The sequence below is a fragment of the Gouania willdenowi genome, chromosome 13 (genome assembly GCF_900634775.1).
Source record: "Gouania willdenowi chromosome 13, fGouWil2.1, whole genome shotgun sequence".
Lineage (NCBI taxonomy): Eukaryota > Metazoa > Chordata > Actinopteri > Blenniiformes > Gobiesocidae > Gouania > Gouania willdenowi.
The window spans coordinates 8,983,292-9,471,100 of record NC_041056.1 but is presented as its reverse complement, the minus strand read 5'-3'; the positions used below and the strand labels follow the sequence as shown (position 1 = coordinate 9,471,100).

Genomic DNA, 487,809 nt, shown 5'->3' with positions numbered 1-487,809 from the left:
CTACACAATTAATTTAGAATGTTTGAACATAATGATCTAAGCTATCTTATTAAATCATTTATCCATGTTTGCTGTATTTTATGTATTTTGACTGTACTGTGAGTAAGTTTGACTTCACAGCAGTTACAGTTACATTTCAATACAAAGTTTAACCCCCCGAGGAAAGCCCCCCTACACCCCCAGATGGCACAAGGACAGCAGCCCAGGCCCCGCCGCCCACCAGACAGCGCAAGCCACGGGGCGAAGCCGCCCACTGCGAGAAGGAGGCACACCAACGGCCCACAACTAGTGTGGTATAGCAGCCCACAGCCAAAGGCGCCTGGACCCACCCATCGGCCCACAGATAGCAGGACAGACCTACCAGGCGATTGCAGTGACCCCGGTGAAGGTGCGCTTCAGGGGACAAAGCCAAGGCACCCAAACAAGCCACCAGCGACCCAGGACGCAAGTGCCGCCCCTGAGCAGAAGCTACCCCCAGAGCCACCCCCATCCTGAACCTCCTGGCTCTGAGCCACGAACCCCCAAGGAATTCTGGACCCAGAATTGAATATTTATTAAAGGTGATTCCAGGAAAACCAACATACTAATTACAAAACAAAAATCAAGACTAAAAAAAAAACTCAACAAAAAAGCAAGAGAAACACGACAAAATATCAGAACAAATGCTTAAACTCACATGGAAATAAACAACTTCATTTGTCATGGCATGGCTAGCAGGATTGACAGTCTCCAAGATACACAGAGTGATGTGCCACTTATTAAATAGTGAAATAAGAAGCAAGGAAACAGTGACACCTGGTAACAGGAGGGGATTACCTAATTTCTTAAACACTTACATCAGCAAAAACAATGCAGACATGACAGCGAGTGACTGGAAAACCCGAAGGAAGCTCAGAACAGACGACGACAAGATCTGAACAATAAAACACACTAAAGTGTTGCTGAATTCACTTAAAGCAATGCAATGAAATGAGCCAACTTAAATTGTAAACCTTTCCAACAATAAATAAGAAGAAAAACAAGTGGTACAATATGCACCGTATCAGGTGAGGGCTGCTGGGAAATCTGGGATCTGTTCTTGCCGTTAGGATTAATATTATGCACTGACTAACAAAGTAAAGCTAATGAAAATAAAATGTAAATAACATATTGATTCTGATGAAATGCAAAGTGTGCAAAGTCACAACCCCAATATTTTCTAAGATGTGAAACAATTCTTGGCAAATAAATTAATTGATATAACTCAGACATTTATTACAGCTGTCAATGAAAGCTTGCACAATATGATACAATGTCTCTGCATGTGGTGCATTTTAATTGGATATAATAAGACTAAAAATACATAGCTTACTATATCAACACAGTCAGGAAGGGAACTATCAATAACCACAGCTTGTCAAAGTACTTGCTAATGCCAATTCCATTAGAGTTTTCCATTACTCACAATATCAACTCCTTCTGCCATTTAGGGAAGGCATTTACAAATAACGCTAAAACAAATGAGTGGATTATATGCAGATTGACAGGTCTAGATTTAAGCCAATTAGGTTAAAGTAGCTTCGATGAGGTTATCCAATGACATTCAATACAATATTCATCTTTTTACCAGCAAACTCGTACATGTACGACAGCTGCTGACAGGTTAAAACTCAATATCTATAAAATCAGAAGACCGTACCGTCATCGCACAGCGACTTGTCCAAATTAGACACCAAAATACATTTGTTCCACTTTATTACATCCAATCTGTCGTCGGCTTTTTTCACAGAGATTATAACCTGGCCTGTGGGAGTCTTCCGAGTCAAAAACTGTCTGTCCTGCTTATTCAAACATCTGGGATGAAGAAAGAGAGATGCTTCCATACGTGGAGTTTGCAGGGGGTGCATTGCCCCTCCCCTAGAGGTAAAAAGTTTTTTATCAGAGTTTTCCCAAATTCATTTGAAAAAATTATAAAATACTTTTCTGCTGCTTTGATTTTAGCATATTGCTGTTAGTTTCATGTCACAGATGTTAGTTCTACCTCAGGTGTGTAGTATAAGTTTTCACCAAAATGGTCTCAAACTTTTGAGACTTTAGGTTGGTTTTTCTTTTGTTACACACTTCTTCTTCACAATGTAAATGGTGAAGCCACACTGCGCCCAGCAGTTTACGTATGGCACTGCAGCATAAATGAAGTAGAAAGCGACCGCCGGCCTGATTTTATTATGAATTTACAACATTAAACGATGCGTTGACTCAAATTTTTGTTGTCAACATTATCAATGATGTTACTAATTATTTTTGCATTATTGTATATGTTGCATTGTGAATCTTGAGATGGTCTATATATTTAATTCTATTTTTTCATTCGCCTCCCCCCCGGCAAGAATCTCAAACTCCGCCTATGGGTTACCCCCACCCCCAAATGTACAGCATCCTAGGTTTAAAATACATTTCCACAACCGCATGATTTATCATGTACAGACTCATTTTTTATTCATTTATTTTTGAATTACACACACTTTAATGCTAGCTGACATGTCATGTAAAACAGTGAACTACAAAATGATAACACAACGACAGAACCAAGTTGTGTTTTCCTAACAGCAGCTGGAGTCGGCAAATATTCACCAGCCCCCTCTTCCTTTTTCCTTTGGAGCCCCCATCCCCCCTTCAATCCCCCAGGTGTTCCCTAATAAGCACCTTTCTAAACAAGAACAAATTTGGAGCATGGGAGAGCATCCCCATTCCGCCTCCATCCATCATTTTAATGAGTGGAGGTGTGTCCTCGCCCCACAATGAGATGCAGGTGATTAAAGATATTAAGCTGATGCTGTGGCAGCCAGCATTATTTATCCTGTAATGGTATGAATATGCACAGTGAGACTAGGATGCTTTGGTTTAATCTTCATAGATTGAATCTGTTGGATAAAGGTTATAAAGGTTTAAACCTATATCAAATTGAAAGGTTAGGTCAATTTTCATATTTAATATGCACATGGATGAATCTGTGTCTTTCTATTCATTTTGTTTGTATTTTTGCCAATAGTCAGAGATCTTATGTATAGAAACAATGCTAATGATCATGAAAACCAGGTTTAAGTTGGGGGGCAGTGTGCTGAAAAGGCATTTTTTTCAGACTTCATTTGAGAAATGAAAAAGACAAACTGATCATTCTGAGGTGAGTGAGTGTGTGAAACCATGATTGCTTTATATCACGTATGTGTTACGACTGAGGTCGTACATGTGTGGGCTTTTGTCATCTGTCAATGCGGGGTATTGTCCAGGCAGGTGTGTGTGTGTGTGTGTGTGTGTGTGTTGTTGTGGGTGTGTCTTCAGAGACAGCTTGCCCATCCAATCATCCTCAAATGCAGGCTGGGGTGTAATATATGTCAAACTCAAGGCCCGCGGGCCAAGTTTGGCACGCCAGAGCATCTACTGCGGCCCACAGCAAGATTTTGTTTACAGTAAAAATTTACAGCAAAAACAGGACTTTTTGAAAACTGTCATAAGTTGTAGATAAATTACAGTGGAGGTTGCAGTACCACATTATTTACTTTTTAAAATTTTTATTGTTATTTATTTATTTTCACTTTGTCTGCACATGCTGTCAAAGGTCAACATTGCATGAAGTGCAATCTTTTTAAGACAGCAATGCATTACTACATTATTTACAGTAATATTACGTCGCAAATATTTTCAAAAACCTGGAAAATTCTCACAAATGTTCCAACAGAATTCTTGAAAATTACTTTGCAAAATTCCAGAAAAATGAGTTGCAAAGTCAGGGAATTTTGACCAATTAGTTAAACTTCAGGATTTTGTTTGAATTTGTGCTTTTTCCTTCACAAAAACATTGTTTATTTATTTTGTCCGGCCCACTTGATTTCAAACGGGGTCGTATGTGGCCCTTGAACAAAAGAGGAGATTTGGCCCTTGACTGAGGTTTGCGCTCTCTCAGGGCTCTTGTTTTGGATATTGTTGCACAATTGTCCTTTTTTTCAACTTCTTTTGTCCCATTTTTGCCCCTTTTCAAAAAGTTATGGCACTTTTTTCAGACTTTCGCTATACCTTTTGTCAATAACTATCTCTTTTTTTTTTTTTTCATTTTTTGTCCATTTGTGCAAGTTCTTTTTGACACTTTTATCCAAATTTTGCCCTTTCTTTAATTTTTTTGCACATTTTTCATCCAGATAAGCTACCTTTTGTCCAATAATTACCACTTGTTTCCTTTTTCTCGCCTTTTTTTGTTCCAATTTTTTTGACATTTTGCCCATTTAAATTACCCTTTGCCATTACATACCACCTGGTTCCTCTTTATTTGCCCATTTTTGGCCACTCTTGACTGCGTTTGGCCTGTTTCAGTCACTTTTCAATCTTTTCTTTCCACGTTTTTACCACTTGTGGACCATTTTTGGCCACCTGTTACCATGTCTGCCTCCTCTTGCTCATAAAAAAAAAGAAAAAGCGCAATACTGGCCCTCTTCGGGCCAACGGTCCGTCATGACGATGCCCGGTATGCCAAATGGCCAGTCCACCCCTGCATCCAAATAATACACACATTAAGTTTTAAGTAAAAGAATGACTTATTTCTGATATGAATGAAAATACAACCACTTTGTACTGAAATTAACAATAATCAACCACGTTGCCAAATAAAGATGAGGCCTAATTACACTGAAATAATGAGTACAAATATGCAAAATCAAATCAGCGATGACAAACGGCTCTTTCTTTGTCGACTTCCTGCTTCTTCATTTTGTCAGTGTCTTGGATTTTCAGATTTAATAAGTAAACTGCTGTTGCTTTCAGCTCAGTCCCAGCAGCCAAAAAACTCATTTCTTTTTGTGAGCGTTCAGGCTGTCCCTCATTTGTGATCGCCAAACTGCTTCATTAACCTCTTTCCCATAGTAGGAGGTAATTAGGTGAACAGCTGTGCCCTGTCTGAGAACTCGTCTCTGTGTCGCTACTTGGCAAGAATACCCAAGAAGAAAGTGATCGTCACAGGTGCGCGGCGCTTAGGCGTTTAGGCGGCTTAGCGCCACCTCTCCACAGTCATTTCCAATCCAGCTGCAGGTCAAACGTCGCCTCTTCAGACGATCAATCAAAACTCATTTAGGTTTAAACAATCTCGCCAATTAGCTTCGCAAAATTCTAAATCATCTCAAAAAGTTGTTTTTAATCAGTGCTAAACACTTCAGCTTGGTTTGAGTTGTGAACACAGCACCACGGCTGTAAGAGAGTCATCAGCCGACAAACTGCCAGAGAGCGAGTACGTGGCCACCAGCCAAATCCTCGGTTTTTTTCTTCTAATAACCGAGAAGTAATCTGAATGATTTGTACATCCATTTGTCACTTTGCCAGTCATTCTAACTAACCTTATTTAGTGCGGATGGGGTCTGCACAATTAACCCAGTGAAATAAAGCCTCCTTCAACTGTTCCTGCAGGAATATTTCCTCTCTTTTGCCATTTTTTTTTTCTTCTTCTACTGTCTCTGTTTTGCTCCTGAAAACCAATTTCATTATGCAACATTTATGATTACCAATGAATCATGTCCCTTATCAAAGTGCCTGTGATAATTAGTTGTGCTGTTACAAGCCTGGTGATTAGATAAATATTTTTTTAGATTCAGTACATTAATTACACCCTGCAAGAGAATAATCACTTTGAGGCATGGGGGGGATGGCTGGGGGGAGGGGTGCATAGAGTAACCTCGTCAGAACAATAATCACAGAAAAATAGGACTTAAGTAACTTGAGTGAATGTACATAAGTATTTGCAGTACAGTATTGAAGGTAATTAAAAATCCCCAACATATTTTTTAGCATCGTAATTGGAAACAAGAAAACACACTGATGAACAATGTGTTATTTAGGTTTGCGTTTATTAAAATTACATCAAACCATCGTCAATACAACAAATCTATCCAACACCTGTAATATTAACAAAGAAAAAACTACTTTCTAGTTCCTATAGTAACATTTCAGCATCTTCAGATATATATGTTGTGTTGACTGTTCTCATTAGTTTTGTTTGTTTGTGTCTTTTTTTGTCAATATACTTCCTTATGTGACTTGCACACCTTTGAAGGAAAGCAAATCAAAGCAAAAACATTGAACAAATAAACTAATAAAATGGAATGTTTTGTTGCTAGCATTACATTCCCCTTTTCTCACTTTGCAGGATAATATTTCTGCATTTACACTGAGAGAATAAAGAGAATCATTTCAGGAGGTGATTTAATGTGCACCAGTGGTGACATTTAATTGCAAACTTTATCAAGTGCTTGTGTTTATAAGGTTAATTGAGATAATGTTTGTCATGAGTCCTTGTCAAGCATCTATTGGTACCAAGTAACTGTTTCTCAATAAGACACGGTCAGTGCCATATGCCTCCGTCAGAGACTGGCAGTGACGCATGTGATTAACAGTATTACATCTAGAATAATTCAGCGTGTTCTGGAATAAATTAAGTCTTGACTGAGGATGAGACCTACCGGTAACTAGTCAGGTGCTGGTGCAGGTTCAATGTAGATGTTTTATCTTTCAAGTGTTTCTCTATGAGTTCATCTATGGCAGCATTTTCCTTCTCGGAATCACTAGAATGTAATGATCTCTGGAACAAATAAACATTCACTCAGTTTCATCAAAGTTACCAGTATTAGACGTATTTCTTTTGCTTACCAAGGCCGTCGACCTACAGAACACTGTTTGCCTGCAGTAGAGAACCTGAAATCTACGAGTTTACGACAAACCCGACCAAAAATGGCTCCCTCAAGTTGTGCCCTAAAGAATAAATCTGTTAGTAAAGTACTTTTAAGGTGTTATTATTTATCATTAACACACATTAAGTCTTTTATTAAAGGTAACAGTGCATAAAAACAAACAATAATTTAACAGCACTTACAGTAAAAACATATTGCAGTTGATCCACTAACTATAGGCTTTGAGTTTTCAAATGGACAAAATAACACGAGAAATCTATTCATTGCTTTTGTCTCTATTTAACATGTAATCTGGGCATCTTTGCCGGAACGTGCACATTTTAGGAAGAAGAGATGCAAATAGATCAATTTAGCCAATACATTTTTTTTTTTTTTTTTACCAAACCAGGAACTAATTACAGTGGCAGTTGATTTATTTATTTATTTATTGCTTGTTTGACAGGCAGGCGTGAACTGTCAATGCAAGGCAAAAATTCCTCTAAGTGCTCATTTCACCGTAATGTACTAAAGCTCATTGATTTGCAATAGCTTAGTGCAGCTCGGGGTCTTTAAGCCGATCCATTCTTGATAGAGACAGTGCAGCTACATCAAATACCCATCATTTAAAACAGGGCTGAGCTGAAGGGGTGCCAGCAGACCATGTATATATATATACTGTATATATATATATATACACATATAGCCTTTTATTTAAAAGAATAATGTTGGGGAAACTCTGCTATAGAGACTATGTAAAATCGTTTAAAGGTAAAATAGGCTTTTAAGCTAACTTTTTTGCAGAAATGACGGATAAGAAACCATTTGGTCATTCCTTAGGTCAGACATAGGCACACATGTGACCCTCGGTCTAATTTAGTGCGGCCGTCAAAACAAATCCCCAAAAATTGTTTTTCAAAAACTTGGAAGGAATATAAAGCCCAACAACAAATACACAAAATAACAAATAACAAATCGACAGCAAAATGCACAAAGTACACAAAATGACAACAAAGACAGTCACAACAACCACTTAAACAAACAAAATGACAACAAAAACACAAATTACACATTACAGAATTGCTCCAAAGACACAAACTGTCAACGAAATTACACAAAACGACCGGAAAATACAGAAAACAACACAAATACAGAAAGTGACCCCAAAAACGCACAAATCAACAACATAAATGCAGAAAACGACAGAAAAATACATAAAATTACAACATGAACAAAAAATAATAAACATTATGACTCCAAAAACCACACAAAAATGATTAAAAACTAACAAAACTACAAAGAAACCCCTCCCCCCCCCACCGTATTAATGCTCAGATCAATCATCATTCTAATGCTGACATAAATTTTGATCATGTGGCCCTTGGACCAGCTACAATCACACTATTATTGCCATAGACTTGAAACAGTTGTATATTTGACTGAATAATTTCTGCAGCACTACGCAAAAGCACACGTTTTAATAATAGTACCTTTAAAACAAACATGCCCTGCAGAGAACCTGCCTCCTACTCATTTTTCCTGTGAACTCCCATTAAAAGTCTTTTGTTGCAGTCAAGGTGTTTGTTAGGCCTCTAATGACAGTAGTGAAATAACCCTTGAACTCACATGACGACACCTCCCTGTGTCAGGAATGTTCAACGCAAACATACAATCACTCTAGTCTAAGGCAACATGTTTGCATAACATCATTTGGTGAGTGTGAGCACTCAGCACATCGCTGACACCACCAATCACGACGACTAAATGTAAATGATGATGACAAAAACGACCAGGCGGCGTTTGATGTTCAGCGATGGCTCATAATGGGAATAAATTAGGGTGATTTTCAGAATTAAATGACCTGCAAAGGGCTTCGTGTTTTGAATGGCGGGTGTTTTGGTGGCATTGATCGATAGAAGGTGAAAACAAGGGTGCGTGGGCTAAGGAAGGGTTAGAGGGAGAGGCGGAGTAAGGGAGGAGTTAAAGGGTTTGGGCACATTTGGGTTCAGCCTTCATTTTGCTCTCTGGCTCTTCTTCGTCTCTCTACGACTGACAGGCTGCTGACTGAGAGGTGGAGATGAGACATGGGTTCATCATGCTTTGTGTGGCCTTGGGGCTTTTTTATTTTTTATCCTGCATAATATTGCAATGTGCTTGTTTTGTCATCTTGAGCTGTTGTTTTACAGTCGGGCCATTTTTCTTATTTACAGCAGTGACCGACTTTAAGAGAATAGCTTTTCACATTTACTGCATCTCTTCATTTGATAGATAATTATATATAACAACCACTTTCTATCTATTTTTTCAAATCTTTTTTAATGTTTGTGGTTTTATTCTATTTAAATATTATTTAGTTTTTTTAATTTCTCACAGCAAATTATTACAAAGCTGCTAGATTGTTTATTGTTGTTGTTTTTGAGTAATTCATATAATAACCACTTTCTATCTATTCTTTTTTTATTTTGTGTTTTTATTCTATTTTATTATTATTTTAATTTGTATTTCTCACTTCAAATTATTAGGAAGGCCACTAGACTGTTTTTGAAACATCTGTTTTATAATGTGTAATTTATATAATAACCACTTTCTATCTATTTTTCTATTTTTTTCCAATGTTTGTGTTTTTAATTTATTTTATTATTATTCTAATTTGTATTTTTCACAACAAATTATTAATAAGATCTGCTAGACTGTTTTTCATTGTTGTTTCTGTGTAATTTATATAATAACCACCTTCTATCTATTTTTTCTGTTTTTTTTTCTGTTTGCGTTTTTATTCCATTTTATTATTTGAATTTGAATTTCTCACTGCTAATCATTAAGAAGAGCTGCTAAACTGTTTTTGTTGTTGTTTTTTAAAGATCCATAATGTGTAATTTATATATAACCACTTTATTTCTATTTGTGTTTTATTATTATTTTGTTCTTTTAATTTGTATTTCTCACTGCAAATTATTAAGAAGATCCTATAATGTTTAATTTATATACAGTAATAACCACTTTAGAAATTGTATTATTTATTGTTATTTTATTATTTTAATTTATTTCTTATTATTTCTTATTAAGAACCTCCTAGACTGTTTTTCTTTGTTTTTTAAAGATCTATTCTATAGTGTGTAATTGTTACAATTCTTGAAAAGCAGCTGAATGCAGTGATTGCTGAAGAAGGGGCAGCTTCATGTGACTGGCTTAAGGTTAGATGTTATTTGACTGCAGTGCTTTCCACAATGTGTCTGGTAGCTTGTTTTATCGATTATTATTTTTCCCCCTTCTTAAAAAAGACTAATGAGCCCACAGGATTCCACTAGAAAGGTTAATACAATATTGAAATGTCAGGAGATTAATGATATTGTTCTTTCTTCTCAGTTCTGTAGCGGAGGGTGACAAATGTCTTGCCCTTTTCATGGATTCCTCCCTATTTGTGAACTCTCTGGCTTTCCTTCTCACTATTTTTTGTTATATATCTCTTTCTCTTTTATTCTCCAATCTTCAATTTTATGTCCTTTTTTTTAACTCATCCTCCTCCACTGACTATATACAGTATATTTTTCAGACAATAAGGACTTTACTGTACATCTGCTATAGTGTAAGCGCCCCATCTATATGTGACAGCATCATGCAGGAGATGGGCTGAGCCGTGCACGTGTGCGGCCGTCAGTGAATGAATAGCATTGATCCATCTTCATTAGAGGGCGGAAAGACACCAACATGAGCCTGCCAACCATTGCCTTTGGTCAGATCCTCAAACAATTGTGCTTCTGCAGCAGACCATCACGCTCCATATTCTTACTTTGAAGAACCAAGTATGTAAACGACCAGAAACATGTATCCGCGGGGCTAATGTGTATCTGTGGCTCACGTCTCGACTCGACCCATGCTACTACAGCATGCTGGCAAGGGTTCCAAATTTTAATCAACTCTGCATAATTGGAGAGAGTCCCTGTCTTGCTAATTTCAATCCATCTGTATAATAATGGTCAATTAAAGTCTTTGTTGCGAAGGAATGGCGAAGGAGAAGTCTCACACAGACCCATCTCTACCAGTCCAACACCCCACAGCTCTCCATCCTGGCCTTCTGTACACAATTACAACCCGTTTGAGCAAAATATGAAATTACCTCCTTTGTCATCTCCTTTTCCGCTGATAAAGGTGCTAAAATAATTAAAGCTGCTACCTGCAATCATTTTTGATTAGATACAATCAGAGTATATCAATGAATCAAACACCATTTGCTCCAAAACAAAAGGGAATAAGTTCAAAAATTCGGGTCAAAAGTTTGCTTTAATCTCCACTGTGAACATTCCATTTGTTGACATTTTTGCGCAATGCATTGTGCGATGTTGAGTCACAGAGAATAAACCACAACAAAAAAGGTTTTCAAGCAAATCTTTTAGATCAGCTCACCAAATTTCATTTAAAGGTCACATCACGCTTTTTTTATTTTAAGTTTTAGCCTCTGAAAAGTCACATTCTGAGCAGCTCTCCACAAACAGGCTGATTTGTGTCCTACTTATGCATATTCATGGGTGGGCGTGTCTATAGACGGGACACTGACTTCCTCCTCCCCGTACGGTGAAGTAGGGCCTGAGGACGGCCCGCCCTCCTCCCACCCACTCCGTATCCGAGCTCACACTGCTTTATAACCACGAGACAGAGCGTGGGGGCGGGGCGTTCACCGGTACATACATAGACTGTAGAAAATACATACATAGCACTGTGCGAAGGACGCTGAAATGCTCACATTCGTGGGCGTGTCTGTTTACATGTCAATCACAGCAGAGAGCTTCCTGGAGGCGCGGCTTCTCCAAAGAGTAACTTAACCCACGGATTTCTCCTGAACTGCCACTAGGGGGGAAATTAAAATTAAAATTAAATTAAATTTAAAAAATGCCTTGATTATAAGCGGTGCTCCTGGAGCAGTTAAGACTCGGCCAGTCTATACTATAAAATCTCAAAACAAAAATCTATGCTATGCTAACTAGCTACTTAATACTTGCTTATCCTCTCTATTCACAATTCACAGGTGATAGTTTTTATAGGAGGGGCGGGTCCAAGAGCGACACTCGATGGTCCAATGACGTCATTACTTAACAATACAAATACATTTATTTTCAGCAGAAAAAAGGGTTTGGGGTTTTAGTTACTTTTCAAGTCCTTTTGTGAGTTTTTGAAATATTGTTAATCAAAAATTCTTCTGGATTTCTGTATCTACAGTATTTTCCGGATCTCCAAAATCAAACTAGTTCTTACTTTTGACATTGTCTATCAGCTCCCCAAAATTAATTTCTGATATTTTTGAGATATCCTGATAATAATCATCAACATTAAAAGACGTACAGATGGGCAAACGTCGGTGAAAACATTACTTCCTTGGTGGAAGTCATCATGATAAGAATGAAGGAAAAACACTTCTACACATCCGTTTATGGGGCTCCACATCCCACAATGCATTGAGCTAAAATATCAACAAATGGTTTGTTTACGGTGGAAATGAAAGAAAATATTCGAGGGACAATTTCAAGTAAATACATTTTGATTCATTGATCTTTGAGGCACACGCTAATTTTATGAAAAACTATTTTGCTTAGCAGCTTTATTGCATAACTACAACTTGCATGCAAATCATCCACTATATCTATTTCATTGTTACGGATTAACCAGTAAGCCTTAGAGATTTCCTGCATCATCATTGTGTGTTTTTTTTTTTTTTTTTGCCAGTGGTAAGAAGGGAAAGCTGGGAATTGCGGTCTTCCACTTTGCACCAGGGGCTGAAGGCCAACCATGGCTGCCATGCTTCAGTGAAGTAATTGCGTCGATGTGGAAGAAAAGCAGTGGCTCGCAGGCAGGTACGGGGTCATCATTACTCTGTGTGAAGCTGCTTGCCCTACGATAGGCCATTACTGTGCTGATGCTGTTCTATGATTGAGGCCAAATATTAGACCAACAGGGGTCATGTGATCACTTCCTGCTTTCAGGATGAAGGTTTGGGCAATTACAGAGATCACATTTGATCTTTTTCTCTACTGGGAATCCTCAAAAATGGTTGAAATGGTTATCGCTCCTTCAGCATTTGGCTTAATGCGACCGCTGCCACTATTCTTAGCTTTGTTTCACTGATACTGACACTAGTGGTGAAGAAGATGTAGGCGTGGTATTGGTCTATATCTATCTCATTTCCTTGTCTCATCTGTCCTGTAGCAGACAGCCACTATCTCGTTCTGTGTGCAGTAGACGTCTGCAGAGTGGGGGCCAAATCACTTTACTATCCCGCAGGGAAACAGTCCTCTAATAACTTCTAGCCTAATTCGGGAAGTCCTGCATTAACAATGAAGCCTGTTTGCCAACTCATAGTGTTTGATTCATTTTATCCAAGCTGCCAGAATGCTTGAGTAATTGCTATTCTACGGCGTGGCTTTTTCCTTTATTAATCTGACATCCAGTCAGTCAGGGTTCAGTGTTACAGTTCCTGCAGTGTTTATGATGTAATCACAGGTAGAAATGCTACACAAGGAAAACGTACTGGAATACTATCAAAGTCATTATGAATGTGTTATTGGTTTATTTATTTGTTAGCGCCACCTGACAAACATTCAAGATGCTTCTCTTGCTAATTCGTAATTAGTAAATGCTAATGCTAGGTTAGTGCTTATGCTCGACGATTGCTAATACCAGGTTAGTTCTGTTGTTAGATTAATGTTAATGTTAGAATAATGCTTGTTTAATTCTATTGCTTGGTTACTGTTAATGCTAGGATAATGCTAGGTTAATGCTAATATTAAGTTAATGGTAATGCTAGATTCATGGTAATGCTAGGTTAATGCTATTGTTAGGTTAATGCTAAGGCTTGGTTAGTGCTAATGCTAAGTTAATGCTAATACTTGTTTAGTGCTAATGCTAGGATAATGTTAGGTAATGTTAATATTAGGCTAATTATGGTTAGTACTAATGCTAGGCTAATGCTAAGTTAACGCTAATGCTATGTTAATGCTATTTATAGGCTAATGCTAAGGCTTGGTTGGTGCTAATGCTAAGTTAATGCTAATACTTGGTTAGTGCTAATGCTAGGATAATGTTAAGTTAATGTTAATATTAGGCTAATGTTAATGCTAGGTTAGTGATAATGCTAATGCCAGGTTAATGCTAATGTTAGGCAAATGCTAATGCTAGATTAATGCTAATGCTAGGTTAATGTTAAAGCTAGCTAATACTAGGCTAATGCTAAGCTAATGCTAGCTTGTATTAATGCTAGCTGATGCTAAAGCTAGTTATTGCTAAGCTAATGTAATGCAACGCAGGCCAGCTCCTGACATGCAATTTCTTTAACAAATCAAATATTTTAGTTGAATTTGTGCTATCTCTGTTTTCTTTTATTGTCTCATCTCTGTAGGTCTTTTTTAATATGATACTTCTGTCGAAACCCTCCAAACTTTATGAGATGTTTAATGCTGACCTTGGCCTCCACACAGTTCTCAGCCATCTTGCTCGTCTTTTTGACCCTCGCCTGATCTTTTTCTCTTCTTTCCTCTCTCTGTCATTGTCACCCACACGTCCAAGTTCCCAGCGATTGCCGTTACCACTGAAAAAATGTTTCCGACAGCCAATTTATACAGTGGCAGGGAGCATCTATCTTGAAGGATATAGTACTGCTCATGCTTTCTGACTGAATCACAGTTGTAGCCGCTGCTCTGGGTGTTGAGTTTCTTCTTTTCAACAGTTTTGACTCATAAGAACTTTGCTATGAAATTGGCAGATGGGAAATCATTGGCGTAAAATTAGATTTATATCATATATATATAAACATGTACAGGGATTCCTTACTCCAGATTTTAACTTAATGCACTGTCTACTTTAATGAAATCTAAAGTATATAAACTAGTAATCAGTGGAAAGTGAGAAAGGAATCTCTTGGGCATATACGCAGTACAATACAGAACTTTTTTATTCAATGAAATTTCCCAAATAATGTGACAGAATTACCCAGAAATTGGTCCCAAAATCAAGGAATTTAGAAGTGAATATCATGGATATTTTATAGATATTGCATTTATATATGAAAGTGAAAATTAGGGCACAGAAATATTGAATTTGCTTGTTTTCTTTCCTAAAACCTCAAGCCCACTTGAGATCAAACTGCTATGTATTTGGCCCCTGAGTGAAAATGAGTTTGACACCCCTGGTCTATCTTATATTAGACCTGTTCCATAGCCAGACATGGTGAGACGCACAAGTACACAGTGGAAGGGAATTTGAGTTCACACAAATGAATGATGCATTCAGTGTTGCCTGTTCACTCTTCAGTGAAAGCACAATTTGCCTTGACATCCTCGCAACCTCTGAGTACAGACATGAGAGGTTTGGGTAGCAGCAAACCAAACAAGCTGTAAGGTTTACTATTTCATTCCAGCAGGTTCATCATGTTTATTTTGCTTTTCTTGAAGCATGTCTTCCTCTTATGCTTTCAGCTCTTAGAAGTTCTAAGGCAAGGGTGTCAAACTAATTTTAGTCTATGGGCCACATTAGGCCAAGTTCAGTTTAAAGTGGGATGAACCTGAAGAATACTTCCCCGTGCAAATGACTGTAAATACATTTCTTAAGGTGTACTGAATGTAGTTTTAGAAATTTGGAAAAGAGCTGTATTATTCACCAAATCCCGACTACACAACACGTGTGCCTAAATTAAAGGGATTCTCAACTGTTTTTACAAATGTGGCCTAAAATCTATGAAATGTCCTTATTAGAAGATCTTTAGCTAACAAAACACATTATTTTGCACCATATTCATTTTTATTAACTTTTAAAAATAGGTTAAATGGGTTTTAAAACCTGTATTATGCCATCTTGAAATCACGTATTTGATGACTTCACACACGGCCCCATTTACTTGTAAACATCCAGCCTGCTTTTTAGATCATTTATCAGCTTTTTCGGGCAAAATATTAATTTGTGCTGCTTTTAGTTGCTCTAAAGCAGCGATTCTCAACTGGAGGGTCGGGACCCAAAAGTGGTTTGCGGAGCTGTACTGGGTGGATCGCAAACAGCTGGTCAAAAATAAATAAATACTTAATGTCTCTCATGTTGGACTTGTCTTTTATTTTGAAAGAAGCTTTTCTTTTGACAGGCATGCTGTGAAATGCATGTAGCATAAGAAAATATATAGATTTATCAAAATAAAAAAAAAAATATTATGTATGTGTGTGTTTTCAACAGCCTTTTTTGAAAAACTAAATTTTGTTGGATAAATTCTAAAAAAAAAAGCTTTAATGACCGTGGCAAAAAGTGGGTCCCAGGGTGAGATCAGTTGAGAACCCCTGCTCTAAATAATTAGGAAAAGTTAAAGATGTTGATGTAAACCTCTTTGGTTTACCGAAAGAAGATAAAACCTAAAAAATAATCTATGACCGCAGGGGGTGACTGTTCCAACTCTGCAGTTTGGTAGTAGACAATGAAGCAGAGAAGAAGAGCTCAGTGTGCGGAAAAGACTGCGTAATACAGGTTTTTAAAACAGTAAAGTAGTCCCATTTTTAAAAGTTAATGAAACTATGGTGCGAAATAATGCGTTTTGTTAGGCATAGATTTTCTAATAGGTACATTTCAAAGATTTTAGGCCACATTTGTAAAAACAGTGGAAGATCCCTTTAAAGAGTAACTAACCTACAAAACCATTTTTTTTCCTGCTGAATACATATGTATTTGGGTATTAAGTAGTGCTGTTGATTGATCCTTGTCCAACTCTTGACATTTTAGTCAAAGTATTTTAATTTGGCATGTTTTATTGTAAAATGTAAGAGTGACCATCTATAGGTTGAAACTCGACTATTATAATTAAAGTTTGCTATTTGTTGTGACGTCATAGGACCATCGTGCATCGTTGCACTTTAAGGCCTGAGGTCCATTTTTGAACCGTCGCATCTAAATTTGCTAATTTGAAAGAGAAAATTATTGGGAAAACATAAATTATAAAGTAAAACCTTATAGCAGAGATGGTGCAACTGTTATCGCAGCGGGGCCACAAAAATGTGATTGTCTAATTTGAGGGCCACATTATCATCATTCATGTCAGCATTTAGAATAATTACTGAGCATTAATATGGCATATTTTGGTGGGCATTTTGTATTTTTTTTCCTGTCATCTTTCTAAATTTGTTGTTGTTTTTGTATGTTTTTCTCTCAATTTTGGTATTTTTGTTCTTGTGTGTTTTTGGAGTCTTCATGTGCTTTTTTGTTGTCATTTTGTATATTGTTCAATCATTTTGTGTGTCAAACATTTTTGTAATTTTGCTGTTTTGTGCATTTCTCTACATGCAGGAAGTGCATTTCACTACCAGTTGCCCATGTCTGACCTATATTAATGTTTCAGATGTTTGAGCATGTTTAGCTTTTAGATTCCTTTAAGTATCCATTTACATCGATTAAAGTTGACTTAGGCACACTTATGGCAAAACATTTCTCGTATAAAAATGCTGTGGTTGCTCAGAGTTGGAACATTTAATATGAAACCGGGTTGAATGTTGTGCCTGACACTTCAGGAATAATGTTTTTACTGTAATTTTGTCTTCGGGATAATGTGTTTGATAACCTCATGTTTTGACTGAATTAATGGCATGTCCTAGTAAGTAGTCATGTAAAGAATTGCATTAATATTACACATCACATGGAGTGATTACAGATCAAAGTAATTAGACACAGTACGTCTGATCACAAGAGAAAAAAGACACACATTTTACTGTAGAACGCCTCAACCTCCTTCCTTTTCTGAATGAGTAAATTAGAGAAAATGTTTTTCTTGGACAGAGATCAAATCATGTGTTGGTTTTTTTTTTTGTCACAAGTTGGCTCTTTCCAATTTGAGTTTGTAATTAGGGTACGCAGCACTCAGACATCCAGTGGATAATCTGGCCTTTCTGTATTAGTCAGCAAGTGAACCGTGAAAGTAATCGGTGAGTGTAGCACAAATTGGATCTAAGCGTAGAGCAATTTTGATTCCTCAGAGATGATATTTGCAAAGCGATTAAAACTCTACAACGTCGAAGATTAATGCAAGAGAATCATTACATAAGTAAGTACATACATTGATAATCAAGTGGTAGCAGGTTATTTAAATTATCCTGAAAGAAGGGAATAAATCAACTTAGATTCAGCATAGGGAAAGTTAAAAATCTTGTGTTAAATAAATAACATTCATTTGATACTCAGCTGCTACCAAAATGTCATATAAAAAGCCACTAATTTAATGTGACAAATCAACCACCAAAAACTGGATCATGGGGGAAAAAAAACAACAGGAAAATTAATAAAATCCTACAGAGACACAAATTACTTTCACCCAAGTTCCAGGAGAATTCGAACATTGTTTCAGCCAAACTTTTACGAGACAACAAAAACACAATTAGAGACAAATTCATTAAAACATGGCACCGAATGGTAATGAGAAGTCGAGCTTCAGGAGTTAACCACAGGGGGCTCAATATAAACCAGTCAGAATCAAAGTGGTGGGACCCACTAGTGCAGAGATTGGATACGTGTGCCGTCTGTGGGCTCATCCTGGTGATAAATGAAGTTTTAGCACTTCCACAGATTCCTGGACACTTTCCCTGGCTGAAGATTTAACACAACTATTGTGTAGCTGTGAAGGGTGTGTGCGTGTGTGTGTGCGTATGTGTGTGTGTGTGTGTGTGTGTGTGTGTGTAAGGGGGGGAGCTTTACTCTGAGGACTAGTGGGTGTGTGGGAACTGGTGGTAAAAGAAGCACAAAGGTGTTGTGCCAACAAAAAAAAAATATTAATACAAAAAAGGCTTCATAGATTTGTCTACCAAATTTACTGTTGGAATTTAATCTGCATGAATAAAGTACATCATAAAATCCCCATTAGATAGTTTTTTATTTTAAATGTGTAACATAAATGTGTGTCTGTTTAAAGAACATAAATTAATGAACCTGAACCAGACCTTCTCCAGCTTACCTGGAAACAAAAATGTGAAACAAAGAGAGCAAGAAAGGTAGTACGTTTGACATGATGCAAACTCATTTTAGTTCAGGGGCCAAATATGGGCCAAATATGGACCATTTTGATCTCAAGAGGGCCGTAGATTTTAGGTGGGAGAAAAAGAAAGTTTTTAATATCCGGATCTTCACTCACTCATTGACGTCCATATCCATCAATGGCAGTGAACGTTCGGATTTGAAATGACGTATATATACGTCAATGGCGGTGAGTGAGTTAATGATGGATAATTTTGAATATTTTGCTCAGAAACAATTATACATTAAATTTTGATTTTTGAATTTTACCATCTTCACTGCAAGCCAGATAAAAAACAACAAAGTTTCTTCCTGCAGTAACCTCGATTTATTATTTAATTCATCTTTCCTTTACATTATACCTGGTTTTTGTGCTTTCACAGGACATTCTGAAGCTTATTTTAAGATTATCAGACACAAAGCAGGGTCCAACCTGAACAGTACTAGTCTATGTTATTCCCATCTTAGAGATTGACCTAAAGCATCTCTATTTCTACATAATTGTTGTGGTGGTTGTGTAATAATCTCACTGAGAAAGAGAGACAGTTGTTTCAAGCCCCCTAAAGGCCTATTCATGCTCCAATTTGAAAACATGGATGCAGATGGAGCCACCTGGCTGTAAGAAAAGTTTTTAGAAAACCGAAACAGCACTGTATATGTATTTGTTCTTTCTCACAAGGAGCACCCAAGCATCCATATCAATGAAAGGGGGACGAATCTGAGCAAATTAATAGTTTTATTGTTGAATAAAGATGGAGCATTAAAAAGCATGGATATTTTTTGGGGTGATCCAATTGCAAAGAGAGAAGGAGGCAGGAGTAGTGTTTATCTTTTAAGTCCATGTAATGGCAAAACAAAAACAGTTGCTAATCATCAAATTCACAATAACTGAAAACAGAAACTACTAACCAGGTATGCAGAGATAATGATTCTACAAACACACAGTGTCCAAAAACTACTTTACACAGTAAGGGAAGGTAATGAGGAAATGAGGAACAAAACAAGAGCTGTGTTCAAAATGACACTCTCCTTACTATACTCAATGAGTATGTACTATCTACTTTATAAAATATGTATGATTAGGATGATTACCATTCCTGCTGAAGTATACTTCCATGTTTTCCAAGATGCATTTTGAACCTACAACGACAAAAATAGCCACACTGAGGCTAAATCCATTCATTTGGCACCTTTGAAAGTTTTGAAAGCATTTTAAGCGAGAAAGTGAAGTAGAATATCAACATGTGGTCATTTAATCCATAAAAACTTACGTATACACATTTCATCCTGACATTTCAGAAATTTCCAGAGACCTGCCACCGTGCTACTGATAAAACTGGTTAACTTCAAAACTAGAGCCCTATTTAGTTGCAAAGCGTTAAAAAAAGACAAGAACAGATGCTTTTGTTTTTAAGCCAGTCCTAGGATGATTTTACATTACGCTTGTATTGTATCACAGGGCGGTTCAGTATGCCCACTGTGCACACTTAAAAAAATTCCTGATATAGCATACATCCGGGTATTTCTCACGTACTCAATCTTTTCATACTATCTAATGTGAACGCACTACATACATTTTGATGTCAGGCTTAGTATGAAGTATGTTAGTATGCCATTTCAAACTTAGCCAAGGTGTGAGCCATAACAGACGGATAAATCACCTGAAAATCTAGCCATTGACAAAACATGATCGACTAAAACCAAGACCAACTAAAACATATACAAGTCCAAAAGGAAATAAAAGAACTCTACCAGTATTGGCACTATACGTAAAGCTACTTATTGCAGTGCACCAAAGAACCAACAGATCAAAACACACCCTTCCCCCTAGATCATGACAGCCTTTACTCTGCAGGAATAGGCTTTAGTACCATGTTAATTACTTATATTTGAGACTTAGTAGTGTTTATTTAGCAAAATGACCTGTTTAAATGGGTGACAGATACTATTGTGCACATCCAGCTCACTTCTCCTGTTTGTCTTTTGATAATCTTTCTTGATGAGGTTTCAAAGTGTTGGTTCTCCTCTGTTTGTGGAGCCTGTGGCTGTAAACAACCTGTCAATTACTTGAAAGAATCTGTTTCATGCGGAACACGAAGGAATGTGTCAACACCCCAAGACACTGCTGTGCACACACATGAAAGCCTGGCCATCCAAACAGAGTAAAAACCCCTGACAGCATAAATTACTGGGCAGGAAAAGGTGATGGCGCTGTACATGTATCAAGCCTTGTCTGCTGTCAGAGGAGGCAGAGATGGAAACAAAGGAACCAGCAAGAAGACGGGAATGCATAGGCGTAGTTTTCGGGGGGTGGGTGGGACCATTTCCCCTTTTAGTTGTTCCAAATTTATTTGAAAAAATACAATTCTTAATATAATGTACATAATATGCAAATATTTAAGTGTCATAAAACACAGTGACTGTACAAAATATATATGAATTCATGTGATTAAAATTACTTATTAGTTATTTTTTGGTGCTCGAGTCAGTTACTCTTTAAGTACCATAAAACATTATGCATTACTGTTAGTTTCCTGTCAGATGTTAGTTCTAACAGGTGCTTCCAGCTAAATTGTTCCACAAACTTTTAAAACTTTATGTTGGTTCTTCGTCTGTTGCGCAATTCTACTTCAAAATGTAAATGGTGAAGCGACGCTGCACCCAGTAGTTCATGTATGGTACTGTAGCAAAAATGAAAAAGAAAGCAGCCGCTGGCCAGATTACATCATGAATTTACAACATTAATTTAAAAATGAGGATTTTTATTGACACGGTCAGCCTCACAGAGCTAAGAAATTAAGAAAAAGGACAGATGTTAAATAAACATTTTTTTTACAGTAGTTTTACTGTGTTTTGGACTAAATGCTGAGATTCATTGGATTTTTGAATGAGATTTGGATTTTGAGACCACTTTTGATGGAATATATGGATTCAGTTAAACATGGCATTGCTTTAAAGGTGAGCAGTGCTGGTTTGTTTATGTCGCCATTTTTTCTTCCAAGTTTGACAAAATAATTAACAGTTTGTTGTGATGATTGTGACTTTGAATGATTCATATGGTTAAAAACAGATTTCTAAGCTTTCAAATGGTATATTATACCTGTGATATGGTATTTCAGAGGTGTTTAATCCCTTAAGCATTTTGACCCTGTATTCGGGACGGTGGACGTTAAGGGGCTTAAACAACGCGTCAACACACATTTTTGTAGTCAACATTATCAAATATGTTCATTGTTATGTTCCTTAAGATGGTGTCTTGAAGTATGGGAAAAGAACAATAACAAAAACCAGGATAAAAGACAAGAAAACTAATATAAAGCAGAAATAGGGTTATTAATGACAACAAAATCAAGACTTAATCAAACCAAACACAAATTGTTCAACCAAGGGAGAAAGGCTCACAACAAACCTTCAAAGATTCAGTTAAATCAATAAGTTACACATCCTAACATAAATCAGCAAATAATGATTAAAGTTCCACAAACTAACACCCTCCTCTCACAGGAGTATCACAAGCACACTGAGTGAGAAGCACCTGTATGATTTGGTCATTGAATTTTCCGTTCAGAAAAAGAATTCAAAAAACATAAAAAACCATTGGTTATTTGGTTTTCATTTCCAAATTGAAAAACTAAAATTTAAATTAAAGGCATATTTCTTTATCAGGGTCAAGAAGGGAAAAACAAACATTAAAAAAATTGGCAGATTTTCAATTTTTGTTTCTGAAACTAAAAAAAAACAAAAAACCAGAGGACAGAAACGAAAAAAATGCCAGTTTTTCATTATTGTGAGCCCAGAAGTTGTTCTTTTCAAAATAAGAGCACATTTATGAGAATGCTGCTGTTTTTCTGGCGCCAACATACATTAATTATCTCTATATTTTCCCTGCTGTTTAAAACGTCTTTGGAACCGTACTCCAAAATTATTTTTGAAACGGCAGAAATCGCTTCAAAATATATCGCACCAAAGTGGGAGTGGAAGAGGTTTTTCAGCAAGACATGACGAGATTTTCCACAGAAAATATGTTTAATTTTCTGTACAGAATCTGCTTTGTATTTCAATTTACTTAACTGGATGGATAATTCAATGACCAAAACATACACTGATCGTATCTATATATTCATTTATATATATTTTTTTTTTGCCACCCCCCGCCAAGAATCTCAAACTCCACCGATAAATGGAGTTTGTAGAGGGTGCAGAGTAAAGCAAGGCAACACATTTGGATATAAAGAATTGTGCTGGACAGGAAAGTGACCAGCAAAGGATGAAAAATGGGAGTCGAAAAACGTCTACTCCCATAATGGTAAATTGATAAACAGGGACCAACAATAGCCTTCAGTCTTGTGCTGTGAAAACAGCCTCCAGCAACTTCCGCGTGTAGGTACACATTGTGTGGAGGAGCTGTGGAAGTATTTGATGAGGGATATGTCTGGCTGCCTCCGCCATTGTTCACCACAGTTGAGAATCATTCATCACAATGGGAGCACCTGGTGCTGAGGAAATGCTCGAGCAGTGCAGAAGCTGGAACATCACTAGCAGACAAAGAGAGTGAAAATAGCAACATCTTTTCTACCCCTGTTCCTCTTCAACATCGCTCTCTTTTCTAGAAGATTTCCCCTCTCTTTCTTTCTCTTCTGCTTTTAACATGCCTCCATCTTCACGTGTTAATTTGCTGCTTCAGTGACACGCATCATTGGGGGGAGTCGTTTCCTAATAACCCTGCCAGCCCCATGTACAAGTGCCTTGGAGTCACGGCACGCACTGAGATGTCATTCAAATTATTAGGCATAATAGTGACAATGATGCATTTCTAAAGCCTCTCGCATCCTTCCTGACACGACAGTGCAGTAAAGCTAGACAACATGTTCCCTCCCCCTTGCTCTTCACAGATGAACCTCTCATTCCTTTCTCATCCTTTAAAAGAAGAGCATGCAGTGATTTGAGCTGCTATGGCTGAATCAATTCATTTCCCTTAACATTTTGCTAGCAGGAAATAATTTTATCACTGAAGCATTTGTGCGCGTCAAAACCTATTCAGGGTCCTATCACACACCCAGATGTTTGGCATGGGGGGGGGGGACTCGTTTAAAAGCATTGCCAGGTAAGAGGGTGGAAGCTGTACCTATAATCTCGCACAAAGTAATTATTCATTCACGCTGGGATGTCATGGATGATGGTGTTAATATAACAGACTCCTTTTAACTTAACCTTTTTTCACTATTTGTAATTTAACTGGCAGTTTGAGCCATTTTTCATATATATATTCACCACAGTTGAGAATCATTCAAGAAATATTATCTTGCTCACCTAATCTCCTAAAAAATGTAGCATTGTATTTCTGTGGTACGGCTATAGTAAGACATAAAATTTACCATTTGGGAATTTTTTATTTCTGCTGTAAGGCTATAGTAAGGCATAAAGTTTGAAAAAATACGATTTTTTTTTTTATAAAGTAAGACATGAAAATGGAAAAATTTGGAATTTTTTGAGGTAAGGATATAGTAATGCAAAAAAAATGAAACATTTTGTGAGCAGGAAATGATTTTATTACTGAAGCATTGCTGCACATCAAAACCTATTCAGAGTTTTATCACACACCCAGATGTGTGTGGGGTGGGGTGGGGTGGGGTGGGGGGCTCTCGTTTAAAAGCATTGCCAGGTAAGAAGGTGGAAGTTGTACACAGTAATTATTCATTCACGCAGGGCTGTCGGGGATGATGCACAGATGACATTTTCCCTGAGCTGTTTTGTTATGGCACATCCAAGGCAGAAGGATTGTCAGAGCTTAACATCTGCTGCTGCCTCGTAGAGCTTTGGCTCAAAACACAACATCTCAGCAGCTAAGAAAATAAATGAGCTAAGCCGAGGGGATTCTCCTTCTCTCATTTACAAACTTTCAGGCATGATCAACACAACAGACAGATGGTGGTACCAATGCACGCTTTCCCAAACCACAATGTTGAACCCCGTTTTAGATTGAATTCTACATTTTAACAACACAAGCTGAGATACAAGTAACTGTAAGTGTGTTAAGAAAGAGCAGGGGTGTCCAAACTATAGCTTGTGGGCCAAATACGGCCCAATGTACATATTCAGTAATTCCAGCGAGTTTATTTAGTCTTCTTTTTTTAAATAATTTGTTATTGTTTCAGTTATTCAGACATTTTTCAGGAAATTTACTTTGATCTCCTGACATGTTTCGACTGCCAACTGTCAGCCTTCCTCAGAGGCATCCATGCGGTCCATACGCAGAGTTTCCGGTTTGGTTGCATTGAAAAGTTTTCATTACAGTTAATAATAATAATAATGGCTTGGATTATATAGTGCTTTCCTTCGAGGAGACTTATAGCGCGTACAGAGAAACCGTTATTCATTCACACGTCATACCAATGGTGGTAAGCCACATTGTAGCCACAGCTGCCCTGAGGCATACTGACAAAAGCGTGGCTGCCATTTTGAAAAAATACAACTCTTAATATAGTGTACATAATATAGAAATATTTCAAGTGCCATAAAACACAATGACTGTACAAAACATATATTAATTCATTCATTTGTTGTTCTTTTAAAAAAACAAGTTATTTTCTGGCGCTCTTCTTCTGTTGCGCAATTTTTCTTCACAATGTAAATAGTGAAGGTACTGCTGCAAATGAAGCAGAAAGCAGCATCCGGCCTGATTTTATCATAAATTTAAAACATTAAACGATGCATCGACGCAATTTTTTGGACTCAATATTATCAATTATGTTACTAATCATTTTTGCATTATTGCACGTTACACACATTGTGGTTGAAGCGAGGGGATCTATATATTTAATTTTATTTTTTATTTTGCCCCCTCTGCCAAGAATCTCTCACTCCGCCTATGATAAGGAAACATTGAAGGGGACATATCATGCTAAATCCACTTTTTTAGCCCTTAAATGCATTTTGTTGTATATTTAGAGTGTTTAGAAGTACAGAAAAGTTCAAATTAATCTCTTCAAGTGCTCCGTCGATATCTTTATATTCTGTTTTGGTCATATTTTTCAATCTGTTTCCATTTTTCTATTCTGTATTACGTTTTTTGAACAACAACGTCACAGTATTTGCAGCGGAACTGCCAAATTAGTACATCAACTCCAGGTCCAACACTTCGAGCAATCGGCCATTTTTATTTCTCGCTTTTATTTTGTAGTCCAAGCTCAAGGATGCCGAAGTTACGAGAGGATAAGTCAAAATGTTCGGTTGTTGGATGTAGTAACCCACACGCTTCATTACAACGTCTCCCAGCATCAGAACCTTTTCGAAGTGCCTGGTTGAGTTTTATTTTTCACGGAAATGTACCCACATCTGTGGGTAAGGTCATTTTTGTGTGCGCGAAGCACTACAAGGATGACCGCTTTGCCAGTATGAAGAAGGATTTGCTGAAAGACTTTGTCTGATTGAGGGTTCAATTCCTTCTATCTTTGGAGACGACGAACAGAGCACTTCGGTAAGCTGTAAATAACGCTAAAAAGTGTGATGATAAGACGTCCCTGTCATTGTTTTGTTAGCATTAGCAGTTACACCGTCTTCATATGTTAGCGCTGTGTGCTCGTTTTAGATCCTTGATGATATGGCCTACGTGATTTAATTTAAGTCTAAAGTTTTCATTAGTCATTTCATTTTGCCGTTTTTGTCTCCGAAAAGACTGTATTAAAATGCATTTCGTGACGTTAGCTAGGCGCTAGCGTTAGCTCGGTGCTTGTTTTAGCTCACTTGTTAGGGTTCTGCAGGTTCATCTTCTTCATTTTCATCTCGCTCCGCCGGGTCCGACTCTGGCTCGAACATATAAGGCTGGATGGACAAGTCTTCCGTTGTTGACATTTTGTAAATAACGTGTGAATAAACATTTTCTGTGCCACTAGACAATCGTATCTCTTCTATCAAACTACAAAAATGGCCGAACAGGGTGGAATTGAACCGAGTGTCACCTCTGCAACCTGGAGAGGGGGCGGGGTATGAAGTGTCTCATTTGCATTTAAAGAGGCCGCACCAAAACGAGTTGCTCTTAGAAGCACATCAGAAAAGGGGCAGAAAAGGGGCCTGTGGAGCTATAATAATGAGGAATTGAGACCCAAGAATTGCAGTTCCGCTTTATATAGACCACAACTGTATGATTTATATGTAAAAAAGAAGGATTTAAAAGCATGATATGTCTCTTTTAAAGCAACAACGTGTAACTTGTCGCAAAGATCAACAAACAGTCAGTCGGGCCAGCCTCCCTTGTCTTTTTGATTGTGTATGCAGACAGTAGTTGACTTGTTGGTTGAAGAGAGATCATCGACTCACTATTAAAGAAAAGTAAAGTGAAAAAAATTGACAACCACCCAAAATCTGAGGTAAGGCTATAGAAGGGCAAAATGTTTTTTTTTTCTGAGATAAGACTATCACATGACCCTAAAAAGTAGTGCGAGTATGATGAGCACACTTAAACTGGGATTAAAATGCAGTAAGGCATGAAAAATAAGAAAAAAGTGACAACCACCCAAAATCCGAGGTAAGGCTATAGTAGGGCAAAATGTTTTTTTTTTTTTTTTTTTTTTTTTAAATAAGACTATCTCAAGACCCTAAAAAGTAGTGCAAATATGATGAGAACACTTAAACTGGGATTAAAATGCACTAAGGCATGAAAAATAAGAAAAAAGTGACAACCACCCAAAATCCGAGGTAAGGCTACAGTAGGGCAAAAATTAAATATATATTTTTTTTTTTTTTCTGAGATAAGACTATCTCAAGACCCTAAAAACTAGTGCAAATATGATGAGCACACTTAAACTGGGATTAAAATGCACTAAGGCATGAAAAATTAGAAAAAAGTGACAACCACCAAAAATCCGAGGTAAGGCTATAGTAGGGCAAAAATTATAATTTTTTTTTTTTTTTTTTCTGAGATAAGACTATCACAAGACCCTAAAAACGAGTGCAAATATGATGAGCACACATAAACTGGGATGAAAATGCAGTAAGGCATGAAGAATGAGAAAAAAGTGACAACCACCCAAAATCCGAGGTAAGGCTATAGTAGGGCAAAATGTTTTTTTCTTTTTTTTTTTTTTTTGAGATAAGACTATCTCAAGACCCTAAAAACTAGTGCAAATATGATGAGCACACTTAAATTGGGATTAAAATGCACTAAGGCATGAAAAATTAGAAAAAAGTGACAACCACCAAAAATCCGAGGTAAGGCTATAGTACGGCAAAAATGTTTTTTTCTTTTTTTTTTTTTTGAGATAAGACTATCACATGACCCTAAAGAGTAGTGCGAATATGATGAGCACACTTAAACTGGGATTAAAATGCACTAAGGCATGAAAAAATAGAAAAAAGTGACAACCACCCAAAATCCGAGGTAAGGCTATAATAGGGCAAAAATTATAATTCTTTTTTTTTTTTTTTTTCTGAGATAAGACTATCACAAGACCCTAAAAACTACTGCAAATATGATGAGCACACTTAAACTGGGATGAAAATGCACTAAGGCATGAAGAATGAGAAAAAAGTGACAACCACCCAAAATCAGAGCAAAGGCTATAGTAGGGCAAAAATTATAATTTTTTTTTTTTTTTTTTTTTTTTTGAGATAAGACTATCACAAGACCCTAAAAACTACTGCAAATATGATGAGCACACTTAAACTGGGATGAAAATGCAGTAAGGCATGGAAAATGAGAAAAAAGTGACAACCACCCAAAATCCGAGGTAAGGCTATATAGTAGGGCAAAAATTATAATTTTTTTTTTTTTTTTTTTTTTCTGAGATAAGACTATCACAAGACCCTAAAAACTACTGCAAATATGATGAGCACACTTAAACTGGGATTAAAATGCACTAAGGCATGAAGAATGAGAAAAAAGTGACAACCACCCAAAATCCGAGGTAAGGCTATAGTAGGGCAAAAATTATAATTTTTTTTCTTTTTTTTTTTTTTCTGAGACAAGACTATCACAAGACCCTAAAAAGTAGCGCAAATATGATGAGCACACTTAAACTGGGATGAAAATGCACTGAGGCATGAAGAATGAGAAAAAAGTGACAACCACCCAAAATTCGAGGTAAGGCTATAGTAGGGTAAAAATTATAATTTTTTTTTTTTTTTTTTTTTTCTGAGATAAGACTATCACAAGACCCTAAAAACTACTGCAAATATGATGAGCACACTTAAACTGGGATGAAAATGCAGTAAGGCATGGAAAATGAGAAAAAAGTGACAACCACCCAAAATCCGAGGTAAGGCTATAGTAGGGCAAAAATTATAATTTTTTTTTTTTTTTTTTTCTGAGATAAGACTATCTCAAGACCCTAAAAACTAGTGCAAATATGATGAGCACACTTAAATTGGGATTAAAATGCACTAAGGCATGAAGAATGAGAAAAAAGTGACAACCACCCAAAATCCGAGGTAAGGCTATAGTAGGGAAAAAATTATAATTTTTTTTCTTTTTTTTTTTTTTCTGAGACAAGACTATCACAAGACCCTAAAAACTACAGCAAATATGATGAGCACACTTAAACTGGGATGAAAATGCAGTAAGGCATGGAAAATGAGAAAAAAGTGACAACCACCCAAAATCCGAGGTAAGGCTATATAGTAGGGCAAAAATTATAATTTTTTTTTTTTTTTTTTTTTTTTTTAGATAAGACTATCACAAGACCCTAAAAACTACTGCAAATATGATGAGCACACTTAAACTGGGATTAAAATGCACTAAGGCATGAAGAATGAGAAAAAAGTGACAACCACCCAAAATCCAAGGTAAGGCTATAGTAGGGCAAAAATTATAATTTTTTTTCTTTTTTTTTTTTTTCTGAGACAAGACTATCACAAGACCCTAAAAAGTAGCGCAAATATGATGAGCACACTTAAACTGGGATGAAAATGCACTGAGGCATGAAGAATGAGAAAAAAGTGACAACCACCCAAAATTCGAGGTAAGGCTATAGTAGGGTAAAAATTATAATTTTTTTTTTTTTTTTTTTTTCTGAGATAAGACTATCACAAGACCCTAAAAACTACTGCAAATATGATGAGCACACTTAAACTGGGATGAAAATGCAGTAAGGCATGGAAAATGAGAAAAAAGTGACAACCACCCAAAATCCGAGGTAAGGCTATAGTAGGGCAAAAATTATAATTTTTTTTTTTTTTTTTTTTCTGAGATAAGACTATCTCAAGACCCTAAAAACTAGTGCAAATATGATGAGCACACTTAAATTGGGATTAAAATGCACTAAGGCATGAAGAATGAGAAAAAAGTGACAACCACCCAAAATCCGAGGTAAGGCTATAGTAGGGAAAAAATTATAATTTTTTTTCTTTTTTTTTTTTTTCTGAGACAAGACTATCACAAGACCCTAAAAACTACAGCAAATATGATGAGCACACTTAAACTGGGATGAAAATGCAGTAAGGCATGGAAAATGAGAAAAAAGTGACAACCACCCAAAATCCGAGGTAAGGCTATATAGTAGGGCAAAAATTATAATTTTTTTTTTTTTTTTTTTTTCTGAGATAAGACTATCACAAGACCCTAAAAACTACTGCAAATATGATGAGCACACTTAAACTGGGATTAAAATGCACTAAGGCATGAAGAATGAGAAAAAAGTGACAACCACCCAAAATCCGAGGTAAGGCTATAGTAGGGCAAAAATTATAATTTTTTTTCTTTTTTTTTTTTTTCTGAGACAAGACTATCACACGACCCTAAAAAGTAGCGCAAATATGATGAGCACACTTAAACTGGGATGAAAATGCAGTAAGGCATGGAAAATGAGAAAAAAGTGACAACCACCCAAAATCCGAGGTAAGGCTATAATAGGGCAAAAATTATAATTTTTTTTTTTTTTTTTCTTTCTGAGATAAGACTATCTCAAGACCCTAAAAACTAGTGCAAATATGATGAGCACACTTAAATTGGGATTAAAATGCACTAAGGCATGAAAAATTAGAAAAAAGTGACAACCACCAAAAATCCGAGGTAAGGCTATAGTAGGGCAAAAATTATAATTTTTTTTTTTTTTTTTTCTAAGATAAGACTATCACATGACCCTAAAGATTAGTGTGAATATGATGAGCACACTTAAACTGGGATTAAAATGCACTAAGGCATGGAAAATGAGAAAAAAGTGACAACCACCCAAAATCCGAGGTAAGGCTATAGTAGGGCAAAAATTATAATTTTTTTTCTTTTTTTTTTTTTTCTGAGACAAGACTATCACAAGACCCTAAAAAGTAGCGCAAATATGATGAGCAAACTTAAACTGGGATGAAAATGCAGTAAGGCATGAAGAATGAGAAAAAAGTGACAACCACCCAAAATCAGAGCAAAGGCTATAGTAGGGCAAAAATTATAATTTTTTATTTTTTTTTTTTTTTTTTTCTGAGATAAGACTATCACAAGACCCTAAAAACTACTGCAAATATGATGAGCACACTTAAACTGGGATTAAAATGCACTAAGGCATGAAGAATGAGAAAAAAGTGACAACCACCCAAAATCCGAGGTAAGGCTATAGTAAGGCAAAAATTATAATTTTTTTTCTTTTTTTTTTTTTCTGAGACAAGACTATCACAAGACCCTAAAAAGTAGCGCAAATATGATGAGCAAACTTAAACTGGGATGAAAATGCACTAAGGCATGAAGAATGAGAAAAAAGTGACAACCACCCAAAATCCGAGGTAAGGCTATAGTAGGGCAAAAATTATAATTTTTTTTTTTTTTTTTTTTCTAAGATAAGACTATCACATGACCCTAAAGATTAGTGTGAATATGATGAGCACACTTAAACTGGGATTAAAATGCACTAAGGCATGGAAAATGAGAAAAAAGTGACAACCACCCAAAATCCGAGGTAAGGCTATAGTAGGGCAAAAATTATAATTTTTTTTCTTTTTTTTTTTTTTCTGAGACAAGACTATCACAAGACCCTAAAAAGTAGCGCAAATATGATGAGCAAACTTAAACTGGGATGAAAATGCAGTAAGGCATGAAGAATGAGAAAAAAGTGACAACCACCCAAAATCAGAGCAAAGGCTATAGTAGGGCAAAAATTATAATTTTTTATTTATTTTTTTTTTTTTTCTGAGATAAGACTATCACAAGACCCTAAAAACTACTGCAAATATGATGAGCACACTTAAACTGGGATTAAAATGCACTAAGGCATGAAGAATGAGAAAAAAGTGACAACCACCCAAAATCCGAGGTAAGGCTATAGTAAGGCAAAAATTATAATTTTTTTTCTTTTTTTTTTTTTTCTGAGACAAGACTATCACAAGACCCTAAAAAGTAGCGCAAATATGATGAGCAAACTTAAACTGGGATGAAAATGCACTAAGGCATGAAGAATGAGAAAAAAGTGACAACCACCCAAAATCCGAGGTAAGGCTATAGTAGGGCAAAAATTATAATTTTTTTTTTTTTTTTTTTTTCTGAGATAAGACTATCTCAAGACCCTAAAAACTAGTGCAAATATGATGAGCACACTTAAATTGGGATTAAAATGCACTAAGGCATGAAGAATGAGAAAAAAGTGACAACCACCCAAAATTCGAGGTAAGGCTATAGTAGGGTAAAAATTATAATTTTTTTTTTTTTTTTTTTTTTTTTTTTTCTGAGATAAGACTATCACAAGACCCTAAAAACTACTGCAAATATGATGAGCACACTTAAACTGGGATGAAAATGCAGTAAGGCATGGAAAATGAGAAAAAAGTGACAACCACCCAAAATCCGAGGTAAGGCTATAGTAGGGCAAAAATTATAATTTTTTTTTTTTTTTTTTTTTCTGAGATAAGACTATCTCAAGACCCTAAAAACTAGTGCAAATATGATGAGCACACTTAAATTGGGATTAAAATGCACTAAGGCATGAAAAATTAGAAAAAAGTGACAACCACCAAAAATCCGAGGTAAGGGCAAAAATTATAATTTTTTTTTTTTTTTCTTTTTTTTCTGAGACAAGAGTATCACAAGACCCTAAAAAGTAGCGCAAATATGATGAGCACACTTAAACTGGGATGAAAATGCACTGAGGCATGAAGAATGAGAAAAAAGTGACAACCACCCAAAATTCGAGGTAAGGCTATAGTAGGGTAAAAATTATAATTTTTTTTTTTTTTTTTTTTCTGAGATAAGACTATCACAAGACCCTAAAAACTACTGCAAATATGATGAGCACACTTAAACTGGGATTAAAATGCACTAAGGCATGAAGAATGAGAAAAAAGTGACAACCACCCAAAATCCGAGGTAAGGCTATAGTAAGGCAAAAATTATAATTTTTTTTCTTTTTTTTTTTTTTCTGAGACAAGACTATCACAAGACCCTAAAAAGTAGCGCAAATATGATGAGCAAACTTAAACTGGGATGAAAATGCACTAAGGCATGAAGAATGAGAAAAAAGTGACAACCACCCAAAATCCGAGGTAAGGCTATAGTAGGGCAAAAATTATAATTTTTTTTTTTTTTTTTTTTTTCTGAGATAAGACTATCTCAAGACCCTAAAAACTAGTGCAAATATGATGAGCACACTTAAATTGGGATTAAAATGCACTAAGGCATGAAGAATGAGAAAAAAGTGACAACCACCCAAAATTCGAGGTAAGGCTATAGTAGGGTAAAAATTATAATTTTTTTTTTTTTTTTTTTTTTTTGAGATAAGACTATCACAAGACCCTAAAAACTACTGCAAATATGATGAGCACACTTAAACTGTGATGAAAATGCAGTAAGGCATGGAAAATGAGAAAAAAGTGACAACCACCCAAAATCCGAGGTAAGGCTATAGTAGGGCAAAAATTATAATTTTTTTTTTTTTTTTTTTTTCTGAGATAAGACTATCTCAAGACCCTAAAAACTAGTGCAAATATGATGAGCACACTTAAATTGGGATTAAAATGCACTGAGGCATGAAAAATTAGAAAAAAGTGACAACCACCAAAAATCCGAGGTAAGGCTATAGTAGGGCAAAAATTATAATTTTTTTTCTTTTTTTTTTTTCTGAGATAAGACTTTCACATGACCCTAAAGATTAGTGCGAATATGATGAGCACACTTAAACTGGGATTAAAATGCACTAAGGCATGGAAAATGAGAAAAAAGTGACAACCACCCAAAATCCGAGGTAAGGCTATAGTAGGGCAAAAATTATAATTTTTTTTCTTTTTTTTTTTTTTCTGAGACAAGAATATCACAAGACCCTAAAAAGTAGCGCAAATATGATGAGCACACTTAAACTGGGATGAAAATGCACTGAGGCATGAAGAATGAGAAAAAAGTGACAACCACCCAAAATTCGAGGTAAGGCTATAGTAGGGTAAAAATTATAATTTTTTTTTTTTTTTTTTTTTTCTGAGATAAGACTATCACAAGACCCTAAAAACTACTGCAAATATGATGAGCACACTTAAACTGGGATGAAAATGCAGTAAGGCATGAAGAATGAGAAAAAAGTGACAACCACCCAAAATCCGAGGTAAGGCTATAGTAAGGCAAAAATTATAATTTTTTTTCTTTTTTTTTTTTTTCTGAGACAAGACTATCACAAGACCCTAAAAAGTAGCGCAAATATGATGAGCAAACTTAAACTGGGATGAAAATGCACTAAGGCATGAAGAATGAGAAAAAAGTGACAACCACCCAAAATCCGAGGTAAGGCTATAGTAGGGCAAAAATTATAATTTTTTTTTTTTTTTTTTTTTCTGAGATAAGACTATCTCAAGACCCTAAAAACTAGTGCAAATATGATGAGCACACTTAAATTGGGATTAAAATGCACTAAGGCATGAAGAATGAGAAAAAAGTGACAACCACCCAAAATTCGAGGTAAGGCTATAGTAGGGTAAAAATTATAATTTTTTTTTTTTTTTTTTTTTTCTGAGATAAGACTATCACAAGACCCTAAAAACTACTGCAAATATGATGAGCACACTTAAACTGTGATGAAAATGCAGTAAGGCATGGAAAATGAGAAAAAAGTGACAACCACCCAAAATCCGAGGTAAGGCTATAGTAGGGCAAAAATTATAATTTTTTTTTTTTTTTGTTTTCTGAGATAAGACTATCTCAAGACCCTAAAAACTAGTGCAAATATGATGAGCACACTTAAATTGGGATTAAAATGCACTGAGGCATGAAAAATTAGAAAAAAGTGACAACCACCAAAAATCCGAGGTAAGGCTATAGTAGGGCAAAAATTATAATTTTTTTTCTTTTTTTTTTTTCTGAGATAAGACTTTCACATGACCCTAAAAATTAGTGCGAATATGATGAGCACACTTAAACTGGGATTAAAATGCACTAAGGCATGGAAAATGAGAAAAAAGTGACAACCACCCAAAATCCGAGGTAAGGCTATAGTAGGGCAAAAATTATAATTTTTTTTCTTTTTTTTTTTTTTCTGAGACAAGAATATCACAAGACCCTAAAAAGTAGCGCAAATATGATGAGCACACTTAAACTGGGATGAAAATGCACTGAGGCATGAAGAATGAGAAAAAAGTGACAACCACCCAAAATTCGAGGTAAGGCTATAGTAGGGTAAAAATTATAATTTTTTTTTTTTTTTTTTTTTTCTGAGATAAGACTATCACAAGACCCTAAAAACTACTGCAAATATGATGAGCACACTTAAACTGGGATGAAAATGCAGTAAGGCATGAAGAATGAGAAAAAAGTGACAACCACCCAAAATCCGAGGTAAGGCTATAGTAAGGCAAAAATTATAATTTTTTTTCTTTTTTTTTTTTTTCTGAGACAAGACTATCACAAGACCCTAAAAAGTAGCGCAAATATGATGAGCAAACTTAAACTGGGATTAAAATGCACTAAGGCATGAAGAATGAGAAAAAAGTGACAACCACCCAAAATCCGAGGTAAGGCTATAGTAGGGCAAAAATTATAATTTTTTTTTTTTTTTTTTTTTTTTGGATAAGACTATCTCAAGACCCTAAAAACTAGTGCAAATATGATGAGCACACTTAAATTGGGATTAAAATGCACTAAGGCATGAAGAATGAGAAAAAAGTGACAACCACCCAAAATTCGAGGTAAGGCTATAGTAGGGTAAAAATTATAATTTTTTTTTTTTTTTTTTTTTTTTTGAGATAAGACTATCACAAGACCCTAAAAACTACTGCAAATATGATGAGCACACTTAAACTGTGATGAAAATGCAGTAAGGCATGGAAAATGAGAAAAAAGTGACAACCACCCAAAATCCGAGGTAAGGCTATAGTAGGGCAAAAATTATAATTTTTTTTTTTTTTTGTTTTCTGAGATAAGACTATCTCAAGACCCTAAAAACTAGTGCAAATATGATGAGCACACTTAAATTGGGATTAAAATGCACTAAGGCATGAAAAATTAGAAAAAAGTGACAACCACCAAAAATCCGAGGTAAGGCTATAGTAGGGCAAAAATTATAATTTTTCTTTTTTTTTTTTTTCTGAGATAAGACTTTCACATGACCCTAAAGATTAGTGCGAATATGATGAGCACACTTAAACTGGGATTAAAATGCACTAAGGCATGGAAAATGAGAAAAAAGTGACAACCACCCAAAATCCGAGGTAAGGCTATAGTAGGGCAAAAATTATAATTTTTTTTCTTTTTTTTTTTTTTCTGAGACAAGAATATCACAAGACCCTAAAAAGTAGCGCAAATATGATGAGCACACTTAAACTGGGATGAAAATGCACTGAGGCATGAAGAATGAGAAAAAAGTGACAACCACCCAAAATTCGAGGTAAGGCTATAGTAGGGTAAAAATTATAATTTTTTTTTTTTTTTTTTTTTTTCTGAGATAAGACTATCACAAGACCCTAAAAACTACTGCAAATATGATGAGCACACTTAAACTGGGATGAAAATGCAGTAAGGCATGAAGAATGAGAAAAAAGTGACAACCACCCAAAATCCGAGGTAAGGCTATAGTAAGGCAAAAATTATAATTTTTTTTCTTTTTTTTTTTTTTCTGAGACAAGACTATCACAAGACCCTAAAAAGTAGCGCAAATATGATGAGCAAACTTAAACTGGGATGAAAATGCACTAAGGCATGAAGAATGAGAAAAAAGTGACAACCACCCAAAATCCGAGGTAAGGCTATAGTAGGGCAAAAATTATAATTTTTTTTTTTTTTTTTTTTTCTGAGATAAGACTATCTCAAGACCCTAAAAACTAGTGCAAATATGATGAGCACACTTAAATTGGGATTAAAATGCACTAAGGCATGAAGAATGAGAAAAAAGTGACAACCACCCAAAATTCGAGGTAAGGCTATAGTAGGGCAAAAATTATAATTTTTTTTCTTTTTTTTTTTTTTCTGAGACAAGACTATCACAAGACCCTAAAAAGTAGCGCAAATACTTAAACTGGGATGAAAATGCCAGTTTTCTCATTCTTCAGGCATGAAGAATGAGAAAAAAGTGACAACCACCCAAAATCAGAGCAAAGGCTATAGTAGGGCAAAAATTATAATTTTTTTTTTTTTTTTTTTTCTGAGATAAGACTATCACAAGACCCTAAAAACTACTGCAAATATGATGAGCACACTTAAACTGGGATGAAAATGCACTGAGGCATGAAGAATGAGAAAAAAGTGACAACCACCCAAAATCCGAGGTAAGGCTATAGTAGGGCAAAAATTATAATTTTTTTTCTTTTTTTTTTTTTTCTGAGACAAGACTATCACAAGACCCTAAAAAGTAGCGCAAATATGATGAGCACACTTAAACTGGGATTAAAATGCACTAAGGCATGAAAAATTAGAAAAAAGTGACAACCACCAAAAATCCGAGGTAAGGCTATAGTAGGGCAAAAATTATAATTTTTTTTTTTTTTTTTTTCTGAGATAAGACTATCACAAGACCCTAAAAACGAGTGCAAATATGATGAGCACACTTAAACTGGGATGAAAATGCAGTAAGGCATGAAGAATGAGAAAAAAGTGACAACCACCCAAAATCCGAGGTAAGGCTATAGTAGAGCAAAATGTTTTTTTTTTTTTTTTTTTTTTTTTTGAGATAAGACTATCACATGACCCTAAAGAGTAGTGCGAATATGATGAGCACACTTAAACTGGGATGAAAATGCACTGAGGCATGAAGAATGAGAAAAAAGTGACAACCACCCAAAATCCGAGGTAAGGCTATAGTAGGGCAAAAATTATAATTTTTTTTTTTTTCTGAGATAAGACTATCACAAGACCCTAAAAACGAGTGCAAATATGATGAGCACACTTAAACTGGGATGAAAATGCAGTAAGGCATGAAGAATGAGAAAAAAGTGACAACCACCCAAAATCCGAGGTAAGGCTATAGTAGGGCAAAATGTTTTTTTTTTTTTTTTTTTTTTTTGAGATAAGACTATCACATGACCCTAAAGAGTAGTGCGAATATGATGAGCACACTTAAACTGGGATGAAAATGCACTGAGGCATGAAGAATGAGAAAAAAGTGACAACCACCCAAAATCCGAGGTAAGGCTATAGTAGGGCAAAAATTGTAATTTTTTTTTTTTTTTTTTTTTCTGAGATAAGACTATCTCAAGACCCTAAAAACTAGTGCAAATATGATGAGCACACTTAAATTGGGATTAAAATGCACTAAGGCATGAAAAATTAGAAAAAAGTGACAACCACCAAAAATCCGAGGTAAGGCTATAGTAGGGCAAAAATTGTAATTTTTTTTTTTTTTTTTTTTTTCTGAGATAAGACTATCTCAAGACCCTAAAAACTAGTGCAAATATGATGAGCACATTTAAATTGGGATTAAAATGCACTAAGGCATGAAAAATTAGAAAAAAGTGACAACCACCAAAAATCCGAGGTAAGGCTATAGTAGGGCAAAAATTATAATTTTTTTTTTTTTTTTTTTCTGAGATAACACTTTCACATGACCCTAAAGATTAGTGTGAATATGATGAGCACACTTAAACTGGGATTAAAATGCACTAAGGCATGGAAAATGAGAAAAAAGTGACAACCACCCAAAATCCGAGGTAAGGCTATAGTAGGGCAAAAATTATAATTTTTTTTCTTTTTTTTTTTTTTCTGAGACAAGAATATCACAAGACCCTAAAAAGTAGCGCAAATATGATGAGCACACTTAAACTGGGATGAAAATGCACTGAGGCATGAAGAATGAGAAAAAAGTGACAACCACCCAAAATTCGAGGTAAGGCTATAGTAGGGCAAAAATTGTAATTTTTTTTTTTTTTTTTTTTTCTGAGATAAGACTATCTCAAGACCCTAAAAACTAGTGCAAATATGATGAGCACACTTAAATTGGGATTAAAATGCACTAAGGCATGAAAAATTAGAAAAAAGTGACAACCACCAAAAATCCGAGGTAAGGCTATAGTAGGGAAAAAATTGTAATTTTTTTTTTTTTTTTTTTTTTCTGAGATAAGACTATCTCAAGACCCTAAAAACTAGTGCAAATATGATAAGCACATTTAAATTGGGATTAAAATGCACTAAGGCATGAAAAATTAGAAAAAAGTGACAACCACCAAAAATCCGAGGTAAGGCTATAGTAGGGCAAAAATTATAATTTTTTTTTTTTTTTTTTTCTGAGATAACACTTTCACATGACCCTAAAGATTAGTGCGAATATGATGAGCACACTTAAACTGGGATTAAAATGCACTAAGGCATGGAAAATGAGAAAAAAGTGACAACCACCCAAAATCCGAGGTAAGGCTATAGTAGGGCAAAAATTATAATTTTTTTTCTTTTTTTTTTTTTTTCTGAGACAAGAATATCACAAGACCCTAAAAAGTAGCGCAAATATGATGAGCACACTTAAACTGGGATGAAAATGCACTGAGGCATGAAGAATGAGAAAAAAGTGACAACCACCCAAAATTCGAGGTAAGGCTATAGTAGGGTAAAAATTATAATTTTTTTTTTTTTTTTTTTTTCTGAGATAAGACTATCACAAGACCCTAAAAACTACTGCAAATATGATGAGCACACTTAAACTGGGATGAAAATGCAGTAAGGCATGAAGAATGAGAAAAAAGTGACAACCACCCAAAATCCGAGGTAAGGCTATAGTAGAGCAAAATGTTTTTTTCTTTTTTTTTTTTTTTTTGGGATAAGACTATCACATGACCCTAAAGAGTAGTGCGAATATGATGAGCACACTTAAACTGGGATTAAAATGCACTAAGGCATGAAAAATTAGAAAAAAGTGACAACCACCCAAAATCAGAGCAAAGGCTATAGTAGGGCAAAAATTATAATTTTTTTTTTTTTCTGAGATAAGACTATCACAAGACCCTAAAAACTACTGCAAATATGATGAGCACACTTAAACTGGGATGAAAATGCACTGAGGCATGAAGAATGAGAAAAAAGTGACAACCACCCAAAATCCGAGGTAAGGCTATAGTAGGGCAAAAATTATAATTTTTTTTCTTTTTTTTTTTTTCTGAGACAAGACTATCACAAGACCCTAAAAAGTAGCGCAAATATGATGAGCACACTTAAACTGGGATTAAAATGCACTAAGGCATGAAAAATTAGAAAAAAGTGACAACCACCAAAAATCCGAGGTAAGGCTATAGTAGGGCAAAAATTATAATTTTTTTTTTTTTTTTTTTTCTGAGATAAGACTATCACAAGACCCTAAAAACGAGTGCAAATATGATGAGCACACTTAAACTGGGATGAAAATGCAGTAAGGCATGAAGAATGAGAAAAAAGTGACAACCACCCAAAATCCGAGGTAAGGCTATAGTAGGGCAAAAATTATAATTTTTATTTATTTTTTTTTTCTGAGATAAGACTATCACAAGACCTTAAAAACGAGTGCAAATATGATGAGCACACTTAAACTGGGATGAAAATGCAGTAAGGCATGAAGAATGAGAAAAAAGTGACAACCACCCAAAATCCGAGGTAAGGCTATAGTAGGGCAAAAATTATAATTTTTTTTTTTTTTTTTTTTCTGAGATAAGACTATCACAAGACCCTAAAAACTAGTGTAAATATGATGAGCACACTTAAACTGGGATTAAAATGCACTAAGGCATGAAAAATTAGAAAAAAGTGACAACCACCAAAAATCCGAGGTAAGGCTATAGTAGGGCAAAAATTATAATTTTTATTTATTTTTTTTTTCTGAGATAAGACTATCACAAGACCTTAAAAACGAGTGCAAATATGATGAGCACACTTAAACTGGGATGAAAATGCAGTAAGGCATGAAGAATGAGAAAAAAGTGACAACCACCCAAAATCCGAGGTAAGGCTATAGTAGGGCAAAAATTATAATTTTTTTTTTTTTTTTTTTTTCTGAGATAAGACTATCACAAGACCCTAAAAACTAGTGTAAATATGATGAGCACACTTAAACTGGGATTAAAATGCACTAAGGCATGAAAAATTAGAAAAAAGTGACAACCACCAAAAATCCGAGGTAAGGCTATAGTAGGGCAAAAATTATAATTTTTATTTATTTTTTTTTTCTGAGATAAGACTATCACAAGACCTTAAAAACGAGTGCAAATATGATGAGCACACTTAAACTGGGATGAAAATGCAGTAAGGCATGAAGAATGAGAAAAAAGTGACAACCACCCAAAATCCGAGGTAAGGCTTTAGTAGAGCAAAATGTTTTTTTCTTTTTTTTTTTTTTTTTGGATAAGACTATCACATGACCCTAAAGAGTAGTGCGAATATGATGAGCACACTTAAACTGGGATTAAAATGCACTAAGGCATGAAAAATTAGAAAAAAGTGACAACCACCCAAAATCAGAGCAAAGGCTATAGTAGGGCAAAAATTATAATTTTTTTTTTTTTTTTTTTTTTTTCTGATATAAGACTATCACAAGACCCTAAAAACTACTGCAAATATGATTAGCACACTTAAACTGGGATTAAAATGCACTAAGGCATGAAGAATGAGAAAAAAGTGACAACCACCCAAAATCCGAGGTAAGGCTATAGTAGGGCAAAATGTTTTTTTTTTTTTTCCTGAGATAAGACTATCACAAGACCCTAAAACTAGTGCAAATATGATGAGCACACTTAAACTGGGATGAAAATGCACTAAGGCATGAAAAATGAGAAAAAAGTGACAACCACCCAAAAGCCGAGGTAAGGCTATAGTAGGGCAAAATCTTTTTTTTTTTTTTTTTTGAGATAAGACTATCACATGACCCTAAAGAGTAGTGCGAATATGATGAGCACACTTAAACTGGGATGAAAATGCACTATGGCATGAAGAATGAGAAATAAGTGACAACCACCCAAAATCCGAGGTAAGGCTATAGTAGGGCAAAATGTTTTTTTTTTTTTTTCCTGAGATAAGACTATCTTAAGACCCTAAAACGTAGCGCAAATATGATGAGCACACTTAAACTGGGATTAAAATGCACTGACGCATGAAGAATGAGAAAAAAGTGACAACCACCCAAAATCCGAGGTAGGGCTATAGTAGAGCAAAAATTATAATTTTTTTTTTTTTTTTTTTCTGAGATAAGACTATCACAAGACTCTAAAAACTAGTGCAAATATGATGAGCACACTTAAACTGGGATTAAAATGCACTGAGGCATGAAGAATGAGAAAAAAGTGACAACCACCCAAAATCCGAGGTTTTTTTTTTTTTTTTCTGAGATAAGATTATCACAAGACCCTAAAAACTAGTGCAAATATGATGAGCACACTTCAACTGGGATTAAAATGCACTATGGCATGAAGAATGAGAAAAAAGTGACAACCACCCAAAATCCGAGGTAAGGCTATAGTAGGGCTAAATGTTTTTTTGTTTTTTTTTTTTTTTTTTGAGATAAGACTATCACAAGACCCTAAAAACTACTGCAAATATGATGAGCACACTTAAACTGGGATGAAAATGCACTAAGGCATGAAGAATGAGAAAAAAGTGACAACCGCTATAGTAGGGCAAAATGTTTTTTTTTTTTTGTTTTTTTTTTCTGAGATAAGACTATCACATGACCCTAAAAAGTAGTGCAAATATGATGAGCACACTTAAATTGGGATTAAAATGCACTATGGCATGAAGAATCAGAAAAAAGTGACAACCACCCAAAATCCGAGGTAAGGCTATAGTAGGGAAAAAATTCTAATTTTTTTTTTTTTTTTTTTCTGAGATAAGACTATCACAAGACCCTAAAAACTAGTGCAAATATGATGAGCACACTTAAATTGGGATTAAAATGCACTATGGCATGAAGAATCAGAAAAAAGTGACAACCACCCAAAATCCGAGGTAAGGCTATAGTAGGGCAGAATGTTTTTTTTTTTTTTTTTTGAGATAAGACTATCACATGACCCTAAAGAGTAGTGCGAATATGATGAGCACACTTAAACTGGGATTAAAATGCACTAAGGCATGAAAAATTAGAAAAAAGTGACAACCACCCAAAATCAGAGCAAAGGCTATAGTAGGGCAAAAATTATAATTTTTTTTTTTTTTTTTTTTTTTTTTTTCTGAGATAAGACTATCACAAGACCCTAAAAACTACTGCAAATATGATGAGCACACTTTAACTGGGATGAAAATGCACTAAGGCATGAAAAATGAGAAAAAAGTGACAACCACCCAAAATCCGAGGTAAGGCTATAGTAGGGCAAAAATTATAATTTTTTTTTTTTTCTTTTTTTCTGAGATAAGACTATCACAAGACCCTAAAAACTAGTGTAAATATGATGAGCACACTTAAACTGGGATTAAAATGCACTAAGGCATGAAAAATTAGAAAAAAGTGACAACCACCAAAAATCCGAGGTAAGGCTATAGTAGGGCAAAATGTTTTTTTGTTTTTTTTTTTTTTTTTTTGAGATAAGACTATCACAAGACCCTAAAAAGTAGTGCGAATATGATGAGCACACTTAAACTGGGATTAAAATACACTAAGGCATGAAAAATTAGAAAAAAGTGACAACCACCCAAAATCCGAGGTAAGGCTATAGTAGGGCAAAAATTCTAATTTTTTTTTTTTTTTTTTTCTGAGATAAGACTATCACAAGACCCTAAAAACTAGTGAAAATATGATGAGCACACTTAAACTGGGATTAAAATGCAGTAAGGCATGAAGAATGAGAAAAAAGTGACAACCACCCAAAATCCGAGGTAAGGCTATAGTAGGGCAAAATGTTTTTTTTTTCTTTTCTTTTTTTTTCTGAGATAAGACTATCACATGACCCTAAAAAGTAGTGTGAATATGATGAGCACACTTAAACTGGGAATAAAATACACTAAGGCATGAAAAATTAGAAAAAAGTGACAACCACCCAAAATCCGAGGTAAGGCTTTAGTAGGGCAAAAATTCTAATTTTTTTTTTTTTTTTTTTCTGAGATAAGACTATCACAAGACCCTAAAAACTAGTGCAAATATGATGAGCACACTTAAATTGGGATTAAAATGCACTATGGCATGAAGAATCAGAAAAAAGTGACAACCACCCAAAATCCGAGGTAAGGCTATAGTAGGGCAGAATGTTTTTTTTTTTTTTTTTTTGAGATAAGACTATCACATGACCCTAAAGAGTAGTGCGAATATGATGAGCACACTTAAACTGGGATTAAAATGCACTAAGGCATGAAAAATTAGAAAAAAGTGACAACCACCCAAAATCAGAGCAAAGGCTATAGTAGGGCAAAAATTATAATTTTTTTTTTTTTTTTTTTTTTTTTTTTTCTGAGATAAGACTATCACAAGACCCTAAAAACTACTGCAAATATGATGAGCACACTTTAACTGGGATGAAAATGCACTAAGGCATGAAAAATGAGAAAAAAGTGACAACCACCCAAAATCCGAGGTAAGGCTATAGTAGGGCAAAAATTATAATTTTTTTTTTTTTCTTTTTTTCTGAGATAAGACTATCACAAGACCCTAAAAACTAGTGTAAATATGATGAGCACACTTAAACTGGGATTAAAATGCACTAAGGCATGAAAAATTAGAAAAAAGTGACAACCACCAAAAATCCGAGGTAAGGCTATAGTAGGGCAAAATGTTTTTTTTTTTTTCTGAGATAAGACTATCACAAGACCCTAAAAAGTAGTGCGAATATGATGAGCACACTTAAACAGGGATGAAAATGCAGTCAGGCATGAAAACTGAGAAAAAAAGTGACAACCACCCAAAATCAGAGGTAAGGCTATAGTATGGCAAAAAATTTCATTTTTTTACTTTTTTACTGAGATAAGACTATCACAAGACCCTAAAATCTAGTGCAAATATGATGAGCACACTTAAACTGGGATGAAAATGCTGTAAGGCATGAAAAATGAGAAAAAAGTGACAAACACCCAAAATCAGAGGTAAGGTAATGCATACAACTTACTATAGCCTTTTTCTCTACCATTCATGTAAATAAAGACAGTACATTGCAGTGTTGAATGTAGACAGTGCAGAGTTTCTTCACAGGCCTTTGGCACAGTTTGACCCATTACACTGCTGTAGAAGAACATAAAAACCTCCATCAAAAAATAAAATTTTTAAAAAGAAAAAATTAGTCAGTGCATGACGCCTTTCAGCCCACCTCATATGTGGGCTGAAAGGGAGAGTTTTGCATATTTCTAACCAACTTCATACAATGGGATAAAGAGATAGCCTTGAACAGCAGCTTTTTTCTTGAATGCTATTTCTTTTATTGGAAGGTGGAAAATCTGTAGTTATTGAAAAAGATAAGTGCATGTTTCATTTCAAAGTTGAAAGGAAAACACTTTTCACTGTGATGAAAAAGTGCACATGTTAAACTCAAGGCCCGGGGGCCAAATCCGGCCGATTAGAGCATTCAATTTTGAGAATGTAAACACCCTTGTTCTAGTGCAAGTAATTTTTCTTAATAATTGAAGCTGCAGTATGTAACTTTTTGCATTATTTTGTCAAAAATCCATAATAATCCATACCATAACTTTTGAGCATATTCATAATTCAAAGTGTTTTGAGAGAACATCGGACCTCTGCACCTCTGTATTCAAGCTTCAGAAATAAAGGAGTGGGATGGTGTTTTTCAGCCAATCAGAGATTTGGTCCATATGAGCTGTTTTATGCATAACTTTTGGCTGCCAGTCAAAGTTCACATCCGATTGGTAGTGAAGGAACGGAAACACAGACGTGAACACAGACATAAACACAGATGGAAACACAGACGCAAACACAGACGCAAACAGACGCAAACACAGACAGAAACACAGACGCAAACACAGACGGACACACAGAAATTAACAGACGGAAACACAGACGCAAACACAGATGGAAACACAGACGAAAACACAGACGGAAACACAGATGGAAACACAGACATAAACACTGACGCAAACACAGACGCAAACACTGACGCAAACACAGACGTGCACCTGAACAACATAAGGAAACGTGAAGTAAGTCATGTTGAAAACAAGGAGGCAAAAGGGGAGCGTGAGCATGGTTGTCTCCATATCAGTCTCACAAATGCCCCATACTGCAGCTTTAAAAAGAACAAGAAAAAAAAATCAAGGTTTGTAGAGCTCCATATATTTATCAAACAAAAACTGCATATTTTGTTTTGTTTATTTTTTTCTATTTTACGTAACTCTTATGAATTAATCAAAGGTGGGACGACTTGTCGTGCAACAAAATATTGTGATATTAAAACGTCACAAGCTGTATCATCAAAGGTACGAATGGAATTGTGGGGGGAATCCATATGATCTGCTACACACCAGATTATTATGGTTTGTTTTTGTTTTTACATTCTTATTAAGTTGAAATGTAATACTAGAGTAAGTAAGTCCAGAGTTAATGTCAATTATAAGCATGGTTATTTTCCCAAGTGGATTTTTTTTAACCTTTACTCCATCGTGTCATATCTTTATTATTAGCTCATTATTGTCTATGGCAGGGGTTCTCAACCTTGGGATCACAAGACACTGGGATGATTATTTTTTTCAATTTTTCTGCAACTACACCAAATTTGCCATATTTTAACATATTTTCATCACTTTTTATTGCCATATTTTTGCTCCTTTTAATGGATTTTTGCTACATTACTCCCATTTTTGCCAATCCTCCATCAAATTTCAGTGCCTTTTCTGCACGTTTTCCACTTTCAAAAATGTTTTGGCACTTAAACCCTTTCCACCCCTTTTCCCACCAAATGTTGCATATGTTGGCCCATTATTGTCACTTTCACCATATAGATTTAACCACATTCACCATTTGTCATGCCCATTATTTGCTAGTTTAAACTAATTTTTCACACTTTTTACCACTTTTTCTGTCCGTTTTGGCCACTTTAATCTGCAACTTTTAATCAATTTATGTGGTTTTTAAAATCCCATTTTCACCACCTTTTCTACCATTTTTTTTTGTCACATAACCTATTTTATTTCTGATTAAAACCAAGACACAAATGGCACAAATAATAATAAACTTCCTGGATAACAGTGGATATTATTCAGAAGTAAATAAATGTGGTTATCACAGATTCATAGAACAATTGACCATCATTTTGCTGACTTTAAAGTTAAGGAACCACTGGTCTATGGTATTGTATCGTGAACTGTATCGTCACAGCTCTACTTTTAATTACTCGAGTTAAAAAAAAAAGGTGTTGTGGTGTCTCCCTCTGTGTTTGCAAAGTGCTAACACACTTCATTAATCAAAAATGAGGATCCCATTAATGGGGGTCACTCAGGATCACTCCAAACAATTAGGTCTTGATTAAGATATTGTTCATCAAGACCACCCCCCTTACATCACACATGTGGTTGGACATCTTGCAATAGCGATACACAAACTATTCACTGTGGCAAAATAAAGTACACATATACAATTACTGCTTTCTTTTTTCCGCAGGAGCATTTTTATTTCTTTTAGATACAAAAAAAAAAGAAAAAAAAAATCCCATCTGTCATGAACCTCCTTGCACTCGGCCTGTATGAATAGTTGCTTTTGAAAAGGCTGCAAAGTGAAATGCAATGCCCCCCCCCCACAACCACTCCTCACCAAGGAGAGCAGACAAGTAATGAGAAAAGAAAGTGTAGGCAGTGAAGGATAATGGCATGTGTGAAAGGAAGAGAGAGGGATGAGGAGAAAAGAGAACGGAACGTAACTTCAGGGTCGGCATCACATCGACACAATGGTCCAGTCACTCGTTTTGTCCCAAAGGTCATTACAACAATTTAAAATCGACAACAGCTTGCACACACGCAAACAAACAAACAGACTTCAAAAAAAAAAAAAACCTTCAGCATAATTACGTACAACCATTATTACAACGTGTATGGTTGGCTTCATCCTGATTGCTAATTAGCAGCACTTACAACTAAAAGAGGTTTTTGTCATTAGAAGTGTGACAATGAAGTTTTTATTATCGTTGTACACGTAAAAGACTCCCAATGAAAACATGTCCTCTGGGTTTGATAAAAAACAACGGCAGGAACTCAGGATTTTTCTGCTCATAAAAGATGCAGTAAAGAGATCAGCTCAGTGCTCCACAAAGAGAGGGTGGTGTCACTAAATGGTCTCATCACACTGACATCCTCATCTTCAGTCATCTGCCTTTCATGTTTCAAATTAAATTATCACTTATACAACTTCTTGAAGCAGATCTAAAGCATACAGCACTGATCACGCTAACTACAGTATAACATTCATAATCAATAGACAAATACAATTGTATAGATAGATAGATAGATAGATAGATAGATAGATAGATAGATAGATAGATAGATAGATAGATAGATAGATAGATAGATAGATAGATAGATAGATAGATAGATAACAGCAGCAACAGAGTCAGTCAGCTGTTTCAAGTCGCGGACAGCTGGTCAAAATAAATACTATTTTGTGTACCCTTTGTTCTTTGGTTATTTCGTTTCTAACTCTTGCTCTAAATATCCAAATATCTCACAAACAAAACAGGTTAAAAAAACAAACCAAAAAAAAAAACAAAAAACAGGAAAAACACTGCTTTTCTGGTTTTGCTGTATTTCTGTTTTGGTTTTAAAATAACCTCACTGTTTATTTGTTATTTTGATTTGGTTTTAAAACGGAATAACCAAAGAACGAAGGGTACACGGATTAATACTAATTGTCTCTCATGTTGGACTTGTCTTTTATTTTGAAAGAAACATTTCTTTGCATGCTGTTTGCACAGGAAAGCATATAGAATTATGTTTAAAAAAAGATTATATATGTGTGTTTTCAACAGCTATTTTTGAAAAACTAGATGTGGTTGGTTGAATTCTAAAAAAAGGAACAAAAAAATGGGTCGCAATTTAATGACTGTGGCCAAATGTGGGGAGACTGTAGAAATATTTTAATTACATGGGGAAAGTCTCGTACTAATGAGTTCTTTGTATTGGTAATTCTTCAAACAGTAACAGACTTATCAGAGATGCTGCCTTCCCTGTGACACAAAGCTCAGTTTATAGCACGAGCTGATCAATAACACCATGTTTTTGTCCAAACAGCAGGAAAATAATGTTGCTTCTGCAGTCATTTGTCACGTGCAGCTACGATGGGGGGAAACATAAAGACAACTGGATTGAAAGAGAGAGATGGAGAGACGAGGAGGAGGAAGAGGAGGAGGAAGAGCAGAAGATGAAATGCAAATTTTTTGCTGCTTGCCCTGCACTGCTGGTCTAAGTGTTTGACAAGTGTGATGAATGGTGTTGCACTGGTACTGTTGCCCCCTCACCTCCACTCATTGTCACCAGTGCAGAGACAAAGGGGAGAAAAAAGCAGGAACATACCAGTGTGCAGGCAGTGGATGCTTCCTTTCATCAGAACACACACACACACACACGCTCACACACACATTGAAATTCAGACTCAGTTGTTCTCTCATTGCTTGATAACTTGTATCCTGCTGCAGCGAGTATTTGCTGAGCAAAGCTGATTTCCTTCTGCCTGCCTAACCGTTTTTTGACACTTCACGCCATCTTCACTGTCATCTGATGCAACAATTACAGAGTGATGTAGAAGCAAAACGTGCATCGAATGTAAAAAAAAGAAATGCTAAGGGAGCTCTCACTCTATTAGGTGCACATCTGTGCAGCAGTTGGAAATATGGAGGCGTTGCAGTGCACATATTATGGTGAAACAGTAGGAAATAAAAAATGAGAAGGCAGAAGGTGCTTTGCTGGCAACAAGCAGAGCAGTCATTACTCAAAAAATGTATTTATAACCCTATTTCTGGAGGCAGCACCATATATACCAGGGGCTTTTGTTTGTGGAAGACTGGAAACAGAAGTTTGCTGCAAGCATTTGTTTACTTAGAGAAAAGTATTCTATTTGTGTGTAAATATATATATACATCTATCAATAAAGCAAGGAGTATGTCTGTCTGTGTGTCTGTGGCTCAAATATCTCTGCGGTTCAGGGACAGACAGAGCTGAGACTTTCAACATGGCTGCTTCTTGGTTCAATGGTGTGCAACATCTGATTTGTTTGGACGCCCCACCCCCACACACAAGTGATGTTTTATAGGTAGTCATGGTAACTCAGGATAAGTTAGAACAGCTCAATGTTGACAGGTAGTCATAATAATAATAATAATAATAATAATAATAATAATAATAATAATAATAATAATAATAATAATAATAATAATAATTAATAATAATAATAATGATGGCTCGGATTTATATAGCGCTTTTTTCGAGGCGACTCAAAGTGCGCTACAGAAACCATTATTCATTCACACCAGTCACTCACAACAGTCATATCAGTGGTGGTAAGCTACAATGTAGCTGCCCTGGGGCAGACTGACAGAAATTTGGCTGCCATTTCACGCCCGAGGCCCCTCTGACCACCACCAACATTTTAAGGTTTATGGTCATGGGAGAAAAAAAGACCACTCAGTCACAAACAGTGTTGAGTATGTGATTTTTTTTGCCTTTATTAGTGTGGGCTTCCCTGCTGAGGATTCTGCCACCGTGACCCAGATAAAAAGGATTAACAGAATATAGTAGAGATGATACGAGGCTTTTGAATGTATAAAGAAATATGATTGATAGTAATGATAAAAAGAGGGTCTGCTTTGGACAATAAAAGGTTTTCACTGAGCATGTTTTGATTTTCTTCTACAGTGAAAAAGTACATATGAAAGGTTTCATGGAGGCTGTAGGAAGTAAACCGTCTCTCCCTCACCTGAGGGCAGTTTTTCTCAATCTTGGGGTTGTGACCCCATTCGGGGTTGCTTGGAATTAAAATGAGGATCGCCTGAAATATCTAGTCATTGACATCAACAAAAATACTGATTAAATAATACAAATTTACGTATATTTAACTATTATTATTATTCCCCACATACAATCTCAAACAGAAATATTCTACACTTGTACTTCCTCAAAAAAAAAAAAAAAAAATACAGTCACATCCTGGTTACTCTGTATTTATAACACAGTATAATTAACAAACATGATTAAAAAAAGTAATTCTTGAGAAATCTGATATAAAAATGGGGTCTTGACCCAAAAAAGTTTTTGAACAACTGCCTTAAGCACTGCCCAAGATCACATTGCAATTTTTATTGTTTATTTAACATTATTTTAACCAGACACAGTTCTTAGCACAATTGAAGATGATTTCATCTTAGGAATGACTGAAAAAAAATAAAACAAATATATTTCTATTAGCCGCTTTTTACATTTTTCATATTAATCTCCTAACTTTTTGGATTTTTGGGTCACATTGTATAGTTTGCAAGAATTATTTTGTGGGTAACTTGTAGAATTTCATTACTTTATTTATTTATTTTTTTTGTATTATAACATATATAATATTAGTCAGTTTTTCTATTAACAACCAGATAAATTTAAACTTTTGTAATTGAAAAACATTTCTTCGGATTAAAATAGAATTAGTGAGATCAAAGTCAACTTGAAAGTACGATGCCTGAAAAAAGTTGTCTGAATAAATGAAACCTTAACATATTATTTCAAAAAAGAAGACAACTTGCTGGAATTGTTACATGGAAGTCAAGGAAACTTCAAAAGAAACTTCAAAGGAAACATCAAAGCGATCAGCAGACGCCTCTGACAATGACTGGCAGTTGTCAGTCGAAACACATTCTAATTTGTAAGATTTTTTGTGGGCAGCTGTTGTAGGATATTACTTTACTATTACAGCTCAGTCAGTTTCTCGAATAACATCAGATTAATTTAGATTTTTGTAATTGAAAAACATTTAGCGGTAGTGTAGAGTTAGCACAGGAGGTGGTGGGAGACCTGAAATCTTGTTTTTACTAAATCCCTCTTGTACAACAAGGACATGCATATCAATATGATTTACAGGTACCAAAAAATGTCATTGTGCTGTAGTGAAAGAATTCAAACACTTTCAGTTTTGGTCAAATTGAATCTTTTATAGCAAAAAGGCAACACACAGATAGGCTACAAAGAATCAACAATATTGAGAAAATGAACCCCGAAAAAAAGAGGAAAAAGCAATTCCATCCTTCCAAATAGACATTTTCTCTTTTGTCTTGGCAAGCAAAAATGTGAGCAAAGTTCTTCCCAAGTTGTGTCAAAGGAGTTTCTTTAAGTTTTTGACATGAGAGAAGACAGAGCTGTGCAATGAACATGCAAAGACGAAGAGTGACTCATAGACGACTGAACCCGGGCTGTGACCACAGCGTCACCTCCTCGCGGCCTCGCTGCTCGGCTCCGACAACAAACTTTTCACGAGAAACAAAATGACACGTCTTATATCTCACAAATCTTTATGCATATTTCACAATATATTTTTATTATCATTTTAATAAATACAAAAAAACAACACTGTGATCTCAAAAGAAAACAATGATTATTAAAGAGACACGAAGATGCATTAGACGTTAGAAATATCAATCTTAATTTGGTTTGTTCTTTTACTGACATCTTGTCTTAAGGTGGATGATTCATCAGCACGTTATACACTCAAAGAGTTAAAATCCACAGCAGAAAAAATCCAAGAGGGCTCGACAGAATTGAACGTGAGAGGGACAATTTCATTGATGTCAATGGAATGGCGTAAATTGAGTGGAGATGCGTATGGATATATACACATATATACACATACATAAACACCACCAGAATGTAAAATAACCTGAGATACTCTCTGCACCTCATTCCCAGAACATTGGCCACTGGGTGGATGATTTATTAAAAAACAAAAGGGACAACAACAGTACGACAGCTTCTGATGGCCTTTAGATTCCCAAGTCCCGCCCCTTCATCAAACATTTGCTGTACAAAAACAAACAGTCATCATCAAACCACGAAAAATCCTGAACTGTAACGTTGAAAAAACTTTGTTGTAAGCAGCGTTTTGAAGTCCATAAAAGGCATACAAAGTAACAACCAATAAAAAAATGTCTCTAAAAAGCGGCAAACGACAGCAGTAGGAGTGTGTGTGTGTGTGTGTGTGTGTGTGGCAGTCAGATAGAAAGTGTTCTGCTCCACACTGTGGCTGTAGACATGGAAGGCAGTGAGACCCTTCAGAAAATGAAACCGACAATGTACTCGCTTCTCATTGTACGCACACATTATAACGTTTTCCTTAAAGGGTACATGTAGTGAAAATATATGTAACAAAAAACTTGTTTAATGTATTACTAATAAAAAAAAATATGGTAATGTTTTGTATAATAAAAAAAAAACTAATTAAAAGGACTTTTTAGAAGGATTTTATACTTTATGGCATAAACTATGGAGAGCCGCCATATAGGACAGGATATGACGGACTTTTTTTGATCGGCCCGGGCGCAACAGGTCTGTTTACACAGTGGGAAGTTTTGTTTTTCTGTTCGCACTTGGCGCTAAGCAGCCTTCGGTGATAAAGTGCACCATCCAGGTTGTACGTTACAAGAGGATTAAATGTCACCTTTCTCACCAACTATCTGCTTCTTATATGCGGCCCTGCGCCGACTCAGCATGCAGAAACAAGGTTGTGTAGTTCGGTGCTGGATCTGCACAAATATGGCTAGCAATGGTGATGAAAGCTGCGTGAAAGGATATCTGTTGGGAGATGGGAGAAGGCGATGAGAATCAGCGCTGTAAAGACAACGTAACAGCTCAACATTTAGCCACAAGAAGTGCGGTTTGTGCCATGACACCTGCCCATAGTATCCCCTGTATGCAGAAACGTTGTAGTGATCAGAACAATATGTTTACAAGCTGCATTGAGATTTACTGTGAAGGAATTCTGTCGGACCGTGTCTGGTTTCTGGCCAATAGCTTAGCCCATTAGCTTAGCCTATTAGCTTAGCCAGTAGATCCCTCTCATAGCAGCTTGGCTTGAAGCGATCCCCGCATATCACAGAATTTTGTCAGAACGGAAACATTTTAAGAGTGTATCCCATACCGTTATTATGGAGCCAACGTCTGTATAGCTCTGACTTAGTGTTGTTATTTGGCATAGAGATGCAAAATAAATGTTTTTGTGGGGCTTTTTTCTAGTTGTTATAGCAACCATTGGCTTTACACTCCATCATTGTTCAGAAACTGGAGAACACTGTTGCCTAGCAACAGCTAACAGAATCAACAAAAATGCATCATATCCTGTCCAAAATGGCGACTCTCCATAGTCAAAGGTATAAAATCGTCCTAAAAAGTCTTTTTATTGTGTTTTTTTTTAATAAAAAGGTGCACATATTTCATTTATTGAATACATTGAACACATTTTTTGTTTATATACATTTTCACTACAGGTACTATTTAATGTCACTGTCGCAGAGCTGTGCCGATCATTTTTTCTCTTTTACCAACTATCTAATTTACCATCGCTGACCCCCAGAGCTCTGTGTGTTGTTTTCTCAGGTGATACCTGCACCCTAACACACACCTGACAACACGCATTAAAACAATAAGTGCTCTAAACGCAAACTTAAAACATGGTCAGACATAAAACAGACAATGTAAACACTTGTTGCTCCAGTTAAAGTTTATTTAGGAGTTTCCTCCCCTGCTTGTGTTTTCTACCTCTTAAGGCCTTAAGAAAATCTGTCTCTTTAAGTGCTTTGATTGGACTGCAGCATGACAGATTTCACTGTTTGGACTGATTTATTCTAAATGTGCTGTTTTTTTACTAAAGCAGGAGCGTAAAAAGAGCCGGACTACAGTATGTCTTTATGTGGTAAATCTGCGAAACAAAAAATTTGAAATGCTCTGTGGCCTATATAAAGTATAAAATAACTCATCCTGAAAATAAAAAAAACGTGCCTGGAGGACTAAATGTTTCCAATATCAAATAATTAATGCGGGGCGGTGATCAGGATTTCAATAATAATAAACCGAGTCAGCTACAGTAATCCTAATTTATCCTTTGTGATTAATTCCAGTCTTAAAACTGCTTCTTAGACCCTCACTTGATGTTTACCAGCCTCTGTGGAGATTGTTGTTGCTGTTTGTGAGCAAAGCTTTACTCTTTAATATCTCTCTGTACATTTACTATATAATTTTCTTCTCTTTACAGTACAGAAACTCCTCTTCACATATTCTTCCGGTTCTTCATGTCAGCAGGAGCTATGTTTTTGTGCTTATCACCAAAATTGCAGTGCAAAAAACAATAATTAATAATAATAATAATAATAATAATAGGATCATTAACGGTAACTTTCAACAAACAACGGATAATTAAACAAATATTCCATGGCACAATAGCCATTCAATTCACATATTATACAATTAACCAGATGAAACCCAAATGTCTCTGTAATGGGAAAAAAGAAGCTTAAACTGAATTAGGCTTTGCATAGCAATGCAACAACAAGTTAAAGAATATATTTACAACAAAGCAAAATACTTTTTTTTTTTAAATCAGGAATAGTACCAGAAAATTTGTTCTCAGAGCTGTTTTCAAGATTGTTTTTTTTTTTTTTAAACTTGCTTTTTTCTAACAAACCAAAACCAAAACCAAAAAAAAAAACAGTAAGGTAGGAGGTGGAAAATATTTTCTAGAGGACCAAACATAGTGAGATGTACAGTATGTCTGTGTCTATACAACACATTTACAGTTCTGTGACGCTGCGTCCGTCTTCTCTGAGAACCCACAAATAAAGAGAAAAGTTCAATGACCCAACATGGAGGGCGTCATTCTTCAGGAGAGATCAGCTTTTCTCCAGGCACACCACTCTGTGGAGAGACAAGTGGAGAAAAGGAGACGTCAGCTTAGTTTATACTGTATATATATATTAAAGGAATCGTGTTTAACTAAAGTTTGATGCTATCGTATGATTATTTATTCCTTTTATGAAAATGCAAACCAACACAGATTCCCCATGTACATAAAACAATATCACAATCCAAATGAAACAGATACATGATTGGAAAGGAGCAGTAAGAAAATGTAATTGTCATATTTCTGCCCCTAACGTAATCAATACATAATTGATGACCCCACCAACTTCAGTTCACATTACGTTATGGTAGATGACAATTGGCTCATGAAAATGACACGATATTTTTAAAAAGGAAGAAACAATAGTATTTTTTACTTGAACCCCCCCCCCTTCCTGTAATATCAGAAAGAACGCTTCCATGTACCTGTCTCTGCGACTTTATATCCCACAATGCAATGCTCGAATATGTGAAAAGAGTATTTATGTTAAAATCAACTTTCAAGCGGCAATTTCAAACTTTTACATCTTTTTTTTTTTTTAAGCAAAATATCTCCAATTTATTGATCAATGAGGCACACAATACAATTTGTATCTCTTAAAAATGTCTCATGAGTGGAAGCTTTGAATTATTCTACAAAAATAAAAATAAAAAATCTGCAGGAAAAACAAAACATGCTTGAATAATCAATTTGATGTCGTCATCATTCCTCCTCAAATCAAAGCCACTTCCCAAAGTACAGTATCTACCAAGAACAATAATAAATCAGACAACTGCTATTTAGGAAATCCACTTTGATCTCCTGACATGTTTCAACTGTCAGTCTTCGTCAGAGGTGTCTGCTTTGATGTTTCCTTGACTTCCTTAACATACTATTCAAAAAGAAAAGAAAAAGAATCTTGCTGGAATTACAACGCGGAAGTCAATGAAATTTCAAAGGAAACATTAAAGGCAGTGGCTATCCGTAGGGTTGCTGTAACAATATACTGACATTCTATCCGTATCCAGTTTAGATCGCGTGACTAAGACTAAACCTTACCATAACTCTAACCCTAACCCTAAAAATTGTTGCGATATTGGATTATAATCTAACCCTAAAACGCTATGTACATGTACTTCAGAAACCGTTTCAATAGCACCGGGGGTTGTCCGTACGGCAACCGTATGAATAGACACTTTCAACATTAAAGCGATCTGCAGATGCCTTTGACAAAGACAGCCAGTTGACAGTGGAAACATGTCAGGAGATCAAAGGTAATTTTCTAACTAACAGTTGTCTGAATGAATGAAACCTTATGTAATTAAAAAATATGACACAAAGAATCTTGCTGGAATAGATAAATCATTGGCCACAGGTTTCATGTATGCACCTTGACTCCTAAAATGCTGCAGTATTTTATTTCATTCTTATTATAAACATTTAATAACTTACATAACTCTCCAGAGTACTGTCCTTGTCCGTTGGTCCCGAGGAATTCAGCGTGCTCTGAGGCCGTCCACTGCTGGGGTTGTCGTGGACCCTCCATTTTCCGTGGCCCCGTCGAGCTTTTGGAAGAGGCTGTGCCAGAGGAACTCTGGCCCCCGGGGGAGGGAAATGATGGTTTGCTGTATGGCAAGCACCCATCCTCTAAAAACACACACATGCACACATACAGAGTTCATGAGGAAAGATTCAAGTGTGACATGTATTGTTGTATCGCTGCACATCAAACATCTGATGGAAGGAGACAAAAGCGTCTCAGCAACTCCTGACATCTGCAGAATAGTGATGCCAAAAAACCATTGGCAGAGCGTGCCACGAAGAGCAGCCTCACACATGGCTTTGTTGCAACCAGCTTTATGAGGAAGGGGGTGAGGGGGTGGGGGGGAAATACAATAAAACAGGGTCCTTAGGCTGCTGTTGTACCTCCTGCTGCTGGGCAACATAACACTGACCCTCAGCAGTCTCTGTGAAATCTCATCAAAGTCATCCCCACTGCTGTGCTAATGACTGCTACTGTGTGTTCTGACCTCAGTACATTAATTCTAGAAACTTCATTTAGTCTTCTTTTTAAATAATATATTAACAACTTTTTTCAGGAAAATTACTTTGATCTCCTGACATGTTTCGATTGTCAACTGCCAGTCTTCTTCAGAGGCATCTGCTGATCGCTTTGATGTGTCTTTGACTTCCACATAATAATTCCAGCATTTAATTTTGTCTTCTGTTTTAACAATATGTTAAGGTTTCTTTTATTCTGACAACTTTTTATCAGAAAAATTACTTTGATCTCCTGACATGTTTCAACATTTCAACTGCCAGTCTTCTTTAAAGGCATCTGCTGATTGCTTTGACTTCCAGGTAATAATTCCAGCAAGTTCTTTTTGTCTTTTCTTTAATAATATGTTAAGATTTCGTTTATTCAGACAACTTTTTTCAGGAAATGTACTTTGATCTCCTGACATAGGAGATCAAAGTTAATGCTGAAACTCATTATGTAATTGATCAAAGTGCATTTTCTGAAAAAAAACTTGTCTGAATAAACGAAACCTAAACACATTAATCAGTAGCTCAGACATAGACAACTGGCGGGCCGGTGGCCTTGGTCTTGGCCCTTGGTCTAATTTTGTGTGGCCACCAAAACGAAGGGAGGGAATATACAGCCCGACATAATGCATAAAATTACTCCCAAAACACACAAATCAACAGCTTAAATGCAAAAAGTACACTAAAACACGCAAAAAATACACAAAATGACAACAAAGACAGACACAACAACCATTTAAATAAACAAAATAACTACAAAGACACACGCAAAAAAATCCAACACATTACAGAATAGATTCAAAGACACACAAACTGTCAACAAAATCGTAAAATATGACAGGAAAATACAGAAAACAACAAAAATGCAAAAAAAATATATGTATATAATAGTATTAAATATAGTGATACTTAATAAACATAAAAATGTGTATATTGTGATAGAAAATATTGTTAATGTAAATGATGCCACACTATTTTATATTTAATATTTAATTGATGAAATTTGTGTTCTAAATATTAACTAGTATATAATTAATATTACGTACATGCATGTGTATGTATATATGTATGTATGTATGTGTGTAAATGTGTGAACGTATTTGTATATATGTTTGATGTGCATGTATAAACTGTATATATAGAACTTTGTGCAGAATATGTATTGAATGTGTATTGTAAAACTAGTAACATTAGTTTCCTGATTAGTACTGTATTTTTTTTTCATATTATCTAGACTAGAGCCTTGTTTTGTTTTTTTGAATGAGTAGGTGTATGTATAAGCTGTTCAAATGACAGAAAAGTATACATAATTACAAAAACACAGAAAATAACAAAAACACACATAATGACTCCAAAATCACAGAAAATTACTAAAAACTGAGAAAAAAACAAAACCAGACAAAGGCATTAAAAAGATGACAAACCCCACCCCTCTTGTGTTAATGCTCAGATTGGTTGTTTCTCTAATTGCTGACGTGAACGTTGATAATGTGGCCCTCGGATCAAATAAAATCACATTTTCATGGCCCCTGCTGTGATAGCGTAAACTCTCTGACACATGAGTGACTTCACCTGCAGAGTTAAATGTGTATAAAAGCCGACTGTGGACACAACCTTTGCAACAATAAAAACAGGGAAAGTAGGAGGAAAAAAACAAAACAGCACAAATGGTGGGAAACGTTCATGCACTCGCACATACAAACACACAGATGGAGCAATGAGAGGCGGCTGTTTGTGTGAGAAATGAAAGCTAAAGCGATTAGAGTGCATTTCAGTTGCTAGGGCCTTCTGCCTTAGTTGGAGAACAGCAGACTCATACTGGCAACAGTTACACTGGGGATGATGAGGGGGGGTGGGGGGATTTCTGGAAACCAGAGCAAGTGGCAGACTGTGCAATCTGTTCATGGTAGCCTCGCCTCAGAGCTGCATGAAAAGCTAACTTCCACATCACAACTCGGCAAAGAATCCCTTGTCGCCCCAGAAAAGTAATATAGCTAAATCTATTTTTAACGTATCTCTTCATTAAAATCTGTATTACATTATAGAACATTGCACTTTTCTCTCGAGTCTCACATCAATATTCTATTACAACATTAATTTCTGGGTTATAAATCAAAATCCTGATATAGATTTTTCTTTAGATGAGTTAATAACTGGAGCAAATTCTGATTTATTCAACCTTTAAATTATTACCATTATAGTTTAGGGCACTTAAGGACACAATAGGGTATACTTTACACAACAATACAGTATAAAAGAGTGCAGCTGCAATTCATTTATCTTATTTTGTGAGTCCCAGCATCTTTATTTAACTGAGACTGTATATTAAAAAAACATCTCAATGGAGAGATAAGCAGCAAACTGCAGTGTTAGCTTTATTATTAGCCTAAAGCAGCATTTCCCAACCTTTTTCCGTTGTGTGTACCCCCTGAGCCGTACCCTCTCATCACTCCATTAGTACCCCTTGTTTCATTTACATGTGGTTTAGATGTCGGCCTCTGAACTCTCAGACATGCACAACTGGCCGGCTCGGTCTCATTTTGTGCAACCTCCAAAGTAAACGCAAAATAAATTACTCCAAGACACACACAACGACAGAAAAACACAAAACAACAGCAAAGAATAAACAAAATGACAACAAAATGACTCCAAAAACACACATTATTACAACAAAAACACACAAAAATATTAAAAAAAGACAACAAAAAATACAAAAGGAGTCCAGAAATACACAAAAGGACAAAAAAACAAAAACAATCTATAGAAATATGCAAAATGAATCCGAAAACACAAAACATCAACAAGTGCAAACAAAATGAGAGAAAAACACACAAAATGGGAGAAAGAATAAACAGAATTACAACAAAAACAGACAAAACCTTTTGTTCTTTCCTGTATTATTACCCCCACTGTGATAAAAGTTCCCCCCCTCTGAGCGAGAACAAAAGGAGCAATTATTATGCACGTCAATCCGCACCACTTCGATTTAGTAAAGATATTTGCCATTTACAGTAACTTAGGGCATTCTTTTTTCCCTGACATTCTATGACTAAATATTATTAATCTAAAGATTAAGTAAAACAAAGTATGAACTTTTTTCGAGTGTGCATTCATCATACATATTGTACATCAGGAAATAATCTTGTAATCCTCATGTTCACAATTGTTCAGTTTCATAATCTAAACATTTTGATTTTGATTGAAATTATTAAATTTTTCCATTGATAACGTTGATCATCAACAGGCAGAAAACATGTATGAAATAGGATATTCAATTACTTATTTTGGAAATAAATCTTCATAAATGTTTCCAAGTACCCCCAGCAATGTGTTTAAGTACCCCGAGTGAGACACGTCCCCCGGGTTGGGAACCACTGGCCAAAACTAACAACTGTGTCAAACAGACCGATTATTAAATTATTAAATATCTAGCACAGAAATGACAGAAAATACATAGAAAGTGAAATGTATATGCTATTCAGACACACAAAAATTTGACATTGCATTGATAAAAAAATATAGACAACAACCTGTATTATTAATATGAATATATGTTTAATGTAAATAGGTTTATGCTCATAGCATATAAAGAAATCAAAATATGCAAATGTTGATTAGACAATAATATACAGTTCATGGGTTTACAATCAAGTTCAAGTCAAAATGCCTGAATAAAATTCTTAGGCTACACATTAGAGGTTTTATCTCACCTGTTTTGTGGCCCCTGCGCCCGTCCTCTGCTCGTTCCATGGAGCCCATTCTGTCTTGAGCCTGTCGATGATGATCCAGAGAAGTGCGCGTCTGTCTGTCGATGGAGCTCTTCATGTTGTCCGGTCCACAATGGGGTGCTGCTAACAATGGTGGGCGCTCCAGAGAGGAAGCCTTCCTATCTAAGGGTGGCGCCATGCTGCTAACACTGCGGGCCCCCTGGATGCGGCCCTGGCCCTGGGAAGGAGGGGGCTCGGGGGGCGGAGGTAGGTCTGTGTCAACGGGAAACCAACAGTAGATCACATTGAAATAAGTTGTTAATTTATAAAATGAATGATGGTTCAAACAAGGGTTGCGGTCAATGATAATTTTAATTGTATAATTAATAACTAATTACAATTATGATGTAATTATATATATATATAATTACACTTATGATGTAATTATATATATATATATATTTTTTTTTAAATTGGGAAACATTTGTACTGTTGTACCCATTATTGAATTGTAATTGAATTCAGGTACAGTAATCGACTGTGTAATTGTATTTGGCATGGAAATTCTATAAAAACTGTGATTGATTAGGAAAATGCTGCATTAAATAATTCAGTTTAATTTAAATCAACTGTATTGTAGAAATATGAGAAATAATACAAACAATTACAAAAATAACACAGATTTTGCCGATTTAAAGTGTAAACAGTGCCACTTTAACGCAGCAACATAGATTCACAATTAATACCAGTCTGAAATTTACAATTTAATTAATTAAAGGCAAATCTCGGGAACATTGTTACAGTTCTGTGACTTACAAAAATAAATTGGATGGTAGATAATATTTTTTCTGTATTTTACAGCTGATTTAACCTAGCCGTTATCGGACCGCACCGCCGCACAGGAAAGATTTCGCCTCTGGGACGCGTTTATTCACTGACTTTGTGTGTAATCTGGATGAACATTTTGTGACGCATCCGGTGTGAACGCAGCTTTAGTCATTGTGATTAATTGTAATTAAACTTTAGTAATTGAGAACATTGTAACTTACTTAAGGGGGAAAAACAATAATTGTAATTTTAATTTTAATTGGGAAAAATGCCGGCCACCGTAATCATAATTGAGTTGCAATTTAACATGGATAATTAAAGATGTAATTCTAATTGAAAAATGTAATTGACCCGTTAACGTCTATTTTCAGTGTGGATCCTTGGCCGCCTTACCGTCTGCACCAGCGTCTCTCCGGTGAGGGGTTGTGCCCTGACTTCGGGGTTTCCGTGTGGGCCTGGTGGCCCTCTGGTGGCCCAGGCTGTGTGAACCAACCGTGCTGCCATCTGTTGAGAAGGGACTGCTGGGCCGTGGCCTGTGGGACAAGCCTTTACCTGCAGGAAGGATACAAGAGCATAAACCCCATGGTTAAAAATAGATGTTAAACAACCAAAGACGGAGCAGTGAGACAGTCCTCCAGCCAAAAGCTACAGCAGGCAGATTATTAGTGACCATCCAAAGCCCTGATTGGAAGCAAAGGTAAAGATTGTTTATTAGGGGAAGAGGAAAGTGTCCTGGATGTGGACAAATAGAACATTTATTTACACCAACACATTTACACCAGCCATCAGGACAGTAAACTAAAACACAGAGATACACTGGTAAGATAAGGGCAGAAGGTTTACCTAAAGGAACCCAATGAAAACAGTCGTAACACTTTAAAGTTTTATACATAAGGCTGACATTAAACTGTCAGTATCTGTCATTAGTATGAATAATAAGGTGTCGTGAAGGCTGTCATTAAGTGTTGTTTGCTAAATTATGACACCTTTGGAGCTATGTTGGCATTTTTTGGGATAAGTGGAGGGTGGGGTTAAGTAAGGTTAAGGGTTAGGATTAGAGCCAGGGTTGGGGTCAATTGTAATCACGTAATTGATGATAAATTACAATTATGGCGTGATTATAATTATAATTTAAAAAATCTATTGTTGTCATAAATGTAATTCAATTATAAATTAGTTCAGATAATTGACTTTGTGATTGTAATTGCCATGGAAATTCTATAAAAATTGCCAATTATAATTCAACACAAAACTGGAGAATCATGTTGCATTTCTATGTACGGTTCTACGTATTTGTAGTTAAAAAATATTAAAATATGTTTCAAGTATCAAGCTTTCACACATTTTACCATTAAAAAAAAAAAAATACATCTATATTGACACAAAGAAGGCTCAAGGCTCAATTTTCATTCATTAGGAAGCTTAACAAGAAAACCAATCGATATGAGAGAAATTAGATGATAGATATTTGCTTTTAGTGTATTTTAAAGTTGATTTATGACCCGTTATCATAAGAGATGTTAACAGAAAGCTAACACAGGAGGAAGGTTAACTTTTATTAGATTATTTATTTCAGGCTCAGTAATTGAGAACGTAATTGTAATTGAACTTTACTAATTGAGAACGTAATTGTAATTGACTTTCTAAGAATAAAAACTAATTGTAATTTAATTGTAATTGGAGACGGATAATTGAAGTCGTAATTGTAACTGAACCTAAAGAAGGGTAACAAATGACACTTTTTATGTCATAATAATGAGAGGTGTCATGTCATAGTAATGATGGCGTAATGTCAGCCTTATTTATAAAACCACAAGTAAAGTGTTACCAAAACAGGTACCATGCACAGAATCCACAAGCAAGGAAAAAGGTGGGGAAACTCCAGCCAATGTGCACTAGCTAGAAGGTAAGAAATCAGATGTGCAGCCCCGGCTGTGGATGTGTGACCAGTGTTTGACCACCACACCAACCTCTCTTGCTGAGGCTGGTGCCCTCCAGGCGGTACCCGGCCCTGTCTGCTGCAGCCACCAGAGCCTGGGCAAAGCTGCAGTGGGTAAAAATGGAGCCGTCAGACGAGCTGCCCAGGCTGGACCTATGGCTGGAGAAATTACGGTCGTCTTCTGAGGCCGAGCCCCACCCGTTCACCATGGACCCTGTGGAACACCGCAGGTTTCAGCAAAACTGGGATGGAATCTGTACGAATGAGTATTAATCTTCATTTACTGAAAACTTTTCAGGGTTTTCTCAGCGTTATTTGCTATGATTCAACATTGGGATGCATGAGGGGATAGAATGGATGGAAGAAGTGGTTTCTGCCACCTTTATTGATTTGGAATATGCTGTAGGGAGTCTGTGTTGCTGCAATTGACCGCTACAGTGTAGCCATTCAGTTTTAGCCTCCACTCTTTTATCGATTTCAGACAGACATATACAAACACACACACAATGTAGAAGCAAAACTGTCATAAACTTGTTTTCTTCTTTTTTTGAAAAAGTGCAGCGCACCTGTAAAGCAAAGTTGGAGAGAATACCTGAGGTGATCACTCTATAACACTGGTATGTGTAGTAGAGGTGTGCATTGCCATGAATCTGATGATACGATACAATTCACAATTTGCACGTCGCGACACGATATATCCCTAAACAATACGATATATATGCGATATATCGCAATATCAATAGTTAAAAATTTCAGCTTTACAAGTACAGAATGGTATGAAATACAATTTTCTTTTAATTGCTTCTTTTGATTGCTTCTACAATCTATTCAGTTCTAAATATTTACTGACACCTAGTGGACAGGGCGTTTATGTGCTATGCGCAATTACATTTTTTCTTTCCGTTAAAAAACATGATTAAAAAAATCGATTTTGAAATTTTTTGGATCAATACGATAATCGTGCAGCGAAATATTGTGATTTATCGCCAAATCAATTTTTTTCTTACACCCTTAAAGTGTAGCACTGAATGTATATTTAATGTCCCAAAGCCTATTTCTCAATTAGTAAATTATTAATCACACAGGAAGTTTAATCATATGTATTCATAATCAGGAAGTAGCGACCCTTTGAATACGGAGGCCAGGATGTGGATATTTGCAACATTGATTTATAAAAATCGTTCAAGGCATAATGTCAGACTTCGGGTTTAGGAGCTACTGTATTCTTTATACTCTATCTTTAAATTTGCCTAGGCAATGCTTAAAATATAAACCATTAATCTGGCAAAATAAGATATGCACAACCTCAGTGACAGCTTTCAGTTGAATTGTTTTGGCAAACTTTATGACTGTGGCATTAAACCAAGAGCTCGGCTCACTTACACAATTACCCCCCCCACACACACACACACGCACACACACTGAGGGATGTGATTGAACACACTGGCTTTACAGAGAAGCAGCAAAGTGCGGGGGTAAAGGTTGATGTGAGTACAATGGAGACTAAAAGTTAAGCAGGAGGATTTATTAGAAAGGTCAAATGGTGGTACAGTAGGAGCTAGCATTAGTGCAGATCACAGTTGGAAAAAATAATGCTCAAGAACCTCTGACTTTTCCTTTTGAAAGTTTGGAACTCGTAAGAAAAATACAGCAAAATCCTCATAGTGGGGGTTTGGTTTGTGTCCCAAACTTCAGAAAGGTTTTTTAAGTTTCATGTCGAGGCCGTCCCTTGATGCAACTAGAGGGAATTGCACCTTCAGCGGGAAAAGTTGCAACAGCTTTTCACTTTGGCTGCAGAAAAATTCTCCCAGATGACTGGAAACTTCAATAAAATATAGCCTTGCATAGGGTAGAGGGCCCACTTACATGACCCATTTTTTCACTGCTCACTGTAATCCAAAGCAGTAACTACTTTTACCCTTCCATTTTTTTTTCTTTGAAATTCTCTTCCAAGAGTTATTCTCTAAGAAAAGAAAGAAAGAAAAAAAGAAAGAAAGACAGCAATTCCACTGAGTCCAATCCTCCACAAAGAATAGAGCAGATAATCAAGTATAGGCAGTGCCAGGCAAAGCGTTGGAGCTTCAAAGTCCTCCGGCCGAGCGAGGGAACACTGCCTCAGCAAATCACATCACAGAATGACTTTCTTTAACTGCCACTCTCTACCACTAGACCTCTGGAGCACTTTCTATTCTGAGAAACAGCGCTCCAATCAAACTGTAATCATCGTAACATCATTTGATCAAAAAAAATCTATCAGATTTTTTTTGCCGGTTGTGGAAATATAATTTATATCTGTTGCTCCTGACCACTGTTTGCACTGCAAGTCTGTCATTTTATTGAGTCTTGAACTAGAGCAATGAGCCAAACCCTGTTTTTTTTAAAAAACAGTCAATGATACTCTTCATGCTACAGGATATGGTCTTATAATCCAAGGCCAATGAATGCTAGGATGGTTTGGGCCAGTAAAGTACAGACTGGATCTATCCTGCCACCTAAAGTGATTTACAGTTACACACAAACTAATCTGAAAACTGATCAGCAAGGCTTTAAATGAAAGTAATCAACCAGAACACCTATGTGCATTGCTCAATGTAGGTGAAGCTACTTGACATGACATCCTAAAACAAAGATATTGGTATAGGGTTGTTCAATATTAGCCTTTTGCCAAAATGTTCAATATTAGCCTTTTGCCAAAATGTCCAATATTAACCCCCTACCACCTGTAATATTAACATCTCTGCCTGGGTTGTTTGTCTATAAAATGGTTAGTAAATGTCCTCTGAGGAAGTATTTTTACCCTTTTTTCCATAACACTTTAGACTTTCAATAACTGGCATTTTTATAATTATTTGTATTTTTTTTCCATTTGTTACATGTTCTATTAGTGTACAAACAAAATATATTTTTGAGATTTAGTAGAAAGAAAACGATGAAAGATCAAATGAAAAAAAAAAATTCAAAAAATATATAAAATTTAAAATGTATAAATCTATTTACAAACAATGTCCTCTAGGTGTTGAACAAAAGCAACCTTACAACCGATATGGATATATACATAGACTCCCTCCCCCAACTTAATTTAAAGATAAAAAAACAAGTTAAGCCTATACTTTTAATGTGATGCGCACATGGATCTCCTCCACAAATAAAAATAATCTGTGCAAAATTAGAATACTTGTTAAACTTTAGTTATGAAAAAAGTGCCATATTTGTTTTTAACATGTCAGTTTTTTAGTATCGGTGGAAAACCCGATACCAATGTCAACCAATGTTACATTTTATGGCAAATATCGGTCGATAATTACGTTCCTAAAGAAATACAATACAAATGTATTCACTTTTTCGTGGAGGCTCAAGCTATAAATGTCTGCAAAACTCACCACAACACCAATACTTAAATTTGTCAGTGAAATATATTTCGTATTAGCTCAAACTGCAGAACACTCTAAGCGTCCAAACTGCTGATGAAAAACATCCCCTCAGGAGGAAAATGTTTTTTCTTCTTCTAGGGCATCGATGAAAATGCTTGATTTACTAGCCTTTGGTGTAACATTATAAAGACAGACCTATTTCCATAATAATAAAACAATGACAAATTTATCAAGTGATGTTTGACAGAAATCGCATTTCTACACTCCCCTGTTTGCACAGCCTCAAAACGGTGGCCGCCATAAATCTCAGCAGCTTTCCCATATCTTCTCTTTTCTTTTGTGAACCCTGCAGCTGGGACTGTGTCTGTGTTGTCATCTGAGAGGGCGAGAGATAAAAAAAGGAATAGCGCTGTCTTCGGAGTAATACTGCGGAGACGAGATGTAGAAGATTAGGGGCCAGTTACTGTCTTTTTATTCCTTTAAATACATCAGAAGTAGCATGTGTCAGCACAACACAAGTCACTGTTCAATCACTGAGAGAAAAACATCTCTTTAAGGTTGTTGGACAGGGTAGACTTCAACAATGTATGTGTTGGTATTAACCCTCCAATTATCCTTGGGGTCAATGTGACCCCATTCTATGTTCATCATTCAAAAATTAATAGTTGACTTTTTGTATTTGCTTAATATTTTATGACTTTTCCTAATTTGATGGGTACAATTGATTAAGCATAAACTTATCATGATGCTATGTTTTTCAATGTGCTGAACGCATATTGCATCCATTAATGTCCCTCTGGGGTCAATTTGACCCCAATCTGTTTTTGTGTAAAACTTGTCTGCCTGTGTGTGACCTTACATCCCCACACACACAGGATACTTTTGAGTTGATATATGACATGGGGGCAAGAAAATATCTTCATTTTGGAACAGCTCTTTCACAGTGAAAGTGACGTAGAGGTAGAGACAGAGGTCTTGATAGTAAATAACCCCAAATATGTTATGTAAAAATATGTAAATAAATATGTTTAGGAGAGGAAAGGGGCGTTCCCAACATCAATCAATTATGGTTTATTCTGTGAGAGTCATGAATGTGCACCCCAAATTAGAAAATATTTGGATGGAAGACTTTCAAAATACACTACTTCTAGAACTGAACGTTTGACCTGATGGTTGCGCTACAGGAAAGGTCATATCATCACTTCAACCAATAGGGTTCATAATGTTGTTAGTAAAGTTGAGAAGATTTGGATGAAAACTATTCACGATAAATTAATTCAAATTTAAAAGTTTGGTCTGATGGTGGCGCTAGAGAACAGCTCAAGGTTTGATTTCCATGGGGTTATTTATGTATTCAACAAAGTGCCTGACACAAAAACTTGAAAAATAATTTTCTAGAGGCAAATATCCCTGGGGTCAGATTGACCCTAAGAGTAAAATGTTAGTTATATTTGAGAATAATAGGAGGGTTAACCAGTTTCTACATACTGTTTAAAAAAATAAATAAAAAAATAGAAGGCTGGATGTTGTATTGCATTAAATAAGTACTTTCATGTTATTTCTTTGAGTCTGTAGCCCATTATTTAATGGGAGAAAAAAAAAGTGTTTTCACTATTCAGATTACAGATGGACAGTGGAGTCTGGTCAATGTGGAAGGGACAGCCGAGTGCCAAGCCCTGCTGCTGCACTGCCATGCCCTTCATATGTCCCATTCGCCCCCCAACAGACGGCTGTAAAAGTTTCAGGCAGCAGTAAAAATGGAAATGATGCCTATGGTCCGGAATAGAATATGCTGCACATGAAATATATTTCAAATCTCTTCGGGAAGATATGGAAGGCACCAGCTCCTGAGCGGTGTGAGGGTTAAATCAGTCGCCGTCGTCTGCCTACTTTTAATTTCCTTCTCACCAGTCTGTTTAAAATTCATGGATTTCCTTATCGCTTTTTGGAAAATGATAATTAGAATTCCCCAGAGTCCGCCAAATATGCTCCTAAAAAATTTGATTGAGAGACTTTTAGCAAGCATGCTCACATAAAAGAAACATACAGCAGCAAGTCATAAAGAAGATGAACAGGAGAACTTTAGAGGAATGTAACGTCCTTCATACGTACGTAGATTAGAACAAAAGTTGAACCTCTTATAATTGATCAATAAAAATAAACTACCAAAAGGGTTACATGAAAAAGTACCAAGCACAAGCACCACAACCAACTGTAGGAAGTGAAAGTTTGTGGAGGACCACCATATGATTCATAGATCAAAGACATGTTGCCAAATTGCCAAAAAGTTCCTTTTCTGGTCTTATCAGAGCTATTTTAGACAGACGGGCTTAAAGTGGAACGTTAAAAAAAACAGATTCCAGTAATTTAAATATAACTGACTGGCACCCTGTCCAGGTTGTACATACGCCTATAGCACCTGTTGACAAACGCATCAGACAATAAACTAATGAATGATTGAATGATTGTGCATTACAGATTAAGTGCTAATTCCTTGATCCACTTTAATGAAGTGAATGGATGAAAACTACGTATCTTTATCTGATTTTGTGTGCAGTGGTAGCCTCGGGGATTAAGCAAGTCCCTTAACACTAACTGCCTACAGGATTCTCTTGAAAAAGAGATTCTTAATCTCAGTGACTCTGCTGGTTAATAACAGGTTAGTAAATAAGAGCATTCAGAGAGCGCGAACCTTCACCAAACACCACATCTCCTCTTTACCAGATATTGGCAGTTATCTGGATCAGTGATGCTGATCATGGTACCATGATCAATCATTCCCTTTCTTTAAAGGCTTGGAAGAATATTTGATCCCCTTTAATAACAATACAGTAGGTCCAAATGTAGGGGCATCCCCACTTTTTTTTTTTTTTTTTTTTTTAAATCAAAATGAAATGCGAAATCCTGATCCGATCTGGATAAATCTTGGTGGAATAATTGAGGAACCAACCCAACTTAGCAGAGTCAAATTTCATTAAGATCGGTCAATTATGAACCGAGATATGAATATTTGAAATTTCACCAATGATGAAAGATGAAAGATTTTTTCGATTTTTCTATATTGATTCGGATCCCCTTGACAACAATAAATAAATGCGGGGGAATCATTACATTATCATCTCCTTGGCAGAGGTTAAAAGTAATCTGTTGTGCTTCATTATTTTGTAGAAAAAGAAGAATTCCCAAATGCTGGTGAGTGTTAAATTAAATGTTGTGACAGCCTTGATTGTGTTTGGCTCACAATCTTTTTACTTGTTATAGTGGACACTTAGATAGTTGTCATAGTGCTACATTAACTGTATGTTATGATGAGCATTTTCATGCATCACACCTTTTGATCAATAACAACCCATTAGCATAAGGTAATCACAATACACTACATCATATTTAGTGTTGGCTAATACTGTGAGTTTAGTAAAAGTGCCACCGTGCATGACACACTGCCTTGTATTTACCTGTTATGGAGCTGTCCAGGTTGTCCATGCTGGACCCTGGTGTGTGCTCAATACCACGAGGGTGCCTGGCTCCGTAGCCTTCATCCTCCTCCTCTTCCTCCTCCTCCTCCTCGTCATCAGGCAGGTCAGTTTCCAGGTCAGAAACCATTGTGCTCGACACATATCCTACAGGAGGAGCTGGAGCCTGGGGAGGAAGGGAACCTCCTTGGATGTGCCTGGAAAGAAAATATATCACGATACTCATTATTAGGGAAGGAGGAGGGATGATCATACTAGTTGTTTTTATACCACATTAAAAAAAGAAATTATTAGCAAACGTATTTCATAGACCGATGCATTGATTTGGAAAACTGCACTTATTCCACGCAGCTAAACGTGCCATAACACACTGACCTGCTAATTGCTGCTGTAGAAGGTTTAAAAAAAGGCATGTTGTTGACACATTGCTGTCACCTCTGTTAATAGTTATGTTTGTTAGAATATTGCTAAGACTTTAACACCGTTTGAGAAAATTGATTATAATTACTGTCCCTCTGGTGTTGTCAGCAATGCTCTACAATTACAGACATTAGTGAGTAACACAACATCGCCTTCCTGACGTGAGATCGTTCCCCCACCACCCCCAGCCACCACTACCACAAAGCTATGCACTTCACTGCGATGAATAAACGCCTGTCTCTCATCCTCTCTGCGTTGCTGACAGAATGAGGCATGGCCTTCATCTGACTTGCATGAGCAAAACAACAATGGATCGTGTCGTGTGGGTGTAGGGGAGAAAACAAGCACGGGTAGGACATTTTGTCGTTGACAGGGGGAAACATGCATGCAGTAGCCAGCTAAGTGCTAGCATGAGACTGTAAAAAAAATGAAATGATGAATAGGTTTATCTGCTGCACACATTTGATACAAGGAATAACAAAATCAACATGGTGTATAAACAGTGCCAACAGACAGTTAAAGCTGCAGTATGTAGAATAAGATAAGTCTTTATTGTGAATGCATTATCATACAAAGTACAACGTACAACGAAATTGGTGAAGACGCTCCACGCTCCCCCCTCGCCTCCTGAATGAACCTCACCGGTCTTCTTGTGAACGCTTGTGTGGATGTGCACACTGTGGAACTTTTTGCAACTATTTTCTCAATAGAGACTAGTGACAAATGTATGGACTTTATCTTGTGTTATTGGAGAGTTTTCTGATGTTTTAAAGACTCTGACCTGACAGCACGTATCCCTCTCTGCTGTGAAGACAGTAAGAGGCTCACAGCCACAGCTGCTCCTCACACACAAGCCGCCAAGACCAGCTGATCAGAGCAGACAGACACTCCACATCCACACTGCAAACGTCTGTTCTCTCCACCTTAGATGATATTTCTCTTAGGTTTACAAGTTATTTATCCCTTCTGTTATCACTCTCTCTCTCTGACTCGGTATGTGGGGCAGACTGCGCACGAACTGAAAGCGGATTGCGCGCAGTTTACCGCACATACCGAGTTAGAGGAACCTCTGCTGAGTCTGTTCCTCTCAAGCATGTGTGTGCCTTTAAACTGTTGCTTCTCCACCTCGATCTTCCTGTTTCCGCTTGATTTGCCGTGTAACCGCTGTGTCTAAAGCCACGTTAGAGACTTCTGCTGGAAGATCTGCCATTGGACTTTCCCTACTCCCAGATCGTGAACGCGCATAGACTTTTGACAAGCAGCTCTAGCAGCAAATAGTAACACCCAAAACAGCTTATGGAGCACTCAGTTGATAGAAAGATCTTCGATTCGCTGAAGTCCAGTGTCACGCTCCTGGATTTCTAAAGCTCATTTACAGAGCTAGGAGAAGGAGAGGAGATTCACTGTCCACTCAGAACACTTTGGATTACAACATGCTCAACAATCATAATCAATTTTACACCAAATGACGCAAAAAAAAACGTGCATACTGCAGCTTTAAAGAACACAAAAGCAGATACCGTATTCTATTCTCTAAACCAAATTAATTATTATTTTCTTTCCTCTATGAAGATGATGGCCATAGTTTACTAACCGCTCCTCTACTGACTGAATGCTCCCCAGTCAAACATTTTAAATCACATTAACTCTGATGAACCACTTTAACCTTGAGGGTAAAATAAAATGTATGTAAAGCCACTGTATTGGAAGATAAATAAATAAAACAAAAGGCTTAAGCTTGATTTTAAATGTATTCATAAATGATCAATTTCAAGTAAAGTTAAACATAAATACAAATAGAAATAGAAAAAATAAAAACACTCATTGCAACAAAATAAATATGAATAGTATTTACAAAGAGGTAAATGTAATAGTTGCTTCAAAAGAAATGTTGAAAAACATCCAAATGTAAAATCTAATTAAAAAAATAGTTTAGAACTTAAAAGAAAAACATTCAACCTTTTTTATTTTTCTTTTGTCTTGCTAATGACTATATTTTTGTTTTTCTTGTGTTTTGAAAAGACTGGTTGTTTTTCAGCAGCAGGGACTTAGAGACTGATCAGAATAAAGAAACGCATGAATGATGATAAATACAGGTTATAATAGAAATAAACCTAAAAGTAAAGCACGGTGCACCTCTGTGAAGAGGACGTTAGTCTATCACATGGCTCACCAAAATATTCTTTTCGATCTAAACTCATTGTTTCTTCACTGAATCATCGGCCCACCAAATAATAACTACTTTAATTAAAATTTCAAGTGATGTGTTTTCCATTAAAACCAAGTTATTTGAATGATATCTATTCCACACATTGTTGGATAGGGGAAAAAAAGCTAATTATGATACTTTTTCAACACATCAATAAAAAGCAAATTGCCACAATTTCCTCATTTGGACACTGTGTCAATGCACTTTATTTGTTTGTACCATGTTTGCTTTGCCATGTCCAGTTGGTATGCTCTGGTCAACTCGTCCAAATGGGCCTGGAGCATTGGCTGCATCTCATCCCGGGGAGATGGGGTAAGAGTGGCAGTGGACTGCTGTCCAAAGGACACAGCAGCTGGGGACGAGGCCACCCCTCGAATAGGTGGAGTAGGAACCCTCTCTTCTTCTTCCTCCAGCTCATCCTCCATACCCTGATGGAGGTACGTCTGCACGGGCATAGGAGCACCCCAACTATCGCTCTCATACCTGAAGAAGAAATGTGTGATTGACAATATTTGGTCAAATGTTGCATGAAAAAAAAAAACATTTCTCAGAAGGGTCAAAACAGCCAAGTTTTGTATAAGAAATTGAAGTAAATATGGATAAAAATGGAAGCAGTGATAACGTGGTGCAATCAATCATCATGAACTGCTAAATATAATTTACAATTTTTTTGAAGGTGTGGGAAAAGCAGAAACCGAAACTCAACCTCCATTACAGGTATATATTGTGAATGCTTTAAGCAACTGTTTTCTCAGTAGAAACATAGTGACAAGTGTATGGACTTCATCTTGTGTTAGTGGAGATTTTTCTGGTGTTTTATAGACTCTGACACGAATGCATATCACTGTAGTTCATGCCTGCCCAATGCAAGCATTGTGCCCACCGACTTGTGACATAGCTTCTTTTTCTTTTTTTTATTAATAGAATAATAGCTATTTTTGTTATTGTAAGTTTGCATTTATTATTATTATTATTATTATTATTATCATTAAACATATAAAGAAACAATAGTGTTTATGTATGATTTTTATTTTATTGACGTAAATCTACACAGCATCAGCCGAGTTGAAAAGGAAGTACATTTATTTAGTGCATATGTTTGAAACTATCTACCTACCGGCGTATATTTCACCTAACAGACTAAAACAAGCCGAAAATATGAACATGTACACAGTGGCGATGCTAGTAAACATTACATCAAACTGTATAAAGAAAAAGGCTTTGACGCTCTGTAGAAACACGTCGCCTGCTTTAGTGTGGGTTGGGGGTGGGGGTGGATGGGATCTGCGCGTACCAAGAAATTGAATCCTGGCGACGCCACCGTCCACTATAATTAAGTTTTGTGACTTTGTCAAACTTTTACATGAAGTTATGATGTAAGCGTCAGAATTAATGCGCGTCAAGCTTCGTTTGCTCATCGCTGTGCTTTTACATGCTGAAATAATACTGGCCATAAAGTAAATGTTCATTACGGAAATTTGTCAGTGTGCACTGTGCGAGACATAACTGTTTTAATTTGCTGCCATTAAGAGCAGCCTCAGATTTACAGTGCACACACTCTTCATTTGCAAGAAAGCCCATTAAAGCGAAAGGCCTCTCACGTACAGAAAAAGGACATGGCACCAAATGGACCGCAGATAGAGAGACAGTGTGAATGACTGCAACAAAATGAAAAGGGATTCTGCAAAATGCACACAATTTGTGTACAAAAATAAATGTTGACATTACATTGAACTTTTAGGAGAACTCATGTTTGAGCATTTATCAAGGTTAAAGTTAGGGATGCACCAAATGTGCACCAAAATGAGGCTGAAAACTGAAACACCGAAATAAATTATCATGCCAATTATTATTACAAATTGCATTTATGGCTATAAATATGTACTAACCCCACTAAAGTAAAGAATTGCAATTTCTTGCAAGTACTCAAGTTACTGTAATTGAGTTGCTTTATTAGACTATATTTCTAAATCAGTAATTTTACTTATACTTCAGTACGTTTTAAAAGAAGTAAAGCCATTTCTAACATTTCTACTCTCAATCGTTACTGATTAAATTAATATTTTTTGTTTAAAAATGATCAACGGACATTGTGAAACTACAAAAAATGAAATGACCAGACAACAATCAAATCACATCAATCAGATTAAACGTAATGCACAGCACCAAAACAGCAATTTAATGACGGTTATTTTCTCAATTTTAGAGTTCATAAATGTAGCTATACATAGAGCCTGAGAATTTTTATTTTTAATTGAATATATTGGTGTTATTTCATTTCAAAAAGACATTGTACATTTTGAAAAACCTTTTATTTTATACAGATGATGAAAATAAATGAAGTTCCAACTGTGCAAGATTTGGTCTCTTCCTTTTTAAGTTTATACATTTACTGTTTACAAGGGAACCGTGGCAAGATTTATTACCAAAAATAAACGTGGAGGATGAAAGTAACTATTAACTTTTACTTTGAGTACTAGTTAATTGAGCTACTTTTTACTTGTACTTGAATATTTTCTGTATGGCTCACTTGTACTTGAGTACAATTTCAATCAAGTAACAGTACTTCTACTTGAGTAGGATATAGCAGTACTCTTTACACCTCTGCATACATTATTATTATGGATGTAAAGTAATTTCAAAACAGATTCAAAAACTGTGTATCTGTACAAGAACTAGACACGACTTTCACTTATAGTTTCTCTGCAGATGCTCAGTAAAGCAATGATTAGCAGGGGTGAAACAAAGGTGAACCTGTTTGAAACCAAAGTATCTGATGCAAAGCACTGGCTTGTTTACTCTAGTAAACTAAGGAATGCTCTGGGTAGATATTTGGCGACTTATTAGGTAGAATTAGGGAGACTAAGGACTTGAGTGCAAAGCTACAATCAGGTTAGTGGACCTACCCTCCTCCTTCATGGTGCTCATTGGGATAATGGTCCATCTCAGTACCAGGAAGAGGGTGAATAGGGGGAGGGGGTAAGGGGACATTGGCCCAGTTGGACCCATTTGCTTTAGTTGGTTTGGAGCCAGCCTTGGTTTTCTTCTTCTTTCCTCCCTTTCCACCTACAAAACAAGACGATGCATTTAGAAGACACGACACAGCAGTTACACATGTTGAATGTAAAAATAAAAAATAAAAAACTGTTAAAAGAGAATATTTGAGAGGGCAATTTTCTGTTGCTGCTTTTCCACGGGTTCTGAAGAAACCCACTTTAGTCAAAACATGGTACTTGGATTATAAATTAAATTCAACATGCCATTGGAAAGCAACTCACATTTCCAAACACAAGATTTCAATGGGCTGTATTTTCATGCTTGCAGAGGAAAAATTCAAGGTTGCCTGACGAAAAGCATGCCTCTATTGATTGATTGGCTGAAAAGCCACATATCTCCATAGAAACAGAGAGAAACGGCAGTAAACGATGCTCAGGCAGACCTTCGAGCACCACCCATCCCTCAGTGTAGCCTTTCACACCAGGCTATGGGTTCCACAATGAAATATCTCACTTCACAGCATCACCATAATGAATGGCTTGTGTAGTGTCAGTGTGTCCCTAATGGAATTCAGCGAGTCTATTACTACTTTCATTTCTTTTATTACATTGGCGAGCCGCTAACCCCATCCATTTCCACTCATAGCCCTCCAACATCAGATTCTCGCCTGTTCTATCCATCTTTATAAATCTGTCAGCCAGGTCAATACTGAGTTTTATACGATTTGGTCAATCTGAAAGTAGACTTATTTCGGGTATTTGATTCAAGGCCAGGACTTGTTTTTAAATCAAAGTGTGTATGTAAACTAATATTGCTAAAGATCACAACCTGCTGATGTTTTACAAATGTAACAAAATGCTCACATAACAAAAAGAGTAAAGGTTGCTTTGTATTGTATATATTTGTGTAAATATGTACTGTTTGTAACTACCTAAAATAAATAATACATGTATTAAGGTTACGTTTTGCCACATCTGGTCAAATCTAGACATTTTGCACCCATGAAAGGTTTATTTACCTTTAAGTCAAATTTTTTATTGATATGTCCCTTTCCTTTTATGCTCACAGCATGCTCCATTAGAGCCTAAGTCTAAAATGCAGAGCACTAAATGCATTAATAAATCATACTCCAGTGCGTGTAAGAGCCTCTCTGTGAGTAAATAGTTTCTACAAAATAAAGAATGAAAGACCGTCATCGTGACTGATGAAACCCACCTTTGCTATATGCTGTATTCTGCTCTTATCTGCTTGCAAAGAATAAAACAAGTGATTGCAAAATCACTTAAACCAAAAGCTCATAAAGCTGCCATTTTAGCATCCTGAATGAAATATGGATGTATTTATATTGGAAAGGCCTGAGTGACTTGGTTTGATTGGATGGGAAAAGTTTCTGATTTTTAGTTTGGTTCAATTCTACATTGCAGCCTGGAAAGCATGTGAAGTTTGGGGTAGTACTACCAAAAAGGATTACCAAGCAGTGAATAGTAATATAATTATTGGTTGTTATAGTTTTTTTTAACTAGAAATTTGGTATTTACAAGATAAATGTGGCAGTTCCACATGCAATTGTTCCAAATGCAAAGCATTTTAAGTTAATTGTCAAATTTAAGGTGAACCACGGCAATGAACACATTAATGTTTATTTTATTTTATTTTAGTATCATTAAAATAATTTTTAAGGCCCGAGCACCAAAGGCGGTAGGAAGGCCCTGTTGTTTCTGTACAGATTCTTCTTCTTCCTCTTCCTCTTCCTCTTCCTCCTCTTCTTCTTCTTCTTCTTCTTCTTCTTCTTCTTCTTCTTCTTCTTCTTCCTCTTCCTCTTCTTCTTCTTCTTCTTCTTCTTCTTCTTCTTCTTCTTCTTCTTCTTCTTCTTCTTCTTCTTCTTCTTCTTCTTCTTCTTCTTCTTCTTCTTCTTATTTTACTGCAACTTTACTTTCCGAGAGTACAATTTCATGCAATTTGGTAGGAGGGTATAGTTTGGTGAAAAATGTAACGTGTACCCTTTTTAATACAATTTTGGGTCTTGTTTTTAATTGTCTTGCCAGAATAAAGTGGTACGCATCAAAAGGACCAGAGTTAAAAGTAAAGTAATATAACGTTTGTACAATGCAGAGGAAAAATCATGTATAACCATGAACGAAAACAACAAAATAAACATTTACGAAAGACCAGCTCTGTAAAAGTTAAATATGAGAGGGGATTTAGCAGAGGAAGACAAGAGAAGTGTCATGACAAGATTAATAAAGAATGAAAGTAATAAAAGAAACAACTGTAAGCCCTGGGCAGGAAGCATCACAGTAGGTATAGTCTAAAAGTAATTGGGTTTCCTAATCGCACCTCTGGGCCATGCTTGACTTTTACCAATAAATGGAGAGCAGACGTGATTGTTCTATCATCCTTTAGTCCCTCTACACAACACCAGCCATCAATATTGTAAATGAGCCTCTTCGATGGAATGAATGGTCTAGCACTGGAGTCCCCACAGCTCAACTCGAATATGAAAAATATAGAATGGGTTATGGCTTGGAGCCATACAGGAATTACACAGCAGACTGACAAAATAATAGTCTCTGTTGAAAAGGGAACAAAACCTATTTATAGTCAGCTTTGAATATTCATCCCAGGTTCGGGCACTCCCCGTCTATAACTGCACAGGCTTTGTTTTCATTTGATTCATCAGAGCATTGATGGAACGGCCACAGAGCACAAACGCGCCAAAAGCTACTCAGCCATTTACGGTAACTTATTTAGGTTGGAAAGTATGAATCCAAGTCAACCTGACTTTAGTAGAGTAAATGGAAATTGTTATGTAATGACTTTAGAAAGCAGCATTTGCATCTTTGGACCTCAGATGATCCGGGAGCTTTCTAATTTCCCACAGTGGTTGGAGAACACAAGAGGACATAGAGGGTCTGTGAGGTCTCTGGGTGCTTCGCTCTAACGCTACAGTAAGAGCGGCTTTAATGAGCAGCTTCTCGTCCCCAGTGGAGATCCATGCTGTCATGAAAGCTGCTTCTATTTCTGTTCTGTTTCATCCTGCTCTCCTCCTTCACATTCATTATTCTTTCCATCTCATGAGAGGGGGAGCAAAGCCCTGCAACTTGCTCTCCTTCCACCCACGCTCTTAAATCCTGACTTTACTTCGGTTGAGGTCTGAATCAAAGCTAATGCTATTTCACCACACTCGCGTAGCCTGCTCTATGCTAGATCAAGGTGTTGACTGACACCTTACAGAAGCTCTCATACTTAAAAACACCATAATAATATTAATAATAATGCTGATCTATTTTTGTATTATAAGCGTATTCCAGCCTGTTGCTGCACAACCTTTTCATTCCTCTATCTGTTTATCTAAGTGCTTTGTTAGATGGAAATCTGCTTTAATTAGGGATGCTTTAGTTACACCTGTAACTTGTTATAGTGAGGTGAACCACTTTTGCTGCTTTGTGTTTGTAAGTTAAAAAGCATCTTCAGTACTACGGGCCAGTTGGTGTTTCTGGCCAAACACACAAAGTATCTATTTATCCTTATCAGCAGTTATCAAAGACAGGAACATGCACATAAATTGATGTCGGATGCTAATTGAAACTGAAATATGAAACTGCGACTTTAAATAGTACCTAAAGTGTTTGGCCGATGTCAGTCTAGGTTGGAAATTTTAAAAATGCCTTGATTATGGGCGGGGCTCCTGAAGCAGTTAAGACACGCCCACTCTATACTATAAAATCACCAAAGAGCAATCCATGCTATTCTAACAACCTGCTTAATACTCTCTATACCATCCAACCTACTCGCCACAGATTACAGAGTCAACAGGTGCTAGTTTTTCTTGGAGGGGCGGGGCTAACAATGGTGGTTTGTGAAATTTCTGTGGCTTCTTACGTCACAAACCACCGTCAATGACAAAATTGTATTGTAATAGCTGGGTTTCAACCCATAGTGGGGTTCCATTTTTACAGCAAAATACACCAAATTGAAATAGTTTGACTCAAATGTCAACAGTTGGACAAAAATCCATCAACAACCCTACTTCATGCGTAAATACATCAGTTTTCAGAAGAAAAAAACGAGTTTTGGGGTTTAGTAAGATGCATGGTAAACATCATCCAATATCATGAACCTGTAATAACAACAATATGAAAGACTCCGATGGACATTAAAAAAAATCCTAATTTGTCTTCTTTTTCGAAAATATGTTAAGGTTTCATTTATTCAGAAAACATTTTACAGGAAATTTACTTTGATCTCCTGAGATGTTTTGACTGCCAACTGTTAGTCTTTATTTTTACTCTCCCACACCGGGATCTCACTTCTCCACAGACCATACAGACCATCAGGCGACGGGGGGCGTGGCCAACCTGAGAGAACTCTGAGATTGGCCACGCCCAGAAATAACTCATAAGGACACAAGAAAACAATCAGTAGATGCATTGATGCTTTCCTAAGAAAATAACTGGTAAGGATATATCAGAGCAATCAGTAGATGCCTCTGAGGAAGACTGACAGGTGGCAGTTGAAACATGTCAGGAGATCAAAGTAAATTTCAAAGTACATTTTCTAAAAAAAAATGTCTGAATAAATGAAACCTAAACATATATATATTTTTAATTCTTTTATCTTATATACGCTTCATTGCTTAAAAACCATCATACAATACATCAACAATGCTGACAAGTATCTCAAATAAACAGAATTGTATTTCCATATAGGAAATTATCAACAAGCCCACCAAGAACCATTAATAATCTGTAATATAGGCTGAATGTGCCTGCGAGGAATGGTCACTTTACATCCGGCTCAGCAGCCCACTCTGCGGCCCAGCATTGAATTAGAGACTACTAAAGGCAGCGGCTTGTAACAAGATAAAGGAGGAGATCAGGGGAGGATGCAGACACAGAGTTGCCTTAGTGTCCTATAAATGACATTGTAATTCTCTGAACATGGGTTTTAGTGTGGTCGCCCACCATTAGGGGAAGGAGGGAAAAAGGGAGGCATTTTTGCCACTTTACCCATCCAAGCATCTCTAATGGTGTCTGTGTGTGTATATAGCCCAGTCTGCCTGAAAGACTCCCTCTGCACCCACTCCCGTCTGCTCACGCTCACAGCGAGAAACAAAGGAAAAGCCGACTTTAGCACTTGCAGTGATATTCTGTCAAGAAATTATAGGCTTATTCTGTTATGCTGACCTAAATGTCCCCGTTTCTTTCTGCTCCAGTAGGCTGCGTCCTATTATATATCATAACGGGGTAAGATGGTCTAGAAGTAGCTATGCAGAAACCCATGCAAAGAAAAAACAAAACAAACCATTAGCGTGTAATCAGATGGATGCAGGCGCGTCTCACCCATGGGGGATGCGACACTCGCACTTTGATAGAAACTCATATTCATCCCTCTCACTTTTTACAAAGGGATTCATTGTTGAAAACGCATTGGTCCTGTTAGATTGATTGAATGGTGATTAAGCCAATCACAGCCAGCCATTTGACGAAGACGTTGTTCCGAGAAGGTAAACAGAGTGTTAACAGCAATGAGTAAAGTGTAAGTGAAGAGACAAAAAATGAGTAACAGGTGGCAAGAAAAGAGAGAAAAGTGACTAAAATGGGCCAAAAAAAGTCAAGTGGCAAAAAAATTTGACAAAAAGGAAATAGGTTGTATGTAAATGAGCAAATTGTGGCAAACTAGTGAAAAAGGGCAAAAATGCGGAACAAAAACAGGCAAAGTGTAGGGAAAAAGGAAACAAGTGTTATTTTTGGATGAAAAGCGGCAAACTGGTTAAAGAATCGACAAAAATTGGATAAAAGTGTCAAAAAGAACTTGCAAAAATGGACAAAAATAAGGAAAAATTTATATTTATTTGCAAAAGAAAGCTAAAATCTGATAAGGAGCATAAATAGAACAAAGAAAAAGGTAAAAAGGGGTTAAAAGTTTCTCCTTTTTACAGTTTTCTGGGGAAATAATAATTAAAATAAGACAAAGAGCCCCATGTTGAGTATCACTGACTTAATAACAGCTTTATCATGGTTTTAGTGAGTTAATTTAATAAACTAAACTAAGTCAACGGTTGCCCTACCCTTAGAACACCCTCAATGTTTAAATTGCAGCTCCACCCCTGGGTGGAAGCATGAGGAGCTAAGTGAGCAAAGCGTTCTACTGTGGTGTCTGGTTCTTACGTGCAAACAGGAGATCAATAATACAATTAATACAAGAGTCAATCATAAAGCCAGGTCATCCCAGTCTGCTTGATTCTCTGCTGCTGTGTAAAACCAACCTGAGAGACTGCCGCTTCGCTCTGAGCTGTTGTGAGAGCTGGTGGTGCTGAAATCTTGTGATTGGTTGTGTGGGATTCTATTAGACAATCCTTCGCCCAATCGGTAGTCAGGAATGAAAAGAATGGCTACAAGGCAGGGGAGGAGGGGAAGGGGGCGGGGGGGTTAAAGGGGAAAAATCACAGTGGCATCAGGTGATTGGCAGTTAGCACAAGCGCATGCAAACATGCAATTAGGGCAACAAGTAAGCAGGATAAAGTTGGAATCAACACGTTGAACAAGCTTCGATCATAAAGCCATGCAAACATTAGCTGGTTTCTGCTCTGCAGGAATTCACTGACATGGCAGATTTCAGCTATTTTCGAAACTTTTCTAGTATCCTAATGTTTTTCATAATGACCTATAAGACTGTAAGTAGTTATATTTCAATATTTATCTCCATCGAAAAGGCTTTTTCACCAAATAATTAGATAGGCAATAATATTGGCAGATATTAGCCATAATATGTGATATTGGTTGACATCAGTTTCTGTTTATCCACCGATATATATATATATATATATAAAAAATTGATATGTGCTATTTGAAAGAACATATTAAAAAAAATACGGAATTCTTTCGATTGCTAAAACTGAATAAGTATAAATATTTAACACAGATGGTGTTTATTTGTAGAATACATCCAGTGGAGCATCACCTTAAAAGTATACGCTGAACCTATTAAGCCTATACCATGAAGATACTGTATATATTTTGTGACATAAAATTAAATTGGTGGGGAGGGGATCTGTGTATATATCGGTATTGGTTAATATTGGAAATCATAAATTTAGTGTTAGACAATATTGGCATATATGATATTGGCAAAAAGCTAATATCAAACAATCCTAAAAATAGTGATATTTGAACACATTTACCAATGTAATGTTAGAAACTTTCTAAATCAAATTAAATTACTTTTTGCACACCATAATGATTTAAAAACTTTAAAAAATGTTACAGCGGAAGTATCAAGGAAAGAGTAAAAGTGATGTTTCCACAAAGTTTATCAATCATATCTCTTATGAAAATGCAAATATTGGCCATCACCCATGTAACAACATGCAGTGGATTAAAAAGCGTAGAACAAGGTTGACTGAGCGACAATTAAAAAAAAAACAAAAAACTTGGGAAAAGTGATTCTTAAAGAATCACTTTTTCATATATTGTGATTCTATTAATTTAAATATCACTCTAAAATGGATGTGAACAGTTGTCCTCTGTATACTGATATATAAACTGTACATTTTAAAGTATTTTCAGGTCAGTTTGCTCTGGTATGTGAGGTGTAAATATCGACAAACTGCCTAAACATTTTGACTTATCTTCAACCAGCATAAAAAATATTATTGTAGCTATAAATTCATACAATATATCCCATTATTGGCCTTGGGTGACATGATATTCGATTCTGTTCCCGCGGAGCCACCCACACACAAGCACAACCATATTCCCACAAACAGCCAGTGGCACACTTCGCTTGCTCTGACTTACTGTTGTTGCAGGAGTTTTTGTCAGGCAGGGAGTAGCCCAGGTTGGCCATTTCCTGTTTGGCCTGGAGCGAGGCCTTCCACTGGGCGTCGGGCAGATCCACAGCCAGCTCGTGGATGCTGCTGGAGTGGAGGATCTGCGTGGTGGCGTAAGGGGTGGCCTGAGACGTTTGGCCCGGGCTGTTGTAGCTGGCTTTGGTGGTGAAGTCGATGCTGCTGTAGATGGCTCCGTCAGACAGCATGGTGCCCGTTTTATCCCCCTGCCCGTTGGGAATGTCTGCATGGTAAAGTGTGAAAGAAAGGTCAATATAGAAGGAATTAAACACCAAAAAAGTATTTTCAATGTTTAATATATTCATAGGTGTTTTCACAAGTCATTAATTTATACTATTGAAATAAACGTGCAAATGCCGACAATAGATCAGTCAAAAAAGTAACTATACCACCACATGCATAGGATAATAATTAGCTAGTATGCATACATAACACAAAACTGACACATTGTCACACTATCATGGTAATTTAAATTTGGGTCAATCACGTAACACCTAAATATTCTGTCCGACAGCAATTCTTTTGGAAAAAAAAAAAGTTTAAATGCATAAAAATATATATCAAATATGTAGTAACGTCGTATATACAGTATGCGTTCAATTTGATTTATATAAAAAACATGTTACTTATTAAAATACTTCTGTTGTTAGTTATCCTAATTCATTATTATAGTGTTATATTCCGTCGCCGATTTCTGCGTGTTTCAACTCCTTCGGCTTTTGACCAATTTTGACAATTAAGACATCAAAAAAACTTCAAAAATTCAGCATGGGGGTGTTTGTACTTTTGTCATATGTAACTTTTGTCCATTTTCTTTAATACATTTTTTTGATAACCGTTACCCGGCAACCGTTACCATGGCATAGCATTTCTTTTGTATGTATTACTTGAGAAAGGTAACTTGAATGTAATGATTTATGCTGGGCATATAAGCATTTCTGCTTCTGCCTGTTTCAGTCTTGTTAAATACTGCATTTTTAAATTGTGATTTATGTTTGAAGATTTTTGTTAGACTAAAACTGAAAGTAAATAAATCATGATAGATGGTATATAATATATACATGTAATTCTGTGGAAAAATTTTGATTTTCAATCAAAAAATTGTGATTGATATTTTTTTCCACCCTATAGAACATTTTTTGGTATCACTTTACTTGAAGTTTTATACATAAGGCTGACATTACGCTGTCATTAGCATGAATAAAGTGGCTGTCATTAAGTGTCGTTTGCTAAGTTATGACACTTTTGGAGCTATGTTGGCATTTTTTGGGTTAGGTGGGGAGATCTAGTGGGGTTAGGTAGGTTAGGGGTTAGGGGTTTGGGCAGACATAGGCAACTGGGTTGTGGACAAATCCCCCAAAATTTTATTTCAAGAAGTTGGAAGTAATATATAGCCCGACATAATACACAAAATAACTCCCAAAGCATACAAATCAAAAGCAAAATGCCAAAAGTACACAAAAAAATACACACAATGACAACAAAGACAGACACAACAACCACTTAAACAAACAAAACGACAAAAAACTGACAAGACAAAAAAAAAAAAACAAAGACAAAAAAATAAATAAAGGACAAAATCCTTTTTCACCACTGTATTAATGCTCAGATCAATCATTATTTTAACGCTGACCTGAATGTTGATCATGTGGCCCTCAGATCAGACACAATCAGTTTTTTCTGGCCCCTAATGTGATAGAGTTGCCCATCCCTGGGATAGGGTAATGAACGACTCTTAATGACACCCTTCATGAGACCTTATTCATGCTGTCAGCCTTATGTATAAAACATCAAGTAAAGTGTTTTTACCCTTCAATTTCCACTATTTCTTACTGTTGTAAATGTTGCTCTACATATAAAACACAGCTATTAGAGGGACTCTGCACATGACATGCTAACACAAAGGACAGAGATCAGAACAGAGCCGTAGTGAGAGCCACAGACTCCCTCCACCAGTGCATGGTTTCCCTGCCCAGTGAAGGGGGGATGATGTAAAGCCGCGGCGGAAGTGTCCGCAACCGCATCAGTCAGGCTGCGCATGTCCTTCACGAGTGGTTGCTCAGCTCCATCCCTTCAAACACCCATCAGCCCCCTTCTCCTCTGCCTCTCACGCTCTGAGCTATGGGCTGTGACACCTGGCTCAACTACGTGCCATCACTCAGCCTGGTGACAGTGGAACCCCCTGATGTTAAAGCCATACCGGCTGTGCTCTGATGTGATGAATAAATATAAATCAAAAAAACCACCAGCAATATGCATATATGCATACATCTTGCATACATATGCGTACATGACAAACAACACCAGCTTAGCGAACCACAGAGGAACGCAGAGCGGCCATTTTTCATCTTTTAAGGCCTCTTTATCAATGTGCATGGGAAAGCGCGGGGGCCACTCACCTCCTCGACCAAAGTTACCGAGGTCGTTGGGTCCCCCAGAGCCACTGTTGACAGGAAGGCTGGTTGCAGGCCAGGAGTCGGCTAACCAGGGGTAGCCAGGGTCGCTGGCGTTCAGAAGGCCTGGACGGCTGTCGGAAAAAACACAGTAAGAAACTTTAGATCAAACATTGGGTGTGAAATGACTGCATATCAGTGCAAGAACATAAATAATTGCAATTAACGCATGGTTTAAATCAGTCGCTGTGTTGAGTGAATATGAAAAGAAGTAATTAGTGGCGTGTCAGCAAGCAGACAAAAAATAAACATGTTAAAATTCAGCTTTGTGTACAACAATGTGTGCCGTGTGAGATAAGCTTTGCATAAACCTTTGAAGCCTTTACAGACATTTAAAGAATAAACTATACACAAACATTTCATCTCCTGCAAAGTTGGAATTTCTCCAGGCGAACACAATCTTACTTTCTCTGCGTAATTAACCCTCCTATTATCCTTGGGGTCAATTTGACCCCATTCAATATTTACCATTCAAAAACTAAACAATATTTCATGACTTTTCCTAATTTGTTTCCCTAACAAGTTTGGGGTTTGAATCCCGCTCCATACAAGTCATTTTCATTGTGTCCTTGGGCAAGGCATTTTACCCATATTGCCTCCAATGAACAAGTATGAAGGCACAAAATGGCAGCCATGCTTCTGTCAGTATGTACCAGGGCAGCTGTGGCTACATTGTAGCTTACCACTGACTAGCATGGATTAATAATTCAATTCAATTCAACTTTATTTATATAGCGCAAATTACAACAAAGTCATTTCAAAGCGCTTCACAAAATATAGTCCATAGTAAGAAAGAAAGAAAGAATCCAACAAGATCCACACGGGTCAGATTTACCTCAAGGGTAAAATGTGTTATATAGTAACATTTGAGGATAATAGGAGGATTAAGTAAGAATCTGCAACTTTTGAATTTCCACATTCCAGGAGAACGAATGCAGTCTGGTATATGAACATAAGCTCTACTTCATTAGTCACTCCACTGCCTTCAAACTCCAGATGTTACACCTTTCCCATTGACCTAACTGTGAAATATATAACGGTGTGTATATCTCAGTAATATTTGAGCATATTAGGAGGGTTAAGGCAGAAGCAAACTGCAGATGCAAAAACAAACCGACACCCTCATACATACACCTTTCCCTTTTTCCCACAACATCTCACGTGTTCTGCTGTGTTTTCCCATAAACCCCGTGTGGTGATGTCCAGACAGTCTAAATCATATTTGAAGGGAAACTTAGACCACGAGCCCTGTGGGATTTCTGCATACGAGAGGACGGCAGTGCCATTTAACAGGTGTTGGGCCCTCCTGAGGGGTCGAGAACCATAAAAGCAGCCATCAAGACTTTAACCTGTCATGGGTGACTGCTGGGAGCCCATTAGGGCCACTTTACTGTACAATCACGTCTGTAGCTCGTTACCATGGGTAACACAGATGGAGGTAAATGAGAATGAAGGATGCTGTTATTTATGTGTCAGATCAGTTACACTCCACTCGCCAGTTAAATGGATAATAAAGCAAAAACCAAATTTGAAACGTGTAAAATACCACATAAAAAGAGTATTTAGGAAGGTTACATTGGGAAGCTGAGGAAGACAGTAGGTAATATCCTTGTTATTTGATGGGTCTTTTTGTTTTTGCTCCTGTGGAATGATGTGTAGGCTCTGAGGGACTGGGAGTAAGTCAAGCCCCAAGGACAAGGCTAGGTAATGAGAGTGCTGCAGTCAATGTGTATAGCACACAGCTACAGGTCCTAATGAGAAGAGCTGAACTAACGGAGGGGGGTCCAAATGAACTGAGAGCCTGAGCTGTGGTGGTTCCTGAATGCCAAAACAGGCCCTGGGGGAGACAAGTCATTCAAATTGATGGTTGTGCATCAGACACGTGCACTTTTATGGGGTAATACATCTCTCCCAGGCCAGCAACCACTGTTTCTGGCTGCCATTTTATACTGCTGCAATACTTCTCTCTTCCCACACCATCATTCCTTAACCTTATTTTCCTTTTATGTTTACCCCATAGAAACTCTTCATTTTTACCCTTGCTTTTGTTTTCCTTGATCCCTTTGGTACACTTAGCATCTGTCAGGCGAAAACCCCCAAACCACTAACAGAGAATATGACACTGCTCTTTTGTTGACTTCAGCATGTCTGAAATTGTCATTTTAAAAACTAGAAGCCTGTGTCTTCTGTCTACTTTCTGCACCTCATCATCCAGTTCACTTGAAAACCATCATTAAAGTGAATATAGCTGTAACGTCCTTGTATTCATCACACTGCAGCCATTCTGCAAAGGATAATTGGAATGTGACTGATTTCTGCTGTGGATATTTGTCATATATGTATATATACACATATATATACATATATATATACCAGTGTGAGGGTCTAGCCTAATGGAGAGCAGTTAGCAGACATATCTGATCTCACGTCTGATGAAAAAGTCTGTGTCTAACTTTTAATCCCTTGCACGTCCATGGGAGAAATGGAAGCCTTGACAGTTAAAATTTGATTTGTTGCTATTTCCTCTCACTGTTAGACATTTCAGTCGCTGCTGATGAGCAGGAGAGAAAACCATAAATATTGCCTACGATCCCTGACACTGAGAAGCCCATAAATAAGTGGAGTGAGACAGATTAATTCCTGAGCAACACCATGTATCACAATGCTTCTGGTTTAACAGACTAGAAAATGAAATTTGGATTAAAAGTCTGGATATTAGTTAGCACTTATAGCCATGAGAGACATAGATTCAGGGTTGGGGTCAATTATAATTGTAACCACGTAATTGATAATTAATTACAATTATGACGTATTTATAATAATTGTGATTGGGAAAAAAATGTGTTGCTGTGTAATTGTAATTGGCATGAAAAATTCTATACAAATTTAATTAAAGGCAACTTTTCCCACTACCTGTCAGTTCTCTTGAGGATAATTTCACCATTTGAAAATAATTTAAATTTAGGGGTACAGACAAAATAAAAGGCTCAGGCGTCCACACTAAAAATATTAATACCAATGTTTTCATGAATAAGGAAGGATAAGGAGGCCTAACAAGGTAACCAAGAGATGAGAAACAAATTGGATGATAGATGATATTTTTTTAAAGTATTTTAAAGCGGATTTCAGACATGGGTCAAAACTGACTCATTATCATAAGGGATGCTAACAGAAAGCTAACACGCAAGGAATGTTATTATGGGGTTATTTATTAAAGACTACGTAATTGTGATTAATTGTAATTGAACTTTAGTAATTGAGAATATCATTTAATTGACTTTCAGGTGGAAAATAATAATTATACAGGTAGTTGTTAGCATGCTAATGCTACTAGCCAGTTGTTTTTTTAAGCCCAGTCATCCTAGGCTTTTAGTTTAGTGAGCTTGAAAACTCAAGTAAAATCTTGTTTTTTCAAGTAAAGACAAAATGCGATAATATAATACTGTATGTATGTTAATTTAGGACATGGGTCAAAACTGACCTGTTATCATAAGAGATGCTAACAGAAAGCTAAGACAAGAGGAAGATTACATTTTATGGGGTTATTTATTAAAGACTAAGTAATTGTGATTAATTGTAATTGAATTTTAGTCACTGAGAATGTAATTTTGATTGACTTTCAGAGGGAAAATAATAATTATACAGGTAGTTGTTAGCATGCTAATGCTATCAGTCAATTATTATTTTTTTTAAGCTGAGTCATTCTTGGCTTTTAGTTTAGATAGTTTTAACTGGAAAACATGTCTGTCATTGTAATTATAATTGAGCTGTTAGATCCTGAAATATAAAGCAATTGCAATTGCAACATCACACACAGGAGAATATCTACATTGCTTGAATATTGATCCGTGCACAGATAGGAAGTTACTACTACCTCCTAATTACCATCTCCCCATTGACAGGAGGATAAGGAACGAGCCCTAATCAGCTTTTATCAATTTCAATTGAGCAGCCAATGTCAAATTGTCCAGCTCTACCAATCTGTAGCCAATTCATCTTCCATGAATCATTTATTTTGTGATCGATTAAGCCTAATTGTTCAGTCAAGGCAATTTGGTAGCAGCCAATGAGAAACAGGTAAGCAACGAGGGCTTCATTTCTTATTGTCTAAATAATGCAAGTAAATATCTCAGGCAACAAATGAGCACATTTTCCTGAGGTATACACACCGCTACATACTGTATTTTCACAGTAGGGCAGATGGGAAAGATGCAACATCTGGGGTTTGAAGGCAGTTGAGTGACTAATGAAGTAGAGCTTTATGTTCATATACCAGACACCATTCTTTTTCCTGGAATGTGGAAATTCAAAAGTCACAGATTCTTACTTAACTCTCCTATTATCCTCAAATATCACTATATAACACATTTAACCTTAGGGGGCAATCTGACCCCAGGGATATTTGCCTCCACAAATGATTTTCAGAAAAATGTTGACCAAGTTTTTGTGTCAGGCACTTTGTTTATTTGTTGAATACATAAATAACCTCTCGATAATGAAACCTTGACCTGTTCTATAGCGCCATCATCAGGTCAAACCTTCAGTTTTAGAGTTAGTGTATCTTGAAAGTCATTCACCCAAATCTTTTCTAATTTGGTGTGCGTATTCATGCCTCACAGAATGATCCATATTGATTGATTGATCTTTCCATTTTTGGAAGGTATTGTGTCTGCTGGAAGGTCAACACTCTCATTCCCATCAGATGAAAAAGTTTCAAAATCATGGTCCTCTTCAAGCTAATTCCCCATCTAAGACACATCCTCCTCAACGTCACTTTCACTGTGAAAGAGCTGTTCCAAAACCTCATTGACAGTAAACCCTTTCCTAGAAGACATTTTTTAAGAGAGAGAGAGGAGCTAAACGAGCTTGGGGTCAAATATCATCATGACAATTTTATGCTTTATCAATTGAAATATGAAGGGAAAAAAAAGAAAAAGTTAAGTATTATTTTTTGAATGACAAACATTGAATGGAGTCAAATTGACCCCAAAGATAATAGGAGGGTTAAGATATGACAAACAAAAAAAAAAAGGGGAAATAAGAAATAAAATGTAAAAAAAAAAAGGTTAGAATCCAAAACAGCACAAAGTAGATGAGAAAGAGCAAGTAATCGGTGCGACACATTCATTAAAAACAGAAATAGCCGGCAGCTTGCAAAACAAAGTTTTATAACACCAGCTGATATTGCACAGAAGAACGGGTAAACATTTTGGAAAGAAAGTATAAATATGTAAAAGCATTAGCCAGATTGTACAACGAGTCCTGTTCAACAAAAGTCTAGGAAAACATTGGGTCGGATGCAGGTGCTACACTAGCTGCCATCTGAAGGTTTCACCAAGTCAGGTGTGATAAGCAGCAGAACACTAAACGTCTCAAGGGAGATTCCACCCCAATACTCACAAAGGCTCAGTAACTGGTGTCATTGAGATGTGCTGTATTCACTGTAGCATTTCTGTTTCCCCACTAACACGCAGTGAAACAGAGCAGGCTGTGTGGGGGTGCAAGTGGGGGTACCTCCACACACCTCTCCCCAGGGTAATTATTTTTACATTATTACATGTGCTCAGATCCGAGCCGCCCACGGAAGGTGACAGGCAAATTTATCACTCGAGAGCGCTCTGGGGTTGTCCGTAGCCACCAGCGGAAGATAAATGACAAAATAAAAGAAGTCTCCGCTTAAATTGTCACTGTTAATTCTGTTGAGGAGATTTACGAGTTCATCCATTGATGCGATGCATGAATGGAGATGTGGTAGAAATGTACCTTTGCATGGCAGACATACAACAGGTATTGGTTAGAGATTTTAAGGTTTTTGATTGAAAAGTATCGAGGTGTAGATACATGTGTAAATAAGGAGAATTTAAAAATCTCTCACCTTCCGTTGCTCATCAAGCCACCATCAACTCTTTGGAATGTCACTAAAGTAACAAAAAAGAAAAAGAAGAAAAGACAACAAGGCTATTCATTAGATTAAAAAATGTATTAAAAAAAATAAAACAACGAGGCTGGTTTGGTAGATTGGATACAACACTTTTTCTAATCTTCACAATGTCAACTATGGTCGAGCACATTCATCTTTTTCATTTGCTATACCAGTGCTTTAACATCTTAAAGCAGTGGTTCCCAACCTTCCTTGGATCGTGACTCCATTTTGATATCAAGAATTTCCTGGCGACACTAAAGACATAATTACCTTTTTATCATGTTTGTTAGACTGTTTTAGACATGTTTTAACTGCATTTTATTATTATTATTATTATTATTATTATTATTATTATCATTAACTATATTTACATTTGACAAAGTCAAAGTATAGAATACAGTTGTTTAAGATTGTGTTGTTTTATTTTGAAAAAGTATGATATCTTGAAAAAATGTATTTCTAATCAGCATTTTTTTAAATGAATTACTAGACATTTCAAGCAACCCCATTAAAATTCCAGGGGACCCTACATGGGTTCCCGACCCCAAGGTTGAAAAACACTCAAAGGGAATGTGGCCTAAAACTTAGAAGATCGATGCCTAACAAAACACATTCATTTGCACCATTTTTGTTTTATTATTTTTTAAAAAGGGGACTAGTTTTCCGTTACAGAGCCTGTTTTCCGCCATCTGCCACGTGATTGAGTTGGAACTATGGCCCCCTGCAGTCACAGATTATTATTTTTTTTAATCCGTTTTAATTTTCTTTTGATAAACAAAAGAGGTTTACATCAAAATGTTTAACTTTTCCTGATTATATTTAGGGCAAACCAAAAGCAGCAAAAGTTGTCATTTTGATAACATTTTGAAAATGCAGCTAAATGATCTAAAAAGCAGGCTGGATGTTTCACTCCAATAGGAAACAATGGGATGTTTACAGGCTGTGGGGCCGTGTGATGTCATCAATCACGTGATTTCAAGATGGCGGAAAACAGGCTCTGAAATGGTAAAGTAGTCCAATTTTTAAAAGTTAATAAAATGAATATGGTGTGAAATTATGTGTTTCGTTAGGCATAGAAATTCTAGTAAGTACATTTCAAAGGTTTAAGGCCACATTTGTAAAAACAGTGGAGGATCCCTTTAATATGAGAAAAATACAGCAAAAGAATGTCAAAGTGACCAATTGCAGCCTTTATTGTGTCACCTACTGACCTGGAAGACTGTTATGATTTTAAATCTCACTAACACTCATCTACCAGTGAATATCTGCACACATATTTACAACAATCTGTTTCTGTCTTCATCTTCAAAACTACAATGATTAAAAACTGAGCATGTGCTCCTTCCTAAAATATGTCAATATATCTGACAAAAGGAAATCGTATATGTACTTTTCCTCTTCTATTTAAAGAAACCGTTTGAGATTAGATGGTGCAAAAATACAAGAAAAGGGCTCATTATTGGAATCATATTTTCTGTCTGTGCACAGAAGCTGAACAACTGATCTTGTGCCTTGCAGGGATTCCCAGTAGCCGTGCATGTAGCCTGTTCAATTACAGGGATTCATAGATACCAAGAGTTGCTCTTTTTTTTTAGATGCAAGTAAAACCCCCACGCCCCCAAAAAAGAAAGACAGAAATGGCTGCGAGGGCTTTATTTAATCTCCGCTGTGATGAAAAAGCAACAGGAAGAGTAGTGAGCCTGTCACTACTTCAATGGCACCCTGGAAACAAAGTTTTGGAAATCACCACATACCAATGAGAGGAAAAGAAACAAAAAGACCACAGGAGAAAAAAAAGAGGAAAAAACCCGAGAGCTGGTTTACCAAAGAGGGGAAAAAGAAAAGCTGTTAGTAATTTGGCTCATTTGTTCCACAGATGGAGAGTAAAGACGGGAGAAGTTTTCCTTCTCTTCTCTTTTCTTTCTGTTTCATTGAAGTTCATTCCCTTACGTGCCCAGACACGAGCGACACGGGGTTTTCAATAAATGACGTGGATAAAAGACGACAGGAAGCTCCAGCTTTAGATTAGAGAGCCTGTTAAAATAACCTTTATCTGTATTTTATATTATTTTATTTTTCCACCAAAAAAATAAAATAACAATATCAAGACGTAAAACTAAATATCTATTCTGTATACCCGGGCAAATATGTAGCAATATTGAGCTAAGACATTGACTTCTGGAAAAAAGCATGAACATTTGTACATGGGGGGGTTTTGAGTACGCTAAAATCCATCCATCCATCCATCCATTTTCTTACCCGCTTATTCCCGTTTAACAGGGTCGCGGGGGTCTGCCGGTGCCAATCTCCGGCTCTCATAGGGCGCTTGGCGGGGGTACACCCTGGACAGGGCGCCAGTCCATCACAGGGCAACACAGACACAGACAAGCATTCACTCTCTCATTCACTCCTATGGGCAATTTACAGACTCCAATCAACCTTACAGTCATGTTTTTTGGATTGTGGGAGGAAGCCGGAGTACCCGGAGGAAACCCACGCAGCACGGGGAGAACATGCAAACTCCACACAGAAAGGACCCAAGTGTCCACCCCAGGGCTTGAACCCAGGACCTTCTTGCTGTGAGGCGGACGTGCTAACCACTAAGCCACCGTGCGCCCAGTACGCTAAAATATTTTTTTTAAAACAAAGTCAAGAAATCCAAGATGGCCACCATCACAACCCTTGTCCCCAAAAACCAACGCTTTGCCACAACGATCATGTTTCTACGTCAAACAGAACAGAAGCTATGGTAAGATTGAAATTTGCAATATGGAGGGCAGCCATCTTGGATCTTGCTCTGAGCACAATTGACAGTATTTTAAGATATAGTATTGAATTCTGAATTTGTCACTGAATCCTGCTTTTATGTCAAATAGAACCAAAGTCATGGAGAAATATCCAAATTGGCCATGCGGATGGAGGCCATCTTGGATTTCTTGATTTTGAGTGGGAACCGTTGATTTGCCAGCAAGGATCCGTTAAAAATGGATAAAATATATTAATAACATATATAATATCAAATATTGATATTAAAAATCATCTTTAACTATACCTGCTGATCTTCTGACCATATTTATGCATATTTATTTGAATTCTTGCTCTATTCTATATAATTCTGTGTTTTTTTGCACATTGTGTTCTTTGGTTTTAAGATTTTTGTTACTCACTGGTAAAACCAAACAGGAATGTAGAAATTTTCTCACACTGAAACTTTTATATTTTATTTTAACTTTTGATTGCACTGTTTTGCATTGCTTTCGGATTTTTTGCACCATTGTTGTTATTCCCACTTTTGCACTATATTTATTTTTTTCATTTGTTGTGTAGCAGAATTGCATTGTTTCGTCTTGATATTTAAAATAAATAATAATGTGTAAACATCGTGTAACTTCATTTATTTTTATTCGTTTATTTTATTTCTTCTTTTTCTTAAAACAGTTGAAATTTTAATAACCAAATTCAAACCAGCCCAGGCAACAAAAAAAAAATTAACTTGCAAAACCAGCGAATAAAATTCATCCGTAAAAGCACCGTATATACCATTTGAAGCCACTGCTCTTTGTTCCACCACCAATAACGTACATTTACAGCTTGCTTGTTTAGGTGAGGACTGACAGGGAGTCAGAAAGCGAAGGCAAAGCCAGGCTGAGCAGCAGGAAGGCTTCTGAAGTCCCTATCTGCGCTCAGGCACATTTCTGGGCTGTTGTGAAACACTTTTATGTTCGCTAAATTGACAACGCGGCAGGGCTGTGGTTCTTGCCTTCGTCTCAAAGATAAGCATTTCCACCCCGTATGAATACAGATTAATAAGCTCCTTTAATAAGCATTGGCGAGGTTGGAGGGGGGTGGGATGGAATTAATCAAACATAGTAATCAATGTTTAAAAATTCCATCAAATCTAATTTTGACTGGTTGTGAGCTTTTACAGTGCTGTGAATCCCACAATGACAGCTTTAGGAGAGTGAAACCGGACACTGGCAATACATCAACACATCATAAACTAAATGTCATTACGGAGGAAAATGGAGGGATGTGAGTTTAACTGCAAAACTGCTGCCTTTTAAAAACGTAATTTAAATCTAACTGTCATATGCTCTATTTCAAATGTGCTTAGAATTGAAATCCATAACAAGCTATTGGGTTGTTTTTAGTAGATTAATATAGATTATTATAGATTATTGTTACTGGTCATTGAAGGACAAACGGATGAGAGAGACCCCCCCCCCCCACAGCAATCCTCCTGTTGATTACCATCAACACCGCTGCTTTAACAAGGCATAGCTTCATGTAGTCGGTCACTGACACTGTACTTTGTTTCTAATTTGGTCTTATATATATATATATATATATATATATATATAGAGAGAGAGAGATAAACTTATAATTGCATTAACTTTAGATCTGATTTCAGCAGCTTGAAAACAGAAATAATCAGTATAAAAAAAGTCTCATGCAACGGAGATTTTTTGTCACATTAAATCATTTTTAAAGTCCTAATTTGGCTTAAACATTGTATAGTATTACACTTTTTAACCAAATAAGATGCCTACACAATTCAGAAACCAGATTAAAAAAAGGATTTCTAAGGGGAAAAAAACTATGGGCTGGAAAACTTGTGATCAATAATTATTATTTTCTATTAAATAAAAATTCAAGGGAGATAGATGTAAAATCCTGTTGCTCTGCATAAAAACAACAACAAAATAACTGCTTTTACTTTACTGCTGTAAAGAGTTAAATATTATTGCAAACGTCTTCTATGGTTTTAAGAGATTTTCGACAATACTGTTTATAATGGCTATACAACCATACATTAGCTGATATCCTTCAAAATAAAGGGATACTCCTCTTTTAGTGCCTTATAATCAATAACCTTACTAAGTATAAGTCAGAACAAATGTACCATATGCTACAATATACCCATCGGAAAGGTTAAAGAGAAATACATTTTAGGTAAGAAATCCAGTGTAAAGTATTAAATCTGTTCACAGTGGAAAAAGGAGATATGAGTTCAAACACCCGACTCTGTAACTGACAATGATGAAGTTGAAACGGCAACACAACATCTTGGAAAAAACGGGAGAAAGATGAGATGTCAACTTGCACAAAGAAGCACAAAAGACAAAAAAAAAAACAACAACACATAACACAATGAAGAACCTTGGGCAGAAAAAAGTTAAAAGTTCAGGTTAGGTTAGCAGAGTGGAGGTCATGGCCAATCACAGACTGAGCCTTTAAAAAAATAAAATAAATCTGCAATTTACAGGTAGGATAAAGCATTTAAAAAAAAATTCAGTCTGCATTAGCCATGACCAAAAAGGTGATGATCAGCAACGGTGAAGTGGGTTGAGGAGACGGGACAAATGAACAGTACCTGCAGGGGTGAAGGTGAAGGACTGAACTGCAAAACAAGAAGACAGAGAGGTAGCGTGTTAAAAGCTTGCAGATGAAAGCTGTGCGTTTTAGGGTGTCTGCACACATGGGACTGTTGATGTGATGAGTGCCCGAAAATGGAGGACGACTTGGTGGTCGCCCAGTGTGCAGAGTGACAGCGACAGCCAAAGAAAGCAGCCATTTCAGAAAGCACTGCAGTGTAGAAGCAGCGACACAAGTAAAACACAAAAACACCAAAAATGAAAAACAACTAGTTTGCACAAATGCGTTTTGCCATTTCTGACCTTTGACCCAAGATGGCTGACTTCCAGTTTGGTTTTGGGCATGGTCATAATGCCATTTTTTGCTCAACCTGGGGTCAATGATAACTTTGGTGAATTTCATATCAGTCAAACCTATTGGTCGTGCAGTTTTATCACATTTTCTGCGTCAATTTTGAACGATTTTTTTAATTGCACCAATATATCACATTTTTTTTTTAAAGGATTTTTTGGGCTCTAGTGGCCTTTATATGACAGTTGCTTGACAGGAAAGGGATCAGAGAGAGCAGGGAATGACATCCCGTTTTGTTTGTTAACTTCTATTCCAACTCACAACCAAAGTAAAACGCCAACGTCCATGACCGGTTTGTGCTCTCTAATTGAATTATGTAGCCTTGGCAGCGTCTATGTACTCTGTGACTGCTTGTATTGACTGAGGGTCACACAGTGAGATGTCAGGGTCAGCGTGTGGGAGGAGAAATGGACAGACTCCAGCCTCAGAAACCAGCAGAGAGTCCAGTCTTCCCACTCATATCCATCACCATGGGGCTGATGACCAAACACTGTGGGTGGATTGATCAAGAAACTAAAGCCTCGAATAGAATGATTCATGATGACATCCGTCCACTTGCTGCTCAGTGTCCACATTTTTACCAATCTCTATCTTCTACAACATCTTACAAAGATTCAGCTATTCTAAAAGGGCTGTTAAGAATCCTTTTAATATCTTTTACTGTGTTTTAAATCACTAGAGGCGAGTTTCCATGGTGTTGCTAACCTGCATAGTTGCTGAGGCCCTTTCTCTTCTTTCTCCTCCAGTAGAGCCAAATGCTGAAGCCCATGAGGATGACCCAGCACGCCCCGCCGATGCCTGCGATAAAAGCCGGCTGTTTCACCACATCAGTGATCTGCTCTGTGATGCTGTTGTTACGGTTTCCGTGTATGATCACGTCACGAAACTCTTTACCTGTGGACATAAAAACAAATCTTATTGTTTTCCTCGCAGATACATAGAGCAATTCTATTCTTTGAGATAAAACACAGTCATATGGAATAGAAAATACCCACAGAAGTTTTTTTTTAACAGGTAATGCTCGATATAAAAGAGTGATGTGAGTAGAAAGGTATTAACATTTACATTACTACACATTTATATAAAGGATGCACTGAAACAAAAATCAGAAATGAGAAAACCAAGGCCAAAAACCGATACACTGAAATAAAATAATTATGCAAATTATTATTCCCATTGCATTTATGGCTCTGAATGTTACTAACATCACTAAAATTAAAACATTGCAATTGTATTAAATAATAGTTATATTAATGCTTCAAAGAATAAATCAATTAAAAATATGAACATATTTTTTTAGCACTGACGTTCCAAAAATGCACAATATAAAATGAAAAATATATAATGTTTAACTTGATAACATGCATATATTAAATTATAATGTATAGATCTATAACTGACTGGTCCGCAACTAACTACAGTGTCGGCATGACACAGAAACATAGGCAAGGCAAGGAAAGGCAAATTTATTTGTACAGTGGCGCGTTTCATACACAAGGCAACTCAATGTGCTTTATATGATCAAAAAGTGCAACAGAAAACATTCAACAGCTTAAAATCTATAAGAACATTAAAGTCGGCAAAAAAACAAAATTAAAACACACTTTCGTGCTCTGTCAAAAAAAATTTCTGTTCTCAGAAAAACCTTTAGTGCTCAGATGTTTTCAAAATACAGCCGTGCCGAAGCGCATGTGTGATGACCGCGTCATCACAACATCCTGTTTCAGTCAGATTTTTTAGGTGAGAAAAGTGTTCCGTCTGAAAACTAAAATTGGCCCAAAAATTTTCGGTGGTCGGAATTTTTATGCATCACTATTTCATTCAGTACATCACATTATTTGAACCAACTTTTACTATATATTTCAGCTTTAGTTTATAGGTCTAGATCCCAGATGATAGTGAGGTCAGATATTGACGAACAGGAGACAGATACAAAGGCTGTGCTGTGAAATATACTGTACGGACAAAGCCTAAAAGCTTATTACACACCCGTCATGTGTGCAGAGTGTTTGCTAAGCTCAGCTCGTAATTTACTCCACTGTCTGTAAAATACACCGATGGAAATGAGAAGACAAGACCCTGGTCTGTATTGATCTCCAATTGCTAGATTTTTTTTGACATTGTTCGTTGAGGAAATCTTAGAGATGAAAATAACAGTCAGCAGCTAATCACCAATAACTACTGCACTCTTTGAATTAAAGAAAACATATATTGTGTGTATGCATCTTATGGCATGCAAAAAAAAAAAAAGAGCACACATGCTCCTTTTATTACTAGTTATTATTGTGTAACCATAAATGGAGCCATTTGCACGTCAACAAACACGTAAACACATATTATAGTGGCAGGCTCAGAGATCTGCTCCCAGAGATGGATTATGTGAGTGACACTGGGGAAATAAGAACATGCTTCAGGCCAAGCCATCAGTTATGGGTCAAATCAGGCACGCTGCCAGTCAGGCCACAGCATAACATTTTTTCTTTATATCATTTATTTTTTATTATTATTTGATGCCTTTAGGTTGGTAAAAATCCTAATATTGCATTTTTTTTTTAAATCCATGAAAAATGAAAGTGAAGTGAAATGAAAGGCAAAAAAGCGAGAGAATCAAATAAGCCTCAAGGAGAGAAGATGCTAGAGAATTTTAAATTGTTTTAAAAAAATAAATAAAAGCATAAAAAGCTAACTTGTATTAGTTTTAAGTTTACATTTTCTTTGTGGACTCTTGAAGTACAGTCATAGCGATGACAAATCAAATACTTTTCATGTAGGATTTACCTGTTTACCTGCTTTATTTGGTTATTTTATTGTCTACTACTGTGAAAACATCTAGAAGCACCCTATTTAATTTAGTTTCCAAACCAAACACTGTGCTTTGTAAAATGTCTTGAGGTATTATTAGAATAAAAATGTTCATGCATAGCATATTAACCATCCAATTATAACACATTTTACCCTTGGGGTGAATCTGATCCCAGGGATATTTGCCTCTAGAAAATGATTTTCAGAAAATTGTTGACCACGTCTTTGTGTCAGACACTTTGTTTATTTGTTGAATACAAAAACAACCTCTTGATATTGAAACGTTAGCGCCACCATCAGGCCAAACTTTAATTAATTGATCTTGAATAGTGTTCATCGACAACATCAATGACTAGAGTATGAACCCTTTTGGTTGTGTTGATGATATGACCTTTCCTACAGCGCCACCATCAGGTCAAACTTTCAGTTTTAGAGTTAGTGTATCTTGAATATCTTCCATCCAGATTTTTTCTAATTTTAGGTGCACATTCACATTCACATATAATGAAACATATTGATTGATGTTGGCCTTTCCATTTTTGAAAGGGATTGTGTCTGCTGGAGGTTGAACTTTCATTCTCAAAATCAACACAATCCTCTGTCTCAGACACATCCTCCTCTAAGTCACTTTCACTGTGAAAGAGCTGTTCCAAAACCTCAGTGACAGTAAACATTTTCCTAGAGGACATTTTTTTAAGAGAGAGAGAGAGAAAGACTAAACTAAATTGACCCCAGAGGAACACCAATGTGTGCAATATGTGTTCAGCACATTAAAATAAAACGATCATGATACTTTTATGCTTAATCAATTGTATCCATCAAAGTAGGAAAAGTCAACTATTATTTTTTGAATGATAAACATTAAATTCGGTCAAATTGACCCCATGGATAATAGTAGGGTTAATTACCTGTATTTAATCTTCTTAAAGAAACACAATTATCACCCTCAACAGTAGTTATTTGACACCCAGCATTAATTGATCCATCAGTCCTACCGATGATGATGGGCTGAGGTTCACTCTTGACTCCGACCCCTGCGCTGGTGCTGGCTGCCACCTCCACATGGTACATCACTCCCACCTGCAGTCCACCCACCACCACAGAGCGGATCGCTGCATCCACCGTCTTGTTTACATGGAAACGTGTCTCATTCCCCAGACACCAGATCTAAAAATGGGAAGAGAAAAGAAATAAGTAAAGTTGGATTGCCTTTGGTTACATAAGAGTTTACAGTGAATCCATGAGGACTTCATGTTGGGAACAAACCTTGTATTCTTGGATGAGGCCGTTTTGGTGGTCCAGTGGAGGTGGGTCCCAGGAGATGCTAATGGAAGTGCTGTTCTGGTTTCCCACAGTGAGAACCGTTACCTCCTGTGGGGGGGCACTGGGAGCTAGAAAAGGACACATAAAATAATCTGGTCAATGAATACAATAACTATATATTTCAAGGCAAGGCAATATTTAAAAATCAACAAGAACATTAAAATCAGCAGTAAAAACATTAAATCAAACAATAATATGATTAAATATCTCCCTCTCAGTCATAGGCAGTAGAGAAAAATAGTATCTTTAACTTTGATTTAAAAATGTTCACATTGGATGCCGAGTTCAGCTCTGCTGCAGTTTGTTCCACTTCTTTGCAGCATAACAACTAAAACCAGCATCACCATGTTTATTGTGAACTAGTGTTGTGGTAGTCGAGACCGGTCTTGGTCTCGAGGCCAAATTTTAAAGGTCTCGGTCTCGTCTCGGACTCTGAAGCATTTTGACTCGGTCTTATCTCGGACTCGGGATTTCCTCTCAAGACCGTTCGAGACCAGCACTAATTCCTGCTATTTTTAAACTTTTTTATAATGTGATAATAACACGGAGAAGAACGGGATAAAACAATCTTCATTCATTCTTTAATCCACCCTGTATAATGACCGCAACCTTCCTTAATGTGACTGAGTGACGTGTGTGACACACTTGTGTGTGTGTGTGTGTGTGTGCGTCTGGCTACGGTGTCAGTTTGGAATGCGGAGCGCAAGGGAGATATGAACTAATCACTGGTAAAAATCTCAGTAAAACTCCAGAAAACAATCACCATGAATAAATATTATCTCCCTGGTAAAGATAGCAGCTCTAATAACTGGTAAAATGATAAACTGGTGATATTACAGCCTGTGGATGCAGTATGAAGACGCAATTACTCCGCCTCTGGGTCTTAGTGCCTGCCGGCTGGTGAAGCCTGTTCCGTTTACCGAGGTCCGTGTGTGTTTAATAAGTTTTTCTGTGTCCGTGTGAAAGTCTGTATGTTTATGCCTCTGTCCACTCTTTTCATTATATCCATGTCTTTTAAGGCTTTTATTACATAGCGTCGGCTGTCGTCCGGGCCGCCGCCATCTTGGATTATGTTGTCACCAGCGCGTCATCGCCGCAAGTTGCACTAGCGCAGAATGAGTCAAATAACTGTAAAGAGGTCTTATATTAGTCCATTTTAGTTTTAAAGTGGTGTTTTTTTGTGGCTTTAGACTCCAGTTACATTTATGTATATAATAGGCTCCCCATAATATAAACATAAAAAAAATAGGTAAAAATTTATATTTTATGGCTTGAGGTAGCTAAAGTCCAAAAAAAATGTGAGAGCTTTTTGAAAAGGGACAACAATGGGACAAAGGAAGTTGCAAAATGGAACTAGGTAAAAATGTTTCCCCTTTTTAGGTTTTCTGGGGGAATAATAATTAAAATGAAGACATAAAGAGCCACATGTTGAGCATCACTGACCTAAAAATGCCAGGGCTGAATTTTGGTCCCAGTCTGACCATTTTTTTCTGGTTCAGACTCAAGCTGCAGCGTTCTGAACCAGCTGTAGCTGTTTCAGACAAAGATTATAATAAATAGTTACTTATTCCTGGAGAATAAAAAAAATAGGGGAGCAACGACTGCCAGGATGCATCATTATAGGAGGATTTATAAGAAGATTGGAGCACATGTGACATGACTCTAGCCTGGCCTGTACCATTTCCTTATGATTAATCTATCAGCCCCTGGTCGCCTGGTGGATTTGCACGCAGAATACTAGTATTGATCTGCGGAATGATGGCCTGGCACCAAGCGCTCTGTCATACTAAGACTTTGACAATGACAGAAGCTGGGTGGCATGTGGGTCAATGAGCTTATTGGATGAAGCAAAGAAGGAAATATGAAAAAAGACACATTTTAAAAGAAGGAAACAAGGTCTCGGCAAACATATCGACTGATTCAATCGATGCACCAGATGAAACCAGAGGCGGTGGGTAAGAATCAGACGGTTTAGTCTTAGAGAGCAGGGTTGGGGTCAATTATATGTAATCGCATGATTGGTACTTAATTACAATTATGATGTAATTGTAATTTTAAAAATCTGTTGCTGTCGTAATTGTAATTGAGTCTAGATAATTGACTGTAAATGTAATTTCTATGAAAATTCTCTAAAAAATTGTCAATTACACGCATTATCATGCTTTCCCACATTTTGCCATTTAAAAATTTTAATCGAGGGATATACTGACACAAAAAAGGCTCAGATGCCCACACCACAAATATTAAAACCTATATTTCCATTGATTAGGAAGACAAGGAAAAAATTTAGATGATAAATATTTGTTTTAAATGTGTTTTACAGTTGATTTAGGACCAGTTGTCATAAGAGATGCTAACAGAAAGCTAACACAATGGGAAGGTTAACTTTCATTAGGTTATTTATTTCAGGCTCAGTAATTGTGATTAATTTTAATTGAACTTTAGTAAGTGAGAACATAATTATAGTTAGCATATTATAGTTTCTCAAGATAAAAAATGATAGTAATTGTGGGTTGGAAAAAAAGCTGGTCACTGTAATCACAATTGAATTGTAATTGAACATAGTTAATTAAAAAAGGAATTGTAACTGAAAAATGTAATTGACCCCAACCCTGTGAAAGAGCCAGATATAAGTGAATCAGCTACAGATAGAGAAACAGAAACAAGACCAAGTCTGAGCTTTAATAAACCTTTTGTTGTTATTCTGACGGTGGCAATCTACTGAACCCCAGGAGTACAAGAAAAAATAAATAACAGTTGGTACAACAGGAAATAACGTTTTAAAAATAATGTCTTCTCATTTCCGCAGCGGGCTGGCAGGGGAGCAACGCCACGGCAGAATACTGACAGGTCAATTACTCCCAGGCCGCATCTCCCTCACCTCACCTCCATCCAAAATGGCACGTGTCACCCTGTAAATCTCTGCTCATCCCTCAGCGCAATTGGCTACACCGGCCCCCAGAGAGCCACGAGACCCTGGCATGGTAGAAGATGAATGGTTCCAATGATGAACCCAACACCTTGGCGAGATTAGAAACAATCTACCGAGGGAGCATCTGATCCGAAAGCGATATCCAAACGCTTGCGTTACAGTGAGTGGACGCCATAAGACGCAATGTCATTCAAAGTTAATGTTATGAATGATTTAGCAGCTTATTATCATGCGTATTTGTGCTAAACACAACACATTTTTTAATTAGAGACCTCAGAGCCTGTGCTAATGGAGCCATTAGTAAAGTGATGTATGGCAGGCGGGAAAGTGACCCCCTGTCTTGAATGCACTCCTCTACTGAATGAGCCAGGAATACAAACATGAGTGCAAACAAGAAAAAGCTGCTGTTTTATGTAAACAAGTGAAAGGAAAGGCACTTAACTGAATATAAAATAAAGTGTAAATTTGCTTCTTTCTTCTAAAAGGTGCAGCTTTTAATGAAAATTTGATTCTTTTTAGAAAGGGTGTCAAACTAATTTTCTCTCAAGGGCCAAACAGAGTAGTTTGATACAGTATCTAGAGGGCTGCAGATTTTAGGAAAAAATTATTCTGCTTTAGTTTGCATTTTCACGTGTAAATGATTTCTATAAATGACCAATTTGAGTCCCTGCAAGGAACTTTACTTCTAAATTCCTTAATTTTGAGACAAATGTTTGTTAATGTTTTTAAATGTATTTATCCATTAAAGAAGAAATTAAATTAAAATAAATGTATTTATCTATTTATCTTGCCATGTCTACATATGTCATCAAAGGTTAACGCTAAATGTAATGCAATCTTTATTTATTTTTTTTTTAAAGCAATGCATGGTTTATTCTTGCAAAAAGTAAAACATCAATTTTTCATATCACGTAGTTTTGTGGAATTATTTGTGAGGACATTCCATGATTTTTAAATTATTATTATTTTTTTTATTATTCTACAGTTTGAGATTAAAAAAAATAAATTATAGAAGTCTATGTGATATAAGCATGGTAAAACTGTGGGAACAACAACTGAATTTTGTGGTGATTAACACGGTTAAATGTTTTCTCTGGCATTTTTACTTTCTCCAGTGGGCCGAATTGGATGCTTTAAAGGGCCGGTTTTGGCCCCCGGGCCTTGAGTTTGACACGTGCTTTATAGGAACACCCTGGCTAGTATCTGATAGTTGGAGTCAAAAGGCAGCCAGAGACACTTTGCCATCCAAATGGAGGGTGAAAAAATGGGTGAAAAAAATCAATGACACAATAAAACAATGAACCATTGTGCATCCAGTGACCGTGGACCAGTTTGGACCTGCCCTAGGGTTTCTCTAACGGTAATAGCTAATGGCCAGCCAACATTTTAATCAGTCCCCGTGCTGGATTTCACACATTCGGAGCAGTCCCAGTGTCTCTGAAGAGCCCAGAGCCATGTGTTTGATGGTGTATCAGCTATGACCAGCCACAGCAAGGGGAGCAATGACAGAAATAGAAACTGGGAAAGATTCTGGGGTTGTATTGGTTGTTCAGGCCTCATGGAGAAGTATCGTAGTTTGGGTCAAAGCGTTGCAGTGTGATGGCACTTCAAACACTGCAGTGGCTTGTGGTCACCATAGATACGATCCCTCAGAGGACGTGAGAATAAATAAATGGGCCTGTCACCCTGATAGGATGCGAACCGTCATTTATACACACAGGTTTTAAAATGCTATGCTATACTGGTTGATGTCATCTTCAAAAGTTATATTTATCTTTTTAAAATAATGACCATTGCAGCAAAAAAGAGCATAACAAAAAAGTGGTTGAAAGTTGACACACCAACAGTGACTCAATGAATGATGAATATATTGAAGGAAATATATTAAATGGAAAAATGGACCTTGAGAACCCAGTTGAGACATTTTGGGAAACGCTGGACCAAATGGATGGAATATTGTTGTTTATGTAACATAAAAAATGTAAATCAAGAGTAAAAAAAAAAGAAATACTTGACAATTTAAACAAAAGAATAAAAATCTGTATTTTGACTAATCATTTTTTTCTCCCTCCAACATATGATCTCTATGTAATCAAATGGAAAGGAGTTAAGTGCATCACTGCATCCCAGTATTTGATTTGAGTTTCTTTTTTGTGTATCCTTACACTTCTACTTTGTCTGTTATACATTTGTTGTTATGTCTTGGACAAAAAAATACGTATTTGCACTACAACATAAAAAGGTTGTTAGGGCTGGCAGAGTCATTTGGTCTCTAATGTCAATACTAAAATCATTAAACAGACTCGCGTGTGTGTGTGTGTGTGTGTGTGTGTGTGTGTGTGTGTGTGTGTGTGTGCCGCATTGCACCGTGGGCTTGTCATAGTGTGTATGAATCAAGCTCTAGGTGACAGATCATCTTGGTGGGAGGGAATCGTGAGCTGCATCCTATCCCTGCTTGGCTCTTTGGCAGTTAGGTGATTGATTAGAGGGAGGCTGGCACTCACACCACCAATCATAGAACAGCTAGCAGGAAGGTCAGCCAGTCAGTCAAAAACAAACATGCATGTTACATTCTAAGGGGAGAGAAGCTGAGCTTGTGATGTTACAGTAAAAATAACACCGGAGGAGGAGCCCGTGGGGGCCACGTGGGAACCCCACATGCTGCCTTGTTTATCCGTTTGGCACTGACGCATTCATCATGTTTTTATCACTTTTTTTTTTTTTTTTACCTTCCTCGGTGGTCCGTGCCGTCCTCGATTCGCTGTCCATGCCTTGGAACTCGTTGAAATATGGCCGCACCTTAATCTCATAAACGATGCCCTTTTTCAATGACGAGAGAATGACGCTGCGCTCAGAAGGAACCTTCACGTCCTGGGTCAACCACGGTCCTGGTGATGGAAGTCCAGAAGTCTGCCTATAGAGGACTCTGTAGCCCTGAATGAACTGGGACTGCCGGTCCACCTGAGAGGAACAGTAAAGTACTTTTACTTGAGGAGGATATATGAGTACTCTTTACACCTCTGAACTATGCTTAATTAACACCCCAACAGCTCCAAACTAATAGAACTCCTACGTCTTTTTTAACATGTCTTTTGTAGCAGCTATAAGGATACCTGTGTTCCCTCTGCATTTTCAAATTTAAACAACACACACTTAAGCAGCTCCCTACACACCTTGAGTAGGTTGTTTATGCACAAAAACCACGCAGTAAGGAACCCATACACCCAAGAGGCATGAATGGCATACACAACTAAGAAGATAACGGTCCCATAGAAAAGAGATACATGAAATGAGACGTTCCTCTGATACCCACAACAGGCTGTTAAGTTAAAAGTTGAGCCCATCTCGCTGAGCGGAAAAAGGCTGACTTTCAGCAGAGGAGGAGGAGGAGGAGGAGGAAGCGCATAAGTCATTGTAATGGCTTGTTAACAGTAGAAGAAGTGCGCAGAGGTTTCAAGTGGGATATTAAGCAGCTGTTTCTTGCCGGTGTAGTCTGAGTAAATCAGCAAAATAGATTCCCTCCTTCCGTGATGCACGGCTTTTATTAATGGAGCGATTTGGGAATGTAAAAGCTTTTTCCGAGTAGTACAGAAAGGGTCGCTGATTGATTGGGGCAGCCATTTTTTGTTGCGTTGATTGTACCTTACAATCATAAAGCAATGCTTTTACATTAAATTAGCCACCAGTCTTTGGGGCGTGACTACTATAAGGTCAATAAACATGTCAGCAGGAAAAGTGCTAATGTGGTTTATTTGAAAATGCAAAGCAGGCCGCAACAACACCCTGTGCCACGAGTAATGGGAGTAAGTATACGGATGCGGGCGCTTGATAGATGGGATATCAAAACGTCTAAAAACAATATTACAAGATAAAAAGCTGATGTTTAAATGCCCGACATCTGCAAAATATGAAGCATTACTCGGTCTAATGTGGAAAAACAGCTGATTCTCGCAAGTGAACATAAAATGATGAAAGTGCAGCACCAAAGAAAAAGGTTAATGCATCATTTTACGACAGAATGCAACCACACACATTAATTTCAATGAAAGTCTTTGTATTGAGCAGGAAGCCATTAGGAGAGTCTGAAGATTGATGAAGCACCAGATGTGTCTGACATCTCTTTTGATGCTTGCTGTGGTTACAGGAAATACTTTAGCAGCTTTTTGATGTTCAGTTACTTCTTTTAAGTCACAATATTTCAATGTGTCAAATCAAAAGTTAGGGACGGACACCAAAGGGGAAAAAGAATGTTGACATAGAACAAAGTGTAGCCTAAAGGAGCACCTGTTTCAGGATCAAAGAGAAATATTTTAAAAACACTTTCTCCACTTTACAAGTCAAAATTTCAAAGTGAAGGTGCGAGAAGATACTACAAAATCAAAAGCTTTACTGAAAACCATAAATTAAGCTGTTACATGAACTAGGGCTGAAATATTATGACTTTCATCCCATAGTGCTCAGATTTCATTTTATTTTAATGTGGCCCTAATAAGCCGTCGTACAAAACAAATTCAATGAAAGTAACACATTTTTATGAATATAGTACTTACCGTCCATGTGACCTGAATTGCGGTTGGACTGAGAACAACAGGGTTATGGAGTCGAACGATAACCTCACCGAGCTCCTTCTGCACATGCCGGTGGTCGACACCCTGAGCTGGAGGACTTATATCTATTCAGAGAGCAAGAAAGATGTGAGCTTATTTAAAAACGCAACACATTCATGTTTTATGTGAATTCTAACTATTGTTGATGGGCCAAATAAACTAAGTGCTACCATCAATTATTGCAATTGTCAATCCACACATCTATACATCATCTCAGACATTTTACCTCAGCAAAAAAAAAAAAGATTAAATTCTAATTCACATAGCTCATTTTGGGTTTTTTTTTTAACCCTATTTGTACATATTGTTGTCGGCTGCTACTTGACAAAACACAACCCAAGATTGGGTTTCATTGAGTTATATCCAAGCATATAGATTCCTTCCAAGGAATTATCACATCAATGTATTCTGAATTCAGTGGATTGTCTGTTCCTCAAATCAAATCTCTCTTCTGGGTTTGAAGACAGTTCATTTCCAATTATATAAGAGGGACAGCACTAACTCTGTTAGAGCCTCAAAACAAAGAGATTACTTTTGATCACATAATTTTGTAAATCTAGTGCTGTTGGAGACATTTTTTTTTTTAAATCAGATAAATCTATACTGTAGGCCCCATAGATCAATACATTGAAGATCATTTGCTAAGGAAGAAAAGATGTAAAAGGTTGAAAATTTCTATTTGTTTTCATCTCGACTAAAAAAGTTTTGCGCATTGCATTGTGGGATGTGGAGTCCTGTATTTAATCACAGAGAAATGTTTTTCCTTCTTTCTTTCTGTGATTTCTTGTGTTTTTTCACCAGAAAAAAAAAAGAGAACAGTGATTTGCTTTGCACCCTGTTTGTTCTACTTTATTCCCGGACAAACACATTCAATTTTGGCCAGATTTCGATCTTTCTGTGTCAACCCCAATATAAACATTTTTCATTTTGGGGGGAGGGGTTTGCTACAACTTTTGTCAGTTTGTGAAAACACCAGAAATATGTTGGGAAGTCACTTTGGCAGAGTTTTTTGGGGCAAACAAAATAAATCACTGTAAGAATTAAGTAAAAACACAAAAGGACTCCACATCATACAATGCACCAAATGTTTCCAACAATGTTGTAATGAGTGTTTACAGTGAAGATAAAAACTAACTTTTGAGGGGAAATTTCAACCTTTTACTATTTTTTTCAGCAAATGTTCTCTGATTTATTGATCTCGGAGACCTACACTACGTCTTTATCTGATATAAAACTGGAAGTAGTTCCTGCAATTAACTTAGTGATGTAACATTTCAATGGAAAACAGTAGATCTCACGTTAATGACAAAAATATTACCAAAATACTGGTAATTTCTTTGAAATAAGTCATTGGGTTAATAAGGTATGTACCTTGTGTCCTGACAGGCTCAGACATCGGGCTTGGATCACTCAGGCCTTGACTGTTGACGGCTCGAACCATGAACAGGTAGATGGTGTTGGGACGGAGACCTTTGATGGTAAACTGGGTCGTTTTAACGTGGTCGGCTACCGTTTGCCAGCTGTTGCTCACAGATTGACTAAAACACACACACACACGCGGACAATGAAAATCAATTATTTTATTAGACGTAAAATAGATTGTTTAATAGGAAAGGGAAACAAACCTAAAAGCCTCGATGACAAAAGAAGAGACGGGAGATGCTCCGAGCATTCCCGGTTGCCAGGACAATGACACGCTGTTTTTAGTGACATCTGTGACCTGAGGTTTGGATGGAGGGCCTGGGAGTTCCTTCTCATCGTGATTCTTTGTAAGCACTGCTACCCCTGATTCTATTGTCGTTGTAAAAAAAAAAAAAGGCAAGTGAGGAAAGAATACAATAATATAATCTGTACACATTCAGTAATGGGTTTTTTCTTTCATGTACCTTTAACTTCTAGGAAAGCGCTCCATGATGTTTCACCAGTGGAGCTGGTTGCCACACAAGTGTAAATCCCAGAGTCTGAAAGCTGGTGCACAACATAGAAAATGACATGTTACAAACAAAACAAAGCAAAAAAAAAGTCAATATACCCACAGAACAGCAGCTCATGAGGTTGAGCTCATATTATTCAAAGGGTTCCTCCATTGTCTTTACAAATGTGGCCTAAAATCTTTGATATGCTACTATTAGAAGATCTATGTTTAACAAAACACATTTTTTTGCACCATATTTGTTTTATTAACTTTTAAATGATACTACTTTGTTGCTTTAAAAACTGTATTCCGCCATCTTGAAATCACATAATTGAAGACGTCACACAGGCCCATTTGTCTGTAAACATCCCATTGTTTTCTATTGGAGTGAAGCATTCAGTCTGCTCTTTAGATCTTTTTAGATAAAAACAGTTGTGACTCAAAAAATGATGTATGACCGCAGGAGGCGACTGTTCCAACTCTGCGCTTTGGTAGTAGAAAATGAAGCAGAGAAGAAAAGCTCTCCAAAGGGACATTTGAAACAGTGCGCAGTTGACGCTCTGGTGGTTTATGTTAGTGAGGAATCACGGACTGTGGGAGAAAACAAATATGGTGCAAAATAATGTGTTAATAAGGATATTTCAAATATTTTAGGCCACATTTGTAAAAACAGTGGAGGGTCCCTTTAAACACTGACAAACGGAGCTGGACTTTACATTCTAGCCGTGTGCTGGACCAGTTTCATTTGTGAGTGCCTCAAAGTGCTGACGCTAATTTCCTGATGAATTCCATTTTCTACTCACCACCCTTCCATCATTTTTCCACTCCCCTCTGTATCTCCCCACTGTCCTGCCGACCACAACAAAGCCGGGCTAATTAATTTAGTGTGGTCTGATCGAACCCCCTGGACCGATGACAGCTGGCGTGTCCCCCCCCCTCATCCCTCTTAGGGAACTTTGGTTGTTTGTTGGTTTTTCTCCCCCATGCCTTTCCTCTATTTATTAAATAACATGTCAGTGTTCGCCAGCTTTGTCATGCATAATAGGTATTCCATCGAGGCCCCAGAGTGGGGAAAGGAAGATGCTAGCTTTTTAAATTTAATTTACTCTATACAAGTGTGTGTGAGTGAGTGTGTGTGTGTGTGTGTGTGTGTGTGTGTGTGTCTGTGTGTGAGCATACATGCTCTCTTCATCTGGAGTACAACCAGGACTGCACAGCTGAGCCCAGTCGGAGGTGCTGCATCACTATGGGATACTATCAAACAATTTAAAAAGAAATGAAGACTGTATTTCCACAATAACCTTTGGGGTAACACTTTACTTAAAGTTTTATACATAAATGCTGACATTACGCTGTCATTATTATGACATGACACCTGTCATTAGCACGAATAAGGTGTCATGAAGGCTGTCATTAAGTGTTCGTTACCCTAATCCGAACCCTACTAGATCCCTCCACCTAACCCAGAAAATGCCAACATAGCTCCAAAGGTGTCAAAATTTAGTGAACGACACTTAATGACAGCCTTCATGACACCTTATTCATGCTAATGACAGATAATGACAGCGCAACTTCAGCCTTATGGATAAAACTTGAAGTAAAGTGTTACCAAGGTTTCTATGCTATACTAACTAGCTACCCAAAACATCTCTAAAGAACAATCTATGCTTTGCTAACTAGCTACCCAAAACATCTCTAAAGAACAATATGCTTTGCTAACTAGCCACTTAATACATCTCAAAAGAACAATCTATGCTTTTCTAACTAGCTACTTAAAACATCTCCAAAGAACAATATGCTTTGCTAACTAGCTACTTAAAACATCTCTAAAGAACAATATGCTTTGCTAACCAGCCACTTAATACATCTCAAAAGAACAATCTATGCTTTGCTAACTAGCTATTTAAAAAATCTCCAAAGAACAATATGCTTTGGTAACTAGCTACTTAAAACATCTCCAAAGGACAATCTATGCTTTGCTAACGAGCTACTCAAAATACCTCTAAAGAACAATCTATGCTTTGCTAACTAGCTACTTAAAACATCTCTAAAGAACAAGCTATGCCATGCTATGCTATGCTATGCTATGCTATGCTATGCTATGCTATGCTATGCTATGCTAACTAGAAACTTCTTTTGACAGGCATGCTGTGAAATGCATGTTGCACAGGAAAATATATATATATATATATATATATATATATATATATATATATATATATATATATATTTACGTTTTAAAAAAGATGATATACTGTATGTGTGTTTTCAACAGCTGTTTTTGAAAAACTGAATTTGGTTGGTTGAATTTTAAAAAAAAAAGTCTCGATTTAATGACCATGGTTAAATGTGGGTCCCACAGGGTGAGACCAGTTGAGAACCCCTGTACTGAACAAAGATGGACATGTACTTTCGGACTCATCTCCACACCTTGATGTTCTTGATCTGCAGACTTCCCAGCTCCTGCAGGGACATGCGGGGGTCCTTTCCCAGCAAGCTGACCCCATCCTTCAGCCAGCTGACGGAGGGGATTGGGTCACCAGACGCTTGACACTTTAGGAGTGCCACATTGTCCACTGGCAGCGTTTGGTTGGATGGACCTTGGCGAATGATGGGCGGTGGCCTGTCTGTGAGCACTGTAACACAAAGGTAGATAAAAGACGGTATTCAGTCAAAAGCAGGAAAGGAAGTTATATGGGAAGTTACTGTTCCTCCGTGTCCGTGAGTGTTGTTCTCCTGTAGCAGAGGCATGCGCATGCAGGCACATGCTCACATGCAGCTTTGGAGCTTTTAATTGTGTCTTTCTTATCCATTTACACGTATGATTTACACCGCAACTAACACCAGAGCGCAACTGTTTACCTTCCTATTTAGAAGTGCAACGTTGAAAAGGGTCCGGTCCGAAAAACGATGCAGCGTAGCGTTCCGAAAGTTATGTAATCAACTACACCAGTACGGCGGTCTATTAAAAATTCATATCAAAACGAAAATATATACCGGTATTTGGTATGAACCGGGTATACCACCCAGCCCTATTTTAAACTGACACTGTTTGATGCATTCACCTATTTTTGTTATTTTGTTCTCTGTAAAAGATGTGGTAAATGTATGTGCATTTGGCTTTATACTTTTGTATTTTACCTTTTCTCTAGATGGGTTTTAAGATGTTCCAATGTGGAGTGAGTCTATGTTTCAGTGTTTTTTTTTTTCCTTCAGAAAATTCAATAAATGTAGCAAACATTAAAACAAAACTCTTTCTTGTAGTTGCCGCTCCACATTGTTTAGTCACATAAGTCTGCTTTGTTGTCCCATAAAAGTGACAAACCTGTACCAGTGTGGCATCTGTTTTAGTATTACTGAGTTTGGAGCTAAAAACATGTTTCTCTATAAAAGTACACCTCAGTTAATGGTATTAGACTGATATTTCATCAAAAATGTAGTAAGTAATCGTCGCTTAACCTGAGAATTCCAAACAAAGACAGCGCTCAGATAAAAGACGGTATTCACTCACATACGTACATAAAAACGATGATGGCAATCGTCATTAAGAGCATTGAGAGTCAGTGGATGTGGGCATATATTTAGTAAAGTATATGCTTTTTTTTACTGTAGGTTTTTTAATTGTGCTATGGAACAATGAGCATATCCACATTTCCTGGAAGCACAGAAAAAAATAGCTGAGTAGTGTTTTCTTTTTTTCCTTGATGTGGCCCAGGGACACTAAGTGGTTTCCAGTCGCTGCCTGGGTAGTCTTATTTTTACACACTACTTTAAAATCTGTGGTCCAGTTTGGCGGTGAGACTCTGGCCTGTTGACTCATTGTGGTTCAGTGATATACTTCATTATGTGCAGTAAAAGGTGCATTTTCAATCGTTAGAGCAACTAAAACCACTCGTGTGTCGCGTGTGGTGGAAAAAGACCCAAAAAAAGTTCTGTGCTCACCCGCTTCATGATTAATTTTACTGTTTCACTTTGGATAATAAATGATAACTCTGTGATGAATTGAATTTACACAAGAAAGTTCATTTATCATAATGTGCCAGGAAAGCCTGTGGGTTGCTGTGAGTGTGTCAAAGGTGATCTTGCTACAAAGCACGTAGGCAGTTTATATATTTAGAGCTGAATAATGTGGAGTCCTCTTGGCATCGCAGACCTTACATTAATTAGAAAGCATAGATTAATGATCTTAGACCTGCAGGGGCTAATTAGAGTCTACCATCATAACCTTTCAACACATTATCACACCTTCGTTTTCACCCCATTCTTCCTCATTCTCCAACAGCCACACAGTCACATCTAAAATGAATTGATTCAAACTGCTGTGCTGTTTTCACCTCTCCTAAGGTCACCTTCTATGATGAAAAATAAGATTTTAGATTTGTTATGCAAGCAAAAATTAGCTAATTAATCTATTGCATAATAAATCCAAGGCACACGTTTCAAACTCATGGCCCGGGGGCAAAATCCGGCCCTTTGGAGCATCAAATTCATCAAAGTTTTTACTGTTAAACTTTTGAAAAAACTCAAAATTCTTACAAAACCTTCAATTTTCTTCATATTATTACATAATATTTCCCTTAACTCATTTGACTGCCAAAAGACGCCTTTTGGTTTAGTAACGTTGACTGCCAAAGATGTCTATAGACATCAATTGTGTTTTTCGGCTGGGGTTGCTAGGAGACAATGTGACGAAGGTCTTCTGTGAATATCAAGCTTGTACCATGATGTAGTGACCAACTGGTGACATGTAGGTGGCAGCAGCGCACCTTTTGATGAGAGATCACCTGTGATGGACAGAGCTCAGAGGGAGAGGAAAGGAGTTAGAGAGGAAATGGCGTTACGAGAGTTGATGCTGAAGTTCCCAGCAGCGCACACTGGACCAGAGCATGTGTAGGACTAAGTGGACTATTGAGAGTGTCACGATGGTGAGAGAAAATGACCAAAAAATGGGGCAAGCGGTGAGACTCGGCATGTCCGGGATGAAGAGAAAGTTGCGTTTGGGGAGACTGACGGGGGAGAGACTTGGAGGAAGGGCAAAATACAGTAAGCAAACCATTCAATTCTGACCCAGAGAGCAAAATAATAATAATTTTGCCATCAAAAGCCTGGTCTCAGTGTTGTTTTTTGTAGTTTTATAGAAGGAAACAAAAAATAAAATAAATTGCTTCCAAGTCAAAAATAGTTTTTTTTTCAGAAAAATACATTTTTGTCACAAACTGGCAATTTGTGTGAAACTTGCCTCTATTCAACTGCTGATTACAGAAGAACAAAACAAGCTAGAAACAAAATTATTTTTTCTGATGAAAGTAGAGCCTAATCTTTCTAATCTGGTTTTAGATGTCAGATTGTCATAGTACAAAATATTCTTGGGGTCTTGAAAATCTGTGAAAATCATCTAAAACCACTGGCAATATGGGGTTGGCTGCTCTGAAAATGGCTGGCAGTGAATGAGTTAATTAAATAGGAATTAGTCAAAAAATTTAGAACACTTATTGCTTGGGTATTGTCAGTTTCTTATATATTTAGTATTTTATGTATACGTAGAAGTGCAAAGTAAGGCACTGATGTTGAAATTACTCATTTTCCAGCATAAAATCTCCATATTTGGCCCCTGAACCAAAATGGGTTTGACACCCTTGCTTTGGAGAATCTAATCCCTCACACAGAAGAAAAAAAGAATAAATTATTGGGTAGAATGTCAATTAATTGACTTGTTGAAATCTCTGTGCCTCCAAACACCAATTCAATGCAAATTCACAATATTTGTAAGGCTCACAGTTTTTCCATGTTTACGTCACATGATGGCAGCCATTTTTAATTTCAAATTGTTGAAATAACTCAACTTTTATCTAAAATCTTGCAATTTTCCTTAATTTATTCAACAAAATGTATCACAACTAAATAAAAATTGGCTTTCCCGCCTATAATCTGTGGCCCACTTGAGATCAAACTGGACGGTATTCGGCCCCTGAACTAAAATGACTTTGACACCCCTGAGGTAAACCTATAACTTAACCTGTCTTGCAATCCTGTAATTTCATATGCTCGCCGTCAATGCATGTCAACGTACCCTAGAGAAGATCAGTCTGCACATTGGCGAAGAGACGTGGTGCATCAGATGTACTGTATGTGATGAAATATAGCGGAGGAGTGACAAAGGCTCCAAAGAAGGCCTTGGGTCTCTGATCAGGAATTTCTCATTACAGATCTCCTTGAACTCCACACACTGTTGGCAGGACCCGGGGCTGTAAATCACACGGAGACTCGGCAAGTGTGGTCGTGACCTTAGCCTGGCTGTCTCTCACTGTTTTCCTCCTTTTGGCTTTTATTTAGTACAGTATTAGCCTCACCATGGTCCCTTACTAATTTTTACATCACGTATCATTTATTACGTATCATTAAACCTATTTATTGAGTCTGGCTTTTATGTAGTGTTTTATAATGTTTATGGTTCTTAACTTTTAATGTTTTAATGCAAATTTTAATGTTTTAATGCTAATTTTAATGTTTTATGTTTAAAAAAATCTTCCCTTCTCTGCTTTGTTTTCATCTCTGACTTTTTCTTATTTGTCATCTTTATAATTAGTCTCTAAACCTTTTTTTTTTTTAAAACGTTAAAAATAAAATAAAATTAACATTATTAATAACAATAATAATAATAATAATAATAATAATAATAATAATAATAATAATAATAATAATAATAATAATAATAATAATTTTTAACTGTAAAATTGTGTGAATGACTTTGGTCTACAACTGAATTTGTAAGAAAGGTGCTATATAAATAAAGGTTGATTGATTGGTTATAAACTTGCAGTCTCCAAAGTGTTAGTAAATTGAGATTTTGTTAAAGTTTAAGTTAGGAAATTTGGAAAAAAATTAAAGGTGTACGACTCGATAAGTTTAACCTGAGATCCTTAAGAATTTGAAGATGCAAGATACTGTTTTGTTATTTCTTGATGTTTATTTATTTGTCATTTACATGATCGAAATAAATAAAGAAATCAAATCAAATCAAATCAAATTTTATTTTTGTTAGATAAGCTATCTAATAATTATTAAAATTCTGGATATTTTTCAGACTTGAGGCAAGGATCTGCCTTGGACTCAATTTAAAGAAAAACATATACAAAATACCGTAAACTGTAACTAATTTTGGAACATTTTTAACAATGTGCATTTTTTCATTGTCCCAAGGTTTGTATCTCTTCCTGGATAAACTGGTGATTAAATAACAAACTGTAGTTTTGATCAAAATTTAAGAGGAAAACTAAGCATAAAACTCAGAAGTTCTCAGTCGCTACAAAAGTACAAGGATGTTAAAGTAATTTCAATGTTCTTTTCAGCAATACCGACATGTCCGTGACCTTAAGGTGCGGCTTTTCTGCTCTACACAGTTTCTTTTTTTTCTCTTTCTTTTTCCCACACACTTTAATTATAAAACCATCTTTTGGTATTGAAATAAAATGTTACCCTTGAGTTGGTTTAGGTTTATTGGTCACTATTTGAATGAGTAGAAGAGGCAAAAAAAATAAATTTTTTAAAATGTAGAAGCAAAGAGGAAAAATACAGGGAAGGAATGAGGGAGTGAAAAATGCTTCGGTTTGAATGAATTATGTGATGCTGCTCGATGTGGAGACATCTAATCTGCTCTGCCGTGACCGTGGTAAGACAGATGACTGTCCATATCCGCCAAAGTACTCGTCAGCAGAGAGATTAAAACCACTGCAGCAATACTTTCTTTTTTTTTTGTTGCATATACGCAGGAATCTGGCTCGCCCTTCAAAATCCTTGGGTTATATAACATTAAAAAAAAACAACAAAAAAAAAAACAAACTACCGTATACATTCACAAGCTAAGCTCTGATGCATTCTTGTTGCAGATATTTCACTGGTACATATCACCTCGTTTACAGTAGTAATAATGTTTGTGCTTGTGTCAGATTTGCTCTCACCATCTGTGACCTCCAGTTGAGCCTTGGCCAGGATACTGCCAGCAACAGTCAGGGCCTGGCAAATGTAGTAACCAGCATCTGCTCGCTGCACAGATGAGATGGTCAAGTCTCCGCTGGGCGACACTGAAAAGCGACTGTTGGGCTGCTGGGGTTGGTTGGGGAAAAGCAAATTCTACAGGAAGTAGAACAAACAGCAAATTAGTGGAAACGGGGAAAGCAGTACGACTTGGAATCATTACAAACAGGGGTCACGCATACTGGGAGCAGGCGTTTACAAGCAGATGAGATCATTATTACAGCAACAACTGCCTGGTTAGCCAAGCTCAAAAACTGAAGCTTAAAGCAGACATGACACAAAAAACTCCATAAACAGAAAACAACAGCAAAATGCACAAAATGTCAACAAAAGTACACAAAATGATAACAAAAACACATCACACAACCACTTAGTGTATAAACAAAATGAGTACAAAAACGACATATACAAAATGACTTCAAAGACACACAAAATGCCAACGAAAGTGCAGAAAAATGACACAAAAAATATAATAACGCAATGACTTGAATGACTTGAAAAACACACAAAAGGGCAACAAACATTTGCCATATTGACAAGAAAATAGACAAAATGAATTCAAAAACACAAAATGTCTAAAAACGCAAAAAAAAAAAAAACACTAAGAAAATCCATACAAAATGACTACAAAGACAAAACCCTTTGTTCTTTCCTGTGTTAATGCTCAAATTGGTCATTATTCTAAATGCTAGAATTTAGAATAAATGTTGATAATGTGGCCCTCGGATCAGACAATCACATTTTTGTGGGTCCCGCTCTGATAGAAGTTGGCTTAATTAAAGGGTACCTGTAGTGGAAATGTACATAACAAAAAATAAAATAAAATAAAAAATAATGTATTACTAATAAGCAGTTTACCAGCTGCATTGAAGCAATTTTTGTGAAGGAATTCTGTGAGGAGCCACATCTGATTTCAGACGTAAATTTGGCTTTATGCACATTAGCTTAGCCCACATATCCTTCTCATAGCCGCTCGGCTTTAGGTGTCCTTGCACGGAACCGACTAAAGCGTGTATCCCGTACCGATATTATGGAGCCAACGTCTGCTAACTTAGTGTCGTTATTTGGCTTAGAGACGCAAAATAAATGTTTCTGTGGGTTTTTTTCTGTTGTTGTTATAGCAACCATTGGCTTTATACTCTGCCATTGTTCGGAAACTGTAGACCAACAGAATACTGTTGCCTAGCAACAGCTAACAGGACTCAACAAATGTGCGTCACATGGCTCCCATAGTTTATGATAAACCAGTACCAGTGTGGCACTGCTGAGTATGAAACTGAAAACACGTTTCTCAATAAAAGTACACCTCTGTTAATGGTATATGACAGTTTTAACAGCTTATATTTCTTCAAAAATGTAGTAAGCAATCATTGATTAACCTGAAAAATCCAACTTTGAAGCACTGGCTTCTATGTGCTGTTTAACCAATTAAATTTCCATTCAGTTTTGATAAGCGTTCTTCACCCATTGCATGCATTTGTTTCTCCTCCTGCAACATTTGAAGTAAACACTTTGATGGAAATAATTATAGCTAATCAACCTTATACAGGGGTGTCAAACTCATTTTAGTTCAAGGGTCAAATACGGACTAGTATGAGCTTAAATGGGCCACAGATTAGAGGTGCAAATTCAACATTAATGTGTCCTAGCCTGCACCTCCATGTATAAATGATATAGTATGTGAGTATATCAGTCCCTGCAGGATCTCCACTTAAATTTGTCTGATTTTCGGAATTTGATGAAATTTTAAAAAATTTTCCCAATTTTGGAAAAATCGAGAGTTCTTTCAACAATCTGAGATTAAAAATGACTGCCGTCATGTGATATAAGAGGTGGGAAACTGAGCTCTGCAAATATTGTGTATTTTAATTTATTTTTTGTATTTGGAGGGGCTGATATATCTGAATTAGTTGGTAATTTACAAAATATTTATTGTTTTTCCTATCATTTTTTACTTTCTCGAACATACCAAATTGAATGCTCTAAAGGGCCGAATTTGGCCCCCGGGCCTTGAGTTTGTGATCTAATACATGAAATTATCTACATAATTCTTATAAGGGTTTTTACAAATCGCTAGCATAAAAGGTACAAATTCTCAACTATCCTTTATTTATCCAACTAATTTAAATAATACGCTAATAAAAAACTGTATTTTGCACACAAATACATTGGATGGATGAATTATCACAAGGATGTGCAGGCAGATGTGTTTTTCACGAGTGCTCAATTACCTGTGTGACGCATTGGTAAAGTTTGTCCCATTACTCAGTAGTGCTGACTTGTACTGACATACCTAAAAGGTCAAGTGTTTACCCCGAACATTCAAGCATGTGTCTCACCTCCGCTTAAAGCTTTTAAAAGAACTTTGTCGTAGTAGTAGTTTGGCCTGGAGGCAAATGTTAGCACCTGGATCTATTTCAACCTAAGCCAGGGCCTGAATCATATCTCTGGCTCATCTACAAGCCCCAACAGGCCCCTAATTGTAACTGATGTTAAAAGCTGTTGGGACACCCAGGTATTTCAATGGGTTATCTGCTTTAGTGAGGGATAGGATCATTCTTATCAGTTCAAGGTCAAAGAGAAAACCGATTAGAAATTTGCCAGACACAGGAGAACAAAGGTTTTTCTGTGTGTCTGTAGTAAAGATCCTGACGACAGATAGGAGGACGTGGTTGTGTGGAAGTGTTCGCTCTTACCTGACTTCCCTCTCTCTGCCAGAAGACAGCGGGCTGAGGGTTGCCTTTGGTTTCACACGGGAAGGTCGCAGTGCGCCCTTGCGACACAATTTGGTCTCTTGGACGGATGACAAACTGGGGTGCAGCTGAAGTCAAAGGACAATACAAGAGTGTTAAAAGACCAAAAATGAGCATTTAAACAAATCACTATAGCTGCAAGGCATTGTTGTACTGGGACTTCAGGCAAAGACAAGCAATACACCAACACAATCCAATCAAAACAGAATCCACGCAGACTAGAGGTTGGTCTTGATTTTGCTTTCAATAGAAACACACCAGCCCGCTTTAATGACAATCACTGCCATGGTAACCAGGTTTGGCCATTCATCCAGGAATAGGGCTGAAGCTGAATGAATGACAGTCACATTGGCATTCACACAAGGAAGTACCTTGGTCACAATGGCAATAAATCTGAGACAACACAGTGGTGGTACACCCATGCCCAGAAAGCACCCGAAGGAATGAAAGAGAGCGACACAGAAAAAGGTCACCCACACTTCAAAACTAAAACGTCTCTATCAAAGAGAGAAGGCATTTCAAAAGCCATCAAACTGTAAAATCGGAGTGTGAGGCTTTCTCGGTCATTATTTACAACTCTATCATCAGCCAGACCAGTTGTCCCACTCTCAGAGTTGTAACCGAGTGAGACATTTCTGACGGACAACTTGAATGATGCAGTTTGGTAATAAGAAGATTTAAGTTTTTTTGGTATGCAATGGGGCGTGTTTTTGCATGTAATTTTGAGGTATTACTGGACATACAGCCAAAGTATGTGCAGATAAATATGCAGCAGCTGGAAAAAAGCTGTATTCTAAGTCAGGGGTCACCAACACGATAAACCAGGTAGGCTGCATGGACCATCTGAGGTGCCTCTAGTCACCAATGAGCTCTATCTAAATTCTGATTTACTTTCCAGGATTCAAACTCACAAAGATGAATACCTATGAGAGTAGTAATTAGTACTTAGTAAAGTTAAATACTGCTGGTAAAGTTTTAGGATTAAATTAAACATCGTCAGTGGTATGCCTAATTAAAGTGAAACCATGAAAATGTAGTTTTTAAGAATTGCTTTTCTATACAGTATATATGAAGTAACTCACCGTTTCAGAATAGGTTGGTGACCCCTGTTCTAAGTTGTTTTAATGCAATCACACTCATCCTAATTAAATACCATGAGTCAGCTCAACACCACCACAGTATAGTGTAGCTTTGATATCTTCTAAAAAATGTCTACGTTTTCATGGGGTAATAATATACTGTAGGATTGAGGAGAGGCATGTTTATTCAGTGACTGTGACTGCCATGTAGACAAGTGCCCTATTTGCCGAGATAAGACATCAATGGCACATTGGTGCCACTATCGCGGTTCCTGCAGAGATAATAAAGGTCAGCACATTACAGAGACCATGTCAACAGAGCACCACCAGGCAAGTCCACACTATAAGCCATGGTTTCCTCAGTAGAAAAATATGATGGAAAAATATTGTTGTATAATATTTAAGCAGGAAATCACACTCATTGCAACAACTAACTTGCAACAACTTACACCCTTTCTATTTCTTGTGATTTATTATTTTTCTTCCTTTTTTTAAGGCTTTTCACAGATAAGCTTGTGGCTTCCAGTGAGACCACACTCTTCTCATTTGGCAGTTTTTTTCCTCTCGCCATGTAATCTCTTTCTGGGGGTGTGTATTTGTCAAAGATACACACAGTTGGGATTGGTACAGATGGTAACAGATTTACTGCCTTCCCATTTGGCCCTCTGCAGCTTGGATATCGTGTGGCTATAACAATGATGGACCTGTTACTGAGCTTCAGAATCATCCTCGAGCAAGATGTAATCCTTCCATAGCTTGTTCATCTTCTCTTCTTACTCAACACAAAATACTAAAACAAACATGTATCCACCAAAGATAGAGTTTCAGACCTTATAAAATGGATCATTACACTATCTGGCAATGTCTTTAATAGTGGCCCATAGCAATTCCAGAATTTTCCAGACTCCAAAAGATTTTAGTCTCTTCATTATGTAAAAAAATAAAAAATAAAAGTATGGTGAAACAAGTGTTAAATCCAGACAATTTTAAAGACTTTCTTCAAATAAAAAACTTAAATTCTAATCTATCTATCTATTGTATCTATCTATCTATTGTATCTACAGTATCTATCTATTGTATCTATCTATCTATTGTATCTATCTATCTATCTATCTATCTATCTATCTATCTATCTATCTATCTATCTCAATCTCTTGTATCTACGTATCTATCTACAGTATCTATCTATCTATCTATTGTATCTATCTATCTATTGTATCTACAGTATCTATCTATTGTATCTATCTATCTATCTATCTATCTATCTATCTATCTATCTATCTATCTATCTATCTATCTATCTATCTATGTATCTCTCAATCTCTTGTATCTACGTATCTATCTACAGTATCTATCTATCTATCTATCTATCTATCTATCTATCTATCTATCTGTCTGTCTAATCCATTGTATCTATCTATCTATCTGTCTGTCTAATCCATTGTATCTATCTATCTATCTATCTATCTATCTATCTATCTATCTATCTATCTATCAATCTCTTGTATCTATCTATCTATCTCTTGTATCTATCAATCTATCTATCTCTTGTATCTATCTATCTATCTATCTATCTATCTCTTGTATCTATCTATCTATCTCTTGTATCTATCTATCTATCTATCTCTTGTATCTATCTATCTATCTATCTATCTATATATCTATCTATCTATCTATCTCTTGTATCTATCTATCTCTTGTATCTATCTATCTATCTATCTATCTATCTATCTATCTATCTATCTATCTATCTCTTGTATCTATCTATCTATCTATCTATCTCTTGTATCTATCTATCTATCTATCTATCTCTTGTATCTATCTATCTATCTCTTGTATCTATCTGTCTATCTAGCTATCTATCTCTTGTATCTATCTATCTATCTATCTCTTGTATCTATCTATCTATCTATCTATCTCTTGTATCTATCTATTTATCTATCAATCTCTTGTATCTATCTGTCAATCAATCTCTTGTATCTATCAATCTCATATATATCTATCAATATCTTGTGTCCATCTGTCTATCAATCCCTTGTATCTATCAATCTCTTGTATCTATCTATCTATCTATCAATTCCTTCTATCTATCTATCTATCTATTTATCTATCAATTCAATCTATCTATCTATCTATCTATCTATCTATCTATCTATCTATCTATCTCTAGTAGAGAGAAGCTCCTTCTCGCTCTCCATTTTCAGTAAGTCATGTATGTCGTGTATTAAGAAGGCTGAGCAGTTAGTGTGAAGAATAAACGGACAAAGGGAAAGACTCATTGAAATCGCTTCAGCAAAAAACATCTCTATTTCCCTTTAAAACCTTTCTCTCAAAAAATTGTATTCAAAAGTTCACAACAATTACTGTCTTTTTCCATATACATGATTGAATGTGTAATTACCCCTGCCTAGCTGAAAGCTGACAGCTTGACAGTCATAGAAGAGCTACTGCTGTTTTGGCAACCACAGTCCCACTATTGGGGTAGACTCTTTTTTTCAGTGAAGCCCGTCTTGACACAGACGTACGATTCTTTTCTTCTCTGGTCTTTGTCTTGTTACACAGTAGTGTTACTTCATTCTGTCTGTTTCTGTGCCCAAAAGTCCATCTTTCTTACTGAATGACCATTTCCAATTCCTTCTTTGTGAATAAAACATCTTAACTGTTACATATTTGGATTATTTCCTGACCTATTGTTATATAGAAGGAAATAGAAATGAGATTCTTAACTTGATGCTCTGGGGCTCAGACAGAATGAAACGCTTCCAAGACAAACAGATCTCAGCTTGTTGTTCCAAAAATTCGCAGATGGCCTCAATACTTGCAAGTCAAACACGTCTTGGACCATATGAGAAGACAACATCTACATTTGTTTGACTGCCAAGACGTGTAGAGTCTAGAAACAATTCACTTTTGAGAAATAAAGATTTAAACTAGGAACTCCAGCTATTCTGACAAAAAATATAAATAATACCTCACACAACATTCATATTTTGATCCATAAATTAGTTGTTTTTAGACTGTGTACAAAATGACTCCCAAAACTCTTTGAACAAAAACCTTTGCAGTAACAACAAAAAAGGCATCTGGTATACCAATTTTAAGTCATTCATTAGGTTTTTTTTTTTTTTTAATACAAGTTTATCAATCAAATTTTGGGATTATTTTGGCTTGATTGGAGTGCTTGAAATTTGAATTGAATATATTGAGCCTCATAAACATAAAAATTAAATGTCTCACATCCACAATAAATGTACAAATCTAACATTTGCCATTTAGTCACAATTCACAACTATTTGCTTGCAAACAATAATTGCATTAAAAGACAATTTGATGCCACATCAACGTGTTAGTCGAATGCATTCATGTTAAAAAAGCCATGGTATTCGAATGTTGAGCAGTCAGTTGCACCAATGAATAAGGAGAAAGCATGCGGGATGGGATCAAATCAGAAGGATGGGTACTTACCAACAGGGCGAGCTGAAGACAACAATGGTGGAGTGGAAACACAAAAGAAACAAAAGACAAACACATACAACAGGAGAACCAGAATTAAATAAGACAAAAAAAACAAAAAAACAAAATTAGAATGAATGACATGTTGTGTTGGGGCGAACACAATTCTGACACGGTGTAATCAAGACAGAGAGGATTCAGTAGATGTTGTCCTAAGAAATGTTTTTTTTTTTTGGTTTAAAGTCTCTGTTGCTTAAAATAATGTGAGATTAATCAAGTTTGATGTTGAAACTGGGGACAATTGTCTTACTGGACCATCTCTGTCAAGAAAAATGATTCTGGGGGTGGTAAATGTTTCTACCATAAAGGGAAATATATATTGTTTTAATACTCATAACAGACCAAAATGGAGAAAATAGGAAAAGATAGAGAGAAAGCAGATTACACCCATAGCCACCATCTAAAGCATTGATTCTCAAATGGGGATACGTGTACCCCTAAGGGTACACGATGGCGCTACAGAGGGGTACTTGAGAAAGAGAGGGAGCGAGAGAGAGAGAGTGGAAAATTAACAAATAAAGTAGAAATAAATCTATTCAGGAGCCACTAAATCAGTGTCTTTCAACCTTGGGGTCGCCTGGAATTTGTAATTATTATTATTATTATTATTATTATTATTATTAAAACAATGCACAATCCTAAATAACTGTATTTCTATACTTTCACTTTGTGAAATAAAAATCTAGTTCAACTAAAATACAGTGAAAAAAATAAAATAAAATCTGAACTCAACCATGATTAAAAACAAATTCTAGGGAAAAAAATGTCTTTGGGTCAGAGGAAATTCTTGAAATCAAAATGGGGTCACGATCCAAAAAAGGTTGGGAAGCAGTTTACTAGATACTGTTTCTTTAACCTTATTTACAAAATGAGATTCTTTAAAATGTGTGTCATCACTCATTCATTCCATCATTATGCTCTTGTTTTTAAATAGTTTTCTGAGCAAAATGTAGTAGATAGACAAAGGGGAGTACTTGGATTCAGAAATAAGAGAAAAGGGGGTACTTGAGGCAAAAAAGTTTGAGAACCACTGCTCTAAAGTTCTCAGGTTCAGAGGATGACTTTCAAAGAGGCTAGTTTTCCCAGCATTGAGCCTTTTATGTTGCTCTTGTGTCTCTTTCTGCTCACTAATATCCTACCTTCACAAATCTGGCTTCCAAAAAGCAACAACAACCTCCCTCTGGCTCTTTGTGTGCTCTAAAGCAGTCTGGTGAGACTTTAAACGCTTGAACATTTAATGGGGGAAAAAAGCATTGTGAGAAGAGGAAAAAAATGTGGTAAGAATGTTTTTATTAACCCTACAAACCCCAGGTGTGACACTGACGGTGTGCACCAGTAATCTGTGAAATGGTTTTGCTGACTGAATGGTTTCAGCGTAACTGGCCAACAGCATAAAGGGATGTGGTTTGCAAAAACTGTAAATAAATGAACAGATTTATAGACTCTATACATCTCTCTTGGCTTTGGGAGTATGAACCATTCTGCATTTCCATATGGACTGAACTGTAGAATCAGAAGCTCATATTTCCATACCACAACAGTGTTCTGAGGGATCTGTGGGTTTGATAGTTATGTGCCAGTTATAGAAAATGAACCAAAAGGGTTTGCTTTGTACCTCTGACGGTGAGCGTAGCTGAGGCTTCCAACTTTCCCACGCGATTCTCAGCCACACAGGTAAACACTCCCTCGTCGTTCACTGAAGCCTTTTTCACTCTCAGCACGTAGTCTTCCTTATCATACTTGATCTCATACCTGCAAACAAAGCAGTACAAACAATGGGAAGTTTTAGAGAGCATTTGTTACATTACATTTGAACATTATATTTGATTTAAAAACACATGAATGCAACTTCTTAGAACCAATCAATAAACCCTGTTGAGTTTTTGTCTCATTGGGCAACAGTTGGACAGCAGCGCATCTGCTTTTTTTTCTTCTTCTACATCTAATACAGGGGTGTCAAACTCATTTTAGTTCAAGGGCCGAATACGGACTGGTTTGATCTCATCTCAAGCGGGCCAAAAACCTTTGTCAAAGAAAACAAGTCATTTTCAACCGAAATGTGCCTTAGTTTGCACTTCCACATATAAATTATGTGTAAAATATGTAAAGCACAGACAATATCAAAGTGATAAGTGATATCAGTCCCTGCATAATATTCACTTTGCATTTCCTGGATAATTTGACCATTTTTTATTTGATTTTGTGAAATAATTTGAGGAAAATGGCAAGATTTTGGAAACATTGAGAGTGAAATGAGTATTTGGAGGGACTGAGATATCTACAACTGAATTAGTTCAAAACTAACACAATGATTAATGATTTCTCACTCATTTTTCAATTTCTCCTGCGGGCCAAATTGGATGCTCTAAAGGGCCGGATTTGGCACCTGGGCCTTGAGTTTGACACATGTGATCTAACAGAAACTGCAAGGATTAGGATCAATTATATTCAGCAAATATACACAATACATTTAGGTGTGTTTGTGCGTGTGTGCATGTAATACGGTATACTTATAACATCAGATTATCAGATAAAGACATAGTGACAGACTCATAGATCAATAAATCCATGATAGTTTGCTTGAAAAACAGATTTAAAAGGTTGACATTGCTACTGAAAATTATGTTTTGTTTTGTTTTCCATTGTAAACACTTCGTTTGTTGACATTTTGGCAAATTGCATTGTGGGATGTGGAGTCGCAGAGATCGGAATAATGGGAACAAACTAGAACCAAAATCTTGTCAAGCGGATCAATTTACCTCCTCGTCTGGCGAAGAAACACAAGAAATCACAGAAAGAATGAAGGAAAAACTCTTCTATGCGTCTGTTTACAGGACTCCACATCCCACAATGCAATGTGCAAAAATTTCAACAAATGGAGTGTTTACACTGAAAATCAAAACAAACCTTTAAGCAAAGATTTGTATGCTATTTCTTTAGTTTTTGGAGTAAATGATGCTAAGTTCATTGATTTATGAGGTATACACTATGATTTTATTTTGGAAAAAATTTGCAGGGGTAACAGCTTTAATGCAGTGGTACCCAAGCTGGGGGGCGTGATTACTTTGTGACGGGGAAGGGGGCGAGGACGGCTTTGCTGAACAATTCTTTGCACTCAAAGATAACTTTATTAGTACTGTTCTAAAAAATGCACATTTTATGTTATGTTATTTTCATGAGTTTAGGGTTAAACCTTTTATCCATTTTGTAAATGTATTTGCTATGGGGTGATGGGGACCACTGCCTTAGTTTTTTACTGATAAAATGAAATGAAATGAAATTAAAAGCACCTGTGCCCTGACTAAAAAATCCACAGTTTATTTTTTCTTCCTTTTTTTTTCCTTAAGTCGTACATTTGTGGTCGTGTGTGTGTGCACCAGTAGAAAGTGCGCGACAGCTGACAGGGTGATGACGCTGGCCTGGTTTGTTGTTTCTGTCTGTAATTGAGGAGGAAGCTGCTGGAGCTGTAAAAGTAAGGTGCTAGTGGGGGCTGTGGTTGAGAGTAATGGTAGTCTGTCAAACTGACAACCTGCCGCAGCGCTAAGTCTGTCACTCACAGACACTGAGAACAGAGCTGAGACCAAGAGTTGAAGGAGGCAGTGTGTTCAAGCTTGAAATTGGTGCACCCCCCCCCCCCAACCCCCCCACACCCACCCACCCCGTTAGAACCAGTGCAGACTTTGTATATGGATACACAAAATTCAGAATATTGAATTTGTTAATTAAGTTGAGGACAATTTAGCACTTGTTATAGTATTTCTGAGCTGTTTCAAATTGATTAGCAAACAAGCGTACAGAATGTAGTAGTGAAGCCAGCTGCGCTGTTTGCTATTGAACGATACAAACTACATTTAGTGAGTGCATATCGATCACATCTCTGTAGGTCCTTGTGTATCAAGTCAACCCATGCAAAAGCCCACGTGTAACCAAAGGGTGGATGTCCATGAATGATTAGTGATCCTGATCCTGGTACCATGAGTGATCAGTATAATGATCCAGATCACCTTTAAAATCTAATGGAATCTTCAATGATCAAAGGCAGTGGTTCCCAATCTGTTTCTTGTCGTGGCCTCATTTTTATATCACACCTTTTTGGCACCTTCCTTCTCTAAAAAGATCATTTTTTTGTTCATGTGTGTTATGTACCGTGCTACAAAAACAAAGTGACAATTTGCGCCACCTCAGATATTTTCATACCGCTTTTTTTTTTGTGTATTTATGTATGTGGTGTTTTCTTTTGAAAAGAAACAATAATTAAACAGTGTATTGTATATCTATTTCTGTGATATTATTGTCACTATTGTTTGTATATAATTGGATATTTGTATTATTTTGTATATATTCTATTTATATTACTGGCATTTTTCTAATCTTATTGTTTTTTCTATTTTTATTCTTTTACACTATTATTATTTGACTTTATTAATGGTGGAAATTGGGGACATTATTTCATTATGTACATGTGCCTTGAATTATGTATTTTATTTTATTTTTATCCGTGCAAAAAAAAAAAATGAATTTATTTATTCATTTATTTTTTAAATATATAAACAATTAATTTTAATCAATTATTTTTAATATTTTATTATCACTAGGCATTTCAGGCGACCCCATTTTATTTCCAGGCGACTCTACATGGGGTCATGACCCCAAGGTTGAAAATCTCTGGCCTAAGGTCTTTCTTTGGAAAACATTTTGTCAAAATCCTTGAGTGCTTTTAATGTTATCTTCCTAATGGACAGACAAACAAATAAACAAACACCGGTAAACATTAGATGCTTTGTAAAATGAAGAAAATTGCCTGAAACATTATTAATCAATACTCCCCAAAACAGAACATCATCTTCCACCAGGGAATAGATAGAACTGATGACATTGTGAGTAACTCAGGGTTTAGTGTTATGCCCAAGGATCTTCTGACAAACGCCTTGGAATCAAACCAAAAACCTCTTGGTTTTGAAGATGACCCTTCTGTCCAATGAGTCATGGTCACACTGTTATTACTTGCAATATGAGCGTTCTTTTGTTATGTACCATATATACCCTAACAGACCCATAGATTTGTCTCATAAAGCCAGAGGTTTAGAGGTGACCATATAAAAGCCAAATATTTAATGACCTGTAGCTTTTTCATTTCAGGAATCCTCGTACAATAAATGGTATTGCCAATCTAGTTTAGTTCCATTTTAACACAACCAAAAAAGTAGCAAGTGAAAATGCTAATATCTCTGTTTAGGTGAGTGCATTATTCACCCCAATGTGCACTGATGGCTGTTTGCCACAGGCAGACGCTGTAAATCTAATTCATCCCGTCGTCCCATGTCTTGTTTTTTTTCACCTGCTGTTATGACACTTCCTCAGCAAGCATTCAAAGGCAGCTTTACTCAAGCACATTCCTCAAATATGACTGCCAGTTCCACCTCTCACACAGGTACTTAAAGAGCCATAATCATTATTTGACTGAGTCATGACTGAGAGCTTTGTTCCAGAGAAGGAGGGCGTACAGTTCAAATAATGGTCAGAATACGAGCAAAGCATTTGTTGTGAAAAACAAGGTCATAATACAAGTATTATAAAGGGTGAGACAGCATCATTTTTAACTACCAATCATATATAAATATATATAAAAAGAGAGGTTTTTATTATTTTCCCTGAAGTTACAAAATGGATTTGCCACTTTTATCACAGCAGGGGCTACAAAAATGTGATTTATGCGACGCCAACATTATCAGCATAAATTTAGCATAAAATGACCGATCTGAGGATTAATAACAGAGTAAAGTGTTCAGTGTTTGTGTTGCTGTTTTGTATTTTTTTCTTTCCACTTTATTATAATCTTGTTCTTGTTTTGTGAGTTTTTGGAGTCTTTTTGTGTAATTTTCTGTCATCTATGTTTTTTTGGAGACAGTTTTTGTATTTCATACTGGCTTTGTGTGGTATCGGAATCATTTTGTGTGTAACTGTTATAGCATTTTGTGTGTATTTGAAGTAATTTTAGTGTTTTTGTCATTTTGTGTGTTGTTGGGGTCTTTGCGGGCACTTATATTGTCATTTTGTGTTTTTTCTGTCATTTTGTGCATTATTGGAGTCTATTTGTATATTTTTGTAGCCAATTTGTGTGATTTTGGAGTCATCTTTGTGTTTTTTTTATGTTTTGAGCTTTTTAATTTCTTTTGTGTGTTTTTGTTGTCATTTTCTGCATTATTGTAGTCATTTTGTGTATTTATCTGTCATTCTCTGTGTTATTGCAGTCATTTCAGTGTTTTGTTGTTGTTTTGTGTGTTTTTGGTGTTCATTTTGTGTATTTTATCTGTCATTTTGTGTGTTTTTAGCTATTTTTTTTTTAAAATTATGCACTTACTTTGAGAGCTGCACGAAATTACACTGAGGGCTGCATGTTGTCCCAAGGCTGCCACTTGCCCATGTCTGATTTACAATATCCAATACTTTATCCAGTTATTACTGCAGTCCCTTATTACTGAATGCATTAAATCAGCCTTACAGTATAATGCAAAACTCATCTTGCCATTGTACCGCCCAAGTTAACACAACCCTGGTTCAAATGTAATGTCGGTTTTCTTGCATACATGTAGAACTTTCCAAGCCTCTGATTAAAGCATGCTCTATGATTCCCATAGTCCGTACTGAGCCATCACGAATAGAAGAGCCCTCACACAGACATGAAACATTCTTGGACAACATTCCTATTGTCCTTGGTTTGCTCTCCATCAACCTCTAAAACGCAACCTCGTGGTGGTCCGTCGTTTTTCTGACGGACACGATCTCAATCAATCTGTAATCAGCTCCCCATACGGTATCAGAGTAGATGACAAGATGAGTGGAACTAACCAAGGATAAGAGGCTGTTGTTGCAGCACACACACACACGTAAGTAGCGCACACACAGGGAACAGTAGCTCTTTATTGTGGCTGGATTGGGAGCAAACTCTGTTGGTTATTAGAGGAGGAATGTAATAGCACATGTAGTAGGGATGTGAAAAGGATAGAAGAGCCAAGCTCAACAGAAGTAGGTAGACCAACTTACACTAGTACGCACACACAGGAGATATTCAACTCTGATTTTCATACATTCACAGTTATATACTTATGTAGAGCGATGTGGAGTGAGGGGACATTATGCAAATGAGAGAACAGAACAGTTTTTGATTATGTACTTGCTTGGTTTGATGCATTAGCTGTCTCTCCGTTACAGTTTTTCACAAAATAAAAGCGATATTTCTAAAGTTTCAGCAAAGTATATCATTGCAATTTGAACGTATTTCCATTGAAGGTTGTTTTGGGCAGAGGTGTAAAGAGTACTGATACATCCCACTTAAGTAGAAGTACTGTTACTTGATTAAAATTGTACTCAAGTACAAGTACAAGGATGTCACGCATAAACGACTCAAGTTAAGTAAAAAGTAACTCAATTAAATAGTACTCAAAGTAAAAATTACTAGTTACTTTAACCCCTCATGTTTATTTTTGGTAATAAATCTTGCCACAGTTCCCTTGTATACAGTAAACATCTCATGTATAAACTTAAAAAGGAAGAGATGAGATCTTGCACATCTGGAACTTGAACCACAAAGGCATCTGTATAAAATAAAAGGTTTGTCAAGATGTACAATTCTTTTTTAAATAAAATAACACACTCAATAAATTAAAAATAAAAACTTCAAGTAAAGCTACATTTATAAACTCTGAAACTGAGAAAATAACCTCCATTCAAGGCTGTTTTGACGCCGTACATTACGTTTAATCTGATTGTACATTACGTTTAATCTGATTGGTCGACTACAATGTGATACATTTGATTGTTGTCTGGTCATTTCATTTTTTTTAGTTTCACAATGTCTGTTGATCGTTTTAGAGCAAAAAATTATAATTTACTCAGTAACGGTTGGGTGTAAAAATGTAAAGAATTACTTCTTTTCAAATATACTCAAGTACAAGTAAATTTACTGATTTAGAAATACACTCAAAAAAGGAGGAGCCTCGTAACTCTTGTGAAATCTCATCCCGCGAGACTTTGCTACAATTAGATGGACGCTCTAAAACTCCTTAAAACACTTTGCGTTTCTTTGTTGTTTTCTGTCCAATGTGGCAGCAATAATTTTTAAGTAAAAATACTAAAAAATGTCACAATCTCCTACTCTGTCTACACATAAGGATAGGATTACTAATGCAACAACACATCATCAGTAGGGTCAAACTACCCTGTCTCACGACGGCCATGTTTTCTCTGAGAGAAGTGGTCACATGACCAGGTACGTCATGTTCTGTGACGTGTAATTGTGGAAAAAGCGTTTCCATAGTGATTTTGTGATACATTTCAATAGTGAAATGTCTGAAAAACCTCCTCATGAAAGCGTAATAACTTTTTAGCGATATTTGAGTGTTTTTTTTTATTAATCAGATGTTTCCATCACCAGTTTTTATTGCGCCATTTAGATTTTACGCATTTCCAAGGGTAATGGCAACGCAGCTAGTGTGATGATCTTTTTTTACTTTAACTAAATTGTGGAGGAAATGTCTGTGGTGTAATGTTTTCAGAGGATTTGCCTTTGACCTGTCTGTCAGAAACACACTCCCCTGATTTTGACCTTCAGACTCGTGCCAATTCAATCCCATTTAGACAATCTTATCTCTTGGTTCGTGTGTAATATCGAGTGAGTGTGTGTCCACCCTATAATTTAACATGAGATGATCTTATCTGCCTTGCCCGCGTGTGTGTGTGTGTGTGTGTGTGTACATATGAATCACCCTGGTAGTAAAACAGAGGCGCAGGTAGCCAGCTTTTTAAGCTCATGAGTCACACTCAAGATACGGACATTTTTCAACAGGAAATCTTTTCTTCTCATGATCCAGTTTCACACCCCCTGACTGCGGTTTTATCTTTTTCTTCCGTAATAAAGAGCTCTAACTGTCCAGGCCTTGTCACCAATAAGAGGGAATCAATTAACACTTATCGCTTCTCATCTCCATTCTAAAGAGCTCCCAGGCAGAGTCAGCTCGCCTACCCTGAGTTTTTCTTTTGGCATCTCTTCCACCTTAACACGATCACAGACTGACAGAAGCAACACCTTTGCCAAGAGCCAACGCTCCACTCTACAATAGCACAGTTCAGATGACTTATGTGTCAAAACAAAGCAAGGTACTGGGGTTACTCCAATAGGGACCCCTTAAAGGTAAGAAAAAACCTTTCTTACCGCTTTCATTATCAGTAGATGAAAAACAACACTTTTATTTCCAGATTTAATCCACTAAGACTTCAGGATTACTTAGAATATTGGCAAAAGATTTCATCAGACCTTCTTTTTTTAGACGAAAATTGACTCAAACACATCAAACTTAATTGTTAATAATATGTTAAAAAACAAGAATCAAAACAGGCATTTTGAGAATATTAGTCAAACTTGCATTCTTAATGACTTTCTGAATCTCTATACAACAATTTATGCGGCATGGCAAGGATATATCAACCAAAGTAATGCTAGCAAGTAGAGGTGGAACAATACACGAAGTTCATGATACAATACAACTTACATAATGGGTTTGTGATAATGAATGGAATGGAGAAAAACCCAAAAGTTGCCATTGGAAAAATAATTATGCTTTTATTTGAATGATCATAGACATACTTATATACCTACTCTGTGTATAACCTTTTCAACTATATAGGTATATAAACACATAATGAAAACAATATTTATTATTCGACTCCCCCCTCATGATACCATAGTACCCTTGATGATACATCTTGTAATGTTTTATTATCGACTTATTGCCCAATCTTTACAAGCACTTTCTTTGTAATTCACATGAGACCTAGACCACAACAGTGAATGATTGTTTTATTAACCCACGAGTCACCTACATACAAACTTTAATAACACACCATGGTTTGACAAAAACACTACTTTAAATGTTTAGCCCAGTGTTTTTCAGCCTTGGGGTCAGGACCCTATGTGGGGTCGCCTGGAGTTTAAATGGGGTCGCCTGAAATGTCTAGTAATTGATAATTTTTTTTTTTTTTTTTTTTTTTAAATTATTATTCTTTTACAAATTAAAACAACACAATCTTAAACAACTGTATTCTATACTTTCACTTTGTCAAAAATAAATCTAATCAAAAATAATAAAGTGCAGCACAGCATATACTGTAAATATCTGAGGTGGCACAACTTGTTACTAATACTGCAACTCTATATTTGTAATACAGTATGACAAACTTGATCAAAAACTAATTCTAGGAGAAAAAAAAATAAAATAATAATAAATAAAAAAAAATAATATATATAGTTATTGGAGACACACCAGATTGTTATAGTTTTGTTTTTTAATATTCTTGCTGAGTTGAAGATATTGGACACGTCTAGTTAGAGTCAAACAAAAGCATGGTTATTTTACAACTATAAATGTTTCTCTTGTCTTTTTTCCTTCCTAAAAATATCGTATTGTTATTGCGAGCCCTGTGTCATATCGGGAACTCAAAGTATTCACCATATCCAACATGATGACAAGAATCGTAAGATTAAAGTCCTGAGGAAATCCGTCCGCTGCCATCGTCCTCACTAAAGTTCCTTCCACATGCTATTATAAAAGACAGATGCACGTACTTATTCATCACTGGAAGGAAACGAGACGGGAACCAGGGGAAGTCTTTTCATTCTGCTGAGTAGCAGAGGTGAGAAATCAGTGAAACTGGACGCTCAGCACAACTCAGGCGCTGCTGTCACACTAGCTTTAACAGCTCTTTCAAACAGTGACCCACACACCTCTATCATATACGAACCCTTAAAAGCCCCCACAGGCACACACACGGGCACACACACAGGCACACACACTTGTGTAGTTACCACAAAGGAATTGAGTCAGAAAGAAAAGGCCTTTCTGCTGAATGTTAAAGGGCCTATGCAGTGGAGGTCAGCAGGGACAGAGGGCATAAATACAGATAGACTGCCAGACTAAAGGGGCTCTGATAACACACGGGAAAGGCCACAAGGTTCTAGTGCAAATCAGGAGCGAGGAACACGTTACAAACCATGGGGCCACACACCCAGCGGCGAGGCAGAGACACATGGTATTTACCAAGGTCTCGTCTATAGACTTACATAAAGCATCAAAACCTTTTCTCTTCTCTTCCACCAGTGGTAGACAGGGACAAACATTCAGCCCTGGCATTTTCTGTCCAGACCAGTCCACTACATTATCAGCAGACACCATGTAGAAGCTGTTAATAGGTCAGTGATTCTCAACATGTGGCTCTTTTCATTTTATTTATTATTCCCCAAGAAATCTTTAAAATTTAAAAAGGAAATTTTTTAACCCCTTTTTACCTATTTACATTTTGCAACTTCCTTTTGTACCATTCTTGCACCATTTCAAAAAGTTCTGACACTTTTTTCAGACTTATCCCATTTTTTCCTTTTTTTGACACTTTTATCCAAAGTTTGTCCTTTCTTTAAATTTTTTGGCCACTTTTCATCCAAATAAGCCAACTTTCGCCGAATAAATACCACTTGTTTAATTTCTTCGCTACATTTTGCCTCTTTTTTTCCACATTTTTGCCTTTTTTCACCATTTAAGCTAACCTTTGCCATACCACCTGGTGCCTCTTTATTTTCCCGTTTTTTGGCCACTCGACTGCTTTTGGCCCATTTTAGTCACTTCACACTCTTTTCTTGCTCTTCACTCATAAAGAAAAAAAAAAACGTAGTGGATCAGACCGGCTCACCGAAATGATGTGTGGTATGCCAGATGGCCAGTATACCTGTCTTCCACTAAACCTTGTGATGCTCGCCATGTGGATTTTTATGTCTTAATTTTATTTATTATTCCCCCAAAAACCTTAAAAAAGGGGGACACTTTTTTACCCCTTTTTACTTATTTACATTTTGCAACTTGCTTTGTCTAATTTTTGCCCCTTTTCCAAAAGATCTGACACTTTTTCTGACTTTAGCTACCTTTTGCAAGTAAATATCCTTTTTTCCCCCTTTTTTTTTGTCCATTTTTGCAAGTTTTTTTTTTGACAGCTTCATCCAAATATTGCCCTTTCTTATATTTTTTTGGCTACTTCTCATCCAAATAAGTGAACTTTTGCCCTATAAATACCACTTGTTTTATTTCTTCCCTACATTTTGCCTCTTTTTGTTCCACATCTCTGCAATTTTTCATTATTGTTTGCCACATTTTGCCCATTTAAGTTAACCTTTGCCATTAATACCACCTGGTGTCTCTTTATTTGCCCGTTTTTTTGGCAACTCTTGACTGCTTTTGGCCCTTTTTAGTCACTCTACATGATTTTCTTGCCACTTTTGGACCATTTTTGGCCACCTGTCACCATGTCTGCCTCCACTCGCTCTTCAAACCCCTCCTCCCACCGGGACGATGTCCCGTATGCCAGATTGCCAGTCCACCCCTGTCTTCCACTAAACCTCCTCTTCTTTCCCTCTCAAAGTGGGAACATCAGTTTTATGCTTTTTCCCCAAGATGCTCTAGAAACACATAACAGATGGTTCGAGGATCTGATCCTGATATAAATCTCCAAAAAAAAGTACTAAAGAGTATAAAGAGTTTAAATATTATATATCTAATATGTCAATTCCTGCTACATGATGAAAGAGCAGCTCACTCATTCTGTCTGTCATCATTTAGAAAAGCAATGCGTTGAAAATCCAGCTGCTTATAGACACATGCCGAAGGCTCTCTCTGGGGAAAGTGGATTAATGTTATGTATGTTGGCAAAAAGACAGAGCTCCATTCAAGCAGATTTATAAGCAGAGACTTTAATATTGCATGTGGTGGTCACTGGTTTTAATCCCACCTCAAGCACACAAATGGATATTCTTCTCTTCCTCTGTGATAATTAAAGCCCCAATTACCTGATTTTCTTTATTTTAAACTCACTTATTGGTTCTTTCATAGTTTCATCCTTTGCCATGGGAGGCACCTCTCATCTTTTTTAATCAATTTGGCACATGATTTGGAGGTATGTGGGACAACTGAGGAATTAAAAAAAAAAAAGTACTTTTTTCTTTCATGCAGTAACAGTGACATGCAGACACTTATGTGCAGAGAAGACAGATTATTAAAGCCACTAACAAGAAAAAAGCCAGCTGAGCTCGTTTAATTTCAGATACAAGTTAAACAAAGTTTTCATTCCTGCCTGGAAATAATCCAATGTGAATTCAAAACACATATTATAAACGTAGTAATGACCACAGAGGGATTTTATTTGATATTTCAGAAATGCCAGGACTATTGTTTAGTAGGGTGATCTAAAACTGCTTTTTTTTTTTAGATTCTCTGCATTTGGCCAAAATGGGTCGTCAGATGCCTTCAAGAAACTAAAAAAAAAAAAATATATATACTATATATAAATATATATTTTTTGCTTATTTTTACCCTTTTCTTTTTTGAAACTACACCAAACTTGCCATATTTTAACCTATTTTCATCACTTTTTCTTGACATATTTTTGCTCTTTTTAATACATTTTTGCTCCATTACTCCCATTTCATCAAATTTCAATGCTTTTTCTGCACATTTTCAGGACTTATAAACCCTTTCCACCACTTTTACCACCTAATGTTGCAAATGTTGACCCATTATTGTCACTTTTAACCTCTTTTCACCATATTTCATGCTTATTTTTGCCAATTTAACCACATTCATGATTTGTCATGCCCATTATTTGCCATTTTAAACTAATAGTTCAGACTAATTTTTCTTAAATTGACACTTTGAACCCTTTATACCACTTTTTCATACCATATTTTTGCTCTTTTTAATGCATTTTTGCTACATTACTTCCATTTCATCAAATTCCAATGCCTTTTCTGCACATTTTTCAACTTTCAACTCATGTTTTGACACTAATAAACTCTTTCCACCACTTTTTCCACCTAATGAAACATATGTTGACCCATTATTTTCACTTTTAACCTCTTTTCACCATATTCCATGCTTATTTTTTGTCAATTTAACCACATTCAAGATTTGTCATGCCCATTATTTGCCTGTTAGAACTTATTGTATAATAATAATAATAATAATAATAATAATAATAATAATAATAATAATTATTATTATTATTATTATTATTATTATTATTATTATTATTATTATTATCACTTTTTCTGTCCATTTTTGACCAGTCTAATTGACAACTTTTAACCAATTTCTGTTGTTTTTAAAACCCCATTTCACCAACTTTTTCATCCATTTTTGGTAACTTTTGACCCTATTTATTTCTGATTAAAACAATAACTTACACCTTTAAGATGATTATATACTAGGGGACAAATATTAATCAACTTCCTGGATAACAGTGGATATTATTCAGATCAATAAATAAATGTGGTTATCACACTATCATAGAACAATGGACCATAATTTTGCTGACTCTATGGATGCGCCCTAAAAAAGCTCTCCCCTTTATTTCCTCTTTCTCCACATGACTGTTCTTCAATGTTCATGTCTGTGATCAACCACCTTTAGGTACAGTGGAGGTCCATTGGTCTATTGAACCACATCCTTATTCAAGTATTGTGTGACTGGCCTGTCGTTCTGGGGATAGAACAGTAGTTTCTTTGAAGTCTACTCCTGACTCACAATCAACACACACTATCACTGTATCATCAGTAGCTTTTTACATGAGGCGTGACACACTGAGATTAACCGTGCAACCACTTCAGCAAATTAAAGGCTTTTATCACTTCTTTTTTCTGACATCAGTGTATGTTTACGTGCGTGTGTGACTGAGTGCGTCTGTGAGGACAAACAAGCTAATGGGTTAAATGAGTGTACGAGATAATCTTCCAGGTAATGTCAGTGTCTTCCCGCCTGCTTCAGTACACAAACACTTTAGGAGTCTGTTGAGCTGCTGCGCTCTGTCACTTTGTATCTCTTGTCATCGTATCCATCTCCGTCTCGTCCTGTCTGCTTTACAAAGAGGGTAATTTTTCTCTGTGCCTCTAAATGTCTGCTGCTAAGCCTCCTCGCACACTTACCTGTCACTCAAATTTAATTGTCCAGCTCAATAACTGCTTTGTCTTCATGCAGAGCCCTTTAAAACAACCACTGTAGTGTATACATTTGACTTCTAGAACATTTTATGGCTTTTTTCTTTTTTTTCTTCTTTCGTACAGGGTAATTCAGACATAAGCAAGCTTTATCACAGCGGGGCCACAAAAATGTGACTATTATATCCAAGGGTCAAGTTATGAACATTCATGTCTGCATTTAGAATAATGACCATTAATACAAGATTAATTTTGCAATCATCTCATGTGTTTTTGGAGTCATTTTGGGTATTTCTGTTGTTGTTTTGCATGTATTTGTGTTTTTGGAGTCTGTTTTTGTATTTTTGTTGTCGCTTTAGGTGTTTTTCTGTTATCTTTTTATGTTTTTTGCACTCCATTTGAGTATTTTTGTTGATATTTTGTATTTCTTTGTGTTTTTTTGTTGTCAATAGTGTTTTAGGAGTCATTTTATGTGTTTTTATTGTCGTTTTATGTGTTTTTCTGTTATCTTTGTTATGTTTTTGCACTCTATGTATTTTTGTAGATGTGTAAATCTTTGTTATTTGTTTGTGTTTTTGTGTTGTGTGTTTTTGGAGTCATTTTGTGTATTTTTGTTGTTTTACGAGTTTTTCTTTTCTTTTTGTTTTGTTTCTGCACTCCATTTGAGCATTTTTGCTGATATTTTGTGTTTCTTTGCTATTTGTTTGTGTTTTTGTTGTTGTGTTGTGTGTTTTGGGAGTCAATTTGTGTATTTTTTGTTGTCATTCATGTATATGGAGTTATTTTATGTAATTTGTCGTGTTTTTGTAAAGTTTTCTGTCATTCTGTGTGGTTTTGGAGTCAACTTGTGTTTGCAGAAGTCATTTTTGATCATTTCTAAACCTTTTCAGTTATTTTTCTGTATTTTTGTGGTGGTCCTCTGAGTTTTTGGAGTAAATAGTGGGTGTTTTTCTGTCATTATAGTGTTTTTAAAGTTATTTTGTGCGCTAACTTTTGGGGGCCAGCAGTTTTCCATGTCTGGGTTAACTAGTGTGTTTGACATAACAAGTAATCATTATTTTGAACCTCAAATTGACAACAGTGCCCTCCCAGGTCCATTGCACTTTAAATGTAACTAATATGTTCAACATGAAGAAGTGGGGGGGAGAACATTTAAAAAGAAACAGAGTTTGGTAAAATATTCTGGAAGAAGTAGAGCTACATACCTCCCACGAGGAACATCAATGTCATCCTTCCTCCAGCGTACATTGGGTTGCGGGTCTCCTTGTACCTGGCAGCGAAATTCTACCATTTCCTCTTCCAGGACCACCTGGTTAATGGGCCTCCGGAGGAAGGTTGGCCGCTCTACAGGATGGGCAGGAAAAAAATGTTTTTCAATAAAGAAAAAAATGTGGCAGAACACACGCTCTGAAAGATGAATCATGAAGATCTGATTCATCACATCCTCAGGATTGTTGCATAAATAGAATGAAAATATATGACATTAATAACCTTTACTCCAAAAAACCAGTTGAGAAAGATTTCCATATTGTACGAGCAATGCTGTAAGAACATTTCTAATTACAAATACTGCTATAAGATTATGAATGTATCCTCTAAAATACAGTGATTTTATTCTGAAGAAATGAAAGCAAAAAACAGTGTGCTTACCAAAAACAGTGACTTGTGCTGTTTCGCTGTCTCTCTCTCCCACCATGTTGGTTCCTACACAGACGTACATGCCAGCGTCGCTCTTTCTCGTGTTGGAGATCATTAACTTCCCTCCTCGAATCTAACAAAACACAACAAAACGCATGAAATGAAGTAGTGGCATCATTTTCTTCCACCTCCACATGTAGAATAACGTTAATTTTATTTAACTTCACCTAAAAATACTTAAAACACACATAAAACCATCATAACTAGTTTAAAACAGAAATTTTCAAAGTGTGGGCTGCAGCCTCCTAGTGGGCCCCTGTGGGAACTGCAGATGGGCTTTGAGAGGCCATCAATATATTTAAAGTTTTAGCACACAGAAATGTTGGAATAACTAAGATGAGATCATTAAACACGGGACGTGATGCTAAATTGTCTTTTGTTCCAAAATATGGTAGCAGCATGAGATTTAACATTTGAGAGTGGTGTGGGAACTGTGTCTCAGATATGGGAAGTATGTAAAAATTGGGACGCATCATCAGTAGTGTTCCTTTGAATCAGGAGGTGTTTCAGCCTCTTTTTTTTAACACTAGACAACCTCATCAAAGGTGGTCAACTACAGGGCGATCAAACCTGAGCTGTTTCCCACTCTATCCTGTCTGTAGCTTTAGGCCACTTCACCTTGTCTGAGCCCTTTGATCTTTTTCTCACAAGGAAGTATCTACTCTTTGAAGAAACTATTACTAAACTAGTATTGCTATACCTTTTAATTAGAACCTGATTTACAAAACTCATGATAATTACATACTGTAATGTTCTTATTAATATTCTTGACCATAATTTCCTGAAATTTTGTATACAAACTTCACCAAATGAGTTTAATAGGTTATATATTACTATATATTTAATAACATATATTAAATGCCATTTATGTATTAATTTATTGATAAACATATAGGTTATACATTAATAACTAACTATATACTTCACTGCCATTTGCCTAAGTTCAAATTGAAATATTAAATTTTTTTTATTAATAAAACAAAATGGTAAATGGACTTGATTTTATATAGCACTTTATCACCACACTGAAGCAGTCTCAAAGCGCTTTACATATCAGCTCATTCACCCAATCACTCTCACATTCACACACCAGTGGGACAGGACTGCCATGCAAGGCACTAGTCGACCACTGGGAGCAACTTAGGGTTCAGTGTCTTGCCCAAGGACACTTCGACACATAGACAGGTACTGGGATCGAACCCCCAACCACTCGATCAGAAGACGACCCACTACCACCAACGCAAATGGATCAACTCAAGCAAGAAAAATGATCAGTTTCATATTTTATCAAATGGGCATGATATAATTTAATATTTGTATTTATTCTAAATGCACCCTGGAGTTTTCCCATTGCTCGTGGTGCTTACCGTGATCCTGTCATCCTTGTCGTCAATTCTCATTTTGTCTTTCTTCCAGTAGATGGTTGGCTCTGGATGGCCTCGTGGTGGCACACATTCAAGGATTGCTGGTTCTCCCGCAGCCACGACCACGTCCGTCGGGTTTTGTCTGAAGTCGTCTCGTAGTACTGCGGCAGAAAAAAAACGCACAGACGATTAAAGGGAGCTGTTGTAGTGCATTATGTATGGTTGAGTTTTGATGCCGTGAAATGCTGTGGATTAACTGGAGCGCACAATGCATTTTAAATGGGATGTGTGGCTTCATCTGAATGTGCAAGCACACATGTGAAGGCTAATTGGAGCTAATGGAGGTCCCCGCGGAGCCAGAAGAACAAACAGAGTCAGGATGCCCAGAGGCCTGGTGTCACTCAGTTGTGAAAGCTTCCAGGGGGGGTGGGGGGGGGGCAGCACAGCTACACTTTGGTGACATGTACAGACGCACTTTAACAAACAACTACTAACATATTAACACAGAAAACAGAAGGTGGTCTAATACACGTGTCTAATCACTCACAGGTAGGCCTTTTATTACACAGATAGCCTTTGACACCACTTAGTATTCTGTGAGGCTCACCACATCGGTTCATATTATGTCGCTAGTCGCGTAGAAACATAAAAATGGGCAAACAAATGCAAATGTGCAAACAAAAATCACACAAAAAGGTCATTACATGTCATTTCAACAAACATTTTCAAGACATCCCACACACTTTGGTCTAAATATTTTTAGTTTGATCAGATTCAGGGGGCATAGGCAGAGTTTGAGATTCTTTCCAGGGGGGGGCAAAAGAAAAAATAGAATTAAATATATAGATAGTCTCGCGACAACCACATACAATACCATATACTACCATATACAATAATGCAAAAATTATTAGCAACATAATTGATAATGCTGACAGCAAAAATTGGTGTCGACTTATTGTTTAATGTTGTAAAATCATGATAAAAATCTTTCTGCTTCATTTTTGCTGCAGTACCATACATGAACTGCTGGGCGCAGTGTTGCTTCACCATTTACATTGTGAAGAAGAATTGCACAACAGAAGAAGAACCAATCTAAAGCCTCAAAAGATTGGGACCATTTCACTGAAAACTTCAGTCACCGTGTTTTATGGCAGTTAAATTATTTGTATATTATGTTAAGAATTTTATTTATTTTTTATTAATTTGGGAAAACTGTAATTTTTTTTAACTATTTTCATTGGCCCATAACTGCATCGGTTCATATTCTGCCACTTGTCGCGTAGAAACACAAAAATGGGTAAACAAATGCAAACACGTGAACAAAAATCAGACAAAAGGGTAATTCCATGTAATTTCAACAAATTTCCCATGCACTTTGGTCTAAAGAAATTCTGAAATTTTTTAGCAATTTTTCCATAATTATTCAATTGGCACACTGAGCTATGCACATAGTCTGTTCAAATAACTAATGATGAGTCAGATATAGACCCTTTGATTCTTGTAAACATTGTAAAGTATTTTGTTGGGCGGGGCTTAACCTGGAGGCAAAACCACCATTGTCTTAGTTTTTCTGAGCAGGAGTGTCCTATAAGACTTTAATTTACGTCCACTAACGTTATTCCTCCTATTCTGGCACCCAAACACACAACAAGATGACACTGTAAAGCTGTAACATTACTAGCCTCCACAGTCTTTAGCTAGCTGCGTTTCCTGTTTTTGCCTCTAGCCACGTCACTCATGACGTGGGCCATTAAGGGGTCTAAATGTATTGGTTCTTGGGTGACATGTCTCTTTAATTCTGAAAAAATTGACTTTTTTTTTTTTTTTACAATTTTTAATTGTCCCCATAACTGCATGTGGGAATGTAAAATAAATGTGGCTCGCCACATCAGTTTATATTATGCCGCTTGTTGCGTAGAAACACAAAAACAGGCACACAAAATTCCAATGAGGATTCAACTTTAATACCAATGAGATATTAAAAATAAACTACTTTTTTGATTTGAAAAAAATCAAAAACAGTTTGGTGAATTAATGCAGGACCAAAGGACACTTTTGTCCACTCGTGCTCAAAAACACTGCTTGTTGAGAGATGTTTGAAGATGCTTGAGAAAGGCTAAATAAAGGGCGGCACCACAGGTCCTTATGTAAATCCAACATGGCAAGGGGAAAATGACAAGAAGGAGCGGGATGAGAAGAGAGGATAACTGGTCCCTGCACACCACGCTTCTCTCATCTCTTCATTCCCTCTTCTTAGCCTCTCTACAGAAAAAAAAAACACACAGCCATTGTCAGCTTATTTATTTATTTAGCCCAAGTGGAGGTAGAGCAGAAGCTTTCAACCCAATTATCCTGGGGATGCACGGTGGTGGTATAGAGGGGGGACTTTCGTGTGACATGAATTCAAATGAGACCTTTAGGCAGGGGTAATATGAATGAATACAGAGAAGCTAGAAGTGGGATTTTCTCTCTTATGCAGGACTGACCTCTAATCTAAAGAGGTAGCTAAGGTAATTAGTCAGCGCCAACATGCTGGACCCCCTGGCCAGGGATGGGCACCAAAGCCTGCACTACTGGGCTCGTCCTATTTGCATTACAAACAGATATCCTGCTGTTTAAAATCAGAGCCTGCTTTGGACCATACACAGGCAGTTGTTTTCAGGATCACGTTGGGACTTAATTGCTCTTTTCTATTCACCGCTGATAGCACCCAACGGGATTGGGTCAGAATCAATTTCCTTTGAAACAGAACGTTGACAAAAGAAACACATTAAGGGCATCATTACGGTACCTGTGCCACGCTGTCAAATCTGATCTAGTACTTTTAATACTGCGCAGTACGTCAAAGTAAATGCATTCCCTACGTTGCCGTTTGAATAAATACACGCATAAAAATATCAACAATGAAAAAATGTGCATTTAAAATGCAATTATACCACACACACGCAAGCGCGAACATAGTATACACACACACAAGCGAAGACAGGATAAACATTCAGCTGCAAACATCTGGGAGCAAATAAGCAGAACCAACATTGATGCGAGGATTATGGCCCTGCGTGTGTGTGTGTTTTTGTGTCACAACACTGACCAGATACACTGAGTAAATGAGAGGAGGAGCCAATCCAAACAGATTCTGGTTTACTATCTAATCTCGACTACAAGGACATGGTCAACAAGGTCATCTTTTTGGAGTTTGAAGCACCCTTACAAATCAAATATTCATTTCATGAGTGAAATGGCTTCCTTTAAAACTATCTATGGCAGTGGTTCTTAAACTCTTCACCCAACAACCATAATAAAATAAAGGTGACAAAGACCAGGGACCCCCACTGTACAGAGCTTTTTGGGGTCCATCCATAAAGTAAAAAAAAAAAATGATGGTCCATTGTTCTATGAATCTGTGATAACCACATTTATTTATCTAAATAATATCCACTGTTATCCAGGAAGTGTGGTATTATTTGTGCCAAAGTATATAGTTGTATAGAGGTAAATCCTTAAAAGTGACCAAAATGGTCAAAAAGGTGGTCAAATGGGATTTTAAAAAAAACTACAGAAATTGGTTAAAAGTTGCACATTAGAGTGGGCAAAAATGGACAAAAAAGTAGTAATAAGGGTTCAAAGTGTCAATATTGGAACAACTAGTAGGAACAATTAGTTTAAACTGGCAAATAATGGGCATGACAAATCGTGAATGTGGTTAAATTGGCAAAAAATAAGCATGAAATATGGTTAAATGACGTTAAAAGTGACAATAATGGATCAATTAATGTGACATCAGGTGGAAAACGTGGTTTATAAGTGTTGAAAATGTGTTGAAAGTGAAAAAATGTGCAGAAAAATGCATGGAAATTTGATGGAGAAGTGGCAGAAATGGAAGTAATGTAGTAAAAATGTTATTAAAATGAGTAAAAGCATGGCAAGAAAAAGTAATGAAAATAGGTTAAAATGTGGCAAGTTTAGTGTAAATGCAGAAAAATAAGCAAAACTGGCCTCAAATTGTTCAAAACAATATTATTAGATTGAGAATCTCTGATCTAAAGTATAGCAGCTCGTTACAGAAATGCTAAGAATCAAAGGTCAAGAGAATGCTTCTACTTTAGCATCATAAAATGACTTTTTCCATGCTGAGAATCGTGTATTATCTACCACATGTGTGTACAGCTGAACTCTGGATACAGAATTGAAGCCCTGTAGGCATTTAGAACCAAATCATTCAGCAGATATAAGGTAATTGCCTTTCTATCCCCTTGAAACACGAAGTTCTTCCACCACTGGAAGCATCTAAACCTCCCATGGAGATCCTTAAGGCCGCAAACTCTGCCATCGTGCTTGGGTGCGTATTAATATTTATGTTTTTTTTTTAATATAATCACTATATCTGTTGATTCGGCTGCAGGCCAAAAACAACTAATGTTTATGCCATTTCAGGAATGAATGTATTACTTGAATATCAAAGAAGTGGGCTGCATTAAAACAAAGAGATTCAGGCAAAGGGGCAAAGGATGGCAAAACCGTGTTTCGTTGAGCTGGCAGCATTTCATCACCACAGAAGTTGAAAGACAGGGAATCAGGTTGAAACTTGCATTGTGAAACATGCCAAAGGGTTGAGTATGGAGGTCTTTGCCAAAACAAAAAAAAAAACACTAAAAGACGCCCACACACCTACTCTGTATAGCAAGTTATCTTACTCTGAAAGGGATGACTGTGCCAGCAACAATTAGCTATATGATCGTATGCAGAGGTGTAAAGAGTACTAATGTATCCTACTCAAGTAGAAGTACTGTTACTTGATTTACTCAAGTACAAGTAGGGCTGGGCAGTATGACCAAAAAAGTATATCACGGTGTTTTTCTAAAGTCTAACGGTTTCATGGTATATGACGGTCATTTTTTTCTTCATTATCAGGTGTTCACAGCATTTTCTACTGGTTGAGAATCAGAATGGTTTAAAAAAAAAAAACAGCACATGAAATTTGATTTGGTAGTTAACAAAAACACAAGCCAGCAGCAATAATAATAGTGATAAATATAGGGGATAAAAAAAAATAAAGATAAAGATAAGAGAGATGAATTACTGCAGTAGATTGACTTAGGATGATCTATTTTACAGTCATGATGAGTGAATATTGTAGAATAATTCCACACTAGTAGTAATACAAGTTTGCAACGGCATCCCAATGGCTCTTTACCGTGCTAGCTTAGCTTTTAGCATTAGCTTGAATTCTGGCTTTAAATGCTGCATACTCAGTGGTGTGGTGGTTTCTTATGGTGAATAAGGTAGCGTTTTGTTTGCAGCTCCACCACATTTCTGCGTTATAGGAAATTTACTGTCATGGATATACACGTAAAAAGTAGCTGAATTAAATAGTACTCAAAGTAAAAGTTACTAGTTACTTTCACCCCCCACGTTTATTTTTGGTAATAAACTTTGCCATGGTCCCCTTGCATACAGTCAACATCTCATGTATAAATTTAAAGAGGAAAAGACCAAGTCTTTCACAATTTTAACTTTTTCCACAAATCCATCTATATGAAACTGTATGCACAATTCAAATAAATATTTTAGACATTTTAAATAAAACAACGCCAATGAATTCAATTCAAAATGAAAAAAAAAAAAATAAAAAAATATATATATATATATATATATCAAGCTCTAAGTATATCTGCATTTATGTAGTTTAAAACGCTGCCATGCCAAATACTAATAATACTAATAATTTACTCAGTAACGGTTGAGTGTGGAAATGTAATTAATTACTTTACTTCTTTTCAAATGTACTTAAGTACAAGTAAAATTACTTAAAGGAAGAGACCAAATCTTGTACAATTGGAGCTTATTTTATTTTCCACAAAGGCATCTGCGTAAAATAAAAGGTTTGTCAAATTATTTTTTTTTACATAAAATAACACCAATGAATTCAATTAAAAAAAAAAAAAAAAAATATATATATATATATATATCAGTCTAGCTAGTGAAGCTAAATTTACGAGTAAATAACCTCCATTCAATCCTTTTTTGGGCCGTGCATTACTTTTAATCAGATTTTTTGGCTATGATGTGATGCATTTGATTGTTGTCTGGTAATTTCCCTTGTAGTTTCACAATGTCCGTTGATCATTTTGAAAAATAAAAACAAAAATTACTCAGTAATGCTTGGGTGTAGAGATATAACTAATTACTTCTTTTAAAATGTACTTAAGCACAAGTAAAATTACTGATTTACTCAAAAACAGTACAAGTACCCATAAAAGCAACTCTATTACAGTAACGTGAGTACTTGTGATCCGTTACTCTCACCTCAGTCAGAGAACAGTAACACAGGGGTGGCACAGCACGATGACAGGATGAGGACAAATATTTTGTAGCGAGCACCCTCCACAAATATTGCTCAGTGCAGAGTGACACCGCTTGTCGGAAAGATTAGTGGGAGCCTTGACTGAGGTGTCCAGGCTGCATCCTGAGATAAGTGCTGACAAACCCATTCACCTACAGCGACGAAACCTCGCCACGGTTCACAAAGGTTGCTCTCGGTGCCAAAACACCGCTGACGTCTGGAGCCATTTTTTTCTTTTCTGCAAGATCTGACATTTCGATCACTTTGATAGAGACCTGCAAGAAACCTTCGCCTCAAACAGGCTTTCGTTTAAGCAGCTTAGCCTGGATTCATATAGACTTTTCTTGGCATGTCTAATAGTGAGAATGCTCTAAGGTATTTCCACTATTTAAAATCTTTCACTCAATCATTATTTCTATTCTGTACATTTTTTTACGAATAACTTGTCCCCATATTTAATCTGATTCGACCAATCAGGGTACCCCAGCATGGAGAATATAAGGAAAAACCTGCTATGTCTTGGTGTTTTCCTAAAAGTAACAGTTGTTGATTAATTGGTTATTGATTATTGACTGTTATAATGACTCTACGGGATAATAGTGAGTGGAATACACCTGTGACATCAAACGACAACAAAACAATACAATGTCGTAAATAGCAATTTCTGAAAAGAACATTCTCGATCTCAAATGCAGCTTTTGTATATAGACACTGAGGAGTCATATTGACTCCGAGGGGTTATACTGACTCCGAGGGGTTATATTGACACTGAGGAGTCATATTTACTCCGAGGGGTTATACTGACTCCGAGGAGTTATATTGACTCTGAAGGGTTATACTGACTCCGAGGGGTTCCGCTTATACATCCTTAACTAGTTACTATTACTTTTGTCTCCTGATTTTTGCTAGAATATTCTCTCAGTACTCTCTCAAGTCTCAGACAGTAAAACTAGAGCCCTGGGGCCATATCTCTGCACCTAAGCTCTTCTACTTTAACCCAAATTCTGATTAGATAATAAACCCTGCACTGTGAGCGATGTAAAGATACCGGCAAGATATGATATAATTTCAGTCAAGTGTTTCCTGTTCCTTCCATTCAGCAGAAAGCTATTACATTAGCACCCCTTTAATTCCTGCTCTCAGTAACAAGAGAAAGTATATATGTCACAGACAAAGGATAGCAAACTCATAGATGTTTTGTGATGCTGAAGGTTGAGACATCATCTTAGTATTTAGTACAACCCTTTGTGCACCATTTCTCTGGATTCAGGCAGTTTCTCCAGCTCTGACTGGCTCATTTGCCCTCCCACTGGCCAAAACTGACCTCTACTCCCCTATCCAGATGTAGAAATTACCCCCTCAGCAGGCTGGAAAGCAGCAGGTTCACACATATCCCATCTATTCCTCTACAGAGAGGTTGCAGGTCAGACCACAGAAACAGCTGCAAAAATATGGCCGTCTGGCTGTGCCCAAGGCTGTGCCTCCTCAGAGAACAGAATCAGACTCTCATTATTGCCCCAACATAACCGTCGTTCTCCGTCTGCCTCATTCTCATAGTTATCAGGGGTCATTTTCAATCTTTTCCTGTCTTCTACTCGCTCGGCTAATCATTTTCTTTGTCCCATCACACGTCGTCGTCCCAGATGTCACATCGTGCACCCTCCACTCCACTTTTCAATGGCGCGTCAGTGCTCTGACTACAGATGAGCTTTAGCAGATGAAGCCATATACATGCACACTGAGCTGCTCTCTATAGACCATAACTACATCTGATAAGATCTCCACCACCATTCTACATATCTGCACAAACCTGAGCTGGAGGGATTGTAAATAAGGCTGTCACTTTCACAGATAACTGGCAGAAAAGATGGAAAATGGTGGAAGTAAAAGGGAATCATATGGCATTTGGTGATATTGCAGGTGGGCAATATAATATACAATGTAGAGCTTTAGTGGAGGCTTGCAGGAGAAAAAATGGAAGCAAACTCCAGCAGTTTCTGATTAGAACAGTGAGAGAACGTAGAAAACAGAGATGATGTCTAAAGATCGTCTGATCAAGGTCAAAATGAAGATGCTGTAAAGAGTACAAAGGTGTGGGAGCTGAATGCAAATGAGCGACACTGATTTTCCTCATTATTGCATACTCTGATTAATGTTGACAGCAAACGTTGATTTAATGTTAGTCATACTTCTTTTTGACTAAAATGCAACATAAAATGTGTTCATCAGGACTATCCATTTATAGACTAGTTTTAGTCAACTAAACAATGTTAAGATTTTAGTCGACTTCAGATTGTGATTTGTTCTATGTGACAAAATTGTAGTTTTGTTTAGGGGTCAATGACGTGTAAGGATTTTCACCGCACGATATTTCATAAATTAGGCAACATCGGGCAAGGTTTTGCATCAATGTTATGATGTAAATAAACATTGAAATCTTATACAGAACAATAATGCAAATAAAATAGATTCATGAGAGTCATTTTACATATTTTTTTCATGGCCAGACAGTCTTGCCACATGATATTTTGACACTTTAAACAACATAATAAAATGCATTAAAAAAACAAAAAAATCAAAAAAAACACAAAGTGTTAGCATATATACTGTCTCTACATATTTAGTATCTTTTTATGCATTCAAACCTTTTTTTTAACTAAAATAAATGCAGTTGAACATAATATTCAAGTCAGGTCATTGACACTTATATTAGTTAACAAAAATACAAATATATATTGACAAAGTTTTCGTTCACATCTATTTTTCTAATTTGTTACAGTCTATAATTCCAGCAAATTCATTTAGTCTTCTTTTTTTTAATATATGTTAAGGCTTTGTTTATTCAGACAAGTTTTTTTTCAGTATGTGTTATCTCCTGACATGTTTTGATTGTCAACCAGTCTTCCTCAGAGGTGATTGCTTTGATGTATCCCTACAAGAAAAGCATCAAAGCATCTTCTGATGGCTATCATGTGTCCTTACGAGTTCTTTCCAGATTAACAGTGTTCCTCAAGAACAACATCTTTGTAACTAGACCATGGCTAGTTATGAAAATGTTAAAAAAATGTAGTCAACCAAAACTATGACAAAAACTTTTCAATCAACAAAATTAACACCGCGTGTCAGTAAATAAGCAAAAAACAAACAACTTTGTTCAAACAACCGTCCTATTCAAAGCTCATTTATCAAACAGCATCTCTAATTTGGCCCAACAAGCCTCTGAGCAGAACCCTTAATGACAGTAGGACCACGAGGACATCACGGTAGGCCAGGAAAGAAAAAAAAAAAATAGTGTTGCTTTTGAGGAACAATATAATCAACTGTTAATGAACCGCCTTCCTTTACACCACATAGACCCTTTAACGACCCTGCCACACACACGCGCACACACAACACAATTCAATTTACCCTAATCCATGCTTTATGGTAATGTATAGCTCATTAAAATGTTATTTAAAAACTCATTAAAATTCACTTGAAGAAGTAATGGCTTCATTACAGTAATATGCTGGAAAGCAAAGGAAAAAGACAAGTAAGGACAAGGAGAAAAAAGAGAGCAGTGAGCGACAGCTTTCTAATCACTTAATGGTGTCTCAAATGCAACTCATTTGCATAATAAATAAGGATGTCCTCCTTTCTGTCTTTTTTCTGTTCTTCATAACACTCTTAACAAGCACTGCAAGTAAATATTCATTTTGCAAAAAAAAAAAAAAATATATATATATATATGTATATATAAATATAATAATTTTGGCGGTTGATTGGGTTCTTCTTTCTGCTGGGCTGTTGATAGTCATGCGTGTGTTCTGCCGGGCCTGAGCTGAAACAAGCTGGCTGATGATGATGAACAAGCGCGCCCATGGGTCTTTGTGCCTGCTCCGATAAGGCAAGATGTTGTGCTGATGCTTGCGCCGAGTCCAGAACGGACACTTCACAGCCGGAAGGGGGAGTAAGACGTGAAGGGGAAAGCGAGGAAGAAGGAGGTGTGATGTGTGGCGGTGGTGGAGGGGCAGGTTGTGGATGAGAACGAGATTGATTTCCTGCCAATTCCAGCACAGAGCGAGCTGGTGAGGCGCCGTGCTGAAGCAGGTGGGTCTCCTTCATGCTTTGGGTAGAGGAGGAAGAGTAATCAAAAGTAAAGTGAGAAGAAAATGTGGTGTTTAGAAGTCCAGAGTTAAAATGTATCATGAGAAAATTTCTACCACCTGTAATTGTATTATTGCTCAAATAAAACACAGTTTTTTATACTGTTGTTCAACTGTAACAGATGTCAGGGTTATGTATACATTGGTTGTGTATGCATCTATTTTTTCTACCACTTTGTGGTAAATATCAAAACATATCTATTTTTTTTTAAAGTATCCAATGAAAACTACCTTTGTTGCGTGGAAGGCGAGACAAGCCAGTAAGTGATCCAATAGGGCATGTGTCAAACTCAAGGCCCGTGGGCCAAATCTGCCCTTTAGAGCAGTGTTTCTCAAAAGGGGGTAAGTGCACCCATAGTGGTACGCAATGGCACTATGGGAGGTGATGATGATCAATAACAACAGAAAAAATAATTTACAGCAGCCTTTGGCAGATTGCCAGAATGCACCGCAACCGAGCAAAAAGAACCAATCAGAGCCAGGATTGTGTTTGATGGACTGTCTGACAGCTGTTGCTCAAAGTCCCCGCCCCTTTACCGGGCCTGGAGCGCCGTCTTTTTTACAGTGTATGGTCTGGAGGAGTGGAAGATGGAATTAGCAACTTTTCTGCTTGAAAGGTAATTACTGCTGCTTGATTTACATTATGTTTGATTTGTAATTGTTACACTAGAACTCTGTAGTGCATGTGTTGTTCATGTGCGAACAGCTGCCTCGATGTGGACTGCTGTAAGAAACACTGTGTTGTTGCTGCTGCTGAGGTGTGTGCACATTGAGAGAGAGAAGCGTTGCAGTAATATGTTTTTAACAGTGCATGTTATATTACTGTGATGTTGCTGTCGGCCTGACGTTAGCTTGTTAGCTCCTCTGAGGGAGGGACTTTGGAAAGTTTGGAAGCAGGGCAAGAGAGCAGCGGGGAGGAAGGGATCTGAGAGTGGCGGACTGCACCTTTAAGGTCAAACTGGTCCGTATTTGGCCCCTGAACTAAAATGAGTTTTACACCCCTGCAACAGTAAATAAGCTGATTGTGCTTGCATACCATGAAACGGCTCATTTGATCCATAAAACTCGCGGAAACACATTTCATGCCAACATTTAAGAAATTTTTGGAGAGACTAAACTTCAGGTTAACTTCAGAATTCAAAAGTACTTTTTTACAAAAGTGTTAAAGAAAACAATGGAAGACATGAACAGATGCTTTTATTTTGAAACGGGGATGTTTGACTTTTAGCTTGAAGCTGGTCCCAGGGCGATTTTACATTCTGGTCGCAATGCATCATGGGGCGGTTGAGTATGACTAATGTGCCCACCATGCATACTTCATAAATGTCCCAATAAAGTATACATCCGGGTATTTCTTGCATACTCATTTTTTTCATTCCATCAAATGTGAACGCACTACATACTCATTTTGATGTAGTATGAGTAGTACGTTAGTATGCAATTTCAAAGCACATCTTATACTGAAAAACCAAGCCTTTGCAGCTCTATAGTCCACTGTGCCAATCATCATATAAACTTTAATAGCTTTCCTTTTTTTCTGACGCTGGCCTGTTTGCTGGAGCGCCTGTGTCTGTTTTATTGTTTTGCTCTATAATTGGATTGGCAGTAACAGTGAGCAGAGAGCTGTTAGAAGCTTGTAAAAAGGTGTGATTCTGCGATGGCAGCCCCCCTGTTTTAATTAAGCTCTCTGCTGGAGTTGAGCGGCTTTTATCTAGCTTGGTCTGATGAGCCCCAAATGCGAGTGTTGCTCCACGCTGCACTGCAACGACAAGCAGGAGGAGGAACTGGCTGGTTTTCAACAGCTGTAGATAGCCTCGTTTACTGTACTCTGCTGTTCCTCCCATGACACTGAGCCGTATACGTGCATGAACACAGTCGATACTGGAAAACAGGGTTGGGGTCAATTACATTTTTCAGTTACAATTACGTTTTCAATTACTCACGCTCAAATTACGATTACAGTGACAAGCATTTTTTTAATCCTCAGAAAGTCAAGTACAATTACGTTCTCAATTACTAAAGTTCAAATACAATTAATTACTATTACTGAGCCTGAAATAAATAACCAAATAAAAGTTAACCTTCCTCTTGTGTTAGCTTTCTGTTAGCATCTCTCATGGTAAAGAGTCCTAAATCAGCTGTAAAATCCATTAAAAACAAATATCTATCGTCTAATTTCTCTTCCAATTACAATTATAATTGACCCCAACTCTGCTGGCAAACATCACAGAAATGTGTCTTCTTGAGCTCATTGTGAGGGAGTGCCCCACCCATCAATGAAAATATAAGTTTTAATATTTTTGGTGGAGCGTCTGAGCCATTCTTGTGTCAGTATACCCCTCGATTTCAATTTTTTATAAGTGGTAAAATGTGGGAAAGCCTGATATGAAACAAATTTTAATAATTTTTTAACTACATATGTGTAGAACTGTACATAGAACTGTAACATGGTTCCCCAGTTTTGCGTTAAATTCTAATTGACAATTTTCATGGCAATTACAATTCCAAAGTAAATGATCTAAACTCAATTGCAATTTAATTACACTTACGACAGCAACAGATTTTTAAAATTACAATTAGCATTAACATTAGCATTAACTAGCATTGGCAATAGCTAGCACTAGCATTAGTATAACCTAACATTAACATTAGCTAGCATTAACATTAGCATAACCTAGCATTAACATTAGCCTAGCATTAACCAAGCATAAACTAGGTTGAATGGTCAAAATCAGGTGAAGAATGAATCTTTCCCATTCATTTCCAATATAAAGGAATGGGAAAGAAAAAAACTTAAGTCAAAAAAGTTTAAACGTTAAAAATTATAAAAGTACACGCATAAATCTTGGGAACTTTCTGAATATTTTGATAGCTTATTTGTCAAAATCGGACAAATGGTCTTGGAAGAGTTAGCGACGACGGAAGAAAAAACAGATAACAATAGTGATGACGCCAGCTGCATCCTCACGCAATTACAATTATAACTGACCCCAAACATCACAGAAATACAACTTAAACGTGCCTTCTTGAGCTCATTGTGAGGGAGTGCCCCACCCATCATGTGGTGTGTAGCCGTGTGTGTGTGTGTGTGTGTGTGTGTGTGTGTGTGTAGATGCAGAGGCAGCCCCACAACATGGCGACTACAAATGGGTACAAACACAAATCTAAAAAAGAGAACATAACGAAGCTGTGATCTCTCACACACTCACTGCTGTAAATTCTAAACTAATCCTACTTTAGTGGCCACTGTGTGAATAAATCTGCATGTGAGGCCGACGCTTCAGGCAAACGCCGTACGTGGCATAACGATTAGAGGGGCATTCATCATACCCCTCCCTGGCTTTTCCGCCCTCCTCAATCCTCCTAATGGGCTCTTCAGATCGTCTGCCATTCAATCAATACTGCTAGAAAGAGAAGATCCCACACCTTAGGACACTTTATTCCCACTGCAGATAACATGTGACATATTCTCCATACGGGGAAATCACCCTGCGGTTGGGGATTCTGACCTTAACAGAGGACCTTGAACCCAATATGATATCTACTGAATGTTAAAGCCCATGACTATGTTTTGATGTGGGCGGCTTGTGTGGGAGGTGATGCAGTTAGATTTGTGAGCAAAAAAGGAAGGCTACAGTGTGTCGGCGTGGCGCACACAGAAAGCCAGCTGTAATAGTGTGGTGTTAAATCACATACAGTCCAGATGCAGGGACATTTAAGGAGATTTATTGATTGCTTTATAGATCCTAAATCCTGAGGAAGTCCAAAGCAAAAAAGAAATTAAACTGCAGATGACCTTTAAGAGCTTTTGCTCAGAGACAAGTTTTTTTTTTTTTGCCACCATTCTGTGAGCTGAATGTATTGAGAATTTAGAGAGAGGGAGAGAAAAGCTTTCCCATTTGGCTGGAGGGTGAATGTCGGCATTCCTGCTGTATATGTTCCACATAATCAGTGGTTGTTTTGTTGAATAAAAATGTTCTTAATAGTTTCCGATGACTACATTACAAATGACAATAATTACACTATGATTAAATAAATAAATACTTGTGAACAGAAACTGTATAAAAAGCATGTTTAAATGTTAACTAATAAAAAAATCTAAACAAAAATTTTGTCACAAAGGACAAAATGCTATCAGAGCTTATGTGACATCAAAACTGTCTGCATATTTATGACCATTGATACCATTCACTTCTCAGGTTGATTAATGGTAATCAAATCTTTACAAAAATGCACAAACTATTCATATTCTAGTTGACTATATCTGTGGCAGGTAAGGAAGTGGGCCTGTAATCGGAGGGTTACAGGTTGTGGGACGGCCCCCAAGATAAATTCAAAGAAAATATTCCAAAAACACCCAAAATGACAGAAAAATGTACAAAATGACAACAGAAATAGACCAAATGACTACAAAAACACAAAAAAAAAACACAAAAACACACTTAAGGACTCCAAGAAAATGAAAAACAACAAACACGCACAAAATGAGTACAAAATATATACAAAATGATTAGATACACATAACAACAGAAAAATGTACAAAACAAAAACAAAATACGCAAAAAGGATTCCAAAAACACACAAAAATGGAGGAAGAATGACAAGAACGAGAAACACAATATTAACAATTAGAAAATTAGTAAATGAGAGAAAAATGTAAAAAAAAAAAACAACATAAAAAACACAGTAAAACGCTTTGTTCATTCCTGTATGTAATGCTCACATTATTATTATAATTATTCTAAATGCTGACATGAGTATTGATTATGTGGCCCACAAATCAGACAATCACATGCTCCACAGGCCCCCACTGTGATGCAAGTTGCCCATTTCTATTTATGTCAATAAAATAGCTTCAATTACATTTATATACATTATACAGATTATAAATGGTGTATGCTTTGATTCAGAGGCAAGTTTTTAACAATTATTTGCAAGAAAAATACTGCACAGCTAAAGCACATGACAAAACACAGGCAAACAGAGAATTTATATCAGTCTGGTTGATTATTTCATCTCAGTGCAACTCATGCTCATTGCAGTACTGAACAGTAATTGTCTGACTAACTCTGTGTAATCAGATTGCTGCCTCGGTGCAGGTGGATCCATCTGATCACACATCTTATGTAACCTGAGTGCTAATGGGCTAGAATTTCACTCATTTTTGGGCAAGGGGCAAAACCTGAAAATCTCTCTCAGGTAATCTTGTTTTTGTGTGTGTGTGTGTGTGTGTGTCATTTGTATGTGTGTGTGTGTGTTAGTGTCAGTCAGTTCATGCTTTTATTGTCATGCAAATTGAAAACAATCAGAGACACACTGCTGGCTGCTACGCTGAGGATCAGCTCAGAGTTCTGTGTCTAAACCATTCATGTTTTGGCCCTCAGCCCTCCACTTAGTCGTTCTAGTTCTCTCCGCATATATTTCTCAGGCAGAAAAAAAAAAGGCAAACATGAGACGAAACTGTGGGGTTTTCATACGTTGTTAGTGCCACAACACTGACTGCCGTGCTTGTTTGTGTGTGTGATGTGCAAGTTCAATTATTTAGGCAGGAAAACAAAACCTAATGTGGCAAATTCAGAAAACAAAGCCAGTTGGAGTTGTGTCAAGAGTATTGACTCCATTGCAGATAGGATAAGATGTTGTTGTTGGAGGGCACCAATGACCTACATAGCAAGGACAAGACAGCGGCTCCACATCAGCAAAGCACAGTGATCCCACAACTCTCCCGGGCAAGGATTCTGCAGCAAAGACACCGCATTTAAAAGACACTGTGAGGTCATGTGACCACTCTGTGTGCGTTTGTGTGTGCACATTTCTACTTCTGCATGGACACACAATCACAAAATGCGTCTTTATCTTTGCGATCCCGAGCTTTCTTATGAGCCAGTAAGTGAACACTTACTATTACCTTCCCGACTGACGCCAAAATCAATATTGATTCCACCCAAGAATTAGCTAATAATTCAGAGAGCCTGACCTGCTGCTCCAATAAAGGTGGAGAGAAGTGTGTGTATACTGTGACACAGCATGGAGCGTTGTGCACGTGTCTGCAAAGAGCAAGACGATAAAACCCCACCGTTAATCTCTAGTGGCTTTTCACTTCAGATAACATTCAGGGCATTAGGATGTGAATATATCAAGGGTTAACAATGTCTACCCAGCATTTACGCTTAAGATCTTAACCTCCTTGTTATTGAATAATGAATTATACTTTTGGTTGAAATACATCATTTAGAAAACACTTTAAGAGTAACTAAACCCCAGGTTGTGGAAGACATGCCACTAGGGGGAAAATTTAAAAAAATGCCTTGATTATGGGCGGGGCTCCTGGAGCAGTTAAGACACACCCAGTCTATACTATAAAACAGACATGGGCAACTGGTGACCCTCGCTCTAATTTTGAAAGGCCCCCAAAGTAAATACGCAAAATGACTTAAAAAAAAATCAGAAATGTACACTAGACAATGTAAATAAACGGCAACAACAACACAAAATTCTAGAAACATAACAAAATTACAAAATGATAACAAAAACAAGGAAAACAAATACACAAAAAATGTCTCAGGTACCTGAAAGGCTGAAGAACAAGAATCTGGTGCAGTGTCCTGAAAACCATTTGATTTTCTATGAATTTTTTGTACAATAACCCTGTATGTACAGTACTGTATGTATTGGGTGTGTTTTGTGTAATTATGAGAAAATGCTACAGAGAATGTAGTTCCTGGGAGGCTGTAGAACAAGAATCTGATGAAGTTTCATAAAAACAATTATATATATATTTTTTTTGGTGCAATATGCCTGTGCAGTACTGTTGGTGTGATTTAAGGTGTACATGAACGCACCATGAATCTCCTGTCGACTTCTGACGGTTTTACCGTAATACACGATTTAAACGGGCATTTTAGTTCATCTAGCTGATGGCGTTACTCTAGTATTGACAGATACCTGATGGGGCAATCTATATGCTCCTGCTCCTCTGACATTGTTACACTGAATGATGTTTCCTGCAATGATTTATTATGTTACACTATTGTTTCCTTTATTATCCCATCATATCGAGAAAACAAATTAAATAAACTCGTCATATCGAGAAAACAAAGTCTCGTTTTCTGGAGAAAATTAAGTCATTATCACGGGAAAAAGGACGAATTAAAATGTATGAAAGCCTGGCCCTTTAAGGCTTTCGTAAGGAACACAACAGAACTTCTACTCTAATCAAAGATTTATGGGAGATTCAAAAAAAAGGTTTAATTTCCGTGGATGATTCCATCAAATGCTCAGATCAAAGGTGACCATTCGTGCCATTTAAGATAGAGGGCATCATTTTTTTCCCGTTGATTAATTCCAGGTCTTTGAAAGGTTACTGTGATACAGTGACATTTGAAATGGTCATGTCTAACCTCAGAAAGCAGGACGCTGGGGAGCCCTTACGAGTGACTCGTGTTGCAGGGGTGGACGTTTGCTGTGGCGTGGCTGCACGCTACTACACCTGTTATTCTTCCCTCTGCTGGAATATCCCTGAGTGCATGTAGGCGACGCTCCCTCAGATTGGTGTGAAGGGGGGTGGGGGGGTTGACGCACATCATATATGATACGGGGCGCACACGTACAACTGCAAACCTGCATACTGAGGCTGTGCCACAGGAGAGCAGACAGTCTGTCCCCTGGGTAATGAAAGAGTGCTGTGAGACTGTGGTTGGTGACCAAACCCAATTAGTGTGTGTGTGCTTTTATCAGTTCCCTCAGTTAGAGCTACACATACAGATAACTGCTTCTAGGATGTGTTATACCTGTTTGGTGTTTTACCCTTTGCTGGACAAGAGGAGCTAAACAGGTGTGTGTGCAGATAGACAGAGAGTGAGGAATAAATGACGGTGAATTGGTTTTCAGCACTAAAAGGAACGGTAGGGTAAAACAAGCAATATTTGTAGCCATCTTGGTTCATACTTAGACTTGTAAGGAATTTTGGTAACACTTAAAGGTATTGTGGACAATGTTATTTTGGCTTCAACTTCCGGGTGGATGATTAAGACTATTGGTCGTCCTAATTGTCAATCATTCTGATGATATGTTTACGTAAAGCCGTCGTACGTACTCGTGCTCGTGCCCGGTGGTGCGCACCGGGTCCTTTGAAAATGAATTTTCACTTACCGGTGGCGAGTCTGACATAGTTGGAAAGGTGCAAATCTTCTTTTAGAAGGTAAGCTTGTATGAGCGATGTGCATGAGGAAAATGGGCTCTGCACGCTCTCTCGCACACGTAGGTGTTCCCTCTTGAACAGGGAGCAGAGGGCGTATCTTTTCTAAACTTTGGGAAAATCGTCCCCTATACCTTTAACTTTAAGTTTTATATAAAGGCTGACATTACGCTTTCATTATTATGACATGACACCTGTCTTTAGCATAAATAAAGTGTCATCAAGCCTGTCATTAAGTGTTTGTTGTTCATTACCTCAAACTCCTAACCCTACCTAACCCCACTAGATCCTTCCACCTAACCAAAAAATCGCCAACATAGCTCCAAAGGTGTCATAATTTAGCGGATGACACTTAATGACAGCCTTCATGACACCGTATTCATGATAATGACAGATAATAACAGCCTTATGTATAATATTTCAAGTAAAGTGTTACCAACATTTCTATCCCCATCAATAACAATGCAGTAGGTCCAAATGTAGAGACACACCCTTTTTTCATCCCAGAAGAAAATCAACAATAAAGTGTGCAATCTGGATCCGACCCGGATGAAACTTGATGGGATAACTGAGGAACCAACCTGACACAACTGAGTCAAATTTCATAAAGATCCGTAAAATACAATATGTTAAAGCTTATATCTGGAGTGTCTTAGAAACGTCTCAATGTCCCGCCCTCATCACCCTCACTTCCTCCTACTGCCTCTCCCAATCTACCAGAAGCCACGCCTCTACTTTTCTGCACGCGCATCGCGGAATATAACAAGGTCGCATCGGGTCGCATTGATATAGGTTTATGGGTCAGGTAAGAGCCAAAATCATATTTACCTGTTTGCTGTTGTGACGCGTGGCCTTGTTTCCGTGCACAGTTCCGCATTTACTTTGAATGATAGACTCAAAAATCGGAAGTAGATGCCTATTGGCTGGCTGCGGTCGGCGATCGTTTCCATTTGTATAGGGGTCTATAGGAGGAAGGAGGGACTTATATACATTAATATATATGAAAGACCACGGCAGTAGACCACAGTAAAAGACTAGTTAGGTTGCATTTCAAAAGAATCATACATAAACACAGATTTCTCAGAAACACCAGATATCAGCTTTAAATTTGAATGTCTTCAGACAACTATTTTCAGGAAGTTTACTTTGATCTCCTGCCTCAGAGGCATCTACCATTCGCTTTCATGTGTCCTTATGATTCTTTCTGGGGCGAAAAGGGGGCATGACCAGCCTGAGAGAACTCTCAAGTTTGGCCACACCCTGGAAAATGTTGTCTGAATAAATGAAGCCATAACATATTATTTCAAAAAGAAGACAAAATTAACTTGCTGGAATTATTACGTAACCGTCAAATACAAATGTAGATATGTATTTTTTGAAATTTCACTAATAATGACAGATTTTTCGATTTGTTAAACTGATCCAGAATTAGTATATTAATCCAGATTTTCTTTTGTAAAAATCATGTAAAAATCAGTTTGCTTTTGACATGATCCTGCTAACAAACAATATATATATATATATATATATATATATAATAAAAAAAAAATTCTTCCTCACCCACCGTGGGCGGTCTCTTTTTCCTTCAAGCTCGGGTCCTCTACCAGAGGCCTGGGAGCTTGAGGGTTCTGCGCAGTATCTTTGCTGTTCCTAGCACTGCACTTTTCTGGATCGAGATGTCTGATGTATTTCCTGGGATCTGCTGTAGCCACTCTTCCAGTTTGGGGGTCACTGCCCCGAGTGCCCCGATGACCACGGGCACTAGTGATGCCTTCACCCTCCAGGCCTTCTCCACTCTTCCCTATATATATTTATATATATACATATATATTACCTCCTTGGCGGAGGTAAAAATTCAGTTTAATGTTATTATCTGTCAGTTTGACTAGGTTTGATTAAAGACGTTTACATATAAAGAGACTCATATTCATAAAAATGTCCAACAGGCTCCTTAAATCTTGTTCCACTGTGATCTCTGATTTAAAATGTTTTAGAGCTGATTTCTTCTTTCCAAACACCTCAAGCTGAAAAATGAAGCAATAGTGAACGTCCCAATCATCCTTATCCTCGTCTTCAAACGCCGCCGGCAGCCGCATAAAAGAGCAGAACCGTGGTGGCAATGGCAACGACTGTGCTTTGCAAGCCTGAGCTCCGCCTCAGCCTCCGAAAGAGCTACTTCTGTATTCATGTGCTTCATCACTCTGGGCTCTTTGATGGCACAGATCACTGTCAAGATACCCAAGCTCCTTCCAAATACGCTGCAAAGCTGAGAATAGCTGAAAGATATCAGTCTGCACAAAGATGGAGATATTTTCCATGTTTTTCTATGTTTTTTCAGTATGATATGTATTATATGCCTAATTACTTGAACGTGACATTACCATTATTGACTGCCAAATGCCAATTTAGAGACTCTACATTCAACATTATTGATTCCACCAACACAGGAGGTGCCCCTGCTCAATAAATGTCACAGACAAAATGGCAATCCAGTGAAGAGAAGGAAGAGACAGGCAGACAGGAAAACAGTACGTACCCCCCCCTCCAAACATCTTTCATTATTCAGCCTCAAGCCATGAATAACTGAATAACTGCAACCGTGATAGCAGGGATGGAGGACTGGATTTTCATGAAGCATGTCTGAATCTGAATGTGTTGGGGGGTATCCTCCTCCAAAAGTGGTCTTTAAATGAAGCATGAGAAGGCCCGGCCACGCATGACTGCGTCCTGCGTCTCAGCGCGCTCCCCTGAACCTCGCTCCCCTCAGATAACTCAAACGGTAAATAATGATTAATAATGATTTAAAAAGAATATATCTTAAAAAAGATGACTCAAAAAGAATAGGTTGATTAACCACTGGGGAAAACAATTTGATTAATACTAATTTGGAGAAAATGTTGAGGAGTCACCCACTGAAAGATGCTTTCTTTGCTGCTGTTGAATTTAACAAAAAATGGGCGTGGTGAGATAAAGTGGGTTATTGAAAACAGCATAAATCTGACACACCAGCACATTGTGGAAGTTCTTCCCTGACCTTATAGAAAATGTTCTCAACCTTAAGGTAGCGAGACCCTGGAAGGGGGTCACCAGATCTTTTTAAGAATATTTGTTGAACAATTTAAGCCCATTTTTGGTTATTTTGACCCTTTTTCTGAAACTACACCAAACTTGCCACATTATAACCTATTTTCATCACTTTGTCTTGCCAGAGTTTTGGTCCTTTCAATGCATTGTTGCTACATTACTCCCATTTTTTTTTTTTTTGCCAATTTAACCACATTCACAATTTGCCACGCCCATTATTTGCCAGCTTAAACGAGTTCTTCAAATATTAACACTTTGAACCCCTTTTAACACTTTTTTTTGTCAGTTTTTGGCCACTCTAAATTCCAACTTTTAACCAATTATACCATTTTTGGTCACGTTTAACCCATTTTATTTCTGATTAAAACAAAGATTTACATATTTAAGATAACTATATATTATGGCACAAATAATAATAAAGATCCTGGACATTATTCAGATAGATAGATAAATAAATAAATAAATAAATAAATAAATAACAATGGACCATAATTTTGCTGACTTTATAGATGGACCCCAAAAATCTCTCCCCTTTATTCCCACTTATAGATAGCCCTGTCTCCACGTGACTTCAATGTACATGTCTGTGTTCAACCATCTCCAGGTACAGTGGGGGTCCCTGGTCTCTGCAACCTTTATTTTGGGGGTCGTGAGCTGAAAAGGTTGCGAACCACTGCCCACAAGAGTCTGAACTGGTAATTGTGACTATTTTATATCAACACAAGTCCACAGCACCGAGCTGCTAACAAACATGTAGAAACAAGCAAAGCGTGCAAATGTGTGTCACACTATTGTATAAACACCCCTGTCTGGATCAAAGAAAACAAAAAACCTGCCTGAAACAGATGCTGATGCTGCTTTTGCTAAACACACGCAGGATTTGTTGGTGCTCATCTCATTTGTAAAAATAAACATCAATTCAAAATTGATGTTTTAAATGTATCCGTTGATGACTGTGATCATATCCTGGCAAGAGCACTTTATATTGTGTCCACTGTTAATGATAGTGACTCTTATCTAAAGAGAATGCCAGCCTGGATGATCCATTTTGTGCTTAATCCATTATTGATCCAGAGCACCATCCCAATTTTGCATTTCCTACAGATGAGCGACCCCTCCTCCATCGTTATCCTCACATGTTCTGTTCCATTGAGGAGAAAAAAAAAAAAGAAAAAAACTTCCCTCATGTGTTAATGTGCAAAAATTGGGCCCTCAACCAATTCCGAGAGGTGATTTTTATCGAGAAATGGGATTCATTCTGACTTCATGGCCGATGACTTCTTGATTTGTAATGGCTATTCCACTCTGGCCCCCTCCAAAGCATCTGCCTGGAGACTTTGCCCCAGAGCTGTAGATCACTCTCCCATGAGTCCTCACTTCACTGTCTGCCCAGCACATTCCACCGTCATTAATAGCAGCCACTCATGTCTAACTTAAACGAATGCACTGGCTATCAATTAGCAGAGCACTCAAGAGGAGAGGATTGCAGGAAGATGTGTCAGAGCGACGCCGGACGAAAGGGAAATCAAAATGTGGCTTTAACATATCCGTTTTCATTTTACTGTCACACCATTTTAGCTGTGCTTTAATTTATAGCTCCACGGACGTCTAGGGCAGTGTTTCTAGGGGTACGTGATGACACTACAGGGGGTAGTTTACAAATGAAAGCAGCAAAAATATGGGGTTTTATAATGTCAATTTTTGGTTAAAAATGATAATTATACTAAATATTACCAGTGACTGACAAAACGACAAAAAAGCACACAAAATAAGAGAAAATTAAACTGAATACAGACAAACAACAACAAAATACACAAAATGACACCAAAAACACACAAGATCACTAAAAAATACACCAAAAATAATGGAGAAACATACAAAATGACATAAGAAACAACCAGACGACATAAAAAAAACACACGCTAAGAGAACAAAAATGAAATACTACCAACAACACACAAACATTACAATAGCAGAAAATAAAATAATAATTATTAAGAATAAAAAGAGCAGACAAACAACAACAAAACTACACAAAATGACACCAAACACACACGCACTAAGAAAGAAAAATATTCACTATTACTAGCAACACACAAAATGACAACAAAGACACAATGAGAGAAAAACACACAAAAATAATAGAGAAACATACAAAACGACCTAAGAAACAACCAAACGACACCAAAAACACACAAAAACGACTACAATAACACACCAAATAAGAGAAAAATATACTGAATAAAAAAAAGAACAGACAAACAATAACAACATACATAAAATGACACTAAAAACAAACAAAAAAACACAAATAATGCACAAAATGATTTGAAATTAAATGAAATGATATTGTTTAGAACATGAACTGAAAATACAAGAGTCAGTCTTGGTTCATCAGGAGGGAGATGACCGTAAACTAAAGAAACTTTGGAAATACATCTATTCAAAAGGCACTAAATACTGTTTCATTCCATTTTTTTTTTTTTTTTTTACAAAATGAGATTCTTTAAAATGCGTCTTATCACTCATTCATTCCATCATTACGCTCTGTAGTTGTTTTTTCCCCACAGAATTCTAAGCAAAAGTTGGACAAAGGGGTACATGGATCTAAAAGTAGGAGAAAGGGGGAACATAGGCCAAAAAAAATTGGTAGAACCACTGGTGTAGTGGAAGAAAATACATGCTTTAACCCTTTTTCTATCCTTTATACCCAACCCTTTTCTTTTCTACACTGGGTTCTTTAATCTCTGGGTTCTTTTACTCTCCCACTGAATATTGTTTGAATGACCCTGACGACCTCAGAGAATCTCCCAACACGCTCCTCTTTGCCATCAGGATTCAGATCAATCTACAGCTCCCTGTTAGACACGATCAATACATCATTCCTTCAGTAACAAGGCCCTGCTCGTTGGCTGCCTCTTCCTTCCCTGCATCGCATTACTTTCATTTTATTATTATTTCTCACAGCGGATCGATGCAGGCAAACAGGCCGACTGTAAACCACACCACAATTAGAGCAGCATCTAATCTTCCTGTTGACTCCATCTCCTTCACAGCAGCCATGGGAGAGAAAAAAAAAAAAAACTAAAACACTAATTATAATAAAATCCTAATGGGATTGTGTGGAATGATGTCACTTAAACAATGAATAAAAACAGAGCCACATTGAAGTATAAATAACCAATCAATACCTAATATTCACCCATGCTTAACAAGCCTGAAGAGCTGCTTTTCTTCACGGTGATGCATCATTTAGACTGGCAACAAAGATAAACAAGATAATAAACATTTTCTAAGTGTTTGCACTGATACGCATTAGGGAAATTAAAGGATTAAACGCTGGAAGAAAACGTATTTCAGCAGATGTTGAAGTAACTCAAATTCTGAGTGAGTATCTTTTAGATTTCTGATTTAGGCAAGGCCAATTTATTTGTATCACACATTTCATACACAAGGCAACTCAATGTGCTTTACATGATCAAAAAGTGCAACAGAAAACATTCAACAGCTTAAATTCAATAAGAACATTAAAGTCGGGAAAAAAATGTCATATTGTATTTGTAGTTATTAAGCATATTAAAATGTCATTCTAAGGTTAATACAAAAAGTAATTTTCATTAAACCATAGTATTATGTTAGAAGCGGAATGGTGGCCTAATGGTTACGGAAGTGGACTTGTAAAAGGAGGGCCGCTGGTTCGAACCCTTAGTGCTGTTGGCCCTTGAGCAAGGTATTTTACACTGTGTAGCATCGAGGGAGCAGAAGAAAAGAAAAGAAGGTGATGGTATCTGGTTAGAAAGGTATTTTACTTTTTGAAGGCAAGTAAACTCAATTTCATTTTAAGTTAGACTAAAATGCACAACAATGCACAAATTATTAAGTCCATGTCAACTAAATCAATTGTGTTAAACTAACTTATAAACTAAATTTCAAATAACTTCACTTGTTTAGGTGACACTAATTGAAACAATTCAATTCGGTCAAAAGGCTGGAACTATTGTCTGTTGTAGAAATACATAGTGAGATTTTTTTTTATCCTGGTTTAATCTAATTAACTGCATCTGGAAAGTAATATTATTATTCAAATTTGACAAAATTGTGTTTTTTTTAGTAAATGGTGATCCAAATATTTAAAGGTGCAATATGTGAGGTTTTCAAGCAATTTGAGTAAAACCGACACCTCCACCATATCCGGTCCTGACCACTGAATGTACAGGTGACAATATTCTCTGCTGCACCCCACAAATGTTTTTGGCGGGCCCGTGTGGGCTGATGTATATCGTCAGCTTTACAAGTGTGATGCGTTCATGAGTGAAGATGTTTAAGCAGTTGTTTGTTAGTTGCGTACCGTTTATCGGTTTGATGGATGTTTGTTACCAGTGATGGCCTAGTGCATGGGCTGCTCTGCTGTAAATAGGCTTATACTCACCCAACTGGTGGAAAATAGGTACTACAGGTTGGCCGGGCTGGCAATATTTATTAATGTATATATAACTATGCAGTCTCAGCTAAGGACATGTTTCTTAACACTCAAATTTTTATTTTAGATATTTAAGACATATTCAAAAGTTGAAAATTCTACATATTGCACTTTTAAGCTAAGATTCTCGGTGACTGTGGGAAAAGGAGTGTTGATGGATATTAATGTGTAAAATGGGAAAGTAATGAAACCTGTACAGTAGCTGGTGAAATGCACCTATTCAAGTTTGTTGCAACACACCAATAACCATGAAAAGAAGAAGACGACAACTATGGCAAAAATCACGATCAAGAATGCTTCTTGTAAAAAGACAAAAGTAGATTATTTTTCAATTACTGAATCAAAAAAATCAATTCTCCAAAGATGGATTCTGAATTTGAGGGCAGCATTAGCTGCGGGGCACGTTGGAGAAGCGGGATCAACGCTCTATTCAACACAAGCAGTTTTGCAAAGGCAGCGGTGTGGAATTGCAGAAGTAATTAGCCAATTGGGCCCAAGATCGCTGTGAAGTCCAGCCTTTGAAAAAGCGAGCTCTGACCAATCAGTGCTTCCCTCTGATGTTGGCCTATGTTTGTGAATCTTTCAAGGGAGTAAGAGCCGCTAACGAGGCCTCATCTATTACCATTTGAGATGTAATTAGCGTTGTTGAAGGAATGGAGCATGGCCAAGAATGAGTGGCTCAATCTGGGATCTGCGTGCCTCAGAGTCCCATAAGACAGCAACAGCAGGAGGATGAAGTGAGCAAGAGGGACCAGACTCCCAGGAGAGAGGACAGGGCCTCAACACTGCTGACACATTGGCCAGACACACACACACACACAAGTACCAGATTGGAGCACAGAAGTGGACCAGACTCTTTGTTTAAAGAAGAAAGAAGCCTCTAACTAAACATATGCACATGGTTATGTGCTCCAATTAGTCATCGAAAATATCTGCTGTTTTGTATTTTACATAAAACTTTCAAAACCTTTTGAAATTTGCTTAAGGGGGCAGTATTATGAACAAATCACTTAATAATGGTTTTACTACAGTAATATACATCCCTTTAGCCTCATTCAGAGGGACAAAGTAAAAATAAAGTTCACCCAGTGAACAGTTACAATCAGTTCCATTTTTAGTAGCCGTTATATCGCCTCGTATCTCCTTTGACATGATCTGACGTGTTTGTGACCCAATGCAACGCAGAAGTTAGACAAAACAGTGGACTATCATCTTGAATGGACTATTCCTGTCGTGGAGAGGAGGAGAAGAAAGCAACGTAGCATCTCCGGTGAGTGTTTAAAACAGCTAAAACAGCTGATTGACTCCGCTGATACTCACAATCACAATAACCACTTAAATATCCATGTGTTTTCCAGTTATGTGCAGTTTTTGGGCTGAAAACCATAACAAGAGTGTGTGCATAGCAAAAGAAAATCGCTATGGTGATGAACCTGTTGTGTGGAGTCGGCATCTATGGACACGCCCACTCATCCCAAGACAGCCCGTTTTTAGAAGAGTCATTAAACTGACTTTTCAGAGGCTAAAACTCTGAAAAACAGGCGAGTTTGGGAAAATAAACCTCAAATACTATGTTTTTAGAGTTCTTGGAACAAATGGAGATGGGTGAAAAATAGTACAATACTGGATCTTTAAAGTTCATTAAAAAGTCAATCTTCCTTTAAGACAGGGATGTTAAACTTATTTTAGTTCAGGGGCCAAATACAGACTAGTTTGATCTCAAGAGGGCAAGTGGATTATTGGCAGAAAAACAAGAAATTTTAACAATATGCCCTACTTTGCACTTTCATATTTAAATGATACGTAAAGTATGTAAAACACCAACAATAACCAAGCAATAAGTGACAGATATCAGTAACTGCAGGATCTTCACCTAAATTTATTTAATTTTGTGATTGATTTTTACTTAATTTGGGAAAATCTTATGGAATAATTTGAGGAAAATTACAGGACTTTGGGAAAATTGTAGAGTTTTTTTAAACAATTTAGCTTTTAAAAATCATGTGATATTACTATTGAAAAAGTGTGAGTGCTGAAAACATTATGAAGCTTAAGAGAAAGTGTGTATTTTGAGGGATTGTGATATCTATAACCTCATTAGTTGGTAATTTACACATTGATTGTTCATGTTTTTTCGGTCTTGTTTTTTTTCTACTTTCTTCTGGGGTCCAAATTGGATGCTCTGTTGAGTGTTTCTCAAATGTGGGTACATAGTGGCACTACAGGGGTACGTGAGAGAGGAAAATTAACAAATAAAAGCATAATAAATATGGGGTTTTATAATGTTTTTTTTTTTTTTTTTAGTTACAAATTATAATCTAGATATTACCAGCAACTCACAAAATGACAACAAAAACACACAAAATAAGAGAAAAAAATATATCGAATAATAAAAAGAACAAACAACAACAAAATACTTAAAATGACACCTAAAACACAGGCATTGAGATTAATACTTACTATTACCAGCAACACAAAAAAAATGACAAAAAAGACACACTAAATGAGGGAAATTACACAAAAATAACGACATACAAAACAACCAAATGACACCAAAAAAACACACTGAGAGAGAGTAATTTAAATAATACCAACAACATACAAAAATGACAACAAAAACACACAAAATAAGAGAAAAAATATAGTGAATATTAAAAAGAACAAACAACAACAAAAACACAAAATAATGATGTAAATGATTTTAATTAGAATGTTCTAATGTTCTAGTTCAGAATTATGAGAAAGGGATACTTGAGCCAAAATAGTTTGAGAACCACTGCTCTAAACGCCCAGAATTGGCCTATTGTTTGACACATATTGAGTTATGTATGTACAGTATGTGTTTCCCTAGTGTAGGAGGCCTGACTTCAAGCTGTGACCAATCCCTGGTTCTCAGGTCACAGTGAGGTCACGTCAGGTGTTGGTCTGTGCTCTGTTAACTGCTTTAGTCAACCTTTAACCTCAGAGGGTTTGGTTAGCGGAGCCCCCAGCGTCTGAACAGACCACTGAGGTTAGGACTGTTTTTACTAAACATCAGAAGTGATTTAGTAGAAGAACGAGTAGAAAAGCTGTCGATTAGTCTTCATTTTGGCAGAGAACTACAAAAGTAGGACCAACACTTTGGGAAACTGAAGACATTGGTCTTGACACCTGCTTCAAAATAAAATGCTTTGCCGAGGAGTCGTCTTTCTCAGGCTAAAGAGGCTAAAGCAGTGTCACTTCTCAGGAGATTGGTGGTGCCACTAGAGTGGGAAGTGGCCACACAGCTGAGTTGTTTTTCATCTCAACTCCTCACCCACCACTACCCACTACCTGGAGAGGCTACTGAACTAAAACATCTAGCAGGGCTGTTTGTATCAGCATGGGAAATAAAACAGTTGTTGGATGGATAGAGCCCATAGATCAGTGGTTCCCAAACATTTCACAGTCCCATAACCCTTCAGACATTTAACCTGACCTACTCCTGTCCCCTAAAACATAATAATGGAATGTCATATACCAGTGGTTCTCAAACTTTTTTGGCTCAAGTTTCCATTTATTTTATTTCTGAATCCTTTGTCCAACTACAACATTTTGCTCAGAATTCTGTGAAAAAACAACTATAGAGCATAATGATGGAATGAATGAGCAATAACAGACAATTTAAATAATCTAATTTTCTAAATAAGTGGAAAAAACAGTATTTAGTGCCTCCTGAATAGATTTATTTACACAGTACTACATTACCTCCTGATGTAGGACCAACACTGACCCTTGTATTTTTAGTTAATCGTTTCTATCATCAATTTGTGGGTTTTTCTCTTATTTTGTTGTCATTTTTGTGTGTTGTTGGTGTAATTTAAATTATTCTCTCTCAGTCTGTGTTTTTGGTGTCGTTTTGCATGTTTCTCTGTTATATTTATGTATTTTGTTGTGAACTTGTGTATTTTTCTCTCATTTAGTGTGTCTTTGTTAGTGTGTGTGTTTTTGGTGTCATTTTGTGTGTTTTTGTTAGTTTTGTGAGTTGCCGGTAATATGGTTATCATGTTTAACTAAAAAATACACATTATAAAACCCCATATTTTTAATGCTTTCATTTGTTAAGTTTCCTCTCTCTCTCTCTCTCTCTCTCTCTCTCTCTCGCATTCTCTCTCAAGTACCCCCTGAAATTTGTCTCTGAATTTCACCTATCCTGTTGAGGAATAATATATATCCATAATATATATATATATATATATATATATATATATATATATATATATATATATATATATATTAATAATCTATCAGCACACAAGAAAACATGTTAAAGAACTCTGCAATGTTTGGCTGAATTTGAGAGCGTTTGAGTTTTAAATGGTTCTCTACGCAAAGTCTTGTTGTATATTTTGTTTTTTCATGTTGGTCGAAGCTGCGGTGGCAGAGGGCATTAAGCATGTTTGGCTAGCACAAAACAATGTATCTCTCACCATATTTGTTATTTTTTGATGACCACTAAAGGATAGTCATACAGAGGCCAATGTGTAATGTGTGGCAATGCATGGAGGCTCCTGACTACTGGTTTAATTATGTTCTAGTTTCCAAAATTGTCACACTGTCGTTATTTTTTATTTTTTTTCACCCATGGGGTTACCCGTACCCCACTTTGGGAACCTAGGGAACCCCTTTCCCACCTCTCTATCGTTCCCTCCCCCCATAATGATGACCAGGACGCAGGGCCTATCAACTCCCCTTGTAGCTGAACGTTAACTTCACTAGCCATGAATTAACAACATTTATGAGAATGTGAAAATTAAGTAATAAGTAAATAAATATTCAAGAACTACCAGACTTTCTAAACAGGACAGTTACTGAACAAGATTCATTTGCACAGGATAATTAATTTACAATATATGATGTACAACAACCTCCTCAGGTGCTCAGCTAGCATAATTAGCCCAGTGTGAGAATTTAGTAGTAAAAAATCAAAAGAAAAGCCAGGAAACCCATTCTCAGTGGAGCCAGAAAACTACATAAAAAAACAAGACACAATCTAATAAAAAAAAAGAAATAAAAGGAATACACCATTATAGCAGACTGTATAAAGGGAGTGGTAAAATAATAAATAGGTAAACAAACCACAGAGACGAAGTGGAAAAGGCTTTTAAACATTTAAGCGCGACAGTGGGAGATCTCACAGGATTACCAGTAATGCGAGAGAGGGGGAAGCGGAGGAGTAGTAAAAGCCTGATAAAATAGGAGATTGTAACCTCACTCCACTTATCCATCAGACAAAGAATTTCTTTGGGGGCGAGTGACCAATATCATCTTAAACTCACAGCACGGTGTGTATTGGCAGCTGCTTCTAAGCTTGGTGTGTGTCTTTCATACAGCGTAATGAAAAAGACAAAAAAAAAAAAAAACATTCACAGACATCACAAAATCCATTTGGCTCGGAATGAAATAAGAAGGTTGTATTATATATTGTACCAAACAAAAAATGGAAGTTGCACAAAACAAAAAAAAGTGTCCAAGATTAGGAGATCTTGTGAAGTATGAACATCATCACAATGACAAAATATTTTCAGTGCAATCTTATTAAAGTACAGATATGTTTTCAGATCAACCATTAACTTTATGTGCCAACGCTAGTTATGATAAAAAAGTCCATGAATCACAAATAACTCTCCTTTATTTATCACTTTCTGTTTCTGACTAGAAATATAATCACTCAATAAACAGTTGTTTCCGATACAACTTTTTCACTTCCGATATTGATGTCTTGGGAATTTGTCCGATACTAATATCGATCAAATACAATACTTTTATTACTTATTTTGTAGTGGTGAATGTTAGAACAGGCTTGATCAAGTGATATTACCCAAAGAGAGAACAATAGTCAGCAACAGTAGGTATGAGGAAAACCAATGGGTTACATACGTTTTGACCTAAAATGTAAAGATTATTTAACAATTGAATAAGATAGGAAATAAATTAAAGACCCTAAAAACAATAACCTGAATAAATCCAATAAAAACTCAAAAAAAAAAAAAAAAAAAAAAAAAAAAAAAAAAAATATATATATATATATATATATATATATATATATATATATATATATATATATATATTCTAAAGTGCAAAATAACCACTTGTTTACATAAACAATGTACAATTTAAGAGAATGAATAGACAAATAAATTATCAGACCCTGAAAAATAATCTCAATAATTTCAATAATAACACATTACACATCAGAGTTCTTTTATCAGAAATTGTAGATGTAGATTAATAATATCTGACCAATATCCAGGATTGAATTGGTACCTGCTTATTTTAGTTGAGGTTTGAGTTGAACCCTTGTCTGAACTGAGTTCATTATATGACGACAAAAAGCTGGAATCGGCAATGCAAAACAATGTTATCCCAATGCAATTAGAAAAAAAATGTTCTTTCAAGGCATCACGTTTTCCCATAACTGACAGAATATAACACATCCTTTTGTTTGGTGTCATCACCTATTGTAGGGGTTTTCCAAAACAGCGCTTTTTGTAGTGAACACAGCTGTTTTTTCGGCCGCTGTGCTTTTGACAAGGTGTCACATCGTCAAACAATAAATGCCTCAAAATGGGCTTCCACTAAAAGTGCCTTGGGACCACTCATCCTCCGTCCATCTCAGTCATGACAGTCAAACACTGAGAGAGAAAGACAGTCTAATTCCACTCCCTGACACCCATTCAACTTGAGTGATGAGGCACCGGGCCCCCATGAACTCATGTGCACACTTGCAAACATACATGACCAGAGATTTGCTTTGTAGTAGATCGATGCCTGTATGCCCACCAACAGCCCTCCAAAGACATTATTTTTCTTTATGCTTGCATCCCATTCTCTCTTTATTGTCCTGCTGACCATCCACCATGTGCTGCTTTAGGAAAATAAACCTCTCAGGCAAAGTTAGCTGCTCAGAGACTTGACGAGATATAGGGGTTACAAGGTCTTAACTATGACAGTCCTGATGAAGATAAATGATTGAACCAATATGGCTTACCGCTGGGAGGGTATCATGTATAGGAAAGGGGGTCGGAATGGCTGCCTGGATGACTGACATAGAGCCTAATTGGTGACCTACGAGGTTAGAGATGAGCTGGGAAGGCCTCTGCACTCACTGTGTGGCACAAGTGTCAGTCTATCCTAAGCAAAGGTCAGAGATCAAGTGATCAACGCTGGGTGAAAAGAGAAGAAATGGGGATAAATCTCCTGTCTGCCATTTTAAAAGTGAAGGAATGTGCCAGATCAGCAAAACAAACAAACTGTGTTCAATGCCATTAGGTAAACGTATCTGTTCGTTATTGTACTAAGAATTCCAACTGCCTAGGTTTGGTGCATTGGCAAGAAAGCAGAAATTTGGTTACTTCATTTCTTTTATTCAGATGTACATTGGCTGAGGTGTTGCACACAAATGCAGGAGTTTGGGTTCACAATGGGAGGAACACAGTACACTGGTAATTAATCAACTATAAAAGAAGCTTTACGATATTACCAAAAGTTGTGCACTACTTTAGGCATGAGAACAGACAAAACATGATGTATGATAAAAGCAGTAGCCGTAAACAGGACAATGATTTAGGGGGTTTGGATGTTAGGTTTTTTGGGGTTTAGCTGATAACAACTGTGTACCATTATAGCCTATGCAGGGCTCTTATTGTGAAAGGCCAGTGGAATTTGGTTCTCTGACTTTGAAGCCAATGACAGTGTTTACGATGAACCATAATGTTTAACCGAAAAAAGCCAATCTTGATAATTGATAATGGTAATTTATTGTATTATTGTATTAATCATTGGTATTATTATAATGAAGTGAGTTTATCACACAAACAAACTCATACTACATAATCATATTACAGAGCAGATGTTTTTAGCTAAAGCCAAGCTAAAGAAGGTAGGGCAAGAAACTGAAACAAAATGCATAGGCCATTCGTCTTAATATGTTGTCCCAAACAAAACCACAAATTGTTTTGTTTTTTTTTTTAAATATAATGGATAAACATTTTATGGCTATTATTGGCAGATAATATCACCTACTTCTAGCACACAGAGGTTACCACCAACAACTGTGAATAAGAAAAATAGTCGATACGTACGATTTAAATTAAAAAATTTTTTAAACAAGTAAGGCTTTGTAGCATTTTATCTCTGGGTCAGGAAAAGCATATTCCACATACTCCACACACCACACAGTGACATGACAAAAACATCAGTAAACAACACAAACATCTCTTATGTTGAAAAGGCCAGAGTTGAGTTTTCACCCAAATCTAAAGCTGAATACTGGGGCTTTCACTAGTGATTGACATGGTCCAATCATGCTGAATTCTGATTGGAGAAAACATAGAAAGATATAGACATTAAAGGAATCCATAAGAGTGAGTAGCTGTAAACCCTATTATTTGCTACCAAGGCAACAGATGGAAGACATTCATTGTTGTAGTCCACATAGTCAAAACTAATGGTGCGGGGGCAATTTTTAGTCACTGAATGACAAAACCTTGGTTCGACACGCTTGACAACGGTGATGAGATTATTACTTTCAATTTAAAAGGTAAATATTTGGGGAAAAGTGACTCCTCCATAATGATGATTGTTAAAATGTTTTATTTTGAAGTCTAAAAACCTAAACAAGGTGAAAATTTCATTTTTCTTAAACATATGTAGCTTTTTCTCTTTCTTTCAAACATTCTGCTTTAGAAACATCTTGAGTTTTGTTAATCCATTAATTGCTGGAGGCTTTGAAATGATGCTGAGTGTAAAATATATTAGTGTTGGGTATTCTTTAGTCCATTTCAGGGGGGTTTGACACAGCCTCTGCCTTCACTTTAAAACAAAGAAACAAAAGAACAGTGAGTGGGACACAAACCCACGTAAATCAAAAAAGCTTTGGGGGCTTTATCTGGCTTCACCATGTGGGGATGATAATGACCATCTTGGATCCAAAAGGACGACCATTCATCTTAACCCTGAACTGGCTGGCAAAACTCATAATCCCCCCTAACACCCACAACTACATAGTCAGCGGGGAGAAATTAGACTTTGAAGGCAGAGGATAAGACAAAACAATGCCCATCTCTTTAGACTCAGCAGGAATATTCAATATTTGATGCAATAGCCTCCATCTGCTTGCTGGCATTAATTCCTCCTTTAACCAAATCTTCACCTTTATACCTCAGAGAACCCTTTGCCTATTCTACTTACCCATCTTACTCCTTTATTCTCGTTACTGGTCCTCCAATCAGACTAATGCCAATTCCCCAGTGATGACGCATTTGTTTCAACCCCATCCTTTTACTGCCTTAATCTGCAGCCACGTTGCTATCGGGGAGACCATTCTCTTAAACATCCCCTATCCATCATAGAGGAGAAACCAGTTCAGACTACCCACATGCTCATACCCTCCTCTTTGTTTTAAATAAGTCATCACAATGAGCGATGGTGAGGGCTAGATGGGTCCATTTTGCACCTTGACTTCTGACCTCCTACCTACGGTACTTGTCCCAGATGACATTACTAAATACTCTTGTCTCAAGGGGAGTTAATAGTCTATCCATTTTTTTTAGAGATTTTCTTTCTTTTGTGGTGCTCATTCTTCCTAATCCCCCACTTTTGATGTGTGTCTTACAGTCTGTGAGTCTCCTTTAAAAAATGTAATAACATGAATGTAAAAATATTTGGTAAAAACCTCAGGGATTTCAGTGTGTTTATAGTAGGTGTCATGAGCTTAAAGCTGCTAAAGGAGCCTAAAGCATGAATGTTTTTTTTCTCTAAACACACCACAGTTTCTCCTCATTGTAATGCTTAAAGGCTGGTTTTAAACTGCCATGGCTGTGTAAATGTCTGCCAAATTTTAGGTGAACTCATTCTCGTCGTAGAAGGACTTTTTTTTTTTTTCTTTCACGGCTTCTCTGGAAGAGCGTACAGCCTTGAGTCAATGATTATTGCGTGTGCTTAGAGAACTGTTTATAGTAACTAGCAGAAAATCCTTCCTCAGGCATTTAAAAGATACTGAGAACAACTGTGAAGAAAAAAAAAACAAAACCTTTAACAGTGTTAAAGAATGAACAGTGGACAGGAAGTAACGATGTGACATTATTAATAAAATATAAATATATAAAATCATAGTGTATGGTTCATATATCAACGAATCAAACATCATTGTTTGTTCCATTGAAAGTTGTTTTTTTTTTTATCTCCACCGTAAACCACTCAGCAATGCATTATGGGATGTGGAGTCCCATAGACGGATGCAAAACAGTGTTTTTTCTTCATTCCTATTAATCCTATACTGTGATATCTTTGTTTTTTTTTCTCCAAACAAGGAGGAAAGTGATCGGCTCAGCACCTTTTCTCTAGTTTGTTCCTGGTATTCCCCGAGTTATCGGAATGAACTAGAAACACTTCAAAGCGACTCCACTTTTCACAGTGCAATGCGCGACAATTTTCAGTGTTTACCATCTATGAGGCATTCACTATGATTGTATCTATACAAAAACATCAGTAACACTTTACTTCAAGTTTTATACATAAGACATTGCACTGTCATTATCCGTCATTAGCATGAATAAGGTGTCATGAAGGCTGTCATTAAGTGTCTTTCACTAAATTATGACATTTTTGCAAAATTATGACACCTTTGGAGCTATGTTGGCATTTTTGGGTTAGTGATCTAGTGGGGTTAAGGGTAGGGTCACGGTTTAGGCGTTAGGGTGATGAAGGGTTAGGGTAACGATCAACACTTTACAACGTTCACAACACCTTATTCATGCTAAAGACAGGTGTCATGTCCTAAAAATGACAGCGTAATGTCAACCTTTATGTATAAAACTTCAATTAAATTGTTACCAAAACATTAAGGGTAGCAGCATTAAGTAATAAGTTTGGAAAACTCTGAAAAACTGACAAACAAAAAGATTTCCAACAGTGCTAACGAGGTGGTAAATCGGATTAAGTGTTCAAAAAAAAGGATGGCAAGCGGGGCTAAGTGACTCAATGGATGAGTAAGTGACTAAATAGAGAAGACTGTGGTGGCTGTCTGCCACAGTGCCACGTTATTTAAGCAGGCTCCTGTGTACACAAGCCAAGTTGCTATGGGCTGACTTTCAACACTTAGTTCAATTACTGTGTCTGCTTTCTGAGGCCGCCAGCTAATCACACGTGAGCTTCATGGGACAGGTAGTGCAGAAGATGAGGTGAGCCCTGCAGGATAATGATAGAAGTGATAGCTTCTGTTTTTTTCCCACCAAAAGCCCTCTCACACCAAATAAAAGAGCGGGCTGTTTACACCGCAGACTATAAACTACTAATGGTCCCAAAAGGAGAAGGAGTAAATGTGGCAGAGAAAATGGCCGAAGCTGTTAGAGAGACTCTGCAAGCTCCTTATTTCACTTTCACTGCCTTTTGCCGATGCTCTCCTCGGCTCACACACAAACGCAAGCATGACCCAATATGCCACCAGAAAACACCAAGCTGTCCGCTCTGTGCTCTCATGCTAATCCAAGCCCACCAAGCCTCCTCCTCCTCCCACCTCCAGTGGAGTAACCCAATAATGCTGTGTGTACTTAAACAGCAGTGTTGGCAGGCCTTCTCCAGTCCCAATCTTCTCTCAATGCCAACAAAAACAAAAGAGCTCTCTCTTAAAACACACTCCTTCCAGTATAGCCTTCAGTAGTGCGTCTTAAACATAGGAAAGAAAAGGAGAACTGACAGCTTTGGTCCTTTTTCAGAGCATTATTAGCCAATATGTTTAAATTAATTGAATTGTGGTCTTGTTGGTTCATGAGGGTTCTTGGCTACTGAGCGTTCTCATTAACTATATGCAGACTCTGGCCATAACCTAATGAACAATAATAATACTCTCCAGTTGAACTGTGTAACGGATATGAAACCTGATGGCTTCTGCTGGTAATTGGGCTCTCCTCCGCTCATTAAAGGAGGAAAGCAATAAAAGAAATATCACTCTCAAAGTGCCATCAGAGGAGGAATGCGGCACTTTCCTTTGACAATTTATCAAGAGTGAAGCCCTGCCTATTAGTCCAACAAAAGTCCAGGGCCAAGTAAACATCTCCCACTTTGCACTGACTGTTTGGTGTGTAAATATTCTTTGATGTGCTGATAACCAAGCACTGACAGTCTACATGGACATGACCATCAGGGTGCAGAAAATTCCCATGGTGCAGCTTTAAAGTTAAATATTACAGATTAGTGACAATTCAAGGTTGATGGCGACTCTTTTGTTTATTGGTGTAAATATTCTTCCTATGTTCTAGGTCAAGGGTGTTGAACTCACTTTAGTTTAGGGGCCAAAAATGGATACTTTTGATCTGAAGTGGGCCGCAGGGTGTAGGAATCAAACAATTTCCACATTAGGGCTACTTTGCATTTCCATGTAAAAGTACGTAGTATATAAGACACAGACAATGTTCAAGCAATAAGTTGTGATTACATTTATTTAATTTGGGGAAATCTTGTCAAATATTTGAGGTTTGAGCAGGATTTTCAAACAAATTGGTTCCTTTCAACAATTTGAGAGTAAAAATGACTTCCATAGTGTTCTACAAGCATGGGAAAACCTGAAAATATTGTAGAGTTTCATTGAATTTGTGACAAATTCAATGAAAACTCCACTTCAGTAATTGTAAAGTTCTACTTTCAAATAAATCTGTTGAAAAATATTTTCTAAGTGTATTATTTTTGCATGGCTGCCAATATTTATGTTTGAACATCATACGGTGACTTAAAACTACTCCCAATTTCTGCTTAATTTCGTTAAATAATTTCCATGAAAAGTTTTTATTTTTGGAATATTGCCAAAATATTGGAATATTGCCAGATATGTTACGCCCCTTTGTAACCCTACTGAGTTATCCAGAACTAAATTATTTGGTTATTTACACAATGATTCATGTTTTCTCAGAAATGTTTATTTTCTCCTGCGGGCTGATTTGAATGTTTTAAAGGGCTGGATTTGGTCCCCGGGCCTGAAGTTTGACAAGTGTTCTATTTTAACCTCTTCAAAGTAAACACGTAAGTATGTAGGGTTAAGAAGTTTTGGATGAATCCATAACCCTAACCCATGATTACATTTTCCTTCATGCGAAAATAAAGTAAAAATAAAAAGGGACTAAACGAATAGTCACGTTTGAGTTTATAAATTGCCAAACTTTCTGCCAAGTTGAGCCTCATTCATCACCCAGTTACTCACCACGTCGCTGCTCGTGCTAATGTATTTTTGAAGCACACTTTGGGGAAGCAATCTGGCACTAGAATATTAAAATAAACAATTACGCTACATTTGACAAGCTCAGCCAACAATGTGAGGAATGTCATCTCCCAACACTGTGTGTTTCTGCACGTTCTTTTGCTACGTTTGTGGCTTTCATGCAACTAAAAGGGGAGGATGAAAGCCAAGAGTGACACACACAAGTCATCCTCAAGCTTCATTCCACCAGACTACTTCGTCTCACTCCGACAGCAAAAAAAATAGATCAGAAATGTTATTGTAACTTGGCAACAGGGATGAAACCTGACTTAAATTTTTTGCCCGTTCTTGCTCTTGTTTCCTTTTAAGTCATAAATAAATAAGACCTACAGGATACAGGTGATGGTTTTTAAAGAAATTTAACTCTTACAAAGGGTTCTAAGGTTTACTTTGACATTAAAACGTAAAAAGTTTAGACAATTACACGGTTGATCTACCATATATCATTCAGGAATTAATTTTATTTTATATTTTTTAATTCAAAAATAAAGACAATAGGAAATATCCCTTTTATTTGTGAACTGTAATTTGTAATAACATTATGCACAATCTTACTACTAATATGCACATTAGGGTTGAATAAATACATTATTTTGCATTTTTTATATTCAGTGCAAATATCTCACCCTCCGCTTTATGAGATAGATTGGTGTTAATGGAAATATTGACAAATTAGCATATGTGCTATTATTACAATACTGACAATAGTAGCGGGGCACGTTTACATACACAATATTGGCTTGTGGAATAATTGGCTGTAGCGTATCGCCAACATGCAAATCAAGTAAAAAGCAATTTTCCAATTAGTTTACCTGTGGAGTAATTTGAGTAGCGAGTGTGAAAAAAAAAAAAAAAAGCCATGTGATGTCGTAGAATGTAGTTTATAGTGTAATTTTATTTATTTTTTGTAGTCCACAAGAGGAGCAGAATTTCATTATGTCTATGCTTTCAGATCAGTTTTGATGAATAAAACATTGTTAGTTCTAAAGGCTGGGCTTGTTTTCTAAGAAGGAATTAAATTATTTACTGTAAAACCCTGTACAAAACCTAATTCTCATGATTCTCTTTCAGCTCAACATGTAAAAATGCAAAAGTAATAGCAACCATTCCATCTCACAGACTGTAAGATACACTGCTTCCACACATGGCTGGCCTCAATCAGAGTCGGCATATCATCCTGTCTAGAAAGTCGCAGAAGGTATTTTATCCTCCTTTAACTCCTCTGCATTCTTTACCAATCACACCTTCAGCTCGTCATGTTCCTCTGCTGCATGACGACTACAACCACCCACTCAGGACCTTGTTTTTAACCCCTACAAACAGTATGCAAATGAATCATACATCCTAGAGGAACAACAGATACAAAGCCCTGTTGATGTGTTTCTACTTTTTCAAAAACATCATCAGAACAAAGAGCGTTTTCACTTGCTGTTTTGTGAATAAGGTCCATCAACAAGACGTCTGTCAGGCACTACGAACATAGACGGATAACACCAAAGTTGTGTCCTAATAGTTCCTCCTTTCTCCTTTCCTATCCACTTTTCCTCAATGCTTCCTTCCTAACCTCCTTGAGCATAGGAAACACTGAGGCATCCTTTGCTAAAGGAGACCAGATAATGCTGCCCCACATTTCCTTGCAGCAACAACTAGTAAAGGGACCCGCTAATCTGAGTGTTCGCGGAAACTCAACTATTTCATGAAATCATACTTAATTTGGATTAATGTTGATTTCTGAGTGGAAGGTGAGTGTGAGCAGCCATTCTCATTGTGACGTTCTTTTAGTTTCACTTTTGTTTCTCGTAGCCTGGTAGCCTCTTTTCCTTTGATTTACATTCAAACTTTGTGAAATTTGAGATTATATCAGTGGTTAGAGGCACAGGGGAAAGAGTTATAAATGTGCTTTTAGTTGTCCATTTTTGGAAATTTGTAGTTTTTTTTCATATTACATCACCTAGCGGAAGTGAGTCTGATTGTCAAAACAAACATGATGGCCTTTCCCTAACTCCTTTAGGAAGTCTCCTAACACCTTTCCTTAACCCCAATGACGTCATCCACGGGGTTAAGGAAAAGTGGATAGGAAAGGAGATAGGAGGGACTATTCGGACATAACCCAAGCCTCAAGGAATGTTGTTTATCGGAAAGAAAGTGAGACGGAAAGGCAACAAGGAGTGTAACACTTAACATCTGCAAAGACAAAGAAGACCATTTATTTGCCTTCCTGAACAAGTGGGAGTGAACTCAAACGTAAACGTGGACTCATAAAAGAAAGGAAACAGACAATGCTTACTTTGCATAAGCATAAGTGCATGCTCCAGAAGAATCCACTAGAAGTGAGTGAATTACGATGGGATATTAGAAGAAAACGTATTCAGTGAGAATGATGGATGTGCAGAAAATCATGGCCCTGAGTTTAGTCTGTTTGGGAACAATGGATTCAGGCTGAGCCAGCTGGGAAGTTGGAGGAGGATTGGATATGAAAGTTTAACGGCCCTCTGAAGGGCTGTATACGTCTCCAAACCACAGAGGAGCTAAAAGATGGGGCTTCGTTCACATCTCCACTCCAGGCCTCGCGAGGGGTCGTCAAACTGCTCAGCAGCTCGAAGAAAGCCATATAGTGCCAAACAAACCCCAGATGAAGAAAAAAAACCCAAAGCAACCTTTACCGTGGGATGTTCCAACACAAACACATACACATTTTTAATGCACTTGGTTTTAAGATCATTAGGCTAATTTTCCAGATTTTCTTTTCTCTTGTGAGTCCTCTCTCTCTCTCCCTCTTGCTCCTTTTGCACTTACCAGGATCCCAGCTGGGCTTAAACACACACAGCCGGGTCCTCAGAACAAATATTAACTGCCTAGTGAGCCAGGATTGGGTGGAATCCTTATTCAAGGGTGTAATTTAAAGGGCAGAAGAAGAACATTTACTGAAAATCCTGTTAAAGGCATTAGTCCTAAATTGAACTATGGCTCTTTCACAGCCTGTCATCATCTTGCTAACTCTATCAATCAATTGATTTTTATTAGGTTGGACAGTGTAGTACATCAAATAACTTTTAGGTAAATATTTTACTTACCTACAAAAGAAGGAACATTGGTTTAGGAAGAACCAGTTGGAAACAAGTAGATTGTCGGGAAATCACATGAAAAAAAAAAAGAAAAAAGTTGGTTAGACTGAAGGCATAGTAAAACAACATTTGCAAACAAAGACAATTGTTAGGACTCGGGGTTATTACAAGCCTGGGACGACTATCAAATTCTCCCAAGTCGACATCCCCATGCGAACCCATCCTCCCAGATTTCCCTCTGACATCTGCTAATCCGCAGACCTCTGACCCCCAGGAAATTTACTCTCTCAGCCTTGACCATTTTCCTTCTCTTTCCCCTCTTTATGCCTGGTGGATCACATTATCCATTATCTTTCTATTGTCTGAGGCAAAGAAAAACAATCTTAAGTTCCAGAAATCCAACATCTACTTGGAGGCTAAAGGCAGTGTGGATGTTTGTAAGGATGTGGGGCTGAGAGGTGTTTTGTATGCGGTGCGATTACTACCAAATACAATAACTAAACAACCTGTGTATTTCTATACTTGAAAAAAGGCTATTTCATATTTTTTGGCCTGTCAATAACACCCTCCAGACTGTCTGCTGACATCTACAGTGATTAAAGTTCACTTGACAGTAAAATGAGTTATATCGTGTCAGGTATGGAAATGTGTAAAGGTGACAAATGCCTCAAGTATATTTGTCGGAGGTTTCCAACTAGAACTAGAGGTTTCTAGAGGTCTGTTCATTATCCAGCAGGTTTGAAACGTCAACAGTTCCCACACACTTGAGGAGAATCAGGCTTTCTGCAGAGATCACAGTTTCACCTTCAACAGATTATTGGAACAGGTAGACAACTTAAACCTGCATGACTGCGAAAATAATAAACCTCCCCTAATCTGCATGGATTCCTTGTGGCATTATCATCTATATTTATTTATCCAGATGAAAAGAAAGGGCAACAGAGATTTATACTCAAATGTATGAAGTCAAGGACTTAAAATGTCAAAGATGTTTATTGAGGGGAACGTTTACAGGTGATAGCATCACACCTGCATCCCTAAGGCAAGAACAAAACAGGTGAACATTAACTGCACCTGGAAACGCTAACTGCTTTTTAATGTAGACAACTTCATCCAGTACAGAAGTTCAAAAGAAAAAAACATTTTCATTTGTGGCATTAATGTTCTGAAACAAGTACTAAAGAGTCAATGACTTGCCAACAAACAGCTTCTATTATGATGCTTGGATAAACTCTGAATGCTTTGTTCAACATTAGTTTGAACTGATGCCAAATGCTCTTTTTATTGATTTACAACAATCTTATTGTCTGGGACACATCTATCTATCTGAACCATAAGTAGAAGGCTTCATGTATACAATCAACTGTTGCCTATTACCAGCTCCAGGACCATCTACGTCATTACCCCCATAGCTATTTACATTTCTATTGTGTACTACTGCATACTCTGACCCAAAGTTGAGCATTTTGCAGCTCTTAAAAATAAATGTAAGAGAAGATTAAAAAATTCATCTTTTGTACAATGAATATTGGGTTTGAGTGAATAGAACCTGCATGCGGGCGGTAGTAAAGTGCTGCAGTGAAGTCGCTTTGTGTGGAAATTGCCAAGAGGATGCTAACCTCATCTTCCTTAGGTCACAATGCTAAGAGCTTAGAGAAGCTCAGTCATTCCTAAGTATAGCCAATCAATTCTAATCACCATCCCAGTTCACAATGTATGGGCCATCTTTGGCTAAGAGCAGAATGATAGGGATTTCAGGCTTTATTTTTTGTGCTTTGACTGAAAAATTAAAGAGAGCATTCTTTGAAATGAAAAATTATGTCTGAGGTAAGATTTTCTAATCCATTAGTAAAGGAGCTTAATACGAACGTCACAAAACATATGGCAATTATCAAATTACACTGATTGACTCATATTTGGACACTGGGATCTCCTCGGAAATACTCTTTACAAAATATTTCCTTTCCAACTTGCAGCTTTTCTCATGCTTAAGGGAAGTTAGAGTTGCTGAGCTGAATGAAAAACTGAAGAAAATGATATGCTTCAGAAAAAAATATGCTGCCATTTTTCATATTTAAATTTATTTTTCACATCTTGATTACTTTTCCCTTCTCACAAACCAAAGAACTGCGGAGCACATGTTTATTTTGGACCCAGCCATCATAATTCAATATGAGCACTATTACAGCCCCATGATGACTTTCCTTCTCTTTGCTGTTATTTCTGTACCACCGTCTGTGCCAAGACGCTACAAGGCTGGGGTGACCACAGAGTAGTAACGTTGGTCTGCTTGTGGTTCTTGGCCAAAGCCCTGAGTCCCAAGCTGGAAGTCCGTTTCAGATCCAGCCCTCACTTTCCCTCTCTTCCACTTCTTATGTCACTGTGGAAACAGAGCAACTCCACTTGTGGCCAACATGCTGTTTCTTTTTGTGCAGAAATTCTCTACATATACAGACATTGCACTTCAAACTATAACTACAAATGTAAACCTAGTATATGTACTCAAAAATATGCAGTACACTTGATTTGTGTACTCTTGTGCACTAGTTTCTGCAGTGCAAGCCTGCCACTGTGGCTAATCATTAACAGACATGTTCTAAAAAAAAAAAAGCCGAACCCATTTCAAAATGATTAAAGCTTCTTGACTGTGGTTGAAATAAAAAAAAAATAAAAAAACTTGAATCAAAGAGAAACCCACAGTAAGACACACAAAGCAGGATGTTTATTGAACAACACAAAGACAGAATGAGGGCAAAAGAGGAGAAGACACCTGGGAATGAAAAATAGGCCTTGATTGCTAATAAAAAAAAGTCAAGGCTCATAAAATGTGTAATTTAATCAATCAATCAAACATGTAGTAAAATAATCAAAAGGCTGTGATTTGAGATGAATGATCAATCAGATTCTGAAAGATGGACGAAAGCTGCCCTTCTCTATCAGAATATGTTTATTATAATAACACAGCATCAATGCCTGTGGCCATATAAAGGTCATAGGTGGAACTCTGCATAAGCACGAGAGTCCGTCTTCAATAACTGCCGGAATACACAATACTGCACATTAAGTCTAGATGTAGATCAATAGTAGCTGACATCGACTGATACATAGAAAGCTGGGTAGTGATGGTTAGGTTAAAAGGGAACAACTATGTTTATTGCTCTCTCAATTAAAGACTATTACTATTATCTCAGCTTCACTTTAGCGGTTTGTACTGAAAAAAATGATGTAATCTTAAACACATTGATGCACATGAACATTGTTAGGTTAAAGGTATAGTGGATGACGTTTTTTGGCTTCTAATTCTGGGTGTATCATCTAGACTATTGGTCCTCCTAGTTGTCAATCATTCTGGTGATATGTTTACATAAGGACGTCATAGGTGGCCAGTCTGACATAGTGGGAAAACTGCAAATCTTCTTTTGGAAGGTAAGATTGCATTAGCGATGCCGACTCCAACTTGTAAACAGTACGTAGGCGTTCCCTCTTGGAAGCAGGTAGTGTGTTGCATGTGCAGAGGGCGTTTCGTCCACTATACCTTTACGTTTTTAAGCTTTTGCTGTTTCAGTGCCATTTAAACTAAAATCCCAGTTGAGCAGGAACACCTTTAAACTTTAAAAGACATAACATTTATTTTTTAACTGTACCTGTAAGTAAATTGTAAATGCCAAAGTGACCTTCCTTGTGTCTTGGATTGAAAGTTGTTGACAAAACAATGGTGGATGTTGTTATTTTAGCTTTCCAAGAAAACCAGAATATGGCCGAAATCAGAGTGAAGTCAAATTAAAGTGAAAACATGAAAAAAAAAAAAAAAACAGAACAAAAAGTACATCAAGTCACACCTTTGTAAGTAAATTCTCCTGTTTTTCAGAATAAATATCTTTATATTATCGATCTATGAGACCTACGCAATGTATTTACCAAGGCTACAAAAAAAATAGTTATCGTCCTTAGCAGCTTTAAGGTAAAATAAACATGAAACTACTGTACATACAGTAAGATGCAATGATGAGCCATACATGTTGATAAGCCTACACCCTTACTATTAATTAGTTACACCTTGTAACCAACTTACCAACCTCTACCAGGATGTACGCATTCTACGATCCATCAAGTGAAGATGGAAGCCCTCACACTGCAGTCAAGCTGCGTACAATTACAGACTACATACCCGTCTGCCCCTTCAGCCCCACCCACACATGCTCAAAGGATCATTACCTCTACCCTCACCATAAGGCGGCTGGCATCCCTTTGACTTAGTACTGTGGTGCCTATGTGCAAAGGACAGAAGCCCATGTGCACATTGGAATACCACTGCCAAATGTTTCAGACTGGAAAGCCACTCAGATTCCAGGATGGTAAAACTGTGGGTAAAATATGTCTTCATTTACTCAACATCTGCGTGAGTGTATCAAGCTGTACATCTAAAGCCTTCCAGTCCACAGCAATGGAGAAAAACAAAGACCATCTCCTAAATCTTGAAACAGTAGGAAAACATAACAAAAAGGAATCGTTGACCATTTGGCTTGTCGAGTGCTTAACCTTTTGCTTGGCTCGATGAAGAAGAAAAAAAAAAACCCAGCTGCGTCTTACACCCCCATATGCGTGAAAGAGGGCCATCAAAGAACATATTTCTCTCATTCCAAGCAATTTCCCTAATCCCCAATGAGCTGCAGGGGAGAGGGAAACCTTGTGAATGTGGGTTAGCAGGTGGTGAAGAAGAGATTTTGTTGGTTCTGTGAGTGAGTGAATAGAAAATCAAAACATATTTGCATTACTGTGAAGCCTTGTTCAATGGTTGGGATTTTTTTTTTTAATATTGTTGCACATATGAGCTGTTGTTTCAATGCATTTATTTGTGCAGATCTGGATATTAACATGACAGACAGACTTATTCCACCAGAGAAGCCACAAAGGATTAAGAGGAGGAAGCAGCTTGAAAAGATTAGTTTATCTTGCTATAGATTCATCCCACTGTTATGAATTAGCTTCAGATCTTTCTCTCTTTTGCCTAAAGAGAAATGTAAAGTTATCTATTTGTGTATTAAACTTTAATATCTGAAAATGTCAGGACCACTGCTTTTAATCAGGGCACAATCGTGGTTGTTTTCCCAAATCACACAGCAGGTGATGGTCCACTGACTAGTGTCCTTTCTTTCTTATTTTTGGAAGCAGACGATAAAACGCCCTCCAGAAAACAGCAAGTCCAATTTCCCCATGTCACTACCAGCAACGTTCTGACAGCTGTGAGATGTGGGCTGCAATAACGAGTAACAGCAACAGCCCACGATGTCAGTGTTTCCCTCTCAGAGCTGTGACAGTCCTCTGGGCTCTGGAGGGACAGAGCAAGAATGGGGTGTCAAGGGCACACCTGTTATGATTAAATTGTGTCATTGTTACGAATTATGTCAACTGCTCACCTAAGAAGAGAGACCTTTGTATTGTGGTTTTCATTTGTTGCAGGTGAATGTTTGTGGATATATAATATTTTGGCACCAATGCCTAATGTAACAGGAACTGTGTGCTGTTGGGTTTTTTGGTTATTTTTTTGTGCTTTGCATTCATACATGTAGATTTCCAAACTCCAACCTACGCAGAAAGTGGAATATTCTATACAACCAGTTCAAGCACAAAACAGTCAATAACAAAAGCAACAACCAAAAATATCTCAAGTACCCCCTTTGTCTGACTAGAAAATTAGAACATTTTAATAAAGATCATTTATATCATCATTTTGTTGGTTTTTTATGTTTTTTTTGTGTGTTTTTGATGTCTGTTTGTGTATTTTGTTGTTGTTTGTCTATTGTTTTTATCATTCAGTGATGAATATCATTTGTTTTTTTGTCATTTTTCTCTGTTTCTCAGTTATTTTTGTGTTTTTGTAGTGATCTTGTGTATTTTTTTCTCATTTACGGTCTTTGTTGTCATTTTGTACCTTGCTGTTAATAGGAAGTATTTTTCTCTGTATTTTGTTGTTTGCCTGTTCTCTCTATTATTCACTTTATTTTTCTCTTATTTTGTGTGTTTTTGATGTCATTTTGTGAGTTGCTGGTAATATTTGGTATGATTATATAAGTTTGAACAAAAACATAACCTTATAAAATCCCATATTTTCTATGCCTTCATTGGTTAATTTTCCTCTCCCCATTCGAGAAACACTGTTCTTGACTTTCACCATTGTACGTCTATGTAAAACAAAAGTGGCCCTTCAACAGGAATGCTCCTCTCTTCCATGACTAGACCATTCGCTAAAAGGAAGTTTCTTTCACTTTCTGGCAAAAGATCTTGGGACTGATGGGAAATGTAAGAGAAAAAGAGAATGGGGGGAATAGAAGACTGTAAAATCTGAAACTGGCTTCTTTCCAAATCGCCCGTTTCTTTTTTCATCTGAACCGTACCCTCACACTTGACTTGGCTTCCTGCCAGAGAAACTGTTTTATTATTCTTGCACTCTTTAAAAAAATCCTTTTTAACTGTTTTCCCCCCATGTATTTTATTTGGTTTCTGTTTAAAAATCTCAATGCTAATCTGTTTTTTGCTGCTCATATATTACATTTACTGTCACCACACTAGCAATGAGTTGCGAGGTTTAATCTTACATATAACCTGCATCTTTCTTATTATAGATGTATCCATAGCAGAATAGCATGTAATATAATTTCAATATTACATTATAACTCATTTATACTACTGGCGTTTTCCAGCCTGCAATAACAAAGTCATTAAATATGTGATGGGAACAAATTATAGGCAATTTGATTGATTGGTTCAATTTACACTGCCTCAGTGTTTACTTGTGTATGAGGCGTATTGTGTTTGAGTGGGTTTGCTGAGCAGCTGGAGGTGCTTAAAGAGCACCTTTTCACTCCCTGCCAGTTTCCCTTTACATCTACAATGAATATAGCCAGTGATTTATGAAGCACACACATTTGTGAATGCATGCATCACTTTAGCAAGGCACACACACACACACACACACACACACACACACACACACACACACACACAAAAAATAACTGCTGTTAAGAGACAAAGGATGAAAAAAAAAAGTGGTGCTGGCTGAACGCGTAGACATAACGGATACAGTTTTGTCTTTGGAGGGTTGGAAGCTTTTATGTATCGTGTAATTATGCAATCAGAGGAAATAATTAGATCAGGCATTGGACAAAAAAAACGTGCTGCCACGTGTGCAAAGCCACAATATGATATGCAGGTGCTAAAAGAAACGGAATAAAATTCTTTGCATCTATATCCACGGAAATATGTACTTTTTGTCAAAGTAGTTGTATTTCACTTGCTTTCCAGTAGGAGGGAGATGAGTTAATGGGAGTTAGTCACAAGAGAGTGTGTGAGGGTGGCGCGGGATGCTGAGACTATCAGTTGCACTCTTGCCCTGAGGTGCAAAGAAATGTGGAAGCAGCGGGAAAGAGAGAGCAGGTACATGGGAATACAACAAAAAATCATTGCATATGCATGATGCTATCACATACGGTGAGCTTGCGGAAAAATATCGCTCAGCAGGGACAGCGAGCGTTAGATATAAAGGGTTGGAGTCGAGGAAAATTAAAGCCTTTCTGACCTTTGGCAAGGCTTTACAAATCCAGCCTTTCCTGCTTTCCAGACAAGCCGAGGGCTTACTTAAAGCAACTTCAAGGTTGAGCCCCCCCCCCCATCTGTACTGTTGAGCAATCCCACATCAACACTGGAACTAATGTGCTTGAACAAGACATCTAATGGTTCCTGTGAGTATCAAAGACCTGGCCCCTGGAAAGACCAGTTCCAACTGGGGGCCCCCCTCAGAAGCGACACGGGGAAACAACAGGACTCGGGCCTCTGTGTGAATTCAGATCACACAACATCGGCACAGGGATGCACAATAGCATGCTATCATAATATGATCCAAATGAGACAACAAAGACCACACAGTGGGAACAATCCACAGCCTTGTAATGAGTATAGTTTTCATAAGACTTGTAAGTGAGGGACTTGTTTTGGCAAACATAACCTACAAAAGCATTTCAAATGAGAAAAGAATAAAAATGTTGTAATTCTCTTCCAAATCGTTCCTCTCAAACTGACCTAAACAATAGAAAAGAAGGAATAAATAGAGTGCCAATTATGAATGAATTTAGGGAGCTGTAAGAAAAGGAAGTCTCATTAGGCTTTTTACACAGCTTAATAACAACATTTTAAGTAATAAATAACATTTCTAACTTAATAATAGTTCCAGTGAAATTCACTTTGTCTTTTTTTTGAACAGTAGGTTAAGTTGAGAGTTTGATTATCCAGACAAGGTTTTTCAAGAAATTTTTATCTCTCGACATGTTTCGACTGTCAACTGCCAGTCTTAGTCAGAGGAATTCTGCTGCTCGCCTTTGATGATTCCTTTGAAGTTTCACTTGACTTCCATGTAACAGTTCCAGTGAGATTCATTTTGTCTTCTTTCTGAACAGTATGTTAAGTTCAGGTTTTGTTTATTCAGAAATTTTTATCTCCCGACATGTTTAACTTGACACTTGCAATAGCTTAACTTAGGGCCCTTTATAATCCGCATTAACGGAATCACGGACGGAATCACGGAATCGACCAATGAAAACATTTAAATGCGGAAAATTGACAAAATTGGCATGAAACGCCATCACCATGGGGCAAAAAATGTTTTTTTATGGAGAAATGTTTCCGGGGACCGCTTATTATGTGCACCACCCTCCCCCTTCCTGTCCTGGCTGCTTTAAGCTCATCATAAACCACCACAAACACCCTCTAAAAAGCAACACATATCATCACTGACTCCTAACTACAGAGCCTCCAGTGCCCGTTTAACTTTGCTGTGCCTGTAAAGCTCCGCCCGTTTTTTGTGTAGCGCAGCGGTGCTCCGTGAGAACGTGATCAGCTTTAATCATCTCCACCTGCTCAGTGTTCAAACTGTTGTGCCTGACTAACTAAGAATAACTCAGGCCGTGTTCTCTTTTAGTTCTTTTTATTCCAGCCTTGAAGGTTCACATTCACAGTCAGCAAGCGACCTCAAGAGCAACCGTTTCAGTGGGAACTTCCGGTTTACAAAATAAAAGTCCGTTGGAGCAACGTTATAACAAATCATCAGAGCTACAGAAAATAGGAAAAATTAAAGTAGGTTAATTTAAACTAAGTTGATCAAAACTTAATCAATAAACCTGATCAGATTTAGTAAACCATTGATCCCTGAGGGAAATTGGGTGACTAATGCTTTTCTCAAACATATTTATATAACATATATATATATAAATTAAAAAGGAGCAGTCTGAATAATCCATGTCACTACAACTTAAATCTACCTTTTAATTGTATCTTACTTTATTTTTGACATACATTTTTTTTTAATTATGATTTTTTTTTTATTAACTAGTATTTATTTTGTTTCCTCACAGGAGCTAAAAATGAATACATTAATTAAAAAAAATTATAAATATTTAAAAAAAAAAACGGAATTTAAAAAATTAAAGTGGAAAAAAATAAATAAAACGGATTTGATAGGGCCCTAATAACTCAGATATTATGACTAATTCTAGTTTCTGGCAGGGACCTTGCTTTGTTTGATGACTTGCAATATGACACTCACCCTCCTCATCCTCTGTCACCATAGAAAGCCTTTCGCTCCCTCAAGAGACTACTTGGGACCAGATTTGCCCTTGCCCTGACACCAGTTACTAATGGTGGCAGAGTCAAAGAAGACCAGCAGTTAAATCACATCGTTGAGACCCTTCTTTTGAGCATCTTCTGGAGATTTATAGGCATTATCTGCTAGGCAAGAGGAAGCCTCCCTTTTTGTGTGATAATTACTTTCCCCAACAGCTGCTGGATTGGACCGTTTGAGGGACAGACTTTCCGTTACAATATTTGTTAGAAATATACATATGAATGTCTGACAAGTCAATGTCAAGCAGTCACTCAGCTCACACTGCCAGTCTGCTGTGATGTGATTGTCAACGCGTTTCTCATTTACTGTTGCATTTGATGAAGGTGAAGTCAAATTAACTGCCAGCACCTGGGTGGGGAGGGTGAAGCTAAAGTGTGATGAGTGCAATCTGGTTTCAGCTACAGTGCAAGGACAGACACCATGTTGTGTGGGAGGTGAGAGACTCCAGCCTGGGTTTAGACAGGGACAAGGAAAGGAGAGGAAACACCACAGCTTCATAATTAGTGTGAGCATGAATGTCTTCATAATAACACCTAATCACCTGGCCAGGGCAGAGACGATTGGTTTGCATCACTGAGCAGCATCCAGCACAGGGAAGATGAGTTAACAACGCAAAAGCAGAAAGTAAGAGAGTCTTTGTGACTTAGACGCATGACAGCAGCTGCTCTATGTTAAGTTTGCCTTTAGTCTCCAGTGACATGGTTAGGTGTTGTACCTTGGATTGGAGGCAGGTCTAATTGGCCCTCTGGGCACCAGGGATAGAGAGAACAAGGCTGCAGTGACAGCTATTTCCTTAGCAAATACATCATCCAATCCCTTTCTTCTGCATTCATTATGAACATAAAGTTGACCCAAATTTACTCTCAGCGATTTAATTATGTGACCTGCAATGTTGTTTTACACAGACCTATTATAATAATAATTAGATAACACAATAAAAGGCAGATAACATACTTATGTGGTGCAACAAAGACTGTGTGTAGGAGTGCAGCAGCAATTTGAAAAGTGAAGGTGTTCTAAGGGTAAGGCAACTGTTGGCTTTCAATTTAGTTTATTAAATTAATTTACTAAAACCACAATTAATCTGTTATTAAGTCAGTGATGCTCAACAAGTGACTCTTTATGTTTTAATTGTAAGTATAATTCTCCCAGAAAACCTTAGAAGGGGAAAGTTTTCAACCCCATTTTGCCTCTTTCCCCAAAAAATTGACACGTTTTTTCAGATTTTAGATCCGTTTTGCCAATAAATATAAATTTTTTCCTAATTGATGTCCATTTTTGCAAGTTCTTTTTAACCATTTTTTGCTACTTTACATCCAAACAAGCGAGCTTTTTCCTAATCAATAACGCTTGTTTCCTTTTTTCCCTACATTTAGTCTTTTTGTTGCACATTTTTGCCTTTTTTCACTATTTTTTGCACTCTTGACTGCTTTTGGCCCATTTCAATCACTTTTCACTCTTTTCTTGCCACGTTTCTGCCATTTTTGACCATCTTTTGTCACTTTACTCATCGCTCTTTGTTTTCTATCTCGGAACGGCGGCTTTGTCAAATGGCTGGCTGTGATTGGTTTGATCACCATTCAATCAATCTAACTGGACCAATACATTTTCAACAATGAATTTTTGTCTTTCGTAAAGTGTGTGCGTCGTATCCCCCACAGGTGAGACGCGCCTGTTTGTGAGGTTCTACGTGTGGCAAAGGTACTGGTGATTGTTTCTTGTAAAAAGACTTCATGAAAGGCTTTGACTCCAACAGGTGTGTGTGTCTGTGCTGCTATGGAAAGTAGATGGGAGCTCACTGAAGCGCTGCCACCATCTTTTTAGTCCCCCCCCTCAAAAGTGGCTGTGAGAGAAGTGCGACCACAGGGACGTGCTGCGCTGCTCCTCAATCCAACACTGAAACCTCTCATCATCGCGCAGCAGCTAGCTAAGCTTGAAAAGGAACATCCCTCCCCTCCCTGCCATTTCTGGATTATGCGATTGTACAACCCAAAGCCTTACTTGTGGTACACAAGAAAATAAGGGTCAGCACAATATGCAGGGAGAAAAGCTGCTGCGCACACACAAAAAACTGCAGCCCACAACGTACCACTTAGTGAAGGGGGCATGCTGAGATTTAGATTGGGTGGGTTCAAATCATGCCCAAGAGCGGGGCGGCTTAGTTAGAGGAAGGATTAAAATCTACAACATGTCAAGAGCACACGCACACACGCACGCACACACACACACACACACACACACACACACACACACACACACACACACACACACACACACACACACAGTTACCCTCAACAGCTTCAATGTGGGAGCAATGGCATACTGCCAACCACATTAAGAATAAAACCCTTTCCGTAAACCCACTAAAAACATTTGGAATCCAGGCCACAACATCCCAAGATTCCTTGGCAGTAGAAAGGGCAACTAAGGTTATGGATTGAATCATGAGATGCACTATTTTTCTCAGTGAGGCAGTCACACATCAAGCATAAAATCTAACAACACGCTCACTTTAAAATGAATTATATTAAAGCAAATTCGGAATAATTGAGAATAAAAAATCCCATCTTGGGTAAACTTCAAACACTTGGTGGAGCCCAATTGAGAGCCTGATTTCCATGAAGTGCCTGATAGGGGCTGAAACGGCAGTAAAGCCTGGTAAACATCTTTGCCTTCTTTGCTAATCATCCCCCTGCTGTGGTCCTCCTTCTTGGTTCTTTCTCTCAGAGGAGCCGCCCCCGCCTGGGCCACCATATTGTCATTAAAGAGCAAGGCATAGCAAGGGAGCGTAGGAAACCCCTGAGCCACATCTCTGGAGGGCAGAGTTCTCCACAGAGGGTGGCACTGGGTTCCAGTGGTAGCATTGCTTAAACAAAAGCACAAACAAGTAGGGAGACGTACAGTCAATCAAGCAGATGGAGGATTCTTTTATTACTCTGCCAAGAAGGTAATATTTCCTGGCGTTTTTTTTTTTTATTGTCTGTTAGCAGGATTACATCAAAAGTACTCAATGGATTTTGACAAAATTTAAACTAACGCTGTGAAAGATTCCATTAAATCAATGTACTGATCCTGGATCAGTTTGTGTAATCCAAAAATCCCGAGCACTTATGGCAAAATTTCAAAAAATCATAATCATAATTGACTTGTCTTTAAAAATTGACTAAATTATGTTGGGTTGGTTTTCTCAATTACGTCTCTGAGTTTCATCTGGATCGGATCCTGGATTCTGAATTTAATTGTGTTTTGTCAAAAAACAGGGGTGCCCCTACATTTGGACCTACCTTATCATTGTTAATGGGGATATACAATTTATACTTTACTTGACCTTGTATACATAAGGCTGACATTACGCTGTCATTATCATGACATGACACCTGTAATTAGCATGAATAAGGTGTCATTAGACCCCACTAGATCCCTCCACCTAACCTAAGGTGTCATGAAGGCTTTCATTAAATGTTGTTTGTTACCCTGACCCTAGGTTACCCAAAGCCCTACCCTAACCTTACCTAACCCCACGAGATCCCTCCACCTAACCCAAAAAATGCCAACATAGCTCTAAAGGTGTCATAATTTAGCAAACAACACTTAATGACAGCCTTCATGACACCTTACAAGCGTCTTTGAGCACTGTAAAAGCGCTATATATAGGATTAAAACACATTGTAAATACACGTTTTGTTTGTTTTTTTGCAATATTCGAATAAAATCAATGCATTCAGTTTAGCGTTCTTCTAAATAACCTTAAAATGTGAAGTTTAAAACGAGTCTCTCCTGCAGCCCTTTTTTTTCTCTCTCTACCAGACTTAAGATTAATTGATTCCAAGCTGAATAGTCAGCTAAAGAGAAGGCTTTAAACAGAGCTTCTGTCTGCCTTCAACTATCAGTGGGATCTGTCTCCTGTGGATACTAAAAACTGGAGGCTGGGCCGTAAGACAGGGAGCACTATAATCATCTCCTGCATATGTGTGATGTGCAGGAGAGGGGAGATGGGGCGGTGGCAGTGTCTGGGTGGTCGAAAAGGGGGGGGTGCAGGAGATACTCGGAGGCTGAATCCAAACGAGGGGGCTTTTCTGCAGACTGAAACTGCCTGTGTGTCTCCAGCAGATGGACTATTGTCTCTCGAGTCTTAGGGAGTGGGGTTCTTTTTCTTTCTACCCCAAGCATTTTGCTTTGTTGCACTTTTGTTTTGTTCACTGTTGTTTTCTGCTTCCCAATCTAGAACATTTGGTAACTTTTCTTTCTTAATTAATAGTAAGTAAGTGGTGGTCGTTTATTTCTCTATGGGGCTGTTTTTGTTCTATCTGAGAAACAAGTTTGAATGCTGATTTTGACAGAATGCTGAGTCGCAGTGATTCCCTCAGGACCCAGCATGGAGACCACCACATAAATCATGAACTGCACAAACAAGCAGGGATGAAAACAGCCGTCAGACAATATGGCTGATTACGGTGGGTACCATCATCCCAATGCACAAACATCCAACTCCTCCCTATCGGACTATCTCAGCTATCTGCTACTGTATGAGAAACAAAAAAAAAACAAAAAAAACAAAAAGACTTCAGGGACAGAGCAGAGAAAGGCAGCTAGGGGCCTTTTTTAAACATGGAAAAACCAGACATTACTGCTGCCACACAAAGTATAACCTCCCTTTAACTGTTAACCTGAAAACCGTGTGTGGGTCTGTTGTCACAGTGTCCTATATTTTTCTCTCAATGCATTATATAGTAATCTGTCTGTACTTGTGCCATATGGTAACATTTCCCCAGCCCTCTGTGGTTGTCTATCCTGCTCTGTTAGAGTCATTAATTACATCACTACTCTGAAGTAGAAGTACATCAGCATCACTGAGAGAGAATCCTTAGAGCGCATTGGAAAAGTTCCACAAACAGCAAAGACAAATTAAGCTCTTCTACACCCATGACCACCAAAAAAAGATGTTATGAGGCAACCATGTTGGGCTACTCCTCAAAATCCGCTTCATCAGTCAATGGAGACCCTTTGAGCTTTTCTGCATGGACAAGATGTCACATGGTTGTTTGAGGTGGTGATTACCCAAGTTCTTCCCATGTTCAACCATTGCAAACCTTAAAAAGACCAGCTACCAATGAGAAGAGCAGATCAGTAGATTTTATAACTTACAGGGGCCTGCATTATTTATGACTCACTATAAAAGCTGTAGGTAATTACAGTGTTTGACGTATAAATTATAGATTGTGGAGCATCCGTTATAATTAGAGTTGTTGAGGTTGGGCCTGGCCTGGTTCTTTGGGTTAGGAGGTGGAGAGGAGCAAGAAGGCAGGGCTGCTGGATGAGGTTGCTTCTACTGATGTGGTGAGGGGAGGCAAGGAAACTACCCCTGAACAGGGCTTAGCCTGCTGCATGTGGAAATACTCAGATGTCTTCTTTGTCTTCTAAAAACTAAGACCACTCTGAGGGTGTCTATAAGTAGTAAATGTTGTGATGTATTAAAATGGTATTTTAAATTTAGAAATTAAGCTTTTTTATTTGGCTGCTGTAACAAATCTGGTGTAATAGATTGTAGGGCAGATTTTCTGTTTCAAATTTGACCAAATTCAGTTTTGGATTTCCCCATTTCTGTGACACGTACGTACGCGTCACTTTACACGTTTCAGTTTGGTTTCCGATTCATCATCTTTCTCTGTTTAAATGATCATCATCAAATTCAGGCCGCTGGGGAAAGTAAAAATGGTAAAAAAACACTTAAGCCCACTTAAGCTCAAACTATTCCATATTTGGCCACTGAACTAAAATGACTTTGGCACTCCTGCTTTACTGGCTATTAAACTGCCCGAAATCGTGCCAAACATGCATTTCTTTTATACCTCAGATGATTTATAAAATCGGAATCATGAGCGAGCAAAAATGACGTTAGCCACTTCGCTAGACTATCCCGTTTAACAGGAAAAATACCAGGGAAAACCATATGTTCCCATAACCGTGGCTCAGGTGGTAGTGGGTCGTCTTCTGATCGAGAGGTTGGGGGTTCGATCCCAGTACCTGACTATGTGTCGAAGTGTCCTTGGGCAAGACACTGAACCCTAAGTTGCTCCCAGTGATCGACTAGCGCCTTGCATGGCAGTCCTGTCCCACTGGTGTGTGAATGTGAGAGTGAATGGGTGAATGCGCTGATATGTAAAGCGCTTTGAGACTGCTTCAGTCTGGTGATAAAGCGCTACTTGTGAAACATTCATTTACCGCCAATTGGCAAATCACCCTCATGGTTTGCACAGAATCCTGCATAGCCATGTCCTTGTAGATGCATCTGCTGTGAAGGGTCAACAAGCAAAATGACCACCAGTTCAGCTAATACACCAACAGCTAAACCGGTGACTTTCCAGGTTTAAAAGCTCCTGTCCTAACAGTCATCAACATCCCCCACCAAAATAAAAAAAAAAAAAAAAAAAAACTGAACAAGGCCAATAACTCAGGAAAAAATAATTGTGCGCTTCTCATTTTCGAACTCCATCAAGGTAATGATACCCTGAAGCCACACATTGAATTTGGTTATCCTATCTCAAACAGTTTCTGAGAAAAGCTGTCCCCTTTAACTCGGATGGACGGACGCACGGACGCAGCTCAAACATGTATCGCCCTTCCACACTTTGTGGCGGGGGATAATAATCTGGACTGCTTATTCATCACAAGTTACAACACATTAAAAACTGCTCTACATGCATTTTTAATCAAAGGCTAACATATTGGTCAAATTGGTCCAACTTTCTAGACAATCAATAATTTGTTTTCCAATGAAAATGTGCGCTATTGTGCCAAAAAATGCGAGTTAAGCATTTCTGTGTCATGTTGGGGACCAATTTAAAATAAAGAGAGAGACGTCCAATTTTCCCTGATCGCTCCTAGATATATTTTACTAAGGTAGGGTTTTAAAACATTAAAGCCGAGCTGGACAGCTCTGAGATGCTAAAGAGGGTTAATCCTGCACTTCCTTTCACGCTCATTAGCTGAATTATCAATAGATTAGCCTGAAACGTACTGCAACACGTGTGGACACAGAGCAGCTTCTCAGTGTCAGGGGAGATCTCCCAACAGTCGGGGGATGCCCTGAGGATGTTGCTGATGTCAGAGGTCAAGTCAATGACCGACCGGTAATAATGCACTTTGCATTTTCAACTATATCATTCAAAGTATTAGAGGGATATTTGATGAACCAACAGAAATTATCCTTCGTAACAGAAGAGAAACTATCACAACCCAATGACTGCAAGGAAGTACTGTGACCCTATAGTACGTATAGGTTGATTGCCGGAGGTAGTTGACTTTATCTGGGGAAGAGAAGACATGAAGGCATGAGGCAGGTCACTCTGCTGCCAGTTATGTTTAGTGAACATTTGGCTAGAGTGCTAAAGGTGGAGAAGAAGGTGCAATGTTACACTGGAACCTCACACTAACACCAAGCTGAGAACCTGTGAAACTGCCTCAGGTGGAGATGAGTAAAAAAAAAAAAAAGAGAGGAAACTATTTGGGTCTACGGGGGCATCATTATAGAGGCTTAGTTTAAAGATCCCACTAATCTACTGGATTTTGTCTTGTACAGAGCAAACATTAAAACGGTTTCACCTAAAAACGGTGGATTGGCAAGATCAGTTAAAATCAAAGGAAGTGCCAAAGAATGCTTAGCATTTAACCCTGTAAAGCTTAAATCTTTAAATAACTGACAGAAAATTCCAATGTTTTGAAACTGGAGCATTTCTTGGTCACTATGAACAACCAAAAAAATAAAATAAATACATTCCCATTCATGAGTTTTAATTTGTATCATATTTGATATATCCAGTCTCAATGCTTAAATATTGTTTCATTTTTTTTTTTTTTAACCAACAAAATCATAATAAATAAACATGTCAAGAATTTGGTAATTCCATACATAAACATTTTTTAGTGCTATTTTCATGCAATAATGAGAGAACCACCAATGGAACTGGCACAGTTTATTTAGTTTGGTTGAAAAATAAAAAGACTGAATGTTGCTTGATGATATGTAAAATGCATGAAATGCAATAAAATGACAATGATTTAGAGTTACACCCTGTATCAAATCTGATACACCATTTTCAACAGTGTTTTACTAAAACATAACATAATCTAAACGGTCACATTTACTGGTTCAGTAAACAGGAAGAGATTCAAATTCTGATGTAGCTGGTTATGATTTACAGTCCACATAAACAGGACTGAATCATAACATAACATAACCATTAGAGCGGACATGGGCTTGTCTGTGAATGGTCGCATTTACAGACCTTGGAGTCGCTGTTAGCTTACCAATAAATGGGAAGAGATTTGTCACTTTTATAATAAGTATTGACTAGGTCACTGGGAGTGAGGCCCAAGGCCAAGGCAGACTGATTTAATAATACTGTATCATGTTTTTCTGCAGTCAGTGCCTTCTCCTCGTCCTTCTCTGTTTCAGGTGTCGTGAAGCTGATGATGGCAGATCCTGATCTGTGGTTCACGGCTCATCTAGTCTGAGACTCTCTGATGTTTTATCTCTCTATCCTGTTCTGTTGGTCCTTCTGTCCACTAACCCCAACCAGTCAACGCAGATGGCTGCCACCTCTGAACCTGGTTCTAATGGAGATTTATTCCTGTTAAAAGGGAGTCGTTTCTTCCCACTGTTGCTAAATACTTGTTCATGTAAATCTTGTTGGGTTTTTCTTTCTTATTATGAATTTTATATTTTGATTAGATGACTTTGTTGTAAATTGCGCTATACAAATAAAGTTGAATTGAATTAAAACATGAAATATTAACTAATATCACACTACATCAACCCAGTAACTCTTCCTCTTGATGTTTGCATAAAAACTTTATTGTTTTTTCTTAACATAATCTTTTCAAAATTGGAAACGTTCTTCCTCTAACACCACCTGTGCATATTTCCTCATAAAATCAATATTGTAGAGTTTGCTGGAAAGGCCTCTGCTGAACGAATTACTGCTTAATGGTGGATTATTCTTGTATGTATATGATTGTATACGTCACACTGATCATGTAGAGAATTCATGCATCAATTATGATGTGTTGGGCGTTACAGGGTTAAATCTCCCAGAGGCTTGTTTGTCAGTAGCCAATTTTTTAACATCAGGTTGTAATAGTTGAAGATCTGAATCAATATGAAACCTATTTCATGAGCAGACAAGGAGCGCTGGAATAAACATTCTCTATAAAAACCATATCCAGCACCGACTTCACCGCTGCTCTACACAACCTCAAGAACTGAAGATGGCTGTTGAGTCGTACAGATGAAAGCAGTGTCACGGGAGACAGATGCCAGCCTCCGTCACCTTGGACCCCTCTTCCCCCTTCCCCCGCAGTGTGATCCCTGCCCACCCCCCACCCCCTCACTACCTACTTGTTTCCAATTCTTTACACTGGCCCCAGGCTACAGGCAGACCCGCTCTCATTAGGGGTGCTGACAGGGCCTTTCCTCGCCCTGATCCCTCATCATTAGTGCATGTAAATCTCCCTGTCATATATACAGGTACACACACACACACACACACACACACACACACACACACACACACACACACACACACACTTGGAAGCATGCACTTATGGGGCTCTGTGTCACCATCACCTGCAAAAGAGAAGCCAGTCACCCAAGCAGCAAAAGGTTGGATATATGCATGTGATAAAGATGAATAAATGAAGGGTTTAGAACCCGACCAGACAACAATCAAACTCATCACATCACTGCCGACCAATCAGATTAGACTTAATGCAAAACAGCATTGAATGCCGGGTATTTTCTCAGTTTTACAGTTCATTTGCGTCAGATGAAGAGAGCACATCTACCTCCTCCTATTCTCTCCATCTTCTACAGAGGTACTATAGAGGACCTACTGGCCAACTGCATCCCTGTCTGGTCCGGAACCTGCAGTGCCTCTGACTGAAAGTCCTTGCAGAGAGTGGTGAGGACGGCGGGAAAAAAAAATCATCTTCACTTCCTCCCATCCAGGAGATCGCAAAAAAAACGGCAGAGACACCTCCCACCCACACCAAGGACTGTTTTCGCTGCTGGATTCTGGAAAGAGGTTCCACATCCTCCAAAGCAGAACCTCCAGGTTCTGTAACAGCTTCTTCCCTCAGACTATAAGACTTTTGAACAAAATGAAAAATAATCCCTCCATTCCCCCTCAAACCCCTACAACTGGATTACCTCACTGGACTGTAAAAATAGACAATATAACATACATTAAAATAAAAAAAAGTGCGATAAACTTATCTGTATAGGAAATTTACACATAGCTTTTCTTCTTAATGTTTATTTATACATGTATCTGCACCTTATTTTTTTTAATACTACTTACCTTATGTAAATACTTGCTGCTGTTTTTTTATCCTGCAATACGAGCCAATGCAACTAAATTTCGTTCTCATCTGTATTGAAAAGTTCAAGTTTGAATGACAATAAAGAAAGTCCAAGTCTGTCTATACTTAAAGCCTGATATTTTTTATTATTATTTTGAATTCAATTAATTGGTTTTATTCTATTTAAGAAATAGTTTTACATTTTGAAAAACCTTTTATTTTATACAAATGCCTTTGTGGAAAATATATTAAGTTCCAATTGTGGAAGATTTGGTCTCTTCCTTTTTAAGTTCATACATGAGATGTTTCCTGTATGCAAAGGAACCGTGACCAGATTTATTACCAAAAATATAAATAAACGTGGGGGGTGAAAGTAACAACCGGCAGTAACTTTTACTATTAACTATTTAATTGGACTAGTTTTTACTTGTACTTGAGTATTTTATGTAAGTAATACATGGGATGGATCAGTACCGTAATTTTCGGACTATAAGGCGCATTTAAAATCCTTTCATTTTCTCAAAAATTGACAGTGCGCCTTATAATCAGGTGCGCCTTATGTATGAAATTAATAAAACCTGAAAAATGTTGAGAATTATTGTTAATGAGTCGAATAAAGTTTGACTTATCTGACTATTTTGTTTCGCTTAATGAGCCTTAATAATAATAATAATAATAATAATAATAATAATAATAATAATATTAATAATAATAATAATAAAAATAAACCGGTGCGCCTTATGTATGAAAATAGACGCGGTCAGACCCATTCATTGATAGTGTGCCTTATAATCCGGTGCGCCTTATAGTCCGAAAAATACGGTACTCTTCACATCCCACACATCACATTCCCTTTTGGTTTATGATTATTATGTTGTTGTTTTTTTATTATTACAAAATACAGCTCAGTTCTTTTGAACATATGCAAATAAGTGATGTACTACATAATGTATATATATGTAATATTAAGATGCACGTAAAAACAAACACAGACAATGCAGAAAGAACAGGGTGCACGTAAAAAAACAGAGCCGACCCAGACAAAAGCAGTGAATCTGGAGGGCAAGCATCTGGTGGGTCCCAACTGGATTGGTGCACCACTGTTGCTGCATGTATAATTCAGACTAGCCCTCTTCTCACTTCGCCTTTCATTTCCTCCAGCCATGTAAACGAACCCAGACACAGCATATGGAGGAAGAGGATAGTGAGAAAAAGAGAGAGAGAAGCACAGAGTGAGGGTTTGTGCAAAGACAGTATAAAGTATAAACGAAACAAGGACTGGAGGAAAGAAGTGAGAAGCTACAGGCAGAGGGAGAAACGCATGAAGATGAGACGGAGGGTTTCATCAAAGAAGGAAATAAAGGGGGAAGAAAACAAAGCAGTGAAGTGGAGAGACGTTAGCGCTACAAAAAGCCAGACTAAATCCCATCTTGTTCTTTTTAAGTTGTGACATTTTCACAGCACGGATTGCAGGCTTGTAGCTGAAAGCGGTCATACTCGGTGCTTTGAAGGGACCTTCAAATGACTATCACAGTTATTTCAGCGAGATCCCTCAGGACCATTCTGGCATATTCCGAAGGCAGTTAGTGGTGTAGGTGTGACCGAGTTGTTTATGTCTGTAAATTCACATAAGGAATGTGCTTCGATGTGAAACAGTGTGTGTGCACGCGTGCATGAGTGTGTGTGTGAGTGTGAGTGTGTACATCTGCACTGCAAGTAATTGTGAGCAGACCCTGCTGAGCCTTACTCAGCATACAAGAAGAAATGTTCAAAGTGCTTTTGCTTCAAAAATATTCAAAATAGGATGAAAATAGAATTACTTACCTAATTGATGACATTTAGGGAATCAAAGACAGCAGAGAGGGAGAGAAAAAAGACAAAAGTGGTAAAATTAGACAATATTTCAAGGTTTATAAAGGACAGTGTAGGGCTAGGCAATATAGACTAAAACATATCTCAATATTTTTTCTCAAAATGGCGATATACGATATGAATCTTGACAATTTGAATTAAAGAAAGTCTTAGCAGAAAGACAATTCAGGGTTAAATTTACTGATGCAAAATGCATCAGACACATTTATTAACAAACAGCAGCACAATATGTGACACTTAAAGGACAGCACATGTGAGTAAGTTCTATAGTGTGGCTTGTTTAGTGGTAGATCTGGGTTAGATCGCACTCAGAAATCCATCTAACTGTGCTTTTCATGCTGTTCTGAGAAGCAGTGACTCCTAAAACAAGTATTTTTTTTATACAAAATAAGCTGTTAAAACTATGTATATTGATATAAGCGATACTGTAACTTTCTATATCAGTAAAATTGAAAACTCAATATATCTTGACTATCAACATATCGCCCAGCTCTAGGACAGTGCAAACATTGTTGTATTTAAAATTCAGAAACCTGTAAGTTACAGTGAAACAAATTGGACAGAAATTCCACAACTAATTCATGTAGACATTTTTTTTAACCACATCTGGACACAATGTGTAAAGTATTCCACTAATTTTCTTTGATATGATATGCTTATTATCTCATAGACAACTATAATAAATAAATAAAACCATTTTATTAATAATAATAATAATAATAATAATAATAATAATAATAATAACACATTTTTATTCATTACACTTTTCAAGAAACTCAAAGACACTTAACAAGTTAAAACAACAATAGAAAAAACAGTGATAAAAACAAGGAAATATATTTCAGGAAAAAAGAAAGAACATATACTTCTTTGATATGCTATGCTAATGTTCTCATAGACAATTACAATGTGAAATAAAATATAGAAAACCCTTTTGTGACTTTAATAATAAAAAAAACTGTAATAGTCACATACTTAAAATACAAAATACAGTTATGAATCTACACATTGAGTTTCTGCAAACATGAAAAAACTGAGAATAAGATCAAAGCAAGGCTAACAACTCCTCATTGTTAATACAGTGCGTGCAAGACATGCCAGGCAGTCTGGAGTTGTCTGAGGTTATCAGTGTTTTTCAAGCTGTTAATTGTTTATGAAGCTGTTTTTTTTTTGTTTTTTTCCCGAGCAGAAGACTCTTGTTTTTGAAGTGTTGGATCAGATAGGGATTTATTGATAACCGCTGCTCAGAAAAGACGGGACTTGAGGGGAAAATAGAGAAAATAGAGGGAGACAGAGACCCATATACAGTAGTGGGGATACAACTTCATATCCATTCAAATCCGAGTAGCTGTTGTAGATTGTGTTTGCATTTGAAGACACAAGTCCATTTTAAAGCTGCTCATCCTGGTTAAGGAAAAAAATGGACCAAAATTCATATCGATATTTTTTCTCAAAATGAAGATATACCATATAGATCTTGATCATTTTAATTCAAGTAAAGTCTCACTAGAAAGACAATGCTGGATTATTAACAAACAGCTGCACAATATGTGTCACTTTTGTCTTTTTCTCCTATAAAGGACAGCACGTGTGAGTGAGTTCTGAAGTGTAGCTTGTCTAGGGGAAGGTCTGAGTTAGGATTAGGGCTGAACAATTAATTGCATTTGTAATATTATTGTGAAATAAATTGTATTTTCTAATCCCAATCGTTAAGTTCAGAGAGTGTTTGAGAAGTGCAGTCCACATGTTTACATGTTTCATGAAACGTGAAGTAAGTTAGATGTGTTGAAGAGGTAAAGCCAAGGATTTGTTTGCTTTATTGTTGTAATCTGTGCTGTAAAATATGTATATTTATATCTATTTAAAATTTAAATAAATAAATCTGACATTGTTTAATATGAAACGGATTGATTTGTTGCTTGTGTTCACTGAAAAATACATGACAAGAGGCCCTTGAAAAAATAATTGCATATTACTGTAAATCGCAATATTGAGGAAAAAAAAAATCGCAATTAGATTATTTTCCAAAATCGTTCAGCCCTAGTCAGGATGCACTCAGCAATCCATCTAACTGTGCTTTTCATGCTGTTCTGAGAAGTAGCAAAAGCAGCCACTCCTAAAACGAGTATTTTGATATAAAATAAGCAATAAAAAATAAACATATCTATATACACAATATTGTAATTTTCCATATCTCCAAAATTGAAAACTCGATATATCTTGAATCTCCATACATCACCCAGCCCTAAACAAAAAAGTAAACTAAAAGAAATACTCATGCCGGCAAGAATTTGCACATGCACGTGCATGCACTGGATAGAAATATGTCTGTTTGTCTTCATGTTGCTACATGTAGGCATGTGCCCGTGTGTCCAGCCTATAAAGCCTGGTGCTGATAGAGTGACAATGCTAAGCTGGCCCCTGTTGTATTGGTTCATACACACACGTGTGCTGATCTTGTCAACAGAGCTGTCAAAGTAGAGAAACCAAAGCAGTCATTCCGTCACCACCAGGACTGCTGCCCTATGATAAACGACATTGTTCTCAAATCATATTTCCGTTCTGCGCTCTACTCCACATCCTTTCAACACTTGTAACCAACTGTTTCTATGAATGGATGAATGGATGGATGGATGGACGGACGGACAGATGGATGGATGGATGGATGGATGGATGGATGGATGGATGATAGGATACTAGGACAGGGTTAGTGTGGAAAGCTTGGCAAGGCAGTGCACAAAGAAGTCAGTGGGAATAACCTTTTCCTATCTGCTAAATGACCTACTTCAAAGCAAACAGAGTCAGGGACAGAAACAAGACATGAGAAGAATCAGAAAAAGAGAGGCGGGTAAACAAATAGAGAGCCCTGCCAGATGATAACGTGACAGTGGCCTCTGTGTCGTTAACCACTAAGCAAATATAGGGAGGGAAAAAAAACATGTAGGCAGCTTGGTAAGGCAAGGGAAATTAAAGATAAGAAAAACGAAGGTAGATAATATCGCGGAGAAAATTGGCTTGGCCCAATTACGGTATTATACGGCTAATCTTTGAATCATTTTTGAATACGCTTGGTATTTTTGGGACCAAACTGCTGATTGTGAAATGGCAAGGGTTAAACAAAGTAGGACCATGAGTGGTAGACACTCATTGAATGAAATGGACAACATTTGTAATAAAACATGTACAGTAGCTGTTCAAGTTGGCTGCAACACGCCAATAACCAAGAAAGAAGAAGAAAAAGTACGACCATGGTCACGGCCTGGACTATATATGTTTTTTTTCTTTCGTCATTTCTCTTTTATATAAGTCTACTTGTGTTCTGTCTAACTGAGTCTGACTCTTCACACAAGCCTGTTCTTTTTCCATCAATGGAAGGAGCAGTGAGGCAGAATGTATCCGTCTAAGATCAGAAAAGGGAAAGGACAAAAAAAAAAGCCTGTACGGGCTATCTGAGGAAATATTGCATATCTAGGCGTGAACCCCAGGACAGACCCACAGGTCAACAGACTTCCCCAGCACTGACAGTTTTCCACTCAGGCACCGAAACACTTGAAAAACACACATCTGCATAATTTGCCAATTTATCTCCTATCTCTCTCTCCATCTTTGCCATTTGTATGCTGGGTCACTGTTGCAACCAAAATTACAAAACACCCTTGCAATCATGCACACGTAGCTTAGTCCTGTCTGTTTGACACTGGTCTCGGGGGTTGGGGAATACCAGTGAGGTGTGAAGAGTGTGATGGGATCACAGGGAGCCGTGGCCTCTTCCCACCAATTACTTGACAATCTCACTCTGTTCTAATCTTCCTCAGAAAACACCCAGCTTGGCACTGACAGAGAAAACTGTAGGTTACTCACAAAGACCCTAAAAGCTAATCTCAGAGCACTGAAGTGTGTTCACTCTTTGTTAGAAATACTAATACACTTCTACGTCAGGTACCCAATGTGTGACGATGCTCGTCTTTGCTGAGGAGGCGAGGAATGTAACACAATCTTAGTCTAGAGCAGTGGTTCCTTGTTTTTCTGTTGCACACTCCAGTTTGGGAACCTTCCCAAACTTGGATGGGTGCTAGGACCCTAGACCACTGGTCTAGGGTCCTAGCACCCTAGACACAATGGTTTCAAACCATGGAGCAATGGTTTCAAAACATTGTATACAATAAAGGTAGCATTATAAGTTAAACAATAATGTTTTTATTGATTACGTGAGAATATTCCACGACTGATCGTCTTTTGAATTGCAAACAAAAAAAAATAAAACAGGGTTCGATTGGCACCATTGGCAAACTCCAACTATCACTACGTCACCTTGAACCTCAAGCTAGCGTTAATTTCTGAATGGACAACTGTTGGACTCTGGAACGGAGGACTTATTGACACGAGAGTTAGAGCATCTGTTTATTATCGGTCGTTAAGGCAGAGCTAATTTAATTGTTTTTAATGAACATAATTTAAAAAGTTTATGCACTAGTATTCAACATCGGTTCAATTCACTTAAAAAAAATAATTTGTGCAATTGTTTGTGAGAAATTGCAAGATTGGTGAAAATATTGACAGTTTTTTCACAATTTGCAATTAAAAATGAATGCATTCATAATATGAACAAAGGCAATTTCATTAAATTGATGAATTTGAGTTATCTACAACTGGATGTTTTCTTTGTAATTTTTACTTTCTTCTGCAGGCCAAATCAGATGCTCTGAAGGGCCTGATTTAGGCCCCTGGCTTTGAGTTTGACACATGTGCACTACATGGTTTTTCTTGTTAGGCGTCAGTTGTCACGTCATGGATGGATGGATGGATGGATGGATGGATGGATGGACAAACGTCTTCTATTTTATTGAATGCTTTGACACCCTGAGGATGCATTGAATTTAAAAGTCACCAAACTCCAACTTCATTTCTGTCAAAATCACAATCAATGTGCTTAAACATCAGTCATAATTTACTCATCAGTAATTTAATGAGAAGCAGCAACTATAAAAATAGCTTGTGACTACCATGAGTTAATCAGAATTAAAAATGACTGATGACTCTAAAGGCAGCACTAAATATACTAAGCTGCCCAGAGGCCTGCTTTTGATCTGAAGCTCAAATTAAATTGATTGTAAATGTTTCAGACTCCGTGTGATTCAGATTCAAACAATGATTTCATTAGGCTCTCATCCCACGACTACGCCTAAAGCTATATCTGGATGCATCTCTTGATTCTTGATCCGTCATCTGCCAGCAGGATGAATGTGCATTGGCTTTTTTGAAGAGTGGGGTTAGGCCGACAAAGAACAGCCAAATGAATACGAACAGGAGAGCTGGATATCAATCAGCATAAGTAAATTCTAACATTTCAGCTTCTTGTTTTAAGATTTTCTGACGGCTGCCGAAGTAAAAATGCTGCCGACAGTTTGTGAAAATCCGACTCAGTCTGAATCACACTTCATCCCACCCAGTCACAGCAAGACCACACCAGTCACAATGTCACTATGCCCCATGGCTACATGCTGTGTTTTTACCCAGGCCTTACATGGCTCACACCAGTGTAACTTTGACAGAAAATGTTGATTTAGTTTTAGTCAACGTCTAATCTACGACTAAGTCCAAATTTAGACATCAGGACAATTTCAGTTATAGTTTAATTTTAGTCAACTAAATGATGTTAAGATTTTAGTTGACTAAATCTGTTATAAATAGTCGACTAAAATAATAAAAAAAAGAGCTTATGCATTTCTTAAATAATCTATTACCACTGATTGACCTGATATGCATGGTATTAATGTTTATATTTGTTGTTTTTGGAGTCATTATATGTGTTTTTGATATTTGTTGTGTTCTTGTTTTAATTGTATGTATTTTTCTGTCATTTTCTGCATTTATGTTGTCAATTTGTGCATTTTTGGGGTCACGTTCTGTATTTTTGGTGTTGATTTCTGTCATTTTGTTGACAGTTTGTGTGTCGTTGGAGCTATTCTGTAATGTGTTGTTGTTTTTTCAAAGTCATTTTGTTTGTTTAAGTGGTTGTTATTTCTGTCTATCTGGTCATTTTGTGTATTTTGGGAATTTACTTGTGTTTTTGTGTACTTTGTGCTTTTTGCTGTTAATTTATGTGTTTTGGGAGTTATTTTGTGTAATATATTGGGCTTCATATTCCCTCCAACTTCTTGAAATACAATTTTTGAGGATTTGTTTTGGGGGCCACACAAAATTAGACTGAGAGCCACATCTGGCCCCCGGGCTGCCAGTTGCCTATGTCTGACTTAGAGCTTGTCTCGCCTTCTATGCAACAAAAGTAGTTTTGGTTGGACACCTTCCAAAAAAGAAACTTTGGATTCTGCCTCATGTGTGTGCTGTAGTTTTGATTTTATTAGTTAACATAAATATCAGTATATTTTTAATGTAGTTTCACATGTATTTTTTTTAATTAGTCATATAATTGTTATGGTCAAAAATATCATCGACGAAAACCATGATGAAAATCTTTAGTCAACATCCACATATATTATGATGTAGTTTTTGTGTGTATTTTTTTTTTTTTAATTAGTGATAGTCTTATATGTTTTACGGTTTTTCGGGAAGTTTACTTTGATCAAGATGGCCACGCCCAGAAAGACACATCAAAGCAATCAGTAAATAACTCATATAATCATAGTCTCAATATTGTCATTCCAAAAAATGTAGTCGACAGAAACTAAAAACTTTTAGTCAGTAAAATCAACACTCACATCAGGTGTCAGGGCTCTTCATCCCCTAAACGAGAAATCTTATACAGTCGAATAGGCTGTGGTTGGTTTACAGTCATTTTTGTGTAGCAAATAGGCATCATTAAACTCTCAGCTGAGCACTCTTTGCTATTTATTAATGGTTTGATGGTTAGCATTACTGCGCTGCTTGGTTTCGTTTCTAGACTCCACCACCATCACCACGCCTCCTAAACTAAATTACTCCTCACAGTACTCCTCACCATAGCCCCCATTAGCCAGTTTCAATCTGTCTGCCTTCAACGTCAATGTGTCCTGACACTAGCAAATGGTAATGATCTGCCCATGTGCCATAATGCACCTGCTATTAAATATCACCACCTCACATCCTTAGTATTGGACACAAGGTTAGTCTTGGTGTTTTTGTTTACGCACTGTGTGGACGAGATGTGCACCAAATTGAAGTGGGCTTTCTTTATCTGCGATGCTAGTGGAGGGGGTCTTTAAGAGGCAATCCTCCAGCCCATCTAAAAGCACCCCCCAAGGTTCGATGCAGACACCCCTATCCATTAGTGACAGAGAGAGGTGGAGAGCCTGTAAATTATTGATGAGGTTCACACAGTGAACAATAGTGCATCCACTTTAGATTCACCACTACATCTGCATTCCTCTACACACCAACAGACAAACTACTCCTTTTTAGACAATTCACTCTTATAACACAACCCAGTGGAGACGTAAATAAGACACGCGTGGCTGAGATTTTATGCCCTCATTGCTCAAAGTGGTTCAATATCCTACATAACTATTGATTGACTACTGGCATAAAAAGCTTTCTATAGCCGTGTTTTGCAATAAAAATAAGAGTTGAATGTAGGGATTCTCATAAAAAGCCAATTGTGAACTGCATTACCGTGCAACGTGACAGATTGAATGTGTCAGCGCGCAGAGGTTATACGAACAACTCGTCTGAATCACCTTTGTTCTAGCAGCAGAACCATCGATAGCTTTCTACACTCTGAAAAATGATTGGTAATAATTAACATGCTCTCGGCATATTTTCCATTACATATTCATTTATAAAAGCCCAAGATAATGGAGTGAAATATTTTCTGCCAAACTCATTCTAATTTTTCCAAAACGAGGCCATTAGCAATCAGTCACTGTCCACAACGCAATATTCAATCCTGTAAAAACCTCAAAAAGGACAATAAACATTTGAAATACAGTGTTTGAAGCCGGGGATGCTTTCAGCAGTGCTTTTTAAAAACCATCCTGATCCTCTTTGGCCTAAACTGTGCTGATTCGCTTCCACTGTGACCAATAGATTGTCTCCAAGTCCAGGAGAATTCAGAATGAAATTGAAAAGGCTTCAAAGGTAAACACAGCTCAGTAGCTTTGTATTTTTTCTCTAAAAAACCTTATTTTTTCAAAGATTTCACTTAAAACTACTATATTTGTGCAGATTTGAACTCAGCAGGTTGATCTCTGATTGTTTCTTTTAAATAGAAAATTAAAAAAAAAAGCTTTTACTCCAATTTCCTTGCATTTGTGCAGTCATGGGCAACTGGTGGCCCGAGGGCCACATATGGCCCTCAGTCAAATTTTTAGCGGCCCCCAAAGTAAACCCCTAAAAATTGTAAATCAAGAAGTTGGAAGGAATATGAAACCCAACATAATACACAAGTACACAAATGTACCCAAAACAAACAGAAAATTCCAAAAATAGACAAAATGACTCCTAAAACATAAACTGACAACAGAGACAGACACAACAACCACTTAAACAAACAAAACAACTACAAAAATGCATGAAACCACAACACATCACATAGAATAACTCCAAGAACACACAAAATTATACAAAACGCCAGGTAATACAGAAAACAACAACAAAAATACAGAAAGTGACCCCAAAAAACACACAAATCAACAACAAAAATGCATAAAATTACAGAAAAATACACAAAATTACAGAAAGAAATAACAAAAAACACACAATGACTCCAAAAACACACAAAATGACTTAAAACTTACAAAACATCAAAACCACACACGCAAAAAATAATAATCCAAAACCCTTTTTTTCCCTGTGTTAAGGCTCTGATTGGTCATTTCTGCCATGAATGTTGATCATGTGGCCCTCGGCTCAGATACGATCACGTGTTTGTGGCCCCTGATGTGATAGAGTTGCCCATCCTTGCATTAGTGGTTTATATTCCCTCTAGATGTGTTTTCATCTAATCCTCAAACACAGTGAACGTGTGTATCCATTAGAGCTGTGGACTGGAGGACATCTTTTTGCAGCAGAGCTAGCAGATACTCTCCTGGAGAAAGATCAGGTTAATATTATATCGGAGAGGTAGACAACATTTCTTATTTATTGGGAGCCAGTCTAGCATTAAAGAGTGTTTGCAGGAAGGCCAGTGGATTACATGACCCTATCTCTCCCTGAATCAGATCCGAGTGGACCTTAATACCATAACGTACACGAAGGAAAACAGAAAACAGCTTTCATATCACTTCATCAAACCAACTCAATTACCTAATAAAGTTTTATGGGTGAAATTATTGGAATACCATTAGCAAAGACAACATGGCAAAAACACTTTCTGTTTTCAGAGTTGAAATAATAGTTTTTCTTTGTAATGTCAAGGACAGTTTTGAATCTCATACAAAGACAAGAACTACTTGATCCATCCACTCATGATGGAAAAGAATCAAAATGATGAAGCTGATCAAGAAGGACAAAGGGGACGTTAAGAGACCAGACGACAGAGCAGGAAGGATGCAGATACAATCGTCAAGAAATGATGACATTGGGCCGAGAAACTCAACCTGAAGAGGATACGAAGGACAAGTGTAAATCAGCGTCGTCGCTGAGTTGAATTCATGATAGGGTTTAGAGCATGACAAACCTATGTTACTTTAACCTGCTCAACCCGGAGGAGCTTTTACAAGACGACAAGAGGAATGAGTCACTGGAGAGAGAAGACCTATGATCTCTGTAAGGGAGTTCATTAAAGTTACATTCATCACAACAAATACAGGAATAAACAGCTAAGAGGGGGTTTGTTGATGTTGATACTGAATCATCGGGGCATTATTGAGAGAAAAATGCTTTACATCCTCGGTTCCCAGAGTAAGGTATGGGTACGAGGGTACGAGGGGAAAAAATAACCAACAGAGTGCATCAACATTGGGAATTACAATATAAATAGACTAGCAGTCAGAAGCCTCCATGCATTGCTACAAATTACACATTGGCCTATGTAAGACTACCCTCTAGTGGTGACAAACATGAAAACAAAATAAAGAACAAGACGTTGCTTGGGGAACGATTTGAATCTCAATTTCAGTCACACATTGCAGAGTTTTGTGCATCGTCTCAACCTCAACCTTATTAAAGTAGTGAGTTGTGTTCCACAGTTTCCGGCTGATTACTATGTTGTATTACTGGTAGAATTATTTTTCCAAAGAGATTGTTTCTCAGTGAAAATGACAGTAGGATAGTTAGATAAATAAAGTGAGTGATAGTTCTGAATAAAAATAGATATTTTTTAAAATATATATTATTCTTCAACATAATATAATATATATATTATAATAATTCAGAGACAAATTTCACTGTAGGGATACAATGTACCAGTATATTATTACATTATTATGTTTTTTAAATGTGCAGGACTAGGGGGTACATGGCTTCAGGTTAAAGGTCTGAAGGGGTACGGGACTGTGAAGAGTTTGAGAACCACTGCTTACATAATACACTTTGATGTGTGCATTATGCAGCCTTCTTGTATTATACTGAAGACCAGGAATGGGCCAATTTTATCACAGCGGGGGCAACAAATGTGTGATCGTCAGATCCAAGGGTCACATTATCAACATTCATGTCAGCATTAAGAATAATGTCCAATCTGAGCATCAATCATCAATACAAAAAGGGTTAGTGTTTCTTTGCTGTACCTTTGTGTTTTTCGTAATCGTTTTGTGCATTTCTGTCTGTAATTCTGTGTATTTTTGTTGTTTTGATGTATTTTTCCCTCATTTGAATGACTTTTTTTGTTGTTTTAGGGGTTTTTGTTGTTGTTTAATGGATTTTTTTGTATTTTTGATGTAATTTTGTGCTTTGGTTTTAAAAGTGGTTTATAAACAAAGGTTGAGTTGAGTTGAGTTTTTGGTGTTTTGTTTATTCTGTGTACTATTGTTGTTTTTTGTGTAGTATAAGATTTTTTGTTCTAGTTTCGTAAATCTTTCTGTTTTTAGACATATTTGTATTTATCTTGTGTATTATTTTAGTCATCTTGGGGGTATGCTACGAATCTAGATAATTATATACTGGATTTATCTCACCTAACCAAACATTCCCTGTCAGAGAAAAGCTGTCCTACGAATCTCACAGCTCGCTTTCTAAGAGAACTGATTGGTCAGGAGGCGGGACTTAAGCACTTGCTAAGATAAAAAAAAAAACCTGCTCCCGACCAGGTTTGTCGTTCAGCCTAAGTTACCATGCTGATTTAGCTCTGTAAGATGTTAGCGAGCGTCGTAGGACAGCACACACTGATTAAATCCTGGAAGTTAGCGCGATACGGGGTAATCTAGCTTCGTAACTGACACCGCTTGTGTATTTGTGTTATCCTTTTGTGTATTATCAGTTGGTGCATTTTCTTGGGGGGGGCGCAAACACTCAGACCGAGGGCTGCATGTGGCCCCCGGGCTACCAGTTGCCCATGTCTGCTGTAGACACATGAAACAGGAAATGCTGTGCAATACATAAAGGTTATTAATGCTGTGAATTCCATTCATTTTGTAACCATTGGCTGTTTGCAGTTTAACATCTCGCCAATGGTTCAGACTCCTGGTGACACACGACGACCATTTTCCCCCTCTGTGGATCACTCACAGCTCATGGTGTGTCTTTGTTCAGACGTGGAGAAATAATTCAGAACAAAATGTGTCTGAACAAAAAATGGCTTTAGGAACAGTTTCATATTAAACACCCCCTGCCAATTAGGCTCTGATAGGAATTAGCATTTTAAATATAAATGCATGGAACCCAAGGATACAAAGCTATCAAAGCAAATGCCTGTAACGCTGGCTACCGCAGTGCAACAACACGCCCTGGCAGGATTTCAGCTGTTTTCAGAAATTCAATTTTGATGTGTATAGGAGCGCGGGTATTATCCACTTAGGGCTATTAATCTGTTTTTTTTTTTTTTTCTTTTTCTCTCTCTCTGGAGTAGTGGGAGATGTTGATACATTCACGCTAAAGATCTATTGATATTCCCGGCCTATAATTGATTTGGCCACTATGGATTCTCTCATCTGATAAGATATTGTGTTGCATGTTTGTGCGAATAAACAGCTGCATGGTGTTTGCCGTAATCGCTGACAGAGCAAAGACGGGGGTGGCCAAACACTTCTCACTTCTGACCCACATATTTATACCTCTTTTGACAGAGCCTCAGGCCAAATTCAATAACAGCCACTAGAATATTCAGAGGAATAGTGGCAAAACTGGAGCACTGGAGCATCCTTCGTCAAAGAGGGCTTAATAGAAAAAAAAAAAACAACAAGACCTTGTAACAAATATCTACCATGTACTTTCTCAACATAATGAGATGGCGTACTGTGCACTGGAGAGTGTGTTTTTGTTTTTTTTTCTAGCAAAACAAAAGCAGTTGGTTTAATTGTGAATTACTGTTTTGAACAAAAACCCGATGAACTGGCTCTGCTAGTTGTTTTTAGGTTCATGTGAGCATAGGAAGGAGGGGCATTCTCTTCATTAGTGTGCACTGTAGGATAGCCTTTAAACGTGGCCTGCACGCTCAGCACACATCTACACAACCCCAGCCTACACAACGCCTCACAACAGTAATATGTGCACGCATCGCCATAGACACAACAGCATGCACACAAACTACAACAACACATGCAGGCAGGTCCACAAAATACCCCCAATGGACACTGTAAACATTTAAAATGTGTCTGTGTATCCTGACACATCTCTGAAATGTCACATATTAAACGAAACAAATTGTCTTCCCCTTAGAAATTAAGAATGAGGATGCATAAATTGATCCCCTCGGAGTAAGTATAACCTTTCTGAGTCATTATAACAATATAATCCTTCAGATTCAGTATTAATAATACAGTAAACCAGCGGTTCTCAACCTTTTTTGGATCGTGACCCTATTTTGATGTCAATCTAATTTTTTTATTTATTTTTTTTCTTCCTAGAAATAGTATTTGATCAAGTTTGTTATACTGTATTAGAAATAAAGAGTTGCAACATTATTAGTAACAAGTTGTGCTAGCTCAGATATTTTTATGCTGCATTTTATTATTATAAATATTATAACTAGATTTGTATTTGACAAAGTTAAAACAGTGAGTATTGTTTTAAAATAATGTAAAATAATAATGAAAAATCTAAAGAAAATTTTCTATCTGCAATTTTTAAAGTTGTTAATAATTACTAGACATCTTAGGTGACCCCTTTTAAACTCGGGGCAATCCCACATGGGGTCCCGACCCCAAGGTTGAAAAACACTGCAGTAAACTGTATTATAATGACTAACAGCAGGGAGCAATACTGTATATTCACTGTTCCAATAGGTTAAAATGAGAAAATTTAAATAAATTACCATTTTTAATTTAAATACCCATTAAGAAAATAGCAGTAGTCTACGTACTTAGTATTATGTACGCTACGATACGCTATGGTACCCTGGTTAGTGAAACCTGAATATGTGGGGCAAGTTATCAGACAAAAATCTGTTCTATCATAGTAATAATAAATAATAATAAAGTATAAGGAAAAAGATAGTAAGAATGCTATATATCGTCACTAATAAATAAATTGAAATCAATCTATCCCATACCAAGAAGAAATGACCAATCATTATTTCATGGACGCACTGGATGATATCCACAACATTATGTTTGGAAAGGCAGACACGGTACAAAAACACTATTTCACTTCCAAAAATCTAATTTAAACAAGGACATCATCCAAGTTTATTTTGCTGCACAAAAAATGATAATATATAGGGTTTTTTTGTATTAATGAATATATAGATGATAGATATGCAACTGTAAAACCATGTCTTTAAAAAAAATAAATAAAAAATCTTACACCCACTTGTTTTTCACACTCCCTGTGTCCGAATAAAAAAGTCAAAGCAGACGATTTAACATGAGCCGACACTACGGGGAAATTCACGTCACCAGAGACAACGGAGCAAATTACCCGATAATTAAATTTTTCTCCATTAGGGAAAGAACAGAGAAATAACTCACACAGTAGGATCACCAGCTCCATTAATGTCTCTGTTTTGCTCATGTTGGGGGATTAAAGACAAAGACAGGGCTGTCAACAGCTCAAGATCAGAGAAAGATGTGAGGAGGAAACATTTTAGTTAGATTTGTGTCTTATATATATGACTAAAGCTAATTAAATTCCCTAAATTCCGTGCAAACATATAAATGGCATTAGAAACATTCTGACTCTAATTTGCATTGCATCTTAATGACAGTGAAAACAGTGGAATGGACAGAGGATGACGTACAGTATGTCTGTGGTTTTTGGCCGTGAAGTGCAGAGTACATTAAAAAAAGACAAAAGTAGTTAGCTGGCTGTGCCATTAATTATCACCGCGCTGAGTTTTTTTTTTTTTTTTCTTTTTTTGTCTCTTTTTATAATCAGATAATTCTGTTGACTGAGCACATGTGTTGGTGTGTGCCCGCACACAAGTATGTAGGTAATCACCCAGCTGTTGAAGGGGCTTTAGCCTCCAGCTGTTAGCTTGGTGATGACAGCGCTCTATAGCCCCACCTTCATGCTCAGTGATCCGGGTAATTACCACGTCCATCTGATCTGACCCCCCCACCCCTTTCCCCTCAGTCGCAAACGCCACCACCACCATCACAGCACACGGGTGGTTGCAACAGCAAAACAGTGGCCATCAAATAACAGCTCTATCAAACATCAAAGCTGAAAATTATCCAAGCATGGTTTTATTCTTAAATTTAAAAAAAATAAAAATCTACGTTTAAACGATGCACTTGTAGCTTGTGTTAGTGATGGCCTAATACATGGGTGTCAAACTTATTGGAGTTCTGGGGCCAAATATGGAGCAGTTTGATCTTAAGTGAGCCACAGATTATTAGTAGTCATTTTAACATTATTGTGCTCTAGTTTGCACCTCCACATATAATATATAAATTATATGAGGTACTGACAATATTCAAGCAATATGTGACAGATTTGACTCCCTGCAGGATCTTTACTTAAATTTCCTTGATTTTGTGACCATTTTTTTGTATTTATTTTGATGACATTTTGTGGAATAATTTGAAGACAATTGCCAAGTTTGGGGAAAATTGAGATTATTTTAACCAATTTCTATTTGAAAATGACTACAATCATGTGATATAAGCATAGGAAAACTGTGATAGCTGCAAATATTGGGGAGTTTCAATGAATTTATGTATTTGTAAAGACCAAAACTGAAATGTTACACAATGATTTTTTTCACTTCCTCCTGCGGCCTGAATTGGATGCTCTAAAGGGCCGGATTTGGCCCCCCAGGCCTCGAGTTTGACACATGTGGCCTAATATCTTCATCAATAAGGAGAAAAAAACATGCAAAGAGAAATGATCCTCAGCATCCCTCACTCTCAGCCTAGAGGTAAAGTTTACTGCCTCCATGAGACCTTCTGAAAACCTCAGAGAATACCTACATGAAAAAAAGGTGGACACACGTCTAATATCGGCAAAATGCTTCCCAACAACCAATGGCAACCTTCAATCCCAGTTTGGTCTTTCCGTCCCAAACCCTTTGACATAAAAAACCCGTGTGTCCGCATCTGACCAGCAACCCTAAAGCTTGAAAGGTCCGTCTCCACTCATTCATCCAAACTGCCAAAACAAGTAAGAAGAAAGCAAGGTGCCAGGTGCTACCATCCTCTTACCCTCTAGTGCAGTGGTTCTCAAACTTTATTGGCTTGAGTACCCCCTTTCTCTCAATTCTGAATCCATGTACCCCCTTTGTCCGACTACAACATTTTGCTCAGAAAACAGTTTAAAAACAACTATAGAGCATAATGATGGAATGAAGTGATAATACACATTTTAAAAAATTCCATATTGTAAATAAGTGGGAAAAAAAACAGTATTTAGTATTAGTATCTAGAATTAGCTTTTGTTCATGTTTGAACTCAGACTTGTTGTTTTTTTTTTTTTTTTTTTACTGCATTTTAGTTTAACTAGATTTATATTTCACAAAGTGAACGTATAGAAATACAGTTGATTATGACTGAGCATTGTTTTATTTATTTTTTTAAAAGAAAAAATAATAATTAAAACATTTCAAAATATACATAATACAATGTTTACATTTTACATACATTTCAAGTGACCCCTCATGGGGTCCTGACCCTAAGATTGAAAAACAGATTTAGTGGCTCCTGAATAGATTTATTTCTATAGTTTTGATCATTTCCTGTCATCTCCCACTGGGTGTGGGACCAAGACTGACACTCACTCTCTCTCTCTCAAGTACCCTCCGTAGTGCCATCATGTACCCCTAGAGGTACACATACCCCGTTTGGGAATCACTGCTCTATTGCTGGTCTCTAGCTGTCTTTTCGTCACTTTCTCTCATGGTGATCAGTAATTTCACAGCTGACAGACTTTCCCTTCCTTATTTGATATTGTGTCAAACAAGGTTAATGACTGATTTGTGTCCCTTCTTTAAGTGATAATAATGCATTTTGTTCATTTTGTTTCTCCATTGACTTAATTGAAAAGATAAAGCAAGGAAAACTAAGCAAAGGTTGGCTCTAAAATTAAGACGAAAGCCGTGACTTTACCTTTCCAATTCTGCACTTGACCTGGTAGCCTGGCCTGGCTACACACCAGTTCACACGTGCACACCTACGCACACACGCCACCAATATCCACATCCACCCTGGAGGGGCTGTGTCAGCTGGACTGGACTGGGGGAATCAATGCTGAGGAAACAGCCTCATAATGGCTCGGATTAATGATGAAAAATTTGGTGTCACCCCATGGGCTTGTGGATATTTATCACTGGTTTGCCAATAGGAGGCTGTTAGCACCTTCCTGACCAGCCAGAGAGGATGGTGGCAGGATATGAGCACAACTGTGGCTGCTTCTGTCTGCAGCTGGAGTATAGTAACATAGACTCTCTCTGGGGTTCTCAGCAGCAGGAAGATGGAAACTCATAAATAGATACTAAAGCTGCAGTGTCCAATTTTTATAGGCACAAGCTGCAGCTGAAACTGCCTCTGGTTCCATTTAAGAGTGTGGTTCACTAGAATAAACTATCTACAGTCATTTCCAAACACTGGAAGAACTTGCATGTTTTCACCTTAGCTACTAACCACTTTGTGTAAGTTTAAGAAATGAAGGCGATCAAACTCAGATTTTTTCATCCTTGATGTGGCTTTTGGCAGTTTGATGGAGGAAAGATATTTATGAGGAATTGGATGTGTTTAATAAAGTAAAAAGGCCATTCAAACCACTACAGAGACACAGTGAGTTAGACAGCACAGAGACACCATCTATTAAGGTGATTTGGAGATCTCCACAGACCACTCCACCACATAGATGGATTGAGTTTAACCTGAGAGACAAGGCTATTACAGGCCTGTCAAATGTGGAGTGGACCTTGGGAACGTCCAACCACATGACTTCAAATGACTCTTCAATTACCTTTCTACACACCAAACTGTTGTTGCTTTGGGAATGATCTCAATTGAAATCCAAGGACACATCGCCTAGTCTATTGTTGGCTAGGTACGACATTTTGAAAAATAATGTTACATTCGTACGCACCTTACCCCCTTTAGTTCAAAATTAACCTTGTTTTTTTTTTTTTGTTTTTTTTTTTAAAAAGAAACATTAAAGAAGGTGTTATAAGTATATACCTTTAATTATCCTTACTAGTACAGTGCCCGTCGGAAGTATGTATTCATGTGGGAGCTTAAGTAGAGTTTGAAGGTTGGATGTACAAAGAGGTGTTCATACTCTGTAGTGTTATAAAGGGGTATACTGTATGTGCGGGTGCAAAGTAAAATAGCATGTGCGATTTCCCTGGTTTAATTCTATGGGACATGCGCACAATAACTTCATAAATAAAGTTTGCACCAATGCAGCAGTTTAGGTTGAATCTGATTCAAGACACATACATTTGTACAAATAAAACTATTTATTTAATATTTAACATTTCTTAGTGTAGGGGTGCTTATCATCCAAGGTTAGTAATTCATATACAAACAGATGTAACTGAGCGAGCAGACTGAGAATAACTTAATCTAGCACGCACTCAGTGACTCACATCAGGTTGAAATGCATGTGTCTCACACCCAATGCGTGAGACTTGAGAGCTTTGCTAGTATATGAATGTGAGTGCGGCTACTCAGACGGCCCTCCCCCTTCTCTGATCTAACCCTCCGTCCGGTGAAACCAGCGTTGATTTTGCGGTGCTTTCAAAATAAAATGAAAATAAATGTTTTGAAACGTAATCACCAAATAAATCCAAAAAAATGGATGCACAAATGCAAGTGCAAGCAGTCAAAAAAGTTTCAGGTCGAACCGACACAGCGTCGGAGAGAAATTCGCTCCACAAACACGCACACATGCAGAATTTCCTTGCTTTTATAGATAAATATTACAAACGTATAGCATGCTATACGAAGTAGACTTAAGGTAAACAAAAAGAAGTTCACGTTGGTCAACTTGACCATGTGAATGGTGGTTTTACTTAAAAAGGCTTAAATCTTTATTTTTTATCATATCTATTCATCAAACAGGAATTGTATTAGTTATTGGGAAGCTGTATCAGGATTAAAACACTTCATTTTGGTATGGTCACAGTCATAGTCAAAGTCTTTTGACTAAATTGAAAATTCATTTTATTCAAGATTTTGTCATCAGAACTATTTCAGTTATAGTCAACTAAATAATGTATGCATTTTTTAAAGATTCAATTACCATTTATCAACCTGATATGGGATGGTATTAATGTTTTATACGTATACGACCGTGTGAGACATCTTAAATCCAAAAAAGTAAGCTTACTTCCTGTTGAATCACTTACCGGCTTTTTACGCCTTCCACGCAACAAAAGTCGATTTGATTAGATAGCTTCCAAAAAATAAACTTTAGATTTCGTCCCATGTGAATATCAAAGTTTTTGCTTTTTTTAGTTAACATAAATATCAATATATTTTGATATAGTTTTGGTTGACAGGTGTTTTTAGTTTTGTTATTGTCACTTAAAAAAAATAGTCGACAAAAACCATGATGAAAATATTTTCTCAACAAAATTAACACTGGATTACAACAGTTATGGTTGAAATCAAAATCTAATATACAGTAGGTGGCTCTTGACCATCTTCTGCTTCTTCAGATTAGCACAAAGAGGGAAGTCCATTAGTCTACAAGCTGTAGTTTGAACAACCGCAATTATTCTATTAAAGAATATGGGATTTGACTAGGTTATATTGGCCATGACTTTTTCCTTACTTACTTTTCATTGTGTTGGTTGTCACAATTTATCACTTAAATTCTTTCCTTGCTTTAAGCTTTTTTCACTAACTTGCATGTCGACAGCCTCGACACTGAGCACCAGTACTCTGTCAGTCCTTAGTCCTGAATACCAAATTCAAGTGACCCCACAGGTTTTTTTTTAAAGCAGCACATTTACAGAAACGAAGGATAACCTCCCTTCTTTGTCATGCTCTACAAGACCATCCTCATCACCATAGTGACAGTGCCTCCTGGCCTATCAAGTCCAAAAATGTTGATTCCTGGGTTTTCTGCTTACAGCAATGCAATAAATCCAATGTAGGCATGGCACTAATGGACATAAGGCCACTTTCTCTGGTATGTGGAGTATAAGCAGATATCAGGGCCCGAAGCAGAGGTGGGGGTATAGGGGAGCAATTAAGTGTGTGGCGCAGGCAAGAGTGCAGGTGTGTGGACTGGTGATAAGGACAGTGGTAGTGCCATTACTCATCCCCCCCCCCCCTGCACCAACAACAGCAAATAGACTGCCAGCAGATGACGGGTGTGCTCTGGCAGCCTCCAAAAGCTTTTCCTTGGCCGGGGAGAGCAGTGTGTAGCATAAACCAACGGATAAGGAATAGATAGCGAGGAAAAGCGCTTTTCATCACGCAAAGGAGCGACAAGGAAAAATGGTTTTCCTGAATGTTTGCAATAGTGATGAGGGCAGGGGCCGTTCAGAAAAAATGAGGTGTTTGTGCAGGCTGGCTTGTTTCAAAGCAATTAAGATTAATTAAGTGTTGCTGCAAACGTTTCTTATTTGATATACTGCTGTGTTATCGCTAAAGCTTCACATTATGGGGCCATATAAAAACACATCATCAAAAAGAAAAAAAGGCCTTTAGAATAATCTGAGAACACAAAAATGGATTACACCATTAGTTAATAAATCAATCATTCCAAGATAATACATATACTGTATCAAAAAGAAAATATTGAGCATACATTTAGAGTAGAATAGTGTTTATTACCATATGTACAAAATTAAAAAGAACAAGTACAATGGAATTCTTGCGCATGTCCCAGAGTCAGATTGAAAAAATAAAATACAAATACAAATCAGCCAAGACAGCATAAGTATAGGTGCAAAACAAGGAAAGAACAAAAGTGTTCTCAACAAAAAGATAAATAAATAAATACATTTAACATGTGATATTGATGATTTGGATGGAATAACAAAAGCTAGATATTAAATCAAATACATTACAAAAAAAAGATTGCATTGTAAGCAAAATACAACTTTTCGAATTTAAGATTCTTCACACAACATGTTTGGACTAATTTAAAAAGTATGTGCATTTCAATTTTGTGGGATGGTTTTGTGGAACAATCTTGTGTATAATGCTTTTTAATTTATTTTTTATTTTTTCACAAAAGATGTATCTTTGAAAAGTACAAAAATGAAGGAAAATGTAAATCTCACAGATGTTGATGGCGTTTGTGCATTTTGTTTGTTTTTGTTCTGTTTTTTTTTTTTTTTTGTTCTTAATGGCTCGATTGGAGTATTTATTTTTTATTGTCTTTTCAGTTTATTTCATCGGATTTTGCAGTTGTTACTGGTGAACAATGGGGGTATGACCTGACAAGCCTAGGCTTCCTCCTATCCCTTGTCAAACGAATCAAATGTGTATTATATTGAAATTTACTGTATTTTTTTTTTTTTTCAAAGTTTTATGGAGATTTCTGTTAAGATTTGTTAATTCATTTTCACCTATTTTTTATTCATTCGTTCGTTTGAAATACATACATGAACAAAAGACTAATTACACTGGTACCATTTAACATATCTCCAGTTCAAAGACTAACTTATGCCTTCCGTCATCTTTATGATTTGATATAGATATTAGACATTTACCATCATGGTCTCACAATGAGAAAGTTACAACTCTCACCTCTTCATAAAATACCCACTGAGCAGCAGCAGGCACATTGGTCTATTGCCAGAAGAGGTCATTGTGAATATCCCTCTGCATGATATGCTGACAGAAACTACTTCATCAACAAGATACAGAAGCTGAGCCACAGTCACAGCAGTGCATCCATCTGCCCTGAGGATCATTGTGGAGCCTTTCGCCCGCTCAGCACTTCGTGCATGGTCTCACCAGCCTTGAGGCAAACAGGCGTCCTGTCGGCATGTCTAGCATGTCCTGTGTGGACTACAACAACAAGCAGATTCATTCAGTTTCATGTGTAACTTCATGCATATGGATGTGTAAAGGTCCAACTCGTAGACCAGGGAGTGAGACGTGGGTGATCACATCTCTGTTCAGTAAAAGGACAAACGTGTTGTCATCTGTGACATTTAGTGCTGTCGTGTTCGTACCTGCAAATGTTAACCGCTTTATAGTTCAGCTAAGATAACCGCGTGTGCGGCATGGCGTTGGCTCATGCAAAACTACAACCAAAATTATATTGTGTTACATTTTGTTGAAAAGTCATTTAGAATCTCACTTTGCTTTTGGATTCACAGCAGTTTACAATTTCAATAACAGAGTTTTGAGGCCAAATGACTTGACATTTACCAGAAGTTGAGTAGCAAGTAGAGCTGGGCGATATAGTCCAAAACTCCTCTCTCAATATTTTATAAATATCGATCATTTTGATTCAAATAAAGTCTTTCCAGAAAGACAATTCAGGTTAAAATTACTGATACAAAATGCCGATCAGACATATTACATATTATCTACAAGACAAGTATTACTGATATGCACTGCATCTTAACATGGCCCCTCATTGAAACTAAAATGCATTATAATTTACTAATATTTAAGGTTATTTTAACTGGCCAAACAAGATTATTTCAAGAAAAGATTCAAATACTCCCATAATATCTACTTGTACAATACTCGATATGCTTCAAACTCCAACTTAGTCACCAATCGTCCTAATACCAACTATTCACAAATGTCTGATCTTTTTCACTTGTCCTAGAGACCTGAAAGACATGTCAACTTTATGCATATTTAAAAAATCTTTAAAATCATATTTTTTTACCAATCTTAATGTATATATCATGTATTTTTTTTAATTTGTTTGTTGCTGTAATGAAAATGTGTCTTGATATGCCTTCTTATGTAATGTTTCTGTACATGTTCAGTTGTCTTTCATTTTTACTGTTGTACTATAATCTTTGATTTTTTTATTATTCATTTTTTATATGGAGCCCAGGAAGATTAGCAACCAGCACGGTGAAAGCTAATGGGGAACCAATGAGCAAAAAAAAAAAAACATTTATTAATAAACAGCGGCACAAAATGTTCCACTTTAGGCTTTTTCCACCTCTAAGCGACAGCACGTGTGAGTGAGTTCTGTAGTGTGGCTTGTTTAGAGGTAGAACACACTCATAATCCATCTAAATGTGCTTCACATACTGTTCTGAGAAGTAGAGGAAGAAACGACTCCTAAAACAGGTATTTTCATCCAAAATAAGCTACATATATTTTGTGTGTATATATATATATATATATATATATATATATATATATATATATAGTACACATTGTAATATTCTATAAGGCCAAAATAGAAAATATTGATATACAGTAGTTGCAAGGCAAAAAAAGAATCAGTTTGTTTACGAGGGGTATCCCAATATCGGATATAGGTACAATATCAGCCAGAAAACAAATATCGAATTTTATCGGACTGCATCTATAATCTCCGGTATATATTATATTTATTCAATTGTATAATACTGTAGATATTATGTTGAAGGTTAAATGTATGTAACCAACATTCCACACTACAAAATAAGTAATAAAAGTATGCATGATTCGTGCTGATATCGCATCGGTACGATATTGGTGTCGACCGATACTCAAGGCTGCAACATCGGTATCGTATCGGAAGTGAAAAAGTTGTATTGGGACATCTCTATTGTTTCCGATAATAAAAAAAGAACAATATTTCTATATAGTTACTGAACAGATTTAAACCCAATATGTTATAAACTGTACAAAATACTGTGACTAAAAAAGAAAGGACTAGAGAGAATAAGTCAAGCCTCCAAGCAGAGACTACAGTATACTGCCAGCCTGCTGCTCAGTCCCTCTGTCCCCTGCTTGGCATCCTCTCTTTAATTAGCTGGTGGAAATCATTTGGTAAGAGATTAAGGCCTCCTAAAAATATTGTACGCAGATGATAAATCCTCATGAGACACAAATTAAGTGAAAAAAACAAGACACTGTAGCTGTTTATTCCACCACTGCGACAGCGAGGGGGAGTGGATGGGATAGGAAGACAATGAAAGAGAGAAAGAAAGAGAGAAAAACCTTATCTTACATTTACCCAAGCCTGGAGAGGAGAGGAGAAAAAAAAAAGTGTAAATCACCTAAGTAAGCAGCCTGCATTAGATTAAACACACCCAGCACAAACACCCTGCACACTCTATAAACACAAGCCCCAACACAACACTGCATTTAGCGCTTTTACCGTCCTTTAGTTTACAGCAAATACACTGGCATATGGTCACTGGTGTTTGAGTTGCACATAGACACAACATAAACACACACCTCATTACCTCCATATTATCTGTGTGGACATCACCTCCCCTTTAAACAGTATATAGGATATAACAGAGGTGGGCAACTTTTACCACTAAAATGTGTTCATTATCAACATTCATGTCAGCATTTAGAATAATGACCAATCTGAGCATTAATACAGGGAAAAACAATGAGTTTGTGTTGTCATTTCATGTGTTTTTGGTCATTTTGTGTATTCCTCTCACTTTACGCTTTCTTTTGTTTTTTAACTGTTACTTTGTGTGTTTTTTAAGGCATTAAGTATATTTTCTTATCAATTTTTTTTATTATTTTGTTTGTGTTATAAACAAATTTGTGTATTTTTGTTGTCAATTGTGATTTTTCTCTAAATTTGTGGGTTTTTTTGTTTTGTTTTATTGCCGTTTTGTGTGTTTTTGAAGTCATTTTGTGTATTTTCCTTTCATTTCGTTTTACTTTTGTTGTTCTTTTGTTTTGTGTGTTATGAGTCAATTTGTGAATTTTTGTTGTCATTTTATGATTTTTCAGACATTTCTTTGTGGATTGGTTTTATGTTTTTGTTGTCGTTTTGGAATTTTTCTCTAAATTTGAATTGTTTTTTTGTGTTGCCGTTTCGTGTATTTTTGGAATAATTTTGTGTGTTTACGTTGTTTAGTGTATATTTCTGTAATTTTGTATGTTTTTTAAAGTAATTTTGTGCCTTTACTTTGGGGAACACTCAAAATGAAAGTGAGGGCCACATGTGGCCCCCGGGCCGCCAATGTCTGGTAGATAAGTTATTTCACTATTCCATCTTATCATCTAAATCATATATGTCAACTCAAGGCTCGGGGGCCAAATCCAGCCCTTGAGATCATCCAATTTGGCCCACAGGGAAAAAAGTAAAAATTGAACAGAAAACATGAATTATTGCATTAATTACCAAAAATTTAACTTTCCAATATCTTTGTCCCTCCAAATACATATATAAAATATAAAATAAAGTGACACAATGTTTCCAGGGGCAAACATTGTTTTGTGCCTATATCACACGACGGCAGTATGGAAAAAATAATTTGTTTTCTAAATTCCAGCATTTTCCCACAAAACTCTGCTAAATTACAATAAAATGGTCAAAAAATCAAGGATTTTTTAAGCGTTCATCTTGCAGAAACTGATATTCGTCACTTAGTGACTGGAAATGGTCAAACTGGAAATATCAGTTATACACTGAAGTGAAAACTAGGGCAAATTGGTGTTAAAATTGCCCTTTATTTCTAACTAATCTGTGGCCCACTCGAGCTCAAACTAAGAGACTAATCTTCTAAAAGTAGTAAATAAGTGGTTGTTTCTGGTTTCTTTTTTACTTTAAATGGGAAATGCTGTTGATTTTGCTTTTGTCGTATTAGCCATCCAACTCCTGACCTTTGACTGACGCTTGTAGTTATCTAAATGAGAATTAGCAGACCTTATCTTAATAGACTGGATGTGAGTGACGTCCACTGAGAAAGATAAGCCTCTAATACATGGAGGCGAATCAATAGTTTGAGTACGGCTAAATCTCATTACAATAAGGCAAAGTGGATTTATGTAATTCTGCACAGTAATACGTGTATGCACGCTTCTGCAAAGTCATGTTAAACCAACAGATCATTGGTACTCCAGGTCTGACAGGGGGATTCATCTACCGCCATGAGGGACAAAGCAGGTAAAAGGTAGGTTTACTTTGCACTCAGCCTGGAGGGTCTCAATGTCATGATCACAAATGCCTGGACACACATTCACAACCTTGACCTTTTTGGACGAAAAGGGATGAGATGACAAACGTGACGGTGAATTTGAGAACAGATTCATTTTGTTCAGGTTTAGGAGCTAGCGTGAACAAGTACAGTTGACAGCGTTTTCAGTTACTAGTATTACTACTACTAATAGACTTAAAATATGATACTAGTGAAAGATCAAAGCTTTACTAGTGGTACTAGTAACACAAAACTGTTGAGTAGATGACTATTAAGCTAAATGAACTTTTCTGTGCTTTAAACATCATAAAGTGCTATGAGGGCTTCATACACATTCCATCAATCGTTAGTTAGAGGGTGATTTGCTCCTTTCTTACTACAGGGTGAGCCCAAACACCTCGCTTCAATTTGATGACACGTTTCCACGCCTCCAGGAAGCTCTCTGCCGTGAATGAATTATATCGATATAAGCTAAAATGTTTGTAATTTTCTGTATCGCCAAAATACAAATCTCGATATATTGCCCAGCTCTAACTGCTAGTAAACCTGAAATCTCACTAGTAGTACGAGTAGATTGTTTTTAGTCTATTTTTAATCTACATTTTAATTGGTTGTAATATTTTCAAAAGCCAATAGCAAGTTTTGCCCCGCCCCTGAATTAGCATATACTGTATGGCTTACTGGTAGTGCTAGTGAACATTTTGAGTCTACGAGTAGTACTAGAGAACACTTTTTGGTCTATTAGTATTACTTTTTGGTTCACTAGTAGGGCTGGGCGATATATCAAAATTCAAGATATATCGAGTTTTCTATTTTGGCAATAAATATATTTTTTATAGCTCATTTTGTATCAAAATACTTGTTTTAGGAGACGCTGCTTTCGCTACTTCTCAGAACAGCATTAAAAAGCACAGTTAGATGAATTTCTGAGTGCGTCTCAACCAAAACCTTCCCTTAAACAAGCCACACTACAGAAATCACTCACACATGCTGTCCCTTATAGGTGAAAAAGAGAAAATTAGCTTGTTTGGCATATTGCGTCAGCAAATCTATCCCAGATTTGTCTTAATGGTCAGACTTCATTTGAATTAAACTTATCAAGATTTATATCATATATATCGCCATTTTGTGAAAAAATATCAAGACACGAGTTTAGGTCCAGCCCTTTTCACTAGTGACACTTTTTGCATAACTAGTAAAGCAAAATTGAGCAGTAAACCACATTTGTGCACAAGTAGAATTTAACAATGATTGATCTTACCAATATCAAATTTATGCTCAAACGGTTTCCATGGGTATTAAAGTAAATGCATTTGTTTCTGTCTTTTCCTTTTGAAGCCGTTAGTCACTAAATACACACATAGGCTGCTACTGTTTATGCTGATGACTTGAGTCCAAAAGAAGCATAAATATACACTCACGCGTCCAAACTCTGTTGGTTTAAAGCTAAGAAGACGAGCACGAGTAACGCCTTCCTGGCTTTGAAGAGTGTAATTATGATTTAAAAAGTGCTGCACATGTAAATTCATTACCCAGCAATAGCCAGCTCGCTTCCTTTGCTTACGTCTCTGTTTCTACCAGCTTAATGCGAACAGACAGGGCCTGTGAACACACACACACACACACACACACAGCAACCTTCCCACAGACCAGCCACCACTATAGGGCTACAACTTGGCAGCTCCGCAGACACATTAACCCTGACTCTACATCAACTCTCCACACAAACCCAACACTGGATTATTTCTATGGAAACAGAACACATACATCTACAAATGCAAGTACAGTAATATGACAGTAATACACAAGTTTAACGTACAACCACGTAGTTTTGGCCTAAATTGTATCATTTGTTTCCTATATGTACTAGTAGGGCTGCTCATTTATAGAAAAAATAATAATCAGGATTATTTTAGTCAATTTAAATCACGATTATTAAAATGATTGTCAATCAAAGTTATTCATTATTTTCTGCAAAACAATGTAAAATATATTCTTTAAACAAAAATAAAATCATTCAAACATTAAAATCAAGTATGTTCACTTTAGCACAAAAAAAAAAATACTTTGAATTTGACTCGCGTTGTTTGTTTACCAAGCGTTTTTGCTGCTCATGTTTCAGGACCGCTAGCAACAACTTTCCTCGTGATGGCCTGCAGGCTAGCTTTAGCTTTAGCATTGAGAGGGGCGGGGCTAAGGAGCCTAGTTAGTATTAATAATCGTTTTTCCTCGTGTGTGCCAAGCTTTTTTTCTTTGTAGATATCATAGATTGTGGAAGTTTGTTTTATTTAACAAATAAAACATGTGAATAATTGAAAAAATGAATAATAATAATAATAATAGTTTTTTCTCTTTATAATTGTTAAGTCGAATAATTGAAATCGTAATCGAATTTTGATTACTTGCACAGCTTCATCTACTACTACTATCGAGCTACTATTATATTATGTTATATATATATATATATATTATATTATACATGATTAGACACACCCACCCACGCCATATGAAGCATGGGATCGTGATCCTAATGACCACAGTGATCAGTCTATATGGATACGCTGGATCATTGGGAGCCTCCATGTTTAAGCCTTTACTAGCTGTGAAGCTAAGGTCAATCCCAGCATTGACAGGATTGATTTCCTGGGAATAAACTGTCGGTCAAAAGCAAAAGGGGGAGAAAAACTATTGAAAGGGCATTTGGTAATTGATCCAAAGTGAAATTTCCGGAGCGCTGCTGCTGCTTGAGTGATAAACTGTCGGCGCTACTATATTGAAACTTGGAGATCTTGGATCATATTTTCCCGTTTGTGTTCAAGGTGTGAACCACGTGTTATCACTCTGACCCCCCAGACTTGTAGCAGAGGTGTAAACCTCACTTCTTCCAGTCACTGTTTCACACGAGTGTTTGAATATGAAAAGAAAATCTAAAAAAGGGATTTTTTGAACAGATGCTGTGTGTCCTTAAACCAGGGGTGTCAGACTCATTTTAATTCAGGGGCCAAATAAGGAGAAGTTTGATCTCTAGTGGGCCCCAGAGGTGGGGAATTGAACAATTTCAAAGTGCTACTTTGCATTTCCATGTATACGTGACATAAAAGTACTGTATATATATATGTAAAGTATATAAGGCACTGACAATATCCAAGCAATACATGACAGGCAGTGACAATATTTATTTAATGTGGGAAATTTTGGTCAAATAATTTGAGGATGGAGCAGGATTTTGGAAAAAAAATTGGTTTCTTTCAACAATTTGTGAATAAAAATGACTTCCATCGTGTTCTACGCGCATGGGAAAACTGAGAACCCCCTGCAAATATTATAGAATGTGGAATGAATGAGTGATAACACACGTTTTAAAGAATCTAATTTTGTAAAGTGGGAAGAAACAATATTTAGTGCAATAGTTTTTAACCTTTTTTAGATTCTGACCCCATTTTAATACCAAGAATTTCCGGTCGACCCCAAAGATTTTATCATTTTTATTTATTTTTTTACTGCATTTTAGTTTAACCAGATTTATATTTCACAAAGTGAAATTATAGAAATACAGTTGTTTAAGATTGTGTATTGTTTTATTTATTTTCTAAATAATCATATTAAAAACATTTAAAATCTAATTTATTTTTTCTGAAATTTCAGGAGACCCCATTTAAACTCCAGGCGACCCCACATGGGATCCTGACCTCAAGTTTGAAAAACACTGATTTACTGCCTCCTGAATAGATTTATTTCTATAGCTTTTATCATTTCCAGTCATGTTTCCCTTGGTATGGGACTAAGACTGACACTTTATTTGTTAATTTTCCTCTCTCTCTCTCTCTCTGTAGTGGCATTGCGTACCCCCACTTGAAAAACACTGCCTTCTTTCATGTACCACACAAGCAAACAGATTAAACATATATCCATTTTTTTAAACATCTGATACATTAATCATTGTATCCCTGGAAGATGCTGCGGTCGCTTTTCTTCAGCCTCGCTCATGGCTGTCAGTCCGTCTTTGGAAAAGAATGTCTGTCCTGCAGCACGGAGTCTCCTCCCCTTTCGCAGCATGTCGGCCCGTGTGTCTGTGAGGATTCATCATGCATCCTTAGGAGTCGATCAAGGGGAAAACACCTCCCTCTGCCTCCTCCAGCTCCTCTTGCTCTCATCTAACATTAATGGCTGTTGGTTTTTTAATGAGGAAGTGGGTGTCCCAGCACAGCCTGTCCATTGAGGGCGTGCAGTAAGGGGGGGGGGGGGGGGGGGGGTTGGAGGAAGTTGGAGAGGTTGTTCTGGTGCAAAACACATCCCCCGGCTGTGAAGCACAAACGCCAGCCTAGCAGGGTATGACCAAAGAGGGAGGAGGGGGTGAAGGCACTCTCAGTAAATATTGCCATGCCCTCCTTTAGCCTTCAAAGAGCAAAACAAGCCCACCACAGCATTCTGCCTGTGTTGTTGTGCTCTATGTTCTGTGAATAGGTTCTGTGTGCATTATGGTAATAGGTCTGTGTAAAGCTGCAGCGCTTTGTGAACCGAGGAGGTTGTTCCCTCAGTACAGATATTTGTGTTTTACATGTTCATTTTAATTAGCAGCAACACAGAGTATAGAATATGTGGGAGGAAAAGAACACAAGGAAGAACAAAGTCATATGGATGAATGTTCTTACTTATTGTGTTACTTGAGTATTTATATAGCAGTGTTTCTCAAATAGGGGTACATGTAGGCGTGTCCCGATCCGATATCAGATATTGGTCCGATTTTAGCCTGAAAACGAATATCGAATTCAAATTTCCGGGTTTTCCGATTATTATTTTTTTTTCAATTCATTTTTGATTGATTTTATTCAATTGTAGAATACTGTAGATATTATGTTGAAGGTTAAAAAACATGTAACCAATTGGTTAATAATAAATGGGTCAGTTTTTCTTATACCTTCTGTTGCTGACTATGTTCTATTGTTCTTTGTTTGAGTAACATCACTTGATCAAGCGTTTTCTAACATTCCACACTACAAAATAAGTAATTATTATAATTTTTTTTTATTATTTCAGAAAAGAGAAAGAAAGAAAAAAAAGTATGTATGATTAATGCTGATATCGGATCAATATCAGTATCAGCCGATACTCAAGGCTGCAATATTGGTATCATACCGAAAAGGAAAAACTTCTATCGGGACATCTCTAGGTACATGTACCCCTAGGGGTACGCAATGGCACTAACAGGGAGAGAGAGAGAGAGAGAGAGAGAGAGAGAGAGAGAGAGAGAGAGAGAGGGGCAAAAATTAACAAATAAATGCATTAAAAATATGGGGTTTCATCATGTTTATTTTTAGTAAAAATCATAATTATAATAATAATGATGGAAATTATCTCAATTAGAACAGGAATGGAAAATACAAAGGTCAGTCTTGGTCCCACAACAGGCAGGAAATAACTGTAAATGATTTAAAAAAACTATCCATCCTCCATTTTCTGACCCGCCTGCTCCTTTTTTCAGGGTTATGTGGACACATATTATAGAAATAAATGTATTCAGGAGGCACTAAATACTGTTTCATTCCATTCCTTATTTACAAATTGGGATTCATTAAAATGTGTCTCATTCATTCCATTATTAAGCTCTACAGTTGTTAATTCTTAGTATTCTGAGCAAAATGTTGTAGATGACGAAAGGGGGTACTCGGATTCAGAAATCAGCCAAAAAAGTTTGAGAACCATGGCTAAATAAGATTTATTATTTTGCCATCAAATATATACAACAGGGGGGAACAAAATTCTGGCATAAGTATATTAGCATGTATGGTCTTATATTGCGGGAGTTTTATCAAGAAAAAAAAAAGAAAAGTTCAAATCTATCAATACAGATTCCTTTCATGATTCGAATATTTAGCCAAAATAATCATGTGCAAATAGTGCTGGGCAATATATCGAGATTCAAGATAAATCGAATTTTCTATTTTGACAATATAGAAAATTACAATATCGCCTGTAACAATAAATGTTTATTTTATAGCTTATTTTGTATTAAAATACTTGAGTCCCTGCTTTCACTACTTCTTAGAACAACAGGAAAAGCTCAGTTCGATGGATCACTGTGTGCGTCCTAACCCAGACCTTCCCCTAAACAAGCCACACTACAGAACTCACTCACAGGTGCTGTCCTTTATAGAAGTAAAAGCCAAATGTTGGGGTTTCATACAGATCAAAGCGGACTTTGGTGACCACTGTCCTTTGATGTGTTTAAATACAATCTCCCTGTCCCTAATTTTGTGTATTTTAATTTAGATTCAACCATTCAATCAACATTCTACACAGTCCTTTCAGGTGCACACATGCAGTTAAAAAGACAGGCAGGTTTGATCATGCTTCTGTAATCCCAGGCTGACTGCATGGTGTTGACATTAGGTTTATGTGAGGGTGGGGGGATGGGGGGGGGAGGGGGTGTACTCCTCCATCTGTTGCAGGACTTTTCATAGCTGAGGGTACTTCTTTGTGACTCTAGTTCATATTTGGCCGTGTTGAGACATGATTTCAAAGACTTATTAATTGTCTTTCCTAATATAATGTAGGTTGCATGGCAGCTTGAGTGCTGTGAAAATCTAAATCAGACATAGGCAACTGGTGGCCCTCAGCCTCATTTTTTGCGGCCCCCAAAGCAAATCCCCAAAAATTGTAATTTAGGAAGTTGGAAGGAAAATGAAGCCCGACAAAACACACAAAGTACACAAAAACACACACAAACGGAATTCCAAAAATACAAAAAACGACTCAAAGCGTAAAATGACAAGACAGACACAACAACCACTTAAACAAACAAAATGACGTTACACATTACAGAATAGCTGCAAAGACACACAAACTCTTCACAAACTTATACAAAATGACAGGAAAATACATCAAGCAACAACAAAAATACAGAAAGTGACCCCAAAAACGCAGAAATCAACAGCAAAAATGCAAAAAATGTCAGAAAAATACACACAATTCTACACCTAGAACACAAAAAATACCAAAAACACACACAATGACTCAAAAAAAACATAAAACGACTAAAAACTGACAAAACAGTAAAACCATAAAGACAAAACCCTTATTCCCCATGTGTTAATAATCTGATTGGCCATTATTTTAAATGCTGACATGAATATTGATCACGTGGCCCTCAGATCAGATACAATCACGTTTGTGGCCCCTGCATGTAATAGAGTTGCCCCTCCCTGATCTAAAATGAATAGTAGAAGCAACAACATGCAGATGGTTCATGCTGCTGATAATTGAACAAAATGGTTTTTTGTATATTTTTTGAAGCTGATAAAACAGGTTGGAATCATTTGAAAAGTTTCTAGACTCCACGGAGCCAATCGAGCTTTGTTTTCAACATATCATTAAGTCTATTAGTAAAATCTGGCGCACAAATACAAATGACACTTGTTTGATGAGTCTCTAGAGCTCTTCCCTTGTGCTGCACTACTGATCTCTGCCCGCTTAAATAAAAAAAAAAGAAGTGGAGCACACACACAAGCATTCTGCGAGAGAGAGTCTGAAATGACACGGAACAAAGACACAGAGATGCAGGCAGCCAATTAAATAAAGGAAATGGCCTTCATCATTGTATGATTAATGGAGCACACCATTAGTGCATAATATTACCCCCCCAACCCCTGCCTCGCTCCCTGCCTCCACCTGTGTGAGTACGCCATCGTGTGTGTGTGTGTGTGTGTGTGTGTGTACGGGGGGTACAGGCATCCCCAGGGTGCAGTAGCACAGGGTATTCATGGCCCTCTCCTCCCTCTGAGTGATAATTCTGCTGTTATTCAGGCAGAAGTGGGACGGGCAGTGCTGGGCTAGTGATGAAGCACCGTGGCCTTTAGAAATTCATTTCCACCTAGCATTCATCTCATTCCCATTCTACACCCTCACTCACACCCCATACACACTGTGGGAGTCATTACAGAGCCATGATCCATACTCACAAAACCTGTCTCCATCTACCAATTATAACGGAGCTCCATCAAATTTGAAAAACAGCTATGAGGCAGGAGCAACTTTCAACGCAAGTGAATAATCAACCAAGACTGAAGCTGAGATGATGGAGGAAAAAAAAAAAAAAAAAAAAAAAGAAGTCGAGAAGCAAAGATTTTTCTGGGCTTTGAGTTTGTGTTTGGTTTCTTTAAAACCGAACATATGTCGGGGAAAAAAAAGTAAAAAATCATTGAAAACTCCAATCTGTTTTTGCATGTCGTCCATTAAAAAAGTCCCAAACGAACAGGCTGGAAATTCAACTGACATCATAATTAATAGTCTTTATACTCGACTCATGTATGAAATGATGTATGAAACATCATTTTTAAATGGCATCAACGTCATCGCCCACAAACCTTTGTACTTTCTTTGTCTTGCTTTTAAGGAGAAAACTCAAAGTCAACACTTTTTGGTAAAAACTTCTACAAGAACAGTATACGTATATGAATATATGAATATCTAAAAAGATAGGAAGGTAAACAGTAGCTCTGGTGTTAGTTGTAGTGTAAATCATACGTGTAAATGAATAAGAAAGACACAATTAAAAGCTCTGAAGCTGCATGTGAGCATGTGCCTGCGTGCGCATGCGTCTGCTACAGGAGAACAACACTCATGGACAAGGAGGCACGGTTAGCTTAGCATGTCGGCAGTGACACCCAAAAAAAGAGAGCAAAAGATCGCAATTTGTAATTCCTATAACGCGGGCATAAGTCCAGGTGGAGCTGCAAAGGAAAGGCTACCTTATTCACCATAAGAAACCACCACACCTCTGAGTATGCGGCATTTAAAGCTAGAAATCAAGCTAATGCTAAAGCTAAGCTAACGCGGCAAAGAACCATTGGGCTGCTGTTGCAAACTTGTATTATTACTAGTGTGGAATTATTCTACAATATTCACTCATCATGACAGTAAAATAGACCATCCTAAGTCTCTACTGCAGTAATTCATCTCTCAACCAGTAGAAAATGCTGTGAACACCTGATTATGCATGAAAAAAAAAAATATATCATCATATACCGTGAAACCGTGAGAATTTTGAAAAATATCGTCCAGCCGTAGCTAACGTCATATTGCAATGTAATCTCATGCGATTTCAGTATAACATGCCGATTTTGCAAATCATATGAAACATATAAATATAAAAAATTATAGCAGGAGCTATTTAGCGTGTTTGGTATGATTTCAGAAAGTCATCTAATCATGGAAAGACGATGAAACAGAAAGGAAATAAAAACGGACGTCTAAATGTGTAAACCCTGGAACGGAATGTGGAAATGGAAATCGAAGTTGCCAATGACAGAAATTGATGACAAATAGAATTTCTAATATTTTTCAGAAATAATGCCGACACATTAGATCAACTTCTCCAGGAAGTAGCACCCAACACGATGCATGAAAAAGACAGTATGTCTCATTGCGTTTCCTTCTGCAAAATGAATCCAGTCAGCTTTGGCAGCAAGTATTATCCTCAAATATTACTAATACATTTTACGGTTGGGGTCAATCTGACCCCAGGGATATTTGACTCCAAAAAATGAATTTCAGAAAATAGTTGACCAAATTTTTGTGTCAGGCACAATGCTTAATCAGCTGTACCCATTGGAAAAGTCGTAAAATAACTATTATATTTTGAATAATAAACATTGAACGGGGTCAAATTGACCCCAATGATAATAGGTTAAGTAATGAATTTGACAAATAATTTCACACAAAGAACTGGTTTTCCCCTATAATGATGACCTGAACAGCATTGAAACAATAATGCACCCAACATTAAACGTCTTCTCTTTGGTCCCTCGACTCTCTTTGCCCGACCGTGTCATACCCCAAAACAAACATCCACCCCTAAAACATCTGCTCTACAAGCAAACCTTACATCCTCCATCTGCACCCTGACCACTTAGCAGCCACACCCCTCACACCATCCTTTCAGTTTGCACTTAGTGGTCCTTCCGTATGTCCATCTCCCAAAAAGACAATCGCTTACACACACACACACACACACACAAACACACACACACACACACAGAGGAGGTCTGGCTCCGCCTGTCCGTCTGTGAGCTCATTCCCCCTGAGCCAGCACATCATCAGTATAGCCTCCTTCCTGTGAAAGAGGGGTGTGGGGGGGGGGGGGGTCCTCTGTCGCCACACAACTTCCACAGCTTCTCTGACGGGAAAGGAGACTGATTAGTCCCCAATCGCTGTCACCTGCCAATACGCGTGTCACAATCTTCCAACGACTAGGTTTCCACAACTGCCATTCAGCAGAGCAGACCCTGGGAGACACCATTAATATGTAAGTGTTAATAGGTGGAGGTAAACACTAATTGCAAAGTGGAACGAGATGGTGTTTAATATTAGAATCCATTATGCTCCGGCTGTTGCAAGCGGAGGCAAATGAATTAAGACAACACGTTGTTTACCCATGCACAGGGCCAAATAGAGACTGACAGCAGCGAGAAGGTTGACACACAGCAAGGCAGCTGTTGCTCACATCTGTTGGCTGCAGCCATCCTTTGATAGAAGCCGCAATAGTAATTAGTTGACTTTAGTCAGTTTTTTTTCAGCTTGGCCGAGTGGAACAGTGGGATGCAACAATAAGGCAAGGCTGCAACAATCACTCAGTCCTCCGACAAGGTTAGCAATAACGGTGAAAGACAAAGACAAAAATCTGTATATCAATCAGATTTAATATTTCTATTCTTGATCATTTAAATGAGAATTAATTTATCATGAATAGTTTTCATCCAAATTTACTGACATCAATGACCACAAGAGTATGAACTCTACTGGTTGTGGTGATGATATGATTCAGGTCATTGGGGATGTAAGGTCATACATAGGTCAATATGTGTGATAACGGTGAAAGACAAAGACAAAAATCTGTATATCAATCAGATTTAATATTTCTATTCTAATCTAAAGAAAATTAAAAGCCATTGCATGACACACACGCGCGCACACACACTTATTTCCTTTTTACCCAGTCTCTAATGAGCATGTCGCTGGCAGAATTAATTTCTTATACTTTAATTGATTCCCAAACAGCTCTCATCCATCATGTGGCTATTCAATACCTTACTCTTTTAATCTCCGTCTACCCCTCATCATAATTCTGTAGCACAGGTCATTACACACAACAAGGGGCTCGCGCTACGCACACACAAAATGGCACACAACAGAGTGACACACAAACACACGCACATGCGTACAGCAAAGTCTTTTGATCCCTCTATTTATATTTATTTATAATATATATTATAAAAATGTGTTTCTATTAAATATGCAAACAAGAGCAGTTGATGCTGTAGTGATACAGACTCCAGCAACACAAGTTAGCGCACGAGGGAACAGGTCCAACATCTGCTCTACATTAATGATTCCCAACACAGATTGCAAGCTACTGTAATATTCAGAAGGGCTAAGAGGATTCAAAGTAATTGGAATATGTTTAGGAAGTGTAACTACTGTATGTAGTGCCCAGCTAAACGCCAACAGCGTGGGATTTTCCTGGGAAACTAAAAAACCTCCTACGGTAAATGGAATACATCAGGGACGGGCAACTATTGTTTTTGTCGTTGTGAGTTTATTGTTTTGTAGTGATTATGTGTGATTTTGGAGTCATTTTGTGTAGGGGTGTCCCGGCCCGATATCGGATATCGATCCGATATCAGTCTGAAAACAAATATCGATTATCAAATTCAAATTTCCGAATTTTTTTAAATTTTTTATTTAATTGTAGAATACTGTAGATATTATGTTAAAGGTTAAAATTTCTGTAACCAGTGGGTTAATAATAAATGGGTCAGTTTTTCTCATCCCTACTGTTGCTGACTATTGTTCTCTGTTTGAGTGACATCACTTGTTCAAGCCTTTTCTAACGTTCCACACTACAAATTAAGAAATTATTATTATTTTTATGAAAGAGAGAGAGAAAAAAAAGTAATACAAGTATGTATGATTCATGCTGAGATTGGAACAATATTGGTATCAGCAGATACGCAAGGCTGTAATATCGGTATCATATCAGAAAACAAAAAGTTGTATCGGGACAGCCTTAATTTTTTTTTGTGTTCTTGTAAATTTGCCTTTTATTCTGTCATTTTCTACATTCATGTTGTCGATTTGTGCATTTTTGGGGTCGTTTTCTGTATTTTTAGTGTTTTCTGTATTTTCCTGTCATTTTGTGTAATTTTGTTGACAGTTTGCGGGTCTTTGAAGCTATTCTGAAATGTGTTGTTTGTTTGTTGCTTGTTTAGGTGGTTGTTATGCCTGTCTTTGTTGTCATTTTGTATTTTATGAGTCATTTTGTGTATCTTTGAATTTTTTTCGTGTGTTTTTGTGTACTTTGTGCATTTTGTTGTCAATTTGTGTGTTTTGGGAGTTATTTTATGTATTATGTCGAGTGTTAAATTCCTTCTAACTTCTTGAAATACCATTTTTGGGGATTTGGTCGCCAGTTGCCTGTGTCTGGAATACATAAACAATTAGCCAATGTTCAAGCTTTTCTGTGCAACTAAACATGAACACGCCTAACACACATTTATGTACCCAGGTGGGTGAGTAACAGCAGAATAATGCATATTTAAAATACACACAGCAGTAAGTATTCTTGACTGTGCCTTAGCGTAATGGCCGCTCCCTCTTTAAATGCAAGAGCGATTGTGAGAAACCGAATCATGTATCAGCACCAACTGACGCCCTCGTCCCATGGGGCGACCACTGCACCATGTCCCGTCCCTGACACGCCAGCATAATGAATGGTGGACCTAATGAAGGCTTACTAATTGATTATAGTGAAAACAGAGTATTACTCACCCAATGATGGCACCTCCAAGGGGCTCTGAGACACTTTGTCAATGTTCTGTTTTTCCAGAATGTTCAGCCTCGAGCGTTTAATATTGAACTCCTGACCAGCGTGGACGCCAGGGATGGTGTCAATTATAATTGTAATCACGTAATTGATAATCAACTACAATTATGGTGTAATTTTAATTAAAAAAAACATCTTGCTGTTGTAATTGAGTTCAGATAATTGACTTATTGCCATAAAAATTCGATAACAATTGTCAAATATAATTTAAGGCGAAACTGGGGAACCATGTTACAGTTCTGTGTACAGTACTAGTTCTACACATATGTGGTTAATAATGATTAAAATATGTTTTATATCAAGCTTTCCCACATTTTACCATTAAAAAAAAAAAATATCTAGGGATATAGTGACACAAAAAAAGACTCAGATGCCCACACCAAAAATATTAAAACCTATATTTGTATTGATTGGGAATCCTAACAAGGTAACCAATAAATAGGAAATGCATTTGTTTTAGTGTATTTTACAGCTGATTGCGGACCTATTATCATAAGAGATGCTAACAGAAAGCTAACACAAGAGCATGGTTAACTTTCATTAAGTTATTTATTTCAGGCTCGATAATTGTGATTAATTGTAGTTGAACTTTAGTAGATGAGAACGTAATTGTAATTTACTCTCTGGGGATAAATAATAGTTGTAATTCAATTGTAATTTGAAAAAAAAGTTGGTCACTGTAATCATAATTGAATTAAAATCGAACATGGGTAATTGAAAACGTAATTGTAACTGAAAAACGTAATTGAGCCCAACCCTGGTGGACACCATGCAGAAATCAAGTGCATTATAGTACTTTTTTATAACAGTTCATTATTCTCTTACATGTTTTATTACACTGAACATTGCGTAATTTACATGCGTGCATCCATTTACATTAATTCGACAAATGAAAGTGTTGCACATCTCGCTGCAGGCGTACAACGAGCCCATCCAGGTGTGTCTGCCAGTCGACGGTGAATGGGGATTTCAAGGCTTCGCACTGAGCTGTTGTTCAATCAAGCAGATAGAAGCTGCTAAGGTGGGAGGTGTATGTAGAGGGCCATTGTCTTTGATTAACTAATTAGTAGACATTATCAAGACTCAAAAGAAGTCATTATGAGAGGGATTCCGCGACGTGTCCACGGACGTCCTTTATGATTTCCCCGTGGACTCCAAAGCAAAGTCTCCCCAGCTCTGCCCAGTCTGCCCCACGTCTAGGTCAGTTATTAAATCTATAACAACCAATTTTGCTTTTTAAATGAAGCTCTAATTGACTTTCTTGTTAAGAAAGCGATGTGGCCGATCTCGCTTCTGTTCACTGAATCACTGATTGAATGTGAATTAGCGTTGAGGCATTGTGTTGGCAGACATGGGAAGCCAAGTGTAAAAAACATGACTGACCCAGCTTTTGATGCTGCTTTAAGTCATGCAATCGCATAATCTGCAAAAGCACCGGTTTCATATTTCCATTTGTTACATTCATTTTAGATTTCTATGATACATTTAAAGTCAAATTACCTCCAGGACTGAACATCATAAAATGAATACATGTTTTAATTTATGAACTAATGATCCCAGACAAGGATCAATGAAATCAGTGGTTCTCAACCATTTTAGCCCACGGCCCCCACAATAAAGGTGCCAGAAACTGGGGACCCCCACTGTACATGAGAATGGTTGAACACAGGCATGAATATTCAAGAACAGTCATTCGGTGAGGGAAAAAAAAATTGTGGAAAAGGTGGTATAATGGGATTTTAAAAAGCAGCAATTTAGAGTGGGCAAAAACACAGAAAAAGTGTTAAAAAAAATAACAATTAGTTTAAACTGGCAAATAATGGACATGACAAATCATGAATGTGGTTAAACTGGCAAAAGTAAGCATGAGATATGGTGAAAAGAGGTTAAAAGTCATGGTTCAACATATGCAACATTAGGTGGGAAAAGCGGTGGAAATGATTTAAAAGTGCCAAAAATGTCTTGAAAGTGGAAAAAATGTTAAGAAAAGGCATTGAAATTTGATGTAGAAGTGGTAGTAATGAGAGTAATGTAGCAAAAAATAAATTACAAGGAGCCAAAATATGGCAAGAGAAAGTGATGAAAATCGGTTAAAATATGGCAAGTTTGGTGTAGTTTCAAAAAAAGGATAAAAATAAGCAAAAATGGGCTCAAATTGTTCAGAAATTATTGTCTAGCGACCCCAAGGTTGAGAACCATTGAAGTAAATGACTAAAATACCGTACATACCTCTCGCACTCTAATTCCAAAAGTAAAAGTCAAGAGTAATGGTTAAGATTATATGTTAAATACTATGCAAACATATTTCTATATAAAGATATGCAACCAAATATATCCTGGTGTCTCAGAAGACAGGTTTGGTTAAATACAGCAGAGCTCACGTTCCTGATTCCCATATTCTACGACGTGAAGTCAAGTGGTGTCCTCGCAGGCAGGGGCCAGACCATAATCAAGAATTTATCATAAATCCCTCTAATCATAAGTGAAGTAGGACAAAATGACTGAAATTAAGTTCTGGATTATTGCCTTTGGCTCCTGGGGTGTTTTGGTAACTGCTACTTTTGTCAGTGTTCTTAATATATGTTTACTGTACTGTACCAATTAAAACACCCAGTCAATGGGAGTGCCACGGGTCGACGGAGATGCAACACACTCACTCTGGTGCAGATTTTGGCTGTGAGAGTGTAATGAGGGTGGGGGGAGTATGAGTGAGGTGGTGCTCTCACAGTTTGGGGCATTGCCCTGTTCGTCTACAGTGGTAGCAGCATGTTGAGCAAGGGAAGGGGGCAGAAAAAAGCCTTTCTCTTCTAATTGAGTCCTTGGGGCCAGGACGTGACTGATCAGAGACTTGTTACAGGACTCTGGTTTCATGCTTTCCAAACAATGAGATTCCAGAGAAGGGATTTGTCGTCCTTTGGGGACTCCCTCCTAACCTTTTTCTGTGATTTTGTGCTTCTGTTGTGGTCGTCTGTACGCGTGTCCTCTGTTTTAAATCTGATTACTTCAATGATATGGAAGCACTAGCCCACACAGTTAAACTCAATGAAAAAACAATGCTGCTACTGTGCTGTTCATGTGAAGTAGTTTTTAGGTTCGACAAAATATTTGGATTGTTTTGACATCAACTAAAAAAAAAAAAATGTATGGCTTTGGTTCTTTTATGACATAACAAAGCAACAAGTTTTTGTTCCATGGTATCAAATTCCATAAAATTACAATGAAACCTTCTCCGCGCAGGATTAAATAATCAGTGGACATGAACAGGGACCAAAAACCACATATGACAGCGCTTTAGAGAAAAGTCTTCCAACTACTAAGCTTCAAATTTAAACCAGGCTGCAGGTCATTTGGTAAAGATTATATTTGAATGGTTTTTTTGTTTCGGGACCATAAAAAAAAAAAAAAAAAAAAAAAAAAAAAGCAAACATAATACAATCATACTTGTTTCCACATGCAAAGTCCACCGTGACCCAGATAAAAGCCTTCGCCCTATCCGCGAACGGATTCATGAGAACAGGCTTTCTCTGCTTGCTCTGACTCATTTTTACTCTTTATCTCCTCACTGTCTTCTCTTTTCTCTAAACAATCCCAGGGAGACTAAAAAACAACAAAGACAAACGACTTTGGCCTTTCATAAGGAGCATCAGAACCCTCTCCCTTCTGGTGGGCAGGGGAGCCACAGTGGTGTCCGTGTTTCTAGCTCACCTCCCGCAGAGGCATTAACCACCATAGTCTCCAGATGAGCTTCCCGTGGAGAAGGGAAAGGCCAGGACAAGCACGGGCGCTGTGCAGGCTTTAATAGGCACTCGGCTCACTCAAGTGGAACGTTAATAAATTACAAACGAAAGCGAAGAAAGGATAGTAGGCTGAACAAAAAAACAAGTGGCAACATATGACAAAGGAGTGAACCCACCATTAAACACTAAGGTAAGAGATGGTCAGAACTATTCCACTAACTATTCTCAATCTTGGCTTCAGGACCCAATTTGGGGTCGAGAGACACTGGGAGGGGGTCGTCAGATGCCTTCAAGGAACTAAGAATGTATTTTTTTTTTAACAATTTGAGCTAATTTTTGCTTATTTTTATCCATTTCCTGCAACTTCACCAAACTTGCCATATTTTGCTCCTTTTATGCATTTTTGCATCAAATTTCAATGCCTTTTCTGCACATTTTTTCCACTTTCAACACATTTTTGGCCCTTATAAAACTTTTCCACCACTTTTCCCACCTAACGTTGCATATGTTGACCCATTACTGTAACTTTTTTCCTCTTTCCACCATATTTCATGCTTATTTTTGCCAATTTAATCACATTCACGCTATGTCATGCCCATTATTTGCCCGTTTAAACTACTTGTTCCTTTTTTTTAAATTATATGACCCCAACCCCCCTACCTGCTACTTTTAAGCTAATATTGACACTTTGAACCCTTTTTTACCACTTATTCTGTCTGTTTTTGTCCACTTTAATTTGCAACTTTTAACCAATTTCTGTGGTTTTTAAAATCCCATTTCACCACCTTTTCCACCATATTTGGTCACTTTTAACCCATTTTATTTCCATCTTTAAGATGACTATATACTATAGTACAAATAATAAACTTCCTGTATAACGGTGGATATTATTCAGATAAATAAATAAATGTGGTTATCACAGATTCATAGAACAATGAACCATCATTTGACTGACTTTATGGATAGACACCAAAAATATCTCCTCTTTATTCCCCCTTATAGATGATGCTGTCTCAACATGACTGTTCTTCAATGTTCACGTCTGTGTTCAACCACCTTCAGGTACAGTGGGATTCCCAGTCTCTTTGTTTTGGGGGCTCACAGGCTGAAAACGTTGTCAACCACTGGACTTAGACATACTTTAACTCTATAGTTGCTAAAAAAAAAAAAAAAAAGATGTTGCTTTATTAATGCTTATCTTTGGTTTAGAAATGACAGGAGGGGCGATGAGGACAAGCAAATAATCTCATCCACCAGTCTGATGACAATCTGTTTTTCCTCCAAGCTTCCTTTTGTTGCCCAGAGACTTGAGCAACAAGAAATGGAGGCAAAAAGAACAGACAGCACTCTCTGCAGGATGCTCTTTGAGCCATTGCTGTTCGCAGGCAACAGCACAAAGCCATCAGCTGCTTGGACACCTCGTTAGCCTGCTTCCTGCAGCTCGTGTATGCCACAAGGTTGACTTCAGATCTCCTGCTGGGACTGGCTCTCAGCTACAGTGAAACACAGACACACACGCCAAGGAATAGTAGAGCGCTGGAGGAAAAAGGGAGTGTTATCACACACACGTTCAACAAGTGGATCAAGGTTACTTTTGGTTGCTACGAACAATAAAGTGGACAAAAAATGTGTCCAGGTGCCTCTCACCTCTTCACATTTTAACCTGTATTATTATTATTATTATTGTTAGGATTGGCTTACTGGTAGTAAACTTTACCTTTACATAAAAGAGATTTAATTTGAGGTTTGCAAAAAAAAGCAACTAAATCTAATGCTGAATTACTGTACTAAGCACAAATATTAAAAACTATTAAAACAAGGGTCAAGATTCTTTGTCTCATTATTACTTCCACCAAGAAGATACCGTAATACTTACACCGGCATTTATTTATTTGTTTGTCTGCAATCAAGTTACATCAAAAGAACAGATTTGGGAAAATATTTAACTGAGGATAGACCTTTCGCGATGGAAGAATCCAATTAATCTTGGTTGTGTTCTGTATCAATATACTGATTTACTGTAAATCCCCATCCCTCATTATTTGTGAAATTTTGAAAATGCATCCTGTTTTTCCACTGATTTTTACCCAGATTGGATCTGGATTGTGCATTTCATTGCAATTTTTTTTTTTAAATACGGGGTGTTTATGCGTTTGGACCTACAGTATACTGTATTGGTACTGGTTATTAATGGTGATAGATAACTGCCAGTATCTGGCAAAGACGACATTTGGTGCTTTCGTTTATTATGAAATTTACAATATATAGAGATATATGATATATACATATAAAAGGAAACACTTTCTAAAAGGTAAATAGCTGATCTAAGCCAAGCTATGTCAGGTTATTTTTCTTGGCAATTAACCAAATCTATAGGCTTCACACAAAGAAATTCACATAAAATAACAAATAAGCTGAGCAAACAAACTCAAAACGTTTAAACTAATGCATGCTTCCGTGTTTATTTATGTGGAAAAACCTAATGTTCTGAAGGTTCTAAATGTTTCCACTTTCAAGCATTCAATGGCTGTGAAAAGCCGTTTTTTGCCTTCATCTGAAATCCGTTCTAGTCGGTATTCTGAAGGAATTCTAAATAGGAATATCGTTCAAGTCTCAGACGAATAAATATGCAGGAATTAGTTCCAGCTTTGTTCGCTGTTAAAATGGGATCCACCAGTCACTGCACCAAAACAACCGCATTTGCCACACTTCAGTTCATTCTGGCTCCAAATGAAAGCAAAGTAAATGTCATATTGATGCGCACACGCACACACACACACACGCCATTAAATGCATATTATTCTAACCCCTATAATTTGTTCTTAATGGTCTTTAAGTAGCATTACAGTTGTGATAGCAAAAAACTAAATGAGGGATTTTTTTCTTTACTTTAATATAACCAATGAATGCTTGTATGTCCTCCCAACCAAGGTTTCATGTTCTCAGTCCATGCACCTTCGTTCTTTGGTTATTCTGTTTTAAAAGCAAATCAAAATAACAAATACACATACACAGTGTGGTTATTTTATTTTACTGACTTACATAAAACCAAAACAGAAATACAGAAAAATCAAAAACCAGACAAGCAGCGTTTTTCTGTTTTAAAATTAAATCATCTGTATAATATTTGGATATTTAAGGGAAACTAGGACAAGAGCGTAATGTTTTAATCTCACCACGTAGAGGGGACCCACAGATGGGGGCGGACTTTTACTCCTGGACAAAAAACGAGCAATGCATGAGTCACATTACTGATGAACTGGTTCATTGCAACGTTATTAATACATAAATAAATCAAAATAAAAAAAAAGGTTATTAAAACATGCACATAATATGTGATTAAAGGAACCAGAGGTGGTGTAATGAATCAACTGGTGCTCCTAGTTTCTTGTGATCAACTTCCGTGTGCGTTGATGGCTGTTAGTGGATCGCAGTATTAAAACATGCAAAAAATATATTTTTACTGCCCTCAAACAGCTATAATTGCTTTTGCAAAAGTGTCAAATGTGTCAAGAAAGTTCGAACATCTATTCCCAACACCAGTCTCACAGTCCATAGTCAGTCACCAGTTTATTTGGATACTATTTGGACTGTAACACTGTTCAATAAAGTTGTCACGCCAATCACAGATTTGGACTTCCAGCATCAATAACTCTTTAACGAACATCATCAACACACAAATTACTCCTCTTTGCCATCGTTGCGAGGTGGATTTTTCTCTATTTCTGTTTTGGTTTTAAGTCAGTAAAACAAAATAACCAAAGAACAAAATATATACGGATCGATCTCTGTGTAAACTTGAATTTCTTCTTTAAAAAAAAACAGGCTCAATCAATGGACAATGAAGACATTTTAAAAAAGAAATCTACGTGCAGGCGGTTGACTCAATCAATCAGACGGGGTGTAGCCACCTCCTCTGTATCAGCCTGTAACGTGTCATTCAACAGCTGTGGACTCATATGTTCGTGTCCCTTTACCTGCCATTGTCCATCCACAAGCAGCAAACATAAATCAACCACCCGCTGCTTTTTAATCTGCTCGCACCCCTAAGGCCCAAGGACATTTCTAAACTACAGGGAAGAAAGGTCACCCCTTCCAATTAGAATATCATCAGGGATGCACACTGGAGGGTCATTTCAGGACCATTAGGACATGTGGTAAATTGCGCCCATTCCAAAAACCGAAAACCCCACCTTGACAGCAGTCAGAGTGAATGAGTGATTACTGTGCACGTAATTGAGGTGCTGTGGTGCTACTTGTAATGGTAGTGATGAATGTTATGAATTGTTGGTGGGAGACTAGGTACAAAGCGTAATGGCATGTGAAAATGCAGCAAAGGGTTTTATTCCCTAAAGACTAGCCTTGTTATCGCCAGTTCATGGCCCTGCTCTGACCTAAGGGCCTGGATCAATCAGGTCTCAATTCTGTATTATATCAAGCTGTCCACTACCAGAGGTGGCAAAAGTACTAGTCTTCAGTACTCAAGTAAAAGTTGCTCCCTTACTTGAGCAAAAGTAAAACGGTACATGCTACTAAATGTACTTAATTAAATAAAAGTGTAAAAAGTATCAATAATTCCACATTTTATTTTATTTTTTAAGAACTCATAGAAAACTGGTACATGGAAACGAGTTAAGTCTGTTACTTTTGAACACCTGGAGAATTTAGCACTCATACATAGAATTTGAAAATAAAATGTTTCAAGAAAAAAAATGCTGAATTAAACCCAGAGCACGTTAGCATGTTGACGAGCACTAGCTTCTCCTCCAGCATTGCGGTTGCTGGTTTGCGTCTTTTTTACATAATGACGTTATCTTCGAAGGTCTTAAAAGTTGCAAGCTCATTTTTTAAATGTAAGGAGTAGGAAGTCAAGATTAATATTTTTATTTATTTAAGTAAGTAGTAAAAGTAAAAAGTCGCCAAAAAACAATTACTCCAATAAAGTACAGATACCAGAAGAAACTCCTTAAAGTACAGTACAGTAAGTATTTCTTCTTCACCTCTGCCCACTACACCCTCCGCTCAACAGTCTAGCATCCATCAACCAACATGAACCCTTCCACATTTACAGTTATTTGAATTTATTGATTATTTAAAAGGGACAATGCACATTAATAAACAGACATACTGTAAATGAGCCAGATTTAGCCAAAAGAGGTGAGTTTTCATCTGGTGTCCCTGGCCAGATTTTAAAAGGCAACTTAAAATGTAAAAGGAAAAACTGAGATAATACAACATGACAAAAAAGAACAAGTATGACAAATAAAATGTATCCTCATAGCAGGATACATGCACAGCCTTAGAAAAACCACAGCCATGGAATAGAAGCGATTATTTTTGATGGAAAAAAGCATGTGGAGACCATTGTCTACACTTGGCAGAATAAAAAGGATAAAACAAGGGAAAGATGGATGCTGGAAGCTTTGAGCCTCTCAGGGGTTGACCTACGCTAATTAGAGACAAGTGACAGCCCAGCTACACAACCATGACACAACTAGACCACAGCACTGCTTTGAGCCCCACAGTATTAGCTTTTTTTTATTTTTTTATTATTATTTTGGACCACATCAAGCCTGGATACTCCTTAGCCCTGGCACTTAATATACCACACAATGTGAAATACTGGAGAATGGGTAGTTCAAATTAGACTGCTTACCAGAGGTGACAAGTAAAGAAGTACAAATACTTTATTACTGTACAAAGTATAAATACTAATTTACTGTACTTAAAGAGTAACTAAACCCCAAAACCACTTTTTTCTGCTGAATACAAATATATTTGGGTAGTAAGTAAATGGACTTGATTTATATAGCGAATATCTGATGTTGTCAAAAGTTGCTATGACAACCTGGCAAATCTACTAGCCTTTGACCCAGTGCTTTAAAACCTGTAAACCCAAGACAAGTTTCTTTTTTAAAAAAAAAAAAAAGGTTGTTGGAGGATATGAGAAGTTTCAGATGAACACAGAGGGGGGGATTGCAAAAGGACCACCGGCATCTGTTGCTGCTGCGTGGTCATCTTCCTGTAAGTCAACAGTGGGGCATTTTTTTGCAGTTTACATCCAAGGATGCGGGGACACCACCAGGTTGCAAGTTGTCAGAGGGTAGCAGGCAGCATGGGGTTTGTGATTAATGAGACAGGGCGTCATGGCAGTAGGAGTTCAGTGGTACGTACCCCTCACTGTTGTGTCACAATGCCTCTACCACATGTGGGGTTGGATTTCCCACATTTGTAAACTGTCAAGTCATTCCAGTTCAAATCACACTATTAGTGATTATTATTCAAAGGAAAGATGGCCCAAACAACACCTACATGTACATGCATGTAGTTTTGTATTTAGAAGTACCAAATGTCACAAAGGATCTCTATTCCTCAGACGTTCCTTCCAGGCGCAATCTTGTTTCCAGGTCTTTACTATAAGCTCACAATTTCAGCAGAAATGAACATCCTGACAGATGCTCATATTCCTGAACCTGAAATTAAATTATATATTCGCTTCTTCCTCCGACACAGGAATAACCTGCCTTCCACAGCTATTCCATCTTTCATTCGTCTTCCAATAACAATAGCTTAACTGTATTAGCAGCATATGCTAGGGATACTTTCCAGACTGCCAAATGGACCTGTGAGCAGGTCTATTTTCAAACGTTGGGGTCAAATCCTGGTCAATCAATGAAAGGTCACATCCAGGACTGGCCAAAGGTCACATTATCTGAACCCAAAGGTTCCAACTGGCACGTCATCCATTGAACTGTTGTGAAAAGAGCTAAATCATACAGACAAGTCAGTAGTTCTTGGGGTAAGAGAGAGAAAATTAAGAGAAGATACTGTACCATTGAATCGATTTTTTTTAACAAATGTATTCTCAAATTATTTTGATATATGAGCTGATTGTTTTTAGCAATAGGTCGCAAGTTAACCTGAATAGCTGGAGCAGCTGTAATGGTAAAGTTGTACTTTTGTTTCTGCTCAACATGAAAACACCGCAGGGACCTATAAAAATATATATTGCTCACTTATCGCTTGGGCATGCCTCATGTTGGCCGTTAAAGTTCTTCTTTCCAGGTACATTAAAAAGCAACGTCTTGTGGTTCACTTTTCCCTCACTTTGCCAATGAAGCCTTGAATAAGAAAATGTTCCTTTTTTCACAAAGGGCAAATGTGGAGTTTATTATTGTGTGTGGTTTCACAATTTTTTATCTTGAGTCTGGTTTCCAAACAACCATAAGCCCTTGTGCTTGTAGGAATTTGGGTGAAGGTTTGATTTTAGGCTTTTGGTGGTTGGTGGAGTCAAATGAATCAGACAGATGTCCCTTAATGAAGTTTAGTGTCTTTAGATTTTTTCAAGATAAGATATTCTTGGTGGAATTTTTTTTATCCCTGCAATTTTTACCATAGTTACAGCACTGTTTGCCCATCTCCCAAAGGAATACTTTACCTTATTCCCAGTATATCTTTATTCACCAAAGTTCTTTAGAATAAGTGGGTAGAGAGTAGAGCCTGATTGATATGAGATTTTTGTGATGGATGAGTATATTGTGGGTTTTAAAAAGCCAATAACCGATGTAACTGCTGATAACCAATATATTGGTCGATAGCCGATAAGTCAGTCATTATATAAAATAAGAACATTTATGCATACAGGAACAGGATATATACTGTTCATGAGCACAAATTCGTATCACACCCAAAAAATTGATTCAAGACAAACAATTATAACACTACTAAATTAAACTGTAAAGTGACTGTAAAGCCACTGATCTTTAGAAAAGGCAAACTTGTGCAATACTGTATTTTGGGATTACACTGTAAAAAAAAGTATTCAAAAATGAAGTTGTTCAAATTGCAAACGGTAAACAATAAACGAGTGCACTTCTCCTAGTGCTGTAACTTTGTAGTCATTACTGGCCATTCCAAAGTGAGGGATTATATTCGGCCAGGCTATTGACCAATGTTGATTAATCGGTGAAGCCTAAAATTAATCATCTGCATCGATTAATCGATTGGACTCTACTTGAGAAGATGGATGGATGGATAGATGGATGAAACTCCTTAATCTAAATGTTGATTATGGTTGTTACACCCATCACCCTGATAAAGACCAAATAATTGCATGAAACACTAAGCAGTCTAATGTAAAGCACACACTTTCTGCAACCTAAAGAAACACACGCACACACACATCACCTGCAAGTGTGTTAATTGCTTTGCTCTGTACAGTGTAAAGCACAAGGGCCAGCAGCCAGGGGCAGTGTGATAACATTCTGCTTAGCATTTGAATAGGGAATGCTGATTCCTATTCAGTCGGCCTTTGGATGTGCGAGTGCTGAAGTGTCTTTTCGTCATCGCGCCAACCGCTGAACATCCAGATCTGGCAACGTGGAATATCTGTCAGTGTCTCTGTTTGTTTCTTTACATGCTTGGCCGGATGAGTGTCTGACTGGTTAATAAGCAGTCTGGCTAGCTGCTAATCATACTCCCAGCTGCAGAAGCAGGTGGCCGCACATACCATTGCTCCCCATCTCATCCACTATGTGATGTCATCTCACTGCACCTGGTCACACTGAAATACATTGAAATAATGCCACTTGCGTCTTTCACCTAGTTTTGCTTGGCCCTTCCAAATGAAGACATTTTTAAGTTTATTTTTAAACAGAGATTGTGCAGCAGTTCTTGCCGTGCACTGCTGGTGACTGAATGAACACGTCAACCCTCCTCTTCCTCAACCACAGGCTAGCCTGGGACACATCCCAGAACAGTCTAACAGGCTAGGACACACGCCACGTAGAAAGGGGAAGCCATTAGCTCTGCAACACACAAGGTCATCTTCAATGACACACAGCAGCCATGGAACTTCCTCTGCTGACATGCCCAAAGGATGCAGGAGAACAGTCATGTAAAGGTCAACCTGTGAAGGGAAATGCAACCACAGCTGCCTTAGAAACTACTCTCTTAAACATTTGATCTTGTCTTCCCTTCACTTCTGAAAGTGACCAAAATACTCTGAGTATCATTTTCAAACAGCAGCCAAGGAAATAAGAGCAGGCCGGTGTGGACTGGGGGAGGAGGAACAAGGATGATAGAGAGAGGGGAAGAGTCAGAAAGCAGACTATGGATGATTGGGTTTCAACTCTGATCTGCAGCTGTTAAAGGCGCCAGATATTCACAGCAAAACGTAATCTAAGTAAAACACAAATTAGGAATTATCCCTTTAAATGGTCACTGTAGCCATATCACAACTGCACAAAGAAATAGTTCTGTCTTAGTCTGGGAATCTCAGTAAAAATGGACTCAAACGAAGAACAAACCCAAATTTTGACTAAATGATGAATCATGTTTTGTTTATTCAGACAAGGTTTTTTATGAAATGTTTATCTCCTAACGTGTTTGGACTGTCAATTGCCAGTCTTCGTCAGAGGAGTTCTGATGATCGCCTTTGAAGTTTCACTTGACTTCCATGTTATAGTTCCAGGAAGATACATTTTGTCTTCTTTTTGAATAGTATACTATAAAAAAGAAGACAAAATGAATATCGCTGGAACCAAGTGATGAATCAGTCTGTGAAAAACTTCCACATCCCCTTTCCATCTTGTGGTTTCCTTCATTTTTGTTATGGTTCAAATTCAGAAACTAATGAAGCAGAAAAGCTGCATCCCCTTTGTTCCCGAGGGAAGAGTTATCCCAAATGTTTGCAAAACTAAAGAAACAGCCATGAAGCCAATACCCTAAAGTATTTTTTTTAACATGCTCTTATTGTAACGTCTGTGCACACAGCTGTATTCAACAGAACAAATAAATCAGAGGGCCAGAGTGGTGTGTGACAGTCGTCACCCAAAATAAACAGACTGGACTGTGGGCCTGACTCAGTCCTGACCTTGCACTGGATCAATCCGCAGCAGATTTGTGCACCCACTAGTGTTACACAAATGCATGCACGCGTGTGATGAATGTGTATTTAAGAGTGTGTGTTCAAGGAAATAAAGGCTTTATGAATCAGAGGGAGTGTCGTATACTACCGACCAGAATCAATCTGTTCCAACGTCTTTTGAGCAAAGCTGCGTATTGGCTTGTGTTTGAAATTCAGTCCAAATGTCCTGTCACCTTCTCTCCAGCCCCAAATGATGGATTACCATTTCTGTCAGTTTCAGAGAATTTAGGAAAGGGAAAGGATGATGGGTTGGGTGGGTGTGATGTGGGGGGTTATTCACTAGAGAGACACATTCATTGGAGGGAAGCATTGGGTTTTTAAATCTAGGTTAAAGGCACACCTTTTCAACTGCTTTACTAAGAGGGACATTTTTATCATTTTATTGTTGATTACAAACTCTGCTTTGTGCTTTCTGTTGCACTTTTAAATCATGTAAAGCATCACTGAATGGCCTTGTGCGTAACATGTGCAATACATAAAGTAAATATTTGCCTTACCTTGCCTTAGGAAAACTACCTCGACAAAAATTTAGAGTGTTAGGAAATAAAATTCTTCAGGGGTCAGATGATTGTGGTTGCACTCAATGACACTGACAAGCCACCTTCAGAATAGTGTCATCACTTCCTTTGCCAAGGTGACAAAAAGTTGCGCTGTATCATTCAAACACCCTCAATTAAAAGACATATAAAACAATTTCAATTAAAAAATAAAACATTGATGTTTTGATATTAATAAAATTGCAAAGGTAAAACTGAATAATTCTAGAAGATATAATCAAGATTATTATATATGTTCAGCAACTAGAAAAAAAAAATCCACCATATTTCAACCAAACATCAATATAAGAACAGAAATCAAAGAGCAATGCGCCCATGAAAGCAAGACCCTCTCACCCAGTCTGAAATATAAAGGTAATCAATACTCAGCCTGCAGACAGACTTTAATAATTCACAGCCAAGTCTGAATCTCTAACAGATTGATCAAAAAGAGCAATAAACAGAAAAAAACATGGCGTTTGCTTTTATAGAATGCGTTTGTCAAAGTACTCACATTTTCAAAAACCAAAAATCTACAATGACTGATTTTCCATTTTAAAATTTCCTCAATTCCGTTTGAGATTATAACTATTTCTGTGTTGTTTTTGTTTTCCTTATTTTTATAACTTTTCCCGCTATTAAACTTCCTGAAATCATATCAAACATTCTAAATAGGGTTAAGCAACTCAATAACTTATATAAATGTAAAAATTTGATGCCCAATTTTTGCAAAAAATCCTGCGCAGCAGTGTAATTATGTAGCACAGGATCTTTGAACAAAATTATGAGAAAACAGTAGCATATTTGTCCGTTTGTTACACTTGCTAGACATTCAGTCACCCATTTTCTTGGAAAAACTATAGGAAGTAAATTAATGATAGTGTCCTGAAACTTGCATGTGTGTTTTTAAAGGGTTAGATTGCTTTTTCAGTTTCAGAAAATGAATTCCATATTTTCCATATATATCCCTCTATATACATAATTTTAATACCGACTGCAGAGTGAGAATATGCAGCATGAGTAATAAGACCAAAGAGGAATAAAGAAAGAAAGAAAGTAAGGTCATAGGCAAATTCCAGGCAGACAGGATAGACAAAGCAATAGACCTGCATTGTCAAGAGTAGAAGGGCAATCAATAAAAAGTGTCACAATAAAAACAAGAAGAGAGAAAGTGTGAAGGACCAAGAGAAGGGTGTATGAAAGTAATACAACAAAACCCCACGTTGATGGGTGCTTCGTCTTGCCAGGCACTAATGGGCGTGAGAAGTCGCTGGTTCAGCATTCTTTTCTTGAGGGCTCACTTGTTTGCTATCATGTCTATGACAAAGTGCTGCACAGTTGTTTAATCTGTTTTGGATGCACTAAAATGACACAAACAAAAAAGACTGATAGAGGGCTGAAATGGAAGGTCAAGGGCTAACCCAACACTGGATGTTTTGGTCTTAAACCAGTTCACTTTTCCCTTCCTTTGCAAGGTCTTTGCCATCCCTTTCCTTTGTTCCTGTTCTGTACAGAATGTAGTCGAGGCATGCATTTTTTTTCGCCCCCCCTCCTGAAGTGAGGAAGTAAAGTCGACAATCTATTTCCCCAGGTGAAGCTGGAGAGGTCAGAGCCAGGACACAAAGGCAAGTGAAAGTGCAGTCTCAGGATATATTATGTGTGTGCATGTAAATGTGCCAGTTTGTGTGTGATAGTGAACGGTCAGACTCCCAAGTCCTAACTGTGGTGTGTTCCCATGATATATTTCCCTGCAGGACTTTAGTTTCCAGATCCTTGCTCTATTTCTGCCAGTTGGTCTCTTTCCATGCACAGCACAGGAATCCTTCGGGTGAAACTCTTTATTTACTGTTTGCTTCTGTGGCAGAAAACAGAGGTAAAAGCAATCTGCATACTTTAGTGTGCAAATGACTAAAGAGAGAGTGTGTATGTGTGCAAATAATGCTTTTATGTGTGGAGGTCAGGAAGCTCCAGGTGGATAGATGCAGAAATGACACATTGAAAAAGAGATGTACCTTGTTCAATGGTTCCTTACAAGATTATTTTCTACATTCTTGCCAGCTCTTACCTTCTATCTTATCACAAGAGAACAAATATACAGCGCATTAAAAAGATTGCCAATTCATTCTTCATTTTCTCTGAAGTTTAAAAATTGGTGGTTGTGTTTGTAAAGCATGATGACAGGTGTTTTTGTGCTTGTAAATTTGTGAATTTAAACAATGGTTCCAGTTGAAGATAAGCAGTCCTGCTAAGCTCGGACTCCCCCACCTGATCTTGTTCTTCATGGCCACCCCTTTCATTAGCCATCCATTCCTTCTGTTGGATAACTCAGGAACAGCTTGGTGTCGTCCTTCCACCCTCTCCCACTCAAACCTAACAGTCCTCTGTTTTCCTATGAATGACCTCGAAGTACAAAAACCAAATGCAACCAAACGAGTCGCTTAATTGCAGAACAGTGTATAATATCAGCAGACCTTTTTAAAAGTCAACTGTTCCCATTCCAAGCGGCATTTACAGCTAACGCAAGACATCGGTTTTATTCTCTTTTTTTTTTTTTTCATTTGCATTTTTAAAGGGCGCATACTCAACAAAGCGGGAAGGTTATAGATCAACAACTCAATATTCTGTGTTCATTCCTTTATGAATGTACTACTTGCTTCAGTGATTACGGTAGGTAATGCATGCACAATGCGAGAGAGCCCAAGTCACACATTCTGCACTCGTTTTAAAGCTCACCTGTCCATCCGTGCACTGTATCTCGAGCAAAAAGTCCATGTCCAGAAGAAAAGAAAGGAGGCTAATTAGGAGTTTTCCTTTGAAAATCACTCCAGGTGTGCCCTGTCACACTCGCATAAACACAGATATTTGCAAGACAAGGTATTTATTCAGTCGTGGTGACTGCAGGTAGCAGTTCTGACACAAGCTTCCCAGTGATTTATGAACTGGCTCATTGACCTAGTTTATTCTGAAAAGAGTGAAAAAGGGCACAATCCTACTTCTATGCCAAACTTTATGCAAAATAATCTGCCTTGCAGTCACTTAAAGAGAAATAACATGGTAACAGTTTTGTTTTATGGGGTGTAGGTAATTAGGTTGACCATACATCTGGTTTTACCCGGATATGTCCTCTTTTCACGTCTTGTCCGGGGATATTTTACAAATTCATAAAATTGTTCGGGTTTGCCAGGGACTTTGAACGCATCTCGGGGGATGTCACCAGTTTCTGAAAGCTAAGCAGTCGATCTTTACAATTTACATAATCATTCAAAAAAGCCGGTGGATTTAATTGAAAAGGTTATTTATTGAAGTGTATATTTAATGATTATTTACTGCTCTGTAAGCCTTGAGTTCATGTGTTATAGTGTTAAAGTCTAGGAGGAGATATATCTCATATTGTTTCAATGATTGAGAGAGTATATGAGATTTTTAAATGACAGATTGTTATAATGCATAATAAATGTGATTGACTTGAATCACCACTGGTTTCAGTCTTTGTTATAAAAAGAAAAATATATGTTTAAACTTTATTGACAATAGCAACTTATTTATTTATTATATTGTATTTTGCCGAAGAAAACGTCAAGTGCTTTGAGTACGCCGAGGTTGGCCCAAGTGTTCTCTTTTTTGGAAATCAAATTAAGAGATATTATAGCATTTTTAAACATGCAGTGCCAAAATACGTTATCTAATTGCACGAGTAGCTGTGTTTCCATTACAGATTTTTGAAAAATAAAAGTATAATTGCGCTTTGAACGTGTTTCCATTGAAGGTTGTCTTAGGCAGGAGCCTTGTAACTCCTGTTAAATCTCATCCCACTAGACTTTGCCACAGGAAGACACATGCTTGAAACCTCCTTATAACGCTCTGCATTCCTTTGTTGTTTCATGTCTAATGTGGCAGTAATGATAATAATCGTGACCAGGTACGTCAAGTACTGTGATGTGTATTTGAGGAAAAAGTGTTTCCATGGCGCTTTTGCGACACATTTCAATATCAAAACGTCTGAAAAACAATCTCATGAAAACGTAAAAACTCTTCAGCGATATTTGAGTGTAAAATATAGGTGTTTCCATTACCAGTTTTTATTGCACTATTTCGATTTTGCACATTTCTACAGGTAATGGAAACACAGCTAATGATGTTACATTTCTACCTATACTTGCACAGTGCACACCTAGACCTAAACACCACAAAGAGTTAATGCAGTTCATGCTCTCACGCTCCTGTCGGCTCAACAATGTGGGCTCTACATCCAACACTTGGGGATGACATGGTTGGAGGACTAACCCCCTCCACCCACACACACAGACACACTCTATCACCTACATTAATAATGCAGACACCTCCTCAAGGCCTCTTCCCCCCCTTTTCCTCTACGTTCCACCTCTTCTCCTCTGACAGGGAGAGTGGTGAGTGCTGCCCAGCTTGATGTCCAGTTTACAGCAGCGTCCCTCTCCTCGGTGGACACCGAGTTCAATCTGTTTCAGAACTGCAATTCAATTATCTCACCGGGGTCCTGTTCAACCACTCGTGAAAGGAAGAGGAGGGGCAAAGGTGTGTTCAATACGACAACGGTAGGGAAGCAGGGGTCGGGGAAAAAGTGGGGGTGGGTGGGGTAGAAGGGGTTTACAAGATAGATCATAAACCTGAACCCAGCGCGACATAGATATGGATTCAAATGCTGTTATTTTCCTGTGCGATTAGCTTCAGCTTCACTATGACGAGACGGATGTCAGGACCTGATAAAGCTAATCACTGCAGTAGAGCCAATGCTGGGGGGATTAGGCTTCTTGGCCCCCCGTCTGTTCCCTCCTCCCCCCAAGGCCCCTAAAGACTGCAGTGAAAGAGAAAGCTGAAGAGAAGCTCTGAAACCCCCTACCAAAAAACCTGTAAGATGACCCGTCGCCCATTCTCTAATTTGGAGATCTTGTCTTGATGCAATTAGTGTGTGAAACATGTGAAATCAAACAAATATGCACCGACTGAAAATGAATAACGTGAAATAACATAATGTGTAGCGAATATATTTGAAAACTCACAGACATGAACAATAATCCTGCAGAAACACCTCAGGCCATTTCTTTTACTATGACTTGAATTACCTGTCATTAAAATTGCATCAACTCAATAATGATTCAAATATACAAAAATTATTTAAAATCTAAGAACATTAGCCGCCTTTCCTTCCCTTTATTGCGTCGAAATTTCATTAAACGCCCGAGGCTAATTCAGGAAATGTTTACTAAGTGAATAATTTATCAAATAATTCCACTTAATTAAACTGTCATCAGGATGTCATGTTATAATCCACAGGCTTCTTTTTTAATTTTTTTACATCCACACAATCTGCGTCACTTAGACACTACCGTTATTTTCCAGATGCTGCTGTTCAGTCAGCATGGGCCAAATTTTGTCACTAAAAATGAAATTTAAGGCCATTATTTTGTTTTAATAGAGTAGAGAATACTATTTAGAGTGCAGGGGAAGTCAGTGTGATGAATATTGAATCTTCACCATCTTTAGTTTTTAATCCCAGTTTTATAATGTTGGACATATTTTAGTTTTTTTTGTTTTACCAGATTAAGACATAGGCAGTGTTCGAAATGGCACGCTCCGTACTATACACTACAAACTTGATGAGTAAATACTGTACTGTCTACTATGTATGATTAGCATGATACTTCCAAGCTTCCCAAGATGCATTTTGAACCTGATACGACAAAAACCTGAAGCACACTGACGTTAAATATATCCGTTGATTCTCCACATTTAAAAGTTCTGAAATCATTTTAAGCAAGAAAGTGACCAAGTATAAAATCATGATGTGGAAACCCATTCTATGTCAACATTTCGGAGATTTTTGGAGACCCTCCATTGTGCTACTGATAAAACTTCTGGTTAACAAGAGCCTTGTTTACAAAAGCCTTAAAAACTAATGGAAGACAAGAAGAGATGCTTTTGTTTTGAAAAGGCGATGTTTGATTTTTAGCTTGAAGCTGGTCCAAGGACTATTTTACATTCTGCTCGCAATGCATCATGGGGCGGTTGAGTATGACTAGTGTGCATTCTTAAAAAATGTCCCGTACTTGTGGGTATTTCTTGCATACTCAATCTTTTCATACCATCCAATGTGAACGCACTACAAACTCATTTTGATGTCAGACTTAGTATAAGTAGTACGGTAGTGACATTTGGAGCACAGCCATAGTGGAGGTCGAAACAAAGATGTAAAAGATTAAAATTCAAAAGTTTGTTTTGATCTTTACTGTAAACACTCTTATAGACATTGTTGGGAATGTTTTACGCATTGCATTGTGGGATGTGGAGTCGGGTAGTCAGATGTGTTTTTTTACTTCAACCGTATACATAATTTTTTGTGCAAATGATGTTTGATTTATTGATTTATGAGGCCTACACTATGTCTTTATCTGAATAAAAAAAATAAATGTTTCCAGCAGCTTTAAGCAGAAGTTGGATGCAAATCCAGGTTCCAGCCATTTTAAATGGTTAATTATATAATAATACATTAACTGGGTTATTAAATGTGCTAAACCTAATAGAGTCACCCTCAGTCTCCGTCTCTGTCTCCAAGTATTAGTCATAATGCCCATCAGATGTGTGTTCTCATTTCTTCACGTTGCTGCCTTCTCTTATCTCCCCCGACCTTTAACCCCTCACCCATAAGGCCACTCAAAAACTCATCATTTCTTTCCAACCCCCTATGCTGCTAAAACACATACTACCTGAGTGAGAAGAGCATTGAAAAAGAGTAAGAAAAGGTGTGAGAAGGGAAATATAAAATAATCTAGAGAACTTCATCAATTTTTCATGAATTTTCATTTAGAAGAGAACCCTCTTACAGCGATCAATAGATCAAGCTGCTGTCACATGGTTAGCACCTGGGGGGCTTCTGGGAAGGCCTCTGGAGAGTAGAGCACTGGATCAGAGACATAGACCAGTGACCACCTCCCCCCTCTCAGGTTCATTTTCCTAGGGAACACAGTTCGAGGCTTTTTTGTGGTTTTTTTCCTGCTCAGATCTGACAAATCTCAACCATAAATGAGTAAACCATAAGCTAGTAGTACAATAAAGAAACATCACGTTGACTAATTATTCGTAGAGCCATCTTCTCATCAACTAAAAAGCAAAGCCATTCCTTCAGTAAACAGGAAAGTAAAACAGATTAAGGACTTTTTAATTAACCTCTTAAAGTAATTTTTCCAAGAGCCTTGCAGTTTCTTCCCAAAAAGTCTGCTGGGAGGTTAGATCATCTTCAAGGGTAATCTGAGCAGCAGCTATCATTTTATCTGTGTTGGCCAACACAGCCAGGCTTAGTTAAATATCCTTTCATTCCTCCCACTCTCACCTGTGAGAGACATACCAACATGACTCCATTCTTGAGCCAGACAGGTTTTTTTTATTTTATTTTTTTCCAACTCAGGGGTTCGTGAACTAGCATAAAGCTCACCCAAATGCTAAAAGAAATTTGCCCAAAAAAGCCTTCATTACAGTATGTGTCACTAGTTCATTATGTTAGAGATTGATAGACCTGACTGTTTCTTTAAAAAATATGCAGGACATTTTGACAGTGATGGCAAATTAAGTAGAGTGTAATTACAGCTGTCTGAAATAAATGCAGAGCTTTATTCTCTGTAAGGCAATTAGACTTTCATTTAGTCTAGGCACCATGTTTTTCCTTTACAATTAGTCATATATTCAGTTATTTGATATTTTGGAAACTTTTGAACATTTCTCCGTCACGCAGCACAAAAGAGAAAAAGTAGACTTACATGCTACTTCCAAAGAAGCATTGCGACTGACGGCTTCTCCAAGGTAGTTTCGGGCTACGCAGACGTAGGCCCCCTCGTCTGGTTTGCTCCGCCGTCCGTGAACGATGCGCAGGAAGAAAAGGGAGCCGGAGGGCAGTAGCATGCGGTGAGAACGTGAGTCGTCTTTGTCGGTTTCAACTCGCTCGCCATCCTTGTACCACTCCACGGTCGGGACCGGCCGACCCTCCGCTTTGCAGTTGAGTGTGGCGGGCTCCCCTTTAGACACAATCAGGTCGGAGGGGTGCTCCACAATCCGGGGTGGGGAGTCCTCTTGGCGCAGACGGGATCCTGAGGTGGCGGGAGAGGAGAGAAGTTGTTAAACATGTTGTCAAAACATATTGATATTAGATCAGTGACTCAGTGTAACCATCTGGAAAGATTAAAAGTTATCCATTTTGCATCCAATTTATAGAAATGTGGTTCTATGTACAATATAGGTGAAATTTGCACCTTTATTAAAACAATTATTACATTAATGAAGCTTATATTATCATTACAACATGTACATTTGTAGTATATAATATTACTGTAGGTACATTGTTTATGTCGTGCTGGGTCTTTCAGCACGACAATGATCCAAAACACACCGCCCGGGCAAAGAAACAGTGGCTTTGTAAGAAGCATTTCAAGGTCCTGGAGTGGCCTGGCCAGTCTCCAGATCTCAACCCCATAGAAAATCTTTGGAGGGAGTTGAAAGTCCATGTTGCCCAGTGACAGTCCTAAAACATCACTGCTCTAAAGGAAATCTGCATGGAGAAATGGGCCAAAATACCAGCAACAGTGTGTGAAAACCTTGTGAAGACTTGCACAAGACTTGTTTTAGAAATTAACTTGTTTTGTGACATTCCTTTTATTTTATACGTATTGTTCAATAAATTAAATCAATTTAACTTTACAAAAAATTTTAAAAAGAAAATATTTAAAAAGTGTAAAACTGTATATTTTTATTTATTTGAATTGTTATTGTTGTTTTAACCTTTTATTTTAGTTTTATACATCCCGTTTTTGGGAAAAAAAAAAAGTTAAAGAAAAATTAGGATTGAGGTCTTGTTTTACGACCAAAATATACAGCAACAAATACAGATGTGAAATGTATGTATGTATGCACTGTAATGCTGAAAAAGTACAAGACAAAAAAGAACAAGAACAACTACAAATCATAGTGAAATGTTAAAACATGATACAATAATATGTGAAGGTTTCATTTATTCAGACAACTTTCTTTCCAGGAAGTTTACTTTGATCTCCTGACATGTTTTGACTATCGACTGCCAGCATTCCTCAGAGGTGTCTGCTGATTGCTTTGATGTGGTAAAAAAAGATGTTTGAATAAATGAAACCATAATATATTATTCAAAAAGAAGACAAGATGAACTTGCTGGATTTATTGTGATATAATGATATTACTACTACTAACCTCAACCCATAAGACATAACAAACAGCCAAATGTATCACTAAACAAATCAAGTTTGGTGCTAACATACACCATGTTGATTGTAAACTCTTTGTCCGAGGTCACTTTGGGCAATTTGCATTAAGAAATATATCATTTGAAGAGTATTATGAATACTGACGAAGACAGCATGGTGTGTGTCATGGTGAGCTATTGTAGTTAAAAACAATGAAAAGGCACAACTAATAGGTGCTTAAGTGTTTCTTAGGTTAGAAACATGTTAGAAAAAATAGCCAACCCTTTAATCACCACCTCAGGACAGTCAAAAAGCCTCCATCTGCTCAGCTGACTGCTATGAGCAAAGACTTGTGGGTAATGGGACCCATGGGTGTACACAGTGAATGGAGGAACAGAGTCAGATTACATTTGAGCGACGGGCAAATTATACATTTGCCTCGTCGCGTATTTGGCTTTTAGTACAAGTCAAGTAAAACTGCTGGGTTTAGTGTGGAAAAAAAAAATGTGATGTGAATACAAATGTTTTGGGGCCTGGACAAAAGTGTGGAGCGCTAATCCCCAGTGGCTGAGACCCTTGGCCCACTCCTTTTCATGAACAGCTTGTAGCGGGTGAGCTCTGGGAGTCTGGCAGCTAAGATAATGCTCCGTGAGTCAGAGTGTTGTGCGCCTCTGACCAGGTCTTATGTATGGAGATAAGATGCTGGAGGCCACACATATACCAACTTGCTCTGCATGTTCCACTCAAAGAGACACACACTGACCACACACATTTACATCACACAGGCTGTGGGAACCACACAGCAATCAAATAGTTTGATCTGGCCTCAAACCATCAAAGCAGCTGTAAAGGGATTTTGGGGAGGGGCATAGGCAGAGATTGAGATTCTTGCCAGGGGAGCAAAAGGAAAAAATGTAACTAAATATATGGACCGTCTTGCGATTGGCAATGTGTGTAACATATACTATAATACAAAAATTATCACTAACATAATTGACAATATTTTCCAAGCGTCGTTTGTTGTTGTAAATTAATGATAAAAATCAGGCTGAGCGGCAGCTTTCTGCTTCTTTTTGCTGCAGTACCATACATGAACTGCTGGGAGCAGTGTCACTTCATCACTTGCATTGTGAAGAACAATTGCACAACAGAAGAAGAACCAACCTAAAGTCTCAAAAGTTTGAGAGTATTTCTCTGAAAACTTATAGTACACACCGACGAACGACAAATATTTTGCACAGTCACTGTGTTTTATGGAACTTAAAATATTTATACATGTATATTATATCAAGAATTGTATTTATTCCCCTATACACAAACTCCATGTATAGGGGAAAAAGATAAACTTTCCCAACATGGACTCTTTAGTATTTGCCTTTGGAACATGTTCAATCAAAATTCAATTTTGTAGCTCATTGGTTAGCTGCTAAACTTCTATATCGAGCTAGTGTTGCATTAAGCTCAAACCTGGGCTTATTTTAGTCCTGATATGAATTGTTGCAGGTGTGTGAATGTGAATGAGTGCAGCTAATGATTGTGCCCTTCCCTGAGGCAGAGTAATAAGCTAATAGGATGAAGGCCTTTTGTGCTTGTGTAAGGGTTTATTAACTTTATTTCTCCATGAAAATGAGCCAATAGGTGGTAGTTTCTGCTCCACCACGCCTCATATCGAGAATTTCCCATGAGAAACTGGGAACTACAGCTAGAGTAGATATTTCTGCTCACTATAACTGAAGCTGTTAAAAAAAACTTGCTTATCAGCACAAAAAACGTCCTTCTAATGGGGGGCAGGCAATGTATGTATGCACACACACATACACGAGCAAACACATTCATTCACAATCACTGTGTGACTGTGCACGGATTGTTGTGAATCAAGCATCAGAACAGTGGCATTATTGACCTCTGAACAGGAGGTTGTTTGTTCTCTCTTCTTCCTAATTTGGGACTAATTTCCGCCATTTCCCTGTCATTGATTAGTGATCAGGCCTGGTGTCCTGTGTCAACTGGGGCCACCAAGTCTGTAATGGAGGGGGGGGGGGGGGGGGTATTTGATGCAATGATCTGATTTTCTTTGAATTATTTGGAAAATGTGGGTTTTAACAAACATTTCGTAAAACAGTACTGGTTCTTCTCCAGCCTTACCCTTTCAGAATCAGAGGTTATCTGTAAGCTACTCTGTAGCTGGTTTCTCTTACACAGCAGGTGCAAAGTGAAGTTCACAGCCTGGCAATAAGTGACTTAATAAATGAAGCAGTAATTAACACTGTGACATTGATAAATGGAAACCAAGATAAAGGACGTAGACACGGAGACCCCCATTTTGCTAGGGTTATATCCACATTTACCGTTATCTTATTGGAGCATCTGCTCAGTCCATAATCTACGAGCCTCCCGATTGCTTTCCACTGTGGCCAGCGTGTGTGTAGAGCGCTAGACTTCGGTGACATTCGATTTTTATCTGTCTAATTTCTTTAAATCCAATTTGTTTCCAATCTACAGCCTTCTAATCACTTAAACGTCCTGACTCCATCTGCTCTCCCCTTTCCTGTAGAAATGAACACAGCAGATGCCGTTACAATTGTCCTTTCCTTGCCAGTAAAAGCCAAGCACACGCACGCCCATACGGGACTGGTCAATGTCCTTCCTGAATAAGGTGAGTCAGGTGTCGAAGAAAGAAAAGGTTAAAGGCACATCCATATGCCACAAAGTATGGTCCATCAATCTCAATATTGGATAATCTCAGCCTTGCCAACTAGTTCACCTTCAGGATTTTCATGCCAGTATATTCTAACACACCCCTCGACTTAGTATACTGAATACCCCTGAATATGGACAATTCAAAAGGAATAAATAACAGGTTGCTATAATGGCAATAAACAGACTATGAATAATTGAAATAAAAATTACAGGTGAGTGAAAAATCTGTGTACCCTTTGTTCTTTGGTTCAAAATAACAAATAAACAGTGTGGTTATTTTGTTTTTCTGTTTTATTATTAAATCTGGTTCCGTCTGTGTGAGATTTGGATATTTATGGGGAAACTAGGACAAGAGCTTCATGTTTTACACAGAACGACTGACAGACAGACTTTTATTTTGTTGCGTTTGATAAAAAATGATCTTGTATCATATCGTCCACCTCACACCAATGGCAGAGGTGTAATTTGTGTGTCAATGGTGTTTTGTTAAAGAGTTATTGATGCTGGAAGTCCGAATCTGTGAATATCTGCTAACTTTACCCAACAGTGTTACGGTCCAAATAGTATCCAAATAAACAGGTGACTGGGGAAACTTTTACTCCCAGACAAAAGAGAGTAACGCATAAGTCACATTACTAGTGAATTGAAATGTTATTAATACATAAATAAATCAAAACCAAAAAAATGGATGTTACGTAAAACATGTGTGATTAAAGGAACCAGAGGTGGTGTAATGATTCTATTGGTGCTCCTCATTTCTTGTGATCAACTTCCATGTGTGTTGACGGCTGCCATTAGTATCTAACAGGATTATAACATGCAAAATAAACATTGTTACTGCCCTCAAAAAAGCTGTAATTGTTTTTGCAAAAGTGTCAAATCGTAGAAATTCTAACACCAACTGTTCCTCACACCAGCCTCAGAGTCGATAGTCAGTCACCAGTTTATTTGGATACTATTTGGACTCACCGCATAACCAATCATAAATCATTTTTACGAGCTGAAACATCCACAGACTGCATAAAAACATGAGCAGGAGCAGAAAACAGATCAAATTACTCCTAAACAATCCTATTGTGTAAGGAGACATGGTCCAGGACCTGGCGAGGGAAACGAAATGAAACGAGGTGCAGCGGACTTAAGTTATCGCTCTAATTTTCCAGTAAATATCCAAATATCTCATAAACACAACAAGTTTAAGGAAAAAAAAAAGAAAAAAACAGAAAAACGCTGCTTATCTGGTTTTTGGTATTTGTGTATTTCTGTTTTAGTTTTAAATCAGAAAAACAAAATAACCACACTGTTTATTTGTGATCTGATTTGGTTTTAAAACGGAATAACCAAAGAACGAAGGGTACACAGGATGACAACAGCTTTGGGGACAAATGTCGCATTCCTTCTCTGGGTCTTACAGGCTGGACAGTGTAACCTGCGTCCTGAAGGGAGGAGCTTAAAGGATGAAAACAAAGCATGATGTCGTTTAACTGACTAAAACTAGACGACCTGAAAGAGTCTTGAGGAAAGACTACGTCTAGCCAAAAGACTACGAATAAAACTAAATCAAAATGTGTCGTACAGATCCATCACCCTGCCATCAGATCAAGCACCTCAGAAGTTAAAGTTAATTTCCTGCCTCCTATCGGGCCTCCATACCCGCCTTTTTATCGTAAATGGTCTTTCTGTTGCCCTCTTAATGCGATCATTGGTGCTGTGCAATCAAGTGCTCTCTGAGCTGAGGCGAGTGCACTTCACTGGGTCTCAAGGTACACGCTCCAATCAAAATGCTGTGTTTCCCCCCCCAGCCTCAAATAACACCACCATTACTTTCCACCACTATTGTGCAGTCATCCACTCTTTGGAGGAAACAGCAACCAGAGAGCAAAACAAACAAGCACACAGACGAGGAATGAAACTCGAGAGAGATTACTGAAGCAGAAGCTGATTCTTCTTTGGCTTTTCTTTCCATCTACTCACGTCAGCTCCAGTGAAATAGACACCATTTCACACTGTGGTTACCAAAGAAATGTGCTGGATGTCAAGTGTGCTCTTCCCCTCTTCTGCGTTTTGCTCTTTGTATAAAACAAAGAAACACATTTTACCATAAGCATTTTGGAATATTTCCAAAATCCGATGAAAATGTAAAACATGACTTGCTAAGGATTTCTATTGACTCCACACCAAGAGGCAGCTTTTCCTCTTACTGTGTTGGCCATTTCTTTAGATGTGCAACAGAAGGTTTGGCCTTTGATGATTTTTCGGTAATTATTTTTATTAGCTCCCAAGAGAACCTCTAGCCCACCAACCAAATCAATACGCACAGCAGACTGAGGGGAGAACATAAAAAAGGCCTCCCTAAAGAGATATTAGCTTTCCTGCCAACAGACACATTCTGATCACAGGTAACCAAGAGCAACCTTGGACTGCAGCAAGGCGAAAATATTAAAACTCAACATCAAATACGAAAACCAAGGTTCAAACCAAAAACTATCCTCTGGCTACTGAAACTGCATTTCAGACAAAGTGTTTAAAATTTAGCATATTTCCTTTATTTCCTACCGCTATCAATCTCCCACTTCAGCTCCCTTTGTCTTTACTTCCTGGTATATCCCCGTCTATTGGACAGGACGCTACCCTTTTACATCATGACCTCCCACTGACGGTGACGGAGTCATATCCGTCATGCTGTCAGGTTAAAATTGTGACAAGTTCACGCCTTAGCACTGGCTGGTCGTGAACGTGACACATCTAAGCATCTTGCCCGCGCTCAAGATTCATCTTCTTTATTCAGGGCTGTCAGTGAGCTCCAGTTTAGCCCCAAAACCAGACATGTAGGAGTCACTAGAGTCTCTGCTATGTGTAGACTTAGCGTATACGCAGAGGTGAAAGTAACACATTACAAGTAATCATGTTACTGTAATTGAGTTGATTTTATGTGTACTTTTATGAGTACATTTTTAAATCAGTAATTGTGCTCAAGTACGTTTTAAAATAAGTAATTTGTTACATTTCTACACCCAACCTTTACCAAGAAAATATCCTTTTTTTGTTTTAAAATGATCATCGGACATTGTGAAACTACAAAAAATGAAATGACCAAACAAATATCAAATAATCCATATGTTCTCACTTTCTTAGGTTCAGGGTGTGGTTTCTACCTATTATGTAATGTTGTTACCCACATGGCACTGTTTAATAAATGTAGCTATACTTAGAGCCTGAGAATTATTTTTTTTTTATTATTATTATTTTTTGAATTGAATTCATTGGTGTTATTTTATTAATTTTCTTTAAATTGTATATTTTGGCAAACCATTTATTTTATACATATTAATTAGTGGAAAATAAATTAAGTTTCAATTGTGCAAGATCTTGTCTCTTCCTTTAAGTTTATACATGAGATGTTTACTGTGTGCAAGGGAACAGTGGCAAGATTTGTTACCAGAAATAAACATTGGGGGTGAAATTAACTAATAACTTTTACTTTGAGTACTATTTAATTCAGCTCCTTTTTACTAGTGATGGGTGATATGGACCAAAACTCAAAATCACGATATTAAACTTGATATTTTCAACTCATCTCCCTGTGCTTTTCATGCTGTTCTGAGAAGTAACGAAAGCAGCAACTCATAAAATGAGTATTTTAACAGAAAATAATCTAGAAAAATTAATATCTCAGAATTATGGAAACATTGTAAAGAAGGACACTGTTTGACTGTACTATACAAACAATATTAAATATTTTTATGATGATTTGTAGTGTTCGACATATGTTATAAATCAAAACACGTAAATAAAAAAAGATATATATCAATATAGGCTATATTGTTATTTTCTATATCACCAAAATAGAAAACTTGATATATCTTTAATTTTGATATGTTGGCCAACCCTACTTTTTACTTGTACTTGAGTATTTTATGTATGACTTACTTGTACTTGTACTTGAGTACAATTGCAATCAAGTCATAGTACTTCTACTTTAGTAGAATATCTTTACACCTCTGAGTATACGACAGGTCACTGACCACAAAGAAATCCTCATATTGATGGTAAAACTGAAAGGTTTTTTCAGTTAGCTCACTACAGCTAGCAAACATTAGCTCTGTTCCACACACTGCCCCGCCCCTTTTCATGCAAAGATCTATAGTCTAATACAAATACGAGAGTATTTTTATGAGCAGCTCACAACCTCTTGATGCTTCCACACTTGCCCCTGACCAAATCAGATAGAATTCCACCCCGAGTCTATTTCAGGCACTCGTGAGGTTGGGTCGTATTGACTCCTATGTGTGCATTTGCCTTCTCTTCTTCATGCAGATAGACTATATAAATAGATAACTGTGGGAAACACAAGATCAGACTTTGCAGCAAAGGACTTGGGGCTTCACATTGGTTTGTATTTGGATCACTTTCTTCTTTGTTTGTTTTCCTCAAACTATTCCCACTCACACAATTTGTTATCAGGACTTGAGAGCTGTTATCTCTTCCTTGGCATATGGCTTGTTACAGAAAAGCTGAGATTGCTTTTTTTTGCTTACACAAATGCTAAAGTGGGGGAGATGGAGGAATAAATAAGAACAAGGAAGACGTCCTCACAGTAAGGTGAAAAGCGTTGATAAAAGTGTTTCTGCTTCTCTGTAAATGGGCTGATTAGTGTGAGGAGTAAAGCGTCAGCACTGCGATTGTCAGGCCACTGGGAGGGACACTAAACTGTGTGATGCAGATTAAATGATTTCCGATGCAGTAGCCACCGGAGCGTGCAGCTTGCCGCACCACCCCACCTTCTTGCGCCCTCGTTCTCTTTCTTTATATCCGCTTAAACTGCCCGTAACTTGGCTATTTGGCTCTCTGCTGTTGTCGTGCACTACAATCGCAGCCTTGATATTAAAGGCTTAGTGTTGAAATCAACAATTGAAACCATATATATATATATATATATATATAGTGAGGAAAGGTGGTTGTTAATATGCTCTCCTTCGAAAGAAAAGAACAAATTTAGATCAAAAATGGTTAAAAAGATATTATTCAAGAACAGGCAGGTTCAATCAGAGTCAGAATCAGAATCCTTTTATTGTCATTGTACAAAGTACAACGAAATTGCAAATCCAATCCAACTTTATTTATAAAGCACTTTAAAAACCCAGGAAGAGAGGGACAAAGTGCTGTACAAAGTGACAAAAGTGAATAGACTATAAGACAAACAAAACAAAACAAAATATAAAAATGTGCATAAAATCAATGCAATTTAAAAACCATACGCCAAAGTAAAAAGATGTGTTTTTAAAAGAGATATGAAGTTGAAGGTTAAAGTATACAGCAGAGGTGGGCAATTTCTATCACTGCGGGGGCAGATCAAAGGGCCACATTATGTGCATTCATGTCAGAATTTAGAATAATGACCAATCTGAGTTTTTCTGTGTATATTTGTTCTTGTCTTGCTGTTATGAGGCATTTTGTGCATTTCTGTTGTCCTTTTGTGTATTTTTCCTGTAAAATGTATGCTTTTTAGTTGTCATATTGAGTATTTGTGTTGTCATTTTGCATTTTGTGGAGTAATTTTTGTGTATTTTTGTTCTGGTTTGGCCTGTTTGTTAGTATACTGTGGGTTTGCGTAGTAATTTTCTGTGTTTCTTGTCTTTTTGTTTACATTTGTTGTCATTTTCTGTAATTTTGTATATGTATTTTAGTTGTTATTTTAATATTTAGGTTGATTTTAGCAGTTTTGTGTGTTTTTGGAGTACTTTCTGTGTTTTTCTTGTCTTTTACTGTATTTTCATGCAATGTTGTAATTCTTTACACTTCTTTTTTTAATGCATTCTTGCTTTTATTTTGTACATTAACTATTGGCCGCATAAAATTAGACCGAGGGCTACATGTTGCCGATGTCTGGTATACAGTATAAACATTTTAGTTCCTAAATCGGATCACTTTCTCCAGTGAAGAACTCTCCAGCAGCCCCTTCTGAGAAAAACCGAACAAAATGAATGGTATGAATTGATTCTCCCTCAAGCATTGTAACCGCTTTACCTGCATTACCGAGCTGCCTTTGCAAATTGAGTATGGGGAAATAAACAAAGAGTTTTATTGCTTCGGGAATGAAGGAAGAGGGTACAGAAAGCCCCGAGGTGTCCATGATACACTGTGTCGAGAGGTGACTGGTCAATTTGGAGCGTGTAGTGGGCATTGACCTGTGGTAAACACATTGCGGTGTCTCTGCATGTCAATGCGTGTGGACTGAATTGTTCTCAGAATAGGAGCTGTTTACTGAAGTAATGCACTGGGGAAGCAGAAAGTGTATCTAATGGTTCTAATCGCACCCTGTTGTTTTTTTGAGATTTATTACATTTCTATACTATACGACACTTCATCTGGTCTTGGTTGGAGCCACTAGGTCAAGAGTGCTTGTAACAGGCGGTGGATGACTCATTCTATTTACACAGGCTCACATATCCGCACTAGCATTAAAATAAGGGCTTTGATGGTTATTAATAGCGTGCACAAACACATTCTCAAATATACAAGTACATTTTAAAATTCTTCACAGAGCTCTGGGTAAGCGAGCCTCTTAATAACTTATGGTTTACAACACGTTCTCACATAAACAACTCTGTGTACCCATGGACTCTCAAAGACAAATGCCTGTGAGCAGCTCTCCAACAAAAACCATTACAGTGAAGCTGAAACACTATAGTGTAGGAGATAAGGAGGTTTTTCACCTATGCCGATGACATTTAACCAATACCACTTTTCATAGTGAGACTTCCACCACGCAGACGGCTTTGTCGAGAAATGATGTATCTGCTAAACCTTCTCACTAATGGTGAATCACAAACAGTTTCCCATGTTTGTCAAACTTACAGAAGAAATATCAAAAAACCTATAATCCTACAAACAGACAAATAAATATAAAAAATCAAAACCAGTACAAATACAAGATATTGATGTGGACACCCCCATTTTTCAAAAATGCGGAATCTGGATCTGATCCAGATGAAACTTTGTGGGGTAATTGAGGAACCAACCGAACATAACTGAGTCAAATATCATAAAGATCAGTCAATTGTGAACAGAGATATTAATTTTTTTAAATTTGCCAATGATAAAAGATGGGTATTTTTTAAAATATATATACAAATATAAAACTGATCCTGAATCAGTATATTGATCCAGATCTCCTCCAAAAATCAATGGAATCTTCAATGGCATAAGATCTATATTTAGTTAAAATGTTATTGTATTCGGTCAAGTACGTTTGACGTAATCCTGCTAAAAGACAAATGAACGGCAATAGAAATATGACCTCCTTGGCAGAGGTAATAACATTCAAGTCACAAGTTGCAAACTCTAGTTTGTTGTGTTTGGCATCTGTGCTCTGGAACAGGAATGGATTCCCAGTTAGTGAAGTAGAAAAAAAAATCCCCAAGCTGTCATAGCTGGGTGATCCATAGACCAAGCCTGGGATAAAGATGGTGGAACAAGACACTTATTCAGTGGTTTCCACCGCTCTGAAAGACACTACAGCTGTGCTGGACTGCTGCTGTGTGTGACGGATGTGTGCTCGAGTGTCGCTCACCGGCTGTCCATCTTCAGGCGTCTCACAATAAGAGACAGCTCATGCATTTTTATCGCCAGGCCTGACCTCATCTATAGCGCGCTGGTGAGGTCCTTGGCTTAGGTGCAACTGTCACACCAACTCTCAACAATGAAAAACAAGTGTGTGACAGGTTGAATGAAAGCTCTTCTTCTTTGTGTTGTGTTCTGTTTATGTGCTAAAAGTCTTCATGTCTGATATTGGAGTTGCATTGACAGCCACAAATGGGAATTGTTCATCCCAGACAACCTCTTGTTTTGTTTAAGAGTAAGTGTCTGTGTGGCAGCCAAGCATGGGCATGGAAGGCAAAGTGACAGTGATTAAAAGCTTCCCCACACTAAACATCTCAGGGCAACATGCCATATTAAAAAAACTCTTAGGACGTGCTGTCCTTTAAAGCAAGTCCACAGCACCAAAGCCCTGGATCAGCCAACACTTGACTTTTTGTCACTGTGAAATCCTTTTAGAATGATTAAGTCGAGAGTAGATAAGTGAATGGAAATGCTACAACAAGTGCAATCTGTAAAAGACCTCACTTTAGCACCAAAATGTATTATATTTCCGAGAAATATGAAAAGGGAAATGGATTTGAATTTCTACCCTTTGGAGGAATAAAAGATGAAAGAAATACACATTTAAAATAATTATTCAGGTTTTCTTAATGACCCACATTTCTTGATGTGGACAGGGAAAAGTTCTGACACTTTTTTTCAGACTTTAGTTACTTTTTGACAATAAATATCCCTTTTTTCTTATTATTTGTCAAATTTTTGTCCTTTCTTTCATTTTTTTTGGGCCACTTTTCATCCAAATAAGCTAACTTTTCCCAAATAAATACCATTCGTTTCCTTGTTCCCCTACATTTTGTTCCACATTTCTGCCCTTTTTCACAATTTTTTGCCACATTTTGCCCATTAAAGTTACCCTTTGCCATCTGTTTCCTTTTTATTTGCCCATTTTTTGGCCACACTTGACTGCTTTTGGCCCATTTTAGTCACTTTTCACTCTTTTCTTGCCACGTTTTTGCAACGTATGCCAGATCATGGCCAGGCCACCCCTGGATGTGTATCATAGTTTTGGTGTTCTGTTGGTCAAGAAATTCAATTAAAAAAAACCCACTGACTGAACTACTTGATCATAATAATAGTTTTCCTTTTCATGTTGATTTTTATTCATAAGTGCTTGGGGTATTTCACAGGCAAGCAAATTTGCTTTTTTCTCGCTTAGCGCTAATTCAACAAACAAAGACGTTTTTCTTGGGCTTCTATTATTTGTGTCAGATGGCAGTGTTGAGGTCATTAACCACCGTGGCTCAGGTGGTAGAGGGTCGTCTTCTGATCGAGAGGTTGGGGGTTCGATCCCAGTACCTGACTATGTGTCGAAGTGTCCTTGGGCAAGACACTGAACTCTAAGTTGCCCCCAGTGGTCGACTCGCGCCTTGCCCGGCAGTCCTGTCCCACTGGTGTGTGAATGTGAGAGTGATTGGGTGAATGAGCTGATATGTAAAGCGCTTTGAGACTGCTTCAGTGTGGTGATAAAGCGCTATATAAAATCAAGTCCATTTACCATTTAATAAAAGTGTGTTTTCCCCAAAACTGTAAATGTTGAGACATCACAAGAATTATTTTTTTTTGAAATCACAGCCACAGCCTCGTCACTTTGCAAGTGTTTCAAAAAATGGACAAATTATTTCTAGATGTAAAAATCAAAACAAGTTTTTCGAGGCCGTCTTCGTCTTCTTCTTCGTCGTCTTCGTCTTCCTTAAGTAAAAAATGGTTGCCATTGATCACTGAGAAGGGTCACTATCATTTAGTCATCAGGGATTATAAAAGTCTAATTGGATCCATGTTTGCTCCTGGCCAGCCTTGAACACTTTATCAGCTGCTTTGGGGGGAAACCGAGGCAGTGACACGGTGAGGATTATGTCTGCGCCCAGCCTGGGGCCCTCGGCCAGTGAAGCACAGGTGTATATTCTCCATGTACAGGTGTGTGAGACAGGTGAAGGCCCTCATTCCTCGCTTTACCTTCACTGAGTCAGCACGCTCAATTCATCACAGCCCTCCCCGTGCACACGCCTCACTACACACTGCCATCGCAGGTGCACAACAACGGTCCGCTGTGTGTTTGAATTCCTCCCTCATTCATGATACGCAGGCACAAAGATAACATGAGTGGATGGGACCAGATGGACAAGAAGGTGGAGCTATGGAAGCTTCAAATTATCAACAAGACAAAGAAACCATCCTTGTGTCGTAAAAGTAATAGTTCATTCAGTCAATGTAAGGCAGTGGTTCCCAACCTTTTTTGAATTGTTGTAACCATTTAATTTCTGGAAATACCACAAGTTTTTTTGTTGTTGCCAGAATTTGTTTTTGATAACTTTTTTATTTTTTTTTTTTTAATACTGTGTTACACAAAAAGTGACAAGTTGCACCAGCTCAGATATTTTGTTTGAACTAGATTTATATTTGAAAAAGTGAAAGTACAGTGGTTTAATTAAAAAAAAAAAAAAAAAAAAGAAATCTTGAGCAAACTGTATTTCTGGAATACACACACAAAAACATATTCAAAAATAAAGATAAAGTTGCTCAATTCACACTAAACATGGATATAAATTGTTTATTCAGACAACTGTTTTCAGGAAATGTACTTTGAAATTTTTGCATAAACTGTTGGGCCACGCCCAGAAAGAACTCGATCAGCAGACATTATTATTATATATTAGGCATTATTTAAAAAAAGAAGAGAAAATTAACTTGCTGGAATTATGAATATAGTGTATACCGGTATATATTTTTTTTAAAGGCTATGTTATAAAGCAGAAAGCATAACAGAGCCACATAATTGACACTCAGCAAAAAAGTTAATACATTAGTTAAATATTAGAGTCTGACCTAATATTTAGCTGCACTATTGAACAATGTTGATTATTTAGTGAGAGCTAAACTCAGCCCGATCAATCAGGCTTTAACTTACTTTTAAAAGTTTGATTCTTTTATTTAATAACAACTGTGAATGCTTTAACTATTTCTAAAGTTTACTGTTTATTTATTTATTATTATTTTAAAGGAATATAAGGGCTTCAGAGTGTAATCTGCTGTATTCTAAATGTGCAGAGTGATGCCTGCTGACACCTGATCCACTAAGAACTCAGACTTGGCTGTTAAAATATCAGAGGAGTTGACAGGACCATGTCACTGGTCAAGTAACACTTGTCACTTACACACACACACCAGCAAACCAGTGAGCTAATTTAACCAGTAAACACCTCATCCTGTATCTTTCTTTGCTCACATGTCCTTATTAGTGATGATATGAGAGTAAACTACAGTTCTTGATCAGAGTGTGGGACTGAAGTAAACACTATCTCAGATGAAGGCTCGTCACATTACAGTAACCCCATTCCGGCAAATGAACAATTACTAGAACATTGCTAAACGCCGCCAGCTCAAGCAGAACAATCACATTTAAGCTGAGACATCACGACGACTCAATGTGCACAAGGACCTCAGCCAGCCTCATCAGTCACCTCCACTGTTTTATTTTGGGCTTATCCTCCATTATGGAGCACTACTTTAACCACTCGTGTTGAATCCAGGCCATCGATAGAGCAGTTATTCTACACTGTCTCTTGGAAAGAAAACACTATCATTGTAATTACAATTTAAAAGGGTTATCTATGAAACAAATCCTATCCTAATTCTATATTTGATTACAATCATTGAGTCTCGTAATGATAAAAACCTTATTGGCCACATTTAGAGCTTTAATTCCCCTTTACTAATTCTGATTTAAAATGGCCATTGCGAATTCAACTTAAATCTGCATTAAGTCACTGGTTTATTCTGATTTTAATTCCGATTGGATTAATTCCTCAATCTTGAATACATTCCTTCCACTTTAAATGATTTCCTGTAGTTCTGCGCATGATGTTCGTCCAGTTGCATTGACGAAATAATCCAGAAAGGCCATCCAGATTGTTTATTTAATAAGAGCCTTTGAAGATATGGATGAAATAAAAAGAGTGGAGGGATGGATGGGGTCAATTCTAATTGTAATCATGTAATTGATAATTAATTACAATTGTGGAGTAATTATAAAATGTGTTGCTGTCGTAACGGTAATTAAATTGTAAATTAGTTTAGATAATTCACTGTCATTATAATTGCCATGAAAATTCTATACAAATTGTCAATCATTGTAAATTTAACGCAAAACTAAGGAACCATGTTACAGTTCTATGTACAGTTCTACACATATGTAAATTATTCAAATATGTTTCGTATCAAGTTTTCCCACATTTTACGATTTAAAAAAGGGTTTGGTTTGGGTTTTTCCCGATAGACGTGATATGTCACGTTGGCCCCCTGTCCAATCAAAACCCTACTCAACCCCTAGACCTAAAGCAGAATTGAATAAATGCTGCTTTTTCATGTAAACCTTAATTCGGAATCACTATTTCCATGTAAACACAAAGAGGAATACTTTGTTTCCGAATTATTGAATTCTGAGTAATTCATTGCGAGTTAAAAAAACATCATGTAACTGGTCTCCATCCCACCCTCTTTAGCAGGTTTAAGTTGGACCATATATCAGCGTGGATGGACATGATGTCACCAGTTCAAACATTAGACATAAGCTGGAAGGCTCAGAATAGCCCACGAGTGCATGTCCATCATGCAAAGTGTAGCTTAAAAAGCAGCATGGTGGGGTTTAGGAGACGAACAAACATCTGTTAATCTGTATTATCTCTGGAATACTTTGCTTTTTCACTCAACCTTGGGAGTGAAAAAAAAACGTGTTCAGAGACTAAACTTGAGCTGTGTTTGAAATGACACACTATGTACTACACACTACAAACTCAATGAGTATACACTGTCTACTGTATACTATAAGTATGGTTAGGATGTTTAGGATGATGACCGTTCCCACTGAACTATTTCAAAGTTTCCCAAGATGCATTTCAAACCTGTAACGACAAAAACCTGAAGCACACTGAGGCTAAATAGCTCTGATGATTCTCCACCTTTGAAAGTTCTGAAAGCATTCTAAGCGAGAAAGTGATCAAGTAGAATATCAACATGTGGTCATTTGATCCATAAAACTCACAGAGACACATTTCATGTCAAAATTTCGGAGACCCTCTATTGTGTTACTTACAAAACTTCTGGTCAAAACAAGAAAAAACTAATGGAAGACAAGAAGAGATGCTTTTGTTTTGAAAAGAGAATTGTTTGATTTTTAGCTTGAAGCCGGTCCCAGGATGATTTTACATTCGACTTAAAATGCATTATGGGGCGGTTGAGTAGGACTAGTGTGCCCACCGTGCATACTTCAAAAACGTCCCAATATGATGTACATCCGGGTATTTCTCGCGTACCCAATCTTGTCATACTATCAAATTTCAACGCACTACATACTCATTTTGACGTCAGGCTTAGTATGAGTAGTATGAGTAGTACAGTATGTTATTATGTGGTTTCGAACACAGCCCTGGTCCCAGATTTCTACATATTCTCGTCAAGCTTCATGACACCTGTGATTTCCTTTGAATCCATCTTTTTTCTCTCCTCTTTCACACCCAACGCTATTAATCACAGCGCACTAAACGTCGACTGACGCCATTCACAAGGCCCGGCTTTGTTGACTACACTGCCCAGTGAATGCAACTCCATGCCTTTTTTGTCTAACCCAAGTGGACTCTTAAAGGAAGCCCCTCCCTCTCCAAGGACCCTCAGATTACCTCTTTAAAGGCTGGGGTGATGGGTGAGTAGTGCTGGGATGGAGAAGGGAAGGGAAGGGGGGGATGACAGGCAAATGATTGGGAAGATCCAGCGCTCCCAGGGAGATGTGCACCCTCTCCCTGTGGCTGGCAGGCAATGCCATCAGCCACTGCTTAGCAACCAGTGGGTTTGGCTCAACAGAGTGAAAAAAAAAGGGCCAAAAACAGGCAAAAGAAAGGAAAAGCATCAAATCCCAGCAGAAAGGAAAGTTGATTTGTGAACCATAGAGAGCATGGACACTGAAGTGAAAAGCTTCAGAGGAAGAACTGGCAGCTGTGAAGAACAAAAGCAAAGGGTTGACAGGTGAAAGAAAAGGAAGAAAAAAAAAACCAAAGCCTACAGACTCCTGCATTCACCTACAACAACAAAGCCAGCTTTTACATACAACTATGGCTGCACAAACATACTAAACAAACACGTTGGGAAATCATTGCTCATGTATGATAATGTTTTCAAGGAGTGGTTTGTTTCTCTCTGAGAGTCAGCGTGAAACACTTTGCACCTCCTCGAGCTGAATGTGTCCTACATGAAAGTAAAGAAAAAATGTTACTGTTTTTTTCTAATGAACACATCTCCATACCAGTTTCTAAAGTAATTACTATTGATAAGGGTTTGCAAACCATTGCAGTGACTCCAATCGAGCTCTATGGTCTGTAATTCCTCCTCCCTCCACATAGTTCATCTGTAGGCCACTGACTCCCATCAAGCCCTGTTATTTCACAAAGATGCTGAATCTGCACTCAGAGGGGAGGAATTAAACAGGAATCTCATTTATATTCATCACTATCATTAAAAATGATCAGAAAAAGCGAGATAAGAAGAAGGGAAAAAAAACTGTTAGTGCGTTTTACATTCGATTTTAATTTGTTCACACTTCAGCGCTCGCACACCAGCACTCAGCTCGAGAAGCAGAATGACCATGATAACGGCAGGATGCATTAAACTAATCATATATATGTGTCAACTTCACATTTTTCAAATGAGTGTGTATTTTCCCAGAACACACTTGTTCTCCACCTGTTCACTTAACATAGAACCTGTAGCCATTAGTAGGACAACCTGTGAATGACTCCTTTACACATTAGCTTTGGAACTGTTTCATTGACAATAGGCCTGCTAGTACTACTACATGTGTTTCATAAGGTATCATTATGTTCACATCACTCATTAAAGCCACTCCTTAAGGTGAACCTGCCTTAGCTCTGCCTCGATTCGAACCAGTATAGCAGCAGTAAATGGAAACACTGTTGCGTCAGTTCAAGAGTGTACATTTGAGATGAAGTTTTAGAATGAAAAGAGTTTAGGAAAGTGCAAGTTTTACAATGAAATGAAGTATGATGCATAGAAACAAAACTCCAGATTGGTTTTAAATGAGATCAAGGGTTTTTCTCAAAAGGAAAATTAACAAGTAAGAACTGAGCTCTATATCTCATAAAACACAATAAACATCACATTTGCGTGTTGTTGTTTTTTTTCTATAGAAACACAACTATACATCATTAAAGCCAATCCCTAGGGTGCACTAGCCTGAGCTGTGCTTTGATTGAACCAATATAGCAGTAAATGGAAATACTGTTGAGTCGGTTCAAAAGTGTGCCTATATTATTTTAGTTGAAGTTTTATAATGAAATGAAGTATGATGTATAGAAAGTACAAACACAACTCCAGATTGGTTTGAAATCAGATTAAGGGTCTTTCTCATGAATGAACTCTATATCTCTTAAAACACTTTTAATATCTGATTTGCATGTTAGTTTTGATATAGAAACACAACTATACATCATAATAGCCACTCCTTAAGGTGAGATTGCCTTAGCTCTGCCTTGATTCTAACCAGTATAGCAGCAGTAAATGGAAATACTGTTGTGTCAATTTAAGAGTGAATATTTAAGATGGCGTTTTATAATTAGAATTGTTTAGGAATGTACTAAAATGAAGAAAATGTACAGAAACAACTCCAAATGCTTCTGAATCAGATTAAGCATCTTACTTAAAAGAAAAATGAATATGTATGAACACTATGTCTCATAAACACTTTAAATATCGCATTTGGATATTTTTTTTTCTAAGGTATAAGATTGATATATGATATTTGACACAACAACAAGGATGAATCATCGAATCTTTGAAAGAAAAGGGAAAAAAATAAGCTATATTTTGCAAAGTCTTGCGATTAAAGTTGTGAATTTCATTTATCAACAGTTTAATTTAAGGAATATATATATAATGACATGTTTGGTAACTTACCATCTACTTGAAAAGACAATAATCCAGTAAAGAGGATGAACGCGAGCGGACCCATACTCGCATATTAAAGATCCGCGGCGCAAATCCTGGACTTCACTGTGGCAGATTTAAGTCCAAAAAATCAAATAAAATAATAATAAAAAAGAGAGCGCTTTATTCCGTGTGTGTGGGTCAAGTGGAGCGCTTTCACTTACTGACCAAAGCCAGTGTGAATGTCCACAAACCCAGTGGAGACATGTAGCAGCAGTAGGAGTTCACCGGGAGAAAACCTGTGCGCCTTCATCCGCTGTTTCACCGCTTATTCCCGGGCTGATGGAGCCCACTGAGCCGGTCCGTGTGAGAGCTTTACAATCATCAAAGTCCAGCCCGGAAAACCTCTCACACACACAGACACACACACGTCCTCCGTGTCCGTTTCAGATCCTCCGAGGTTCAACAAATGTCTGAGCTCAGAGTCGCACTTTTCACATCAGCCTCCAGCTCTCACAGCTTCCTGAAAAGTTGTTTTATCAGCACAGGATCCAGCAGTAGCACACAGACCCATGTGCTCAGCCGGGAATAATAGACAGCTTCCCATGTACAGTCATCGTACAGTGCAACAACATCCCAGCTTCCCTCTCTGTCTGTCTGTCTGTCTGTCTGTCTCACTGCCTTTGGGTTTACGCAGCGCGGCCGCTAGGAGCGCACGCACACGCACGCACACGCACGCACACAGAGGAGATGAAGTCTGGGGAGGGTGGAAACTGGAGCTAAACCTGGATCTGAGGTAGCACCAGTTCCAATGCCTAAGATACAAACATATAATAATGTGTTGACTCACTCAACTCTACCCAACATCCATCCCAGAGGCGGGATGAAGGGGGGGGCTTGGGGGGCAAAATAAAAAAAATAGAATATATAGGCAGTCTCGAGATTTGTGCCAAACCACAATGTGTGTAACATATACAATAATGCAAAAATGATGAGTAACATAATTGATAATGTTGAGGACAAAAATCTGCGTCGACGACGCATTGTTTAATGTTGTAAATTCATGATAAAAATTCGACCATTTACATTGTGAAGAAGAAGTGCGCAACAGAAGAAGAACCAACCTAAAGATTGGTCACATGACTCGAGCACCAACAAATAATTTGTACTTTTAAACGAATAACAAATGAATAAATAGATATTTTGTACAGTCACTGTGTTTTATGGCACTATTTGCATATTATGTGCATTATATTAAGAATTGTATTTTTTTTTTTTTTTTTTAATGAGTTTGGAAAAACAGTAATGAAAACCTTTGACCACTGGGGTACCAATACTCCCCAACATCCATCCATCCCGACCAGTGTTTATGAGGGGTGTGTAATGCCATGAAGTTGACGATAGATTCACAATTTGCCTGCAATTATACGATATATCCCAATACTAAACAATATGCTATACATTGCGATATCAATAATCACAAATTTCACCTTTACAAGGTATTTGTTATGAAATACAATTTGTTTCACTTTTTTAATTATTTATTTGCTAGAACAAGTAAATGGCAACTAACTGTAGTTCAAGTACCAATATAAAAAACAAGTGGTCGGTTTATCAAACTCAAGATACATTTTGCAAAAAAGTTCAACTTTGTCTCTATAATAGATTCTTAAAATGTAACCAGATATATATCTATGGTAAATGGACTTGATTTATATAGTGTTTTATCCCCACACTGAAGTAGTCTCAAAGCACTTTAAATATCAGCTCATTCACCCATTCACACACTAATGGGACTGAGCTGCCATGCAAGGCGCTAGTTGACCACCGGGATCGAACCCCCAACCTCTTGATCAGAAAACAACCCCTCTACACACTTTTTTCAAGGAGACTCAAAGCGTCTACGCTGCAGAAACCATTATTCATTCACACCAGTCTTACCAGTGGTGGTAAGCTACATTGTAGCCATAGCTACCTTGGGCATACTACACCTATGGCCCTTCTGACCATCACCAACATCCATACACAATTCATACCCATTCATACAAGGCAATGTGGGTAAAGTGCCTTGACCAAGGACACAACAATAATGAGTTGTTGAGTGGGATTCCCACCCCCACCCTTCGGTTATTGGACCACCCGCTATACCACTGAACCACGGTCGCCCTGCATTGAGGAGTGAGGTAGTTTAACAAGGTCTGGTGTGGTTCACTGACACCTAGTGACAGACGTTTACGTGCTATGCATATGTCATCGCAATTAAATGATTTGTTAAAACAAATTAATAATATTTGGATAGAATTCTGATGTAGTCAACTAAATCTGTTGAAAATATCAATATATTTTTATACAGCCTATTCGCTCACATGTATTTTAATTTAAGTCTCGTTATTGTCACTTAAAAGAATGTAGTCGACGAAAAGTATGACAGAATTTTTTAGCAAACAAAAATTAACATGATCACAACATACATGCTTCGGCTGTTGAAACCAAAACCAAACTTCTTAACACCTTTAACGTCAACTGTTATAGCTAGAGTTGGGAAACACCAATGTATTTCATTCAGAACAGAATAGATATATAAGTGTACATGCAGTATTCAAGGTCAGGCCATCATTTAAATGTGCAACCGGTGATAAGAAAACACAATACACAGACGTAGAGCATAGACAGCAAAAACATCAGTCTGAAAAATAATAAATTGAGAAGAAATATGGTGAACAAGTATAATCAATAGACTCCAATTTCAACGTGTGCAGAAACCAGATTCAGAGGACGGCGTTGATATTAATGTGTTGAGGAATCCAGGGGCAGAATTGTAAATATGATCTTTGTCAGAAATCAATGAAGGATTGACCGATCCCAACCCACCAAGAGGAGAGGAACAGCATCTCTGCATACCAACAGCAGCAAAGAGTACAATACAACCACACACACACACACATATATATATATATAGGCATAAATCAAATATTTAATCATGAACCAGTTGAGGCAGAGGCCTACTGATTGGACACGATCATCAGGTCCAGAGTTGGTGATTTTCTGATTAAGGTGAGGTTCCTGAGCCTTTTCTATACATGCTTTCTTTCAAGGTCTTAGCCAGTATGAGCTATAAGCTGTGAGCTCCCCCTACTGGAAGAACCCATTACAGTCGTTTATTATTCAACACCTTTACACACATCAATAGAATGACTCACAAGGGAGTTAGTTTAGCTGCACACACACATGCAACTAAGAGCAGTAAAGAAAATCCCCCCCCCCCCCCCTTTTTTTTTGTTTTTATTAAAAAGAGGTTATTAATGTGCTGAAATGGCCTTAAAATATACCAAATTTAAACCATACAGTATGTCAAACAGCTTTTATTATGGATAGTTTTCAATGTTCTTCAAAAAATGTTGCTTTATTATGTTACTAAAACAAATAAGAACAATAACGTCAACTATTCCATGTGTGGAGGTACTGTATAGCTTACCTGTCCTTTATTAGGCAGGATAATTCCAGCAAGTTCATTTTGTCGTCTTTTTTGAAATTATGTGTTAAGGTTTCATTTATTCTGTCAACTTTTCTCAGGAAATTAACTTTGAAATTGACTTGGATCGCCTGACATGTTTCGACTGCCATCTGTCAGTCTTCCTCAGAGGTATCTACGTCATTTTACAGCCATGCAACGAAAACGCATTACAGGCCTACAACAATAATTATTACCCTTCAGCTTCTGAACACTGAGACTTTGACAGTTCTCATTGAAAACAGGGCTCTCATGTAGTAATAAGGCAAGGCAAGGCAAATTTATTTGTATAGCGCATTTCATACACAAGGCAACTCAATGTGCTTCACATGATAAAACATTCAATTGTTTAAAATCAATACGAACAATTAAAATCACCAGTAAAATCAATTAAAATCAATTAAAATCACCAGTAAAATCAATTAAAATCACCAGTAAAATCAATTACAATCAATTAAAATCACCAGTAAAATCAATTAAAATCATCAGTAAAATCATCAACAACATGACTAAAAATCTCTCTCTCAATCATACGCAGTAGAGAAAAATAGTGTCTTTAACTTGGATTTAAAAATGTTCACATTAGATACTGACTTCAGCTCTGCTGGCAGTTTGTTCCACTTCTTTGCAGCATAACAACTAAAAGCAGCATCACCATGTTTACTGTGAACTCTAGGCTCCACTATCTGACCTGTGTCCATAGATCTGAGAGACCTGCTGGGTTCATACCTGACTATCATGTCACTGATGTATTCTGGACCAAACCCATTCACAGATTTATACACCAGCAGCAGAACTTTAAAGTCTATTCTGAGGCTGACTGGGAGCCAGTGTAAAGACTTTAAAACTGGAGTAATGTGCTCTGACCTCTTTGTTCTGGTTCAGACCTGAGCTACAGCGTTCTGAACCAGCTGTAGCTGTTTGATGCTCTTTTGGGGGATTCCTGTCAGAAGACCATTACAATAGTCCAGTCTGCTGGAGATAAAAGCATGGACCAGTTTCTCCTGATCTTTCTGAGCCATTAAACCTTTCACTCTGGAGATGTTCTTTAGGTGGTAGAAGGCTGTTTTTGTGATAGATTTGATCTGACTGGTGACATTCCCTGTAAATGACTATTCACCTCATTCCTGTAGGCGCTACTGTAAATGTGATTATGAGCACCTTCCTGCGTAATAAAAAAGTGGCCTTTTCTATATTGTTATAAATGAGAATTGGATTTGAATGTGACAACACATGTTGGGTTTCCATTATAGGTTTTTGCAAAATAAAAGTAATATTTCTAAATGTCGACAAAGTATAATTGCACTTTGAACGTGTTTCCATTGAAGGTTGTTTTCAAAGTATAACGCTAAGAAATGTCTCGGTCTCCTCTTTTGTACTGTGTCATGTTTTCTCTGAGAGAAGTAGTCATGTGACCACGTACGTCACGTCAAGTGTTTCCGTTGCGCTTTTGCGATCTGAAAATCCTCCTCATGAAAACGTAACAACTTTTAAGCGATAGTTGAGTGTTTTTTCTTTCTCGAAATTCAGGTGTTTTCATTACCAGTTTTTGTTACGCTATTTAAATTTTGCGCATTTCCAAGGGTAATGGAAACCCATCTACAGAAAATGGAGCAGCCTATAATCAGTGTATCATTTGTTCATTCGTTTTTCATGATGTAACAAAAACATGAAAAACAAAAAAAAAAAAAACACTCATTATTCAAAACGAAAAACAGAAAACGAACACCTTTATTCGTTTTCTCCATTACCGATTAGCCAAAGTACGTGACCCGGAAGTGAAACGTTACACATTCTACGATATCTTTAGCTCTGCAACACTTAGGAGTCTCTAAATCCTCCGAAATGTCCGTGAGGAGGTTCTGTGCCCAACACCAGCTAAAGCGAATAAACACGTTTCGGATGCACAGTTGGAAGCAGCGATCTTGTCATGCCGAACTGCCGTTAGCATAACCTTTAGCGTCGGATGAGAGTACACTTCCGAAGCAAAAGAGCTTGAATTTGAAAAACAAGGCGTTTTTCGTTTTTTCATTTTGGTTTTGGAAACAAATATCGAATCATGAGTTTTTCATGTTTTTGTTATATAATGAAAAACGAATGAACGAATGATACATGGATTGCCTATTAATCCCAACACAGCCAAACTCTATATCTTATGTGTTTTACTTATTCGCCCCACACAAGTTGTCCACACATTAAGGACAAGGCAGTCCCAGGACTAAAGTGAAGAGCCAGGCTGTAGGAACACAAGTCCCTACAACACGGAAAACATGAAAGAGCAATGCAATGAGAAAAGATGCAACAAGTACAACCCAACAAGTTGACACTGGGTTTGTAATCTGAGCACACAACATTAACCAGGAGTGGGATCTCAAAAGCTTTTCATGTTAACATTTACATCAAAGCCAAGTTGAATAACCAAGCCTGAGGTATGAGCCTCAACTTCTTTCTCTAGTATGAAAAAGAAACTTTTGGCAAAGGGAAAGCACCTTCATAGCTTTTATTAAAGACTTGAGTGTACACAGCTTTTGATTCTCTCTCTCTGTTTGTTTGTTGGACTGCATGTCAGTGCTTGCCCTGCTGGAAGCGGGGCCTGCGTTGGGAAAAACGACAAAGTGTAAGTTTGCAAATGGGCGCTCGTTGCAGGCGCGGCTGTCAGGTGGCCAGATGCAGCGATTTGTCTTCATATTTTAATATGTTCGCGAGCCGCATGCAAATGCTGTCTTCATGGTGTCTCTGCAGTGCCACGAAACAAACACACACGCGTGCACGAATACACATGGAGAGGCAAACAGGAATTTATTGTGTCATCAGCACTGCTGAAGGTTCAATGCAAATAAAATAAAAAATGGGGAAAAGGTGAATAGCGGAAAGGTCGTTTAGTAAGAAGAAAAGCTCACTTCAAACATAAACAATAAGGTGTATGGCTTCATTGATTGAAAAAGTAAGTAGACTGTAATTCTCCCTCAAGCCAAGCCTTTCATTCCCTACTCTCAATCACTTTATCTGCAGCACAGGCGCCGATACTCCCCGGATTTCTAAATATCAGCTCAAAGTGGATTTATTTTAATTAAACTGGGGGCTGTGTTTACTCGGGGCAAAGGCATAATACATAAATACGCGAGCTGGCACAAACCGATGAAGTGATAACTCACGGACAGTGAGATACAAGCTTATAAGCATCACTCCTCTGTACGAGATGCATTACAATATTTTATCAGTGTGTCGTTCATAACGTTAGAAACAGGCTTCTTTTTTTTTTTTTTTCCTTTGTTGATTGGCTTTTTCATTTTGAGATCTAAGGGTTGGGACACAGGATATCACCACACACTAATGAGAAATACATCTTGAATCCACAGTATTGCAGATAGCCTAGAAAAAGTTGAAGCTTGGAGTGCACCATTCTTTACATACTAAACAAGTTAAATCACATTTACTGTCACATTTTGTACAATTATGTGTTTATAATTGAATTGATTCGACCATCATCATCTAGTGGACAGCTGCTGGTTGATGGATTCTGGCTGCTGCCATTTTATCAAAGAGCACAGTTGGTTTGAACCTTTACCATCACTTTTTTCAAATGTTGTCACTTCAGTCGATCACGTTGATTCCCAAAATCGTGAAAAGTCATTTCTATGGCAAAAGAGGAAATACAAAGTGTTTTAATTATAGGATGCTAAAGGATACAAAAAAAATTGAAGGATAGATATAAACTGTTCTTTATTAACACCACAGTCATTGCTGGAGGTAAGCTACATCTGTGGACACAGCCGCTCAAGGCTTTTCTGACCAAGATAAAATCACTCATATGAACACATTTACATTGGACTATGTGGCTGAAGTGTCGGAGAAGGAGCTACAGCCAACTTTCACCATCCATTTACCTCCATTATCTACTGATCCAAATCAGGTTCCTTCACATTTTGCATGTACTGTACTCGTGCACTTTTCCTCCACGCGTGCCAGCAAAGCATATGCTGTACTTGAACACAGAACATTTCACTCACGCAAGACAAATAATCCCGACTTCAAATGACAAACGTGCTTGGGCGCATTAGGGTTTACCTCATGTGAACAGGCACTCACCCATTGTTAAAGAAAGTGTCTATTTGTACGGTTGCCGTACGGACAACCCTCAGTGCTATTGGTACGGTTTCCAAAGTACAAGTACGTAGCTTCTTAGGGTTAGGGTTAGGTTATAACCCAATATTGCAACAATTTTTAGGGTTCGGTTTACGGTTAGGTTTAGTCTTAGTCACGTGACCTAAACTGGCCAATGAGGGGCGCTGTGTACGAATAGAATGTGGGTATAATGTGGGTACGGCTAGCCACTGCCATTGTTAAATGTGGTGATGACGTATGTGCCTTTCAACTATCCCTCTAGAACAACAAAAACAAAGGCATTGTCGAAGGGTCCACTAGGGTCTTACAAATTTTGGTAAAGGAGAATCTCCAGCATGGACTAAACACATAAGAACTCTGGGACGTTTTTGGCAAAAGCTGCTTAAAGAGTAACTAAACCACAAATTCCTTTTTTTTCTGCTGAAAACAAATTGATAGATTGTTGTCCAACTCAGTTTAGTAGTAAAGGTGGGTCGTTATATCGTTTGACAAGATAATATGATATCAAAACGTCACAAGAAATATCTTCAATGGTACAATGAGGGTAATGCAAGATTCTCGTTTTGGTTTTATATTTCTATAAAGGTCATACCCAGAGTATGTAAGTATGTCCAGAGTGAATGTTGAATACAAGCATGGTTATTCTTCTTTTTTCCTTTCCAAATATATTGTATGGCGATACTATTATCATCCATCGTATCATATCGTGAACTCTGCGTATTGTCATACCTCTATATTTCAGACAAAGTATTTCCATTTGGCAAATTTTGTTGTAAAAATGTAAGAGTGACTGTCCTTTATGGGTTGAAACTTGGCTATTCCAATCACATTTCCGGGGGAGGGTCAGGCTGAAGTTATAAAGTGAAAAAAACAGTACTGAAATAGTAATTGTAAACTGTAGAATAAAAGCATCTAACTTTACAGATTTTAGATATTCTTACTGGAAGCGTCCAGCAGGCTTTGGTGCAAATGATCCTGGTGGTCTCAAACATTGCATCCCTCCACAGTGCGTTTAGTGTTTTCAACCTCTCTTTTTTTTATCACGTTCTGTTAAAGCTGCAGGTCCCGACTGGAGAACAGTTTCCTTGTCAAGTTTTCAATCACTGTCATATTCTTCAACGCTATTCTTTCATCACATCCATAAGAATCTGGCCACGTCTTACTGCGGCCCTGCATCTGCCAATAATTCATAAGTATGAAGAATACAGAATCTATGGTTAAACATGGAGAGGAGGAATATTGAGGATAATTATTGTCACTGTTTTCCTAATATATTTTCTAGTCAGATTTGATTATTTAACCTATAAAAATGAGAACACTATAAATACAGTATTAGCATCAATATTGTAGGATCTAGAAAAGAAATGTATATTCTCTGTTTGAGTCAGTCTTCTTAACAAATCAATTATAAACATTTGGCGGCAGTTAGAATCGCATAACTTCAAAAAGAACAAATTGTTGCTGCAAAGGTCAAATGTTAATTCCTTCTGCTCTAAGCATGGTAAATGATTTTAATAACCCTTCCATTGAAAAGAAATACCTTGTTTTCTCTGACACAATATAGCTTTATCATTACTGTATGTGACTTTACTAATACCAGTGTTTCATCTTCAAGTTTTGATAGAAAATCAGCAATCCTGACAGCAAGTTTTGCTATTTAAATATTTAAATACTGTATACATTTAAAAAAAGAAAAAGTCTTGTGTCTGTCTTCTAATTGCCTTTTGGTTTGGAAACCTTATTGTTTTAAAACTGAAAAATGACAACAACAATGAGGGGACAAAATTGTTTCTGTACTTGTGGTAAAGAACTATATTGTGATGATGTGTACCGTTTTCTAGGGGTGTTTCGATCCAGAATTGATAGAAAATATCCAGAAAACGAATATAATCGATAATATTGGATTTTATCGGACTGCATCAAAAATCTGTTATATATTATATTATATTTATTCAGTTGTAGAATACTGTAAATATAATGTTGAAGGTTAAAATGTTAATAATAAATGGGTCAATGTTTCTCATACTTACTGTTGCTGACTATTGTTCTCTGTTTGAGTAACATCACTTGATCAAGCCTTTTCTAACATTCCACACTACAAAATAAGTAATAAAAGTATGTATGATTTGTGCTGATATCTTATCAGTATCGGCCAATACTCAAGGCTGCAATATCGGTATTGTATCAGAAGTGAAAAAGTTGTATCGGGACATCCCTACCGTTTTCCAGCCTCTGATTGTATAAACGTTTAAAAATCTGTGTAAAAAACTTGATAAATTGATATGAATAATTTGTGAGATCAGAATTAACCTGTGGTATTCTAACTAATTCACGTATACAGTGAACAGTGGTTTAGTCCCTCTGTTGGTAAAACTCAGGCTGAGGATCAATAGTGTCTCAAAGTGTTAGCTATTACCTAATCAGGAGTGTGTCGAACATCTGCAGCCCCCACTCTGGGGGCTTTACACACAGCAGGGACATTTGGAGCATTTTAATTGCACCCAACACGGTGCAATTCAAATGAATCAGACGGAGACAGAGACGAAATGTGTACTTTAAGCAGAACTGCCCCCCCTTTTATATACGGGGTGGGAGAGGAAAGTGTTTTTAATTGTGTGCCAGGTCAGAGGTTCAGGTAGCAACATCACTCAATATCAGAAGTGAGTGGTATTTGGGGAGCTTTTAGCTGGATATCTTTCATAGCTGAGGATCCCAGTACTGGGTTTGGGTTCAGTGTAGGGATGATTAGGGAGCTGGAGGTGGTGTGTGTGTGTGTGTGTGTGTGTGTGTGTGTGTGTGTGGAAGCTAAGGGAGGAGTTGATGTGTGGAGTGGTGATTAATGTTGATGTCAGTAGTGGCCCTCCTCCCCAGCATCCGTAATGACACCTGGGGAAGGGGGAATGGTCCTATACCTGCGGCCCGGGCTCCCTCAGCAGGGCATGATTCTTCCCCCTGATCCTCCTCTGTCAGCAGCCCTGTCACTGCACTCGGATCAGCCTCTTATTAATGGCTCTCTCTGTCAAACACAGATATTAAGCTGTGCTCCACTCAGCACCAGCGTCGCCATGAACACCCACACGGTGACACAGTGCGATCCGACACAAACGCACACATGCGTACACACTCACTGATGCACACAGCCACATGGGCCTGAGCGTTTACTGATTCATTACTTCCTAATTATTTATTCTCTTACAGCATAACAAGGCATCCATAGATTTATTAGATTAAGTATTTAATACTTAGAAGTCGAGGATTCATTGCACTGAGAAGTGACAAACCGTTCACTGTGAAATATTGTCTAACAATGCAAATCCTCCACGCTGTTAATAGACAAATTAGTGGCTAGAACTGTATGTGCTATGTTGTTGGTCTACGGCAGGGGTTCTCCATCTTGGGGTCATGAGACACTGGGAGGGGGTCGCCAGATACCTTCAAGAAACTAAGAAAATGTAATGAACAATTTGAGCCCATTTTTGCTTATTTTTTTACTCTTTTTTTGCAACTACACCAAACTAACCATATTTTAATCCTTTTTTCATCACTTTTTCTTGCCATATTTTTGCTGTTTTTAATGCATTTTTGCTACATTACTCCAATTTTTGTCACTTCTCCATCAAATTTCAATGCCTTTTGTGCAATTTTTTTCCACTTTGAAGACATTTTTGGCACCAATAAAACAGAATGTGAGAATGAATAGAAAATAAGGTAACATCTGCAATCCCATAGAGGTTTAGAGAAAAAAAAGGCTCAGAAACGAGACAGAGGAAGTGACACCTGAGCTGAGTGCAGAGAGAAGCTTCCATCAGCAGGACATAAACCATGAACCGTCCTTTTTTTCCTCTACAACCACTGAAAGATACAGGAAGTGCAACGGAAGTACCTGAAGGAATGCAGCAAAAGTAATTACTAAGGTATAGATATTTAAGTTTATTATTATTATTATTATTATTATTATTATTATTATTATTATTATTATTTTTCATTTTAGTCGAGCAATAAAATGACTGATGGTCAATTGATTCCAAAGTATTTTCAATGCTTGTCAAAAGAACATAAAAAATGTTGTAAAATTCACATGTTCTCCTTGAGTAAGAGCATGTTCTCTCTGCATAATCCAGAGAATTATAGTCTAATCTTAGGTGGCCTTATGATTTGACAAACATTCATAGGTGCATTCATTTCTCGAGATAATCACATATGATAATATGTACAGGTACAGTATTTTATATTATTTCACGATATACTTGTTTATTTTCTCTATACAATTGACGAAAAGTGTATTTTATTGTCTCGGCGCTGATGAGAGCAGCGGCCAATTCAGCATTTGAATTTCCCTTGGGATGAATAAAGTATCGATCCATCTATTTATCTATATATATCCATCTATTTATCTATATACAGTATATCTATCTGTCTATCTTTGAGAAACCAAGTAAAGAAGGAATTTCTGGCAAAGAAAAAAGAAAAGGAGATCATTTAAGTTCTTTACTGAAAGTTGACAATATGATGACAATTAATTGAGTAGCTGTTATAAAAAGATTTAAACCAGTTTAGGCATGAGGTCAAACTCTGTCCTAACATTGCTTACTCTATGTGCCAATATGATAAAACCTTGAGAAATAAATTAAATTAAAGTATATCTCCGTTATCAAATATTTATAGTAATTGATGTATTTTTTAATGTCTGAAAGTTTATCTTGAGTTCAGAGCATGAAAATGTATATTTCTGTTTAATTACCACTCTAGAGACATGGTTCGCATCTGAAGTAGCTGTAATCAGGCTCGCAGGTTATGCTGAAAAACTCAAAGTGTTTTGAGTGTATTTTTTTTCTGCCTTTAAGTGATACGCAACATTACTACTTGAATTCCTTCCACATCAGAAAAAATGAGTAATTTCCATCAAATCTGTTTTGAACGTGTAACCGAACGTGTTAACCTTCCAATATAACCTGTCAGAAACACAATACAGCTACTGAAGTGTGACAAACTGTGAAAATATTGAAGAAAAATAAATAAATATAGAGAAATAACTAAGTATCTCATTAAATCAAACTCAATGCTAAGTCTGTTTAAAGCACTTTGAGTTCCAAACTAAACTTTCAAGGATGATGCTTCTGCGTTCCTCCCTCTCCTCTTAGATATTCCCGCTCCCTTTCTTAAACTACATTCCTGCTATCTATGGAATTTCCCCGTCGAAGTGAAAAACAGCCGGCTCCCACCGCTATGGCTTAATTAGTCGGCCTAGTTTTACCTCCACATAGGAACCTAATCTGCCTCCATGGAAACTCATCACGACTGTCATTCCCCACCCAGGGCTGAACTTGATAAGTGGGCGAGTCACTGTCAGGATAAGAACAGGGTAAACAATGTGCAGAGCGACGGCCAGCAGCTGCTAATGAGTGAAAAATGAATTCTTAGGTTCTGACAAGTCTGAGGAGGAGGAAGAAGACGACTTTTCAATGTATTATCTTCAACCCTCTTATACTGAAGGACATTGCCCTTCTTTTTCAGTCGTCCTCCTTTCTACCAAAAATATTTAAATTATTTGGAGAATTCTGAAAAACGTGTTCCTAGTTTGGCCATGGTACTGCATTGCACCATTACAGACAGGACAAATCTCCATAAAAATAACAAATAAACAATATTATCTGCTGCACTTGTAGTACAGTATATATTTATCATTTATCCTTTACCCTCTATTTATCCCTTATCCTTGATTCTTGTCATTATCATTATTATTGTTTCTTTTTTGTGTTTTGTTGTTTGCACCAACTACCCAGTCAAATTCTTTGTACTGTTTTAAACTGTACTTTAAATAAAAACCTTTCTGATTCTGATTCTATACCTGGTGCTAACACTAGCTGTGTTTCCATGACAGTTGTTTTTGCAAAATCAAAGCGATATTTCTAAAGTTTCGACAAAGTATAGTTGTGCTTTGATTTCATTAAAGTTTGTTTTGGGCAGGAGCCTCATAACTCCCGTGAAATCTCATCCGGCGAGACTTCGCTGCAGAAGGATATAAGATGTTCAAGATGTTAGCATAATGCTAAGAAATGTCCCAGTCTCCACTTCCGTTTACATGTACTGCGCCATGTTTTCTTGGAGAAAGGTGGTCCTGTGACCAGGTACATCACGTTCCTGTGATGTGTAATTGTAGAAAAAGCGTTTCCATAGCACTTTTGCGATATATTTAATTATGGCAATGTCTGAAAAACCTCCTCATGAAAGCGTAAAAACCAGGTGTTCCCATTACCACTTATTATTGCTCTATTTAGATTTTGTGCGTTTAAAGGGGTAATGAAAACCCAGCTAATATTCCATTTACGACTTTTTGACTGTCAGAGACTCAGATTTTTGAGTAACATCCTCAATTCCGTTTCCATTTCCTCGTCATTTCTGTGCCAGTCCATCCGTTTCCATTTGGTTTCTGTTTTATCGACTTTCCATGATTAGATGTCATTACTGGGTTTTATTCTTTCCAATTTATTCTGTTGTTGTTAATTTCTTACTTCTCTGCTGTATTTGTGCCAAATACACGTGCAGCATTTTACGTACGTCCTTTCGTCAAAGCTGCTACACATTAGGTCACCCGTTTTAATGGTGGAAAATTGCATTTAAAAGCGTAATATTGTTTCCAAAACATTTTGGTGAGGATTTGATCTGTGTGATAAAGTATGTCATTTCTATTTTAGGAGGTGTAAACCTTCATATCAACGTCATATTTTCCTACATGTTTAGGGTGAAATATTCTGTGTAAATGCAAAATATTGCCCAGAACCATGCATGAGAAGCTTTATTCTTTTTCATATTGCATTTTCCGCTTGATATTGAAAAAAAAAAAAAAAAAAAATCTAAAAATTTCTGTTTCAAAAGAAAACTTGTTTTGTTATATCCGATTTTTGTGATCGAGGAAAATCAGAGGCACTAGGAAGAGACACTAAACTTTAAAAACATACATAATGATTTTCATAGAAATCATTTGCGGTATCTAAACAAGTGTCTGAAAACCATGTTCACCAGTCATTGTTCCATTGAAGAAGAAAGCCCCAGTAAAGAGTCATTGGCATACAGAGTTACACAAGTCTAGTTAAACAAATCACATGCAACATTTACCTGTTAAATCCATGTTTCTCACATTACGCTTCATTAAACACATATTGTGTGCATTAAAATGCGGAAATATGGCTATTATACATTTATATTTTTTTTTTTATCACCAAAACAAAATAAATGTGTTTATTGACAACAAATAGAGAAATGCTAATATATTAGCACCTCACCTCCAGTCTGCCACACATACTACTGGCACACACTGTATATGTGCATCTGTGTTGTTGCTCGCCAGGTTGTTGCCATGTGTGTTGTGACAGATTACCAGTTCAGTGTAAATATGAATGGGCCTTTGACTCATTCTACAGCAGCCTGCCTCCAGACTCAAGATGTAATTATTTCTCCAACTCTCTTTGAGAAACAGAGTGGGTGTAACAATGAGAAAAAGATTTACTTAAAGCACATTTTTTTTCTACAGTGGCATCTGATCAATATATGGTATTTAAGACTTACTTCCCCATACTCCTGTTGGAATTAATTTTCTGAACACTGCATATTGGAAATGAAAGGACTCTTACAATGCTCACAGGATCTAATAAAAAATAATGATGGTATTAGAGGGTTTAGGGCTAATTATTTAAAGCTTACCTCTTGCAGATCAGCAGCAAACCAAGACTGAAATAATAATTCTGCTTTTTATTTTGTAAATTCTATTTCCAGTGCATCAGCACTGATGTAAAACTGTATGGAAAGTTGACAGAATGATTATGAAAACCAGTTGAAGCGACTTATAGGTTTTATTCTGGAATCCAACAAACATTCCAGTTGGAAAACAAACATCTATCAGACTTTATGGATTCATTATTCATCATTTCCTAAAAACATGATAGAACGAGATATGAAAATCAAAACAAAAGGTTCAATGACAAGTGTGGCTTGAAAGGATTTTAATGGTTTTTATCTTGATAATTAAATTATGGAACTACCTACAGAATGAAATAAAACGTAGCACCAACATGAACCAGTTTAAAACACTTTCAGACACCCACTGGATCATGATCATAACTTTGTAGTGTTGAAAGAAATGTAATGACTTTGTTAGAGCTGTAGGACATTTTTTATGTCCCTGAACTATCAATGTTGCATCTTTGCCATTTTTGAACTGGGATATGTCTGCAGATTGTAAAAAGGAGTTTGATGAGATGAATGGAAGAGTGTGAAACTTTAAAAAACAAAGAAACATGGGTTCAGTGGGATGATCAGTCATGGGCTTCAAGTGTAAGCCTTTTATTGAATGGTGTGGCTTTACCAAATGAACTGTACTGAGGATGAGATTATTGCTATTTCTGAAACAAAAAAACTCAGATTTTCTTCATATTTGACATCAAAATTAGGATTATTTCACACATTAGTAAAATATCTGATGTTTTGTAGATGAAGAGGTATCTTTGAATGGAAAGGAAGAATACTGTATTTATTTGTAGTATGGCAATTCTTAATAGATGACATGGTTAATGGAGATCTATCCCTTTAATTGGTTCTAACATTTGGATTATTCTTTACAACAAAGTGCGACAAGTCAGTTGTGCAAACGTGTGGTTTGTTTTTATCACCAGTATTTAAAGTCACACACGCGTTCTCAAACTGTAAGCAACAGATCCCATTTCAACACTATACTACTACTACTACTACTACAATAGATTAAGTTACTAATTCAACATAAACAAATTGTAAATGTGCACAAACAATTCCTAATAAAATGATTTGCTATTGACTGTTGTTTTAGATTAGGTCAAAACTACCGTACACTCAAAATAACTACTCCATTACGCCCTCAGTCATGAGTTCACTGTTGGAACAAAGCCCAGATATAAAACTGCTTCCATTTGCAGTTCTTCCTTTTACCACTGCGCAGCCTTTTTTTTTATTTCCCAGTTCCCTTTTCATGCTGGAAAAAGTACAAGAGCGTTGACAAGAGGAAAGATTTCCAGAACTTTCTATAGCGTCTTCACTTTCATTTATGGGGAATGTTGCTGATTTTATAAAACATATACAAATTCCATACGTCATAAAACAAGTGAGGTAAAGTAAATTGCAGACACTGTCAACGATGTTCTCACTTGTTTTTAGGAGTGTAAAACTCATTTTTTGTAAAATAAACGATAAAAGTAGTAATTTCAATACATTTTCAGCGCACCCCACGCAATTCAGTCTCAAAAAATTCAGAAATTTTTTACCAATTGTTCCTTCAAAATTCAATAAGCACACTGTATATTTTTTAGTTTGATCGTATTAATATTTTTTGAGATATGTACAATTTAGTGAGCGGGGTGTGTACATTTTTGTGCGTCCTTAAAACTCCATTTTCAGCTTCCAATATCTAAAAAATTACACCACATAAGACACTAAAATTTGGTATTAAAAAAAAAAAAAGTCACCTGCTCTCTCAGAATATCCAAAAATATCTGCTAAACATCCTATTTTACTCGTGAAAAAATAATAAACAAATGTAAAAGATTTTTAATTTTAGCGAGTGGTAAAAAAGCCCTAAAGTTGGGGTCCAAAATAGAAATGAACAACTTGCATAAAGAAAAAAATATTGTGTATTCCAAGAAAGAGTTATATTTATATTATAAATTAAAACAGAGATCAGATTTTTTGTTACATTCCCACATGCAGTTATGGACCAATGAAAAAACAAAACAAAAAAAATATATATGTTTTTGGAATTCAAGTGACTGTCACCCAGGAACCAGTGCATATATGTGACTAATCATTAGTGATGTGAACAGTCTATGTTCATAGCTCAAAGCTGATTCAATCACAGAGAGCTGAGCCATATGTAAAGAAGCCCCAAACATGTTCGAAACCCAAACCTCAAAAAACCTTTTTCCAATTTTGAGGGGCTGGCATGTCCACCAGATAGGATGTATAGCAGATCGTTTTTACTGTATATATATATATATATATATATATATATATATATATATATATATATATATATATATATATATATATATATATATATATATATATATATATATATACTGAGAGAGTAGGTGGAGCTGTATTACTATACCACATTCCAGTTTCCTATGTGGTCTAGTTCCTGAGATAATGGAAGCTGAAAATGGAAGAAAAATAAGGAAGCATGAAAATCAACACATACTGTACCCCCCCACTAAATTGACCATATCTCAAAAGTTTTATCTAATCAAATTAAAAAAAAATACAGCGTGGATATTGATTTATTACAGAACAATTGGTAAAATTTCCAGATTATTTTTTATTCCAAGTGTGTGGGATGTCCTGAAAATGTGTTAAGATGACATGAAATGACCCTATTACCTTAAATCATTTACACAGATTTTATTTCATCATTTATCTTACAAAAATGAGATTTACCTAAAAACAAGTGAGAACAATGGTGACAATTTACCTTGCCTGTCTTGTTCTATGAAGTATGGAATTCGTATACATTATATATGTTTTGTTGGGCTTTTTTCCTCATTATTATGAATTATATATCTTGATAGCGCAATGAGATGATTTGTTGTAATTTGCTCTATATAAATATGGACTGATTGATTGATTGATTGATATAATGGGCAAAATTCCCCATAAATGAAAATAAAGACGCTATAGAAAGTCATTCTGTTCAAAGGAAATATTTACTCTTGTCAAAATCACAGGTACTTTTTCAACTTGAAAAGGGAACTGAGAAAGGAAAAAAGGCCATAAATTCGCCAAATCCCCAAAAGTATTCTTTCAATCAAATAAAACATGTACAGTGTGCCTATTGAATTATTACAAAACATTTGGTAAAAACTCCAGAATTTTTTGAGACCAAAGTGGGTGGGCCATTTGTGAAACAACAAGGAATGACCCAGTATTAAGTGATTTTCCAGGATACAAATACTGAATCATAACGTAACCCATGGGTTCGTCTATAAACGGTCACATTTACAGGCCGTGGAGTCGCTGTTAGCTTACCAATAAACGGGAGGATATTCGTCACCTTTACAATAAGTATTGACTAGGCCACTGGTAGTGAGGTCCAAGACCAAGGCAGACTGACTTGATAATACTGTATCATGTTTTTCTGCAGTCAGTGCCTTCTCCTCGTCCTTCTCTCTCTGCTCTATTTCAGGTGTCGTGAAGCTGATGATGGCAGATCCTGATCTGTGGTTCACGGCTCATCTAGTCTGAGACTCTCTGATGTTCTATCTCTCTATCCTGTTCTGTTGGTCCTTCTGTCCACTAACCCCAACCAGTCAACGCAGATGGCTGCCACCTCTGAACCTGGTTCTAACGGAGATTTATTCCTCTTAAAAGGGAGTTATTTCTTCCCACCATCTCTAAATGCATGTTCATGTGGATCTTGTTGGGTTTTCTCTTTCTTATTATGAATTTCATATTTTGATTAGTGCATTGAGATGACTTTGTTGTAAAGTGCGCTACACAAATAAAGTTGAATTGAATTGAATCTAGCGTTCCAGTTTCTTGTTTTAAACATAAACACACCATCTTTGAACAAATTTTACAGAAGTCGACCAAAAGTCTAGAGTTTGACACGTTGCTATTTGGAAGCAATATCTTGCTTGTAGCCTTATATTACAAGCCATTATGTGGTTCACTTGCTTCTCTGTACCTTTCAGCATGCTTTTGGTATTGTGTTTCAAAAGTGGAGAGCTGCACCATTTAACCCCCCCTCCGCACACACACACACACACACACACACACACACACACACACACCTCCACCCATACAGCATGCTGAGTGCTATCGACGCAATCAATTTAAGGCAGCACGCATCAGAGGTTCAAACTTAATTGCGCTCCAAAATTGAAAGTGATTTAATGCCTCTGGTCAAAGTCGATCCCAAATGACACATTAGGGCACCCCAACCCCGCGCTCCACTGGGGACACCATGACCCTTTACGAGGGGACGATGTTGAAATGTCCAGACAAAGGGGCGTGAGCTACCTCAACCAGCATTAATGCTTCAATGTCACCAATCGGAGGTGAGTGATGTTGTGACACGAGATGATGCTGGACATTACCCAGGCCGGGCCAATAAATATTCCCAGGGATGAAAGAAACAATAAAAGCAACTGGTGATGAAAATGTGCAGCAGCATTTTTATATCGCTCAGAAATCCCACAGATGGAAGTGCCCTGGGAGTGTCAGTTGAGTTGTGGGTGCATCCTGGTTTGGGGTCACAAGACTCTGTGAGAGGGTCACCAGGTGCCTTGAAGAAAAATATTCCTCTGACAATTTGAGCCCATTTTTGCTTATTTTTACCCTTCTTCTGCAACAACAAACTTGTCATATTTTAATCTATTTTCCTCACTTTTTCTTGCCATATTTTGCTCACTTTAATGCATTTTTGCTACTCCCATTTCTGCCACTTCTCCATCAAATTTCAATGCCTTTTTTGCACATTTTTTCCACTTTCAAGACATTTTCGGCACTTATAAACCCTTTCCATCACTTTTTCTACCTAATGTCACATACGTTGACCCATTATTGTCACTTTTAAATTCTTTTCACCATATTTCATGCTTATTTTTGAAAATGTAACCACATTCACAATTTGCTATGCCCGTTATTTGCCAGCTTAAAGTAATTTTCCAGACATTTTTAAATTCCGTTAACCACAATTTGCAACATTAAACCAATTTCTGTGGTTCCATTTCACCACCTTTTCCCACCATTTTTGTCACTTTTAACCCATTTTATTTCTGATTAAAACAATAATTTACATCTTTAAGATGACTATATACAATGGAGCAAATAATAATAAACTTCCTGTATAACAGTGGATGTTATTCAGATAAATAAATAAATAAATAAATAAATAATTTTGCTGATTTTATGGATGGACCACAAAAAGATCTGCCCTTAATTTCCCCTCATAGATAGCCCTGTCTACACATTGCTGTTCTTCAAAGTTCATGTCTGTGTTCAACCACCTTCAAGTACAGTGGGGGTCCCCAGTTTCTGGCACCTTTATTTTGGGGCTCGCTAGCTGAATAGGTTGAGAACCACTGCTATAACCCCCTCCCCCTCCAACCGCTGATCTGGTAATAAAACAATGAAGGCATTTAGGTGAATTCCACAGGGAGTAAGTTGATTTCTCGGTTAGCAAGTGTCCACAGTTCTCCCTAACCTTTGACCCCTTACTGTGTTTGCTAAGCGTCCCCACCAAATAATCCTAACCTCCTCTCAGCTGAATGAATTACAAAGACAGTATGGATCGTCATAGTCTCTCCCGGCCCTAATAAAGCTGGGCTTGTGCCCCTGACATTTCTATCCCTCAGGGCTACGCCTTGCCTCGTACCCTGGCCTTGCCACTTCACACTCTAATTGCTGCCTTATAAGCAAGCACTGCAGCAACAAATCCAGTTAACGACAGTGGCATATTGATCGCTGGCAGGCAGGCATGCAGCACCCCTGTCCCTTTGGTACGGGAGGAGGAGGAGGGGGTGGTGGCGGTGGCTTTTACAACCTAACGGATTGCCTGAACCCAATAAAGAGCAGGTCTGTGTGACAAAATAAAAAACCAAAAAAGGGTCAGAGTGGTACAATTACTGTTTGGCAGCACTGACCCTCACTGTAGGTATAGGTGAACAATGGGAATACAGGATGATAGTAGAAGTAAAAGGGGAAGAGAAAAGATAGGTCCTCATTATAGTGGCGAACTGGGAAAGCCGTTCAATTTGCTCCATTAATGAGCGCTGAAGAAGCACTTTCTTCCCCGTCCCAGCAGAGCCATTACAGGCTTTAGTCCGAACAATGTGGAAGTTAGATACCCCACGTCGCCACAAATACTGCCGGGATATGGGACATTAAGCCAAACAGACCTTAAAACTATGAACACACAAAGACTTTACAGTAGCATATAAATCAGATTCGTCATTATTGAAATGATGCTTCCGATTGTCTGAGTACTTCACGCTTACTTGGCTATGATAATCATCATTATGCCTATTTTGTAAGGTTGTGGCAGTATGAACTGATATTGCTAATACTAATTTCTGTTTTTAGTGCAGGTATGGGCAACTGGCAGCTCGAGGGCCACACGCAGCCCCCACAAATTGCATTTCAAGAGTTGGAAGGAATATAAAGCTCGGCATAATACACAAAATAACTCCCAAAACAAACAAATCAACAGCAAAATGCACAAGGTACACAAAAAAATTCACAAAGTGACTCATAAAACACAAAATGACAATAACCACTTAAATAAACAAAATGACTGCAAAAACACAAAAAACAACACATTACAGAATAGCTCCAAAGACACATAAACCGTCAACAAAAATGCACAAAATCACAGGAAAATAAAGAAAACAACCACAAAAATACAAAAAGTGACCCCAGAAATGCACAAATACACATAAAAAATGCAGAAAATGAAAAAAAAAAGAAAATAGACAACGTTACAATAAGAACACAAAAAATAACAAATACACATAATGGCTAAAAACTGACAAAACAACAAAACCAGACAAAGACAAAAAATAAATAAATGACAAAAACATGTTTGTCTTACAGGGGGAAACCCTGTGTTAATGCTCGCATCAGCCATTATTCTAAAGGCTGACATGAATGTTGATCATGTGTCCCTCAGATCAGATACAATCACATTTTTGTGGCCCCTGCTGTGATAGAGTTGCCCATCCCTATTTTAGTAGGTAGCCAACAGTGACTATTTCAAAGAAAAACTAAGCATGTCGAGTGAGAACAAAAAAACAAATGTTCTTTAATTTATGTAGGCCATACCACAGCTGATAGAATGAGGTTAAGCAATGATGAATGGCTGTTTCTGGCTAAATCTATCTTCTATAAACCTTTTGAACATAAAACAAAAACTGCTAAAAATCAAGTTGAAATCCTTAATCTTGAGTGTTTGCATCAACATTTTCTCATCTGTTTGACTGCTGCCATAAATAACTGTTTTTGCTGGCTTTGTTCTTTAATCTGACTTTCTCTTAGTTCTTATCTAAAAATAGCATTTCTTTTTCTCCGCACTGATTTTGGCAGAACAGACTGAATACAATCACTCTCACTTTGATCCGAACATCACAGCAAATTACACGTTAAACATTTGTTGGATTTACCGCACTGACTTTATTCACGTTCAACAAACCCAATTACCAAGACCTTTTTGTCATTTGCAAAACAAGTGTTTACCTGTCATGTCTGTTGGCAGAACAATGATAGTTTTATTTGCTTTGTGCATCTTTTGTCTGGTCACAACATGAAAATAGGTGCTCGACGTTCATTTAGTGCCCGTAATGTCTCATTGAACTTGTGTGAGTGGCAGATTGTGTCCTCAGTGAAAGCAAATGAAATGTCTACCACAGGAACACTGAAGAAGGAAAAAAACAGAGACATCTGGTTATTCTGCTGAAATTCAACATGGCCACATCTGGACTAATAAAAAGAGCTGCTAAACTCTCAGTAGTGAAAGCAGTAGCTTGACTCAGTACCATTTATTTTCTGGCACCGTCTCCGTGTAACTCCTTAATCCCTTCCTCTGCCTTCATCCAACCATTTTACTTCAACCACTTCTGAGCTGCCAACCAATGATTCTTCTTTTTATTTATTTCATTTCTTTTTACAAGGAAACCGCATCGAATGAATTAAAATGTTTGAATGGTTTTAAATTTGTGGGGTTGAAACAATTTCATAACTGCTTCGGTCGGCCTTTTATAATACTTTCTCCTATTTCAATTTTGTACAGTTTTCCTTTTTACTGTGATGATTATGTTGGTATATCAATGAATAGAGAATAACAGTGGGCTATTTTACAGACAAGATAAAAGAAAGGGAGAACTCTTTTTTGTTGACTGAGTTAACAATTTAAGAATACAACATCTACCACATACAACTAATCCGAAGTGTCGGGCAGAGTGAAAAATACATTAATCCCAGTTCTAAACCTAAGGTTGTCTACCTTTTCACTTGAATTTGTCTTCCCCTTTCTTGCAGTATTTTGCTTTTGTGTTGAATATGTAGAAATAATAAAAATGTAAAAGTCAAATGTAGGTTAATTTGAATGAGGCTGTTTAGAGAGAATGATTGTTTTCCTTCAGTTGCAGCCGCCAGATATTTGTTTTGCCCAGCAGAGGGCGCTTGTAACCCAGTGTTCGGTTGGTACGCAGCAATTCTGTGCAGTGAAGAATAGAAAAATGTGACTTTTACACATATTCACGTAGTAATACAGATATTCTTTTGGTGCTAAAGGGGTAAGGAATCATTTTTGAATATGTTTATGAGTAGAAGGTGGCCAGAAAGAGAGTAGTAGTATTCCGCCTGCCGCCTACTCTTCTGGACATCTCTGTATAGCGCATTTCATACACAAGGCAACTCAATGTGCTTTGCATGATCAAAAAGTGCAACAGAAAATATTCAACAGTATATTCAACAAAAATAACATTTAAACTCATCCGTAAAATCAATTAAAATCATCAACAAACACATGACATCAACAACATGACCAAAAATCTCCCTCGCAATCATAGGCAGTAGAGAAATATAGTGCCTTTGACTTGGATTTAAAAATGTTCACATTGGATGCTGACTTCAGCTCTACTGGCAGTTTGTGCCACTTATTTGCAGCATAACAACTAAAAGAAGCCTTTGTCCATTGATCTAAGAGACCTGCTGGGTTCACACCTGACTAACATCTCAAGTCAAGTCTTGACTGACCAATATACGGCATTAAAGCTGTTATTGAAAAATGATGCTTAGATTTCACTGACCAAATATGACAGCTGACCAGTGTTTCCCTCCTTGCTCAACGGATTAAATTTGTCATCAATCAGAGATGACCAAATTCACTCCATTCTCTTGCACATTTTCACATTTGCTTTGTAGTAACACTGTGAAAAACACTTAAAGTGTAACTAAACCCCTTGTGTTTGGCTGATGTGAGCATAGGATGGAAATTAAAAAAAAAATCCTTAATTATGTGTTCGAATTGTCATACTAACGTACTACTTTTTACTCGGTTTGCAGTCATTTTTTTTGTGTTTTTCTTGTCTTTTTGTGTACTTTTGTCATAATTTAGTATTTTTTTTTTGTCACTTTGTGTATTTTGTGTTATTTGGAGTAATTTTGTGTATTACCATTGTTCTTTTTTCAATTTCTGTGTTTTTCTGGTCTTTTTACTGTATTTCCATGCATTCTTGTAATTCTTTGTATTTTTTTAATGTATTCTTGCTTTTGTTTTGTGTATTTTTCTGTCATTTTGTATGTTTAATTTGGGGGCCGCATGAAATTAGACCGAGAGCCTCCAGTTGCCTGTGTCTGTGCTACTGCTCCACTGAATGCACCACACCACAGCACCCATAAGGACAAATAACACAGTGTCTGAAATTATTAAACAACGTGCACAATTACAACACTATGAACAATACACACATGTCCAAGTAGTAATTATCATTAGGAACGAACAGGAACAGTTAAAGGGTTGACGTCTCTGCTTCTAGTGGAACTCAAAGATTCATGCTGCGTATATAGTGACCGTGAGGCTGCAGACATCGCTGAACCTTGTGGTGATAAAGAGAATGAGTGTGTGGGCACGCAGCCTTCAGTCAACAATATCATTTGGTTTTTTTTACAACACTAGCCCTGATGTGCAAGGCTGCTGTGGCCTTGAGACTTTACAATGTGCTATCCAAGACTCGCACATAAAGTGGAAAATGTCATTCCGGCTCTAAAAGCACAATGTTGTTATCTAATCAAAAGAGAGATAGAGGAGGACGGAACCAGTGAGACGGATGTATCCCAACTTTCTCTGTGGAATCCACTGTAATAATGATGTGCTTTCAAGGATATGGGGGTTCAACTTTAGAAACTATCAAGTGGAGTAAAACTTTGAGATAATACTGTTTCAGACTAAAGGTTGCAATTTCATCATCAAGGTTACAGCATAACTGATTATACAACCACATTATTTCATTATTACTGAAACATTATTTTGCACCACCATCATTCTAATTGCATCAAGTGAATGCTTTGTGTTTCTGCTGGGAAACAAAAACATTTCCCTTACACAGATATTAATTTTCTAGGGATAAAGAAATGAAGCGTGAACCCTTTGTGTGTAAATGTGAAATTATGAATAAACTAAGGATACGGTAAAAAGCTTAGAGTATTGCTGCTTGATAAAGTATTTATAAGAACCAATGATCGAAGCACCAACAAACAGAGGTGAAAGTAATGGAATACATGTACTTACGTTACTGTAATTCAGTTGCTTGCTTGAGTATATTTCTAAATCAGTAATTTCACTTGAAGTAAAGTAATATGTTACATTTCTACACCCAAGCATTACTGAGTACATTATTATTTTTTGTTTTTAAATAATCAACAGACATTGTGAAACTACAAAAAATGAAATGACCAGACAAAAATCAAATGCACCACATAATAGCCGACCAACCAGATTAAACGTAATGCACAGTGCCAACAACGGCATTGAATGTTCGTTATTTTCTCAGTTTTAGAGTTTATAAATGTAGATATACTTAGAGACTGAGAATCTATTTTTTTAATTTTGCATTGAATTGATTGGTTTTATTTTATGTAAAAAAAAAAAAAAGAATTGTACATTTTGACAAACCTCTTAATTTACACAGACGCTTTTGTGGGAAGTAAAGTACGTTCCAATTGTGCAAGATATTGTACTCTACTTGAGTAGGATTTATCAGAAACAAATTCAGAATCAGAAGTACTTTATTTATCCCAGGGGGAAAATTACTTAAGTTATTTCAGTACTCTTTACACCTCTGCAAACAAATGCAAATGCAGCATTATCTGCACATGTACTCACCACCAAAGGCATTAGCAACTCAGAGTTATCGGTTTAATTAGACGCCAATAATAACCAAAGCAGTTATTAGGAGATGAGAAGGATTCATGGCGGGGTAAAGATTAAACTCTGCTACAGTGTTAATGCAGTCCTCCACTTTATTTAAGAGACTTTTTTCTTTCCTAAATCATTCATAACATATTTGCCAAGGAAGACTTGAAAGGTTGGGAGTGGGAATATTTTTGGCCTGTTACACAGATGATATTAAATCAGAGTTCTGTATCGTGTCATAGAGAAATAAGGTCTATACGGTGGCCCTGAAGTACAAAGCACGAATGCAAAAGACAGAACACACACAAAAGAAAAAATACAAAAGACAAAACACGAACGCAAACAATTAAACAAACAAAAGGCAAAACCTGAACGCAAAAAAGGAAACGCAAAGACAAAACATGAAATAAAAAAAGAAAACATACACAAAAGACAAAATATGAACGCAAAAAAAAGAAAACAATAACAAAACGCAAAAAAGGAAATGCAAACACAAAAGACAAAACATGGACGCAAAAAGAAAACAAACACAAAAGACAAAACGTGAAAGCAAATGGCAAAGACCTACGGTGGCCCTAAAGTGCCAAGCATGAATGGAAAAGAGAACGCGATCACAAAAGACAACATGCAAATAAGAAAACAAACACAAAAGACAAAACAAAAAAGCATTCAATTTTTGTGATTTGTCTTTTGTGTCTGAATTTTCTTTGTTGCGTTTGCGTTCTCTCTCTTGTATTAATGCTTGGCACTTTAGGGCCACCGTACGTCTATGACATTTGCCAGAATCCAATCCCAGTTGAACGTAATAGTGCTCCCACTATCTATAACATCAACAGGAGGATGTAAGAGAAACAGCTCACAGAGAAAAAAAGCACCTGCTTTAATAAGGCCCCTTGTTCTGAAACTATCTATTGATTTTCCCTGTGCCAGGATGTGGGGCAGTGGCCTGCTTTGGTTTCTGGCTTCCACAAAAGCAAAATTGAGCCATTTAGAAGTCGGCTCCCTCTATAGAGACTCCGTTTCCTCACTGACTTCCCACAGCCAATCTGTTTCCATCAAGTGGAACTTTTTTTTTTTCTGAAGCTGCACAATTTCACTGCAATGGACCTGGCAGACAATTTCCTTCTTCATCCCAACCACCTGCCCTCTGTTTGGGTCTCATCCTTTCTCTTTATAGCAGGTCAGTATCATACTTAAGACTCTGTACTTATAGCACTATGGTGTGTGAGGCACAATAACTGAGTTATCCTTTTCTATTTTGAGTTCTCCCTCAGTTTTTAGGCCTCTAAAAACAAGGGGTGAAGAAAAAAGTTTAAGGAACACTTCGATCGTACTTTTACCAACTGCATGCTGCCATTGCTGCTAAATAATGAAAGCTGCCTGGAAGAGTTAGAAAACAATCCAGAGACACAAACAGCCATCAGGCACAAAGACTGTGACACAAGTGAGATGGAGGATTGTGGGTGCCAGTCATACAGAGTTCTGCCTTTGTATCTCACTACTGAAATCATCTATGACACATATCACTACTAATTATAAGGATAGTGACTGACAGCTGGTTTTATAATAGTACAGAACTTTATTTAAACATGAAATATTTATGTTGCCAAGTTAGCCCATATTTAGTTAGAAGCAGGATGTTAGCTTAAAGGGGCAGTATTATAAATTATATGTTTTTTTTCTATAGTGACATACATTCCTTAAGCCTCATTCAGAGAGCCAAAATTGAAAGAGTCTTGTTTCTTCCCTCCCTTGTTATTCCACATTTTGTAAAAAGTCAGCTCCAAGCAGACGAGATGCATTTTTCTTGCGTTGTGATGTAACATCGCGAAAACTCCTCCCGACAATCATGGCTCCTCCTACCCTAAATAATGTAAGCTCCTCCCTCTCAAACTACCTCACAGGTAAAACAAAAACTGTGGTTTAATATATAACATATATTATACTTTGTCATACACTGTATGTAAAGCTATATACAGTAGCTTTTAACCCCTTCCTGAGGAGCAGTGGGCAGCAACGTTGTAGCACCTGGAGCAGTTCCATTTTTAGTAACAGTTATATCGCCTGATATGTTTGTGACCCAATGTGACGCAGCGGTTGGACAAAACAAATTATTATCACCTTGAATGCACTATTCCTGTAGTTACAAGAAGAGAAAAAAAGTGACTGAGTAGCTTAACACTCCAGTGAGTGAAACAGATGAGTGACTGCACTGCTGCTGCCCCGCACACACGCACGCACGCACGCTGAAGCAGCGCAAATATGGACTCACAATCACAATAGCCACTTAAACAGCCATGTGTTTTACTGTAATGTGCAGTTTTTTGGCTGAAAACAATAACAAGAGTGTGGATCGAAAAATAAAATCGCTTTGGTGATCACTGATCACCCTCGCAAGAGCGAGGCATGAAGTCTGAGTCTACAGACACGCCCACTCATGCATAAGCCTGTTTTTAGAAGCGTCATTAAAGGGAATTTTCAGAGGGCTAAAACTCAAGAAAACAGGTGAGTTTGGGAAAATAAACCTCAAATGTTGTTGGGGTTCTTAGAACAATTGGAGATGGGTGAAAATTGGCATAATGCTGGACCTTTAAAACATAATAATTATGAGACAATTAACAACAGTAACAGGAAAAAAAAACATTTTGTTTCTTTTTGAGTAACTTTATACACCTGGTTACCACATTGGCTCTTGTTCTTAAAGTGTAAATAGATGTCATGTTAGTCTGTTAATATCAATCTACGGTATATTTCCTTACATTTACTTTGTGTAAATATAAGAAAATACATAGATAGTACAAACTATGTTGTTTTAAAACATGTAATATTGGCTACCGTTTTAGAAATAAACAATATCGAAAATTTAAACTTTGAAAAAATGATCAAAATAAAATTCAACCCTAATTTTTATTATGACTCTAGTTGGGTAATAAAACAATGCATGACGAGTCTGCACCAATTGAAAAATGGTAATATTCATGTTGTATTAGCACAGATGATATTTCTTCAAAAGATAACCTATTCTGTATTTCAAAAAGTTGTTTTCCATGCCTCTGCATTTCCTTTCACTAAAGTATAATGTAGAGTCTAAGTGCTAAAAAGGAAAAGTGTGGCAGCACACTATTGAAATCCTGGTCAGTGATCTCATGTAAGCACGTAACGTATTTTCTATCTGCGTAAACATGGTGAAAAAGATGAAACGAGGCAGAAAAAGCTGTCGTTGAAATGATCTAAACCCAACATCAAACAAGAACTGCTTCACGCCATTTTCACACTTAAAGTCCAGGAACAAATCACAATATTTTCCTCTATTGAAAATGGAAACTGAAATTCAGGTCGAGAGTATGTGAATAGCTTATAGCGACTGGACGTCAGTGTAAAGAAATCAGGATAAACTGTGAAACTGTGCTCAAAGGCAGACGAAAGGAGGGGGGGAAAAAAAACAGATCCGAAAGTAAGTGAGGAAAAAACATTCAAGGTCACCCTCTTTTCCCTCAGGGCTGCAAAACATTTCAGTGTACAGCGCTGCAACGCATTCATAGCTCAAACCAATTTTACCGGAGGAATCAATATGGCTGAAATATTGGCCTTTTATGAGTTGCTACATTCAGCTGGGGGCCGTGTGGACGGAGTAATGTGCTCAGCTAGATTAGATTTGAACAGCTCAGACACAAAGAAGGGGGTGAGACAAATTTACAGGAACAAAGAGGAAAACAAAAGCTATAGGATTTGCATGATTATTTCAGCAATCATTATCATTGATAGCGGCATCAGTACAGCTCAACAACTTTGTTGAGTTTTGCTTTAGTGTTGAAAAGTGTGCCGTGATTTTATTTAGAGCCTGAACAACATGGCATTTTTATGGCCAACGCTGATACCAATGTTGCGTCTTTAAAAAAAGCTGTTATCAGATGTATCTGTCGACACACAATACATTGGCCGATATACGAAAAACTTTGATAAACACAGGATTTATACTGTACAGGAACACAAATCATTTTGAATACCAAAATATGATTCAAGACAAAGAAGCAAAACAGCAATAAATTAATATCCATGCAGAAAAAAAGTGAATACATCAGTTACATAGTAGAGTCCGAGTGGTGTATGTATATATATATATATATATATATATATATATATATATATATATATATATATATATATATATATATATATATATATATCAGGGTGGTCCAAAAAAAAAAGAATATATATATATATATATATATATATACATTCTGTACATTAGAAACCTGCATCTGGTTCGATATTTGGTCAAATTTTTGGGGTCAAAATTGTATGCAAATTAATTAATATTTGGAGGTTGCACAATACACTTAAAAATTGCTCCATACTAAAACATAGCAAGCCAAATAAAAAAGGCATATTGGAATAATTTTGGTTTTGTTCTGCAAAAACAAACTAAAACCTGCATAAAAATGTTACTTAGAAAGTCTAGGAAGCACTGTTGCTTTGTTGACATATATATATACTGTATATATATATATAGCCCGCTATTGACCGATGTCGATTAATTGGTGGAAGATAAAGTCGCACAGATATTCGGTCAGGCTCTAGTTTCATGTTAGTCATAGTACTTGATGACTTTTCATTGTTCATGCTACATGTGAACATAAAATGTATTTACTTTCAGTTATTACATAAACCCTCTACATCCAGGGCTTTAGCATTAGCTTACCCAGTGGACAGTGTGTGATCATCTGTCTGTGTAATAGAGAACAGATGAGAAAGATGAACTGATTATCAGTTTTACTGCACAATAGCTTCAGATTGTTGTGAGGCATGATGGTCAGCTGATTGTTTTTACTGTGTTTGACAGCCTATTTGGTAACTAACAAATTACTCTTTGGCTGCCTGGACTCACAGTCCTTCTTCTTCTTCTTCTATGTAGTTTTATGGCGGTTGGAAACCAAGGCAAGGAGCATAACCGCCCAGCCTCCCAATCCTTATGTTGTCTATGAGTATTTATAGTGGAGTTGGGGCTTTAGTACCTTTGCGTCAACACAAAGTGAGGCAGGTGGTTCTTCCTCTTTGACACTCCATAAAGTCCCATGGGGTGTGGAGGAGAGCATCCCATCTATACCACGCAGGCAGTAGAGCCAGCAAAGCTTGAAAAGAGCAGCTGAAAAAGACATTACACAGTCACAGTGGCAGCGGAACGCGTCAGCCATGCACCAAGGCCCCCCTGGCAGTGTTACAGTCATTAATGCCCTCAATTTGCCTTAATGGCTTTCTCGATCCCAGCTCTCAATTCCATCCGTCCCCATGCCGAACTGTATTTCATCTCCTCTCACCGCCTGTAATTAATCCATTCATCTCTAAAAGATCCGATCAATGCTGTCTGGAACGAGCAGTGCGGTGCCAAGGGAATGGCACAGGAAAACCACCACATTGGCCGCGTGTGGGCAGAGGTTGTGACTAAACTCAAAGTCGAGCCGCTGTCACAAACCTACTCTAAATTTGGTGAAGCGCAGCTACACATAACATTCTTACTATGTAACATCAATAAAATTTAACGCAGACATGACTGTTGTGGAAAAAACAATTTGGAAGCCCTTTGGCGCTCTGATAGACGTTGGAACTCCTACGGTGAGCTATTACAAAACCCAACAGGATCATGCAGTGAGCGTTCGCACTGGAGATGATTTTCCAATTCCAATACCATCATATTACTTTCCCCAGCAAAATGTCAGGCCCAGTGTACATATAAAAATCCATTTCCAATTTCTGTATTTGAGAAGAAGGGATAGTTTGCCTGGGGAGACCTTCATACAAAACCGCATCGAGTTAGTATCATGAGGTTCTGGATAGGAAAAGCTTATTTCAACTATATTTCAAATCAAAGTTATTTACTAGGGGGAAAGTAAATGACAAGATGCATGATATATGAAAGCACACGTCTTTGCGTATGTCCTGATAAAGAGTGTTTTTCATGATTTAGTCAAAGCTGGCTGGCAATCAGGACCCACTGGCCCTCCCACTGACCCCGCTACTTCCCCCACTTTGGTCTGGCCCCGAGATCAATAGGTAATTTTTTGGAGCCGATTAGTTTTCAGTAGGAATGTGTTTGCTCTCTGGTCTGTCCTTAGGATATAATCAAGCACTGAGAAGCACCATTATTGCTGCTGTAATATGAGTGGGGTGTGTGTAATGGTATGATGTGATACATGTTTTTCTGGTGATGGTGATTACAGGCGATGATGCAGGAGACAGGAGGAACACCTCACAAACATGATTTGGTAAAAGGAGAAAGCTGTTCACGTCGGAATACATGTGCTTGGCTTTCACATGGGCGATGCTGGCTTTTTCCCATTAGCATTGTTCCTGTATGCGTTGAATAAAACTCTAAATATGTATACATAAGAAGTTCAGAGGTGAAAGTAATAGATTACAAGTACTCATGTTAATTGTTCCAGCGAGATTATTTAGTCTTCTTTTTTAACAGTATGTTAGTTGAGGTTTCATTTATTCAGACGAGGATTTTCAGGAAATTTTGATCTCTCGATGATATGTGATTACAGAATCTCTCCTGGTCACACTGCCCTAAGCAGGCCCGATATCATCATACACTGATAACAATTGCCAAGGTCTCTTCTCGGAGACTCTGTCATTGTTATGCTTAGCGCTATCAGCAGCATACAAAACCCTGAGAGCACAGAACAACTTCAGATTCATTGGGACACACACACATGGAAACCTCTGAATCCCAGACGGGTCTGCCTCCAAAACCCCTTTGACCAAATAAACCCTGTGTCTGTATCTGACCAGTAAACCCAACAACCTGACTCATTCCATTCAAAACCACCACAACACCCGACATGTTTTGACTGTCAACTTAACATACTGTTCAAAGAGAAGACAAAATGAATCTCAATGGAACTATTCCGTGGAAGTCAAGTGAAATTTCAAAGGAACCATCAAAGGTGGTCAGGAGAACTCCTCTGATGAAGACTGGCAGTTGACAGCCAAACCATGTCGGGAGATAAAAATTTCCTGAAAAACCTTGTCTGAATAAACGAAACCTCAACTTAAAATACTCACGGTACTGTCATTGAGTTGCTTTTATGGGTACTTGTACTTTTTTGAGTATTCTAAATCAGTAATTTTACTTGTGCTTGAGTATGTTTTAAGAGAAGTCATTTGTTACATTTCTACACCCAACAGTACATTGGATGTCGAACTGATTAAATTACATATATTTTTAGTTTGAAAATTATCAATGGACATTATGAAACTACCAAAAAGAGAAATGACCAGACAATCAAATGCATCACATGATCATTGTCGACCAATCAGATTAAACGTAATGCCCCATGCTAAAACAGCATTGAATGCTGGTTATTTTTTATTTGAATTTAATTAATTGATGTTCCAGATGTGGAAGATTTGGTTACTTCCTTTTCAAGTTTATCCACTTAATTCAACTTTATTTGTATGGTGCAAATTACAATAGTCATCTCGAAGCGCTAACAAAATATTAAATTCTTAAGGAAAAAACCAACAAATCCACATGAGATGTTTACTGTACGCAAGGGAACCGTGGCAAGATTTATTTCCAAAAATAAACATGGGGGGTGAAAGTAACTAGTGACTTTTACTTTGAGTATTTTTAATTGAGCTACTTTTTACTTGTACTGGAGTACAATTTTAATCAAGTAACAGTATTTATCCATGAGTAGCTTATATCAGTACTCTTTACATCTTTGAAGAATTTAATATTGTAAAAAACTAAAATAGTGTTTGAATGCACACTGATTGCTGTGTTGACCGTCTTCAAACAAAGACGTTCTAACAAATTCATCATTTCAGCCAGAAAACAAGATAATGGAAAGAAGCTTTTGAATTTACAGTTGACACACTTTTGGGCTTTTTCTAATCCTATTGGTTAATCATGAGACAATGAGTTTCCCAATCCAGTACAATCAATAGCTTCAATGCATTGCCTGAAACAAGGATTTAGTTTTTCTAGAACGTAAACAACATTTTCATTTACTTTTGTCTGGCGCCAATGTAATAAAATAAAATAGTAAAGGCTACACATTCCACCCCATCACCATGGTTACATCAAAATCTTTAAAGAGTGGTGCCAATTTGGACAAGCAAATAGTCCTAAAGATTTTTTTTCTTATAGGTTCCTTTAATACCATCCCATTTTAACGGTTTCTTTCTGCAGCCACTTTATGTCTTTGACGTAGTATCTGTATCTTACCCTGTCACTTTTTGACAGCATGCTATCTTTTAGTTTTATAGGCACTGATGATTTGTGTCAGCCACATAAGCTGTAGAAGTTCTCTCTGTGTTACCACAGTCACTGTCAAAGTATTACAGATATTTGTTTCCATTTCAGAAATTTTAATTCAATTTAATTTACTTGAATCTGTGACACAGTAGTGCGAATGTGTTAGTTTTCCATGATTTCGAAGCTCTAAACTATTTTTGTCAACTAAACTAATTGTGTCTTTCCTCTCCCAGGGATCATTGATTTAAAATGGGTGTTTGCTAGTGAGCAAAATAATAGCAGTTTCTCTGCTTCACACATTATTTAGTGTCATATCATTATTAGGTGGTTGGAAAAACAAATGAACAGAACTCAGGGGTGCTTTGTAGTTTAATAATATTTGTAAGATTTTCCCTAACGTGGCAGATACATGTGGGGGATTTGAAAACAAAGCTAAAGTGAAAAAGAGCTCTTTAGTAGAGTCTTGATATCATTGTTAATTAATTCTACTTAAAAAGCAAGTTTATTTCCAGGTATTTAAAACCAATGGCTTTAACACATTTATAAAAGTTCTTCATTAAGGGTTTAAAATAGGAGTTGGAGTCTTTTCGGATCTCACAATTCGATTACAATAATAGAGACTGCGATTCGAGTATTATCGATGCACATTATCACAACATTTCTTTGTTTCGTATAATGACCACTGATTATTTACTGTACCATTTTTAAAAACCTAGCATTTGCTTTCAAATCAATTTAAATGTATTCATATAGCTCCAAATAAAACAATAAGTCATCATAGCGGTCATTATTTCCACGTGAGCGGAAATGGGACAAATTTACCTCTTTTATCTTTTAGTAAACCAGCAGAGGATATCTGTAAATTGTTAAGTTAGAGCTGCATGGAAAAGTGTCAAAGTAACAATATAGTAACTGTAATGTCCTGTAACTACACAATTTTACAAAGACTTAACAGTGTTATATTATAAACAGACTAAATGTGTGCTTTTAAAATAAACATGAATATTTCTTCTACAGTGTTTTGTGTAATTTACCATTTAAATAATCAATTATTGGACATGTGTGCATCGCTTACAATCGAATATGTCAGAATGACGCTGCATCGATTTCACACAGTTGAAATACAGATTTTTTTTTTTCTTGTTTAACCCCAAAAGAGAAAGCAAATCAGAAATATTGTTACATCTGGTTAAAACATTTAAGAAGTCTCAGACTGGAGGGCATTTTTACTCGACCTTGTCTTTGTCTTAAACTGGCCAGAGTCGAGATTTTCTATCAAAACCAGTCGAGATTAGCACTGATCTGATATTCTTGAACTTCATCAATGTGATAACAAAGATAAGCACTTGGAACCGTTCTTGATTAATTATGTTGTAATTTAACATAAAACATTTAGCCTTAGCTCACTGATTGTTCTGCCTCCTTAGAAATCTTTTCCAGTGCCTTATGTGTCAGACACCTGAAAAAACACAGACATCAGTCCATCTTATTTCTAGTCAGAAACACCTCTGAACACTTACTTTAGGCCTCATTCATCTGACAAATAAACATTAAATATGAATATTTAATGGTCTTGTCTATGTCTCTGCTTGTCTCGGTCTTGGTCTTAACTAGGTCTCGACTCAGGAGATAAACATGTCCTGAAGAACCTAGTCTGAATAAACAAAACCTCAACTTAACATACAATTAAAAAAGAAAACTAAATTATTGTTGTTGGAACTCTTAACTGGAAGTCAAATGAAACTTCAAAGGAACCATCAAAGGCGATCAGCAGAACTCTTCTGACGAATACTGGCAGATGACAGTCGAAACATGTCGGGAGATAAAAATTTCCTGAAAAACCTAGTCTGAATAAACAAAACCTCAACTTAACATACAATTAAAAAAAAGAAAAAAAATAATCTTGTTGGAACTATTAACTGGAAGTCAAATGAAACTTCAAAGGAACCATCAAAGGCGATCAGCAGAACTCCTGTGACGAATACTGGCAGATGATAGTCGAAACATGATGAGAGATAAAAAAAATCCTGAAAAACCTTGTCTGAATAAACAAAACCTCCACTTAACATACAGTTAAAAAATAAGACAAAATTAATCTTGCTAGAACTATTACATGGATGTCAAGTGAAACTTCAAAGGAACCATCAAAGACGGTCAGCAGAACTCCTCTGACAAAACCTCAAGTTAACATAGGTCTTGACTCCCAAAAGTCTTGCTCTTATCTTGGTCTTGGTGTATTCTGGTCTCGAAGAGTGTGTTCTGAAGTCCAACACTACACTCTGAACATGGCCGCTGAGCCACAGACGCATCATGCACTGTTCCCGGCCATCTTTCTGGGAATAACACAGATATTTAAAAACCAGTTTATGCAGGTGAACACTTTAAAATGCCTTCCATGAAGCAATGTCTGTTTTCTAATTGCTTGTGATATAATGCACTGTGCATCGTGCTGTCCTCCAACAGGACTTTAATGCCGCGCCTCATTTTTACGGACACGAGTATAACAGAGCAGGGAGCAAAACGCTACTCTAAGAAATCAGGTGCAGTGATCTACATGTCATAGAAATAAGGGCCTATGTCTGTCTGACAAAAAAAAAAAAAAAAAAAATCGTCTCCAGCAGCTTTAATATCTAGACTAAATATAGACTAAATTGAAATTCCTGTCAATTGTAATACTGCTCTGTATATGGTAGCCAGTTTAAGGTGTTTAGCTCAGCCTGCTTCTGGCTGACCCTGTCATCATTATTGGGTCTATTCATTTTATGGCTACATTTAGTCAATGAACGAGGTGGGGTCACAGTGAAGAAACAACTTCCATTTGGCCATCACTCAACGCTTGTTAAAAGCAAAGTGATGTGCCTGCCCAGAATCACACTCTTCCTACTGTGTCGTACCAATGGCAGAAGCACTTTGAACACAACGTTACACCATTTCCTGCTCAGACATCGTGCTTTGCCGCATCAGATTTGTGAGTGAAAAGTTGCCAGTTTAAAAATACTAAGCATTTGTGATTCTTCTGAACGACTGCAATTGCTCTCAAAGAATGAGTTCTTGTCGAAATATCATTGGATCCGCTTGGCAACACAGCAAGCAATTATCCCCCACCCCCCAGCCCCCAAATTGCAATCTGGATAATTTGAGATCCTTTTTCATCATATTTGAACCTCCTGTGGTTTCTATCAGTTGATATCAGCTAAAGGAAGATGTGTGTTTTCATAGCAAATGTTTGTGTGTGCGTGTTTATATGAAGGATGTCATTAGCAGTGATTTTAAGACGTGCTCTCAGAACTTTTTTCTTTAATATAGCATGAACTGCCTTTAAAACTATGTGCATGTAAATTCACTTCTGCCATTTTTCCCCCTCAGTGGTCTCCCCTTTTTCAGGTTTATGGGCCACATTACGGTCCAACGCAAAGATGGGCAACTCTTTCACAGCGGAGGTCACAAATGTGATTGTATCTGATCCGAGGGCCACCTGATCAATATTTATGTTCGCATTTAGAATAATGACCAATCAGAGCATTAACATAGAAGGGGAAAAAAGGATTGTCTTTTTTTTTGTCTATAGTTTTTATGTTTTGTCAGTTTTTAGTAATTTTGTGTGTTTTTGGATGCATTTTGATTATTTTTTATTTATTTTTGTGTATTGTTTGTACTATGGGTGTAATTTTGTATATTTTTTTGGTAAACTTAGTTAAATTTGTGCATTTTTGGGGTAACTTTCTGTATTTTTGTTGCCGTTTTCTGTAATGTGTTGTTTTGTGTGCTTTTGTCGTAATTTTGTTTGTTTAGAATAGAATAGAATACACCTTTAGCAATCCTCACAGGGGAAATTCACATTTGCAGCAACCTAGTATAAGAGCAGAAAACAGAATAAATAGAAATACTAACATTGAATAATAGTGCAAACAATGTAAACATACATAATTACAAAAAAACCCACTACAATAGCAGAAAGAAAGAAAGGGAAAACAACAAATGTGCAAATCACAATTGAGGAATTGGGTTGGGGGAGGGGGTGTCTGTGTGGTTACAGTTATTGTTAAACAGTGGTGTTGAACAGTTGTTTAAGTGGTTGTTGTGTATGTCTTTGTTGTCATTCTATGTTTTGTGTGTCATTTTGTGTAATTCGGGAATTTGTTGTGCTTTCGTGTACTTTGTGCAATTGTGCACTTGTTTGCTTCATATTCCTTCCACAACTTCTTGAATTACAATTTTTGAAGCATTGCTTTGGGGGCCGCAAAAAATTAGACTGAGGTCCACATGTGGGCCACAGTTGCCCATGTCTGGTCTAACGGCTTTGATTTGGGTCTAGCTCGTACAACCATGTGGTGCACTTCAGACCATCTCCTCACTTCAAAGAACCCCAGTTCATCCTTCCTTCACTCCCACAACAAACCCCCTAATTTACTGTTGTTGCTATGTGAACAGAAGGAAGTGCCTCCCTACAGGCCTATCTCACTGATGTAGTCAGTAGATTGCAATTATTCATGATAGACGGGTTAGAAAGCTTTTATTCCAAGACAAAACTCAATTGTCCTTCATTCTATTGCTGTCTTATATGCAAGTAGTTTGTGTGTGTGTGTGTGTGTGTGTGTGTGTGTGTGTGTGTGTGGGTGGGTGGGCGCGTGTGTGTGTAGTTTTGTGATTTAACCGTATAAAACAACTAGAATTGTTGGTCTCTTGGGGACTGATCTTTTGACATTGAATAAATTAAACAGAAGGAGTTGAGTTTGTGTGCTTCTCTTGGCCTCCGATGTAATACCAGTGTCACGCAGTAGCAACACACTTTTGTTATAGCTGTGAAAATACGGCTAAACTGGTAATCTTTGAATAAATGTTTTGCTGATGCCTTGTAACTTGTGATGAGCATGTTGTACAGTTCAGTTTCAAAAGTGTGAGAATCCACACAGGCCGAGAGAAGAGGTGAGATACTCGAATGCAGGCCAGCAAAGGGTCAAATGCTTTTAAGTTGTAAAATCCGTTGTTAATGTCTTTTCTCATGCAGGAATTCAAAAGGGCAAACAGGGGCAGACTACAGCCAATTGTACTACACCACACTTTATTTTCTTTCCCATTCGCAGACCAATGCTTTAAATCATTCAGTTGCTCTGTTTTTTTTAAAAATGTGTTTTAATACAGTAGTGGCTTTGTAACCTTGCCTGCAAGATGGATTCTCCTGGTGTTCACAAACACCAGAAATCGGAATTGTTTGTGAGAAGAAGAAGATTTTTGGGAAAATTGAGAATTCTTTCCACAATTTTCAATAAAAAATGACTGCATTTCATGTGATATGAACACAAGAAAAATACAAGCCCCTAAAAATATTGTAGAGTTATATTAAACTGGTAAATTTGAGATATCTACAACTGGATTATTTGGTAATTTACACAATAATTAATGTTTTCTGAGGGCCAAATCAGATGCTCTAATAGGCAAGACTTGGCCCCCGGGCCTTGAGTTTGATGTCTTGTGCCCAAACCTTAGGTAAAGTTACCACAGTATCGAGGGAGGCATTACATTACAGTCCTCTAACCTAATCACCTGCCCACATAATAAAAACCATAAGAGATAGAGGCCACATCTTATCCAAACACCCATTCCACACTGAACCTTATCTTCCCACAAACACATTTTTTTCGCAAGGTTTGTCCTCGTGCATGAGACCAACCTGCTGACGATGAGCTCACAGGGCTTAACCCAGGCTTACTGCACCTTCTGTCCCACACTAGACGTATCCCATCTGTCTCAGCCCCCTACTCAGTACAAGATCAAGCCCCCTGCACCCATTCCTCCCCATGGCAAAACAGTAGCTCTGCACAAAGAAGTATTTACAGAGCCTGTCAAGTTATTAAACTTTAATCCAAGTAAGAAGAGCATATTCTGGCAATGAATTATAGATGACACAGGTTAGAGTCTCATATATGACCTCCATTCTACCAAAGCCACCATGGTGGGTTTAATAAACTGCATTATCAGCTGAGTGTAGATACCTCCTGCACATAGATGGAGTTTCAAATATATGATGGAGGAAATATATAGAGGCACAGGAGGGAAATCTAATCCTGATGTGAATTACAGCTGTGGCCATCAGGGCCTGAGCCATTCTGTGTGCACAGTAAGACATGGTATGTCACACTGACGTCTCCCCTGGTCTTTTGGAGTAAATATTGAGGATAGTGCTGTTAATTGTCTAGAGAACTTACAGGTGACCTTGTTACATTTCATTTGTTTACTCTTTGGTGTCATTTTCACCATCCGTCAAATGTAAGTAAATTCACAAATCAGAGATGGACCATCCTTCCAAAACTTTTAGATCAGCAACAAATATGGAGGACAAAGACGAGATGTCCTCTCCGCACCATCTCATTTTTAAAGACAAGTAGAAATAAAAATCAGTTCCTGTGATGCATTCTCAAATTTTGTGTGTGAGAAAATGCCATGACATTGTTTAATTTACAGTTCACTTTGAAATGACTGTAGGTTCAAAACCATCTCTGGATGTTTTAAGACGGGGTCTAGGTTATAGGGTACGACTGTCGGACTGTTTTCCAAACAACATGAATTGGACTTCCAAAAGGCTGCTGCATGCTTTGTCAGCTTCAATCACAAAAAGCAAAGAGCAACAAAGACCTCCGGCACCACCAACAATCCAAGATTTTCTTTTTCCTTACCTTTACAATTGTTGCTAATGGCTACACAACCTTTTGCCGTATTGTTCATTTTGGTCGCCGAAATTAAAATATAAAAGTTAGCATACATTCAAATAGTAAGCAGTTCTTTCTATAATATTTAGGTTATTAGCTTTAAATATTTCTAAACAAATGTAAACTATTAAATAACTGTACAACAGTAAACTGAAGTTTTAGGGCTTTTATTGTGAAAAGCTACACCAGAAGTTGTTGCTCTGTGCTCTTAAATAATAATAAAGATTTGATTTATAGAAGGCTTTTTTCAAGGAGACTCAAAGCACGTTACAAAACAGTCATTCACACCAATCACACAAGTGGTGGTAAGCTACATTGCAGCCACAGCTGCCCTGGGGCAGACTGACAGAAGTGTGGCTGCCATTTCGTGCCTATGGCCCCTCTGACCACCACCAATATTCATGCACAATTCATACCCATTCATACATACTACGCAATGTGGGTAAAGTGCCTTGCCAAAGGACATAACGACTTACTTGGATAGAGCTGGATTCGAGTCCCCAGACCTTCATTTATTGGATGATCCACTCTACCACTGAGCCATGGTCACCCCCTCGACCAAAATTAATCAACATTGGTGAAGAAGATGGTCAAACAGGCACACAGGAAGAGGAATCATAGCCAGGATTACAATATCCATTATTTGTTTCAATATCCTAACATAGAGCTTAACAGTTAGTAAAAATGTAGATATTCAGTGAAGACCAAACAAGGAGTAAAAATAATCTTAAAAGGTGGCTATAAACTTGCAGGCATGTTGTTGTCACATTGCAGTTGTTGTGCAGTGGTCAGTGTGGACAATGTGTGACCCGAGGTCAGAGACTTCCTGCACCACATGGCTGCCCCCCCTAGTAGTCCAGACCAGGGGCCTCTCATTACAGGCAGGAATCCTGCCTCTAAATTGTAAGGCATGGATGTTTGACTCCCTGATTTTGGAGTAATGGGATCCAGGGTTATCATTATCAAGTACACAAGACCTACATCATGGAAGCGTTTATGGTCTCCAAACAGCTGCTTTTAAGCCACATTCCACTCCCATCGCCTCTTTTTGAACCTTCACTTTGCACACTGCTAATACAGGCCAGTTGAGAAGCCTTGTATTTATGAAAAGAAAAAAAAAAACCCTCAAGTAAACATTTCACAGCTGTAGTTATGCTGGGAAAAGACAGGTGGAGAAGCCCAGCATCATACTAGTGACTGCACATCTACCTGAGGAGGTAATTCTCCTCCTGCGCTGCATTCCCACTGTTCAACGATTGTCACCTCAAAGAAAAAAAACCCTTTCCTAGGTGTACACCAACCTAAAACAAGATGGGATACATGTTTGTCTCATCAGGGTGCTTTGGGTTCAATAAATTGATAAACAGCGTTACGCACATAGCAGTGTGTTGTTGAGCCATTGGGGGAAACAGTCGTCGCTGTCATCTTTGGACATGACTATCAACATGGTGGAGACACAATGTGGACACAAACAGAGTAATTACCTCGGCAGAAAAGGAAATTGTGTGTGCAGGTAAATGGCAGGTGGTTATGATAAGCGCTGAGGCTATTGTGCCAGCAGGTTCAGTGATCACAGTTAAAGGTGGGAGTCGAGCAGGGAAGAAGATTACCACGACTGAGACTCAGGGGCTTCGTCTGTGGTAGTAGTCTTGAGGAAAAAAAAAAAGCTTCTGTCATTATCTGTTGGTATAGTTTGTGAAGAGGCAACACATACCTGAAACCTGCTGTTCTACCAGCTAAAGAAGAAGAAACACAGCATCAGTGACTGCATTACACAAAATGCTTGTTTGACAGACAAATCTGGTCCATTCTCTCATCAATAATAATAATAATAATAATAATATCTTTGATTTTTATAGCTCTATTTTTCTGACAAGACTCAAAGCACGTTACAGAAACCATTATTCATTCACACCAGTTATACCAGTAGTGGTAAGCTACAATGTAGCCACAGCTGCCCTGTGGCATACTGACAAACGCGTGGCTGCTAATTTGTGGCAAAGGGCCCCACTGATCACTATCAACATTCATGCACAATTCATACCCATTCATACCAGGCAATGTGCCATGCCCAAGGACACACAACAACAGTAACTGAGATAGAGCTGGATTTGAACTGCCAACCCAAGCCACCACTGATCCACAGCCTCTCAATTGTTTAATATAGCTTTCATTTGTAGAATTTTTAGAGAATAAAGGATGATAAAGCACTTGAGCTGATATCAGTTTTGTTTTTTTTGTGAAAGGTCTTTATTTGCCTTCAAGGTACAAAGTCAATGGTTTTCCCACAGTGTAAAATAAAGGTATACTCTTATGACCAAAGACCCAAAAACCAAAGGGTCCAAACAAGCAAGCAAGAGCCAGATTGTCTTTGTTTCTAAAATCTCTCCTTATGGATAGTGACAGTATTGTAGTGGTAGTGGTAGTTGTGAACTGCCTCACCACATGTGAAAGATAAAAAAAAGCATTGAGGCTGCTAGAATCGATTGTGATCTAAACCCCGAGGGGCCAAACCTGAGTGTGATCTCTAGGTCGCCCATGCAACGCTCACTGGTTTCTATTCTCCACTGTTTTTTAAAAATCCCACTGCTTTTCCTTGTCAGTAGAGGAGTTCTTCCCTGTAGGTACTGTAGATGTAGCCATTAGTGACCTAGCTAGAGGTACTGTGTCCGAGCACACGTCTTAGAAGAAATTAGCCGATTCTGAGTGGATTCTAGCCCAAGCCAGATAGTTTGACCCAACATGGTACATGCTAATTGGCTTGAAACTGTCAGTATTTAAAATTGTCAGTTCATAATTGTATTGTTCCTCAAAATCTCCTCTAAATATTCCTCTTTCAGAATAAGTTTGCCAAGTCACTTGGAGCCACTACTTAGTTTGTTGCCAATTTTAGGACAAAACTATTGTCCATTATTCTACACTGTCCCATGTCATTGTTTTAACTTAACCTTTTGCATAACTGACAGAGCCCTAAGCTGAAAACGTATGGTAAATCTCTGAAAAAGCAGAGAACAAATGGTATATTCAACTTGACTTTACCAACACTACAAAATGTTTCTTGCAATGAGCAGCCCACTCTAATAGGGGATGGTGAAAGAGATGTAAATAAATGAATCTGGAAATAAATAAATGATTTCCAAACAGATGTTTTAAAAACAAACTTATGTCCCTATCCATAACCCCTTAACTCTCACCATTTCCCCCGAGCCCTATTCCCAACCAACCCCTTATTATTAGCTTGACCATATCATTTTTTAATAGCTTTTTATAGTTAGTGCAGTGGTCAAGGACTCCGTCTTGCACACAATACAGCATATTTGCACAAAGGGTTTTCTTAAGGTTAGATTGAGTTGTTTGGGTGAAATTTTCATTAGGGGCACATTTGGGAAAATCATGGAATTTAAAGGTTGCAGTAGCTCACTTAATTGTTCATGTTAGCTGTTAGCTGTGATGTATGAGCAGCATAGCAGCAGGGCTGAATTCTTCCTAATTTTGTTTAACATGGGGTTGAATTATGAAGGACTTTCCACTCCGTTACCTTTTTGTGGTATTGGAGTGGAATGGAAAACATGAAAGTTGGTCACAGCCATCACACACTGAGGTACAACTCAATGGTTCCTGTTGTAATACCTAATGTCCTTGACATCAAAATTGACATCAAAGAGTTGGTTTCGGGTTTCCATGGATGCGGTTGATGATAACAGCGTGGAAAGGAAAATGAAAAGTGCTGAAAATTGTCAATTGGACCTGCATTACAAAAAATAGCAGAACCAGAAAGCTAGGATTTTTCTGCTTTAATAAACAATGCACACTTGATATTTCAGTGAGTAAAATGTTCCTTGAAAACAATATGTTGAAAAGTTTCAGGCACAGGCATATTTTTTTCCCAAATGTGCCCCTAATGAACATTTCACCCATATTTGTAAGCAAATATTTATTTTGACTTAGTTTTCTGAATCCGCTATTGTATGAACTTATGATAAATGTGATATTCCTTTAAACACCCTGAGGCACATTCTCCACATAATATATGACCTGATCCTCACTTGAAGGTGCAATTGATTGGTTTACTGCACAAAAGAATGGTTGAACGTACAAACAAATAAAGACATTTTTCCCAATCCATGAAGTTGTCCCATGGTTACAAAAATAATGAGTATTAAAGTTCAACACAGGCAACTATTTTGCTGCTTTCAGCAGAACAGTCTGGAGAAAAGAGTGGAAAAAAAGATGAACTCATAAAAGGACACTGAGGCCACTAGCTTAATGTATGGTTAAATTAGAACTAATGATTACATGGACATCATATGTGCCATATATCTCATTATTCAATAATCATTCCTTATGTGCAACCTGTGTGGGATGTGGAGAATGTCTGTGTTTGGTCAATATTCTGTTATCAGAGGGTGTTCGGCTCGTGTTAGCTGAGCTCCCAGATGCTGGCTTCAGCTCTAATATTAAAGCCTGTGGGGGGTTTTCAGCAAGTGAACATACACCATGGACCCCCAGTGAATTGCTTAGCCACATTACCCAGCACCTACCAACCCAAATTTCATTACTATCTCATTACTGAATCCAGGCTCAGTCATGAGAGAGCAGCACAGAATCACAACGCACTAATTTAGCAACAGATCCAGGCGCTGACTTTTCTTTATAACGACTAAAGCACGAACTGCATAATGTGCCAATGCGTCACCTCTTAATATCTGCACAATCACCATTTATTCTATCAATAGACATGTGGGTTTTTCTATAATAGTGTGATATAGCAGATGTATTGTGCTTAGGATGTAAGTTAATAAAATCTTTGTTTAAATTTGGACAGTTTTTTTTCATATTAGAACAGTCTAAACTACATATAGTAAATTAATAAGGATAACTATGGCTGAGTTCAAATACAAACATCCTAATCTATAAACATAGATGATGATTCTAACTATCAGCATTTACTATTTATACTACATATTTATAGAATAGATTGCAGAAACATCTGTTATTTCTTAAACCAATGTAGGAAAGTACTTACCTAAATATGATTGGTTCCAATCCAGGAAGCATAAAAAAGACAACAAAAGGAAAATACATATTAGAATCCCACTGTTGTAATAACTGCATAAACAGATAAAGACAAAGTTAAACAGTCATTTAATGTATATATATATGTAAAATTTATATCTATGCGGATAAAAAGGTAGGACTTTGTGTAAGCCTTTGCAAGCAAAGTGCTTCTCAAAGAAAAACAACCAGACTAACCCAACATGCAACTCTTTGACAATTAGTGGAAACATCCATTATTGTTGGATTGTTTTTATTCTTTTCTCTCCGTAAGACACACAGTCCATCGCAAAATTAACACATAAGACAAGTAGTTACTCCAACAGTAATTTTATCAACCCCATTTAACCTTTATCATAAATATTAGTGAAGAAACTGGACGATGATGAAAAAGAGGAAAAAATCCCATTGTTGATCAGGAAGAACATGTACAAAACCTGTGGCCTGGCGGGAAAAGATCCCACAATTAAAATGTTGTAATTGAGAATTAAAAGCATACTTTATGTACCAATTATGACATTAAAGGTGGGACAATATATTGTGATATTCAATGCCCAGGGTACAGATAAAAAACAAACAAACAGCTAAACACCAGATTGTTATTGTTTGTTTTATTTTTTTAGATTCCTATTGAGTTGAAAAGGTCCAACCAAGAGAAAGTATGGGAGTTTTTTATGTTTTTTGTTTTAAAGTAGTGTTATTTTTGCACCTGCAAATTTTGTTTAAAAAAATCATAGTATTGTATTATTATTGTGAGCACAACTCTGTGTATGGAGTACACTTCCAGTATATATACTGTATATCCTTGTATATATAATTTTGGTACTTGCTGTATTCTTAGAATATTCTGCTTTTTTTCATGGAAAAAAACAAAAATTTAAATCTAACCAAGTAGATTCAAGATACCAGAGGGTAATCAATTAAAAATGGGAATTAATATGACAATTACATTAAATAAAACACAACATATGTTGTATTTTTGCTTGATTTGACATGAAATTGAAGAATTGCCTACAAATTTTGGGACAACTTAAGCTTTTCTCATCAAACTAAACTCAAACACCTGAATTTTCATGAACATCCAGCGTTTATTTCAGATGACATTCAGAAGTTGTACATATGTGTGCTGCTTTTGCACAAGATGATGAATCAGGGCAAGTGTTTTAAAAGTGTAGAAAAGGTATTATACAAATGAGAATAGAGAACATGGAAACTTGCAGAAACATAATTTACATCATTAAATGCACGTGTCACATCCTTTGACTAAAGCAATTACTTTGTGTCACTTTAGCAAGTAGTGACAGAAATGTGGTTGAATATAATTGATAAAAGAAATGCTTTTGGTGTACCTCAGAGGAACATATTGACCTATTATGAAAAATGACACATCAGCAAAGAATGAAGAAACAATCTCCCTCTGTGTTCATGCCTTTTTTCCCATTTCCATTTTTATAGCAGGAAAAAGATCTGTTTAAAAGCCGTGTCTGCTCTAATGAGATGTCATTTGATTTAGGGTCAGGTTGTTTGACGACTGCGGCGTCTTTCCAAAGGCTGCCTCGCCATTCAATAGAAATCAATGCAGCCGATGCAATTATTAATACAGTCCCGGGCAGTTAGATGTGAATGAGACAGATTGATCTGGAGGGAAATGGATTTCATAAAGCACGCAATGCCTTCATTATGGTCCGCACAATAGAAAACAAGGGAAGCCCAAACACGTCTCCTCCGAGCTGCAAAAATGACTCTGTGAGACGTGAATGTTACACGATAAAATATTCCGATGATGAATTGTTACTTTTAGATATTGACCTGGCTTTCACGACCTTGGGAGCATTGTTGTATGTAAACATTTAATCACAAGCTCTTACTATTGGACGTGCACTATAGGTGATATTTCAAGAAACCTTTCCTCATTCTTTGAGCCAATTAAGCAACAATGCAAATTAAACATGGGGTGAATAATGAACGTGGACGATTCACCGAAACAATGTAGTCAATACTTCACATCCATCCCATCCCTAATGAAGAATGAGGTGCTGGTGTGTCTCAGGTGTCAATCCCAAAAGTATGTTCAACCCACAGTGGAATCCTGGGGCCCCCAGGGGGCCACCGGCACTAAATAACATAGCATTAATGCAAACAGAAACACAGCACACAGCTTAGTTCACGAGGGTTTGTTTGAATAACCTCCTGCACTCAAGCTTAAGATATGAACAAACCAATAAAATCTGCTTATTGTCACCAAATCCTATAAGCTTCTTCATCAATATTAGACACTATTTGATCGTTGCTCAATAGAGGTGCAACTTGGCTGCCTCCCAGCTAAAAGGATGCAGGATTGAATACTTATCGTCCCGCTATTGATAGTCTTAGACACTTATGCATACAATGCCGTCGTGTCTTATTAAATGTTGTATTAAGTGTGTGTGCCTCTGATAGCTTGTGTGTGTTTCTTCTCTTGCTGCCTGACAGTGGTGTGCACCTCACCTTTTTAGCTGCACTGGTAACAACCACCACAACAACACACCACCTTATGCAAAATAAGTAGGCAACCAAGACTGATCAGTAATCTGTGCTTTTTTAATCATTAAAAAAATGTGTAAGACTTGTAAGTACCAGTATGTAACCAGTAAAGCCAGCAGAACCTTCTTTGTTGACCTAACACATTCAGAATAACAAGTTCATAATGAAATGTGTTTATCAAAATCTTTCTAAATAGAGCTTTCCTCTCCTTATACCTTAGGTGGTGTATTTACTTTAATGGACTTTTCAATCACTTTCCATCCCTTTCACATTTTATCTGTATGTAACAAAATTTTGCTCAATAAGAAAAATGGCGAAAAAAAATTCAAAGGTTCACAAAATAAAATAAAGTTTCATATAAGTTCAGCTGCGCGATAACATTTGACCCTCCTGCTTCCCGTAAATGCAGCAGAGTTTACAAGATGGCGGACAACGCGGATACTTTGTCGACTCGTCGGTTGTGTGCAGTGATTAAACCGTGAGCTAGCAAATTGCGAGCAAGCAAACATCTCGTGGTCAGTGTGCACTTGTCTGCTGTTGAGCGGCTGAATTTCAACACATCTGAGCACTACAGCCTTTCCTAAGCAGAGATTGAGACAGAACATGGAGTGAAAACAGAAAAAAAAGTTTTTTTTGTTTGTTTTGTGTTTCTGTCACGTCGATGTGTAGCCCCGACACACGGATCCCTACACAGCAGCATGTTTCACAGATAAACTGCACTTCATCAAGACTGTACTGGTACTTGGTCCCCTAAAGTAAAACAAGCTGTGGAGAAGGCTGAGAGAGTAGCGATAACTACAAATATGCTACTCAAAGTTAGATAACAGTTACAGCCCACACCATTTTAGACAATGATTGGGAAATGAAAAGCTACATACTCCAAACACAAGCGATATAATCACACAGGCCAAAAACATTAGTGCACTACTGAAAGAGGAGCTAATGAATGGAAAGTCCAAAGTATAAAGACACTAAGACAAAAGATTTCAAAAGTTTTCGCTTTAAAAAACAATTAAAATAAACAGTTTTCTTTATTTCAGAAGCAAAACACTCCCCAAAACTAACTGGGTTTCGATTACAGATTTTTGCAAAAATAAAAACGAAATGTCGACAGTATAATTGCGCTTTGAACGCATTTCTATTGAAGGTTGTTTTGGGCAGGAGCCTCGTAACTCCCGTGAAATCTCATCTCGAGAGACTTCGTTGCAGGAAGACGGATGCTCAAAACCTCTTTATAACACGTAATTCCTTTGTTGTTTCACGTCTATTGTGGCACTAATCATCGTGAAGTATAATGCTAAGAAATGTCCCGGTCTTCTCTACTGTTTACATGTACTGCTGTAATGTTTTTTGTCATGTGACCAGGTACTTAACGTTATGTAACATTTCAATATCAAAACGTCTGAAATTCCTCCTCATGAAAGCTAGTGCTTTTTCAAAATTCAGGTGTTTCCATTACCAGTTTTTATTGCGCTATTTAGATTTTGCGCATTTCCAAGGGTAATGGAAATGCAGCTTTTGCAGTTGAATGGTTTTTCATCAACAAAGATTTGTTTGACATTTGTTACTCTTCATTGGGAATTTGTGAAATTTTTTATATCGTATCATGAGTATTTCATATCGTGAGTCCTATATTGTTTCATATTGTATAGTGAGTTGACTATTCCGTTACACCCCAATTTAGCAGACATCTGTTGTCTGGGTCACAATCTTTGCCCTCGGTCTGTAGAAGAAGCATGTCTGTAGCCCAAAATCATCACCAATGAACATGATTCTTTATCCAATCAGATGTTAAAATGGCTCACCAGGACCAGACAGTTGGTGTGATGGTCTTTATTGCTAATGTATTGTATGTTTGCACAATATTGACTGGATTTGCTGTATAACAACCTGTATTCCGTTCTCCTAACTTCAAGTTTTGCCTTTTTCATACTCTTAAAATTCTTTTGCTAAACAGTGACAGATGAGAAATGAGTGAGGAGGTGTTTGACTCCTTCAGTTTATACCCTTCACTGCACAGTGTGTCCTCAAATGTGACAACAGCTGGTGCTTCTGCAATGGCTGCTGAAATAGAGGCAGTTAGAGCGCCAATGCTTCTACACATTTAGAAACAATGATTCACAACTGTCTAGACACTAAGGGCCTATGCTACTGTACAAAGCTAGATAATTATATCCTAGATTAATCTCCGTTAGCGGGCTTCACCTAACCAAACATTCCCAGAGAAGCTGTCCTACGAAGCACGATCAGTTAAGCATGTTGATTCAGTCTGGTTCACAGGCGCACTCTAGTGACGGTGGTGGATAGTACAGCGTCAGATCAATCACACACGGAGGAACTGTAGAACGTCACAACTGAGGAATAATTCTTAAAAAATATGAAGAATTAAAATCCATAATTCAGACCAAAAACAACACTGTTGCTGCAGTAAAAACAAAAAGTAAATCATGCAGGAATTGATGAGTGTTAATACTTAATACGGAGAATAAACAGACACTCAGACAAGTTAACAGAGAAAGTGAATCTGATCAGTGTCTCTGATGCTGTGTTCATGCAGATCAACCTAAATCATAAGGTGAAATATAATGTATCTTACAGGACTGAGACTCTTTGCATTACGCCAAAATACATTAATTAATGAAGGAATTAATCAATTAATCGGTGTGAAAGCGCCCGATGCACGCAGGCTTTATCAGCCCATCAGAAAAAAATCGCGATATTTCCTATAGGATGTCATCGCTAAATGAAAGGATTGCATCGATGTCTAAATATTCTCTCTCTTATGTGAACTGTCAGATCAGATCCACACAGTGACGTGTTCACACATCACCTTTTATTGAACAGCTTGCTTTCTAAGATTGGTCAGGAGGCGGGACTTTAGCACTTGCTAAGATCCTAGCCAGAACAAAACATGCTCCCGACCAGGCTAGTCGTTCAGCCTAAGTTACCATGGCGATTTAGCTCCGTAAGATGTTAGCGAGCTTCGTAGTACAACACACACCTCTCAAATAAAGAAGTTAGTGCGATAAGAGGTAATCTCGCTTTGGAGCATACCCCCTTTAACACAGATTAATGCTCTGTACACATGAATACAAATATACGACTTTATTTTATTTTAATAAAGACCTCTCTGGTTTTATCCTGAAGGTAAAGCATCAACAGTGATCATTCTTAATCCTATGTATTGTAGTTCTGTTCAATGTAAATAAAATAAAAAAAAAAATAATGAATCTCTTATCAGGGTAGAAGTCATTGACAAATATTACTTTACAATTATTATATTACAATCACAACAGAAGAGTTTTGAAAGACAAATAGCAATTATGATTAAGTAAACTGGATGAAAGTATTTGTTACTTTTTTTTTTTAATCTTTTATCATTTTTTTTTAAAGTAGTAAGTAAAATATTGTCACAACCGGTACTTCAGGAGAAATTACTGGTTTTATTTACTGGAAGTTTACACTACAAGTGTGGCAATAACTAGGCCCGCCTCTACAAAGATGATTTTCATCAAATGAAATTTGAATCTAAAGTTGGCTCCATTCATTAAATTAGATGTTAAAATGTCAGCACTATTCTAATCAAAATGATAGCCCAGTTTTAATTTTAAATCAGAGGCTCTGGTTCCTAGATTAGAAAAAAAAAGAAAAGAAAAAAGCTCAACATCGTTTAAAAAAAAATTGTAATCACCAAAGTCTGGCTATGTGTGGAACAGCTTTAATAATTTTTTAATTAACACGTTGACAATAGGAGAGGCAGAGGGCACGAGGGCTCTCCTCCCCCTCCTCACTCCGGTGTGTATAACACACACATTCACGAATCAGTGACAAAACACTCATGGTTTTGGTTTAATAGAAAAGTCTTATTTGAAAACAAATGAGTAAAATATTTATAGCCAGGAGATTATGGGGCATCACAGATTATGGGATCATGCGCTGATTGTAAAGTCGCCATTGCTAAAATGAACAGCAACTTTTTGCAACATTTAGCAACACATTTTTTATTGTTACTTTTGACCAGATTAACAGCAATATTTGTGAAATTTGTGAATTTTTTCATAGTACAAATATAATATCAATGTTAAATCTAAATGTTAAATTTAAATCTAAGTTAAATACAGAATCTAAATGTTAAATATTATTGAATCTAAATGTTCAATCTAAATCTAATATTAAACATTAGATCTAAATCTAAATGTTCGTTTGTTTTAATGTATATTTAAAAATAAATGTAAAATCTAAATGCTAATTGTTAAATCTAAATTTTAAATCTATATCTAAATGTAAAATCTAAATGTCACTGGTAAATATGCTAATTCACCAGAAGTACCAAAATAAAAGCTCACTGACATTTAAATTTAACATTTAGATTTAGTTTTAACATTGACATTATATTTTTAGAAAGAAAAGAACATAAATATCCCAAATTTCAAAAATATTGCTGTAAATCTGGTTAAAAGTAACAATTTTTTTTTTAAAAACAATCACACGCAACTTTACATTCGGCACCCCATACACAGATTAGATAACGTGTTCACATTAAAGCACACAATTTGAAGCACAAGCCTTCAAACCTTTAGTGAATTTATTGTGTTATATTCTACAGCAGAAAGGTTTATAGAGCTTATGGCCTATTACATTGTGTAACTGTAGGATCATGGCATCATTGTAGCGACTGTAGTGCAGGAGAAACTTTGACGCTCGGCTTGCTGAGGAAATTCAGCAGCATTGAGTCACACAGGAAAGGTAAACTATAATTACAGGCTTGTAGTAAAGCCCTAGTGCAGAGGGACATACTGTCATTGTTGTCTTAAAGCCTTTTCTTTCAGTATTACTCCTGCAACAGAACGCTGCGCTCACCTCCCCTGCTCCCTCTATAGATGGGAGCAGAGAGCAGCTGCTGAAAGGAGATAAAGTGGAGTTCAACCTTCCAATCTACCTTCCAGAACTCACCCAGGAGCCACGAGCACAATGACAGAGGCAGGAAGTCGATTCAAGAAAAGCTGAGGCAGTCGACAGCACAGACAGGCAACATTTATCACAAAAATGTGTTTGTTTGATCCAAGGGCCACGTGATTAACATTATCATCAACGATTAGATTAATGAACAATTTGAGCAAAAAGGGTTTTGACTATTTTTTTGTTGCTATTTTTAATATTTTTCTATAATTTTTGTAGTTATCTTATGTGTTTTTGTTGTTGTTTTGGCATTTTTTCTCTTGTTTGTTCATTTTACTAGTGTGTGTTTTTGAAGTTCTTTTGTGGGGGCCACAAAATAAATACATTTTTAGTTATCTTATGTGTTTATGGTGCTATTTTTGCCATTTGTCTCTTTGTTTGTTTTTGTTGTCAATTGTATGGTTGTGTTATACTTGTGTATTTATATCAGTTGTTTTGTGGGGGCCACAAAAATGTGTTTGTTTAAACCAAGAGCCATGTGATTAACATTATCATAAGCGAATAAAATATGAACAATCTAACCAAAAAGTTTTCTATATTTTTTTAGTTATCTTTTGTGTTTTTGTTGCTATTTTGGATATTTTTCTCTCATTTGTTTGTTTTTGTTGTTTTTTTGTATGGTTGTGTTATATTTGTGTATTTATTTTGTAGTTTTGAGCGTTTTTGAAGTCATTTTGTGTATTTTTGTAATAGTTTTGTATAGTTAGTTCTCCCTCATTTTGTGTGTGTTTTTTTTTTTTTTTTAATTTTGTGTTTTGCAAGATTTTTTGTTGCTATTTTTCCTGTATTTTAGTAGTCATCTTGTGTTTTTGGATTAATTTTGTGCTGTTACTTTGAGAGCAGAACTTCAAAGGAAGAGATCAAAAAGCAGAAAAAATAACAAAGGGTAGAGCGGAGTGTGAGGTGTCCTAAAGCTGCAGATAGGAGAGAGTGGGAAACAGTTACGGGACACAAGCTCAGGCTTGATCACCCTGTAGCTGGCCACCTTTGATGAGGGTGTCTAGTGTTTAAAAGGCTGAAACACCCCCTGATTCAAAGGAACACTACTGATGATGCGTCCCAAATTTACATCCTTCCCATATCTGAGACACAGCTCTTACGCCACTTTTTTTGCACAAAGGAGGGGTTAACATCATGTCCCATGTTTAATGATTCTGGGGGCCGCAAACATATTGACCAAAGGCCACGTGCGCGCGCCTGCTCTACAGTCACTTACTATATAAACCACTTGATGAGATCTGTCTACAAACTATCTATGTTAGTAGTTGAATGTGCTACTTGCTAGGTGTGCTGTGGTGATATCACACATTAATTGCCATCGTCATCACTCTAATAAAAACAAGATTAGCTAATGTAATGGTGTTATTGAGGCTTCAACTGTGGGGCAAACACAAACCATCCCCCGTGTTTTAATGAAATTAACTTTTGCCTCAATGAAGACACCGCCGGTAGCAAAGAGAGGTGACACATAAGATCAACTTCAAAGGTTATTTTCTACTTCTTTGTTGTTCCCATTGCCTTTTCTCATTAAAATAAGTAATCCTTTCCTCAAGTCATGAGCCAAACAATTAAGAAGGAACTAATACCCATTAGTGAAGCCTTTTCATAATTTTAGCTTAAGTTAAAAACTGAGAAATAATAATGGTGGAAATAATAATAATAATAATAATAATAATAATAATAATAATAATAATAATAATAATAATAATAATAATAATAAATTAACAATATTTTACAACTTTCTGTAAGTCAAACAAGCCACAGTTAGTTGATCTAAAAATAGGATTTTTTATTTTTTTTTATAAGCCATTAAAGATATTTGTGGAAAAAAAATAAACCCATAAAGACATTTGTGTGTGGATCTGCAAGTCAGAAAATTTGTGCCTCAAGTGATGCAACAGTTTTTTATTGTTGTAAATTTGTTTTGTTTTTTCTATCCTTGAAAGATTTTAGTTTGTATTTGAATGTAGATTGTAATTCAATATATGTTTATGGGACTAAATATGAAATGTGTTTTAAAAAATGTGATTTAAGTTTCTATCAATTTGATTTTTTAATCTCTTTATTACTGTATCTGGGAAAAGAGTAACATACTTTGGACCCATTGGCCATGTGACCCAATAAAGTTCTCAATACTTAGCTTTTATTTTGAAACTTACCAATAAATACACTAAGTATGACGTGTCATTGGAGTGATAACTCTTATCAAAAGTCCACTGGCTGATGCAGTCCCTGCTGGGCAGTTGGCAGTTGGCCCTAGACTGGACGATGATGTTAGGTCTGCTCCTCTGCAGCCACGATTGGAGGCGAATTCAGCAGATGTTGGTAAACACGCGGGTCATTGCCAGAATGAGTCTGCAACTACGCCAACAGAAGATGGATAAAAAGATCCTAACTGCTGCCTGTATGAGATCATAAATCTGATGTTAGAAATGAGCCCATTTGGCAAAAGATCCAACATGTGACCAATAGGGGTTTCATTTATCTTCTATAGCTTTGCAGGAAGGTAAATTGATGTTACCACAGCAACAAAGTTACTATGAAGAGAAATCCAATCAAACTCCAATTTAGTCTAATACACTCATGCTTTATTTTATGGCCCCTGCTTTTATCACAGCTGGGGCCACAAATATGAGATTATCTGGTCCAAGGGTCACAATCCACATTCATGTCAGCATTTAGAATAATGACCAATCTGAGCATTAATACGGGAGGTGTTTTGTTCTTGTTTTTGGTATTTTTGGAGTCATTGTGTATATTGTTGCTGTCGTTACCTCCACCAAGGAGGTAATATTTTCACCACTGTTTGTCTGTCCATCCGTCTGTTATTGTGGATGTTTGTCAGCAGGATATCTCATAAGGTTCAAAATGGATTTCAGTAAAATTTGGTGAGCTGATAGACAATGTCTCAAAAAAAAAAAAAAGGCAGAGTTAGATTATGGATATGATGCGATAAATATTGTGGATACAGTATCCAGAACCAATTTTGGAGCATAATGTGGATGTTTGGCCGGTTCTACAGCACCACCTGCTGCTGACTTTGTGCCTCTAAACTTAGCTGATGTTTGCGCTCTCTCAATGCTCTAGTTTTATATTTTATCTCTCATTTTGTGTATGTTTTTTTTGTTGTTTTCATTTTGAGTATTTTTGATGCCATTATGTGTCATTTTTTGTAATCTTGTGTATTTCTGTTCTCATGTTTTTGCCATTTAAAAATATTGGGCATGTATAGAAACATTCTTTTACAAAAATGCTATTTTTGATTAAAAACAACATCCAATTTTTAATCATTTGTCCCATTACTAAATAAGCATTTACATTGACACAGTTTGTCAGTTGTCCCCCACAGATTAAAGTCCTCATCTCTTTCTCAAACCAGCTGTTCCGGGTTAATTGCTTCTTCACTTGCTACTGTCAGCGTGACACAGCAGCACCTCCGTGCCTATGAACTGATGACAATATTGGTAATCAGCAAAGACAATAACAAGGGATTACTGCCTGAAACGTCGATTTCTTCTCTATGACGGTGGTGAGCAGAGGAATGGAACAAAAGACAGTGTCTTTTAAATGTGACAGCTGTAGAAGGGATTCTAAATTGGGAGTATAACTTGCACTTAGACCATCTGGCGTAGTGAGGCACATTAAAATGAAGACTGAATTGGCCGACTGATGTGCGTTTACTGTGGATGAGGCGCTGTTTGTCAGCGATGCTCTTCAGGAGAGATGGCGATATTGAGCGCAGCGTGAATACAAACTAATGGAGGGTTTCATTGTGAACATTTTGGGGAGAGTTACTGATAGTGCCCTCTGTCTGGCCTTTACACGCTACGCCACGCCTCAGCAACCCACGCTGCCAACAGAGAAAAACATCAACTGCATATCAGCTCTGAGCTGAAATGGCTGTGACCTCGTCTTCAGAACAATGGAGTCACTGAGAGGCAAGCTCTTTCAATCGACACAGCAAATAAGAATTAGAGAAGGAATTGACCAAAACAAATGCCAAAGGGGGTAAACACTTGTCAGAATGCGATTAATACAAACACTTCAATTCTGTAATCTTTTAAAGTGTCTCTCTTCAATCAGGTCTCTGACCTTTTTATAAATACTTTAAAAAATTGCCACAAATGGAAACTGCATGATGCAAAACAATGATCCTCTCTGATCTCCATTCTTTCAGGCAGATGCAAAGAAGCAGAAGATTGGGTTTGGCCCATCAAGGACATAATGGTACTGGTGGAGGAATAATATATCGCAACTACAGCTGAGATGCAATGAGCATGTGGCTCCTCCATGGGGACAAACTCCTAGTATCTAATGCAATCAGCAGCACTTACATCTATCTGTGTGTGTGTATGGTGTCAAAGCATTCAGACATTCAGTTCTCTTGTGAGTTTCTTAAGCCTTGTCCCCACGTAGCTGGGTATATTTATGAACGTATTCATCCACCATTCTCCGTTTAAAAAACAGTTACGTCCACACATCCTCGTTTTAAAAAAAATTCCAATGTGCTTCAAATGTGCTATCCACAAGTGAATAAACGTCACTCTCTGTTGTTGGCAGCTTAAAGCATTGAGGTCCCACTGCACCGTTATAGCTTTGCACACCTGCCTAACAATGTCTGAAACCCAGCCAATATAGGACACCTGTCTGGTGTGAGCCCGCCCGGTAAATAAAGCAGGCCACCGGGGAGGGTAGATGGCACAGACGGCGTGCGGCCGCTCGGGACACCTCCATGCGGCGGGGATGCCGCTGTGCTCCGTGGGGTCGGTATGGTTCAGGGGCTGCCACGAGGTGGGTTTCCGGCCATGCTGCTCGCAGTGCTCGCCCCGCGGCAACAGGGAGCGACTGCGCAGCAGAGAAACCCATGCCCGTATTAGGACTAGCACAGTCCCTGTGACGTTTGGAAACCTAAAACTCCAGTTATCAGTGTCCACATTCAAACGTATAGTTGGCGTTTTCCTCGAATCCACACTTTGGTCGGAGTTTTTATAAACCTTCATTTTTCAAATCGGAGAAAAATATCTTTTTTGCAAGATACCCTCCTACGCGCGGACAGAGCCTTAGTGTGCATCCTCACTGAAGAACCTTAGAGCGATTAAAATGCTAAAAGTCAGCCTCAGTTGTGCGGTGGGAACACACAAACAAAGTCTTGAGCAGATCAAGGAGGCGATTTCTAGAGCAATTGTTTCAGCCAGACTCGGAGCATTTCTAATCAAAGTCTAAAGTACATATGTCAAAGTCAAGGGCCAAGAGCCAAATCTGGCCCTCTGGAGAATCCAGTTAGGCCCCCCAAAAAAGTAGAAATTATCCTAATTCCCTGCAAATACATACATTCAATGAATCTCTGCAATAATAGCAAAGCTAACAGTTTTCCCATGCTTAAATATATATTATAATAAATATCAATTGTTGAAAAAAGAACATTTGTATATTTTTCAGAAAACCAGACATTTTCCTCAAATGATTCAACAAAATTTCCCTCAAATTAAATTACATTTGGTCACTAAATCAAGGAAATCCAAAGTGTCAACTAGTGCACAAAAATGTTGAAATTGCAAATTTTCCCACCTTTAAACTGCAACACACTTTAGATCAAACTGGTCCGTATTTGGCCCCTGCACAAAAAGGAGTTTGACACCGCTGGTCTATCGATTCGCTCTCGGCTCAGACCAAACACTGGAAGTGTCAAAGATCACGTAGAGCGCACAGCATTGTAGGTGGGCAAGGAGAACTGGCTATGGCGTGAAACAAAACATCAATACCACCAAAAGCATGGCAACTTGTTGCTGCTCCCTGGTTGTTGAACGTTGTGAAAAAAACAGGTGGAAAGGGTAGAAATTTCTGCGGGCACTTACGTAGTCGCTTTCTGTTTTTCTTCCCAGAAAAAACATGCAAGTGCCTCATAAGCTGTTTGGAGCTGATCAAAAAGTGAGCTGTTAATACAAACCGAGCCAAATGAAAGGTGATTCCGGGACTACACCAGTCCCTAGTCTGCTCTAGGATTCTTTGCAACCTTAGGGTGCATTCACACCGACAGATTCTAGAGCAGTTGCTTGGATTGTCCGCCTTGTTTGGGCTGTGTGAAAGTTAGAGCGGATCAAACAAACAAATTCTAAAGCAATTGTTTCTGTCAGTCTTGTAGCATTTCCAATCAAAGCCAAAGGAACGCCGCGAACACAACCGCTCTTGAAGCGGATCAAACACAGGAGCTATCGGCGATATCAGTAGAGCCGGCAACGGCACAAAACATAGCTTGAAAACAACTAAAAGTACACTCTTAAGCGCTCGCTTTGACCCATTGTTGAGAGCCTCTTCTTTAGGTTTCTGTATTTATTAATAGAGAAGTCTCTACTCCGGTAAAGGCACCCTCCAGTTGTTTGCTCATGCAACTGCACCAGAGGTTGGAGGGGATCAGAAGGTACGTTCTGAACGCAAACCAAGGTGATAAAATGATCACATGTTCATCGCCCATTTGGAGGCCGGGACGAAACTAATGCGAAAACACCCTAAGTCACGCTGCAAATCCTGATTGGAAGCAGGTCAGAGAGACAGAAAAGGCAGACGGGTGCTAGTATAGGACCTGGAGTGGAAATTCACAAGATGTTCATTGGCAAGAAGTACAATGACTTTTGAAATGCAGACACACACAGCAAACCACCCAATAAAGAGTGCAAATGATGTCTGAATTATATCAGCCACATGTTTTTAAATTGTTAATGATCCTGGCAGAAGTCTTCATCTATCAAAAGAGTGATTAGAAAAGTTCTTTGGGCGGGGATGTTGGTGGAAGGTTAGCCAAAAAAGAAAAGAGAGATAAAAAAAAACCATGTGACCATCTGTGATTGTGCATTTACCTTGAAATGTCTTCATTGACTGATGACCTTCAGCAACTATTCATCTCCACAGTAAAAAATACCTTCTGTTTTACTGAGGCTGGCAATAATTTTCACAGTAAACAAAACAAAATGACCCCATCATTTCATAATCATACAAAGTACACAGACTCGGCTAGAAAAGTGACAGCATTTCCACAGGAATTTCAATCCCAAGTGTCAGCACGCCCATCTGTTGTTGTAAATTATAAATGAGTCATTAATTTTTTATCCACATTAAATGTCTTCCATTTTTAATTATGAGCCAACAGGGTCTCAGAAATAAGAATTTTAATTTCTCACAGGAAGTATGAAAAATCTTAAGGCTATAACTGAGTAAAGGGAAGCATGTTGGTTGGCTGCAGCTCCACTTGTTCTGCACATAAATGCTGCCACCTGGTGATGTTTTGCAGGCAACCCATGTGCCTGCAGTTAAAGTGCCTCATAAATCTGTGCAGGCATGAAGAAAATATCTGATCGGAGTTTCAATGCCATAATCACCTCCACAGTCATTCCTTTATTTTTAATTATAAATCTGACCAGCCGGAAACATAGATTGGTCAAAGCAGTAAAGACTAGACCAGATTTAATAATGACACATGAACACGCACATTCACACATGCACCCATTTCCTCCTGCCCATCAATCAAATGGGCTGCATTTGGATGTGGGGTTAATAGCATTATTTGTCATGCCAACCAAGGACGTGAGTTTGTGTGCCCATATTTGGGACTTTCCAGCCTGTTGTTTAGTAATGCCAACAGTCTGGGACCCAAACCACACCACGGACTGCTCATTGGAGATTTTATGCCTTTGCCGATGTATATGAAGTTGAACCCTGGTCTCCGACATTCAAGGCAAAACATGCCTTTGTCTGCAACAAATCAATTAAAAGAACGTTAAAGGAAAACTAAAATATGAAGCAACTTCTTACTGTGAATGCTCTAACACAATAAACAGTGCAGTGAAAAGGCATGGCATTTAAATGTATTTAATTAAGGTATGAATTACCAATATTGCTAGAAATGTTTTTTTTTAATATTGACCCAAAGTGACTTAATAGTCTGTTACTCATTTTGGGTGAGAACTAGGTTTGCAAAGGAGGCAGAAAATGTCCACGGGGGCTGAAGCTTGAGAAATTGGAAATTATTACAAAAAAGTAAACTTTTCATGGGAATAGTTTATTAGAATTACCAAAAATTGGTAATTGGGAAGACATTAATCTTTAAATACTGTAAGTGTATCATATTCAAACATAAATATTAGCATCCATGTAAAATAATACATGTAAAAAAACACATTTAAATGTTTTGTAAGTAGAAGTTGACATGCAAGATGTGTAAGCATCTTGTTATTTTAGGACTTGGAGGAAGTTGGCTAATACAACCATAAACATGAAAAATGTGATACCAACTCAACACCTTTATGAACAAATTTCTCAGTGGAAAAAACAGTGGCACCGATACCAAAAACTGCTCTTCAAGCGATGCAATTACTTGATCGAACAATCAATTATTTCACAAAAACTTATCGGCACTGATTCCTTACTTGAAAATTAAATAGAATGACACAACCTGCCAGTAACAACACAAAAGTCCTGTTCAAAATGTCCACAAGCTCAAATGTGTGGCTAAGGCTCAAAACCGTGGCCTCAGTAGTCATGGTTCTACAAATCATCAGTGCCAGTGATGGAGGAGAGCAGTGCATGCATGGGGGCGTGGCCTTCTTGTGTACTCACGTATTGTAACATCTTTAAAAATTCAGGCGACAGGAGGCGGGGTCGGCCTGAGAGAACTCTAAGCTTGGCCACGCCCAGTAAGAAGGACAGATGAAAGTGATCAGTAGATGCTTTCCTTATGAAAGAACGTGTGGGGATACATCAAAGTAATCACTATACAGGTACATCTAAAAAAAAAACTTTGAATAATGTGTTTTCTGAAACTGTGTATTCTGAAGTCCACAGTCAACGCAGCAGTCTACCAGGACAATTTAGAGCACTTCATGCTTCCTTCTGCTGACAAGCTTTATGGAGATGCTGATTTCATTTTCCAGCAGGACTTGGCACCTGCCCACACTGCTGCCAAAGGTACCAAAAGCTGGTTCAATGACCATGGTGTTACTGTGCTTGATTGGCCAGCAAACTGGCCTGACCTGAACCCCATAGAGAATATATGGGGTATTGTCAAGAGGAAGGTGAGAGACACCAGACCCAACAATGCAGATGACCAAAAGGCTGTTATCAAAGATGCAGTCATTCAAGCAAAAAGAGGCCCAACCAAGTATTGAGTGCATAGAAATTAACATGCTTTTCAGAAGTCTTACATTTTTGTTTAAAATACACTTTTTTTAATTGAATTTAAGAAACATTCTAATTTTCCAAGACACAGAAATGTGGGCTTTCATTATCTGTAAGCCGTAAACATCAAAATTTCACAAAATAAAGGCTTGAAATATTTCACTCAATGTGTTATGAGCCTACACCATATATGGGTTTGACTTTCTGAAATGAGTGACGAAAAATATTGAACATTTTCATGATATTCTAATTTTATGAGATGTAACTGTATGCCTCTGGGGAAGACGAAACATGTCAGGAGATCAAATTTCCTGAAAAAAGGTTGTCTGATTAAATGAAATCATAACATATTGTTTAAAAAAAAAGAAGACAAAATGAACTTGCGGGATTTATTTGAAAATACATGGGATTATTGCAACCCTAGTCACGACTTAAAATTTTGAAAACACTGTTGCGGGTACCAATGGATGTTGACATCTGATACATCAAGCATAAAATCCCATGGCCATAGGCGGAGTTTTCATAACGATTTCCTAAATTCATTTGAAACAATACAATTCTTAAAATAACGTACATAATATCCAAATACCTTAAGTGCCATAAAACATAGTGACTGTTTTGGCGTTTGAGTCATGTGACCATCATCATCTTCTGTTGCACAATTCTTCTTTACAATGTAATTGGTGAAGCAACCGGCCTGATTTTATTATAAATTTACAACATTAGACGACGCGTCAACGCAAATGTTTGTCATCAACATGATCAATTATGTTACTAATAATTTTTTTATTAAAGCTGATATCCGGAGTTTCTGAGAGGACGCCTCGATGTCCCGCCCTCAACAGCTCCACTTCCTCTCCTGCCTCTGCAATCTACCAGAAGCCACGCCTCTACTTTTCTGCATGCGCATCGCGGAATATAACAAGGTTGCATTGATATAGGTCTGTGGGTCAGGTAAGAGCCATCATCATATTTACCTGTTTGCTGATGTGACACGCGGCCTTGTTTCCGTGCACAGTTCCGCATTCACGTTGATTGACAGTCTCAAAAACAGGAAGTCGAAGCCTATAGGCTGGACGCACTCGGCGATCATTTCCATTTGTATAGGGGTCTATAGGGTGAAGGAGGGTCTTATATACATTAATGTATATGAATGACCACCGGCAGTAGACCATTGTAAAAAACTAGTTAGGTATTTTTTCGCATTTCAAAAAAAAAAAATCATACATAAACAGATTTCTCAGGAACTCCAGATATGAGTTTTAATGTATATTATACACACATTGTGGTTGGAGCGAATGTCAAAATGGTCTATATTTTTTATTCTATTTTTTTATTTTCCCCCACCTGGCAAGAAACTCAAACTCCACCTATGGCAAATATTCACATCAACTTAAACATTCAGTTCAACTAATCAAGGAGAACATGCAAATGTGCGCAGCTGGAATTAAATTCAAAAGATGTAAGGCAGTAAAAGTCCAGCGTTACGACAGCGAGCCAACCCCCAAACTAGTCCATGAAGTCAGAAGTTGTTTGAAAGTGTTCTGCTGGGTTAATGATTGGTGTGTTTGAGCAGCAGAAGAACAGCTCACTGTAATTAGAACGACTACGGAGGTGTTATTTGGACTGAAGTTTGTTTAAAAAAAAAAGCCCGTACACCCTGCTGGCAGGATTTTACAGCGATGTCTCGGCTCATTAATGTAGAGCAGGTTTTTCACGCGGGTGTTAAAGATGTTTCTACAGCTGCTGATTACATTGATTACAGTCAACAGCATATTCAGCGTCATAAACAGGGCTGATGAATCTGAATGTGGGAAAGTAGACAACAATTTGGAGACAAACATGTACATGAAATAGAAAAAGAATTGAAAAATATGAATATAAATCTGCTGTAATGAAGCCGGGTCCTACTTTCCTTAGATAAAGTTAGAATACACTAGTATTTACAGGCCTGAGGGGATGCTTTATCAACATGAGAAGGGGAGGGGGCGTACAAAGTTGTTTTCCAATAGAAAAAGAAAACAAGGGCATAGGTGATGATAGACTTGTTGAGATAAAAAAAAACAAAACAAAAAAAAAAAACACAGGAATTCATTATATTTTTATATTTAAATGGTAAATTGTACATACAGCTTTATGTAAACTGCATTAGCATAGAGCTGTACTCATTTATAAAGTTATATGGGGCACAAATAGGGTAAGTGAGGTAGAGTATTGTTAATCTTGTTAGTTTGTGTATACAGTACCTCTGAGCAGCTGCTTTGCAAAAACAAGAGCAATAATAACCCAGAGACACTCCAAACATTATCTCAGAGCTCTTTTCTGCTGCAGGCTTAAAACTTACAGCTCATTCCCCATTTCCTAATTTCAGGCGCACTTTAAAGCACCTTTCAGTGTGTCGAAGTGTCCTTGGGCAAGACGCTGAACCCTTAGTGTCTCCCAATGGTAAATTAGCGCATGGCAGCACTGTCACTATTGGTGTATGAATGTGAGTGTGAATGGGATCATGTGGTATATACTGTAAAGCCATTAATTTGGTGGTAATCGAAGCACAACCAAGTCTGTTTAGAGTTTGCATCAGAGCATCGAGTTATGGAGTGTTGAAGGTCAAGAGAATGGCCGAAGTAGAGAAGTTGCAAATCTGGAAAATTCAAACGCAAATACATTAAATATTCTAATTTCATTCAGTGATGAAGTTATTTTTTCTTGAAACTCTCCAAGATAACCAAAAATAACATTGGAAAAGTAAGGCCGTGGCTATAAATACGTTAAATGGCCTGCCACTAAATGCATACGCAGTGCCCCTCATTGGCCACGTGATAGGTGCACCACGTGACTTAAAGTTCGGTCAGTTTTATTTTAGCTCATATTTATTTTTAGCTACTCGGCTAACCCTTTTATTTTATCCCTAAACCTTCACCTAATCCTAACCCAGGAAATACTTAAAAAAAACATACGACAAAAAAAAACATTTTCGAGGTGGAGTTTGCCATGTTAAATATGTTAAAATGAAAAAATATATATGTAGGCAGTGGAAGGAAGAATCCTTGAGTCAAACGCCTCAGACCACTCGGCTATCCTGACATGGTGAAAACACAGCCACGTTACGCTTATGTAGAAAAGGTCCAGCAACGTCATCAGTCATTCCAGTGACATGCAGCCAGGGTAGGCAAGGTAGGCAGCGCCTACCCAAGGGTGAATTTATATTTTGATTTGTTTTAATAGTAATATAATTATAATATAGTTATAATTTATTTTTCATTTTTGATAGCCTACAGTACCTATACGTTTGAAGTGTCATCATTTTGTGCTTTTCACAGACCAAATGACTAAACATCGCTATTTCCAGGTACGGCAGAGACGCTGCACAGTCTCACTCGGCTGTAAGGCAGGAGGAGGCCACACCCCCTCCCAAAAGCACATTGCTGCTCTGCCTCTGTTCCCATAGCGTGTTTTTATGTGTTTGCACATGTGCAGTCAGTTCCCCAAGATGACAACCATTTCTCTAGCTAGTGGGTGGGATAACACTAGCTTTTAAAAGATGGGAGACCAACATCTGAGTTAACAGACCTTCAGCAAAGGTAAGGTCAGAACATTGTTCGTATTTTCCACAGGGAATGGTACAAAAGGAAGGATTTGATTTGTGGATGTGCCTCACAGAGGCTGTTCTGAGTAGTTGTCGTTTTCGCCGTGTTTCTGTGTTTCCAACACAAACACACGCTGCCGTGTCATGAGATACTATATCTTGTTGGGAGAGTATGGAGGCTATATTAAATAATTGGTTTTTTTAATGGTGTTTTACGATGTTGATTTTGTTTGATTAACACTTGCCAGCAGAAACATATGAAATTGTCATTGGTGGTCTCGATTTGCAACGTGCCTACCCAACCCTAGTGGTCACAGCACGTCACTGGGTCATACCCATAATCCCGGGGGCTATGGCTACATTGAACGTATCTCTAGACACTTTCTCGAAGAAAACAGAGGCTTTTTTATTCTTTTTGAAATTAGAATTGGAATTCAGGCCATTTCCTCTTTTGAGTATTTTCAATGTATTACAAGTGGCAGTATTTTCTTCCAAATTGCCACAACCAGGAATTAAGCCATGTCTTCAAAAATCTAAATTAGTTATAACTTTTTTTTCTTTTTTTACAAAAGTAATTTGTCCCTTGTAAGCCACCATACAATGACTGTGCTTGATATTTGACTTGCTTATGCAACAAGATATTTATGGGGATTGCTGAGGTCTTGGCTATCTCTCTTATAATATAGCAACAAGTTTAGCTAAAGCAGCGATTCTCAACTGATGGGACGGGACCCAAAAGTGTGTCGCAGGCCTGTACTGGGTGGGTCGCGGACAACTGGCCAAAAATAAATAAATACTTAATGTCTCTCATGTTGAACTTGTCTTTATTTTGAAAAAAAAAAAAATTCTTTTGACAGGCATGCTGTGAAATGCACATTGCACAGATAAAAAATATAGGCTTACTGTACATTTTAAAAAGGTCATATACGTGTGTTTTCAACAGATATTTAAAAAAAAAATAAAATAAAATAAATTTGGTTGGTTGAATTCTAAATTCGCAATTTATTGACAGTGGCAGAATGTGGGTCCCAGAGTGAGACCAGTTGAGAACTCCTGAGCTAAAACATGCTACTTTAGAACAAAATATGGGAAATACCTGCTTTGAGTATTGTTGACCACTTTCCTAAGTTGAATATGCTTAGAAAAAGAAGGGTTGGGCTGTTGCATCACTCCCCCCACACCCCCACCAAGCCCCACCCCCTCCCTCCTTGAATGCAATGCCCCTGGTTTTACCTTTCAAATTTTAATAGCTGTCGAGCACTTCACAGCAGATGCTGCTCGTTGCTGAATACCTGACTGAAAGGAAACTGAAATACAGCCAACAGAGTTTTTCTATTGCTCCTTATAAGAAGTAAACAGACAGCCAACCAAACTTTTCATTATAAAAGATGTTCCCCTCAGGCCATTTACAATGGTGGAATTATGGATCCAACTCTGTAAACAGATTTTGGTCTATTTTTAGAAAGAAACGTATTCATTGTCCCCATCGGTTACATTTTAATCACTAACATAACCAGGAGAGGGCTATTAGAAGGTCTCAACAGGGGGGAGAAAGCAATAAAGCATGTCACTCAGGTAACTCTGGGGATCTATACATATGATTGATAAATGTAACTTGTCAAGACGTTCGACAACACGCCTCTATTGTGTTGCTGTTTTTTTTTTTTTTTGTCTCAGCTGTTTATGTTGCTTCACACAAGCAGCAACCAACATAAAATATAACATAACAAAAACACCAGCTGTCCATTTTTCGAGGTTGCTTTGTCTTAATAAAATTCACAGGAAACTTACCAAGTCTCATATCATTTTATTGTACATTTTGGGAACTCACCGTTCATGGAAGCAGCAATTTTCTTTTTTTTAAAAACCCAAACGTGTTTAGTAATGATATTTAAATCAGCGTAGATGTTTTGCGTGTGATGAATCGCAAACCCAAAGCCATTAGTTGATAATATGCTGTCTGTTTCTTGCTGTTACTCATCTCCAAATTGCATTAATGTGGCACACTCATTGGAGAAACTGTTTGTCTTGCTGTCTATCCCTGTGTCAGTATGTGTGCGTGTGCGTGTGTGTGTGTGTGTGTATTTGGGCATTGTTCAGCCCTTTCTACATTCCCTGGGGAACAGATCTGTTAATACATCTCTCTTGTCAATTTTATGAGCCTCCATGCCAAACAAAAAATGTCAGTGGAACATTAAAGGTCTCGGCATGAGCCTGTGATTGAACTGCTTTTCAAATCCAGTGTTTACATTCATCCACGCCATTATTCACCTTCAATACAGCCTGGGGCTCAATGGAACGCTCACATGGTGGAGAAACACAGTCAAACAAAAGAAATACACAAGGCTATCAAAACCTATTAAGTTCCACTAATGTGGATTTAGGATAGAACGCCTTAATTACTGTATATGCATGTGCAGCTTGAATATTTGATTAGAAAAAGTGATTTAACATCTACTCAGTATTGAGATCACAATTTTTGTTGAGTTATTTTTTTATTCATGGGAAGTATAAAAAAATGGATGATGTTTTATTTCAGTGGTTTCCAAACATTGGTGCGTGTATTCATTTTCCTCATCCATCGATAATAAATTGTGGCACAAGTCTTTAAAATATATCAAAAAGTGGTTCAAAATTTAAAATGGCCAGAACATCAGAAATAGATGAGAAAATGGCTTTAATCTGTGGTTAATGTCATTTCAATGTGCTTTACATCAGGGGTTCTCAACCTTGGGGCCAGGACCCCATTTGGGGTTGCGAGACACTGGGAAGGGCTCGCCAGATGCCTTCAAGAAACTAAGATTTTTCTTTTTAACAATTTGAGCCCATTTGTGCTCATTTTTATCCTTTTTCTGCAGCTACACCAAAGTTGCCATATTTTTAGTCTATTTGCAATACTTTTTCGTGCCATATTTTTGCTCCTTTTAATGCATTTTTGCTACATTACTCCCTATTCTGCCATTGCTCCATTAAATTTCAATGTCTTTTCTTCACATTTTTTTTCACTTTCAAGATATTTTCAGCAGTTATAAACCCTTTCCACCAAATGTTCCATATATTGACCCATTGTTGTCACTTTTAACCTCTTCACAGCTCTTTTGAGCTAATTTTTGAAACTGTTACCACATTCATGATTTGTCACACCCATTATTTGCCAGTAATTGTTCTAATTGTTCCTTTTTTCCACTTTTTCTGTCCATTTTTGGCCACTCTAATTAAGTAAGTTTTAACCAATTTCTGTGGTTTTTAAAATCCCATTTCACCACCTTTTCCCCAATTTTTGGTCACTTTTAAAACATTTTATTTATCATTAAAACATTGATTTATATCTATAAGATGACTATATACTATGGAGCAAATAATAATAAACTTCCTGGATAACAGTGGATATCATTCAGGTAAACAGACAAATGTGGTTATCACAGATTCATAGAACAATGAAACTTCATTTTGCTGACTTTATGGATGGGCCCCAAAAATCTCTCCCCTTTATTCCCCCTTACAGATGGCCCTGTCTACACATGACTGTTTTTCAATGTTCGTGTTCACCTTTATTTTGGGGGTCGCGAGCTGAAAAGATTGAGAATCACTGCTTTACATGATTAAAACGTATAACAGAAAACATTAAGGTGTAAATGGGTCAAAAAAAGGGTTGGGAAACACTATCTTAGTGTGTACAAATATTTTAAAATGAACCCCTGTGATGTATTAGGATGCCTGTGGCTGTTGTGGTGCACAGGGAAGACTTATGTCTGTTTACGTGTCCTCCTACCCCACGCCGTCTGTTGTTAATATGTTCTTATTCTTAACAGTGCAAAGAAAGAAGCCGAAAGTTGGCCAACCCTGAGATGTTCACTGGTACATCTATTGTAATCTCTGCTCCACTTTGTGATTTATAAGGTGCGTGTAGGTGAATATTTTATAGTAATGCATAGGTTGATATTAAGGCTTGGGGTCTGGTGAATTAAGGGAACATGAATCCTCTGGGTTTGTTTTGCCAGGGCCTAATCAATCAGGGCAACGCAGAGGGTGGAACGGCTTAGAAAGGAGCTCTGTTCTCAATATGTAGATAAATCATACATTCCTCATAACAAATAGCAAACAAAGCTCTGCTCCACTCAGCCAACCATCGAGCTGAGCAAAAAGATGAAGTCTGTAGTAAATATTTGGTGCGTCAGTATTTTTTTGGTGAACAGCCTTGGTTTAATAGTTAAACTGTTTGTGGGATGCAATATGAAAATGGAGAATACTTCGTATTCCATTTGAAAGAATAGGGTATGAACACTGAGGGGCTTTCAGGTGATAGACAAGACAAAAAATCCACTGAATAGATGAAAATGGAACAAGCCACGAATAGAATTACACTGGTTTTGCCGCTCCTCAGAAATCCCAACGGGCAAAAGATAATTTTCCAGGCATATTCTTTCTAGCAACAATAATACTTTTGTTTAAAATGAACAAATAAAAGTCTCTCGTTCCTGCTGCGGTGTTGGTATAAGAAGCTTATAGATAGATAGATAGATAGATAAAAAATAGACAGACGTCAGGCGAGAGAGGTAAGTCACGGAGGCGAGAGAGGCAAGTCACGCGAGATGTTCTGAGAGTCACATGACAAGCTGAGAAAATTCAACATGGCGGCTCGCTGCCGTGACTAGTTTACCGATCCTGTTTACGTGCACATACTAACGATTTTTACCGTTAAATCAACGCCACCAACGAGAGCCGACCACGCGCCCTCTCACCAGCCAGAGTGGAGGACCTCGAGGACTTCATAGATAGATATTACGCTGAGTACGTGATGGAGTCCGGACCAAAAGCCAATACATCAGGTAAGTCGGCGAAGCGCCGGAAAAACGATTCGGCCACCGATACATCAGACCTCGAGGTAGAATCCCACACGGAACTCCTACAGACCATAATTAAGAGGCTGGATGTGCTCGACTTACTGCACCGAGACGTTCAGGAAATGAAAGTCAGCCTGGAATTTGCCTATCAACAAATCCAGGACTTACAAAAAGATAATCATGATATCCATTCGGCTTTATCTGCGGTGAGCTCCGAGGTAAAAGAGCTGAAAAAAGAAAACAAGTTTCTTAAAGAATCAGTCCTGGATATCCAATCTCGCAGTATGAGAGACAACGTAATATTCTCAGGTATTCCAGAAACTCCCAACGATGACCCACATGCTCTGCTGAAAGACTTCATGTCGTCGGCGCTTAAAATCCCGGCAGAAACCGTGAAAAACATCACATTTCACCGTGTCCATCGCCTCGGACCACGGAGAGGAAACCGTCCACGTCCCATCATTGCCAAATTTGAGCACTTTCAACAGAAGATCCAGGTTAAAAGTAAAGGTCGGGAACTTAAAGGTACGCAATTCGGCATGAACGATCAATTCCCTCGGGAAATAAACGAACGTCGAAAAACCCTGTATCCTATCTTTAAAGAAAACCGACAGAAAGGCAAAAATTCCAAACTGGTCGTAGACAAGCTTTACATAGATGGCCAACTGTTTAGGGACTTAAACATCACCCCCTGGCTCTACTGAGAAAGACAAATCTAAAAATAATAATAATAATGAAGTTAAAAAAAAAAAATAAAAAAAAAAAACACAGGTGTTATGTGAGTTAACATTGAAAGGATAATTCTCCACTCATGGTGAAGCTAAGGTAGCATTATTTTAAAAAAAAAATTAAAATAAATATATATGTTGTATGTGTGTGTATGTATATATCTGTACATTAAAAAAAAGAAAAAAAAAGAAAAGGCAAATAAAAACAATAAATACATTTAAAAAAAAAAAAAAAAAAAAAAAGTGTGTATGTATGTGTGTGTGTATGTATACATATGTATGTATGTATGTGTGTGTATGTGTATATGTTTATATATGTGTGTGTATGTATATGTATGTGTGTGTATATATATATATATATATATATATATATGTATGTGTATATGTTTGTGTGTATGTATGTGCATGTATATGTATGTATGTGTGTATGTATGTATGTGTATATATATGTATATATATGTTTATATGTATGTATGTATGTATATGTGTATGTATGTATATGTGTATATATATGTGTGTATATGTATATATATGTGTGTATATGTATATATATATATATATATATATATATATATATATATATATATATATATATATATATATATATATAAATAGAGAAAATATATATAAAATAATGATAACTCCATAAAAAAAAAATAATAATAAATTAAAAAAATATATGTATATATATATAACAATAATAATAATTAAAATAAATAAATACATAAAGATAATAACACTAAAATAAAAACATGGATAGGTATATATAGACACGTATGTGTATGTATGTTTGTATGTATGCTACATATTGGCTTAGATTTTGGTAAACACTTTTTGGCACGTACTCTCTCACAGGACACTCTCTACCCTCATGTCAACTCACTCGTCTCGAACCCCTCACTCTTTTTTTTCTTTCACACTCACTCAACACCCACAACACCCCCCACCTCCTATACCTCCTATAATTACCCCTTGCTCCTTTTACTCTTTTGATATTGGTTGTTGTCATTGTATGTTTGTGCTTTTCACTAACCTATTCAATCCAGTCCTTTACCCCGTGGTGCTATCGCATGATAAATATGTCTCCTCTTCTTTATTTCCTTGCATCCAAGCTTTTTACAACACAGTGCACAAATGCTCACAGATTCTCACTTATGCTCACACCTGTATGGACTAACACTCACCTCATTCTATGTATCAGTTTACAGTAACTTCTTGGAATGTGCGTGGCATTCGCTCACAGGCTAAAAAGATTAAGATATTTGACTATGTATCAAGATTAAATGCAGACATTGTCTTCTTTCAAGAAACTCACTTACTTAAATCAGAAGAAAAATCCCTGACAGATTCAAATTTTAACAAGATATATAATTCATGTTTCAATTCCAGACAAAGAGGAGTCTCGGTTCTTCTCAACAAAAAGTTACCCGTTAACATAATCAACTCCGTCATAGACCCAGAGGGTAGATATATTATTATCAAAGTAGTAATCTATAATAAATGTTTCACAATTCTTAATCTATATGCCCCCAATAATGATGACCCTGATTTTTTCCATAGAATTTTCTCAGAGCTTTCAGACCTTTCTGCAGACTCGTCTCTAATCATCGGAGGTGACTTCAATCTGGCGCTCAACACATCATTGGACAGATCTAGTAAGTGCTCAAATACAAAACCATCTCGATCTGCTAAAGTATTAATGGATTACATGGAAGATCTTGGAATAGGAGATGTATGGAGACTGAATAACCCAACTAAAAAAGAATATACCTTCTTCTCCCCCGTGCATAAATCCTTCTCCCGAATTGACTTTTTTCTTTCAAATAATTCCATCGTACATAAGATGTCATCTAAAATACATCCTATAATTATTAGCGATCATGCCCCAATATCCCTCACCCTGCAGTGTGACTCTAATCAGAAAGTATCCTCTCTATGGCGCTTTAACACTTCATTACTTAATGACAGTAAATTTGAAAAAATTATAAGAAAAGAATGGGAGGACTTTCTATTGACAAACGACTCCCCGGAAATATCACCGTCCTTACTCTGGGAAACTGGCAAGGCTGTCATTAGAGGGAAGATTATATCATACTCTTCTTTTAAGAAAAAACAGGAACAGATAGCAGAAAAAACACTTGAAGAAAAGATCAAAGAACTTACGGAAGAATACGCAGCTAACCCTTCTGAACTTTTATGGGAAAAACTCCAAAATACAAAACTTAATCTGAATATCATCTTATCTAAAAAAACCGACTTCATTTTGCAACAATTACGATACAAAAACTTTGACTACAATAATAAATCAGGCAAATATTTAGCAAATCAGCTCAAACATAATAAAGAAAATTCCTTTATAGCAGCAATTTCTGATAACGCAGGTCAAACTTTAAACTTACCTCAGGACATTAATAACATCTTTCATGATTATTATCAAAACTTATACTCATCAAATTTAAACCCTGACCCTGAAGATATTAAAACCTTTCTTAATAAACTAAACCTACCACAGCTCACTATAGATCAGAAAACCACCTTAGACTCACCATTAACCTTACAAGAATTACAAAATGCTTTAGATAGCATGTCAACAGGCAAAGCACCAGGTCCAGATGGGATCCCTGCTGAATTCCTTAAACATTTCTGGTCAATGCTGGCTCCACTATTTTTCAGAGTAGTAACAGAGATCAAAAATAAAGGGCATGTAGGAGGTCACATGAATACAGCGAACATTAAATTGTTACTTAAACCAGACAAAAACCCCATATTACCCTCAAGCTATCGTCCCATCTCACTTATTAACACAGACTTAAAAATTATTTCCAAAGCACTCACATCCAGGTTAGAGAAAGTAGTACAGTCAATTATACACCAAGACCAGACAGGTTTTATTAAAAATAGACACTCCACAGACAATGTGAGAAGACTGTTTAATGTGATCAACATGGCACAGAACTCTAAAAAGAAAACAATAATCTTGTCACTCGATGCAGAAAAAGCATTTGATAGAGTAAACTGGTCATTCCTCCTAACTGTCCTTGGCAAATTTGGCTTCGGAGAATCATTCATACAATGGATCTCCACCCTGTACAATAAACCTAAGGCCTCAGTAACCACAAACAAAATAACATCCCAAAGCTTCACACTGCAGAGGGGAACCAGACAAGGCTGTCCACTCTCACCTTTGCTTTTTGCAATATTCGTTGAACCTCTCGCAGCAGCTGTACGTCAGAACTCTGTTATTAAAGGAATCCACTCATCCATCTCAGAACACAAAATTAATCTCTACGCGGATGACATTTTACTCTATTTGGAAGAACCGCAATCCTCTTTAGAGGAAGTATTTAATCTAATAAACAGCTTCTCTAAATTATCAGACTATTCCATTAACTGGACAAAATCATCAATCCTCCCTTTGACAAAAAACTCTTGGAATCCTGAACACCAAAATCCACAACACCCCTCCACCACAAATACAATTAAATATCTAGGCTTAAATATATCACCAAACTTAAATGAATTAATTAAACTAAATCATGATCCGATGTTGGACAAAGTCACAGAAGATCTGCGGAGATGGAACAATCTCCCCATCTCACTACTTGGCAGGATAGCCTCAGTTAAAATGAAAATCTTACCAAAAATAAACTACTTGTTCTCAATGATACCACTGAAACCACCAAAACAATGGTTTCAAAGATTAGATTCTACAACTACAAAATTCTATACTAGAAATAAAAAACCTAAAATAAGCCTTTCTACCCTTCAAAAAAACAAAGACGAGGGTGGTTTAGAAGCCCCTAATTTCATGCATTATTACTTAGCAAACCAAATACTATATTTAACAGAATGGCTAAATCCAAAAGAATACTACAACACCTGGCTAGAAATAGAACAGTTAGACTGCAAACACATTAAACTCTCTGATCTCCCTTTTATCACTGCGACCCTCAAACATCACAACTGCTTTAAAAACCCACTAATTGCCTCCACACTGACTGCATGGTGGAAAGCCCTGGACATCACAAATAGCCAATTAAAAACTAGTATACTCTCTCCAATCTGGCACAACCCCGACTTTAAAAATAAAAAAACACCACTCTATCTGAAGACATGGGAAGAGAGTGGAATCACTCATCTCCAAGACCTTTTTGAAAATGACAAGATCAGGTCATATAATAATCTAACCCAAGCATTCGATATAAATAAAAGTAACTTTCTACAGTACTTACAAGTAACAGAGACAATAAAGAAAACCACTCCACTAGACTTAACTACGTTACAACCTCCAGAACTGGCTATATATATGAAAAAAATCTCAACAAAATCAAAAAAACTCTCAAAAATATACAGAGCGCTTTCGAACACTAACTGTAATTACTTACCAATCGCGAAGTGGGAGGCCGAACTCTCAATCACCCCGAGCACTGATTTCTGGGCAGAAATTTGTTGTAATACTTTTAAGATGACAAAAAACACAAACCTTCAGCTAATTCAATACAAGGTCCTCCACAGATCCCACATTACCCAACAGAAAATGCATAAAATGGGCTTCTCAGCAACAGACATCTGCTCTCAGTGCACCCAGAATACAGCGGATTCCTATTTACATGCCTTATGGCTTTGCTCCCCAGTTCAACACTTTTGGATTCTAATCACTGAAAAACTGTCCTCCATTTTGGACTACAGAATTCCTTTATCTCCAAATCTTTGTTTGATTGGAGACCTGACAATGCTTCAACCTCCAGCAAACCAATCACAATCAATCCTTGCGGCACTAGCCATTGCAAAAAAAACAATATTACTAAATTGGAAAGACAAAAAATCCTTAAACATAAACCAATGGCAAAATCTCCTCACAGAATTTATTTCCATGGAAAAGATGTCTGCTCTCAGAAAACAAAAAAAAATAACGTGCTTTGAGGAGCGTTGGACTCCTTTTTTAATTGCATTAAATCTAAATTTTTAAAAGCCTGATGATCTAGCCTGCAAGCGACTGCCAGCACCACTCTTTACTAACGCACTAGCCCAACTGTAGGCCGGGGCCGCCTTGGGCCTCTGGGGTGGTCTTGGTCAGGGGGGCTGGGGTGGGTTGCCGGGGTGCCTTGTTGCCTCAGCACGGGTGTGCATTCCTTCTGGGTGTTCACGGGGTCCCGGGGCTGTTTGATTTGGCGCCGTTGCCCCTTGCATGCGCATCTGGCTGGTCTCTGGGGCTGGGGCCCTGCGTGCTCCCCTGCCGCTCCTTCCCCTTGCTCCCTGTCCCCCTGTCTCGTCCTCCCCCCTCCTCCTCCTTTGCTCTTGCGCCCGCCATCCTGTGGGGTTGGGTTTGGGGGGCTCCCGTTGGCCTGGGGCACTGGTGGGGGGGCTGTGGCTCCCGCCTGGGGGACGGGCGGTGCCGTGCCGGGTGGGTTGGCTCGGGGGTGGTCTCGTTGGGGGGCCTGGGGTGGTGGGGTCCTTGGCTCCGGTCCGGGGGGATCCGGGGTGGGGGTAGCTTTGGGGGTGGCTGCTGCCCGGGGTCGGCGATTGCCTCCTGGGTTGCTGGGTGGCGGGGTGTGGCTGTGGGTTGCTCCGTTGGCCCTTGCGGGTCCTTGGCTTGGCTCCCTGGGGCGCACCTTTGCTAGGGATGTCGCTTGCGCGGCGAGCCAGGCGGGGCCCCCTCGGGGGCTTTTTGTACGACCGCGATGGCCGGGGTGTGGACGTTATGGCTAGGGGGTGGGGTGAGGGGTGCTATGGGGCCTCCCCGGGGGTCGTATTGGGCGGGTGTGCGGGGGCGCGGCGCGTGGTTCCTGGCCCGGTGGATCCGCGTTGGGATTGGCTGGTCTGCTGGCTGGGTGCACCGGGCGCCGTGGGCGCGATTCCGGGGCGGGGGTGCCCCGGGGGCGGATCCTTGGGCTACGTGTCCGGGGAGGTGCTCTCCGGCCATCTGCCCGGGGACCGGCCGCGGCTCGTGGCGGCGCTGCGCAGCCTTGGGCGGGGCGGGGCTGGTGGCCTTGGGCCCGCTGTTGTTCGGGGTGTGCTGGCGTCGGGGGGGTGTCTCGTGCCGGTGTGTGGGTCGTCGGGGATTGCCTCCGTGGGGGGGGGGGGGCTCTATTGGCGCCGTTGGTGTGGGGGGGCGGTTCCGGGCTGGGGGTGCTTCGGTACTCTGGCTTGCCGGTCCGTGGCTGGCGGGATGGCCCTGCTTGGCGGTGGATGGCGTCCTCTCTCGTCGGGGGGGCCGGGGCCGCCTCCCGGTGGAGAGTGTTGTATCGTGGCGCCGGGTGGGCCTGTGCTGCCCCTGGTGCGGGCATGGGCCTCCCCCCTGCTCGGCCGCTCCCCTTGGTGGCGGGGTGGCGTTGCTCCGGGCCGGCGGGCGGCGGGGGTCGCCCCCTGGGGCGCCGGGGGATGTTGTTGGTGCCTGGCTGTACCCGGGGGTGGGGGGTGTCGCCGTGCTCCGCGGGGCCGGCGCGGTCTGGGGGGTGCCGTGGGGGGGGGTCTCCGGCTGTGCTGTTCCGGGGCCCGCAGTGCCACTTGCCCGTCTGCGCCATCTACCCTCTCGCGTGGCCCGCCACGCGGACGGGCCCGGCTCACACTGGACAGGCCTCCTACATGTTCACTTCACCCCACTCCCAGCTGGTCTGGCTCACTCACTAAATGCACCACACACCAATACCCAACCCTTGGGGGGCTGGATGGTGGGGCTGGGGGTGGAGGGGCCCGCCACCTGTGTTACTATGTAGTGGCGTGGGGGCGGCCCTCCCACCTCTAGTTGCCCTACTAATCCCTCCAATTTTAATCGCATCTCAACATGTCACCCCCCGGAGGGTGTATCATCATCTACACCCTCCGGCCTATTACACCACATACACATAAATCCACAGAGGCTGGAGGGGGAGCACCGCTCCCCTCCATCCCCCTTCTTTTAATTACACCCCATACATTCACCAAACACACACATTCACACAGGGGATCGGGAAGTGCCTCTCCATTGGGGAATGGAGAGGCACCATAACAGGGTGGTGGGTTGGTACACATATTTGGGCCTCTCCGGTGGGGGCCTGGCCCCTCTGTTGGTGGCTGGGCCACTGCATAGAGTAAAAGCACATCAAGATGGTGCGGTCGGGCGTGGCGGTGGGTCTCGGGGGGGCTTTGCCGGGGTTTCTCCTTGCGGGGTCTTTCCGGGCTGTGTCGGCCGGGTGGGGCGCGGGGGTGCCTCTCCCCCTTGGGTGTGGCTTGGTGCTTGCTTTGTCTCCTGGTGGCCTTGGGGGCGGGCCCCGCGGTGTGCGGGCCCGGGGCGGCCTGCCTCGCCGGTTTGGGGGGTGGGTGTGCTGGGGGGGTGCTGGTGTCCTCACCGGGGTTGGGGCAGGGTTGTTTGGCGCCTCGGGATGATGCTGTTTACTGGGGGGGCGGCGTTAGCTGTTCCGATGGTTGAGGTTGCTTTCGGCCGCCTGGTGGGTATGTCCTGCCATCTGCGGACTGGTGGGTGGGTCCGGGGCATCTTTGGCTGGGGGCTGCTGTCCCGCGCTGGATGTGTGCCGATGGGGTGCCTCCGTCCCCGCGGTGGGGGTCGCCGGTTGCTCGCGGGCCGGCGGGGGGCGCTGCCCCGTGGCTTGCGCTGTCCGGGGGGCGGCGGGCCCTGGGCTGCTGGCCTTGTGCCGTCTGGGGCTGTGCGGTCCTGCTGGGCTGTGGCCGGGACCTGGGCTGGGGTGGGGGGCGCGTCCCGGGGGGCTTGGCCCGGGGGCTTGCCCTTGGGGGGTCCTGGTCCCTGGGGGTACTCCTGGGGCCCGGGGTGCTTGGCCGGCTGGCCGGGCCGGTCCTGGCGGGGGTCTTCTGGGGCGGGTGGCGCGTGCCGCGCCCTTGCATACCTTCTGGTGCGGCCCCTGCTTGGGCAGTCCCCCGTGAGGCAGAGTGTCGGGGTGGGATTAGGGGGCCACATCCCGGCGGGGCGGTCTGGCTTGGCCTCTGGAGGGGGCCCTGGCTTTAAAGAACTGAAGCTCGTGGCGCGGGCGGCATCAGCATCTGGGGCGCCCGGGGGGGCTGGGTTGGGGTGCCTGGGGACTGGCGGGGGGACTCCCAGCGGCCCCCTGGTGCCTTATGCGGCTTGGGGTGTGGTCGTTCGCCCTGGGCGGGCTGCTCCTGGTGCTGCATCCATTCCGGGTCCTCCTGGCCTGGGGTCGGGTCCTTGCTGGCTCTGGGCTCACCGGCGGGTGCCCGCCGGCTGCCTGTTCGGCGTGGCTCTGGTCGTCTGCTGGGCGTGGGCTTTGGCTCCTCCGCTGGGGTCTCGGGCGGGGGGCTCTCTGGGCCCTCCCCTCGGGGGGCTGGGCGCGGGGGTGTGGGTGGTGGTGGGGGGGTGGGGGGCTGGGGGGCCTGGGGGTTGGGGGTTGGAGTCGGTGGCGTGGTGCGCTTGGTCCTTGGCTCCTTGGGGGCTTTTCGGGTGTGTATGGGGGGGGCAATGGCAGCCTCTCGGCTTGGGACCTTGGGGGCGTTCGGGGGGCTGCTTGGCCGTGGGGTGGTCGCCGGGGGCCCCTAGATCTCTCGCTCTTTCTGCTGGCCCGACTGCTTCTTCGGGCCCGGGGGCGGCTCATGGGTTTTGCAGTAGCGGCTCTTGGAATCACATTTGTCATGGACGCACTGGCCTCGGGCTGTGGGATAACACTCATACTGGGCTCAACCATAGACACGTTGTTCCCAAATACCTGTTTTATGTAACTTCCACTCACTTCCTCCTCTGCTCACAGCCACCACCATTATTCCTAAGCCGCACACTGGTCACCAGACTGGCTTGATAACACAACAATAAGCACAATATACACAACCACAATTTCACATCACATCACTTGAAACTTATTGATTATTCCCCACCCATTCGTTTTCCTATCTTGTATCCCTCCTCCCTGTTAACTCCCCCCCCCCCACCCCCCTCACCCTGGTGTAACACTGCCCTCTCTCTTTTACATCCTCCCTTTAATAAAGTATTTACCCTTCCCTAGGGAGGGCTGGTGATGGTCACAATTATGCAATGAAATAAACTCATTTATTTAATTGCAATAATAAAATATGCATTGCTGTTAAAAGATTGCACTTCTTGTAGTGTTAACCTTCAACAGCATGTGCAAACAAGGTGAAAGAAAAAAAAAAAAAAAAAAAAAAAAAAAAAAAAAAAAAAAAAAAAAAAAAAAAAAAAAAAAAAAGTATAAGAAGCTTATGAATGTTAAATTTAGTCACTGACAGGAGACAAAATGTGAGCGTTGTCATGAGCTAATGCTTATCCCATGTTAACAGTATAATAATTTCAAAGAAGTGGTAAAGTAACAAAAAATGTGTTTCCGTGTACAACCAGATTAAAAGAAAAACAAGTTTTGGATATAAGAACAGTCCTTCTAATGCTTTGAATGTTTCTATCACTTTGCTAAAACTGTGCCACTTGTGAGAATATTCCCAAATAAAAACCAGATTTAAACAAAAAATGATTGATTTATAATGTGACAAAGGACTGAGGCCGTAGGAATTTTGAACAATTAAAAAAGGTATTTTAATATGTTGGAAAAGACACTTGGGGCTTGTGTGGCTTTAACAGGATGTTTACAGGCTCAAAGGGTAATCAGATTAAAAGTTGAACCTAGTCGAGAACAACTGTACTTGAGTAGTAAGGCAAGGGAATGACTGGCTGGTCAAAGTGTTTAAAATTAAGCAGTTTTTGGTGCTGTTGGAAAAACAATGGGAAGAAATGTCTCAAAAAAAATGGGGAAACAGGCACACCAAAAGTGTAAAAAAATCTAAATGAGGAAAGATACTAAAAAGCCTTTATTATATTGGCTAAATCATTAAAAAGTCAACATGTTTCAAACAAGCATGGTCTTCGTCAGGGCTAACAAAACTTGTACGAGAGAACTGTTGTTGGTTAGTGTTGCTGTAGGGTCCTTTAACCTCATAATATTCTTATTTTAATCAAAAAACAAGCAGTGGATGTAAAATATGTGCGAATCAAAAAGCTAAACAAGATGAAAAATTCACAAACGAGAGGATCTGACTTTGCTTCATAAGATGATGTAAAATTAACAAGTTAAATGACAAGTTCTTGATAAATCTGTATTAAACTTTTTTGGCTTGCTTGACACAGACCCTATCTTTACATCTACATTTACACTGACAGTCGTACAAACTCAGCAGGAATATAAAGATAGGCAAACTTTTCTAATCATTAAAGTCTTTGCCAATCATTCCACTTAAAAAACGACAACTCATATCTAAATGTAGCTTAGTGAGAAAATTGTTAAGACATATTACAGTTTTTACGTGTGTTTCAATACAAAATCCAATAATTGTATTGAATTTTATGTGATGTAAATGTATGATTGTGTGTGTACTTTACTTGTGTGACTGTGTGTGTAGATATTCCTTAAGATTGTTGCTGTGGCTTTTTTCCTCCACAGTTCTAGTCAGCCAGTGGAAGCATGAGGCGAGTGTGGAGGAAGGGAGCTTGTCAGAACTGTCTCACTGGGTGATGTTAATATGGCAATGCTAAGCTGGCACGGGACTTAAGCGGCTTACAAAGTAAGGGGGAAATAAACTTGATGATTCCACAGCAGTTTGCATGATTTTCTTAAATCCTAAAGAGTTTAAATACACGTCCTACCTCATGCTGGCCACATGACAACCTGCTTGATCAAAATAAAAAGCTTTAATGCAAACGTACAGCATCTGGTACATGTTAGGTCTAAAGTATCCTGATGTTAGTGAAGACAGTGGCTTTAATGGCCCAGTTTACCCACTTCCCAGTTTATATGTAGTCTTTATAAGCTTCCAGACTCATCAGGGTCATTGCAAATCTCTAAATTAGCTTTAAAAATTTCAGGTTAATTGGTGTTGGATTACAGTAGGAATCAAAGTCCATAGAGCTAATAATTAGGACTTAGTATCCTAATTCAAATACCAAACCTTTCCTTTGAGCACAAAAAATAAAAATAAAAATATATATCCTGCAAAGAGCTAGTTGTGGCCCATCATAAGTTTTTCTAAGCACATAATAGATTAGGTGGAATGTCATCGAGTCTCACACTGATTGCTATTAAAGCTATCCATCACTCAAATGGCCCCCATACTTCTTCTGAAATTCAATTCCGAATGTTGGATACTATATTAAGAGCACCATATGTCCATCATTGTTCAGTGACTCCATGTCACATTGGCCTGTAGTAGCTGATGTTTTATTGTTTAAGCGTGATGCTTTTATAGATTTTCTGTCACTTTGTTTGATATCAACGCTGACCTCCAATATCAAACTTATCAGAACTGGGGTCCAGTGATGGGAGTTCTCTCCTCTGACCCCAACCCAGAGTAATCCCCCTCCCTCTCCTTAACCTGCCAACACCAGTACATAGACAGAATCTGCTTGCATCATGCACTACGTTCACACTGCAGGCCTTAATGCACAATTTAGTTTTAAAATAAATAAATAAATAATTTTTTTGTGTGTGGTCGTTCATATTACATATTAAATCTGCAATAGTCTTCGATCAGGTTGGAGTATGAATGGAATGCGACCCTGAAGCAGGAGTGAACTGGCTAGTCCGGTCCGCTACTTTTTTCTTTTTTTGACGAGCGAGTGGAAGCAGACATGGTAGCAAGTTGCCATAAAAGGTCCAAAAGTGGCAAAAATGTGGCAAGAAAAGAGTAACAAGTGACTAAAATTGACCAAAAGCAGTCAAGAGTCATGGGCAAAAAAATTGACAAATAGAGGAACCAGGTGGTATGTAATGGCAAAGGGTAGCTTTAATGGGCAAAATGTGGCAAACAGTAGTGAAAAAGGGCAAATGATAGGGGAAAAAAGTATTATTTATTGGTATTTATACCTTATTTGTAAGAAAAGTGGAGAAAAAAATGTAAGGACAAAAATTGGATAAAAGTGTCAAAAAAGAACTTGACACAAGAAATGGACAAAAAACATGAAAAAAAGGAATATTTATTGCCAAAAGGTATAGCTAAACATAAGTCAGTATTTCATCACTTTAAGGAGACTGAAAAAGAAGAGAGCCAGGTTTATCGCTCTACCTCACGTGTACATCTCATGGCCCCGGGGCCAAATCTGGCCCTTAGGAGCATCCAATTCAGCCCGCAAGAGAAAGTAAAAACAACAGAGAAAACAGGAATCATTGTGTAAATGAAACTCAACAATATACTGTATGCAGGTGCTCACAGTGCTTATATCGCATGATTGTAATCATTTTAAATGTTAAAAGTTGGAAAAAACTCTAAATTCTTACAAAATCCTTAAAAATTCCCAGATTTTGTGACCAACTTCATTTGAGGAAAATTTAAGTGGAAATCCTGCACAATGGCTGTTTTTGTTCCCCACGCTTCTCATGGGACTCGGAATTATGACATTTTCACGTGGTGATGACGTAGGTGTTGGATAGAAAGCATCTCGGCCGTCCAGAGACTGTAGTCGCATCGCAAAAAATCTTATCGGATTTATGACCACATATGAAAGATACCTGGGTTGGATTTGAAGAAAAAAAATCTGAATCGTGCTGTACAGATCGGATACTAGTCGCATATGGGCAAAAAGATCGGATTTGGGTCGAAATTTGCCTGCTGTGTGCCAGAAGATTCCAGCTGCCCACACTTCCACCCAAATTTCTCCTGCAATGATAATACCCCCCCAATAATAGTCCTAATCCCAGCATGCTGCACTGCTCAATTACAGTGTTTAGGAGGATGGGATTAGGAGCAAAGATGGAAGAAGAAGTGGAGAGGGATGCGGAAGCGGGAGGATGGTGAGATGGGCTGAGCTGAAGGATGAGGGGGAGGGAAAGAAGAGAAGAGAAGGGAGAAAAAGGGATAAGGAGTATGTGTGGTGGGGGTTGGGGGTGGTGGTGTTGCTTTTTACTGCCATGAAAGGCTACAGATGAAGAGACAGGCACAGCAGCAGTGGGTAAATCCCAAATAGCCTGTCACCAGCCGACAGCGCAGTGGAGCGTGTAGAGCACAGAACAGCACAGCAGACTGGCAGACTGGGTTGAGCCAGGCTACGGAGAGTGAGGAGAGATTGTCTGCTGAGGCTGTAGGAGATGTTAAGGGTTGGCCAATTTGACTCGAATCGAGACAGGAGATTGGAGGAAAAATACATCGGGTGACGGGGACACGGGGACAGGGTGGCTTGGGTCATGATTTCAAACTTGTCTTATAAACATTCCTCCCCCAGCTGTGATGTCAGGCTACAGGACGGGGGGGCGGGGGGAAGAAGTGGAGTTAGACAGCTGACGCACAGAGAGAAACGGAAATAAAAGAAAGAGCGAAAGGCAGGAAAAGTTTAGCCTAGAAATAAGTCGAGAAGCTTATGTCTCTACAGTGGCTTTTACAGAGTGCCAGCCACAAACATCATTCCTCATCCCTTTAGTTGTGGATGTTGATTGAGCGCTGACAGATGAGCTATAATCAACTAGCCATCACAGCACCAGTCATCTCATCTCACACAGTGACACTGGCAGGCGTGCAAGGGATCCTGCAGTTAAGTGACAAAACAGAGTTTGGTGAGAGGAATAAATTTAAACATACTCACATGTTTAGTGTTTTTGGAGGGAAGCAGATTAGGGCCAATTGTGATGGAGAAAATAAATTTGGGCTAATCAAGAACAAAGTCGAAATGTCAAGATTAAAGTAAAAAAAAATTAGATTAAAGAAAGATTTTGTAAATAAACTCGAAATACAATATCGTGGTAAAAGTCAAAGGTTTGCTATTAAAGTCAAATCTACGGAAAATGACTCGGGCCATTTCACAATATAGGACAACAGTCTTCATCAAAACTGGCCGTAATCTGTTTCCGTACAGCTCCTCAATAATCAGACCTTCTTTTGACTCTTATCACAATATTGTGTTTTGAGTTAATTTTCTAATTTTCTTCGACTTTCATCTCAACATTATATTTCGACATTTCGACTTTATTCTCGACATTCTCGATTTACCTAAAAATATTTTCTCTATCCAAATTGGCCTTAATCCGCTTCCGTATTTCTGTAATCTCAACATGCGAGGAAAATCTAAACGTCACATTCGAGACAACAAAGATCACAATAAAAATGAGAAAATGTTATATTCAATTGTTTTAAGGATTTCTGAACAGTATCAAAACTAATTTGTATAATATCAGGAATGTAGAAGTATTTTTTTTTTAGAAACGTCACTATTAAACATCACATTGATACGGCGGCGTGATAGGGCCACATTAAGAAATAAATAAATAAATCAAAGCTTACGAGATTAAAGTCGTAATATTTTACGAGATTAAAGTCGTGATATTTTGAGAATAGAGTCATCATTTTATGAGAAGAAAGCCTTGTTTCAAAGAAAAACAGCTCTCATAATTCCCTGTCTAAGTGAACGCATCTAACACCGATAGCCCTTAAATCGACCACTTCCAGCCAGTTCCTCCTCCACAAAAGAGGCTATTTTCTCCAAATCAGTCTGGTTCTTTTGTCAGAACAAACGCAAACATCTGCAAAGTCTCTTTAAAGTCTTTAAACTGATAACAGTGTGGTGATGATGGACCAAAATGCTCAGTATTTCACCATGTGAAACCTAAAGAGAAGTATAATCTGACTAAATGCTCCACATTCTCCATAACGCACGAGTGACCACAACACAGACAAGATCATGTATGTATTTCAATTTTATTCTCATAAAATTACAACTTTATTCTGGAAATATTACGACTTTTACTTTTTCCATTCCACATATGGCCTCCAAAAAGCAATTATCACCAGTATAAGATATTTCTTTCATTTGGTAATGCAGTTTAATGCGATTTGTGGTCGTGAGCTTCTATATTGAAGTTAAGGCTGTGTGTGCAAATTCAATTTTACAAATCCAGTTAAATATTATGCAAACAATGTTGCTTAAAACAGGAGTGTCTGACTGTTATTAGGATCTAAAAATAGTTGCTTTACAATATATATATGGATTATGGGCAGATAGTGCTTGAATTTAGGTGAAATAATGCTCAAAGGAGCAACTTTATTTCATTTAAAAAGTAATAAAAACTATTTCAATTCATTCTAACTGCCTATCATGTTCTGGGTAACAGATATTCTTTACTTAGTAATAAAAAAGTTTTTAACTATTGGCAAAACTAGAGTATCTAAAGAAAAAAAATACATCAATGCTACAGGATTGTGGTCAATTATAATTAGAATTGAAAAAATCTGTTGCTGTTGTAATCATAATTCAATTGTAATTGAGTTCTTGGTAAATACAAACGCTAGCCTGGACATAGACTAGAAAGAGCTCCACCACACCTTGGGGCTCAAATTTTCAGAATGGGTACAATAGACAGAATAATGCAATTATAATGTACAGTTTTATCATTTCTTTATTTTAAACAAAATCAATGCAGAAATTGCAATATAAACTTACATAATATAACTTGCAAAATATCACGCATTTATACGGAATCTTCCATCGTAAAACGAGTGGCCTAATGTGTAGCCGCTTTAGCAAATGGACAGCCGTCACATCTTGCAAAAATCGGCGCAAATGCAGCAGAGAATATTGAAATAAACGATAGTTAACTTCCTGTTTAGAATGTTTGGGACAATTTCAGAAAGTTTAAAAGCCAGTAATGGCATTGATTAGGGAAAGTCGACGAAACAAAACAAAGCAAAAAAGGGTAAACTGACACAAATATAACTTGGAAATGGGTAAATTCTGCAATAAAACTATTTTAAAACTGAAAACCTGAGCCTCTAAATACCAAACAAAAGGTTAAATGTTTCTGGAGAACTTGTTAATTTATGTTTATCTTTCTCACAATTGTGCTGGGATTTTTAAGTAATAGCCTCTGCAGGTCATGCTAAAAGGTTGTTGAAAAAACTAAATAAAAATGTCATGACGGCACTGGATTTCATCTGCTGATCATTGGGAGCTCAATGTCAGTCATGAATCAGTATCTACACAAACACAACTATATATAAATATATGTATGAGTCATATATATGAGTCAAACTCAGATTGAAATGTTTTCATCCTGCAGACAAAAAGCCTAACGTCTTCCAAAGGGAACGTTCCTGTTGTCTTGTCAGGTTGTGTTGCTCTGATTTTCCCACTGATCCGGCACAGTCCTTGTGTCAAGCTCAAAGTACGCAAGCAGTCAGATACTGGTCACAAAGCTGTGACCAGCAAAGCATGAAGTGAGGAGAAAAAGATGTATATATATTTGAAAAAAACAACCCAACCTCATCTAACTCCCAAACCTTGCTCCATTAAACCAGTAAAACAGGGAAAAGCGAGTGGGACCAGATACCAGTGACAACCTGTGAACCAGTGTTTTTCCATCATTTGGTGATACTTTGATTAGCATTAGCCGTCAGGGTTGGGGTCAATTATAATTCTAATTGCGCGATTGATAATTAATTATAATTCTGGCATAATTAGGACCTGAGCACATGCATAAGACCTTATTGTAATGCACCTCGTCAAAATGACTCAATGTTGCAAATTGTGATTGCTCCCAGCTGGTACATCACCACTGTGGAACTTCTGCAAGATTCTGACATCATCACTCTCTACAGTGATGATGTCAGAATTCTACAGTGTACTGAAGAACTATTACTTCAGTACACTGAGGATTTCCCTGATCTGGGTAATCACTGTTATTTCTTTGTTTCACAAACACACATTCCCAAAGATCACACAATGTAACCTTATTGTCTAATGAGTTACATCTGTTTTATACCCACGCAAAAACAAATCAAGCACCTCCAGTTATGGTTTACCCCAATCACCAGATCATTGCTGGAAACTTTGTGTTACAACCCTTGAAAATGGTCAACTAAAATTTCTGCCACACACAGACATGTAACACACCTCAACGTGCGCCACGTCCCGACGGTCGGGAGCATCTTATTAACTGCTAATGTATGCTTCTTATGCATTAATTAACCATTATTACAGTACCTTAATATAACGTGTTTCCGTTATTTATTGCAGGCTCAGTAATTGTGATTAATTGTAATTGAACTTTAGTAATTGAGAATGCAATTGTAATTGAAGAAATATTTGAATCTGAAAAAAGTAATTGACCCCAACCCTGATTCATATTCTCTTTAATGCAAACTTAAAGCATCTGCAGCCGATAGACTAATAAAAATATATCAGAGCTTGTTCAAATAGTTCAATAACAAGAACATAACTTCATCCATCCATTTTCTTCCCCCTATGTGTTGCCGGATCACGGGGGCAGCATCCTTAGCAGGGAGGGCCAGGCATCCCTTTGCCCGGCCACTTCATCCAGCTCTTCCTTACCGGGGAGGCTGAGGAGTGTGATCCCTCCGGTCCCCCTTTTTAAAAAGAGGTACCACGTCCCTGGTCTGCCAATCCAGAGGCACTGCCCCTGATGTCCACACGATGCTGCAGATTCCTGTCAACCATGACAGCCCCACAACATCCAGGGCTTTGAGGAACTCCGGGCAGATCTCCCCCACCCCCGGGGCCCTGCCACTGAGGAGCTTTTTAACCACCTCCGCGACCTCAGCCCCAGAGATAGGAGAGTCCACTTCCGGGTCCCCAAGTTCTGCTTCCTCAACTGAAGGTGTGTTGGTGAACATGACTTATTTGATATGAACATTTGAATCAAAGTTTTAAATTAAGGACAGTTTGTCTTTAACTGGTAAACCTGAACAAACAGAGGCTGACTTAGAACTACGTACAATCCATCCTGTTCAAACAAAGAAACTCACTTCAGTCCCTCTGCCAAACAGATTCACTTCAGAGCTCTGAAATAAACAACTGTTTGATAACTGCGCCGCTCTTTTCATTAAAAACCCTAAAGTGAATCCAAATAGGATCACCATAAGTGTAGTGATAGAGGGAAGGATGCAAAGGGAAAGAGCCAAAGTGGGACTAATTAGTCCACAAATGTCTCCGGTAACACAGTGTGGGGTCACAGAGGAAATGTAGTGCTATCAATCTTCTCTTCCTTTGATGGTTTTGTTAATAAGACTTCCGCCAAATTGTTTAAGAGCTTAGTTGGATGCTAAACTGGTGCAAATGGTTCTATATGACACCATTAATGTCCTCATTTTAAATTGAAAGACTAAAACTAAAATACACTACAAGAAAACCAAAACATGACATTTCTTATTTCAATGGGTCGCCAATTGTAAAGTTGCACATGCTAAAACAAACAGCATTTTTTTTTTTTTTTTCATACTTTGGACCAGATTTACAGCAATATGTGTGATATTTTCACATAAAAATATGTCAAAGTGAAATCTAAATATTACATTTAAATGTAAACAATAAATCTAAATGTATGAAATGCTAAATGTTAAACATAAATGTTAAATCTAAATGTCATAGATGAAACTAAAGATTTAGCTAATATGCAAATTCACCAGACCACCAAAATAAAAATTTAAAGTTTTAGACTTAATATTTAGATTTAAATGCAACATTTAGATTTTCTATTTAACATTTAGATTTAACATTGACATATTTTTTCGAGGGCAAAAAAAAAAGAAAAAAAAAAAAAAAAAAAAAAACACAAATTTCACAAATGTTGCTGTAAATCTTTTCAAAAGTAACGTTTAAAAAAATTCACATATTTTTTTAAAGTGGTTTGTTGCTAAATGTTGCAAAAAGTTGTTTATTTTAGCATGTGCAACATAACAATCAGCATCCCACATATTATCCTTACGTAACCATAAAAGTAGATCTATGTAACAATAATGAGCTTTCTAATTGCTTGTACATCCATTATGACAAAGAAATGCTTGCACTTTGACTTTTTTAAAAGCTGGTCAAAGATGGAGGAAGTGTGTCCATATCACAGCTAAAAATGAAATAACTTAATTTCTAAAGACAGAAGATTTAAGAAGTTATCAGCAAAAAACGGTCAAAAAACACAACCTTAGCATGCAGTATTAATGACATTCATAACGCAAACAAATTGATGTCAACTGCTGGAAATAAGGAGAGCAATACCATAAGCGAGAAAAGATCACAGGAGTTTTTATGGATACATCCATGTAACCATGGTTAGAGAAATGCATTTTTGCAACAAGGACAAACTGTGTGACATGTTCACTGACAGCAGCATCATAAAGGACTGAAATGGCTGTAATATCACTGAAATCACGGCTATATTACGGAACTTGTATCAGTTAATAACAAACCGGGTAGAAGCATGTGTGTGTGAAAGTAGGCTGGTGATAACCACAGTCATACATACAGTCGTTCCACATGGCACACTTTGCCTGTTGGAGAAACAAGAAAGGAAATGTCTTTCTTTAAAAGTCCATGAGGGAGACAGCAGAACTTAAGGTGGGGGGTGGGGGGGGAGTAGTAGTTGTGGTTTTTTCAGTGTTAGAAGCAGAAGACAATATATAAAAATATTATATTTTTAAAAAGGAAAATATAAATAGTATTATGAAATTAATATTTTTTAACCAAGATCCTGCATGTAGTATATACACATGTTCTCTTGTCCTTTGAAAAGATTATAAAACAAGTGAAATTTGTTTCAATTATGACACGTACTGTATCTACTAATTGATATCTACCCATCTATGTTTACTGGAGGATAAGGTGGATAAGGCAAAACTATTATTTAAAAAAAATCTAAAATATCTCTTTAATGTGTTTGAAATATAGGTCGCAAATCTTGCAAGATTTTGGTTGCTTAAAAAGTGGGATTTATAACACTTTATGACAAAAATTTAAATTCACAACCCATCTTTCATCTCATTCCATAATTTATTCTACATTGTTCCTTTTTCTTATTATTATTCTGTTTTACAATGTATTGCACTGTTTTTATTATTCTGCTTTTATTGTAAAATGTCATTGGGTGGCCTGAAAGGCCCTTTTAAATAAAATGAATTATGATTATTTATTGCAATATAAAGCAGTGAACCGTCAATGATTCTCACGTGTTTTTGCCGTTTCCTAAAAGTGTGAGTGCAGGGGAGGAAATTAGATTTCCGTGCTGTGTTTCTTAGACTAAACCAGCCTGAAACATGGCTTCTGCCCCCACAGCCAGTGGCTCAGAACCACTGTTCTGTAATGCTACACGTTAGCTAAAGTTCATTTTCTACACAAAGTCGTTCAAAGTTCAGTCCACAAATTTTAAAATAGTTAATGGCAAAAAATAATTGTTCTAAAAATGAAAGTTAAATTTTATTTTTTTGTTTAATATGTTGCTGTGACCCATTACCCTCAGAATCCTGTCATTTCTACCACATTGAACTAACGCACCCGGCTAGTATGGACTAAAATTGAATTGTTTCCAGGTTTGGAAAGATATTGCACCTTTAGAACTACTGTCCTGTTTTTGTTTTAATAATTTCCCATTAAAAAAGACAATTTAGGAGCAAGTTTTTCCTCCTGTTTTTGAGAATATACTGTGCACAGTTGTGTTTGGACCCGCTGGGCTAAGTTCACAAAAAAGTTAACATTTTTCCCATCTGAATCATAACTGACCTAAAAGTGATCATACAGAGATGTCATATTAATCGCAAGGACACAATCTGAGATGGAACTGCTGGTGCTGCATTCCAACTCTGTGGTGGTTGGAGTTGCCAGATATAGTGGTTTTCCCCGACATAATTAAAGCCCATTTAAGACATGTTTTAGCCAGGTTTTTGACTGTAAGGCTGTATATAAATCTGGCACTCTGTTGAAAGAAGTTCAGACGCTATTCACAAACGTCAGAATGAATGCACTCGCAATAACATTCAACAGGCAGAAATATCGTATGTTCAGAAAAAAACTAAAAAATACTGTACTATTTTCCTTTTATTTTACATTGTCAAAAGAATCTCTTGATAAACTATTCAAAACAATGCAATTTAACTGAAATAAATCTTGAATGAAATAAATAAAAGAATATTACAAATGAAGAAGAAATCTATTAATTTAAATTCTGGTTCTGTATAAAACAATGCAAAACTGCATAATAGTTCTTTTTCTTTTTAAAAGTGCAACAATTGGACTTTAAAAAAAAACATACATTGCACTGTATTTACATCAGATATTTGTTTGAACCAGCAGAGGGTGCTGGTCACCCAGTGGTCGGTTGGCATGCAGATACTCTTGCAGTGAAGAAGAGATGCTACGCACTAGCAGACAGAGCTTATAGAAAAACATGACTTTTACAGATATTCACGTATTATTACAGATGTTATTTTGGTGCTAAAGGGGTAAGGAATCATTTATGAACATGTTTAAGAGTAGAAAGCGGCCAGAAAGAAAGTAGTAGCAGATTCTGCCCGCCGCCAACACTTCTGGACAAGAGAAAGATAAATATATAAAAAGTACTGCGATTCAATTTTCACAGTGTCGATGTGAACTGTCATACCTATGAATCGATTTTTAACTGCCTTACGATTAATCGTTACATCCCTAATTTACACTATTGAAATCAAATCAATCTTTATGTATAAAAAAGCGCTTTTCTTGACAGTAAAATGCAGCTTAAAGTGCTTTTACAAAGTTAAAAAATAAATAAAAATAAATAAAACACCCACCCCATAGATATCCCGTCCATCGCACACAGATACACGTAAAAATAAAGATTGTACTGTATGGTAAGGGACTATAGGTATAATGTGCATAGAAACAGGACAGCAATAATTTACTCATTTTGCAATAGCTATAATTTAAACAAAAAGACAGTCAACATTCCCCACCAGATTGGTTCTCATAACTCACAACCTTTTCCTAAATGTCCTAAATCTAAAAACTTAAATGTATATAAGAAAATATCACATTAGAATATCAAATTACTATCTTAAACGGTTTCTAAGAAAAGCTGTTCCCTTTCAAGATACCTCGAATAGAGTTAAAAAATGGCACAAGGGCAATAACTCCTGAAAAAAATAATTGCACACTTCTCATTTTCGAATTCCACCAAGGTATTGATATCCTGAAACCACACACCAAATTTGGTTATCCTATCTTAAACAGTTTATGAGAAAAGCTGTCCCCTTTAACTTCCACTTTGTGGCGGTGGATAACAACACATTTAACTACAATAGACAATAGAAAACTTTACTATAATATGCATTGAAGTCACTTTGAAAAAAGTATATAATTTTATTAAAATAAAAGAAATGTAAAGACTAAAATTTAACTATGTCTAATAATTATCTGAGTATCAATGATCGTCAAACTCAGAAATTGAAGGAAACAGTATTTTCTAACAGTGATATAATCTTGTTGTGAGCTGTACTATGAAACCACCTCCTGACATTGTGTGAGAATGTCTTAATGTTTTCGGATTAAGCAGTGACCACGAAGAAAGCAATAACCCAAAGTTCATACCTCTGCACCCATGTGGATGCACTAAGCAAAGTTTTCCAGCAAAACTGATGGAAAAGTAAAAAAAAAAAAAAAAGCATACATGGTATTTCCCATTGGTGCATCTTCAAATCCTCCCCCCCCCCCCCCCCCCCAACACACACACACACAATGTATAAGAACCACCATTTACACACACCTGTATGCCTTTGCAACACATGCACACAAGCACGCGCACACACCAATAACTGAATGAGAAAATGAGAAAAGCTCAAGGACTGGTCAAGTACATATTACGTGAATTTCAGTGGGGGAGAGGTGTTTGTTCCGGTGTGTGTTCCGCTCATTTATTCCCACCTCTCTGCGTGTGTGCGTGTGTGTAAGCACAATTTTCAACATAGACCCAAATTGAAATGAATTACGTCTCCTCTCAGTCCCTCCCTGCTCACTGAGGATCCAGTAACTGGGTCAGCAACATAAACATGCTTTAACATAGTCCGGATCGGCCCCGTGTTGCTTCCACAGACAAGATGTAGAGTGACACCGGCGATACAATGTTAAAATATGTATGTATTGGGACACTGTTCGTAATCCCAGTGCCCAGAATTGTTGCGAGTGAAAGTGAGGCTTGGATAGGCTGGATGTGTGGAGCTGGCTTTTAATGGATAGGGCGTTCATGACGGACATGGGAGTAATAGTCCCAAGACTCTGGGATGCAAGTACGTCAGAGAGTAAATCAGGTAAAACACAAGATTAGTCCGACTTTTATAGGTTTGATTATTGCATAATGCAGCTCATTTCCTCACAAACTTAAAGACGGTATCTTATGTAAACACATTTAAATTCAAATGAAGAAAATGACAAAAATAAACTAGGGACTTGAAATTTGGACGTCAGTGTCACAAAGTAATATCAACAGCTACATGATGCCTCAATAATAAAGCATCTTTTCTCAAGAAGGTCCTGTGTTCAAGCTCTAGAGTGGACACTTTGGGTTTTTACTTTGTTTTAGTTTGCACGTTCTCTTCTTGCTTGCGTTGGTTTTCTCTAAAAACATGCATGTTCAGTTAAATAGTCTCTTGATTGTCTGTAGAAGTGAGTCCGAGTTGGGAGTTTGATTTTTACGTGATCGCAGAAATGGACGGAAAAAGCGGAATTCACATTCTGAAACAAAATAAAATTAAATTCTAATATGATGTGGAAATACACACAATCACAGGGCTGTGTGGTATTTAGATTAGATTTGAGACCATATCACACATTTCCATGTTATTTTTCCCTTAAAACAGTTAGCCGAATGTGTGACAATCAAGCTCACGGACACTCTTGCGGCATAGTCTCGATTGATTTCAGCATAATACCCTCATCAACTAATGCTGGCTGTGATATGGACGTCCAGATCAAGGCCTGGACGGGCCGACAAGCTATCAACTTGTCTTCGACGTCCATAAACGTTACTTGCTCAGTGGGTTACTTCCATAAAGGATGTGAAATAAATAAATATAAAATGAACAGTGATTGACTCCATTAACCCTATTTAGAATTAGAAAGAAACTAAAATGAAATGGAAAAGGGTAAAGTGATGACAATATTTTGTTAACCCTTCAATGGACTGGTGGACTGGCTAGGGTATGTGCACATAAGAGGGACAAAGGATGAATTAATGTCTTTGTATTAGTAATGCACATTAAAACCAACATTAAAAAAAGGATGTCTCAACCTACATCTCTCTAAAGTAAAAAAAAAAAAAACAATGCCAAGTTATTCACAGAACACCTTGAAGAATTTCATAATAATTCATAATTGTGTACAGCTATGAAATATAAACATAAATTTAATTATATGCCAGTGTGTTTGATAAATTGCACTGGAGTCCATGGCTTTTAACAATGAAATCAATACACACATTAATCAAGTCCCAGGGAGTCATTACTACACAGTGTGAAGTGCAAATGTTGGGGAAAAAATGCCGAGACAAGCATAATGCACAGCGTAGTGACTACGACGACACAAAGCGGCCACACATGCACACGGCGTGTTGTGTTACAGGATGTAATCTAAAGGAGTGACAGGCTCGCTTTGAGCCTTTAATTTGGAACAAGGCGAGAGTAAATGAGGCTAACTTCTTCCTAATGACACTTGGTTTTGTCGGTCGCCCTTAAATTGAATTTGTTAGCTCTGCTCCAGAGCGGCACTCACAGGACAAACATTGTGGACAGAGGAGCCAGAATATAGCATGAACAGCAGGTGTGGATCCTTCCCTGATTATACATCAAATGTCATTACTTTGCAATGCTTACTGCAGAGGTAGCACTCGTTTTCTAGCCTCTAAACAGTGCGTGTAAACTTGTTAACGCCACCTTCGCATGAGTCCATAATAATTATCCTCCCACTGTATTGGAAAGTTGAGTTAGAGGAGAAAATCTTTAGACATTTGGCAAAACAGTCTCAGCAGGTGTATGAAATGTCCGATTAGCTCAAACTTCTAAGTCAGCAGCCATCAACAGTGGAAAATAAATGCACGAGACATCCCTACATAGCGCGCCCAGGGTATTTCTGAATCATTTTGCCTGTGTGGCACATTTACATATTTATGAGATTCAAACTACAGCCATAATCTAGAAATACCAGATGTCTAATGTTTCAATCAGGAGACGGAGAGCCTGTTGTCAGTGTTTTGAATCTTATGAACTGTCAATGCAGGAGAGCATTTTCCTTTAAAGCTTTCAGCTTGATAGCAGTGGGTGCTACTTCTGTACCTTGTGTACGTAGCACCCGTAATACACCAGCACAAACTCTCCATTGGATTAAAACTCATATTGCAGAAAATGGAAGATGTGTTTGTTAAAGTAGGATTACTTTAATTCTTGTCTTTGAGCCATGTTTTGAAAATGTGTGTAAAGTATATAATCTGCGATAAATAATAAAGCAATAAATCTGCAATAAAATCTGTAAGCAGTGGTGGGCGGTAACAAAGAAAATTAAGTCATTGAGAATTGCACTTAAGAACAAATTTTCAGTATCTGTACTTCATTTTTGGGAGACAGCAATTTATTTTACTCCATTAGATTTGAAAGATTCATATTGTACTTCATCGACTACATTTCTATAGATTCTCTCATTATTACTTTTTTCTCACTTGTCACCTTTTAGTTCTGAAACAAAAAAGTTTCTGCTGATGCTCGTATGGCTTGGCCCAGTTTTACCATACATTTAGTACATCTTGCTCACCAGTGCAAAAAACAAGATAGAGGCAAATCCTGTCTAATAGCGATGTTTTTTTATAAACACTTCCTTTTTAAACATGAAGTGAATCACAGATCATTAGTCAATATAAAGTATTGTTAGCTAAAAAAAAAAAAAAAAAAAAAAAAAGACTGAAGCATTATTAGGGCTTTGGTTTTTGTTACCAATACCTTGTGATGGCCAAATATTACAGAATTCTGTTTTTATGTGTTATGAATTATGTGATATTGCAGTTATTTGTTACATTTGTTTCCTTTGCAAAAAAAATAAATAAAAATGAACAATTGTTGGATTGGTCGGTGAATGCAGCTGAGTAAGTTAAAGGCGCATACGGTGCGGGATTTGAGAAAAAATAACCGTGATGAAGCGCTCTAAACCAAAGAGAATGAGTCCACACACATTCTCGACGGCTTGGTGAGGCGTCCCGATACCATAAATAAAAAAGAATGAGAAGACGGCAGCTTGGAGACTGAAAAAAGACAAGCATTTAGGACTAAATTACTGTTTGTTTCCACAGATGTACGCACAGGCATGTGATCAGGTCTTGCAGTAAACAGTCACATAAACGGTGAGCAGTGTTGGGCAAGTTACTTCAAATTAGTAACTTAGTTACAGTTACTTCTTTCAAAAGTAACTCGGTTACTTTAAGTTACTTGTTCCTTTGAAGGCAACTAGTTAGTAGGAAAAGTAACTAGAAATAAGTTACTTTAAGTGGGTGTGGCAAAGAAGGTTTTTTTTTGTAAGAAAGTGGGTCTTGTAATGCGGCCGTCTCTGCTCACTTCCTCGCCCATAGATGGTCGAGCCAGATTGTAGACAAAGATTTGTGGGGTTTTTTGTCAGTTAATTTTGAGCTTGGGGAAATTCCATATCTATAAAAACAAATGGACCAAAGCTAAAGCAAACATTGCACTTTTTAGAAAAGAATTGCTCTGTTATGCTGCCACAATTAAAGTAATTGGGAATAACAAAGCTGCCATAGCATCCGCTATTATGGAAAAAATTTTGTGGCAGTGTTCTGTAAAGTCCTATTCTTTGGTTATTACCTTGTTGTATGCTGTACACTGTACCCCTTGAATGCTTATAAGTATGTATTGATTTATGTCTATATGTGAGATTGCACAATAAAAAAGAGTTGGTCGAACCAATGAGACTTGAACAGAAAAAAAAACGTCATATCCCCTGCACAAAGCAGTATCAAAACAAATATGGCGGCAGACACGGACAAGACCTTTGCAGCTGCGCTCTACTCGGTTTTAAAAAACCTGGATGTATTGTTGAAACTACAACAAAAAAAGGCTTTAAAACCATAAGTCTGTACCGTACTACATGTTTTTGTCTGCTGGCTCCGTTTAGGGAAAAATAACTACGCTTGTCGCGCTATTGTCGTCAGATCCGCTCATTGTTTGATTGGTTACTCTGCGTGCGTTTGTCCCGCCCCGCTCAGCCACCAGAACTCAAACAGCGTGAACGCTTCCAGACTCATCGCCTGTGGGAATAATACTAGGAGATTAGGATGGATTCCAGGCTACTCTCCGCCCCCCTCCCCTCCCCACTTGCACACCACTGCGTAACGTGAAGTAACGAGTAACGAGCCTGTTCAAATTGCAGTAATGATAAACGCGTTACTGATTTTGACAAAGTAATTGGTTACAGTACTCGTTACCACAAAAGTAACGGAGTTATTGTAACACGTTACTTAACGCATTAATCCCAACAATGACGATGAGTAAATAAATAACCGTGTCACAGTATCAGTGTCACGCACCGGCAACGCCGGCGGCAGCAGTCACTGACGTCGCTCCTGTGACTTTCTCAAACTATAGATGCAGACACACACTCCTCCACACAGCACCGGTTAAACCAAAAGGCTGACAAACTTCTGATCAAGAACTGACTGCAACACTGAAAACAAACCAGCACCTCTGCCTGTCAGTCGTGGACCGATAATGGCTCCTAATCACTGATCCACACACACCACAGTGATCTGGCATCTACATCAGATCACCTGTCACTCAGACACCTAAACTTAAAGAAAAAGACAGACAGCTGTGCTGCTATAAAGCTGCTCTCAAGTCGGCTTGGCTGATGACTGCAGTTACACTAATAACCGTGGTGTCACTATAGAGTCTGATTTCTAGATCTTGCCCTATGCTCCTTGAAGTGAGACTTCTTACCTTTAGTTGTTTGAGCCTACGCTTATTTAACAGCCCATTGTAAATTGTATGAATAATGGTAATTTAGTGATTTTTAAACCTAAATGTTATAGTAGTTAATAAAACAGCACACAGCTTTTATCCAGATGTGCCATAAGTATGTAACAGTTTGTGAATCACTAAATCCTTAAGTGGATTTATGATAAATATGTTAAGTAATATTTTTAACTAAATCTAACTTCATTCAATCAATCAATCTTTTATTTGTATAGCCCCAAATCATAACCAATGGTATCTCAAGACACTTTACAGTAGAGCAGTCTTAAGGACGGACTCTTAATTTTATGGATACACACATATGCATATATACGTATATGCACATACATATGTATCCCACACCCAACATAAATTCATCATGGCGGCAAGGAAAACCTTCTGTTAAGCAGCATGAACCTTGTGTGGATCCCATTCCTATGATGAACAGCCATCCACATTATGCTGTGTTGGGTGTGTGCAGAGGAAAGGGTGGAGACAGAGTTGTTGAGACTCTGTAACTCCACACTAAGGATCCCACGGACCTGCAAGACAAAAGCCAGAAGGAGTACAGGAGCAAACACACAAGGGAAGAAGCAGACATAGAGGGAGTGTTTGAGAGGGGAATGGGACCCTCTCCGGTCCCTCTCTAACCTAAATGACCTCTCTCTTAACGCCCTCTCCAACTCTCTCCAACCGAGCATGCCAGACCCCCCCACCGGCAGTCTATGCCTATTGCATCTTAACTATGAGCTATGAGCTGGTTCCTAACTAAAAGCTTTACCAAAGAGGAATGTTTTGAGCCTAACCTTAAAGGTAGAGAGGGTGTCTGCCCCCGAACCGTGGTTGGTAGATGGTTCCAGAGAAGTGGGGCCTGATAACTGAAAGCTCTTCCTCCTATACTACTTTTAGAGACAAATGGAACAACGAGTAGTCCAGCATTTTGAGAGCGTAGTGTTCTGGGGGGATTGTATGGCACTACAAGCTCCTTGAGATAGACTGGTGCCTGTCCATTTAGGGCTTTATAAGTGAGAAGAAGAATCTTGAATTCTATTCTATATTTTATGGGAAGCCAATGCAGAGAGGCTAATACAGGAGTAATGTGATCTCTTCTCCTAGTTTTAGTCAGTACACGTGCTGCAGCATTTTGAACCAGCTGAAGTGTCTTAAGCGACTTGCTCGGGCAGCCTGCTAAAAGAGAATTATAATAATCCAGTCGAGAGGTAACAAAAGCATGGACTAGCTTTTCGGCGTCGCCCTGAGATAGGATAGATCTGATTTTAGCAATGTTACGGAGATGAAAGAAGGCAGTTCTTGAAGTTTGTTTTATGTGAGAGTTGAAGGATAAATCCTGATCAAATAGAACCCCAAGGTTTCTAACAGTTGTGCTTCGTGCCAGAGTAATGCCATCTAGGGCAGTTAGGCTAGCATAGGTTTCTCTAAGGTGTCGTGGGCCCAGTACAATGACCTCAGTCTTGTCTGAGTTAAGAAGAAGAAAATTTTGGTCCATCCAGGCCCTAATGTCCTTTAGACAGGCCTCAAGTTTAGATAGCTAATTTGTCTCACCTGGCTTCATTGATACATACAGTTGGGTATCATCAGCATAGCAGTGAAAGTTAACAGAGTATTTTCTCATAACATTACCAAGGGGGATCATATAGATACAGAAGAGGATTGGACCTTGCACAGAGCCCTGAGGAACCCCGTAGCTTACTTTAGTGTACACAGAAGACCTATTATTCACGTGTACAAACTGGTACCTATCAGATAGGTAGGACTTAAACCAGTTTAGGGCAGTCCCTGTGATTCCAAGTAATTCCTCTACTCTCTCTAGTAGAATATAGTGATCTATAGTGTCAAAAGCTGCACTAAGATCTAATAAAACCAGCACTGAGAGTCGTCCTTCATCTGAAGCCCAGGGTAGATCATTAGTTACTTTAACTAAAGCAGTCTCTGTGCTGTGTTGAGCTCTAAAACCTGACTGGAAGTCCTCGAACAGGTTGTTATTTTGAAGGAAGTCACAGAGCTGAGCCGCCACAACTTTCTCAAGAATCTTTGAAATAAAAGGAAGATTAGATATAGGTCTGTAGTTTGCTAAAGTGCTGGAATCAAGAGTAGGTTTTTTGAGAAGGGGTTTGATTACAGCTACTTTAAAGGACTGTGGCACGTAGCCTATTGATAGGGATATATTTATTGTCTCCAACAAAGATGGGCAGACTAGGGGAACAACTTATTTAACCAGCTTAGTTGGGATCGGATCTGAAAGGCAGGTCGATGGTTTGGAGGATGAAATAATAGAGTTAAGTTCCTGAAGTCCTATATGTGTGAAACAGTTTAGGTTAGGCCTATTTACATTTAATGGTACAGCAGGCCCAGGTGAAGGCAGGGAGTGGCTAATTTTATCTCTAATCTTATGAATTTTATCGTTAAAAAATGTCAAAAAGTCCTCACAGCTGAGGGCTAGAGGAATCATGGGCTCAATAGAGCTCTGACTTTGTGTTAGCCTGGCTACAGTTCTGAAAAGGTACTTCGGATTGTGGTAACTTCACTTATATTTTGGAGTAGTTTTTAACAAGAAGTGGTAAAAACACTTTTACTTAAGTAATGCAGTTGAATATGTTGTCCTGTCATACATTGCATCTTATGGATTTAAATAAATTGGAAAAAAAAAAAAAGTCATGTTTAGCTCTGCAAACATTATATTCTATGACTGTAGTTGAGTAACTTGTTTAAATTTGGTTTTTGTAGGTTTTTTTTTCCTCAAAGAAATCTTTGAGTGAAATAGTTTTCTCATTGTTGAATGAGACAACACTGTTACTATCACTATTTACTGTTGTAAGTTGATCATGCTAGCAAGAATTAGTAACAATGAGCTCCTGAAAGTGATGACGTCATTTAATAAATTGTCTAAGAATTCAATCAATGTTGAACTTGAAACACAGCGGCTACTTCACCTGCTAACCAACCACATGCGTGGGGTGAAGGAAATGTTCAAAAGGTGATTTCCAATTAGACGCTAATTTGTCACACAACCTTGCACTTTAATTAAATGCAGCACATCAAATGGAGATGTGAAATACGGTTTATTAATGTGATGACCGATAATGTGTTGCCAGGCAGGAGCAGGCCTGGGCCTGAACCCCCTAAAGACTGGTGGCATCACAGCTTTGCCTTAATCCTTCTGCCCGTCAAAAAGACACATTTTCCTAATTGCCTTTTAACTTATAAGAGATTAGCACCTACGTAACTCAAATTATCATTGCATGATGTGGATAATTGAGACTTGGGAGGGAGCTTTCTTTAGCGATTGGCCGGGTGAGCTCATTAATTATTTTGTTGCTGGGTACGACGCCGGGGAAAAGAGACTCTGTGCATTAGGATAGCAGCTCTCGTGGGGGTGATCTGGGGGCATTAGCTCACTCCTCTATGGATGATCCGTGCAGCGTTCCACGCACTGACGCAGTAAACGTGCACTGAAGAGGATTTTATATTAGCACCATAGAAGTAATAATCACTTTTAGAGAACCTGTTAGAGTCCCGTCTTTTAATACACGTTTTATTTTTTTATTTTTTTTAATCCTGTAGAAGGGTTAAAAGGTTTACTACACAATAATCTTTTAGTTTAAGTGCTGTAAAATGAAACAATCCAAACTCACTAGTGCCATCATATTGCAAATGCAAAACACCACCAAAACACTTCATTTCCCATAAAGAGGTCAGGAGATACTCATGGAGCTGGTGTCAACATTAGGAATACACCTTATTAAGCACCATTGTCATTTCATTGTCTTTTAAAGATGGGATTTAAATCAGATTCAGATATACTTTATTTTTCCCGGTGAGAAATTGCTTTTTTGTTTTTTTACAGATGCTCTAGAATATTTTGAATGAAAAGAACTATCATGGCACAGTTGTAACACAGGCACTTTGCGCTTATGTACACAAAGCTCCAGAAATGTACCTATAGTCCCGTGGGTTTTTAATGTACCTCCAGACACTTTCAACATTTTTTTTCTGATGAAAGTAGATAGAGACTTTAATCTTTCAGAATCTGGTGTCAAATTTCAGATCGTCATAGTACAAAATATTCTGTGGGTCTTTAAAAAAAAAAAAAATAGTCAAAACGCTCTAAAACGGCTGGCACTAAGGGGGGTAGAAGTTCTGAAAATGGCTGGCACTGAATGAGTAAGCATAGATCTTCTAAGTACATTTGGAAACTTTGAGGCCAAACTTGAAAAACAGTAGTCAAGGGTCCTTTGAGGATTTCAGAACAGATGGGCTGCATTAGAATATGTCGTGCTTCATATTCAAAGAAGCTACAGAAGATTAACGATGCTTCATAGATCACATTGTGTTGTTTTTATGAAGAGGGGACAATAAAAGCTACCATGACTGACTCCTGACTGCTTCAGGGACACTGCATAATAGTTTATGGGAAGCATTTTGTCGGGGGTCGCTGAGCACGTTTTTTAAAAAAAAACGTGCAAACTAAAGTGTGACCAAGAACACTAGAGACTTTAATGGCATGTCCTATATTTTTATGAAGCCCTCCAGCAGCAGGACAGCTAATTAAGGGCGATCCGAAGAATGTGTTAGCTCTCGCCCTAAATGGCCTCAGGTGACCCTTCCATTAAACAAGGCCATGAACACAAGGAGTAAACGTACCCGCGCACAAAATCTACAAAAGAAATGACAACACCACAAACGCTCTGTGTAACTGAGTAAATATCTTTGGGTAGCACCATGGATAGAGCATAATATGGTTGAACAGTGAAGTTTGATTCCACTCAGCTCGAGTCACATCCAAAATGCTTGTTTTATCCAGTTTTTGGTTATAAATAAAATGTAACCAGGGTTAGTTATAGGTATATTTGGTATATTTTGGAACATGTATTGATCACTTTTGTGTTTGATAAATTAATGATTTTGCCATGTTAACTGCTGATGGACTGCATGGCTTGTTGTTTGTAATAATGGCTGATGTTCAATACTGGATCTCACTTTACCAACCTTTCAGACACTGCCTCTGAAAAAATGTCTTTAATCACAAAAAAAACATTAAAAAGTAAAGATCTAATCACTACAATAATGAGATCAAACTCCCATAAACAAGGTCTTTGAGACAGAAGGCAAAACAGTATTTATAAACTCTGGAATTTCTCCACTAAACCTACAAAAGAAAATCACCTCACCTTTAATGTGTGGGACTTACTTAGAATGCAACACAATTTCAGCAGCATTAGTTATTAAGCTTTTTAAAACCTTATCAAAGGGTAAAATTAATGTATCTGAGATTTGCTGAAACAGAATGCAGGCAAAATGCTTATTCTAAATGCACAACCAGGTTCCAAATAGTAAAATAATCACTCCAGAGAAAAACGTTTCAGTGTTTGCAAACAAGTTTTTTTTTTTTTTTCTTCCAGGGAATTATACCTCAAAGGAAATGGAAAAAGTTAAGAGAACTGGTGTGTTTCCGAGGCAAATTGTTATCACAGCTCTTCAAAGAGAAGGAAAAATGTTGAAGATTGAGAGCAGGCACACAGAAAGAGAAAGCTAGTGTGTGACAATATGCACACGGCCATGTGAGCGCAAGAATGAGAAGTGACTCCTCACAAGGTCAATATGAACTCAATAGGAACTGCTACTCCTCGCCAGAGATTTTGAAAAGTCAGGCGTTAGCCATAATGAAAGAAATGCAATAATAATGCAATAATGCTGGTAGGGTGAGTCATCTGGTCCTCTGGCACTTCCTATATCGTGCACCATGATGACCTGGTTTCTCTTCTGTTCTGTTCCTCCTTGGCAAACATAGGACCAAGGTGCTAGCCATCAATAATATATACAAAGTCGCTGTTGCCACAAGCCCCTGAGCTGCAGCGGGCTGAGGTGGAGGCGTATTCGAGTCCCTCCATGCTGTATTGTTTAGCCCTGCAGAAAGTGGAGTTATTAAAAAAAAAAGACTACAAAGAAGAGCATGGCTTGGCACATTGTCAAGAACAGACTCTGCTAAACTGTCATTGTCCTTGGACAGCATATCAGGGTTCAGCTAAGCGCTACTGGCTCTGTCCATCATCCCTCTTGTTGCTATGGCACATAAGAAGCTACAGCCTTGACACACTGGACACTTACTTAGGCTCACCAAAGCAGATTGTTGTGCAAAGCTGCAGAAAACTTCAAACTTTGTTGGCTGGATTTAAAACTAAATGGCTTGAATGCAAAACACAGCAAAAAGAAATGTTTCAAGATTTAATTCTCCTTTGATTTTTCATTTACACACCAAATAATTTACATAAAACACAAAAGTAGTCAATATCGTACAACGATTACAGTTTTCTCTCATTATTCAAAAGGATCCTACATCAATAGTCAATACTCCGTGGTCTGGTCGCATGGGACAGGTGTGCACCTGTGGCTGGGAAAATAAAAAATAACACTTTGGGGGCAGAGAATCTACCAAGGAATGTAAGGACATTTGAAAGAGCAAGGGAATCGTGTTGACTAGTACTTCTTACAAAGCAACCAGTCAAATCAGTCGATTGAATCACAGCGACGGGAACAAAATCACAGTTCGCAGTGCATCAGCACGCATGTCACTGAAGAGGTTGGTAAAACTGCAGAAATGCCTGTGAAGGACTCCACCCAGCCACAGAGAACATCAAAGGAAGAGATCAAAGAGCAGACACTTCCTAGGGAGTAAAAAAAAAAAAAATCAAAGGGCACAGACCTAGTGTGAATTGGCCCAAAGCTGCAGATAGGAGAGAGTGGGAAACAGTTACGGGACACAAGCTTAGGTTTGATCACCCTGTATCTGGCCACCTGTGATGAGGGTGCCTATTGTTAAAAGGGCTGAAACACCCCCTGATTCAAATGAAATACTAATGATGTGTCACAAATTTACATCCTTCTCATATCTGAGACACATCTCCTACGCTACTATCAAATGGTACATTTCATGTTGCTATCATTTTTTAACCACAAAGAACAATTTAACATCATGTCCTGTGTGTAATGATTCCAATGACAACTCCTTTAAAAAAAGAAAAAGTAATGCATTATGCCTTGGGTGTCCTAAATGCAGTTACTAGCATTCTGCAAAAAAAGCATTTCTAGTTTATGTGTGCGTTACTCTTTAGTTGTTTTGGATCTCTTGGAAAACTGCTTGTCCACGCATCTGTTCGGTAATCACGGTTAGAAAATAAATAGGCAACAAAAGACTGGCAATAAATGGCAGGTATCCCTTGGGGATGATATCTTCTTCCTCATTCGTCACTCAACTTCTGCTGACACATCTTGATCTTACTCCATTGCTACTCCTCCAGATGCTGCTTTTGCTAAAGGAACTTGGATAGACAGGGATGGATTGAGCGAGGCCACCATTCAATGTTTATTTCAACTCAAATGAAACTGTCTTGTTCCCTCAATAAACCACAGGCAGAGACAACGGGGGCCGAAGGGACTACAGTCACATGATGAATCACAATATGATGCTGCACCTTTACGTGTTCTGTTTCAGACAGACCATACATTTCCCCCAAAAATAGACCTTGAAATTAATCTTCAAGGCCCTCAAATTTACTGTTGCAGCAGGATTTTCTATGAGATCGATTTCACACTACAGTCCTGTAAAGGATGGCGGGTATGTCCAAGTGCTCAGCCTCCCACTGAGAGGAAGAAAAAACAAAGATGATCAGGAGTGCAGCTGGATAACAGGTGGGTGGGCAAAGGGGGCAAGATTTGAAGTAATGGACCAGGAGTTACATTTTTGACTATGCAATCACTTGGTTAACACTTAAGCTTTTCAATCGAAACAAACCCATCCAAACCATGCTAAACTTGAACAGTATGTTAAACATGGGATGGATTGAAGACAAGTTGGGAGTACAATCTTGATTGACAACAACCTCTGACCATATAAAGGATAAGCAGCAGTGTTGTGTGTATTCGTTCAATTATTCATTCAATCATTTTCTCTTCTGTTCACATTTTATCCTGCATTGAGTGCAAAGCCATTTGATTTTCCTGTCAATGCTAATGCTGATGTCAGTGCCCCAATCGCGAAACGTGTCTACATCTGGTCGGCCTATTTTGCGGCAGTTTGTGCACTGCAGTGTATGGCAGTTTAAAAATAGTTTGTACAGTTTTGAGTGAAATCCAATTTATTTTAGTTTTTTTGTTTATTTTCTTTCCTTTTCTTTTGTATATATGTGTATGTGGTGCAATAGCTCCAGAGGGTAGAAGTGCTGGTTGCACCCTCCGGGGGGTGGTGTGTTTGGTTTTTGATTGTCAATGGTGTGTATTGTGTTTTGATCTGTTTTTGTATATATTGTCTTGCAGTGGTTTTTACGTCTTGCCTTTTTTTTTTTTAATTAACAATTAGGCCGGCGAAAGGATGGGCTATTTTTTTTTTTTTTTTTTCCGAACATAATTTTTAATTAGTAGTGCACTTTACATTTGATGCCAAGCCTCAAAGTGCTACAGGATTAAAACAATACAAAAACATATATTAAAAGACATGACTAAAAAGAGGCATTAACTGTTAAAATAAGTTTCTGTAAAAAGGTGATACTTGAGTTATTTCTTAAAAATGTCAGTTTGCGGGGCCCTGAGGTGGTCTGGGAGGGCGTTCTACAGGCGGGGGGCAGCGGCTTCAAAGGCCCTGTCGCCCGTTGTTTTGAGCCGTGTCCTGGGTGTGACCAGATGGTGCTGTTGGCCTGACCGGGTCCTGGTTTACGTGTGTGGTGTGAGCAGTACCGTGCAGAGGATCTTATGTTCTATGCGGGACTGAATGGGGAGCCAGTGCAGTGTACATATAACTTGTTTGTTATTTCGTGGGGACCAAATATATACATATTCCGAATACAGGTATTGTTTTTTTTTTTTTTCTCTCCCAAAGCTATAATGGGGTTTGTAGAATTAAGGCTTTTTGGAAATGTTTACACAAGCAAAAGTTTTATAGCATTTTCTTGTTTTTCTACAACGCTGTATAACACTGCTCTGAAAATTTTATCTTTTCATTTGTTTTGTCAATGTCCTTGAAGAGCAGGACTCTTCTTAAACTTACATGCAACTACACATGCTAAATATTGTCCACTGTTCAATCCAACAATGTGCTTTCTTGACTCTGCTATTTTGTAATCCCATGCTTATTTTTCTAAATTTGTCAACATATTTCTTGTAACTTGCAAAAAACAAATACAACAAATAAGTTACATGTTAAGATTTCATTTATTCAGACAACTTTTTTCAGGAAGTTTACTTTGATCTTCAGCAGTCCAAACATGTCAGGAGATCAAAGTAAACCTCCTGAAAAAAAGGTTGTCTGAATAAATGAAACCTTAAAATGTTATTCAAAAAGACAAAAAGAACTTGCTGGAAACAAATTAGTTTAAGAATCCTAAGCCCACTACGTTTTATATGACATACACTTTTATTCTGGGGAAACAGCATGCTGTTTAGAGAAAGCTCATGTTTAATCTATTTTTACATTTAAAAAAAATTACAAAACTGATATAATGGTTCTAACATATATATATATATATATATATATATATATGTAGTTTATATATAGCTTCATGGAGGCGAGATAACAAACTTTGATGAATGTTCGTTTCCTTGGCAGAAACACGAGCATAAACTTCCAGTCACATCTCGTTAGATCCCTTCAGCATTAATAATGCACAGGCCTTTATCTTCCTTCTCTGACCTCTTAAATCACTATCACAAAGCTGCTGGTCATGAAGTTAAGACTCTTTTCTATTTCCATCTGCTTTGCCTCGATCCATTCCTCTTCATTACCTATAATCTTATCTAGCTTCTCTTTTTTTCACAGGGAACCACATGAGAATCACCACGATTTTTCAAGCAGAGATTATCTTTTGTCTAAGCAGCCAAGTAGTGACACCCTTGTCCAGCATCAGTTGAAACAAGAGGAATATGTTTTCATGTAAAAGCTGTATATAAACGGCAGTGGTGATGCGATGTCATGTCGTTGCAAGGAAGATTTTTTCAGAAGTTCATTTGTCAAGTGTTGTTGGACGCGTTTGTGTTTACAGTAGGTGTGTGTGAGACCGTAAATGAGAAAGAGAGGGAGAAAATCTGATGAATTGTCTCATATATGGCATCCATCAGCACAACAGTGATTTATGGGGTTAATAACAGAGTCTATTCACAAGCCTGCAGTCCTGTTGTTTTTCTGTTTGTGGTGGAATGACAGAAATACTACAGCCCAACCACCTATTTGTTCTGGCTCATCCTCATTCAGAAAGCTATAAAATCCACCCCTCGCATCATTTGGCAGACCTTGTGTATGCACAGGTGCAAATTCACTCTACAATACCGTCCTGTTTTTGGTCTAAGCACGCCAAACATGGTTCAAGAACTAAATTATTTATTTGGAAATGTGGGATAAGGTGAGTGGAAAGATTCATAAAATACTATTAGCAACAAATATCTGCAATTTTATTAGAGTATGACTTTATAAATACAACTTAGAAGTCAAAGGACTATAAATGTTTTTCTTTTTTGTACTGTGATCCTTGAAATCTTTCAAACATTGAAGCTGGAAAAAAGTGCACATCCTGCATTCTTTATTTTAATGCAAAACCTGTAATGCTGCAGCGAGAGAACGTTTTGGGTACAACATTTTATGGTAATATCCAATAATCCTTAAAGCCTCTAGGCAACACCTACTACAAACATGCTACCCTGTGCCAGCCTTCATATTTTATTCACCACTAGGTCTCACTGTTTCGTAAAATTACACCTAACACAAATAATATGGTAAATACACCAGAGTGATTTGCTGTTTTTTTTTTTGCAAAAGATAAGAGAACTGCTTTAGTTTATTCCACAAACTTCACAATGTATATTTTAAAGCTGATATTCTTATGTTATTATTAAATAAAATCATAGTGTATGTAGGGCTCGGCTGTATATCGCGTTTTCAATTTTGGTGACAAAAAATTACAAAATTGCTTATATCGATGTGTAAGTGTATATATATATATATATATACACACACACACACACACACACACACATATACATACACACATATATACATACATATATATTACTTATTTTGTTTTAAAACACTTGTTATAGGAGTCACTGCTTTTGCTACTTCTCAGAACAGTATGAAAAGCACAGTCACAGATTACTGAGTGTGTCTTAACCCAGACCTTCCTCTACACAAACCACACTACAGAACTCACTCACACATGCTGTCCCCTTAGGGAGGAAAAGCCCAAAGAATACATTTTGTGCAATCGTTTGTTAATACATGTGCCTGTGTGGCATTTTTCATCAGCAAATTTAACACTGAATTGTCTTTCTGGTCAGACTTTATTTGAATTAAAATGATCAAGATTTGTATCGTATATCACTATTTTGAGAAAAAATATTGAGATATGAGTTTTGGGCCACCGTGTGTGCCTTACAGATGAATGAGTCAAACATTTTCTTAAAAAATAAATTAAAAAAAAGGAAAAAGATTGAAATTGACGCTTGAAAGTTTGTTTTTTTTCTCCTCCATAAACAGCTTGACATTTTCATGCATTGCATTGTGGGATGTGGAGTCCCGTAAATGGATGCATAGAAATGTTTCTACACCGAAAAAAAATGTAAAAGCAACACTTTTTTTAGCTTTTGCTCCCATTTTTCACGAGCTGAACTCGAAGTTCTAAAACATTTTTTTATAAACACAAACAACCTCTATCTCTCAAATATTATTCACAAATGTGTCTAAATCTGTGTTAGTGAGCACTTCTCCTTTGCAGAGATAATCCATCCCACCTCACAGGTGTGGCATCTCAAGATCCTGACTAAACAGCATGATTATTGCACAGGGGTGCCTCAGTGTGGCCACAATAAAAGGCCACTCTAGAAATGTTCAGTTTAATCACACAGCACAATGCGACAGATATCACAAGTTCTGAGGGAGCGTGCAGTTGTCACGCTGATTGTAGGAATGTCCACCAGCTGTTGCCCGTTAATTGGATGTTCATTTCTCTACCATACGCCATCTCCAAAGGTGTTTCATAGAATTTGGCAGTACATCCAACGGCCTCACAACCGCAGACCACGTGTAACCACACTAGCCCAGGACCTCCATGTCCAGCATGTTCACCTCCATGATCGTCTGAGACCAGCCACCCGGGCAGCTGCTGCAACAATCTGTTTGCATAAACAAAGAATTTCTGCAGAAACCGTCTCAGGGAAGGTCATCTGCATGCTCGTGGTCCTCATCAGGGTCTCGACCTGACTGTTCTCTTCACGGATTAATCACTGTTCAGGGCGTCGTGTGGTTGAGCTGATTTCAATGATATCAACGTTGTGGGTGGAGTGGCCCACGGTGGCGGTGGGGTTATGGTATGGGCAGGCGTATGTTATGGACAATGATGCATTTTATTGATGGCATTTTGAATGCACAGAGATACCGTGATGAGATCCTGAGGTTCATTATTGTATATTGTTGTCATCACCTAATGTTGCAGCATGATAATGCACGGCCCCATGTTGCAAGGATCAGTAAACAATTCCTGGAAGCTGAAAACATCCCAGTTGTTGAACTGGGCAGCATACTCACCGGACATGTCACCCAATGAGCATGTTTGGGATGCTCTGGATTGGTGTATACGACAGCGTGTTCCAGTTCCCGCCAATATCCAGCAACACGGCACAGCCATTGAAGAGAAGTGGACCAACATTCCACAATCAACAACCTAATCAACTGTCAAGGAGTTGTGTTGCATGGTGGTCACACCAGATACTGACTGGTTTTCTGTATAATATTTGTGAGAAATTGATATTTTGTGTATATAGAAAATGGGAGCAAAATCGTGTTGCGTTTATATTTTTGTTCATTATATTTCATTCTTACTGGGATTTCTTGTTTTTTGCCAGACAAGGATGTCAGTGATTTGCTTGACACCATTTGTGTTCTAGTTTGTTCCCAGTATATCCCCATGATGTCAAATATCAGCAAAAACATTTACGTACATGCATCAGTCTCCGTGATTTCACATCCCAGAATGCAATGCGTGGAAAGGTGAATGCAATGCGTGGAAAGGTGTTAACGACGAGGCGGAAAAACTTAAAGCGCAAAAAGACCTTTTTTTCTTGGAGTAAATTTTGTTTGATTCATTGATCTACTGTATGAGGCATACACTATGATGTTATGTAATAAAGAAATATTGGGGGTAGAGGCTTTAAATGTGATGTTAGTGATACGTAGACAAATGTATTCAAACAGTATGTCAATAATTGGCAAACTACGTCCATCAGCTCATTACAAAATAAGCAAATAAAGAAAACGACTGTTGTCAAAACGGCATCAAATATAAGGTAGAATGAATGTACCCGTTTCAGTGCCAGGCAGGGTTAATGTAATTGTGTACATCGTCTTGAGTTTCATAATGGGGGCAGTCATTATACATGCAGAGCAATAAAAAGATAATTATGAATCTCCCAACCGTGTTCTGTCATTTGGCTCTCTTTAACACAAGGCATACGTTCCATTGAGCCTCAGCTAATCTTCACAAGAGACGAGGAAATTAGCTCTCTTTAACCAACCGCTCTCCACTCTTCATCCGTGGACCTGACACTTTTAAATATCAACTGAAACGATTTGTGGATGAAGGCGGGAGGACTAACAAAGGGAAAAAAGTTTGAGAGCAAAGGAGAGCGTGGAGGACACGGCGCTGATGAGTGGGCAACTATTGAAAAGGGGAGGAGAGGGCAAAGCAGCAACGATAATACGTTTACCGACTTAATGTTACGATAGCGTTGATGCCTTTCTCAACCAATTAATTCACAAGACGGAAGAATTGCGAGCAATGATTAATAACACAAGCAAGCGAGGGGCATTAGAACAAGAACCATTTGCATGTTGTGCAGTGTTATGTTGCATTTTGTGCACTAAAGATTTTTGACAGTTGTCGTAGACTATGACTCACTAAAAAACGAAAACTATATCGAAACATTGTTGTTTTTGACAACTACTAAAAACTAAAGAATTTTGTCACATGGAAGGAAATCTAATCAGAACTAGGGGTGCGAGAAATAATCTATGAATTCAGACATTAATCAATAATCATATTCATATATTTTCAATAATTGTTTATTTAAAATCAGGGGTGTCAAACTCATTTTACTTCAGGGGGCCAAATAAGGAGCAGGTGGATTTTAAGTGGGCCACAGATTTTATTCAGGAAAACAAGTTATTTCAACATTTATGTGCCCTAGATTTCACTTCTACGTATATACAAAATATATAAGAAACAATATCCAAACATGAAGTGATAGATATCAGTCCCACCAGGATCTTCACTTTCAATTTCATAGATTTTGTGACCAATTTCTATTTATTAGAGGAACTATTATGTAATCATTTCAGGAAAACTAAATGATTTTGGAAGAATTTTGAGGTTTTTTTCATCAGTTTAACTCTGAAAATGACTGCAATTATGCAATATAAGCACCGGGAGTGTTGAGTTTCATTTCCACAATGATTTGTTTTCTCTGTAATTTTCACTTTCTCCTGCAGGCCGAACTGGATGCTCCAAAGGGCCGGATTTGGCCCCGGAACCATGAGTTTGACACATGATTTAAATGGTACGATACAAGAAATACTGCACAAGGATATTTTAATGGATTATCTGATGTTTTAAAAGCACTATAGTACTTGAGCTGCTTATTTATTTCATACATAATACACAGTAAATCTATCACTTAGAACAGCACTTTTTATTTATTATAAGTCACAAGCAAGGATGCTGCTACTTTTGAACTTTACCATGCAGTTCTAACTGAACAGTTTACATATGTCCTCTTCTGCTTCAATAAAAGGTAAAAAGGTACATTTATATTCTGACTGAATGTAATCACTATGATTTTAAAAACAGCAGAAAGTAGGAAATGCGGCAAAAATGTGCATCAAGATTCATAACCGAACCGTGCATCAAGATCTCCGATATCATAACCAATATAATAACTTATTTTATTTATTTTATTCATTTGTAAAATACTGTAGATATTATGTTGAAGGTCAAAATGTATGTAACCAATTGGTTAATAATAAATGGGTCAGTTTTTCTTATAACTAATGTTGCTGACTATTATTCTCTGAGTAACATCACTGGATCAAGCCTTTTCTAACATTCCACACCACAAAATAATATTGTATCGGTCAATATTCAAGGCTACGATATTGGAAGTTGTATCGGGACATTCCTACTACCAGTTATGAATTAGACAAAATATGGAAGGCATCAACAATTTCTAAGCAATAAGTGACAGATAATTAAACATCCTTTGATTTTTTTAAATTTGTTGACCAATTTTTATTTAATTTGAGGAAATTTTGTGGAATAGTTTGAGAAAAATTGCAGGATTTTGTAAAAATTTTGTTGCAATTTACATAATGATTCATGTTTTCTCTGTCATTTGAATCGGATGCTCTGAACAGCCGGATTTGTCCCCTGGTCCTTGAGTTTGACACGTGTATTAAATGTAATACAAATGTAGAAATTTTCAAATATAATCTAACTGTAAATATATCTATAAAACAAGGAACCGCTGTCTGTGTGTGTGTCTGTGCCTCAAATATCTCAGCGCATCAGGATCAAACTGACCTGAGACTTTCAACATGGCTGCTGCATGGTTCAAGGGTGTGCAACGTTTGATTTGTTTCGACTGCAATGATGCTGTTCAAAAATTAGTCTTAAATGCAGCTTTGCAGAACAGCTCAATGTTGACAAGTCGTCATAGTAATTAAATTAGCATTAGAAATTGGGTATTTACAAGATCAGTGTAAAGTGAATTAAACTTTTATTCTGAATTAAAGATGAAATAAAGCTCCCATTTAAACCATCCATGAAAAAGCTACTTAACCTCCCACTTTTCTAAAGCAAGACATACTTCCGCTAGTGGAGATAAATACAATATAGTATAGTGAGCCATTTATCAACTACATTGTACTAATAGTCATCTTTCTAGTGACTAAAACTAACACTAAATCAAAATGTGCTGTCAAAATTAATATTATTCTATGAAAAGTTGCGACAAAGAGGAAGGAGACAGAACACAGTCGCTATCACTGAGGACTACAAGTTACAGAATGTGATTTTTGGCACCTAGCCTGAGCCGGGAAGAGTTAATGGGAAGCAGCAACCTTCACAGAACTCTAATTGCAATATTAAGTGGTGGGTATGAAGATAAAAGGGAAAGGTGTGGAGCTAAATGAGAGAAGACTCATAATGTTTCAGGTGCGGAGGGAGACAAATTAGGCTGTTGATAACGGCAACCATGGAGGGAATGATGATCTGTTTGGAACATTGTCACAGTGTGATTGATCACTTTGCTACCATTCCGTGTGTGTGTGTGTGTGTGTGTGTGTGTCTGCACAAATGTGCTTCTTCTTGTGTGTACTTATAGTAGGTGTGTGGGGAATAATCACTTCTAGCATCATCAACCTGCTTCATCAGGATGCAATTAAAGTGGAGAGGATTCAGCATTGAACACAGTCGGAGCTGAGCTACAGCACATATTTCTGTTTACCCATTAAGGATGTATTAATAAAAGAAGAAAGCACACTTATATTCATCGCCTCCTAAAAAAACCTAGGATAAGAAAAGGATTGTTAACACTTAACTTAGGCTGTCATTGTTATGACATGACATTAGCATTAATAAAGTGTCATAAAGGCTGTCATTAGCTGTGTTTCAATTACATATTTTTGTAAAATAAAAGTGATCATTCTAAAGGTCGACAAAGTATAATTGCACTTTGAATACATTTCCACTGAAGGTTGTTTTGGAGCCTCGTAACTCCTGTGAAATCTCATCCCGTGAGACTTCACTGCAGGAAGACGGATGTTCAAAACCTCTTTATAACTCTCTGCATTACTTAGTTGTTTCACGTCTAATGTGGCAGTAATCATTTTTAAGTATAATACTAAAATGTTCCGGTCTCTTCTGTTTACATGTACCGCGCCATATTTTCTCTGAGAAAAGTGGTCATGTGACCATGTACGTCACGTCATGTGATGTGTAATTGAAGAAAAAGCGTTTCTGTAGCACTTTCGCTTTACATTTCAATATCGAAACATCTAAAATTCCTCCTCATGGAAGCATAAAAACTTTTTAGCAATATTTGAGTGTTTTTTTCTAAATTCATATGTTTTTATTACCAGTTGATATTGCACTATTTAGATTTTGCGCATTTGTACGTAATGGAAAAACAGCTATTAAGTGTCATTCGTTACCCTTACCCAGGGGTTACTGATCTTTCTGAAACTGTGAGCTACTTCATAGGCAGTGTTTGACAGTAACTAGTACTCAAACGCAATATTTTTTAAAGAAACAAACAGACAAACACACCCTATTGTAACGGTAACTGTTACTTGGCTGGCTGCAGTATACCGTACTTCCTGTTTACAGCCATGCTAACCACCATAAAACAGAAGAAGCAGCAGCATTGTCGGCGTGTCTGTTTACATCACGTGTGCCAATCATGGCGAGTCAATGCGAGAGCAAGACGAGCTTCTCAGAGTAGAAATAACACGTATTATTTTACCAAACTGCCTCCAAAAGATACATGCATCAGTGAAGCTCTAAGCTAACGCTGCGTTGGTGGACGTGAGGGAAGCTTCTGCACCGAAACAACAGCGTATAGATTTTAACAAACTGTGACTGTTATCCAGGGACAGATCAGCAAAGCTATTGCACAGTAAGTTGTTGTAAATAAGTAGCCTGTCGCTGCTGTGGAGTCACTGCTAACAGCAGCTCGTTAGACTGATACGTTTTGTATTGTGTAGCTGAGAAAAATGCTGTGAATTTGTTTTTCCATATTTATTTTTATAAGCATGTTCAACAGCAGAATGTGCACGTGGAATATGCACAACTTACTTTACGTTACTGTGCTTAGGATGAAAAATTGCTGTTTTAATTTTGGAGCAGCTGTTTTGTGCTTTATATACACGTCATTTATGGTTGTTTTGGTCAAATTTTTTTCCGAATGTTAATTCAGATTGCTTTCATTTATTTATTTTAGAAGGTTTTTGTGTTGCTGTTGTACATTGTTGCTAGTTTTTGTACTTAAGCTGTAAGGGAACATTCTGAGGACTAAATTGTTTTTATGATGCTGAAGCCACTTTAATTTTTCATCTTTGTTTCTGAATAATATTCAGGTTGTTTCGAGTTATTTATTTCACAATTCCTTGTAACATTTTCAGTTTCTGCTGGTAAATAAACTGGCATTGAAAAAAATACTTAGTATTTCAGTCAGATTGGTGTTTGTAAAGACTAATACTGAGCAGAGTTTAGTTCTGTGAATGCAAATGATTAGAAATTGAAGGGTTGGATACAAAAACATTTCATTTATCAGAGGCTTTTATCCAAAGCAATGTTAATACAGAAAAAGTATGGGTAGGAGGGATTCAAACCACTGACCCTCTGATTACAAGCCAGCTTCCTCCACCACAGAGTTGATTAACTGGATTATTTTCTGATACAGCACTGATATGAAGCTGTACAGACACAGATGACCCAAAAAATAATACATTCTTTAATTCTAAGTAACCTAAAAGTTACTTTTTCAGGTAACTCATTAGTTTTTAGGGGTAAGTAATCAAAATATTAACTGAGTTACTTTGTGAATGAAGTAACAAGTAACGGTAACTAGTTACATTTTTTCAGTAACTAGCACAAAAATGTTCATAGGTACAGCATAGTGGGAAAAGCCACCAGTTAGAAAATAACTTCTTAAGCAACACTTAAAAACATTTGTCACAAAGTTTCAGTGAAAATAAACATTTAAAGATGAATTTAACACTAAAACTTTATCAGCGGTGTTTAACTTTACTAAGTACAGACTACATCTTGATACACATATTAATCTTTGAGAGTTTGAATTCTGGAAAGTAAATCAAAATTTTAGGTGGAGCTCATTAGTGAATAGAGCTCCTGAGGGCACCTTGCACAGTCCATGAGGGCTACCAGGTGCCCGCGGGTACCATGTTGGTGACCCCCAACCCTAACCCCATTAGATCCCTCCACCCAACCCAAAAAAAGCCAACATAGCTCCAAAGGTCTCAACCTAGTGAAAGGTGTCATCATTTAGAAAAACAACACTTAATGACAGCTTTCATGACACCTTATTCATGCTAATGAGAGCGTAATGTCAGGAATATGTATAATACTTCAAGTAAAGGGTTACCAAAGGTTCCCGTTCGAATATACAGAAAAAAATGCCTTGTCAGTTTAGACAAATTAGAAAAGAAAGCCCTTGTGTGTAATTTGTAAAGAGCGCTGGCTTGGTTTTGATAAAAAAAAAAAAAATCTATTTTTTTTTTTAGCAACTGTGCTTTCAACAAGCCTTGAATGTGTGTTGTCATACTAATGCAATTTCTTTTCACAGAGACTGTTTTAGCCATAAATAGATCCATCAGCACTCTTGGTCTTCACATAAGCGTCTACACTCACATTAATAAAAAGCATGCAGTAAAGTTAAACTGCCACATCCATAGGCACATGCATGCACCACATTAAGCTGGACAGACATGGGTTCATTCTTACAGACACATTCTAGAGTTTAGAAAAAAATCTGCAGCTCAAGCTGGAGGCCTTGATATGACAAAGACTTCAGCTAAAGGATAGAAAAGCACTTTTCCCTCACCAAGGCCGATTGCTGTGAAATGGAATGGAAACAATAATACCGATAGAGAACCACAAGCAAGAGAGAGAGAGAGAGAGCTAGCATCCCGTAAGTGCTAGTGCCATGCCGTTGTTTCATCAACAGTCAAAGCCATTTGGACATAAGTCGTTTGATGGCCGAAACCAAGGGCTTCTGCAACGTCTGTCCCTCAAAGACTGCCACATTTATCTACATTACAGATTAAAGTGCTAAAAGAAAATCTCACTGCTGATGGCCAGTTCCTCAGCTGTCTATCCACAACATTAAGCAACACAACAGTTGATTATTCCTTGGACTTATCTCTCTGTTAGTACAGATGAAAGAGCTTGTTGTGGGTTTTTCTTTCCCCTCGTGTCTTTTCATGGCTTGTTTATCACCCAACGTTTGTCGAGCATCCCGACTCCAAGTGGCTGGGTTCAAACAAAATGCCTTCTTGCTAATTATCTGCAATTCCTCATCTTCACAAGTCCAATCCCCCTCCAACCCCACACCCCATACTTTTGCAATTGAATGAATTAGCATAATAATGAATACTTGGCTCACTGCAGTGTAAACAACTGGCTGGTGTAAGCTAGGTGTCCTCATTTCTGTATTGGTTTGATACAGGTTGGACTCCTTCAGGGGTTTGTTTGGCTTATTGATTGCACGCTACACATTAGCCATAAGACTGTGTACCTTTCCTAAATTATTTACAGTATTTTCCTTTATTTAACCAGAAAAAAAGAATTGAATGAGGAAGTACCAGTTAGAAATGCAACGGTAATTGTATACACAGTGTAATCATATCAAAACAGGGAAAGTTGGTGAATGTCTACTGTTTTAGGAATAGGAAAACTTATGCTTTGGCAAGTTTAACAAAATTTATGAATAGAAAACTAAGTACAATTGAATCAGTTGTATCTGAAAATATTAATAAATATAAAAGAGGATTGCAAGTAGGGGTGTCTCAATACAATTTTCACCTCTAATACAATATGATATTGCATCCTTGGCGCTGGGCTGATACAGATATCAATCCAATACCGCCAGGAATCATACATACTTTTGTGACTCATTTTGTAGTGTGGAATGTTAGCAAAGGCTTGATCAAATGATATATGATAATACTCTTTTTTATTGAGTATTGTTTATTGAGGACTCATTTGAGTATTATTCATTCTCAGTGGTGAATAATTAAGATTTATTTGAATAAACCAGGTTGTATTCTTTTCTGTACTCATGTACTACTTGTTTTTCGGCCTTTTAGTGAATCGATAGAGAATCAATAAAAAAATTAAAAAAAAAAAACAGATTGATAAGCAGGAATCAATAAATCATTGGAATCGCTAAATATTTATCCTAATGGATATACATTTGGAAAAAAATGTGTCCATGCCAGATACTTTTTAACGTATTGTCTTCTGGAAAAAAAAAAAATGTACCCACTGCACAGGTGTATACCGTTTAATAAAGCAGAAAGATCCTAGCTTTCTAGTTCCGCTAGTTTTTTGTAATGCAAGGGTCCATTTCCAGTACTTTTCCTTTCCACTCTGTTATCAACAATATCCATGGAAACTCGAGAACAACTTTTCGATGTAAATTTTATTTAAAAGGCAATGAAGTACATTAGGTATTACAAAAGGAACCATTGAGTTGTACCTCAGTGTGTGATGGCTGTGACCAACATTCATGTTTTCCATTCCACAAGAAGAAAACAGAATGGAAAGACCTTCATTTTTAAACCCATGTTAAACAAAATTTGGGAAGAATTCAGCACTGCTGCTCATACAGTACAGCTAATGTGGAAAATTAAGTAAGCTTCTGCAACCTTTAAATTCCATGATTTTCAACATCCCAAATGTGCCACTAATGATATATATATGTATATATTTTATAATGTATAATTACAAAATATAACAGAAATAATTTATTATTAACCAATGGGTTACATCCAATTTAACCTAAATATTAGAATATTCTACAATTGAATATTAAAAAATAATTAGTAGACCCTGAAAAATAACCTCAATCTGACCTATATCCAAAATCTATTTCCTATTGGAACAGTTATAAATCCATGTCATCCAGCACATAGCTGTATTCTGCAGGATTGCCAGTAAAAATGGCTGTATTAGCATAATATCCTAAAGTATACATGTAGATTCCAGTCAAGGAAAAGAAAGAAAAGCAAGAAAAAAAAAAAAAGGTTTCAGAAAATAAACTTCTCGTATAAGCCTCGAGACGTTCAATAAAACTCAATATGACACCAAAAACTAAGTTTAGGGTGGCATGCTTACGAATCTATGAAACTTTGACTAAACTAAAGCGACAAAGGTATATTTTCTTCTTGTGTGACTGTGGCTGCTTCCAGATGATAAATTGTTCTCTGCTGGCACCAGCAGGGACACCACAAACGCTAGAGGCTGTCGAGTTTTCACTCTCCCTTCAAGGCAATCCTTTATTAGCCTCAAAGCTCCATCTCAATTGAAGGAGATTTAAGCTTATTCCGTTTTGGATTTCAAACCACTCATCTGTTATTTTTTTTTCATCCCTTCTGGCCCTGAGAAGAGCTGTCCACCCTTCCCAAGTGCCCAAAGCCACATCGCAGCACTGGCTCGCCTCCCACCTAGCACTATAGTCTGCACCGTCCCGCCTCTACTCTCATTCAAAACTCCACCGTGGGTTAATTCCGTTGGACACACTCCCACTTCATTTCGATAAATACAACTGGAAAGAGATGGAGAACATGTTAGATGGGTGGGGTAATGTGTAGGAGGGAGGAAGAGGATGTTGGTTCCAGCTGAATACTCTAGAGCTATGGAGGCAGCAGGTCTCACAGAGGAGCCATTCAGGATTACTCTGGGGAAAAAAACCCAGGATGCTCTCGGGATAAACACCTCATGAAGCAAAATGGTAAATGAGCGCGGTGTGAAGGAATCCTATATGGTGGCTTTGAGATAACCCATTAGAGAGTTTCTTGCGTTGAAAGGAAAAGGTCATCTCATGAGAGTCAGATCAAAAACACTTGAGTAGGTGATGCTTCGTCAGATGGTGCCTTCAGGGAAGTGAATAATTTGATCTATTCGGGGGAGCATATATTGCAGAAGGCTCAGGTGTGCAGTGCCTGCTTCTGGCAGCAAAAGTTTGATTCCAAGTTTCAGCCGGCACGACAAAACCAAGCTGATGCGTCCTAAAAATACATTTTTTAAATAATTACAGCTGCCTGCACCCATTTGTCACTACAGGTGTGGGAAAAGCACAAGGTAAGAACTAGGTAGCTTCTAAAGGGACTTCACTTTCAGCAGTCGTTGTTCACTGTGGAAGAAGTGGGTGGGAAGTTTTGCCCAGAGGGAATGTTTCCTACCTCAGTTGGGGACTTTAAGTGTTACATGGTGATGTTTAAAAGTGGGACACCTCTACTTGGAATAAAGGACTATAAACAAAGCTTAAAGCATTCTATCTCTAGCACTACTTCCCGATGGTACTGAGAAGTCGTTCTTTTTACAGGATACACAAACTCATAATAAAGCAAAGAAATGATGTCTGCTAATGAGCGAGAAAAGCATCCAAAATTTAGTACCTCATATTCTCGACTTATATCTTTGAGATACATTTGCAAATCATTTTTTACTTTTAATAAATGAATTCTAGACAAAAACAAAGCTTTAGAACTCACAAAGAATTTAACAGATATGCTTGCTATATTTTCCTAATTAGTGAGAACGTCCTTACAATTATTTTCTGTAGATTTTTGCCGTTAACTTCCTCCACATTTAGTCCAATTGTACCAACCTGGGAACCCCAGTGTAAGGAATACTCAGTTATATTACGCTCTGGTGTTTTCATGAGTTTAGAAAGATAAGAAAACAACCCAAAAATTACCCATTCAAATTTTTTGGAACAGTGACATACTGATTCCCAGGAGCATGGTGAGAAATATACTGACTCCGAGGGGTCATTTTATGCATCCTTAATTAAATTTCCAATCAATTTGTTTTGAAATTTGGACAAAAACAAAACAAAAAACGACCGCAGTGGCGTGATGGAAAAATATTTTAAAACGTGTGTCATGTGGTACTATAGCAAGTAGGCCCCCAATAAAATCGGCGTTAACGGAATTGCAGACGGAAATCGCCACAAACTCTGTCTAAAAACAACTCAAATCATCACTGACTCCTAACTACAGAGCCTCCAGTGCCCGTTTAACTTTGCTGCACCTGTAAAGCGCCGCCCATTTTTCGTGTAGGGCAGCGGTGTTGTCCTTTAGTTCTTTTTATTCCAGCATTTTGTCCATGCTCGTAGGGACACATTCACAGTCAGCAAGCGACCTCAAGTACAACCGTTTCAGTGGGAACTTCCGGTTTAAAAAATAAAAGTCCGTTGAAGCAACGTTATTAGAATGTTACATTCTAACATCATCTCATCAGAGCCACAGAAGATAGGATAATTAATATTGGGTTCATTTAAACTAAGTTAATCAAAACTTAATCAATAAACCTACTCAGATTCAGTAAATCATTGATCCCTAAAAGGAAATTAGGTGACAATGATGTTCTCACACATCTTTATATGACATAAATAATTAAAAAAGAGTAGTCAGAATAATCCACGCCACTACAATTTATATCTACCTTTTCATTGCATATTACTTTATTTTTGACATACATTTTTGTTTAATTATGAGTTTTTCGTTTATTAGTATTTATTTTGTTTCCTCACAGGTGTAAAAAAACTAATATTTTCTTTAAAAAAAATGGAATTTAAAAAATTAAAGTAGAAAACAGAATTTGGAAAAAAATAAAACTGAGTTTATAGGGCCCTAAGTAAGTCATTACACATGACTGAATTATGTGTTAGCATTCTGTTTTATCAGATGAATCCTCAAACATTAGGCTATGCATCACCAAGAAAAGGGAAGAATTGTTAACAGCTACCAAGCATTCGGTTTTTGTTGTGTTCGAAGACTGCATGGGTTGGTAATTTGATGTGGATTAATAGTTTACACAAGAGGTTTCCACAAAAATGATGTAATTAACATTAAAGCATGCAGAAAAAACTGAAGAAAATGAATCCGTTATGGTGAGCACGAGTGACTTTGATTGACATCTCAACCTTGTAGATGGGAAACTTTTGGCTGACTTCTGTCTACACTCATTAGCACCCCCGACGCACTTAACCTGGGCTCATAAAATGGCGCACTTGAGGTGGAAAAAGACTTTCAGTACTTCAGATAGGCAATTAATGTCAAGAGTAAAATTGTCAATGTCACTGAAGCTTGAAAAGTATGGCTAATATATCTCATTAGTATGATACATGATTCCAGTCTCCTTCAATTTCCATTGGGGCTTACTTAGTTTTCAATTGTCATAATGTTACTGATTCATGATTCATTTTTTTTTTTTATCTGCCAACCTAAATGTTTCCAGTAAACTGCTGACCAAACCTCAGGAAAATATTACCAATTATTACCGAGGATGCTTCAAATATTCAGCACAGGGGTGCTTGTACTTTTGTGATTTGTAAGTTTTATCAATTTCTTTCAATACATTTTTTTGTTCAAAAATGTCTCCCTTCATTTCTATTGGGAATTTCAACATTTTCAGATTTAATGGTTTCAACTTTGAAAATCCTTTGAAGAACCGCTGAAGAGCTGAAGTTCAACCATTCAACTTATAAAATATTCAGCTGTCTGATGGTTAACGCGCAATCTCAGACCGTGACACCGCAAACAAAACAATGCGTATTTACGCATCAGATCCCGCCCATTTCTGTCCAAATCACAGAAATGCCTATTCGCATTGGATTAGTATAATCACAAAACCTCGGAATTCAGCAAAATATAGTAGGTAATTTAAAGGGGAATTTTACTTTACAAATTACTGACATGGCCGATTTGCAAGAGATTAACATAACAGACATTCTCCGCAGTTGTTACAAATCGCATGTGGTCCCTATAGGTAAAACTAATCCCGTGCGAATAGGGCTTAACAATGTAACAATCTCCGTCTTGAATCCCAGTTGAGTTTTGTCTCACTATATTAGCATGCAGCTCAGTATGGAAGGAGCACAAGCCCATGGCTAATGAGTCATGTTCCCCGTCCTTCCTGTAGCGGGCCGATGTTCCCAATGAGCTGTGCTCCTCTCGCTCCAAGGACCACATCCTCTCTCTTCCACTGACAGCCTTCATTGATGCTGCTCACCTGGAGCCGCTCACATCAGCGCTGCTATAATGGAGTGTGACGTGTGAAAATACTTAACTGAGACACAGGTTCATTTGAGCGGCATCATTTTCAACCGGACCAGACAGGAGACGTGTAGCTTTCATTACATCTAATGTCCAAACAGACATGTGGAGCATGAAGGTGCGTGCAACCCATTTACGCTTTCCCATTTTTTTTTTACTTTTACCTTCAGATAAATAAGAGCCAGGGGGCATGAGGACTACATTCATTGAGTATTCATTGCTTTGTGTTAAAGGTCGGCAACATACTGCCATCAAACTGCCTGTGGTTCATTTGCAGGTTGTTTCACCGCCTTATCAACTCTGACCTCTTGGAACTCAAACTGTGGATTTTAAGATACTGGAGCAGCAAAGCAAGGCAAATTTACTTATATAGCGCATTTCATGCACCAGGCAACTCGATGTGCTTTACATGATCAGAAAGTGCAACAGCACTGCATGATGACTTGTGCATTTTTCTAATTAAACACCAGAGGTGAAAGTAACGGATTACAAGTACTCACGTTACTATAATTGAGTTGTGTTTATGGTCACTTATGGTACTTTTTTTTTTTAGTATATTTCTAAATCAGTGATTTTACTTGTATATGAGTATGTTTTAAAAGTAGTAAAGTAATTTGTTATATTTCTACAATCATTACTGATTAAATTGTAATTTCTTTTGTTTTAAAATGATCAAAGGACATTGTTCAACTACAAAAAAACAGTGCCAAAACCGCATTTGGATGCCGGTTATTTTAGTTTTGGAGTTAATAAACTCAGCATTTATTTTTTTATATTTTGAATTGAATAATGGTGTCATTTCATTTAAAAAAAAATAATAATTGTGCACTTTGACAAACCTTTTCTTTTATACAGATGCCTTTGTAGAAAATAAATTAAGTTCCAATTGTGCAAGATTAGGTCTCTTCCTTTTTAAGTTTATACATGAGATGTTTACTGTTGTTATGGCTGGTGCTTCATCGCCTCTCAGCCTGCCCTTCTTCCTCTCTCCTAACACACCTGACTCATATCAGCAATCAGGTAGGAGAGGGAGGAGGAGCTTATAAAGGGCTAAGAGGACCAGACAACAGACCAGCAGCAGACATGTGGGGGGAGTTCTTCTGCTCCCCACTCGACATCTTCGTAAGTTCGTTGTTTTAGTTTGGACTGGAGATGTTCTGGTAGTCCTAGAGGGTGGACGCTGGGACGACGGCCCTGTATAGGGTTGGCCCAGTGTCCTCCCTACTTTTGTTCAGTTTGGCCAGGGTCTCCAGTCCCTTTTAGTTTGTTCTGTTGCTACTTTTAGAATTTGGTTAATAAATACTTTTAATAAACCTTTGGTTTCTGTGTGGCGTCTTGTTTATGTTGCGGCCCCTCAAGCCTTAACATGATATCCTAGAGGGGGTCATAACAACTGTATGCAAGGGAACCTTGGCAAGATTCATTACCACAAATAAACAAGGTGGGAAGGTTGTGGGTGAAATTAACTAGCAACTTTTGCTTTCTGTACTATTTAATTTAGCTACTTTTTACTTGTACTTGAGTAGAATATATCAGTCCTCTTTACACCTCTGTTTAACAGTGTCTGCACAGCATCTAAGGCTACAGTGTAATGTTTCAGTGCTGAGCTGATCATCTGTTCCATTTTATCATTCGCAAGGAAAACCTTTAGTGTACGATGCTGACCACAGGGGGAATTTTTTTCCTAAGCATTGCAACCTTGCGTCCCACATGCTTTTTAACAAACAGCGTGATCAGCTGTTATCATGAAGACTTTCCACATGCTCTTTGATTACAGGACATTTCTAAAGTCCACGGTCAGCACCTTTGCCATTTTGGCCTCTAATGATGTCATGAAGTGGGTTCCCCCACTTCAACCTTGTTTTGGTAAGTTTCACTGCTATGCATAAGAGGGCCCTTCTGTCTAATCGCTGCTGCCCTGCAGAGCATCTTCTGTGCCCCTAATTCCATCTGAACATCATGCTCTTAAATTACCCTGCCTAAGCACCCTCTCCCTCTACTCAAGGCCATTATGCCGCCAGCACCTCCCAGCGTGAATACTGGAGTTTCAATACTACGTGTGTTGTGAAGGTTACCTGGAAAGCAGGGGTCAAAGCACTAACACCTCCTCCTACTCAAATTACAAACGCCTGCCAACACAGGTATCATTGGAAGTGAAATATCAGCAGCACAGTAGAGCTGCTTAGTGAGAAAAACTCTTTGTGAAAAGCGATAAGTCAAGTTTGTTACACAAATACAAAATAAAAATGGTGAAAATGATGAAACAAAAGGGCATAGAAGATAAGTGGATGCTGGGCGTGGCATCTTACATTTAACCAGATGGCTTCCTAAGAAACTTAAAGTAGGGGTCACCAACACAGTGCAGGCAGGCCCCAGGTAGTCCACATGGATCATGTTAGGTGCCCTCAGGCCTGTACTAACAGCAGCACTAGTCACCAGTTAATGCCATCTAAAAAATATGATTTACCAGGCTTCAAACTCACAAAGATACTGTAAATTCAGATGACAGATGTAGTCAGAGCTTTAGTAGAGTTGAATACTGTGGGACCATCTTTAAATGTTTATTTTTACTGAAGCATTGAGACAAATATCGCAGATAGAGTTTTATTAAGGATGCCACAGATTTAGCGTTTAGATTGTGAGTTTTTTTTTTCTCTAAAATAAATAAATAATGCAATAAAAAAAAGGAAATAGAGTTTTGTAGTTGGACAGGGTTCTTACAATTTTCACAATGATTTTTCAAAATTTAACCGAAAATATTTTACCAAATTTGCATGACTTAGTTCTGAAACGCTAAGATATTTTTCTGCGTATGCATTTCCTGGTTTTTAGCGTATTCCAGCTGAAGTGATTACCTACGCACAGTTTAATACATGACGCGGAGAGTGAATTTGCATGAATTTGTGGAATCCCGTGATTCCCTTTCAATTATGCTGCAGATATGGAGCACTTTCACTTAATATCTTTGGGGTTTAACATATTTTAAACATAAAAAAATAGGCTATATTTCCAAAACTTCTCCAAAACAGAAAATCCCATGACTTTTCAAGACTGGAAAATGTTTTTTTCAAATTCCATAATTTTTCCAGAAATTTCCTCACTGTGGGGACCCTGATTGTCAGAACATGTTTTGGTTAGTAAAATAGTAGTTAGTGGCTGGTAAAGAAACATGATGATTCCTTGTGAAATGTTTCAGAAGAAATAATAAAGTGTTGCATGTTGAAATTTAGGTAGGTCTGTTTTTTAAGTTTATTAGTAGATGCAAAGTCTTTCTTCATTATCTTTCCCTCTAATTAAAGTGAAAATGTGAAATTGTAGTAGATTTCTGTGTGTATCAAAATGGTAGCCCTTCAGATTATTCAGCAACTTTAAAGGAGTTTGCGGTTTCAGAAAGGTTGGTGACCCCTGACTTAAAGGGGACACCAGTTGTCCCCTTTGGCCTTCCAAGAGAGAGGTGAGGGATTACACCTGTGGGACTTTGAGCCCTGAGCACGCCTTTCTTCTTTATGCCTGCCTTTCTCCAAGCTGTTACTGGCCCTTTTCAAAACCAACTGTTATTCCTCTGACTGTGCTAATTAATCTAAAACATAACACCATGACAGCCATAACCCCAAGCTGCCTTTATGGGTTAGGAAGGTGAATCCAACTCCAAGCCACTTGGCTGATCCATCTGTTTGGCCTGGACTCCAGGGCATCTGCTCCCCTCAATTGTTAGGCTTTGTTCGATGACAGGCCAAGACCCTCATGGGGGACCTTCGTCATCTCACGTGGTTAAGTTTGTATGCATGTTTGGGATTGCCTGTTGGGGACAGAGGAAGAGGCCAAGTGTTGGCTCAAGAGATGGTCTTTGTTTTAGTGGCTGCTGGTGGAAGTAAGGCCAGAAAGCATGCTGGGAGTCCTTGTGGCATCACAAAGACTTGTCTGAGCCACTTCCAGCCACACTTTGAGGTAAATGCTGCCACCGTGCTTCACAGAGGCACAGTCAGTCAACCACAAAATGGCTTCAGAAGTGTAGATCACACTTTACTCATCTCAATGGAAGCTTCAAATTACATATGCTAAATAACTAAAATCAAATAATGATAAAACCATGTACTTTTTAAGCATAGTCGGAGTTTGAGATTTGTGCCAACCAATGTGAGTGACATATACAATAATCAGGCTCTCCTGGATTTTGCAATGTTGTGATCGCAACTATTAATGCAAATTCAGCCAATCCCAGCACAATTTGCGCGGCCCCGCAATTCCATCCAATCACCACAAATTTCCACAATTTTAACCAATCTGACTCAGCCCAGAGTGTATCAGGTGAAAAATTCTGTGACCCAACAAAATGTGATTCCGATCAATTAGGCTGCACAATGTCGCAGAAGTCTGTCCGCCTTGTGTAAGCCGCCATCAACTTTTGAGGCTAGCTTCCGCCAGTGTGAACGGAATCACAACAGCCAAACTGACTCTTTCGAGAAAAATAGTGGCAATAGTGTTGATTATCTCCTGCTGCTCTATAGAGACTTTTAAAGAACATAACCTTATTAAACCTCTACTATTATAGATAATCTTTGATAGAGCTTCAATACAGGTACAGTCTAAAATGTCAGCAGTGGCCAATATTATTGGTGCTTGTGCCCCCTGGTATTATCTCCACACAGAAATTTACAGTTTAGGCAAAGTTATAGAAAATATTACAGCCTCAAAATGCCGCAACTGCAACAATCACAGAAATTGGCTACAAAATCCTGGAGGGACTGAATAATGCAAAAATGATTAGTAACAATTGACAATAATTTTCATCAAGGCGTCGTTCATTTTTGCTGACGTACCATACATGAACTGCTGGGTGCAGTGTCGTTTCACTATTAACATTGAAAAGAATTGTGCAACAGAAGAACCATCCTAAAGTCTCAAAAGTTTGCGACAATTTTACAAAAAAACTTACTCTACACACCTGAGGTAGATATACTGTATATTTTGTACAGTCACTTGGTTTTATGGCACTTAAAATATTTGTATATTATGTACATACTGTATATATGTATATATATTAAAAAAAATATTTTTTGAATGACTGAGATAACTAATGAAAACTTTTGACTACTAGGGAGGGGGCAATGCTCTCCCTGCCACCTGCAAACTATGATTTGAGGGGTAATTGATTTAGAGTTAATATAAAACAAAGTTAATACTAACACAAAAACTATGGAAGCATTGTTTGCATTAGTCTGACCCTTGAGCAAACAATAATGGGGATGTTGCCCTCTTTTACAATAAAGCGATTAAAATGAGAGCATTTACACTTGAGATGATCTACATTCTGTTTTGATTAGATTATGATGAGATTTTAATATTTGATGTGGCACTTGTGGAGCTAATACAATAGTCTGGGCTCTATTCAATGAATTTATCTAGACTTGTATTTGAATCCAACAATAAGAAAAAAAAAAAATTCCCTACTGTTTAATATTCCAAGCAGAACAGCTTTTCCAGGTCAAAGAAACACTTCATTAGCACATAAGAGTATGCTGTTGTATGCCATGAATTAAAACTATAACAGATAATTAAACTCATTCTTCCATCGTCACTGATGCATTTTTTTTTAACTCTGAAAAGGTGCATTGAAAAGTGTTGTTGTAGGCTTTAACATTTCCACGTGCATTTTCCCGTATTTATTTTCGCTGACTTCTCCATACTTGACTTTTTATACATTTTGAAGTTCTGAATAATTAAAAATGTTGATTTCCAAATCATGAAAGATTAATGTGTGAAAGCTGCATAATCAGATCTTTTATTCTGCAGTTTTCTGCAGCATTATGTGTTCCTTATCATTTTGGGGGAAGGGTTAAAAGTAATAGGAAGAGACACATCTGTACTATGTGATGATCTAAAAATAACTGCTATTACCAAAAGGGTGAGGTTTACCTAATGTGGAATAATGTGTTTGGTAAAGTACAGCACATTACATCATCGCTTGGTCAGAATGTATTATGACGACATGTCAACACATCACAGACTACTTTTGGTTGTAACACAAAATTACCAAATATGGGACATTAAACGCAAATTGTTTCATTTCCAACAGAGGACTAAAATAAATCACTACAGCTGTTCAGCTCATCACCAAAAACTTTCTGCAGGAGTAAAATAACACTACTTTTCAAATAAGCAACCATATTGAAAGCATTTCTGGCTGTTGAAAGGCTTCAAATTTAAATGAATGCAAGTGAAGTTAGGTTTTTAAATTACTTTTTTTTTTTTTTTAAGTAGGAATTAAACAAAAATGGAAAAATTATTCTTTCAGTAAAGTGGTGCATTCAAACAAGGCCACAGACACTAATTTACTTCATGTTTTCAGTGATAAATGGAGTTTATTATGAAATACATTAAAAAAACAAAACAAAGGGATTTATGCAGCGTAGAAAATCTTCATTAATGCATTAGCAAACAACTTTGTTTACAGTGTTGGGGACAGTCACAGTGGTCTTGGTTAAAACCTTGGCAATCCAAATAAGCTATTCATATAACTCATTTTAGAGGATTACCAACTTTTAATCTTTAACTCTGTGACCACAAACATGTCGAAACAAACTTTGGCATTAAATTACCAAACACACAAATGCTAATGCATGCAGATGCTACACAAATAATACAATAGATAATTGCATCCTCCCAATCAACAGATAAATGCAATACAAATTACATACGGCTAATCAGAAATCTGGGTCGCTGTCTGAACAAGGCTGCCTGTTTATTTACGTAAATCATGGTTGCTTTTGCATTTAAGGTGCACATTATGTATTATGCAAATGCTGACTTATAGACAGACCTATGTTTGTCTTGATCTTCCCATTACACTCTTCGTACAACGGTAGTTACAAGAAGGTACTGTATGTTAACAATGGCTAACAAGAAAAATGTGTAGGAGAAAAAGTTTTATTCGCAGTAGGTTGGTAAGTTTGGTGGTGACATGAAAGTCCAACTTAAAGTAGGAGAGAGCGCCGTATGTGTCAGTAAACCTTTGCATCTGTGCCGCATGTATTAATTGAAGCGACGTAGCACCTTAGAGACGTGGAATGCTGTGCTAAGGTGGCTGCTACTTAGCTTCCCAGCCTTCTTCACACTTAAATTGATACCCAGAGGGTATATATACTGTAAGAGAGGTAAGTGGAACACAGGATGACTGGCGATCTACAGCAAACCCTGATGACAAGAGAAACACTCTGGAGAATCAGAAAATCATATGCTACTGTATATTGTGTCGCTTAGTTGTTTTTTTCACTACTCTTAGATCAGCTTGCTGGTATTTTTCCAAAGAGTTATTCACATCTTCAATTTGGCAAAAAAAAAAAAAAAAAAAAAAAAACACCGGACCCTCACACGTGTGAAATGTCAAAAGCTATTGTGGATATTTCTATAAACAAAGAAAAAAGGATTTTTTCACAATTCACGACTTAAATACAGTGCCCTGCCAAATTATAAGGTACATCTTTTAATGCTTTATCTGTCTGGTTAACACTACACAGTATGGGAAGGGTTCTGCCAAGGACCAAAAAGTAACATGGCTTTATGACCGTTGCAAAACTCTAATTTTAGATTAATAATAAGGAACATGAGCTGGGTTTAGACCAATCATATGACAGCAGGTGAGTTTTACTTTACTTATTGTGCGTTATGGCAATATTGGTGCATCTTAAACATTATATTTAAAGATTACGTATCCCCAAAACACAAAAAAACGAAACTTTTTTTTAAAACCAAGGGCTAACTGAAGATTTACAGTCCATCTCATAAAAACAAATGTATTTTTTGTTACTACATTGGAATATTAATGTTTTCAAAGCTTTATTTTGCCATAATTCAAAAGTGTGTAAAGGTAAGAGAGACTACATTACCTGCTAAACCATGTGTATTCACAGTAATCCCAGGGGCTCGCAATCTTCCTGTGCTTATAATCCGTTACTGCAGTCATTTGTAACAGCAAATTGTTGGAAGAATTTGCAATTTCTGCAGTTTTTAACAATTCCCCAAAACAAATCTTCAAAACTAAAAAAAATGCCCTTATGGAAATGAATATTCAGTAGGTTTAAATAGATTCTATTGAAACAAATGTTTTTAAATATTCTATCAAAACTCTAGACTTAATTTGTTATCAGCAAACACACACTTGCATTATAGATGAAGTATTTTTCCCTTGAAGAAATTAGATAAATTCTCACCTCTGAGAACCATGTGTAACAAGTTTATTTGCTTGTAATTATCAGTTGTACACAACAGCTTTGATCAGATATTAAGCTTCAAAAATACTCAACCTAAACCTAATTTGATGCAAATCTCTGAGACTTCATCTGGTAAACCCAATCAGGATAATCCAGATTTCCGTGAGTAGAACATCATCTAAGATGCCAAAAATGTTGTTTTCATGCTTTAATGTTGCCAAGATTGAAAAAACTCAAGCGTACTGTCTGCAAGTGTTTGTGTGTTGCATTGCAAATTGTGTTGATAAAGCTCATTAACCGCCAAATGTTGTATCCACATGTATATCGCTTCTGTTCAAGTGATAATTAGAGGGAACATTCTTACACACATTGATCTCACAGAGGCTATTTTGTTTTGTATCAAAAACCTTGAAAACGCTCAAGTGCTGACATTAAAAACTAAGAGGAATCAAGATAAGTCTTGGATGAAATGCTTGCAGTGAAATTATCAAATGCCCAAAGGCAACATTTATTTTTCAAAGAAAAAAGTATGCTTCACATTATTAGGACCAAGGGTATACATGAAGTAATTATCACTCCTCAGTATAATATTCAGAAAAACTGCATGGAAGCATCTTGCCTAATATGCTCACATTTTTAACATGTTCAGCTTTTTTTTTTAAAAAACGACACAAGACGGGATGGGTCTAATCCTTCCATGCTGAATCGACACCCTCCATTGCCATCTGTTAAAAGGCTTTCCCATTATAAAAAGATAGTAATCCTGTAAATTGGGGCAATGAGAAAGAGAGAGAGAATAATATATGGTAATGAAAACTCCCTCTCAACCACACAGCTTTATATTTCCATCTTGACAAACAGTGTATCAACGTATAGTTTTCATTAGTTTGATGCGTTTCTGGAAGTCAGGTAGAGTTCTGATTAAAGTGGGTCACTCCACATGTAACAAACTGGATATGCTTAAAGTCAGGCAATCACGAGTGGCAATAAGGCGGATTATTATTAACTAGCTGTTGCCGTTTAGTTACTGTAGTCAAAGCACTAGAGAAGAGGAAAGGGTGTTGGGGCATTTGCAATTTATTTTCCCCCAGCAATTAGCCAGGAAATGCTACAGGCTCTTTGATTGTGGGATGTTTTAAAAATGAAGGCGATAAGAGAGAGCTGCAGATGTAGCAGAGGCCTTTCCTTACGGTAGACTCCAGCTGCAGGCGCAAGAGATAGCAGAAGCTCTGCTATAGTCCCCGAGTCAAACGGAAAAGGCCAGATAGGCAGCGCTCAACTGATTTACTGCTGATAACTCCTGTCAATCAGGCCTTGGGCTTGATTAATACATGCAGCTCATGGGAAAATTAGGCCAAATGGGAGAGTTGATGTGAAGTGTTGGTGGAAAATGGAGTTACAGTGGATGAGAACCGGAGATTTAAGTGAATATGTGTCTCAGTTATTGAAAAATAGGCGGAGGACAAACAGTCAAACATACGAGTTAGATCAACTCTGAGAAAGCTGGGGCACATCATAGCAGAGACATTTGACTCGACTTGGCATGTCCGTTTGGGACAAGGTCATGGTCAGTCTGTCAATGTCTCTTGGTTTCAATCACAATTCTGACCCTTCTCTGACACGTTTAAAGGTCCAGTATTATGCTACTTTTCACCCATCGCCATTGATTCTAAGAACCCCAACAACATAGTATGAGGTTTATTTTCCCAAACTCCAGAGTTTCCAGAGTTTTAGCCCTCTGAATAGTCATTTTCAGAGGGCTCCTAAAAACAGGCTGTTTTCTGGCCCTTCATGCATATGCATGAGTGGGCTGCTTCAGGCTCTGCTCCAGCGAGTGTGTTTATCACAGCGGCAGTAAATCATTAATAGTCTTCCTTCTCCTACTTACATCTACTGACCTCAGAACTCGTCAATTTAACACGATAGTCCATTATTTTGTAATTCCACTGCGTCGCATTCGGTCACAAACACGTCAGGTCGTCCCATAAAAGCGATACGAGGCAATATAGCGGCTACTGAAAATGAAACTGACTGTCACCGCTCCGCTTACGCTGCGTTGCAGGAAAGTAAACTCAACTATCAGCTGAGTCAGCTGCTTCAAACACACATGAGCTTTTACACCTCTCTCTTTTCATCTGCACATCTTATGACCACAAACAAAGTCCATTGTTTCGTCCAATCGTTGCGTCGCATTGGGTCACAAACAAGTCAAATCATCCTATAAAGGTGATGCAAGGTGGTGTAACGGATACTAAAAGTGAAACTGTTGTGAGCGCTTTTCGGTTTATCTATATACTGTAGGATTATCTTTATACTGAACATAAATATTTTAACTGCTCACATTCTTATAGGGTAGGAGGAGCCAGGATTGTCAGGAGGAGGAGTTTCCGTCTTGTGACGTCACAACGCGAGAAAAATCCAGCTTTTGTTATCGTTATGGTTAGTAACCACAGGGCAAAGATGGGGTCAGTTACTATTACGTTTTCAATTACCCGTATTCAATTGCAATTCAATTACGATTACAGTGACCAGCATTCTTTATCCTCAGAACGTTGTACTTTAAAATGTAATTACAATTAATCACAATAACTGTGCCTAATATAAATAACCTAATAAAAGTTAACCTTCCTCTTGTGTTAGCATCTCTAATGATGATGGGTCCTAAATCAGCTGTAAAATACACTAAAAACAAATATCTAATTTCCTTCCTATCTATTGTTGATTACCTTGTTAGGCTTCCTCATCAAGTCAATTTTATTTATAGAGCACATTTAAAAACAATAGACATTGACCAAAGTGCTGTACAGTAGTAATAAAAGTTTCCACAAGTAAAAAAAAAAAATTAGATAAAATAAATAAAAAATACAAAGCCAATAATGCCAGTTCTCAGTCCAGTTTAAAAGTCACAGCATATAAATGGGTTTTTAAAAAGTTTTAAAAGTATCAACAGTAGATGAGGTCCTGATGAGGAGTGGTAGGCTGTTCCAAAGTCTATAGGAGCAACTACAGAGAAGGCCCAGTCTCCCCTCAATCATTTTTTTTTTCTTTTAATATTTTTGGTGTGGAAATGCTTGATATGAAACATATTTCAATAATTGCTAACTACAAATGTGTCGAACTGTACATAGAACTGTAACATGGTTCCCTAGTTTTGCATTAAATCATATTTGACAATTTCCATGGCAATTACAAAGTCAATTATCTGACCTCAAATACAATTTAATTACGATTATGACAGCAACATTTTTTAATCTACAATCAAAATTACACCATGATTGTAATTGATTATCAATTATGTGATTACAATTATAATAGACCCTAAGCCTGCCACAGGGACATCTGCACTATGCGCTGCACGGCACAGAACTCACTGCAGCTAATTTCCTCGCTGAACACGGAATAGACCATTATGTGATAAGAACCAGAACCATTATTAGGTCCTGGTTATTTAAAATAGGTTGAACAAGTGTGCTGTTCAAGGCTACATCCACTTAAAAAAACGTGTGATTGTAAAGTGACGTGCTATGCAATACAAGTACTTACTTACTGTGAAACAAAATAATCCAAAAGACCAAGCACATCAACCTTTGGATGTCAGGAAGGTACGTTTAGATTATAACATGAGAATACAGCTATTATATATGAGTAACCAACACTGGACGTGCATTACTTTGTGCTGAATTAGGGAGTAGATTGTTGGTGCCACATCAGCTTTTTGCACTTAGTGGCTGTTATCCAAGATAAATGTCAGGCTTATAATGACTCCACAAACACAGCCTGGCTCTGCCACTCCTACAGCATCGAGTAATGAAAATGTTTCATTATTGAACAGAAATCTTATTGCAAAAAGCAACTCATTATGCTGTGTTATCAACTCAGGAGCTCTGGATACCAGAACCAAAGCAGAAAACACTTTAACAGTATTATATAGAGCAGTGGTTCTTAAACCTTTTTGTACTCCCTTTCTCTTATTTCTGAATCCAAGTACTCACTTTGTCCAACAACAACAATTTTTGCTCAAAATTCTGTAAAAACACAACTATAGAGTATTTATTTCTGGAGTTTTTATCACTTACGGTCATCTCCCTCCTGATGTGGGACCAAGAGTGACTTGTGTTTTCAGTTCATATTCGAATCAAGATCATTTCTATCATCATTTTGTGTGTTTTGTGTGTAGTTTGTATTATTTCAATTATTTTATCTCAGTGCGTGTGTTTTTGTTGTGGTTTGTGTGTTGTTGGTATTATTTTAAATTATTCTCTCAATATGTGTGTTTCTGGTGTCATTTGGTTGTTACTTATGTCGTTTTGTATGTTTCTCTTTTTTTTGTGGTCATTTTGTGTGTTGCTGGTAATGGTAAGTATCTTTCTCTCAGTGTGTTTTTGGTGTCATTTTGTGTATTTCGTTGTTTGTTTTTATTATTCAGCATATTTTTCTTTTGTTGTGTGTGTTTTTGTTGTTGTTTTGTGTGTTGCTGGTAATATACAGTGTGTTTCTAACTAAAAATAAACTCCATATTGCTTATGCTTTAATTTACTAATTTTCCTCTCTTTCTCTCTGGTACCCCCTGTAGTGCCATCGCGTAATCCTTGGGTTACACATACCCCCATTTGAAAAAAAAAAAATGATAGAATAGTTTCTAGTGTATCTTGCCTTGTTGTGGAAGGTGTATTCAATGCATAGTTGTCCTTGAAGCCATGTATTTGAAAACATTGAGCTAAATCCCTCCTACATCCATCTCCTCTTCATGGTGTTAACCCTACTGACCCATGACAGCGAGGAGTGAGAAAAACCTAATTCTGAGTAACTTTTTAATGTCTTTCTCTGATTAAGATAAAGCCAGCCTGTCTCGTCTCTGAGTGATTCGCCTTCCCACTTCCCTCCCGAGCCAATTTTGTTTGGTGGGGGAACAATAGTAGATAAAGCTGGCGCGTTCTCTAATCTGAGTCGCATTGCCGGAGCAGCTGGGGTGACGTGGGAGAGTAGTGTGCAGTCAGAGCACGGACAGATTAAAAAAAAAAAAAAAAAAGAAGTGGCTACGATTAGGATCAGGAGTTTGATGATGAGTCTAAGATACCAAAAAAGCAAGTCATACCATGAGAACAAGAATGAGAAAAACTACTGCTGGGCCTGCCATCTGTATTCTGACCAAGAAGGGTTTTGGCCTGTGAGTTTGTGCTGAATGACATTTACCTCTTTACTAAAATATTTTTTGCAAGACAAAAAAAAAAAACTATGAAAAAGGAAACAATTCAAATAGAATGAAAGCTTAGCCAAGCACTCTGATGACACCGGAAAATCATTACTTGCATACGTGCAAAGACACTAGAAAGCACATTTCACACTGGATCCATTACATTCCTAGCACTGCTGCTTGTTTAATAAATGTAAAAGCAAAAAAATGAAAACATCAATTTCCACCAAAAGCCTTTGATACTAGGAGGACCAAGTATACTGTATATAACCTCTGCACAACTAACCTCAACTTTCTCTGCAAGAACTAGAAAAAAAAAAAAAATGTTAATGTTAAACAGATCATTCACCCATTCACACACCAATGGCACAAAGCTGCCATGCAAGGCGCTAGTGGACCACTGTGGGAGCAACTTAAGGTTCAGTGTCTTGCCCAAGGACACTTTGACACACAGACAGGCTAAGCCCTGGGATCAAACCCTCAACCTCTCAATCAACTCCTGTACCACCTCAGCCACGGTCGCAATCAAACAATGAAATGGAATCTTTCCTGGGACCTGTGTAAAGTTTGCATGTTTTTTCAGGTTTTTTCTGACTTTTTTTCCAGGCACTTTGTCTTTTTTCCACAACTAAAATACATGGGATGTTAAATGGAGATCCAGAAATGCCCATTCAGAGTGAATGAGTGTTTGTAGGTGTTATGACATTAACAGTATAGGATTTTCCCAACTTTAGGCATGCACCACAATACCCCTACGATCCTTTAAAGCAGTGGTACCCAACAACCAGGCGTCAGTTGACCATTTGGCGACAAGCCGGAAAAGAAATGATAAAGTTTTAAAAATGATATTCATTTTTTTTTCAAGGTTTTATTTAGAACATTTCCTGCTTCCACTTCAACATTAATCACACCTGTGCTTGATGCAGCTCGACTCAAATGGCGTTGATCCATTGAGCTCCACAAAAATACATCCCCCACCACCAACCTAATCCTCCGTTCAGCAGAAAACTTGGCCGGTATGGAAGTTGTCTGTGGCCCTATGAAAAGATTGGAGACCACTGCAGTAAAAGTTAAAGCAAGTATAGAAAATAAAATTAAAAATTTTTTTTTAAAAAAAATCAATAATAAAATCAGCAAATTTCAAATCTTACAAGGTTAAAAACTGCCATTAGAAAAGTCAGTTACAGTTACATAAGATAGCAATGCTTCCCACCCACCCCACGGCTCAGCAAAGTAACCTTCCACAACACACAGTAAAATATTCATGTGCGGTCAGGGTGGCCTATTTACAGAAGTCCCATACCGTCTTCATTCTATGTACCACACAACAGGTATGAACAGCAGTAGAAGGCGTATCACATCGACAAATTAAAATTTGAAAAAGATATATACCGTACATATACATATATTACTTTCTTTGATTAACTGGTTGATATATTGCAAAGCTGATCAAAATTGAAGCATTTTTCTGCATTTATTTTACTGTGTTGTATTTCTAAAATACATATAAAAACACATGTTCTGTTGATCTCATGGTATATGGGCACTGCTTTCATTTTTATATTAAAAAGCAATAAAAATGTTAATACATTCATGTAAGAAAGAGTTATTTGGTTGACCTGACTTAAACATATATAGTAGCAAACTGTCAACTCTGCACTATCGTCTGTTTTATGTCAAAGTCTTGTCTCAGCCGTTAGGGATGGGCGATAGACAAACAAATGATCCCGATAATTTCTGGTATTTATCACGATAATGATAAAAATCAAGATAAATTAAAAAAAAAAAAATTCACAACTTAGTGTAAACAGGTTCCTTACAAACACAAATTAATGTTAATACATCAACACTAGACACATTAAAAAAGCTACAATAGCTGCTGACTCACAGGGTTCATGAGCTGATATTTTTTGGAATATATTGGTGCATGTAGATTACTATTAGTGTTATTGTATGTAATTCATTTATTCCCTCATTTGAAATACAATTATTTTCTGCCTATTTTTCTGTTAAATAAAGTTATGATTGATAAATATCTCTGATTTCCTATAATTATACCAGATCAAACTGATGCTTTAATCAGTCAGTATATTTAGGTGTAAAAATCTCAATAATTACATTAGTCTAATGGGACCAGCTTTGTCTGAACATGTGAAATATATGGAAAAAATATTGCGTTTCACAAATTGGGACGAATTAATAGTAACATTATTGATGCTAACATTTATTTCACACAACGTGCGACATATTAGCTTTTATCCTTCCATAGTAAAGTATTAAATCTGACCATAAACAAATTGATGGCTCTCTGTGGCTTTATGACAGTAAGACGTGTTCTTTTTGCTTGGTCTGTTCCTTATATGGAGTGGTTAGCATTAGCTCTGTGTGTTAGCTCAGCATAGTTAGCTTTAGTTGAGTTTCCAGTTCATAATCGTTGCTGCGGGTTCATCTCTGTCCCCGTGTTTGTGGACCTTTGGGTGGATCTGATGGAGCAACTTGGACTGGTTCACATTGTTGGATGGTTGTCTGGTTTTAACCAAGTAGCCGTCCATGATGTATCACAGCTCAGCAGCTTCAGGTAGCCGAGACGAGCACCTCACACACACAGACGGCGGTGTGTGAGGGGGGCAGTGGTGGTGCACGGCAGAGCTTTCGTAAACAACGTTCCACTCTAGAGAATAATAAGTTGCCAACAGGGGCAGTTTTGGCCCGTGAAACACAATTTTTTGGGGGGCATTCTTAGCTAAATTGAGGGACAAATGGCCCGTGGCTCTCGCTAATTTTCGACATGGGAATTTATCGTTTATGTCGTGGGATGACAAATTCTTACCGGTGAGAATGTATTTTGAAGATAAATCATGAACGATAAAATATCGCACATTCCTGTAGACTGCCACTCATTACAGATTTGGGGCATGTGTGGGCATGGATGAAATTATCTTTATTAACTGGAACAGTGCTCTGATATGCTAATGCTATCCTCTTAAACCAGCAATCCATGACTGCAAAAAGGTATCCAGCCACAGTTTGAATGACTGAATCACTAAATATCTAAATGTGACTAAAGTTTTGTTACAAAAAAACAAAACAACCAAGAACATCCATTGTACCTGCCTGAATTTTTTTCTTCTTCACTTTTTTTTTTTTGCAGTGCAACACTTTTTGCAAATTCTTCTGTAGAATCACTGACACTTTCCACCAGTCTTTTATCGCTCCCTGGAGATCCCAGACTTGCGATGCAACTGAGCAGCGAGTGCAGCCTCAGATAATTTTGCACGGTGTGGACAGAAGTGCTCTGCTTGCTTCTTTCTTATAAGAGCAGGTGTTACTTAACCAATGACAAGCTTGTATAAATCTCAAAGGTTCAGTATTATGCTATTTTTCACCCATCTCCATTTGTTCTAAGAACCCCAACAACATACAGGTGCTGGTCATTAAATAAGAATATCATGAAAAAGTTGATTCATTTCAGTTATTCCATTCAAAAAGTTTCTTTTAATTTTGATGATTATAACTGAACAACTAATGAAAATCCCAAATTCAGTATCTCAGAAAATTTGAATTCTATTTGAGACCGATACAAAAAAAACATTTCTAAAAATGTTGACCGACTGAAAAGTAAGAACATGAAAAGTATGAGCACATACAGCACTCAATGCTTAGTCGGGGCTCCTTTTGCTTGAATTACTGTAGCAATGCGGCGTGGCATGGAGTCGATCAGTCTGTGGCACTGCTCAGGTGTTATGAGAGCCCAGGTTGCTCCACAACATTCTAATTTTCTGAGATACTGAATTTGGAGTTTAGTTGTCAGTTATAAATCATCAACATTATAAAAAACAAACACTTGTGCAATTTTCACTTTTTGAATTACTGATATGAATCAAATTTTCATGATATTCTAATTTTATGACGAGCACCTGTAACTGTAGAGGTTTATTTTCTCAAACTGATTAAACGTAATGATATTAACTGTAATATCAACCTGCCGTGGCTATGTTTGTTTTACCTGTGAGGTAGTCCAAGAGGGAGGAGCTCATATTCTTATGTCGGGTAGGAGGAGCCAGGATTGTCAGGAGGAGGCGTTTCCGCAATGTGACGTTACAACGTGAGAAAATTACAACTTCCCCGTTTGGTGCTGACTTTTTACAAAATGTGGAACAACATAAGAGGGAGGAAACAACATTTTCAACTTTGGCCCTCTTATTGAGGCTAAAGGATTAATAACACTGTAGCAAAACCATTATAAAGTGATTTTTTTCATAAAACTGCCCCTTTAAAGAAGATCTGATGACGAATATTTTCTATTTTTAGGTGACACCAGGTGTACAGAAAATTAACAACAGAACAGAGCAGTAATATTCAGAACACTTTATCTTCCACAAAATCCCAGTGAGAAACATAGCATACAACATTATTTACTATTATTATTGAGCAGTGTAACTATAGTGTAGGATAGGAGCTTCTCAAAGAGCCAGACAGTCTTTTTTTCCTGAAAATTTGCATATCCTTCAGAGACAAGCTTGGCTTCAGATCCAAAAGGACTGAAAAACAAACACATACAAAAGCAAAGCTTATTCACTGAGCTTTTGTATTTAAATAATCCAAGAACCGTGGCTCAAGAATTTTTCTTTGCCAATGCCAACAGACGTCCTTTATTAGCGTGTATAAAATTAGAAGCGAGCACGGTTGAGATTATGAATGAATAGAGATTAGGGTTAGTAATGAAACACATCAAGCCATTTCTCTCTTTTTTTAAAAAAAAAAAAACTAGAATAAAATTCTCAATCAAAGAACTATTTCTTGCTGGCTGATTCATCCCTGGGTGTTAATGCTCTTAAAAGAGCTTTCAGAGTTGCAGGTTGTCACTATCATGGCAGAGATGCACTGGTGCTGATCCCTAAATAAGATTTCATACCCTACTTCCCGGATTAGGGTGGAGAAAAAGACTCAACTGTAACATTTTGTCTTTTCTACATGTAGAGAGAAATAGAAGTGAAGCCCTGGCTCTGAGACTCAGATGCGTTTGTGTTACAGTCTTACCCTGCTCTGCTCTTCTCACAGTCTCTCCAAATTCACCCCTTGTTGGAACAAATGAAATCACCAGGGGAAAAAAGAAAGAAAAAAAATGAGCGAGGAGGGACGACATGCAGGGCTCACTGACTGCACTCCAAGTTACACGCCACAGCTGACAGAAGAGAACAGCAAATCCCATCTCATCTTTAGCACGAGTGCACCAGAGAAGGTCACTTGACTGTTAAGATAGTCCCGGATCGACAAACATAACCTTTCTACAAAGTCTGATCTGTGGGTACGTTTTACCTGGTAGACAGGTAAATTGGAATTTAGTCACCCAGCTCTAGCTTTGAATATTATTTTATTTTATGTTTTTAAAAATAATGATTATATACCTGAACTCAGACAATCCTAAGGCTGCGATTGTTTCTCAAAACAGTGTCATATGACATTTGACACGGGAAATTAAGTAGCAACCATTTCTGTGCTTGTTTATTGATGAATTGATGGAATGACTGACTCCTTAACATCAAAATCAGGAATACTTTTATATCCCAGGGGGAAATTACTTATGTCACAGTAATGTGTTTTTGTGTTGGTTTTTATGGACCCTAGAGTGAAATAACACCATTTATCTATTACAAATACACAATATATATACAGTATATATTATATTTATTCATGCAAGAATCAAGAAGAAGAAGATGAGCCACTTTGCTCAGCTGAAAAGTAGCTGTCAGTCATATTTCATGTAGTCCTGGAGTGAACTAAACATTATTTCTCTATAAATTCAGATAGTTTAGTGAGTTCAAAAGTGAAGTCCTAAAATTTGTCTCAAAATATTGGGCAGAATGAGTATAGTAAGTTAAATTAATGGATTTAACGAGAATATGAAGACACTTTGTATCCCGCATGTGTGTATCTACATAAAATATTCTGTTTCATTTAATAAATTATTATGTTTTTTTTTATTATATGATTTTAAATTTGTGTACTTATTTTTATTTTGAATATCTGTATGCTGTGTGTTTGATTTTTATTCTGTGTATTTTATTTATTTACTTTTAATTTATTTTGTGAATATATACATATACACACACGCGTTAATTCCAATTTTGTGCGGCCCCCTTTCTCCCTCTTCTATTAATTTCATGGCTATCAATATCTATTGCTCTGCTTGACTATTTGTTTAACACTAGTGTTGCTATTTTTCCTACTAATGCTATCATTGCTGCGGTTGATATTGAATTTTTTGTTTTATCCTCGATCTTGTTATTTTTTTTTTGTGTTTTTTCTGATGCCATCAATATCTATTGCTCTGCTTGTCTATTTGTTTAACACTATTAATAGTAATAGTGGGAATAATAGAAACAAAGTATTACCATCATTGCTACTGTCACTGACAGTAGCACTACTTTACTTATACTGGCTTTTTTTTTTTTGTAAAGGTACATAATTACTGTATCAAATGTGGAAATCTTTGTTAATTAAGTAAAAAAAAAAAAGTGTTAGTTTTGAAGGATAAAAATTCTGTCTTGAAGAAGTGAAAAGGGAAAAAAAAACAAAGCAGTGAGCCACAGGCAAACATTTTTGTCGAGACCAAAGCTTGTCATTTGCTAAATAAAGGGTTAGGGTTTTAGAGATTTACTGCTCTCAAAAGCTACTTCAGGCTTCCAGAGATACCCCGACTTCCTTAGCAATTCTGAATTAGCTTCCGTTATTTAATCATCAAGTGCTTGGCACATTTTGCGGAGTGAAGACAAGGGTTACACACGCCCGTTAACACCAAAAAACCTGTTTGAAGAAAACAAATGCCTACTGCTTCCCGTTCTGAAGTTCGTTAAACAATGTCCTCAAGCGAGTATTTTCCAATGTGTGAGGAAGTGCCGCAAAACAAGACATCCATCACGATGACAGACAAAACAAATTACAAGGCAAACAGAACCCTAATGTGTCACCAAGCTAATGGTGTCAGGACCGGTTGGCGGAGGACCTAGACGACACTCGCATGCGGCTGCTGTCACACTCTCACAGCTTCGCTCTTTAACTCACAAAAAAACACCCAAGTGAGGAGCAAAGAGCGACGGCCTCTGAATAACACCCAGGTATTAGCACCCTGAACGATATTAACAATGCATCACACGCATTCATAAATGTCCATTAAGTCCGAACAAGCACCTTCTTCACAGGTGTGATCTATCGGCTCGTGGCTTGTGCTCATGAGTGAGATCTTCTTTAAATGAATGATGCAGTCTCTCTCCCCCCCCCCCCCCCCCCCCCCGATGCCAATAAAAGTGTAATTACATGCCTTGGGCTTTGGTGACAAAGCCTGGGTGATGACAACGATCTGAAAATGAGGAAGGAAAGATTGCTTTCACTTTTCATCTCGCTTTAGCATGATCATCACCTCTCCATCAGGTCACCTTGGATGAAGTGTTACAATTTTACCAGTCATTAAACTCCTAATCCAGGCCTAGTGAACACAGGTCCTCCTCATCTTTCAAACTATCCAAGGCTTTATATTGCATCATTTAGCCACAAGAGCCACACTTATTACCATTGAAGGTACAAGGAAGAAAGTTCTGCCTTCGACTAAACCTAATGAGCAGAGGCGAAAGTAACGGATTACAAGTACTCACGTTACTGTAATTGAGTTGCTGTTATGGGTACTTGTACTTCTGAGTACATTTCTAAATCAGTAATTTTTCTTGTACTTAAAGAGTAACTAAAACCCACTTTTTCCAGCAAAATACATACGTATTTGGGTATGAAGTAATGCTATTGATTGATCCTAGTCCAACTTTTAACATTTTAGTAAAAAATATTATAATTTTGTGTATTTAGAATTTAGCTATTGGCTGAGACGGAATATTTGGATTATCGTACGTCACCAACGCTCACTATTGGCCACGCCCCTCTCTATAAAAGCTGAGAGGAGGGTTTCCTCCCATCACAGCCCTCACTGAGCATTGATTGACAGTCTTAATGAGGAACTCTTTTCTTCAGCAGTGATGTTTTTGACTGTGCCTGAGTGGGCGTGTCTTACGGCTCCAGGAGCCCTGCCCATAATAAAGGCATTTTTTGAATTTCAGGGGTTTAGTTACTCTAAAGAGTTTTAGTTATTATAAAGAGTAACTAACTATGGGTTGAAACCCGGCTATTAGAATTGATTTTTGCTATTGGCTGAGAACAAGATCATGTGATGTTTTGGGCATCTTGGGTTAAAACACAAGCACAGCTAGCCCCGCCCCTTTTATAAAAAAAAAAACTAGCACTTGTGGACTCTACATGTTTGTGGTGAATAGGTTGGATTGGGAGAAGAGTAAATAGAGAGATATAGTATTACGTAGCTAGTTAGCATAGCATAGATTTTATAATATAGACTGGGCATGTATTAACTGCTCCAAGAGCCCCGCCCATAATCAAGGCATTTTTTTGAATTTCCCTCCTCGTGGCAGGTCAGGAGAAAGCTGGGGTTTAGTTACTCTTTAGGAACGTTTTGAAAGAAGTAAAGTAATTGTTACATTTCTACACCCAACAGTTACTGAGTAAATTATCATTAGCATTGAATGCTGGTTAGAGTTGATAATTGTTTTATTTTGAATTTAATTCATTGGTGTTATTTTATTTAAAAATTGCATATTTTGACAAACCTTTTATTTTATACAAATGCCTTTGTGGAAAATAGATTGAAAAAAATAAATTGTGCAAGATCTTGTCTCTACGTTTTCTAAGTTTATACATGAGATGTTTACTGTATGCAAGGGAACCGAGATTTATTACAAAATATAAACTTGGGGATTGAAAGTAACTAGTAACTTTTACTTTGAGTAATGTTTACTTGTACTTGAGTATTTTATGTATGACTTACTTGTACTTGAGTATAATTTCAATCAAGTAACAGTACTTCTACTTGAATAGGATATATCAGTACTCTTTACACCTCTGCTAATAAGTTAACTGTAACCCTTCTTATTCCACACATTTTATAGATATAGGCACAGAACAAGCCTTGGCAGATGAAGCAAATTCCTGAAAATTACCTTGTTTCACGCTTGTTGCCTTTAGGTTACGACTCTACAAGTGACTTCGCAGGTAAACCTTTGCAGAGCATCAGCTGGAAAGATTGCAGGGGATGCTTGTTAGTATTCGTCTCACTATATTTGCAAAGCAGAACCATTACATATTCAGCAATAGGAAGAGATTTTCCATGGCAGCCGAACTCAACATGATAAATTGGACAATAAACACTACTCCAACAACACAAAGGTGCGGAGCAAAAATAATGCAGTGCTATTGTGGCCAAATAACAACAGTTACAGAAGCGTAGCAGAACATAGTCAGACTCCGAGGCAGGTACTTTTTCTTTTTAACAACCTCTTTTTTTTTTTTTTTTTAAATGCAAATTTACAGAGAACAGAATTAAAACTATGCATTGCTGCAACAAACACTCTGGAGAGTTTATCACTAGTAGACAGACATAGGCAACTGGCAGCCCGGGGGCCACATGCGGCCATTTGTCTAATTTTAAGAGGCCTCCAAAGTAAATGTGCAAAAAGACAGGAAAATATACAAAAAAAAGCAAGAAATTATTAAAAATACAAAGAATTACAACATTGCAGGACAGTACAAGAATAGAGAAACAAAAAACTCAAAAAACTACTACAAAAATTAACAAAACGACAACAGTAAAACACAAAATTACTAACAAAGCAAAACAACAGAAATACATTAAAAAAAAAATACTCAAAATAAATGCAAAATGACAAATACACAATATGCCTCCATAAAACATTTTTTACACGAAAAATATACAAAAGCATATCAGAAATGCACAAAATGCCTCACAACAAGCAAGACAACAACAAACATACACAAAATGAAAAAAAAAAAAAAAAACATGCACAATGACTATACAAACTCTTCGTTCTTTCTTGTATTAATGATAATGTGGCCCTTTGATCAAACAAACACATTTTTTTGGCCCCCGCTGTGATAACAGTTGCCAACCTCTGCTGTCAGACATAGTATATTGATGTTTGGTCTTTATTATACACTTATTGTAATGTGCAGGCTTCATTTCTACATTCACTTCATGTTTCTGCCTTGACAGTTTTAGCAAAAATTGTGCAAAACAGTGGCAACTACTCAACTCTCCCACTACCAGTAACTGGCTGATAATGTGGTCATTTTTAAACATGACCGATAACATAGCTGTGATTTTAATCAATCATTCTTAGTAATGAGACCAGGAAGTTAATCCACTGTTATGCGTTATCTGTCAGTAAATTAAGGTCTTCGGGGTTAATTAACTAGCGGGCTAAGGACAATGTTAATAATGCAGCACTAATACAGGGCAGGTAATAACTTACTTTAGAATGTTCTTCTAAACTCCAGCTTTTACTTCTCAAGAGTAGGATTTCACATCCTGTCAAATCTCTTTTTTTCCACATCATTGTTCTTAACAGTACATTTCACACAAAATGATTTATTTTTTTCATATTCTATTTATTCATTATTGGCAAATATTGTAGAGCACCAATTAACTGCTCTCCTGTTAATTATACCTATTATTCATGTAGCTAAAACTGTGTCTAAATGTCTTATTATACTAATCGTTTAAGATTATCTTCATGTCTTTAAATTATATCTTGATAAGACATTGACACTGGTAAGTTATTGGTGTGGATTAAACAATCTTAACATCTGGTAGTTCTGTATAATGCAATAATAATAGTAATAATGCAAATAGAGCAACAAAGAAAGGTTATGTAATTCATGTACAATAACATCTTTGGTCTTTTTTTATGAACACTTACTGACAGCTACAAAAATTGGCTCTGAGGCTAGGTTAATGTCTCATACAATTCCCTGATTAGGTCGTGAAACATAAGATCGATGGCTTTTACGGTCATTTTTTCATTATAGTCATAACTGGTTTTACCAGTGAAATAACGCAAGAAGGGTAGAATCAATTAATGATATCAAGCAAATGCTTCATTTCAGAAAGCCCACTAATGACATTCAATGTTGTCATTCATTTGAACATACTTGAGGTGGCACAAAAAAATTTAAATTCTAAATAAGATGAAGCAGAGTTCTTTCATACCACAGTTTTCAAAGTGGACCAAAGCACAACCATAACCAAACCACTGGGTTAACACAGCACCAACCCAACAATAGTTCATTTGAACCAGCAAGATGGGTCGGTTTATGACAACCCAACAGATGAGTTGAGAGATGAGATATTTTACCCAAATGGTTGGTCAAATTAAATGCAAATATGGGTAAATTCAACTACATACATTTGTTGTATCCTTTACCCAAATGCTGGCTCAAATTTAATTCTGGGTTATTTCAAACACATACATTTACAAAATTTTACCCAAATCCTGCGTTAAATTATTCAACATTAAGGATTGTTTCTAGTACATAAATGTATTATTAAGTCATCTATTCAAATGCTGGTGGAAGTTAACCAACATGCCCAACACACTAGAATATAGCAATAGATCACCTATATCAAGTGGAAATCTATAACAAAATACAATACATTATAGATTTGTTTGTGCAAAGCATTATATATGCAATAAACATTGAAGATTACAGTATGAATGTAGCTTGAATCGGATTTCCAATCACATAGTTGGCAAACCCTGCACCTCATGAGCAGAATGCAGCTCTCTATACTCAGTCGTTTTGGCTCACACTGACTTGTTACATGTATTAATCCTTCTGAGGCTGAAATAAATTATTGCATAAGTTTATTAATACATTCCCATCAAGATAGTTTATGTCCCAAGGCTTTGTTTATATCTGCTTCTGTCAATTGGTATCTTCCTTTCAAAGCTTTAAAGGTTCAGTATTCAGCATACCATGTTTCGCCCTAATGGTTATTTCTAATGTGCTGTTTTACTGCTGATAGCCAGCTGCGAGATCACAGAGGCTAAGTAGTGGAAAACAGGAAAAAAAAAAAAAAAAAAAACAGCAAGAAACTATTGAAAAAGAAATGTGACGCTAAACAGAGACCGCGTGTCACTGTGGGAGCAAATAAAGCAGAACAGCCCATAAAAAGATGTCCCTTATGTCACAAAACTAAAGAAAACATCAACTTTATGTATTGAGCAGAATGAGCATGTTTTTTAATATCTCAAGAGATTTGACATAAAATGTTGCTGTGTCAAAAGGAAAAAGGAAGAAAACCATTACCGGTAGGTAGCTAAAGTAAGCATGTCACCTCTCTGCTCTTAAACCTGCTGGAGACCAACATTTTTAATAGATGAAGACAGTTTCAAATCGTCACTCTGGCATTAGTGAAGAAAGTGCTGAAACTTTTACAAGTGAAGAATATTTTCTATTTAATCTGGCAACCTTTTATATTCTACTTTAATAATAATTAGCCCATTAAAGAAATGTATTAAACAATGTGTTATTCACTCCCCACCCCTCCCACCCCTCTTTTTCTTTATTTTCTTCTCTTATTCATGCCTTTTGTGTGTCTATGTATGTATGCATATGCATTTTTATGAATTTATGTGTGTGTATTTGTATTGTTATGGTTTTTTTTTTGTCTTCTTCTTAGTTTTTGTATTTGGGTACAAACAATAAGCATGCATAATCATACCATCAAGCTGTACTTGTGTACCTGTATGTTCCTAAAAGTTGAAGAAAAAAAAAAAAAAAAAAAAATGACTCTACAGGATTTCACATCCCACAATGCAATGCGTGAAACTTTTCCAATAATGTCAACTAACATTTAAGGTGAAAATTAAAACAAACTTTGAAGTGGCAATTTCACCCTTTTATGTCGCATGATTTTTGATTTATTGATCTGTGAGATGTACACTGAGGAAAAATGTGTCTCCATGAGCTTACTTTCAACTTTTTGAGAACAGTTTAGGATGTCTTTGTTAAAGGCATTGGCAGGAACAATGTATAGAGATAAATAAGTAGATCAGTTTACCGAGGCAGAGGTGGACGTGAGGTTAGGGCAGGCAGTTGTAACCAGGGAAACAACCACAAAGAAAATGCTGGAGAATCTGCAAGAACAAACTGGCAAAGAGTGAAGGATCTGAAAGGGTTTATATACAGGGTTGATTATTCACGAGGACCAGGTGTGAGCCAGGTGAGAGTAGTGAGCTGGAGGGGGAGTGGCTAAAGAGAGTGGAAAAGTACCAGGAGCTGACTATGATGTGCTGCTACGACATGGATCACTTCCTTTCTATGCTTCACTAGATAGTCCGATCCCATTAAAACCTAAGGTGAAGCACATTCAAGTTAATCTGCAACTGCACTGGGAACAGAATTCTTAGGCAGAGCAGTTCGCTTGTTCAGATTAGCTTTCACTCCCAACCCAAAGGGAATGCTGACTATGCAAGAAAAGAAAAAAAAAAACAGCACTCGTGTAAAAGTCCAACTACAATACCTATCAACAACTACAGTTGGGAACCATTGCCATATATCAGTGGTTCTAAACATTTTCAGCCCATGACCTCCAAAATAAAAGTGCCAGAGACCAGGGACCCCCACTGTACCTGAAGGTGGTTGAACACAGATATGAACATTGAAGAACAGTCATGTGGAGACAGGGTCATCTATAAGGGGGAGTAAAGGGGAGAGATTTTTGGGGCTCATCCATAAAGTCAGCAAAATGAAGGTCCATTGTTATATGAATCTGTGATAACATTTATTTATTGACATGAATAATATCCACTGTTATTCATTAAGTTCATAATTATTTGTGCCATAGTATATAGTCATCTTAAAGATGTAAATCCTTGTTTTTATCAGAAATAATATGGGTTAAAAGTGAGCAAAAATGGTGGAAAAGGTGGTGAAATGGGATTTTAAAACCCACAGAAATTGGCTAAAGGTTGCAAATTAGAATGACCAAAAATGGACAGAAAAAGTAGTCAAAGGGGTTCAAAGTGTCAATATTGGAACAATTAGTTTAAAAAGAAATGAAATACAGTGAAAAGAGGTTAAAAATGACAATAAGGGGTCAACATATGCAACATTAGGTTGTAAAAGTGGTGAGAAGGGTTTATTAGTGTTGAAAATGTCTTGAAAGTGGAAAAAATGTGCAGAAAAGACATTGAAATTTGATGGAGAAGTAGCAGAAATGGGAGTAAAGAAAAAAGTGAATAAAATCGGCTAAACTATAGCAAGTTTGGAGTTGCATAAAAAGGGGGGAAAAAAAGCAAAAATGGGGTCAAATTGTTCCAAAAATATTCTTAGTTTTTTAAAGGCGTCTGGCTACCCCCTCCCACTGTCTCGAGTCCCGAAATAGTGTCCCGACACCATGGTTGAGAACCGCTGCCGTATACAGTGTTGCTGTATTGTAAAACCTATGTGTTTTAAAGGCCTGCTTTTAAAACACCAAAGCTCTTTTAATTTGTTTTTAATTTTAAGTAAAGAATAAAGTATTAGGATATAATGCAGAGATCACCCCAATATGGATTCCAAGTATACTTCACTGTGTTTGAACGTGTGCATGTTACTATAGCAGGAACAGGTCATGTTTGCCACTCAAAGTGAAAGGATTAGAACACTTGGTTACGTGTGGAAGTAGCTGGGGAATCAAACTGAAGCAGTAACCTAGCTTTGATGATCTGACAGCATTTTAACCTGAAACAAAACACTGCACATCACTTTTTTGCTATACACATAAACAAGGCTTTTCAAAGCATCGTCCAAATGGAACAAACTGCCTCAAGCAATCACACAATTAGCCACAATCCACTTTTTTTTTAATGGGTATTAAAAAAACAAAGCATCAAGGCACCTTTTATTGATTTGTTGTTTTTGGATTATTTAGTTAGCACTGCATGTGGCTCCTAAAGTCTTTATTGACTGATGTTAGATAGGTCTCCTTTCATCTAGTTTTAATTGTTATAGGGCTTTAAATCGACATGAACCTTTAAAAGACGAGCAGAAAGCAGCTTTTACGGCCGACACCAAAGGCTTAGAAAAAGATTATTATTATACATCCTGGAGCCCCACCGATATGGAATTTTTAGGGAAGAAATTGGAGGCTTTAGAAAACAATATCCATTGTATCTGCTAATAATTTATGCATCGGTCATTAGCACAGAATGTGTACATGAACAGCAATTCTTCTAATGCCAAAATTTGATTCTCACACAACACTAAAGTACTAAATTAAAATAGGGAACTTTAATTAGTAACACTTTCGACATAAGGACTGTAAAGAACAAAAGGACTGTAAAGCCACTGATGAATAAGAAAAAGTTGTAAAAAAAAATGTATTCTGGAATACAAAGTCAAAATGAAATCGCTGGAGTCCATCGTGTTTATTTTTGCTGCCGTTTTGCGTAATTGCGTCATTTTGTGCGTTTCTATTTTCCTTTTTTGTAATTTTGTTGTTGTTTTGTAAGTTATTTTTTATTTTGTGTGTGTTTGTTGTTGTTTTGTATAGTTTTATGTTATTTTTATCTGTTATTTGTAGTCATCTTTTGTCTTTTTGAAGTTGTCTTTTGTGCATTTTTTTGGTCAATAAGTGTATTTTCCTGTTAGTTTTTTTTAAAAATATTTTTTACATACCCTTTTGTGTATTTTTTGAAGTTATTTTTTGCGTTTACTTTTGGAGGCCGCACAAAATTAGCCCGAGGGGCTGCACGTGTAATTTTACAAATTATAAAACTCTGCAGAAAGTAGTAACATTGAATGTTCACTGTTTCCTGCACAGGCTTTGCTGTCGGCATCCCAGTTCCACGCTGGCACGGGAAGCGGCTTTTGCTTGACACACAGCATTGGACAAGACAGTAACATGGAACATTTAGAGGAGGATGGAGAGGGTACCGTTGCACTAGGCTTTACCAGCTGTGATAATGATGTATAATTTAATTGAAGGCTGTGCTTCTATCCTCCACAGAACTCAAACTGTTCCTCTCTTGTCAATGCATTATTCAGGCTAATGGTGACCCTGAAATAGAAAAAAAGCTTCTTATCTCTTTAAAGTTTTATTGCGGAGAGCAAAGAGAGGTAAGGAGGTATATCGAAAGAAAAGCGAGTTAGGGTAAGGTAGAGAGTCTTAGATAAGGTATTAAAAAAAAAAAGGCTAACAGAGCATGCTTTAGGAGATTTTCTGTTTTAGACTATGACAGCATCCACTTCCTGGCAACTGCTGAAAAATGTATTTGGACAGGGACACTATCCTTTAGGGCGGACGTTTGTGGGAAAAAAGAATTTCAAAATAGTTTTCATCATAATAATGCTTCAAACGCAGCTGGAATGCTCTGTTTTGATGTCATTCTATGACCAGAAAAACCATGCAATCATTTCCTTTATGATCATCCTCCAAACCATTGCCTTCCTCTTCAGTGAGCAAATGAGAAAGTCAAGCCATGACGTTTGCAGTAAAGCAATCATGCATATACTGCACCACCACTACTACTGCACATTCACTTTTCCCATACGTGGTAAAGCAGAGATGCGACAAAACGCAGTCAAAGCCACGTCAGAAAAGGACAGGGTGAAAAGGTCCACAACCATTAAACTCGTCCACATCTATCCGTCACACTAAGTTGTCATATTTACAGTCTGAAATTCAACCATAAAACACTGTTATTCCAAAGTGTAATTTCCTCCGCAATTAGAAGTCAGCTTCATGAGAGGACGGGTGACTGGAATGAGGCAATTAGGCTGCGCTGGATATGGCAAAAGGGTTGAGGTTGTGATGAGCAAGAACTGCAATAACAAGTGATGGCACTTTACCCATTTACTGAATCAGATATTCTACTGACTCACTCAGCACTAGAGCCCAACATCACCATCATCACCAATCCTTCTTTAGATTAATCAATTATGCAGCAGCTCCTTTTCCTGTTTTAAAAAATCATTCTATCACTTAATACATTATGAAAGGTTAGAGCGAAGATAATAAATTAAAACAAATACATTTTACAGCATTATGTTATAATTGGCTACATTTAATGCAGCGTAATATAATAGATATTTTGACTGGCAGCCAAAGTCACATTATTAAGATAATTATGTAACAGCATTTTTATGGTGAACATAAAAATGTGTTGATTTAAGCGGAGAATGAGATTGGCATTTCTCCTCACAATGATGTCTGGGCTTAAACAAAAATGAGTCAAACCTCTTGATAAAGTTATGACAGCAATGCATGTTTTGTTATTGCAATTAAATAAATGAATGTATTTTTTTTTTTGCATCATTGTGACAATCACCAGCCCTCCCTAAGGAAGGGTAAGAGATACTTTATTAAAGGGAGGGGGGAGGGGAACAGGGAGGAGAGACTCTAGGTGGGAATCGGAAAAGGTGGGGAAGAGTTGATTATTTTAAAGTGGGAGTGAGATGTGATGTTGTAGTTGTGCATAGTGTGCTTATTGTGTTGCTGAAAATAATCTGACTTTTTTCACCACAGCTGGCCTGAAAAAATATGTTTACATATGTATATATACTTTATTTATTTGTATTCTTATTATTATACTATTATTGTTGATATTTTTACACCTTATTTTTCTTTTGCACATTTTCTCTGTGTAGTCTTGCTCCTTTTCCCGCATGTGTAATTATTATTATTAGTGTTGTTTTTAATATGCCGCTTTTCTAATTCCCCCTCCAGGTTTAGTCAAGTATTTTCTGATTCGGATAGGTTGAAATAAATGTCAGTTTGACTGAATGTTCAGTATGTTATTCCACTTTTGTTTTTTGATAAGGAAAATTAGGAAATTAAAATCACGATAAGCAAGTATCATGATTGAAATTGAATCGGGACAAAGGCATATTGTATTATTATTATCCATTGTCATTATTAACACATATTCAAAAATGTATTATATGTAAAAATTAAATACTGACAATAAATCCTCGACCTCGCCCAGAAACAATGCCTCATGCACAAACGTGCACTAAGACAGTGGTTCCCAAACTTTTTCTGCTGCGCCCCGCTTTTGAAGAATGAAAAACTCTCATGGCCCTGTAAAAAAAATGGGTCAAAAAGTGAACTTTTTTTGAAAAAAATACAAATGTGGAATATTCTTCTTCTAATCTCATTAAATAACTTAAATATACATTTGCAATTACATATTTCAGAACAGTCATAACACTCTTTATTAATAAAGTTAAAAGAAAAGTTTTTCATGCTCAATCAAACATCTCACCCCAATTAGACATGACACGTTTCAGTAAGTACATAAAACATTCTCATCATTTGTTTTGTCAACAGATATTATTTGATTGAACAGTAACAATAAAGGGTATTTATCCAATGAAAAATGTAATAATAAGGGAGCTATGTCATACTTTAGTATTTAGTATAAACATTTATACTCATTTTTCTTTATCAAACATTTTGTTCAAAAAAAAAAAAAAAAAAAAAAAGTTCTGCCTCACTTTGTAAATGTGGCATACATGGGATGTAATGGCTTTGTCAACAGTGAAATTAAATCATACATTTATAAAAATGTCCAAAATAGCAAAGAAACATAGAGTGAGTGATGTCCTCCTTCCTCCATGACATCATTTCCTGTGTACTCTGCCCCCAAGACACAGGCCAAAACACATTCATTTAAAAAATAATGACACTGACTTCATTTTTCTGTCAGGCTGTTTGTTGCTTAGTCCCTCTCCCTATTTGTTTGAATAATATTTATAACCCTTCAGCCAGTTCTGACTTCCTGTTGGGGCCAGGGCACCAGTGGCGTATAGGACGGGAGGGGAAGGAAAGGGGGGTGGTAGTCCATAAATAGTCACTCTTAAAAAAGGCTTTGTAAAAACAATGGACTAAAGTAAGAGGGATAAAAAAAAAAGTGTTTTCCTATCTTATCTTAACAATAAAACAACTAATAATGTCAGTGTCAAGTTTCCATCTGGTTAACATGGATTAGAATGCAACAAAACACGTACAAAATCCCCAGTGTCTCAAATAATCAAACAGGAAGCTGCTTGAGCACTTACTAATTTCAACCTAGAACATTGCAAACTAATGTATTACCTTCATGCACACAACAAGAATATTTTAAATTACATTCTGAGAAATGCTAGTTCGTAGCACTAACGTCTTCTCCGAGCTGAACAAAAAAAACGACCCAAGACCCAAATATCCTCTTTGCCAGATATTAGCAGTTATCTGGATCAGTGATTCTGATCATGGTGCGATGATCATTCACACTTTAAAGGCTTGGAAGGAATTTCTATCAACAATAATAACTATACAGTATCATATTTTTGAAAAATCAAGATTAAATGCAAAATCCGGTTTCCATCCAGATGAAACCATCCCGACATAACTGGGTCAAATTTCATAAAGATCAAATTACGAATCGAGATGTTGATTTTTGAAATTTCGACAATGGTGAGAGATAGGGATTGATCCAGAATCAATTCAGCAAGTTCATTTTGTCTTCTTCTTTGAATGTTAAGGTTTTGTTTATTCAGTTTTTATCAAGTTTTTTTCAGGAAATTTTATCCCCTGACATGTTTTGATTGTCCATTTGCCAGTCTTCCTCAGAGGTGCTTGCTTTAATGTACTCTGAGGTTGGCCACGCCCAGAAAGAACTTATAAGGACACATGCATACATCAGAAGATGCTTTCCTTATGAGAAAACTCATACATTTTTAAGGACTCTTCCATGGCCTAAGGTCTATTTTTGGTAACATTTTTGTCAAAACCTGAATAATATAAGACGACCCAACATAAGCACTGAGCACCCAATGTCAAACCCCTAAACTTCAAAAAGTACAAAACACTAAACCTGAATCAATAATAAACCAAAAAAAAAAAAAAAACAGCTCAAATGTAGCAATCACACAATGGACTCCATCAGTCTCAAGTTGGTCTAAATAAAAGCTAAGTTAAAGCAAGCTGGGAAAAGTGGCCATTTGGTGGTTATCAATGCTGCATATTGTGTGTGTGTGTGTGTGTGTGTGTGTGTTGGTCCTGTTATAAACTGTTTAGGGTGCACAATGACTTACCCCCTGATTTAACTGAGCTGGGATAGTCTCCAGTATAACTGTAAAGGGGTTGGTCATATTGAAGATGAGAAAAAATAAATCTCCACACAGTCTATATTGGGGACAAAGAGGCAATAACTTTTAGATAAAACAATCACACATTGCTTTTTTTGGTTTGCATTTGTCATTAAAACACGACATGCATTGTAACCATAGGCGTAACTATCAACGGTGCAATGCACAGGGGCCCAGGCGCCGTTAAAAAGCATCGCTGTCCATATATGCCCGTTTATGTGAATGAAATAGCTCAAGGTGGGTCGGTATGGTAACGCTTAGTGGCTGGTATGGGAGGGAAAAATGGCCAATCACCTTGACACCTGCCAGTCATGATGACTCACTATGACTCATTCGGCAAAAAAAAAAAAAGTAGAGCGCGAAAGAGGAAAGAGAGAAAGGAGCAGGATGAGAGTCAAGCTAAAATTCTTTACTCAAACCCAGGCAACAGTTAGCATCCCGTTTGAAGCTAGCGCTAGCTTGCCGGTTAGCTTCCCTAAACGCACGGCATCATCAACACTACCACCGCATCCTGCTTCTCCGGGCGGCCAGAAGGAGAGACTTCCCCGCCACCACCGTCTCAGAGGTCGGACTCGGCTGTGCGACTTTACAAAAAACTATATAATAGCCATAAGATGAGCTTTTACTGAGTTAGTACAGCTTCTGTTTGTTTTGAAATGGGATTTAAACCTATAGCAATGCACTTGTAACCTCATATGTGTGAAAATATGTTTTGCGACCCTTATAGTAAATGTTCTCTTCAGAAAATGAAAGGTATTGTTTACTTGATTTGATCCATTACACACAATATAGTTCACCTCTTTCTCATTGATTTTGGATAGTTGACAAAAACTCATTTGTGAAAAATGTGCTCTTAAGATGCATTTATTGAAGCAAAACAAGTAAAGACAGATAAAGATCTTGTAATAAGATGGAGGTTTCACTCGCTGTGCCTGTGTGTGTCCAAGCGTGTGTGTGCGTTTACTTGTGTTTAGGGTGGGGGCTCAAAAAAAAAAAAAACATGATGTTACTCCACTGATTGTAACCTATTGAGGACATATACATTTTTTGAAAACATTCTGTGGCCAATTAAGTCATTTTTCAGGGCGTAGTTATGAGTATTTATTTGTGCAAATAGAACCAAGTCTTTACCAAGTTATGCTAGATATTACCACTGTATTAAAGGATGCTGTGCTTATCCAATGCGACCTTTGTTGCAAGGGAATAATTATAATATAAATATGAAATATCTCAATGATCACTAGGGATGAATGAGTCTTGGTAACAGAAGGACACACTCAGAGGAAAAGGGCAGAACAAGAATAAACAGAGGGAATGAGAATTATGTGATTACAGTGATTTTAGAGTCTAATCTTTGTGCTCAGATGTTAAGCACACAACCTCACTAATGCTTCCCTATTTCTCCTGTAATTAACTCTCCAGATTTATGCACATTTATGCACTGTATATTACATAGCTATATTATAAATACAAATGAAAGCAATTCATTTAAACAATCACACGATAATCCAATGATTCAAATCATTTATGGTTAAGATCATTTTGAGAAACCTTTTAAATAGTTGCTTTGTTGTTTTTGGCAGCTTTGACCACCCAATAGTAATTTTCACAGTCGTATAACTTGTGCAAACATGGTTTGGTGTGAAGGTCCATAGCAGGCTGAGGCTATACAATATTCCAGTGTGAGTAGGAAGTGCTAATATTAATTCCCCGTCTCTTCGGCTGTTCTCTAAATCTGATACTGCTCTCACCATCTTCCCAGATGGCCAGATACACTCAGCTGTAGATAAGAGGAGTGTGAATGTTTTGTCTGCAATAGGTGTTGGTCACTTGTTTTTTTAAAACCATTATTCTTCTAACTGGCTCCCACAGCTGCCCAGTGTTAAGTCAATGTTTGGGGGGGAACATTAGGAAAAAATAGCCTTGTTTCCAAACTCAAGCATGTCCACATATCGTTTGTCTTCATGGGCTTTTGTTAACACAGCCAGGCTCCTCTCCACCTGCTACTGCATTCACATTACCGTTTATTGTAGTTTTGGTGGGATTGTAATACAACCTATTGGATTTCCCTCCTATTGCTAGGTCTACTTCAATCTGGATGCTTGCACAATATTAGATATGGAGGCTCTCTGCAGGAGGGGGTATGAGAATATGAGAGGGAGGGAGAATTGGATTCCGAGCAATGTCACACATCATGCATATGTAGTAAATGGTGTGGGGTTATTATCACATGACGGTCAGAAAAAAGTTCTTCATGTTTCCAAAAATCAGAATTAAGTTGAACCGCCGTCGCCGCTACTCCACGTGGTGTTAATTTAGTGGCTACGTTCTTCATATACACTGTTCAAGGGTGAATGAAAGTCAATGTAGAGTCACAACATATTTAAATTTACTCTATTCATGGACTGTTTAGAAACTGCTGGCATTTCTGCATCAATTTTTATTACGTAAATTTTATACAGTCTTTTGTTTGCTCGATGTTGAGTAAAAACCTTCCAATTCAAGGAACCAGAGATTGGGTACATTTAGGGCAGGTTCACAGTTCATCCCAAATAGGTAAATAGAAGTCACATTGTACATAGAGAAGCAGAGGAAGAATATCTATAGAGTGGTGATGCAGCATGTACAGTATTTACATTTTCACACCATCACAAGCTGCCATCGTAATAACAATAACATTATCACCGTAATGAATTCAGTCAGATGCAAACATTCTAAGCCTCTGAAAGACGTTTATTAAGGAAGAACATTCATGGTGTGTTTGAGCCTGAGAATAACATTAAATCATGCTCAGAGGAGAACATGGAAACTCCTCACAGAAAGTCTTGAGTGTGAATCTGCAGCCTTCTTTTAGTGAGGAAGCCTGATATAAAATCATTCAGTATTGATACACATGATCTATAGTTATATCAGAGGTTACGTTAAACTCTTTCCGTGTCCGTCATTTTGACTGACGGGGGTCATGAAAATATACATAAATATTATATATCAATAATTTTAATCAATATTTACTTGAATTTACACAATTAGGATTTTTGGGCTGATCACAATCAGTAAATTAAAAAAAACAAATGATCACAGATACGATCACATGAGTCGGGATGGGTACCGAATTCCATACTTTTTTAGGTACCGACTGAATTCCTTCGGTATTACCTGGTACCGATTCACGAAAAATCAAACTGTACCATGTTTGGTACCTAAACGCATCTTTGTGACTATGAGGGAGTAGAATGAACACAACATAGCATCGGGTTCAGTAAAAATGGCTGATAGTAAGCAGTCGACAGTATGTCTCCGTTTTTTAAAATGCGATGCAGACTATACAAAAAACATGACGGGTGTAAATGTGAGCTTCACTTTGGCACTTAAAAACCATTGTATTTACTCCCCTGAACGGCGAGCTGTGTCGACTATAAGGGAGATGGAGATCAAGCTGCTTAGGCAGGCGACACAAACTATGTCTGAAGCCTCCGTCAACGGAGCATAGAGATATTTCCCGGTTCTGTGGCATTGCAAAACTCAGCCACTCCACCCTGACTAAACTATGAATTTATTTTCACTCATAGGTTTTCAGTGATGCGTACCAATGCGAGTGAAATGCTTGTACTATAGAGCCATGTCACGTAGAGCGAACCTGTCGGTGGTGTGGAACGTCTTCGTAATAAATTAGATGGATAAAACAATGCAATGGGAGCATCTACAAAAAGTTATAACACAACAATGACGTCATTGATTGGATCGGAAAATCAGATTGACGGAAAGCTTAATATTTAGTGGGAATAAGCTGAACAGAAAGTCCACATCGTGTCATCACACATCAAGCAGGTGAATACATGGAACTTTTTTCCACAGTGACAAAAACATTGACTGTGGCCCCAGTAGCTACATATGAACAATGACATTAAGCAACTGCACCTAAAATATGAACAGTTCACCAGCTTTCAGATATTTTCGGCAACATTTAAAAAAAAAAATAAACGATGGAAAATATTCCGATATAACAAATCTTAAGATTAAATTAAAGTTGATCATTTACAATGTGCAAATTGTAGAATTGCTCGAACTTACTTACGTACGACTTTGATGTCACACTAATTGAACGTGAACCAGTCAATTTCACTCTGTCTACACCAAGAAAAGAAGACTGAGAAGTTAATCCTGAAGCAATCATATAAAAACTGTAGGATTTATGAGACTTTTTTAGCTGTAAAAATAAGTAAATCATAATTAAACACGTTGGGTTGCCATCCACAGAAGGGCAGTGGGATGATTTGTTCATCTGTGCACCGTTATGGATGGAGTTCACAGCTTAATTACACCCGGGGAGGTCACCGCCCTCCATTTCACCGGAGGCCAGTGATAGCTGGGGATTTTATAATGTGTTTGCTCATACCCTTGGCTGACATATTGCTGATTCACTTCTGTGGGACAAAAAACTATTTAAATGATAACATTGTTATTATTGTAATATTTGGAAAAGAAAAACAAACTGCTTATTTCATGAGCAAGTAAAAAAAAATACCCATGACACTTGAAAAATGTGTTCGCTAATGATGTGCGATGGCGAGAAGGGGCATCAAAACACTACAAGAAGATTTAAGAAGTAGTACATGTGAAGAAATGTAAAGTAGGGAGTGGGTGAGGCAGAACAAGAGAAAAGCAGCGAGGAATCATTAAATAGATCACGGTGATGACACGGCCGCTTTGAAGGCGCACACATCCTACTGAGTGTGAGCTTTCAGTGCAAACAATGCCAACTAGGCTGCAGGGAGCATCCATCCATCGGCTTCCTCACCAAGAACCCTCTCTAAGATTAGAGGTTCCTTTAATCCGACAAAGGGGATTAAATGCTACAAGAGAGGCAATAGGACCGCTCCCACGGAGAGTCGGGGATGAATTATTTACACCTCGCCTCTACCTCTTCAAATTCAAAATTTTACTTCTGAGACACCGGTGTTGTCTTTCCATTCAAACCTTACCTTTGAGGTAGCACAGATCTATGTGATCTCATACAGGACTGACTAACTACCAGTTTACCCAATCATAAAGTGAGGTGTGACATTGAGGATATACCAGAGGATTTCAAAATAAATTTCAGAAGCACTAAAGACAGAAGCAATACATAAAACATAAGAGCTAAAGTGTTTCGAAAAGTTGGACATCACTCTGTGGTCTTTAGAGGTCACGTGTTTAAAAAGATACCAACTTTTATCACAACCCCCCCGCTTCATTGAGTCACTTTTTTGGACAGAAACAGCTCAGTTCAGACTTCTTTATCCAGACAAGGTCACTGTAATTCTGAGACAGTCCCACGAATGATCATCTCAAGATGTTTAAAAATAACCCCCCCAAGCACAGAGGTTCTCCCTGAATCACAACCCTGCATGAATGAATTATACATGCTCATCATCACTTACCGCCCTTGTTCCATCTTCCTTTAGTCCTTGCCTGATAGGTGAGGCCAGGGCAGCCAGAAAACACCACAAGAAAAAAAACAAGTTCAAACACAGAAAGAAATCCAGACTTTGACCTGGAAAACATGTCCAAGAGTAGCTGGCAAGCCGAGTCACTTTCACATGGCTGTGTTTTCTCCTGGAGCAGCGTGGCTGAGGCGCATGGTAAGCCACGCGTGGGCTGTCATCAGTCACACTGGTGTCAGCAGTGGCTCTCTCGTCCCACCACCATGCTGCCTCAGATGCCCCGGCTGGGTGCTGCTGGTCTTCACTGCTTCTGGAGAACCGCTCGAGCCCTCATCTCTGGTGTCGGCGAGCTGTGCCTCACCCGAGGCGCGGGAATCAAACGAGAACACACAGCTTGCCATGCGCAGGCTGAGGCACGGCTCAGCTTCGCTCAGCACAGTGTAAAAAGGAAAGCTGCTCTCACTCAAGCTCACACTCTCCTCTCTCTCCTCCTATCCTCTATCTCTCCACTCACTGCTGCCACCACTATTGACGCTGATGCTGCTTTTGAATTATTTCCTGCTCTCCTTGCTCTTGGTTTCCCCAGGAATTTATTCCTCTGTGCTCTGTCTTTTGCTTCGAGCTTCACATCAAGAGGGTAGACCGAAAAAAAAATAAATGGGTGGAAATCTACCTTCAGCACACGGGAAAACGAATGCAAAGAGTGACTGTGTGCTTGGTGAGAAAGGATCGAGGAAAGGAGGATTCATGTGTATAGAGATGTTTCTTTCTACAAAACAAAGACTATTTCAATCCTACAGAGAACCATAACAAAAAAGGAAGTAAGAAATGTGTAAGAACATTTAAGTTTTTAAAACTCCCATCAGAGTGGTTACTTTAGTCGTTTTGTGAGGCCTTGGAAATATAATGGTTAACACCACTACAGCCTCAGCCTTGCTGATTGTTGTGTGTTTACTGTAAGAGACTGGCACCCTGTCCCAGTTGCTCACCTTATACTGGGACAGGCCACAGTGACACATTTTTACAGAGGTGACAATTAACAAAATACAAATACTTTGTTACTATACTTAAGTACTTTTCTCAGGTATCTGTACTTTACTTGAGCTGGGATATCCAGAAGCGTAGGCGGTGGGCAAATCGCCTACTACTCTCTTTCTGACCGCCTTCTACTCATAAACATGATCATAAATGATTTGTTTCCCAACAACAAAAACAGGGACATAATTAAGCTCTGGCAAATGAAAGTGAAAATGAGTAATTTACCTGCATAAAATGTGAAATGAAAACTAGAGCAATCTGTCTTCATTTTGGTCAGTTACACATTATAAATGGAATGTTATGCTCAAAAATGAGGTTCCCTAGTTTGTTAAAGGTAAATCCCATGTAAACGTGCAACAGGTGGTTATTCTAGACCAGTGGTTCTCAAACTTATGACCCCCTTAAGACCAATAACACATGGCTTAGAACACTATTTAAAAACAAGTATTGACCATAATGATGGAATGAATTAGTGATAAACCAGAATCTCATTTTGTAAATAAGTGGAAAGAAACTTGTTTAGTTAACCTTGCCTTTAAGATGGATTCTCCTGGTGTTCACAAATGTCAAAATCCATCTTGTGCTGTTCCGCCTTTGCCTTTTGAATCTGAACCGAAACGGTTCAAACCAATCATGAGGCAGTGTTGTGGTTTAGGGCAGGATATCCGGGTGTGAAGAAGGCAGAAGCGCCAAAGCAAAACTGGTGCATGTGCAGTTGCGGGGAGAGGAACTAGCTGGGCTACCGCTATTAGCATAGCTCCGAATCAAAATAGAAAGATGTCGACACAGGAGGATGGTTAACGTGCCCTAAACTCGCATACTCATGTTGCAAAAACGTCAAAAGTCACTCAACGACATAATGACTGCAGCATTACTATCCCAAAAGAAAGTTTTCACCAGCGGAGCCTTGTTGTTGTTGTAGCAGCATCTCTGCGGCGCATGCCGATGACGACATCATCATTTGTTACCGTGTGATTGGCTAAAACAAATCATGGTGGACAGGCACTTCGCCCAATCAGCTTCAAGCATTCTGTTCATATCCCTCCCTGGTTCTGAAGGATTTACCAGACACAGACCCAGAACAGTGTGGAAAACTAAAGTTAGAGGGAGGGGCTTTTTTTTTTTTTTAATAGTTTTTATCATTTATGGTCATATCTTGCCTAGTGTGGGACTACGGGTGTAGTAGTCCCATTTTTTTAAATTTTTTTTTATATTTAATCAATATTTTATTAATGGTTACAATACTTCCAATGTGTTGCAATGGTTACTTGATGCACTTGATTTTATGATGGCAGTGTGTAATTCCTGCAATATTTATGTATGCACAGGCATTTAATTTTCATATATTCTGTTCATATCAGTGCTTAAACTGATACAATAGGAGAAAAAAAATTCTTTTTTTTGTGCTTTGTCAGTAACTCAGGGTGATTTATGTTCTCACTTACAGTTGTTACAATGTCGTCATTATTGTATCGGTTACTTTGAGACTTCTATACAGTAGTTTCAGTGAAAATTAACTTGTTGCACTGCATTTTCCTTTTTTCAGTGAAAATGTGCAAAAACACTAATAATAAATAATAAATAGGATGTTTTGAAGCAAATAATTTCAGCAACTTGATTTATCATCTCTACATTTCATTTTGATATTAACTGTGTAGAATATCGCAATATATCGTGATAATATAATTTCGTGACCCAAGTATCGCGATACGTATCATATTGCAATATCCATTTTTATTATCCATCATTATTGTATTGACCAATACTCACCCCTATGTGGGACCAAGACTGACTCTTGTATTTTCAGTTCATGTTCTAATCAATCATTATTTTGTGTGTTTTTGGTGTCTTTTTGTGTATTTTGTTGTTTTTTTTTTTCTTTGTCTTGTCTTTTTATTATTCATTATCTTTCTCTAATTTTGTGTGTTTTTGTTGTTGTTTTTTGTGTGTTCTTAGTATTATTCAAATTATTTTTGTGTTTTTTTGTGTCGTGTGGTTTCTTCTGCTGTTTCGTATGTTTAGCTGTTATTTTTGTGTATTTTTCTCTTATTTAGTGCATTTTTATATTTGTTTTGTGTGTTGCTGGTAATTTTTTTGTATGATTACAATTTTAAACAAAAAAACCCAACATTTTAAAACCACATATTTTTATTGCTTTCATTTCATCTCAAGTACCCCCTGTAATACACGTACCCCCATTTGAGAAACTCTGTTCTAGACTTCCATCATTAGAATGTTGGAAGCTCTTTTTTGTATCAATATAGTTGTCTTTCTCCCAAAACATGATATAATACTGTTAATTACAACTTTAAATTCCAAACAAAGCATAAATATTGTTCTTTGTTTTTTTTTGTTATAATATCAAGCCTTCTGTGAAATTCAAGGATACAAAAATATTGACCATTTTAGAACAATTAATGGTTTTGTTTCATGTCTTGCATGTCTGTATCTTTTATGGCTGTGACTCTTTATTTGCAGCAAGAACTAAAGAAATAACTTAATAAATAACTATTCAACACAACTTTACATTTTATTTGATGCCAAAAAAAAAAAAAAAAACAGTAATCATTTCAGATTCAGATTCAGAAAACTTTATTTGTCTCCGAGGAGCAATTTCTTGTTGCTTTTAAATATGAACTCCTGGAGGAATCAAAATTCAAAACGAATGCCCAGTAAATCCAACAGTTACAATTATCTGTCATTTTTTTCTGTCTCATATCAGTGACTCTGAAAAATAGACAGAAATCCTGGAATAAACTTGAGTAAACAGATGGTAAATGTGTAGCATGTGTTTAGGAGAAATTTGCGAAATCTCGCCTAACAAAATCTCGTGAGTTTTCAGTCAAAGTCAGCTTCATTATCGATTCCCATTATATGTACAAGACATGTAGAGAAATTGAAATTACTGTACTGCCCGAAACATTTACAAACACAAAAGCAAGACAATGTAAAATATAAAAATTATAAGGACAAAACAACAACAACAACAACAACACAGTAAGTATTTGCAATATACTGTATACAGTAAGATTGTAGATATGAATATACAAACAAATATAAATAAATATAACTATGGTATATTACAGTAGTGCTGAAGTATGAATGAAAAGAAGAATATTTAATCGTACTGTTGCAACGTCTTAAGCAAAGAAAAAAAAAATAAAGATTGAACTTTACTAATCCCAAATAAGCATTTTAGGAAATTATTTTAGGACATTTACTATCTCAGCAATTACAGCATATTAGAGAAATCCAATCAAATGGAAATAAAATGGAACTCGGTTGGGGAATTTGGGAAAATATGAAAAACTGATTTTGAGTCTCTTTTTATCCAAATCAACATGACCAATAACAGCAGTTTGAGCAAACTCCAAGCTATAAAAATCTGATGAATCAATAAATTAAAACTTGGCCCCAAAGTGAAGATGCCATTTGTTTCTGCTTTCGATACATGATGTCTAAAATTTAAAAAAAACATGCACTGCTTATAATTTCCCACTGAACACCAGGTTTAATGATCATTTATATTGATTTGGTGAGTACGTACATTATGTTTGTAACTACCCTGTAAAAATTTCAAATGTGCATTAAACTGAGTCCCAATGAGATACATCAGATGCAACTATAGTTGTTCCCTTCATGTCACTCACAGCATTCATAGTTTACAGGTTGAGTTTACAGGTTCAGTAATTGAGTCAGATGTTATTTGTCAGTATCATATACAGTGCTGGGTGTCAAGGCCTGATAAATCCAATTTGTCTTTCTTGATATTTATTAAAAAAAAATAAAATAAAAAGAAACTGGCCAAAACTTCACCAAGGATAAAAAAAAACTAAAAATGACTCATATTAGTGGTGGGGCGATAATGAGATCCCAAAAGCAATATGATACAATATATTTGGAAAGGAATAAAGACAACAACAACAAAATAACCATGCTTTAATTTGACTAAAAGAGTAACTAAAGCCCTGCTTTCTGCTCAGCTGCCACTAGGGGGAGAATTTAAAAAAGGCCTTGATTATGGGTGTTACTCCTGTAGCAGTAGGACACGCCCACTCAGGCAGCCGGTCAGTGCTGGCAGTGACAAACCGCTGCCTGTACAACTACTACACACAATACACAGCTCACAAGCATAAGCACACACAGCCCCACAGACACTATACTCACACCATTAGCCTCAGAACACCGCCGCCTCACACACACATAAACCACATGCACATTCGCGACGTGGATACACACACTGTGTGTCTATACCTACACATATAGCTTGATGAACCCTTATTAGACCAGAATCTGCTCTTTATAGAAGCACAGAGTCAAAAACATCACCATTGCAGCAGCTGTTTCACATTAAATTTCCTCATTAAAACTATCAATCAATGCTCACTGAGGGCTGTGATTGGAGGAAACCCTCCTCCCGCCTCTCAGCTTTTATAGGAGGGGCGGGGCCATCAGTGAAAGTTGATGACACATGTCAATCCAATTAATTCGTCTCAGCCAATAGCAAAATTCAGTTTTAATAGCTGGCGTTCAACCCTTAAGAGGCCAGTAACTCTGACATTTTACAACTAAATACACAAAATTAAAATACTTTTACTAATATCTCTCTCTCTCTCTCTCTATATATATATATATATATATATATATATATATATATATACACACATAAGAGAGAGATAGTATATACCTTTCGTCAAACTTTTGACAGGTGTGACGTCACGCCCTTTGTCCCGCCCCCTAACCGGAAGTCCCGCCTTATAGCACCCGCCCATAATGAAATAAAAAAAAAAAAAAACCTGACCTACTTTGGCCGTCTCTATGCAGATAATAGTGCTTTGAACATACAACCTTTGGACTTACGCACACACACACACAGGCTTCACCATGTCTACAGGTATCATTAGTGAAACTGTTCAATTTCTACAAGAATCAAAACGTATTGCCGGTCAGCATGAAAAGTCTTTGGTGTTTTTGAAAAGAATTCAGACACCACCTCCATTTCCTTTGCATCAAGAGTGGTCACTTGAAAGTTATGGTGAACGCGGGAGCTGGGGGTACGTATTCAAGTATGAGACGGGTGAACTCTGTCTGTATCATAAGAATGTTTGTGAAACCACGCAAATGTCTGCGGCTGATTTGTCGTCAAATGACTGGGGTGTATTAAAACTAGCTAACCCTAGAAACATCAAAAATAATGAAGAAGAAGAAGAAGCTGTTTCTAATCCAGCAAAAAAGCAAAAGCTGAATCCTATTCCCACAACCGACCGCACTATTTTTCGGGGTTTTCTGTGTTGCCTTCTTGTTGTCTTTTTTATTGAGCTGTCATGTCAGTAAATTTCCCCACTGCGGGAAAATAAAGAATCTTTCTCTTTTTCTAAAATGTTAAAAGCTGAGCTAGGATCAATCAACAGCACGACTTAATACCCAAATACATACTGTATGTATTCAGCAGAGAAAAGTAGGTTTGGGGTTTAGTTACTCTTTAAACTCTGAAAATGCGACCTTTTCAACTCATTAGAAATCTAAAAGAATAAACAGTGCAGATGTACCAAAACCAAACTGTGATTTAGCATTGGGCCAAAGCAACAAATGTGATGGCTGCTGTTGGTTAAATGCATAGCATTACCATTTCAAAGGCTTCCTCTTCTTATTTAACCCTAACCCTAACCACATACTGTATACTTCTTCTTATTATTATTATTCTTTCCTTTTCCTCGACCTTCTCGCTCTTCTTCCAAAAGAGTTAATGAAAAAAATAATCTAAACACTGTTAAATCAGATCACTTTCTATTTTCTAACATAGTGTAGATCAAATAAATAGAGGTGATACTTCAAACAATTAGTATTGTAACTCGATGTCACCCTACGACTACCTACCACTGCGGTAGGAGTAGAGTGAGTGAGGAGATCTGGGATGGAAATATCCGTACGGGTAGCTTTGACAGCTTATCAACCCCCGACAAGAACCCCCTGGATAAATATGGTCAAGCAGGAGTGGAGCCCAGCTTCTGCAGTGATGGGGTGCAGGACAGCGATAAGAATGAAGCTCTGCAGGGCGAAATAGGGGGAGCGATGCAAGGGGCCGAGGGCTGAGAAACTCAGCCAACAGTAGTACTCATTCCAACTCGCACTGGTTAAACCTCTTAAAAATTTTACACACAGGCACTCACTAACTCAGCAAATATAGGCTACAGCCTGCACATGGACTTGTGTCTTAAGTGAAACTACGCATTTGCACATGGTTGATTGCACATCTTACCACTAACACCCCCCCCCCCCCCCCCCAAAAAAAAAAAAAAGCACAAAGAGTGAGTGCAGTGGATGAAGTGTAGAAAGCAAACAAGTAGGAATTTTAAAAAAAAGAAAAAAGAGGGCGACAGAGAGAAGGAAACCGTCACTTTGATGTTTCTCTGATGTCGGCCTCTTGAAAACACACCATGAAATTTGCTTTTTTTGCAGAAATTGACAGACCAAGCTCCATGAATTGATCCCTTGATGGAGATCTGGTTCTTTGTGTAGTCATTTTCTCCTCTGTGCATCTGCCTGCCCAGATACTGGATAATCTACTTGCTCGCGGCATTCCTAATCCAACTATCCATCCCCATCCACTCTGTGTCCCAGCACACAAATGAGGAATATTCTTCCAATAACAAACCACATTTGATTGTTTCTTAGTTCATTTAAATTATTTTTTTCATTTTTCCTTTGCTTACCTTTAAATAAATTAAGTAATCCACTATTGTTTAACAGTCACAAATTAGGGCCAAAACATTTACAAAATTCCCAGCAAAGCCGCTGGTGAGCAAATGGTAAAGATCATAAGCTGATTATAGCGCTGTTAGCCAATTCAAATAAGTAAACAAGTCAGACAAGAGAGCGTGTGCGCCCACTGAAAAAGATTAGCAAATACATACGCACAGATACGTAAACAACATCATGGCTGGTCAATATGAAAACCAATATTCTAAATGGTCATTATTTGCATGAATACATATAATTCAGTTTATTTTTTCTTATGAAGGTCAAGCTACATCCTAATTACAAAATGTACCTTCATAGAATAACAACTGTAACACAAATGTGAGTGTAAAAGTAATAGTGCTCCTTTCTGTCAGTGAAGGCTGAATAATATTAGGAAGTAATCAAAAAATGTATTGTGTTCTGCACCATATAACATGTAGCAGTAAACAGGTCTTCAATCACACTCCTGCTACAAGCATCCGTGTATGTAAATTTCAAATGGAACTATTCGGAAACATGGCTAGCCTTGTTATAATGTTCGCCAAAATAGCAATTGAATTCCAAAGTGTAGCACAAGCTAAAAGTGCAATTACATCAAGAATAAATTCCCCCTACGGTCAATCCTTTATGTCATGTAAACTTGTGCCCAGAATATGCCTGTGAATAGTCCTCCAAGTCAAAGAACACAGAGGTAATAAGAATCAAAATGAGTTAGTGATAGCTGTCATAAAATATGGCAGCGACTTCTATTTACAACCTGTATTAAAACTGCCTCGGCTGCGATTTATGAAGATGGTGGCTCCACAGAGCTAAAGCCCTTTTTGCCAAGGGCATGTTAATAACCTAGACAGTACATTTTGAATATCTTGGCAGGTGAGTATTTTCTCTAATAGGGCATTGCAATCTTGAAAACATGCATTAAAAAACAGCAATAGCGTGTGTTGCGCGTACGGCATTCGAGCAGCGGCTTTTCTCGGTCTCTGACAAGGGAATGTTACTATTATGTGGTATAATTTGCTTCTTTCTTTTTTTTTACCCACACTCATTGATCTATTGTCCCGTCTCCCGCGAAACAGTCCATAAAACTAAAGGAATAACACTTTGACAGGCATACACTGAAATGCGTCGGTTACATGAGTCATAAATTTATGTATTTATGGTAAAATGACAGATCTTTGAATATTCAACAAAAGAAAAAAGTCAGTAACATTGTTCTTATTCTGTTGTTGCTGTTCTTCTTCTTCTTTAAAAAAAAAAATGCAAATGATTTCATTATCAAAGTGAAAAATTCTTTATAATTTATTGGAGAAAAAAAACAAAAATATATATTTTTATTACAGTTATCAGCACAAATGAGACTGGAATTAAAATGTTTTACTTTGCAGGTAATTAGAGCATATATAATGCCAGTAAAATATAAATATACAAACACCCAGAGGTGTAAAGAGTACTGATATCGCTACTACTCAAGTACAAGTACACGTAAGTCATACATAACTGTACAAGTAAAAAGTAGCTCAAATAAATAGTACTCAAAGTTAAAGTTACTAGTTACTTTCACCCCCACGTTTATTTGTTGGTAATAAATCTTGGCACGGTTCCCTTGCGCACAGTAAACATCTCATGTATAAACTTAAAAAAGAAGAGACCAAATCTTGCACAATTGGAACTTAGTTTATTTTCCACAAAGGCATCTGTGTAAAATAAAAGCTTTATGAAAATATACAATTATCTTCTAAATAAAATAACACCAATGAATTCAATCCAAAATACAAAAATTCTAAGTATAGCTAAAATTATGAACTCTAAAACTGAAAAAATAATGGCATTCAATGCTGTTTTGACGCGGTGCATTAGGTTTAATCTGGATGGTCGGTTAACCCCAACCCAAGGACGTTAGTAAGTTCTAAATTTATTCACAAAACATGGTCGACTTGATGTAGTTTGAAGCATTGCAATCATGGTAAACTTTCATTACTCTAAATCCAGCAGAATACACATGAACTGTTGCATCAACTGGAACAAAAAGTTGCATAAGGTAACGTTATGGAAAAGTGAGAAATAGGCAGCATTGAAGTACATGTGCCACTAGACATAAATCATTACCTCAGCTTCGCCTCAGGCTGTTGCACAGTCCTATTCATTTTAATATTGTACATTTACAAAGTAGTAAGACAGCGAGCTAATCGATCACCAGCTGTATACAGTCTGGGTTTGTTTACTCTCAGGCTACAACACAACTCTACTTAGGTTATCCATCATCACACAGAAAGAAAATGTGGCAGAAATGGCAAAATGTGGTCAGGAATCAGCCAAGGAGCAGTCATTAAAAAATATATACAAACACTAAACTATGCCCGTGCACCAAAGGCTGTGTGGGAGTGAGTTTAAGCCGGGCTGATTGAGTTTATAAAAAAAGAAAAACAACACTCAAGCCTCTCTCTGAATAACTTTTTGGAGATGTTTTCAAAAAGAAAAAAAAAGAAAAAATCAGTACCAAGGAGATGTGAGAGACTGCCAGTGGAATGAAAGCTATACATCCATTACCTCATATCATCAGCAACAATCACATCATCTCCCAGACACTTCCAGGTATAGACCAGGGCCCAGCGAGCCTTTATTAGAGCTGCCAGCCTGGCATCCATACGGTCACAGAAGACTTCAGCTCTTCCTGCCTTTTGATCACTGCAAATTGAATGAATAGAATTACCCAGTCAAATATGTCTTCTTTGTATCCAGTAAAAAAAAAAAGAAGACTGCACAGGAAAGAAGAGCACTCAGACAGAGCAGACTGAAATCAGTTTCCATACTGATTTCTTTCTTCCACAACTATTTTATTCTTACCCACAAAATAGGATCACTTTGTCAAGTGGGAAACCAATTCTAATCATATTGTTTGTTGTTGTAGTGTAAGCACATGGGTTAGGATCAAGCCCTGGCATGGACACTTACACTTTCAGATTGGAGTTTACATGTTTTTCCCGTGCTTAAACAGTACATAATAATACAATTTCATAAAGTAAACGTTTTTATCCAAACAACACAAGCAGTTAGATCCCTTGTTCAAGATCCCACAGTGATGGCCCAGAATGGAATCGAACCAGTGACCCCTGATTACACCACCTGCTTGTATTGGTTTTCTCCAGGTACTCCAGTTTCCTCAAACCATCCAGGAAAATATATGATATTATTTAAATAAAAAACTACCTCTCCTCCCAACAAAAAGATAGTAGACTTCACAAAATGTAGTCTCATAAACCATATGACTTCACAAGAACACAACTCACGCACAAAAAAACCATGAGCGCAAGTGTTAAAAACCTTCCAGATGAACAAAAACACTGCCTAGCATTGAAAACTAATGCATACCCAACAAATTCCTTTATGTAACCCAGTTGAGAAAGTGTGCCTTATTTCTCTGTTGAATACACTTGTTTTATTTTGAAGATTAATTTATTTTGGTAAGAGGAAGTGTGGGTATTTTTGTTATTACCTTGACATCCTGTTTTACGTTTTAATAATGACCTCATTGGTCCAGAGCCATTATGTCCTTCCTCCCTGAGAGGTGAACTGAGACTCACGTTAGGTTTTCGGCCTTTTTTGCCTTGCACGCTTAGGACCAGAGGACGTGTCAATGATAGCTTCCTTTGCTAACAACTGAAAGAAGGACTTGGTTAGTCACCGTGTGAACTGAGAAGCTGATAGAGTTCTGAGCTGTGTCTAATGCTGGATATCGTCTTGGCTAAGTTTTTTGTTTGGATGGGTTGTTATTGATGTTGCGAGAGAAAATACTGGAATGGATTGGACCGCGATTCTCTCTTCAATGGAGATGGCGAGCCTGTGCCCGGAACCTGTGATCTGAAAACTCCTTTTCTCCTCTACTGGTCGCATTCAGCACAGTGGTAACCACACAAACTGCCACGACACAATGATTATTATTTTTTTCATTTTCCTACCTGACAGACTATTGACATTTTGACATTTTTCCAGATTGAACAAACTGAACTCAAAAGACTGATTGATGTTTTTGTTTCCTCAAATGGTACATAATTATTTGAATGTAACTCTTAGGAGATTACGGCTGTTAAGTTGTAAACTGTTCTATATACTCTTTGTTGTTTTAAAACAAATTGCTCATATCTGCCTCCAGCCATTTCATTGTTTCAATTTGTTGAATTTCCTTTTGTAACTCTTGAGAACCTAGTACCTGGTCCATCCAAATAGATAACCACGAAGAACAATATTCTTAAAGCAAGGGTTACATTTAACTCCCAACTCCCAACACATGGTTTGAGTGAAGACCAAGGCCCACACTTTGTGACACTTATGCTATCACTGAATCTGGAGTTGACATTTCTAAATAACCTTCTCTAGAGCTTACCTGGTACCCTCTTCCTTGGACTGATGCTCTATCTTTCTAAAACCTATCTACCTTTGTCAGCTTTCTGGGTTACGCCAGGGGCCACCGCATGTTTAAGGTAATGGTGAAGGTAACGCCAACAATCACGACTTAACAAGGCAAGCTCAGAAGGGAAGAAAAAACTTAAACCTGGGGTATGTAAGTTTTTTGGTTTTTTTTCAGTTAAAAATCCATAATCATCTTGGTGTATTGAATTGCATATTGTAATACAAAGTGTTCTGAGTGGACAGTAAATCTCCTCTCCTTCTCCTGGCTCTGTAAATAAGCTTTAGAAATACAGGAACGTATTTCAAAATATAATTTCTATTCAGATGCCTTCAACTGGGTTCAAAAAGGTCAACCTAGTGGCCGAAAACACAGACTCCAGAGGGAATTCAAGGTTTAGCTTCACAAACTCCTAGCATGGTTCTCTTCAAAGAGATTGAAGTGAGAGACAGACACAGATAAACAGAAATACACTCCCTGATGTGCTGGGCTGAGCTTGTTGCTCTCGGGAGTTGTGCTGGGCATGAAATCTGCCTGGGGATGTAAAAGAGAGGCAGTGACTCAACTTTGGAGGCAGAAAACACATTTTAAATTTTGTCTAGATGACATGCCTGTACCAACCCCGGGGCAGCACTGACAGGGCTGACAGTTAGCCAGCCTTCAAGACCAACATGAAGGTTGCAGAAAAGACAGTTACAATGCACCAGCTAACCATTGGATGGTTACACATAGTACAAACTCTTATCTAATTGGTGCAAGTTCATGAATTCCTGTTAATTTATCACATTGACTCTGATTATGATTCAAGGCTGAACATAGATGTTTTGAAGATAAATTGCCTTGTCGTTGCTGGCTGCATGCTGACTCATCATAAAAATGTGCGTTTGTTTCCCTTAGTGCAGTGGTTCACAAACTTTTTGAGCTTAAGTATCTTAAGTATTTAAGTATATTACTCAGAATTCTGTGAAAAAAAAACAACTACGTTCTGTGTGTTGCTGACAATATTTAGCCTGATTATCATTTTCAACTAAAAATAAGCATTATAAAACCCTATATTTTTAATGCTTTAATTTGTTAATTTTCCTTTATCTCTCTAAAATGTAGTGCCATCGCGTATTCCCATTTGTGAAACACTGCCTTAGTGTATGTGTACTCATATCCCTGGCTGAACCCGATTTCACTTGCAGAGATGTTAGACAAGTTAAAGGCAAATTATTCAACTAAATATCAGTGCATCATAGTATGGAGTAGAGCAACAGAGACAGTGTTGCTCCGAGGTAAGATCAACGCCTAAACCCCAGGACCAGAGTCACATTGCAGCATATTGATTGGTGGTGATTACATCTACTAGTCAATTTTCTTTTAACAATCTACGTTCTCTTGTGGGTTCAAGCAACACAAACACCAAAGATACTTTGTTACCGGCAATGATTAATCGGCGACCTCTGCTAATGAGGATTTAGGACTGCAATAAAGAATGACTACAAAAAAAAAAAGGGACTAGTGTTCAAGGTGGGGTGGTGGTGGCGGGGAGGGTGTCATCACAGATGAGACTAAAACATGAAATCTGTTAAATTCCCCCACACTTAACAAAGCGATGATATAATAATGAAGCAGATAGTCACCTGCAAATTATCAAGGGCAATCCTGTCTAATAATTTTTTTAATATATAAAGATATTTAAAAAAGCAATCTTAAGAGGTTTTATTCATAGAAAAATAAGTACTTTATAATATATATATATATATATATATATATATATATATATATATATATATATATATATATATATATATATATATATTTTATATATACAGTTTTAATATAAAATAATCAAAATTGTAGTCAACCGTTTAAAAAAAATCCTTAACGGAAAACCATATCTCACTTTATAATTGGAAAGGAAGTTTCACGTGTAACCAGGAAGTAGAATAATGTGGAAAACACATATCGTATGTGTCGTATACGTGTCCAGGTGCTTTTAACATTTCCTTTTGACGTAACAAAGAAACATTGTTACCGACCTCACTGTGTCACTGCAAAAATGCAAATATTGTAAGTGAGTAAGTGAACAAGCAAAGGTATGAGGTCAGTTTTAGGCTTGACTCAGGGAAATATACGCAACCTGCCTTGCAGAGGCTGGGAAAAAATAACAACACTTAAAGCTGATATCCAGAGTTTCTGATAAATCTATGTTTATGTCTGATTCTTTTGTAATTAAAAAAAAATACCACACTAGTACTGTATATACATTAATGTATATAAGTCCCTCCTTCGTCCTATAGACCCCTATACAAATGGAAACGATCGCTGAGTGCGCCCAGCCAATAGGCTTCGACTTCAGGTTTTTGAGACTGTCAATCAAAGTGAATGCGGAACTGTGCACGGAAACAAAGTCGCAAAGTCGAAGACAATTTTTTCCACTTTATTTCATCCTCAATGTTGATCAATGATAAAGATCAAAACTTTCCTGCTGCCCAAGTAAAGCTGTAGCTATCCATTCATCCATTCCTTTTCTGACACGCTTGCTGCTTTTTAGGGTCGTGGGGGTCTACTGGTGCCCGTCTCCAGCTGTCATTGGGCACTATAGGTGGGGGAACACCCTGGACAGGGTGCCAGTTCATTGCAGGACTGTAGCTGTCTTCTATTCTAACTTACTAAGTTCGGGCAGAAGATGTGTTAAACTTAGCAGACTTGATGTGACCCATTTCACCTACACACTCCTTATCGCAGTCATTTTGGACAAGGTTAAATATCACAACTTTCTAGCAATGAAGCACCTCTCGTAAAAAAACTAAATATCTAAAATCTAAATAGTCATTCAAACCAAAAGGAATAGTTACAAAAATATAATTATTGTAAATGTATAATTACAGTTTTACACATAAAATAAAGAAACAGCAAACACACTGCATGTGTACGGAAGAACTTAGCTTGAAGGTTAGCCAAATTATAAAAGGAAATGCATTGCATTGATGGACAGAGGTATAACATCCACCAACAGTACTTCCTTTGATTAAGGAGACAAGCAGATGTGATTAAGACGTCTCTGATAGTGCTGTCAGTCTTCCAAATGGACAGGACGTCGGTGCTCACCTCTATGCAATCCCAGTCCAAATGGCTGGGTGTGGGAATGTGTCTCCACGTTTCCAGCACTCACTCATTTAAAAGACCCCTTTGCTCTTCACTAAATCTCTCTTGGTGCATCTACAGATAGGGTCTTATACAGGACAGAAGTCCACTCAGGCTAGCCATCACCTTTACGGTCTACAGCGGTATAGCATACCATTAGCAATAACATCAGGCTACATGTAAGAAATCGAAGGTGAGCTTCGAGGCGGTGACACAGCAGGAACAATCCACCATTAAAATAGAATTTTTTGACTTAACAACTGTAATAATTTATTGCTAACATGCATGCTGGTTGGGTGATTTACAGCATTTTCTAGAATAGTAGAGGTGGCAAACATCAAAGTGTTAATAACCCATTTACAAATGACAAAAAATGTCTTTAAACTTTCATGTAAAATGGAAATTGTGCAGTGTTTCTGTACATCAAGAAAACAGTGTGCACATTGCTATGTATGAGTGTCTCAGCAAGTAGCAACATGCTACAAATTCTCTGTAGTTGATGTGTCATTTGTTGCAGTTTTTTCAGGTTAAAATTGATTGAAAATTCCACTTGCTTGTACTATAGAGCAGTGGTTCTCAAACTTTTTTGGCTCAAATACCCCCTTTCTCTTACTTTGGAATGTAAGTACCCCATTTGTTCGACTCGACTGTGAAACAACAACTATAGAGCATAATGATGGAATGAATGAGTGATACACATTTTAAAGAATATCACTTTGTAAATAAGTGGAAGGAAACAGTATTTAGTGCCTCTTAAAAAATATTTATTTGTATAGTTTCTATAATTTACAGCTATCTCTCTCCTGATGTGGGACCAAGACCTTAGTATTTTCAGGTAATATTCTAATCAAGATCATTTCTATCATCATTTTGTGTGTTTTTTTGTGTCATTTTGTATGTTTTTAGTGTGATTGTTGTTGTTAGTTCTTTTTATTTTTCAGTAAATTTTTCTCTTATTTTGTGTGTTTTTTTTAAGTTGCTGGTAATATCTAGTATTACTATCATTTTTAACTAAAATAAACATTATAAAACTCCATGTTTTTAATGCTTTCATTTGGTAAGTTTCCTTTCTCTTTCTCTCTCTCTCTCAAGTACCCCCTGTAGTGCCATTGTGTACCACGAGGGGTAAACATACCCCGATTTGAGAAACACTGCTATAGAGCCTTCATTACGGTAATTACGTTCATGTTGGCATTAGGAGAACTTTTATTCTCACAGCAGATTCTATTGGAAAAAGTCCATATTTTGTTTGTTTAAAGGGAAATCCAGAGGGAAAAGCAATTAGTCAAATTAATTGAGAAAAAAAGGGCTCCGAAAATTAATAAGATTATCTTAGATAGAATGAAATATTACCTCTATATTTTACGATTGTCACAGGAATTGCAGCCAAATCCATAAACATGTAGGAAAATGAAGTACAATAATTCAAATTAAATTGCATGGTTTGTTGTTTTCTTGTCAGCAGTCTAGTTGGTTGATTCATGTCCTTGTCTGGAGAAACATTCTCCTTTTATGTTAGGCTCTCTATGATTAATCTATATGCATACTGCAGTGAAGCCATGCCTAATGAAAATTAAAACAAAAAAAGCTTATCATCTAATGTAATACGATTAATACTATGGCAGTGCAGATGGTCACATTCACAGATTTGACAAACCACACGCCAAAAGCTTAACTTTCTAAAAAGTTGTGTCCATACAATATTTTTTTTTTTAAAAAAGCCCTCCACCCCATCCAACATAATGCTATTTAGTAGCAATATCTATACAATCATATTCATGATATAAAACAGAGATGGGCAACTTTAACCCCATTGGTGTCACAAAAATGTGATTGTATGATGCGAGGGCCACATTATTAACATTCATGTCAGCGTTTGGAATAATGACGGATCAAAGCATTAATACACAGGGGGAACAAAGCATTTGGTCTGCTTTTGTTGTTTTTTGTATTTTTGTTATGTGTATTTTTTTACTCATCTTGTGTGTTTTCGTTGTTTTGTGTACTTTTGTTAGTTTATTCTCATCTTGATTTGAAGATCTTTTGTGTTTTTGTTGTTTTATCCGTTTTTGTTGTTGTTTAGTGCATTTTGAGTGTGTTTTGTGCGTTTTTTTCTCATCTAGTGTATTTTTTTAGTTACTTTGTGTGTTTTTGTTGTCGTTTTGTGTGAATTTGTGGTCGTTTTGTGTGTTTTTGTTGTCTTTTTGTGTATTTATTTTTAATGTCTTCTGTATTTTTCGAGTCATTTAATACATTTAATTTGGGGTCCATTTACAATTAAGCTGAGGGCTGCATGTGGCCCCCGGGCCATCAGTTGCCCATGTCTGATATAAAGGTTTCATCAAATAAAGATAATGTGGATACATTGACCATACAACAGATAAATCGTGTTTGTTGGTATGTTGTGCATTTAGAGACAACTGGACTGGCCAAGCAGCTGCATAATGATCCCAGTGCTGGTGATAAAAGTCAGTGAATCAGTGGCAGAGTGAAAGAGAAACCAGTGAGTGACAGCATGGGAGTGGAGAAGAGGGACAGAGGAAGTGTCAGTGCAGCTTTAGGAGGCGTAGAGAAACACAGGCTGACAGGTGAACCCGTGAGGATTGACCGGCCTAGATCCAGCTTTCAGTGAGAGCTCATCTGGCACCAACAGAGCGTATGTGTCAAATAGGAGAAAGGACAGGAGGATCCCCACATATGGCCATGCGTGTACAGCTGTGGCCCAGCCCCACAGTAAGCAGCTTTGATGATCAACATGTTACCACAACAGAGGACACAAGGACAAGGTGATTATCATCTCACACATGGTGGTTTTCAAGTGGTTGCTATGCCTGCAGTATGAACCCTTTTTGAGGTTGAGTACTGCTTAAAATCTGCATGTATCTCTAATTGTTTCGATGTTTTTAAAAGCAGTTGAACGTAATTGGAAGCACATTATGGAATTTTAAAGCCAAAATTGAAAATTATTGCTGTGTATTTTAAAAATGACATTTCATTTGTCGCATGGGCTTGGGCAGTGGTTCCCAATTCAAGGGTCCAAACCCTCTGGGGGGTCGCGAGATGATTTCAAGAATGCTCTTCAGGAGGCAATAACGACAGATTTACGGCACTCACATTTGCACTTCACTTTACTGCACCACAGACACACACGGGTGTGTGAGGCAGTAGTTAGCTCACATTAACACACTGCATTAAGCTTGGGATAATATTTTTTAAATGAAGCATTGTTTAATAACCAAAGACAGAACAGAAAGGCCAGTGGACAGGGAAACAGAGGAGATTGGTGAAATACTGCTGGGGCCATTATTGTAACAAAACTATTTGTGTGTGTGTACCTTCATCTGTGTGTGTAGAATTAGGATTTGTAAACGAAGTTGTCTGTGTGTAATCCATTCTAATAATAATAATAATAGTAACAAGGCACTGGATTTTAAATGGCGCTTATCATAGACACTCAAAGTGCTTTACATTGATGTGCATTATTCTTTCACTCCACACACAGTGGTGGTAAGCTACTATTGTAGCCACAGCTGCCCTGGGGCAGACTGACAGAAGCCAGGCTGCCATAGTGCGCCATCAGTCCCTCCGACCACCAGCAACACTCACTCACGCACAACGTTCATGCTGTGCAATGTGGGTAAAGTGCCTAGCCCAAGGATACAAAAACAATGACTTGGCTAAAGCGGGATTCAAACCTCCAACCCTTCGGTTATTGGACGACCCACTTTACCACTGATCCACGGTTGCCCCCGTGTGTCTGTATTAACATCTGTATGCGTGTCATCAAACCAGGACAATCTGTAACTTTTGTACTTGTAACTGCTGCAATACTACTAGAAACCAGCAGCTGTCGCTGGTACCAAGTCACAGACGTTCTAATCAGAGGAATATCGAGCATCGTCCCCCGTCAAGTGACAAGCTCGTCGTTCTTCGCTCAAAACCGAAACCCCACTCTGCGCCGGTGAACGCAGTGGTCTCGCTCTGGCTGTCGCCCCGTCCAACGCACGCCCCGGGTACCTAGCGGTGTGTGCGCCGTTTGTAGCAATTAAACCTACATTGACTAATTGTTCTGATAACATGTAAATAATTTCTGTAAAATGTCAGGGATCATAGTAAATGGATCATGGAATTAATTTCCTGAAGGGGAAATAACTATGACACAGGTTGTGCCAACACATACATGTTGTGGGATAATATCACGCCCGTGCTGCAAAATCTCGCACTCGTTCGATTGTGATTAATCTCGAAAGATTTGACATTATTTGAAGATGACAGTCCATTCCACACTTGTGACACATTATTAAATGTATTTTATTATCAACAGTTACCTCATTTAATCTTTAATCAGCATTTTCTGCATGATTTTGGGAAGTGTAGCATGCAAGTAATGACATTAAATTACAGAAACATAAAAAAAATAAACGGAAACGGAATTGGGTGCACAACAAAAAGAAATTCTGGAAAAATTCAAAGCTTTTAAAAAAATTTTCATCATAAAAAGATTAAAATGACAAAATTAAGCCATTTAAAGACACACGCCTCTCCACAACTTTGGTGTCCATAAACATTAAAAATAAATATTGATTCACAACGTCTTTGATATGGTCCCTTTATATAGTTCGAAGAAGTAGTAAAACACCAGTATAAAACTTAGGCCGACACTTAGCCAGGAAGCAAAGGACTGTGAATTAAGGGGTTAAATAAAACAAGCGTGTTGTCCAAAGATGCAGATACTGCGACAATTTTTTTTTAAGTTCTGGGAATGTCAATTATCTGCATTGTACACACATTTATTAAGGGTTATCAGATGAATGTCTATCCATCCATTATCCATTTACCAACATTTCTTTAAAAGCTATGTAAAATTTCATTCTATGTCCCAACCAACACATTCATAATACTGCACACAAAATAATCTTAGAACAAGTCATGCTGCAGAAAACAACATAATGACGCATTATTAATAGTTATTAATAGTTTGGGTTGTTTTGTAGCTCGATTTGGCCTTTAGCACAAGTGGTGCACGTCAGTATATGTGAAGTGCGCATGTGTTTACAGGCCGAGAGGATCAGAGGGGAGGTGATTCAGGGATGGACTCTGTGTCGCAAATGTGATTTATCCCACCCAATTTTTTTATTCTAGGGAGCGGCTGGAGCTGGGAACTACCGTTACTCTGCAGGGAACAGACTGGCATTACTCTTACTGAGGCGCAACCTGAACAGAACCATATATACTGGACAATAAACCTGTGATCCATTTATGTGCCAGCATCATTTTTTTCTGCCAGCAGTCCGGACCCTAATCCCATTGAACACGTGTAGGATCAACTCCCAACACAACCATATTAGTGGACGTGTGACAAATGTGGGTTGAAGAATGGGATGTGCGCCCATGACCAGGCTGATGACCAGCATCGGTTTGTTTACTGCGTATGCTCCTCACACATGTGGCACGATTTGAAAGGGAAATAAACAGGCTTTCCAATGGTAACAGATGTATGGCCAATAGGCACTGTTGCAAGCACACCCATCCCATTCCCAACAAAAGAGCCAATAAAGTCATTATTCGAGAATAACATTTTTCAGTGGCCAAGACAAATTAGATGTGTTGTAGATCATAGTTCAGGGAAAAGTACACATTTTTACTTGTATTTCTTTTAGGTGACAAATAAAAGTCGCTATGTCACTGACAGATTATGGACAAAGTCTGTGTTAATTTCATTCAATACATAATATATATAGACCTAGAACCCACTTTTTTCAACGCACAACTGGTGCCGACTCATCGTTTTACCAAAGCAGCAGCAAAATGCACAGAGCGGCTCTGTTTGAGTGTTTAAAGTTACCCAACTTTCCAGCTTCTGGCACGTAAACCAGGTTATCAGTGACAGTGACAGTGATTGATTGGTTGCTGTAAACTGCCATTCATTTTCAACACGAAAAAACCCATTCATATTGTGGTCTGTGTGGCCCTGGTTGATTAAAGCACTTTGTAGAACACAAAACACATCCTGTCGGCCATGTTTCTGGCAGTGAAGGTGCCAAAGAGCACTGTTAGTGTTTGTACTAGCGTCAGAAGTGATGAAGCCTCTTGAATGAGAGGTGAACCATCAAACATTTACAGTTGCCTTGCCTAAGCTACTGTAAATCATTATGGCCTGGATGCAACTTCAAACAATTTCAGTAATGTACCAATAAATAACAATTGTTTCACAGGAGACATTGCTTAAAAAGTAACCAAACCCCAAACACACTTTTTTCTGCTGAATGCATACAGTACAGTATGTATTTGGGTGATGATCTGTTTATTGATCCCAGTCCAACTTTTAACATTTTAATAAAAGTGTTGCGTATTTATTTGTAAAATGTCAGAGTTACTGGCCTCTAAGGGTTGAACGCCAGCTATTCCAATTTAATTTTGCTATTGGCTGAGACAGATTGTTTGAATATCGTGCGTCGTCAACTTCCACTCTTTGCCCCGCCCCTCCTATAAAAGCTGAGAGGAGGGAGGAGGGTTTCCTCCAATCACAGCCCTCAGTGAGCATTGATTGACAGTCTTAAATAGGAACTCCTTTCTTCAGCTGGTATGTTTTTGACTCTGTGCTTCTATAAAGAGGGTTCATCAAGCTATGTGTGTATGTACAGACACATAATGTGTGTATCCCCGTCTGTCTCTGCGTATGCATGAACGTCCATGTACTTCTCGCTGCTGTGTGTGTCTTTATGTGTGTGTGTGAGGCCATAGTGTGCTGAGGCTAATGGCGGGAATAGAGGAAGGAGTGTTTGTGAGTATTATAGTGTCTGTGGGGCTGTGTGTGCTGTGTGTGTATGCTTATAGGCTGTATATTGTGTGTAGTAGTTGAGCAGACAGCGGTCTGTCGCTGCCAGCATTGACCAGCTTCCTGAGTGGGCGTGTCTTACTGCGTCAGGAGCACCACCTATAATCAAGGCATTTTTCGGATTTCACCCCTGGTGGCAGGTCAGCAGTAAACAAGGGTTTTGTTACTCTTTAAAATCCAATTAATTAATTGCCCTGATTATGGGCGGGGCTCAAGAGCAGTTAGAACATGCCCCGTCTATACTTTAAGATCTCCATAGAACAATCTATTTTATGCTAACTACCTACTCAATACTCTATTTACAATTCTCTCAATCCAACCTACTCGCCACAGATAGCATGTGCTTTTAGGATTGAGCTACTCTTTGATGATGATAGTAAGCTATCCAAAGATACAAAACCCAATGCCTGTCGGTAGCTGCGTCTGCCTGACAGCAGGACTTTTCCATATACAGTAAGTCTCAGTACCATGTGTGTGAACACAATAATAAAGTAAACTTCAAAAATCATTGGGCGTAATTTATTACAACGCGCGTACAACCATTTTGTGGTAAGAAAAATCGGCTTTATGAAAAAGTGTGCGACAATATTTTAGCCTGTTCAGTTTTGCGCAACATTGCATTGGTAAATGGAGGTCTGATGTGCCACTGAAGGAGCCAAAGCCTAACCATGGTCAGCACAGCCTCAACTGGGGACTGCATACAGAAGACAAGACTTAATTCATTGCTTTTAAAATGCTAGGTATACCTTAAACTTGTGCAAATGTGCTGAAGTGTTTAATTAGTGATGTGATGAAGTATCCTAGTATAGGTCAAATTGGTTATGTTAGTTATTCTAGTTCTAGTTTTCACGCGTCCAAAAACCACATCTTTGTTTTGCTCCACCTCAGACGTGAGGATGTTGATTTTCATCCCAGAAAAGTTTACTTTCTTGCCCGTGTTTGTTTGACCTCAGGGAGCGAGGCCTCAGAACCAGGAATATTTAAGGGCGTAACATGTTAATGACGATCAAAGTCAGCCTCCACATTTATCAACACCCCATAATTTGTATGCTGGGATTGGTCAGAAATGATTATTTCAATAATCACCACTAATCATGTGTCCTGCCGTACGACCAAGTGTGCGCTTAAATTTGCAGCCGTTTTTACGCAAGATTGATAAATTAGTTCATATACGTTCAAATGTATCCAACAAAATAGTGTGTGGAGTCTTTTACTTCCAATATGCTTCTAAAAACAAAGCTCAACTGTTGATAAAAGATGAATGTTGGTAGCACTGCTGTGATAGAGGATTAATAGGTTGTGTTTAAAACTCCAGCAGGGAGGCTTGACCCTTTGGTCAGATGAAACAAAGGCAGTTGGGAAGCAATTAGGCTATTAATGAGCAATGAAAATGGATGCTTCTGTAAGCATGTGTGCAGTTTTAGAGATCCCTGATGTCCCAGATAACACTATGTGTTTTTCTGTCCATCTGTTATGGAGTTTTGTGTGGACAATAGTATAATAATATTGTCATTAAACTTGAAAGACCGATATCAATATTTAATTCAACACGTTTCTGTACTTGTTTTTCAGATTGTTTTTTCTCCATCTGTACCATAAAGCAAGGTAGAACCCAGTGAGCTTCATACAGTATGTCTTTGTATCACCAGCCTAACGTTCCTGTGGATTACCTCTCGTCATCCGTGGTTATCTTTCACACCTTTAGATTAGGTTATGTCCTGAGAGGTCATAAAAACAGTGCTGTTCATGTACCGACATGGTTGCTTTGCTTGGAATTCTAAAATATTACATGGAAAAAAAAGACAGAGATGACAGAGAGGTGACAAAACTGAGCTACGTCTCAAGACTTCTCGATAATATAATGAAAAATATTGCCATTAAAACCTAGTTTTTATGAGCATGGCAGAGTCATGCATCACCGCTCAGAAAATGACCTTCTCTGTGTCATAAATAACTACGGTACATATCTGTCGTTCTCATGTCAAAGAGTTGCAATCACTCAGAAAAGACGTGATGAAGCCTTGTTTTATAAGGTTTCTGTATTTTGTTCACAAATGCTCGAGCGCAATGGTACAAGCCTAAACACTTTTCAAAACAGGGTCATAGTAGACGTTACAGCTCATAGTAGTGTTGATTGATTCTTGTTTAACTCTTGGCATTTTAGACAACGTCTTTCAATTTGGCATATATCATCCACGACTCTGGCACCTAGTGGTAAAATAACCGATGCTTCTTTGTGTCCATTTATTTTTTGTAATCATTACAGTCTGGAATGATGACATCAGGATAATTTAAATTAGGTTATTTCAAATCAAGCTGATCAAAACGTAATCAATAAACCTGCTCAGATTCAGTCAACCATTGTTCCCTGAGGGGAAATTGGGTGACAATAATTCTGCTTTCATACAACTTTATAAGACATATAAATAATTAAAAAGGAGCAGTCAAAAGAATCCATGTCAGTACAACTTATATCTACCTTTTAGTTGTATCTTACTTTATTTTTGACATACATTTTTGTTTAATTATGGAGTTTTTATTTATTAGTGTTTATTTTGTTTCCTCACAAGAGTCAAAAACTAATATTTGAATATATCTGAAAAAAATATATATATATTATTAATTCTAAATAAAACATAATTGTAAAAAACTTATACAGAAAACACAAAAATTGGAAAAAAATAAAACAGAATATGAAAAAAAAATAAAACTTTATAGGGCCCTGTTTAGTGGTTAGGGTTATGGTAATGAACATCACTTAATGACAGCCTTCATGAGACCTTATAAATGCTAATAACAGGTGTCATGTCATAATAATGACTAGGAATGTGACAATATCTCGATACGGCGATATATTGCGATATTTTTCTGCACGATCGATTATCGATATGCTCTCGCTAAGTATCGATTTTTGTTTTTCAATTTAGATTTTTTTTGTATTTTTTTTTTCCAAAACCTTTTCTGCTTTTTCACTAAAAGTGAAAACTAAAACTGAAATGTGCAGGTAAGTCTTGACAGAAATGTTGTCACTGTTTACTGGAATGTTACACTATAATGGTGTCACTGGTAAGAAAGACCCTATTTTTGTTTACACTAGCACAAGCACTATTGAAGATACTTATTCGTTTACATTGGTATGTTGACACTTATTTACAGAAATGTTATAGTGTCACTGTTCATAGGACACTTTTTCAATTAATTGTCTTTCAGATAAATTGCATTTTTCACTTAATCTTTTTTTCTTGTTATGTCATAGATTATCGTATTTTGATTTCTGACCAATATATCGATAATCGCAGTCTAGTCATATTGTGAGATAATCGTTATTGTGAGTTTTGTATCGCGTATCGTATCATTTCATGAGGCACCCAGAGGTTCCCACCTCTAATAATGACAGCGTAATGTCAGCCTTTATGTATAAAACTTTAAGTAAAGTGTTAATGTCAGTCTGGGATAGATCAGAATCAGAACGGTTTTTATTACCATTTATGTTTCCACGTACAGCAAGTTTGCTTTGGTATTTTGGTTGCATAATTAAAACAAATGTCAAATATTTTAGGCAGCATAAATAAATATATTTACAGTGAAAAAACAAAGATGTGGGGAGAAAGGATTCTCTCGATATTAGTGTAAGGTTCACCATCATCGACATCGGGAGGTTGATCTTCTTCAGCTCCATTTATCCATGTAATGGTAAATGGTAAAATGGTAAATGGACTTGATTTATATAGCGCCTTATAACAACACTGAAGCAGTCCCAAAGCGCTTTACATATCAGCTCATTCACCCAATCACTCTCACATTCATACACACCAGTGGGACAGGACTGCCATGCAAGGCGCTAGCCGACCACTGGGAGCAACTTAGGGTTCAGTGTCTTGCCCAAGGACACTTCGACACATAGTCAGGTACTGGGATTGAACCCCCAACCTCTCGATCAGAAGACTACCCTCTACCACCTGATCCAATTAATTATTCTTTTTATCCTCAAGATTCAAACCTCTAGAGCAAGGGTGTCTGACTCATTTTAGTTCAGGGGCTAAGTTTGATGTGACGTGAGCCACAGCAGGAAAGCAAAACATTTCAATAATATGCCCTGCTTTGCACTTCCAAATTTAAATAATACGCAAAGATGTAAAGCACCAACAATAATCAAGCAATAAGTGACAGATATCAGTCCCTGCAGGATCTTCACCTAAATTTACTTGATTTTGTGGTTGATTTTTATTGAATTTGGAGAAGTCTTGTCAAATAATTTGAGGAAAATTGCAGGATTTTGGGAAAAATGTAGAGTTCTTTCAACAATTTAGCTTTTAAAAATAATTGCGATATTTAGAACTTAATTAATTGGTAATTTACACATCAATTCTTCATGTTTTTTTGATATTTTTTTAACTTTAAGATCCATTAAAAGGCTTGTAATCATCCGCGTATGACCACCAGGTCAATTTGCCGGTAACATTTTTGATAACACAACAACACACTTTCTGTGTCCTTATCAAATGTGTAAAGCAATGTAAAAGCAGTCACACAACAAAGACACAAAAGTTCCATAATAATGATTAATGCACAATGTGTCCTCTAACAAAACACCACACAACAGTAGATACCATTTAAATTCTCTCAGTGTCAATCCATTAAGAGCCAATGGGTTGCAGTGCTGAAAAGGCCGTCGGGCTTAGAGGCTGCAGCCCCTCAAATATCATGATAATCAATAGCTTCCCAGGCCACTTGCTAGAAATTCCATTTCCACCCTGGAGTAGCTGAGAGGGTCCTTTACCAGGATAGAGCCACAGCTCATTCTCTTCTGACATCAGGCGGGATGACAAATAGCGAACCACTGTCAGTGACCAATATTGATTGAGTGTGAAAATGTGATCATTTTGTATTAATCTGCCCCCGGGGGCCTTGTTCTGTCAGGTTTGCTGGTGAGAATTAATGCTGCCACACCGCGCTAACAAAAATTACAGCCCATTCATTTTAGCCTCTGGATAATATACCAGGATGCTGGACTTTACCCGAAATGAGGGCGGTGATATACATTTCTTTTCTTTTTTACAAAATTTCTTCTTGAACTAGACAACTTGAGAGTGGTATAAAACTTCATTATTTCCCTAGTAAAGTAGTTCATTTTAGGTTAACGCTATGTAATAAAGTCATATGCTTTTTGAACCAAAATGATATTTAGTTGCTTTATAGAGATCAGCAAATACTGTCTCTTTTTTTCTTTTTTGTAAAAACACTTGCAAATTGTTCCACATTGTGAAAGTTATTCTTTTAGGCATTTTATCTCTGATCAAAGTCAGTGGCAAGTCAGGTAAGGGTTCCAGCAGAGATATTACACTGTCACGTATCACAGATCCTATCATGGCTCATAAACTCTCATATTCAAGGAGCAATGCATTGAGCATTAAAAAAACAAAAGGTAATATATTTTGTTTACTTGCAGAGAGAATACAGATGAAAAATGCAATATATCCACCGACTTTACTGTGCTACTGGCGGTGTGGTATCATCATGCAAGTACAGAGTGAGGGAAGACTGGATGTCGATAACCCCTCAGTGGTGTGCTAAGGAAAAGTTATTATTTAAGACAAAGTGAAACTAAAAAAAAAAAAAAACAGATGGAAGACATAAAAGGGAATATATTTAGTTTCAAGATTGATGACTCAATCCTCATCTCTTATCCAACTGTACATTGCAAAAAGAACCCCTTTTAGTTTGCTATAAGTTAAGACAACTCTTTGTATCTGAAGGTGTGACTTCATAAGCCATATTTCAAAGCTCATTTCCGGCTCAATTTTCATTTTCACAAAAAACATGGCTGATCCTACCACAATTACAGCACTGTACTTGTTGTACAGGAAGCCCATGCTTGCTTCTTTTTATTGCGGTCCCGGTAAAAAAGAGCACAGGTGTTGTACAAGACAGGGTAGCCGCATACAGCCACAATGACTCTTTCCTCTATTTTTCTCCAGTAACATGATGACAGGGGAAATGATGTAGAGAGGAACTCATTGCGGATTGGATGTCAGTTCAAAATTTTCAAATTTGTGTGACTTCTAGCAACTCAGAATGCGCGATTGAGTCACTGGAATCGCGTGAGTCGCGTCACTTGAAGGGACATTTACATTTATTTTGAATGTGATCTAGTCACCAGAGTTGCTTTCGGTCTGAACACACCTATTAATGCAAATTCAGCCAATCCTCTCAAATTCTGTGCGACCAAGCAATTTAGTCCAATCACCGCAAATTTCCGCAGTTATAACCTGTATAATCTTATAATCTGACTAAAGATTTCGATCAATTTGATGACACAACATGACTGAAGTCCATCCACCTTGTGTAAGCCACATCAACTTCCAAAGCGAGCAGCTACCATCAGCCGCCGGGAGTAGCCCGGTGCGAGCGGAATCACCATTTAGTCTGGTTACAGACTGTGTCACAACAGCCAAACTGACTCTTTCAAGCAAAATAGCGGCAAACGTGTCTCACGTGATCTTCTGCTGCTCTAGAAGGACTTTTAAAAAAAGTAACCTGATTAAACCGCTACCATTTTGAAATATCTTTGATAAAGGTTCATTACAGGTACAGTCTAAAACGGTAGCAGTGGCCAATCTCATTGGTGCTTGTGCCCCCTGGTGGTATCTCCATGCACAAATTTACAAATGGCTGAATGCATGAGACTCTTCTGCAGCAAAAGTGTTTGTAGCAAAAGTAATGAATGCATTGATTAAAACCATTTATTTATTTTAGGATTTTTTTGCTTTTGTTTCAAAAAGTTAAACAAACTGCACTGGAAACCTTTGAAATGTGATAGAAATGATCTATATCTTGTTATATTGTGAATCTGAGCTCTTTTTTCTGTATTGTTATGAAATAATTCAAAGCCAATCAGGTTTTTTTTTTTTTTTGGTAAATTTACCAGTTTAAGTAAAGTTATAGAAAATAATAAAGCCTCAAAATGCTGCAACTTTTACCACAGTTTTTTAAAAAAGCTGACACAAAATCAGGCATTTTAGAATGCAGCAATCATGGAGGGACTGATTAAATGATGGCTATTTGTGTTTCCATTACTCTTGTTTTCACTAGTATTTGTACAAGACTGCCACAGGATGCAGTTTTTCTCAGCTATCAGCTTTGGAATAATTTGCAAAACCAAATATTTGTTTATCTATATCCTCTGATTGATCTCTCTGGGGACCTGCTATCACCTGGTACATAAGATGTTAGAGCTAAACAAAATGTGGTATCAAGCACACTCATCCCACCCAGTAAAGTTAACAGACTTGCCTGAGAGATAGAGACCTTAGCGCCTTATCCTTTACACTCTTGGCCACAGGGGTAACAATTGCACTTTTGACTGACAGCAAACTAAGATGCAGCTGGGAATCAGCTGATAAGCCTGACTCATCCGACATTACAGCACCTCTGGGATCAACTACTGACCTTGACAAGGCCAATGACAGCAGAGTGGCTGACGTTCCTTTTTCAGTATAAAAACATAAGAGAAGACACTGTAAGAAATGTTTATTATCACAGTCAAGCAGATTCAACTTAACGGAATAAGTAAGATGCAACATAACTGTTATTGTTTGTATATAAAGTCTTAGCATTGGATGGAAGTACATACGACTCTACAATGACAACACTATCAGCTACTCACCAGAGTCTCAGGAGCCCTTTCCAATCTGTGACAATGAGCTCTGGCCAAGAATATGAGACTGTTGTCCTCAATCTTTTTTTTTTTTTCTCCATTTGGCTTGGCATGCCATGAACTAAAGTCTAATTAAACAATCTAACCCATGCACTCTCATTCCCTTTCTGTCCTACTGACTTTGTCACTTCACTCATTCTCTCTCCTCTATATAAAGTCCCATATCTAATGCTAGTTAGGGGGAAAAAAGGGATGTTGTCGCACATGGTTTGGCTCCTATCTCTATTAGTGTGTAAGCACAGAGTCAGCATGAAAGCAGCTGAAGTACTGAGCTCCGAGAGAAAAACTCAAAGCTTTGAGTGTCAAGTAGAAACTAAATTGCTGAGCACAAACTTGTCTGAAGTAGCGCTTGCATCTAAAGAAGTGCCTTTAAATAACTTCGTCTTGATATGAAGGATGCAGCACTCCAACCAATTGACACGGCACTGACTCACATTCACAATAATTGCAGGTTTGATGGTTTAACGGTCTGCAGTCAACATAATGTCACCTAAGGAAATGTTAATCTTACATTAGCAATTTAAAGTTACTTAAATAAAAACAGGTTTTAAAAAAAAAAAAATTGTAGAAAATAACATTTTACAAGGACGTTTAATCTTACTCACTGGTATTCGATCAGGAGGAGCATCTCGACAAAGTGAATGTAATTGACTTTTACTATAAGTCACATTTCTGACTAAATTGATATAATTAATAGCAAATTGTTACCACCTTATCTTTCCTGTATGGTATGGGTGGCAATGTCCAGATATATTAAGTATTTATTTACCAAGTTTAAGGCTCTTTATTCAAGAACAGATGAGAAAATATTACATAAATTTTAAATACGTGCCCATTATCTAGGAAGGTACATTCAAAATTGACATCATAGATTTTTTTTATTTTGCCTAATTCACTTTTAGAATAGAATAGAATAAAATAGAATACAATAGAACAGAATCATTTTATTGTCACTGCACAAATTGCACATGCCCCTCCCAACAACATTCAAGTACACTTCAAAGATTCAAGCCAATTATCATAAAAACAACACACGGTAAAAGTTAGTCCAAATAAAAGTGCATGGGTATAAAAAGTTCATCAGTATAAAAATGCATGGTATAAAATATTAGAATGGAGAGAAATTTAAAAACAAAATGATGGAAGCAACGAATAAAAAGTAAATTATTGATGTAAAGAATTGCAAAGATAACTCAAATTAAATCAAACTATTGAGAAATTGTAAGTATAGTTTCTTATTAAAACATTAGCGGCCTGCAGAGTTTCTGTTCTAAAGCAATGAAGAGGTTATATAACATTTGAAGGTGACAAAGTCCCCTGAAAGTAAACCCAGTCAGTCATGTAAACAGCTATGTCATTTATTTCTCAGGGGAAATCATCAGGCGACTTCAGAATGATCTGCTCGGCTCAGCTTAGGAGGCAGGAAAGTGCGGCTCCTGTTGAGATTGATCACATTGTCAGGCCGTGAAATCATTTGTTGATAACAAGTTACCTGCCGTAAGTCCCCAGCCTTTGGTTTCACAATAATAATTTACGTTTCACTCATTAAACTGGGGAGGGGGAGGGGGTGGATATCATTCTCCCAATAGCATCAAAGAGGTACGCAACCCATCACATGAATGCACTTCAGATGATCTGTTTAAAGCTGAATTATAAAAAACTTTGTTAGGTACTAAATTGTGTCAGAAAAGTCTTTGTTCTATTTGATTAGCATTTGAAGCTAAGGTTTTAGTGCTTTGTTACATGTGCCTTGAACGTTATGACGATATTCCTTAGAAGACCAAGAAGACCATTAGACAGATTTTGATGTTGAGCTTAAAGGGCCCATGTTAAGCTAAATGAACTTTTCTGTGCTTTAAACATCATAAAGTGTTATTTGGGCTTCATACACATGCCCAAAGTGTTTTTTTCATTGATTTCCTCAATCGTTAGTTAGAGGGTGATTTGCTCCTTTCTTACTACAGGGTGAGCCCAAACACCTCGCTCCAATTTGATGACGAATTTGAGGCGGCACTGAGCTGGAGAAGCCGCGCCTCCAGGACGCTCTCTGCTGTGATAAACATGTAAACAGACACGTCCACGAAGGTGAGCATTTAAGCATCCTTCGCACAGTGCTATGTATGTATTTTCTACAGTCTATGTATGTACCGGTGAACGCCCCGCCCCCACGCTCTGTCTCATGTTGATAAAGTAGCATAAGCTCAGCTACGGAGTGGGTGGGAGGAGGGCGGGCCGTCCTCTGGCCCTACGTCACCGTGCGGGGAGGAGAAAGTCAGTGTCCCGTCTATAGACACGCCCACTCATGAATATGCATAAGTAGGACACAAATCAGCCTGTTTGTGTGGAGTTGCTCAGAAAGTGACTTTTCAGAGGCTAAAACTCTGGAAAACAGGTGAGTTTGGGAAAATAAACCTCAAATACTATATGTTTTTTGAGTTCTTAGAACAAATAGAGATGGGTGAAAAATAGCATGACATGACTTTTAACAAATAATCCAGAAATCAGACTATGAGACTGCCAGTGGGGTCAGTATTTGGATGCCACTGTCAGACATCTTACTACAGACCCATTCATACCCTTCAGCAGAACAAGGAACACACCTTAAAATGGATACGCTACCATTGGAACCATTGGATGCCTTTACCCAGCTCCACCTCCTTGCCAGATCGTAGACTCAGTTT

At 37.6% G+C, this 487,809-nt stretch overlaps 1 protein-coding gene across 11 annotated transcripts; it reads right to left on the bottom strand.

Annotated features, from left to right (window-relative positions):
• Positions 1 to 54,057: 54,057 nt before the first annotated feature.
• robo2 (roundabout, axon guidance receptor, homolog 2 (Drosophila)) lies at positions 54,058 to 455,678 on the bottom strand. 11 transcript variants are annotated; one of them, XM_028464058.1, is made up of 31 exons: positions 455,255 to 455,678; positions 270,643 to 270,969; positions 145,777 to 145,934; positions 144,362 to 144,482; positions 143,917 to 144,055; positions 129,299 to 129,435; positions 127,636 to 127,647; positions 123,035 to 123,159; positions 120,263 to 120,434; positions 114,735 to 114,940; positions 112,276 to 112,357; positions 112,015 to 112,180; positions 111,761 to 111,927; positions 110,333 to 110,454; positions 108,512 to 108,743; positions 102,794 to 102,918; positions 102,523 to 102,694; positions 99,431 to 99,619; positions 98,373 to 98,399; positions 92,951 to 92,993; positions 87,022 to 87,149; positions 84,573 to 84,845; positions 83,042 to 83,167; positions 76,683 to 76,842; positions 73,996 to 74,259; positions 71,130 to 71,344; positions 64,335 to 64,517; positions 62,758 to 62,916; positions 61,540 to 61,809; positions 57,236 to 57,430; positions 54,058 to 55,818 (listed from the first exon to the last, which is right to left on the bottom strand). In XM_028464058.1, coding segments are annotated over exons 1-31 (4,821 nt in total). In that variant the 5' UTR covers positions 455,379 to 455,678; the 3' UTR covers positions 54,058 to 55,816. The 11 variants fall into 11 exon arrangements, with proteins under 11 accessions (XP_028319859.1, XP_028319863.1, XP_028319867.1 ...); XM_028464062.1 differs by lacking the exon at positions 455,255 to 455,678 and adding an exon at positions 290,413 to 291,153; XM_028464066.1 differs by lacking the exon at positions 64,335 to 64,517.
• Positions 455,679 to 487,809: the final 32,131 nt, after the last annotated feature.

Bases quoted from the DNA above. Each gene is read 5' to 3' on its own strand.
- robo2 (XM_028464058.1), bottom strand. From the start codon at position 455,378: ATGTTTTCCAGGTCAAAGTCTGGATTTCTTTCTGTGTTTGAACTTGTT. The intron at 64,518-71,129 runs GTAAATACAAGG...GGTGTTCCACAG, and splicing joins CCTGGACAGCTCCATAACAG to GGTCCATGGTGAACGGGTGG. The intron at 61,810-62,757 runs GTAAGGCGGCCA...CCGTTGACACAG, and splicing joins GAGAGACGCTGGTGCAGACG to ACCTACCTCCGCCCCCCGAG.